Source organism: Agelaius tricolor, unplaced genomic scaffold (genome assembly GCF_023055355.1).
Source record: "Agelaius tricolor isolate 1412-34295 unplaced genomic scaffold, bAgeTri1.0.p SCAF_1, whole genome shotgun sequence".
In the NCBI taxonomy this organism is placed as follows: Eukaryota; Metazoa; Chordata; class Aves; order Passeriformes; family Icteridae; genus Agelaius; species Agelaius tricolor.
Window position 1 is genome coordinate 39,667,295 of NW_027269261.1, and position 576,716 is coordinate 40,244,010.

The following is a 576,716-nucleotide window of genomic DNA, read 5'->3' on the forward strand; positions in this document are numbered from 1 at the left end:
GCTATTTCACAATTGCCTTATATTGGTTCATTATTTTTTTCAATGGCAGTATCAATGCATTTAATAAATATTTATTTTCTCAAACCTTATCTCCCCAGTCATTCCTTAAGTTTCAGGTGGAAAAAAATAAAAAGGTACTTGAACAAACATGGAGCAAAACAAAATGCAGCACATGGCTACATCGTGCAACTAATATACAGAAAGGTTTATCTGACATGATTTAATGGAAGTCAGCACAGACATCATTTGGTGTAAACAACTGATGTCTTAGTGAAATTTATAATACCCAATTTGTGGCACTAAACTTTTACTCCGCTAAGTAAATTCAGCTGAACCAGTTCAAACATTCATTTGCAAAATACTTATAGAATCACAGTAAATGCTCAGGTCTGACTGTTGTTCTGGGAAGCTGGATAACAACAATAAAAGAGCAACAGTAGGTGGCCGAGACACTGTAAGCCTGGTAAAGACTTACCCTTCCCTTTCCGCCCGTAATTTCTGTACACTTGGCCTCCCAGCCCCCTCCTCGCCTCTCCCAACACACAGAGCTCGGAAGAGCACCAGGCATGGCCATAGCCCGGAGGGGGGAAGGCTGCAGTGGGCCCCAGGGATGGGAAGCCGGGGGACGCTGACAAAGGATGCTGCCTCTGTGCTCCCTCCCTCCCTCCTTCCCTCCCTCCTTCCTTCCTATTCTCGTACACTGGCAGTGGCTCGAAAGGTCGGATATATCTGAATTACTGTCTGGGAGGGGATGAAATAGCCAAGTCCATGCATAAACCGAGCCGTTCCTCTCCGGTTCGCCGGCGCAGGGAACCAGAGCTCTGCCCACGCCGCGGCCGCTCGCACCTCCCCATCCTCCTCCCGCCGTCCCTGCCTCTCCCCGGGAGCACCGCTCCCCGCCGGCGCTGCTGCCATCTGCCCCCAGCAGCGACGGGCTCGCCCTCGCCTGCTCGGTCCCTGCCTCCGCCGCCTCGCCGAATCCGCGGCTCTGCTTTTCCCCCGGAGCCGAGCTGTCGGCGACTCTTCCGAGGAGCAAACGTGTGAAGGGCACAGGCTCTCCGCACGGCGACCAGCCCGCCATCCTTACCTTATGGACACCCAGACAGCGGATACCGCCAGGCTGGGACAGCCCAACGTCAAGCCACCAAGGCGCGAAGGCTACCGCAACACAAGGGTCCTTTATTCAAATAAATAAAAATGAACTTTTATGTACAAATATACAAAACCATTACGCACATTTTATAAAGTAGTCAGAAATCTTTAAAAAAACCGCGAGGGTGGAGGCAGGACGCCCACAGCCGGTGCCCTCCCTCCCAGCACCCGGGCACCGGCGGGCGGAGGCCGGCGCCGCTTCTTTGTCCCTCGCCCCGGCGGCGGCGGCGGCGCTCCGAGGATCGGCTCCGGGCCAGGGGCTCCGCTGCCCGGCACCTGCCGCCACCCGCCCGGGCTGCCAGGGCGCCGACAACACAACACGGAACACGACATCGCGGATGGCGGCCCCACCTCCCCCCGGTCCGACCGCTCCGGCGGCCCCCGCCGCGCCGCTCCCCGGTCCCGGCGGGGCTCAGAGGGTGCCCAGGTGCGGCAGCGTCTCCAGCCGCTCGGGGTGGTCGCGCCCGGCCGCGCTCTCCACGCCGCGCAGCCACTCGGTGCATTTCCGCACCAGCCCCTCGTCCGCCGCGGCCCCCGCCTCCTCCTCCTCGTACTCCTCGTCGTCGTAGCGGTGCCGGTCGTTTAGCAGCGAAACCTTCAGCAGAGCGCGCAGGTCACCGCGCCGGGCCGGGGCGGCTCTGCCGGCGGGAGAGGGTGCGGGCTGCCCCCGCTGCCGCTCCAGGCTGCGGCGCTGCAGCACCCGGATGGCCTCCGGCGGCAGGCTCAGCGAGAAGCGCCCCGCCGCCTCGCCCGGCGCCCCGCCGAGGCTCTCGCAGGAGCGGCTGCCCGCCCCCGGCGCCCCCGGGCGGCCCCGCGGCTGCGGCGGGGTGGGCTGGGGCCGCGCCGCCCGCTCGGCCGGCGGTCTCCGCGGAGGCGGCCGCTGCAGGGACGAGCAGGGCCAGGAGCTGGAGAGGGGGCCCGGCCGCTCCGGGGGCGCCCCCCGCGCCTTCCTCGCCACCTTCTCCTCTGCGGGCCGAGGCGCTGCTTTCTTGGGGGCCGAGGCGGCCGCCGGCGGCTTCTTGGGCTGCGCCCGGGCGGCAGCGGGGGAAGCGGAGGGGGTCGGCAGGATGGCCGGCAGCAGGGGCGGCAGCGTGGCGGGGCGCCCGGGAGTTCCCTCCGGCTCGTCGCTGCGGGCCCAGGGGGGAGCGGAGCGCCCTCCGGGCAGGGCGGCGCTCCTTCCCGCGGGCGGGCAGGGCCCCGCGGCGCGCCGGGGCTGCAGCCCCATGGCCACGAGCGGACGAGGAGCCCGAGCTGCCGGCGCGGAAGGCTCGCTCGCTCTGCGCCGACAGCCGCCGATTTTCCCTCTCGATAACCCGTCCCCCTTCCCGCCCTTCGCCCGCCCCGGGAACACCCTTCCCCAGCGCGGGGTGGGCGTGCGGGCGGGGACGGGGGTCGTGCCGGCACTGGCCACGCTGCCGAACGAGCCGCACTGGTCGGGCTCGGCGCGGCGCTACTCCGGAGCCTTTTCCCGGTCCTCTCCTGCCCGCCCTACAGCAGAGCCGAGCTAAAGAAGAGGATGGCGGGGCTCACGCCCCGAGGGCAAAAAGGCTCTAAATTCCTCCCGAAGTCCTCAAGCGTCCAAGCGTGAGAAAGCAATATTTTAAGATCATGTTAAATTCTTTTGCCGTCTTAAAAACAAGAATACTTTGATTACTTGAAGTATCATGAATAAGAGCAAGCAGACAGGCCAAGAGCCAGACACACTCAGACCTAGGGCTGGCTGACTCAGACTTAGTGGACAAGCGCTGCCTGGTTTGGTACTGAAGAGTACAGTCCAGAGATCCTTCTTCTAGTGCCAGTGCCTTCTGTGACACAGCTGATGCTCATCCCACCGTTGGAAGTTTGTTGTTTCTTTGGGGTTTGGTTTGGGTTTTTGTGATATCCAAGACAGCACTTTCCTATCTTTTTAAGTACCCTAGCCAACAACAGAGGTTTGGAGAAGTTTCATTGTGCAGTAATAAGTAAACATATATTTCATATGGATCCAAGATGATTACCACCACTCCAAAATTTAGCCTTAGAAGTCATGGCATATAATTTCTACAGAATTTATTTCAAACTGCTGATTTAATTAGGATACCAAAGTTTTATCAAAAAATGGATAGCATGTATGCAATCCACAGGGACAGATCTTCACACCTATGGTTCCACACTATCACAAAGAGTATTACTATACTGTGAAGATTCCCCAACTGTGAGCTCTTGGAATACTCATACACAGTAAACAAAGACAGGATGCGAAGGAGCAAAAGATACAGGCAAAACAACACAAAGTGTGTGCTCTGTATGCAGATGGAGAAAGTAAACCCTTAAATGTTCAGGAGAGAAAAAGAACAAGGAAGGCACATGATGAAACTAACAGACCAAAGTGCATAAGGAAGCATACCAGTACATGGAACTGTTGGTTCTTGAACCCATTCTCTCCCGGTGATCTAAGTGTTAACAGATGAATGGTGAATCCCCCATAGTGGATAAATAAATAATTTAATTTTGAATAACCAATGTAACTCTAATTAAAGACTACAGTGAAGGTGGTTGTGTACCACCAGAACTGGTGGGTGATGAGCAAAACCAGCTCTGGAGCAAATGAAAGCCTGGCCCTGACGCACGAGAGATGGGATGGGACGGGATGGGACGGGATCTTTCCAGTCAGCTGAGGTCAGCAGCAGCGACTGGGGAAGGGGCAGTCACTTCCAGGATGATGCCCATCACTGCCTACGCACATCCTACTTCCTCTTCAATGCAAGCTGAAAATTAAAAGGAGCCAAAAATTCACCCAAGGGTGCCTCAGCACCCAAGGGCCGTGGGCAGAGCTGGAATAGCTGTCCCTACATCACACAGCTCTAGCAAGCCCTGCTGTGAGGCCAGGACTACCTGCCCCCCCTATCACCAGCAGGGAGGATGCCTCCCAGGCAATTTATTGTTACTAACCAGTTAAAAGGAGTGGCTTAGTTGGAAGTCTACTGCAAAATAATGCAATCACCGTGTACACAGCTTCCCCAAAAGTTGTTGCTATGTTTTGCAACATGCACTGATATTCAACAGGAACATACTGTACCTCAATTTGTCTCTTTAGCCTGAACTCTGAATACTAAGAACATTGAGGTTTTCTCCTTCCTGACACTGCAGATCACATCTTTCCAAGGCCATTCCTTCTTCTAGATTTGTGGATCAACAGAAGAAAAAATCCAAACCAACTCAGTTTTGAACACACATATATAAGCACATCCATCCTGTGCAAAAAAGAACCTACCTCCCGCAATATAATATGCACATTAAAGATTTAACTTTGCTCCAGAATAACTGGATAGTTCTTAGCTGAAAAAATCAGAAATGAGAATCTCTTACTGGAGCCAGGCAGTGTTAGAGTACTTCAATCTATTACCAGATTAAGTCAGAATGAAAAGTTTGTCTAAATACTAAAAGAAGCTTTAAGGTCACTTCTGAAAATCTATCAAACAAATTTGGATATAGTCATATACAAACATTTATATTTTCATTTTTATTCAAGAGTAATGCTGAAATTTTCAGCCCTCTATAGTTGATTCCTAAATAAAAATGTATTAGACACTTTTAAAATGAATTTATTTCACCAGTCCCATTTATACATTAGCCATAAGTTCTTGTAGTAAAAAGTATTTAGGTATGAAAGTATTTAAAAAAAAAAAAAAAACATTTAAAATACAACTTTTTTAATAAAATCCAACAGGTTTTAAACATTCCTTTCACATTCTCATTAAGTATTTCCATAAGGCACATGTATAGACATTTCAAAGGAGCATTAATTACAAACCTTCCAAATCTTTACAATGTTTATAAAACTCTGTCTTTGGAAAAGCATACAATGGATAATATACAAACATGAATGGCAAGTTTTAGACAGAACTGTAAATGAAACCTTTATGCATACTACCCAGGCCTTAGTGACTTGCCTCCACTGGGGAACAAACTGTTACTGGATACAAAGTAGTGTTAAGACTACTCTGCATGAAGTACTTAAATGCACTTTCTTGTTAGCAAAAAGCCTGGAAGTTCCAGGGTAAACACAAATAATTCTCCAAATTTATTTAAAAAACTGTTTCTAGTAAAAATTATTTAATCTCCCAAGTGTAAAAGGCAAGGAAAATACTAAGCTGCTACTGGGTATTTCAGAAGTGGCAAAGTAGAGTTTTTTGAGTAAAATTTACAGAGCAAAAAGTTGCCTTTTAAAGTGGACAGTGGTTCCTGGTTTTAATTTACCCTAGGCAAGATGAGAAGCATTTAATCACAGCATCCCTTTAAAAAAGAAAAAAAAAGTCAGTTAAGATTTGTTATGTTGCTTATAAACATCTAAACCATTACCTATTTAAAATGACAAATATGGCAGAAACTCAAGACATATCAAGAGTTGATCAAATGCAGGATCTAAAGGCCAGGCTCAGGCCAGGTCAGTGCCAGGGTTCCGTGCTGTTTGCATTGCAGGCCATGCTGAAATGCAGACACAGCACTGTGGGAGGCTGAGCAAAGGGCAGAGCCTGATTTCACAAAGGCTGCCCAGCAAGGGCTCAGCTAAGGAGCGCCCAGTCCCCAGCAGGGCACAGCTGCCAGGGCTCCAAGCCACATCGGGGCTGGACCGTCACAGTGCAGGAAATAAAGCACAGGCTGAAGGGTTGGAATTATGCACTGACAGTGCAGGATGGAGAGAGCTGGTTCAGCCTTAAGGTTTGGAAGTTCTGGAGGGTTCCATTTTTTCAATCAACAATAAACTGTTTTCTGACTGTTACACTCAGATCATTCCCTTTAGTCTCCATTATTTTTCTTTTTCCCAGAAAAGTAACCAACTTACTAAAGAGTGTAAGTTACTCACTTAAGAGTGTAAGCAACAGAATTTGTATTCTGTTGCTAGTCAGTTTCAAAAAAAATAAAGAAACATACTATCATCACTCCCTAAAGTCACTTAGCTGTATGGGTTTTGTCTTTGTTGCATTTGTTGTTGTTTTCATTTGGGTTTGGTTTGGTGGGGCTTTTTGTTGCCAAGCCAAACAGGAGAGCTACCATTAATTTAGGAAGAAACAAACAGAAACCAACAACCCCCACCCCAACAAGCCCATGAACAAGTAAAATGTTCTGAAGAGCAAACCATGAAAAGAGTTAAACCAAGGAATGATAATTTCATGAAATCAAGAGAAATGCATACTTTAAACAAATGACATAATACTGTTCTCTGGCACTTAGCACAGTTTTGATCACTGTTCCCGTAAGAAAGGCAGTCTATATAACAAATTTATCATATCACTCCACATAAGCAAATAACTCAGTAATTCTTAAAGAAATCACAGTATTACTGAAAGCAGTCAGTATAAAATTCAGTTCTTTGGCTCATAAAATCTAACAGATAAATAAACCCAAAGAAATTAAGTGATGCATATAACATAATGTTTTTCTGCCCAGAACCTAGAAGTACTGCTGATAGGGAAGAAAAAGTCAGAGACCAGAAGCTCAACTTGCTTTCTCTACAGAGAAAGCAATTAAAAAAAAAAAGACAAAAAGAAGGAATGAACCTACTGAGACTCTCTCATGGCCACTGGACCTATAAGAATTCAGAATACTACTTCTGTCTGGGTTAGTCTGAGTTGTCAGAAATAGTAAAATGACAGTTTGAAGCCTGAGCTCAGTTATTTTATTCACTGTAATTATCAACAACTATCTTAAAAAAATCCTTCCTAGATGAAATCTGCAGCTTTAAAAAACCAGATTTTTTTGGCGATGCTATGGGAAAACACTAGATAAAAGGGACAGACAATACTTTGTATTCTTTTTCCCCACACCTCTACTACAGCAATGGAAGTGCTTAATTAAAAAAAAAAAAAAAACCACTGTCAGGAAGACCAAACTGCATTTTACATGAATCATAGAAAAAACACATTCTTACATTTGATTACTTGCATGTGTTTTCGCTATGTGTTTGGTCTGCTTTCATTCCCTTTTTGTACACATAAGAATGAAAGAAAAGAGAGGAGCTTGCCAAAATGAAAATAGAGCATTGCCTTTGCCCCTCCTAAAAATGATGGAGGAATTCAGAAATAGAAACAGAAGCTGCCACTATATTGCTTGTTTGCTTTTAACTAGGATCTCAAATCCATAAGTTACCTTTAATTTTAGTACCAGAAAAGCGACTATTCCATCACTGTATTGATAAATCATTAGAAACATTATTTAAACAAAACCATGATTCATTTTCAGTGGTGGAAACTTGAGAAATTCATTAAAGAGAATTACTATGTATTGTACTTCTATTTAAAGCTTATATTAAGCATGAATTTTAAGTTCAGCTACGCCATTTTCTAAAAATTAAAAAGTTCTATTTTTCCACACACATAAAGTACTTTATGCCTTTCCCCAGCATAAAGGTAACTGACTTTTGTTAAGATGGAAATTATTATGCAGACTCACCTTGCAAAAGGAATATAAGACAGACTATACCTGAAAAAAAGAAGGAAAATGTATATTTTCAGAATGTTCATGTCTCTCCTAGAACCAGATTATTTCACTTTAGGCCAGCATTAATAAAAGCAACTGTTGTAACAAAATTTTAAACAAGATTACCTATTCAATTTAATGCCTACCTGAGAAAAGAGGACATGTTTGGACAAGAAATAAACAGTGACATGGATTTGGTGGTTTACTTTTTCTTTGTTTGGTTGAGTTTTTTTCTTTTTTTTTTAATGTAGTTCATAACTTCCATTGCACATCAACTTAAAAAACAGATTTACTAGTGCCAAATCCAAAAGGAATAGAAAATTTGTGTGAAAATGGTACTCAAGATGATAGAGAACTTCTTCCAGTTTAAAAGACAATCAAATTACTATGGAAATATAAATCTAATCATATTATTTATGTAACTAAATACAGATACATGCTGTAGGATGAATAATATTCCACAACTGTGACACTCAGACAGCTGACAATTCTATTATTCTCTGAAACTTGCTTCTCACAAGCCTCCAGGCAGTGTTGTGTTCTCATGCCCAGCCTGATCAAACCCCAGGACAGTTAACAAACTGTCTGCTGCAAACACACAGAGCACAGTCTGAGCTGGAGGCCTTCCCTCTATCTAGCACCATGCCCAACAGTCCCTGTCCTGAACAAATGGTGCCTTGTCCTCAGACCCACGTTCAGTACAGACTCTGTGTACTCAGGGCAAGTTCAAGCAAGAACTGTGGTCTGTGGTCACCTTGGGCTGCCTGAGAATGAGCATCTGGGACAAGGACACCAAATAATTCACCTGGGACAAGGACATCAAGTGTGTATCTCTGTGGAAAAGGCAGTAACTTCCAAAACTTCTGCCAGGCTTGCAAGCATTCACCTGACTGCACTCACACACTGCCAAACCCAGCCCCCGAGCTCCTGGTCATCACAGCACCTGCTGCACTAAATTCACCCTCTCACATCCACCCACTCTTTACCCAGTATATTCTTGGGGCAGGACGTACCCTATGAAAATGTTTTTTAGTTTCTTTCATTTCAAAAATAAAAAACTAGTTAGAATTCAAAAAAGAGGAGAGTATACTTCTACAATGCAGAAAAAGCAGGACAATTTTTTTTGCATATGTATTCCTTTCATAAGGCTTCAGATAAGTTCACACATTGCAGAATATACTTCAAATTACCATTTTTGCAAGACGATTGAATATAGATTTTGCTGGAGTTACACAACCTAGCTGAGGAAAAACAGATTGAGGCTAGCATTTGGGCACACTTATATGTGAATCATATATATAGGTTTATAATCATGCGGGTGTAGGGACAGGGAGAAGAAATTAAAAGGAATTTTAAGAATCTTACCAGGTCATTGCCAAGAACTGCAATATGCAGAATAACATCGCCAAACCTTTTTTGTTCCACTAAACAAAAATAAAGCAAATACTGCAAATTAGTTTATTTTGCACCACACCAGTCTATATTGCAAGCAATTGGCACAGACTGATCAATCAAGAATAGAGTTGACTGACAATGCCTAAATTTCCTTGTCTTAGTTTGCTGTTTCTTTCCCAACAACTGTCCACTCATTTTATTCATCACTCCATTAGCACCATGCTATGTAAACCTCTTCTAGCTTTGGAAACACCTAACAACATCAGTGTTAACACTCACTCACATCACTGTACTTCTGCAAATATGGAAGTTCATTCCAGTGAGATATTTACTTCTACGGAATGCAACTACAGTTAGTTTTCAACCAAGATGCCTGAAGATACCTCTGGGTTTTTTCTGTTGTCTTAACCAGCTTAATATTCTGTATCCATGGCTTCTGCAGACAGCTATACACTCTCTGGTATTTTCTGACATAAGTATGCACCACTGAAACAAAACAATATTTGAGCTTGGTTTTCTTAGTTTTTATTCTAGAGGTTTGCAGATTGAACCCAATGCTCTAGATTTTGCATTTTCATCTACATCACAGGTGGAAGGATGCATTTGCTTTCATAGCCAGCAGGCTCATCACTCCACCTGAGCTCAACTGCAGCCAACAAAAACATCACACAGGAGTTCACCTTTCCTTCACCCCTGAACTGTATCTTAAAGCTACAATACAATTAATAAACTAACCAACTGAGATTGCTTTTTAGAAAAAAAAAGTATTCTCACTTACCCAGAATACAGCACACAGAGTCAATATTAGGCAAAGCTGGGGTGAGAAGGAGAGACAAAGGAAAAAAAGAATAAATACTCAAATACACAATGAAGAAAGTACAGTAATCCCTCCCATGTTTACAATGGGCAATCAGTACTTTAAAATTGACTTATGAAACAAAGGCTGTCTCACAGTGACTATATGATGAACTTGATGGTGTTTTTCAAAGCCCAGTATGAGGTATACATGGCCAGAAGGGCTGGGACAAGTCTTAAAAGGAAGACAAGGCAGGAGTTGAGTTATACCAGGAGTATAAGCCGGTGTGTGCACCCATATTTGTTGATTCTATTAAGAGGTGGGCTTAGATGATAAAGCTTTACTGAAAGGAATCAAGAAGCCTGGTAACTGCTCCTCTCTTATTCCAGTACATACCATCATTTTGAACCTGGTATTCATAACACCTGTCTCTGACAAGAAAGATGTGTGCATCGCTACCAACAACCCTTTATTAAAAACATCCATTCTCAATTACAGGATCTGGCAAATACAGGCTATGCCTCATCTGCCAGTGCTTTTTCATCTTCTGACACTAATGAAGAGTCCACTAGGGAGCAGCTGCCTCAGGTACAGTGAAAAAGCTCACGTGAAGCTTTGTTCGAGGTACTGAAACACTTGGGATGGAACGTTACAATGATAATAGTTTACTATGCCAAATAATCATACCATTTGTGCAAGCTTAACCACCACTTAGAACTTTTCCACTAGATCTTATCTGGCTTCCTCCATTTTTCATTACACATAGTACAAAACAGAACAAAACCACAAATCAACTTTCACTTGAAAAAAAATTTGTTGGTGTTTTATTGAAAGGAAGAAAAGTAATACATGCTTGAAATTTTCCAAACACGTTTGTGACTCCTGAACTGCCTACAATTCTAGCTTTGTGTTAGCATGGGGATTAAAACAGTCAAATTCATCCAGAGTTTTCAAAACTTTAAATTTACCAGTTCTTCTGTGTTTTACTGAAATTTCCATACTAAAAGTCTTGACTCTCATCCAATGTTCACACTCACTATTAGATGAAACCTTTCATTCTCATTTTCCCAACCTTGCTGGTAGCCTCTCTGCACAGGTAGGTCTCTGATGTGTGCTCTGCTCTCTGCTCTCCTCCCTGATGTGCTTTGTTTTTACTGCCTTCAAAGTTATTTTTTTTGTCATGATGTCTGAGCACAGTGGATGACAGGATCATCAGAGCAAAATGATTTTTGCGCCTGCTGTTTTAAGAGTCTGGCCTAGGCTCTCAGCTTCATTGGAAAAAGCTCACAGCTGTAAAATGTTAAAGAATTTATGCTCAGAAAATACAGACTCTAGCAGAACTGGAGATATTCTTGGACATTTTTAATTCACTCCTACAAAACATACCCTTCCTAGGACTTGTAACTTGGTATGTTGGAAATAGTGACAGAACAAAACAAGAACACTCAAACAAAACAAAACAAACCTCTATTGAACAAAGCAAAGTCCAAGCAATGATCAAGTGACTTCCCCAAAAGACAGGGGCAAATGTAAGCTTCTCAAAAGAGATAATAACTATTTTTCATGTGGGTGTGTGAGATGAAAAACATACAACCTCCATATGACAGCCATCCAGAAAGAATTTATGAAGACTTTCTTACTCACTAAACTAGAAAAACAAGTTATATGATAGAGAGAATAGGAAAGCCAACTACATTTCAAAAATCAAAGTTGAAACAAATCATAGGAGCAAGAGAGAAAAGTATTAAACAGAGAAGCAGCAAGGGGAGAAATTTATTTTAACTACCTAATATAGAGATTCCTATCCTTAATATAGGGATAGGAATTCTGATACTGGGGAGAAGGTTTTTTCCATCCTCCTGGAAGAAGAAATGATGGTCATGGAAGTAAAGGAGCCAGGGATGTCACAATGGAGAATCTCAAAGGTGAACATGTGGCGTCCCAGACTTTGGGGAAAAAAAATTAATTTTCTCCATTGCTTTGAAAGTGCTGAACCACTGACCTTTACAGACCAGCTGCAGCCAAAAAACAACTGTCAAGCTACACTTGATGGCCACTGACTTTCCACAGTAGCTAAAAAGTCTCTCCCCTTGTTCTTGTAGAAAATATTTTAGAAAATAAATGAAAAATAATTAACCTGCCATTATCATTTAGTAAGAAAGATTTCATGAAGAATATTTTACTCCAAATGATTAATTAAAAAATCATAAAGAACAAAAACACACATGTTCAGAGAAAGGAGCTAGATGATCTTTGTGACATACAGAGCTTAACAGCTTTACTGTCATTTCTCTGCAGAAGGAAGAGGCAGACTGAGAAATAACCTCCCTTTAGAAAAGCATCAAATTTAGCTTTGAGGCTAAAGGAAAACTTTTTGATAAAAGGAAAGAAAGATAGTATATTTACCAACATCACAATCGTAGCTATTAATCGTTTAGGATCAAACATTGCTTTCAGTTGCTTCAATGGCCCCATCAGGAAACATGTACTAATAGGAGATAAAAAACCAAAACAAATTGTAAATCATTTTCAAATAACTCTTTCTAAAAGACAGTAGGTAATTGACCCGTTTTCCAACAGATAGATGACTACAAAGGTTTTAAAAAAAGATATTTCAGTGCTTAGCAACAGAGACTAACTAGAACAGAAGGTGAAATACTCCATGAATTTAGCCCTGGAAACAGTTTATGAGTCACCCTTGGTCACGAAATTCTTTCCAAAATATTACCATAGTGAAAAAAAAAAAGTAACAGGCAAATACAAGAACACTTATATTGGTTGAGATAAGAAAGGACAGTGTGACAATGATATACTTAAGGAATAACAGAAGCAAAACAGTTTTTATGAACTCTTCCATCAAATAAGAAAAAACACATTTCAACTAATAATCTGCTTGATGGTGCTGAATGCCATTTATAAATAAAGGCGATTAAGAAAGCAGTGCAGTTACAGTTAAATTTAAATCATGTTAAGAGATACTAAATGGGGGGAGATTGAACTATGACTATAAGTAGCTCTACATGAATTTAGAGATGGGTGGGTGGTCAAAGATGTTTTGATTGTTATTTTAAGATGGCAAGCACCATAATAGAAAAAAAAAGAAGGAAAAAAAAAAGATGAGCAAACTCAACTGCAGAAGTAAATGAGATCATATCCAAGATTTCAGGAAACATAATGGAAACAAATATAGCGGTTAGAGCTTTTTACATTACCAAAACAAAACATTTTAAGTATAGCAGAGTTATCAAGTCTAGTGAATTTTGTGTTGAAGCTGTTATAACAACTGACTTGCCAAAATAATGTCAAGATTACAAAGACCAACCTGCTGTAGAAAATTTTTGTTTAATAATACATACTTTAACCCAGGCAGAATGCAAGTAGCTACAATCAAGATTACAGGGAAGTTCTACCTCTTTTAGTTAAACTCAGCAAGCAAAAAGGCAGAAAAGTTCAGTAGTTTGTATTAATCCTCCTGCTTTTTTCTACTCTGTAGTTAACTAGAAGGGAGAATGAAAACCATCAGCAACACCACATGCTGTACCTTTTTATGCACAGAAATGCCATCTGAACTAAGAGTTCACAACCTCAGGAGTATTTCTCTGGCTTCAAATATTTGAGATGAGTCTCTTTCTTCCTTGTCATTCTGCTTTGTAGAAAACACAACAATTTAAAGAAAGAGTTCAAATGCCTGTAATCTTGTGGTGGTCTGAATGCTTTACTACAGAGCAGAAAACCTAGTCTAACTCCTTTTCTAGTAATTCTTTTTTTATATGAAATGAAGCAGGAAAGAATTTGATAGAGTTTCCTCCTGAAACCAATCATAAGCCTTCTACGACAGAAGAAATATGGGAATCCACATTCCAAGCAGCAAATAAAACTCAATCTTCTATATCCAACTGTTCTCCTACCAGCAACTTTGCACAATGTATCTCCTTCACATTTTTTATCTTATGGAGACAGACTTCAAATGTCCATATTAAATGAAAAAAAAGTTTTCACAATTCAATAGAAAAAGAAAAGTTTTATATTCATTGCAATCCAAACTAATTTCTTCTCAGTATTTTTCCATCTTGTCTGCTGAGCCATAAAATTAAATTAAGACAAAAAAAAAGGGGACATGAAAAACTAGAAGAAAATATTAGCTAGTGGAAGGATAGTGATGAGAAAAATGAAGTGGTAAAAAGGAATTACATTTTGGCCACATAAAGTAGGCAGAAAAAAATATAGAAAGCAAAATTCATTGTTTGTAATCTGATTCATATTGAGAAGACCAACATCACAAGAGCTGCACCAGAGATGAGAAGAGATTCCATATGGAGCAGAAAAAAAGGCTGGAAATAAATTCTAGACATCCTCCAATTAAACAGAATAATTCTTTTAGATACACCATTCTGTAGAGACACACTCATCATCCCTGAGAACAATCAAGTATCATTGTTTTCATGTGCATGGTTAGAAAACAATAGTAAAATCAAGCTAGAGGGGACTAGACAGGCTAGTAAGAGTGGTGACTGCATTTTGGTTTAAATACAGACTTGCAAAGAAGCCTGGAAAAGTTTAAATCTGCTTGTCAATTTGGGATTTCATTGTCATCTCCTACTGTTCTTAGAACACAGCTGCCTGTTTTTTATATCCAAAAGGAGTATTGAATGAAAAATGGGCCTCTTCTTTCTTCTAATTTTAGCTGGAGTGCAGACTAAAGTTTTTCAGCATTCTCCTGAAAGAAATACTAGTCTGGAAAAACTTTCCTCTTAACTCAATTAGACTTCATTAGTACTAAGTTTCTAAAATGCTCATTTAATTTGAAGAAGTGAAAATATACACAAAGTACCAGGTAAAAACAATACAACCAAAAAAACTTATCCCAAACCAAAACCAAAGAATAGAGAGTAAGACAAGGGAGAGAAAGGCAAACACTTAGCTTTGCCTATCTCCAGTATTCACTTTTTGTCTTGTCAGACTATGAGATGGAATAGTTCTACAATTGAGACTCAATGTCAGTATAGACATTATTGTCTCCTAACATATTTGTTGAGGAAAAGCAGAACCTTCACGTTTCTCAAATGTTAATGCCACATTAACATTTGAGTTCTAACAGATTAACAATGCTTTGATTCAAAAGTTAAGTTACTTGACTAAACTCAGACTCCATGAAAGTCAAGACCAGACTCCATGGGGTTTGAGTCCCATGACCATGCCTCAACTACACTAAGATAATAAGAGAAGGAGGAAAAACAGAAATTGAAAATACCTTAAGGACATTATGTTTCTTATGTGTCTCTCAAACTGTGAAAGCAAAGTTTTCAATCTTAAGAGGGCCCCTTTTAGAGGCAAATCTTTTAGGACTGCTATGTGGAACATTTCAAAGAATCAGAGAGTTTAAAAATACACTATGAGCAAATGTTAGATTCTGCCTTCAGCCTTACAGTCAAAACAAGGATTTCCTGAATGTTTCCTTTTTGAAAGTTTTCTTGGACACATGATGATCTCTCTGTTAAAAGCAAAAAGCTCCTTCCAGTAACAAAGTATCCACACAAAGGGCAAACCACCAGTTTGCTCCTGAAGCTGAGGTACTTCTATACCTGGAAGAAGGACTTAGATGTAAAAAGTACAAAACATTCAGCTAGCAATTTGTTATTCATACTTCAGATACCAGCTGTGATGTGCCCACAAACAGTTGTGTAAGGTAACTGATAAACAACAAAACTGTAAAACAAACAAGTTTTTGTTATTAGCATTCAATATAAAACAATGCTGTTTACACACAACATAGCACTCTAGAGCAAAAGCAAATAGAAATGTAGCTGAAAAGGAGGGTACTTTTCTAAAACCAATAACTCAGAAATCATACCTGGCGAGAGCAGCAATATTTCCCAGGGTGTAGAACACTGCAAAAAGTTTGATCCCCTTTGGGAGCCATAGCAATGCTGTTCCCTATAAAAGACAGGTTGTTGGCACGTTTGCAATTAGTTAATTCAATTTATTTAGATTTTATAGTCCATAAATACAACTTCATACTATGAAGAACATTATTCTGACATACACTAGCAGAGCACACTGCTCTCAGAGTTGCAGCAATTACTCCCCAGCACACTTCTATTGCCACCTGCTGGCAAACAGTGGGTTGGTTCACTGGATTTCTGGATATTTTTACAACTAGGCAGTTTATTTATATTACTGAACACATTTATTTGTACTGTTTACATCCTATTTCACAACACTTCCATTTTTGTTATAATGCCCCACTGTACATCCTACACCTCTGCACACAAGATAAAATGTCATAAAGCTGCACTAATATTCACCATCTCCCTTCTCCTCCAATCAACCATTGAGACTTGCAGCTTAAATACACACTGAGGCAGAATAGAAACATTTTAGAATTCTTCCAGATATCTCTTCTTTCCACTGAACTTAAAAAAATCTGAAGCCTTATGCTGATCACAGTTCCCTATGGGAGAAAAGGGACCTGAAAGATCACCTAGATACAACTAGATACACCTAGATAGGAAAGGGACCTGAAAGATCACCTAGATACAACCTCCCACTAGACCAGGCTGCTCAAAGCCCCATTCAGCCTGGCTTTGAACAGTGCCAGGGATGGGGCATCCACAGTTTCTCTGGACAACCTATTCTAGTGCCTCACAATAAAGAATTTCTTCCTTATATCTAACCTAAATATCCCTGTTCTCAATTTGTACCCATTACTCCTTGTCCTATCACTACATCTCCTAACAAAGAGCCCCTTCCTGGCTTCCCTGCAGACCTACTTCAGATACTGGAAGGCTGCTATGAGGTCTCCACACAACCTTCCCTTCTCCAGGCTGTACAGACCCAACTTTCTCAGCCTGTCAGAGCCTAAAGAAAGCCTCCACTAGAAGCAAAACAAACTGTGATCTGCATACTGCGTCCTGAAAAAACCCAACCAAACAAAAAAGCAACTGCATTCTACTCAATTGCAATTTCAGTGGAAATCTGTGGTGAAATGAAAGGAAAAGAGCGAGGACGAAAGGGAGGAAGGAAGAAAGGGGAAGGAAAAGGGAGAGGAAGGAAAACAGAGAAGAAGGAGAGGACTTCCCTAATGTTTTTTCAGCTGTTTCTGGGAGTTTCCATGCAGCTGAAAAACTGCATTCTTGTGCAAGTTACCTGTGTCAAATTTTGACAGAGCCAAGCAATTAATAGATCTCAACTCTTAACTGCAGGCTGCAGACTCCTGCCAGCCCCTAAACTTCAGGAATGAACACATGATTTGCTGACTGTAAAACCACCAGGAGTGCAGCAGGTTTTTCAAGTGTCAACACACAACCACACCCATTGATTTGTTGAGTGTGACATGCTACACTTGTGGTTTCTTCAGCCTTTAAAAACCTTTAAAGCTTCCCATGTCTGTTTTCCTTTTATTAGAGAGAAAAAAATATAAGATGGGTACACACCTCTTTGCTAATATACCAGGTGCAAAAGTAGAGCATTAGAGCATATTTTGTCAGTGTTCAAACCTTTTAGTAAGAAAATGTATTATGCTACAGTAAAAATGCTCACTTCTGTAATTGGAAGAAAAATTACCAAAATCATAATTTAGAGATCAACAACCAATTATACATTTAATGTCCAGTTAAATAAAAGCACACAAAATATAGAATGCAGGATAAAGCAAACACGGAATCATACATAAAAGAGGATTATGAATGAGGTTTAGCTCTAGAAAAATAATAAAGCCCAAGGAAGAAAATAACTTTACTTACAAGAAAAGAACATAAAATGCCAGCAACAAAGCATATGGCAAACCATCTGACTCGAGTTCCAAAGCTGAGTGTTGAGGCATCAAGGACCTTAATAAGAAGAGAGGAAAAAGATGATATTACACATCCAGTTTAGAACAATCTAAAGGACAATTTTTTCTCTACCACTGAAGCCCTTAATTTCAAACAAAATAATTTTAGCCAGAAATATTAATTTTACCTTGCTTAACAGTTATTTGTGTATTAATTCTTTCATATCACAAAATAATATTATCAATCTGGAACATATGGAAACATATTTACAAACAAACAAAAAAGACAAAACCCATAAAGGTATAGCCTGGCATGCAAGCAACACTACTTCACTTTCAAACAGGTTTTTTTAATCACCACACAACTGAAAATAGTCTCAGTTGTATCAAATCAAAAGAACGAATGGACCTTCCAGCAATTTGCAAAGGAATGAATTCATTTGTGCAACACTGTAGGTTTCTATAGACATTAACACCTTTTCCTATTACTAGAGAGGATCCCTTGTACATATTAATGCCAGTATCCACTGCAAGCATTACAACTCCAATTTCTCTTCCAATTACCTTCCTGAAAGTGTAGGCAAATTAACACAGTTTGTCTGATCAGACTAAGCTAACTTGCTGAAAGGGAATATTTCACTTCCTGCTTCTGCAGAGTGACTCCCAGGACCTAATGAGCTGAGCTACCTGACACAACTCCTGACATGAGAACAGAATTAGTGTTCCTTCTATTCTGATGACTTGGCTAATGAGCCAAGCCAGCTCTGCAAGCTGTCAGAAAAGCAGCAGGGCTGATGTAAGGAAAAAGGCAGGGCCATGTAGCTGGCAGAAAGGACCCTTTCAGCAGAAGTGATTTGTTAGATATGCTCAGCTCATCTCCATCTACGCTGTAAGAACAATACATTTCATCTTACTCCAGGTCACCACAATTAAATGTACTTTCTGTTCTAAACTGGCCTATTAAGTGAAGTGTTGCTTCAGCTTACATAAAATTACTTTAAATGAACAACTTTCCTATTTGTTCAGCCGTCACGGGCAAACTTGCTCTCCTGTTATTTAGTCAACAGGTGTTTTAATCAAGACTTATTAACCAAATATACATTATATACTCTCCCCAGCCAATGATATTCCTCTTTATCTCCTGAGAAATTTCTCTTTCAGGCAGTGGTAAGCTAACCAAGGAAACCTGGTTATTGCTTAGAATAATTTCACATTTGTACAAATGAGAAATCTGTACCTAGTTTAATAAAAAACTGCAACATGCACACACACATAAGGGTGCTGTGATGACAGAACTTCCCAAAGGTCAGAAGATGTAGCTTACCTTGCTAGGTCCAACACTTTATCCTTATGCATGCATTAAAGAAACAGACAAAAACAGTAACTGAATGATGGTTTAGTATTTTAAATCATATTTGACAGAGTCCTGAATGCCTGCATTTTTAAGAAGAGTATGAACAGCTGAAGATACCCATTTCAATCATGCCTTCAGTTACAACTATTCATACAACTAATCACAAACACACATACACACAAAAATAAAGAGTAAAAATCCTTCCCATCTGTGTTCAGAAATGAAGTGTAGATAGGCCAATAATATCAGTAAACCCAGCACACACATTTCAGATTGCCTAGAAAACAGGGAAAGGATGAAGATAAATCCTTTATTCAGGTGCATCAGGTCACTGCTGCTACTTACTGCTCTTCTACTTCTAATCTTATTATCTGACAGTGCTCCTGAAGTGACTACCAGGAGACTTCATTCTTCAAATAAATTTGAAAAGAGCTTTATTTTCAGTTAAATCCCTACCAGTTAAGAGGTGAACAAACAAACAAACAAACAAACAAAAAACCAGCACAAGAAATAAGAGAACCACACAAAGGCTTGGAGCAGAAATTACCACAAACCCCAAAAAGTTTGATGCATTTTATGGATTTAATTCTTAAAAATTGACTGACAATATATGCACATGAACTGCAGGAAGATAAGCTGTGGCATGAGGGCTGCCAGTGCATTCTGTGTAATAATAAGACTAAATACATTATATGGTATTAAAATGAAGGCTCATCCTTCCAACCACTCCCAATGATATCACCATTTATGTTGTCAAGATGAACCTATTTAATACAGTGTTTGAAATCCTGAAACTGGGGATCTGGTAATGCATTTTCTTAGTCCCTAAGACCTAAGGGGACTGAGGGGAGACCTCAGTGCAGTCCACTGCTTCCTCATGACAGGAAGCAGAGGGGCACACACTGATCACTTATCTGTGGTGACCAGTGACATGACATGAGGGAACAGCTGAAGCTGTGAAAGGAGGTTTAGGCTGGATATTAGAAAAAAGCTTTTCACCCTGAGGGTGGCTGGGCACTGGAACAGGCTCCCAGGGAAGTGATCACAGGCCTGAGAGAGCTCAGGAAGCATTTGGACAATGCTCTCAGGCACAGGATATGACTCTTGGGGATGGTGCTGTGCAGAGCCAGCAGCTGGACTCGATGGTCCTTGTGGGTCCCTTCCAAGTCAGGATATTCTACAATTTCTATTTTTTGGGTTTCACGGAAGCGATGGAACTCATTGCCTTTCCAAGACGCCTGTTTTCACCACTGCAGAGAAGCACCTTGCTGCAAAAGTTGAGTCACAGATACCCAGTTCAGCTGTGTAAACCAGGCACCAGCTTGTGCTCAAATGCCAGGCTCACTCTAGAAGCTGAGGACCTGACAGAGGAGGAACCCTGCCACATGTGCTGCAGGCAGTAATTTCTGTACCAGGGACCATGGAACACCCTGAGGCAACAGACTATGAACCCTAAGAAAAAGGAAGTCTAAACTGCCCTCAACAAAAGCAGGAATCAACGCAAAGGTGCTAAAGATTCTTTTTGTGTGCCTGACATAAATTATACAGCAAATCCCAGATTTCAGATAAAAAGAATTGTCACTGCAGTCTATGGTATTTGCATAAGCAAAAGCTTTTACTTAGGAGGCTGAAATAATTTCCAGGCATGTTCCACATCTGTAGTTTGTGTGAAGAACAGTAGTGGTGGCAAGGGAGTTCCTGTAAAACATAACCCTTCTTGCTATACTGCTTATCAACTTGTTTCTAAGAAGAAAAATTAAACTGAAATCAACAAAAGGAAATCCTTAGTTTTCTATTGCTAAGCTTTAATGCCAAATTCCTGGGCAAGAAGCTTTTTATTCACAGGCTATTTCAAGCTAATAGTATATGAAAGAAATGACCAAGACTTCCAAAAATCAAGAGGAAACATCAAGTGGAAACCGGAGTCTGGAATGGAGACTTTCTGAAACATAAGGAACAGGCTTGCAATAACAGCATCACTGCTGAAGAGTTTACACACACAATACACACACAATAAACAGCATGAATGATAATCCGCAAGGCTGCTTTTGATCAAAAATAAATAGTTCTTGTGGCTCTGAGCACCCACCTAGGCTCCCTCCATATATTACTGATCTTATAACAGTTTTCCACATGGGCAAACAGAAAAACAGAACCACTTTATTTTACTAATCTAGAAGTTAACAATTACATCTTCTCTCAATGGTAAATATGCAAGTAATGGAGAAAATGCAGAGAAACGCTGAGTAAATTTGCAGAATTCAGTTTCTAAACCACAGTGAAACAATATTTATAGTGATATATTTTCATCTTTCCCTAACAGGCCTCCTTATATGTATTTCTATCACCAGTTGAGATTAAAATACAAGAAGTGTAACATAAGAAATTAAATATAAGAAATTTTATATAAGAAATGCAATATACAATTTCTTATAAAAATATAAGAAATACCTGGTCTATTCCTCTGTTGAAATCTTATTGAGTGCTTTATGCAGCTGTCAGATTTCATGCAACATCCAATGTGTCACATGGACTGCTTTTACATTAGTTTTGGTGTTGATAAAACTAAACAGCATAATGCTGCCCTGAAAACATCATCACGCTGCTACATTTATTATCAATCTTTTTGGTAATTTATTCCTTTTTTTTTTAATATATTTAGAATAATGGATCTAATTGCAGCAAGACACAACAGCTGGTCATCTGAAGAGTTTAGAAAGTACAGAAAGACTTCACTGAATCATCACACAGTTCTTTCATTATAGACTTACATTCTACTTAGCATGAATGACTTGTGACTTCATGATAATGGTTCTGCAAAAACCAAAGCAAAGAATCCAGAGATATCTATGGACATGAACCATATGATGGCTATTACACAACTATCAGATATTCCAAAGAGAGGGCCTTTGTTTTCAGCCAAACACATGACTCGTCTCCAGAAAGATCATGGAAACAGCTGAAGATTTTACACACACAATGCCTAACCTCACACTTTCTTTCACAGCCCCACCTCTTACCAAGTGTTCCTCTCTGCATGGGTGCACATACTTTTTTTGCTCTAATACACACACTTTAAAAATAGTCAGCACCACTCAGCTCTAGCTTTAGTGAAGGTCACATATGAATATCCTCTCTAAAAAGAGGCTTGATTTCCACTGTTCTACAAACACATTGCTACCTTGAGAGAAAAAATACAGCTGAGAAACTGCCTGATTTAAACACTTGAGTTTTTTGGGGTTTTTTAAGTCAAGGGGTATTTATTTATTTTAAAGCTCTTTCTGGTTCACCTCAAATGACACTCCCAAGACACATTTATAAGTTTTCTTCTACCATGTACCAGACAGGCTTTAAGTATAGGCAGATTTTTCTTATTTAAAGTCTTCTCTGGCTATAAGAGTATCATTACATGCAATAGTGAAATCCTATAGAGTTTAATTACTGACATTTAACAAATTAAACACATTCTTAGCTGAGTTCTCTCCTCAAGGTATACAACTCAAATTAAAAAGCATTAAATATGTAGGCTTTTATCTACTGATTGCCACCTTGAAACAACTATCACAGCACCAAATAAAGGAAAACTCTATGTCACTATCCTGTGTCTTGCATGAAATGTGCCTGGTGATGGCAGAATAATCAATTCTCTTGGAACTGAACAGTGATTAACAGAAATGTAAGTTTTTCTTTGATAATCTTGAGAAGAGCAGAAGGTGAAGCATCCCTCCCAAATGCTGGCAGCCAGTTCTGGTGTGAAAGGGCAAAGATTCTACACTGCTTTCAGAATCAGTGGACACAATTTAGGTGCTTTGTTGTGGCAGAGAGGCCAAATTCACGAACCTTGAAGACAAATGACAACTCGGTGCAAAACCAGGTGAAGCATGCCAGCAGCAAGCTGCCAGAAGCAGTATCACCCCAGCTATGCTCAGTTTGTGCTGGTTCCCCAAGGTTTGTCAGCCGCAGCTCAGATCCCAGCTACATTCCAGCCTCCTCCACCATGCTCCAGCACGCTGGAACTAGCGAGCAAGATATTCCTTGATGTGGGGCACTTTGACCTGCAGTCACATGAGCTAAGAGGGAGCTAAAGGAATAAATGGTTCTTTGTAAGCATGCTCAGCTTTGCTTCAACCTAGAGATTAGTTCTCAGGAATGTATGGTCTCTAAACACAGTAAAAACGAAACAAAAAAAACTCGCTGACGATGAGGAACATAGTGGGAAGGAAATAGAACAATTAAGCCATACTTAAGGAGTAAGTAACTTCAGCAGAATGTAGACAAAACGATGTTTTGTTTGCTAAACAAAACCTTTGTTTCTGCAAATTTAAGGGCATGCGGGAACGGAGAAGCAATTTACACTGAATCGCAGACTCAGTCGGGTTGGAAGGGAGCATAGCATGCTATCTGCTCCCTGCTTAAGCACAAGAAAAACTTGTAGAAACCGAAGGACCCCAAGCCACCACCAACACAGCCAAAAGCTGCACACATGAGTAATTGGCCAACACTCATCCTCCGGGCAGAGCCTGCTGCCCACACCGCCCCTCGCACGCCGCAAACTTCGGTCTGTCCTTTGCCTGGCGATGCCTGCCCCGCTCTGTCCCGGTCGGGCAGGCACCGGCAAGCGGGGTGTGCGTGTGCGCAGGCCGAGGACGGCGGAAGGCGGCGGGGGGAGCACGGCAGCGCCCGGCCCGGTGCGGCTCCAGCGCCGCTCGACCCTCGCGGCCCCGCGCCGGGGAGGGGAAGGGAGAGCGGGCTCTCGCCGGGCCGTACCTGCGCCGTCAGTCCCTGCTCCTCATCGTCCTGCCCGGCCAGCACCCGCCGCAGCTTCTCCATGCCGGCCCTCCCAGGGCAGGGCACGGCAGGGCGGCGCCGGGGCCGGGATGGGGCGGGACGGGGCCGCGCGCCGCCGGCCCAGCCAGGAAGTGACGCGCGCCCCGAGGCGGTGGCAGGGCCGCGCCTGCGCAGTGCCGGCCGTGTGCGGGGTGCGGCGGTGCAGCCCTGGCTGGAGGCGCCGGGCAGGAAGAAGGAAGGGCTTCTTCAGCCCGACCCCACCTTCATCGCCGCCCGCGGAATCGGCCTTCGCACGGCAGCGTGATTTGCTTGTGCCCGATGAGCACAGGACACAGAACACAGCGGGTGCGCAGGGCCCCGGCAGAACCGCGTTGGGACACGCTGGTGCTGGGGTACCTCGTACAGGCGGAACTTCCTTAGCATCAGTTTCTGCCTGTTGCCTGTGGTCTATTGCTTGGCACCAACGAGCAGAGCCTGGTTCTTGAAATGATGCACAGGAAGTTCCAGTTGAGTACGGGCTAGAACGTCTTTACTATGCAGGCTACCTAACACTGGAACAGATTGTCCCGAGAGGTTGTGTAGTATCCATCAGTGGATGTGTCCAAGAACCATCTGGATGCGATCCTGTTCTGTGATTGCTCTGGTCATAATGTAGGGCTCTAATGTCCTGTATTCCTCCCCACCCTTGTGTTCTTTACCTTTGGAAGTGGGATGTTTGAATGAATACTGCTGAAAGGTTAAGATCAGGGGTTATAAGGAATCTTAAACAAGTGGTCCTACAGCGACCTACTGGGAGCATGGTAGAAAACAAAACGTAGAGCTGCTTTGGGGACTTGCCTATTCCACTTGATGAGACCCCACCTCAATTCTGCTGTGTGGTGCAAACAGCTCACGTCAAAGCAGCAGCTTCTGAAGGCCTCTGAAGGGAAGGGAACTTAACAGTGGGGAATGAATGCCCTTCGTATATTTTGAAAATATCCTGTGCTTCTGAAAATTCAACTGTGAACATCTTCCAACGAGCCTGCATTGCTGACAGTGACAGGTAGTGGTGACAAAAAAAACAAGGAACAAGGAAGCAAAAGCTGAAAAAGTTACCTTTTTTCTTACACCACAGTTCAGGAAACCCATCTCTTCTAATTTGTCTGCAGATCAACCTAAGTCCCAAGCCACATGGTGGCTTCATCCAGCTTCATGGTAATTGTTTCTACTGTGACTTTCCAGATCCAGTCATCACTTCTCTAGGGACACAAAATAACCTCTCATAGGTCTCTGATCTAGAAAACTGAAGCATACAAAAACCAGTTACAGATGAGCTACTTCCCAGTGTGCTTGGCAGGCACCTGGTAGTAGCCAGGTGTGTGTGTGATTCACAGAACACTCTGAGCTATTGCAAAGCTTTGGAGGGAAAGGTAAAAGCCTTTATGGGCTCACTGTGGCCAAAACAACATATATGCAAGGAAGTACCAAACAGCCTTGTGAGCTGTTCTCTGTGTGGCATCATACACTCAGATCGGGTAGTGCAGATGCTTGGGTTAGCTGATACAGTACTGGATACCCTGCCAAATGTTTAAACCTTTCCTGTTACTAACAATAATGTGGCTGAGAGCTGATGCTGATGTTTACCAAGTTACAGTAGAAGACACACAAAGTAATAGATAGGTTACTGATCACATTGCTGGCTTTCTGGCTGCTGGCTTGCAGATGACCCATAGAATCAAGTGTGTACAAAAATACCTTGTAATCATTGCTTTCCATGGCTTCCCCATGAACAAACATAGCAATTGTTTTAGGATTTTAAGTCATCCTAGGTGCAAGGAGATGTGGTATGTCTGAATCTGCAAGATAGGAACATTTGAGATAATCTTGCTACTCCCTTGGCACTGAAACCAGTTAAAATCTGGAAATCTTTCTGTCCTGAAACTGTGATCTCAGATCCAGTCAGAGCCCAACTGCAGTGACAGATTAGATGAGATTAATATCTTGTCCTGTCAGAAGACACCTTTAAGGTTTCACACTACCACAATTCTTCTTGAAAGAGGATACTGACATAATTTACATCACTTGATACCACTCTGAGAAGGCACCCCTTTAGTTAACACATACCTTAGGACTAGAAACACGATTATGAAATTATTCCCATCAGCCTATAAATCAACATCAATTAGAGCAAGTTACAGCAATGGTTCTCCTCTTAGTAAGTTATGTACTAAATGCTTTCGAAATTATTAAATACTTTCCAAATTTTAAGTGGCTTACTTTGTACCTTTACATTTTTCTAACACAATGGACCAAATACAGCCACCATGTAAGTGCTGCCGTAACTGACACTGCCTTCTCTTGCACTAAAGGCTGGGTTTGGACCAGTTATCTCCATACAAGTTTCACTTAATGAGAAAGACATGACCCAGATTTCAGACGAAACGAATAAGCGTAAAATTCCTAGTCTTGTTGCCATAGTTACTTGAAACCTGCTGTTAAAGAAGGTGGGAAGACAGGGAAAGGATGAAGAGTAGGAAGAGAAGAGAGCAATATTATGGTCAGGCTTAGGCCATGTGATAAAGAGAGGTGATGATCTGGAAGGAGCAGGATCCCAGTGATAACACTCAGAGCAGGTTATCCAGAAAACCAGTATTTCTGCCTTCTGGCTGCTATTGAGTTGATTCAATGGACACTGGTTATTTTTAAGTGGTTACCACAGTGACTAAATGCAGTGCACTGGTAGGTATTAGATCTGCAAAGGCAAAAAGGGATTGGGCAGGGAGAGACAGATTTCTCCACAATTAATTTAATAAAGAAATTGCCTAATTTTAAACACCAGACTGATTGCCTGTCTACTTTATAGAGATTGTAAAACTTGCAGCAATGTCTTGCTTAATCAGAACAAACTTTTTAGCCTTTGTGTAAGTTGGCAGCAGAAATACTCCAGCTCTGCAGAAGCAGAACTGCAGTCATATTGCATCAGGCAGTGAGCACTCTTCTTCCTCAAATGCAGATAGGACCAATGCACCCTGTGAGACACAGGATGAAAACCTAAGAGAGCTGGTAACTGTGCTTGTGAATATTTCCTGTATTACTGTTTTACATTCTATTGATAACTTTGAAGTCTGTCATGTGAGCATGAAGAAACATTGTATTCATTAAGGGGTCGGGACTAAGTGATATGAACATACTACTCTAATAGGTTATTTTATTACTTGTCTCTATCTCATCTTTTTATTCCTGATCTTTTGAAGTGCATTCACATGTAAAGAAATTAATTATGTCTGCATCCATACCAGTGTAATACAGATTCATGTACACTGGAAACACACACAGTTGAAGTAAATGCATTTGGTAGCTTGATGCTCTACATAATAGTTTGACCATAACAGAGTTTGTATCAGCATTCATGCAAGAACTCAGGGAAAACATTGGAGTAGTTCTAAGACTGGTCTGTCCTAGTCTAGGACTGTATTTTCTAAGCACTTTATTTCCATGTCAAAACTTGTCTTGGTTCCAAGGAGAAAACTCTCCCTTTTTTACTGCCTCCTCTGTCTCTAAACTTACTGAGACTTTCCCCACTCAATTCTCTACTGTGCTGTCCTTGCTCAGATGACACCATTGTGCTTTGTATGGAGAATAAAAGGTAACCCTCAATGCTATGGAGAACTACATTTTACTACAAATGGGTTTTCTCTGAGAGCTGGCAGACTGTATTGGTAGCACTGGGGCCAAGAGATTTTTCTGCTGGTTTTAGAGTAGGGAACATTTACTTTATACAGAAGCCTTAGAAGTAAAAATCCTCCAAAACAAAAATAACAAAAACACCCCCAAACAAAAACAAACTCCAAAAACCCCCAAAACAACCCCACCACCCATATACAGCAGCTTTGGCTAAAATGATTATAAAGCATGAGACAGTTGCATGAGGTTGAACAAAATTCACTATCAGTAGGTGTTATTACATCATTACATTCATTAAAGAATCCTTGCAAAGTAATTCCCTCTCTTCCGACCACACAATTATGGTTATTGCTTTCTGTCATGTAATTACCATGCTACCAAATTATTTCCACATTTGAATCATAAATAATCAAGCTTCCAGATCAAGGACACTCAATCTTGCAATAGCAGAAGAAATTGTGAGCTAATTTGATGCCATGGTCAGTTATAGTGTTAAGTCTTCCCTTTCGAAAGCGACTCAAGACATCTCCAGCTCAAATTGGGGAGAAAGGGGGAAGGGACAGACTGAGAGCTTAGCTGGTACTCTCTCCCACTTGAATTCCTAAGGGCGTTGCATTCCTTACCAGCAGTGTAGCAGGACTTGCTCAGAAAGATGAGAAATTTTTTTCTGTCTGAAGACATGAAAGAAGACAGCAGCTGTTGCTATAGCAGTAACCACTGCAGCAAGAGAGGAAAGGCCACGTGGTTCCCAGTCTTACTGTGGTGAAACAGGAGAACGCACAGGGCAGTGCCTGGGAGCAGAGCAGCACAGGTTTCTAGTGATAGGATATATCCTACAGATGAAAGTTGTTATTAAACCAAGCTGTGAAATTAAAACCAAGCAGGTATTTCAGAACAATAGCAAGTACAGACAAGCCCTATTATCTTATAAATCAAAAGCAAATACTGAGCTCTAACTTATAATTAATCAGTGAAACTCACATAGCCCCATTCTTTCATCCAGTGCTACCTGAGGGGAGTAAGAAAAGAACAAAAGGAAGCACGATTAAGGTTTTCAAACTCAAGAATACACCATCTCCAGTTCTCTTTAAGCTATTGTTCTCCTCTTTGGATTATCCCAAAGCAGCCCCATCCTAAAACAGCCATATGCCAGTGTATTTCAGTGTTTTGTGCCAGAGGAGTAGGGTGCTGACAAATCATAGAATTCTTTATTGCAAGAACTCCTTTTAATAATATTGCACTGATCCCCTTACACCCAGCACCTTTAAACAAAGAAATGGTATGTAAACAGCTTGATAATTAATGCTTTGATTGACACAGGCCAGAGCCACTTGGTGGCACTCTGCCCATATAAACTATTTTTGTCACTAGGCAGACTGACAGGCAGTGGAAATCCAGCCCACACTGGATTTCCCTTCCCAAACAGGGCCAGGTCCCTTCAAGTCCCACAAAATATGGTTTGTTGCCACCCTCCCCCTTTTCTAGGTCTGTATGGGCTGCAGGAAGCATCCCTGGTTTAACATCTAATTAAAGCAGGGATGGAAAGCCCACTTTCTAACTGCAATTCACTCTTGCTCTAGTCCAGTATGAAAGAATTTGAGCCTTATCACAGTGAATGGATAAGAGGAAGAAAGAAGGAGAGAGATAGAAGGAAATAAAGTATAGTGCAACTACCAGGAAAATGAGAGAAGGGACTTTTGCAAATGGTATCCTCTGGGTAAAGGAGCAAAGACAATCAGAGCTAATGAACAGTGATCAAAGCAGGTGAGGGTAGAGTACAGCCTGCACTGCAAGCTTCATGCAAGAGCAGCATAAAAACATTTCACACCAATGAAGATCAAACTCAGTTGTAGCTTATTTTTCCCCTCCAGAAGTAATATAACAAACTATAAGGTGCCAAAACAATCAGCTGTCCTTATCTGCTCGTGTCTCACTACTCATTTGTACAGAAGTTCAACGATGCTTCTATTCCAGGAGACAGGGAGAAAGGGGGATGACTACTTTTGTGACAAGACAACAGTACTGAGGGGGCAGCTTTTTTGCAGTAACTTTTCTAAAGCAAGAATCGGCAGGCAGTACCAGCTTTAGCCATCCAGCAGATGTGCCCTATTTGCATCTTTCCTGTATGTCCATCAAAAAAAGTTAACATCACAATAGAAGATGGTCAATTAAGACTTGCTGTAACTGCTAGAAGACAATAGCTAATACTGACTTAGTCGCATAATAAGAGGTCTGAATTCAACCCTGCCTATCACACTGGAACTGCTAAGCCTAAATACTACATCCACACACACAGTTTTTTGCTGCTGGGGGAAGAAGTTTTAGGTATTGGGATCCACAGGACACTTACCTAAATCCAGTACATACCATTTACTTTTTCAGCCCGTTTTTGCTTCATGCTGTTGCAGTAATAAAGTGACACTCCATAATAAAATTTCACTTTTGGGTCTGTTATCACAGTATGAAAAACAAAACTGTTCCAAGTATTCAAGAGTTTTATTGCCATTTGGAATATGTTTATTGTTCAAAAACACTGCACTGAAAAAAAAATCCGAACATACGTTCTCACATTCTTTGTCAATTTTACCTTTACAGCAAAGTAACTTTCAGGCAGATCATGCAAGAAAACCACTCTCACAATGAAGTCAAAAACTACTGAAAGGCACTTGGTGTCTTTCAGATCTTAGACTCCAAACAAGTTTAGTTTTTGCCTGTGTAAGAATTACATACATCTAGAATAACTCAAACAGTAGGAAAAAATAAAATCCACATAGAACTTCTTAAAGAACAGTATCAGGCTTTGTTGCCTTCCTTCATTCAGTGCTATGCTTTTGTTTTCCAAGCCTTCTTTAAATAGTGTGCGACATAAAAATGGATGTTAATGAAGTCTCTTTACTGAGAAAAGGCATGCAGTGAGGGAAGAGGGATGGCTGCTCACCCCAGGCTGCCTATCTACACATTTGTTCTTGTAGATCAGCAAGCCACTGCTTAAGTTAAAAAAAAATAGAATAGGAATGAATGCACTCAAGTTAAATGGCTTTTAAGAATATGTTAATACAAACAATGATACCACCTACAGTTCTGTTTACTGACCTCTGTTCATGTTGATTTTAAAATGAGTTTTGTCAAACTATCATGGGCCACTTTTGTACACTGTTAGATAAAAAAGTTGGGTTTCAAATATTGCTTGTTATTTGGGTGGATAATGTTTTATTAAAAGGGTAGTTATTAAAGATCAGTAAGGCAGCAAGACTTTAAATGTAATGGTTTACATCGCTGAATGTACTTTTTAAAAGGCAAGATAAAAATATTATTAGAAGAATTCTTGGTGGGGTCATATTCATAATGGGTGTTTCTGTTTCATCCCCACTGTAATTGTCACAGCAACTGTAGATGGCATGTCTTCCTTGGTTGTCATTCAGGATGAATACATTCCCTGGCTTATTTCAAGTAATATATTTAGTTCTTTTTCTCCAGCCTGCCAAAAGAAAAACAGCTTTTGTAAGAGTGAATATTGAAATACAATTGCTATTAAAAAAACTTTATGAATGAAGGACATTGTGCAAAGCTGCAAGTAGACTTGTCTCTGCATAAGTTACTGATCAGTCTCATTTTTTAACTCACATGTCAGAAAGTTTCATTCTCTATTGCTCCACAGTAGTTTCTTGGGGCAGAAGAGAGAAAACCCATAATCCTGATCACCAGGATTGCTTGGGGCAGTGTCTGCACTGCTTGCTACACAACCAGGGTGTGAGGCTGATCACAGTCTGTTCCCCAGGCACACTCAGTTGGCTCCACCTCATGTATGAAACAGTCAGCTCTGATAGGTTTTGTGTGACTTCTCTTCCAGATGTACAGCTCCTTCACAGTTTTATGGATGTTTTCCATCTCAGGAATTAGTTACCAAGATGCAGACGAACCAACAGACTGCACAAAAAAACCCCAAAATAGCCAGCAGCTGCTGAAGGCCCTGTCTACACTCCCTCACAACCATAAGGGCTTCCTGCCTTTTCTGTGTGCAGACCTCAGAAGGTTCAAAGGAGGTGCAAAGTAGCAAGTTCTGCCTACTGACAACAAGCTTGTTAACAGGTTTGCAAAAGGTAATGAAGTTAAACAAATTCAGAAACCATGCAGAGCTTTGCACCACAGTTAAAAAATCACTAACAGAGTATTCCAGGAGCCATCAGTTTATGACTTCCCCATTAAAAATGTGACTTGCCTGTATTTGATCAGTCGTCCTCCTTGAATAAGTTGTGCAATTTCATTAGTGAAGTGGCATGCAAAAAGAAGCCAGTTTCTTGGCTGCACTTTGTAGGCAAATCTCATGAAAGTCAAGGAGTAACAACAAAGTGCTGCAAAGGATGATAGATCTTGTTAAGAGACTGTAAATATCTGCATTTTGTTGAGTCACAATTTTTGTACTAGTAAAATGTAATAACAGGCAGAAGATTTGTTGCTGCTTATGAGTTTTCTAACCACCCTACAAACGTGTCCACTTCGAGGATCCAATGCAAGAAAAGACAAAACAGTGCTCACTTCTACTACACAAGAAAATCTACATGGCTGCAGCTTTCCATAAAAATTGATTTTACTCATACACTCTCCTGTGATGCAACCGAAGCCTTCTTAGTTTATTATCTAAATTACCTCAGCCAGAAAATAGGAGTTTATCTCAATGAGACATAGTCTGTCATATACTATTATTCTGACAACTTCTAAGACAAAGTATTTTTAAAGACACTAATCACTTAAATAGAGTTCTTTCTGGGTACATTTTAAGATCAGGAGCTTTTAGTGTCCAGGGAATCATGAACATTAAGAAACATGAAGCTTTGTTGTCTGCTTTCCAGAATGATGAGAAACTATTTTGATCTACTCTCCGACCATAATTTAAATTCAGGAAACTACAACCCAAGAATTCCCTAGTTTTGTAAAGTTCTGACAGGCTTAAAGAAAAAATTGGTAAATTATTGTTCAAGGAAAACAGTCTTTTTAAAAGTACAAATATTCTTCTGCTTCTGTACACACAAACTATATATACCTGCAAAAATTTAAAAAGGTGTCTCAACACTGCTGAGCTGGGTAGCTGCCTCCAAAACACTATTTGCAAAACAGTTTTGCTGTACTGGAGACTGTTTAAACTATTCTTCTGTCTCAAGGAAGCTGATTAAGGGACTGAATTACTCTAAGCAGAGCCTAATGATAATGGGACTATAAAATTTCTTAAGCCAAATATATTTTGCTTGTGGGAAGAAGAATTACTCAGAATTAAGTTATTAAGTGAATTAAGGAAGAGATATAATGCCAAAGTTAAGCTAATAAATTAAAACTGCAAGATTTCTAATCCTAGAAAATAATTTGAACATAGAGACAGACATCTAGGCAAAAACTATACATGTTCTAAAGAGAGGTGGAAAACTATTGCTTATTATTGCATTTAAAAATAATTTCTCATTAAGAGTCACAATAGTCTCCCATAGACAACTACTTTGCAAGGAGTTAAAGCTTTCTTTGCTGTTTCGTGCACCCTGCTGACCAATCATTACCATTTCTTCACTTTGTCAGTGCTGATAAATATTTAAATCTCACACTAACCACAAAGGATCATTGTTCTTTATACAAAGAATAAAACTGAGTAGAGACACATTTTGAACAAGTGTGTGCAATAGCTTAAGATAATATGAGTTATACTTCAGGAGACAGTCTGGTCTTGAAAACTGCTAAGGGCCAAGAGCTGCCTCACTCTTCCCTCCCAAATTAGTGGAAAGCTTTCCAAAAAAGAGCCCTGCAGTTTTTCAGTACTTCAATTTAAATGGCGTCTAAAGCTACGTAACAAGATATTTGATATCTACATCTGCTTTGACCACAAGTTTGCAGACAATTAATAACATATCACTGCTTAAATGGCAGAAACTGTGTTCTGGAGTCGGTTTCCTAACAAGAAGTTTGTCTCAGGTCTTACCAAACGTCATTCTGCCACTAATAATTTCTGGCGATTTCTTCATGTCATTAAAAGCAGCAACAGGAAGACCCCAGTTGGCAACTGGCCCCCAAAAGTGCTGTGAAGAGGGAAAACAAGTATAAAGTTAAACAGAAACAAATCACCTGCAGTATTCTTACAGTTTTTTCTTAGCCACACAAAACTAGAAGGGAGGGTTATTGGTAAAATTCCAAGAAAATACAGACTATTTTTAATGTAAGAGACAAACTAAACCTTTCTTTTAGTGGTATCTACTCTTCAGAAGGAAAGGTAAAGGAACCTACTCTGGATCTTCTTTCAGATCAGAGAGGAATTATCTAGAGCCATTGAAATAGAATTCTGTGTAATTATAGCTTAGCAGTCACAAACCATCTGATTGATATTGTCAGATTTATAGCTCACTTCTGCACAGAGAATTAGCATTTCCCTCTTTCAATTAAGGCTCCTCAAAAATATAATGAAAATGTAAGGACTTGATGAAGTGAAGAACTGAAGGTTCAGTTTCATTTTATGCTGAGGATGAAGAAAAGTTCAGCAAGCATCTTGTGAGTGCTTACACCCTCTCTTGGAAAGAATGGGAGCCAGCAAGCAAAGCAAACTTTACCCTGAGCTACACCTGCAATTGCTGAAACTATTTGGTGAATACTTAAAACTCAGTGATTCAACAAATGTCAGAGGAGAGCAGTTAGCAACAGGTGTGTACACAGATAGAATAGAGACAAGAAGTGGAAAGGATCAAATCAGAACAACTGACAAGTTAATTTTGATAAGTATTATCTGAAAGACTGTAATCTGAGCAAAATAATGACTTAAGTTCAATTTCTGCTACTGCTATGAGCAAAAAGGCTTCACCAGAATTCTTTCTACACAAGATGCACACAATATTTGCCTCAGCTTCTTCTAAGTAGAAACTCATTCTCAGAAGTAACTTGGCCAGATACAACAAAAGAGATGCACCTCACAAGAAAAAGCTTTGCAGATACCAGCTATATCCATTCTTTTGACACTTTCTGTAACTATAACATGTTTAATGATTTGGAATTATCAGGCGGTATTTAAATTTCTTGCAATTTTCATTCGAAGACTGTCTTGCCAGTCTTGCTTGTAACAGTATAGTCAGACTAAAAGCCACACTTGCTTCCTGCAAGTGCAATAGAAGAAACTTAAATAGAAAAAAGTGAGTTTAAGTTATACACGCAATTTTAATAGTTCAATTTCAGTGCAATAGTATTTCTGCAAATTCAGATATATAACAGTATTCTGAAGATCAGAGTAAAAGCATTTGTTTGCTATATTCCTAGTGATAGGAAAATTGACATCTGTAGTGGTTAAAGCCTCTCAAGTGCATCAGAGGTAACATGACAACTGAGGAGAGTTGCATGACTACATGGAATTTCAAATGTACCACCACACCAAAAAAAACTTCAAATGGAGGGACACTACCTGTACTTGGTGATGGTTTTATAGTAATTTCAGGGGTCTCATTTGAACAACTGCAGTTTATGAAAAATAAGCTTTTTTCTTGAATCTCTGAAATATTTGCAGCTTTTAAGAATCTGAGTGACAAATTCTGTTTTGAAAAGTAAATTAAATCAATTTGATATTTTTACGTAATCAATTGCCATTAGAACATAACCAAATAATACACCATAGATTTTGGACCATTCAAATCCAGGCTGTGCAAGCTGAAGAATCATCAGTAAACAAAAGTAGTGCAGTAGATTTTCTCTGCTGACAAGGAGTTTTATTTGGAACCTTGAGATGGCTATCAGGCTTTAAGGGCCTCTAGGCAGGCAGCCCTTTGAAGTCTCACAAAAATTAAAATATACCCATAAGTTTGTCTTTTGTCTAGGTGGAAGAGCAACTCTTCCATAGCATTACGATTCACAGTACAACAGGCATAAAATTCCCACTTTCAGTTTAAGGAGCAAACAGTAAGGGTCCAGGACAGAAGAATAGTGTGAGTTATTTTGTACATTTATTGTCTGGCCTGAAGGCTGTTAGAGATAAGCCAGGTAGTTTGGTTATGTAACAGTATTGCTGTTACGTAGAATAAAGGGTTTCACACTGCTCTGATCTTCTTAGCAAAAGAGCATGAAAAAGACAAAGCCGCTTTAATTTAAGGCATTCTGAAGATGACTTGGTCGTCTTAGCCTCACACTTGCAAATAAATATTCCTAGTGCATCACTCCTGGAGGTTTGTATTATGCCTTTCAGGTGCAGACAAACAGTACATAGCAGTACTAAGGGAAAAAGACAGCAAGTTATTGAAGTTAGGAAGAAAATGAAACCAGAAATCCCCTCCCTTTTCTTACCGTACTGTTCAAGTGCACCATCATTGTTTTCCATTCAAAAAGCACATGAAAGAAAGAAGAAAAAAAAAAAAAACAACACATTATTTTCTTTCATAATCTACATAGACAAAAGCATACCACAAATAGAAAATAGGCAGAAGTCAGGAAGCTGTCACGGCATTAACTTGGAATAATGCATTGGTGTTAAAAAAATCCCATTTCCCACAAAAGTTATCACTGTGACAAGTGTTTGCTGCTCTTTTTCCCAGCTACTTAAAATCCCATTATGGTCAGTGGAAGACATTCAACCCTTCAGAGCACCCAAGATCCCACCCCAACTACTTTAAAGGATGCCAAAAGACATCAAGCTTTGTCATGACAAAGCTAAACAGCTAAAATTCTTCAGTGAAAGCTTTGAAGTTGCTTGGAATTCTCTGTATACCTCTAAGTAGGTCAAACCAAAGATTGCCAGATATCTTCCTGTCACTAAATTTGGGTCAACTGTGGCTGTACCAAACATAAGCTATAACACATTCTCAGTGATATATGCAATAACACTTCTGTCATGTATGGGGTTCATTTCAATGATAATCTAGGTACCAGTTTAAAAACTTAATGATCTTTGCACAAAAGATAAACTACAGCATACATTTAATATTGTTTGCTGTAAAGCTTTTGTAACAAAAGCTTACTAACTTTTAAACACCTTCTTTCTAATAAAGGTACTGACAAGACTTAGTTCTGAATTATGACTTACAAGAAGGCATTTCTTATGAGAAATAGGTAGACTAATAGAAAGCCTGAGTTGCAGAACACTTTGTAACCATCACTTCCCTCACACTGATTTCCATGTTCTTAGAGGGCCATTTTATAAATAGCTATGGTAAGGGAACAGTCAAGTCTACTTAGGAAATCACAAAGGACGTGTGTTTCAGTGAGGCTTCACTACAAGCTGGTTCAAGGTGCTTCATTTTAATGCCCTTGACTAGTCTAACCACTTGTTGTTTGTTTCCTCTTTAACTGATCGGCAGCAACAGTTGACTGAAGTTCACAAGACAAATGTAATCTTAAATTTCTTCATAAAACCTTAACGAAACAAGTTCAGATGTGTCTTCTGTCACATTTTTGTGCCAACAGAAGTCAGCCTAATTTTTAAAGTGTAAGTTGTTTCCAGGGAAGTAAAAGCCTAAAATAGAATCAAACTGATACTACTTTAATGGAGTAGGCAGCTCTGGCTAAGGTCTTATAAGGTTATCCTTACAATCACATGGGAGTGGAAAACATGCTTATAGAAGAGGGCAAACCAAGGGCACATAGACTCTCCCAGGAAACAGGCATCCAGCCCCAAAGCTCTGCAGCCAAGAGAGTTGCAACACATGCACCACATCCAATAGTGAGGATACTGCCCCATGTGCATGCATCTATTTCTGAAGTGACTCCATTCCAAATTAGTAGTTTCCAAGAACTAAATTCAGTCCCTTGACAAAGAAAACATTGAACTAATGTTTTCAGAACTGTGAACAGCAACTGTTGGACTTACTCAGTTTCCAAGTATCAGTTTTCTGTATAAATGTCTAGACAAGACAAGAGGAACCCAGGGGTGACAATACCTTGTGTCTGTACTAAGTTCATTCCAAAAAGCCTACAGTGGGAAAGACTTAGTTCTCTAAAATTTTTGCATGTATTTTCCTCATTCTGGCAATAAGAATATTAGTAGGCCAGGGACCATTCTGCAAGTATAGGGGAACTGTCACTATGTGTTTTCCCCATACTGCCATGCCCCAAGTGGAAAGGGCACTGCAAAACGGCAGATTGTTCAGTTCTCAGAGCACACAAGACAAGCAGGTGTGTGTCCTTCAGTTTCTAGCACACATCACAGAGAACTTTTTATTTTAAGGTTTTTACGTGCTCATGTTTAAAGATTTACTGAAGAGAACTGAAGATCAGCTAACTTTGGTTCTATTGCCCATGCTAACTCATCTGAAGTTTTTTTAAATTAAAAGAGAGTTCCTAGACAGCTCCTAGATAGCTTACATCAGTTTAAGTGCTCAGGCTTTCCAGGAAATGAACTACCTCTATTTCAAAGCCCTCTATATTAACAGAGTTGCTACATTTGCATTGCTGAGTCATCAGGAAGAGACATTCCAAAAGTGCCCCAGCACACTGCAATGTCCATGCCTCTTTCCCTGTAACCAGGAGATTTTTGCATTCCTTGCAATTCATTATATGATCAAAGCAATTTAGGCTTCCACCACAAGAAAATGACAGCTTGTCTATAATGATGTGTTCTGTCTTAAAAGAGGAGGGAAGCTGTTTTATTAGATGTTTTTCAGAAGATGTGTTAAATCAACAGGATAGGAAATAAGAGGATGCACTTACATACTACTAGTGGCTTAGATGACTATAGTGACAGCTGTCATTTTTAGAATCTGGAGAAAAAATGCAACTTCAGGTTCACAATACCTAGAGCTGCCAGGCTTTAATATGCTAATCAGCTAGTTTTAAATAACATTACTGCTGCATTTTACAAGCAGGAAAAGTCTACCTACAGCTTATGTTCTTACTATGCTCATTTTGAAGCATTAGGATGCAGTTAGGGTAAACTTGTATTTATATGATTTACAGTTATTCAGATCCCTATTAATCACCACTAGAGAAAAGCCAGATGTGAAACTGGCAGAACAATTAATTTTTAATGACAGTTTTAAAAGCAACTTCTCCTGTTTCTTTGTGCAAGATCTAAAAGCTAACCCATGACATAATGCAATTCTAATGCCAGACACATCCACCTGAGCAAAGCAGCATGCAATCATTTTGCTTGCTTTCATGTTTGCAGGTTATGAAGCTGAAATCGAAGCTACTTATTCCAAAAGATGTCTTCAAGTTTTTGATTACCCCGAGCCATAATAATGGAGCACTTAATCCACCACTTTGGGTAACCTAAGTCATTCTATTGAGGGTCAAGCAATCTAAAGCCTATAACTGGTATCCCAAACAGCACCTTAATTCATTAATTCTGACAAACAAGTTTCACGTTTATAAAGCCTTGATTCCCTGCAGTGGTTAGATGCTGATTTTTGGAACAGACTCCACAGTCTCAGAGCTTTTAGGACATCTTTTCTCTATGAGCAAAGAAAGGATGTTTTTTTCAGGCTAGAGTCCTGTTGTCTGGGGAAGAAATCACCTTCAGGAAGAAATGCAAAAAGATAACTCTCCATTTCTTCCTGGCAGAAGACAGACAAGTCTTTATGGACAGCTATTTAAATTTTAAACTCAACAAAAAGCCAATAACTTAGACACTCATCTCCTAGTGAGCAAGAAACAATGCTGAAAGGCCAGAGCAGATGGAGCAACTGGCTTTAGCTCTTCATGACAAACCCAGTAACAGGAGTACAAATTAAGCGGGTGTCTTCATTATAGCAAGGCAAAACACATTCCATCCACAATGGTAGAAACCTGTGGAATGCTCTTTTTACTGAGATACAGCCACATATACAGCTTGTTTGAAAACTGGGTGAAATACATCTAAAAGTTTTTTTTTTTTTAAACTTCTCAGTCTTGGGCAAGGATAGAGATATTTCCAGTAACTGTGATGACATTAGGAAGCACCAGTTATCTCACCTGGATGTTTGTTTTTCTAACGATGAAGCAGATTACTGGTTCAATGGCTATTAACACGGTTCACATGAATAGTGTTACAATCAATTAAATGTTAACACTCATATGCATCTATCAAGCATACATGGTATCCTCAAGACTTTCAAAAGGAATCACAGAAGCCTGCTCTGGAGTTTTGTTTTGCTTCAAGGTTGTTCTCTTGTTTCTCATATTTTTGCCCCACTGTTTCTGTGGATTTTGATTTTGTGAATGCCAAACAAATTGAGCAAACTTTCCAGTGCCTCACCATCCCCACGATAAAGCACTTCTTCCTAATATCTCATCTAAGCTTATCCTCCTGAAGTTTAAGGCTTTACATTATAATCCCTCGTCCATGCAGCCTTATACCATCTCCTGCTACTTGAGCCAAGACTACATTTCTCAGATAAACAGATGTCCTCCTACATGCTTGCTCAACATCAAACACCAGGTGCAATAGATGTAGGCAAAACAGCAAGCAACAGCTACAGCGAAAGGTTGCTCAACCACCTTTATTAGAAGAGACCATTTTTATTTGTTTAGTTTGTCAAACAGCCTGTCAGCTGGAGAAACTTCAGCCTGCCTACCCGAGACTGTTCCTGCACAGTGGTTCAACAAGATTTAAGTATGCCAAAACTGTTCTTTGAGGCAGTTGCAGTCCAGACTGTCATAGCCCTCGCGCAAGACAAAGCTTGACACAAGCACTGAGCTGTCCGGGAAGTGACTTAAACCACGCTCCCACGACAGCGGGACTCCGACAAGCCTCTGCAAAGAGACACCTATTTACACGTACTCAGAGATTCAAATAACCGATCTTCAGACTGTATCTATGATCAGGCTCGCTTCCGCCAAAGGCAGAGCGAAGCTCTCCCTGCCCTTGTGTCAGGCAGCGGTCAGGCTGTCCCGGTCCCGGGCTCCTGTGCCGCAGCGAGCCCCTGCCCGCGGCGGGGCGGCACTGGCGGCTGTCACAGCCGGGACGGGAAGGTCACGGAGGGGCGCAGCTGCCGCGGCAGCTTCGAAGCGCGCCGCGTCACTTCAAGGTCAAGGCCGGTTTGCTCGGGCCGGGGCGGGACAGCGACAGCCCCGACTGCCCCCGGGGGCCGAGGTGACGACGGGCGAGACAAGGGGAACGACGGGACACGACACCTCCGGGCCGGCTCCTTGCTGCCTTGCCCCCGGCCAGCCGCCGGCGAGGGCGACCTCGCCAGGGGTCAACCGGTGCCAACCGTCCGAGCCCGTCCGGGGCGCCCCGAGGCTGCGGGGAGCTGAGGGGTTCGGGGACCGAACGCTGGTCCCTACCGTCCGACCGGGCAGGGCAGTGGGCTCGGCGATGACGCCCCCCGCGCCGCGCTCACCTCATCAGGTAGTCCCTGAACTCCTTGCTGCGCACATAGTCCACGGCCTTACGGCCCAGCGCCGCCGCCATGGCGTCTCGGCGGCAGTGCGGTATCCCTCGATCGCCCGCCTGGCCCGGCCGCCTCACACCGCACCACCGCCGGTGACAACTGCCCGGCGCGCCGCCCGCCGCCCGCTTTACGGCACTGCGCGTGCCCCCCCCACCCCACCCCGCCCCGTCCCGTCACCGCGGCGCTCTCGCCGCCTATTGGCTCCGGCGGCCCCGCCCCCCGCGCGCGCCCGGCCCGCGGAGACGGTCACGGGCAGGGGGAAAGGCAGGGGCCGTAAAGCAACGCGGCGTGAGGCGGGGGGGGAGAGCGTCGCAAAGCGCGGCGAGGAGGGGTCGCCATGGGCCGAGCCGCCGGCATTCCTCCGCAGCACGCGGGGCTGTGTCGCGCGGCGGCTCCGCGGGCCGCGATTGGCTGCAGGGCCGCGGCAGGTGGCTCCCCATTGGCGCGCGCCGCCCCTCGCGGGGCGTGGGGCTCCTCTCCCGGTGGCGCGAGCGCGGCGTGAGGGGAAAATGGGGACGTGAGGGACCCGGTGACATGGTGAGGGCGGCAGAGCTCCGGGACGGACGGAGCTGGCAGGACGTGGAGCTGTCCTGTCTGGAAACATTTCAAACCCATCTGGACGCGTCCCTGCGTCACCTGCTCTGGGTGACCCTTCCCTGGCAGGGAAGCTGGACTAAATGATCTCCAGAGGTCTCTTCCAACCCCAGCTATCCTGTGATTCTGTGACAAGTACTTCGATAATTTTAGTTGGAATGGTCTAAGATCCCATGTCTGACCAGCACTTTCTATTTCATACCTGAGCAGAGGTTACTTATGTAGGAGGGAAGATAAACTCTAACCTTGCTAATACTATCTCTAGAAAATATGGGCCATACAAACAAATTCTTATATCTTTGCTCAGTGCACTAGAGATAGTGAAAATGGATGTTTATCTCCCGTGCTTTCCAAAGACTTGCAGCCTCAGTTTTTAAGGTCCAGAGCAGGGCTGAGAGTGCAGCCTGGGGCACAGCTACACTCCGTAAGAAGCCCTCGGTGCCGTGGCTGCATTGTTTCCTTATCTTTCCCTCTTCCCTGCAGGATCTCAGGTTAAAACAAAACAAAAGAAACACAAAAACCCAACAACAACAATAGCAAAAAAAACCCCAAGCACCAACCAAAAAAACCACCACAGAACACACACACCAAACCCAAAATGCTCAAAAACTGTACCAAAAAGTCCCAACAAAAAGCTTCTGTTCACACTTCCTCCCTCATTGCTTGCTTAGAGAGGAGCATTGGGTAACCTCTCCTTCTTCTATATATATTCAGCATATGACATGACACCCCACAACAACGCCTCGCTTTGCTGTGTGAGTGGAAGAATTTTAATCCCCTTGGCATATTGCATTATGAAAAACCAAAATGGAGCCTAGCATACTTCTGCGGACTGCTTAGACTCCTATTTAAAAGCAGCAGTGTGAATCTGAGCGAGATCTCAAGGAATCATTTATTCCAGTTGATTTGGCATGCACTGACACAAGGAAGCTGTGTGGAAATCAGTTCTGTATGTTCAAACAATCCTCATGTGGTATGATTTCACGTATCTTAGATGGCCAGGCTCAGTCATTAATATTACAGCTACAGTTGGAGAACTAAGGTTTGGCCTTACATAATAAGGCTAAAAATGTAGTCTTATTACCCTTTACTGAAAATTTGTAATATTTTTTTTTTCTTAACTCCATGTAGGGAGCAAAACAATAATCTGTCTACATGGGGAGACATTGTTTTTTAGCTTTTCTTCTTGGAGTAAACAAGTTCTTTTAGCCTTTTCCCCCAGGCTGTGCCTATTGCATTTTTTAACCTTTTGCCTACTCCATTTATGTTTAGCTTTCTTAAGGCATAGCCAAGGGTCACCATGTCTCAGTCAAAGCCTTACCAGCAGCGCAGTACTCTTCTCCAATTTTGAGAGTATCTCACTTTATTTTTCTGTTTTCAAAGCAGTTAATGGAAAAATCATTAACCTGAAATGTGTCCAGAAGAAAGCAGTCCCACATGACAGGCTCTACCAGTTATGCAACAAAACCAGCTAGCAAGGATTTGAAGTTTGCTTTTGTTCTGTATATATTTATAGAGCTTTTATTTGCATACTTGCTTTTTTAAAGGATGTCAAAAACTGTACACAAGATCCCCTTAATGTATCCGTAGCTTTTCTTTTACCCCTTTTAGCCTGTTCAATAAGGAAATTAGATTGGATTTGACATGAGTTGCTCTTGAGAAGTCCATGTTAAGTGTTCTTTTGAGCATGTTCCCTGAATGAACATTAACTCGTAGTTTAATAAATTGTTGAAACAGGTTTATCTTTGTGGTGTGTTTTGGTTTGTTTTGATTTGATTTGGTTTGTTTTTTTTACTTATAATTTGCTGATTTTTTTCTTTTCAGACATGTGCTCTTCTCCAGTGTGGGACTGCCTTGTCCTTCCATGATCTGGAGGAAAATCACTGATCATCTCAAACTGATCATTTCAATTTGCTTTTGTGAGGGCCTGGTGGATTTCAGAGCAAGTTTCATTAGGTTTTGCCACAAAATTTTCCCTAAAATATATTCCATCTGTTTTTTTCCTAGTCTGAACTATGCTTCTTCCTATTTTTTTCAAGCTAAATTCATACATATTTTGGGTTATTATTACCACACTTCTGCTTTTATCCATCACAGACTCTTTCTGCATTATTTAACGGCTGCAACTTTTTTTGTCTCATTTTATTTTCTAATGCTTTTATCAAACTCCTTTGTCTTTTATGTCCCATGATTGTTGAGACTGATTTCATAGCTCAACCTTTCTGATTCTGTTATCTGCAAGCTGACACCATTTCTTTATTTTCATCTCCTCATATGTCCTTTTGGCTATTTACTTGTTCCCTTTTAATTTTCAGGTCATCATGTGCTTGTGAATAAGACAATCCATGGATGTCAAGGGATGGCTCCTATGCTGCTTCTAATCAGAACAAGTAGTTGCAGCTGGTTTGGTTTTCAAACAGACAGGTCCCCTGCAATCTTTTATCCCTTAGATTATCTTCACAAATACCTTGCCTGCCATTTCCTGGAATTTCTTCCTGACATTCTCATTGCTTTCTTTTGTTTTTTGTCAGCCTTGTACTTTTGACCTTTGCAAGGAGATACTTCAGAAGTTTATTTGGCTGTCAGTTATTCTTGTTATTTTCCCTCACACTTTGGCCAGGTCGCTACATTTTTAACTCACTGACTTTTGTTACTGTTGGTCATTAAGCTACAACTTTTCCTGGCTGGATTTGAAAGCGGATATGCCGGAGTTCCCTTCTGGGTTTTTAGCTGATGACTCTAAGCTGTGCAGCAGTTACTCTGCATGGGATACTCTAACAACAGAGGCTTTCTGTAGATAACAGTTCTGCAGCCCCTCATCCCTTGCTGCCAGCACATGTCTGCACTCTCCTGAACTGCTGTCTGCAGCTGGGGGGGGTGCAGGAGGGCATTCCTGACTCCTCCATTCCTGGCTCTGCAAGGAATGGCTCTCAGTGCTAGTGCACCCAGGGGTGGTGGTTTTGCCCACAGGGACACATACATAAACTAGCCAGGGCTGGATGAGCTTTAATAATATTTAGTAGTATCCAAATTTTGCCCTCTGAGGAGGTGAGCTGTTGGATGATTGGTCTGTTCAGCAAATGAATGCTGTGTCTCCCTCAGAAGGGAGTCTCCATATCCCATTCCCCTTTTCTGGGTGTGGGGGTGGCAGGAACAATCCTCCTAGCTGCAGAGGACATATGGCACTTCCTGTTGTCATCCCAGAAATGCACCTCTGGAATCAGTATTTCTTGACCTCTGTGGATTCAGATCCAGCTGCTGAGTAAAGCAGCCTGCAATATTTCTCATTTTCAGGCATCTCCTGTCTTCTTCTTGACATGCCTTTGCAGGCACATGCATGGTGGTGTTCCACCTGCCTGGCAATAATGGACATTGCAGAGCAAATCTACTAATGCTACTAATGCAGTAGTTAAACTTGACAATAAAATCAGTGCTAAAGGATGCATCTAATACAATTATTAACAAATATCTTTTTGGGGGGTAAGAGTGGTGCCCTATTTCATCTGTGAAAAGAATTGCAATAAAAAGTTATTTAGAATGTTGCTTGACAGACAAGGGCACAACAATTAAACAAGTTGTTGAAGAAACTGTGACTTCAGGACTGAAGGAGTTAATATTTCCCCGCTGTGGTAGCTCCAAAGTTGCAGAAAAATATGAAGAAAAGATACACTGCTTGGACAGTCTTTCTCAACCTTGCAATGAAATACCTGTTCATTAGAGTGGGCAGAAATCCCATGGTAGGTACACAAGATTGACTGGAGCCACTATGACATTTAATCAGCTGCAATCTCAAACTGAGCCAAGTGAGAGCACAGCTTGATGTGACATGTGCATTTCTCTTTGCATCTTTGATTACGGATACATTATCCCTAGATGCTGGCAGGATGCTTGAGCAGTTTTATTCCATGTGGAGCACACAGCAGTAACTAAGTAGATTGAACACCTGAGAATGCTAAGAAGGGAGTCTGTGTTACAGAAACAATGAATAACATCTGTAAAATGCATGCTCAGTGCTGACACATTTGCGAAGGCATCCTAGTAGAAATATGACTTTAGTATTAGTCCAAAAAAACCTGAAATAAATGCCTAAAAACTAAGTAACTCAAGAAGAATTGATACCTCTTTTTAAAAAGCACTTTCTGAAATTCAGAAGTACTTAGTGCTGAAAAATATAGTTTCAGCTTCTAGAGGTAACAGTTCTCACTGTGACTGACCATGGAGCACACTATTGCACAAAACCAGCATATATCATTTGAGAGATCCTTAGTTTTTGAGTATAACCGGGTCACTTAGGAGAATTTAGCACATTATGGAGCTAGAAGCATTTCATGATCTGCAGTTTTGGTAGGATCTGGAGCAGGATCAAACAGCAAAATAAAACATATATTTCCAGCTGAGGCCCAGCAAATAAGACAATAGGTCTTACAAAACCCCTAGAAAAAGACCCTCCTCTATGAATGGCCAAAAGAACGCTGTGATGTGGGCATTGCAATGCACAGAGTCAAGAGGTAAAAAGTAAAAAAGGTGCAGAATGGATCTGGAAAAAAAATTTTGGTTGCCAAGACATAAATATTGGCAAATTCGGAGCTATTGTGATTAACAATGATTGTAGGCAAGCCAAGCAACAGTTGGGCAGCAGGAACTAAAGCAAGGGTGCTACCTATAACAATGAAAAATTTTGTCAGCATAGAGGACAAGCATTTCAGGGAGTTGTTGCAATTATCACTGCTGTCCCCTGCCTTACATGAAAAGGACCTGTTTGTCATGATTAGATTAGAGGTGGGTGGGGCTGGATACTTGAACCTTTTATTAGCATAGTTATTCCTGTTATTATAAACTCTGTAGGTAGAAACCACACAAGCTCTAGGCTCTGGTCTATTTCACACGTGCATAGGAAACAGCTAGTCCTGTGCTGTGAAAAGCTCTCATGTCCAAAACTGTATAGACAAGGGGAAGCAGAGTACAACAGTCTGGCAGAGAAGCAGCTGGGTTTGTAGTGAGGCTGTTGTTTTTCTCGGTGCCTGAGAAGCAGCCCAGAGGGCTGGAGGCCACTGCTTTAAGGGTGGGGCAGCTCCCCACTGCTGGGCTCACTGCCAGCACCAAACCTTGTGTGAGGGGTGGGAAAACCCCAAACCAACCTGAAACAAAAAGCCCACGCAGTATCTTCCCCTGCTGAAACTTACAGCACGGCTATTCTTAAGGGCAAGTTTTCTCCTAGGATTTTTTTTTTCCTAGAAGTCAACCAGCTGTAGATGAAGGAGGCCCCCTGCATGAGTGGCACTGCATATATGCAGTGCAGCAGGACCTTCAGGCAGCTGGAGGATGAGGCCTTTATATGATGAGTCTGCTTTCAGTCCTCAGTTAGCATGCTGAAGAGACAGACAAAATTGAAACTGAAATTGTATATGCCAACTTCCTGCTGAAATACGTGTAGCAGTGATGGCTACATTGATGTGTGTTTTACTGTCATGAAGACTGATACTAAGTGTTTTAAAGGCATTTTCTGGGCTGAACTTCATCTTGCAGTTTACTTATATATAATATTGCTTCAAATTAGATAATTTTAGATTCGAATTTTAAACATAAAGCTATATTGCTAGGGTTGTTTAGAAAAAGGTTTTAAACATAGGGAAACGTCTGTTTAATGGGTTTATTCACAAGTTGTTTCTACTTGCAGTTGGTAATGTACTGGGCTACATGGGTATATTGATTACTATGCAATAAATGGACCTTTTAAGTGTCTTTGTCTTTTAAGGCATAAAATTCTCTTAGGTAGTTGTTACAATAACTGGTCATTTTTAATAGTCATGTGCCCACTTCCCTGTGAGAAGAAGCACCAAACTGTTGTTTCTAGTACCACACCACTGCATTACTGGTATCCTTGAAGGAATTGTGGAGGATTACCTTGTGTTTGGGAAGGAAGGGATGAGGGCTGCTTGTTCAGTTAGGTGCACTCTGTGCTTTATACTCCTAAATCAGGTCAGCTGGGATAAGAGAGCCTTTTCTTGTAAAATTGCCTTGAAAATTCACCTCTTTCACTCAGCTGGGGAAACTTCTGTTAGAGATAAATGACATATAATCACTTCATTGCTGTAATTTTCATGTCTAGAGGAGCAGAATGGGAGGGCCAGTGATGCTCCCTCAGCAGGCTGTTCCTCCTAGCAGGTGTTAAACTGGGCTGCAAAGCAGAGTTGGTTTCCTCATCCTGGAAAATCTGCCTTGATGATGAATCCAACAGGAGTAAAAAAACAAGGAAAAAATACTTTTCTACTCTCTTTTTAAAAACTTTTTCCAGTTTCTGAGGAGGGACTATCAGTGATGTGACATGGGCTTCTCAGGTTGGGAGGAGATTTGCTTCCTCCATTGCTGCTTAGCAATGTGTGTGCTGAAACACTTGTGCTTTATGAAGAAATTTTGTCACTGATTTTCTCCCAAGATTTGTATGTCCTTCTTAAAGTGCTTTAACCAGTACAAACATCCCACTGATTATAAGGAAAAGGATAGAATCAGGATTCTGAGTGATGGCAGAAAGTGAGGTGTCAAAGCTGAGAGACGGTAGTAAATAATGACAATCATTTTAGCTATGTAATCTTTTCTTCAGGACTTTATTGAGGTCTTTATTGAGCTGCATATAGTATAAATTTAGTAGAAAATGATAAAAATACAGGTTTCTGGCATGGTTTGCTATTAATAAATTAACTTACAGTATGCTCTTTCCTGGAACCTTCGCTCTCCTCAGTCTAAACAAGCTAAGTGAGGCTGGAGCATGGCCAGGAACAGGGGATCATCCCTGATAGAAAAGTACAGTTCTGTGCTTTTCTCCTCTTTAAGCCCTTCCCCAGTTAAAGAACAACCACCTAAACTACTGCCAGTGGAAAACTGAACATAAATATTGGTAGACTTGTTCTAGGAAAAAAAAAGTAGATTATAATGTTTGAGACAGAAATGCATAATTATAACAGGGCTCACTTCAGTCTAATTACAGTATCCTCAGCTGTTTTAAACTTCAGGTTAGTTTTTCTCTCAATGGACCAACATTTCTCATGCTCACTGGAAAAATGTGAGAGCAAGATGGTATCTAAGATCCCTGACTTACCAGAGGAAGTCAAAGGTCTCTGAATTGGTGATGCATATCCAAACAGGGACCCTGAAATCACCTTTGGCCTATTTCCTTGAGTAAAAGAAAAGGGGAAATTTCAGTCGGCTACAGTGTATAACAAACCATGGGCATACATGATGAGTAACTGGAAGGTAAACATGCCAAAGTCCTTTCCAAAGCTACTGGGATCAAAGTGAAATAAGCAATAGGTCATAGTGGACTTCTAAAAAGTCATTCAGGACTCAGCACAGAGTCATTTAGGTTTGCACAAGGCCTAATAGCAAAAAAAAAGTGTGTATACTTATAGAAGAATGGATGCATTTTACTCATGTACCCAAATATGCATGTACCAAATTGAATTGGGTGGTTATAGACAACCTCTAGATTATGTAGAGAGGATCTTTTCTTATTAGAAAGATTTGAAATGTTGTGTCCCACAGACGTCTGAATTCATCCTTACACAGGTATTGATCTTTCCAATAAACATGAATGTTAGCTGGTGGTGCTACAGCTTCAGTTCACAACACCTGTCTTGTTTTTTACAAGAGATATCTTGTTTTTCACACCAAGTGCTGTATAAATTAAATACTCTATCCAAAAGCTACTGATCCTTGGCATCTAGGCTGAACAGTAGTGTCTGCCCTACACACAGAGGAAGTGTTTAGCCCTTGCAGAGTGGACGCCAAACCTCTCACACATAGCAGGAAGTTCAACAAAACCAAGCCAAGAAGTTATGTGGAATAGATCAATTCCCTTACTGTGACCCCCACTCTGTGACTTTGGTGCTGATTTTTTGCTCAGATTGTCCCTCTTGAAGGCTGTGCAGAAGTACATTTTTATAACCTGCTGAAAGCAGCTCTTTATTTTCTCTGAAAGCTCAGGAGGAGGCAGTGGGAGCACCATCTCTGCATCACATGGAAACCCTGTGATCCCAGTACTTGCTAAGATCAGGGTAGGGAACCTGGTCAGCTCCTTCCTTAGGCTGGGTTGGTCAGGCCCACACAAAAACCTCCTGTGAGTGTGATGCAAGCTTCCAGCAGTGTAGGCTTATTTAATGCTCCTTGGACTAAAAGAGGGACTGTCACTTTGCAGGAGGGTGCCCTGATGGGGGTTGCTATGCAGCACTTCCATACTGAGTGGCTGCTCTGCACAAATTTCTGCCACATCATTCTTCAAGGAGGCTGCTACAGCAGTGCTTGTCACAGAGCTGGAAAAAGTCTCACTAGATGTAATCCACAGTGTTTAGGTTCAGCAAAAATAGTTCTGGGAATTGCTAATATTCACCATCTTGAAGCTGAGGAGTGGGGTAGTGTTTTCCCTGTAAAAACACCTTCTTTAATACTCAGTATGCATTATTAGGAACAGCATTTATACTTGTTATTTGATCCTTCCTTCCTTCCTTCCTTCCTTCCTTCCTTCCTTCCTTCCTTCCTTCCTTCCTTCCTTCCTTCCTTCCTTCCTTCCTTCCTTCCTTCCTTCCTTCCTTCCTTCCTTCCTTCCTTCGTCTGTGATTAGAATTTTGCACCATCTCTCAGTGTACATCTCATAGATTTTCAGAAGCTGTATAAAGCCAGTCAGTTCACAAGTTGCCACTCAGCTCCAGGCCTTGATAATATAAAAATTCAAGATTTTGTGGTCTAATTTTCACTCTCTTTTAAAAGCTTAATTATAATTTGAGATCTCATTTGAAATTAAAGTCTTATATATCTCTTTTTTTTCACAAAAGTTTCACTCATGTTTGACATCTATTTCTGTAAGGCCTTCCTGTGGTTCATAGGATTAGTGAACTATTAACGCAAAATTTCAGAGTGATATTCTATATTGTCAAAAGACAGCAAATATTCTCCACATGTACTATAGTAAAGATACAGATTTAAACAGAGAAAGTTGATTGTTCCAGTCATTTGTAGCTTAAAAGTCTTTAATTTAATCTTTAGAGTTCATCTATCAATCTTGATCTGCTCATTCAGTGCCAACTGCTTGTGGTAGGGTGATATGAATGCATGTCATATTTAAAGCTCAAAGAGACCACCACAAGCATTTAAAATTGATTTCCAGATTACTGCAGGCTATTGAACTCATCCACTTGCTTCTGCACTAACCTTCTGTCTGCTAAGGGACACTACTAAATGTGATACAAAGGGAATGACAAACCCCTCTTCTACTTTTATGTTTTATTCCAATGAATAACAGCCTCACTTTTGAAACTACAGTTACCTTATTTCCATTCTGCAGCTGCATGAATTTTGCACCCAGAAATTTGCCTGCTTCTCTGCTCTGGTCTCTCTGCTTCTGGAACATGTGATTTTTCTCCCTGTGAAGGTTCTTGTAGACAATTATCTAGTCACCTCTTAGCCATCTCCAAGCTAAGCTGAACAGATCAGGCTCTTTAATAATCTCTATGGCAGGCATTTTGTTGTTTTTTTTTTTTTTTTTTCCTGCATCTGAACCCCTGGACCGTTTGAATATATTAAAGTTCTATTAGTTGTTGCCATTTAAAAATGATACTTGAGGCCTGAATGGTGGGAGTTTCATGACATTTTCTCACCTTTAACATATACTTCCTAAGCTCTTCATATGGCAGCGGGCTGGTGGTTGAAGTGAGACCAGATAGCAAAAGATCAGTCTTGCCAAGAGTTTCTTAAAGCTGATGGGTTCACCCTCGTCACTTCTCTAAAGTGAAATGCAGGTTGTTTCTGTTCTCTGTGTTTGTCTCCATTGTAACAGGTGATGTTCTTACAGGGTAAATTTTTTTTAGAACCAATAGGTGAAAAAAAATAAATGGATGAATAAATAACTGATTATAACAGAATTTACAACAGAGACAATAGCCCAGACAAGATCGTGACAATTAGAAAATCTGGGTAAACTTGGGAAATCACTAGTCTTCCTTTGCATGCCTTAGCAAGGAGAGTATCATTAAAATCAAAGCTGCAAAATTCTACAGTAGGGAAAGAGTTAGGCTTTACAGCTGCAGCTGTTTCTACCAGTGACCACAGACCCTGAAGGACAGGAAGAATCAATTAGGCAGGAGTGTGCCAAGCCAAAACAATGCACAGGCTTACCACAGAGGGTGAATCACCAGCCTCTTAATAAACTAATTTCCTCAACAAAAAATGGAATTGATCTCAGGCCAGCTTTGGTTGTTTAGAGAAACACCCAAAGTGCTCCTGTCCATCTAGATGAACGGATAGATAATCTTTTCTTTCTGTCTTGTCTCCAGACAGCTGGAGTACGGCACCTTTAACAAACAATGCACTGAAGTTATCTATGAGTAACCTGAAAAGTTGGACATAGCCTAAAATCCTTGTCTTCAGCTCTTTGTCACAGCTTTTAATGCAAAATCTTTGCTTGTGATCTTCAGACATCAGTTGTTATTGTTACTGCCTCTTGTTTGCCCTGCTATGTTGCCTGAGGTGCTCAGCCAGCAGTTGTGCTGCTCTTGAAGATGATGCTATTCAGGCATATAACAGAACTTTCTGAGCCTCAGGACAATTCCCATGGTATATCATTATGGGATATAAAAAGGGGGTGAAGTGAACTGGGATGGGATAAAGGAGGGGAAAGATACAAGAAAGAAATGAATGTTGACTAAAGAGCAAAATTACAAGTGGCAAAATGACAAGTGTTGGCAACTGTTTTGTTTCTTTTTTTTTATTTTAAACTAGTGTGTACCTCAGGGGGGAAAAAGCATGGTTATTTTCTCATTATGTGCAGAGGTTTAAGATGGTTGCCAATGCAAGCTTCCTAAATGGGCTGTGTCTTGATTAGACACTTGAGTATATTCTGAAAAGCCTTCCTCTCAGATATCTCATTTATTAATTTTCTAGCATTGGAGGGAAAGATTATCGTCCACCTGCCAAGGGCCTGGCATGACCCATGGCTTCCTAACCAGGTCCTCTGAAAAGTTAATGTGTGTCCAGCAATGGATGAACTTGGCTCATTCCTGGTCATGGTCATATTACAAGAGGAACTAGAAGTGGGAATGGAAGAGAAAGCCTAGATTGGTTTTGGTTTGGTTTTTTGTTGTTTTTCCTCTTCAGTTTTCCTATTTGGATGTTCTTGTATATGACTGTGGTTCTCCAGAGAAGCCTCCTTTTTTAACTGCTGGGCCTATAAAGATGGGTGTGCTGGATTTATTTGCCTTCCAGCCAGAAGAGGCTATAAACCCACAAGATGGGCCTGTGGGGAAGAAACGTGGTAAGAGAAAGGTGGAATAGCTGAAGGACCACGAGGACTAAAGGAACAGGAACTTTCATGAACAGAGAAAATACAGGAAGGACAGAAGTGGGAGTAGGACAAGAGCAGCTGGCAGGAGAAAAGAAGCACGAGACTGCCTATGGTCAGAGCAGAAATCCTGTGAACAACATTCTTGAAGTCCACGTTTGCTTGGTTATGCTTGCCTGGCCCTAAATCACATGCTGTTTCTCCATCTCTGGTACCACATGCTGTTCCTGCAAGGACCCTGAGCCAGACTCACCACCTTTGTGATGCTGCCAGGTCTGATGACAATCCAGATGTGAACGCCAGTGTAACTGTGTGCAGGCTCAGATATAATGCCAGGGAAGCAGAACCAATCCCTCACAGTAGGAGGGGTTGATTTTGCTTTTGTGGTCACTAGTAAGTCCAGCAAACAGAAAAGGCTATGCAGGCTGCTTGCCAGAGACCACCAGTTTCCAGAGGAATGGTACCTTGGAAGATCTCAAGGGGGCAAAGGAAATTCATGCTGAGGCAACTTGTGTGAAAGCACTCATTTATCTGACACTGGAATCCTGAATTTGTCTAGTGGGTGAACTGTGTGAATGATGGGCATTAAAGGCTTACTTGTTGCTTCCCAAAACACAGGTTTGAGTATGCAGGCTGCACAGAGATAACAGTTCCAGGTATAATTTGAACAGCTAACTGTGTGCTTTTATTGTGACCAACACATGGCATTAAAATACGGCCAGTGCTTGGGGACTAGACTAGAAAGGAATTATGCAAAACCAAGCAGGATCCTTTTTGTTTCTCTTTTTATTTCTTTATAAAGAAAGGAAAGGATGGGCATGCCAAACCAAAATGGCAGAATACAGACAAAGGTTAGCACTGAGGCTTCTCCTTGGGGACCATCCACAGTAAACTCTTGCCTTGGTAGGGTTCAGCTCCCCATCCCTCCTGCCAGGAGGAACCCAGCATGCAGCCAGCCCTTCAGCACAATCACAGCTCTTTGAAGTTAGTTTGCACAGTTTCACAATACCATCAGCCCACGTCATAGTGGGGCAGCAGCAGCTGAGGCCAGCAACATTAGCAGCAGCAACATGGGGTACAGTGCACAGAAAAAAAGGAGCAAAGAGCTTGTTTGCAAACAATTGTAGGTAACAATATAGAAAGTCCAAAGATCGTCATTCTGCTATAAAAATATTACACTTCATAAAACCATGTACTATAAAAAAAATCTATTCAGAAACGCTGGTAAACATAACAAATATCTGTACACCGGCTGCCCTTTTCATACAGGAAACATAAAAAGCATGAGCCTCAGAAATCATCATTTTGTAAACATGAATATGGAGCCTGTAAACAAAGTGCTAGATCATGGTTCATATTTTACTATGTAAATTCAATTTAGTACTACCCAAGTAAATTCCTTACACACATCATCATCTAATGGCCAGACTCCGCTACTGCAACAGGAAAGAGGACTTCGAGCTCTCCCACCAGGCTCACTGAAGGTGCATATGGATTGAGGAATTGACACAGGAATGAAGGCAGCAAGATTTGGCTCTGAGTAGAAAATCAGAAACAAACTTTTAGCAACTGTTTTTCATTTTCTGCACTTCAAGTGAATGAAGCCTCTCCTCTCAAAATTCACCTTCATCAAAGAGGGCATGCATTTTCCTCATTTCCCTTCAGGCTAAAGCATCTCTGACAAATATGTCCATAACATCCATTTAGGAGACATAACAAAGCACAAGTTGACTCTGTAACTATGTATACCAAAGCAAGAAGTAGTGGTTGAACAATTTAACACTGAACATCATGGTTTACACAATACAGGATGACAAAAAGGGCCAAAATCTTAATTTTAGACTTTAAACTTTGGGCTGCAAAATATTTTCATGTGCAAGCCTTGAGATGACATGCATGATCAGATGCTGGTTGACATACATGTGTTGTCACCCAGTTGCACTTGAAAATGCAAGGTCTAGGTTCACAAAAATCTATGAAGAGAGTTTAAATAAAATTTGGCTGTAAGAATTACTGTAACTTTACTCTGTAACATTTTTGTTCTGCACAGGCTTCAATCCATCCTCTACCTGAATACCATGAGTTTTATTTCTGTACACACTGGGAACTTTACTTTTAACTTTATTTTATATTCTGAGTTTAAATTCTCATGGTTTTTGCTAACTTTCAGAATAGGAGAGGGTGTACAATTGTGTGTGTCTGCTGTGGACAGACACAGAGAAAGGAGTGTGGGACTGTGTTCACACAGGACCTGAGGTACCAGAAGCAGCTTAGCTGCAATGTTTTCAGGCAACACAAGATTTCAGGATTAGGGTCAGCTAGGAGGTAAGAATATACACTTCTAAAGGAAAATTATGTATACTTCAAAAGAGGAAAAGAAAAATGGGCTTGCACCTTTTACTTTTTTTCTTTTGTAATGTATTGTACTAAAGCATCTTATTAACATTATTTTAATGTAAGGAATATCTGAAGAGTTGTGCTGCTTGCCTGTCTTTTAGGATTCAGAAATGTGAATGTGGAGCTCATGTGGCTCTTGCTTAAAGGTGTCATCTCTGGATGTTCAACAAGGAAACTTTGCTTCTAAATATTTACTTTGGAATTTCTGATACACACATCCTAAGAGAGGGCTTCAAAACACCTGCATGAAAATAATTTTCTAGTGAAAGCTACAATATATTTTCTGCTATAGTAATCTGCTGTATCTTCTGTGTTTGACTGCCTTACTCCTTCTAGGGATCAAGAAAGCTGAAGCATGCCTGAAAAGCAAGAATTTCCTCTGCAAAAATGGATGATTTAAAAACAAACCCTGGGGTTTTTCTATCACTTTTATTAAGGTAGTGACAAAAATACATACAGTCAACATTATTTCCCCACAGCATGCCATCTGTGGCCCTACACCTTCTGGTTACAGGGACTTTGCATGAACTTGTGGCCAGTTTTCAGAAGCCTGGACTTGTCCTCCCTCTCTGTGCACTGGGCTTGGCACTGGAAACCTGCTGCTGTACAAATATCACATCATTTATAGACCTGACTCTGAGCCACACCTGGGCTCTGCTCAGCATAATGCAGCAACAGAGGGACAGAGGTGACACAGAACTTGTAGCCATTCCAATGTGTTGACAGCACTGTTGGCTAAACTGATTCTGTTGCCTTCCTGCTGTCCCCAGCCATTTGTTCTGACGCACAAACATTTGCTTTGCCCCGTGGGGACCTGGCTAAGGGAGGTGTGAAATGACAGATGAGCAGCTGAAGTAAGAGAAAGTGACTCCCTGCCATTTTTAGTGTCAGCACTTGCTGGTTTAAGTTCAGTAGACCAGCAGCATAAGAAACCTTTGTGCCATCCATGGCTCAGGGGATGAGCCAAGGCCTGTCATAATTCGTATCACAGACACAGCAATTGCACACTTGACTGAGGTTTGGATGTATTCAGAGGTACCAGAGCTGGGTACAAGTTGTTGGAGAGAGCTGAAAGGGTCTGGCTGAAAAGAGAGCCCAGTATTACATCCAGGGTTAGATGAAGTATAGGAACACTATACTACAAGATACTATCTGTATCTTGTAAGTGGTACATGACATGTGATGTCATGGCATTGTGTCACACATAACGTGCTTCACTCAGCTCTCTGTGCTTGGGCTATCCCCAGCACCCTAGGCTCTCAGGGATTTGAAGAAGATTTTTTTCCTGAGGAAACAAAACCTATTCTCAGGTAGGCTTCTTTTTCAAATGTAGAGATTTATAACAGCATGGCTGTGAGTGTCACTTGTCATTTGCTGAAACAGTCAGACTTTATAAATGCTATCTGCTGTTAAAACTTGCTTAGAAAATGTTAAACAGATTTTAAATAAATGAAAATTCATGAGGGGCTGGGGCAGAGGTCAGATCTCCGTTTGAGCATCTCCACACCTCTGCCATATAGACAAGCTGTGGTGTTGTGTAGGAACTGGGGTAATGCTTCCCATGATAGTCTTCATCAGGGCCATTTGGCTTCTTCAGAGTCCTGGAGCTGCAGAAGTGGGGTCCAGCTCTGCCTCCTCCTTGCTGGGCAGACACTTCTCTCCTGGACTGAACAACAAAACCTGCATGGATACGGTCCTGTGCAACTTGCTCTAAGTGAACCTTCTTTAGCAGGATGGTTGGACTAGATGGGCACCAGAGGCCCCTTCCAACCTGGACATTCTGTGACTGATTTTGAAGTGGGCCTCCAGATGAGCTGACTATGTCTGTGACAGATACACTGGGGTATGCCTTGGACACTCATTGCATTGTGCAGCTTGATGGTTAAAAATATAACTATAATATTTGTAATAGCCTAAGGCACTAGGTCACTTTATGGACCAAAACCTTGCAAGATGGTATGTTCTAATTCAAAGAGATTTTTAGACTTTCAGGAGTTATACATAACATTTAGTAAATGTCTCTTAAGGTTATATAAAGAGAGAGAGAGAAAGAAAGAGGCTAAGCCTTTTTCAGTTTTCTCCCAGGAAAAAAACCAAAAAAAGTGCTTATTGCTGAGCTACACCATGGCCAGGAGTCTAGAAAGGAGATGCTGGTGTAAAAGCAGCCATTGCAGTAATTAGGCCACAGCCTAGCATCCTCTCCTGGATCCAGCTGGCCCAGGGGAACCAGTGGGTGCTATCAGTCTGAAATAATGCCTGCCAGTGGCATATCCCTCCCTTTCTGCCTCTCTTGGATTTGCTGATGGACGCTCTTGTATTTCATTCCAAGTGAGCTGGATCAGCAAGACTGACAGTGGAAAAGGTTTAATTGGGTTCACTTGGCTGGAACGGGTCAGAAAACCCTCAGAAGAGCACCTCCCATGGCAGGACTACAGAGGGGAGACTGATCTGCCCTTGGAAGTGCATGGGGATGCACATCTGGGTCAGAGGGGAGGCTGGATGGAGAAGTTTCTTCCATGGATGGGCACAGCCTTTTTTTCTACACCCAGAGTAATCACTACCATTATCAATGATAGCTTTCAAAGAACACTGCAGACAAAACCCTCGGAGTATCACCTCCACCTCTGACTACACCTCTACCTTTATTGAACAAGCTGGGAGAGCACCTTTTTGTGCATGTGTTTACATACAGACACATATGTGCACACATCTGGATGCACTGGCAACAAAACCTTAATAAACAAAGCCCACTATAGGTATGGGCTTATAATTATTTATAGGCTTATAAAGTAATTAATGAGCAATAAGATGTCTAAGTCCATATGTGTCTCTATGTTAATAGTTGGTGGGTTAGAAAGAGGAAAGCCAGGAAGAGATTAAAACCCTGAAAGTTTGGGAAAAACAACATCCTGTAAGCTTGGCCTACAATAGTATTCAGTTTAAAAAAAATACTCAGGGAATTAAGACTGGGTATGTCTAGAAGGAATTAGAATTTTTCCAGTGGTTGTGAGAGACAGCAAACTGAAACAATGCAAAATGACCAGGAAATCTCAGAGGGAGACAAAAACTGTACATAACATTTCCAACACTCTTTCTGCCTATATGCAATACAATACAATTACTCTGACCATTAAAAATACGTTTTGTTGAAACAGCACATATCATCTGGGACCCCAGAAAATCCAGCCCTCCCTCCATGTTGCCCTTTGCAGCCCTATGCCCACCTTGCCTTCTTCCAGGACAGAAGTCACTTCAAGGGAAACAAGGCCTGCCTGGCCAGAGCTGTTCTGCACCAGCCAGGATATCCCTGCCAGTGGATACCCTCATGGTGTGCTGTTAGCAGAAACGAGTGAGACTTAACTTCTGACGAGCAGAACATTCTAAAGGCAGCAAAAACTGACACTGAGCACAGCTTAGCCAGAGGAGAGAATGTGGGCTGCTGTGTCCACAAGCACAGACACCCACCCGTGCGTTTGAACTCATCAGTCCCAGCCAACTCGGCCTCGGTGTGAAGTTTCACAGCATTGCTGATTTTAGAAAAGAGAAGGGCTTCAAGGAGAGCTGCTTTGCAGCGATCCTCTGTGCACAGCACATAAACTTGAACATTAAATACCAGTTTAAATTATTAAGAATTAAATTTAAATTTAAAAATAGACTAATGCAAACAAGCAAACTTCAGTCAACATTGAAGCAGAGATAGTTTTAGGAAGAATATTACTATAACAAATGAAACCCCTTGGACAATCTGAGGCAGTGATCTGGTAATTCCAGTTCAGCACCGAGATGCACAAACTACCCAGCAAGCAAAAATTACCATGTCTAGCATATGAAGCTCCATGTTCACATTTTTCTTTTTTTTTCCTCCCCTGTCACAACATAAAAAAGCCAACACGGTACAGTAGCTTTTCCCATCAAGCATCTGAGGTGACAAAATTCACTTGGAAAATAAAAATTAACAAAAGCAGTACAAAGAAGAATCTTGGTCAGCTTGTGACCACCAATAAGCCAAGATGGGTAAGAAAAGGAATAAAAAAATAGTTCACATCTGGCACCACAAACCTTGCTTGCTTTCTTTGAAACCAGGGAATGAGAAAAAAGTCCATTTTGCAGAGACCATTTCAACAAAAGTTTCCTTTCCCTGGACCTGGAAAATCCAGGTATTAGGGCACAGAATTTTTGTTTTATATGTATATAAATACACATGTACATATTCATATAAATATAAAAGCAGAGCATCCTCCCATTTCTCCTCATAATTTATTATTATTAAAGCTTGTAACAGAGTTGGCTGAACTCTTCAGAAGTGGGTACTCTCTGCACACACATGGCATGGGGAGTTTAGCTCTGCTAGGGCAGAACACCCAGGCAGGGACATGACATGCTGGGTGATGGAGGCAGATTTGGGTGATCAGCCAGGGAGGGCAGAGAACAGTGACTGGAAATGGACTCTCTTGCTCCAGCATGGCCCTCTGGGCTGCCAGAACGGCTCTCAATGAGCAGACTGGGTGATGGTGTGGGAGGATGGATGGCTGCATCGACCCACGTGGCCCCTGGGCAGCCCAGCCACCCACTGTCTTCTGCACCAGTCACTGAAGGGGGACTGCCCCTGCTTTGAGAGGGAGTCACAGTCTGCCCCCAGCCACCTGTACACCAGTTTCCTTTGTATTATTTTGCTTACTGTCCTCAAAGCCACTCACATCTTTCCCTGCCTTTGTTCGGTTCCCCAGCCCCTTCACCTGATCCTCCTAGACCTGCTTGCTGGCCAAGACCAGACACCTTTCTCCTGCCTGATCCACAGGCTCCTACTCACACTGCTCTACATGAATGCCTCCCCACAGTCTCATAAGACCCATTCTTTTCCTCAGAAGACCGAGCCTCTCAGAGGTTTTTTCTCTCTGAGACTTTTAAGCAAGTCAGAGCTGGTGGCACACTCTCCTTGAGAGGTGCTAGCTTCATTCCAGAGAAGGCAGGGGAAAAGTGCAAAAGATTCCTCAAGAACAGAAGGTATTTCCACCACCACCAGCTCTCTCTACCTCATGTTGTTAAGCACTTGTTTCAAATAAGGTATTACTCATGTGTCTCTGGAGCTTTCACTCTTCCTGGGGTGAGTGGAGATCAGTAGATGTCTACTCGTGCCAAGTCACTTCATCATGATGCATGCTGGAACAGCATTCAAACCTGACTGCAATTCTTCATAGCAAAAAGTGCTTTTCTTGAGAAACAAAATGAAAACTGTTCCCATGGAACATCTTACAGACTCAAAAATAGTTTTCCTAGGGTGGAAAGGATGGAGCTTGCCTATTTTATTGGGCTTTATCTTTATAAAGAAACAGAGCTACTGGCAAAACTGGCACATCTTTGTGAAGTTGTTGAACTCGAGACCCTGGCTGGAATGTAAAAGAAAAGATGTAGCAAATGAGAACTTTGCCTTACGTGGGCTTCTGCTAGTTCTGGCAATTTCATGTGCAGGTTGTCCAGAAAGGTTTTGCTAGCCAAGTAAAGATGAATTTCTCAAATAATAAACTGAGGGATTTCAAGGAGGCCTTTTGGGGGTACTGCTACAATCTGGTAGACGTAAGTCTTTTCATGCCTCGCCGCTGAGCCAGGTTGGAGGACAACACGGGCTCCAGCCTCGGTGCCTGAGGTGCGCGGTTTAAAGCGAAGTAAGTGGCTGCCATTGCACCCTGCGAAACAGAGAAAGAGAAAACTCTGAGCTGAAATTAATTTCTTTGATGCTTTTCCCTTCCCCTATTCAGTATCCTAAAAAATTGTCACATGTGCACAATTTCCATGAAATGATACCATTTAGGCTGGCAGACAGCTAGAGCTGCCTCAGATTCAAAATGGTGAAGAGCAGTATGTGCCACCAGGTTATTACAATGCAGCCTAAAGTTAAAAATACTGAGCAGGTGACAGTCAAAAATACAGTTAATGCAGTGCCATATTAAATTTAGCCTCTGTGGCAAATAATCTTCCCAACTCCTTTATCACTTTTCAGACTATTTACACAAATGGCAGCTCATTCTGCAAGCAAGGATGAGGGAAGGGTGCAGGAGGTACCTTAACCAGGTGAACATCCTGTCTGCTGAGTTGGTTTTGAGACAGGTACTCCCTGTTCACTATCCATGGATGTCTCAGGACTTGGACTGCTGTCAGGCGCTGATGAGGGTCTACATGAAGCATCTTAGACACAATGTCCTGGGTAGAAAAGGAAGAAAGCAGTACAAGGGAGAAAGTAATTAATGGCTGTGCAGGTTTTACTAAGATCTTTCTGTTGTCAGTGTCATCATTAGCATGTTCAATGGAGAGAGTGATGCACTTTGGACAGGCATCCTGTTCTTTAAGTGTCAGCTCTTACCTTCAAAATTTTCAACTGTAATGTTCAACTCTCAGCTAATAATCCAGTCAAAACATAATGTGGAGGGCATTAATCTTATTCAATAACTTAATTACTGGTGACCTTGTAGGAATGATAAATACCGAGGGAGAGGATGCCATCTGGAGGCATCTCCTCACTGACCTCAAGGCATGCTTACAAGAGAAACTTAGAAGAGAAACTCAACACTCAGGTAACTCAAGTTCAATTAGGTTAGTTCTACAACATCTAAACATTTTAATTTCAAAACTGGAAAGCTGATTAAAAATCCACTGTGAGTCTAATAGGTGCTGGTAGCAAGATTAATGTTACTAGGATTGCTTGCAGCTTTGTGGTGGAAAGTATCAATGTTCTTCCATTGCAAACTAACAGTTTCTAAAAATGAAATCTCTTGCAAAAATCTTTAAAGCCTATCAAAGCTTCTGGTTAATGCTGGGCAACTGGAAGCTTGCAACTTTCCTGCCCATTTACCTGTCTCACAGACTACTGCACAGCTTCATGCCTAAAGATCTCAGCACCAGATGAGTTTTTTCTCTCAGGGTTTTCCCTGCTTTGTCATAGATGGGCAGCCTAAACTGCGATCTGTACAGGAATTAAAACTGCCTGCTCCTGGTTAACTGAGAAACAAAAAGGTAGCTCATGCATAGACTATACATCTGTGGCATTGACAAACATTCACTTCTTTTAGAAGTGCAGTTGCACCAAAAAAGAAGAGTTCTGTAGTATTTAAATCTTGAGAAAATCTGAGAAAGGGTTCACTGACCTTTGCAGTATCAGATACTGAATCCCAGTTTCCTCCTGTAAGAGCATATTTGCCACTACCAATCCTGGCCAGAATCTCCTCTGGGGTGTCATCTGGTCCATTTGCAAAAGGAGTAAATCTATTAAAAAAAAAAACAATGAGAGAGAGAGAAAGACTCTATATAATTTGCAAGTACATGATTTCTAGGTTCTAGTATTAATTGCCAATGATTAGAACAGGAGTTTACTGATACTGCTGCTTCATTTTCACTCAAACTATACAGCCTGGTGGTTCCTCATATTGATCTGTAGAGGAAACACAGATTCCTTAATTGTTTTTTAAATTTTTGTTCTGTTATAATTTTTAGGAATGAAAAACTCTTCATAAAAATAGTCAGGTGTTTACCTCTTGATTTAACTCTGCTTTATTCCCAACACCTTTATTGCCAATACCAGTACCTTGGTAACAGCAAGAAAGGACAAAAATTATAAAGCAGAAGAAATACAATCTGAAACAGAAAAAAAGGAAAAAAGACCTTTGTAATCTATTTTGCAATGCTTTGTTAACCATAATGTGCAAGTCAGTTGGGCCAAAGAAATTACCTGCAATAAGTTATTTCCTCATCCAGCCAGTCAGAAATGACTTTTAACAAGCACCCAGCTTGGGACAAAGTCAGTGTCACAGGCAGAGGGTGCACTTTTTGTCTTCAGAAAGTGACAAGAGATAAGGTTTTTGCAGCTGACTAACATCTACCAGGCCAAATTTCACTCTGCAATCTTGAACAGCTGTGTAGGTTTAGAAGAAGTAGGTATTTTGGATTTTTATATTTTTCATTCAATATGTCTTTTCTTCAAACTTGCCAGAGCAGTTTTTAGATTGTTAAACAGTTGGTTTGGCCACAGCTTCCTATCCCATCTGGCTTCTGGTAGCAAATTCAATTCCTCATGCAGTATTTTCTCATTTTCAAAAACATTTCAGTCTTCATAGCAGTTCAGCCCAAAGAGATATGTGATGTTACTCCAATCTATAGCTATCGGGGGGATGCAGTAAGAGTTAAGGACTGGCAAAAACTCTGAGGTCTATCAGTAGCTCCATTAACATCATCCCTGGCTGGTGCTCTAGTCCTGACTGTCTGAGTCCTCTCACCTCACAGTGATTATAGGAGGAGAAAGAAGTCCTGGATGAAAATACTTGTCAGTTCCTACTAATCTCCTCTAGTTAGGAAGAACAAGACCATTCATAAATGCAGTTGTGTCATCTAAAAAAGCATTTCTTAACTGATTGTGTTACTATTATTTTCTCTGGTGTGCAGAAAAAGAGAGATACAAATTACTGGCCCCTGTCAGTAAACTGAATATCCACTTAGTTGTACTATTTGTATTTTTGACTCAAATATATTTGGATTTTTTTACTTCATATTCAATAAAGAAGTATTTTGAATATAATCCACAAACAAATGTAACTGTGGATAATGTGTTAATTTTATTTTTCTGATTCTAGCTGTGTAGCAGCCATGGGCATCAGCCAAATAGAAATAGGTTCTTGGAGATCCAGCAGACTGGGAGACTTCCCCACAAAGTCTTGATATATTTCAGCTGACCTTGAACACATGTGTAGTCAAGAATAAAACAGATGAGATAGAGACCCCTGGCATCTTTTCTACAATCCACAAATAACAGAATAACAGAAAGTCAGAGTCCAAATCTTTGTTTTCTGTATAAAACCTAGGAATTAATCCAATCTTCTTGTCACAGCTGAATGATCATGAAGCAGATTAAACAATTTAGAGAGGTCACTGAAAGCTGCAGATTAAACAATTTAGAGAGGTCACTGAAAGTTGCAAGCTGTGCTTAGGTGTGATAAATGTGCAGATAGCATAGTCTGAGAAATGAAATTCAAAGCCTGGTAACTCTAGACTGGGTTTGCACTTTGTTTCCCAATCATCCCAGCACATCTTATTCCTATCCTTCAATGCTTATTTCAATCTGTGTCTTTCTCTGGATCTTCTTGTGTTAATATTTTGTTTTAGCCAACACATTGGTAGGGGTATTTTTGCCAAGTACCTCTCAAAAGTTTCTGCTGCCTGTTGCTATTCTTGCTGATCTATTAGTTTACTTTCTGAATCCTATTTTTCAAACAGCATCTGAAAACTATGTTTGGGTGGGGTTTTTTTTAGCTTTTAAAGGTGCTCAGACACTTCAATAACAATAACAGATGAAGAATAATGAAGCTGAATAATTCATTCTATCTATCAATAGAATGAATTAACATTCTTCCATGGATAAGGTGAACACGATGAGGCTCTTCATACTCCTATGCATCTCTCCTAATAGAAAACTTCCCCACTGCTTAAGTCATGAGTGAACCCTTCAGGAGTCTAGGTCTCAGTGCATACAGGCACTTTCTGTTAAAAACCTAAACAATTTGTCAAGTGTCAAAGATACTTACACATTCTAGAAAAAACTTATTCTAATTTTAAGTATTGACATCTATTTTCTTGCTTTATACAACTGAAGACACCTCTCAAGGAGGCCAGAATCCCTATCTGTGACTGCTTTCAGGCTTAGTCAGTGCTGAGCCCAGTGGAGACTGCTGCTCTAGGAGAACCTCATCACTCACCCTGCCAGCATGGTGTACAGCAGGATCCCCAAGCTCCAAATGTCACAGGCTGCATCATAACCTTGGCGTTTAAGGACCTGTGGGGAGGAAAGAGAGAGAAGAAAATAGGGAAACTGCATTCCTGAATTTTTAGCTTCTGATCTACAAAATGCACTGATTAGTGGTTGTGTCTGCTGACATTCCCAGGGTGTAGCTGTGTATCTGCCTTGGGATCAAAATGTCCAGTAGTGCTATGGAGCAAGGCAGAGCCCTGGCTGAAATGAGCTGGTTAAACTCAGCACATCTTTCCCCTTCACAGTGTGAGAGATGAGTGCAGTTTGTTGGAGCCTAGGAGGCTGGGAGCTCCTCTGACCATCCAACATGCAGCAAAGCAGAACAATATTTCACTGCTTTAAAATGTTTCCTTTAAAATGTTTCACTAAAAAAAAGCTCATTAATACTTCAAAACATATCCTCCTAACATAAAAGTTACCAACAACCCTGTGATGCCTCATAGGGCTAAATGACAATGATAAGAACCCAGTTTGGATTTGATACAGCAAATGGATGCACACTGAAGCATATATACTGTCAGACTAATGAAGATGAATGCTAAAAGGCTTCTCTTACTTCTGTATAAAGAAAAGTGGGCACATTTAGACTGGAGTTAGCAGCAGGGAAAAACTTGACCCCCTTTTCCCATGGGGCAAACAACACCCATGGTAGTCAGCAGAGATCTGACCAGTAGGTTCAATACTGATACAGGATGGCAAGACTGCACTAAGGGTACAGTCCAGATTTCATTTGTGCTTGTACACACTAGAAGAAGTGCCTATTGACTCAGTGTAGGTCCAAGCGAAACTGAAGTCACCACCTAAGCTCAAGGACTACCTCCACATCTTCCCATAAAAGCAAACTACCCTCTGTTTATCCAGTTCTGACACACAAAGAGTTTTTTCCTATTTAGATGGACCAGACACATCTTTTTGCAAAGCACATGAAAAAGGAATGTAAAAATTCAGCAAGTCTTTCTCTGATCTGCAGCCTTATTACCCAGGAGTGATTTAAGTATCTGAAGTCTATCACAGAAAAGATCAAATTCTGCTAAGGAAAAACAGTTTGAGAAAATGTCTCCTCGACAGATTTTATAAATGATGAGTGGCAAAGCAACCATCTGCCAGGTATGCTGCTGAGTGAACATTTGCTACCTGGAAAAAAACCCAACAAGCCAAAAAGACTCCCACAGCAACAAAACCAGAGAAAAAAAACGCAGTTCCTCCTGCTGACAAAGCTGGTAAAATTGTGCTTCTGCCTCTCTCTTCTGCACATAAGATGCAGTCTTTCTGGCTGATTTATTTATTTCTATTCCTTTAGTTCCTGCATTCATTCCCACTCTATTAAAGTTAGTTTTTATGGGAAAAATTTCTGTGCTATTTGACAAACTCAGCTGTTTCTTGCTTCACCCGTGAGACTGAATACCCAACATTTATCTTTTGCTGTGGTTGTTCTCGTTGCATTTTGAACAGTTACAATTTCACTTCTCTGTTTTCCTCCAATAACCAAGGACAATCAAGTCCAAGGTGAGTGACAGAAAAACGGGGCAGTGATGCTACTTAGTAGAGAGGTTTAATGAGCAAGTGGTTACACTACCCCGAAATGATTAGGTCACTTCCAGAACTTAGTGGGATCTGAAATAGAGGCAGAAACTGGTTCTTAGTGCCACACCATAGCAGGACATTGTGGGGATAATGGGTATCCTGGAGATAATGATGCCCTGGATTCATCCAGTTCTGAGAATAGCTCAGGTATTTGTCCAACCTCTTCTATTTCTGTAGTCTTTGACTTACTGGGTTAACAGTGTTTCAAATAGAGGTTTTTCTCAGTTGTAGCAAGCAGGGATTCAAATGGGTAAAAAAGCAAATAAAGAACCTCATCATTTCAAATAATAAAGCAGTAAGTCTTCACAAATTCTGCAGGAAACCTGCAGAATAAAATATTTTTACTTTATCCAGAAGCACCCTACTGCATCAGCAGTGCAACAGCCTGGCTCTTTCCTCCTCGCATGCAACACGACTCGCACTAGGTGGCAGCGTGCCTCTTTCACATAGCCTTCATCTTTGCTCTTGCTATCACCTAAACCCCAAATTAACTGTTTCCAAAATAAAGGAGATCCAAGTGGGCAAACATGTCCTCCTCCTTCGGTCACCGCCCTCTTTGTTACCAGCTCAGCTGATTTTCTGCCTCCTTAATTGGTTTCATGAGCACGTGGCAGACGCTGCAGTTGGACTCGGGGAACCTGAAAGTCAAATCTAAGCTGGAGGGCAGCATTATATCACAGGTAAAACATAAAAGCACTTAAGGCTTTATGTAAGCTCTCTGCCAGTTCTGATAATGTTTCAATTAATCTCCTATGTCTCCTGCATTAGCAGGACCTGTCTTACTCATCACAAAGGTCTGGGAGTGTGATTTCTGCTTTCAGTTCTAATCAGAAGAGTCTGATAATGAAAAGAGAAGAGCCCATCGTGAAAAATAGCTACACCTATTTTAAGCATCTTGTACCTTGGAGGAAATCTGAGTGCTTCAAATTTTGCAACCATGATTTTTTTTGTGTGGTTTAGAAATTGAATGGCTGTGGTGCCACACAACTTTTTCAATCTACTTTGATAATTTTAAACAGCTCATTCCCATTTCTAAAATGGAAGCCTAACCAAACCTCAATAAAAACCCCAAAGCAATCTATCTTGGCAAGGGAAGAGGTTTTTTTTTTGATTAAGAAAATCTGTTTTGAATTTATACTGCCCTGGCAATGGTCTCTATATAAGAAATTCTGATGCTGGAAGGCTATGATTCCTGTAACTTTTGGTATCATCAAAGGATCCTGTACAGAAAGATCATGCTATTTTTTTTTTCCCAGTAACAAATGAACAGTGCATGGGAGAAAGAGAAAACTTAGGGAGAAAAAAGACTGCTAGATGATAGCAACTGAGAGACACTGGTATTTGACAGTAGAGAAGAGATGAAGTATTGAAAGACAGTAGTTTTTTGTTTTTCTTATAAGGACCAAAACAAGCAAAGGAAGACACACATTTGAAGCAGTGTATTGCAAATACTAAAATTTTTGATTTTCATCCCTCCAAGAAATGGGTAATTACCCAAGAAATTAACTTCTTGTTCCTTCATTGTGAGGAAGCAGATATAAACATCTCATGGGTCAAATACAGCAAAGAGCCCAAGCCATGGAACACTGGCTGACCCACACCCACTCCTGCAGGGCTGCATGAAAGGAACAGCACTTGCCAGTGATGCAGAGCCACCTCTCCCTGTGCTTGGGACAAACTGGTCTTCCTTCACTTTCCTGTCTGTAAAAATGAGAAAGCATTTCCTACATCCCCCAGAACAGGGGTGAATTTGTACTAGGAAAGCCCAAGAGGAGAGATGTTTCTTTAGCTCAGTGAAGTCAACAATAAAACTCTCACTGATTTCAGCATAGTAAGGATTTTGTGCAAGGATTTTTTTTTCAGTTTTATCACAGACTCCTGGAACAGTTAAGGTTGTAAGGGTCATATAGTTCAACCTCCCTGCTCAAGCAGGTTCCTCTAGAACACTCAGGATTATGTCCAAATGGCTTTTGGATATCTACAGAGAAGGAGACTCCACAATGTCTCTGGGTCACCTGACATCAAGATTTCCCTCTTGAGCCTTAATCCTGTTCTGATGCAGTGCACTAAAGGGAAAGCAGTCTGATCAGAAGCAGCTAGAGAAAAAAAGATATTTATCCCAGTAATGAGCCAAAGCATTGCGTGCACCAGTCCAAGACAGACACCAGCTTCTGTCAGGAGAAAAACAAGTGCTGTGACAGGAGCAGGAATAGGAAAGTTATGGTAATAGAGGCTGTGCAAGCGCCAGTAGCCTGGTTTCTGCCTTGCTCCTCTCACAAAGGCAGCAAGGGAGGAAGGACTGCTTCCTAGGACACACAGACTACTGCAGGCTTTGAAATGTGATCCTACCTCAGGAGCAACAAAGTTGGCTGTGTAGCAGGGAGTCATGAGCAGCCCATTCTCCGCTCTCAGCTGCTTGGCAAACCCAAAGTCACAGATCCTGATAGAGTCTGGGTTTCCTGACTCATCCATGTAGAGGATATTACTTGGCTTGAGATCTCGGTGCACAACCTTAAGAAAGAACAGTGAGAGAAACAAGTGAGAAGAGGAGGTCAGGGAGCACTAAGGCTTGGCTGCCATTTCTGGTCTGCTGGTTGGGGTAGGTCAAGAGCTCATGCCGAAAATATTTCAGTTTTGGAAAAAAAAGTTATTTAAAAGCCTTGGAGAAATGAAGGGGAAAAAAATGAAAGTCTGTTAAAATGAGAAACAAAATGTTTGACAGCCTCTGCGGGTGTATTGAGATGGAGCTGCTGCTCTAAGAGGAGGCAACTTCCTGAGGGTGGCCAAAGTGGGCTGTTGTACAAACATCTTGGTGGCAGAAGCTCCTGAAGCTTGATGGCCCTGAATACCCGGCTGAAAGGTGAAGAATAAATCACATCATGGGAGGAAAGTGTGTAAGGGTGTTCTTGTGGTTTTCCATGTGAGTAGCTCATCTCTGAAAGGAGGGATTACATTCTTTCTTAATTTCAAAATGTATTCACACAATTTCATGTGACTGTGCGTTTTACCAGACATGCTGAATTTCAGTGGCAGGAAAACAGCCTTTATTTGTTATAGCAAGACTGAAAAATTGCCATGAAAGCATAGAAGCCAAAGGACAAAATGCACTTTGTTTTAACATGAAACAGGAAAAGCAATAAATATTTGACTAGTTATTCAAACTGCTTGTCCCTGAAATGCAGAAAAGGGGAGATTTTTCAAACTTGTATATAGAGCTTAGACTCTAAAAGTCAGATTTTAACAGCATGTCAGAAGTCTTTCCCATCAGGTGCTCAAACTGTCACTTCATTTGGAGAGCTGAGCATTTGATTTTCTACCTGTCTGCTGATTCAGCTACCCTATCTGAAGTGTTGCTAAAAGTTCAGATCCTGCAATAATGATTGTGATAAAAAGCCAGCAACTAATATCTCAAGAAAGTATATGAACTTGAAAATCACTGCAGTGTGGGAAAGAAAATACTACTTTGACATGCTTCAGTTCAGTGAAAAATGGAAAAAAAGCCAATGACCCTATTTCACAAAGCAAATGTAACTATAAATATTGAGGTAGGATTTTTTTTTGGGGGGGGGGAAACATATTTACATTTCAGAGAAGCAAAATCACAACTATTTGCGATTTCAAGAAGTTGAATTTTTAGAATGATTGGTGCAGCTAAGCCAAAAAAGCAAGGCTTACCCCCTGAGAGTGTAGGTAGTCCACAGTCCTGGTGATGGTGCACAGCACAGCGCTGGCCTCCCGCTCTGAGAAACATTTCTGCCGGAGGATGCGGTCCAGCAGCTCGCCGCCCCGCATCAGCTCCATCACCAGGTACACGAACTTCCCATCATCATAGACCTGCAACAGGAACACAACAAATGCATGTCTTGGACCCATCAACTTGGTACAGGTTGGTCCTCTAACCACAGTGTTGGCTTGCTTGTGTGGGAAGCTGCAAGAAGAAAATATCAGCAAATGCGTGGGAAATGGGCTCCTTACGCTCAACAACTAAAAAGAAAACTTTATAAAATGACTTAAATCATCACTTTTTCCTCATGTCTGTAGCAGCTTGCTGATTTGTCCTCACAGAAATGTAGCTTTCCTGGTTTTCTATCATGTCAACAGAGCAGGCTCATCTGTTAAAAACAGCACCACTCCACACAGCTTCAAATGTCTGCTGGCTGTCACCCAAGCATTCTTCTCAGTAGTGTTCTCTCTTTCCACTTCCACAGGGTAACATTTGCCATTTCAAATATCAATATTTCCCTTTGACTCATGATCAGCTAAAGAGCTGTATTATACTGTTAGCCAACATTTGCATCTAATGATATTATTTAGCTTATATTTGCAATTCTGGTGAATATATTGTTGGCATCAGCTGCAAGACATATTTACATTCAATGTCAATGGCAGTTGGTAGAAGAAATTTTATAATTTAAATTGGAGGATAACAATTTTCATGTCAACATCCTTTATCTGGACTGCAACAATAGGCAGTGTTATAGTCATCAATTCTAAATGTTTTTGGAAAGGAATATAAAAACTTATTTTATTAAGATTTTTTAGATACACTTTAACACTTAGGAATTAGGTGAGACTTTCCTGAGGGCATGTGATTAGAAGATTCTTATATACTTTCCTAAGGTCTAAACCACAATGTACTGGCCACTGACACAAGCAGGATATGTTCTGTAACTTTGAATCTGACATGGTGTGGACAATCTTAGGTGAGTCTTCAGGCAGCTAAAGTAAAACACCTCTGACCAAAGGCCATTATTTCATTTAAGCATAGTGAAGGATTATTTTTTTCATATGAAATGCTGAAGAAAAATACCTTAATGGCTGCTGGAGTAGAAGGCAAATAGTCCCTAGCATTAAAACACTATTGGGGGAATCCTAGTGACTCTGTGAGCTCTCCCCTTCCCAGCAAAGCAGACAGCACAGGCTGCACAGGAGTGGCTGCTGCTTGAAAAAGATCATCCCCCTGCCCAGCCACACCGCTGTGTGTATTCAGCAGTGCCCCAAAACACCCAGCTACGGAGATCCCCTTTTACACAGTGCTGCAAACCCAAACCCATTCTTTCCTTCTCCAGCACTGTGCCCCTTTGGTTTTATTTAAGGTTTGTTAGACAGTAACTGGAGAATATATAACCTGACCAGTCTTTCCAAATGCTATCCAGTAATTGGTTAAGTCGTGTTTTTCTCCTTGATTTCAATGGGTCTGGTTTTAGCTCAGACCTTCAACTGAAGAATTTTCCAGACATGGACTGATAAGTGAGCGCGATTAGAAGGTGAAAATCATTTAATGCTGAAGTGCTCAAAGACTACTCACATCTTTAAGAGTAATGATGTTTGGATGCTGTCCATATCGCAAGAGTATCTCAATTTCTTCAGAAGGGTCTCTCTTGCTCTTATCAATTATCTGGAATAAATGAAGGACAGTGTAGTCAAATACCAGTTAGCAGCACTAAGCACAAAGCAACCAATTCCTACAGTTTAAAGAAATTAATATTCAAAATTCTTCTATTAATCATTATTCTACAAGAGGAGAGCTCAAACCATGTTCAAATGAGAGCCATGCTGACTGCCTGCCAAAGGCAGATGGAGCAATAATTAGTTTAGATTCTGGAGGCGTAGGCCCTCTTTTTAATGCCTACAGTTCTGTTTACTCATAAATAATGGCAGTTACAAGAAGTGCCATTTAGAAATCGAACAACATTGAGAGTTTTAAAATAATCATAGTTTTAAAATTACCTCTTTGACATAAAAAAAATGATAGAATTGTAATATTGGCATATGCTTGTATATATGCTGGTAAATTAATAGAAACTAATTGTCATATGTATTTGTCAGAAATTAAAATGTATGGACATTTACTGTCAGGGGAGATTTGAATTGAAACTATTGGTAATCATTTGGCCCTTCGGGCCAAGCTGTTGTAGTGAACAACAGAGTGATCAGACACTGTATTTGGCCATGTAACCAAACTCTCTACCCATTCCTAAACTGGAAAAAAATCTGCTTCATAGATCACTTCTGTGTAGTCAGTGTCTTTTGCCTTATTAAAAAATATAGTAAGACATGCAAAATTTTTAGTTTTGTATGTAGCAAACCTATAGCAACAGGTCTTAGAAAAACATGACACCTGCTGCTTGGAGAGCATCACTGCATGAAAAGCCAGCGATCAGGAGAGCACTGACTTCTCCTCAGTGGTTCTGGTAACTATATTTGCCATGTCAGGTAAACAGCTTTAGTCATTTGTCCAGTTGAGAGCACTGATTAATGTTTCTCATTTTGCAGATTTAAATCATAAATAAGGATTAAAAAATAATATTAAGAGAAATCTCTGCATTTTGGAATCTCCAAAGTAACAGCACAGGAAATGGAGAAAGACTCGTTCAACTAGAAACTCATTAGGAGTACACTATTTTGTCTCTATTTCTTATTGCTAGAAAACAACAGCAGTACTTTTGAATAACAGGTTAACCAAAGTGGAATGGGTGGAATTTTCAGAAAATCATTTCCACTACTGCCTTGGATTTCAAGGCTTTCAAACTTAAATGTGGTTAGCTCTCTCCAAGAGCTAGGCAAAGAGCACAAATTTTAAATTATGATGTTAGCAGGGAAAAAATAGCTTTTTGAAAACCTCTTTTGCTAATGAGGATAAATGCCTGCCTGCTTTTTAATAAAATATATGCATTTTTCATGGTTTATTTATGGTGATACAAATTCAAGTACATGAGTAGAATCATATGCATTAGCCATAATAATGCATAACTGAATATAAATCAGAGGTTTCATAGTCATCATGACTGGTATGTATGTGTAATGATTATGATGGTCAGAAATTGTCCATGGCTCAGGTGTGCCTCTGAGGCCATATCAGTGATTTGATTCTGAATTAACAGAAGTGTGACAAATGAAAGTGCAACAGGCAGCTGATGCAGGTAAATGGTTGTTGCCCACCTTTGAATAAATAAAGCAAAACCTCAAGAGTAGGTGAATGAAATAAAGATTTCTGCTGTTGTTCTCCCAGTTTTGCTGAGACATTATCAAGAAGCCAACGTAGCCCTGATGGACCCACTCCACTTGAGCACAACCACAGTGACTAAATGTGTCCCACTCAACCAGTAAGCCTAACATACAAGAAGATCCTCAGGGACTTCCTTGGCTACACTGATAAACCTCTTGTCAAGTTACTGCAGAAGCTCACATGTGCCCCTGTTAGCATATGCCTGCCTGGTACAAGCCAGCAGAACCTACTGTGGCAAGTATTACCACCAGTGTGAAGGACCACTATCCCTGTGCTGCTGTAGCAAGCTACATATTCCAGATTCCTTTTCTGTTGCAGTTCCCTGCAAATATCCAGAGCTGTGGAAAATTTTAAGTGACTATTAATAATGCAGGACTATAAATGCATATATATGGCCTAAAAAATCCAAACCAAAAATAGTCTCAGCTATTGACAAAACTAAAACCAACATAACCCGAAGCACTCTGCTACTGATGTAGTAGCAACAGCAGCAGATGACATTTAATGCTTCTAATTCACAAGATGCAATGTAAATACAAATTGCAAGACAGTCCCACTAAATATGCATGTTTTTTGTTTTAACGTGTGTGCTACCTGCAATACACTGATTACATGGACAAACTGCCCCAAACTGCACCACAAATCATTGTCAGAGTTGTGAAGGAACCTGCAAAATTCCTCTCAGTCCCTGGGCAGTCTAATTGGACAGACCAGAACCATTTTTCTCCTCAACAGCAAAAGATTGTCACCCTGCCAGTGCCTCTCTTCAGTGTGCCTGTGACTTCCACTTGGCCCTTGACTGCTAAAGAGGCAGAGGGGTGACTGCTGCAACTTCACCAGAAATCCCTCTGCAGCTCAGACTGGCTGCAGTATGCACAGTTTCTTTATTTGTATGCTGCAATGGCCACAGCAATCCATTAAATAAACATGCCCCACAGCTCCACTCCTGTGATATTCCTGATCTTCCTTTTCACAAAGTCATAGAATCATTTAGGTTGGAAAAGATCTCTTGAGATCAGCAAGTCCAACAATTAACCCAGCATTGCCAAGTCCATCACAAAACCAAAGTGCCTTATTTACATGTTTCTTAAATGCCTCCGAGGATGGTGATTTCACCATTTCCTTGGGCAGTCTGTGCAGTGATTTACAGCACTTCCACTGAGTTTATTGGTGTGCTGTTAAATCCACTCAGAACTTCCTATGGTAAAAAGAGCATTTGCCACCCTGGTCCCTGTCTCCTCTGAGACACTGTATTTTGCATGAATACAGACTCTTCTCTGTTCCTCTCTGGTAGAGCCCATGAACCTCCTGCAGCCCTTCCTGTGCAAGCAATGATGTATTTTCTTTAGGAGACTGATTTTGATTTGAATTCAACTAAAATGTACTTATAAACACTCTCTATTACAGAATTAAGGGAAGATCTCAGCTACTAGTCCTGAGAATTTGAGTAATATGTCATGATGCTACTTTTCCATTTCTCTCTTTAGATGTGTGGTGAAGAAGACCAACTCAAAAATTCACCATAAGGTATAAGTAACTTAATTGAAAATGTAACATGAGCTCTACTGTACCTTGGCTCAGAAGAGCTGTGATGCACAAGGGTCATCCATTGCCCTTCAGAAGAGAAAGAAACTGAGCCATAAAGCAAACAGACTTTTTTCTGTGCATTGGACACACAGGGATTGCTCAGAAACTTGTCTGTGTCAAATAGTGTAGGAAAGAATTTTAGAGTAAAATGGGCTCAGCATAGTCAATAGTGTCCTTTGTTCTGACCAGGGATCTGTTTGTTCTTTTTCACATCATTTGTGTGACTAACTGAAAGGAAAAGGTGCATTTTCTTTCCTCAGTGGGATTTAGGGTAATAACATGATATTTTAAAATGAGTCAAGCTTCTTTAAAGGACAATCCTGAACACTTTCTCTATCAAGGAAGAAAGGAGCAGGACAGAATATTTTCAAAATACCAATTAATGCATCTGTCCAGTTTTTACAAGTCATTCTACAAGTCTTCTGCATGGAAAAATCATCTAATTCTCCTTTACTAATAGGTTTTCAATAGATTTAAGCTTGTCAGAGCAGACTAATGAGTATAAAAGAGAGTATCAATAAAATTCTGTGTGGGTAAAGCCTTGCTGAAATTGGGATAGCAACTAAATAGACAGTATAAATATTTGCTTGCTGCCTTTTTGTGAAGGTATTTGCATGCTTCCAACTGTGTAGATAAATCTCTGCTTCTGGACCTAGTTATGCCATCAGCAGATGTTGGAGTCTTCAGCTGTTTGATACCACCCACCAGCTGGGACTTACAGCCCTTACAGCCCTGCCAAAGACACAGTACGTGTGAGCACTCCCTAATCCACTTTCAGTGAACCAGCCCTGCTAACACAAATTGCCTTTTCCAGCACTGAAATTAACCTGAATGACTGTGCATGAGAAGAATGGAGAATGGCTGTGTTTCTCACATGGAGTTATCCATCACTACAGTTGTGAGATTGGAAAAAGGTAAGAGGTGAGAGGAGACAGTTTAACTGCCTTTGCTGTCTGGAAAATGAACAGCCTTAAAGAAAAGGTGAGAGAGAAGCAGGAGAGTGAGAAAAAGGAGAGAAAAGAAACATGAGATACACTGATGGGAAGAGCAGTGATGTGAGCCTGAGGAGAAAGGATGGGGCTCTGGCCAGGCTGTGCTCGAGCTAGCAGCAAGGAAACTGCTCTGTTGGGTCTGTCTGTGCTAGGGAGAAAGGACCTTGTGCATCTTTAGTGACCAAACAATTAAATGATCTTTTAATCTGCCTTGTCTTCAAGTGCCCCAGGTGACCTTTCCTGGCAGCTGAAACAGAGATACCAGAGTATGAGCTGGGGCAGCTGAGCTGCTGGAACAGCCCCAATCTGCTGTTCCAGCTGCAGCAACACGAAGTCCAGCAGAAGGCAGGGCAGACACCTGGGCATTCTCCTACCTTGTACAGCCACACCTGAGGCTGCCAGTGCATTTAGGCACTGGGATGATGTAAAGCTCCTTTTAACCAGCACTAGGGAACTTTGAATGGCTTTGTGAAAAAGCCATGCAGGAGGAGGAGAATTTCATATGCTTTTTAAAGCTGCTTTTTTTTTGTTATACACAGTTTTTTTCTGTAGTCTGTTTGGAGAGTAAGCATGGGTTAATAATCTCCTTTAAGAACAGATTCATTACATAGTGTGATGTGATAGTCTTTGTAAAAATCCCCTCCTTTTCTGGGAAGGGAAGGATGAGCAAAAGGAGAATTAATTTTGTGTCCCTTTGCACATTATAACTACATTGTGATGTATTTGAAAATTCAGGGCACCACTAATGGAACTGACTATAGGTGGGATTTGCTTCTCTTCTGAAAAAAGGAAGTGTGACAGCACACAGATTTTAACCTGACAGTTTCATCTACAATACTAATTCTAATGGAAGTGTCACAGAGAGAGAGTTCTGCAGTTCTGTGCTGCTGGAAAATGTACAGGTTTCCATTTCAGTAATATTTCCTTCTAAAAATAAGGTCTATTCATGCCAAGCATCTGTTTTAATTTGGTTCCTTTTTTGATGTGAAATAACTCAAGCTGGATGAAAATCACTGCAGAAAGGCTAATATTATTTAAAAGAACATGGTATAATTTTAAATTTAAGAGGTCTCCAAGGAGAACTTTTCCAAGCCTGATAGTTTCTGAGGGACTATTTGCTGTGCTATTAGTTTTGATTAGTTTCAGAAATTCCTTCCCTCTATCCATGCTTAAGTCTTTCAGGAAAATAGTAACTAAAAAAAATGACTATTAAGAAGAAACAGGCCTAATTAGCAATACTTTTCTGAAATAAGGACTGCCCATCTGATCAAGCCATGCAGGTGAGACATTAAACATTTCTGCACACAGAGCATGCCCACTTGCTGACACCATTTACTGACTTAGCACTCCTAAGCTGTCAGCTGGAAGTGTTAATTAACTGCTCTTGTTAATTAGCACTTATAGGGTAGCACATGTTTTCTAAGCAGAACAGAAACATTAACAAATTTATTTCAATAGCACCCATATAACAGAAAAGCTCATTTTAGGGAGAAATCTTCAGTTCTGGAAGCAGAATGGATTGGTGGGAAAGGCTCTGTGGTGTGTTTCAGTCTGCCCTGCTCAGCACACAGCCTTAGATCAGACTGATGAGTTTTCAGTCCATAAAGTAACTGCAACACTGCTCTCACCTTCTACAGACAGCTTCAGAGATGGAAACCAGTGAATCATAGTCAGAATTTTTAAACGGGAAAAATTATTACATCAGTATGGAACACAAATGCAAGAAACATAGTTTGAATGGCCCCAAAAGAGAAACAGAGGCACAAAGGACTGAATTCTGTCCAAAATACTTTAGGTATTTGGCAAGCAAATTAGTGAAGAGAAACATGATATTATTAAGCTGTAGAAAAACTGCTGCCTGATCCAGTGTCTCGGAAAAGATCTAGTTAGCAGAGAGAAATACCATATTCTTACATTCTTCAGAGGCTCAGCCATGCCAAGGAAAGACACACTGAGAGCTTTGTGATGAAATGGGAAGGAGGCTGCAGGAACCCTTAAACCAGAGATGTACAACCACTACACACTTAGGATTTGCTTTGAAGCTGAGATTAAGAGGTGGCCTGCACACATTTCTGTATTTCTACCTGCCCGAAATGCTTCGGCCCCATTTATCCCAAAAGTCAGCAATGGTTCTTGCTGCTAGAAACAAGCTGGCTACTTGTAAAAATGCTCAAGCCACTCCTGCCTCTCTGCCCTGCCTTCTCCCACATCCTTCCAGCAGAGCCCAGCACTCTGTACTGGCCTAGCCTTTCTGAAGCTGTAGCTGCAGCTATTCAAGCAGTGTCTCCTTGGAGAACTGACTTATTTCTGTGGGGAGACTATCTGGCAGAAAGCAGAGAATCACAGAACATGCTGTGTTGGAAGGGACCCATCAGGATCATTGAGTCCAACTCCTATCTGAACGCACTCAAAACAACAGAAAAGTGAGACCCAATGAAGTTTTGCAGGTATTTTAGAAAACCCAAATCTTAAAAAATGAGGACATCATTATGCTGCATCCTGTTATGGTGAGTGTATGGAATGACCCTGGTCCGGGTGGAAGTCAGGTCCTTTGATTAAGTTTTTGAAAAGGGAAAACCAAGAAAGCCTTCAAAAATACTCTCACAGATCAGATGTAAGATCCTCATAGACAACAATAATCCATCACCCTTTGCTGCTTCATCCATTTTACTGTAAATCATTTTCCATGACAGCTAGAGGACATCCTCCATGCTGTTTGCAATCACTCATAGTATGGCAATGAGCCCTTATTAGGGCTATTAATGCTGGTTTCTTTGCAGAGCACTCTAGAAAACAGCCCCCTCCCTATGCCAATTCAAAGAAGGATAAAGATTTGTGCTTAAATCTGCTCTAAAGCCTGTATCTCCTAAATGGCAGCCTATAGGCTACCAAATTTAGTGCCCCACTGCCAAAAAGCTTGAGTATGCTTCAGACACTCAAAGCCATCTTTTACCTGAGTTTCTGGGCCACGTTAATTCCTGATGCCCAGCTTTATAAACCAAATTTAATGGGAAAACCTGATAAGTGTTTTCTGTAGTCTATCAAGGTAAGAAGGGGTCTTGTACCTTTGACCCTGCATTTTGTAGGGCTACATTTCCACTAATATGACAAATCCAACTGCTTGGCATGTGAAGGGGAAGACATCCCAGTCATTTCCTTGAAGAGTCTGCTTTACCAACTGCTCTCACAATCAGACTTCTTTTCCCTGTAACTCCCTTTTTTAGCTTCAAGACATTCTGTCTTCCCTTGCTGTCTTTAGCAGCCAAATGGTTGTCATCCATCATTTATATCACCTTAGTGATATTTATAGATTTTGATCGCATCCCACTGAGCTCTTGTCTGTCTTACATCACATGTATTTGTAGCTCTCTTGATAGAGCTTGCCTTCTAATTCTTGCATATTTTCTGCTATAAATTTTCTCTAATTTATTTATACTCTGTCTTAAACCACAGATATCAAAAGAGCACATGATCTCATAGGGTTTAGTATTCCTACTCAGGTACTACAAGAAAAAATCATTTATATACAAGCATGTAAATAAGATAGAAATCTATAGGTCTGCATATAAATTGTATTAATAAAACTGTAACTACACTAGCAACATATTTATGAAATACTTGTCTGATGCTGGTGTTCAAATATTTGTATTTCCATCCTATGAATTATTTGAGAACACTGAATAGCTGCATTATATATTCAGGGAAGGAAAGCAAATAGTAATGAAAAATTTTGGCCAGACTGCAGTCAGAAACACTTTCTCGATAAAATATTGGAAAGTATCTTTAGGTATCATTAGTATGATGTTGCAGAGGCAAAAATATATGCTTTTCATAGATAATTTGATAAGCCATCTTGAGGAAGAGCAAGGACAGTTAGAGGCTTCTGGAAGCGCTAAGTTGGCACTCTTATTTCCCATCACTTGACTAACTGACTAATGAGGTCCTTTTACATGACATTATATTCTTCCTGGTGCCATTTTTTCCTCAGGTGTGAGATGTGATAGAGGCCTACTCTTACCCACACAAACCTGACTGTGAGAGCCAGCCAGCAAAGTCAAGGGGGGTCTGCATTGCTCGGGACTGAACAAGAACTGAGACAGGACCTCAGCATCTGATCCATGCCCATGCAGTCCATCCTCTCTCTGGCAGAGTCCTGACAGTGCTGTGCCCCAGCAGCAGGTAACTTCTGCTAAAATTGAAAAGGGATGGATTAGCAGTGGCTCTGACCTGAAGACTGGTGCACATACCCTGGGGCCTGACCTCTGTACATGTTCTGGTGGGGCAAGGTTGGACAAGCAGTGGTTGAGTACCTCTGGTTTGACAAGCTGGCAGACTCAGGGCCAAGAAAGCTGAGGTCATCTGGCAAACTTTCCATTGACCTTCCTATTTAAATACTGATATATTTATCCCTTTTCTGCCAGACACTAAGTACATCCCAAACAGACAAAAATAGATACAAAGCCTTCCCTGAAATTTCCACTGTCTTTCACTTTAGTTACTTTTTACAATTAAGGAGAGACAATTTTAAGCAAATCTCTCTAGATCTACAGACTCCTTTACTTTCAAGGAGATTTAACGATGCTTGGACCGATTTTCTTCTTTTTTTTTTCTACTCCTATTTCACTAAGTAAGATTCCTATTTTCTTTATTGCATTCAGCACTAAACATCTGACTTAACCATAGTACAGGCTAGGGAGAAAATGTAGAGCCACTAAATACCTCCTTGCCTTCATATCAGTGTGCAGTTTTATCCACTCACAGCAACCACCTAGAAACAACCAAACTAAGATCATGAACATCAATGGAAGCGGAAAATGAAGTAAAAGGAAATTATGAAAATACTCTGGAATTTAGATGGGTTTTGGTGACTATGTCACTCACTGTCATTAGCAAATAAATAGACACATACAACCAGTTTGATTACACAGGCCTGCTAATACCAGCTCTCCCAAGTTACTTATTTCTATTTATTGATAGCATGCTGACACCACTTCTCTGCTGGTATCAAATTTTTGTAGCTAATTAAAATGCACCTTCTCTCCAGCCTGCACACACCAAAACATGCTAGATGGATGTGCTTTCAGTGCTTTGCAACTGCCAGAATCATACACAAGCTATAGGATTCACTCAGACTCTAGCAGAGTCTAACTTGCACCCCAGTGGCAGACACAGATTGCAAACTTTGGTTTTGCTCACAACTGTGGAACATCTGGAGCCAAACAGTTGGTTAGTACATTACAGAGATAGGAAAAAATCATGAGATTCACATGTGTTTCAAGATCCAAATTCCACTGTAATATTGGTATCTTTAAAATTGGACTTGTCAATTGGGACTATCTCTACTACATTCTTCTTCTTCAAAGGAGAGAAAAATGTATATCCTGTTTTTAAGATATACAACCTAGTTTTCCACCTTGCCTCTAACAGCATGGAAGGACTGAAAACCCACAAGACTTAACCAGCTGGATATTCTGAAGAAAAAGGCAGCTGGCATCAAGGTGTTGAATCTGGCATCTAAACCACCTACCACTGCAATACTGGGGGCACTATTGGGGGTAGAACTGGCTCAGCAGCAGAAATTTCTACTTGTCTATTATTTACCAGTAATCTCTGCTGGGGGTCAGGAGTCAATCTGAATAGACAAACCTTTAGAAACAGGGAGATGAAATGAAGTCCTTTTCTAATTTACTTAATCTGGCATCAGTAAGAAGCACATCCAAAAATCCAGCTTGAAAGCTTCACTAGTGCTCCAAGCTTGAAAGCTGTGTGATAGTTTTAAGACAAGAAAAACATTCAGAATATGCTAATTGCATCACATCTCTGGAAGGCTTTGAAAAATCTGATTCACCAAGTATTCTGAACTCCAAACAATAGCTCTTAATCTGTTTAGGCTTCCATTTTAAACTTTCTTCCACCCACAGAAACCTCTACCAGCTCCTCTAGCATAATTCTTTTACTTAATTAACTTATTTTCTATAGATACCGATGTGACTTAATACTTTGATCTTATTTTCTTTTGCTTCTGACCTCATCATTACATTTATATCCATATGAAGTTTGTAACTACAACTGAAAATGCCAGTTCTCTTTGCTATTAAAATTCATTAGGCTTGGTGTAATCAAGATGATCAATATTACAGCAGAAGAATCTTAAACACAGTAGAAGTCCATCCGAGGAGAAACACTCTTTTTTTCCCCATCTTTCTTCTTTCTACCAGAGTATTGTGAAGCATCCACCTCAGAATATTCTATGATTCAGAAGAATGAATAAATTCTTACTTGTATTTCAGAGCTTTTTACTTTTTTTCACTTGGGAATGAGATGGAAAAAAGTTAAAAGTAAAATTCTAAAAGCTCCTCAGAGTATGTACGTGCAAGTAGAATACGACACATGGACTTGCTAAACCAACATCTACCTGCACTGACCTAGATAGGTGGTTACTAGTTTCAGAGTAGACTCAATTTGCAGGAAATCTGACTGTCTACAGGGCTTTCTCTTGCAGGGTATTGAAATGCTCTCAGAAGTGGAGCTATGTCTGAAGTCTGAAATATTGCACTTAGAAGCCCGAGGGCACGTCTAAAATAGCTTTAGAGTTTATTATTAGCATTTCATTTTTACAGATGACATGGAAGAATAGGGAATAGGTTGCAAGAAAATTCTCTTCTTCAGCAGGCTCCATGATTGGATTTACAGAGGCAGTACAGCTGCCTACAGGTGCAGAGAGGTGTCTGGGGGAAATTCCAAAAGCTCCTCAGTGAGACACGTGCCTAATCTCAATCAGCTCTGAAAAGAGTGACATTCCAGATGTGTTCAAATGCTTTTACAACACCAGCAAACACCATCTTTGCACTGCTAGACATCTAATTACCTTTACAAGTTGCCCCACAATTAGCAGCAGATGGCCAGCAAAAGGAAAAGGGATGAAGTGTTTTGCATTTTATTAAATATGTTCTGCTTCTGGGCTAGGAAAGGTTTTGGTTTTATGGCTGTGGCTCTGACTCAAGTTACTCTGGCCAGGTAATCTCCTGTCTCAGTAAGACACCAGGGAACAATAGTAAACAAGGTGCGTGGCAGGCTCCATGGAAGGATTATTTATTTACACAGTGACATGGTGTGTGTCTTCCTGCAGTGATGCCATCATGAAATTTCCTTAACTCCTTCCCTATCACCAGCCTCCCCTGAGGGAGACAGGATGATGTTCTCTGAGGTGTTGGCAGCTCCTCTGAAAGAGGGAGCTTTTAATGAGGTGGTGCAAAGCAAATGGGGCTGCTGCCTATCACACAAACTATCTCTGCAGACACTTTTCCCTCTGAATGTTACATGCTAGAGAACATTGAGAAAATTATACTTACTAACAGAAATGAAAAGAGCCTAATTACAGTGATTTTTAAAGAGAGAGTTAAAGGATGCATGTCAAAAGGGACTGATATATAATTATGATAATATCAGTTGCAACTCCTGTGCTATCTAATTACTTGAAATGGGTGGCATTGTGCAGTTTTTTTGAAAGTGAGCTACTCTGACAACAAAAGGATATAATCGTATTATGAAATTACAATAAAATTGAAAGAAAAGTAAAATTAATATATTGGTAGGAGTAATAACCAAAGAGGCAGCACTAAATGTGCTGGAAAGACAGAACAAACAGAAACCCACCAACTGTCTCCAACCCCAAATCTGTGCTACACATTTGACTCACACTGTGTCAGAAACTAAGATTCTGCACATGTTGCCTACACTGGCAGTCAAAATCAAGATATATTTACATGACAAGAAAAGAGTTGTAAGAAGTGGAAGAAGAAAGGAGTAAAATGAGGAAATATTTTAAAAAATTGGAAAGAGCATAAACCTAGCGATCACAGTGCTGAACTCTGCTGGAGCTTTGAGTGTCTCCATGCCCTGGCTTTGTTCTGGATCCTCTGAGGTACACCGAACAGCCAGCCTGCTGGGCATGCTGGACCCTGTCTGATTTGGGCACTCAGACATCTTCAAGGGATGAGGTTTTTCTATTTTGGTTTCACACTGGCTGTATTACACTGATAAATCTGTCCACAATACTTGATATAAATGAAATATTGAAGTTATTACTTAAATTTAGTATACATTTTGTTCATCATGGATGTATTTAAGTTATACAGAACCCACACCTACTATAACATAATGCCATCTGTTGATAAATGATCTGGGCACTGAAAAGCTCTGATTTTTTAAATTCATTAGAAATTAAAACAGCAGCACATTCATATGCAAGCCCACAGATCTGCTGGTAAGTCCATGCTCCTAATTACAGTGTAGCCTCGAAAAATCAACCATTGTTTGAACAGTGACATCAACAGATTGTAGGTTAATAGTGGTTTCCAGATTTTTGTGGCCATCATGAGGAAACATGAAAAGTTTCATGGATTTTCACAGATACTGCATTGCCATCAATGGCATATGCCCATACCATTGCCATACTAGTGGAAAATAAGACTGAATAGAATGTTTCATATTATTCTATTGACTGCCTGGAGGTCATTTATCCCATGAACTGCTGTTTGGATCACTTCCTTAAGCTCTCATCATCTCATTTAATAGCAAAGACACAATCTCATTTATTAGCAAAATTTACATCCCTTTTCTAAAATTTTAAAACAGTAAAAGCATACTGGCAGTTGGCTAGATCCCCTCATTTACTGCAAGTTTGGTAAATACTCTTCTCTATGTACTGCAATCTGTTCCCATGAGATGCCACAGAAGTGAAAGGATCTCACCTAACTTCCCATGTCTTTTCAAATTCCATGTTATTATCTAACCTTGTCCCCTTCTGGCACAAGAACATAACCATGAAGTACATGGTTTTCTAACATGTGAGTGTTTTCACTGCTAAACATTTCCTTAAAGAAAAGTGCATGTTTGAACCTCTTCCTCTGAGCTGTTATCTCACAACCACTTTCCACGGGTCTCTACTGGCCCCTGCAATGACTGCATGCTGTTTATTCAATAGCACTGAATAGAACTGATGACAGTTCTCTGAGCACGGCCTTCCACAGCAGCAGCTGAAGTTCCTCCCTCAGCCTAGCAGCTCCCTGGCCTCTGGGGCAGATGTGACGTCACTGTTATATTTTTTGGAAAAATTTCTTTGCTTAGGAGTCTTCTCTTGGGAAGCTGAGAAGCTTCAGAGAAAAAGGAAGACAAAATTATCTCATTTGCTTCTCCTGTGTTTTGCTGCTTTAAAATGTGGTTGGAGATTGTTTATCTAACATGTGAATTGCTTTTACTGAATGACCAATCACTGTCCAGCTGTGCTGGGACTCTGAAAGAGGTCACGAGTTTTCTTTAGTATCTTGTTAAACTTTCTGTAACTATCTTTTCTCTATTCATTAGTACAGTTTAGTAGAGCATAATAAATATAATATAATATAATATAATATAATATAATATAATATAATATAATATCATATCATATCATATCATATCATATCATATCATATCATCCTTCTAAGAACATGGAGTCAGATTCATCTTTCCTCCCTACAACGCAGGACCCCAAAAATACCACAAAGTGACTGTGTTCTATGCAATGTTCCTTGACCAAGTCTGAAGTTCACTGACTTGTCCTCAATGCCCAACTAAATCAATATTTTAAATCTCTGCTGAAGACTGACTTTCACTCATTTTGATAGCATTCATTTTGAATGTGAAGAAGACAAAGGGAATTCTGAGTTTTTCTAGGTAATCATGGTTTTCACTGAAAAATCTCTCTAATTACAAGAAGCTCAGATCTAAGTAACGTAAGAAAGAAGAATAAATAATGTTTCAAATTTGCAATAATTTTATATGCAATTTTTTAAAATTATGATGATTCAGTCTAGGGTATGTTAAAAATCTTATTCAGTTTGCAAGGAGCATGGCTGAAGTGATTAACTGGATTTCCATGCAAGACAGCAAAGGGTTTTTCCATTGAGGAATTCTACGTGGTGGGATTGAAGTGTGAAAAATAGGGAAGACTTATCATGAAACCTGCCATCTTACAAAACAGAATAAAATCCCAAGCAACACCCAGCAACAAGAAATAAGCCAACAAAAAATCCAGAAGCAGAGCAGCCTCAGCTGCATTTCTGGCATTTACCAGAGGCTTTCTTACCTTCACTGCAAACTCTGTTTCTGTAGCTTTATGAACACATCTCTTGCACACAGAATAGGAGCCGATTCCTATGTCCTCCTTGATCTCGTATCCATCAGTAAAGTGAATGTTGTTCCCATGCAACTGCTACAGGGAGACAAAAGAAACAAGGTAATCAGGACATGGGTATATAAAGGCAAGGACTAGCCTCCTCTTGAAGTAGATCCTTGATCTCCTCTTCTTCACAGAGCTCTCTTGTCCTTAGCAGCTTTTGCAAATCCAGTTAAAAAATTCTGAAGCTCTTTATGTAAACAAGTAAATGTGTCTGTTCCCTTTCTACCTTCTTCCAGTCTGTAAGATGGAATTGTCTGTAGAAGTAGTGGCAAAACTGCTGTGATTTTCTAAACTATTTTTGGAATGCAGAAAATCACCATATATTAGAAATTCATAGGAAACTGTGGGCCCAAATCTCCTGACAAACTCACATATCTTGACAATATAAACTGATTTCTAATTACAGAACAGGGGCAGATAACATATAAAATACTAATAGTTTCACAGTGTTCAAGAGAGATACTCCATATATGAGGAGTGCCTCCAGATCATTGGAAGTCTTGTCTAGAATATGTTCATCTGCAGTTTCTTTATGAGACAGAAGTTAATATTTTAAGCCATTCATTCATATGCTCTTTGGAAAATGTCTGGGCAGGTAGACCGGTTCAATGGTGAACCCCAAATCTGAGGCTCTGCTGAAAATTCCATCCCAGGACTCAAGAAACAACCAGCACCTCTAAAAATCCTCCAGAATCTTCTCTCTAAAAATATAGCCTTGCCAGCGAAGACCACACAGAACCTGCTAAATTTTAAGATCTGCATATGTCAATATCCAATACATTTTTACAAAGCAAATCACAGGAATATATATAACATTTCTGAGATGTAATGGCTTGGGTAATATTTCACTTACTGTGCCATAAGAGCATCTTTAAGAGTATGACATATTGCACTGTAAATAATTAAAAAAGAGATGAAAACCTATGAAAACCACAGACAGGGACTCCCCTCCTTGAGGCATGTACACCTGTGGCTGTGGGTAGCAGAGGGAGCTTTTTCTTAGTGAGAAAATTGGCTGCGTCTTTAAGCAGCCCTGTTCTTTCTCCCTGTTCCCTTCTTCTCTGATGCATCAAACCTTTTGTAGCGATTTATTTCTGATTTAAAGTACAAATGGATAGATTTTTTAAGGGGAATTGCAGCAAAGAAGCAAGTGTCTGGCATGTTCCCCCATCAAGCACCCTGGTTTAGGTGAGTACATCCAGGCTTTTGTGCAACAGAACAGGAGTACAGTGGCCTCTTACACCCAGGAGCTTGGGCTCAGTGTCTCTGGGAGCCTATAGCAGTAGTTCATCAAACCCCTTTGCCAGCACAGACTGGATCATATAATCCAAGGCAAAACTGTTGGGAATGAAATGCATTCAGTGAAAAACCAATATTTCATTACCTGCCCTGCATGCACAACTGGAATCCTGTTTCAGGTATTGAGAAGTACTTTTCATTTCAGTTGTGACAAAGAGCAGTCCCTATTTCCTTTGCAAAGGTGGTGAGGAACGTTTTATACATAAAAGCCTTTGCAAAAAAAATCTCATTTTCCAACACCTACGTGCTGCATGTAAAACACCTCCTTCCTACACTGGGTAGCTGTGAAATACCAGTGAGAACATTAGGCAGTTTAAATACACACATACGTAAGTGCACATCAGATGTGAAATGAAACCAGCATCAGTACCTGCACAATTGGGTGAACAGTGATTTTGTGCACATCTTGCTGTGCAGGCTCCTGCACCAAGTTAGAGGCAACAAAGCTGAACCCTCTGAAAAGATGATGAGCATTGGCACTTGGAGGAACACCTGGGGAATCTGTAGGAGAAGGAAGAAAATGGCCTCATGAGCTGCACAGAAGAACAGAAAGGAAGAGCACAGCACTACAAGAGATAAAGTCACCCCTGGCAGTCAATAGCAGATCTGATAAACTGGCACACACAGGGGAATATAATGCATCTCCATGTCGAGGCTCTGGTGTGCCTTCTCCACTCCTTTCCTCTGGGTTTGAACAGTGCAGGGGTATTGTTTGCAAGGATGTCTCCTCTTGGATACAGGATTTTTTCACAGGGCATTCTTAGTACTGCCTGTGCCAAGAGTGCACAGAGAGAGAGAGAAGGCACAGGGCAGAGAGGCTCAGTGAGAGACAGGAGACTAAGGGCAAGGCATCTTGCAGGGCTTATCAGAGGCTCTCCAGGGAGTGGAAAAAAGCTACAGACTGCTTTATCTGTCCTTTGCAGCTCACCTTAACTACAGAAATTACAAAGGATGAAGTGGAAAATTGTGTGCGTCGGGAGAATATAGAGAATGCATGAAACCAGTGTAAAATCACTATACTCCAGTAGTGGCCTGATAGGAATCTTCTGGAGCAGCTTTAGGAGCTGGAACCTACTCCAGGGAAGACAGGGATTGACTTATCCTCAGGTAGAAAAAACAACAAGGATTGTTTTAACTAACCTTCATGGAGATTTTCTCCCCATCCTTCCTCTGATATGGCAAAAGGAGGGAAGGAATGGCTAAAGTTCAAAAAATCCTGAATTAGAAATTCTACCTTTGGTAGGCAATAAGCTGAGAGCAGTTCTTTGTACCTGCACCACTGCTCAGTGAGAGAAGCAGTATGACAAAGCAAGTAGAGCTGTGCTTCAATTAAAATTCTGAAAAGCTTTAAAGAGATCTTTCTCCCCAGTGTATGTTTTATCCTGGGTATTTTTCTCAGCTAGAAGAATCACTTTGTAAACCATCCCTTGGCAACAGGCTGGGTATTATAGAACCTATATTACTAAAATTTGCTAACTTTTTATTTGGTTTTTTGAGGGGGTTTGTGGGGTTTTTTTCTCTTTTTCCCTTCACATTTCCTCCAATGCACCATGTCATTTACTGACAAAGTTACAGAGTTACACTTCCTTTAGAAAACTATTTCCTTGTAGTAAAGTGTGTAAATACCCAGCTATCTAAAGAAAATACATCCCCACTGAGCTTTATATCTGACTCACCTGCTTGAGGCCCTGAAAATATGTAAGAATGTGTACTTCTTAGTGTGCACACATCCTGTATAAATCTACTGGTTAAATGAATAGAGGAACTGAAGTCAGAATTTGATAAAACCAATATATATCTACTTGGGAATAAACAAAACTGAGACTTCAGCTAATTCCATTTCTCATCACAAAGCTGCCTCAGCTTTGGCAGGAGTCAGGAGTCAGTGTGCTATTATTGCACAGCAAGCAGAGTTCAGACGGAGAAGATTGTCTTTTGGTAAAATGACGTGGGTTTTTTGTTTATCTCAGTGTTTTTGACGGGCACGCTCCTTGCAAATACGTGGATGAATCACACCAGACCTCTTGCATCACTGGATACTTCCTACTGGGGCATATCCATAACAGGGATTCTTACACGAGGGATTAATTAAGAGGAAAGAATGCTTGTTTAAAAAAAAAGGAATGACAATAATTCACATCTGAACACTTCTGAACCTCAGAAAAGCTGTGATCCAGCTCTAAAACTAAAGTGGTAGGTCAGCTCTGTTTAAAAAAACTGTTCCTTCATAATTCACTGCCAATTGCTTCAGCAAATACTGCAGAGGAACTATTGATGATTTGCTGTTCACTATCAAATATTCATCACCAACAACTGATTTGCCCATTAAAATATTTCTGCTAAGTGCAAAATTATGCATAAATCATGGTAATTAACGATAGCTCAGAAATCGAAATCATTTTTCTAGGCCTTATAAATCAGAATAATTTCATATATCTGAATTAGATCCACTTACAAGCACCAATCTTATTTAATGGGTATCTTTCTTCCTGTGAAAAGTAATAATGCTTTGTTCCACTAGAGCACCTAAGGTTAAGGGTTTCAAAGGCTTCATAACTCTTAAGTTATTTCATTCATCATGTTAAACTGGGGTTAGCAAACATCTTATTTGCAAAGGAGGATATTTAGATATTTCAGGTGAAATTTTAAATACTTTTTTTCAGCAGTAAAGCCAGTCTAAAACATCCCTGCTGGTTACAGCCTGCTGTCCCATCAATTACAACAGTACAAACATTTGTGGAGTGAAGTCTAAGTTGGGTCACAAGAATGATCTTGGTTTGATCATTGTTCAAACCACCATTTCTAACCTAGACTGCTTCAGCCTCCAGCTGCTTTTAAGGAGCTGAGTCACCACAAATGAGATGTGGGGCCACAGTGGTGAATTTAGGAAGCAAATGGCCAAAACCAGCAACTCCAACTTGGACGAATCTCTGAGAAAAAGTGATGTGAAACTATACTCACATAAATGATCTGTCAGTGGCAGAAACCACATCTTTGCCACACTTAGATCTGAAGTCAAGAATCCACAGAATGTGATTTCAACCTCCAGGGTAAAGGAAGTTTCTGCGGTACAGCAAATCACAGGACTGACAAGATTTACTGTATCCAAAACTTTGACATAAACCTGCTTTCAGACAGGAGAACTCATTCATAAAGACAGTGTAAAATAGTGATTGACAGCTTCATTAAAACACAACTGCAAGATCGTGAAGCAGGAATTATTATGTTTTCTCTCTGAGGATGTTCTCAGTAACAGGATTAGTTTGTTTGTTAGTTTTATTTTGTCCTGATAGACAAAATAAAATTTTAAAAAAAAAAGGGTATTGCTCTATTCCATTGGCAACGTGAGCACACATCTGTGATACTCTTCCCAATTTGTTTGACCCAACCAGTCAACAGTCAGGGGCTGCAAAGTATTCTGCCAGTCTGCCAGGGTTTTTCCATCATTCTGAAAGTGTAAATGGATTCACACTTCCAATTACACTGATTTTGAAATTTGATTCTCAAGCCACTATCCATGGTAGCCCAAAGCAGAATTGAGGCCAGCCATCTCCCCACCCCTGCCACCACCCCAAAACAAACCTTCCAAGTCAGTGTCTTGTAGGAAATAACAAATAACAAATTTAATTAGGCAACAGTAGTAACATGTAGAGTGTAAAATATAGCCCCAGGCATCAGTAAAAGCAATGAAGTTTTAACTTCCAAAGCAATCCAAACTTTTAATGCTTCTTTGCACATCAGTGAAACTTCCCATGGCAGCACCAGAGCACACATCCCTGAAGACCAGACTAATTTGCAGTCTCAAATATTTCAGAGAAATTAGTGCTTCTGAAACCTAAGTTACAGTTAAAATCAGATGCGTGAAATGTCTGGAAACCAAAGATCATGTTTCTATGCAGTGGAATAGGAATATCAGAACATGACTAACATATACTGGAGACAGGTGGATGTTCCAGTTGAAAAAACAAGAATGTAGTATTTTCATAGTTTGTAAAAATCAGCACATCCTTGGAAAAAAAAAAAAAAAGGAACTGACTGAGGAAAGATTAGGATTAGATACCGTTATTTCAAACCCCATGAAAGGAAATCTGAGCCAGGCTTTGAATAGAAGTTTGAGCTAGTTTTAAGAAAAAATGGTGCAGGTCATGATAAGCCTGAACAAAAACTGCAGAAAGCCTCAGCTCTGATTCACATATTATAATGTAGGTGTTTTCATTATGAAAGCTCAGATCTTTCCCTCTCACTGCAACAGTTCTAGGGGAATTTGAGGATTGAAGCTTGAGACCTTATACTTTCTTATTACCATGATACTATGTGACAATTACAGTGCTTACCACCTTCAAAGTGTTTTACATATAACAACTAATTCAATTTTTACACTTTAGAAAGTATAAACAGGTACATCAGAGGCAGAAATGTAATGTAACTTACTCATGTCTAGGAGGAGGCACCATAACAAGTGGGATTACCACTCTGACATTATGGATGTTCTTGCTTTCCACTTAAAATAGTGGAAAGATTGAATTTTATGCAACAGTCACCTTCACGTATATAGTGTACAAAACATGGTATTTCTGTTAGGAAATAGAAGTTACAGGAACAATATTCTATCTGCAAGCATTTCCCAAATATTGTGGGCCAAATTTCCTGTTGGCATAACTCTGCTGACCTGAGAATTTGATGATTCTTCATTTCTTTTAACCACACATTAACTTCCAATAGTCCACAGTCTGTGAGATGTCATAATTAAATAAAACATCTATGCAATACATAATTACATACTAGCTTGCAAAGATACAAAGTTCTTTGAAGCCAAGGTAATTTAAAACAGTTAAATTCAGCTAAGCAAAAATGAGTAATAAAATAGCAAAACAATAGTTATTTTTTCCTTTAAAAATGTGAAATCTGTTCTTCCTGAAGACAAGTTAATATGAAGCTGGTGAAATACTTATGAGCTTTTTTTGGTGGAAAAACAAAGCCAGTTGCTTCCTACTGGATATGGCAAAACCCTGTAATGCCACAGGTGATCAGACTTTTAGACTGTGTTGGACTAGAGAGGGGAAAGGAAGAATGCATTTACCAACTGAGAAGATATATTAGCCACGTGCCACCTTACTAACCTGTAGGGGTCCGAGATGTGAACTCTGGGTCAAAATGAAAGGTGTCTTCTGGCCGCCCCACCGCGGGCTTGAAAGGCGGCTTGATTTCTTTTCTGTACAGTTTCTACAGGGAGAAAAACAGACCACCATCAGCATTGCTGTGCACACTCTCAGCATTCTTTAGGGTGTCCTCCCTCAGCTCAATGCCATCCTTGCAGGACAGACAGACAAGGATGATGAAGCCGTGGTTCTGGCTCTTGCTTTATCACTTGGCTTAAAATCTGTGCCCTGGATGGTCCCCACACATTTGAGCTGCTGGAATCCTGAATATAAACACAAATGTTCCTGGCAAAAAATTTAGCCCAAAGGCTGGAACAGTACTTCAGGCTGGGGTATCTGGAAATTCAGCGGTCTAAGGGCAGGACTGGAATGTGCAATGGTAAGAGCAGGAAGCAGGGGAACTTCAGCAGCACAGTAATGGCAACCAGCACAAAGAATTGCTAGGAAGCCATGACTGCTTTAGCATTTGCTATTTGTCAAGAACCAGAAATGTGTTTGATGTGCTGCCAGATTGAGCTGAGCAACAGACTTGGCTGCCTGGTCCTTACAACCTAAACAAGAGACTTGTTCTTTCAGCATATCTGGTAAAAGGGAAAGGGGTTTACAGCTGATGATTACATGAAATTCTCATCAAAAATGCTAGGGAGCAAGCACTGTGGATGGGTGGGGAACCACACTGAAGCTCTATGTGTGGCTTGAAGTGAGAAACAAAACAAAAAACAAAAGACAGGAAGGTATATAACAGGTAACTACTGCTAGGTGTATGAGTTTCTGCTGCTGGCTGAGGAGTCATGTAGGGGATCACCTCGGTAACACGCACCACAAGTTCATCCCAATACATCCTGCCTTTGTTATGAGGGACTTCATGGCCTTTCTACTCATTCTCAGAGATTTTTAAGAAATTGCTACCCCGTGCTCCATTTCAAGCATTCATACACACACAGACATGCACACTGAGGTAAGGATGTCTGGATCTGATCCAAAGCTTGTAGAGGTGAATGGAAAGAGCCCTACTGATTTCAGCCATCTCTGCATTGTCTCTGCCTGAAATGGCCAAAACCAAACATCATGCTGATGGCAGCATGGGGAACAGAGCTCCAGTTTGACTCCCTGCCCCGTGTTGCAGTCCCTAGACAGCATCTCCTTTCTACCAAAGCTTTTGTTCTCAGGTTTCAAAGGCTGAATTAATTGCCACAGACAGTTCCCCATAATTAACATGTCTGAACATAAATGCAACATTTAATGCAAACTTTCAAGTCTTGATAAGAACTGGAGAGTTCAACTTTATGACTGTTTGCAATATGTATTTTTAGGTTAGCTCTTAAAACAACTTCCTAATGAGCTGATTTTTCAAAATGTTTAATGGATATTTCTAAATGCTTTTCCAGCTCCCTGCATGCAGGAAGATTCTTTTTAACTGTGAATTTTCTGGGGAATTAACTTCTTTAATACAAAGCATGTGGTCAAATCTAAGATATATACCCATCACCATAGTTTGAATTTGATTTTGCATAAAGGTTCATGATTTTGCATAAATAAAGGTTCTTGAAGGAGAACATTCTGTAGCATAGTATTAGCCTTAACATAAGCCTTAACATAAAGGATATATCTGTGGTTGAGTTATGATTCCTTGGGAAAGTGAAACAGTGAGGTTGAAAATGACTCTGCAATAATTAATGGCCATTTTGCCATAAAAAGTTCCTGCTTGCGTAAAACTGCTCCATGTCTTCAGAGAGGAAAGGAGATGAATAACTGCTGTGAGCCACAATGGAAAGCCAGTCTTCCAAATAATTAAAAGCCAATTGCAATCTTATGCAGGAAGTGTCACTCATCAGCTGAACAGTATCAACCTAGTAATTAACATACATCTTTTTCTGCCTGCACAGAACTTTACAAGAGAACTCAGCACCTACTGAAGGTTTTCTGTTGCTAGGATTTCACCTTGAGAAAGCTATTTACTTCCCAGATCCCTTTTATTTGTCTTAATTCACTACTGCAGAAAGCAATAGGGTCACACGCACATGCTTCTTCACGGAATTAACTGCACAGGTCATCCTGTGAGGTCCAAAAATTGGAAAATGCTTCAGAGCTGTACATCATTCAGGAATTGCACTCTATTTTCATTATCGTAACCATATTCTCTCTGGCCTCTTAATTCCTTCCCCCATCTGTAGTTTCTTAAGTGCTGCTGGAGCTACATTTGTATTTTGAATCCCTAACCCACATCCTCCACTACTAGGGAAGGATTTAAGATTCATCGTGAGTCACACGCCATCAAAAGATTTATACTCATGAATTTGCTTTCTGGGAGGGGATGGAAACAAAGAAGTTGCCTGTGTGAGTGAAAGGCACTCCCCTTGAGCACAACCCTGATGACTCCCTTTTCCATGTCCTTACCCACTTGTGATAGAAATTAGACAACAGAACAGCAAGAGGTAAGCTGCCTAAAACATTTTTTCCCCAAGTTCTTGCATAGGGTACCTAAAAGAAATCACTGAGGACCAGGAAAAGCAGAGTCTATGGACTTCTCCATCCCACACTGGCTCCAGTTCTCTGAGTGAGCCACCCAAGCCAAATCCCTAAACCACAGAGCAGCCCAACACAATTTAACACAAAGGCTGCTGCAGGCAGAGCACCTCTTCCTTTAAAAACCTGCATCCTGTAGACTGCAAAACTCAGTGTGGCACAAGCTGATCTAAACAAATAGTAAGAATCACAGCCATTGCTTCATATACACATAGAGAATCTCCTGGAGGATTTGAGATCCTTCTGGATGTTTCAAGAATACTTCTAATTTTAGGACATGTATGAATATATTATCTCTTACCACGGTCCCCAAATTATTCAGGGATAATGTATGTTGACTGTGACTTCTGGCAAAAACCAACCAGAGTGGGAAATGACAGCAAACTAAATTTTAATTCTTGCCTTCAACCATTTCTTCAGGCTGTCCATAACTTTTGGTGAAGTTTAAGCAGTTATGTACTTTCTAAGTCATGGTAATCCTAGTACTGTGTGCAAAAGTTACAGTGAGTTCCATCACCTGTTTAAATGGGAACAGGGTCCCAGTTTTCCTGGTTTAAATTCCAGTTTTGATATCCAATTTTTTCTTTTGGGGGATCTTATTAGGCAATTTTTATTGGGGGCATCTTATTACTATTGTTCCTATTTAAAATAGAATTTGTATATCATAGTGATAACTGGAGCATTTAAATATCAGGCTGAAATTATACATTATACATTACATGTTCATTGTCTTGCACAGGTATAAGAAGCTGAGGATTTTTTTTCTTCCACATTGTTTCCAAATCCATAAAGGAGAACTCAACTCCTTAGCCCTTAATGTTTTTATGAGAATACTATTTATTTCTCTTTCCCAGTAAAGAAAAAGCTCCCACATTCCATCACCGTTTTTTTTAAAACGGCCACAGTTTAAACTGCATTGACTCAGCACAGAAAAATGTGACTGACAGGTATGAAGAATCACTGTAGAACACACAGTGTTGTGGGATCCAGAGGCTATGCTGAGGGAGTGCATAATCCACAGAACAAGGCAGATGGGCTTCAAGAAAACACTGACTTAGATATTCACACCTGGAAACATATCCATGCTCCTGACTACTTATCAACCCCTCATGTCCTCCTGAGACTTTCATAATAAGCACCTGTGAATTAACTAGAAACCATTTCTATAGCAGTTTAAGAAACTACAAGCTTCTACTGACTTTCCTTCTGATTTCAGACAAAAACACTTTTATTTGAAATAACTAATTTTCATCCGGGTGCCACTGACCTTTTCTAAAAATATATCGCCACATCTCTAGCATGATCTTCATCTGAACACCTCCTCAGCTGGAACTTAAGTAATACACAAGAAAGACTAGTAATAAAATAAAATGCAACACTGTGTTTCCTTCTCCTTTTATTTATAAGTAGTTAATTTTTCATCATCTTTAAAAAAACACACTCCTAAAAACCCCAGAGATGTAAATGCTCTGTACGTGTCCCTGGCAAATATCAAGAAAAAGAAAATGGTTTAATTTCATTAAAAACTATTTAGTCATTTCCTCAACTGAGTTTCTTTGATGAAGCATTGAGTTATTCCTTAGACACCTTCTAGAAATAGAAAGATGCTGCCCTCCACAGTGGTGCACTTGTAGCGTGAGAACAAACTCCCTTGATACATATACCTGTCATGGCAAATCCAATAAGTAGACAAAAGGATGAACTACATTCTGAAATTCTTGTCCTCTCCTAGATTAATGACTCAGTGTTATTGCCTGCAAATGACAGAAAGCTAGCAGAATTCAGATCCTAGGATTAATTTTTTGCTGTTGGTAAAATCAGCAATTAAATAATTCACAGTTTCAGTTCAGTTTGATCTCTGATTAATATTAAAGGAACAAGAACTGGAAGCCACTTTCTTCCCACTCCTTTCCTCAGTTGCATTTGACAAATCCTTTTCAAGCATGTCATTTGCTCTAGTTCCAATTTAGTCTGTCATCCAAACAAAAACCACTGTTTATAGCCCACTCCTCCGACAGGAGTCTGCAAAAAGGGATTTCATCTTCCATTTTCAATGAAAAGCCAGAAATTCATTATGCATTGTCTGGAAAGAAGAAAGAGTAGTAAAAAAATCAGGAACCAGACTGTGCTTTCTCAGAGCCAATGACTTAAATTATTTGAGGTCAACTCGTTTTGGGTCTGCTTGTCTTAAGAAGAAAATGAGGTGCAAGGTTAATAAGCAGGTAAAACTGTCAAGGAGCTGGACATCTAATCTCTCTCCTGAGCATCCCAGCCTTGATCATGAAAGACAGTCCATTCATTTAACAACAGATCTATTGAATTTACGTCATGGTGCCTGTTAAATGCCTCGGAGCAGCAAGACTGATAGTTGCAGAAACCTCCAGCTATTTTTCACTCTGGAAAGTGGGAACTTAGGGCTTTGTTACAGGGTAACAGCTGTAAAAATGTGAGTCTTAGAAAGTCTCATGCCACCATTTAAGTCTGGGCAAAAAATTCTGTGTCAGATTGTCCACAGTTCATTTAGTGCTGAAGTTAGCCAGAAGTTAAACCTAAAGTGGCTGGCAATTTTGCTGAAGGATGGCACCCTGGAACATGGGAATGGCTTCTGGGGAAGGCCAGGAGGAGAAGGATTCCCTAGCCACATGGATGTTTTCCAGGATTGCCCTTGGTGCCTCTGCATGCAGTGGTCACATAGCACCAGCAACATCTGCAGCATGGTGACAGGGACTGTTCCTGCACTGTGTGTGCCATTGCCACTGGGTGTTCATCCAAAGCAGACATTGGATCTATTTGTGTCTGTTTGAAGACAGTAAAGGATGGGAACTGATTGCCCAACAGGTACACACTTCAGGGACAGAGAAAATAACCAGCTCCAATCCAAACCCCAAGGGAACAGCTCTGAAAATACTGTGAAAGGAAAGCCTGAGTCACAGGGTTCCATTTGCAGTTCTAGCATCACATATGACTTAGAAGGAAAAAGCTAACTCATTTCTGTTTTGAATCTCTCTTTAAAATTAGATGATGCAACTTGGTGCTTTGTTCATGGTTATTATGTTGCTCTTGTAGGAAAAATGATGCTTAAAAGTAAACCTGTTTCTCACTGCATTTCTAGGAGACACTAAGCCATTCTTACCCTTCATCATAAGGGGGCTTTTGATGGAGGATTGTTTTACTACAATTGCTGAAATTTTCTGTGCTCTCAGTCACAGCAGTCCTGTCTATCACAGCTGCTAAGGTACCACAGAAGTTCTCCAAAAGAGCTTGCCTCTTGCTCTCTGAGGTCTTTATATTGCCAAGGCATAAAGTAAATCATCATTTCTGTTCCATCTCAACAGTGCTGTTTGCTGAATCTCTTCAAACTGATGTGGGAGATTCTGTATACGTTATGGGAGAACAAAATGAGGGCACCAGGGACTCTTTTCCTCCAGCTGTACAGAGATCAGTGCTATAGATAGAAACATCTATGTCTGATCCATTTCTGTTCTATGACCCTGTTCTGTTTCTGCACATGGACAACATGTTAACAACTGGCTGGATGATTACTGAGAGTCAAAGTTCTGGCTTCAGCTCAGGGCCAGGCTCACACTGCTCAGAAATACAGACAGTACTGCAGCTTCTGGAACAAGATAAGCCTCCCAAGATCTCCTTGAGTGATTACAAAATTAGAATAAAATGAGGAAATATATTACAAAGATGATAGCTGATCGGTGTAATAGTGATCTGTCTCCGAGAGAGTGCAATAAGCACTAATTATGTTGGATTAAAATGGATTTTAACAGCTATATTTCACTGCAGAGTTAGAGGCCTGGATAACACATCAAAAGGCAATTAAATCCACCTTCCTCTCTAGCCCCAAGGCATGTTCAAGCATACCTATCTTCTTCGTGGTAGATATTTTCCTGTCCATAAGAGCTTTTTCAAATGATGGAGGACAGTAGAGTTTCCTTAGGACAGGCATGAAATTGTTCCCTGAAGAACAGAGCTTGAAACAATCACCAATTATCATGACAGAAGGTGGTGTTGAGTATTCTCATGGGACAGAAGTGACTTTTCTGAAAACCCTTCCAAGATGCAGAGCCTCATTTATTTATGATGAGTTAGTGAGTTGCTCCCTTAGCAAACACAGAAGAAAAACCCGCTCACTGTTATAGTGCTTCTTATTACATCAAGATGTAGTTATCTGACTTATATTTTGATTGCAAAGCTGAGGACTGTGGAGATATTGAGGGAATACAGAAAATAATATTATTGTTATTGATACTAATATTAGTGTTTAATAATTATCATAATCAACAACCAAATCTTTGGATTCTCTATTTTTTAAATTTTCCCTTACTCTTTTCATAAATGTAAAGTTTTCATACAGAATCTCATTATTAGTAAGAAACAGAAAAGGAAGGAAAGACAGACTTCACAACATATTTAATGGCTCTAAAAGTCAGCTAGACTATAGAGGAAAGTCTCAAAACCCACCTTCATTAATTATGTTCTAACATGTTTATGAGTCATGACAACTTTTCAACATGCAACCCAAATTAGATTTTTGTAATGAGTTTTTTGAAAATAAATGGCTTTGTGGGCGTTTCAAAGGCTACCTGGGACCACAAAGTGTTCTCTCACAGAGAAATTAGCTTTACTGCAAAGTCCTGGGCAGCAGTTTGAGAATGGCTCTGTCACATAGATTCACACAGTTTTACCAGAATTTCTGGTAAGAACTGCATCAATGTTACCTGTTGTACTAGCACTTGTGAGTGAATGCATTAAATACTGAAGAGACACAAAAATACCATAACACAAGTTAGATAAAATTAAACTAGAAAATGCCAGGGGATGTGGCAAACAGCAGCTCTGGTGCACCGGCAAATGTCCAGATCAAGAATGAAAAATATTTGCCTTCAGGTTTGTCTAAGAATAAGTTAATTTGAACAATTATGATGTTGAAATTGTGAGATTTAACCTCTTAAGAGTCTAAATCAAGTACTCAGATAATCTGCACCACCACCTTTATGAGCTGTAGCTGATAGCAATAAAATAAATCTGTGTTTACCTTTCTGTTAATCATATCTGACATATCTTATTTGAATCATGTTTAATTTGATCAACTGCTCCAGTTTTGAGTACTGGTGCCAACATGCATGCAAGAGAGACAGAGGCACCCACTGAAAAAGCTCTAACTCCTCTGTGTTATGCTCTCTATGATAGAAAAAGTAATCCTTTTCCTAAGCATGGCAGTTTGTCTTCAAAAAATGTAGCCAAAAATAAAATAATGCTGCTCCACTTACATTCCAGTCTATAGTAACAAAGAAAGGGTGACGCTTAATTTCTTCCACTCCATCAAATCCAGCACCTGAGATGAGAATGAAAGAATCAAAATTAAGTCATGCTTATAAGAGAGCTGCATGATGTCTCTTCTCCACTCTCCCTCCCCATCCCCCCTTTTTTTCTGACAAAGTGAGTCCCCATCTAAACAGTTCTAGTCAAGAAACTCTGATTGGTGCAAGTGCCATCACATATAAAGTGCCATAGATACAGACAAGGGCACTTCATTAATGAGACTTCATTAATGAGACAAGGGTCTTTTACTTTTCTCTAACTGAGGCTTTGGGTGAGGCAGCGGATTTTAGCCACAGCAGAGTGCCTGCATCAGCAAGGTCAGGAAAGGCCCCAGGGTATCCCGATACTCTGGCAAGGCTCCACAAAAAGTGGCAGCTTTTCTATCCACACTGACTTTCAAATCTTGACTAGCTACTGTTCTCCACTGGCACAGAAAGCTGCACTACAGGCAAGTATAGACTCAAAATGCCAAAAGGCTCCAAAATGATTTGAGGTAAGCTAGGGTTTTAGGTTCCCCCTCTTCACAGTACCAAAGAGTACCAAAATCATCACTCAGTGTTATGTTTCCTTCACTACTAAATTTCTGTTACATTACTGTAGGGAATTTTGGGAAAGTCTTCTGAGATCTGATAATGAATCTAATTCCTTCATTACTTTTGCCTTAAGTTTTCACTGAATATTGACTTTTTATTCCTTTAGCTCAATTTATTTGCTTCAGTGCTGTCACAGAACCAAACTGGTACTCAGTAATAATTAAAAGAACTGTCAGAGAGGATTTAGAATGCCATTTGTGGGGATTTGACCTTATTATTAGCACCTTTTACTTTAATTTCAAGGAGAATTAAACTCTGGAAGCAAAGGCTTTGCACTGCAATTCTGGAGTCAGTTCCTGAAGGATACCCAGCCTACTTCTTTTCAAGCATGCTGAGCAACTTTGATTACCAAGAGGATTTGGGATTCCTAAGCACCTTGCAAGGGGCACTCAGCACCTCAGCGGACTCAGCTTTTTATACAATATTTGTACTTTGGGAAGATCAACATTACAAGCAGCTTTACAAAGGCCTTGTCAACTGAAGCTTTGGTAAAATGTGATGTCTGCTCTCCTTGTGTACAAGACTGTTATCAGTGTTTGTCAAAATGCAATGATCAGGAACTGCTCCCTACAACCTGCTTAACATTCACTGATGAGTGGATACGGGAAGCAAACACTTTGTAAACATAACATGCAGGATTGCTGTCAGGCCTGCTGGCAAACAGCAAAGAGGGATGATCTCCTGATTAATTCCCCATCCCAGTAATCTTTCACTACAGGCAAACACAAGTGATGCACATGAGGATGAACAATCCTAGCCTGCAATACAAAATTATGTGCTCAGAGGTGATCATCCCCAGTGAGGAGTCTGTGAGTTATGACAGACAGACATTTCTAGGCAAACACAACATGAAATCAAACCTTAGAAAAAGAGGACAAAAGTGACAACATCATTGCACTGTCACTGTGTAAGTCTGTAGCATTTCTGCAACAGTATGGATTGTAGCTGACATACTCCCCTGTAAAATGGTATACTGATTAAAGTTAGGAAAAATCAAAGAAGGCCAACAAAGAATGTTATGGAATGACTGAGTAAGTCAGGACTTTTCAGCCTGGGAACAGATGACCGAGCAAGTATAAAACAGATCACTAAATGATGCCAACAGGAATGAGGTTCAGAAGAACCTGGAGATGTTTCCTCAGGAAACAGACAGTTGTGTGATGTGGAATTACTTGGAAAAGATGATGTGGTGCAAAATACTTATATGGGTTCATGGGGAGGCCAGGAAAGTCTGTTGAAAAGAAATTTGTTGAAGATTACTTCATCGACAAACCACAAGAGTCTCAGGAAACCCCTTGCTTGACCTTAAAGCAGGAAGGGGGTAGGAGAAAATTTGGGTGAAGCAACATATGTTTATCCTGTTCTTACATGCCCCTAGGCAGTTGTGGTCCTTGGGTACTGAACAAGAAAAGAAGTCTTAGAATAGGACTTGTTCTATTACTTCCCTAGCATATTTTTGTTCAATGCACACTCTGAAGTCTACAAGATTCCCTTGGCAGATTCCTTTTGATTTTATCAATGCCAACAGAAAGACAAAACCAACAGAGTTACTCTGAAGAGAATTACATTAAGCAAATCTTCAGAAAAGAATTATCTGTGAAAAGTGCTTTGAGTTCAGTGGTGGCAATTGGAAACTGCAACGTGCAGTAAATGTCCTTTACCACATCAGGAGGAAACCCAAGTGCCAAACTGATTTTGCAGGACTGGGATAAATACTCAGACACTGTAAGACACTGTAAGTAGCATAAACTAGACTGAGGATAATTGTTAATGCATTCAATTTTCTCTGCTCTGCCCCTTTCCCACTGCTTCTGTTTTCTCTCTTGCTTAGCCTAATGGATATGTCACTGTGTACTGAGAATGACATGCTTTTTTTCAGATCATCTATTTGAAAGACACAATTTTTGCTACTGTTGTCATTCCTTTTCCCACAAACCTATAGAAATAAGGACTAAGAAAAAAAAGTCCACCCTCAGTTACTTCTTTTAGTGGGGGCTGCAATGTTTGGTAAGAAGTTCAAGCATGCAGTTCAGGCAGGCATTTGTTTGAAAAAGTTTCATTTCCCAGTTGGGGCCACCTCAGCACTGGCACAGAAGGAATATGTTGTAAAGTGCAAGGGCTTAATATATTAAAGAGAATTAGGATGGTAACAGCCTCATTTTGCAAGGAGTGGTTCACTTCCAATTCTTAGCAACTGATTTTATGCTATGGAGAATGTTCAGCACTTCCTGCAGTTTTTATTCCCTGACCTTCCCTGCCGTGAGAACTGCTGGTGTAGCCCACAACCCCTTCCTGGACTGTGTACTGTGGCTGCAGGCAGCAGCAGGTGGCCTGGCCCTCTCCTCAGCTGGAGGAGGGAAGTGGCCCAAGGGTGCATTCAGGAACAGCTCTGGGAGCCAGGAGGACAGCCCTGACCCCGCTGCAAAAGTCCTTGGGAGACATCAGGCATCAGTGCTTATAGTGGAGTCTCTCTGGATTTGCTCAGCATGTTTCAGCCACTCATCTACCACCTGCACATCTACAGGGGTACTGAGAAGAGATGTGCTTTCATGGAGAAAAGAATAGCACTGCAGAGGTCAGGACTGTAAAGGCCTGCTGCATGGGGATGGACATTTCCTGGCACAGAGATGGGTATTCAGCAAACATCTGAAGCACAGCAGGCACCAGCACAGCGCACGACCACAAACCTTTCACCTTCCTCAAGGCTTCTAGTGAGTTTGGGGTTTTTAACTTCAATTTGGTAATAAGACCTATCAGTCAAGAATAATCAGCACAATCAAGCTATTGTCTGCAGATATTCTTACGTGCCATCCAGTCCCATGAGGGTCTGAGAAGATAAATAATTATTTCAGATCAACTTGCCAGTTTAAACATATTAGAGAGTGCATTTATATAAAAGCAGCCTCACATTACTAAGTGAGAATTTAATTATCTAAGTTTTATGCCTGCAATAAAAGTGCCTGCAAACAGTAAGAGTAGGATGTTCTATTTTTAATTGGTTTTGATTACTGAATCATTATGGACAACACGAGCCCTGAAATATTAAGGGGGAAAAAGAAGCCCTAAGAAACTTGAAGGTTGATTACTTGGATATTCAAATCAATCAGAAAGAGTTTCTAGCTTTTCAGTTTCAGATAATAAAATTTAAGTGTCTCTACAGCTTCAGAATCTTTTTAGTGAGCTAGAATTTTTGAGGTATTTTTCTAAGGGTTATGAGAAAGCCTTACAGTCACTCTGACAAAGGTGAAAGCTGTTTTCTGTTTGAACTCATCATTTAAAAAAGTTAAAGCCTGAAGTTTTCTATGTGCCAAAGCAGACTATATCTTACCTGAGAACATGGGATTAAGAAAATAGTAATGATTTCCTTGGCTTTTACTCTGAGTCTATGGGCCTATGCTTTTATTTTAAACTTTCTTGGCCGAGCTTCTCAATTATAAGGACCCTGAACACTTTCATACTGCTCAGCAGCACAGGGAGTTGTTAGATAATATGTTTTTTATATAAAATAAATTTTTAATTTCTATTTCTTAAATAATCATGTTAAGTAATAAATAATTTATTTACCTACCTGAGAGATCCAGGCCTTAGAGCAAGTCTCTTACCTAGTTCCTGGAAATGTAACTAACACTTTCATCCTAAAGTTTTACTTCTGAGTACTTACTCCTTATTTGTCTGGGTATTCAGTTAGTTTAAGAATTTAAAATTATGCTTATCCATAATCTGAAATTTGTTAGAGCAATACTACCAAAGCAGTGCTATGCAGACTATTTGTACAGCAAGTAGGCTCAGAAAAGAACAAAAAGTGCCCAAAACCAGGGATACCAAAGGAAGATGTTCCATTCCTTAAAAATTTGTCACAAATATTAATATGGGCACCAGACTTAAAAAGAGAAGCAGGTAAATCAGATTTCTAAGTTTCTTTTCAGTCTTGTCTAACTCGCTTCAACCTGAATATTTCTTCCATTAATAATTCAAAGCTTCAAAACACAATTTCAAAGCAAAATTTCAGAATACATTATCAATCTTTACTTCTGTTTGTTAAGATACCAAAATCAAATGGCAAAAAACCCATATTTTATCTTGCAAATGTTTAAAATTGAATTTTGGAACTAAATGCACTTTCCATATTTTCAAATTTATGAAACAATGTCTGAAATCAAGTGTTTGTTCCAGAATATGGTTCCTTTATTTTAGCATGCTTCATTAATTTTCCTAAGATTTTTCAAATTGGGATGTCTAGGTCTACTTTTCTTTAAATGTTATTGTTCCTTTCCCAGAAAAAGCTAAAATCCACAAGGCTGAAGCAGTCCTTTTATCTACTGACTTCTGTTCAGTATCTAGGCCAACTATTCAAGCTTTTCTTCTTTTGTTATCAACAGGTTCCTTTCCATCTTCCTTTGTGCTGATTCTCAATCAGTTAAAACAGAGAATGCCTTCAGGAGCTTTCCACTGTTATCCTTGAAATAGTAAGATCTATTTTTTTGTTACCCTTTAAGATTTTATTTCCTTGGACATTTGTATTATTCTTTCTTTCTTTCTTTCTTTCTTTCTTTCTTTCTTTCTTTCTTTCTTTCTTTCTTTCTTTCTTTCTTTCTTTCTTTCTTTCTTTCTTTCTTTTTCTTTCTTTCTTTTTCTTTCTCTCTCTCTCTCTCTCCTTCTCTCTCTCTCTCTCTCTCTTTCCTCCAAGCCTTCCCAGTATTTCAATACACCTCAGGTTTTAAAAACCTGATCCCTAGCAACTCCCCATTATTAACATATAAGAGCTAGAATTGTTTTGCCTAAATCTAATTTTTAGTGAGCAGCTTTATAAGGACTGGTATCCAGAAACTCCCACTGACTTCACTAGAGCTCCATTTGGATGGATAGCAACTGGTAAGAAGCCACAAAATGTGCAGAGCAGCATAAAACCAAGAGATGGTGTGACAGTGTTCACAGGGGTTCTTGGACAAGGGAAGAGACGAGAATGTTGACTCCATGTTCAGAAGGCTTGATTTATTATTTTATGATATATATATATATATATGTTACATTATAACTATGCTAAAAAGAAAAATAGAAAGAAAGGTTTCCTCAGCAGGCTAGCTAAGAGTAGAATAGAATAGAATGATAACAAAGGCAGCTCTCCTGGACTCTGAGATAGCTCAGCCTTGATTGGCCATTAATTATAAACATCCAAGATGGGGCAATCACAGATGGACCTGTTGCATTCCACAGCAGCAGATAACCATTGTTTACATCTTGTTGCTGAAATTTCTCAGCAGGAAAAATCCTAATGAAGGGATTTTAATGAAAGATGTCTGCGACAAGATGGAGACAGGGAGGAAACAGCAGAAAGAAACAGAGGTAGGGAGTGGGAAAAAGTTCATATTTAGTGCAGCACCTAATTTTTTGAAGAGAGATTAAACCTAGAAATCCCAATACTCTATTTTTTCCAGTGTAAAACAAATTTCTTGAGAGCAATTGAAACCTGCTGAGAAAATGTGTTTTTCTACTCTTGTGTTGGCAGCACATCGGAATACAAGCTACCATTTTGATCAAGAGGTAAAACAAATGGGAAGGCATTCCCTCTTGGGCCACATGGGATCCCCCCTGGCAGGAGACAGGCCACAGTGACAAGCTGCAGGACTGGCTCCCCACTGCCACCAGCCCTGGGCTTGAGTGGGCTGTCCCCACATGCCTATGGGGAACAATGACAAAACCTGCAGTGGAAGTCATGCCATAGGCATTGTTCATGACCTCATCAAATGCAATTAATTTATTAATAAAACCCATAAACAAAGGTACAGATGACATAAGATATATTATACAATATATATGTTTAGTTTATCACAATCTAAACAGGACTATTAACAAAGGGTGAAGAAACATTGATGCCTTAAGATTTTAGCTTTTATATCTTTCAAATCCCATACTGCATTAGTGCATAGGTCTAAACTCCATATAAAGTGTAATTAACTGTCTTCATTTTTTGTTAAACAAAACAATCCCTGTAGGCCTGAGACCCAAGGACACAGCACAGCCTTAGGCCCCAAAAAGTATAAACAAAAGTGAATTGTGGGGAGTGAGCTGGGGAATATGGCTTCATTACATGAAGCTGTAATTGGAGAATTAACCCCTGATATGCAAATAGACCAAACTTATACTGTCTGAAAAAACTCATGACCATTGTCCATCTTGGGTGTAGCCTCTGTGCGGCTTTTGCACTGCCCAAGGTGTATCTATTAAAGACCTTTAATAAATACCCACTTTATTCTCTTAACTCTGTCTAGCCTCTGTTCATGGTAGCCACTTCAAGGCATCAACATCAGTAAAAAGGAGATGATCTATCTGGGTAATAAAGAATAAAGTCTACTGCAAGACTTCCCCTAGCTAACAGAGCAAGACAGGATTGAAATGCATTTGGGAATGGGAGAGATGAAACCTGAGATTTGTAGCTAAATTATAAGGTTTCAAACCACACTTGTTTCTCAGTTCCCTGTATGATACACAGCAGATACCTTAAATCATTCATAAAAGCTGGCAGTTCACTCACCCTCTTTACTAAAAAAGTGAAACACAAGTTAATATCATGTTTTGGATTTTAAGGCTTTGCCTGTACTCCTTACACATTTCTCTAGTGATGCTGAAGGCTCACTGTGCTCTGGGGAAGGAATGCCAAAATGCCATGTAATGAAGAGGATAACCACTGGAAAAGGTGAGCTGAGAGGTACAACTCACCCCCTGACAAGGCAGGGAGCACATAAGGAATGTGCTGACCAAACCACACGTACCTAATCTGTTGGAGGGGTTCCTTTTGAAGAGGGCTCGCAGCAGGCTCTGGGCTTCTATGCTCAAAAACTGTGGCATTCCCAGCTTGGCCCTGAAAGAACACAACACTTGAAAAGAAAATAGATTTTTCAAGCTTTTTTTCCATCCCACTGTGGCGGAAACAGCTGAACTGTAGCAATCAGGATGGGCAGACACGTGAAATCTGTGACCAAAGGCGACCTGAGCACAGTGCAGAATGAGAAGCTGATCTTATTGTGCTGATCTTAAGGAAGGTTTTACCACTGACATCACTAGAGGTAGAGCAGCTCTAATGAATCTCATTTAACTTTTGCAACCTAAATAGGTAATTTTCCCACCAAATTTTTTCACTTTTTTAGTTTGCTAGAATAAATTAGGGAATCAAGAGGAATTTAAACAATCAAACTTAATGAAAAAAATGTATACTCAACTGCATGCTGTTTAAAGAGAACAAAACTTTTGTCTTGGCCATTCACCACTACATTAAAAAATGCACTAGTGAGCAAAGCTGAGCTTCAGATACTTTTGTCTGCAATTAGCATTAATGACTGGGACATTGCAAAGGAAAAGATTTGAAACTTGGCAACAATAAAATATAAGATGTCCTGCAGAAATCTGACTTTCCCACATTTCATGGATACTGAGATTGTCACAAAATGTTAGATAAATTTGTTTTGTAGGCCCTCTCAGTAATTCACTTCCTATTGTTTATTCTGAAGGCAATTTTAGACACAGGCATCAGCTTTGCATGTCTTACTAAATTCACACCTTGCAAGGCTTTGGAAAGTTCATTACACCCATAATTATTCTCTACTCATCAAATACTTGGGCCCTATGGAGTCTCCAGAGGGTAGAGTTAACTCACAGTTAGAAGAATGAAAGCAGTTTTGATACTCACTTGAGAATGAGTGCCATTGTCTCCTTTCTGTCTTTTCCCTGGAAGGGTAATGATCCCGTCAGCATCTCAAACTGTGGAGTAGCAACAAAATGGTAAATCAAATGTGCATGGGGATGGTCTGCATAGCTGACCACATCCATCTTCTATTTCCAACACAACTGAAAACTAGAGGAAAAGAAATGATCCAACAACCTGTGCACACAAAAAAATGGCACAGCAAGTCTGGATGACTCTTCCATTCCAGAGATGTGTTACGAACTGTTTACACAGATTGTTGTTGTTGTCAAGTTTTGGTATGTTTGGGAAGAAGTATCACATATGGTACTTCCTCCAGCACCTGTTGTTTTATGATCAATGCTGGCAATGAGGTATTTGTTTGGAAGGACCCTTATCCTGCATGGATATGGCTCTTCTTAGGTGTTTGGCATAGTCTACCATGCAAAGAAAATGGACTTGATATGCCACTCCCCACCTTTTCATGCTGAGTCAAACCACCTCTCTGATTGTGTATTTGCAACACTTAGAGATACCTCTCCGATATTTTGCAGGAGAAACAAGACTAAACCCCACATTCTCAAGGCTTTTGAGTGTGACTTTTCTCTCCTGCTTTGGTTCCTCTGGCTGTACTCAGTGATGAATCTCAAAAGTATCACATATAACTGAACCCAAATCTCAAAGCAAAACTCAACAGTCATCATCAATTATTTGCCTAAGTCAAGTGTTGAAACATCAATCAGTTATGGTTCCTTGGAGACAGATTAGCACTTTCAGTAAATTTGACAGGAATTTCACATCTGTAAGAAGTGAAAAAAAAGAATGAACCCCAGCTGAAGAAGCTTGCCTAACTTGGATTCAACAGCAGGTCTTTCACACAGCTCTCACCATGGGGTTTCATGGAGTGGCAGCTGCTTGCTCTGACTAAGGGAGGCTGAAGGCTGTGCATCACCAAACATAAAGACACCAAGAACATAATTCACCTTGGACACAAAGGAAAATTGTGCCCATTGAGGGTAAGGTGAACTGTTACTTGTTTGTGTCTGTCACTCAGGCTTTGGATCTCTTCTGCTATAGTAAGCTAATTAATTAGTGTAATTAATTAATCTAATAATTAATACTCATTGCCGTAAGTAAACACCTGCTAAGGCAGGAAAGATTCTTCAAGCTTTACATACTTTTTGTACCTTATCTCACAAGAAACCACAGGGCTCCCAGAAAGCACATTTGTGCTAAGAAAGATTCTTTCATTACCAAAACTTGTGTCAGACTGCCCCACAGCCTGACCCTTCCTCTTGCCCAGATTAAATACAGCTATACCAGAAGAAAAATATAGAAAAAAGAAGAAAACTAATGGTGAACCTGCTATGCTAATTTTGGGAGAAGGGCAGAGGAGATGTTTAGAAGCCAGATAACTAACTGAATATAGTTAATTGAAGGATTAATTTTCATTAGTAACAAATTACCTCAAGGCACTAAAATGCATAGTAGAAACATAAATAAAACCACTTTAAACAAATTTATATGGCTGCCAAATATAAACAAGATTTAGAAAAACAAATGCATTAACTTCTGCTTGGGTTAGGAGAGGCAAGAAAAGACCTTCCTGGTAGACCTGGAGGAAAGCAGCTCGTTTTCTACAAAGAAACATAAAGGGGGAAAATTTTTAAACCTGCCTAGATGACACTGGAGCTTAAATACCATTTTCAAAGTAATTCTGTCCTATTAAAGCCTAGTCCTGATAAAATGGGATTGGGAATGAAGGGCAGAGAACATTGCTTCCCAGGGCAGCAGCAGAAATGGTACAGATTGTACAAAACCCTCCTCATGATTCCTAGAGCGTTGATGCTCACGGTAAGTACCTCATGTTCACTTACACTTGCTCACATCACCGTGTTACTATAATAAATCTAATTTAGTGGCACCAACAATGGCTGCTATGTCTCGTTTATGCTGGCATAAATGGGCTTGACACTGCTGGTGCAAATGATACAGATACAAGCAACAGCTTGGTCTGTGACTATGTGGGAAATGACTGTAGTTCCCACCCACCCCAATATCCCAGGAATACCTGCAAATGCACCATGGCTGCAAGGGATGGAAACAAGAAGGAAGGAATCTGGAAGAAACGTAAGTTGCAGGAGGGAGCAGGGGAAATGACAGCTATGGAGGCTGCAGGAAGCATTCACTGTGCTGCTGTAATGGCCAGCACTTCGTTACCACGTCTCCAGTTGTGCAGGCCTCATGCTGAGATTAATTCAGGTTCAGAAGAAATGCAGTTAACATCAATATTTAAAGTGAAAGGCAACCATGTAAATTAGGTGTACCAGAGCTTTTTGCTTTAATGAACTTAGCTAAGCAGCATCTGGAAGAAAGCATTAGTTTCTCAATTGCAGTCCAACTAAATCTGTTGAAGGTTCAAAATGAAAGAACAAGACTGAAAAAAGATTGAAATTGTTCATTTCCTCAGTTAAAACTATCATTTCACTGCACAGTGACCTGTCTTCCTCCTGATTTTTCCAAAAAGTCAAAAATCTTGCTAAACCTGGAAATGAAAACAGAAGTGAGACCATGCTGCTCACACTCATGCACACAAATACAGAGGGGGTCACAGAAGGTTGACAAGAAGCTGAGACTAGGGATGAATGAACTCTGCAGTATTTTTGTCCATTAAAGCAGTCCCTATAGTTTTGCTGGGGGGGCTCAATTTTCATTTTCCCTACTTCCCAATCTGCGGAAACCATCTGTTTGCTCCTTCCTTCCCACCAATTCACTTCCCAGGTGTTTTCAGAGAGCCATCTTCTGTTAGACTTCTGAAGGCTGCACCTCCCTCCAACCTTGACTTCCTTTCTGTACCAAAGCATGTGCAAGAAAGGCAAATATTCTTTTTTCCAGTTCAGATGCCTATTTAGAGAACCACAGAATTAGGCTTAATGGGCCTCTGAAGTCACATAATCCCTGCTGAGATCTCAATATACTATGCAGTGCTCCCTTTCTCCAGTTTTCAGGGTAGTCTCCAATTTTGGTAGGCAAAGCATGAGCACCTCCCAGAAGATATACAAGTGGGAAGACCTTGGAAAAGAATGCCACATTTCCTAGGGAAATTCAGGATTCAAGAAGTGACCCAGGAAGGTTATTGAAGAAGATAATGAGTGAGAAAAAAATCCTCAGCCTGAGTAACGACCACAGGAATCTTCCTAATGGATGGAAGGAGAGCAGGTTGTGCAAACTACTTCAGCCCAAGTCTTCTCAAGTATGGTGAGCACAAGATAAAACTCAGAGTTACAAAGACCCTTGAAACCATTCCATTTTGGAAAACAGAGTGAGACACTCTCATCAGAATGGTCAGGTTGTCCTCTCAACACTTCCAGTCATTTTCCAGGTATCTGAGAACTGTTCAAGCACTCAGTTTAATACCTGCAAAATGCATTGAATATTTTTCATTATCTCTGTGTGTGAAACATAATGAATTAGGGTTGAACCCCTTAACATAGCAACGAGCTTAAACATTCAAAATAATGTTCATGAAGACCATCTCTTGCACTGGGAATAAAAAAACTGTAATAATGGGACTTTGTAAAAGAAGATTGATACTTTGATGTCTTGCCTTGATTTGTCCAATGTCATAGTATAGTTACTACAAAAGTAGTACAGAGCTGAGTATTTTGGATACCAAACGGACATTTTCTTTTCTTGTGAAGACTTAATTACTTGCTAACACGTATGAACACATTTTTTCTGGTTTGGGACTGCTACCAAGTCATCACAGCCATTTCTCTAATTATATTCCCCTCTCTGCTCACATGACTCTCAAAGGTGTAGAGTGGTTTTTTCCTGAAGTGAAAGAGATACAACTTTCCTAAGGTCTGTGACCTTGTAAATCAGCTGGTAGGATGAACTACAAAAGTACTGCTTTGTGAGCCCTTCTAAGAGGTTTTAACATGTTAGATCACGCAGACCAGTTTATCTGGGCTCCAGAGATGGCAGTGTGGGCAACAAGACTTGCAGTGGAGCTGAAAAGGTATTAGTTACACATCCAACTTTTTAACAATGTAGGCCAAACCCTTGTACATGAAGATCTCTTGATGCAAAGCTTTTGCAGAGTATATCCTATCCAAAACCTCCAGTGCAGTGAGCAAGATACAGAAAGGCAGAAAAGAAAAACTGTCTGGTTATGATAAACCACATAAATTCACCAGCAGAAATTACAGAGTGTTTCAGCAGTCATCACCTCATACTTAATGAGAAGCAGGGACTGTCCTTGGGAATGCTGGAAGGGGCAAATTTTAAGATTTGTGTAACTACACCTGCTGACATACAGTAAGCTACCATAAAACAACTCAAATAAACTGAGCAGCAAACAAACAGAGCAGGTAACAGATTCAGTTGTATGGCCTGTGTGAAAGACCTAGCTGGCAGTAAATGAAGTTTTACTGTTATTGACGGTAAAAATCCTGGTGAATAGTAATTCACAAAATAATTAATAACACAATTAATAAATAAGACCAGAACTTAGTCATTTTCAGACAAGTTTGTTTTGGTATTACTAATCACAACATGCCACACTTAAGGAGTGTGCAAGGATCATTCAGTTTGATTCTAGTCTGTGCCCTGGTCAATGGGGGTTGGCAAGAGAAGCAGCAATCCCTCTTCACAGAACAGAACAGAAAAGAGAGTATTTGCTGGCTCTGGTGATGAGGAAGATACAGGCCATGCTATAACTATAGGCATAATATGTTCCCTTTTTTGATAAGAATTTTAGACATGAAAATTACACTATCACATACACTTCTTTTGAATCTATGCATATTTCATCAACTGGTTTATTTTCTTCATCTATTTTAAATCATTCTGCAAAATGCTTAGGAAGAAATGCTAATAAATAATTTGAATACAATTTAATTATCTTCAGTTTTTCAGACTGACCAAAAAAAAAGCTCCCATAATAGAACATACGTGTGACAGAACAAGGAAAACAAGGAGAAAAGAGCAGAAGGAAAGACAGAATCAGAAAATCCTCCCAGCTGTTCAGTGTGTGGAAATAAACTTTTTTTGGTCCCAACCAGATAAATGTTGAAAAGGAAAAAAGGTTGAACTGATTGACATATTTTTCTCTAAGATGTCTGGTAACACTTAAAGGCTTAAAACATTACCTTGGAGTTAAAAGGGTTTTACTTTCTTTAATTCATCTTCTTTTATAGGGATTCTAATCTGCTGAATCCTTAGGGGAGAGTTGAAAAGAGGAATGGAAAGGAAAAAAGAAAAAAAGAAAGCCTAGCAAAACCCAGGGAGGAAGAGTCCAGTTTATTAAGAGTTTATTAACTGGTGAAAGAAGAACAATCTATATACCATATGCACCATCTTTTAATGGGAGACAAAGAGTGAGAAGACTCAGCTATTCACCAAAAATAAATGTATAATAAAAAAGTTAAAGGGTAGGGATAGATTTATTCTGTGAGACATACCCTATTGATTTTTGTGAATAAATGTACATGGTTTAAGAATGCTGAGTATCCCCAAAAGGATTTGTGGCCACAGGAGATAAGGATATTCCACTCCTTTTGTAATTCAGGCAATAAATTACAATATTTATGTAGATTAACTGCTGCCAACCTGCTAGATCAGTGATGTACACCCTCCCCAACCCAAATTTTCACTGTTTTTCACATTTCTTCCTATGCTTCCTCTGGTGGCATCAGTAGTCCACTTCAGGTAAACAAAATTTAAACATATTCTCTGGATTTTGGTATGTAGTGCAATATATAACTACCAAAACAAGCCTCCAAACCACAGAAAATGGTGCAGTGTTGGAAGAGCACATTGCTATGCTAATTTCTGACTCTGCCCTGGTTCTGCTGTGACAAACATGGTGAGGTGCCCTGTGAGCCACAGCTGGCTGGGGATGGCCATGCCCAGAGCACAGGGTGGATCTGCAGCCTGCACACCTCAGGAGAGAGCAGCACCAGCTCTGTTATCCAAACATAGCCCTGTGAGAGGAGCAGGTGCCTGGAGTCTGGGCACAAGGGACAGCACTATGTTTGATAAAACAATGCTTCCAAAACAGGGTTCATACAGCTTTGAAAAAAAATCACAGTGTCACAAACCAACTTCTAGATCTTTTCATCTGCCTCTGCAACAATAGCACACAGACTGAAGAGGCTGGAGGGGTGCAGGGTGGGGGAGGCAGGTTAACATCTGAACATGTCATTTTAAAAGGCTGGCTTGAGGAGAGTGCAATACTGTTGCCCTGATTTTTTAAGATTTTCTAAGCCTTCTGATGTTTATATTCTTGTAATGAACTTTCTCATACACTTTATGTAAATAACTTATTTTGCATTCTTTTATAGAAGAGAATGGTGGTTTGTCCACTGTCACTGGAGAAGTGGCACTTTCACCCTATAATCCACTGTCACTTTTGGAAATGTCTAAATGCTGGAGTCAGAAAAATAAAGGTCCCTTTTTTACCTTGGGAAGAGCAGCGAGTCCGCGTCGTGTCGTTTTGCGTCCTACAGTGATACGAAACCTCTCTGAAAAACCTCCCTGACACTGCAATTTTTATCAGAGGGATCTGATGCCTCCCCCAGCCACCCCTGAAGCAGATGAGCAGAGTTTGTGCCTTACCATGAGCACGCCAAAGGACCACCAGTCGGCACTCTGCGTGTGCCCGCGCCGGTTCACCACCTCGGGGGCCATGTACTCAATCGTCCCGCAGAACGAGTACGCTCGCTTGTCGTGGTCAATGGCTTCTTTGCTCAGACCAAAATCTACACAAATTGAAGCAGAGCAGGGTTTGTCAGCTCTCTAAAAGTTATTATTTATGCTTTTGCGGTCTTAAATTGTTTGAACAAAACACGCCAACCAGTTGGGGAAGTGCCCTCCTGTCCCTGTGCAGAAAGAGGCCACAGGCATGAGGGTGCTGGAGCCCTGCCTAGGTGGAGTGCCTGGCACTTGTTAATACAACCTAAGAACAGGAATCTCATTTTCCCTGTGCAGAATGAGGTTCTGGCTCAGGGCAGAAGGGAGTTCAAATAAGCAGATATATAGTGCTCAGGTTTGGTGAAGGCAATGCTAGTGAGGATTCCTGTGCAGCTATATTCCAAAGTATTAGGAATAATAATCCCAGATTACACCAGTGAAAAGGTTGGCTAGAAAGTGCCTCTAGAGTGGGAAAGGGATGTCTTTCCAGCCATCCTCTGCCTAGATTAAATAGTCATATTAGAAGCATCCTTCTATCCACAGTGGCAAGCAGCAAAACCTGCCTGCTTCACATCAGTCAAGAGCACAATTTTACCAAGAAAATGCTATGTTCTCTATGTGCTGTGCAGCAGGGGGGCTGACAAATTGACAGAGAAGCTCAACACTGAAACTCTTCTGGCTTCTAGTTTTTGTAAGTAATCTCCTTTCAACCAAAGACCAGGATGCATGCAAGATAGTGCAGGAAAAAAAATCAGCTTATAGGCGTGAAGTTTTCTGTTTCTCACATACCTGTTATCTTAATGTGACCCTCTTCATCAAGAAGAATGCTATAAAGCAAAAAAAGAAAGATTCATTCATTAGCCAGGCACAAAGTGCAGTTAAAAAACATGAATTAAAGATGTTTAAGTCAGGTAAGGAAACATCGCAAGATTCAAATACTTATGTACACAAAACCTTAGTGGATTCTATGAAAAAGAAAGAAAAATGAACCTCAAATATATTTTAAATCTCATGTTGAAGCATGCACAGCCTGAGGCAGTTCCATGAGGAGCCTCCTCTGTCCTCCACAGGATGTTCAAGGTGGGCATGTAAACAGAGCTCAGGAAGAACAGGGTGCTCAAAGACAGCAGCTGCAGGGTTTATGCTTCCAGCAGGAGAAGGAGCTACACATTTCCTGTTCTTGTCATAAGAAAAGGCAATCACACAAATAATCAAGGCTTGGACTCACTCGACATCAAATTAAGTCCAAAGGTTCATGCTGAAGTAATAAAAGTCATCGTAGAGCACAGTGACTAGTCACAGCCTAACTGCATGGATCTCAGCCTCTGCCTTCTTTTTCTGTCCAGAGCACAGATGAAAATATGAAAATTCAGCCTGGAAGCCAAATTCAAGTGTTCTCACATTTGCCACCTGCCAACATATTTTTTTCTCACAAAGGCACTAAAACATTTCTTTAGATCACAAAAAAACCAATGCTAGTTTTTGTGGAAACAAGAAGGAACACAGAATTTAAAAAATAATGATTTTGGTAAATAAAAACTGACATACTAATGAAGGTGGTCTTTCTTCTGGTCTTTTCTTTCTGAGTCCTAGTTAAACTCAGTATATTTCTCTTTTTAAACTGATCTACCATGATACCAGCTATTTCTATATTCCTCTTCTCTTAGAGAATCAATTTGTTATAATTATTCAGGAAGAAAATATGATAGAAGTGAACTAAATATAATTGGCTATACTTTTTGTGAAAAGTTGTGTCTGAACTGAAACATAATTGAAAAAAGATGCTCTTCTGTCATTCACATATTTAGAAAAATCTGTTGTGCAAGTCATCAAAGGCCAGCAACTAAGTTAGCACCACAAGTCAAATAATTAAAGCCTTTTCTTCTCAATAAAAGCATCTTACCTTTATTCTTTCTCCACATTTTCCTTGAATGCATAATTTTCAAGTACTAGTCTATAGCAGGCATGTTTAAATGTACTTTTGTGACTGCAACCCCTAAACTTGTGCTTCAGAAGAGAACAGAATAAAACACCTGCCAGTGTGAAAGTGAGCATGAATGTGTGAACTCCCCAGACCCGGATTTGGAAAAATAGAGGGGGGAATAGAGCTCACAGAAATCACCCAAAAATTTTGCCCCATGCCCAGGAAACCCTTGTGAATAACTATGCAATTCAAAGGGAATTTCCCCAGAAGCATTGATTTTACACTTAATGGGTTTTACATTTCATAATTTCCTATTGAAAACCCACACAGCTTTGGTATGCACACAATGTGTGCTCCCCATACTTTGCCCTGGTTAAAGGGCTCATGCCTTACCCTCATTAAAGGGAGAGAGGCAACACTGGCAGAGCTTTCAGACTGATAATACTGCCTGAGGTTGAGTCAGAGACATACAGCAGCTCTTTCTCACACTGCTTGCTTGAGCAGCAAAATGAATAGATCCTGGCTTCCAATGGATGTGTATCCCATAACCTCTAAAATGTGATCTACAGTTCCTTCCTCCATCTCATGTTCCCTAACCACCCTTCTACCATGGCCTTGGCTGCTGGCAGCTTCCTCTGTGGCCTCTGGCAGCACCCTCTGGACATCTGGGTGCCTCTGCATTTGCCATCTGGCAGCACAAATAATGCTACAGCTACTAACCAAAGATTATATTCCACGTAAAAAGAAAACAATAGGCTAATAGTGAGGGGAAAAAAGGGCAACTGTTGCACTGAATTATCACAGAGTGAAATTAAGAAGAATAGAACAAAGTACCTGCTTCTAAGAATGCAAATTGCAACAACAGACAAATAGTTTTCCCGTGACAGTAGAAGCAAACTAATTATCTGATCATACTCTGTACTCTTTTTATCTTTGTCACCTTACAATTCCTTTTTATCCCACAATATCCATAGCAGACATTCTATTGTGACAATCACAATTACTTTAGCTATGATTTGCAGAACAAACTAATCTGAAATAAGATAGTATTATTCTATGGAAGGGGAAAACCAGCCAGTAGTTCTTTATATGATTCAGACTTGAGAATAATCTTTCATCTAAATTAATGTTTTGAAATTATAAAAACCATAAAAAGTTGACTACTTTTAAATGCTAAACTAGGTTACAATCATAGTGAATGATAAACTTCAGCTAGGAGGTTTTTTTAAATTTTATTCTTTTAGTCTAATATCTGAGTGCTTTTACAGGATACTGTCATTGTAAACCTTCTCTTCAAAGCAGTAATAACAGTTATAAGGTGAAAAATATGCCAACACCATAAATAAGTGAACCACACAAAGGCTTGGAACAAAAAAATGTCACAAAATAAGGGTGTCCTAAGAGAGGGGGAGACTGAGGGGAGACCTCATCACAGTCCAGAGGTTTCTCAAAATGGGAAGAGGGAGGACAGACACTGATCTCTTCTCTGTGGTGACCAGTGACAGGACATGAGGGAATGGCCTAAAGCTGTGTCAGGGAAGGTTGAGGTTGGATATTAGGAAAAGGTTCTTCACCCAGAGGATGGTTGGGCACTGGAACAGCTCCCCAGGGAAGTGATCACAGCACCAGCCTGACAGAGTTCAAGGAGTGTTTGGACAATGCTCTCAGACACAGGGTGTGATCCTTGGGATTGTCTTGGGGATATTCCATTATTCTACGATTGAACACTTTAGCATCAAGACCATCCCACAAACATTCAAACTACTTTCACTGAACTTGGTTTAAAATTACGCCTTGAGAAGATAAAGGCTGGAAATCTCCATGCTAGAGGCTGGGGCAGCTAAATTTGTAGTAGAGGAATGACACAGTCTGAATTACAGGAGAAGTCTCTTAGCAGAGCTAGGACTGCAAACTCCTTATCAACTCTTCTGCTGCAGCTTTAACACAGGGGAAAAAGCTTTTGTTATGGGTTGTTGGCATTGTTTTATATCATGTTGTAAGGCTTGAACAATTCTCTCCCATTTCTCTCTTGTTCTCTTTATTTTTGGTTTTGAGTCATGTCTTCTGGGCTTTACTTTGAGCTCCAACATCCCCAAATCAATGCAATGTTCTGCCAAACCTAATAAAGCTGGAACTCTGGGGTTGGTTTTTTTTTTCATTTGGTTGGCGTTTGGTTTGGTTTTTTCTTTTTTTTTCTTTTTTCTTTTTTTTTTTTGGTTTTGGATTTTTTTTTTTTTGATGATATAAGTTTCTTTCTAAGTGAGAGCAGTTTTGCAGAAGATTCAACCCACACTTTATGTTAATCAGAAACTGTAGCTAAATTTTCAGGTGGGAGATAAAACCTGAGACTTTATCAAGAGTGTTTTATTTCATTTTGTTATGAAAGTACCAGATGAAGCAGTCAAATACCTACTAAAGACATGAAGATTCTCACAAATTGTGTTTTGTGACATTTCAGGGTTCACATGACCCCCATGCTATCTCACCCTGCTGAATGCAAATTCCTCTGCGCTGTAGCTGTGTTGACACCATGAAGCCAAAAAGGGACAGCTTACATCAGTGGAGGCTTTCCACCATAAGCCTTTGTCTCTTGCTGATTCTCAGGTCTCCCCTCTCTACACAGGACACTTACATTCATAAATCAGTAGTCATGGTTGGCAACACGCTGCATTAAAAAGTGGTGCCTGGCTTTTTTAGAGTATAGTGTCTACACTGTCCCTTGTGTAAACAACTGAGGGCCTTAAAATGTACACCTCTCCTTGTTAACCTAAGCCCCTATTCCAGAACTCAAAGTGCACCTAGGTTCCTGAAAAGAGAAATGGTAAAGATTAATAACAGTCTGTCCATTTTCAGATGGTAGAGTTATTTCTAAGTCACCCATGTCCTTAAACCACAGCATAAGAAATAAAATATGCATCATATACTACCTTATGATAAGTTCCCATTTTTCTATTTTGGTATATTTACCATATATACCAAGGTATATATACACACCATATTTTATAGCTTGATTGTGCAGTTCTTAAGTAAAAACATGCCTCATCATTTAAGGAACTCAGTGGCTTCCAGTGTGACTGAACAATACCTTGTCCCACAAGAGATGCCACTGAAATCACCAAGACAACTCAAGGAGAAGAATTTCTCTGCAACAATTCAAGAGAAGCATCTGCTTGTTCTAAACAAGACTTTAACCAGAAAGCTCAATTACTTGTCTTTTTGAAGTAAGTACAGCTGACTTGAGGACAACTCCCAGTTGCACTTGAAATTAACTCATAGCTTTGAATTGTTAACATGGATTTTTGCTCAGGGAATCTTAACAAAAAAAAATGTGAACCTTAAATTTTAATGTACTGAGGGTTCTTCCAAGTAGTTTTAACAGAGCTGTTTTTTTTCTGTTTGTTTAGGGGTTTTTTTTGTTTTGTTTTAAATAAACGATTCCAATGAGCTTTATTTTAGCATACTTACAGAGCTGACAAGCACACTCAAACGTATCAGCAGCTATTTTGGGAACATCCAAAGAACAGCAAAAGCATTGAACAATGAAAGGTCTAATGCAGTGCCTATGTCTAATAAAGGGGAGAAAGGGGAAGAAAGAGGGAGAGAGAGAGAGAGAATTGGGAAATGATGAATTAATTAATTTATCTCTAGTTCTGCGAATCTGACAGAGCAAACCTTGTGCTGTAATCATGCTGGTAATGCCTCTGCTGCAGATGTGTGTGTGATTCTGCACGTTGCACTTCAAAGGAGAGAGGAATCAAGGGAAAGCAAAGGGGAGTAATAAGAAGGACTGAACTCCTGTAAAGACTGACTAGTGAAGAAGAGTTCAGCACCTGGATTGTTTAGGGTACAGAAGAGGGTCTAAGGAAAAAGATGTTCTCACAACCCCCTGAGGCTGCTGCTGAGAGCAGAAGAAGCAGGCTGGGGCGTCCAGGAGGACAGGCCAAGGAGCATTGGCCTGCAGGGGCAGTGAAGAAATTTCAAACTAGGTATTAAGAGCAGCACTTTAGATGAACAACTGCTGGAGCACTGCCAAGAGGCCTCCTGTGCAGAGCATGGAGTCTTCATCAGCTGCTTTAAGCCTGGGTTAGCAACACACCTGTTATGGTCTTGATCCTGCAAGGGGAGGATGAGAACATCCTGAGATGGTCCTAATTTTATCTTATAATCTTATTTAGAAAGATATACTTTCCCAGATGTAACTCAAAAAATTGAGCATTTTTCCCCCGGAGAATAATTGTTTTATTCTGCTGTATCTGTTTCTTTAATGTAAATCTAAAGTTCCAGAGAAATCATAGGCTGTCATGCTCTGCTCTCCTAGGTGTGACTGCACATAGGCTTTGCACTTACAGAGCTATTTTTAGAGGATATGGTTTTCAATCAGAGGCACTGCTTTATCTCCAGGAATGAATTCCTGGGTCATTCCCTTTCCTATACAACAGCAATATTCATGTATGCTAATTTTACACTATGTCAATTGCATCCAAATTAAACTGTATCACAGTTAATCCATTTAACTGAAGATCAAAGGCCATAAACCATAAATACAACAGTGAGAAAATGCAAGAGTGAGGGCTGCCACCTTAACTTTACACAGCGATCTCTCTGAGTATAGGTCTCCAGTTACGTGAGGATACTTTTTTATTTCCTTCCAAAGAAATCTTGTCTCAGTTGGCAGACTGGAAACACTCAGGGAGGGATTTTAGCAGAGAAGTACAGTGAAGGGGATGGCTGGTCTCAGCTCAGACAAAAATATAGAAAAACTGGATTCCATCAGTACCTTTTCAACATGTTTCTATGTAACAATGACAAATCAGTGACACCTTTCTTCCTTAGATGAGCTCCAATTTCTCTATTCACTGAAGCACTTCAGCTTGGTCTGCAGTAATATAAAGTGCTCTCACCTTGCAACTGGAGTCATAGAGAGATGTTTTTTGAGATGCTAAGTGACACTTCCTGCTGAGAACTCAGAAGAATCCAGGTCTCAGTATCTCAAATACAATGAACAGTTTTGACATACACTTAATTTTGCCCTTAGTTTCTAACGTCTTCTAAGGTAAAAAATTACAGCATATGCCTAAAAATGTAATGGTATTGTGACATATCTGAATAACCAAGCTCATGTCTGGATACCTTCTAACAGCAGATTCACACATCATGTGTTATCTCAAAAATCAGCCACATCTAAGATCAGAGGGGAGAGCAGTGCACGATCCAAATGAATGATCACTAGAATCAAAGTTTAAACCAGAAACCTACACCTGGAGTTATTCTATTGTATACATGTTTGTTGATGCTGAATGGATAAAACAGCAATTCAGAATGAAACTGAAGCCCAGGAGCTGCTGGCAGCTGATGCAAGAGCCTGTGGCAGCTGGGGTGTCACCACTGCCTACCTGCATTTCATATCAGGAACTAATGGGTACTTTTCTCTCTCCGGTTGTTAAATTGTAGGATCACTTCCCATATTTGCCAAAGACTCTGGTTTCCAGTTTTGGCTGCATAAATGGGCAAGACTGGAAAATTTGGTCAACTACAAAAAGTCCTCTAGCCCAAAAGCCTGAGAGCTCTTGCTATGTACATCTGTTGAATTCAGACACTACTACTACTACTACTATTTTTCTAACCAAAACATAAAATTGAATTTAGAATTTAAATCACACAGAACTGCAATGGAGACAAACAGTCTCCTTCCCTTCAACTTCTCACCCAAAAAGTCCACCTTCCATCACTTTTGATCTCATGTTTTGCCCGTGAGAGTGAGAGCAATAACACTCCATTTAAAGAAAGAGCTGCATATTTTTCAGTTTGATGTCACAGAAGGAAAATGCTGCTGTGCTGTTAGACTTTGAAAATGTAAGCAATTAGCAAAAAGACTGCCCTCACTGGTTATCTTTTATAAATGCTGGTGACCATTACATTAAAAAGGAACTTTAGAATGTTGCAGCCTGATTTGAGTCATCACAGCAGAATCCAGCCAAGCACCAAGCAAATGGCATAGAATAAAAACAGTATCACATCACTCCCAGTGACAGCACTGAGGGTGTCATTTGCTCTGCTGATGTGTTACAAATAAAAAAGAGAAAGGAAAATTAGGACCACATTATGAGTGAAAAATAGCTGCAAATATGAGAACAAATATTTTGGAATATATTTTGCACAGTTAATACAAGTGTTTTAGAAGTCCTGATTTTCATGTCTCTCATGAGTTAACAGGCACACAAGTTCTCAGACATGCTAATTTACTTTAAGCAATGGCTCCAGTAAACATGAACAGTGCCATGCTATATTCTGTATAAACTGGAAGTGGAGCTGCTTTGAGAGGTTTCGCTGCATCAGGGGGAAGGGCAGATTAAAGCTGCACACAAAGAATGGTGCCACTGAAGTTAAAGGCACGGGGATCTGAATTCTTTACTGAAATCATTCACAAAACTGAAGGCCAGGCACAGAGAGGTCCCATCATACTGGAGCACAGCCCAAACATTTGGCCTCCTGCTAAGACGGCGTGACAGGAAAGCCGCGCTGCTGTAAGTGACGGTCTCGTGTGGAGTCTCACAAACAAGAAGGAAGGCAGAGCCCCTGGCACCTTCTCATTTAGTAGCGTGACAAGGAGCAGAAGCAACCTAAAAGTTCAAGTATTTATGTTTCAGTTCACTTCTCCTTGTTAACTTACTTTTCTGGTTTTAGATCCCTGTAAATAATTCCAAGACCATGGAGGTGGTCTAATGCCAAGGCCAGCTCAGCTAAGTAGAACTTGACATCCTCTTCTGTAAACATCACCTAGAGAGAAGGAAGAGAAGACCACATCTATTTATTGGGCAGTGGTAGGCTGGCTTGCCTTAAACAGGCACAGGGAAGGAATTGTCTAACTTGGAATGCTGGAAGGAACACTGTATCAGGTTCAATTTTCCATAATTTGTCTGAACTGACATGAACAATTCTTACCAGATTCTCCCTATAAAACAAAACTTGATATGTTGAGCACCTCTATTCCTTAAAATATGCTGCTCTCATTCATCTGTTTGATCTGTTTAGATGACACTATGCCACAATATTAGGAATAAATTATAACTCCTTAGGCTTTGGAAATGAACAGCAAAATTAAACACATTCAGTGCAGCTCATATTGCTTTCATATCCCTTAACTTGCTACAGTCTTGGCATTTGGTTACCAAATTCCCATGAAATAGCATGGAAAACCTTTTTGGGGAAGTGGAATACTTCCAAGTCTCAGCAGAAAACACAGCACGAAGAGAATCAGAGATGGAGTTAAAACCTCATGCCCTGGAGGTCCAAGGAATATCAGTGCAGATGCCCTAAGCAGTGATGTGCTGTCTAACACCCAAGGCCTGATGAGGTGCCAAATGAAGACAGTGTTTTCTGCAGCTGATATGGACACTGCTAACACTGAAGGCTGTGTTTCAGGTGAGAAGAAACTTCTGTAATCAAAAAACCAATAAGCTCTGAAAAACTCAGATGGCAGGAAACCCCTTTGGTTCAACTTCCATTATATCTGAGATGTTCTCTTGAATTAAATTTCAATATGGACAGAGTTAATAATGCAGAAAAAGAAGCTGATATATTGGATACTCAAGTGTGATTATGCATGACAGAAGTAAAATGAGTCAGCTGAGTACAAATATACTTGTCATATGTGAATGTAAATTCTACTGTAGAAGTTGTAGAGCTTAATTTTAAAATTAAGTCTCTGCTCTCAAAAAGGGGTAGCCAAAATATCTGAGTGCTTTGAGAAGTTCCAGACAGCTGAGAGAAAAGAGATGATTCAGAGTACAGATGTCTCATAATTTAATGAAGAATTTTACTGCAAAGGCTAGAAACAAAACCACAAGGAAAATAATAAATAAATACACAAGCAAAAGCTCTCAAATTTAATTGTATTAAATGTAAAACTGACATTAATTTTAAAAGTAATTTAAATTATTTATAAGATTTAAAATAAATAATGTAGGCAAGAAATTAAATAAATAGAATCCAGGAAAAATCTAATCTATACATATACACCTAGTTAAACTCAGATGTCTCAAAAAGACAGAGCAAGAAATAGGCAAGCTCTGCATGCATGCATGCATGCAATAACTGTATATGGGATCTGACTTGAAGTCCACTGAAATCAATACCTTTCAGTCAAATCTATAACTACAAATTGCAAACAGTTCAAGCTTTCCCAGAACTTCTTCCCTTGCAATACCTTGCTCCTAAAGAGCTGCAAGGTATAAGCAGGCAAGGTGAGCTGCAAACACTGAAAAAAAGAGATGTTTTTAGTGTCAGCTTAATGAGTCATTAATGATGGGATACAGCACAGGAATTGCTGAATTGCCCTGGACAAGCTTTGGGGAAAACATGAAGCTTTAAAGAAGTACAAAGTCTGAGCTGTTATCTTCCACTTTTGAGTTCTCTGGCTGTGCAGAACAGGGACCTGCCCTCTTAGGCAAGAGCCACATTTTCTGTCTTCTTCCATGAAACCAGAGAGGCCCTTGCTGAGACAGCAGCGCTGCCTTGCTAATAAAGTTTGGTCTCATGACAATAGCAGAAGGACATTTGAAATTAAAATTTTTGAATCTTTTTCCTCATATTAAAAATAACTGCTACCAGGGACTGAATATTTATATAAGGATCATTACTCAGCAGTGCAATTAACTTGTTACCAATGTCTTCTTGCATTAGCAAACAAGCCTTAACAGCAAAAGCTTGGGGTCCCAAGTTGCCCTGCACACAGCATCCTGCAGCATGTCACTGAATCAGGAATCGAGCAGGAGTGGGGGAGAGCTGGGGAACTTTTGACTGAAAAGACTTTTTTCACAGCTCTTTTAGTCCATCAGTAGCTCCCAAAACTCAAGAAGAACTAGAGCTTCCCCTCAAGATAGTATTTGAAATGTTCCTGTCATTAAAGACTGTGTTAAGTGGTTGCCTGCATCCTTGACCCCATACCCTTAGAACCACCAAGGGCTGGGGACATCATGCTGGGCACTGACAACTGCAGGGCAGCCATCCTGCACTGGAGCCTCCTGCACTCCTGCAGGGACCTTTCTGGGCCTGCTGGCTCACAGAGGTTTGGAGATACAGGAAAGAGCTAAATGAACCTAGAAAGCCTACCGCGACTGCTCTGTGCGGGCGTCAGCGAGACTCGGGTTTGGGACGTTCCCTGCCTGCAGCAGTCCCTCTCCAGGGGCATGGCATGCAGAGGACAGGGGAGGGATGAGAGCCTGGGGAGGGCATGGAAGCAGCAGCTGCACCTGGCAGGCAGGAGGAGGGCAGGTGAGCGCTGTGAGAGTCAATCTCCCATGTCTGGGCTGGTGCGTGGCCCTTAACCTGCTACCAGCAGCTGCAGGGCTGGCCCTGACCCATGGCCATCTCTTCCCTCTGCTGGCAGTGTGTGTGTTTTTCCAGTGGCTCTGTGCTCATCCCTAGGGCAAAATGTTTTGGGGATTGATTTCTCAGGCTGTTTCTCATCATATCCAAGAGTTATGCTGAAAGCATTGAGTCTGGGGCTATTTTGCTATGGGAATGGCTTAGCAGTGGAGCAGTTTTCTCTGGCAGTGATGCCTACATGGTATCTGCTGCATTACTTCTGGCTTAATTCAAATAAAATTATTAAGAACCCACTTAACCATGCAAGATGATATAGCTCCATTACATACATAGATGACTATTCCCAAGACCATTTTTCATTCCCCTGAACTCAATTTGAGTTCTGAAAATCCAAGACAGTCTTTAATTTCTGAGTTAAAGATCTATCAGCTTACCTCTTTGGAGAGTCTGGTGAAAAGGTCCCCTCCCCGCAGGAAATCTAGTATGAGGTACAACTTCCCCTCTGTTTGAAATGCTGCATTAGAAAAGGATGAAGATGTTGGAAGTTTGAACCAAGATAAAGTCCTCAATGAGTAAGTCCTGCTGCCTAGCACTGTATCATTCATGCCATTGCTTCACTGTCACTTCAAAACTTTGAGAACCAAAAAACCCCATTCCTGTATAGAACTTAGCAATTGAGCTTTGGCTATGGAAAAAAATAGTGTCAGTTGACAACAGTGCATTACTGATATATTCATTTCTGTGTTAAGGGCCTATGAATTAACAGTGTTTCCCACTCCACAGGGTATCAGCAGTCACTGAGAGCGAGGCATAGAGAGAAGTTTCCATGTCTGTGTGAGAGAAGAGCCCACATACCAAATGGCCTTAGAACAGCTGTTCCAGTAGTAATGGGGCTGGCGTGGCAAGAGGCAACTCCAGCAAGACACCACATTCATGTACACACCTATACAAATTTAGACTGGTACTGATTATTATAACCTGCTTTTATTTGAATTCTCTTCCTGAACAATACCTGACAGCAGGTGAGAGTTTGGCAGATGTAAACTCAGCAGCTACCCCACCAGCACTACCTATCATGTCAGACTTAATGACAAATTTATTTCAATGGGGGAATGGCTGAAACTTACAAGTACTGGATGCCTCCTTCAGCATAAATGAAGAATTTCACACAGGTACCCTCTATGACTTTGTTAGCAACAGAGTCATAAGTAGGCAGGGGGCATCTGCACAAAAGTGTAACACATCTAGTCACAATTCCCCAACCAATTTAAGAACAAACATGAATTATATTTTAATATAGTTACCATAATGAAGCTTGACTATGAAAGGATGGTTCACTTCTGCCAAAATATCTCTCTCCATTTTAGATCGTACCCGATCCCGAACTATAAAGAAAGAACAATAAGAACAGTGACATTAAGAGGCAGCACGGTCCCTGGATACAGTACTGGAATAAGGTTCTGGCAGTCTGGATTCTGATTGATGGCTTGTATGACCTTAGGCCAACCAGACCACTCAAGTGTCCTCTATTTCTGACTGTCTGGTCTGTGAAGCAATCTCTCCAGGAAGAAGAACTGGGTCTTTCCCTATAGAGAGCTGCCCTAACTAAAATGACTACAGTATAGCAAACAACAAGAAGGCAATTACACTTCACAGAAGAGAATGTTAATGTGAAAATGAAAACTACACAAAATTAATTACTTTACTTCATTTAAGATGAAACAGAATGTACCAGTCCCAGAGCAAGTCAGATTAATCTTGCTCAAATTAAGTTATTGTATTTTGCTGATGCTAGCAGCATTTATGACGTATCACTGAATAGCACTTTCTGGAAGTTATCTATATATATATATACAATATTCAGAGCTTCCAATAAACCAGCACCCAAACAATCAGTAACAAAGAAAATGCCAAATAAAAATAGTAACTAATTATTTTTTTGTGTAGAGATAACGTTATTGTGTGATAGCAGAGAGAAAAATACTTTTTGTGGTTGAGATGAATAGAGAGTAAGGGAAATCATAATTTCAGAGGTGAGCTGAGTTCAAGCTAAACAAAACTAATGCTGAAGATTTCATACCAAAGCCATTTAGCAGAATATTCAGACACTGAGGATTCAAGTCCCCATGTTACACAATCTTGATCCTAAAGATGCATTTACATTTTTCAGTCAATCACTACTTTATTGAAAAATTGTAAAAATTTTTCAAAAAAAATTTTCAAAAAATTCTTTATTGTAAAGAAAATTGACATCTTCTTTGTTCTCTTCACAATGCCAATATGCTTTTCAGGTGAAAGGATCTACAAGACATATTATAAAACTATTTTAGGTATCAAAGCCTGAGATCTGTCAGACTCTGTCATTGCAGGCATGTGTTGTGGAGCTGCTCAAAAGCTGAGTACTCTCAGCACCCGAGTAAAGAACATACATAACAAAATCCCTGTCTATTGCTCTACTTTAAAAATTGATGCACAGAAATAGATCCAAACCAGCTGATCTGAAAACCTTAAATAGCACAGGTGACATACTTGGGTTTCTTGCTATTTTGATGCTTTACTTAAGCCAATAGTGATGTAAGCTTTACTAGCTCATTCAAGCAACCTTGTAGATAAATTCAAAACAGAGGGAATTACAATTGCAGAATTGGAATCTCATCCCACAAGCAAAAATCACTCATCCTACACTCACAAAATGCTTCATCTGTGTGAAAACAGACTGTTTCTTGTGCTGTCCATCAGGGATGATCCCAGGTGGGAATTTGTGTTGGATAGGTGGGCATTGCTGGATGCTCTACATAGTATATTTTCCATTAAGCTTCGTTGGGTAGTCTAAGGAAGTGCCTCTCTGCATTTGCACTGCACAGCTGAGAACAGCCTGTCAGAACACAGCACACCCTCCTCCACCCATCACTTTAACCTCTCCACAGGCAGAGGCCCAGCTGTGCAGCCCAGGGCTTTGCCAAAGCCCCATGCCATGCTTGCTGCTGTGGTGGTTACTGGCTGTGAACCTGTGACCACACAAGGCACCCTTCTCCCCACAAGAGGCACACCAGGCTTAAAGAGAAGGTGATGTCACCACAGAAGACATCTCACTCTCCAGTCATGGCCCTGTACCCACTCTGAACCAGAAGCTGCTGCATTATGGGGCTACATTTCCCTTTGCAAACCTGTCTTTCGGGAGCAGAAATGAGGCTTGTGAAGCTGGAGGCTCAGCAGGGCCACAGACTGTCCCCAGCTGGGCACTGCTGGCCTGGGCCAGCCCAGGAGCCCCCAGGCACCATTGGGTGGCAAGAGCTCTGATGAGGGTGTGGGATGGGCTCTGCTCTGCTCCCTGGGCTGGGACCCCTGGTGTCCCACCCTGATTCCCTCGGGGCCAGCTGGGTCCTGCCAGGGTACGGATGCCCCAAATTAGTGCTCCCATGGCAGATACCATTTTCCTCTTCAATATCTTATGTAGAGAAAGATTCAGCAAGACAGTGCAAATTACAGACACCTTAATGGACTGCCTTGGCCAAGGGCACTGGGCTGCAAAGCAAATGTGACAAACAGCAAAGTGCCAGTGTGAATATCTGCTGACTGCATTGAGGTGCAGCAGCCTGGACCCTCCCCAAAGTCCTCTGGAGGTGGCTCAAGACAACACCTGGTGATTTGGTTGCCTCTCTGAGTGGGTCAGTCTCTCTCCAGTAATTTTGGAAACTGTCTTCTTGATGTCAGCAGGCTAAAATTGGTGTTTGGAAGTTAAAAATTCTTTTTAAATGAGGAATGGGTTGTCAGATAATAGGTTTGCTGTCTTAGTGACTTTTTCCTCAATGGTTTTTTGTCCTTTTTTACAACTTTAACCAAAGTGCTGCTGAATCCCCTGACCTGAAACATCAGGGAGAGAATTCCCCCTGCATGTGTGACAAAAGCATCTATCTGCCACTTACAGAAAGCTGTTTCTGCAGGAAGATACATGCAGAAAATACACAAATAAGGTAAAAAAAAATTACAATCTGCCCAGAGATGTTCAGCAAAAAGCATTATTAATTACAAATTATTTGCTCATCCCTACCTTTCAGTAAGAAATGTCACTGCTTAACTAGGAGTGAAGAATTAATTAATTAATAAAGCAAGAATAAGGGGAGCTACAAATTAAGTTAATTAAATCAGCATCAAAAAGTATTGCAGCAGGAGAAATAAATCAGTGAACAAAGCAATGGCTTAAATTTCATCCATTACCCTCCTCACTTCTTTAAAACTCAGCACTATGCCTCAAGTGCAGCAAAAAAGGACTCAGGCTTAGGAACTTGCAACTCAATTTCAAATTCTTCTCATAGCACAGGAGCACAAAAAAGATAATGCAAATAGAATACATACATAAAACTCTCTGCAACATCCTTTTCAATTCTATTGCTGTTATTTTAATCTGTTTTTAATACTGTTTGTTGTAGGCAAAAGTAGAGAGTTAAATTCTAAATTCAAATCCACACTGCCTACGTCCAGAAGACAAAGTACATGTGTGGTGCCTAATTACCTGAGATATGGAGAAATAGAGGCTTTCTAAAAGTGATCATAGTCTCACTTCAATGCTTCTGCTTGGAAATACTATTTGCTTTCCTCTGTTCTTGTTCCACACAGTACTAAACTCAAATCCTCTAAAGACCAGCCTTTCATGTTGCACCTTCATCAGCAGAGCATTATTACAACACAAAGAAAAAAACAGAAAAATGTCTTGTTGACACACTGGATGCAGAAGCATACCAATAATGTCACACAGGGCCTTCATGTGCTTTTCTTTTGAAATGCATATCATTCTGTGAAGGTGATTTTTCTGGAAGAAAGTTCCTCCGTGTCCCGAAGTATGGAACCTTTTAGAGTTGGGGAAAGAGCCATTATATCACAGCTTTACGACTGAGCACTATGCTTCTGCAGCAAAAGTAGAAAAACAGATCTAGAGAGCAGGAGACACTCCTTTGTAGAAGGGCACTCTGAGAAATCAGTAAGAATGCAGACTGTGTTTTAGGAGTCCAGATTCTGGGGGAGGTCATTTTATCTCCCCCCTCCTTTCCTCTTTTTTTTTTTTTTTTCCTTTTACATGAAACAACACATTTGGCTTAAAAGAAATCAAAGAGTTGCCTCTGTTTGTTGTATTGTAAAGTAGCCTTGATGCTCCGCTGTCGAGATTCGGAATGACAGATGTCTCTAAATCAATACTACACTTTAGTATTGAACTTCCATTTCTAGTCTTTATCACCTATTCATTATCCTCTCTGTTTGTAAAAGTTAATTAAATCTCTCACTATTCCTCTGAAGTACCTCTGCTCAATTTTCAAACAAAGAGAATTAAAGAACAGATTGATGAAGTCTGATGGTACAGAAAAAAAGATTAAAAAAAAAAAAATCACATGGGACTTGTCAGGAGCAAACATGGCTTCTGGGACATACAAACTCAGCTGAAAATAAATCCTCAGAGCAGTAACCTGAGCCCTTGTCATGTTTTCCTCATAGCCTTGACCAGCAAGGAGCAGCCTGGTGAGCTGAGGGTGCTGCACAAGTTGCTTCCTCCCTATCCCATGGAACCTCTGGCAGCTGCAGCCTCCTGCTGTTTTCTCACTGGGACATCCACTTGGATCTCTCTTCTTGACCAAAAAAATCCACAGATGCTGAAGGAGATTAAGTGTGTCTTAGATTTTTGGCTGAAATTAGCTGTTGGGCTCAACCCCATCATTAGAGAAATACTGACTTGACAGACCAGCCAGACAATCACATAAATCTCATGTCCTTATGCAGAGGTGAAATTTCAAATTTTGTGTATTTTTAATCAGAGTTGGACCACTGAATAGCCACAGATTTGCTTATGCATAGCTCCCAGGTGAAACTGTTTCTCACCGGAGTCTGGGAGCAGCAGATGTGAAATGGTATCCAGTAAGTCAAATCCTGTGGTGATGTACATCACCAGCAAAGTCAGAATTACACCCCTCACAACTGCATAAACCAGTTCTAACTAAATTCATTAAAACCAGACTCAATAAGCAGCTTGATGAAGAGAAAAGAAAGCTGCCATCTGCTACAAGGGAATTTCCTCTAAAGATCCAAAACCTACAGCTGGAAATACATCTGTTCACAACTTGTGCAAAACTGAAAATCTTTAACACCTCTGCAGAGTTTCACCTGGAACTTTTTTTTCTTTTTATGGAAATCATATGTATGATTTAAAATTTATTTACCTTAGTGGATGTGATATCCTGTGAAATCATCAATAAAGTATTTGTTTCCTGAATTTGAGTGTAACATGCTCCTGTGCTTCATTTGCTTCAGTTATACTGAAGTGGGACTTATAACCATTTTTTATTATTATTACTACTATTGCAGGAAATAATAATTTCAGTACTAAGTCTTACTGACAGGCAATAATTACCTAGGCTCTAGGAATAGGCATAATTTCAAAGCAACAAATTAATAAGAAGGCTGGCCTTCAGATGTCCCAGTAAACACTATTCATCAGCAGCTCTGGAAATTATGATGAACTGAAGGAAGAGACTGGTTTCATATAGTTTTGCAATAAATAAAATTTGTTTAAAACATGTATGAGACAGTTGGCCTTTTATCCCCGCACAAAATCAGTATTTCAGATTTAGCTCCAGCATACAAGAAACCATAACACAAAGATGACCAGGACATACAGTCCTCAGTCCTACTCTTAAATACAGTCTAAAGAGGGATGATTTTTTTCCATCAAACTTCTCTCATATCTTCTGGGAGATGCTTTTTCCCTTGCAGCCCCTGCCCTGCAGTGCTGGCTAACTCACATGCAGCTGCAAAGAAAAGGCAGCACCAAGATTCATATTTCCTATCCATGGGGCATTCCAGTATCAAATGAGTGTCTGCCTTGTGTTTTGCTATGGAGAAGTTGCTAAGCCAAGAGAAGCAATGAAGAAGTTTTTGTTTTTGTTTTTTATCTTGAGATGAAGATGATCCAGATGTCCAGGAACTGCTGGGTCTCTCAGGGCAATGAGTTTTGCTGCTTGCCTTTTAAGCTTGAAGCCCAGCATGGTTTAATCAAGCCCAGCTGCTCTGAAAATACAGTTTGGTGGGTTTTACAGGGAGAGCTGAGTAAAGCTTGTGCATCACCTTACTCTGGAAGTGTGAAAGCTGTCTGTGCTTTGGCATTCACCACAAATACTTTCTGCAGCAAATCATCAAAGGCAGAAATACAGCTTTTATGATTGAAAAGTATGAGGAGTGAACACTGGCTCAGGGATGAAATGCAAAGATATTCCCTCTTATGCCAGCCTTCTACAGGAAAAAAATTGTCCCCTTTATTCAGTCCCTGCAGGTCTAAAAAGCCATTTGTATTGAAAGGGGCATTTCCACTCCATCAGGACCTTTGAACAACTACTAATTCACTTGCAAGGCCTGGCAGAGGTGGAAGGGGGCGAGGGTGGCACAGGATCTCCCCAGAAACTCTTGGCACACCAACTCAGGGCAAAGTGTCCCTGTATGAGAGTGATTTAAAGCCCACCCAAGTCCCTTCTCTTCTGTTATGTGAGCCCCTACTACTTTGTTTAATGGCATGGTATGAAACCTTCTGCCTGGTCCAGTTCAGATGTTTAAGGATGAGACCAATAATCTTTTATAAAATATTAAGTGAGAATTCCTGGAAGGAGAGGAAATGTGGTATTTCCTTTCTGTGTAGAATGTATGTACTCGGATGCTGTCATTTGCCACCAGGGCAGTTTTAGTCATAGGTTGAAGTAATCCCAGTAAATGTTTTCTGTAGGCCTGTTTGAAACTTGTAATTTTGAATATTTTCAAAATGTTTTTGCTGTGGGTTTTTGTTCTCTAACTGGAATAGAAAGCCTAAATTCGTCAAGTTTTGCCAAAATTAAATTGAGAAAAATTGTTTTGGCTGCATCAAAGTACTCTTTGTTAAGGGTTTTATTTCATATTTTTATCTCCTCTTTCTTAACTCTAATTGTAATACACAGCTACAAAATATTGTTAGAAAAGATATGCAATCAAACCAAAGAATTCTGCTGAAATGTTTAATACTGATATTTGGTCAAGCAAAATTTCCCTCAACTGTCCTGTTCCTATGGATAGACACTCTGTCAGAAACTCATCTTTTCTTTATCAGTTGTAACATAAATTCAGAAGAGAGTTAATAAAAAAGCGCATCAGGAAGTTTTAAAACAGATTCCCTATGTCTTCCAGGTTTAGGGTAAACATGCAAAGTTTTGAAGTGAAGTTTTTGCAATTGTTTACCAGCTTAGCTCTGATATGGGTAACATGAGGCAGTGGCTGGACAGTGAGAGATTCCTTTCTCAGAAGGGAGGGTTTGGATGGATTTGGTCAAAGGACAGGAGGCAAATGTTAACATTCTCCCTAAGCTGTCCAGACCAAAATTGCACTATGCTGACTTCTCACTCTAAACACTCCTTCCATTAGGCTGCTTGGATGTGGTAAACACAGAGCCAGTCCAATCCGACTTGTTCTAACAAAAATTTTTGGACGAACATTTCAGTTACTGAATTGCAAAAATTTTGGTTTCCAAAACAAATAGCTACTGTATTTAAGGCATCACTGAGGAAGTTGGTATAATGGCTTATCATCCAGCACTGAAGGCACACTTCATTTAGGAGATATGAAGCCCTGAGGCAGATTCTGTTTGTAAACCACACAGGATAAGGTTTACCAGGTTACTCATAACCCAGCCCTCCATGCTACCTGCACACAAAACAGACAGGAATTTATAATTTAAATAGTTCAGTAAAATTGTGACATTTAATATTAACATTCAGACAAAACAAACCTCTGCTTTGCCGAGGACCTGATGTGATGCAGACATACTTAATATAGCTCTGCTGATATGTTTGCCTCATAAAAATGAAAAAGCATCTGTGAGACGGCTGTCTATCACTGAAGAAGCCTCCAGTCCCACCAGCAAGCAGGGTGTGAAGTCAAGGCAAGGTCATTTCCTAAATTAGAGCATAAGAAAAAAGCCTGCTCTTTTGCTGTTATCAACATGCTCATTAAAGCTTTGCAATCACCAAGCCTTGGTCACACAGACAACAACAACAACAACAACAAAAAAGGCTGATTTATTGTTTTCTCCTTTGACAAGAGAAACACAGTCCTCAAACAATTGTGAATTGGTTTTCAGTCTGGACTGCACTACTGTATAGGGATTGTTGTGGAAGATATGACCAAGTTCAGAGAGTTTCTGGGTGAAATCATGGCCCTAAAGCAGTCAATAGTAAAACTGCTGTTGACATTGACAGGATCTCACCAGCTACATCTCAGTCCCTATATACAGCTCTAAAAATATATGTAGCTGCTTGAGCTCTGAAAGAATACCTTACAGAAAAGGAAATCTTGGGTTTTTTCTCCTAGGTTACTGAGAAACTGCCAAAAGCTAAACATAAACAGTACTGAGCAATGACTACAGGGAGACAGGAGGAGAGCAGATAAATATTTAAAGGATATAAACATGGAGGAAAAAGACTTATTTACCAAAATAAAATGAAAAATTAATATAAATAGGAGGAGGTAAGGGAAACAGAAAAAGAGGAAATATAGGCTATATTGGGCAAACTGTAACTGCATGAACCCCTACAGAGCAGAGCAATGGCTAGGGACTGGAACTTCCTTACTGACACATTTTAAAACAAAACTGAACAGGAAAAGTTAAGTAACTATTTAGTAAGAAACCAGCCTGCCATGACTGCAGGGGAATGAGACTGCACTTTTCACTATGTGCTACTTTGCTGCAGTGACTCCACCTCAATAAAGGACATCTCAAAAAAACAGAACAATCTAGATTTCATTATTATGCACAACTGTTTGGAAGGCTGTCTGAAACACAGCATTTATAGCAGGATTAATGCCCATAGCATTATATCAGAACATTCCACCTAAGTGACAAAAATATAAGAAACCAAAAATTCATATTGGAAGTGAACTTGAAAACCTTCTGAATAACCACAAGCAGTTTCGTTTCCACACAGTGCTTTTAATTCTGTGGTCTTAGAGAGCCTTATCAAGAATCTTTGATCTCTCAGGCTGTCACCCTGTGGGTGATAGCTGTGGTTAAGGCAGAGGGGTAATGCAGCCCCTCTGGGGCCACCCAGCCCTGTGACCACCAGTCCTTCCAGTGACTGCTAGCAAGCCATACCCCTCACACACACAGTGCAAACTTTCAGGCTTCCTTAAAACTTTGCTTTGGAAGTTGCTTTCTTTGTGCTGGGAACACCATGTGGAAACAAAAATACAAAACAATACTTCTAAATGTACACTTGCAAATATTTCTTTCTTATGATAGCATACAAGGATCAGGATAGTACCTAGCTGTATGACATTGACATCTTACATTGCAGAGCTTATTATATCCATAATGAAACCAAATTTGAACAGATAAGCTTTGACAAAACCTATATAGAAGATAAATATTTAAAGGATATCAAAATGTAGGACGAAGACTCATTTATCAAAATAAAAGGAAAGAAAGGAATATAAACAGAAGGAGATATGTGAAACAGAAAAAGAGGTAATTTAGGCTGTACTTCGGCAGAAAAGTCAATTCTGAGTTTACAGTGTTGATGAAGACAATTGCCTCTCAATGGCAATTATGTCATAGCCCATACAAAGATCTGAAAGATGACCAGGGACACACTACAATTGTCTGAACAACTCAGGCTTTGCCTGAATTTACAAAAGTAATCTACTGCTGCTGAGAAAATGTCAGTTAAATTAATGTGCCATGGAAACCTTTTGTGTGTCAATTATTATTGCATGCAGACAGAAAATGCTGTAGAGAAAATAGAAAGGAGAGGCTGTCATTGATGCTGATTACTGGTCTCTCCTCAACCATCAAAACCTTCCTCTTGGAGCAAACGCCACAGGCACGTGGAAGCTGATACTGACATGTGTGACCTACATGAAGAATGTGAAAACAGAGAATAATTGTGCTTCTGTAGAAACAAGTCCCAGCTGGGAGTCTCCCACACTGTGCCATCTAACTTTCCTGGAGAGCCAGCTAAGTGCTAGCACACCTCTAGGAGCAGTTGTGAGCAGAATGCCTGCCCAGCTGTTTGGTGAAGGTTTACAAGTGATCCAACTGCAGTGCTGTGAGGAAAACCATCACCAGTGCAACTGACCCCTCCTCTGCTGTCACTCTGACTTAAAATGGCATCAAGTGACAGCATTGACCTCACTGTTAATCTGTCCTCATGCTTGAAAGGAAATAAGGTTTTTCTGCTGTGTTATGGGAACCAATAAAAGCAGTTGGGTGCAACTCCCAGATGATGCTTACGAATCTGGTTTCCAACCAACTACAAATGCACTGCCGTTGCAGGCAGCTGAACTTGGTTAAATAGCAATTATCCTGGCTGTTACAAATGGTGCAACTTATTCAATGAAGAGAACAAACAAATGCTTGTCATATAGATAATGGATTTGTACCACAGCCAAAGACTTGCAGAGTCCATCAGGGAGGTTAAAAATCCCAGGGGTATTTAGCTATTGTATTTTCAGTTTAGCTTTCCACTACAGCTGTAAATTTATTCAAAAGCAGAGTTGATTCATAGTTCTGATTATTCCAAATAATCAATGCATTATACACAAGACACATTTCCTAACAATTTCTTTGTTTGGAATCTTTAGCCATTAAATTCCACAACGCGATAGATGGCACTTCAGTGAGGAGGGGTGTTAATAACATCTCCATTAATATCTGACTATTGCTCCTCCAAAGAGCAGTGAGCACTGTGAAGAGCAGGCTGGCATAATTGGGTTAGCATGACAGACATGGAGATGGAACAGAGGAGCAGCAGTAAGGGTAGCTGGGTGGTGCTCATGAAGCAGGCTGGCAGCAGAAATGTGAGTACAGCCAAAGTCTTGTAATTCCTAAACTGAGGTACCAGCTAGACAGAGCCTGCCATAAAAGAACAGACTACATGACATAATTCAAAGGAGATGAAGACTAAGAGCATCTCAGTCTGTATTTGCCAAAAGAGCAATTTTTCTCTTCCTGTAATTCACAGCCTTGTGATACCAACAGCAAGCTCTTGGACGTCAGGAAGGATTAAAAGACTTCCAGAGGTTCACTGATGTGCTGCACAGCTGACATGATGGGTTGCCAGCAATAGCTTCTCTCTTTTGGCAGGGGTCTCTTAAAATTAGAAGCATTGCAAGCAAGCACAAAGCTTACAAAGCTCCTTTAAGACAGTGCAAGACAAGTAAGACGCAAAAAATTTCAAGCCTCAAGACAATACAAAAGAAAACCAGAAAAGTAGACTTTCATATGATTTTCATTTGGCTTACAGAACACCAGCTAGAAACACAGAAGAAAAAGGGCAGCAGGGAAGGTAAAACAGTGACCAGTGTTTTGTTGTCACTGGTAAAGCCCAGCTGGCCTGGGAATAGCCTGTCCACTCATAATGTGCTTAATTCTTAAACTAAACACATGGGAGAAGGAGTCAGCTGCAGGCAACCACCCTCCAGAAATCCTCACAGCACCATGGACTCACAGAATATGCTGAGTCAGAAGGAACCCATCAGGATCATCCACACCAGCTCCTGTCCTTGCACAGGACACCCCAAGAATCACACAATTTTACAAGTCCATCCACCCAAGGGCTTCTTCTAGGAACTTTCTCTGAATGGGACCCCAGAGGAACAAACATTTCGACAATCTGACCACTCTGCTGTCTTTGCAGCAAGACATTTCTAGCAGTTTAATTACATCCCCTGAATTTTCAATAGTCTTTGTGGTAGAGCAGGAGTATCTCTGCTCTGTCATAACAAAGCACTCACAGAGGACCTGAAGGGTAGGACATGCAGCCAGAGCAGATAATGTCACCCCTGACTTACCTAGTATATAACTAAATCTTCTAAAATGAGGATCTAGGAAAAACGAACACTAAGAAAGGAAAGGAACGTAAAGGTTTCTCAGCCTACAAAAGACGGAAACTTCAAGATGCAGAAGAAAACCGCAAAGAAAAAACTGTTCTCAAGAGAGAGGAGATGAATTAACAGCTTCAGCTGTGGCAAGGCAGACACTGGACAGATGTGCAAGGAAGCATTTTGTAATAATATAGTGCTAGAGACAGTCTAAGAATGAGTTAGGCAAACATCTGTGAGGAATGACACAAAAGCATCACCCTAGGTCAGGGGTGGGCCATGGGATTTCTTCAGGTGCCTTCCAGATGATGCCTCAGCAGCCGTGCGAGGCACAGGGTTCCCTCCCAGAGTACCACACCAGTGGGGTCACCTGGCACAGATCCAGGCAAGGACACGAGGCCTGCTTCCAAAGCAGAACCACTGAGCCTCTGTGATTGTCCTGAAGGTCATCTAGTCCTCATTCCCAGGTTCTTGGCTCAGGCAGAACACTGTACACAGCAGTGACAGGCTCATTCTTTTAGCTGAAGCTTCATGTCAGTCTTCATAGATTTGTTCCAATTAAACTAAGCTGTGTGTTTCTCTCCTCTCTCTGCTCTCCAGCGAGTGTTGATGAAGGGTGTGAGGGCTCACAAAGGCCATGGCACCTCCCACTCCTTTCCTGGTAAAAGGATTTTTTTCTACAGATAAAATGGGATTGCATCACATTTTCAAACAAGATAAACATTTCACTTGTGGCTTCAGAGCAACTGCCTGTGTAGTCTCTCCATTCCTGAATCCACAGCAAAAGCAATTAACAGCAATCTGCTACTCGACAATAAAAAAAAATCAATTGTGATCTTTTCTGTAAAACAAGAAGCAATTTGGGAGTAACTGCAAATATCTGTCATTAGATGTACAATGCAATGAATACGATAAAAAGAATAATCCAATGGAAGACAAGCCATAGTGAAACTCTTGATTAAGTCTATGATGGAGAGTTGAAGAATGAGTTTGGCTCTGAAAACCTTTCAACAGTGGTACCTGCAGGAGCTGCAGTTTCAAGTCTCTCCATGGCTGCTTATTCACCATGGCAAGTACACAGATCAATTCAAACCTGAAAGAGGTAGATGGCAAGTTGACTGAAAATTATAAGATAATTTGAGAAATTGCTTTCAACTATCAGAAAAGCCGTAAGTATGATGAACTACTCATTCCTGAAAAAAACCCAAAAAACCAGCTACCATTCCTTTACTGCCTGGAATAGCCAAGGGAGCAAATTCAAATGCAACCTGCATGAGCTGCTGCGGGTTCTTATATTTAAAAATGTCATTCTTTCTGTATTTCACTGACAGAAGGGTGACTCAACAAACATTTAGAACAATCTTATATAATGTGATCACAGGTGAAGAACATATATTTTCTGCCAAAGAAATCAGCAGGTTATTTCAGTGCTTTCATCTTCTGACTTCAGATTTGAATCACCTTTGTCCTCTCTAGAGAATCTTCACAGGAAAACCTGAATAATGCAATCCTCAGATACTGCTAAGGCATGGAACTGCTCAAGGATTAGAAGTCAAGGGCGTGGGCACCCTAACCTAGCAAAAAGATGGAAAAATTTAAGACAGCTCTTGGCAATACCTTGTGAAAAACACAAACACGGCTGCATTCAATGTCTTCACAGCAAAGTCTGAAACTTTGGCTTAAACCTCTGGGTGCACTAATAAGAAGTGTGGTTCCATTCTAGGGAAAATAACAGCGTGTGCTGAGACCTGAATTTGCCCCACCCTTTCTGTGGCACTTTGGGGCCATGACCTGAATGGCCACGAGAGGCAGGAGGGCACTGGGTGGGCTCCTGAGTGAGTTTCATCAGGAGGGAATTCTGTCTGTGTGCTCCCAAACCGCTGTGCTTGGCAAACCACGGCACAGCAAGGGGAGATGACTGGAACAGTTCCTTCAAAAGCTCAAACCCAAGCACCAACACTGTTGGATGCTAGGACACCCACAACACTTTCTGCTGCTGAACTGCTCATGAAGAAAGCTGGAATTTTCTTCTGTATCCTGTCCTGTGTGCTCTTTGGGGAGAATAAAACGAAGCTGTTTCAGGCAGCAGCACATCAAGTGGCTGAAGCTGCAATCCAAGTGAACACACAACTGCGCATGAAGCTATAATTTGGTATTATTGTAACAGCAGAGTTACACTGGAAAACAAAGTCTGGACAGGAAAGGACTGGGCAATATTGCTACATTTACCTACAGCAGAAATCAGAAGCACAGAAGTGGGTGCTCCTATCTGAATCAGTCTGTTTGACTGACAGGGAGTTTAATTTTATTTTTTTACCAATATTTAGGCAAAGACTTAATAATTCTGCCCTGCTTTGGACAACAGGAAGAACCTGCTGTTCAGCAACGTGAGCAGCAGTTTTAACAGAATCACAGAACCATCCAGGTTGGAAAAGACCTCTGGGATCACAGGGTCCAACCTATGACTGAACACCACCTTGTCAGGTAAACCATGGCATTCAGTGCCACATCCAGCATTTTCCTGTGTAGAAATTCTTCCTAATGTCCAACCTAAACCTCCCCAAGGGCAGCTTAAGACCATGTCCTCTCATCCTATCACTAGCTGCCAGGAAGAAGAGGCCAACTCCTCACTACCTTTAAAGTGGTTGTAGAGAGTGATAAGTTCACCCCTGAACCTCTTTTTCTCCAGGCTAAACATTCCCAGCTCCCTCAGCAGCTTCTCCTAGGACTTGTGCTTCTGACCCTTCACCAGCTTTGTTGTCCCTCTCTGGATCCTATACAGAACTCAGGGGCCAATATTTTCACAAGGAGAAAGTTCAATTTTCCTTGGCAGTTAAGAAAAGCCCAAAAGGAACAACAGGTTTTTGTGTAAAACCAAATGAGCCAAAAGGTCCCCTTGCTACAAAATAGAGAGCATTTTTAACATCCAGTGTTAATTTCTTTAACATCATAGCAGTGGAATTTTTTTTACCTCCTAAGAGGATCTTCACAATGCACTTGGCATTGTGAAGACACTATAATTTAATCAGGACTTCATACAATGCAAACTCCCACATGGTTTAAATAAAGCAGGTAATAAAATCTTTAAGTGATGCGTGTTCTGTTTATATTTATAGGCAAAAGTTTTCCCTTCTCATCCAAATCTGAATCCAAACACTGCACAGAGTCATTAAAGAGTATTAAGTATCTAACCCAGAAGCTACAAGCTCAACGAACACTTCAGCAAATGATACGAAAACAAACTTCTAGCAATGCTTTTTGTAGTTTTTGACCTGTCCAGTCTGCTGTATATTCAGGCTAGGACTCCCTATAATATTTACTGACACACAGTGAGTTGCCTAAACACATTTAATTTTCCTTAAAATACACAAATAGAGGTTATTCTCCCCAGCCCATTAGAATCAGCCCAAGTGAGCCCTCTCTTATGTACTGTACCCTTTTTTCCTTTAGAAAGTCAGCCCTAGCCCAGCTGACTTTTTAGGGGAGGAAGGAATAGGTGGTCTGCAAGTAAATTTGCAAAGGCACTGTAAAAACACAGTCCAAAAGTGACCCCTAAGCACTGGTTGTTGAAGAACTTGGTTTTATTTTCAAAACTCCCAGAGAGGAAAGAAAGCTCTGCTTCCTCAGATGACAGCTACTAAATCCAATTTACTCTTAAACTATGAGGAAGGTTGGCCTGTTCCACAGCACTTTTTGACTCCTAGCCCACACAGAAAGATACATACTCACTAGGCTGATCTTTACATTTTAGAGCCACTGGGAAATATACAGACAAATCAAGTATTTTTGTGTTTGTGCACACAGAAGTTGCTATTTCTTCCCAAGACTGAAAAATCAGTGTATGGCTATTTGTGGAGAGGGGAGAATCTATGTCTCAGCTGGATCTTTAAGGGCACTTCCAGGTCCAGCAATGTTTGTGTTTTTCTGAGCTCAGAGCCCTGACATTTGGAGGGTTACAATTCTCACTACTAAAGAAGCCATGCTTAAGCAGCAGTTCCAAGGATGCAGAGCACATAAACTTTCCTCCAGTCTTCAGGGTAAGGGTATCTCTGCTGTGGGATCTGGACTGTCTAGGGGACAGGACTTCCCTCATTAATTTTTCAGAAACAGGTAATAAGAGGCCCAAGAAGATGTAAAAAATATAGCAGAATACTTTAAGAAAAAATAATAAACCAAAATTTAAATGGTGAACCTGGATAAATACCAAGGCCTCTCACCAAACACAAGGACTGTACAAAATAGAAAAAGACATCTTGAAAACCTCAGCACAACAAAGCAAGTTTTATCTGAGGTGAAGACTCTTAAGTCCTGCTTTATAGGGTAAAATTGTTTACAGTTTCTCATTTTGTTGACATTTTATTCTTTTCAAACCAGAGGGAAACCACTAGATTCTGTATCTGATATCTAATCACCACATTTCTTACAGGGAAACTAAGTCAGATCCAGAGGAAAACTGAAGAAGCCACATCAGCTGGTGTCCAACCAGGGAAAACACCACCACAATTTTATCAGCAGTTCAGACAGAGATCCCACTTCCCCTGGTAACATCTAAGTTAGTTGCTGGATTTTGGGTATAAGTGATATTTTTGATTCTACATCCCCGAGAACACTGAAGCTCCCTGTGAGCCGCCAAAGCTGCTCTCACAGCTTGCTGCACCTATAACCACCACACACCAGCAAACCCCTAAGCCTGCTGGCTTCAACTCAGGGGATCATAAGCTGCAAAGCACTTTAGAGGTTTTGACAAAAGAGATTATAATTTCTAAACCCTATAATCATTGCATTCTCAGGGTCAAACAGCTCTCAGTGCCAAGACTTACACACCGCATTGCCACTCAGATGGGCAGATGCAAAGTGCATCCTCATGATCCATCACATCACCCTCCCTACATCATCACTGCAACAGTTATAAAGTTCATGAGCATTATGTCAGCAAATAATGGCTTCATGCCACTTTCTCTTAGATTGCATGTCTGCTGCAGGAATGGGTCTTTGATTTTCAAGCTCTCTTACATTCCAGCACAGCAACCTGCTGGGGATTTATGGGCATTTCATGGGTGTTTAATGAGGCTTACACCATAACCAATCTAAACAACTCTTGATCATGGAATTCTGAAGCACATTCAGTAAAGCTGATAGAGCCTGACACACCTCGAGAGAAATACTGAGTAAATCAGAACAGTCAGCTTGCCCTGGCCCTCTGTTCCAGCTTTGCTGGTGAATACAGATGCACGTATATACAGAATAAACACTCCCTGGTTGATTTCTGGTTCCCTCAGATTTACAATGTATTCAGGATGGGCAGTAGAGATTCACTGATACATCTCTGTAAGTGTTTAAACATATAGATCAACTTTATTTTCTGTCAACTTTTTATCTAAAACTCTGATTTTAATGAAGAAGTAGAATGTTGAAAGCAACGATTTAATATGGTATTTTAAGATTACTATTTACTGACATTCTGAAGGGCAAAAGTCTCACTCCTGAAAGGTATTTAAATTCCTAAATATCTTTGAGCACCTAGATGCCCCCAAAAGGGTTTATATTTGCAAAGGAAGCTATTAAGGTAATGTAATGTAATACACAGTATTTGACAGAGAGACAAGTTAGAGTTACACATACATGCACTCCTAAATCTGATGTATTCCATATCTGGCACCTAAACACACATAACATCCTTAAACATTTTGAACAACGTTTTCCTAAAGATAATAATTAGAATGAAATGCTTATCTAGTTTCTTCAGAAAGCTTTCTGCTTTAAAATCAGATACCCACAAGCTCCTGAAAATGGAAATGAGGTAGAAAGGAAAGCAACTTATGTGTGATGCTCTCATTTACAACAAAAAGTAGCAGTGGCTTTTTTTCTTTCAAAGATCCATGCTGTTACAGGTGCTTACTCAGATATATCCTATTTTTAAAATAAGCCTTCATTAATTTAAGAATAATTTAATTTTCACAAATATTTGTGTGTGCCTCTGCAGCATGTGCCTCTGCAAACTTCTACAATCTAAACTGTAATATTCTGGAGCCTAATTTTCCCTTCATAGCAGGAGGAGTCCTGCTGATTAGGAGATCTTTTTCAAGCTCAAATCTACACATGTGATTGATCTACAAAGTCTTTTTTGTATAAAAAGCCATTTTTTGAACTGTAAACGCTTGAAGAATTCTGCTGCTGCTTGCTGTGCCCTTCTTATACTAACCTTTGCTGTTGCTGAAGTTGGGCTCATGCTAACAAAGGGCAACTATCCCTGGAAAGGGGCAGGAGGCAACAGACTCACTGAGAAAGCACCATTTTTTTACTTCTGCTTCTTCCTAAACATTACCAGCCACAGTCAGGCTCCCAGGGCAGGAAATTCCCCAACAGGACCTACTATGGTTGCTCTTCAGAGCAAGTACAATCACTCCAGAATGTCTTTTGCTTATCCAGGTTTTATTTATGCAGACCAACCCAGGAAAGAAATCAGCTTTGCTATCCCATATTCTTTTATTTTCTTTCTGACTTCTCCATTTACATGCTTTGCACATTTGTTTCACTATAGAAAATAACTGCTGTAACATTTAGGGCTGTCTGGCCATTGCCAATGGAATTGGCTTGGAGAGCTCTGAATTTCCTGCTCCATGTGGGACTTGTGCAGGCTGCTGGTCAGGAAGCAAAATCATTTGGAACTTTGCCTGGTAGCGTGCCTTGTGTCAGCAAATACTGAATGCAGTGCTAACATACCTGTAGCTTTGCTCCCACTGCTAGACAGGGTAATAAATACTTCATATTGGAGTGACTTCCAGCCTTTTTGAGTGTAGGTAGTCAGCAATAATACAACACTCTCACTTAAAAGATAAAATTAAGCTGTCAGAAATATTATCTCTGTGCCAAAAGTTTACACGGAAGCTTACTGACAGCAATACTCATTGCTGCTTGTCTCACTCACCCTGTTGCCAATGGGGCTCTGTCTTTATTTTTAGACTTTGAGTTAAACAGCTGTCAGTTTTAACTTATTTGTAGAAACTGGTGTGTAGAAATTAGTTCCTAGCCCTGTGGTGGCTATCTTGAGATTAATGGGAAATCCAGAGCTAGCAGTCAGAGGGGCAAGCACTCTGCATGGGAGAGAAATGCAATCCACCAAAATCAGAAAGTAGCCTCAATTTTTGGATCTTGTGATCCATACTTGAGAAGACAATCAATAGCTTTTCTGTGCTATAAAGAACCCCAGAACTGCAAAGAGGTTCTTGTTCTTGACAGAAGAGAAATTTGATGGAACACATTGGGTACTTTAAAACCTAAATTTTGACATTTCCTGAAATACTGCCACAATAAAGGTCTTTTCTTTTACAGTGGAATCTAATGTTACATATTTCACCATCAAATATTAAGTAACAATAAAGTGTTTGGGGATGCAAAAAAAACCCTGTCCCCAGTGCCAAAGCTCTTCCTGCTAAACACTCCTTAGAGTTATACAGAAAAAGAGGGAATACACAGTTTTCCCTTTTGGTAAAAAAAACTGTATTGTCAAAAGAAACAGGAATAAGTTTCAGGTACATGATGTCTGAGGGGTTACATAGACCTTGCTCAGACACCATCAGAAGATGACATTCCCCAGTGGGGAAGACTCTGACAGTTGAGTTCAGTGGAGTTTGGGCACTTCAGGGTCCTGTTCTTGGTTGAGAAGTCAGAGAATCACTCTGCCATACACGTGATGTACCCAGGCCTGACCTATTCCTTTGCATGTCTTGTGTCCAGCACTGTTTGTTTATTTACCCTGGGCTGTTCTGCTGCAATAAACATTCCCCTCTGGATTCCAAACAACAAGATAAGCACGCCAGCATTGCCTCAAACTCACATTTCCCTGGAAAGGCTTTCTGAGAGGAAAGGACTGGTGTGCCTGCTCCCCATTTTAACCAGCACTCAGAAGAGGGGCTGGCTCTGCCTGACACCATCTGCAGTTGCTCTAGCTTGCTTGACTGGTGGCTTTATTTGTATTTTGGTTCCCCAAAGCAAGGCATGCTGTAGAAATCTGGATTTTCAAGTGATCAGAACTATCTGATCACTTAATGATTACAACTATCTGATCAGAACTATCTGATCACTTAATGATTATTCTTTGCATTAGGACAGAAATGTAGACACTACACTGCATTGCACAAAACCACACTCTCCCAGACAAAGCAAAATAACTGCTCCAGACAGAATGAATGCTCTCCTCTTTACCTGCAAGAAGTGTCAGGCTTTTGAGGGCAAGATCAGAACAGTGCTAGGTCAGGGAAACAAAAAGATGACTGCATCCTCCTTAGTCTGTGCAGGAACAACCATTAAGGACTTCAGCTGAGACTGAACTTACTCTCTTTGCTTTTCAGTCCTGGGCCTGACTACCAATTTCTTTTTTTGTCTGTAGCAGGCAGTGGCCCCAGAAGAGAAGAACCAGCTTTAAACATGAGGCATTTGGCCCTGGCCTCCTACAGCCCATGAGCTAGGAAACAGCATGATCTAAATGGTCTCAGAATGCCTCCTCACACTTGGGAACATGTTCCCATGGTTTTTCAGGCACACAGAGAGAAGCACCAGCTGGGAAGGCCATTCTGCCCAGTAGGAGCCAGGTTTTACTTCAGCAATACCCTTATTTACTTCAGCAACAGAAAGATAGTGAGACTTAAATACAAATGAATATATACCAAAGAGAAGTCCTAAAAATAACACCAAGAAAATAAAGCAAGCATGCAGCTGGGAAGCTGCAAACCTCCATTTTCCTCCTCTCACACTGTGTAGGTAACATATTTTTAAGTCCTTTTTAGAATATTCACCTACAGCGAGACAAAATTTTGGAGAATGGCAGACATATTTATGCATTCATATACTGCAAGGCAGCAACAATGTGAAAAATAGCAAGAAAAATAAATTACTATGCAGCATAGAAATAGAGACTTCAGCCATTGTCCCAATCCTTACCTTTTAGTGTTGCCTTCTTAAGTACCTTCATGGCATAAAGCTGGCCTGCATCAGATCCTTTTATCTTCCTGACTAGAAATACCTGTAAAAAGCAAATGTTTTGTATAGATGAGTACTGAATTTCTACTTACAAGACTTACTGCATTCGACAGGAGAATAGATACTATGGTTCAGGAAATCTAATGAAAATTACTAGCTGAAAGCATTTCATATCTATTTCACCTGCAATTGTTTGAGCTAGCTTTGGAAATTTTCAGTTTTTAAGCCTTTACCACCTCACAAAAAAACCATTTTCAATATTATTAATTGACCTCATATATTCAGTTAAAGACGGGTGAAAAGTTAGAATCAGTGAGTACATATCTCTTCATATTCTGATCAGCTTTACATGAAAAAAAAAAAAGTCTCATTTGTGTCTTGGAATGTGCAGTGTCTTAAAATTATTGCCATCAATTAAATTTAAGAAAAAAAATCAATTTGGTGCCATTCATGATGTAAGTGATGAATAACAACTTGCCTAAGATGCAGCTGAAGAAGAAAGTTCACACAGCTGAAAATCTTTGTTATTACAAAAAAAGACAGTTTTTTCTGTTTCAGTCTCCTATGCTCTGTCTTCTGACAGTGTAAAATTTTAATTAAAATAAAGTAAAATTTGCAGTTAAACTTGTACTCTTTTTATTGTGGTATATGCAAATATTTCTTATCTGCCCCTCAGTGCATCTGAGCACTGGAGGGGTAGTGAACAACAGGATCAATGGTTCAGTTTGGTCTTTATAAGACTTTTTAATGACTGGAAAATAAAATAATTGGAAATAAAATAAACAACTCTTTTAGCTGCTTCTCAGGACACACTCTGTCGGCTGAGGTCAGAAGTGTGACCTTAGAAATTCTCAGATCTTCAGAAGCCAGGCAACAGTGTCTCTTACTTTTTTAATTTCAGCACTTGTGTTACTGGACAGAAGCTGAAGTAAAGCCAAATGTAGAAATAAAAATATAGTGCCACATACATACAGTCCCGTATGCTCAAGTATATACAAATTAACAAAGGCCAGGTGAACTAAAAAATGTCTTTTTGGATTAAAAATTCCAATTATTTTATTAATTGTCTATCCAGGAACCATAAAGCCTTGTTAACTGTCTCTATCTAAAATATAAAAAGCCAAAAAATAAGGAAGGGGTATGTTTCTAGCACAAGTTTTGCACGTTGAAAGACTCTTCCTCCTAAAAAACTTTAATCTGTAAACAGATTAGATTTTCTCAAGCCCATTTGAAGACAGGTTTCTGGGAAGGGAGAACAACTGTTATCAACCAGGTACAGAAGCTGGGAAAGAGGAAAAAAAAAGAAAAAAAAAGAAAAAAAAGAAAAAAAAAAGAAAAAAAAAAAGAAAGAAGGTAAATTCTCCATTCTCTCTGAACAACTTCATCAGGACTCTCACATCTGACAGCACCAGAGCTGCAAACTTGTACCACATGATCTGACAGGGTTTTGGTGAGCCTCTCCTTGTCAAGGTGTTTCCTGTGCACAGCAGATACGCACGGCTCCTCAGCCCAGCTGCCCTGACCAGCCCAGCCTGGGCACACACTGCTCCCTCCCAGATCCTCCTTCCTACTCTGATGAACACACAAACACCTCCAGTGCGCACAACTGTAGGAAAAAATGATGAAATCTGGATGCAACAGGCCCATGTAAGACTTTCTGAAGGGGTTTTTGGTGTTATTAATGATAAATTAAGCTCAGCTGCTCCAGCATTAACAGGAAGTCAATTCATTTAGAAGTTTACAGAGGAAAGTTGGGATGTTTTTCTGTCCAGGTCAAGTAAAAGATTTAATTTTTGTGTTACATTGAAAAGGAGGAGAAAGTCAAAAGCAAGCTTTTCCAGACACTAGATTTTCAGCTGCATTATTATTTTTGAAAAAACATTTATGGGCTCTTTACCCCAAAAAAGCAAAAACCCAAACCCTTAAGACAATGGTTTTCATCAGCACTGCACATAAAACAGCACAGCATACTGCATCTGCAGAAATATTAGGCTGCAGTTCTAGAAATACCTTGTCTGCTCTATAATCTTGCAAAGCTTCTAATACCCACATTGCTGTAATAAGCAAAATTATCAATTTCCATTACAAGTCACTAGTCAGCTGTTCACTGTAGCATGGGACAGGGCACTTGTCTGCATTCCCTCCAAAAGAGATGAGTCAAGAACACTGTGTTCTGTTCTGTTTCAGAGGGCATCAAAATAACCAAACCAGAAAGGAACAGAACAAATGAAAATATTTGGTATTGCAAAATGATGTCACCTTTCTGATTATTCCTAAATGTAATGCTACAGATTGTTCTTGAAACCACCAAGTAACCCTGAACTGCTAAATTGACAGATGATATTAGCTGGACTATACTAGTTTGCCAGAATAGCATGTGCATGTGGCTGAGCACGACTTTCAATTTTCTAGTTTGATATGTTTGTAAGGTTAACTTGAACTAGCAAAACTCCTTTAGCTGGTGTAATTGGTGCATCACCCAAAACCTAATATAAAAAGCTAAGCAAGTGCTCTGCATCTCCAGAGTGTTGGAGGCACTCCCTCTGACACCAAAGACATCTTCTCTAATTATTTAGTTCTTGAGTGAATAATTTGAAAATGTAATGGTTTGCATCCTCAGAGACGCAGATTTGAACCACTAGCTCAAATACCAAGGTGATGAAAATGTAGGTGGTTGGGGACTGCATAAGAAACACAGAGTAAACCTCTCTTCCCCACATCTTTGCTGCTCCAGGGAGTTTATCAATGTTTCTCACATAAGATATGGAAAGTGATTTGTAATTACATGCAGCTCCAGACAGGTACATTGTCCACACTCCCACTCTGATACCAAAGAAATCAGACTTCCTTTTGGAAAGTGGTTGCACAGACAGGCATTTTGATTATAAAACACTTAAGGCTAGAAGGCCAACTAAAACAATACTGAAAATACATCAATACAATCAAAGATAGCCAGCAAACCATTTCTAAAATCTTTACTGCCTATGTATGAAAACCAACTATTCTGACTCTGTTACTTTTATCAAAGATGTTTCTTTCTGTTGTTCTTCACCTTCTTACACTGAGTCCCATAGTAAACCTAATTTTGATCTATTTGCTTTTTCATATTCAGTTAATATTTAAAACTTAAATATACTGTGCTCTGAAGAAATAATTGAGTTCAAGACTTGGTATTGAATGTTAACTTTCTTGATATCTCTCATTTCAGGGAACTTCTAATAGGTTTAATTATCAATTTAATTCTAGAATAACCAGGAAGTTGATAAACACTCTTAATATAGCTTCCTTTAGGAATAAAAATAAAGGTTCTGATTAGAAAATATGTCCTTAAAACTCTACAGAATAGTATACTTATAAGGACTTTGATACCTAGTTTCAGCTAGGTTCACTGTTCCGAAGGTTTCAATGCCTTATTTAAAGACATTAGAAAGACTTTAAGGCTGAATTGACTCTTCCTTCTTTCTCACCATCTTTCCTTCCTGTTCTCATTTCCAACCAACATGCCCTGCTGAAGAATTGTCTTTGGAATTAAGAAAATCCTTAGTCTTAAGATATGTGGCAAATATTACTCCTCCACAAATTAGCTTGTGGTCATACAGGCAGGATTTTCCCCCCATGCTCTTGCAATAATGATTACTGTATTCTGCACTGGGCTTTATCTCCAGGACCTTTCAAGGCCTCTGACTGTGAACTAAACTGAAGTTGGGGACTCAGAAATGTCCTTGAGGTTGCCCTCAGTGGGAACTGTGCAGCTAACTTATTTAAGTCTTTGAATGCTCCTATTTACACCCTCCAACTAAGCAGCAGTGGCACACTCACCTCCCTGGTGGATAGATAATCCATAAATATCATTTATCACTGTTTGCAAACAGTGATGCTTGACTAACAATCACTTGTGCTCATTGGTCCAGGTCCAGAGCCATAGCTGCTATTTCCTAAACTAGTTCATATGCACAAAACCAGCTAAAAGACTGAAGCATTACTAAAATGAAGAGAGAAAGGCTTTCCTTATCTGCCTTTACAATATAATTTATATATGGACAATGTCAGCAGTGTAAAAGAACTCAGAGAAAAGAACACAATATTTTCAGTGTTGTTCTGGGTGATTAGACGACAATAAAAATTACCTTTCCGTATGAACCTTGTCCTAATACTTTCAACAGTTCAAACTGAGAAGGATCTGCTTTTTCAAAACCTTCCTTGACATGATGACTGATGTCTATTTCCTTCACAATACCTTCTTCCTGCAAAGGAAAAATAAACAAAAAAACAAAACCCCCAAATCAGAGCAATTATCTTAAGGAAACATATTGTTTATTAAAACCTTGTCTCTGTAATGCTGCAATCATGTAGCAAATTTTGAAAATAGAAACAAATGCTTGTCTAAATATTCCACGTGCCTGTTACCAGCTGGGGAGGGTAATTGTCAGGACATCCAGACCTGGTACTTCTGTTTATTAAGCCTCAAGATATGACTAGATAAAGACAGATTACACAAGCTGAAGCCAAAAATACACTGCAAATCTTGGTGTGCCCATCAGAGACCTTGATAGCAGAGTGACATGTACTCAAATCTGCACTAGAGAGGCTCCATCACACTTCTCTCTACATACTTTCTCAGCTTCCCCTCAAATCATCATTTAAGTCAATCTTAAAAAGCTTCCTTAGTCTTAAGCAGTAATTCTTCTAATGACTAGGCAACAAGGAAATACATTGCTAAAAGATCCTCTTCCTATTTACCTCAAAATTGGAAAGTTACTACTGGTAACCATTTAAGCAGAAAACAAATTAATGATTAGATATAAAATGAGGTGGTGGTGGGAGAAGACTGACACACACTTTGCTGCTTGCAAGAATTCGTTTTTTATGCTGGTTTTTTTGGGTTTGTCCAGGTTATTTTGTGAAAATCTTTTCTCTGTCAATAGATGCACATTCCTCAAAGACATGAGTAGAACTAGGACTTTCATCTTGCAAGCTGTGACATATGGCATTAGTTTCAGTTTTTGTTCCATGTTATTTTGGCATGTTCCTCTAAAAAGAGAGCAACTGGGTCACGTGAGACCCAGAGGGACTGCACAGAGTTTGCAGCAACCCAGAAAGTCACTGAGCTGAAAAGAAACCTGGAAGAAAGAACCCGCTCCCTCAAGGACACAAAGAGAAGGAAAGATAGTACTTACACACCTTATTATTTCTTTAGTGTTTTGTACACCTACATTTGAGCTTTTTGGTTTGTTTGGGGTTTTTTTTTCCCCCAAACTACTTGTTCTAACTTCTCCACAAAAAAAAATATGGATTTTCAGTACAAACCTTTTTTTTAATCATCTGTCCAGTTTGAAGGGACTTACTCATTCAGGAATAAGTTTGAATATTTCTCCATCCAGCAAAAATAACTGGAATCTTACAAACATTTTTATGTGGACTTTTCCTGCAATCTTCCTTTCTTCCCCTAAAAAATCCTTAAAAGACCTAGAAATATAACATTTATTTCCCACTCTTAAAAATTAATGTTGAGAAAATAGAAATAACATCCTGAAAATAAAAATGCATAAAACCCCCAAAACATCTGGCCAAAACACATTCTGTACTAAATAAGAATAATTTTGATTTTCTCCTCCTCCAGAAAAATTGCTATCACTTTCTTCTAGCTGTAATTTGTCAGATACATGGTTTGCATTACCCAGATTGCTTTCTATATTGTAGTTTCAACCCTCCTCTTCCCTACCCTGCCTCTTAACACTCACATACTTTGGAACAGTGGACTATATCCTCTTCTTGGTTTGGAAAGCTTCCTGTAGTTCATGCATGCTACCACAATCATGGAAAATAATCATCATCTCAGAGCAACTCCTTTTTCTGATCCTAATTGCTATAGTTAAAGGTTTGCCTGAAAGGAAATGCGTGAAACCACGGAACAGTTTTCACAGACAGATTTAAAGGATTTCCAAGTACAGAACTGCCAAGATCTCTCTGTGCATTTTTCTTACTTTAATTGCTGTGTGAGATAGCATAACTTTCTGATATTAAATATATAATATTTTTCAATTATTTTGTACTCTGGTGTGAACCATGAAGTCACTTTCAGCTACATTTGCAATTTAAATGATGAGTGAGTTTCAATTCGCCCATTCATACTACTCATCAAAGTCAAAGACTTACAACCCCAAGCATATTTCTCATTCTATTACTAAATTTAATATAACCTCTTTAGGTTCATGAAACATGTTCAGTTACAGGAATATATTGAAAGTATTACAATGATGAAAAATCAGCTTGCTGGGAGAATGCTTAAAAATTTCTTGCACTCCTGTAGAATAGCAAAAATAATTTATAACGTGCAATAAAAACAGTACTTTAATTATATGCATCTTTAATTAAAATCTCAGGGGGAAAAAAAAGAGTATTTACAAAAAATGGAACCAAATACAAGGCCTAACAATGTTTATCAGAGAAGCACAGATTTTAAAGACAGAAGAAAAATGCTAGATTTTGTGATGATTTTTTTGTGATTATCAAAATATATAAACATTGGTTAGAAGAGGCTTCTAGGGGTCATCTAGTTCAACAGTCCTGCCCAAAATATCACTGACACTTGATCAGACCAACCAGCTGGTTTTTGCTCATTGTGGTTTTCAGTGCCTCAAACACTGAAGCTTGAGCCACTTCCTACAAAAGAATATTTTCTTTCAATTTGCTCACAGTCCAGTTGAACTGGCTGTTCCATGCGCCCTTAGGAGGAAGCAGGATATTTTTCTAGGAAGGTAGGATTTCCTGTGGATTTCCTGTGGTTGCCTTACTAGAAAGGGGCAGCAAGGCAGCACTGAAGAAAAAGCATGCCAGACAGCTGTTTTTTCACCCATCATCACCACAGTGGTGTCACTTGTGAGCTGTCCAAGAGGTAGATAATATTTTAGCTGGTATGGCAAATCCACTTCCCCCTGGAGCAGAAAGCCAAACTGGCAGCGCTTTCAACTAAAGACAGACATAGATCTTTAAAGGAAATACATGCTGGTGTGTTTGCACACATGCACCCATTTGCCTCGAATGTATTTCTATAATCTTATTAATTATTGGCTGCATAAATCACAGAATAACTTATGTTTGTTTTACCTTTCCAGCTAAAAACCCCAGCACAGACCAAACAGTCTTATAGTCTTTATTTACATTCTTACTTACACGGGATTTTCTCATTTGAAGTCTTCCTGTATTATGCTAATATGGAATCTGGCATAATTTTTCTCAGGTATTGATGATCAGAGTGAAACCCAAAGCGTCAAAGCAAAATTATATTTGGGCATGTCTCCCAACTATTTTGGTCTGGGTTGCATGCTAGAAACTTCTCTAATACAGTTTCATTTTTCACTATTCCAGCAAGTGCACCATATCTGCATCAGAATTTAGCATAACAATTAAACTGAGACAAGGCAATCACAATACAGACAAAGCCTGCACACTGAAGAAGCTGTTTTGATGGAAAAGATTTCACTCTGGAAAAAAACAACCAGCCAACTTCAAAACTGGTTTTGATCAGTGAAGTCGGGGGAATCAAAAGGGAATGTTCCACAGTCTGATCTTGCAACAGCTGTGCACACCAGCCCAGGCTCCTGCTCCCTGCTGACTTGTCCCACACTGCATTAGCAGGAATGCTTGACTTGATGAAGCTCAATCTTTTGTAAACTTCTCTAAATATTTATATTCACACAAAAAACATCATCCTATGACAAAAGTGAGATGGGTGTCCTTGGTGGCTTGAAGAAAGCACATGGTCAGGCAGGATAGACTAGAGAAGGGAAGGCAATAAATTGGAAGGATAAAAGAGAAATGGAGAGTGCTTTTCCATGTTAATACAAGAAAGACCTAATTCTGTGCCTGGTTCTATACTACATTACTCATTTAAAGGCTTCCCCTAAAGCTGGCAGAAGGTTTGGACATAAAATAACTCACTATTAAAATGGAAAGCCACTTTTGATCTCTTCTTCTCTAGGACATAGGAGAAGAGAGCCTCTCTTGTTGCCCAGTGACTGTGGATAACACAGACACATCTGCTTTTGGTGCTTCTGGAAGGCAAAAGGTCCCTGTAGTGTTGGTCTCAGCTCCAACACTACTTCACGCAACCTTGACGAAAGAGAGGCACTAATGCTCAGTGGCTGCTTGAGAGCAACCACAGAAAACTCTTCTAACTGCAACAATACTTCCCAACCCATTGTCTCATGTCAGAGTAGGATCAAGAACGGTAGGGGTATGGATTGATTTGGCAGTGGAGTACAAAAAGTCACTCAAAATGGCAGGCCTTCCTGGAGAGCAACTCTTCAATTTACTATCTTGCCTGTTCCACAGCCTCTCAGCAAACATTATGGAAAAAATAACCCCTAGAAAATGCACAGGTTTAACAGCTTTTGGGGTCTTGTTTGGCTACTCCACAACTAGTTTCTAAACAAGAAGAGTTAAGGTCACCAAACAAAGAGACCACCTTAACTGCCAGATATATTTCACCCACACACAAAACACTTTCCTCACCAAAACTTCCTGAAATATCAGGAGGGGGAGATTATGCAAGAATCAGCTACTTTTACCAGAAGAAAAATGTGTGCTACCATATCATATACAAAAAAGCCATGGTGCTTTTTTGTATATGATATGTAATTTTATATTATTATTGTTTTGAAAATTAGGAAGAAAGGATTCCCAGTTTTATTCCTTGCCTGGTGATCTCCTCAGTTGCAGAGGACCAAGACTGGTGTATAGGTATGGTGTAAAGGGTAAGCTTCATTTTCCAACAAAAATATGTGCACTTTTGATGTGCAAGTTTTACAGTCTTAAGCCTTGTGTGCTTTAGGATCTGAGGTCAATGAAGAAATCAACAAAAATGTGGCAGGAGGACATAAGAAATAATGGTAACTCAGAAGACATTTTACTGTTCAAGATAATAATTATTTGTCTATAGCACATGCTCAGGATACAGACTTAATTTTGTTACCAATCTTCCAATTTGGCAGGTTACCACCTACCATAAACCCAAATCACAATTATTTAACTACAAAGTATCAGGGGCAACACAACATTTCAAAGCAATACGATTCATTAAGAAAGCATGTTTTAAAACTGTGATATGGGAATAGTTAGGACAGGATGTGTCTGATAAAGATGAGGCCAGGTTTCTACCTCTGTTTCACAGTTTCTAATCTAGCTCAGCCCATAGGAGAGCAATTTGTGTACCAGACATAATAGGCTATTCAAATGCTGCCTAGGGCAGGAAATGAGTTGCTGGCCTGCATTCAGTTCTTTGAGGACAAGTATCTACATTAAAGAGGAAAGTATAGGAGCATTTTCATTAGCTTCTTCCCAAGCAAGTCTCCAGCAGCTGGAGTAAAAATTGAAAAATAAATTGTCTATTTTAAATAGGTTATAATCCAAATTCTGGCCTCTACTGTCATCTGGAAAGATGTAAACAGCAATAATGCCATAAATGGGCCTGGTTGCTTTGTTCTCTACTGACAAATAAACATTTGCTTTAACAACAATGAATTGGACTTACTGAGCTCTTAAAGAAGCATGAGGAACTCACAGTGAACTCACTGGACATTGTGCCAGGTCTGTATTTGGCTTTCCAGCAGAAACTTACCTATCTTCTCAAAAGGTAATATGGAGTTAAATAATACATTACAATTTTAAGAGACATTGGGATTTCCTTCCCGGATCTTTCACAAAGGTGAATAGAATGTGTTATCTTCAATTTGAAATTCCAGCAAGTATGCCATTACTAGGGAAAACAAGAGCAATTTCTGTGGAAATCAGCTGTTAAATTCCACAGACCTTTTTCTAGAGAGGGTAACTACGAAGCTCTCTTTAAAACGCTTTAGCACTTCTCTCCAGCTCCAATTTTTTATCTTACATGTTTAGTTTCTTCTCCCAAATACATGGCTGTATACAGTGGGGTTCAGCTTAAGTCCAACAAACTAAATTGAAAGGGATGAATCACAGAGAGCAAAGGCAGTGAATACTATCTCCTGGATAGATCAGTAAAGTCCATGAGATGGAGGCTTGAGAATTCGGGAGATTTGGGTAAAATCTTTTCTGCTACAAGGCATCCTGTGTGTCTTTGATGAATCACTTGAGGCTGAATTCAGCTAAATAAATGCAAGCATTTATAGAACAAGACAACATTATGAACTAGGTTTACTTTGCAGTCAATAGAGGGAAGCTGGGAATTCATGATTAAAAGAGATCAGAGCCTTAAAAGAAATCACATCCTAAAAAGTGCACATTTCTGTCTGATGACTATGAAGGAAGCCTAAGATAGTTTGCTGAGTTGGGGGCTTCTGCAGTTGCAGGAGATGAATTCACATTTATAATTTGATTTTGAAACACACTTAAATAGAGAAGAATTGTGGCCAGATTTTTAATGCCTTTATGAAAGAGATGTTTGATGATAAATGCCATGAAACTTCTATTGAAATGGAAGATTTTTTCAAAAGAACTTATACACTTGAAACAACTAGAAAATTAAAAAATACTTTAAGCTGTTGGAAATAGTCCACTGATCAGTATTTTGCAGCTCAGTAAATTAGGCATTTTTTCTACTTCCTCCCTAACTGGAAAAATAGGAATAGTTGCTTTTTGCTATCCTGTGGGAGCACCATGAGAATTAATAGAAAAAAATTTGCATTCCCATACTGCAGTAATAGACAGACAAATTATCTGCAATGTATCCAGTATATATGAGATACCAGGCAGCCTACAACTGAATGCTTCTTTAGCTCAGATTGAAGTATTTTGAAGTCTGGTGCTCTTTATCTGATGACTGTAGTGTCTTCACAGACCCAGTCCCTGACTAGGACAAATACATAGAACACTATGACTAAAAAGTTACATGAGGAGAACTCATGTAACTTACGGCCTATTCTAAGTGCAGATATGCATTGAGTGAGTAGGGGAGGGAGGGAGACACCAACTCTTGATCTAACTTTCAACCCTGGACACAAATCACTAGCCAGAGTCACTCTAAATTTTATGTTATTTCTTACACAAACTGCAATAGTTTATGAGGAGTGGTGAGTAGAAAGTGCCTAACAAAATGTTAAAGCAAGGGGTTAAAAAGCAGAGCCATCTGGTCACAAAAAAAGATACAAACAGTTGGCCAGCCTTACTCACACGGCAGCTCTCTACAAATACTCAAATACATCTGTGAACTTTACCAAAAACAGTCTCAAAATGAGTCACACCATTAAAGGACAAAGAACTCAGCAATACTGCTCTTTCTACAGTAAATAAGAGCAGGAAGGTCTTCACCAACATCCCTCTTGGCATGGCTGCCATGTGTGCCATTAGCCTTTACAACTCCAAAGAGCTGTAAGGTCCATTGTTGATGGTTTCTGCTGGTGAAGAGGCAAAAGAAGAACTGCTGCTCTTTCATCAGAACTGCTGCTCTTTCATCAAGGAACTAAGTCCCATTGTGTCTGGAGCCAATGCATGACAGAAAATGTACCTCTTTATAAGGGTAAGTATTCTTGTTTCCTTATGATGATTCTATGTCCCCACTGAAGAGGGTTATGAACAGGAACCCGAAGAGGGTTACATGCAGTGGTAGGGGCCAATATACATGACTGCATTGAAAAATAATTATGTTGTAGCATAGCTCAGGGCTGGTTCCCAGGTCAGTATTGTTCCCTGTGCACTCTGGTCTGCACAAACTGTGAGTGGCTTGGGTGACTCCTGCCAGAGACCCTCCCAGGGATGCCCCCACCACCACCACTGCAGCCACTCACCAGAGCTCCTGGCCCTGCTGCAGTGCATCAGCACTCACAGGAAAGCCCTAATGGGACAGTCCTCATGTGATGGCAACCTCTGCTCTGTGCATCTCCAGAATACAGGTAGCCCCCAACACCCCTGTGTCCCACCTTCCCATCTGTGAAATGCAGGTAAGGCCATCTTCCTCTTTCTTTTATTGTTAGGCGCTGGAAAGATACCAAATGTTCAGGTACTGTGGTATTAGGCTTGAAAAAGAAGGAAGACAGAAAAAAAGGTGTATATGTTAAGGGTGCTATACAAGAATATAAATACTTGCTAAATTACTCCAATTCTCTTATTGCTGTACTCAGCTGCTTCACAGACTAGAAAAAAAGGTGCCTGATGTTTTACTAGTGCATTTGAGTGTGAAATAACTCCAGCTGCACTAGGAAGATAAACTTCTTAAGCAAAACATATTTTGAACCATTTCCTCACTGTTTCATTATCCAAATAAAACACTGCCCACCACAGCAGTGTAAATGGCACCACAACACAGTAAGTAGAAAATACAAAGCCCTGGGGCATTTGGATGGTGATTTTAAAGAACTGAATCATCTTTAATATGCATACTAAAGGAAAAATACCAGGTTTCATCTTGAAATGTGAGGCAGAGTCAACAAAAGGCTGTAATAAGAGATAATCGCATTACTGAAGTGTTGGATTAGTCAGTTTAGGAAACATACCCATCTGCTGTTTACAAATCACTTGTAGGGTTTGGTAATTATCATTTTGTCTCCAAGAGGAATATTGACCTGCTTGCACATTTTGTGTCCTCCCATTAATTAAATCAAGCATCCACTAAGGTTTCAACCAGCTTGTACTTCACAAACTGGAGTCCTGCTGGCATTATGCTAGGGAAAAACGAGTTGTAATGACGTTCATTATCTCAGTGGCATTTTGCAGGCAGAGTATTAACAGGGAAATGGACTAATGTGAGGTCATTATGGAATCAAAGCAAATACAAATTAGTTTTAATGCTGCTGTTCACAACATAGAGGATCAGTGAAGGCACTGAAGGAGAGAGGCTGAAGCACCTGAATGAGACAGAGAGAAGATGGCAAAAAGGAAATTTTAAGAGATGATATGACAAATTTAGCAACATGGACAGAAGAATAAGATTTGGAGGGCAGAGAGAAAAGGAGGTATCAAAAAGGACGTAAGGCAAGGGCAATTGACTTGCGCCTATGCCAACAGAGAATTACAACAAGAGAAAAATTGCAATACTAAATTACTAGAAATGCAAATTTTACCCCTTTTATGCAGCAGCTTAATCCAATTTAAATACCTAACCATCTTCCTGGGATGAGGAGAAATTACGGGCATGCATGTATGTACTGGAGTGATCTGATGGAGAAGCGGGTAAGCAGTCCTGACTCACTCAAAACTGCTCCCAAAACAAAGGGTGAGAGAGTGATGGGGACCAGAGGTGCTTTGCTGCACAATTGGTTAATGGCCTTGGGCATCCAGCCTCCTCCAGTAACTCAACTGGGCCTCCAAAACACACTATGAATGCAGTGGATCCAGACTCTGCTTATTTATGTAGACTCCAGCTTCAATTTTTTAAGTTATACAAAAACACACAGATAAAATAAAATTTAAAAAAAAGTTACACTAAGTACCTGACAATACCTCATCTCATGCTGGCTCCAGTTTCATGGACAAATATTTAGCAAGGGATGCTAAAACTTATCTCTTCAGCTGTATACTTTTATTACAACCACGGCTAAGAGTTGTTAGGTCATTATTTGCAGACATTCATATTTCAGGGCCTAAGGACTGTTACCATGCACAAGTACCTCTTAAACAGAGTTTCAGCAGTCTCCTGAAAATCTGGCCTAGGAAAGCCCCATAACATTTTGTGGTTTTTTAACTACTAAGAAACCTCTAGTTTAGATCATGTCCCTCAAAGATTCACACAGCTGATTCCAAGGAAGAAGCTGCTAAATAATTATCACACATCCTCTTTTCTGTGAAAGGAATAATTGTTTACAATTACTGTACTAAACAGAAGCACACATTATGTACACACACTGACTAAAAAGATGTGTATTTTGAGAATGAGAATAAATAAAACAAAAAATCCATCTGGATCCAAAGAGCACCTTTGCAGCACTGTTTAGAAGACTCTTATTTCAAAGAGGTCAAACTGCTGCACCAATCTGTTTTGCAGAGATTTACAATGGATAATGTGATTTTGTATAACAAAAGAGGGGAGAGTGGTAAGTTAGTTGGTTGTCAGCTGACTGGGATCTTGACAGACTTATCATGGCAGTGTCACAGCAGCAAAACTTTCAGTAGACTTGAGCAGTCAAAGCTGATCCACAGTCTACTGAAGTGTACTGAAAATGATTTCCAGAGCAGGATTAATCCAAACATGTATCTGAACTCTGTTCAACAGCCAAACTCTGAGTTAACTGTCTAAACTTCTGTACAGCTGACAAAAGAATGGGTGCTTTTAGGCTTTTCTTTCTTTTAGTAAGCTTGCCTCTTTCTACTGACTGTAAAGGAAGTCTATGCTAATTAGCTCAGATTTATATTAATTCTTCCTTCCCTCATTCCTCATTGACTCCTTGAGCATTAGATGGAGCATATGCACTTTGCAAAAGACATACACTGCATTATACTGGATATTTCTATCCAGCTTTTGATCAACCCACCTTTTTCATTATGGATTTTCTATAGTCTCCAGCAGGCAATGCATGATGCTCCTATAGTCTCATTTTTCTGGCCTGATGTATATTTGTGCAAACTACTGCAATTTCCTTCTGCAGAGGCATTCTTACCCTCTGTGGCTACTATCATGATCATTGCCACCACAAATCAGGGAAATCAGGGCTCTTGGCCATGAAACTGGAAGCAAATCCACAACTCTGTGTCAAATATCATGCTAAACTTTTACACAGGGAGAAACTTCAACAGGTATGGGAAAAAACATTGTCTTCAGTCAATTCAAAATAAATTTTACTTATTTGCATTTATTTGTACCATTTGACCCTTTAGACCACCTGGCATCACTTAGAAAACTGCCAAGACAACTGAAAGCTGAGCCCAGCTGCAGTGCTCATCACCACACTCCTGCAGACTGTGAGGCTTGGCTTTCACCTGCCCTGCAGCTCTTCTACTCACACAACTCTGTAAAGGGACATTTACATCAAGTGGTCCTGGTTCTTATCTTCAGCCACCTTATTCACAAAAACCCTACTTAAAACAAAGGTATATGATGATGATGATGATGAAGGAAGGCAGTGGAAAGGAGCTCTTTCTGTTTAATCTATTTCCGTGCAGAAGCTTCTGGGGTTTTAAAATATTGAATATACCAGTTTTAGAGCAAATTTACTGCTTTAGCCTCCATTCTACAAGTATTTTTTTAATATATAGACAAGCAAGAAAAAGGTCAAATGGAGATTACCAAGTTCCTGCTAGGTAGTTTTCACTGATCTGCAGCTATTTCAGTATTTTTCTGTTCTGGCTGAAAACTGTTAAAACAAATTTACATGGCATCTTAACTGGTAAAGGCTTTGTTGTTTTTTTGTTTTGTTTTGTTTTTTTTTTTTTAATAAAAGATAATCCAAATGGCTTTACTGAAAATCAGTTTGCTGCACACTGTAAAGTGAGAAGGTAGAAAGAGAAGATAAATTTATATCTGGTGTCTTACTGAAATGACAGTGGTTACAGAACTGTACCTACAAAAAATCCATAGCACAGATAAAGATCTTTGCAGTGCAACATCTCGACCTCTCTCACAAGTTTATCCCCAGCGAGCTGCAGAAGTTAAGGGTTACTATACAGTAAACTGTGAGATGGTTCCTGTGCTCAGAGCAGCCACAGAGCTGTCTGGGACAGCTGGAAAAGACACAGATTAAATGAGTTCTTCCTATTTGACTTTTAACATTCATTTTGGATACAGCTTCTATTAGTAACCTGTACAAAGGAAAATGAACATCAAAATACAGTGCCACACTTTACACAGGTGTTACTCATTTTTTTTAAATATCAGGCTAATAAAATAAAAATGCTTTTTGGTGCTCCATATGGTGGATGCTATCCCATTGAAACTCAGAATCACCAGCTGGCTCCACTGGGCTGCAATATCAGTGAAATCCTTAATGAAGCTGGGAGACAGAATTCTGAAGAAGAATCTGATGACACATTATAATCGCCAATAATTTTTTTTTGCTACATAGAAAATTTGAAAACCACTTGAATTCAGTAATTGTGTAGGAAACACAGAACACCAAGCAAGAGCTATTCCTGTTCCTTTTCAGATAAGGCATTTATTGTGCTTCTCAGGGAGTCCTAGAAAATTGTGGCCACAGTATATTATAGCCTTTATAATGAGAGTTATTTTATAACCCTCGCCAGCCAACCATATCTGTATCACATGTAACTATAGTGATGTTTTATAAACAGCAGCAAGAAGACAACTGAGTGGTAAGTGAAGTAATTCAATCAACCAGTAATGAGAGGAAGCTGAAATTAATATTATGGAGAAAGGAAAAATAGACAACACAACCAGAAGATGACAAGTGAAACCCAAAGAGGAAAGCTGAAACCACACAAAAGTGTTACTTTAAAGAAGTGTTTAATCAAACACACAAGTCCAACACTCTTTTTTTCCCCCCCATTTTGTCATAAAAGAAGAGTAATTCCAAAGTGTTTCAAAGACATCATGGGAGGTAAAGTTTCTGCAATTTAAGACAATATGGTAAGGAAAAAACTCTCTAATGTAAAACACAGTGAAAAGCTGATTATGAATTTGCCATAAATTTTACTTTGTATTCTTAAATTTATTTGCATTTAAAAGCATTCTTTTTTTCTTACTGACTACACTGCAGGGTCCTGCTATGCCAAAGCAGAGTTCCAGCTCGCTTTGTTAAAAGCTCAGTTGTCCATAAAACATTATTTTTGGACTGTGCTTTTTCTGATTTGTTTTCAATGTTCAGAATGTTTCTTTACCCACAAAGGCTGAGTAAATTGTCATCTGCTGTCTTTGAATTTTATCCAGAACGTACAACTGAAACTTTTTTGTACAGGTCAATACCAAATTCTTTTGTTTTCATGGAACTCCTTATGCTTGTGAAAATACAGATGGATGTCATCAGTGAGTCTGAATTAAACTACATCACTGAAACCAACTAAAAAGTCAAGTAACATAAGAATTACAGTTCTGCATAGTTGCAATATCTGAACTTCCAGTTCTATGAAGTAGCAAGTGAAACTGGTTGACATACAACACTGCTGTGTAAATAGCCTTCATTTGGAGGTTAAGAGTAAAGAGAAACAAAAAATTCATATCAGCTTCTTATCTTTGTACCAACTGCTATGCCAACAAGCTGTAACTGTATATTTTAAGGACACTGAAGGTTGATTAGGTGCAGCTATAACTAAGATTCCTGGAACTGCAGAGAGAAGAAGAATCTAACAGTCTTTAATACACATGCTGCAAGTTGACCCAGGGTGATGTGTACCAAATACAAATAAATATTATAGAAAGTGCACAACATTATTCCCATTATTAACAAAGAAAAAGTATATGATGCATATCCACATGAATATGCTGGGTTTTATCTGGAGCAAAATCAGAAGAAATTTTTTTCCTTTATTTTTACAAAAGTTCATCTGAAGACCTAAGGAATCCATTGCACACTAAGCATCACCTATCAGCCAAGTTAGCTACTGAATCTCCCTCAGAAGTCACCTATGAAAGGATAATCCCTTTCAGTATTTTTTTCTCCACCCTGAAGCAAACCAAGTGACTGCCCACCCCAGCTGGAAACCTCCTGCTGCCTTCCAGTCACCCCATCATAAATCTTTGGGTGCTGAGCTAAGTCTGGGACAGTGCCAGGAGGAGTGCAGGGCTGGGCTGGGCAGCAACCAGGGTGGGATGCAGCTGCAGCTTCCTGGGATCCACACCAGCATCATGAAGGGCACAATGGGGACATGAGCAGAGCTGCTGCCCCTCAGCCCATCCTCAGCTCCTCAAACCCAGAGAGGCATTGCCCCAGGAAGGTCTCCAGCTGCTCTGCTCTTGGGAAATTATAAGGAATCTTTTAAATCCCAGCTTGGAAGTGAGCCACGGGTGAGCAAGGTAGCAGCTCTCACAAGGTGTAATGGAAGGAGCCAGGTTGTTTTGTACTTGTGGCCAGCTCAGATGTAAGGCAAAACACTCAGGGCACATTCCAGCAGTGAGCTCCCAAATGAGGACAGAAGGGTTTGGGTTGTGGCAAGTTACACTGAGCAGAGCTGGCAATCTCCCAGCCTGTCACCGCCACACAACTGCTCAACACTGCACGGTAAAGGCCACAGAAATTCTGAGCAAAGGCAAGAAACAAGTTTGTAACCCACATGAATATTGCAGACAGGTACATGGATGGCTCTCAGACTTGGTCTTGCAACTCCCTTCCAGGCAACTCTGGGACGTGGGGATAACCCTGCTGGCCTAAACAAAAGCTGTTCTCCACCATCTAATGTGTGCATGGAAACACAAGCCCTAAACCAGTCTGTTATAATGTAAACCTGTCGTGTTTTGTCAGTGGTGCAAGACATGTATCAAACCTAAATTATACTATGGACACAGTCAGGGGCAATAAACCTAACTAAAGCATGAAAAATTCAGGTTAGACGTGGGGAATATCCTTCCCTGGGAAGGGCAGAAAAACATCAGAAAAGATGCCACTTACATGTTACTAACCTGTGTCCTAGCACCCTTCAATTGCCTCTGCTTTGTTTTGTCCTATCTGATATTACACTCCTTTGTTGTGTTTTTTTCAAGAACCCACTATGATCTCCACGTGGCTGTAAACACAACAAATCCTATTAACAAATGGTGACCATTACAAGATTTGTAAGAGATATTCAGAATCCACCTTACAAATATAAGCCTCAGCTCTTAAAAAACCCCTCTCTTTATAAATAGGCATAATTAACTGCCAGCAACATTAGGAGATGTTGGAGAACTAACTGTTCTTGTAATACTTTTGCAGGATCAGGCCCTGAAAACAGAGGATACAGATGGTGAACACAAGATGCACACTAAGTGAAAACAATTCTCCTTTTCCCCAGTGGCAGAATGCCAGTTAGTTACAGTCTGCTAATGATGGTACAAGAGGAAGAACTGTCATGCATATGTGCCAAAGTAACTCATAGAAAAGTGAATTTGGCATCAATATCTGTTGCAGCTAATCAACAACATGAGATTAGTGGGGCAACAAATTATGCCCCTTTTAATCAGCTAGCACTGTCATCTCCTTTATAAACAGGGAGAGTTTCTAAATTTATTTTTGGTAAGTTTAAAGCAGTAAAAGAAGATGGAAACATCCTGTTAACAAAATACTGTCTCAACCATCAAAGGACTTCCTACAGACTTCAGAGCATCATCAAAACACATAAATAGCATCACTCCATGAAGAAAAGTCAGGAATGAAGAGGAGATTCATCACTTGGTGTTTAAAAGCTATTTGAGAAATAGTAAATGATTAGATCCTAATTGTGGATTTTCAACAGTGTGACTTCACTGTATTGATGAAGAAATCAAAGTTTGAGGAACTAGGCATTTAATTTTACTTGTTGCTTGACTAAACAACCAGATAATGTTGTGTTATTTCACCTCTTGTAAAAAGGAGCAGAATGAAAACCTAGAATTGTACCAGCTTATCTTCCTTCAGAATGCAAATCTTCTCTGAAATAACTAAATGACAACTCTTTTGGTATTCAAAAGGTGGCATCTTGATTGGACAATGTATCCCTGACATGAAAATCTGCAAGGGAGAATTCCCATAGCTCCTGATACACCAGCCCCCTCAGAAGAGCTCCAGAACCATATCCATTTATATTTTGGCACTCCTCAGTGTTAAAAAACTCAGGAATAGAATAGAATGCTTTGCAAAGAACAGCCATTAAGAAAACAAAACAAAACAACAAAACCAACTGGATTAAAAATGGCCTAGATATTTAAAGAAACTTTTCTTTAAGTGATATGGGTCTGAACACATGATTACTTAAACAACAACAAAAAACCTAAGCCTATATATTTATACAGGAAATGACTAAGAAAATCTAGGTTTTCATCCAGATTTGAAAGGTCCCTGTGAAGGATGCCAGTAGACATGGCAGTCTATACAAAAATCTTTCAATAATATAGAGCTATGTAAAATCCAGTAATTCAAAACTAATTCAGCTGAAAGCCAAATGAGAAGCTGCATGGTTCACCTGGTTTATGAAAGACTCAGAACCTTCAGTAATCCAGTGCAAAATGATTTGCTAAACAGAACAGCTTGACTATAGAGGGTGAATCTAAAACCTTTGTTTATAAATGTATAAGGTAACTGCCTGAGGAACAGCCCAGCAGTGCATTAGTCCTGCAATGTCCCCTCATCTTGCTTTCTCTCTTTGTGAAAGAGAAATTAAATTCCCTTGAGAGCTTCTGTTGCCACTGAAAAAACAATCCACATACAGGATTTACTCCACTGACCACTAATGCCAAAGGCCCCAAAACCACTTACACTGAAAAAAGATGAGTTTTGCAATTTGGAACTGCATCTATAAAGCAATGAAAAATTCATGGTTTCCTTTTGACTGCCATAGAAATGGCTGCTTTGTACATTTCTTTCCTCAGGAAATCCATCGCTATAATTTTCCATTGGAAAGTTTCTGTATTACTGCATTGCTGAAGTAACTGCAATGATGACCTTATCTGGGTCATCAAAAACCTGGGATTAATCACATGCCTAAAAACAAACAAACAAAAAATTGTCATGTAAATTTACTTGCTTGACTGTCTGCAATTATTTTTATCAAATCATTGCAGCATTCTTCAAAATGTTAAAACACGGGCCAGGAGTTCTGCATTTCTCACCTATAACAAATGAAAAAGTAATTTACATTTCATTTGTTTCATGCTATTATCAACAGCATATGCACTGCAAACACTACCCATTTCAGGATGCCAAAGAAACAACAGAAACATTAATCTAGCCTCAGAAAACCCTGCAAGTTGGGTAAGTATTAACCTCAGATGCTGTGAGGTTAAGCTGCTTGCCTATGGTCACACAGTGAATTTGACAGGACCAGAAACAGAGGCCAAATTTCCTCATTCCCCAGCCCTATCATAAGGCAACACTGATGTAATTGCTTTATTTTAATTTAATAGTCTGTACAACTCATGTTTCTAAATCTCCAGAGCTTGTACCAGCAGGTATTAATGCTTTACTTCAGGTTCAAAAGTACAACAAACACTAAAAGCTGTTTTTAGGTTAATGGAAATGAACTGGCCCATTTCTAACCACTGAGCTGTTTAGAGCATGCTGATGCTTACAGAACCGTATGGGAATGCTGATGGGTTCCATCATCCATCATCAGAGCTGGCAATGCAATGCCCAGGCCAGCTCTGCCCTGGGACATTTCCACACAGCTCCTCTCTGTGTAATCTTGACCCAACCCTTCCTGGCTCAGCCTGAAATGCCACCAAGAGGCGTCATTCCCACGCGATTCAGCATACCCTAACTAGGTGGGAGGGTCTCCAGTGGGTTTGGCAGGGAGCTACCTGCAGGCATAGGACGTTCTGGCTCGAACAGATCAAACAGTGGCTCATTAGAACTGTCAGAGGGCTCAGCTGCCTCAATTCGCCAGTCCCATTTCTGCTGACAAAAGTGTGCACTCAACACGTCTCTGGAAGAACTCCAAATTGTTTCTTTCTGGTGGATGCAAGAGCACCCAGATGTGGAGAGCTAAGACAAGCTGTAGGTACCCACAACTTTGGAAACTCATCATTTACACCACTTGTCCGGTCCGGCTGTCTGTCTCTGCCCGGACACGGGTAGGGTGGTTCTTGGGTGGCCCGCGTTTCAAAGGACGAGTCTGGACTCTTCAGTTTTTCAATCTTCAGATTGTTTATTGTTTCTTATCTACAAAATTTTCTGTCTGCCCAACAGAGGTCTGACCTGCAAGGCAGCCAAAGGCACTCTGACCACCCACGGGGCGGTCATGTCTTTTTATACTAAAATCTACGTACATGATATTTACCTTTATTTTCCAATACTTTTCACCCATGTTAGCAAGTGCACCCTCACCATGAACCAATCCCCAAGTGCCAACATCACCACAGAAGATGGAAGACAAGAAGAAGAAAGAAGAAGGACGAGACACGCCCTGATCCCTCCATCTTGTCTCCATAACCCCCCTGTACCAAAAACCTTAAAATCTATATTTCACTCTATAAATGTGTCTTTTTTACACCCTTCACTCCAAAGTGATTCTCATGTCCTCAAACTGCTGTCACTTCTGTGGATGGATCAAAATCAAGCCACCAAACACTCCTGGCAACATTCCAGGGTTTCCGAGACCCCCAAGGGTTCTCTCGGTAACTCTGGACATCCGGAGTGATGTGCTGAGTTCCCACAACCACTTGCAGAAGAAGCATGGAGAAGCACATGCCTCAGACCACAATACAAGCAGACAGTCCCTTCCCGTGTCCAGAAAGTGCCTCCTACCTTTTGAGTACTCACTCAAAACCAAAGTCTGCCATTCCAGAAAGTTTCTCACATAAAAAACACAGTTTCAAAATTTCTTTTTACCTTCCCTGTCTTCATTGTTCCTTCATTTCCCTTGCTAATTGACTGCAGCTTCCCCACATTTTGATGCAAATTTTTCTCCTGACTTGCATGGTTTGTTGCTCTTAGTGGTCCTACCCATTTTGGGGGTTAAGCAACATCTGCTCAGATAATCAGAAGAGAAGAGATTAACAAGTCAGAGAACAGTCATTACCTGCAGACATTCTGAAAATAGCCATCTCCACAAATCCAGTGGACAGAGCCATCAATTACAGTAATCCTAGAGGAAGGTAGTATTTGTATAGAAAAAGTACTTTAATCTTATAAGTAGAACACACAGTGAAATAGGTTTCTCTAGCTCCAAAAATGTCAGTTCCTGTATTTCAGGAAATAAACAGTGAAATAAGTGCTTGCAATGCCATTAAATGTAAATTATGTCATACTTCTAGGGATTAACCAGAATAAGAGACTATTAAGTATGAGTGAAAGAAAACCAAAAGACATCTAAAACATAACAGTTTACGCTTTTAATGACAATCACCTCTCCATGAATGTCTCAGACTACCTGCATGAACAATAGTGTGGATGTCTTTAATACTGGAGCCAGAGGCATCCAGTTATCCCAGTTACTTGGACAATGCCAAAATAAAGACAAAAAAAAAATTCTTTCTTGAGGAGCTCCAGCTCAGTTTTAATGTTAGATCACTCTTTAACAGCTACTAGACTTATTCCTGTTTCATTTTTAATTTGAAGCATCTACTTTTTGGAAAGAATGTTGTATTCAACTGAAAATCTGATGGAAATTTTATTTAGCTATCTTGGATTTCATTACAAAAGTTACTTGAGATATACAGATATAGATATATAAAACTAGAACTAGATTTTTTTTATCAAGCATGTTTTGAGAACAGTTTTTGAGCTGCAGTTTTATAAAAAAATCTTTTAAAGATGCTGTAAAAACTTGTTTTCATTCCTGTTTTAAAATTCTATTTTCATCTTAGTTTTGAAGGTAAGTTCAAAAAACTAGTATGTTCTTTTTCAAGAACATCCTAAGACAAAAACTGAAGAATTATGTATAAAAAGCATGATACAGTTTTGAAGCAAAAATTCTGAGGAAGTGTTTGTAAAATTAAAATAACTTTGAACTGTTAGAAATACATTGACTTGGTGACTTTAAAAACTTTAACTTGGTGACTCTCCTAGTTAAATGAAAAAATGTCTGAACAGAAAATCATGTTGGTTGGGTAGTTGCAATTTAAATTTGGGATTGTATCAGTAAAGATAAGGAGACACAGGTATGGCTGAGATGGAAGCCACACATACACAGATCTGCCAGGCCTGTTGTTACCTCAAATCACATCATTTCACAGCACCTCTCTGTACATGGGAAACAGCACAGTGCAAGCACAGTACCAATTCACTCCCAAATTAGAAAAATAAGACTGGACCAAGCCACTGTGGTGGAGACCAGACTGGTCATGCTGCTGGACACACCTGGGGTGTGATGGAGTCACTGGAATTGTGCAGTTAGTGAACGCTTGTCCCAGCAAAGTGCATGTTCACTTGGCAACCCTGCACACAGCTACCCTACCAGCTGAGGACAGGGAGACAGGCACCTGGCATGGACTTTTAAAGGGACAATCTTAAAGCCCTCCATAAAGTTCAAATTCTTGGAAAATTTTGTGACAGCATTTTAGACGTGGCAATGCACCTGTTTAAAATAAACAAAATGCACTGCTCACAACTGACAGACTTTTTACAGGAGGCATTGCACTCAGAAACTTGTATATAGGGGTTTGTTTTCCCCCAGAACTGATGCGTGTCAATAGCCACTGTGGAAAGCACAGGAGTTTTCCTGCTCAAGTCTGAACATGACAGCATGGAGGAGATTTAGAGCCTCCTCATTCCCAGCTGAACAAACTGGCCAGAGCTGTGGAATGACTGCCAGGACTGGTGGGACCCTGCTTCATGCCCTTTCTCCAGTGCAGCAGACCATCCCTTTTCCCTTTCTGAGCTGTTTGCCCTCTGTCGGGTGGGGCCAAGCCCTGCTGGCACAGCAGAGGCAGAGCCCCAGTCTAGGAAAGCTAAATGAGCTGGAAAGGGCAAATATGTACAAGGGGTGCCATCTGGCAACAACATAAGGAAAAAAACCCCTTTAAGTGGGTTACATAAACCAGTGCCCTAAAACCTACATATAAAGGCAGCTAAGGACACTGTCTCGCCCAGCCTAAAGTGCCACTGGCCGAGAACTGCAAAAAGAACAAAATTAAAGTTATGCAATGCATCACATTAGGCCCCAAGTAAATAAAGTCAGGACATGCACTTTGACAGCAACATGAACCAGGCCAGTTTGTGTTGCTGGGTTGAACCCCTGAGCTCCTTCCCACTGGGATGAGTGGGAGACGAGCAGGGGCTGCCTTGGCTGCAGGAGCCCCAGGCTGTGTCGGACACACACAGCCCTTCCATCCCTATCCCTATCCCTATCCCTATCCCTATCCCTATCCCTATCCCTATCCCTATCCCTATCCCTATCTCCATCTCCTCCAGCCATGCCTGGAAAGGCAGGTGCTCCATGGCCCAGCTCACAGCAGAGGCTCACCACAACAAGGAAAGTCCAGCACTGTCAGAGAATTAAGGTCTGAACTGGAGTTATAGGAAAGAATCTGGCACAACAGGGTTTCTACTCAGTAGAGCTCCTGAAGAATCAATCAAACTTTTGATTTTTCCTAAGAGTTGTACAGTATGCAGAAAATAATAAACAAGCAGAAAGCAAAGCATAACACACATTTGAAAAATTCTGTTGTCTAAATTTTACTACAGGTATAGCTGCACAATGTTCACAATGCTGTAATGCTTTGGCTTTATCTGTTCCAGTCAACCAGTATCAAACTGATCTGTCTTAACTCCTGGCAGAATTAAATATTTGGGTAACTTCTCGGTAAAGTAACATTTCAATAACACACAAATGCCAATTTCATATTAGCTTTCTCCACAAGAAATTGAATTTAATACCAAAATTTTTTAAAAAAGCTAATTAAAAACTTCTACTGAATTTTAAAAGCTCTGTACAGCTACTTCAGATGATTGCTCATAAATTCAATAAAACTCTAAAGATTACTCATGTCTAGCAGCATTATCATCAAGGGCAAAGTAACTTTATTTTTCATTTTACATAGAAAATGGACTTTTATTATGCTGATAATCACACCTACACACTGAGTACCCATCAGTGTTAGAAGCTGAAAGCCATGAGCAAGTTTTATTTCTCATTTTTAGAAAATAATAATCTTTTCAGATCACTCCCTCAGACTTTAGAACTTTTCCTAACAATATCTATTAGCTCACTATAAAGTGCCCTTAGCATCTTGGAAAGTCTCTTTATTTAATAACGCATGCATATTCAAATATATATTCAGTAAGAATTTCTAATTGAAACTGAAATAGAATCTGGCAGAAAAGATCCACAGTGTTACATTTTTGGATCATTCAAATAGGTAACTATCATTTTGAACATGAAATAAAAATTCACTATTGAAAATTTATACTGCACCTTACAGAAATAACTTAAAGAAATTTAAAGATCTATGAGACTCCCCATGGTTAAGAATAAATATTTTAATATTTGAATCTGCAATTTTCATCAAGGATCAAATTAAGAGAACTGGAACTCTTTGCCTTTTACACCTGTATCATGCCTCTTAACCATTTAACTGTCCTTGGACTTATTTTTTTGCCCAGAAATGTTGGCATAAAACATTCCACAGCAGGCAGCTACCCTTCCCAGAGGAAATTCCTCAAATATCCCCAATTTTTTTCTTAATATTTACTATTGACATTCCTTACGTGCCATCATAAATTCTGTGTGACTTTCAAAAGTTGTCAAAACTGAAAAATCATTTGCAAAACAGAACAGCCCTCAAGCTCTTCTGCAACTGTGGCAGCCCTTAACAGCATCAGACACATGTTGAAAAATATTTAGGCAAACCAGTGATGAGAAAATGTTAAGATGCAGAGGGTGAAAACATTTGTTTCCCTATTCTTGACTATCTACCCCTTCTGAGAAAACTACCAATACATGCCAGATATCCTTTTTTTACTGAGTTTTTCATCTTCTTATTCATTTTCTCAATGTCAAGTACGCAAGTTTTTCCCACATCCGGACTAATATTTTCATTTTTCCATCATAGGCCTTGTGCTCTGGAAAAGTGTCAAAATTTACTTCGTAGGATCTGACACAGAGGAAGATTTACTGACAGGATTAACGTTTCACTAGTGAAAAATAAGAAGCGTTATCAAACACCTACTTTATGGTTTAAAAAAAAGAAAAGAGAGCAAAAAAAGACGAAGAAAGGAAATCAAAACTACCCATCATTAGGGCTAGTGGCTGCTTTTCAGTTTGCTCAGTTTTCTCTCATAGCTTCCTTTTGCTGCTGTCTGCCGCTGTGTCTGTCTGCCTTGCCCTGTTTTCCACTGTGCTGTGGGTGCCGGACAAGTTCCCTGGGTAGGGTCATCTTGTGTCCCCTGGGAGCACCAGAGTGGAGGACCATGGCTGCTGGCCAGGGATGCTGCTCATCCTGGCAGTACGTGCAGCAAGCAATAACAATGATGGAAAATTCCACTCCATCCAGTGGAGCCAGTGACTGTTACTCCTCTGTGTTTATATTTGCCTCCTGTCCCCAGGCAAAATCCTGCCCTAACTCCCATTCAGAGTACAGCTGAGAGGAGCAGGAAGGGAGAAGGTCCCTACAAGGAACCTGGCAGGTTGGAAAACTTCTAGCTTATTCCCATCAAACATTCTGGGCAACCTCTTTGTGTTTTGCCAGTCCCCAGTCAAAGGAATTTGCCCCCATTATCGTGCTACATTATTTAGTTTGCTTAGGAGTTCACTGAGGGCTGATAATCTGCCTATCATGACCAATCTGAAACTGGAAAATGGTCATGCACATTTTAAAAACAGTCTATCACATCATGTGTATTGATTATCTTTTGGAAAGACTCCAAGAGACATCATTCTGGAAGTCAATCTAAAATAAATATGACCTCAATTTATCCAGTACAGGTTGAATGAAGTGTTGTTACTAGGCACCTAGTTGGGTTTTTTTCCCTATAAAAATTACACACATTTAACAATATAAAGATGTCTATATTTGAATATCACAACCTCCTAGCAATTACGAATCATTAATCAGGACTTTATGTGTCATGTTTCACAGATGTGCAATGATATTTGAAAAAGTTCAGTTCCCATGCTGTCACTGTCATATTTTCTGGAAAAATTGCTTCACCAGGATTTCTTCTCCTGGGAAGCTGAGAAGCCTCATTGAAAAGTGAAAACAATAATTAACTGATTGCTTCTCCTGTGCTTTGCTGTGGTTGGAGATTGTTTATCCAACATGTGAATTGTTTTTACTTAATGACCAATCACGGTCCAGCTGTGTCAGGACTCTGGAAGCAGTCACGAGTTTTTCATTAGTATCTTGTTAAACCTTCTGTAAGTATCCTTTCTCTATTCTTTAGTATAGTTTTAATATAGCATAATGTAATGTAATGTAATGTAATGTAATGTAATGTAATATAATATAATATAATATAATATAATATAATATAATATAATATAATAATAACTTAGCCTTCTAAGAACATGGAGTCAGGTTCATCTTTCCTTCCTGCTATGGGGGACCCCGAAAATACCACACCAAGCTCCAGGTACTGAAACACCTTTCAAAATCCTGAAACTGTACCACTAAAATGGCCTGCTGAATGCACTTAAGTAACCCCCAGCCATCTACCTGTGACCTGCCAGCAAGACAAACAAATGCTGTCAGGCAGGAATAAACAGATGGCAGAAAGTTGAAGTATAAACAAAAGTATGACTGAGAAAGTAAACAAAAGAAAACATTGAGAAAGAAAACACAGATCTGCAGCCCGACTGCCAATAAGGAGCTGTCACTCAGCCTCAGTGTCTGGCAGCAAACCTGCTACAGAAAACTTTAGCTGGCTGAAGCTGGGACATGGAAGTTGTCTTTCAAACCAAGATTCCGATCATTGAGTGTTTGAAAAAGTCTGTTAACCTTTGATTTCCATATAAGGGAAAGTGATTCCTAATTATTGGATAAATAAATTGCTTCTCATGGTTGATTGCAGCCACTATTTACTGCTACAACCTAATGAAATCAGGTTCTTCTATTTAATGCTTAAAGCTATTTACACCTTCCAGAAGCAGAGAGAACAGGTTTCATTTTCAACAATCTACCTCCATGCCTCTTCCTCACTAGAATGAACTATGAGTACTACAGACAGGTATTTCTTGTGCAAACAAAATTACATTATACACCTGCTTCATTAATGCTGCTCATGAATAAGAATGAAACATCAGGCAGAGAAAGGTGGATACTCTCTGAAAGGGGAAGAGAATACAACTCTGGGAAAGCAGATTTCTGCAATAAATAATTTATAACAAATTTTTACAGGACATATGTTTCATGGAACATAAAACTAGTAGCATGATATATAGTTACCTTCTGGAAACTTAAGATCAAAAATCTGTTCTCAATTTCCTCTTTCCTGCCCTGAGTTCAGACTCCATGCATAACCCAGTGCTTTGGATCTCCCTAAAGGGCATCTGAAGTGTGGGGCACTGAGTGTGAGGCATTGAGCTGTCTCTGTTCTGCTGTGACTTCCCAGCAAAAGTGACAAAAATAAAAAGGTTTTATCCACTAGATCCAAGTAGCAATATTATTTTGTGGAGAGTAGGACTTTGCTGTGATATGAGAAGCCCTAATGCAGCTGTGTTGGCAGGTGCAGCTCCATCATCTCTGCATGCCACCTCATGGCTAGAAAACATTCAAACCCTCTAAAATACCTTGAAGTTAACAACACACTCAATTCTGCTTTGCCCAAGCTGTGTTCCAACCCAGCAAGCAGCAGCCTCAGAAACAGAAAGGTTTGCTGGCAGGTTCCTGAGCTCTAAACACCATTTTTGGCAAAATATGAGAGCAGCCCCACTAGAGAAATGATATCCTATCATGTGGTCTGCCTTGTCTATTGCAAGAGGGGGAAGGAAGGAAATGTTCCTTAGAAGAGACCCCACATAGACGGACATGCCCCTAATAAGGAAGTTTTCCATGAGGATTTCCACTTGTCTTCCACATTCATTACACACCATGTTGTGTCATGCAAAGAAACTTCTTGGAGTACCCAGCTCACTATATTCAAAAACGTCGCTAAATGAAAATGGATCATGCTACTTTTCTCCTCTTCCTCCTCCTGTCCCCCCACACACCATGAATATATTTTGGAAGAAAAGAATACACCCACTACTTAAAGAGATTATAGGTATTTCACAGGTTATACATGTAAAGAGGAAATAACAATAAATAAATTCAGCAATCTGCAGTGCTCCCTGCCTACTGAAAAAAAATGCAGGAATTCTAGCAATGCAAACACATGGAAAGAGAGTACCCTGTTAAGTAGGGACCAAAGTGCAGCAATGACTGAGACCTGCAGTGAATAATTAATGACATTTTTTTGACAGTGACTTATGCTTGAATTCCTAGGGGAAATAGTCTACTTGAACTGGTTTATTACAGCTGTATCCTCAGGAAAATCTAAACTCAGTTTAATGAAGCATTCTGATCAATTTGTGATGCACTTTCCCCCTCAGTTCTTCATGTGCTATTCAAACTCATACAGCATAGAATTAAATCAAGGATGGCTAAAATATTTCACTGGCTAAATTACTATACATTTGCCTAATTAAGCAATTACAACCCACTGGTGCCACAGACATTTGCTGAGTAATATATCTGTTCCACTGTAGGCTTCAGCACAACTAAAGCAAGTAATAACACACTAAAATTGCTATAGTTAGATCCTTAGCAGGCACAATGGATACATCAAAAATTGGTTTGCAACTTTAGAGGAACCAGAGCTTTAAATTACAGTGGAGAGATTAACAACGCAATTAACGAGAATTACAACAAAACTGAAATCCTCTACCCATGCAGCTTTGGGAAAAGCAAACAAAGTAAACAAATAAACCCCAAACCAAAGCCAAATGTAGGTGCACTCTGCTTCTGATCTGTTATCCACTCCCTTCCCTCCCTGCCAGCCTCCTGTTAAAAAGAAAGACTGATTTCACACCAATTCCACACCTGAGAACAAGATTTCAAGGGAGCTTTTCTTTTCTTACTATGTAGGCAACAAGCAATGATAGGATCAGATAAAAGCAAATAATGAGATTAAGTCTCATTAAAAAACTCCTCTTGTGCTTCAAAGGCACTTAACTCTATTAGAGATAAAACTGAGAACAGTACAAACACCTACAAACATTGCACAGTCACGTGTGCAGAACATGCCCTGTGCTGCAGAAACTGCATTTCTGGGCACAAAGCAACAGTCACATCAAACACTTTTCTGAAATGCATGGATTTTATTCAAGGAGAAAACACAATATTAGAGAGGGTGCTTGATATACCTTGCACTTACAATGTTTTCTACCTTTTAACTATATTTTATAGCTAGGTTTGCTAAGCTGTAAAAGTAATCACTTCATACCAATTTGTCAATATCAAATATTTTCTTTTCTTTTTGAATGATGAAATTACTGGTTAAAAAAAATTCTTATATTTCTGTAGAAATGGAGGATGGATAAAACATACTTAAATTTTTGTTTCAAAGTTTCTATTACAAGTTTCTTCATCTAAAATAATTAATTAATCTTCTGATGGACAATGTTCATCATGATTCTGCAAAGAAAAGTGATCATTTTTTTATTAACAATGAGTCCTAAAGTGTTCAGTGCCATTCAGGTCAAATTTAGCCAGAAATTGACCCTAATCCTAAATTAGATTTTCTAGTCAGACTCTATCCTGCCAGTATAGAAAATCTACAGATGGCAGAACAGAAGAGTGCAACAATACCAAATAGTAACATTAATTTTCAAAGAAAACTTAAAAATAAATTTATCAACAGAATTATAACTAAATTTCCTTTTAGGCAGAAGAAATATAAAATAACACAAACCAAAAAGCTGCCTGGTGTGAAATATTACTGAAAATACAGTTGTTTCCATTGAAGCAGTCTCTGTGACCAGATAGGGTCACAGGCTGGAATGGACATGATGCTGACAGCAGTGTTGTAAGGCAAAGGGATTTTTTAAAATAAATTCTCCGTTTCCCAGTCTCAGCTTCTCAACTCCTCTACTACATTCAATTGCATTTTTATAGTATTTTTTTGTTTTATTTCTTTGGGGTTATAGATATAAATGAAAATTAATGTCTACGAGAAAGTTTTTACTTCAAAGTTAATAATAATACACTGTTTTATCATGTTCCTCATGATAATGGAAATGTAAAAAGGCCTTGTAGCAGGAACATATATATATATATATATTTATTTTTTTAAATTTTTTTTTTCCTCAGCATGTAAGTACAGGAATCCAGACCCACCATCTAAACTACACCAACTTCCACACAATAACCTCTTCCCTACTGTTGGAAATGTTTTGTCCTTTACATATATCTTCACAATTTCATACATTATTTACAGAGGAAAGGAGGACAGTACAGAACACATCACCTCATTCTAAAATTATCACAACACACCCATGGATTATGCAACAGTACTTTAATCCAGGCAGTTTTTTTCAGAGCTTTGTTTGCAAGCAGCGATCCATGGATTTATCAATGCCGTTATTTCAGCAGAGGTTTCATTTACAGGCAACACCTATTTCATCCTTCATTTTTATGCAGTTAAACTTCTTATTCACCTGTGTGAACAGGTCTGCCACCAAAGGTTTCTATAGTGACAGAGAAATAGTCCAGACATAAGTGCTGTGGTCACTAGGTGTCAAAAAAAATGCAACCGTGCTGTACAGGCAGAGTCCAAGAGGGTTCCTGAACCTTTTTCCACCAAACCCTGGGATACCAGTCACTACCCACCACTGCAATAAATCTAAATCCTCCTTGCAACAGACCTAGAGGAAAAGCCAACTTGAGTGCTACACCTTACCCCAAATTATGCACTCACCTCTGACAGCAGATTTTAGAATTATAACAGTAATTGACATTACAACAGAACCAAAATCCAGTCAGCCATACAAATGAAACAATAACATGCCTTTCACAAGGAACTCTCTCTTCATCCACATAAAAAGCCTCCTTCCCTGACAAGATTTCCATGAATGGTTTTCCAGTTTCCCTACTCTGAGGGTTGGAAACTCAATCAGATCACCAAAAATAGTCTCAGAATTATATACTTAAGTGTGGAAAGACAAAGTTATTATGCCTTACGCAAGCCTAGCAGCCTATCACCAGAGAAGGCCATACACTCCATTCCAATTCCAGTGCAATCCATTCCTATGCACCATGAGAGGCAAATTTATCTGGCCACTCCTGAAAAAGAGGAACTGCTTGCAAAGGGCAGTACTTTTTGCCACATCAAGTGTAATTTTCTGCTAAAAACAGCTGAGTGCTGCCCACAAAACTATGACATTTATAGTCATAATCAGAAAAAAAAAAAAAAAAGGCAAACCATTCTGTCTGTGCTCCAGTCATGAAGAGCTGCTGTTTTCACTACTGGTGTGAAGAACAGCTAAGCAAAATTGTCTTCAAGAGTCCTTTCCTCAAAGGGAAAGAAAAAGAGTTCCAGTGAGGAAGAGTCCCTTCCCTTTAAGACATTAGGACTGTGCCTGTTATCCTGTCCAAGGGGCAGCTTTGCTCAGTGGACAGGCAGACTGAGGCCCAAGTGGAAAGGCTCAGGCTATAAAGAACACTCACCAACTGGGGAGACCTATGGGATGGCTGTAGAGCCTCAATAATTGAATGACCTGTTCCACAGTCACAACTGGCCCACCAAACAAACTTCTCTGAGGCAGATAATGAACAGGAAGCAGAGCAAATGGAAAGAAAAGCAAAACCCCAAGTAATCTGCATTCTGTCTTGTATAATTTTGGTGGGTGCGGTTGGGCTTCCTACAGCCTCACAGCAGGAGAGAGGGTTTTCTTCTGAAAGAGAAGCCCAGAATGGGGGTGGCCAAGAGAGAGTTCACAGTGGCCACAGCAGTGCAGCACTGGCCCCCAAAAGTATAGTAGTAGCAGCAGCAAAGAAGCAGAGGGGTAAGATGGGTGTAGCATCCTAGGGACCTAGAGATAAGGATGGAGAGGAATGCAAGAGGAAGGTTGGCATTGGGATGATGGTGTAGGTGGACAAGGATTTGGGACTGGAAGAGGAAACAGTGGATGGAAACCATTGGGAGGGACGTACAATGGCTGAGTTTGGTGGCTCAAAGACTATGAATAGGTTTATGCTAGGATCAGTGGGGAAGTTCAGAACAGGTGGAAGTTTTGGGAGGCTCTGGGACTGGTATGGGGGCCTTCACTGAACTGTGCAGGGGAAGGAACAGACTCCATGAGAAGACATTTGGGAATCTTGTCAGAGCTTAACTGCAGCCAGTACCTCCTTCTGCTACTCCAGCTTGGGAACAAGGGTGCACCCAAGACTCTTTTACTTCCTGCAGAACTGTTTACTTTGTGTTTAGGTTTTGTGGAGGGCTGACGCAATGGGCTCTGGGTCTGTGACCAAGACAGTCTGGCAGAGGTGAGGAATTTTTTGATTGCAGAAGTCCAGACAGGTGATTCAGACCCCACTGTCACACTCACATCAAAACACCCTTCAGAATTAACCTCTAATTAATACAATGCAGCTGAGCTGGGGATTGCACAAAGTCCAGTTTTTGGCCTTACAATAAATTTGCTGCAGAGTCTGTGGTCTCTCAACCTGCACTCTGGCAGAACAAATAATGAATAATATCCGGTGCCCACAAGAAAAACTTGGACTCAGCTTTCTGAGGTGCTGAATACTTACAGATCATGTTCATTCAAAGCTGTGACTGATTACCTGCACTGAAAATTGACACCCCTCCTCATGAGAACCCCTAATCAGGGACTTTTGAAAACATTTACTCCACATCAGCTTTCCATAACTGACAGAGAGACTGTGGCCAGAGGACCTCCATCAACATAAATTAAACCGTGATTAGGACTATTGTACAAGAGAATAAGATTTAGAGGGAGAAAACACAAGTCATCAGGCATCAGTGAAAAAAAACCCACTTAAATAATGTGCTTTTTGCAGCAGACAACAAAACATAATTCATCCTGCAACCTTAGCAGCTTTGCTAAACTGAACCAGTGACAGCTGACCTTCCTCAGTCACTCTGACAAGTCTATATTAGTTGTCCTTATTACATAAAGACAATCAATCAGAAATTGGAGAACAATGGCCTTATGAGGGTTCATAAAAATTGAATGCAAATCCTCTATGCCACTCAGGGACAGGTTATTCCCAGAGCTACAGACACACATCTGTGCCAGAGTCAATATAATGTTTTTTTCTGAGTAGGGTCTGGGCTCAAGAACAGATCTCACTGGCTGCCTCAAGAGAGTCAACCATTGCAAAGCAACTCATGTTTCCCTGTTTTGCTGCAACTCCCTCATCTTCTCTCATTACTTCAGCACAGAATAAGAAATATATTTATACAAGTAGTTGCTGTAAGGCACTTTTTAAAAGTATTCTGGTATTACTCTGCTGCACATGCTCTATGCTAAAAACTTAGCTAATTTATACACAAATACCACTTCAGCAAGTTCTTCATTACAAATTGGGATTACTAAGGAGGGACTCTGAGCCAAGACCCCTCCACTTTCCATCCCCTAGAGCCTCCTCTTATGTGACAGGCCAGGCTGGCTTCAGATCACTGATTTCTAATGCAGAGCGTAGAGAGTACCACTGTCACACATGATTGAAACAAGCTAATACCTTCAATTTTCAAGGGAGATATGGAGCAGAAAAACAATTATCAAGGAAGAAATGAGATCCTGGGTGCTTAAGTCATACAGGTCTCCTGGAGGTCACTAGAACTGCAGTTTCTCATATATCACCAGAAGAAGAAATATGAGGTCTTGTTCAAAATAGTAATGGGATGCTGCATATCACGTTTGGAAGTCCAGATGCCTGTTAGAAAAGTCGATAGCTGATAGTCAGGGATCCTCTTTGGCATACATGAAAAGCAGCTGTTACTAACATACTTAGTTAACCTGACACCGTGAAGCTTATTTTCAGTCATTGCTGGGTCAACTACTATTTATTCCTCCTCCCACAACGTTATGCATCTCCTTTCTTAAATAAAAATCTCATGGCCCAAAACCAAAATGGCCATCATCAAACTTTACATTGCTTAAATATTTTTATTTTGTTTGTTTTCTCTGAAACTCACATACAGATCTAAATCCCAGTCCAAGCACGGCTCTTGGTCTTGATTTAATGGGACAAAATATCAATATTTAAATAGAAAACTAGAGTCATTGTGCATCTGTATCAATGAGATTTTCTCCCTTTCTTTAAAAGGTGAAAGTAGTTCTCAGAGGCTAAAACATTAAAGATTTTTTTCCAGTGATTAACAAAACCTACAATAGTCTTCTTTCATGTTCTAGTTTTCTTTCTGCTGTGCTGATTTTCATCTGAAAAGCATTAAGAAAAGGTGGACTGTATTTGGCAATCTTGTTTGCTTTGGCTGTGCAGCCTAACCAAGGTACTTCATTAGGTACTCCTGGAATCCACCTGAGAAATTAAAATACCATGTGCAAAACACTTCCTATATTTTGCCATTGCATCTGTTAGCTTCTAGATCATTCTCCACAATCATATATAAATATATTTTTTATATGTATATATATATACACACATATAGAGTAACACCATCCTGGAGAGAGTACAATCAGTTGACAAAAAATTATTTTTATTTTCACTTCTGAATGATGATAAAGAAGTTAGTACATGAACCACTTTGCATATATTAAAAGGTGCAATATTGTATTTGGATCCAAAAGCCAAACAAGCCCTATGACTTGTACGTCCTAGCACCCAAGTAAAGCACTGTATTTCACAGTGAGGTAAAAAAAGCCCCAAACCCTCCCAGCATATAAGACATTGGAAGTCTCCACTGTGTACTCCTTATGGCTTCCATGGAAGACACATGCTGCTGACCTCTTAAATTCTCTTTAGTCCTCTGTTGTAAAGAAATCCCACAGTATTCAAACAAAACCTAATCTGTATTGGGGGTCATACAGAGCTCCTGAATTTACAAGCTCCAGCTCTGACTTTGTTCCAAGGTTCCCACCTTGGAATGGGAAATTATAGAGTCATACAATGTTGTCAGGCAACTTTCATTTACACCCTGTATAAATGAAAATATATGCAAATATGCTATGAATGTAGAGTGAATAAACCACTTAGGTGTATGCTGTCCACCAACACATTTCTACAGAGTCAAAGAAAAGACAATCACATGATTCAGACCTAACACTTCCTCAGCAGAGAAGTGCATATACTTCCAGTCCTGTACACTGGAAGCACAGGTGAGTAGGGTGACAAGAGCAGGCTGGCTTGAATTATTAGTGAGAGATACACACTTGCAAATGCATTTGGCAAGTCAATCCACAAAATGATCCAGCGTTTTGATGATAAAGAACTCAAATACTTCGCTTTGTTAAGTAGCAGCTTCATTCTTTAAGCAAGATTTTTTCACAAAAATGTCATAACTGTTTACAGTCTGACAGATGACTTAGCTTGCCACTTCTCATGAGTGTGGGGAGGTGGGGAAAGAGGAAGCAATATGCAGTGCAACATTGTACTTGTAGCCAAGCAAATATAAAATACATTTGACAAATAACTACATGGAGATAACTGCTGCTACTGTCAAATCTGTCTTTAACAATGTGCCTAAAAAGGATTTAGAGTCTGATTCAAGTGCTTGCTGAAGTCCATAGGACTCTGTACTATTATTACCTGCTAGGAGTGCTGAAGCTCACAAGAACTAGAAGCAGGTGCACTACACTCAGTTACAGCACACCACTATAAGCTGGTCCTTAACACACCCCTGCTCACTGCAGCAACACTGTTTTATAGGGAAATGCAAACCACAGCAAAGTGTGGATGATACACAAACACATTCTCATAGTCTTTTTCAATAAGTTCAACAGATTATTAGACTAGGGCAGTTCAAGCCTTGAATGTCATAACTTCCATAGTTCAATTTGTTTCAAAAAACATATTCTATTATGTTAAAACTACTCACTGTATCCCAAAATGTGGCCAGGTGGAAACCTGCAGCTAGAACAAAAGTAAGGGGGGATAGGTTTTCAAACTGTGGCTTCAGGAGCGATGTTGAAACTGACTGTGACTACTACCTAGATTTCTGCTGCCCTAAGATTTTCAGAAGACTCTACACACTTTAATCCAGCAGAAATAATACTGTTTAAAAACCCCTCAAAACATAGGAGACTATAGACCATACTTTAAATATAGCCATGCATCTGAGTTCCAAGCAAAGGGGTTTTTTTTGACAGATTCTACATCTTAGGGAAAGCGGGGAAAGAGTGGCAATTATGGTATTTAATATGTTTTATGATTTACAGGCTGTAGTAATTTTAATTTGATATTGGAAAGATAACATTTGACAGTAGCTTCACTATTTTAATTTATAGTAGGTTACTTCAATTAAATTCCTGAGCTTTTAAACTTGCAGACAAACAAAAGGCCAACCCCTCAACTCCAAGTTGGCACACTAGGTAGTTTTCTCTAAGCCTCTTGCAACAGCTGGACATCTGGTTAACTCCCTGCATTTGCCTGACAGTAATTTCTAATCCGGATTTTACTTCCTCATAAAGATTTCATTAAAAAAAGTCCTTCCAAGTAAAGTCAGAACATGAAAACAAATTGTAAAAGTTATTCACCCTGATAGATATATGTGTTATTTTGCATGCTTTAAACATCAAGACTGTGGCCCTATTACAAGCTAGAAATTTAAATATCCTGCACAGTATCAACAACAAAAAAACCAGAGGTTTTTTTATCCTTTGGTTTTCCCCTGTCCCTGTATGAGTTGAACTCATATTCACTGGATATGTGATTCTGAAAATAGTTTTCATTCCTGTAACTTGCTTCTCTGCCCTTGTTTGCTTTCTCTTGCCTACTGCTTCTGCTGTCCTCTGCAGTTCATCAGAGTACAGCAGGATTTGGGCTTGTTCTTCTGTGGTATTTTGATAATTAAAATCACAAAACAGCCCAAGTCCTCTTTCTTTTTTCTGGCCACATATTCCTCCTTTAGATGGACTGATACCAGAAGTAAATATTGATTCACTTCTCTGGCAGTCTTCTATTGGCTAAATACTTCAATTTTCTTCTTTTAAATACTGAAACAGACATTTTTTTCTATGTGTGTTTTATCCAGGACACATAACTTTTATTGTTCCCTGCACCCAGTCTTAACTTTCCTCTCTTCTGTAGACAGATCAGTAAATTCGCCAATTTCCCCCAAACCAACCCTATATTGTCATTATCATCCTGCAGACCTGCAGGAAAAAAAAAAAAATCTCTGTGATCTATTGTCTTGGCTGAATTACAAAATTAACTATTTTAAGAATGATGAGTCATAGAAGACACATTTGGAAGGAAAAAAAAAAAGCTGATATAATGTACAACAGCTTATATAAATACAATGGCCTGGATTTTCAATGGAGTTAACTGATTCCTGGGGGTCCTCTGTAAATTCCAGGCAATGTGTCTACTTATCGTAACTCATACTTTTACTGCTTCAAATCTGCTGCTTTCCCTTATCTTTCATATCTTTGAAAAATGATTTGTAGGAAAATAAATCATGCTGTCAACTTCTGCTATTTAAAACCTAATGTTTAAAACCAAATAAATTCTACAAATATTTGCCTGCCCACCAACCCACAAATGAAGTTTAGAGACTGTTTTATTTGATTCATATATATTCACATATTTGATTCAAGCCAGCAGAGTAAGTGAATCCCCATGACCAGTTGTGATGTAAAGGCTTAGACAACATCAACTTTCTGAGCTTATGCAGTCTGATGAAAAACTGGTATGTTTATTTAATAACCTACCTGTTGACCTCTTCCATCCAAGTAATGAGAGATGTTTAGGACCACTTCTATTGGAAAAAGGCATGGAACTAGCTACTTACTTAGTGCAATCCTACCTACAATGCAAAGGCAGTCACAGAAGAGCAGACGCTAGACTTTGGTCCCAGGGTATTCACTATAATGATATTTGTCTTCCAGACCAACCCCTACATGTACTGCAGTGCTGCCTCCAGGAAACTAGGTGGTTGGACATTGCTTACTGATGGGAAATAGAGACCACAGCTTCTGTTTTCCTTTGCTTCAACAAGCAGCTTTTGCTTTTATTAAACTACCTCTATCTTGACCCACAAGGTTTTTTCAGTGTATTTTCTCTTAATTGTCCAGCAGAGGAGGGAGTGATAGAGCGGCTTTGGTGGGCACCTGGCATCCAGCCAGGTCAGTCCACCACATTCGCATATTTGTGATGTTCCAAATGGACTCCTTCAAAGCAATTTACAGTAATTTGAAGTTCAAGGGAGCAACTTACCTGCATCTTGTGTGTCTGTATTTGCAAGTATTTGGGGCTTTCATTTAGGAGGTCAGTAAGTATATGCTGTACACCCTTCTTACTTGAAATGCATCTGAATTCTGACCAAAATTACTATATTGGATAATTTTGGTATCTCCACTACTTATTTAGAACTATACAATGTTCATTGCTCTATTCTAGTCCCTTTGATATTGTAATAAAACTGAATTACTTATTGACTTTTTATGCTACAAACAGATTTTTAAAGAAGCTATAAAGATATTAAATTTCTGTAATATATGTTTTGAATTAAGGAAAGGCAACAATTTAAAAGTTCCTCCTCTCTTTAAAAATAGAAATTGAAGCACTATTCATGTAAACATTTATGCACATGATTAAATATAAGCATGCCTTCTCATCTGCTGTATCTGCAGAAATACCTGCAGGATATGGGCCTAATTCCCAGCCTCCTTTCACTTCACTCATATTTCACATCCATACTTCGGAACAAAAATAAATAACTCCAGTCACTCACAGTACACCAGAGTGCCAAATCACTCTATGAACAATTACATGACAATTAGGGACACGAGTACCTCACATAACACGGAGCTAAACCAAAGACTCCAGCTTGGGACTGAAAAGCACAGATCACATTATTGCCAACGCTTTGCCAGAGTCATTAATCCTGTCTCTACACCAGACTGTGCAGGCCTAGGCTGATGATTTATAGTGTTCTTGAGACTCCAGCCACTACAAGAACATGGTAACAAACTGTGCTCTCTACTGTGTATGCCTGGAAATATTTATCACGGTCTTGCAGCAGAATGCCCAACTCCCACCTCCTCATCCGTAGCCTTAACAAGGGAGCAAAAAAATTATAAAATTTGTGTCTTTGTTGCAACAAAACAAAGGCCTTGCATTTACTAAAAGACATGTTCAGAGGATACTCTATGTAATTTCACCAAAAGCCTTTTTCCCATCCACTGAGGCACAAGTGTATTATATTGTAAATGTTACTTTCATATGTATGTTAATTTTCCAGCTCATGGAAAGAAAGCGATCAATTGCAAATCAATTGGTGGAAAAGAGTGTGATGGTATATTGTCCTATAAAAGGAAATGGCAGATACAGTGTTGAAGCAAGATTTTATCATACAAATTTGATAAATTTGTATGATAAAATTTACATTAAGAAAATGTACTGAGAAACAGTTCCACAATTCTGCCTAATTTGGTATATTTGAGAGGCAGATATGTTCAGCACACCAAAATCTCATGGGAACTGAGAGGGTGAGGCACAGCTCAGCAATTCTGACAGAATATCCCTAGTTCCTGCATGCTTCAAGTAAACTGTTAAAATCACCACTAAACCAACATTTGAAAAAATTAAGTAAATACAATGAGTCAAATTCAGTCATCAGTTCCGAGGGGGCACCTCCCATTCATCCTTCTCATCTATGGAACAGAGAAACAGAGAGCTGGGATACATTTTTTCCATGACTTTTCACTATTTTTCAGTGCCATGAAGCAGATAAAGAATTCCAGTGACGCAAGAGGAAACTGAGGGCCCTTCTCTCTCCAGTTTTATGACTGTGCTTGTCCAATGGCTCACAATTGGCTCCTGTTATTCATTCATACTGCCCTTGCCCACATGAAAGATCTGTATTTCCACGTTTCTTTTTTGGTTTTTTTTTTTTTTCTTCTAATTTGTCTCCTGATGCCAAATACAACAGTCTTATTCATAATTGTGAATCTCTCTTGACTACTTCATTAAAGAGGCACTAACAAAAGATTAAAAAAAAAAAAACCCAAATTTTGCACTCTGGCTGTTGCTGCTCTGTGATTGTAATTGCTGCCACCTTAGAAGCACTGCTAGCAGTGCAGTATGAACCTTCAAAGGCCTTATTTCATTAGCAAGCCCAGACAGTAGTCACAAAGAACAAAAGTGTTGTGACAGAGGTCACCAGTAGCATATGACTTGCTTCAAAAGAAGACTGTTAATGAGCTACTATCTATCCTGCACCCTCTGAAATAAAATTGTGGAACCTTCAAGCTGCCAGGAAGATTAAGGAAAAAAACAAAAGTAAAATAAAAGGAAAATTAAAAAATAACCCCCCCCCCCAGATGCTTATGAGCCACTGCCTCCAGGTCCTGTTTGTAGTTTGCACACAGCTTACTGTAAGCAGCTGGTTTTTCCCTATACCATGGTGAGGGAGGACAGTAATAACATGCAGGGAAACAGAAGAAAAAAATAAATTGAGAATAAAATCCTCTGAAACAGTTTCAATACTTCGATTTTTTTTCTGCTGCAGCTGCTGACTATTTTTGAGACTCAGAACAAGCTCCCCCTTTCTGAATATAGAAATATAATATATAAAGCAAGACTACTACCTTAAGAGACCAAGCCTACAAAACTGACTGATGATATTAATTTTATCACTCATTAAAATGCTGACAGATTGTAGTTATCAGAAACAAACTTATCTGTGGAGATGAGTTTTATGCTCTGCAATTATATCCTTGTAAATTTTTGTGTCTGTTAAACACTACTACCACATGGCATATAATCAGCAGGTATACGACTGGGTATAAAAAATGAATTACTATCTTGTCTTGTTTCTATTAGAAGCCAATGGTAACATGGCAAAGAGATGCTTTTTTCTGCTCTTCATAAACAAAATGATTTGTTGGTTTCTAAAGCTCTGAACCCATGAATTTTCCTCCCCACACTGAAGTCCTACAAGGAGAGAAGAAAACAGTCACTGTTCATAAGGCTTGGGTAAACCTCTGGGAAGTGATGTGAGCTAAGGCAACTTAAAGCACCTTAGAACATCTTCCTTGTGTTCTTCTGGACATTCAGATCAATTCAAAATGTCCTGACATTCATCCATCACTACCAGGAATGTGGGACAGGGTGAGTGGCAATTCCACCTCATTGTTGCAGCTGGAAAAGTTCTTCAATGCCTTTTGCATATTTTGTAAGGTGGATAAAAAGCCCCCAACAGCACCAGCTTACTTTCTAAACAAACAACACGTGTACTCATCAAGTACAAGAGCCCCTGTGCAGGTAACTTGCACTGACTTATATGAGCTTTAACAATGACACACGTGCCTCCTCTCCTTTTGTCACTCAGCCATGCTGACTTTTTGGTCAGCACAAAAGATTCGGCCTGTTAATCCAGGAACATGAAAGCCAGTTTGCACATTTGTGCTAGGTCTCCTGTGCCCTGGACTTACTGAAGGTGCTGCTTTTGTGCACCCAATATCTATGTGCACAGCAATTGTTTGAGTTATGATTTTAGCTTGGGATTTTTTCTAAACAGATGGTAACTCCAATTGTAAAAGGCATCACAAAGATGGGGGTGAGCAAAAATGCCAAGAAAGGGACAAAAAATGGAAAAGAAATTGCAAGAGTAAAAATCTCCTGTACTTTCCAACTTATTTGAATCGCTACATTCCCCACTCCAACTCCTTCCAAGAACAATAGGAATGGTTGCCTAAAGGTCATTCTTTCTTTGAAACCCCAAGTTCTTTGATTGTCCGCTCCACAGACTGCTGCCCTTTTCGCACTTTAATACAAATGATGTATTAAAATGCGTCATTCTGTTATGGCAGTTTTGGACTGCGCTACTACTCATACATCTATTGGAACCAACACGCTGCAAGGCAGTCAGATGTGACAGAGCACTCAAAAAATTCAATTAAAATGTTTCTTCTTGCTTGCAGTCCTCACAAGGCACAAGAGGAAAAAAAGAAAAAAAAAACACAGTAGAAAACAATGGGCCTTATTATTGATGAAAATACTATAAATATTTATTTGCCAGGCAAATCCCTGTATTCGATGATTCATGACAATTATTACTGAGGAAAGTTCTGTTTTCAGTAATACAGAAAAAAAGATGAAGCTTGCAAGTAACAGCTGACCATTTCAGAATTAAGATGTTCCCAAACATATTTTTTAACTTAGTTCATGTGATTTTTTAACAGTCACAGTCCTGTACACAGCTTTAGATAATAAAGAGGCAAATCATTTCATCTATCCTGGGAAACTGTCAATAGGAATTACTGTCCTTCTTTTCATTGTGATTTTTGTCACTTGATCTAGGAATTGAGTACTTTTCCTCAGGGTGGACGGCGTGAAGTAGCCCATGACTTGGATTCCTTCCTCATGATCCCCTAGGGGAACTCCACCACAGCATACAGAATCCATACAGAGAGCATAGCAAAGCATGTGAGAACCAGACGTAAAGTATTCCTGAATGAAAAGCCTGAGCTGTAAAAGGCATTGCCAGGGGTGATGAGGTCAGGTGAAATGAGACCAACTCTAAGACACACTAAAAGATGCTCTCAAGTTGGCTTTTCATCACAATTTGTACCCACTCCCCAGAATCACCATTCTAAGGACAGCAGAAGAGTAAAACACTCCAGGCACACTTCATCATGAAGGAACAATTCACCAGCCAAGTGCTTAGAAGCACGTTTTTGACACATGCTGCAGGAAATCCCTTAAACAGCTAGAGAAGAAAGAGAGAGAGAACACTGGGATCCAACATCAAGATATCAAGATGTAAATCCCTTCTTGTAAAATTCCCTTTTTTAGGCTGCTTCCAAAATTCAGTCTCATTTACATCCAGATTACTGTTTTATTGCTAAAATAAACTCTTCAGTTTTAGTTTTCTACTATCTTGCCTGAAAAGAAAGTTCAGGACGTTTAAGGTCAGCCTGTCTGCCTACTGCACTGGGGCAAGGAGGGCTCCTGAAATTTCCTGCCTCTGTCTCAGGACATGGCATCAAGCTGTGCACAGTCATGGCTAAAGATAGGCTTTGGGGCACAGGGTGACACTGCATCTCTTCTGCCTCATGACATAAATGAATTTGGGAGAAGAACTGATGTGAGGAGGCTTCTGGCTTGCAACTGCTTGTGTGTCTAAAACAAATGCTCAAGCATCCTTCTTCCTCTCATGCCTAGCACTGGTATTCACAGGTACAGATAGTAAGAAGCTTGCATGTCACATAGGCAGTCTCCTTGCTTTAACACCATGTGCCTCCATGCAAGCGGGAAAATGTTTTTGACCTACCCGAAATACAGAAAAATCAGCAGTGGTGAATGCACAGGGTAACAGAAGGTAACAGAAGAAGAAAATGGAGCAGAAAAGACAGCCTGAGTTCAACAAAAAACCAACCAAACAAAACCAACCAAAAAAGGCAAAAACCAAAAAAAACCACCACCAACAATAAAATAAAACAGCCCTTGGACAAAGTAGTGGGTGGTGGCAAGAAGAGCTACAGGATGTGCAGACCAACAAATCCTTTTCCTTCTGAGAGTCAGCAAGTGTTATTTAAGAGGAAGCTCATTCACTTTCTTGAACTAGTAAAAATTTTTGTAGAGAGACAGACACAAATAAGACATAGTTCTGCATTAATCATAAAAGTATTAGCGATCTTTGCCTGGACTTGCCTAGGGATTATGATTTGTATGACAAATGCAGCGGTATAAAATCTGCATTCTTTTCCTAGTATGCAACAGGCAATATCATTAATAATAAGCATAAAAATAGCACTACACGAGCACAGACTGCTTTTCCTAGTAAAACATTTTTCCCATCTCCCATTCACCATAATAAATACAGTTCAGATTATACATTCCAACATACATTATATCCACTTTTATAGTATGATGGGGAAAAAACCAATTTGCCTCTCTCATAAACTGCTCAATATGGGTCGCATTTGTCCCATGGCCACAGCTTGGTAACTTTGCTGTTCTGCCTGGACTCCAAGCATCGCTCCAGAGGGTTAGCAGGTAACAGCTTCCATTCCCATGTTCCCACCACCACCCTTGAATAATAATGGCTTGACATACCACAGCACTGACCTGCAGTGGTGGGAAATGGCCAAAGACTTCAGTTTTAGCCATTTTTGGGGCATTGGCATAGAGCTTGCAAGCCTAAATCATGCTCACTGCAAGTAGCAGGAATATAACAAGTGGAATGAGTATAAAACTCTTTGACAGAGACTGGTACAGGAAGGCAGAATCTCGCTCTCTGTCTCAAGGTGAGCACAGGTATTCATCCCTACCTTATTTAATTTTAGAATATGAACCAGGAACAACTCACCTAATTCTAGGGTAAACTTATTCATACCCCTTAAGACTTACAGCCTTTTAATCAGGCACCTTAACTGGAAAAGCCATAGTTGTCCAAAGCATAACTTGAAACTCCATTAATTTCTGCATGCTGGAGCTGAGTTATTAATCAGGTTTTCTAGATAGATTTCTGAGCTGTGTACAGATTACCATGGAAATTTAAAACAAATTGCTCCACTCCTCAGGGGGAAAGTATATTTCTACCCTATCTCAACTATTCTCTGAAAACAAAATGAGGAAGAAATTATATTCTAACCTCAGGAGACATTACTACTAAGCTACATCTACAGAAACTAGTTTTGCCTCCTGCTGCTACTGCTTAGTGTAAATAAATAGTTCGTGGCAACATCCCCACTCCCAAAATTGTATTTGTAGTTTCATTGTTTAGATATCTATAGACTAGAGACTATTTTTAGCACATCCTGTCAACAATGAAGGGAGAAAACTACCAGGAAGAGGATGCATTAGGCTTTTACATTAACTGGTGGTAAAACTAGTGCACGGGACAGCCTAAGAACTGGGCAGTCGTTTGCTTACGCAAGTGTGCTGTGTGTTACTGATTTGCTTTTCTACATTAATTCTTAGTTCACACGACACTATAGACCTCATGATCTTACAGACATAGAGCTCAAAGGAAGAGAATCATATTTTGCTTGAAGTACTGGGGAAGGTTTAGAAAAACCCAGCCCATGCTGCCTTTGGCAGTGAACTCACAGGTCAGCAGCCCCAGGTCTCTTCCCTGGGCAGCACAGTGAACAACTGCACCTTAACCTGCCAACCCAGCAGAAAACTGATCATCTGCACACACCTCATGCACACTGAAAGTAACTCATTCTTCCCACTTGAAATTGCAAACATTACTCGGTACACACTCCAATTTGCCATCAGCTGCTTACTGCCTTGGATGCCGCTGGAAATGCAGTATTGGGAGTGTGCATTTGTAATTTACTGCTGCTGTTTTACACAGTTTGCAGTACTACACAAAAGGAGAACAAAAGTTCCCTTCAGATGAAAATTTGATCTCAAAGGCCATCATATTGGTCCAAGCCTCATTCAGGGCCTCAGAGTGATTTTGTAATAGCTGAGCTTAAGCTTCAGCTTTCATTGCTCTAAAGTATTACTTTTATATCCCATGTTAAATGCAGCCTGCTCTCAGCAAGTAATTTTGGCTTAAGTCTTGAAAATGCATGTTAAAATTTACACCTTGAATTTAAAATTATATGTTGAAGGTGTTGCTTAAACATATAATAAATTGCAGTTATATTAAAATAGATTTTTAATTATATGTTGAAGGTGTTGCTTAAACATATAATAAATTGCAGTTATATTAAAATAGATTTTTAAAGTCAGTAGAAGTGGCTTTGAAAAGAGGAGCATTGCTTTTCAGAGTTTTGGTGGTAATTTTAATAAATGAAATAATTATTGAAGAGTTAAATAAGGAACCTTTTTTTTGTATGTGTGCATATCTTTAACACTTTGTAGCAGTGGAGGTACATAAATATTTCTTCTCTCTAGTCCCATATACTCTACAGAAATTAGCCCACCATCTTTTTAAAAACTGGCACGTACCATATGTTGACAAATGAGCCCTTCAGTCTGTGGGCGCAGTTTTTCCCCCAGAAAATTAACTTTGAAGAAAACCAAACCAAACCAAAACCAACACCACATCTGTCAACTTAGGCTCATTATCCGAGTTTTGGGGACTGCAAGGTACATGAACCATGCAAAAAGAATAATGCAAGTGAGATTGTAATTATTATTAGCTTTTTTATATTACAGAAGGATAACAACATGATCTAGAAAAACACAGGTGGACAGTAACCTAGTACCGCGATGATAGTGATATTTTCCACATTGTGACCGTAGTACCACACACATGCAGTGAATGCTGTAAAAGACAGGCTATTCTTCCAGCAAAGCTCTTAAACAAAATTTCAAATGGCAGATTGCCTGTGATGCTCTCCTGAAGGTGTTACAGAACAGCAGTATCTAATTTGGAAAAGATGTCACTGAAAATGGGAAATTGAGTTTGCTGGGCTTATGTCACTATTATTTAAGCCTTATCTGCAACACCAAACTTTTGCTGGCCTAGCTTTGTTATTTGTGAACATGAAAAAGAAATGTTGTCTCGTACAGAGATGTAATTTTGACCAACTAAAGTACTCCTGTTGGGTTTGCTTCCCTTTTCCAGGGAGATTTTTGCTGCATTCCTCTGTAATATTGCAGGCACAATCTGCATGTTCTGTGCTAGACCTTGCTATGCTAGAAAAACCAGGAGCCTGTAGATTGTCTATCATTCACAGGATTTCCAGCCAAAAACTGGAAACACCAGAGGATATTAGCTTTCCTCTGTTCAAACTGTATCTACAGCTGGAGGAGTTACCAGCTGTGATTCACCACAGTGCACTTTGGGGAAGGAGTAGGGGGAGGGGGGCAAGACTTGCAGAGTACAAAACCAGCTGGCAGGAACAGCTGCTGAAACAGTCAAAACAGGTTTTTGCTTTTTCCAGACATCCAGCATTCTGTAAAGCTTCTGACAAGCTTCTCAGTCTTGTGTTGAGTGTACACTCCAATCATCTCCACACCCTTGTTTCTCTGTCTTCTATTTCAGTGTGCCTCCTTTCCTCCCTCTGCCACGTTCCTCTCTCCTCCCTTCTCCTCTCATTTTAAGTAAGAGCTCAAAGGGACCTTCCTCCCTTCTGAAGCACTTCATCTTTGCTCTGAGTTTTGCTGAACTTCCCCCCCTTTCTGCTATAGCCCCTTACTGCCAGCCCTGCCATTGTGCTCTATGTCTGTAAGACTTAGTTACAAAGTCCACAGAGCATTTTCTATCTCACAATCAAAGCACCTGGCACAGCCACGTCCAGGTTGGTGAGCACCAACGCAGAGCAGCCACAGAAACAGTTCCTCAGATGAACTGAAAGGCCACTGTTCCTCTTGCATTCCTGGTGTGGCAAAAGGTCCCAAAAAGAAAGGCATCACAGCCTCTTCTCAGACACATCCAAGGCTCAGGGTATGGACCAAAGGGCTCAGGCTGTGATGGCTGTGATCCCAAGGTGGGGACAAGCCTGAAATCTGTGAAATGAGCTGTCTGGAGCACAGACAAGGTAGGACAGGCACACGTGTGTGTATATGTGTGTGTTAATTTGTGTGCACACAACTGTGTACATCCAGGGACTGCAGCAGGGGCCAGAACTGGGGAAAGGAGGCAGAGGCCATGGAGAATCTACAGCTCTCTGTATGTGCTAAATAAAGAAACTGAAGGCTTCAGCTCATCACCACCCAACTGCCCATTTGTATTGCGATTTCCCATAAATGTAGAACATTCAAAGCTGCATAATACATTACATACTTTTAGAATAACAGATAATATGTAGAGCTATGAAAATGCAGATCTCCATTAACAATAACTGACAATAGCCTTTATTTGGCATATACAAAACAGATTCTTAACTATTTACCTTATTGTTAATTCTTATTCTTATCTTAATTCTAATTACTTATCTAACCAACATTAGGTTAGACCTATGTGGCAAGTATTGCCATTAAAGAGTTTCAACCTAGGAAGTAATGCCAGTTAATACCATGTTAAAAAACAATCCCAATTCTGCCTTAGAGAACCTCCTTGTTAGAAGAAAAAGAACAAAACTCATCGAACAATTTGGAGTCAGCAGCAGACCTCCATTTCTAAAGGACCAATAGGATATTTCTATTGGACACTGGATGGGTACAGCACTCTCTGTACAGCCTTCTCTACACTGGTTCTACTGCTGGGCCACCTTGGTCTTACTGGGGACAGAAGGGGTGAGATGTGTCATCTTTCAGGACTGGGCTATAATCTGTCTAATCTTTCCAAACAATAAGGTACCTTACCTGACAGTCAGAAAAAGAAACAAAATAAACCAAAACCATGCAGGTACACTGTACAGTAGATTTTACCATGCAGGAGAATGCAGAATGGAGTCAGTGTGCAGTATTTTGAAGACAAATGAACAGCTGGTATACATTGATTTTACTCCCCATAATTTTCTGCTGTAATATCAAGGCAGTTACTGGCTCTTTCTCAATAATAAGTGATATTTCTCATCAAAATACTAGCAGTATAATCTCTTCAAACATTATCTTTCCACAAACAGATTAATATCAGGCTTAGCTCTCTGGTGCTTTAAATCCAACAATACTAATACACATATATTTGATTTGTAAAAATAAGTTACCTGTCAAATAATATTCTTCTAAATGAGTTGGTTAAATAAAAACAAAACAACCAAAACCCAAAAAACCCATCAACTTATTCCCCATTTTGAAACATTATAAAATGCGCTGTTTGTTAAATCTCCAGAAAAATAGACCTCTTACAGCTTTTCTACATTGGTCTTTTTTTTACCTGATTCTTGCTCAAACAAGAACAAATTTCCTCAAATGAACATGTGTCTCATTTCAGAAATAAAAGGTAGAATGAAGAATGGTTTTAACATTGAAATGGGATTTTGGATGGCTATTTTTTGTCACTATAATTTTTTTCCAAATGCATTTCTTAACAAAAAAATATGAGTAATTGCAGACAAAACAGTGTAAAATTGCTTGGCAATATAAAAAGCCCCACATAACCATCAATTCCAAAAAAAAAGTCATCAGCAACTAACAGTCTAGCCTGTGCAGAACTGTTGGAAGGATGCTGGGGAAGAGAAAGACAGACAACATATTATTTGTAGAGAAGCTATTTGTGCACAGAAAAAAGCAGCAGAAGGTTTTAAATCTAGCCTTCATTTACACAGATTTCTGTGTATCCTTCCAAAAATGAACCAAGGCTCCAACCATCATGGTTTTGCAGACTTAGGAATGGCAATCCAGTATGTTTCTGCTTCCCAATCAAATATGTTCCTCCATCTCCCTCAAAAATTACTGCTCCCGTGTCAGAGGCAGTAGAGACAGAGATCTGCCCCTCACTGCCCTAGTCCACAGCCCGGGGTATCAGTGTCAGCCCTGCTTTGTCCATGGTTTGAGCTGAGATACCAGGGCATTGTCTGCAAGGTACAGCCACCCATTCCCTCCTGCTGCCACTGCTGCACAGTGGGTCATTTACCAGAGAAGCACTTCATCTTCCCAATTTATAGAGGCACTCAAAGCAATGCATGCCTGCTGAGAAAGTGGAAGTTGGGAATACAGATGGGTCCTGTTGCATATGTGTAAGGGCACAGCAATGTGCCACAGTCACATCTCACCCTGCTTGGGCAGGAAGGGTAAGAGCTGCAGGAAGGAGAAGGAGAGATGTAAGGTTCCTCTTTCTCCTGTAAGCCAGTCTGTTGATCAGAGGCTGTTAGACTTCTCTGGGTCAGCAACTTGTGTTAATACATAAGAGAATAAAACTAAAAAATGTAATAGACCAAGGCGGGAAGCTGCCTGAAACAGCACCTCCCTAAATTTCTCATGGTGTGCCATTCCATGAGATCATATTTATGTTCTGTTTCATATGAAGGCTGACCTCCCCTGCCTTCTGCTCCATCAAAGCAGGCTGCCCCCAAGGAGGTGGCTGCAGTACTCAGGACTGTTCTGCTGACCAACTTCTAATCAAGGCAGCAGGTAATCATGAAGGAAACAAGATCTCAAGTAAGTCTAGTTTGGCCTCTGTTCTCTGACCATGCTAACCCAGCTCATTACAGATTGCTCCAGGCAACAGAGGGATGTTCTGCCTGCCTCCTTTCTCTCATAAGCAGTTTATGCCACTGGTAATTTTTTTCCCCATCTCTGTTCATTCTCATGCCTCTCCCTCTCCCCCGCTCCACATTTCCTCTAGGCCCTACACCATCTGTGCAAGCAGTCCTTCTCTTTATGCACACTGTTGCATTCTATTCCTTCTCTCTCTGTGATCTATATTTAGTTGTTTTCCTGTTTATACACCCCTCCAGAGAGGGGTATTGTTGAATGTGACTAGTCAGGAAGAGAAACAATGTGGTCAGAGCACAAATCCTTTCAGAGGAGTATCTGGGATGGGAAGCTGTGCAGGACTTACTAGGATAAAAAACTTTTTAAGATTAATCAGATGCAGAGATCTGAATATAAATCCATAGGACCCCTTAGAGCACCCTGATCAAAACCCAACAATACCTAGAGGCAAGGGGAGAAACAAAGGCAAGCAAACACATGCAGAATTTATTCTGACACTGCACTTTTTTTTTTTCTCCATAAGATAAAAGTGTTTGGGTTTGGAAACCTTACAGCATTTGTGTCTCTTTGCTCAAACTATCAAGAACCCCTGTATTTTAATCCAGAGTGCATACATGAAGTAAAGTGTACTTAAAGAGTGCTGGGGATGTCAGTGTTGGTTGGTCAAAAACCAAAGTGCTTTTAGTGTAGCAGTAGTAAGCACAAACCTGGTTCTCTAGAAGGTGGCTGCAGTACCACTGAAATCAAGACAGATAAGAGCACAGGAGCTCAGCATGGTGGCACAGTAAAGAACTCCAGTGCAGTGAGCAGGGAGTGTCTGTCTGGTCAGAGGGACACCTGCACAACAAATAAATGGAGTGTTTCCCATCTTCAAGCTTCTAAGAAAAGTAAGTAGCTTGTGAACAGACTGGTTGTGAAATAAAACACTGGTGTACTTACACTGGGGAAGCTTGATAGTGTGGGTATTGTCTGTAAGTGAGAGCTATTTATCAGCAAGAAATGGAGTCCAGTGGAGAACACACACATCTATTATTTGAACCAAAAGAATGTCTGAATTGTGTTTTGGAGTTTTACCATTATAATCATGCAGATAGTTTTGATTATCATACAGAATCAAAAACTCATAGTCCTTAACATTATGCTAATAAATGCACTGGCAACCCTGAGAGAGTTTTGGGTGCAAGCCATTCACTTCCCCAGCGTGATGAACTGTGAAAGGAAAAGCTGGAAGGCTTTGTAAAGCAGCCCAGATATTTGAAAAACCAAAGAGGTATACAACTGGTGATTTCATATTTAAGCCGTGTGTGTCACTAATAGATGGGGCACAGTGTGTATTAGAAAATTTCAGTGCAAAAGCAAAAACATCTCTCAGTGGTTAGGACTTAAATATGAATGATGAAATGAGGTCACGCCCTCCATGACCTGCAGACATTCCTGGCCAAAGGGGGTCCTCAGCCTTTGGTACAACACCAGAAGGGAGAATATGTGGTGATAGAGCAAGGGGTACTGACTTCAAACTGAAAGAGGCTAGATTTAGGTAAGATATTAGGAAGAAATTCTTTACTGTGAGGGTGCTGAGGCTGGAACAGCCTGCTCAGAGAAGTTATGGATGCCCCATCCCTGGACATTTTAAAGACCAGACTGGATACAGCTTTGAGCAATCTGGTCTAGTGAAAAGTGTTCTGGCCATGACAGGGAACTTGGAACAAGATGATGTTTAAGGACCCTTCCAACCCAAACCATTCTATGAGAAAGGAAAGGGTTGAAGAGTGGAAGTGAGGGCAGCAGAAAAACCTCAGAAGTTTCAAGGAAAGTACATTTGCAGCATGAAATGATTTGCTGAGCTTGTTTGCTTCAGTTAGTGGCAAATGGTTGTTTATAAGATATTTAAACAAGGGGAGGTAAGTGGCTTAGTCTACAGGATGGACCTCAGCAGCGGAACAGAAGATGCATCTCAAGCAGCTGGGAAAAAGATGATTTCATTAGCAGCACTTTTCAGGGACAGGAAGAGCCTCTTACAGACCAAAAGGGAAAAATCTACACCTGTGGGGACAGGAGACAATATAGAAAAATGGCTCAACCTTGAGAACAAAAGGGAAGGAACAAGGTCAGAAATTGTTCATTTATGCATTAAAAATCATATTCAGAGGAATTTAAACCCTGAAACTGAGAAAAAAAATTAAAATAAGTTGCACAATATCATTTTGGGGAGAGATTTTCATGAGTTTAAAAAAAAAAAAAAAGAAGTTATCTTTTTAGCAATTTCAGTTCAAACAGAATGCCAGTAGCAAGAATGTGAGCTGCTGATCTGTTTGGTGACCACCAGAACTAAACAATCCTCTGCTCTGAGTCAATGAGAGGCTGTGTACAGTATTATGAGATCAAACTCTAATCCTGTTAGCAGCATTTTCCATGGAAAATCTGCCATACTATATGTATTTACACCACTAAATGCAGTATTCATATATATACGCTTACAAAATACAGCTGTAATTACAACACATTCCTTAGAAACCGTATCATCTGAATCCTGCTCAGAAACTGGCCTGAAAAAGAGCAAAGACCACTAGACATTATTTGCTTATCTTCCCTTTATAGCAAACAACAACAGACTGTCTGTTAAAAAGACGTGCATAATCTGGTTAGTGTAAAACATTTGTTATACGTGCCCACACGAGTCCCCTTCTCTCCTGTATGCATTGATGTCTCATTTGCAATTCAGAGGCAAATTGTAAGGAGGCTGTGCAAAAGTGATCAGTTTGTGGGGTACAGGTCTGTAGTCAGGTCTTGGCTAAAAAAACTAGCAGCTTCACCACGTCAAGTGTCACCAAGCAGAAATCTTGCTTTGCTCTTTAGGCATCCTGAAAACATCAGAAAATTTTGTTGACTGACCCTTCTGACTGTTCAGGGTGCAAATATGAGACACCAAACTAAGTAATTTGATAGTGGTTAGTTATATACAACAGAATTTAAAAGCAATTATTATAATGTACTATTTCAATTACAGCATCAGTAAACACCAATATTCTTCCCAGACTCCTGTACTTCAAATATTCCTGCCTGAGGACTCATCGTTGCACCTGAAAAGTCTCTCTTGCCAGTATAAATATCCACTTTTATCCAAAGAAATTAATTATTCATGCCATAAAAGCAACAATGAGCTAGCAAGACAGGATATTTCAAGCAAACATAGATATTCTACTATAATTCTGTAACAAGGTTTCTAAAACCCTGTAAGTTATTATACTATGATAACTTTTTCTGATTAATTCGTTACCAGCCTATACTTTCTACTAACTTCTACAGGATTTTTAAAATAATTATACTGATAAATTAGTCTTTTTTTTTTTAAATGTTCTGAGAGTTTTTTACTCCATAAATTATAGTCAAATGCCTCTTTTTCCCACTTGGTACATCACATTTTAAGTGACTTAAAGCAAATATTTTTATGTACATTTCCACACAAAGATGATCACTGGATTCCAAAGGGGAAAAAAAACCCCAGTATTATATTACATTGCCTGCCCCTTATAGCAAAAGTATCTCAGCAACCTTGATAAAATAGCACTGCTAGTGACTTCTTCTGCCTCACCCATTACATTAGAAGCAGGAATAGCTAAAACCAAAAGAGCTTGCTTACTTCATTGTAAGGGGAAAAACATCAGTAAAAGACAACTCTATTACAATAAATGACATCACTGCTGGGGAGGATAGTATTTTAAAGCCCAAATATTTACACAGGTAAACAGACGAACCCACTTGTTTCTGCAGCAAATCCAAACACACTTCTCATTAAAAAAATCCTATTTCGCTTCCTGGCATCAAAGTGTAGTAACGTTCTGAAAAGAGGGTAGTGAGAAATCCCCATTTTTTATCAAGCTGTCCCCTTCTTTCCCACCACATCCCTCTGTTTGGTTTCTTTAGTGGCAAAGAAATTTGCTCCCACTCCCTGTTCCTTCATTTTGGGGTAGCAGTGTTGTCCTTTCTCTAGGTCCCTATTTTCAACAATCTTACAGGAACATTATGTCTTCAAGAACACCAATTTTTCTCCCTTTCTCTATTAAATTTGATAGTGCTTTCAAAGCAAAGGGTCAGAAAGGGGTGTGGGGGCACGTGTAAAGCCTCATATTTTTAGGAACCTAGGCTAAAAATGAATCCAAATCAACAATTCAGTTTTTCAGTCAATTTCCTGTGTTCACACAGATGACTACATGACGGACACACAGAACACTGACACATCACCATTTCAGAAAAATAAAGGAAAACCAGAGTAATACCCTGACATTTTGGTTTGCATCCCTGCAGGAGTAACAGAATACCTCCTTCATCCACTACTAGCTGGGAACATCAGCAGTTCAAGATTCACTTTGCTGGTTTTATTTAGGAAATATGCCTTGAAGAGCTTTTAGTTTAGGAGGAAAGAACAAGACAATCTCTAAGATCCAAGACAAGAGTTTGAATTACACTGAGAAAAAGAGAGATTCCTGATTTCACAGTCTCAATATATTTTAGAGGCCACATGGATAAAATATTGTGATTTCACATCCAGATGTATTGCTATGGGCACTTTACCCTGCAACACTATCAAATTTAGCCTTCTAGGTTCACAGGCTTGGCCAGGGGACAAGCCTCTTTTACACATTCAGTTAGGAGGACACTAATTTTGTGCTAGCCCAAAAGTTGGTAATAATACAAGATGTGCTTAAACATTAAACTACACGGGGTTAGTTTTTTGGTTGTTGGGGTTTTTTTTTGTTTGTTTGTTTTTGTTTTTTTTTTTGGCTGGTTAGTTTTTTATAGTCCTTGGTGGCAACTTGAGGCCACCACCAGAAGGCAGAGAAGCCAATGAAGTTTACCTAGAGTAGGTTGTAAAAGCATTCTTCTATATATGAGGTTTTGGAAATGAGGAAGGAATGCTGCACTATCAACAACAATGCCAGTCTGCTGGGGTGTTAAGTGTCCCAACAAAAGCAATACAAGTTTTCTTCTGATTCAGATCTCATTACAGTTCCAGGGAGGGAAAAAGAGCAATTTGATTTGCTTTTCCTTTTAATAATGTAGGTTTGCACTGGTTTAGGCTTTATGACACTAAATTTAACAGAAGTAGCCCTTAACTGCAAGGGTAAGGTGCTTTCAATGAAAGATCTTTTTATCATAAATGAATAAATTAATGCAGGCTAGTTTTGACTTTGTCATGGAAATCCCAAGATGAACAACTACACAAGTTTACTCCTTTCAGGAAGCTGAAATGGATGATGACTGAGCAGAAATCATGAGACTTTGCATGATTTCACATCTCTAGAATGAGAAGGGACCAAATCATCATCTCATTTTCACTGTGAGTTTTTTCATCAAGGTTCAAAAGAAAACACAGAGGGTAAAAAGCATAGAGGCAAAACAGGCACAAAAGCTGTCATGCAACACAAAATGTTAACATTGATATCTTTGTTTCACTATTTTCTAAGATACTAAAGATGCCATAGTAACCATGCTTCAAAGTCAGAGTAGAGGTGCTGTGAAAATTGTACTATATAAAGCTAAAATCCCAGACAGACAGACGCTCATGCTCAACTGGGAGCAGAGCTGAGTCAGAGGCATGAAACCCTCAGCTACACACTCAGGAGCTGTGAGTCAAGGGGACTCCCTAAGAGTTTCTTCTGCTGCTCTCCCTGAAGGAGAAATCACAAGACATTTAAACTACAGAAAGCCAGAATGCAGAGATATTTGAAGAGAAATAGGCAAGGACTGAAGTATATGAGATGGGGACATTTCTGAGATGTGCAGTTAGTGCTGCATCTGGGATTTGCTCCAGAGCCATCTGACCACTGCCCAGCCTCAGAGGTATCATCTCTGAATCAGCACTTCCTCAAACAAAGTTTTGTTTTTACTGATGACTGCCCAGTTACCTCAGTAAAGTGAGGGTGGAAAGTACCAAAACAGAGGCAGTACAAGAAAAGCAAAACCATGTGATTGCATTGTTTGAGTCAAAAGCATAAAACAAAAAAGCTGAATCAGATGAATGATAGGGTGAGGGAGAAGGAAAAAGCAGAACTGTTACCTTACAAGGGAAACATCTGAGAAGGCAAAGTGAGTTTCAGTAGACACCAGGAGGCAAGAGCCTGGTCTCAAGGGTACAGTTCCGTGAGCATGGAGCTCAGCATTTCCGCAGTCCAGCTGCGCAATTCTACACCAGAGCACGGCACATTCAAATCTTCAACCTTTATTTACAAGAGGGAAGAAAAGCCTGCAGACAAGAGTAAAGAATCACATCCCAGGAGGGCAAAACAACTTAATTTCTTCTCTTCAGTAACTGAAAAATGGGGAGTTGATGTGCCTCCCTGAAGAAATGACACAAAATCCTGGACAACAACAGCTCTGATCACCAGAAAGATAAATGAGAGCTTGTAGACCATAGTGGTACTCCATGGAGACAGCTCTACTCTTATTTCTCTCTCAGTCCCACAGATTTCACACCAGCAGAAGGATTTTAAAAGCCAGGGTAAAGGGGCAAACGTTCTCTTGGCTGTGGTGCATACAGCCCATTAAATGTTTTGTAAGTCCCCACTTCCCTGGGGATAGGTTGTATTTACCATGGTTGTGCCTGTGGTTAACAAGGAGGAGGAAGAGATGGACACAAAAAAGGAGGCAAAAAGCAAACCCTAAAATGATCAATAGAAGAAAAAGTGGTCAAGAGCAGAAGCAAGGGACTGATCTGTTTTGCATAAATAAGACTACTCATACAAGTTATGTTTTTGAAATGACCCAGATCATCTGTATTGGAAAAGATTACAGTTTTAATTCACTCATTTTACACATGTTATGACACTAAGTCAAAACCTTAAAACTTTCCTTACAACTCCAGGGAAACAACTCCTCCCATAACATCACAAATGTCTGCCTATTATAGCATTTCTTTCAATACAAACATTACTCAAATTAATTTTATGGCTTCTTTTACAACCTGTTAGAGAGAGAAAAATGCTTTTAAACTAAGCAAGGGAAGAAAAAACTGCAACTGGCACCACCATTCACATAATTATCTTTGTTATGGGTAACTTACACCCTTTCACAGCAGAATACCCATCTCCAAGAGTAAATTGATATGTAAGCTTTATCCTGCTGTGGGGAAGATTTTCAAAAAGGCATTTGGGATAACACATGTGATTATCTGCCAAAAGATACAAGAGGTAGTCTGTGCTTTGGAAGTGATGATCCTCAGAATCATTAATGGTATTCCTTCTTATGTCCCATATGGGTTTTCCTGTCTAGGAAAAATGAAAAATTTGTTTGCTAGAATAAAAAAATCCCTGTTGCAGAGAAGACTTTCAGAAATTTATTTCACACCATCAGGCAAAAGATGCTATTAGGCTTTTTTTTTCAGCACATGGTCTTTCAGAGAAAAGCAAATACAGATGGAGTTCCTCTGCTGTGTGAGAAGGGGTGCTGTAGCACTGATGGCATTAACAGCCATAGGAAGAGGAAAAGAAGACATCTGGATGCTGCCATAATTGTACTGGTGGAACAGGGGAAAGCAGGTGAATAAATTGTTTCCACTTAGCAGACAAAGTTCTGTGGCCCACCATCCTTACCAGCATTGCTGCTTCGTGTATTATGTGGTGACATTAATTTTTCTGCAAAATTATCAAAAGAAAAAGTAGGTGCACTTGAAGTATGTTTTTAGTATGGATTCTTCAATTCCACAAATGCATAAAAACTTGAAATCATGGGGGAAAAAACAAATCTCAGCAACTGATTTTGGGAAACTGGTTTGTCTCCAGCTGTGCTAACATAGGTGAATTTTTGGCTTGGATCGGTTTGTAGTTAACATGGTACGCACAGCCGTCTTTTTTCAGAGCAGAGAAAATGCCCCCAAAGTGCTTATCCTTTTGACATAACAGCTTGATTGAGCCCCAAAGCTAAGGATAATGCACATTAAAACTTTTTAAAGGAGAAGGCAAAGCCTCCCCTCAATCCCCCTCAACTTAGTTTGACCCAACTCCTGCTTTATTAGCTTTATGTATTTTTTGCCTTACAATTGCTAAAACTTCACCATGAACAAAAGAGGATTAAATAACAAAAATAGAACAGTATTATCATCATAAACCTGGACAACTTCACAGTGCTGGAGAGACTGAGAGGGATTAATTTATGCCTACTTCAGTGGGGACTATCTTGCCTTTACAACACATAGCACTTTCCAGTGTGGACTCAAATAACACACTTTTCACCCATTTCTTGAGTAAGCCCAACCATGTGGTCCTTCTTTGGAAGCAGAATTTGAAGAGAAGTTGACAGAAGGCAGAAATAAGAGCTAAGATTAACTAGCACACTTTCCTTCCCTCCTTTTATGCCTATTTCACTGGTTGCCACATACAAAGAAGGTAACTCTCAAGGGTACAAGAATCTGGAAAACAAGAACAGATACATCATCTTCTCCATTCTTTCAAATTTAGGCACTGCAGTGTGTTTGAAATCAGCCATAAAATGCCAACACATGAAAATCATTTGCATTTTGAAAACATCTTGGTTTAGCTATCCTAATAGTGTTGATTTAACTGAATATTAAGGAGTTTGTTTTGGAACAAATATAAGTGATTATACTTGCCAGAAAAGAGCTTCAAGTTTTTACGACATAATGAAATGTTATAAAAAAACTTCTGAAGTATGTTTTATTTAACATCTGCACACACTAAACACTAAAAAAATTCAAATCTAGTGATATGAATTCATTTTGAATTGCATCACAGAAATAATCTAACATAAAGGCTGGCTGTCAGATTACTCTTTAGTAATAATTGCAATGCATAACCATACAGGGATAAAGTAGGAACGGTGCAGACTAGCAGCAGATCCAGCAGGGTTTCAGATACTTAGAGATGGCTTTTCAATTAATGCAATTACAATGATTAATTGCTGCCCCAGACATGTTCTAGGCACAGAGATTGCATAAAACAGGAAAGATTGCCATGGAGGTGCACTAATGCAGAAGTTTTAAACTAAGATATCTTTGAGAGTCACAGAACCTGTCCACTAGCTGCTGGCAATGTGAAGATAGGGAAAACAAAGCTGAACTGATGGAGGATTTTTTTTTGTTACTCACTAGGAAAAAAAGGAGCAGAAATTTCTACCAAAAGAGAAGAAAGGTGAATGTTATAGATTCACCTTTACATACACTTGGCTCACCCCCTCAGTTTACTCACAACAATTCCTTAAAGTAAAACTATTTACTGCTTTCTGCCAGTCATACACAGGCTCGGATTTGGCCCTGTAGGAAAGAGGCGTGACGCTCTTGAATTACAGCTGGACCATATATGAGTTCACATGCTAAGGTTTAATGAGTCAACTGTCATTTTACCAATTAATATCATTACCTACCACCTGAAGGCACACTGGCAAACTGTATCTTCCCTTCTTGCCTATGCACTGCCACACAATGTCTAATAATACACTGCAATCTGAGGAAAAGGTTCTCTTCATTAGAAACTTTGTGGTTTTGTTTTCTGGCCTCTAAAAGGTTTGCATTTCCAGTACCCTTGAACTCCTGGATCTCAGCTAGAAGAGAGCTGTAAGTTCTCCCACATCTCACAGTAAAAGCAGCTCTGCTGAAATACTGATCCATTTCAAATACAGTACACTTCAAAGTAGTGAGAGAGATTGAACAGCAAAGGACAACTGCTCCCTTCCAAGCCTTCCAAAGCCATGCTGTGGCCACCCCATCACCATCCATGCACTCACTGAGGAAATGTGCACCCCAAACTGTTTGCCTGGAAGGCACTTCCCTGCATGTGAATCGTAGTTGTCCTGCAAGGGCCTTGAATGGATGGATCACTTGCTTCCTTACACATCCTCAGTCAGAGAGCTATTTTCAAGGCAGATTTAGTAATCCCATCGCTCTTTTTCATTTTCTGAAACTTTGTTCTCCAGGGAGCAAAACAGAAAGCTCCGTGTAAGAGCTGATAGTAACGCACACGCACAGAATATGTCCTGTCTGCAGAACCAACTGCTGCTTCTATACAGTACTTGGAGACTTTATTAACAGCAAACACTTTTATGGAATCCTTGCTGAACTGGGACAGTAGGTCTTGTTAAGTGAACAAAAGGAAATGACTAGAAAATATTTAGATGAAAAGTGTTTGTACTTGAGTAACTGGTAAATCAACATAAGGAGGGATTTTGTTCTGATTTCTGTCTTACTTTAGAAAATACTTCCAGTTACCTGTGATGACACAAATGCAGAAAGCACAGACAAAAGGAGTCTCCTCCTGAGACTAGCAGAAAAGTGCATGAAGCAAATGCTATTAATAATAAAAATAGATGTAGGAGAGCTAAACCCTGTGAGAACGGACTTTTTGTGCCACAGGGTCAGACAGGTCATCATGCTATGAGCTAAAACTTCAAATAAAATCACACTTGCATAAAACTACGTTACTGCAAATAAGTGCTCAGCTGCCCACAGGTTCCAACCAGTCCCTGAGGTTCAGCTCCTCATCTCCTGCACACCCACACACAGATGCTCCAGGCACAGGGAACCAGGGCAGTACCTGGCTCAGAGCTGGAAGGGCACTGCCCTCTCCCTTTCACTCATTCCATCACTGGTTTGTAGGCATGTGTGGTCCCAATCAGACATCATCAGGAGTCATCCCACAACCAAATGAAGAAATCAAGACCTCTTCTGTTAAATGATGATCCCATGCCTCTCTCTATGCCCAAACATTGGTGTACCCTGGCTGTGTGACCAGAGCCTGTGTTTAGTTGTGTGATCCATGTCAGAATTCATCTGACACCAGAGCCCATGGATCAGCTCTGTCAGCACTGGCTTGGATGCCAAATACCATCAGATCAAGGAATCATGCAAACACTGAGACAGTGGAAATGGAGCATAAAATGACAATTTGGATGGGTCTTTGGCAGGGTTGGGGCCTTTGAGATCTAATTGATTTTTACAAAGGACAACTAGCATCCAAAAAAGGAAGAGATACTCCCTAACAATGTCACTGTAACTGGCCCAGGGTCTTGCTCCTAGAAATCCCTAACTTTCAGAAAGGAGAAAATACATTTTTTCCACCCTTCCAAAAAGACTGAGAAAAGGGACCTGAACAGTTTCCAAATGCATAAAAATCATGCTGCAAAGAAAAGGAAACTCCTTTTCATAGCTACAGTGGGGAGAACAAGAAGACACAGGTTTGAACTGCCCTAAGGAAACTTGTTAGATATTAGGAAAACCCTCAGATGCTAAGGATAATGATGCAAAATATACCACATACAGAGGTTATGGGCATTTACTACTGGAGGCTTTCAATAGGAGGTTAGAAAAATGTCTTTGGTGGCTGAGTTTAGATATAGCTGATGCTGCCTAAGGAGGAAGAAGAGTCTTCTTCTTCCAAGGGTTTTTAGATGCCTTCCAGTCCCAATTTTCTGTGATTTTCCTGTATACAAGTTATCCCTACATCTACCTGCTTAATTTTCCCTTTCTGTACCTCAGAAGTTAATTTCAGGCTTGTTGGAAGGAGCACATATCAAGCCTGAGGCACGTGAGACTTTATTTGGGATAAAGTCAGAAGCAGTTGGGGAATTGGGAGCAATTCCTTTATTAAGAAAATGTACATATATGGGTATTGCCCCCAAACTCAACGTAAATAGGTAGAATAGTAACAAAGGACTTGAATATTTATCATAATTTTCCTTTTTTCAAATGGGAAATGCAAAGCACAAAGCTGTAATGACACAGCACGTTGTCAAAATGAGCCTGCAAAATGGATTTCCTGGCTCCTCAAGTGACCTATCTGAGGGACTACACGCTCCTCTGCTCTTGCTCTCTCTCCCCTCCCTGCCTCCCTTCCCCCCAGCAAGCTGTGCAAGACTACAAGAACTGCAGCATTTCCTCGTAAAAGTCTTGCCTGCAGCTGGGAAACTCAGACACTACAACAGTGTCTGTGCCTTCTGCTGTAACAAGAACACACATCAAAAAGATGATCATTACCACGGGGGGGAAAAAAGTGAAAACTAAAGCTGCCTCAGGACTTACACCTTGCAGAGATGTTCTTGGGCTGATAAGCCCCATCTCCTTTCTTTAACTTGCCTTTATTCTGGCTAACATTTGACAGAAAGACTCTATTCCTCTACCAAGTGAGTAACTATAAAAGTAATAAAAAAGAATAAAGGGCATACTGCTGATAAGGAACAGAATTGCTCTTTATACAAGGGCAGAAGAATTCACAATTGCTCCAGCCCACTGTGGAAAAGGAGCAGTCTAGCTCAGCATTTTGTGGGCTCTTTCCTAAGGCTGCTGTAACTTCAGCTTGTAGGAAATCAGAATCAGAGCCTAAGATTAGAACCACAAATCTCTCCTAACAAAGTATTTACAAAGCCAGTGCCAGTCTTCTGCACTACTACTTTCAAGCCTGCATAGGTTCACTTCCATTTCCTACATGCCAGTGCTGGAACCAGAGGAGGACCCAAGCTCGAATCATCCACAGGAGATCCTGCCTCTCAAACTGACCATGCCAAGACACACCAGGATCCAAATTAATTCTGAATTAATTTCCAAGAACTCTGCTAGGCTCTAAGCCCCATACATAGATTAAACATAATTTGAATTCATCATTACCAGTAAGACTAAAAACAAATTAGAAGAATTAAAGTGGAAGAATAATGAATTAAAAATACATCAGGAAGACAAAAGTCAGAAGCATCTCCAAAAAGAATAAAAGGCAATGTCTTAATTGATTGTTTTCTCAAAAGGAAAAAAAAAATGCTCCTGCGTAATTGGAATAAATATTATCAAATTCTTTATAAGCTTAGGTATTTCCTAGCTTATTCCAATGGCATATTTAAATTTTGATTTATAAATTAAGAGATATTGCTCACTGCCATAAGACACATTCCACTGGGTCTCAAAGTCTTTAGCAGATCCCCACTGTGTGTACTTTATCCTGATGGTTTCACATTCATGTTCATCAACACTCAGCAAGAACCATAAACAAAGCCCTTTCTCAGATGCACACATGCAGTTCCCATTGACTTTGCTGGATTTTCAGCTGACTTCAATCAGAACTCCACGCATGTAGAAGGGCAAAACTTGGCTCTGCACTTTCAATAAAATTACATCACTAGATACCTTTTAAATGAAGGGCAATGCAGGCCATACTGAAAAATAATATAAACTGAAACCCGTAAAATGTAGCCAAATAAATTCAAATTTCAGCCAGATTTTTCCAGAATAATAAAAAGGGCGTGAATTTTAGGCAAGATGAAATGAAACCCTAATACCATCTCATTACCAGAGTGCACTCTGCCTCTTTTAGCAGGACAAAGTGTGAAACCCAGCTGTTTACACAAGGTGGTCATCTTGTTGTTTCAGGTATAGCAATGACATTGGCATCTGAAACAATCAAGTAAAGGTCAGGTTACAAGCTGTGATTTTGCTAAGTCCTTTTCTGCAGCTGTATCCTGGCCCTGTAAGCTACCATTCTCATTACAAGTGAATATGAAGTGTAGAATGCCACAGTAGAAAAAGTAATTAATCATGGTATTAATAACTAATACTGTATTATTTTTGAATCTACTCTAATAGTGGTATTTTAAGCATATCAAATGCTTGAGCCTAGGAGTATCTATCTTAAACCCTTCAATCCTCCTTCCCAACTTGCCAAAAGAACAACATAATAAAAATCCCACACAACCTAGTAAAATCAGTTCCCTTCCAAATTTTAAATGACATTGTGCAACACAATTTCTGCCAGGTACATTAGCTAATGCACACTAAGCAAAGCAATGCCCCATGTGTTTTTTTCCAAATTTCTTTATTTTACTTTTACTCATTCCATGATGTAACAACCTGTATCTTTTTACTGCATCTTTAAAAATATCTACCTACTAGGATGAAGAAAATTCTCACTTCTAAAAAACCATCTAACAGCCTTCCTCTCACTTTCTGTTTGTCTGATAAGCACTTGTTAGCCTGCAATTACAAATTTATACACAGAAGTACTCAGGGATGAGAACCACCGAGGAGACTTGATGTTCATGTTTGGCTGTCAACCCCTGTCCAAAGAAGTAACATTTCTGATGATTCTCACACTTAAATAGCAGAACAGATTTTATGAATAATTTTTTCTTCATAGCTGGAACAGCCCCTATTCTCCACTCCATTATAATACAGAGTCACTTTGCATCAAGTTGGTCATTACTGACGAGCCAGGGAAGAAAGGAGGGAAGTGGATGAAGTGCTCTGAAGGTACGTGTGCGACCGGGTAAGTATCAGGCTGCTTCTTGAAGCAAATTATTTAAAATCAGAAAAAAAAATCATTAGAATACAACTCACATAAAGGGAAACTGTTTCATAATTATTGAGAAAGTCCAGTAAATCTAACACTGGTGGTCAAAGGGATTGCAAAGCCTTTTTTTTTTTAAGTGCTGAGTCGTACTGGTCATTCACAATGGATTATCCAATTAAATAATTAGTATGGTGGAATCTGTTTCTCCCCATGAGGTTTGCTGGGGCTCTGCTCTTCCCAAACCAACTCCCCTCCTAACATCCCATCCTGACACTGGTGGCCTGTGAAGACACTCATTTGTGTCAGAACCCCTTCAAGTAACTGCAGGTCTACTTGTCTCTGTTGGAGCACGAGCTTAGAGAATTTACAATGTGATGCAAGGAACATTTATTCCAGCTTAAGCTCTGTGATTCTGACTACACAATCAGGAAAGGAAAGGTATCCCCATCTCTCCCCTCAGTCCTGCTGGGATGCGACTGTTCCAAGGAGGGAGTTATTAGTTTACTTTAAATGCACAGCATGTCTGTTTGATGATGAGAATAAAAATTTACATGATCATTTTCCAAGAAAGTTGATTTTAAATAGTTAGGAAAGAAAATAACAACCAACAAAACACACAGGTGAAAAACTTGGCTTTTCAGCATGCCCTGTTTAAGCAATGACACATGAAGAACTTTATGTTCAAACAATTACCTGGTGCTTTAAATAGGACACTAAGGGAATAACGTTTCAAAATGTATTCACACAGCACAAGACAAATCCTCCTCCTGGGAGTACCAGTGCAAATCAGAGTAACTCCTCAGAGGTCAATTGAAGTACACCAGCACAAAATAAACGTGAGACAGAAGGGAATCAGACCCCATCTACCTCTATATTAATGCAGAGGTTGCAGATCATCTGCGATGGTAAAGTGAACAACATAAATATAACTGACATCTATTCAATTGATCTCACATCCTGCCGACTATTCACAGCTCCAAATACAGGGCTGAAGAACAATGGTTTGAGGAAGGCAGGCAGAAATCCGGGTTCTAACCAATTCACACATTCCAATTTGCTAATACCTCCTACTTGAACTGCTTTCATCTCCCCACACTGCTAAATCATGAAGGGCTTGACATTGTCCCCCCAGCTCCCAAAGAACAACTTCTCCTAAAACAAAGTAAATGAAAAAATACCAAGAGAGATGTATGGGAGAAAGATAAATGCAAAAAATACGTGCAAACATGAGAATCTATCAAGAAATAATGGAGAAATAATCAAGAGAATCCCTGTCTAACATAGCACATATATATATATATGAAAGGCACTAGCAAACTGATTAATTATTTGGAAACCTAGCACTAAGAAAGAATGGTACGCATGCAGGGGAAGACTAAAATATGAGGCTATTTCAAACTGTGGTGTCATTTGTTCTAATTTAAGTGGATCTGTAATTATTTCCTACAACTTCATGATGTCCTGAACCAGCTTCCTCCTCCCCTGCAAAGCTGATAAAAGGACTCTTGGCAACACTAAATATATTATGCAATTTATTGAATACTACCGAGAAAAAGCCCTGAATTACACGGAAACAAAGAACATTAGGTGCGAGTATCACCACCTCCAGGGAAAGAGCACCTTTAACTACTTACCACATCAGTAAATGCAGGCGGTTCTCTTGCACCTCCGCTACCTGCCCCTAACAGCATTTGCTACATTTAACAAAGTTAAGGCGAATTTTACCTCAAATCTACTCAGGCTGGAGCTCTTTGACCGAGACTTCTTGCGGAGATAGACGGAGAAGAAGCGGCGCACCGTGAACTTCTTCATGTTCATGTCCATCGCCCTGTCCCAGCCGCGGCGCGGAGCACGAAGGAGCTGCGGCGCCGGCGGGCAAAGCTAACGCATCCCGATTGCCCCCTATTTATATCCACAGGCAGCAGATCCTCCGAAGCGCCTGGTTTTGTTCATGGAGCCGGGCACAGCGCGGTGCCTGCCGGAGCCGGGGCAGCCCGGAGCCGGCCCCTCGGAGCATGCAGCCTCCCCGCTCCGCTCTGTTTACATTCGGGTGCGCCGAGCCCAACTCCGTCCCCGCTGCCGCCGCTCCCCCCCGCCGCCGGTCCCGCTACGCCCAATGAGGCCGGGCTGAGGCTGCACGCAGAATCAGCGCCGGCGGATGACAGCTCCTGCGTCCCAGGCGGAGCAGGTTCCAGACAAATATTGGATGTGTCTATTGCTTTGCGCTCCCTCTTCTCTCTCAGTCAGGCTCTTTCAATTTCCTGCTTTCTGAATCACATGGGGAATAGGCACATGCTGCACTTCTGTTTTTAGCTCAGAATTCAGACGCTGCTATAATTACTGAGGGCTGTGGTGGTCAGATCCGAGAAGAAATCGGCTCCCCTGTGAGAGCCGCTCCTGGAAGAAAGCTGAAAGATGTCATGCCCCCACTGCCAGAATAGAAGGGTTTGAATCTCCTTTTATTCCGGGAGTATGCAAAATAGCACTGTCCCCCCTCCGCCCCCAAATTGACAAGCTCGCCATATCCTGTTCACAGTCACCCGCCCGCTCTACATTGAAATACCCAACACTGGCACGGCTCTGGAAATAGAAAGCACAATCTAAATGGTAAGTATTACTATTCTTATTGTACTACAGCAGGGAGCTACAGCCCTTCTAGGAGGTTGAGTATGTACATCTATTTACGGGCTGTAATTTTGAGCTGCACAGCAAGCATGCAGACTTACAGCTGCACCCCCACCTCCCCGCAACAAAATCACATTTTTCAGCTGTTCTTCAAAAACTAATGAATCTCAGTGTGTTCCAGAGACCAAAGAGCTTTCTCTGCCTATTGCACACACTTCAGGCTCTTTTCCCATGGCAGCCTTTTCTCTCTGGCTACAAAGGAGCACCTAGACATGCCTTTCTCTCACAACCTCGGACATCGTTACAGCCTGAGAAGACTTGGAGGTTAAATGACAACACCTCTCAAGTCCATCTGCTCTAAAAGAGAGGTGTATTTTGCTTTACTTGCATGTCTTGGCTGTGAACTACCTTGGCTAGCAATGCCAGTCAATATCTACTTTTTCTCAGGTTCTCTGTCCTATTCTTCTGCCTAAAGCTCACCATAGTCTATATGCACCCAAAGAAGTATTAACAAGAAAAAAGAAAAAAAGGAAATGATATTTTGACATTTATGGTTTAATTAAAAAGGAGGCTAGAATGGAAAGGCTGCCATTAGTGCTGGGCTCCATAATCTTATAGAGCTTGACTCTGCTATGCCTGGACACCGGTGCTACCCCCGCCTAAGGTGACTGTTTCACAGTGACAGTCTGGACAGTCTGCTTCTTCCTTATCTCTTCTCAGCAAGCCTTCTGATTGCTTCTCTGAGCCTCTTGGTTTGCAACAAAAATACCTTTGGGGGTTGCTTTCAGTGTGCTGCCCCATGTCAAGCCTAGGAGCCTTTTTGCCATTACAGTTCCCTTGTTTCCCCAGCTAAAGATGCTGGAGCAGAGGCAAGCGTCCAAGAAGAAAACCTCAGGTATATATAGGTAACCCTATACACAGGCAAAACAATGAACAGGCTAAAAGGCAATTTAGTTGCTCAATGCCAAAATTACTTGCTGATGCAGCCTCTCTAGTCAAGTTTTGTGTCTCCTCACAAGCTTGCTGCAGTAAAATCTGCAGTGTCACAAAGGCCTCAGGCACTCCGCTGATTATGTGACCTGCCCCTCACCTGCCCTGACACGCCACACAACTGCTGCTGCTACTTCTGTGCTGCCTTTTCCCTGGCAAAGAGGAGTCCTGCCACAAGCTGGACCAGGCTTTGTGCTGGCAATGGCTTTTGGTAGCCTCACACATTCCCACCTGTGTAAGCCACTTGAGCCTTAAAGAGCAAACAAACAAGTCCAGGGTGAGGTCCCTGATCCCTTCCTGTCACAGATACATCCCTGGTCACTGACATCTTTATTAATGCAGAGGAGGTGATAACTTCCCAGCTTCGAATACACAGGCTGTGTGTAATAACATGAAGTATATGAGTGCCTGTTACTATTGCACTGGCAGATTTATCACAACCTTCCCTTCTCATTACATCAATGGTGATTTCACATACAGGGACTTGCATTCACCATTAAATGTGCCTGCACTGTAATAAACTTCCAGTAAAATTACACAGGTCATGACTTAATACCTAACTACCAGGTACACTTATTACATTCAGAATTTTGTTCTTTACCACAATTTTTTTTTTTAAATCCATCACAATGTATTGGCAAGTTATTGTCCACATCAGAGCAGAAACTATCCTTGTATGCTAAAGGTTAGACTATAACACTGAGCACCATGCCCAGGGATAGGAAGTAACTCTCCTACATCCCTGACATGACACAGGCATGGAAATAGACGTGCTCTTCTTGTTTTCTTATTCTGCTTTCAGACAGGTAATTAGGGATTAAATGCAGAAGGACAACCAAGCACCTTCACTCTACTGACAGCAGATCAGCAGAGATATTGCAGAATATATTCCAACTTTTGCAAAAAAGCAAAAGCAACGGAGATGCACAATTTACATAAAAAATACAAATGCAGAAATTAAACAAAATACACTTGCATGCAAAATTAAAGCATGGGGATAGATATGTGAAAAGGAAATTCTACTACTGTTCCATGTGGCATGCTTCAAGACATTGAACTTAACTTTTCCTCAGAAAAACAAATAAGAGGCATCAAAAACATTATCTGAAACTTTGATGCAAGTCAGATAATAACCACTTTTCACAGTGGTTGTAATAAAAAAATAAGTTTGGTTACATTGGAACATTCAGCAAAACATTTATAAACACACTACGGTCAGATAAATCTACAATGTGAAATATTAACTGCACTTAAAAATTCATGTCTTTAAATTATTTCTCTTCTCTGAGCAATTTTAACTACTGAGGAACTTCATGGAGGAAAAAAATCTCTAAATGTCTCAATTTAAGAAAACAATAAACAACAAAAATGGTGGAGGTGACCTATGACACATTGGCATCAACCAGTAATATTCATCTGTATTCTGAAATACGCTTTTTAAGACTAGAATCATATATGCTGCAACACAAAATAAATAAATACAATATCATGGCTGCCACTCCTCCCAGTGAGGTTAATAGCAAAATAAAGTTTATTTCAGCTGGAAAAAGGCTTAAAAAAAACCCAAACCAAAAAGCTCACAGCCAGCATTCAAGACAAACTCTCCAACAGGAATCACCAAAGTTAGATATTACATAGCCCAGGTTTGATATTTAAAAGATAAATGGAGAATTTCCAATAATATGTAATGAAAGCCACAGGTTCTTTCCTCATACAGACGGACCATACCAAGAGCAGGAACAGACTGAAGGACCCAGGCTTAGAAAATTAACAGAGGGCAGCACAACAGCCTGAACAGCACCCAAGTGAGAAGGATGCCAGTAGCCAATGCCAGATGAGTCATCAATATCTAAATGATAGAACATGCAAGTCCAAGATACCTACCACAAACTGGAAGATATAATTACCAAGAGAAATTTTGTATTACTGTACTACACAGAGCATCAGGCCCCATGTTGAAATTAGGCCTTCTATTTTTTTATGTGAATCAACAATTTATGAGCAAACCCAGAATGACTCTGCTACTTGAGTAAATTAGCCATCACTGTAAAAGTAAAAACTATGAATTGATAGTATCTTCCTTGCAAATGCAATCAGTATTACCAATCCTTCCTCAGTAAGTCCATCAGAAAGAACAAAATCCAGAGAGAAATAAGAAAGCATCAGAAGAAGAGACACCACAGACAGAACAAATAAGATTATCAGAACACAACATGCAGAGAAAAAGAAAATGAGACTCCCACAACAGAGGCCCAAGAGACAATGCTACACTAAAGGTGAATTACGCAGTGCCATTTATGCTCTCATCAAAGAAACTCAGGAACAAAGCAGATGTTTCCAAGGGACACCAATCAGCTGAATGAAGAACAAGACTTTCCCCCCAGTGGTTAGATTGTATATGACTCTTTCAGTGACTGCTGTTTCATTTCATCTTGAATGCTGGACAAATTGCCACGTGGCTTTTGTTTCCTCCATGAATACATAAGGTAGCTATTTTTCTTCCTGATATTTCTTTCAATAATATGGATGGGCTTTGCCCAAAGAAGTGCTTGGGCTTTGCTCTCATTGCATCAGTGTGGGTCTCAGCTTTTCCAGCTGCTAAGTACCTTGTCCTGTTTAGCACACACTTACTTCACTGGAGTTTTCTCTCTCAAAAAGGCACGCTGGCCTGCCAGCACCACAGAACACAGGCAGTGACTAATCATCTCTCACCAAACCAGGACTGACAAGTGATCAGCCATGTTGGCTGGATGGGGATACAAGGGAAGAGGTAGGAAACAAAGTGCTTTTTCTCATTTCTCTCACCTCCTGGATGTGCATCACAAGCTTCAGTAATTTTGATCCTTTTCTGTATATGTATTATTCCAGTGGAGGTGCAGGCCCCTTTAGCCATCTTGCAAATTAAAATCACTGCTCAGAAGGAAGGAGAAAGTGAAGTCACCTTGTCTAACTGGGTCCGACAAACTGGCGGGACAGTTGGACACCGGGACACCGGTGCCTTGGACACAGTTTTCTTTAATCCCAAGAGAAACATAATAGCCCAACAATGTCTGTTTAATCTTGCACTTGTAAACTCAAGGCAAAAACAGACTATCTCCTATACCCACATCTATGTAATTCCCTTGTTGCTAAAAGCAACATCCAACACTGGCAATTGTATGAAGAGAAACTAGTATAAATAGAAGTGCATCAGCCCCAGGAGAGAGACTCTAAAAAGACCTGTTTTGCTTGATATGGTGATATTCCATTTAGTGGATTCTATTCAACACATTTAAACATTCCTAAAAATGGGCATCAAAATAAGTTCTTGATAGATTTGAAATCAGTATTTTGCAAAGATGCAAGTAGATTAGATGGACACAAAAGTTCTGAAGAATTCTCAATAGACTACATCAACAGTAAGATTTAAAAAAAAAAAAAAAAATTACACAGTTGCACTCAGATGGTGAACCATCCCTGTGCCATTCTGGAGAAGAACAATCATATATCTTGAGTTGGAAGGGACCCACCCAGATTATTGAGTCCAACCCCTGGCCTCGCATATGACAGCCCCAAGAATTCCACCATGTGCCTGAGAGCATTGTCCAAACACTTATTGTACTCTGTCAGGCTGGTGCTGTGACCCCTTCCCTGAGGAGCCTGTTCCAGTGCCCAACCACCCCTTGGGTGACAAACCTTTTCCTAATATGCAAGCTAAATCTCCCCTGACAGAGCTTCCGACCATTGAGGTCTCCTTGGTTCAGTAGCCCAAACATCTTCCTCAATCCTTCCTAAGCACCCACCAGTCACATGGTTATAGTGTTACTTTTAGACTACCAAATGAGCTCCACTATGAGGACATGTGGCTTGTTCTTATGTGCAGGGAGACCTATGAGTGCTGCAGAAGTAATAGTTCCAGAAATAAGAAAACAATATTTGATTGAGTTTTCACCAGAGGACAGACATTTTAATTCTCACAAAAGCATCTTGTGTTAGTGCTGGAGCATCAGATTGGCAAGTGCCGCAGCTGCTGTATTGACTGCTCCCATATGTGCTTTGATGCTCACAGACTCAGGGGACCACGCAGCAGCTTCACTGGCCACACACACATCACTCAGCTGTGGGCTGCTTTTAAGATGGAGATTACAATGTCTAGCAATCTGCATGGAAGAGTATCAGCCTCAATTCTCTGTTTTTTTTGTTTTTTAGCGGTGTCACTGAGCATTTTACTTTCCTGGCTGATAATATATACTGGTCTTGCTGGATTCTGGTGGCTTAGATACAAATGTAAGACAAAGAACCCAAAAATCCAATTTCCTTCATATTATGTAAGCTTCTACTCCAACATGAAGGAGATTGCCGAAGATACAATTCTGCTTTCTTTTCTTTGGACAATCAGACAGTCACACTGTTCTCCTATAAAGGACTGGAAGTTTTCTGGAAGGAAGGATGATAACTGAAGTATGAGCGGTCTTATCACATGAATATTTATGAGTATCACTTTGAGCGAACGTTACACAATAGAAAATTGGATGGAAGAACTTCATTATGCACAGCATATGTTTACTGTTTATTCAGACTAGCTGTGAACAATATTAAAAAGACAGGCATTTGTTAAAAAACTCCTAATAGGCAATTTTCCCTTAATAGGCTCAGAAAGATATCCTACACCTAACAGTAGAAACAGTGCATGGAACATTTACTGGAACACCCATTTCTACTTCTAATAATCATTGACAGAGCAAGCTGACACTAAAGTGAGCAGAAAAACCAGACCACTGTTTGCCATTGAAACTCTGAAAAACAGAAAAGTGTATAATGGGGCTTGCAAATTTTATTCAGCAAAGTACCAATTTTAGGTAAAATTTTTCCCTTTACTTATTTAGTAAAACCACACGTAAGGTACAAAAGTTAACAAGGTATATAAAAGCATCATATTTACTTGAACTGAGTGACCTGAATTAATGTCCTTCTTTTATATCTGAAACTATTTGTATGACCTTGAAGAACCTTAAACTCTCTAGCTATGCCTAGCTCCAGGGCTTGTACAAAATCCAGCCACATTCTGGATCCTTTATCAGAATGGAGGTGGCACCATTTTCCTCTTAGTCTTCCCAGTTGGCATCTCCTGTCCCCAGTGAAGAAAACACCTCCTGGTATTTTCAGCCAGAAAGGAGACAGTTTGCACTCTGACAAGTGGGTATGTAAACTCAGGACCCTAAAAGTTTGCACCTGCACTGCAACTCAGAGAAAAAACTCTGCTTCAAATCTCCTTCCATAAAATGGGGCTGGAATATTCTGCGACTGCATGACAGCTCTTTCAGAGAAAACACAATGATTGATATTATGGGTTTCACAGCTGAAATTTTAGTTGAAGGCTGTCACACATTTGCTAGATTTATTTACAGAAAGAGATTAACTGTGAGTAATGTCAAAGAATAAACCAATGGGACATGCAAATTTACCTGGGTAGGCATTGTATCTAGCAGGACAAATGACACATGGTATATTTTCAAAATATATTAGAAACCTAACACACTGGAAATTGGGCTTAAGGTTGTATGAATACCTACCACATGCTAGACACAACAAAAATGAGATTTGTAAATTAAAAACTCATTAATCACTCTTGAAATCCTCAGCAATAATTTCCTTCTTGTTGGTCTTCTATGGCTTTTTAGACAAATTTTGAAGAGCCACTTTAAATTAATGTAGTGAAAGTACTTAACTCCAGATTACAGGCACATCTATCCCTGCCTGTTTTTGAAATAGAAGCTGAAGAACCGTCAGAGAAAAAAAAAAGGTCTAAATTCTAATGTGTCTAAATTCCTCTGTGTCTAATACAGCAACAGAGGAAGTGTGAAACTGGAAAAAATACAGTACCATTTTACCCCTCAAAAAGTTAGTTTGGTTCCATTGCTGTTCACCAAGACACAAAATGATTTCTTAATTCACTGAGAACAATATAGTCCAAGGTCCTGTATTACTGCTGACAAGTAAAGGGAAGAAAGACACCATAAAATGTCTCGGTTTAGGACTAATTGTTGTCACAAGGCCACACTACTATTTGGATAGGTTTAGTATATTAGATGACCTTTTCCTTATTTAATTTCAGATACACTTCTCTTAAGTGTAGTGTCACCTCTCTCACCAAAGTCACCAGGAAGTGCATGAGGTTCTTCCTGCATAACTGAGCCTGCCCACACTGGAAGTGAGTCTTCCTTGCTGATGCATCATCAAATATCTGCAAGAAATTTCAACATCTTGTGTATGTCTTCCTATTCATCTAACAAGTGTGCAAAATTTGTTATAAAGAGCACATATGGAATATTCAACATCCAAATTCTTGATTAAACTAATGGACAAAAAAAAAAAGGGCAACTCATCATATTAAGTCAATTTGATCCTTTGACATCTTGCTGTGAATTTCATATATCTTTTCAAATCCTGAAACAACTTTGAGATATACAGAGAAATAAGCAACACTATGCACAACACAAAGCAAGAATCTAATTCTCCATATGCACAACACAAAAATGGCAGTTTTATCTGTTTTTCATCAACTAGAGATTAAAGTGTGCAATTAATTACATCATAAAGTAAGCCATGCTACTTGATAAAGGTTCAAATACATATTCATATGCTTCAATATGCAGGGAAAACATACAGTTGTGGCAAAGATGATATAAAACACTTCCCAAGTGATATTATCTGCCTAAATACAGTGACCTTCTTCAAAGAAAATGAAACATCTTTAGACATACAACAAAAATATTGAATTCATTATTTCACTAGCAATGCTGATGTTTGACTCCAATATTTTTTCTTTAACCAGTCAAAAATCCTGTAAGAACCACTTTCCTTTCAACCATAAACTTCTGTTAGTGTCACAAAGCAGTCATACCAAATACATAAAGTTTGCAGTGTATATTGTGTGATTCACATGATATACATCCACTGGAATGGGACACCTTTGCCTTAATATGCTACTGGGATCTGATTTCATATTTCTGATACTTCCTTTAACACCTGAAACACTTGAAACCTTACTGTGATGTAGGGCAGGACAGCTATCAATTAGGAGATTGTTCTTTTGCTTCAACTCCCAAAAGAGAAAATAGATGTATATGTCAGATAGGAGGAACAAATAATGTAACTACTATACAAACTTGTAATAAGGTTCTCCCTCCCATCATCACAGAAAAAAGAGAATTCGTACAGCTTCCTAAAAGCTTTTCAAGGGCATCTTGGTCTAGCTGGGCTGCTTAGGAACTGCAAGCAAGGATATCAAGGAGCATTTCAAAAAGGCACAGCAGAACCTTGCTATTGTATGCCTTGGGGACTGAAAAATGTTTTATTTTTTTCCCACTGTTATTTTATTATGTTCTTAATATTTACATATTTAGTCACTTCCTTGATTCCAGAGTCCTCTCCTCATCTCTTCTTACTTCCTACTCCCTAGATCTTCTCTTCAAATGTATGACTCACTCCTCTTAACTTGAGAAAGTTGAAACAATAAAAAAACAATTAAAAAAATTAAAAAGCAAAACGTGAGCTTGAAAAGAGGATTACTTCCTGATACTTGATTTTTAGGCACTATTTTGTGCCTAAATCTTCTGAAGTCCAGAGACATGGACTTCAGAAGATCCAAAAACATGCAAAAAGAAATATGAGAACAAATCAGAAAGGCTTATTCAAGGGGCTGTACCTGTTATGTAGTAACACTTACAATGGTAATAGATGGAAAGAAATCCTTTTAGCAGCATGAATTTAACTGAATTCTGAAGCATTAAAAATGTGTGTCTTTGAGCACACAAAGCTTTAAAATCTATTGGCTTCTGGAGTCATAGTGTTACAGGGGAAACATTAGAGTTGAAACATCCAGCTGTGTCCCATGGCTCCATATTGGGGCTAATCCTGTTTAATATCTTTATTGATGATCAGGATGAGGGAACTGAGTGCACCCCCATCAAGTTTGCATCAAATGACACCAAATCGGGGGGGAGTGTTGACCTGTTGCACTGCTAAAGGCTTTGGGACAAGTGGTTGGAAAGCTGCCTGGTGGAAAAGGACCTGGGGGTGCTGGTGGGCAGCCAGCTGGACATGAGCCAGCTGTGCCCAGGTGGGTAGGAAGGGCAAGGGCATCCAGGCTTGTATCAAGAATAGTGTGACCAGCAGGATGAGGGCAGTGCTTTGTACTCAGCCCTGGTGAGGCTGCACCGCAAACCCTGTGGTCAGGTTTTGGGCAAGAAGGACTGCAGTGGTGCTGCAGTGAGTCCAAAGAAGGGCAGCAGAGCTGGAAAAGGGTTAGGAGCACAACTTAGGAGGATTGGCTGAGGGAGTTGGGGATGTTCAGCCTGGAGAAAAGGAGCTTCAGGGGAGACCCTGCTGCTCTCTACAAGTACCTGAAGAAAGGAGGTGTATGGTCTCTTCTCCCAGGCAACTAGCAATAGGACAATAGGAAATGGCCTCAAGCTCTGCCAGGGGAGATTCAGATTGGCTGTTAGGAAAAATTTCCTCACAAAACCTGTTGTCAAGCACAGGAACAAGCTGCCAAGAGAAGTGGTTGAGTCACCATCCCTCAAAGTATTTAGAAGATGTGTAAGTGTGGCACTTAGAGACATGGTTTCGTCGTGAGCTTAGCAGTACCAGGTTAATGATTAGACTCAATGATCTTCAAGGTCTTTTCCAACCTAAATGATTCTATGATTTTACTGGAGAAGAAAACATAACAGCCCTGGCCCAGTTAACCTGTTGCAAGATGGGTGCAGCTGTAAGAGATGCTGGGAAATAGGAATTGAAACAGAGTCTTCATGGGAAGGAGGAGTGGATCTAAAGCCACCTGCTTCTCACAGAAATAAACATGGGTTTGGAGGCTGTGTAGAGGTTTGTTGTATTTTAGAAAAAAGTATCTTGGCTCATTAAAGGAATATCATTAGTCCTGGCATAAGCCCTCGCTTGTGGCCTCACTCTGCCATCTCCAGGCCATCATTTCCTACTTCCTCTCTATTGGCACAAGTATTCCCACAACCACAGAAGGAACCAGACTGGAGAACTGGTCCAAATACCCCCCCAGAATGCTAGTTTTAAACCAGTTCAGTTCCCTGATCTGAATCACTAAACAAATATCTGTGCCTACTCAATATTTTTTCCAGTGGAGGGAACAGGAGTGTGTGTGCTTGTGAGGCAGCTCTGCCTCCTCTGTTGGCAAGGATGGCCAATGCCAACACTGCCTGCTGGCTTCCCTGACACAGAGCTGGCATGCTGCAGCTGCCTGGCCTGGCACAACTGGAATCACCGAGCAGGCCATGTCAAACTATCCTTTCAATCACAGTGAAAGTTAAAATAACAGCTCTGGTACAGAAAGGACATTTTAAAATGTCCTGAAGTATTTTATTATCATTACTATCATAAAACTAGCCAAGGTGAATTGGCTAAAAACATGAAAAAGTTGGAATTATGTTTTGAGATAATGTGCTTTCCAAAAAGTTAAATCTATAAAAGGTTCTTGGTTTGTTTAAAAGGAAAAGGATCCCAAAATGGGTGAGAGTAACCCTTAGCTGCACTGCAGAAATTCAGAGGGCTGTTTAAAGCCAAGAACCCCACTAGAACTGACTGGGCTCCTCTTTAGTGCTGAAGCCCACTAGTGTTGAAGTCTCACTACACTGGGAGTGTAGTGAGACTCCTGGAACTAAGACTGCAAGTTCCAGTGGTGTTAACTGGCACCACTTCAACTGATTTTCAGAATAGTATTTTCTGGCACTTCTCTGATTTAATCTCCTGTGGGTAACAACATGTTCTCCCAGAACCATTTAACTGCACACACAAGTATGCACCTCTTACAAAGTTCTGTAGGGATGCAGTATTGATTCCAGCACATATGCAGAACTTGAGTTCAAGTTGGTGCTACAGGTTGGGTGCTACAGGTCTGAGACACCTGTGTGAATGCAGACAGCATGACCTGAGCTGTGCAGCTTGGATGTGTCTGATGCACATTGCTCAGTGAATTTGAGAACCCCTATCAAATGCAACATGGATGGAACCACAGGCAGCCAGTCAATACACAACACTCTTGAACTCCTATGAAGCTGTTTTAATAACATCACAAAATCATCATACAGTTATTTAAGTTTTCAGTACTTGTTGGTCTCTTCAGGAGGCTGTCTAGAATCTCACCTTCCTATTCACTGTAGTGCCTACCTTAGATGCACCCACAGCTAAAATATTTTATTCTTATACTACTACCTTTCCAGGCAGATTCTTTTTCAAAGGGTAATCATATCTCCTCACAGTTTTGACTAGCTGTACTAAATGAGACTGAGATTTTAACCTCCCCTCACTCCACCATCTCTCCCTGTTTGTGTCCTAATACACAACCCTGTCCTAGACTTCATGATGTTTATGTTTTTCTTTGTAGATGTCATGAAAAAAAGAGTTTTTATTGGAGCCTCAGTAGAAGCAATAATTAGTAACTCTTCAACACAAGAAATACCTTAGGATTTTCTTCAATTTTTCTATTGCTATTTCAAAATTGTAGCTCACTGTTGCCCTGTAAAATAATCAGGTAACTTAGAGTATACCACCAAGGAAGACTGGCTAACTGGGACTTCTAAACCTGTTGTGTACTCAATGGAATAAGACAGAAAGCTCTCTGATCCTCTCTCTGGATCCTCCAGCATTAGAAGGAAATGGACTTCTTGGACTAAGTCCAGGGGAGGGCCACTAAGTGGATCAGAGGTCTGAAGCACCTCTCCTACAAAGGCTGAGGGAGCTGGGGTTATTCAGCCTGGACAAGAGTAGGCTCTGGGGGCACCTTACAGCAGCCTTCCAGTACCTAAAGAGGCTGATTAAAATAGATGGAGAGTGACTTGTTACATAAGCAGATAGTGATAGGAGATAGCAAAACACTTTTAAATTAAAAGAGGGACTATTTAGGTTAGATGTTAGGAGGAAATTCTTTACTCAGAGGGTGATGAGACACAGGAAGAGCTTGCCCAGAATTTTGGTTCCCTCATCCCTACAAGTGTCCAATGCCAGGTTGGATGGGTCCCTGGGCACCTGGACTAGTGGGTGGGACCCCTGCCTGTGGCAGAGGGCTGGAACTATATGATTAGTTGATTTTTAGTTGACTGTATGATTTTTAAGGTGCCTTCCAACCCAAACCATTCTATGATTCCATTCTCTTCCCTTGATAAATAACCAGATCTTTTCAGCATACTATTAGCTTGGAACATAGCAGTGCTTGTTTTGGTGACAACTCCAACATAGCTGTGAGAAAACTCCCCCGCTCAACCACTAATGCATAATCTGAATTTTCCCCTAACCCTGATTTGAGTTTTGTTTGGATACTTCCTGGGGATTTTTATTTGAAATAGAATGAAGCTAAGAAATTACATGGTAAATATTGCCATAAATTATAAATAATACCATCTAATATTTCTTAGATAAATGTACAATTATTAAATCGCTCTTAAAACTTGGAAGTTTCAAAGCCAGTGGCTTAGTAGAACACTCTGAGTCAGAGTTGGTTAAGATGGTAGTTCTTAAAAATATGCATGACATGGCAGTCAAAAGAGACATTTGCAAAATTTCCTGTAAAGTTTCAGAAACTCTGAGAACATCTGTGAACAATAGCATGAGGATTGGGCAAACATAGTTTGGAAAATACAAGAACAACATATATAGGTACATCTGACAGCTACCAAATGGGTCACAGTGGGTGTGCAGCTGCCTTAAGCCTTCAGTGACCAAAGCCCACCTTCTGATGATACCATCTGAAAATAAACAGTGGATCTGGGGCTTGTACATCAAGATTTCACAAAAACTTCACATCAACTTTGGAGACTTGCATGTAAGGGAGCCTGCATATCCTTCTTGGAGAGTTGGGAGACAAATTTCATTCCCTGATTTTCCAGTGGCAACTTTGCTTTTTGGAGTTTTTCTTCAGGCAAACCCCACAAACATTTTTTCCAGAATATTATAAGTAATTTAGATAGTGAAAAGCTAATAGGCTTTAGCTTAGAGGGTTGCAAAGAATAGCCTGCTATTATTCAGAAAGCCCTGTAATAGAGCACCTTGTTAATTAGAGATGATTCACAGATGACTTGCAATAGATTATGGTAGTTCTGAATAGCAATGATATTTTCATATTGAGCTTTTATGTACTCAGGAGTAATGAAGCTTTAATTTTAATTAAAAGAAAAAGCTCTTTTTTTTTTTAAAGCCTGTAGGTCCAAGCAATACTGAAGCACAGAAAATTAGCATCTTTTACTGATTTTCCATATTTAGATCTCTGCACTTTATAGTTTTACTTTCATAACGTTCTCTACCAGGACAGCTAAGCACCTGAATAGCAGCTGTCGATAAGAAGGCAATACTATTGTCTCTGTAATTGGAGAAACACACAATGAGGAGAGAAGCTGCTTGCTCAAGGCCTATCAGTAGGTCTGTGATAGAGTTATGAACAGAACCAAGTTCATTTTAAATACAGGATTATCCCCTTACATCTCCATGCCTCATCACAGAACACTATCTGTAACTCCGATGGGCATTTGCTGCTTTAGTTATGATCATTACAGTGGCACAGTTTGACACTATAATGACCCAATGCTACTGATAAAGGGACTCCCATGCTCTGTCACCCTCCCTCTTCCTTTCTCTTAACATCTTCTCTTGCCTTTTCCTGGGGAGCTTACAATGTATTGGTCCATGGAACAGAGATACTCTACACACACACATTTTCTGCTGGTTTAGCTCCTCTGAACCCTGAGGATCTGGATGAGCTTCAGTACCTGAGCAAAAGGAGATCCTGGGAGCATGCAGGAGCAGAAGGGCAAATCTGTGCCCTTCCAGAGCAGCTGCCCATGGGGTGGCCTTAACTGCACTCCTATTTTACCTTCTAAAAGTTCACCACAAAATTCTCTAAGATTTCTTACCATTATATAAATTTGCAGGATTCAATATTGTGAATTACTGGGGTAAAAGTAATGCACTAATTGATGAAAATCTTGAACAATTAAACCTCCAAGCCAAATCCCTCTCAGTCTCCACATCCAGTAGTGCATCCAGAAAAAGCCAAACAAACAAACAAACAATAGAAAACCTCAAACCAAACCAACCAACATCAAACACCACCACCTCCCCTCCCCCCAAAACATACATAGATTTGAATCTTGGATTAAATTAAGTGGACAGAAAAGAGAGTACACATAACATAAATGCAAATATTTAGCCTTTTTACTTCTCATTTAGGACTCATAGCAAGACACATTGGTATTTTTTCACTTAATTCAACAGAGTGGAATATAAGCAAGTAGAACTTTGGACAGGAAGGGATTACTCATCTGCCCAAAGCAACCTGCATCATTCAGTGTTCCCAGGATCATGGCCTTTTTACAGTCAGCTCTTCAGAGAGGACACATGTTTTCTGCATCAGCATTAAGCACATATTAGGTGCTTGAGTAATGCCCAAATAACAGTGCAAAAATCAATAATTACTGCAAGCTAATTTGAGAAACTACATTTCACAAAACACAGAAGCAATGAATCAAAGATTACCACTAATGCAGAAAAACACAGATAAAGAAATGAGAACCTTTAATTATTTCAAATATGGGAAAACAGTTACAGATTATTTAATAACTGCATGTTTCAACAATTTTCATATAGCTGGTTTCACTGTATATCTAATAATAACATGTTATATTTAACAGCATGAGCTTATCTCTTTTTTTCACTCACTAGAATAGTGGCTGATTATGCTTTCAAATGCTTTTTTGTCTTATTCATTGATCTGAGTTTTACCAGATTCCAAATTAAAGAAAATCTCTCTTTAACCTAGGTAAACAGCCAACTGAATATAATTCAGGGAAGACTAGGATAAAGAAAGCATGCTTGAGTGCAAGCTCTACTCAGCTTTCAAGCACACCTAACGCTCAATAACCAGCATAATCATCACTGTATTTTTATCACTGGAAGTTTGTTATAGCTTCAGCTGAAGACTCCTTTTTCAGTGAAAAGTTTAGGTGGCTGAAAAATCCCTCAAATCTCAAAAATCATTATGTCTTTATGCGCTGCCACTTAAAAATAATTTTTTCCAATGGATGCATTTTATATTAAAAAAAGGTTTGTGTAAGCAACTGATGATTCAGCTTCATTATAAATCATTTTCCAAAATTTGTTGCAGATGCAATAAGCTTGCATGTGAGAAAAGTGGTAGTAAGTACCCTTACATTTCAGTCTATAAAAATTTTGAGTAAACATGGAGTTCCAAAATAATATTTTTAGTTTCCGAATCTCTTCATGAGCCAAAAAAAACCAAAACAAAATAACCCAGAAAGAACACTAAATCTACCACAAAAAATCATTATACATGAGTACTTTTCTTGTTTGACATGGTATTTAAGATTTCCTATGTCACTGCTTATGTCAGCCCACAGAGGTTTGTCAGGACATCAAACATAAATTCCTGAAAGAATTAGCTTTTGCAGGACTGTTATTTTCTTCTATTTTTAGCATATGACCTCCTCATATAACAAGATACCTACACATGACCTCCACCAAGGTGTTTGACTAGATGCAGAGTCACTCTATAGCTGCCATGCCCGACTCATTTCATCACAGCATTCAGCTCATGACAGCTCCTGTGGGTCTTTCTTACCAATCCAGATTAAGATTCAATGCTCAGAAGGATTTAGGTTTGAAAAAGATCAGAAAAAACAAGACAAAATACTCTGATAAATAGTATCTGTCATACTAGAGAATGACATGGAATGGTAACACTCAATTTTAAAGTTTATTTTGATTAGCCTTTTGTTTAAAATTCCTTTTGGAGAAACCCTGTCTAACTTTTGTCCATATTATCTGTTCCACACTCTTTCCTGGGTCTGCAGTAAGATGCTGCACACTTACTCTGTAATGAGACTTTCCATATCAATAATATGGAATACATACATAACATACATAATATATTAAAAAAAAAAAAAAAACCCCAAAAAAAACCCCAATACATAACATCACACAAACACATTTAGCAGTTACTACTTGCTTTTCCTCTAAGGACAATTTTTCAAAACCATCACCATCATCTTCTCCCCTGGTATAACTATGTTTTTCCAAAGGGAAAGCTGGATTTGAGCGGAGTCCTCATTCTCTGTCATATCAAAGACTTTACTGCTATTGTCCCTACAGAAGTCTCTGTTTTGTTGTGAAGGATCCATGAATTAGGGACTCTAACAGGAATTTCTGCCCAGTGATATAGATATGACAGACACTGAGTATGTGCAGCCACATGTGGTCCAACGGCAACAGCTGAATGTGTAAAATAGACATGTCCAAATTAAGCAAGGAGGAGATCAGACAGAGTCCAGAATAAAGAAAGGTAACCTTTTAATTTCAGCCCACAGAACCGGTAAACACAAGATTAGAAGATGATTTCTCATTAAAATATATGAGCTTTTGATACTTTGTTTTTGCACACCTGGCCTGAAAAATTTAATTAGACCAGTGTACAGCTGTTACGCTTGCTATGTGGGTGATACTGCTAAGCATTCACATAATGTCAACAATTTTTCAAAGTAATTCCTAAGTTTTGCAGCTTTAACTTTTCACTAACACTAATTGGCTCTATAAAGAACTTGGAACACCACTGGAATCTATTAGGCTGAATGACTCAAAAGCACACACAAGAAGAATTAGCTTTATATTCTTCAGTCTGAGTACCCTGCCAGCTGGGCAGAGTTATGTTAAGTAGATAACTTTGTGAACAGTCTGCTTGAAATCAAAGTCAGCTAGTGCAGTGGAGGGCATTATTCATGTCCACAGAACATGAATCAACAAACCAGCAAGGGGAGCAGGGGAGCAGTAGTGTTACTCATTTTGTTTCTGAGTGACCAACACATCTAAATTCCATGTTATTGTCACTGCATTGAAAGCCATGCACAAATATTCCTCTTTCCCCTGCAATCCCAAAGGTCTGCTGCAGACAGAAAGTGAGTGAAAATAATATCACTTCTGATTCAGGTTTCCATTGTTCTCAAGCTTAATGAGACTTTCAGCTAAAGCAATGCTTTGATTCTGTACCAAGGACAGTGTCTTCTGCCTCCATTGGAAATTTCCTCCAATGGAATGACAATTTCCATTTGGAACATTTTTCCTTCTCCCTTATAAGTCACAGAAGTTCAACATATGCTAATTACTGAACTTAATTGATAGACAACCATCGGGGAAGGCATATTCCCAGTTCAGAAAACAGGGCATAAATTTGCAAGGTCAGAAAAGGTGTGGCATGGAGGGTAACTTATGCTTGTGTTCAGAAGCTAGGGAGTCCTCCAGGAAGCCAATGCAAACAGCGAGTCTCAATGCACAGGTTGAGGCTTCTTTACAGTTTTAAGCATTTTCATGGAAAAAAACCCAAATCAATCAAAACAGATCACAGAAATAAAATAGCTTAAGGATTTCCCATCTGATTTATGTACTTCTTGTCAGTGAGGTAATTATAAGTAATACAGGCACCTTCAAATACTAGTTTCATTTTACTAGATTGCTAAATCCAACAAGTATTAGCACCCACTCAGGAGGTCAGATTGGTTGCTTCTCAATGCCACAACTTTCAGGAGCTACCCAGCAGCAAATTCACTTGGACTTTCTGCTAGAGAAACGTTGAGAAGAGCAGGTTTCCTATTAGACCCTGAGAAAGCACTGCTTTTTGTTTTTCTCCAGGCATCTCAGAGAGGGGCAGAAGAACAGTGAAGACTAAAAAAGGTTGCAGAGAAGAATTAACTGAATGTGTGGATAACTTCTAGGTTATTATTTTGGGTTACTGATTTCTGCTCCGGAATGAAACTAAAGATTTTACTTTTTGTTTGTAAAAAAAACCAAAAAAAAAATTAAAACATATTTTAAAAAGACTGAGGAGTACAAATACATTAAAAGAAAATATCAGAATATAGTACTTAAGCCTGTTTGTCTTGGAAGCAAAACTTGAGGATCAGTTACTAAGTATCTTTCTTATGATACTCCTCACTATTGTTCCTGTAATAGTCTCCTAGTAAGGAAAACAAATGTAAATTTTGTTCCTACAGAATGACATAGATGACCTTATAATGAAAGAGAGCAAAATGTTCCACATAAATCTTTGCTGGACTGAGTCCTGTAATACTGTAATCTATTTCTAATTCCCTGAACCACTATGCAGATGACACAGCAGAATTATATGTACATCATCTGAAAAGACAGCTATACAATTACAGAGATGTTCAGAATCAAAACAGGGTTAGTACTCAGTCCCCTATATCACCAGATCTCTCAGATTTCTGTGCTTCCCTCCTTGCAGATTTAGGAAGTGATCCTGAATTGCACTTCCTCCCCCTTGCACCTCAATTTTCATGAAAAAAAAAATTTGCACGCAAAGGCAATGAGGTGTGTGATGTTCAGGGAAGTTGGTCTCTAAGTGCCTTCATAAAACTCACTTGCCACATCCATCAAAGAGTGCTTTTTATCACCTTCCAAGTTTAGCCCCTTCCCTAATCAAAGCACTTTACATACATTAGCCATGGTTATTCTTCAAGAAAGGGCAATATAGATGACATTCCCTACAGCTGAGCAAATCCACACTCCCATGTGAAATTTCTCTCCATTAAAATAACACAGGGCAGAACATTATAATTAATAGAACCATTATGTTTTAACTAAAACCTCCCTTGACCTGCCCCATCAGCAAAAGGATACCTAAAAGTGGATGGAGCTACAGTTTGCACCAACCTATACCTCCTCCAAATCACCAGAAGGAAGGTAAAAAGCCAATTCAAGTAGATGAAATTCCAGTACTCACAAAGACATTTTTCTATTTGAGTCTTAGAAATAAAAACTGACTCATTTATAACATTTGATCAGTTTTCCTGCTACGTTATCGATTCCCACAGCTGTGACAGAGCATTTGGTCCTAGGTTGGGCCAAGAAAGACTGAACAACTTTGCTGCCATCTGTGCCTTTGAAAATGCCTATGTCTTTTTTTGGGACACTCACGTACGTGCGCACACGAGCACACCCCACTTTGAATGCAGGAATTGCTCAACACCAACAGTTCACAATTTTAAGAGAGAATTTGTCTTTGAAAAAAGTGTCTTAATTTAAATATCTTCCCTTATTATTCAGAAATCTAGTGGAAAAGCCTTTCAGAGGAGTATGAGACTGCATAATGTGTTTCTCAAAAGTTTCATTCTATCAAAGACGAAGTATAAAAAATGCAAGAGCCAAATTTTAAGTTATTGATTAGTGGCAGACATACAACAAAGTAAAGAGATATGTAGATACTATGCATCAAGAGATTCAAATCCAAACCAGGCACACCATAAAGGCTGAATTTTGAATTTGAACACAACATTTTGAAGATACTCCCCATTTTGATTATGAATACTAGTAAAGAATGATAGCATCTCTAAAATACTACAATTACTTTATCTAGTCATCCAACATCTGTATAAAACCTGCATATATATGAATTCAATATGATTTTATGAGCTCACCCTCATTTATTTTTTTTAAATCCCAAGTGAAAGAGCTAGTGTGACCTTGAAAAATTATGTGAAATTAAATTCCTACCACTGAAGGAGAATTGTTACTTTGGGCTATGTTCTACATTATACCAAGTATCTATCAGAGTGATATAAAATAAATAGAACTTATTTTGCATATTACTTAGGGTTTTATTTATAGTGTTAAGACATCATTATCTCGCAATAATCAAAAGTCCTAAAACAATGAAATAATCTAATACACTTGAATTCTAATTTGTATAGGGAATGCATGATCATTTCCTCTCATCTTCATCCTAAATAATATATTAGTCACAAATAGTGTCAATATGAGCTGCTAATAATACAGCTTGTATTCAAACAGATTCACAGGCAAAACCAAACTAAAGAGAGAAAAACAATACTTTGACCAGCTCTGTGCCTGAGCTCAAGCTTTCCAGAAAACGCTGAGTTTTGGGCTAAGGCAAAGCACAGAAAGCCTTGGCCTCACCTAAGACTGTAGTACAAAGTCAACAGTGACTGGAAAACCATAAGTTTAGTGGGATGGTGTCTGTGACTCTGCACATGCCTGCCCAAGTTGTTGCAGATGATGAGCTATAAAGGCCAGTCCCCAACAGGGGCACCAGGGCAAGGAAGGGGCTTCTCTCTTTTTAAACCATGCTCACAGCTACTCAGGCTGCTGACAGACGTGCCCCTCACTGCCACCTCCTGCTTCCAGGTCCTGTCTTTGGTCACAAGGAGCTCCAGCAAACTGTATTTAAGCAGAGACAGAGCACATGAGACAAAGAAAAAGGGCTTGGATCACTCCAGCCATTAGAATGATCTATCAATTTCAAAGAACAAACCACACAGCCTACTCTCCCTCTCTAAAGGGCTGCAAGGGCAGGAAGCTGCAAATACACAGGACAAGGGAAAGTACCACAATGGCCATGGACCCCCAGAGAGCACTGGGTCCCTCAGAAGCTCTGTTCCCAGACATCTGCTCCAGGTGGAGGATATGCCCCTCCTTGTCCTGAAAATACCACCACTTGCTGTAATTTCATCCCCTTTAAGACAAATACAAAATTTAATTTGAGTTGATTTTCTTCCAAAGATGGATAGAGATTAATCCTCTCTGATGGCAGAAAACAAATTGCTGGTACTCTGGATTTATTTTATTTTTTGTAGAGTCTTGTCATTTAATGAATGAATCAGAGGTGATGTAGTATACGGTAGAGATAGTTCATGCTATTAATGTATAAAATATTGTAAAATCCAAGCTATGTCTTTTGACCACCCCAGCAGGGAGCAGAGTCTTATTTTCATTCAATTAGTTCCTAGACAACATTAAGATTATATCGAGTCTGTTAATGTAAGAATGGAACCTTCCTGAGCGATGACCACTGAGTTCCCTGGAATGTCTGGGCCACTTAAGAGTGATCTGCGCCTCCCTGTTACATGTGAATGCCGACTTCTCCGGAGTGCTCTGACAACATCGAGACACCTGGAACTGGACTTTTGTCCACCCCTGCACATGTATGGCGTCAGTTCTGCATGTGAAGGGACACAAAGGAACACTCGGTCATCTCTGCCTCAGGCAGAATAAACTGTATAAGAGCTCGCTGTGCGAAGCAGCCGGGGTGAACCGAGGGGGAGACTCTGACATTTTGGCGGTCAGATCCAGGTTCACCCAGCGCCGATCCCGGGGTTGACGCTGCCCTTGGCTGTGGTGGTTTTTTTTCTGATCGAAATTCTGTTTCACTGACAATCTAATAAATCATTGCTAAATTTTCTTATAAATTTGCCTCCTGATTTGATCATTTATAACAGGTGACAAGACTAGGAAAACAGGGAGCTCATTAACATCCATCAACATGTGGTATATAATATGCTAACTTCAAATTTGTCATTTGTACCCCATTTCAGATGTGTTCCTTTAGTACCAGTCAGTTAATGAAAAGTACAGCAGTTTGCATATTTTGTCAGATTAAAAAATGGAGCACTGAATTCAATTGGCAGCGGCAGCATTGCAGAGCCACTGGATGAGGAGAAGGAGAAAGGAATTTGTGATGACCCCCACAGAAACAATCGTCAGAAATGAAAATAAATTGCCCAAACACCAGCAGCTGGGAAACACTTATGACCTGATGAGGGTGACAACAGCAATCCTCTCTGCCAATCAGGACGCAGAAGCTGAAACTGGAGAAACTGCTTCAGTTTGCTCACTATCCCCTTTTCTCCTCAATGGAACTTAAAGAGAGTAATATCCTCCCAACTTTAAAACATGAAAGTTTCTACTGCTAGAAACAGTTATTACAGATCGTGGCTGGGTCAGGCACTATATATGACCTAATAACTTGTAAAAAGAAAATCTGCAGATGGTCAAAGTCCAGACAGCACCTATTACATATCTGGCAGAGCTCCAGGAATATTTTACAGGCTCCTCAGGACTCCACAACCTTGTTCATGACAGGAATAGCTACAGTGTGTAACAGGGAATCAGAGATCTGACATCACTTGTTTTGTGCAATTTCTTCTCAAGGTGGGATTCAGGTTGTTCAGCAAACCCAGCGCAGCCCCTGTAGTAACGAGCTGACCTTACACTGTTGCTAGAAATATTTTCAATCTGTATGAAGAAGTTCAGGGGTTAGAGACTGCAAAGCAAGAGTAGACTGTGTAACAGGTAACCAAGATGTTGTAAAATGCTGCAGTATGTATCACACTAAAACACACGACGTGCAGCCAGAAGCTATAATAAGATCTTCTAACTGGTCAAAATGGAAAAAGTGTGAACTAGCAGACTGCATGCAGTATCTTTAAATTTTATTTTGATACATAATCAATTTCCTCCAATACAAAGCAGGAGGAAATTTGAGAACAAGCTACAATTTGACAATTTTAGGCCTGACCATTCCTTATTGTTTCTAACATGATGAAAAGAATAGCTTAAACCAATACTTGCTTCAAGGACTCTGACCTCTCAGTCAAAAGTAAAACAATCAATGAAGGAATTAAGTTAAATACATACTGAATTACTATTTAATACACACTGAAAAGGCATTTAACAATTATCCATCTAGAGAGCTTCAAGTGACTTCCTACTGCACACCATGGCATAAAGCAATTACCCCGTGCTTTTTCTTCACTGACTCAAATTATAAAACATAAAAATTCAGTCTGGAGGTCATGAACAACATTGTGGCCTTGCAACCAAAAGATGCAGCCAAAAAGAAGATTTCCTGCCTGGGAAGTGGGAAGAATCCCTGTCCATGTGGGTCACACCATGGCCAGCAGTGGCCCCGCAGCTGGCGAGGCACAGATGAGAGCACAGCGCACGGGAGTAGGCACTGCTGGAAGCGATTGACCCGGCTGGGGCTCGCTGGAATTGCCATCCACTGGCAGAGTCCCAGCAAAATTTATGGAGCTTAGAAGGAAATGCACAGTCTTGTGCCTAAATACAAAAGGAAATGTGGTGCCTGCATTACAGACCTCTCCCCTCTGCCAGCTAGTTTTTTCATGAAGCTGCAAATGAAGACAGGCCCTCATACAATAAACACTCTACCAGATATGCACTATTTATGAACATATTAGCAATTTCCGTTATGTAGCTATGATATTTTCTGAAAAATCCCTTTGCTAGGATTTTTTCTCCAGAGAAGCCAAGAGGCCTCAGAAACAAAATGTAAACAATGGTTATCTGCTGCTGCAGAATGTAACAGGTGGATTTGTGATTGGTCTTGTGTGGTTGTTTCTAATTAATGGCCAATCACAGTCCAGCTGTCTCAGAGTGTCTCGGTCAGTCACAGGATTTTGTTATCATTCCATTCTCCCCTTTCCTTGCTAGCCTTCTGATGAAATCCTTTCTTCTATTCTTTTAGTATAGTTTTAGTATAGTTTTAGTATAATTTATACAATAAAATAATAAATCAAGCCTTCTGAAACATGAAGTCAACATTCTTGTCTCTTCTCTCGTCCTGGGACCCCTGTGAACATCACCACAATTGGTGACCCTGAGTGACGAAAAATTTGCACACAGTTGATTTTTTTTTTTTCTGGATACAGAACAATCATGTTTTTTTCCAGACTGAAAAAGATTAAACCATTGTTTCCAAGACTTCCTTTTCAATTTTGAGCAGTACAAAATGGATTTTGCATAGCTAGTAATCTACATATACATACATGCATTTAACTATCTTCCCTCTAAACCCTACTCTATATACCCAAAATCAACTTATAAGTTCACCATACAGATTGAATAAACTTTAAATAGTTTTTCCTGACTTTAGCTAGAAAACTAATGCTCAAGAATTTATACTCTAAATATAGACAGATGAGAACAAGAGCAATAATTTTCAGAACTAAATGCCACATTCTGTGGCATGTGCTTCTTACAGGCTGTGTCCTTTCAAGGTAGGGAGAAGCTTGTAGTGGATGTTGTCATTCTGCCCCAGCACAGGTGAGCAGGAAAAGGACACAGACTGGCTGAATAACCAGCAGAAGAATTGAAGCGTTTTCCATTCTTTTCACAGAAAAGAAGAAACCTTTAAGGAAGCCTATCTACACCATGAAAAATAAAACAGTACACTTTGAATTCAGGTCAAAATTACTACTCCCTTGACTACTTCTGAAGGTGCAGGCTTGCCTTTTCTCTTGAATAAAATGAGAATTTTCTAATCTAACCACTGGCACATGTTTGTTGAACACTACACCTGAGAAAGTAAGTATAGGCTTTCCTGAGGATGCAGCCTGTCCAGCAGACCCCGTGCAACCCTCCTGACACCTGGGCCAAAGCAACAAGAACACATGATGGAAGTCTCCAAGCCTTTAGGGTGCAATCTAGGCCACCTTGCTACACCAGAGAGCACTGCCCAAGTGATATACACTGCATCTGGTGGTACTGAGGGAAGCTAGGCAGGCACCCTAGGAAGGAGGCTGGAGATACTGGAAGACCATGTAAATAAAAAACCATTTAAGGAGGGGAAGAAAACCCACAAAGCTGTTCCTTGAGCTGTGCCTCTTCCTTAAACATTCTGAAACTACACTCCTGGAAAGAGACAGAAGCTGGAGGATCTCTACCAGCCTGTCTTTTTCAAGTTGCTGCTCTTTTCTGCTCATTTTACTTACCCATTTCAAGAGCAGGGCTTAGGTCAGATCAGCCTGTGATGGCACCAGGAATCGGGTGACAGCTGATGTAATTTGGTGAGCCCAATCAACACAGGAGGAGCAGGGATATAGGTCATAATCCTGGAAAACTAATGAATATGCATTCCTGCAAGGTCATTTGCCAGAAACTAAATCTCAGCAGTTTGCTGCAATTTTACTTCTGCCCTGCTCTGCTCTAGAGCAGAGAAATGAAAACATGCAATGCTATGGGTGTAACTGGGTGACTCAGTTTGTTGATACATTTCAATATTTTTGCTGTTTAATGAATGTCTTGGAAAAGGAAACTAATGTTCATGTCCTATTTGGTAGATGTGGTGAGTAAAGTGGTATATTGGTAAAGATCTTTGGACACAGCATGATACCTCTAAAACAGGGAATTGTTCTAAGCAGGTATCCATTACAATGTTTTCTTGTGCCACCAGCAGGGTAATATAATGCCAGTTCAATTTATAGTTTGACATTTTAGAAATAAAACAGCAAATTGTTTGCATTTGTACTTCAGATTTTTCTGCTAACACTCTCTACCTCCATCACATTTCCAGGTTAGAGAACCAAATACCCAAAGTAGGAATATAATAATTTTCAATTTTATACAGCCTATATTAGCTTGAAAAGTCTCAAAACTGCTTTGCTCTACCAGGAGTATTATGTGTCCTAGGAGAGGATATCCTGAAAACTACTGGAGAGTCAAGACTGTCATCACTGCTAAGGACATATGACACCAAGAGCACAGAGAGCTGTGATCTGTAGATGCAGGAGGATAAACAGAATCACAGAGGAAGGAAGAGACCCAAACACAACAGTTGGAATAGGATCCACAAAAGGGAGACAAAAAGCTAAGTGTTTTCAGACCACACTTCAGCACCAGATTGGCAAGAGAGGCACAGAGATGGTGGCCCAGCGAAGCAGATGGTGCTCTCCCAGCACAGCCTGCATGGAGAGCTTTCCATCTGCTAGCACATTCAAAACAGACTAAGAAGGGAATTACGGGACTTTTATTATAAACAACAGTTTTAATACTCTCTGAAAAATGTTTGATTTCATGTTAACATTGATGAACTCAAGCTGTGTAGCCCCAGAATTACTCAGGAGAGGCTGAAAGGATTAGCAGGAGCAGCAGATTGCTTCTTTTGGTGTGCAGAGTCACAGCTATCACACAAGCTGCAGAAGGAATTTCAACTGTTAACAAGACAAAATGGCTCTGCTGTTGCTGATTTCTTCAAAAGAAATGCCAGGTACCTAGACACACACAGTTTACCAGATACTGAGCTATACGCATTTTTCAATTATTTTGGCATGTATGGGATGTTTTTAATAGGGAGGTTTCTGCAGTTAGGAGGGTATCAGAGATACCATATATAGAACCAGCTATCTCCTGATCATTGCTTCCTCAGAAGCAAGGTGGCTGATCAAGTCCCACCCAGGGATGGTGGCACAGGCACAGCTAGCAGAGTCTGCAATACTGGTTCAGCATGGCACATCTGTCGTACATTTCTTTTCCTATAACTGCAATTATTATTCTATACCTGTGTGAACTAAAAAAAAAAACAAACTAAAAATCCAGGCTCAAGTAACAGAATTTTTTAGTTCAGGACTTTTTCTGCAACAATTTTACGATGCATTGGTGACATAGTAAGATCATACAATCTAAGGAGGGCTGGGGTACCATCTCTTGGAGAGTAAGTCCAACTTTTAACTGGAAAAAAAGAGCTAAGCAGCCTCTAGGCAGCATCTGAGGAGAGCATACATCACCCTCTCCCAAGTCCTTGAAAAAGCATCTCTGACAAAAGCTGCTGCTGCTTGCTATGGGTTAAATTCTCAGGGCAAAGCTATAAACCTACTCACTGCTGACCATCCTGACTGTTGTTACCCACCAAAACTGCCACAGCCCTGCAGCTCCCAAGAGGCCCTGAAGAAAAGCATAGGGTAGCCAGTCCCTGAACACACCTTTTCTCTGGGCCAGGGCAGCTCTTACTTGCTATTCCAAAAGCAAAAGTTAGCACAAAGAATTAGATGAGATGACAGCAATTCTATTTTACTTTTCTCTTTATATGTAGACAACTAAGAAATAGCTGACAGAGAATTAAAATGTACAAAACCAATGCAAAACTCATTGGTATGGTAATAGGGAGATATTAAGGAAGAACATGGGTATCAGAACTGGTAAATATGGTCAAATTAATGGGGAATACTTAGGCATATCAGAAGAAACTTTTCAAGAGTAAGACTTCTTAAAATATTTTGCCAATTATGTCAATAACACGAGGCTTGAATATTTTACATCCAATCATAACTGCTTGGGTCATTAAATGTTTAAAAAATTCTGCTTTGACAATGATACAAATCATATAAATAAAAGCCACTCTAAATTTCCAGTTGCTGTGCATTTGTTTTTCTGGGTAAAAGAGCACTTAATGTTGCTGGAAAGCCATTAAGGAACAGTAGTCATTTCCTAAACCTGGTTTACACTAGCACTGTTTACAAAATAACATCTTCAGGGACTCTTTAAACTTGCATCTCAGAGTCAATGCAATATTCATGGACTGCAGTATTTGTTCATGGCTCTTCCAGTATTAATTCTGTCATTCTGCTGTCTTCACTATTCAGAAAAGCAAAACTCAAATCAGAATTAAAAAAAAAAACATGTTAGGAAAGTAGTCCATATTTATACAAGTGGTTTGTAAATTGAAGACTTTTTGTAAAACCTAGAAACATATTTTACAATACTTGTTACAGCACAAAACAAGTAACAGCTGAATTTTCCTCTTGCAAAACAGTTTTCCTGCCCTTAGAGTCTGCAACACAATGTGTGGAAGCACATGAAATGCATATGTAGAGAAGAAAATAAAAAGATACTCTGTGGTGAGAAAAATCTGTGTGAGGAAGAGCACTGAAATAGCAGCAGTACTCACTGATGTCTAGATGTCCATTCAACAAGAGCAGCTATTTTAAGAATAACTCTGGAGACAGTTCAGAATTTCAATCAAGCACCTGAAAGCACCTAAATCATTTTCAGGGCCAGACAAGATCACCCTAAGCTTGGTCTGCTTAGCTCCTTTAATCACTCCTACTGCTACATGAATTATTCCCTGAACAGAAATTTGTAGAAGAGCACACATGGAAGGACCAAGGGACAGAAAGAACCAAGTCCACAGTACCCTAAGGCTAGTGAAGTCTCTTTTTACAAATCCTCAAAACAGGCTCCCTTTCTCCTCACAAACTGAGAGAAATTACCTGCAACAGGAAAACTATAAATGTAATTCTATAATTTGGTACCTCAGACTGTAACTGCCAGTGCTGCTTAAGTGTCAAAACTGACAAATTACTACAATTCTAAATATATGTCTTCACAGAAAGGCTAAGGAGCTCAGTTTTCACTCAACCCAGCACATACACTGCTTTTGTTTTTGCCTCTGCATTCTCTACAGCCTGAGTACACGGTATCACAGGTAAATGAAAGGGAAGAGAGGCAGAGGAAATTACTGGGATTTGGGAAGAAGGCTCTGATGAAGGACAGGCATGCACAGCTACACATGACAGCGAGTTTCTGTGAGCTGTTGTCAGACTCTGGGACACAATACAAAGCTCACTGCAGCAATGGTACTGCTCTCTCTCTCTCCTTACACGAGTGGCTCAGAGGGGAAGCAGTTTTCTCATTTAAATCACACTGACAGATGGTTTGCTTCAAGAGTGTGGTGGTAAAACTGTACAGATATCCTAACATTCGTGCAACTGTAAATAAAGTGGATTGGTCAATTTCTTCTTCACAGAAAATTACTAAGAATAACTACTTCAAACTAAGGCACTACTATTTCAAACAAGTTTATAGACAACACATGAATTCCAATGAATTTTAACCACAGATGTTTTACTGTTTTGGCATAATAAATTAATGGTCAAAAGACTAAGTCATGCCTAGATAATAGGAGGGCATTTAAAACTGGACAAAACCTTCCAGATGCTTTATTCCTTTGCTTAGCCTTAGGGGACACATCTGAAAGCATGCACCAGCCAGGACAGATGGCAGCCAACACATTCCTTGAGTCATACACCCTTGCTTATGCTAGGTCATGATGAGTGCCTCAAGGCAGTGAATTTGAACTACCACCAAGTCACATAAAATGTGCCCAGCAGGTACCATCCAATGTTCATTTAATGGAAATTAACCTGCCAAAAGGAACATGAATGATTGCCTTACTCTTTTATTCTACATAATCAACAGTTCCTCAGGGGAACCATAAAATACTCACCAAGCTTGGTGACAGACTGAGTGCTCCCAGCACAACACTCAGCAAAAAGCTGTGGTTGAGGGTCAGCATTGATGCACTTGGTTCTACTAAAGAACAGCCTGGAGAATACTGGCATGAAATTCTAAAGCTTAGTGATCATATTAACAGGACTGAAAGCAGCTCCTAAGCATGAAGTATGAAGGTAATCACAAATTCTGCATAGCACAAAGGAACCTCATCTATTCTCTTCCCATCAGGCACTGGTTGCTCCCCACGCACTTTCAATGATTCTTGTTCTAAATCATGAAATCTGCCTCTGCAGGTTACAAGGCCTCAGATGCCAACATTTCCTTCTCAGTATCATATTTCTTAGCAATAACAGCCTCAATACTACCATTGCATAGTATTTTAAGGAGACATAAAATAGTCAAAAATGAATATTGACCCATCTTACCTAGACTCCGAAGGGCATCACCACATCTATTTAAAAAAAAAAGGTAGAAAGAAGGACCCCAGGAATTGCTGACCCCACCTCTGTGCCTGAGAAGGTCATGGAAGAGAACACCCTAGAAGCTGTGCTAAGGTGCATTGAGGACAAGGAGATGATACAAGACAGCCAGCATGGCTTCAGCAAGGACAAGTCCTGACTGACCAATCTATGATGGAGTGACTGGATCAGTGGGCGAGGGAAAAGCTATGGATGTTGTCTATCCCAGCTTCTGTAAGCTCTTTGACATGGTCCCCCATCCTCCTCTCTAAACTGGAGAGATTCAAATTTGATGGGCAGACTGTTAAGTGGATGAGGTGGATGAGGAATTTGCTGGATGATCACGCACAGAAGGTAGTAGACAATAGCTATGTATCCAGATGACAAGTTGTGTCCCCTCAGGGGTCTGTACTGGGACTGTTTTGATATCTCCATCAATCACATAATGGCACCAAGAGCACCCTCGGCAAGTTTACAGATAACATGAAGCTGAGTGGTGGAGTTGACATGTCTGGGAAATCAGATGCCATCCAGAGGGACCTGGAAAAACTCAAGTGCCCATGGAAGCCTCCTGAGGTTCAGCAAGGCCAAGTGCAGAGTCCTGCACCTGAGTGAGGGTAAGTCCCAGAATCAATACAGCCTGGGGAATGAAAGTTGGTTTGAGAGCAGCCCTGCTGAGTAGAACTTCTGGGTAGTGGTGAATGAAAAGCTGAGCTTGAGCTGGCATTGTGAGCTTGTGACTCAGAAAGCCTCATCCTGGGCTGCATCAAAAGACACTTGACCAGCAGCAGGAGGGAACTGATTCTCCCCCTCTACTTGGCTTTTTTGAGAGTCCACCTGGAGTACTGCAACCAGCTGTGGAGTCACAAGCACAGGAACAACATGGGCCCATCAGAGTGGGTCCAGAGGAAGGCCAGAAAAACAATGGATGGAACATCTTATGAAGACAGGCTAAGAGATCTGGGGGTGTTCAGCTTGGAAAGGGAAGGCTCTGAGACCTCATTGTGCTCTTTCAAAACCTAAAGGAGGCTAATAAGAAATATAGGGACAAACTTTCCATGTGGGTCTGTTGCAATAGGACAAGGAGTAATTGTTTTAAACCAAAAGAGGGTAGATTCAGACTAGATATAAGAAAGGAATTTTTTTAAATGAGGGTGGTAAAACACTGGGACAGGTTTGCCCAGAGAGGTAGTAGATGCCCCATCCCTGGAAACATTCAAGGTCAAGTTGAATGTGGTGCTGAACAACATGATCTAGTGGAAGATGTCCCTGCACTTTGCAGGGGTCTGGAACTACATGACCTATAAAGATCCCTTCCAACCCAAACCATTCTATGATCTCCTGGTAGAGAAAGAAACAACTATCTGGTGATTTTTTGATATAGAAAGATAACTCAAAGATATTTGCAGACAGGTGATATTTCCCCCAAAAGAGATTTATGCCAGCTGTTAGTGTCTAGAACAAAGGTTTAGTCCTTATGTACACCACAAAACAAATAGGTCTAGTCCATCAACATCTGAGGTGCATGAGTGAATTAGAATAAGCCTAGAACAAATTGAAGAAGAAAGCACAACAGCAGATGAAAAAGTGGAGCAATACACTTTAGACAAAGTGGAGGTACACAATATCCTAGGGCACCTTAGGTTGGTAATTAAAGACAAGGTAAAAACAGATACTGATTTCACATTGTTACTAGTTCATCTTTACAGTCGTGTATTTTTATGTATATAGATGATATTGTAGAGAGAGATATTGCTACAGAGACAACAAAATCTGCTAAAAATATGAGAGATTAAGTGTAATTAATTCCAAAGAACCAATAACAGCCCTTGAACACAGCAGGCTTTCCATGATGACTGTTGCCTGATAGGAAGTGTATCCACTTTGGAAGCAAACAAATTTCAAATTTAATGATGAAGAATGACAAGGATTTTGTAAGTAGAGACCATTTCCTATTTTTCTAATTGCACAAACAAAAGGAAAGATATGACTTCCTGAAAAAAGGAAATTATCTGACTGGAAATTAGCAAAAATCTCTGTGGAATCTACTCTTTTCCTCAGGGCCAAGAGTAAAAGGATGAGAGTGGAATAGTATAAACACAAATAAAAAAAAATGAATACAAGTTAACTTTTTTGTTTAGGAAAATGCTACTGCAATTCTTTTGCTCTGTGTGTTATGAAATTCTGAAAATATTTAATATTCAATTATTATAGCCTTGTATTTTTTTATTACAAAAGTTGATCTTGATGTTTGTCCTCTGCTGTTTCACCTTGGTTTTAACCTAAAAATATGCTCATATTTTCTCTTATATAATTGTAATTGAGATAGTAATAAAGTGACACATAGAAGTATGTTCCCTCCCTGAAGGTTTCAATATGCACTGTGTGTCAAGAGAGAAAATATTTTAATGGATTGCCACGGAATTCAAAGTGAAGGTACTTTCAAGTAACAGAGGACAACTGAATACCAAAAATGGAATCTACAAGGGCTTGAAATACAACAGGCTGAACCCAGTCATCTATTGAAATGAAAGTCAGAAGGTAACTTATGGAGAGAAGTATGTAATTACCCAGGTTTAAATCTGGCCAGGATACTGAGTTAACACAGTTACTTTTGTAGAAACAAATGGGTCAGATGCTGAGTTGATATTTCCACACAAAATGTAGGGAATTCAGCAGCAATGCAGTGCATCACCAGTAAAGCACAGACTGGGGAAATATTAAATACCAGCACATTATTTGAAGTAATTTTCCACCCTAGCTGTTCTCTGTCGGATCAGGCTTAGAAATACCCTGAGCAAAACTGACATTGACAGAAAAAAGAAGGAAGGGATAAAAAATGGAAGTGAATTATACCACAAAAGAGTTGTACAGTGTTTACAGTTTCAAGTCTGGTTGTAGATGGGTAAGATAGGCAAAGGTTTTCTAGGGAACAGTTCTGTGATGTTGCCACATGAACAAGAGTATTTTGGGCATGATTCGGTTCTCCTTCCAGCAAATCAGGAATAACTCTACCAAAGACAGCACTCTAAAAGTTGCTCAAGAAGGTGCACGAAGATGAACCCATTGCTTTAATCAATAACAAGGGATTTTCAGTAGTAATAATAACTGGATGCAGACAGCTGCTTCATGTCACAAGAAATAGGCTATCAGTCTCCAGAGAGAACAATCTGAATAGTTGTGCAGCCAATCATGTGCTCCCAGTCAGGGCTTTCACGTTCAGATACTGTGTGCCAATAAATTGGCCAGAATTGGTGAAGTAGACAAATGTTCTCTTTTTCTCCTTTACCTATAAACCCCACAGTCTCTCTCTTCTGACTGGACTTCCACTTAGTCTATGCTTCTAACCTTATGCCCAGATTTTCACAGTAAAAAGAAACAGTGGATGGAGTAGTTACCATCAGGTAACTTTGAACAATATAGGACAGGTAGGTTTACTGCTTCAGGTATTTTTAACAGCTGTACTAAAGGGCATTGTTATGAAAGTAAACTGCCTAAAATGTAGTACCATTCACTGACATGATGAAGCACAGGTGCAGGTGTTCACCCACAGGGCAGAGAATAGGACTGCTGGTTCCATGGCACTGCTGCCCTGCCTCAGCTCCAGGACAGCCTACAGGCACTTGTGGCAGTGTTACCATCCACCTTACCTCTCTGCCCTTTATCAGCATACAAGCTGCTGAGCTTTACAAACACCTGGAGACTACAGCTGAGTGAACTGAGCATCCAGAGACACCCATTTCTTAGCCCCTAATGTTTTCTCAGAAACATCTTAGGTTTGCTAAGCTTTTTCCACAGTCAGAATAGGAGCCCTTGGTGATCTGTTCTATGATGACAGGTATTAAATGCCCCTGGTAAATGTATAGATGTAGAAATGGGTTAGGAGTCTAGAGATGCCTGCTACATCTGGAGCAAGAGTCAATGAAGATGGAAGCAAGGGATTTATCAGCCTTGTAACAAAACACACTGGCTCAGACCAAAGACCCACAGAGATGAGTATTTCCTCTCCAACAGCAGGCTGTAATAGTAGTCAAAAAAGCAAGAGAACATGGCATGAGTATTCGGATATTTACTGAATATCCTTCTTGTTCTTTTCTATGGGTCAGGGAACTCCTGAGCCAAAATCAGTCTAAATTCAACAGCCAGTTACAATTTCTTATGCCACTAGTTTGTACAGCCCCATTTGAACTCACATACACTATTAGCTTCTGGGAGCAAGGAGTTTCACAGCTTAATTACACAAAACAGTAAATCAGTGGCTTATTTCACTGCTCTATAGAAGCCCTCACTACTTTCACCCAGCAGCCCCTTGCCCTTGCAGTAGGAGTGAAGTTGGCCAGCCTCTGCTAACCTTGTCCCAGTACCATGAATTTGTAGGTTTCTATCTCATTTCCCTCAGTTGTCTCCTTTTCAAGCCAAGAGTTCTGGGTTATTTAGTTGCTCCTCTTCGGGAACATCTTCGATTACCCTAATGGCCTGTCTCTGTACTGTTCTCACTTCCATACCATTCTTTCCTGAAATGTAGGGGGACCAGAGATCCACTCATAATTTGAGCCACAGGTGCACCATACAATCCTACAATGGCAAAAAGACATTTTGTTCTCTGCTTTTCTCTGATAATTTCTAGTAGTGTGTGGTGTTTTGTACAGCTACCATGTGCTGTGCTGACATTTTCATGGAACTGAGGCAATAACATGAGCACCTATTTTTTCCTGAGTGGCAATACAGGGCAAATCACTGTGCAAATTAGACTGGTATTATTTTTTTCACACATGCATCAGGTTACATTTATCTGTACTCAACATCATCTGCCATTTTATTGCACATGAAGGTCCTGCCACTTCTTCATTACCAACAATTGTTTTCCTTGTCTCTCTTTTTTGTATATTTATAAATAGCACAGGTCTCAGCTCTGAGTTCCCTATACTGAGAAAGTTTACCATTTAATTCACTGCTTTTCCTCATTTTCCAAACATTTCTTCCTTATTGAAAGGATCCTCTTACTGCTATTCTAATACATTTCATAAGGAGCCTCTGAGACAGAGCCACAGATTTCAAGTAATAACAATCAATTTCAAGTCCTAAAAACTCCATGGCTCTTCTGTTATCCATACACTAGCTCAAACAAGATTCTCCCACTGCAGAACTTGCACCAAATGCACAATATTAAACCATAACTACCCCAAGGGAAAACCTCTAGTCAGACTGTCTGAAGCATTAGGAGCCATTTGCAAGATTTTCATATCATTTATCCTTGAAGGCATAACGGAATTAGCTTCTATCTTAAGTTCATGCTATTAAAGGAGATAAAAAGATAATCCTGGTAACTGCATAAAAAAAAAGAATTAACTAATGAATCAACAGTCCACCTGATTTCTCAGTTGTTCCCAGTCTTGTTTCATCAGAGTTTTTTCCCTGTTTTAGTTGTCAGATAACCATCAGTTGAACTGGATTACCATTAACATCCAGCATGGAAAGTTATGTGTACAGCTGGGATCTAACCTTGCCTGAAACTGGCTTATTACTAACTGTATCACACAGCACCTGGAAGTCCTAACCACAGATCAGTCAATGCAGTGAGCACTTTGTCTCAGACAACTCAGCCAAATTACTGTAACATTTGCTGTTCCATTCACCTAATGTGAAGTGTAGGAAGTGCTGCAAATGCTGACACTCTCATACTCGTTTTATTGAACGTAAAACATTTCAACTGGCCATAGTAGACAATTATTATAGACAAAGACAAATGGAAGTATAACTCCCCTCTTCTATATTGAATTTTTAGATAAAGCAGGTTTCTGAATCCATTTATGAGCTATTCTAATAGCCAGAGAAATTCTTATATGTGGATTTTTTTTTTATGTGAGCAAATTCAATCTTAGCCTTGCTGGATTGTATCAATATTCACCCACAGATAAGGAGAAAGCTTTCATGTGGCTTGGACGCTTCAATTTGTCTCTGATAGAGAAATTCTTGTAACATGAGTACCGGCTGCATCAAGAGGCTTTCAAGAGATCAAAAAGGACATTACTGCTGGAGTACACTGTATTACTGTAGCCATTCACTAAGCATTTGCATTCACCACATTGTGGGTGCATACCTAATGGGAAAATACAAAAGCTGAGTGGGCTAAGGATTATGTGGTTAGGGCTTGCAATAATAAAAGCAACAACAAAATACTGAATTTGCATGTTCCCATCTACGTGTGTACTAAGTTTGTATGTGGTCACCTGAGCAGTCTAGATAGATAAAATCCACACTAAATCATTTACTGTCAAATTTTCTTGGGGTTTTTTTGGTATTTTTAAAATTATTTTGCTAAGTAAGTGTTTTCTCTAAGTATGCAAACCCCAGTGTTGCAGTGACATTCATATTTGCTTATGAGCAGAAAGAGGAAGGTACAGTTTGCTGTAAAAAATGTCTGTCACAGACAACGCCAAGACAAACATTTATAATGACAGTTTTCTTTGCAAAAATGAGATTATTTTGCCCTCATGGTAGCTGAAGGGCAAATTGAAAGCCCTCAGTCTTAATTGGATTTTGAGTATTTGCAAATGACCCACATAGAGCATTATCCATAGAAAGGCATCCTCGGCACAGCTACCAGCAGCTCGGCACTATATGTATGCAGACTGTCAGAAAGAGCACTTGAGGCTTGTTAGCTCTGGCAGTTGTTTCCATAATCCAGGGAATTGCTCTGAGATGGCTTAAGGTGATCTCTCACTGCAAGTGGCTGTAGAACTGGAGGCCTGTGCATTGTCACTGCCACCGTGGGTGAATTCCTAGTAACAGTGGCCCACCTGTTATATTTAAAAAATAAAAATTTAAAAAATCATAATGCAGCAAGGCCCATGCACGATGAAGAGGCACATGTGAAAGGGTGAAACTACTATATTTCCCAGTAGAAACAGCATGCTCCTTTTTACTATTTTTCTCTCAGGCAGTGAACTAAAGGGAGCACTTGTAGGTTGGTGAGCTGAGGTGACAGCAGTTAATTGATTTTCAAAATAGGTCTCTCTCTAAAATAACTAAGCACCCTCACATAGACTTTAATTGGTGCTGGAGCATAAAAATTCCTTGACCTTGCCTAGTTGTTAGTACAGACACAGGAGTGTCTATACTTGCAAATTCTTTGCAGAGAAATTGAATACCAGGTATGAGGGAGGAACAGAAGTCAGTTGCCTTAATGCGAAATTAAGCATCTTAAATACCTAGAAATATTGCCAGAAAAAGCAAGGAACTTGCTGGATTTTATAATGGCTTTTGAGAACATCAATATGAACACACCCTGGCACAACAGCTTAAACTAACATTTAGTTATACAGCAGGAACAAAACCTTTCCAGCACACCACTGAAGAAAGAGATTTTGTTTCCAAATGTTTATCACTGGAATACTTAGAGAATTCACTTTACAAAAAAGCTGAAATGCATTTAGCCATCAACACTGAAGTCTATTTCCCTCATGACAAAAAAGCCGGTACCTCCAAGGTGGCGCAGATATTCTTGGTTCAAGCTGCCTTTGTTGGTATCAGATAATTATATTACCTTACTGGATAATTTGGTTATGAAAATATGTTTCTCACAAAAAACTATGTAGCTTTCTCAAGGAAAATTCACAAGTCTATTTCTATTTTCTTGCAGGAAAATAGAAAGCAATGCTGTAATTCATGTACTACTTTATATGTAAATTACTTCATTTAAAGTAAACTTCACAATCCTGCAGCAAATATTTACGCACATAAACAAGCACATACAGGCTGCAACAATAATCACTGTATGGCTAAAGTGAAAATCAAAGACAATCTCAAAAAATTAATTCAAGTTTACAGTTCATAGCTGTAAGCCTGAAAGGTAAAAATTACCTTGAAGATTTATGCCTCTTGTGGTAACCACAATTATTCATAGTACAAGCAGAAAAGTAAAAATATTTTTCCAAAGAGAATTAAAAGAAAAAGGAAAGAATAAATTTCTAATGTTTATTTAGTAGCAGCAAGAAAAAAAAAACACCAAAGTCCAGATAACAAGAATATAGGAAAAAAAAAAAAAAAAGACAACCTCAAACCAAAAGCAAGTGACAAAAACTCTAGAGAAATATAGCTTGAAAGGGAAAATGATTCCAAAAAAGATCAACCAGCCAATGGGTGCTTTTTAAATCAGTATGCCTGTCCAACAGATGAGCAGAAAAATTCTCAACAAATAACAAGCTCAAATGAAAATTAACAATCAGAATATGGTTATGTTATTGTTAACTAATCAAGCCTAAATGATGGACTAGATTCAATAATATAGATCTTCTGACAGACAAATTTAAAAACTTCAAAGTGTCAGAAATTATAAAACTGAGCAAATACAAAAAAAAAAGTAAAAATAGAGAGCATTTGCTAAACAAGGGGCAAATAAACCTTTAGTCATCTCATGCTTTTAAGCATGAGACATGGAAAACACAGAAGACACCAATGGAACTGAACAAGGACACAGAGCAGGCATTTCAGATGATGGCAGCATTGTCAGCCGCAACATTTAACAAAACCCTGTATTATTGTCCACACCAGGGAGCAGGAAAAATAAAAATCAAGAGCAATTTCCTTCTACAACCTGTTTAGAAGCAAGTATGTTTCCAGGCCAGAAAGCACCAAGCAGATTTTAAGCCAAGTGTCAAGTGGCTGTTTTCATTTTATACAGCTAATGTAAAGTGACAAGCACCATTCATGAAAAATATTAGAGATTTTCAAAAGCCTGTGATAGCAATTGTGCTGTCAAACAGTCCAGTTGTTTTCTACCATAACTGGAAGGAGACCAGAATGCATAATAGCCCTGTTATTATTAATACTGCCCATCATTGGGGTGCCACAAAATTAGCCCAGTGATCAACTGAGAAGTTTCACAGACACATTTGGGTGACTTTCACTTCATTTCCCAAGTAGAATAAACAGATCACTTATTAGCAGACATAGCAATACATGTTGGTCACTTTCTTGAGAGTGAAGCCAAAACCAATGCTATTAATTTTTTTCAAATCAGCTCCACAGCAGATAAAGAAATATTTTTACATTTGTATCATCTTATCTTTAAGGAAGCAGACTATATGATGATTAATAAACCCTCCTGCAATTCAAGCAACGCAGGTCAGAAAGAGGCTTTGATAAACTTCTAAAAATTTAGGGAGGGGGATAAAAGTAGAAGCATGAATCAAAATTGATACTAAATAAAAAAATTCTAGTCATGTTGTTAGAGCTGTTCTCCCTGCTAATGCAAAGTCACGGAGCTCTACAACTGCATTCGATAAAAGATGAACTTAACAACCTCATGGGAGAAGTCCAGAATCCCTTGCATAGAAAAGGTGTCAGGAATCACAGGCTGAGCACATGGACATAAAATGTTAAAGCCTAACAAGGAGGAAATAACATATGACATTTGCTTTAAGAACGTCAAGCAATAGCCTGAAGTATGAATGCAAGTGCAAAGGAGAGCTAGAACAATGACAGAATGAAAGGTGCCTCTTCAGTTAATTGACAAAGAGAAAATTATGGGGTTATGACACTGGAGAGACTGTTTGGTCTCCTGACTGGCCCACAGGTGCAAAAGTAGAAACAACTTGTATCCAAATCTTCAAAATATCTCAATGAGGATATTGACACGCAGGCAGCAGACGGCTTGGAGTTACAATAGAAATAATAGTTTATCTTACCACTGAACATCAATCTACCTACCCACTGTAGTGGATGTAGGCTTCCCTTTAATGCTTCCCATTACTGAACATAAGATAGAGCAGTTGAGCAGAATAAGAATTATTCAGCAATGTTTGCCTCTGAGTGCCAAAAAGAACTGCCAAAAAGTATTAAGGTGCTGTCACAGAAGAGGCCATCTACTATTTCTCTATCGTAGTCAGAAGGCTGCTCCAGTCAAGTCTGGCACAGCGTCAGTGTTTTGCTTAGGTGAGAGAAACAGAGCACATTTTGAGATGATTCAGTGGCACCAAGCAACACAATGGAATTTTCAACAAAAAAAATTCAAGAGAGGAGACTACAGACCCAAGAGAGTTTGCAGTTAAGGACAGCAACCATTTGTCAATTTAATATGCAACACATGATAACAGAAACTTAAATCAGTCTCAATGTATCCATTCCCTCAAATAAATTATGGAGCCAAATTACTCTCAAACAAGCAAAGCAGGTAACAGAACAGATCAGCTTTATAAACAGATTCAGCATTTTAAAGTATTGGACTACTAAAGCACAATTTTGCATAAGTCTGATTGTATTATCAACTAAATTCCCAAGCCACCAATTAACTGCAGGAGCACTTACCCTCTTATTTTGTAAGGCAGGATAGATTTTGTGCAAATACTGCACCTTTAGAGAGGGCAAAAAGACTTTCTGTGAGATTGTGTTCTGTCAAAGTACTGTAAGGAACTAATCTACTTTGGAACTTGGGTTGTCACTGCATATGTTGTACACAGCCCCAGTCTGTTTTGGAGAGGAGCTTTCTCTTCATTCCAAGGAACAAATACAGTTTAGAATTTGGGCAGCACAAGCTACTCCACAATGTTTTGCCAATACTCCCCACTGATCCATCCTGGTGGGTAGAGAACACATGGAAGGGAAGAGCCCATATCAGAAGTGTCTGGGACCTGACTACAGGGAGTTTCCAGCAGGACTGCAGGCAGACCACGTACTGCATGAAGAGGAAGTTTGTCACATCCTATGGAAGGCAAGATAGGTTGAAACATTTCCTAGGTATTTGAGTTTTGTTTTCCCAAAGGAACTGCTGTATGCAGAATCTGTTATAAACAGAGTGCTAAGGCTTTTCCACAGCTCAGGAGAAAGAAAAACATGTAAACACTATGAGAAGTCAAGACACAAATACAGGCCAATGGAAACATCATGTTTCCCATTGTCTACTTTTCCCATCAGCAACAGGAATGATTTTCATTATGCATCATCATAAATTATAATACTAACAAATGAATATTTCAGGAGTCATTACTGATACTTTTTTTAAAGTTCTTGAATTTCTTATGCTGTTAATCTTAATAGAGCTATGCAAGAAGAAACTCTTCTGGTACAAAAAAAATTTAGGGATCTCTTTTTTGCTTCATCCAGAGAAACCCCAAAGCATTTGAAAATTCTTATGAAAATCTAGACAAGCATTCTCCCACAATTTATCCAGTTACAGCCTCACTGGAAATCCAAGATACCATACTTCAAATCCCAGCACAGGCTAAGTCCTACCAGGAATGAGTGGCTCTCCTATAGACTAGGTGAGTGCACTAAGTACCAGCTTCTCTGCCACTCTCAAGTGAGCTGCTCTCAATTATTCTACTGGAGTAACCTCATCTTGTATAACTAATTACACATTCACAGGGCTAACTAGGCTGTTTTTCCAAGCCCACTGGTTATGGGACTTATCTCAAGTTGTGAAAGATCCAGATTCAATTAGTATTTTAATTACTTACATAAAGCAGAGCTGTTTTCACAGGAGAGACGGAAATTGTAACATCCCAAAAATTGCCTCAAGGTTAAGACATTCATATAGGACACAAGTGACAATTTCAAGTTCTCAACCTGAACTACATCCACAGGACTTAAATACATGACATTGTGTGTGCGCTCTGCCAGGATAGGTGCTCCCATGTGGATGCCAGAAACTTTCTCTGTTGAGAAGTGATAAGTTTTGAAGTTGAGAAAGAATCCTAGATGCAGATATAACTAAAAATATATATATATGGATATACACACATGTATATGTGTAGGAACAGTAGCATGCCCTAAATTCTTTTTTGCTGTGGGAGGAAAAAGAAGAATATTCATCTAAATGGAAACAATAGAAACAACAAATAACCCATTGGAGTGCCTGACAATTATTTCAGGCACAAATGTCTCATCTACAGTGAATATTTTGCAGCTTAAATTATACAGGCCATGAAGACCATTCTTTTCATAAGGTAATGGAAGAGGAATCTGGGACTCCTATTCCATTAGTTCCTTGGTTTCTCAGTAAATACTTGTGTGTGGAAATGTAAATTAATTTACCCAAAACATATGCATATATATGAAGTATGTGCATAAATAAGTTAATATATGCACATTATATATGGTGTTCTCAACCTGTGGAAGTGTGTTACACTACATGGTTACTCAAGCTTATACTCCACATATAGTACATGCATATAATTCAAGGTACCCTACTCTTTCAATCTATCACCACCTTAACAGGTGAAATGACTTTAACTGAGCAACCTTTTAGGCTGGGAATTTTCAGAATGTGAATCTGATACAACTTGCTATTGAAATTTTGGAATTTTCCCTTAGAAAAATAAGAATCAAACATTTTGTTTCAAGTTTGTATTCCAAAATATTGATATTCTAAACTTCATATTTCATTGTTAATGTTTTATGTGAACATTTCTGATGGCTTGAGTGTTCTGGGGATGAAAGCATTTATTGAAGCCTTGGTACTTCCCTAGAGGATGGGAGCTGTATTTGGCAACTTCAATAATTTCTCAAAGGGGAATTACTTTGGACATCTTGTGTTGATTTAATTAGTTCTGTGGAGCTCAACACTTTGAGTCCAAACCTTTTTTTAAAAAATTGCCACTCCGTGGCATTTATAGCTGCCTCTGTTCCTAAGGAATCTATAAATGGAAGTGGCATTGGTGCTCATGACTCACATACGTTGGCAGCACTGTGTGGGCAATTCAGCACACTGTGTTCCCATCCCAAGGCTGATCTACCTGGTTGGAACCTGCTTTCACTTCAACTCATCTCCTGCTCTGTAAAACTAATATTTGCATCCTGCCTCACAACAAAATAAAGAAATGAAAGTAAAAAGGATTCAAATAACACAATTTGATACATAGAGATTATTAATACTTTATCTTTACAGAAACTCTGTACACATAGTAATAAGAAACATTTCCCTTACTACTAGTCCATGAAGTTTTGAGTTATCTGGTGTTGTCTTGACTTTGTTGGATTGATAGCCATAATACAAATTCAGAAACTACTTGTCTTATCCTTCCAACAGCTCAACATTTTACATTCCTCTAATACCATTTTTCAAATACTGTTTTATTAAATAAAAAAATATTCAAAGTAGAATTTGAAGTCCTCCTTTTTTATTTCATTTCTGGTTCTCCATTTCACCCTCTTTTTTCTAATAACACATCAAACAAGTAGCTTCATCAATATTTTTGCTATTCTGCATTACCTGTTCCTTATTCATGGGAAGTAGTCCTGGACAAGTGAGACTCAAAGTTCCTCAGAAGGGAAGACAGCTGTTTTGAATTGCTTTTATCTGGTGTGCATTTTTAATTATTTGCCTGAGTAGTTCCTCATTCTGCAGTTGAAGTTACAGATGTCTGCATTTAACCCAGAGTAAGAAAGAAAGACACAACCATCATTATTTGGGTTCCAGAAATATTGAACTATGGTAAACAGTTCTCAGACTTTTATCAGGTCCCTGCTTTCTGTCAAGCCCTCTCAGCAGTCACAGAGTAATTCCCATTCCTGCCTCAGTTTCTCTGTGGCCACAGATTTGCTGTCATTTGCAATCAAATTAGTTGCGCTCAGGTCCTCAGAGCCTGCTCCTACATCCCTGTGAAGAACCACAAGGAAAACAGTTTTACGTGCACATCAGCAGCACCTTTGCAAAAGACTCTTTGGGGGAAGGAGCTGTGAAGACCTCTGCAGGGAAAACCCTCAAATACAGCCTGCCAAATAAAACATCTCCTCACTGGCACACCAACGCAGACAAGTGGGCGAGTACAGAGGGGATATATGAGACTGACTTTTGAGCAGAATGAGCACACACCCACCTTGAAGAGCCTGGTTTGGGGTGAGTGGTGAACAGGGACTCCACACTGTGGCCATTTTGGGGTTTTTTGGCTAAAGAATTTTATGCTCAAGGAAAAAAAAAAATCTAATCAAAATTTGTTAAATGAAAAATAAACTAGAAAGACTAAATGAAAATAGGATTAAAAAAATCAGTATTTCTCTGCAGTATAGGAAAAGCCTAACAAGAACAGTGGAAAGAACACAAACCCATATTGTGCTATTGAAGGCTGTTGAGATGTGATACCAAGGGACAAAAATATCTTCCTTGCAGAAGGGATTTTCTCTAAGCAGTTCCAGGCTTGGAGCCTCTTTTACCAACAATTTTGTACTGTCCCTTTTCTGAGTAAAGGAGATCCAGGTATTAATAGGTGTTACTTTGATGTAAAAAAAAAAGCAGGTGTGAGAATCTTCCCCACTTTCATACTACTGCATTCTGGATTTTTCTTTTTTCCTCTTAATTACAATCCCAGTCAACAAATGAACTGGAGCAGAGCTAATTTGCAATGATTTAAAAACAATCAACCTTCCAACTTTATCCAGATACCTGCAAACAAGTTAACACAGTCAAATTCAACGAGGAATGCAGTTAAGTAAAAGAAAGGAAGAAAGCTAAACAACACAAAAGAAATACAAACAAGTACAAAAAACCAAAAAATCACCTCTCACTAATCAGAGGAAATTGAAAAAGAGAAAGGTTGTGGCTTAATTGAGAATATAGAGCTCTCTGGCATATGGGTCTCTTGAAAAACAAGAGACATCCTATTGAATGATGTTCCAACTGTTCCAGGAAAGCAAGTTGATATTCATTTCCAACTCTGAAGACCCAGACCCATCTTCAACTTCAAGGGAGCAAACTGAACCAGTGAAAGTGAAGTTCACTGTGAGTGAAAGCACCAAATCTAGTTGGGTGCTTGCTCTGTCCCCTTCCACAGAGTCATGGTGTGTGCAAGGCACCAGCTTTGGTTGTCAGGGTAAGTTGCTGAGACACATAAGCTGGCTGGAGACAGGCTAAATGGTATATTCAGACTCTTAGTAATTCCCCAACCTTTACAGTAACCCTGTATTCTCTCATACTAACAGTTGCTAAATTATGGTCTCCCTCACTCCTTTCTTCATCCATCAAATCCACAGATGGACTTCATGAAGAAACAATCAATAAGTTTTTCTGCCAAAAAGGAAGAATGGCCATTAAACAGTATCTCTTCTAAACAGAGGGAAAAATAGGTTATTGTCAGGAAAATGAGTGTCAGGGTGTTTGAAACACCCTTGCCCTTTCATTATAGATTTGCAGAAGTGGTCTGCTCTACATGGAGCAACTGAAAACATTGCCTTTGCTCTGATACACCCATCAGCTTCCAAAGACTGCTTATCTCACATATTTTGCTACACTAAAGCCTTTTGGTAAGAGGCTGAATGGGAGCAGATGGGGTGAGGGGAAGAGGAAAGGAAGGCAAGAAATCTTTAAGCCCCAGGCTAAACTATGATAAAGATTTCCATTCACGGTACAACAATATTTGCCTCAAGAAAGCAGTTTATTCAGCTGCTCAGGAAAAAGGCTCAGCTACTTTCTGATAATGAATTTTCTTAATGATACTGGTAAGTCAGAAATGACACGTGCCATGGAGATGCCAAGAGATTTTTTTAAAGGCTGTGCTCTAAGTTTTACTGTTTTTCTACTAGTGACAGTCAAAAATAAACAATTAGGAGGAGGTCGTCTCCAGTTCTACGGATTATTCTGAGTAACCCTAGGCTGTTTCTATGGAAAGGACTCTAGACTTCCTCAGAAAGATCAAATTCAACTTGCTGCTCTGCCACAGACTGTCCTGTAAACCATGACAGGTACTTGCATATACTTATATGGGCCAATCCCAACATCCTTCTTCCCACAGATCTTCATGAAACAAACCACTGCAAGTCTTTGTTAATTAAAAGAAAATGAACTTCAGTCCTAATGGTTCATCCAAAGAGGGTTCAACTATGGCACCACTGTCAACAGCCTCTGTTCTAGGGGGAAAGAATTGAAGCATTTAGTCTTGAATTCTGTTATTACAAACACCTTTGAGAGTAACACCTCCATCAACATCTAAAAGTATTCTGGAACATGTAACAACCCTAAGATGTCTTTGTCAGTACCAGCCCTCTTGCGTTTCTCGTGAACAGATTTGTCAGAGTTCAAGCAATAGGATCACAGACCAAATGGTAATTGCTTAGACCCTTCACCACCTTAAAGGACTAGAAAAACTAAAGGTTTTGATGCAGTTGCTAGTTCAGCTCTTGTGCATATTACATGTTTAATTCAGCCAAATGAACAAATACATTTTTGGTACTCCTTCTCTTAAAAGCTGAAAAAGCATAAAAAGCAGCACAGCAACAGGTCTGCTGTGATTCAAGACAAAATACAACAAGTATTGCAAACAGCATAGCATAACCGTGTTATCAACTTGTGTCCCATCTCCATGCTAAAAGCTTAGTACAACACAGCTTACAACACTGGTCACTCAACTAGAATCCTCTTGTAAAATATGCTACTCAGTAGGGCCTCAAAGTGTCTCCAGTATGTACTGCATAAACTGACATGATCCATGAGTCATCTGTGCCATACCCCCACAGATATTTGGGGCTTTGGGGTTTTTTTTCTTAAATATAATTTCTATATTACTCTAATTTTTTCTTAGATAAAATATGCAAACAAAAAAGGGAAGGAAATGCTGAATGAAAAACTATGTATGTTAAAAGCATCAACAAGCAAGTCTGCTGTTGCTATAAGGCAGGGCTACAGCATTTTCTAGAATTGGGAATGATGCTTCTTCTACATGAGTTTATTTCAGCCCATTTTAACTAGCAAACGCTGCCATGTGAAGATCCCCTCCAAAGAGTCATTTTCCTGCCACAGGACTTCTGTAAGTGTTTTAATTGAAACGTTTCAGCTCATTTATTATTTTTTCCAGAACATTTTTGTTTTCATATCTATGCCATAGTCTCCCTTCCTTCAAGCTGCAAAACAGCCCCATTTATCTCATAACTGTGTTTTTGCTAAAGCATTCCAGATTCTAATTTCACAATATGTAAATGCACCTGAAAGAAAGGAACATGACCTTCAGAGCAGATAACAGTCACATTTAGTATGTTCAACCCCTCAAATATGTTGGAAGAGGATGAAAAAAAAAACATACACCAATTAACTGAACACTCTAAATTCCATTCAATCAATGTCACACTTCCAAAAGAAGTGTTTAGTGGTTGTGTAATTAAATGTAGTATCAGACCACATAGTCACAAGTATTCAAAAAATCACAAGTTTGTCTTTTTAACCCTAACCTTTTGAAAGTTTTGGCTTAGAACAATAAAATTACTTCCTTCTGGTGCCTTTTTGTAATTCAAATGGAATTTGACAACATTTTAATTTGTCTTTTTTTATCTATGAGTTCATTCAAAGTTAAACCCACTGCAGTTTGAAAGCAGGGCCAGAATATCTCCAGTTTTTCTGGCACCACTTAAATTTGGGACAATTTTACCAACTATTTTTTTTTTAAGATGAATTCTTCCAGAATAGGTGAAAGCCTGTGACTTACTTACCTGGACTATGGGAGGAGCCAGGTTCTTACTTGATGCCTGCTCTGCATCAAGTGCTTCTCCATCCAGGTACTTTTGATAAACATTTCTGTACGCCTGTGCCTCCTTCCACTGCAGGTCAAAACAAGCTGTTAAAACCTATCCCTATCCATGCCTGCCTGAGCAGAATACTTGTTTCCTGGTGAGACCTGTCCACCTGTGGCTCCCAGAGCCAGGTGCCCTCATGGAGAGGTGGCTAAGGCATGCACAAGCTCTCTTTAAACATCTGCTCAGGGCAAACCTACTCAAGATTTCATTCTCACTAAGTCACTCAGTGTTGGTTTATCTCTTTATCATTTAATTATATCGCTAATAATTGGATTTTGTAGACAAAGCTGAACAAAAATTACTATGAAAGGCCAGAGTTAAAAGACATTGAAGACATATTTCACAAACTGGGAGTCTGGCAATTAAAGTCTACCAACTCTTTCCTACCACGTCAGAGTTCTGTGAAGAAATATGTTACAAACAGCTTTTGGCTGCCTGCCGACTCCTCAGTCATTCTGACATATGTACAGAGAGACAACTGCTGACTCAGTGTCAACACAACACATCCCTGATCTTCCAAGTCACTCTTAAATAGCAACATTATTGGCCAGGCAGTTCATTTTATAGACTAAAAGTAGAAGGAAGACAAAAGCACACATCGGGTAGGTAAGTTGAGGCCAACAGAAGCCTTCAAGAGAAGGGCTCATAGCAAAGCTCTCAGTGGATTGAAACATCTCATGTCTTTTCTTGTCCCCAGTACTCTTCTCAGCCAACAGAGGGATTTACTGAGTATTCCCAAAAAACTGATATCACCCATATGCAGTGACTGGCTGTAACTCAGGTGGGGTACACAAGTCTTGCCTGTCTCTGTGGTTGGGCATCTCAAGCAATATCAAGGTGTTGCAGGGGCTTCCCTCATCTCAGCTGCTCTACACATGAATCAGCATTAAGATGCTGGAAACACAATTAACTGGTTAATCTCTCACCAGTTTACACACTTAAAAAGGTACAAAATATACAAATTACAATTTTGAAAGACTACTTCATAGAACAATTTTTGATGCATGCATTGAATTTCAGTTCCTTTTAATTCATATCTGGATTAGCAGCTACTACTTTTAGATAATGCTTGAACTTTCCAGATCTTAAAATACAGAAAAAAAAATTCATCTTTGTTTTGAGCAGATACATTGATCACTCCCAAAGGTTTTGACAGGACTTTGATCATTATGAAGAAAGAATAATGATGCACAGCTTAATTATGGCTTTTGAAATGTTTCGCCTTCCAAGAAATCACATAAAGCTTAACTATCATTAGGACAAATACCACTAGACAAGGGAATGGAATAAAAAGCAGAAGAGAAAACAAAACCATACACTTAAAATCCAGATTACTTACAACTCAAGCTCATTTTAAAAGAAAATGTAAATACAAGTAACATATCAGTTCTGTAGGAACTTGTTTTACATTGAGCTAGAAATACTAAAACAAATTAAAATTTAGGAGCCAATTTAGTTCTGAATTTAAGTCTACCAATTTCAGTGGAGTTACACCAGGGTAAGATTTGTCTCAGAACATTAACTGAAGCATTGAAAGGTTGAGCTCACTTAGAAATTTCAAATGCATGTTAATGTAATTCAAATTGAATAAATTTGGAAGCCTAACTTTGTGAGACTTTCTGGAGAGTAGGGAAAACACTATGATTTTCCTACTGCTGCCTGTGAAATGATTTTATTCCACACAAAGTTTCGCTTGTATAAACACTATTTCTTGTTTCTACTTATGTAAGCAGAATCAGAATCTGGTTCCAAGTTTCTTGCCATCTGGTCTGAGACCTCCCAATCAGTTGGCTATTGCTCCCTGAAAAAATTGAAATGAATGCAGTAAAAGGCCACTGGCATGCTAATTTGTGAACTGAAACAGACTGCAGTGACAAAATTGAACTGAAACAAATGATAGCTAATGAGGCATTGTTATTCACATCTTATGTGGCTTTCCTTCATCAAATGCTTTCTTACTCAGGACAGATGTTTAGTCAGGGTTTTGGGAAAAATGCACTTCCTTTAGTCCAAGCTAAGAACCAGCCGAGTATCTTTTCCCAATGCAAGATGTATTAAGTTATGCTTCAGCTTATAAAATCATGTGAACTAAAACACACTCAATATTGTAGAGCTCCTCACTTAAATCAACAAGATACATTTATTTCTGTACTCCTTAATTATTCATTTACAGTACAACTTATAGGTAAATGGTCATAATTAGTAAAACAATTTTTCATTGAAAATCCCAATATTTTCCTACTGATGTATTTCCAGTGACAAGTGCATATACTAAGGTAATCTACATCTAAATTCCTCCAATATAAAGGAGGAGCTGTAAGCTTAACAAACCTTTAAAGAGCTGGTTTTATTCTCTTCTTCACAGGGGAAAAAAAAACCTCTTTGTATTTCAAACATTTTTTCCTGAAAAGTACTTCAGTCGACTACCTAGCTCTCACTCATGGAAAGCACAACTAGCTTATACACTCCTCAACACCAATTTTTCTGCTCACTGTAGCTACCTTCATTTTCTCTTCTGCAGGCTGAAAAGATTATTGAAATATAATTGCTAAGTCTTTACAAGTAAGGGCTTTTTTATGAGCCATAGAAGAGCATACAGATGGAAAATAACTTGAATTCTCACAAAAGGAAATACTATTTCATGAATACTCCTTTTAGTGAAAATGAAGCTCCCTACTTATCCTGGTAAATAGGAACTGGTTAGGATTGTTAGGCAGAGCTGCTCTCCCAGCCAAACAGGTTCATTCAATGATCTCTAGCTTCAATTTTACTGGACTGATCACAAAGTGAAAGATGCAACACCAATCCCTCCATGACAAGAGAATTAAAGATTTATCAGGCAGGGAGACCTCATTTTCCATTCTGACTCCCCGGGATGTGTGCACCAGGCCAAAAGGCAAGACAGCAGTGATTCATACAGGTTGCTTGTCCTTGTCACCATTTACACCCAGCTGGTGGCAGCATCTAGCCCTGGCACTCTGCAATTATTATATAAATCATCTTGTAAAAGCGCCTCAACACTAAGACGAACAGACGTGTCAAAGATACAAACAGAATTATGCTGAAGGAAACAAGTTACCCTCCTGAAAGAAATAAAAACCTCATAGCTTGGTGAAAATAACATATTTTCTAAATCTTGTCATCTCTTTCTGCTGTCAAATTCATGCTGTATCATAAACAGTTCAGGTACACTGTCAGGACTTAAAAGAAAATGATGAATGTAAGAAGCCACATATTTAAACTGCAATTTATTTCCTAGAGTGAAGATCTGTCTTCCCTGTTGCTTGCTTTGAAAGGAAACAAATAGCGTGAAATGTAGCACTTGGGAGGTAATTGCATTAGTTTACAGGCATCACTTATAGGAACGTTGTCAATGCTTACTTTCAAATTTTATTAACTTGATTTTATTTGCATTATTTTTCTTATCCTTCCAAGGAAAAGCTGAGGCTCACTTCCTTCATTTCCCCCTGTGCTAGAAAGGAGCCTAACAGGTGCTTTACACTAAGTCACACAGACATTATTTCAATTATTAGTTATTAAAGTGGTTAATTTAAAGGGTTTTAACTAAGGACTAAAAATGTTTGAAGAAATAAAGATTATTATACAATTAGGAGGAAAATCACTGCTTACAATGCTTGAACACATTTATACAGATAAACCATTCCAAAAACCCTGGGTAACAAGAGCGAAGATGAGATATTATAAAAAGGTAATATGAATGTACTGCAAGGCTCCACTTCCCTTGGATAAAATGAAATGCAAAAGTCAAGCTTTGCTCTTCTGAACTTGTAAGTGAACAGAGAGAAAGGAAAAGCAAAGGGGCAGAGGAGCTGCAGACTTGCTTCACTCCTTGCATCCAAGTCTCTCCGTGGCTTGTTCCAGAATTTCACACACCACACTTGGTGCCAGCTTGCAAGGAGGTGCCTCAGGGTGACCCTTCCCTGAGAGCCAATACCCAACACAGAGGATAACTCTGGCTTAAGCAAAGGGAAAAAGTGACAGCAAGAACAAAGAGGGAGCTGGGCCAATGTGCAGACATCCAAATCATCCCCCTGGCCATCAGCTCCACAGCATAAGCCACTAGCAGTGGCACACAGCTGACAAAGAGAGGCGGGGTGCAAATCCTTCCAAATCTTAAACGAGCAAAACAACCTCTTACAAAGATTTTCTTGGAAGGAGAATACAATATAGAGAATAATTTACTTCTTCAAGCACAACTCAGTTACCTGGGCACTCAGCCTTTGCTTTTGGACAAAGCTGATTAAGGAACTTCTACTCTGTCACACTAGCATAATTCTGGAATAAATCAATAGCTTTCCACAGAGTTAAGATTTACAGTAGTGTGAATGAAAGCAAAATCCAACATTTTGTTAAGATGAATACTACAGTCTTGGAACCAACATGGCTCTCCATCCTAGTGCCAAGTCACAAATTTCTGAATTTTTTTTCACATGTTTAAAACAAGTTTTGGAAATCTTTTTGTGCTGCTTAGGCAAAACCATGGCAAAAGTAGCAGTGACAGGAATTTTACGTGTTGACAGGCTCCAAATTCTTACAAATCCTCACTCTTTGTTCTGGAACACTAGATTTATTTCAGATATTCTTAAGGAAAGAATGAAGAAAAGAAAAGGCTACACAATATCACTCAACTGCTCCCAGTATGTCTGGAAAGGGCCCAGCTCTGCTCAGCACAAGAAATGCCAATACCAGAGAGAACTCTGAAAGATTTCTTAAACTTCCCAACACTAGAGGAGGGCAAAACCCTGATGTTGTTCTCTGAATTTTATATAAATAGAACAACTCTTCCCTGTCTCTTTAGTTTTGGCAGAATGTATTATATTTGCTCTCCCTACCTGGCAGAAGGAACAGCATCAAACTCAGACTTTGAGAAGCCTGAATTCAATTCCCTTTCAGACACCAGCTCCTTGTGCAACACTAAGAAAACATGTTTTCCTGTGAATTTCTGGTCTGTAAAAATATGGTAATGTTGAGATAAGGATGGGATATCTGCCTAAATAACAGGGGATTGAAGCATTTAAAATAATACAAATGTGCCTAGCCTAATTCCAAAAATTACCACAGTCATTTTACGAAGTAATTTTTCTGTATTTTCTAAATACAAAATATTTTTGGAAATGTTCAGAGAGAAAGAAATAATATAATTAAACAAGACAGAAAAAATGTTTAATATTAGTCAAGCTCTTCCCCTAAAGCCTTCATTAATTTATTCTTTTGATAAATTTGAAACCTATAATATGTAAAGCTACAAACTTCATAGTGAATGAAGCATCTTTTTTTCCCACCTCAAGATCACATCTAGAAGTACCTTCCTCAAAACTATAAAAATGTGTCTCTTAGCAAGCCCAGGTCCATAACTTTTGCCAGTGAGCTGCTTATCACAAGGACTGAAAGAGGCAGCATCAAAAATCAAGCTTCTTATTGTTTTATTTTGTGTTAGCTACAGCTTGCTCTATAAATTACCAAATTAAAATTACATGCAAATACATCTTATTAGATAACCGTCAACAATTTCTAAAGGATCAAAAGAGTTACAGGGAGCATTGCTCTACACAACTCTATTTCAGTGCTATTACTCATGCAACACAAACTACCAAATACTCGGTACAATTCTTATTTTGGCACTGTTTTTAAACAGCACATTCCATCCAAAGTCTCCTGCATAATGAGTGGGATGGATAAATAGCAGCTGTTGTATAAATTATCCAAAAGAAAGAAATTACTAACTGCTGAAACTTCTGCCAGTTCAGCAGCAACAGGTAGCACAAGCTCTCTTCATTTAAGTTTTGCTGAAGCAGGACTGGCAGGGAAGTGCTCCCTGCACAGACACCTGTGCCTGGAGGAAGAGGCCAGGTGGCACCAATTCTGAGCTGGAGGGAGCACTCAGGGTAACATGGCTGTGGTGGGTGCTATTGAGTGCTAGGGTGAGCATTTTTGCATGTAATTCACTCTCTCTTTTATACACTTTTGCTGTTACTGTTCATTTTTTTTGCTGCATTGCTGTTTCCAGTAAATTGTTCTCATCCCAATCCATGATCATCACCTTTTTTTGCCTCCAGCTCTCCTCCCCATGCTGACCCAGTGATAAGGGAGAGCAAGCACGGGGCAGCATGGTATGAAGAGTCTCAGTGGGAGCACTATGTTGTAGTGCCATTCATAAACCACACCAGTACAAAAAACACTTTGCTAGTTTAATGTATTTAATATTAATGATTTCAACGTGGTCCTTGGTTCCCTGAAGCATGTTCTTGCCCCAGGAAACACCCACTGCCCATGGTCTTGCAGAGGCAGAGAGCAAGAAGGTCGTCATCTTGTTAATGTAACATGCAAATACAAAAAGTTAAACTTTAGAGAAATATTATCCTTTTATTGATAAACACTCCCATCCTAGGCCAAATTCTGTATATCATGCACTGGAAATCATTAATGCTGTAGCAGTTACTCTTCAATCTGTATTTCAGTGTTTATAACATACATAGATCAGAAAAATGAAGGCCCTAAAACTGTAGTGACAGAAAATTCTACTCAGTAGCTGTATCTGCCCACATACCCTTCCATGAACTTACACATGTGGATCACTTCCATGGATTTTCCACTTACATGGCCATGGAATCTCTACCACTGCCTCCCAAGGACTGGGGTCAAATGACACTGTGATTTATTTAGAAGAGAAAAACTTTACTGAAGGATGCTATTCTAGCAGCATTAGGGCTTACTGTCCCTGCTGAAACGAACAATTCAGGTATTTTATACAAAGAACTCCACACATATGAAAAACAGGGTAGGAATAAACCACAGTCAGTCTTTTGTGAAATAGAGTCAGGTACACCATGGTGTCCAAAAGCCTTTACAAACATAGATCCACTTCTCAGCAACATCCATTAGAGGCAACTCAACAATCTTCACACAGAAATTATATATTATGGGGGAAATATATTAGGGGAAAGGCATGTAAAGCCTTTCCCCTAAATTTTTTCCGACAACTGAAAGACCATAACACCTGTAGCACTTGGCCAAGCAACTCGTCCTGCCCTGAGTGCCATCTGACTCAGCCCTGATTCCAGGGACCAGGTGAGCACTGCTTGCCCAGTACAGCCTGTGCCCCTCTGGTTTGGATCTCACCGTGTGCCTCTGCTCTGTCAGCCACAGCCCCCAGAAACACTTCCCTACCTTGACCCCAGGGAAGCTTTCTTCTTCACAGCATGTTTGAGTGAAAAGCTTTGGTTTCAAGGAGATTGTTCAGGGAAATCAACCAAAATAGACATGTTTCTCTTGCAAAAAACATGAAAAGTTAGAAATTTGGTAACAAACTCAGCTCCACTAAAACCTGTTATTCTAAAATTCAATAATAAATGTCAACTATGTTTTTAAGCACAATGAGTCATGCCTTTTATCAATGTTTAACAATTTTCTTTAGATCTTGTCTCTTTTTGTCACTGGGAATATTTTTTCCTTCTTTATTCATTACTTTATAGATCATTCTTTAAGCAATTAAATAATTCACACAAAACAGCTCAATAAGATCCAAAGTTCAAATAAAGGAAAAAAGGAATTTCTAATCTTTTTTGTCAGAAATAAACAAATATAAGATCCATTCTCATAGGATTTCAAAGACCTTTAAAATCTACAAAAACATTTTTTTGTATAAAAAATATCTCAATACCATTCTGAGATAGGCATGTGCTTGTAAGCTGAAGACTTGAGACAGACAGCCCAGGTTCATACATCATACCAGTGTCACTCTCCAAAACAACGGCTTGATGAAGACTTTCACACTTGAAACAAGGAGATTACACCTGATTAGGTGTTTAAATAAAACCTTGGAGGGGTTTAATTTAAATATTTATTTACATGCCTTTCCCCTAATATATTTCCCCCATAATATATAATTTCTGTGTGAAGATTGTTGAGTTGCCTCTAATGGATGTTGCTGAGAAGTGGATGTATGTTTGTAAAGGCTTTTGGACACCATGGTGTACCTGATCAGTTTAGGACTAAATATTAGTGAAAAGCCTTTCAAGGTGCTTAACAATTGCTAGATCAAAAAGAATAGACTCAGGTTACTACAATTACATCTCAGGAAACAAGAAACTTTGAATCTTCTGTGGAGAAGTTTAGGAGAAAATTTAGCAAATAAGAAGCACACAAATATAGCAGATAGAGTAGTACTATGGACAACAGATTACAAAAGGAAAAGTCACCACTGCATAAGAAGAAATACGTGACTCAGAAGGATATTTAAGTAGCAAATTCAAGACACCCTATTCTCACTCCTGCCACTACTCTGCAGTTAGAATTTTGCTTCTGCAACTGGGTCTGGTCCAGGTCTGGTCTCCACATGTCTAGGAGAACATAGGAAAGTTGCAGAAGGTACACAAGAAGAGCTAGAGAACACTCCCAAGAGCCACTTTCCCCCTTTTTGATAAATTTGATAGAACAAGCTCTTTAAAGAAGGTTTCATAACTGTAAGGACAGCTTGATCCCCCGATATATTCATATCTGAAATGAGGAAGATACATCAAAAAACAGTAGCAGAAGCCAAAGCCCACCACTTTCATACTTCCAGCAAAGCAAAAAACCTGTTGAGCCAGAGTTACTAGACGGAGAAACAAACTGCTAAGAGACTCAAAGAATGTGTCTGTCCCCTGAAGTCTTTCAGTGAGGCCTGGTTGCATTTGGACATTTTCTTTGCAAGCTATATCCAGGATAACCCAGGGAGAACCAGATACAGTGCAGTAGATGATTCCAGGCTTATACTCTGGCTGTGAAGTAGGAAGAAGCAGAATAACTTAAAGAAATTATCAGAGTATGCTACATTACAGGAAGTACAATTTGTGTGATTTGCTGGGGGGCCGGCACTAGTGACAATTGTGGAATTCAGTAGAATTATGTGGGTTTTCTTCTCCCTACTTGTGATGTACTTACTGCTTGCTCCTGGCACTTTTTATGGTTTTCAGAGACATTTAGTGGTCAAATAATATATTGCAACTCAATGTTCCTTAAAAAACTGAGACTAGAATCATGTCAGATACCTCCTAGCATAGTAAAAGCTGTGAAGCATGAATATAAGATAAAGGATTAAAAAAATTATATGCCTTTTCTAACATGAGATTTTATCTGGCAAAGAGTTGTATCTTTCCCACAAATAAAGATACACATTTGTTGAACTGTTATAAAATAAGAATTGGTTATCAGTTGCTTTGGAATAACATACACTGCCAGCATTCTTTGTAAACACCAGTCCTGGACCAATATTCTATTGTGCCAAAATTTTATTGATGATGACAGCTACTTTATTTGCAATAATGCCATTTCATATTACTGAATCACTCAGGAAAAGAAGTCTCTGGTCTATAACGATTTCTTCCTAGCACTGGGCTTGGGCATTTAACAGGGCTGGAGGGAAAAAGTGATTAACCCCTTGCAACTCCAAGGAACACAGGAAAGCCCTGTGCTGCTCCCCCACTCCCTCATCCCCTTCCTGAGCCTTCAGCCTGCTCAGCTGCTCAACACAGAAATTCAAAATGGGAGACTTGTCTCCCAAAAACCACGTGTCTCTCCTAAAAACAACCAAGTATTCTGAAATTAATACTGCACTCTTTTTATGTGTCTTCCAGCTCTTCAGGCTATACCACATCCAATTTCACTTTAAAAGCTTCTAGAAGGAGAAATAAATATTTTGCTTTAAAAAGATAAAGTCACATTTCTAATGCATTACCACAATTCCAGCTACTAAGGTTTTAAAGATAGCACTATAAAACTCAATTAGCAATAAGTACTGAGGTAAAGAGCTAAAATCATCTGTTTCTGACTCAGAAGTGTAAAAGTTTTTCATCCATCATCTTTGGAAGCCAAATAGTAGAAATGAGTTTCTGAGCTCTGAACACCTGCCAAGTAACCCTGGGTAAGGTAAGATGCAGAACAATGGTTCCTAGCACTTATCAGCAAACATCACTCTTAAAATCACTCCTTTACTAACACCATTACTGTTACACACATATCTGACAGGAACACCACTTCAATAAAATAAAGGATGCAAACTCATTCCTTAGCTTGTAATACCAAAGTCAGAGATAAAAGGTTAGAGAGAGGGAAGAAAAAACGTGGGGGAAAAAATACATGGATTGACAGGACAGGTAACAGGAAAAAGGTCATTTGGTTTTGGTTTAAATTATTGAGAGATTTCAGAAACCCAGATACACCAGTCTGGAATCATACCAGCTTCAGTGTATGCATTAGATAAAAAAGATACACTCCATAGGCCCAGGTAGTTGGGCAGGCAGTAATTTCCATTTGTTCCCAGAACTCATGAACAATTCTTGTCCATTTGTTTCAATTCTTTTGAGTGCAAAATTAGCACTTGAAATTGCAATCAGTGTATTTAAATATCTACAATATAGTACTACTGGTTTCAGGTTGTTTTGATTTTATTTTAATGGTAAATTCTTGTTAGATTACCTTTCAAATCTCTAAGTTTTTCCCTTCACAAACAGTCAGAATTGGGGTATGTCTACCTAAAATATACTTAATAAGCAATAGATGCCTCGCTGCCCATTGGGTCACATATGATGAACTTTCAGTCATCCCATCCCACTGCTCACACTGTCCCACACTCACAGAGCACAGATCCTGCTCCTGCTGCTCACAACCACAGCTGGCCATACAGCAATTGCAATCACAGTCAGCTGCTCATCATCCTGCAGAAGGCTGGAAACATCAGCTCACATTTTGATTTCCCAGGGACCCAAGCAGGCCATCAGTAGGAGGCTTCCCAGGAGGAGCAAGGCAGTGCTGTGAGGACAGGTGGATGTGTTTGGGATCTCAGCATGGGCGGAGGGAACACTGCCTGCCTGGATCAGGGGCTTACAGGTGATGTTCTAGAGTATGCCAGCTGTCCCACAAGGGCTTCAGTGGGTGCAGTGTGAACACAGCCAAGAGGCCTCTCAGAGCAAGGACTTGCTCTGCTGAACATGGAGCTTGAACTCAGATTTTAAGTCAGAACAGAGAAATAGGAACACAATTTCTACTGCTGAACACTGTGACACTGCGAAACTGCAGCGGAAATAGGGCCGAAAGATTTATGGTTTGTTTTCTGAAGGAAACTCCTTGCATGTGTTGATAGATTGTTTAACTTCGCCTAAACAATTTGAAAAAATTTTTATAGCCTGCTGACCAACAGCATAGATTCACAATGGGTAAGGAGAACAGGTAATGAATGTTGCTTTTTAACAGGTAAGAAAAGCTGGTTTTTTTCTTTCTTTCTTTCTATAGCATCCTCAGACAGAAATACTTTTTTAAATGGCTTGTCCAAAATAGAGTACCGAACAACATATGGTGTAAACGTCAATTACTTCTGATTCAAACTCACAAATGGTGCCATTCTAATTACATGCAATACTAGTCTGAAAGGCATCTATTACAGAGGAAATAGAGGTATTACATTGGCAGTGAGAAGGGATTAGTTTCTAGTTACATTACAGCAGATAATACTAAACCAAAATTAATAATGGATATGATTTTACAACTAATAAAAATCCCTCCTTAAGGACTGTAGAATACAGATAGCTGAGGTTTCAAACAGAGCTGCTAGAGCAAACAAACAAACAAGTCTGTGTAGTGGTTACTGTTGAAATTAGGGGATGCAGACTTCTTGTGTGGGTGTATTTCTGTCACAGAAACAGAAGTCTGATGCCATTTTGAATGAGGAAAAACGCCACATCAGCCTGAAGAAAATGTGGGGGCTGGGGGCAGGGTAGGCAATAAAAGAACTTTGCTGCCCTTAAAGGTAGAGTCAGCTTTGAAGCAACAGATCACTACAGCACACACTGAACAGAAGCCATGCCTAACAGCAATGAACTTAAATTGCAACAGCAGCAACCTTAATGAAAAGCTATTCAAAAAGGCTGTATTGGTTATGTCTCCCTCAGGCTTGTGTTTAAAACTATCCCAGTGAAGCAGCCACATGTGATTAGCAAATAGGACACAGACATAAAAGCAAGAGGCTATCTTGGGTCAGAACAATTAGGCCAACATCTGCCTCAGAGATGGTCATACAACCTGTTGGGAGAAGTAGTATAACAAACAGGAGAAATATGCAGATTTCTCACTCTGCACCTTTCTGCCCCCAGCCTCTCTAGAACTTCCCAGGTTGTAACAACAAATGGTCAATTGACCGCCCAAAGCAGCAGGAGCTATGGCATACACTGATTTACTGAGTACTGCTGAGCATTCATAGAGGAGTACTTGCAATCACACATGCATTTTAGGGGCAGAGCATCCTGTGCCACAAAATGCATATGCAGCTTTCCTGGTGGGAAGTTAGGAAAACCTGCAATCTTCCAAGAGCAGGTGTGTGTGATGGTGTGTGATGACAAAGTTAAGAGGCTTGTAAAGAGGGAAGCTGTAAAAGGCAGCAATGAGACTAGATACAGCAGTGTTCAAGAGCTGTCATGGCATGGACTTGAGGAGATGCTTGGTGATTGCTGCATCCCCACCTTGTAAAACCCCACATTCATAAAAGCTCATTTATCATCATTGATGTGCATCATTACTGGCACTCAGTTTAAAAATATCTATCACCACTAATAGGAAAATGGATCCAAAAGTTCAACACTATCAGATCTGCAGTTCATAAACCTCAAATAAAAACTGCAAGTGAGAATTGCATATTACATTAGAATAAAAAACCATACCAAAACTTTCTAAGAACAAGAAAAGGGAAGCCTCATTATTCTCTACTTTACATAGGCACTCTTTAACTTTGTCAGGTACATCAGCTGATACAAAATTATTTAAGTAGGTATTAGTTATGATTTCTTGACAGGTCCTTTTTAGGTTTCCCAGGATATTCTCATGTTTGTGCTTAATATTGCAGAAAATCCCTCTGACAATATACAAATTACTGTACTGTTTATATACCTTTTTTCCTGACAAAAAGTCTGTTATAATAAAGTTCTGAAAACACCAGTTACGTCAATGGGTGAAGCATACAAAAGGAACACTTTAATGTCCTGCCATGCAAATTTAAATAGCAATGCTCAAACAGCCTTCAAAGAGTGAGGCATTAGCTTTGCTCAAGAGTGTTTTACTCAAAAATTTTTGAAGTAGATGCACAGTTTAAGAATTACATGAAATCATTCAAAAAAAGCATTGCCACACAAGTCATCTACTCAGGTAACATTACAGTACTCTATACTCTACTGATTCCCCTCTTAAAAATTCGCTGATGCTTTCAATAGCTATAAGTTAGTTATAAGGCACACGATATACATGCCTTTCAACTCTTGTGAAAAATTTTTTTGGCTTACAGAAAATAAAGATTGGATGAAGGTTTGTGATCAAGAAAATCTTGAACTTTTTAAAGGCAAAATTAAGTTTTTAAAAATTTGTTATATATTTAAACAGAACAGTTCCAGTTTATTTATGAATAAGCAATAAAATTGATGCAGTGCAATTGAAGAAAGAAAATTAATTGTGAAATGCTGAAGTGCAAAGAACCTGTTAAGTCACTTAGATACACTGTTGGTATCTCAACAATGTCAATATAATATGCATTCTAAGAGAGACTTAAAATACACTTATGCCAAAACAACTATTACACTTTTTCAAGAAAATATATATAAAACCCTATCAGAGTACTCACACAGTTATGAACAGCATTTAAGAGAATTATCTAAGATGCAGTCTTACAAAGATATTGAGACTTTCAAACTGGGGCAGATTTCCAAGGAGAAAAGAGGGGGATGCAAACACAACCAGACTGAAATTTACTGTACTCTCCCTTATGACCTTTTGCTTTTTAATGAACCCAAAATATAATGTAACTCTGTGACTTTATGCAGTCCCTATTTTCACATTTGTATAAAAATATTATTGTACAATAACAAAATGGCAATTCTTATTTGCTATGTTAAATTATTTAAAAATGCAGAAGAAAAGCCTCAAAATTAGTTTGATGATGGATAACAAATTACTATGTTCTGAGTATCTATAGTAATAGAAGACAGTTCAAATCAAGCAACCAATCCATGAATGAATCAAGAACATCTCAGCACTTCTCAGTATAGAATTTTTTCCAACCACCAGGAAAAAGCTGTTTCTTCTGGCAGCTGAAGAGTTAAGTGAGCCAGTGAAGCATATTTCAAAAGGATGAAATAGAAGAGAATATTTATATTAACATGGTCACATAATATTCTAGCTTGGAAGGGATCCACAAGGATTTTCAAGCCCAGCTCTTACGTGAATGTCCCACACAGGCATCAAACCCACAACCTTGGTGTTACAGCACCATGCTCTGAGCTCACCTCAGTGGCATTATCTCTTCACGAATGCTTGAAAGGTTTACTCAGAACAGAGCATTAAGCTGAAATGTACAAGGTAAAAGAGAAAATTCAGAAAAGGTCTCTACATAGAGGTGTTTGGGTTATTTAAATAAGTAAATGGATATTCTTTAACATGCATGCTCATTCCAATAACACAAATCAGAAATACAAGAAATATATACCTGTTCCTAAAAGCTCTCTACTGTTGGCACATCAAATCTACTTTTTCTCTTGAGAGCTGAAATACCTATGCTAGCCAAGTATCATATTCCTCACCATCTACACAGCACTCTGATGGCATAAAGCTTTTCAATGAGACTGAAACAACAAAAGCAGCACTACTCTGTTCTAGGTGCAACCAAATTAAGTAGGAACATAAAAGTTTATGTGCCCCACAATAGTCTGCTGTCAGAGATTGAGAAAAAAACGCAAAGAGGAGCATGGAAAGACATCAGTCAGACATGATATCAGTCAGACACGGAGGCTATAATTTCCCAAAAGCAATGCACCAGGCTCCAAAGCACTTTTTCCTTGCAAAGGAAGAGTGCAGCAGTGAGAGAAATGAGAGTTTCCTCCACAAATGAAGAAAATTATTGGGGGGGGGGGGCATGCAAGAAAGCCATGATGAAAGCCATGCAAAGCTCTTATGTAGTGATCAGTCCTATAAAACTGTCAAAAGGAGCAGTTCTGGAACTTCTCTCATCACTGTTATGGGAAGTGAGGTCACATCCATGAAGCTTGAAAATAAAATTATGAATGAGTATAGAATTCAATAACAAAAAAAAAGAGGTTCTTGAAAGAACATTTTCTTTTGTTAAAAATAAAACAACCCTACAACTTGCACTTCACATTTGATGGCTACTAAATCTGTTTAGAAAACAATCTGCCTAAGCAATACTTTCAATTCTGCGTGGTTATAGCCCTGTAGTATTATGTAAATAACACCTTTTTCTCAAGTGAATCTCACAGCACACTTCAATCAAATTTTATTCACTGTACATTATCTCTCTAATGGCCTAGATCCCCAGATGCAGAGCATCAGTGTCAAGCTTTTGGTTTAAGCAAACTGATGATTGTGAACATACGTGAGAATATTTTCACTCCAGCTGCTGCACTTTCCATTCCATTTCTGAAATGGAAAATTATAGCATTTCAACCATCTCACAAACTACTCAGATCAGTAGCTGAGGAACTTATTTTAAAATGAGTCCATAAAGAGAATTCAGGGAATAAACAAGTCAATTCACATCATTACATGCATGAACAAGCTAGCCATCAATCCACATGCTCCATCTCGCACAATACAAATGAGCTGCAAAGAAAAGGAGACCAAGGCATAGAAGTTATGATGGGACAGTTCTGCCCATATTAGTGTGTAGAAAACAAACTACCATCTCATTGCTATGAAAGGCAGGGAGGCACTAATGACAAGATAGAATTAATTCTCTGAGATTAGAAAACACCCATTCATCTGCTCCCATCGCAATGTCTGCACTGCTGCTCTATTTAAGAGTAGTAATGGGGCCATGAAGCAAATCCTGCCATCATCTGCAAAAACTCATGCTGGTTTAGACCACCTAGCAATTTGGGTGCATGTATAGCATATTCCTTTAGAGGAAACTGAACTGTAATCTCTTCTCCAGCTGGAAACAAAATAGGTTTCAATCCCAAAGGGGAATATAAGTATCTGAGTAAGTGTCTGGCCATTTGGACCATATTGAAGCTGCTGATTTCTTTAAATTCTTGTCTCAAACTGCATCAAAAGGGATATAAAACCAAAAGAGGCACCACTGCAAGATTTGAACACAGCTTCTTTCAAAGATTTAGCTGAAATATCTATTATTAATACTATCTGAGAAATGGATCAGGTAGGAAGACAGAGTCTTTTACAATGGTGTCTGATATTAAGCCCCAAACTAAGGGCTGGTAAATAGTGCAACAACTAAAAGACCATTTATCATGGCCATCCTCTTAAACTGACATGAATTAGGCTTCCTTGCACACATTTTACCTGCTATCTGTAATAGCCATTTAGATTCCTAGAAGTTTACTCAGCAAATATTTAATGTTATCAGTCATCATTAAGCAGATCAAACAGTTACATTAACCTTGTACATCAGGTCAGCACTTACTTGGAAAGCTTGTCATCATCACTGATTGTTAATACCTCAAACCCTTAATAACATCTCTATACATCACAAGCCCAGGGTCAGAGAGTTAATGACATGTATTATCCACATTCTTAACCACACAATTGGGAGAGGACTAGGGTAATGGAGAGCAATAGAGCAAGACAACGTTCCGATAAGTGAAATTAAGGGTGAAGCAGACTATGGGAGAAGCACAGAAACCATTTAAGGGTGTGTCATGGTTTAGCCCCAGCCAGCCACCAAGCCCATGCAGACACTCCCTCACTCCCCCACAGTGGAAGAGTAAAAGTATCCCTTTGGTCAGTCTGGGTCACCTGTCCTGGCTGTGTCTCCTCCCAGCCTCCCATGCAGCCCCAACTTCCTCATCAGAGCGGCAATAAGAACAGCAGAAACAGCCTTGGCTCTGTGCAAGCCCTGCTCAGCAATAACAAAAACATCTCGATATTATCAACCCTGTGTTCTGCTCAAGTCCAGGGCACTGCCCTGTACCAGCAGTGTGAGACTTATCACTGCTGAGATCCATAAGACATTATACAAATACGAACCCCAAGAGCAACACAAAATACTCAAGTTAGAGGTAAGAGGAAGAGGGTGGGGAGGTGATCGTTGGGATAGACTGAAAATGCTGCAATCCTATGTGCTTGGAGTCATTCTGGTCCTCTGTTTTACCATCAGCTATTACTTTGAACATGAATATCTAAATTCATAGGAATATCTGGCCATAATATTTCTGCTTATGGACCTCATATACTTAAACAATATCTCTGTAGGCTACTGTGGGTTTTTCATATGCACTGCATTTTACCATCCAGTTTTTAAAGTCCTCCCCCCTGCCTCATCATTAAAGGATTGTGGGAATTCTTCCACTAAAACTGAGGTATAGTCATTTAATAAAGAAAACTTAAGCTCTTCCCACTGTCTTTCTTCCATATCATGGCACTTGCTTTTGATCTTTATTTTCACATATTGTCATCCATCAATAGGTCTCCAAAAATTTCTTATCTCAGAATTAATCATGAAGCTTCAGTCTTTTATGAATAATATGGTTCATCTCCAACACAAAGAAAAGGAAATTTTGAGAGCTACCAGACAGAAATAACTGATACATGTGTAGATGTAAGAACCACATTAATTCTTAGGTTTTGAAAGACACAACAATCCCATAAATCTGTGCAATGTCATTTCTTGCTCTACATTCCACTGCTGTAGAATTCAGTGATCATTTATTAGAAAAAGGAACCTGCATCTCTAGTTTCATGTAAAAACGTGGCCAAGCTCCCAGACCATTGGAAATGTGTGCTGTGCAAACAAACATTCCTCCCCATACTATTGACCCCCAGTACAGAAAAAAAATGGAACCAAAACAAAAGCCCTTCATCCCTGCTAATCAAAACTTGCAGCAGGGCTAGTTGCTTGCCAGGCAAATATCAACCACCACTTACAGAAGGGGAAAATCAAGAACTAATCTAGATTCACCAAGTTAATATTACACTTTTGTTAAGACTAAATAGACTAATAATTTGGGGGATGCTTTTTTGTTCTTCATTTGTACATTTGCCTTAGGCTCTCTTGACAAGTCTAGAATGGGGAGTGATAAATAGCCATGGGCTTTTCTGATAGGTCAGTTTTTGCCAGAAGCAAAGTTCTTGAATCAGGTTATTTGGTAACCTGCATGAGTCATTACAAACTATTCATACATACAAGAACAATCTTTTTTTTTTTCTAAGTGCTGCTTTTAACTTTTTAAAGATCTCTTACTGAGTTTGATATCCTATTTAGATACCAATTGCTTTCATTTGAATAAAAGCTTTTGTCTTTAAGCACAAGGCTTAAAGTGTTCTGGTGTTCTATTCAAGATTAAGCAATCAAAGGTCCAGAATGAAAATAAGAGAGCAACAATGAAGATAAAGGACCATCTAAATGAAAAAAAAAAAAAAGAAAATCTAAGCAAGTCCTTTAGAAGTTCCCCTTATCACTTTCAGGGTTGTCATAAACAATGCTGCACCAATTTGCTTTAGTATCAATGCTGGATTTTTCTTCCCCCTCCCTAAAAGCAGATAAACCATCCAATGCCCACTGTCCCTGCTGATGAGGCAGGCAGGTGGATTTAATAGCACACCATCTGTCTGTCTGAACAAGTTGCAGTGGCAGTGCTGCTAAAGCTTAGAAGGAGCAGTTTGCACAGAGTAAATAAAGCTTCTGAAGCTAAACTGTAAAAAAACCTGACTTTTAATTAAATTATATTCCTACCGAAGCATGGGATATTTTAACTGTAAGAACACTTTCCCCCTATCTACACCCCTTCATTTTCCTGTGTCACACATTCAAGACTACTTTGAAGTACATTTCCATCTTTTTATTAAAAACAATATTCACTATTAAACCTAGAGACTGAAGGAAGAATGATATGCATGTAACAAGTGCAGCTTGTCTAGGCATAACTGAGGCATCTTTTAATTGCTTGCTAAGTTGAGGGTTTGCATTTTTCAGCTTGCTTGTCTTGAGAAAGATTTCCAAGTGGCAGGAATGGAAAAGAAAACAGAAGGAATGAAAAGAAACCATGTTAGGTCAAATGGTCCTTTGACTAGAGAGCGCATTCCTAATCTTTGGTAAAGAACATTAACCCTGAAGTACATAGCCCCAAAACATAAGTTGCAAAGAGATATGATGATATGCAGGTGTTAATTTGCCTTTTTCCCCAGCAAGTCAGGAACTTTACTGCTTTCAATGTCTCCAGGACCTAAACAAACCAGTGTCTTTAGATTTGGAAAAACACATTTGTGTTCTTTGCGTCATCCAATCTAATCTTGAAGAAAGCTAGAGCAGAGAAGAGGTTGATAGGGACACTTCTAGCTTTGAAGATACTCCTATTTTGGTCAAATAAAAGTTATATGCAATGCAGTGTCCTAAAATCTTTAGTAGGCTACAAGCAATGCTGCAAGGCTGAACATCATGCTTATGACTACACTCCACATACTGATTTTAGTGCCATCCTAAAGGATTACCCACAATCACATAGATTAGTGGGGGCTTAAAAGGAATTAGCAAATTTTGTATGTTTTTGTACATCAATTCAGTTAATGTGAAACATTACCTCACTGCTGACCTCCAAGTAACTGCCTATCACTATGAGTCACTTTCAGTTTATATTTCATTTGCTTATTTGCAAAGGTGAATAAACTTTTGCTAGTAATAAAAGGTCAAAATTTGCTTTATTTGGAGTCTTCTCAAACAGGCAGACTTGGTTATTTTATCTTATCATACATTAAATTACTATTGTAACACCAAATACACTCCTTACCAAAATTATGTGGGATTTCTAATTTTGTTCGTCTCAGTCTAACAGCACTTTGAAATTTCACTAGAAATTTCATCACAAGCATTCTTCCCACATCTATAAAATTACTTGGAGTTAGAGAACAGAAAGCAGAAAGTTTTTTCTTTCTGCTTTCATATGTTGTTCATTGAGAACAAGAGAGGAAAATTAAAGTCGCTCATCTGTAAATACTGGTTCTCAAATCGGCTTGTAGGATTGCAAACCCAAGTTCTTAATTAAAGATATACTGATATTGACCCTTATACAGTGATGCAGGGTGGGAGCTTGTAAAGCAATAGCAAGCAAAAGCATTGGCTCCCCTTCTCCATTCACGTCCTGCCTGGGGATATGTCCCTGAGAAAGGAGAGCTCCCAGGAGGCTACAAAAATGGCCACAACCTCAGCCCAACCTTCACAACAGCTTACAGATCCTCCTTCCTACCTTCCTTTTCATTTCCCCAAAAAGGACATTCATCCCCACTTCGGTCACCATGCCTTCTTTTCCCAGCTCAGTCCTCTGAAGACTGTTGCTGACATCTTTCCTTTGCACCTTTTCTTCCCACTTTTATGCCTTTTTGAGTGGATATTTAGTGTCTGCCACCTGTGTCTCTGATGGTCCTTCTACTTTGTTTTCACTGTCTTCTCTCACTCCTCCTCTCTAACAGCCCATAAGATAATTTCTATAAGCTGAAGCTGTTTCCATGAGAAGCACTGCTGCCAACAAGCCCAAAAAGCTTTTACTCCCTGGCAAGCATGAAAGAGAGTCATTAGCCAGGTTTGAGGAGACCAGTTTGCTCAGCTGCACCAGGCCATGGTGCCCCATGCTGCCATGGAAACACTGGACAAAACCAGGAGTTGGGCATATTTTATTCAGCAGGCTGTTTGCATTTCACACCTCTTCTGTCCACGAGCCTGGTTGCTGATGCAGCCCTGCTAACTCAGGAGCTATTTGAGGGGAACATCTGTTATGCTCTTTTAACTTCTCTCCTAAAGATCAGCACCAAACCACAGAGCAGCTTTGATATTCCCATACACGCACACACAGAGCATAACAAGCAACTACTCCTCATTACTGCTGATACTGAATAGGCAGTTGGGTCAGATGTTCACATGAAAATTACCAAGAGATTACTCTTCCCCTAGCATACCAGCAACAGCATGCTGCTTCAGACCCAAGAACCCCAACTACCTTGGTCAGAAGTGAAACCAGAGTGCTGGAGTCTAACAGGAGAGAGCTGGTAAAATGCTCGTGACAGGCTGCTGCTGCCAAGTCACAAAAGGAGCCTGGGTAAAGTTTCCATCAGGGACTAAGACTGTATTTGCTTCCTAACTTTCTCCATGATGGCTGTAAGTTGAGATTTTATTACAACACTGAATCTGTATTCTACTGCAAAAAAGATTATCTGAAAACACCAATGTTCGACAACTTCCTGACACATTTTCCCATTTTATTTCTCTATCATCATGATCATGCAAAATTTTGACCAATATTAAAAGAAAACTTTATATTTTAAATTCTGAGCATGAAATAAAGGAAGGACTTCACTTTCTATTTATTCCTTACAAATTTGTGTACATAGTAGACTGAAAAAGAAAATCTGGAAATGCTTTACTAATTTAGCTGGGGTTTTTTTTCTAGGCCTATCAATATAGACCAGTGTTAGTTGATTCAGGAACAAACTTCTCAGGCAGGAGGAGAAAAAAGTACTAAAAGAGTCCTAACCTCTTCTCTTTACTTTCTTTTACATTAAGTAACTGCATAGCCTTAATAATGGAAGTTTGGCTCCCCTTGCCTTAACCTCTCAGTCTTAGATTAAAAAATCACAGAATGGTTGGGGTTGGAAGGGGTCTCTGGAGACCATCTATTCCAACCCCTCTGCTAAAGCAGGTTCCTTCAGAGCTGGTTGCAGGGTATGTATCCAGCTGGGTTTTGACTACTTCCAGAGAAGAGACCATGACTTCTCTGGGAAGCCTGTTCCAGTGCTCTGTCACCCTCACAGCAAAGGTTTTTCCACCTATTCAGACAGAACATCCACTTTTTGTTTGTGCCCATATGGCTACTTGCCAAGATTAAACTGCAAGGTTTTCAGCACAGACTTGATGAACATCAGCTGCAGACCAGTAACTGTCATCTGGTTTTTAGTGGAACATTTATACATGAGGATTGAGGCACACACTAGTCTTGGGTAACCAACTTTACCGCCTGCCTCAGTTGACTGCCTCCTCAGAAGCATTCAATAGTGGGACATGGACAGTAAGCAGTCTGCTTCTGAGCTAGGGAAAATCATAGGTTTTGTTAGCCTGGACTTACTTAAGTGGGCAGATACAACTGCACAACCACCTGAATGACTCTTTGAATCAAGCAGATTGTTTTCTGCACTTGAATTTGTCTCTCACTGTAGTCTGATACTAAGAGGGAGAACACAGCTGCAGCTTTTAGTTGGAAAAAGTTACTTTAAAAAACTTTTTAAACATAAAATTAAATGTGATAAATTAGAAAACATTGCAGGTGAGGAGAGTTAAACCTTCTCTTCCATCAAATAGAAGGGCCAAGACCAAAATATAGTAAACATCTTACTTAGGTTTATCACTATTTCTTCTGCAATTTCTTTTACTTAACAGGTCTCTTAGAGCCATCTTCAGCTCTTTTACAGATGTTTTGTGTCATTCAATGAATAATGCACTCTTATTATAACCCCAAAAGAGAAATATTTCAAGTGATACCTTCTGACACAATCTGAGGCACGAGAAAATCATCTGACTTCCAGGGAAAACAAAGGAGCTTCAAAAGTTCATTAGGTGAATTTTTGGCTTTGACATTTTGTTGGGATTTTTGTTTGTTTGTTTTTATTGTTTTGGTTTGGTGGGGGGAGGGTGTTTTGTTTTTTGTCATTTTTTGTTGTTCTTGTTTCATTGGGTATTTGCAGGAAGAAGAAGGTGTGTTGTTTGTTCTGTTGTCCCCCTCCACCACTACTATATATGTTCATCTATGGAAGGAAAGGTGTTTCATAACTCCCTTTTATCCCTGCAGTGCCCCTGAGCTGATAGTTCTTTCCCAGATAAATGAAGATGTTTACAATTCCATCCTGCAAGATAATTCAGACAAATCAATACTAGAGGTTGAGTCTTCAGCATGCAATAAACATACTCACAATATTGCTTATGAATACATAGTACAACAGGCCATGGCATTTCACAGCTCTTCAAACTGATATGCACTTGTACTTTCTAATGCCTTCATGAATAACTCATTTTACCCTACACAGTCTGTACCTTCAATTGTTTTCTGTTAAACAAAAACAACTGCTATTCCCTAAGCAAGAAGCATCAAAAAATTATTTTTGGACTTTCTAGTCAGGTTTCTTTCTCCTTACAATAGTTATTAGTCTTGTATTAAGATGACTTTGCCTACCACCAGAGCCTGAAATGAGATATAGTGGATGCCTTCCCATGCTAAGGAGTTGCTCTTTGAGGAGGAGGCAACAAAAGGAAAAGGGCACACATGGCTGCAAGATATCCTTGATTTTCAGAACTCAACAACATATTCAGCGAAAGACTCCAGAAACCATCCCCTTGAGATGAAATTTAAACACACATCCATTTTCTTTTTGAATAAAATGCTTAAAGAAATGCCAATGTCTATAATGGTTGCCTTGGTCATTTCATGACATATGCAAATGTACCTTTGTTTTCCAGACTTAGAGTGCTTATATTTGAGAGCAAGCAGCTAGGAAGACTATTTTGGGGGTTTTTTTCCAACAGTTTTTTTTTCAACTTTTATCCTTGAGGAAGGAGAAAAACAATATGAATAATAAGAAGGGAGAATGGAAGGGAGAATAAAAGGGAAAGAGATCCTATAAACATCCAGCCATAAAGAAGCAGAACTATTTGCTTGCAGCATCAGTCTTCCATGGTATTACAGAACCAACACCTTGCAGCTGATGCCTAAGAGCTCCATCAAATGACTAACCTCATGCATGGGCTTTGTTTTGGATATCTAGATTAATTTCCCATTTTGGTAGCTTGAGTGACTCATAAATATATTTCTCTATCTATAATACAGAGGACATAAAACAGAATTTTAAACCAATTTGGGATGAGAAAAAGTTCATACAGAAGATTTTTTTATACAAGTCTATCACCTGGTTTGCAGAATCTCATTTCAAACATCAAGCAGTGGACTAAGAACAATAGAGAAACGTTCACTTAGCAAAGACATGTTAAGGCTACTTTAAGGGTGTTTTGTATGGCAGTTTTTCAGAAGTGCAACATAATGGAGAGGGCAATAAATAATCTACCACAGAAAAAAACAGACAAGGCAAGTCCAAATTCTAAAAAAAGATATAAGTAAAAAGCCACAGTGAAGCCCATCCACATTTCCTTTTTTACTAAACTACAACAGTCAGAAAAGGGGAGAAGGAAAAATCACATTGTATAATTGTATGGCTCCTACTAGTTCACTTCTCTGAAAGCAGAGCTGAGGAATACCCAGATCCTGAGATCTGTGAGCAAAGCAGGAAACTGCAACATAAAACTCTATGGGTAAACAAGAGAAAGCTAACTACAGTTCAAGGTAGAGGCATGCATTGTAGTTCATTGATAACCTCACACAATCATTGGATTCTAGTATTGTAATGCAGTTAAGCATTTCCAATCCATTATAAGACTGTCTTATTAGATGGCTATTAAAGACATACTAAGACTTGCTTTTCCTTCAACTCCGCCTTTATTATTTAATCTTTATGTTTTAAAGATTAAATAAACATGCCTGATTTCAATATAAAAACACTTGTAAACTTCCAACTCCTCGTCTTAATGAGCTCCCCAGTCCACACTTTTCCGAGCTCACTTTGAACATAGCTAGTGCCTACTTGAAAAGGGCTTCATTGCTTCCTTTGGGAATGGCACAACTTTCAGCAGCCTGTAGGCAGACCTGAAGGGAAATAATCTCCCTTGGAAAATAATTCCATTTCCACTTGGCCAGAAAGCTATTTTTCATATAAGGGCATGTCATGGTGCACTGACTTCACTCTAGTCAAAGGCTGAAACATTTGAAATTAGCCCCCAAATTTATTAAAAGGGGGAGGGGTATTCACATGAAACAAAATATATAACCTGTGCTTCAAATCTTAGTTAACTATCTTCCCAATTCAACTCAGAAATGGTACATCCTGGATTAGAATTAGTAAAATAACAATCTTAGATTTCTTTCACACCATCCACCCCAGCTTTGCCCTCTAGGGACTGTTTGTCTTCCAGGTCTTCCCAAGGTACCTACTGTGGGAGCTTGTGCCAAAGACCCATCCCACAACTTCTGTACAGAGCATCACTGGAGGTCTAATGTTGATCTCACATCTTATCATTCCTCACTTCTACCAGTGTCTTTTAGAAACTAGTAGAGTCTTGCAAATACAGCTGACAGTATGAAAAAGCTTGAAAAATTAGAAAACACTAAATCCTAGTTTATATGCAAAGTTCTAAATGCAATGTCAATAATTTCTGCTGGTTTTGATGGAACATTATTCTGCTTGGTGCAGGAGACCAGTGAGAGATTGAATGCAGCTAATACCCATCAGGGAGCTTTACATGAAGATACAGCTCAGACTTACTCTTTAGGTTAAATTAGGCAGTGCTGAGCTGATACAACTGCTAGTAAGAAATAGCTAAGTTATCTCTACACCTGCACAACTAAAGTATAGATTTATTACTCTCTAGAAAACACAGTATATAAGCTTATATTCCCTCTAAGACTCACCCAGTTGAGTAGCCTGGATCAAGCCTAAGACAGGTGAGAAAAAATCCAAGTTATGCCTGCATGGAAATGTACAGGAACCTACCTTCATTGCATGACTCATACCTTCCTTTATATAGCAGCACCAGAAGTCATTGAGAGGAGATTTCTGCCAAGATTGCTGCTTTTACTTCCTGAGAGTTTGAAAACTGAACATGTGCATGTTTCACCCTTTTAAATATAATTTCTGAAGGTCAGCAATGACTGCTGAAAGACGACACTGCATTGCTCTGGAAAACTACAAAGAAGGTGAAACACGTCAGTGCTACTGGTCCCAGTATGGAAAGGAAAAAAATGCAGCTGCCTGTGTAGAATTATGTATGGATTATACTTGCTGCACACACTTGATACCCATGTTCAAGGGGATGCATTGATTAACTGGAAGACCACGTTAACTAAAGCAAAAAGGTGAAGGCAGATCACACAGGCAAAGGAGTAAGAAAAGTTAACATGGCCTGAATGGCATTCAGAATATTGAAACAGCTAATAACAGGAAGGATGACTTGTGCTTGCAGCAGAAGGTGCACAGCGTGTGTGCTTTGCTGTTAGCAACAGTACTGAATCCTGGATACAGACAAAACAAATGGGAAATCAATGCAAAGAATTCAGGGATTATGCCAGAGGACTAGAAACAACTTGAATATTCCACAAAGGAAGAAGCTAAAGCCTCATTTAGGTGCAGAAAAGGGAGCTACATCTTTCAGAACAGCATCCCTTGGGTGTAATCCAAGGAGAAGATACAATAGAGCTGACACAAAAATCTCCGTGCTCAGCCACTAGTTTTTCCTTAAGAAGAAATAAATTGAAATACTGGGAGTTTGAGGTGCCTTCGATTAATTCTGGGAATAACGTTTCTTCTTAAAGTCAGAAAAACAAGTTCTCCAAAATAGCCTATGTCTTAAGCAAAAAGGAATCAAGTTTTACCTGTCTCTGTGAGAAGGCTTCAGCAGTGAACAACAGCAGGAGAAAGTTGCTTGGACTTAGAAAGATTTTGGAAAAACAAGAATCCTACAAAATCTGTGTTTGCTGCACATCAAAATAGTAACTCTTCAGCAACCACAACACATGCAAGACTGAACCTAAACCATTCAGAGTACCTGACATTGAACACATTTTGGAGGATGCTGCTGCCATTGCATTCTCAAATTTTAGCTAGGGAAGATACCTGGAAAAGTAAGTTGAGAAGAAGGGGAACACTTCAAAACAAGAACTATTCTTTAACAGTTTTGTCCATAAATTTAATTTCATCAAAGCACAACCACCACTAGCTAAAAGTTAAGGAGGTTTTGGTCCAGGATGAAAAAGCATTAAACCAAAATATAACAGAACAAAGCTAGCGATGACACCACAATGACTCATTTGCACAGCTCATGATTCTTTCCTCTCTTTTGGGTTTCCACAAATATTATTTAAAAAAAGCAAACAAACAAATAAAAGGTCAGCTTAACATTGCTTTATTACAATACCAGCAATTACTCTACTGTTTGCACATTTCAAAAAGTTTCTGAGTGAGCCCAAAGGCACCAATGATATTTAAGGCCCTGAGCCTTCAGGCATGCTAAAAACTGTCATGACCAGATATAGTTATTGTTTATAATTTCAACATGAGTTGTACTGGATGAGAAATTCTGTGCAAGTAGCCATCCAGCTGCACCACAACTACAAGTAGTGTTTAAATGATTTTGCATATAATAGATTAAAAAATGCCTACAGGATCAATTTTTGAATTTCTGTATGTTGACATTGTTTTCCTCGACACATTATTTAGCTTGCATCTAGTTCTATGATTATTTGAATTTTAAGTGCAGGTGTGCAAAATTATTATAACAATAATTATGTGTATATATAATATATATATAATATATATTATATATATTATATATTATTATAATATTCTATATAATATTATATTATATATGTATAATGTATATTATAACAATAATTATGCTTGAACATTATGCAGCAGTTGAGGTTACTTCTCTTCTTCCCTCCCTAGTCTGCCCCATTTTATTCAACAAATCCTGTAAATATCAGCATAGATCAAGGTACAAATTCTGGTTCCTTTTTAATGGATGTACAGAGCCAGGTATAATCAAAGAGACAGCTAAAGAAGTGCTACCATTACAAATAGAAAGAAAGTTGAATCCTCCCTTAGCATAGTTCTGTAACTTGAAAAGTCTACTCAGGTGCAACATACAAAGGGTGAAGTACTAGAATGGTCACACATATTGCATCAAGTGCCAACAAACTCCTGAAGGACTTTCTGGCATGCCAAAAACAGGAACAGAAAATGATCTGGGTTGTTAAGTCATAGGCAGTGAAAAGTGGAATATTGTGGCTCTGAAGGTTTCATGTGGTAAAATTTATCAATTGCAACCACCATTGGATTAGCACAGATACTGTAGTCCTGAAGTTAAAAATAAAGTTGTCAAAGGAGGAAGAGCAAGTAAAAGGGCTCAAAGACAACTGAGAACATTTATACTGTCCTAGCATCAATGTAAATTCATTTCACTGAACTATGCTATTAGAAGTGCATTGCTTTCTAAAGCTGAAGAACATTCGCTAAAAAAGATCAAGATAAAGAAACATATGAAGTATAATAGAGCAAAGCTTTGAAAAAAGTATGTTAAAAAGTCAGCCAAGAAGTAGAGCAATAAATTGAAGAGGATTAAAAAAACAATCAAAACCACATTACTAACTGCTTCTGAAGACACCTGCAAAGTAACCTGCAGTTCTGCAAAGAAAACTTGCCCACACAAGGTAATCATGGTTTCTGAAGCTGCTAATTCCTTCTCTTCTCTAAAACACACTATGAGCTTTGCACGTTAACAAAGGGAAATAACTTGAATGACAACAGAGAACAAATCTCTTACAGGTACATTCCCTGACAGACAAATTTCCATGCAGGGAAAAGTACCTGTTTAGAACCATGATGATAAAGTCATTTGTGGGAATGCTCTGATTTTCAGAACAAGAAACTGATATTTATCATCACTATGCCTAGTTAAAACAAAGAATCTAGCATACTACCTGTGCAGAAAATAAGAACTGACTAATGGCAACACTGCCAGAATTTATACAGAAATGTACACTCCCCTGAACCAAAATATTTCTAATTCCTTAAAAGTTATAGCTTTGGAGAAGAGTTTCTTTATTTCAAGAATCTTTCACACAAACAATGCTTTCTGCCTCACACTTCTCCTCCAGGGCTGTAGATTTCTCAGTCTTTTGAACATGACTTTTCTACTAAGACTCTCCAAGCCATAATACATTTTGTTGTTCTGAAAGGTGATAAAAATGCAGTATACACATTAAACTCAGATAACAGGCTTCAGAAAAAAAAGGTGCAGAATAAGAGGGAGTAACGTACATCAATTTTTTTATACTGAATTTGTCCCCAGAAAAGCTGCTGAGCTATTCTTTGCAGACAAGTTCCACTCCTATGCCATATTATCATGGCAAACACAGAAGGCCCACTGAATAAGGTGATTACTCCAGTCTGAGACAGGTTCTTGAACACCAAGCCCGTGCATGTCCTGATGTCAACTTCTGCTGCTTCACTGCACTCCTTTCAAATGCTTCTTCACCACAAGTCCTCACAAATTCTCAGTGAAATGTTTTGGAAGTGGACAGCATAGGATTACTCAGCAATGGGAGATTTTAGGGGTACATCAGAAGTTAGGGCATGTACAGTGTGCAGCCAAGCTATAGAAGAGCAGGGCTTAAAAGCATAAGGAATGCTCTGGCCTTGGTATCCCTGGAAGCTACAGAAGGGAACAGCCCTTTATGGCATAGGGCTATTTTAAAATAATGCCATGAGAGGTGCAGAATTAGGTCCAATGCACTGCAGGCAAAAGAAAAAAGCTTAGCTGAATTCTGTTCAGCATTTCTGCTGTGAACTGGGTCTCAGAATCCTCTGCAACAAGCTGCAGTAACTGATCTGAGCATAACCACAATCAAGAGTCATTAACAGAAATAAACCAAAAGAGGTTTCTCTTCACAGAGAGCCATATATCCATTCACAAAAACCTTCAAAAAATAATTAAAGGTATGGAGAAATTCAACTTAATATGAAAGTATGTCAGCTGTTTTCCAGAGACACACCCAGTGACTACAGTACTGGTGCACTTGACAATGGCACCATAGCATGTGCAGCAAGAAATCAGCTTTTCCCACTTTTCTAACACACCAAAAACAAGTATACTGAGGAGAAGAACAGTTATTTTGCAATATTTCCTTGGTTTCTGTGCTTTAATCTGATATTACACACAGGTATGTGGAAGAGCCTTTCAGAAGGCAATTACAGCCCACCACAGACTCAGAGGTATTTCATCCTGGGTGGCTGAGCAGACAGAGGCAGTAACACTTTTCAGACTGCCAAGTCCTCATCTCTTGCACATTTCTCTTACTTGAGATTCAAAACATATTCATAGCAGTAAAAAAGTATTGATGTCACTTTAAAAAACAAATACACATTTAGCTTTGTGTGTATCTTTCCAGTAAAAGTTAACTAGCCAGTGCCCCTGGGGGTGGGCAGCAGGCAGCAGAGTGAAACCAGACATCACCACACAGGGAGCTTCTTCCTGAAACTCAGAAGAAATGTTATTTAAAGGGTTTACACTGCTCTAACATTTGCCCCAAGACACTGGGTACAGGGACATATTTGAAGCCATGAGGTATTCCTTCCCAAATGGGGAGAACCTGGATCTTAAAGCACCTGTGCTTGCCTCCAGCCAAAAGGAAAAGGTATTTCAGAGAAAACTTTCCTGAACTAACAGTGAATTGGTCATACAATCTCTTTAAGAAATGCTGCACAAAGGCAGCTATATTGACAAAGGAGAGAGAAATCTGTAAGAAAACAAAGGGGAGAGAAAGCTGTGATATACTGTACACCTCCACCCAAATTTTAACTTTTGACTGTAGATTTCAAGAAATTGCTGTGCAGAGCAAAAATCTGCACAATACTAGAAAGCTTCATATAAGAGAAGTGGTACATTTTCTGCACACTCAGCAGCAAGCCCTCAGGCAGTAGTTCTAGCAGATAGTCTTCAAGGATATTACTACAATTCTGTGCTCCAGGGGGGAATGTCACTGCTGTGCGGGAAGGATTAGGGGGGAAACATATTATTCTGATACACATCTATGTGAGGCAAAATTTAGTGTATGTAAGTATGTAACACTACACATAATTGTTTTGTTGATTTTCTTGCATTTAATCTTACAGCGTGTTTCAAGTAGTGTCTCTTTATCTACCAATTCTTTAAACGAGTTAAATTACAAGACGTACTTAAAAGACATTAGGTGAGCAATAGCCAGGACATTCACATCAATTCTACAAAGCTCAATGCCCAATCTCCCTTCTGTGCATGCATGAGGTCCTGCTCTCCCCAGAATCTCTCCCAGGGGAGGCAATAGTGTGTCACAGCCAGGAGAAGTGCCCAGTGGAGCACAGCAAGATCACCTGGTAGCATTTAGCTTCTCCAGGCTTTTCCCCCAGGCAAAAGAGTTCATTTCTCAAAGCTCTGCCAAGGTCTGTCTCACTAGATCACAAGTTTATTGAAGCATTAAGAGAGTGTTAAGCTCCACATAAGCAATTTTATAGGTCAACAGGTACATCTAGGAGATGGACACTTGCTGGCATTTCCACAGGTCCTGTACCACTGTTGTGTTTTAGGGTTGCTTTTGTGTTTGTTTCTTTTTTTGTTTTGCTTGTTTCTCTGGTTTTTTTTGGGGGTTTTTTTGAAGAGGAGGAAGAATAAAGCCTGCATGGAATGATCATTCAAGAACCATCGATCAACCCCATACAGCCTTTGGACTTGGAAAGTACAGCTCATATTTTACCTCCTTGATTCATATCAGAAATCCAGGAAGTTTTTAATACTATTAATCAATCTGTTGAACATACCTACTGCTATTCCATCCAAACCCCTCTTTGGGGCCAGTGTGCCAGTTTAAAAAACAACCTATTTTTCCTCCACATCAAGTCCAAGAATAAAAAGTTTCTTGTCCATGTGCTATTCTTGTCCGTGTCCCCTATTTTTTCTAGGCCCTGAAATAATTGCTAGATCATGTGTAGCAAATGACATACCAACACAACTCCACCCAGGTTGCACAGATGCCCATTCACCACAAACAAATTCTCAACTGAATGAATTCTCAGCTCAAATGAATTCACTATTCATTTTCAATGCAGTTACATAACCCATGGACAGCAGGAGCTGTCTCACTGGCACATTAGTGGTATGTGTCAGTAGATATTTCTAAGCTGTGGTCACAGACTTGAGCACGGCATTGCTCAAGACACAGCTTGGGAGAGGAGGAAAGAGTGCAGGCAGTGCTCAGGAGCTGAATTGCGCTGTCCCTCCGTGTTGGGGCTCCCAGAACGCCTCCACAAGCACCACCTCCTCTAGAATTTACTGACACACCTCTAGCAAAGAGCTATGCCTCAGCTGCTTCTATTGCTACCAACTCAAGTCTATTTAGACTGAAGTTTTTGATGCCAGAAGATTGCCTCAGGCTCAGTTCTTTTGCAAACTTTCAAGCTTAACTAGTTCAGCTATTTCTGAGAATACAGTATTGCTTAGGACAAAAACAAACCATTCCTTGCTTCCCTCAAATGAAATACTCCTTTGGAACACTGAGACGAGTACAAAGAGCAGGAAATATGTACAGGTCCTGTTCCATGAGGAAAAGACAGAATACAAGTATAAAGATGAGCTCCCATTGTCATTTCAAAAGTGATCAAACTATTTAAATTCAGGAGTATTTTATATTCAATCTTAGTATTCCTTATATATAGGGATACAGCTTTTTGGCTGTAACATGCAAAAGCAGGTGTAGTGTTTATACATGACTGAAGGCCATATTAAGATATCATTTGTCTTTATATTAGTTCCATGTATGTATGTTATATGCATTTAATACACAACTGTAGCCAGGCTGAACTCAGAATGTTATTGCTTTCCTTATAAAACTCTTGGCCTTGACTTGAATAGAAGTTCCCTCTTCTTTTGTGAACAGCCTGCCTCATTCTTTGTTGACACCAAGAACTGAACAAGTACTTCAGCCACAAGAACTACACATTCAAAAGCATACTTGTCTTGTTGGTGTCTTGTGAAGTTTAGGACACTTGTACACTTCAGAAATCTTCTACTGCAACTTTTCACAAAAAGCTAACAACAAAACACAGTTACATTTTCTGCCACTCAGTGCTACAAAAACATGTGAACCAACAAACTCACAGAGCCTTAATTCCCACCAGTGCACACAGACAAGTCCAAGACTTGTACTCTCATGGTGAAGTAGGCAAGTCTTTTTAATTGACCATTAATGTTTCACACCAACAGTAAGAGATCCAAACTGCTTCTGCTTGCAACTTTTCTTTTTAAAGCCAAACAGAAATAATATGCAGTTTTTCCTTCTATCCTCTCCTCATAAAACACATGCTTCAAGAATTAGTTTGACAGTGATTTTTCTGTGTACTGTGATTTCTTACTCAAAGCAATCATGCCTATCCATTACCTGTTCTGGGAACTGAGGACTTAGATTATCTTAAATATTTACATATTTTCTAGAGCACAACTTTCAGCAAGGATCTTCATAAAAACATCTATGGACTTACAGCTAACACTGCATGTTCGAAAGATCACAGTTGTTCCTTAACACCATTTTACATCTGGAAGACAATACAGCATTGCTGTCAGCTCTAGGCATAATCAAGGCATGCAGCTGCCTAGAGAAAGAGGCCAGTGTATGGGGCAAAACAGTCCTCCCTCCTGCCCAGCCCTGCCTATAGCACAGTCCCAGGGGGGGACAGATGCAAAATGCAGGATAGGTATCACAGGGCAGCAATTTGCTTCATATTTGCATAAGTGACAAATGGAGCACTCTCCAACCTTTCCCAATCCTCAAGTCCTTCAGGAGATGCAGCAACAACCCAAGGCTGCTTCTTCAGAGCTCTGCCCCTCACCCAGTGTCCCAGCTCCAACCTGTTCTTTTCCCTTTACCATGTGGAGAAAGACGTCTGGCTTGACTAGTCTTAGATCTTCATACTCAAGAACAGCAGTCATCCTCAACACCCACCCAGCAGCCTTGCTGACCCCAGACTACAACAGCTCTTGGCAGCTTAGCAGTCTGAGGCATTGTAATCTGACTGTGACAAAAAGAATCCTTTCCCATATCTGGCTTCAAAAGCATCCCTACAACTCCCAGAAGTAATTTTGCTTGGCTGTCTGAGTCCTAACAGTAGTAAAATGAAGATTAATTAGCATGTACTCATGAGACAAAGCAATATCAACAGAGGTCATGATGTGCCAGCCTCATGAACAGACCAAAGCCCTCACGAATCAAACACCTCAGGTCCTTGCAGCCTGAGCCAAGAAGGCTGCCTCCAGCTGAGGCAACCTGTACCTTCTCTGGACCAGATACCAGAAACCCCTTACACACATATGCACACCCCTATTAGTGAGTTATATGCAAAACAAAGCATAAGAGAAACCCCACACACTCATTTGAAACAGCTCACCAAGTTAATTCTCGTGCCTTCTATGCCTTTCAACATATTTGGGGAGTGCTATTTCCCCCTTTTTCTGTAACATTGTCCCAGTCGTGACAGAGGCAGGCTATTTGCCAGATCAGGCACATTTCCCAACCTCAACACACAGGTCCTGCAGCAATCACACAGTAATATATGAGTCAGGTAAACTGACTAAAATTCCCCACGCTCCCAAGAGTTTACCCTGTACTGAACAACGTCATCACTGAGGACAGGAACCGTGACACTGAATATTACAGGTGGTGTCCATGCAGGATGGGGGAGAGACCTTGAAAACCCTTCCATTATGAGGGGTTTGAGCCCTCCACCCAAGATGGACAGGCATCATCACCAAGATACAGCAGTTTCCTCAGGCTGACTGGGTCCTTGGGAACACAACAAATAAGCATGCATATGACAAACAGCTAATTTTATAGACATGTATGAAATATATTGTTCTACATAAAATACAAACAAATACCAGAAACAAAAACCACAAAATACCTTGCCCATGTGTATGATTCTCCCATGTGAGAATGCGCAGAGAGACATTTAACAGGTCCGTGCTGTCAGATTCTTTTGGTGCTAGGCATCTCTTCATTCTGCTGTCCTTTGCATCAGTGACTCAGTCACATATTCCTTAAGGACAGAAACTTCTATTGGTGGCAGGGGGGAAAAGGCAGAGGCATTTATCACAAGCTACAACAGAGCAATATTCTGCCAATACTGCAGTCATTACCAAATTGTTTTCCACAATGCTGAAAAAAAATTAAAGATCCTCCTTTTTAATGCTACAAAGAACATACGCACTTCCATAAATCATGCAATCAGTATTTACAGCACCAGATCCCTGTAAAAGAATGCATCAGCTGAAGTCTTAATTTGTTTTCCTTGAGTGCTTCTCTCTTATTAGGTGACATTACATCTTGTTCTTAAACAGGAAAACTCTAAATTACCCAATTTTAATAAAAGCTATTTTTTCCTGTCAGAATGCTGTTCAAAATGTTTTTCACTAGCTTTTTATTTTCATGCTGGCTCAGTTACTGAATTATAATTTATTCCAAGCAACTGTTTTCAGATCAACTCCTTAAACAGTTTCGGTGATACTGTATTTTCTATGCATGCCAATTTTGTAAAGCATACTAATTCAATGTTAAACCACTACAGGAGGAGCACCTGTCTTTACCTGATTGTTTCACACAAAGCTTTCAGAAGAAACTGAGCAGCACAGATAAGTTTACATGGAAATGTAATTTACAGTTTACTCTTACACGTTAAGCAGCTGCCCTTTCTTTGGAAGGACAGCTGCTCTTTCAAGGATTAGTAGGCAACAAGGTTGTTAAATGTTTTCTTCACAACTAATTTTTTCTGGTTCTGAAAAAAATTCTTTTAGGAACCACAGTGTGATTTTGGGAGCTTGAAACATGTCCTTTTTCATTCACTCTCCAGGGCAAAGTCATATTTTCAACACAGCCATTTTCAGACCCAGCTCTGAAACCACCCTTCATGTATGCAAGAAGAATCATTCACTAGTCCAAGAGCTGCTGGTGCCTACAAACAGCAAGCTGAAAAATATCTGATACGGTGTTTGACTGCTGCTTCAGTATATAATACTGAAGAGTAAGCTCTGAAGATGTTCACTGCAATAATCAAATTCAAATGTCATTCTTCAGTAGATTTTTTTTCCCAGAAAATACAGGACTGTGCTTAGGTCCAATCTACTTATATTAAGAAACTTGTCAATTTAAGGCATTCTTTCATACGTAAGTTTAAGAGCATGTCATTTTAGCTACTTAATTGCACCAACATCCAAACAATATTCACATAGGCTAACCATCAGGTAGATGCTATATTCAAAAAGCAAGAAGGGAGCTATGGGTCCTTTCAAAACTTGTTTAAAAAAAATATTGCAGTGAGAGTGGCCACATTAAAAAGAGACATCATTAGCTGAACTCTGTATTTATCACAGCAACCCCTCTCAAAAAACATCCATAAGTTCTTCCCAGTCAACATGCAAACACTTAACTCAGCTAATTCACCTCCTAGTTATTGAAGATTACTTTTTCTAACCACAGCCTTACAACTCTCACTAAAGAATAAGAGAAACAAAATTCTCTATGCTAACTAGCTATGGTATATTCAGACACTCTAGGATGACATGGCTTGTTGATTCCTGTGATTCAAATGACGGCATAGGACAGAAATTTGATGCAGTCATAATAAGTTCATGCACTCACTTAAGCACAAAGTATGCACACATGATTTAGGGCAGATCAGGCCACTTGTTCTTTGGTGCCTCCCTTTCTTAGCATCTAGAAAAAAGCCTCTCCAAACTGAACCTGTGCATAACTCTTGGAAGGGTTACAGATGTTTGCCACTATTTTCTTTTGCACATTATCACAAATAAAACCAGGTTGTTTAAAATACTCCATCTACCTCCAGAGAAGTACCAGGAACCATCAACACAGATGATTAATGACACATTAATGTACGTTAATCAACACAGATACATTAATGATACATGATTTCTGCCGTGTGACACCGTACAGACATCCTTTTGAGAGAGCAAGTTGCTACAGGACTCCTGAGACTATCAATAACCTACTGTTAATATCATGTTAACTTACACTCATCACCACCTTGGCCGTACCCACCTCGACTTTGTCACTTCAGACTAGTAGCTCAGTTAAATTTCTAATACTTTAAAAAATAAAATCCAGTCTAATTCTTCTCTCTTGCACTTTAATTCACTTTAATTGACTGGGTGCTTTCAGTCCTATATTCAAGAGTATAACAAAAAATCCACCACTGTTAATATATACCAGTGAAACTACAGCCATTCGATCAGATATGCCATCATTAAGGCATATATAAACCAGAAAATGGGAAAACTCTTCTCAGTCAGCATAGGAAACCCTAAAAGGATAGTTCGACAGCCCAACGGTGATATCAACATTTAAATACTGAAAATTTACTCCAGAGAAAAAGGTACAACCAACCATCTGCATCTGTGAATGAGCCAAAAATCAGTGAGCTGTGTGCCAGATCTACTTGCATTGAAATTCAACTGTCTTCTCTTATGCCCTTTTAAAACTGTTTTAATTAGTATACAACCATGTTGAATATTTCATTTTGAAGAACCATATTGCAGATATTAGTATGAAAGATCATATATGTTAAATTATACAGCATGGTAAAAATACAAAATTCAAATTGACTACAACTGCAAATGCCCTGCTTGAAAATCGAGATGCTCTACAGAATAAAGAGACTGCACTTCTAATCAACCACTAATAAACCCTGGGTAAAAGTAGCCGAGATGAGAAGCAGGGGGAAGGAAAAAAAAACACAGTATGTTTCCAAAATCTGTGGGATAAATCCTTGTATGTTGCCAGCAAAAGATCCAGATAATGCAGATATTAAAATTAAAGGATGGTATTTCAGACAGCTAATTACCACAGCATTCAATACCTAGCTAGGTATAGTGCTTTACAGAGACATATGATCTAGGGATAGTTTTAAACCAAGTTTAAACTCAGTTTTAAATAGAGTTCTACCTGAAAGTATACAGTATTCCGTTAGCTTTATCCATATCTCTAATGAGTTCTGTGAATATATTAGAAAAGAGTGGAAATATACAACCTACACTTAACATCTATGTATATCTTGTAATACCAATTTTTTTTTAAATGTAAACCAGTCAATGAGCAGCATTCTGTCTTCTGCACTGCAAAAACTTAGCACTAAATTGCTTGGCAGATTCAGAATATACAGTGCCACTGAGTCAAGGAGCACTGCTGAAAGGCAGCATAATACAACAGGGTGACAGAACCTGTAAACGGTATCTGTAACCAAACTCACCCCTGCAGCATGCTGCTGAAAGTCTGCTTTTGATGGATATTAATTGTGTCCCAGACCACAAGCCAAGAATAACATTACATTGAGAGAAGAGCTTGAGGCATCTGAGTACAAAGAAATCACAATCTGACAGCACAAAAACAATGCAATTTTCAAACTTGGTCATCAACCGAACTAAAGCAAGCAAGCAAACAAAAAATATGCACTTTACCTTTTTAAGGAAAAATTTCTGCAATTTCCTGTGAGGCAGCTTTATCATCTTTTTTTCACCATCCAGCATACAGGTCAGGCAGTGCAAGTCCTTGAGCCATTCTGCAGGGGCTTGACACCTTTTGCCTTCTCTGTTAACTCGCTGCAGTCAGCTTAGCCCAATGCGTCACCAAACACCAGCCCAGCCCCACAACAGATTAAAAGGCAAGAGCTAGGCTGGATCTCATTTTTGAAGCAATCTCTAATACAGACACTCCAGCTCCAGCTGAATACTTCAGCTGTGTTGACAGCACAAGGAGGAAAAGAACAGGTATGAGGTCTGCATGGCCCCCTAAAAAAAGGCACTGCAAAGTTAAAGAAGGTGCTTATACAGGGGCAAGAATTTGCAAGATCAAAGACACACAGAGATGCTCAGTATCCCACTGATCCTTTCAAATCCCATGCTACAGAAGAAACTCCGTGTCCAGGACTCTGAACACAGCCCAGCACTGCCTGCTGAGTGCAGCTTGTCACTGTGCACCTGTTAATTAAGCACACTGTATGTGATTCAGCCAAGCACAGGAAAGAGCCTGTCATTTGTGTTCTCTTCAAATCATTGGAAGACTTATTTCCTCTGAATAGTTTTTAGAAAAAACTCTACACAGAGAGACTTCACACAAAGATGTTATGTACAGATACACATGGAGGTATTTATAGAGCACACCAATACTGAGTTTGGTTCAATACCTTAGGAACCAGCAATCATGGCCATTGCTGCCTTCCCTTTGTGAATTTGCAACTAAACTTCAGATTTGGAAGGACAGGGCTCAGCAGCACACTAGCAATGCTGCATAACTCCTGGGCTACTGCTGTCCTAGAACAGCAAGTGCTGTAGGGTGATCTGATCTCAAGCACTGTGTTCACTCCCATTTATGCCAATGGGATAATCCCCATGTTTAAGAATTAAGCACATGCTAAAGCAGCTAGTTTAATCAGTTTTAAAAAATCATTCCATGATCAAGCTACTCCCTGATTAGTGTTTGAAGAGTCAATCTGTGTAAGAATACACAGAAACGTACTATGAGAGGAATTTCGTCCAAACATTACCAGTTGCACTCAAATTTCCATCTCCTGTTTTTATACTATAAATATTACTTCACACAAGCTGCAAAATCTCTAACAGCCCATCTCTACCTGTATAATTTTTCTGCTATTTGCATAATTTTCTTACCACAAGGACTATGTTTGTTCTTTGGCCCTCTTGCTGCCCATTCTTCAGGAGCTTCAGTACCACAAGCCCTACCAAATGTCACTGCAGATTCCCACTCCTACAAAGGCACACGTGCTTAACCTCCAGCAAGTGGCAAGGTCTGAGGCAAGCCAAGGAAAAAGGAGGTTTAAGAGAGCTCAGCACACACTTATCTCCAGAAGTTTGTGTTTATGGCAAGGCCAAATGTGACAGGTAAATAACAACTGCAGTAAAATGCAGAACCAAACTCTGAGAACCAGTGCCACTATGCACCCCAAGTCCAGCTGGAGAGGCAGCACACTGAAGATGCCACAAAACACAAGTGCAACATATGTCAAAATATCAGTCAGGGGAAAGACAGAGACCCAGGAGAAATTACTGTGATTAACCAACAGCTGAAGATAAGCAGTAGACCTAGTATTTATTCTGACCATCAGGCATTCAAACTGATGCAGAATTCCAGACTAGTTTTCTGAGAAGCATCCTGCACCATGAGGATATCTATCAAAACAACATGGAGAAGATAGTTCCAAGTCCAATTTCAAGAAATTGTTCCAAAACTGACAACTGGGGAACACAAGAAGCAAGACAAGAGGTAATTATTTGGTGTGTTATATGTTTTAAACCTTTGGGTTCAATTTTAATAAAGGTTATAAAAAACATTTCTTAGGAAATTCTCTCTGGATACTGAGTAAGGTGGAAAAGAATCCGAGATACCACTAAAAAAGGGATGGTGAACACACCATAAAATCCACCTGGATGCACGTAGCAGGAATATTATAGTATATCTAATATAATACATAGCTATAGCATCTTTCTCAACAGTTTCTCCTGCAAATGGGGAAGTTTCATTTTGAAACTTGAAGCCTTGAAGGTTTAAAAACCCTGTGGTTTTGGGGTATGCATTACCAAGAAGCATATTACTTTAACAACTCTTACTCCAGATCACCAGGGCCTCCATAATTTCTCAGGATTTTAACTTCTGTCTAGGAGATTCCCCAGAGCCTAACAGCATTTACTTAGAATTTAATTTTTCCCATGTAATTATTTGGCTGCATTTTCATTTCTTAATTTACATGCACTAAAGTTGCAAGGTTTTCCTATATAAGAGCAAATAAAGATACTTTGAAGAGATCTTGAATTCAAGACTTCCTTCCTTTGAGATAATACATAATCATCCCAGACTCTATATTCATCTAGTTCTTTAAAGTTGAGCTCAAGCTAAACATTTAGATTTAAGCTGAAAATACCACAAAGACACTTCCATGCCTTCTAATACATAACCAGATTTTGGAAAAAAGCTGTGTTACAGCAAAGGTCAAAGGTAGTAGTAGTTATGAATTCAGCTGTAGTTATGAATTGCTGTGGTTTTGTTGTTTTTGTTGTTTAGCATTTCTTTAAAATTAAGAAAAACACTGAGGACTGAAGACACACCTTTAGATAAATACCTAAAAATAATGCTACGTCTGGATGTCAGAATAGATTCTGAATTCTGTCACGGTTACTATGGTAGATAATTGCTTTTTGTTAAATCTGACAGTGAACAGATGTAACACATACAGTCCCTGCTTATTCACAATCTTCTCAGCTAAAAGCAACATTTCACATGCAAACAAGTCCTCCAAACTCCATGTGCACAAACACCTTTCCTTCCAGACACAGCTACCTGCCCTTTTCAAGTCAGTGTGCTGTTACATGTTATACAGGCTTTGCTGGGCAATTTAAATGAAATATTCTTCATTAATTGATGAACACTTACCTTATCTTTCTGACCTAACCAAGAAAAGGAATGCCATTTTTCAAATTGTTGTTGCTGTTTATTTCTTTTTGTTTATGAACTACACAGTTCTTAGCATGTCTGCTCCCATCTAACACCAATTCTCATTGATATTAGAAATATGCCATTAGCATCCCAAGGGAAGCTACCCATAAGCAAATTGTGCAAGACTGAAGGAATCCTCTGGCTACATTTAGTTCTTCATAGAGAGCAAATATACAGTATTTTCTATTAAAGAACAATATAGGTCAGATTTTTCTTTCAATACAGTGTTACTCTTGATTGGAGCCAATATTAAAGAGTTCCATACAAATGTAGGTGGTATTAAATACTCTTTTCTACACCCACTGAAGTTACCTTTCCTTAGTAACTCAAATCTGAAAAGATAAAATACCTCACTGCTTTAACTCACATGGATAAAAAAGAATAAGAAGCACAATTTGAAAAAAAAAATAAGTGATTTTATCAACAATTCTAGCCAAATGTTAGTCCTGTCAATTTTCATTTTACCTCCTGTTTTGATTTACAAATTCAGACTTTCAAAACACCAGGAGAATTGTTTAATACTAGTTAGTTTCTGCATACTCAAAAATCAATACTGCAATTTTTGTCAGCTTTTCCCCATCAATTATTTCAAGTCATTACATAGAGAAGTGATTTTTTTTTTCCCTTTTTGATGCAGAAAGGATTTCTCCAGACAACTAGCTAATGCAAATTTGTTTAAGCTTCCTGAGGCTGCACAGCAAATGACTGATCCAACTCTCTTACAGCTCATTGGTAACTTAGCTCAAGAGAAATTCCAAGTGTTTTAACACTTTTCCCCCCCAAAATTGCTTAAAAATAACTAAGCATATTTGGTCAGGAAGTTTGGATTACAGAAAAACTATTTTCTTTCCCCTCCCACTCGTCAAAAGCCTAAAGGTACAATCGTACAATCTTCTCTTTGGTCCTGACACACCCCATCTCCTCAAGAGCCACTCAGAGGGATAAACAGGGGAGCAGACCACAGAGCCTAAAGCCTGTGGTCTGGGTAGCACTGAGTGACAGTCAAAAGCACTGACCTTGGACAACAGAACTCCACTCCCTTTTGAAAATAACTGCTGCCAAAATCCACAGCAATTTAGGCTTGGAAGCGCCCACTTCAGGTAGCAGCAAGAGTGCCTGATTTTCCCCTCTTGTTCCAATTAGCAAACATCACTGCCTGGCAGATTCCTGCTCAAGCCTTTAAAACAACTCTCACATAAACCCCTCTCCTCTCACACCTTCCCCAACACCCAACACCAAGGCAGTTTCCTGGGGGACTGATACCAAGGACTACTGCAATAAAAGCAAGGAATTAGTTTCTCCACAGGACCTGCTTTGTCTCCTAGCTGCCCTAAGAATCCTTCAATTACCCTTTGAGATGCTCTCAATGAAATAATGACTCCATCACCTTTGTACCAGAAACAACCAAACAACAGTTCTCTGCAATTAAAAACAGAAAGAAGATACATGACTACATCACAGCTGGGAAGGATCTAGATGTAGGAGTAACTAAATGGGAAAGGAGGACAATGTTTAAGAAAAGAGAGGTGTATTTTATTTCCTGAAACTTACTGTAGCACAAAGCTTAAGGAGATTTATGGCCAAGGTTTTTAAGGGATTCATTTCAAGTTCTACTGGGAATTTGGATACTGTGATCAAGGTCCAATCAAGATTTTCTATTATTATGCCTTTATAAGGGTAAAACAGCTCCATGCATTTTCTCTGAATCTTTATTACAAATAAAGCCACCTTCAAATTGATTTCTATTCAGAAGCCTTTTTAAGCAACATCAGTACACAGCAACTATTAAAGTTTAACTTTGTCTTTTGCAAATATTTCCAAGAGTCAAGATTTTTTTTTTGGGAGGGGGGAATACGTAACACAAATTCACAATAATCCATACTCTTTTTTTTTTCCCCTCCTCATCAGACAAAAATCAGATTATCCTCAAAAGAGGCATTACAATTCATGACCCTGCTGAGATTTTTATCTGCTTTGAACCAAGTTCAAATTATTTCGGACTCTACACTGTGCACCTGGTTACAAAGAACTCACATTAGTTAAAACATGAGATAACCCTCCCTTATTTCCACCATAGCCGAGGCCTAAGCTCAAGTTTGGAAGAAGAGAGGGGGGCACCTCTGCATTGGTGAGAAGGTAGGTGACAGGGTTAAGGAACTTGGCAGAGAAAAATACCCATGTCCATACACATGCAGCTCTGCTCAGAGTCTCCCTATAACTTACCCTATCCACTACTAGAAACACTCCTTGCTGGAGGCAGAAGAAAGGGATGGGAGTGATGAACAGTGCAACAGGACAACAAAAGGCTGTAGGCACAAATAAGTCCTTGACACCATGCTTCTCTACATGCAGTTTACTTGATTACCAAAAGCCACACATGTTCAAAGGTGACTGTAAGGTGATTCCCAGTCACATTTTACCCTTCAGTTTCTACATGTTGATCAGTGGAAACAAAGAAGGGAAATTACGAATTCTGACTGTATTTTCAGTATATTCTAATGCAGTAATTTGCTCTCATTTCATAAATGCCACTAAATGTTCCATAATGATAAAACACCTCCATTGATGAGGTGAGGTTTGTAACACTGTATAGAGTTGAAATTACTTACATTTGGAAATCTAATCCAGGTCACCTAATAAATGCTGTTCTCATTAGAGAGCCCTTCAACAGAATTGTCAGAGAGTCAGAGACTTGTTCCTCTAAATGAAGGTTTACACTTTCAAATATGCCTGAGTCAAGGAGATGTGAGATCAGATCACAGGTCATGAAGCTCTAGCATGATTTAGGCAGCCCAACACCAACAGCCATGCTGTGAGAGCTCAGTCTTGACAGCACCCTAAATTTTCAGGTTGAAATTGAAACCAGGGCTCCTTTGTAAGGGTCCAGTGTGAATCATGGGACAACATTTCAGAGAAGGACCCTCAGAGAAGTCACTCATGGACAAGGTTACATGCCTATCAAGCTTTCAAAGCAATTTAATTTTTGAGAAGTACAAACCTTGCAAATACTTGCACTTGGGACCCTGACATTTAAAGAATTCCCTCCAAACAGAAACAAGTTACATCTTCTCAATATAGGAAGAACATCAAGGAAGCAGCTGACATTTTAGAGGAGTTTCACTCCTCACCCACAATGAGGAGTCCCTAGCAAAGGTCCAGTTGCCACATAGACAGCAAAATGAACAGCTGCACATTCTAGAGGAGGCTGCATGCAGATGGCTGAGCTCTGCCAGATTTAAAGCTCAGATGTATCCTTGATGAGCTCTGCTCTCCTGATGACCCAGCTCTGAAGTATCCCACACCTGCTGGTTCTGCAATCAGTCTTATCAAGCCTGTGATGCACCATATCCACCAGATAAGTACCACACCCTAGGTTAGCAGAACAGCTCTGAGCACTGGGAACATGCAAAGGACACAATGGTCTCTTGACAAGCAGGTTTTTGGTAGGTTTGGTGGGAAGTGGTTGGGGGTTTATTTTGACTCCTAGCTTTGTCCTTTGTCTCTCTTTTTAAGTTTAAGATCACTATTCAGTATGATATAATTGCTCTCTAGGTAGAGGTTTCTTTGACAAACAATGGAGACTATAATTCAGCAACCTAGAGCAATTTAAAGTACTGTTTCTGTCTACATATGACACTTAACTATCAGGGCTCCCCAAACTGGAATTTCATTTCCATCATCATCTCGCATACAGGGCTAACTTTCCAGCAACAAAAAAGTTAAATCTGGCACTTTCAGCAGACAAAGAGGAACCACTGCCATCATGATGAACAGGATAATATGCCAACAGGTAGTATGTCAAAGGAGACATAACACTCTATGCTCAAGCTCTGATCACAGAGAGAAAATTGCTCTAATGTTTGTGAGCAAGGACTGAATTTTTTGGAGTTGCACCTTCAGCACCGTATACTTTACTTTTGAGCCACTGCTTTCATTGTGGCAGCCCACTGCTAGGATTGCCTGGAAAAAGAGAACCTCATTTGCAAAATAAGTGGGACTTTGGACATTTTCACTTCTTTCGCTTAAGTATAGGATTCAGCACATTTTTATTTACTTAATTTTAATAAGAATACAATCTTTCCAAAACTCCAAGTGAGAACTTAAGTCAGAAGTACGTGGGCAAAAAGAAACTCATGAAGTACCAGGTCAAATCACTACCTTCCCACCAGTATGATGGTTCTGACCTCTTACATGCAGACACGTGTACATGGATCCAGGATTCTAGGGAGAGACAGTGCTTTTTGGGAAGTAGACATGTTCTACTTCCAGATTCAAGTTTTAGGCATACATTTTACAGCATCCCAGGGGACAAGCAAAGCAAAGCAGGAGGAAAAAAAAAAAAAGGAAGCACTCAAAATGTCTTCATAAACACGAAGTCACTAGACAAAAAGAAAAAAAAAGGCAAGATGGCTGCAGGAGGAGTAACTGATGATTCATCTATGGCTGCAACCTAAAATTGCCTAGGGTTTCTATTGGTTTTTCATATCCTTATGGTAGATCTGAAATTTAGATATATACTAGAAATATGGCATGTTAGTAAGTTATTTTGAAAACAGATTCATATCTTCACCTGACCTTTCCAATAGGCAGAGTAAATTCAAGTGAATCACCTATATAGTTAAGTTGATGTGAAAATGGAAAAGCTTTCATACCATAAATTGTTCTTATTACAATAATCACTGTAAAGATAACTCACATTGAGGGCAATTCCTTAGCATGGTGAACCAGGAAAGCCTATTGCCCAAAGTGACTGCCTCAGATTCAGGCTAAGATCTCAGCCTATGATTAGAGGGCTCTAACTAACAAGTGTGTCTCTTGGACAGGTTTTTTTTGACATTTTAAAGATTCTGCTTTTAGATACTCTATAAACTCAGACACTTTCAAAGTTGCAAAAATATTTATTGTATTGGTGACTCTTATGCCTTGTTCATAGCTATAAAGAATATAAAAATAGAAATAACACATTACTTAGGCCAAAGACCTTGGAGAAAAGCAGAAAAGCTCATAACTGGAAATAGGTCACATTTTCTTTAGGATAAAATACAAACTTAATCCTATTATCTTTGTTTATTAGTATTCAATTGAATCTATCAGCATTTTAATTTCATTTGTGATTCTTGCACACTTTAGACATACATATAAGGAAGAAAAAAGTTGTAATTTCTTACATTAATTGATCTTCTCTTCCCCACACAAAAGCAAAAACACACGAACCAAAAGAACCATCTCCTATCTGTTTCACATTTATTTAAAAGTGATTTCATATTCTTCCCATCTCCCCATATACATTTCTCTCCACTACTCTAATAATTTTCCACCAACTTTTTGGTCTCAACCATGTTTCTCTATACTTTTTCAAAGGTGAAATGACTGGAACTGAAAAGAGGGTTCCAACTGAGAAAAATCAGCACAGTGGCACAGCTCTGCTGGTACTGCCTATTCACCTCCTCCTGCCTACAGTACCCCTTCCAGTGCTTCACAAACAGAAGGACAATTGATGCTCCAAAGCCTGTGTTCTGCATCTCCCACAGTGGCACAGTACTTGGCACAACAATGCCATCCCTGCATACTGCTAGCATTTTCAAAGAGATTTCTAGAAATAGCTACACTACTGACTTAAAAAAAAAAATAAAATAAAAGCCATTTTCTCTTCACCTTCAGAGCTTTTTCATCTGATTAAAGATGCTATTATTCTTCTATTAAGACATTATGTGGATGTACCAAAAACTTGAATGTAGAATATAATATCACAATGACAACGTAAAAGTTCTTTGCTCATGGATTTAAGAAAATTCATCTTCTCACTGATTTTATTATCTTATTTCATGTATGGTAGCACAATAACACTCTTTGTCATAATTCCAGTAATTTCTGCAGCTGATCATAACCTATTGTAAAACAAACTCTACTAAAAGTCCAGTCAAAACAACATCCTAGGGGATTAATGCTTGGAAAACATAAAGCTTCTCACAGGAGTTTTATCTTTCAGGTGATGCAGAGAATCCAGAATTTTAAAAGCAATAAGGCAGCAAAACTGTCAGTACAGCATTATTGCTAAAGTTGTATTTACAACATTCAGTTAACCAAAAAAAAAAAAAAAATAAAACAAAACAGAAAAGAGCAACCAAAGCTGCAGCTTGATTTCAGCAACTGCAAGATCTATTTAGTTAACAATCAGCAAATGCAGGACTGTATTTAACTGAATAAACTTTCCACTAAATTTGATGTATTTTGTTACTGAGTTTATGCAGAATTTTACACTGTGTTTACCTTTCAAAATTTCTATATGAACAAGTACCCAAAGAACTACCATTACAACTTTACATTTGGTCTGTAATGCAAGAGAGCAGTTCAGTTGCCTCTTAAATTCTTATCTACAAAATTACAAAGGAATATGGAGACAGGATTTTGAAATTTATATTGATTAACAGCAAACTTGCATTAAGTTTGGACAGAGGGAAAAAGAGGACCATCTGTAGGGTGTGTAGTTAGCCAAGCTGGAGAATGCTTTACAGGATGATTCACAGAAATTATCATAGTTCTGACTCATAAATGGCAAATTATGTGTTTGGGCTGAAGTCATTCAGCTTTAGCAAAATCAAACATAAGCTTCCAATAACTCCATGAAAACAGCACCACAACCTAAAGGAAAATATCATTCCAGAACAGTGCAAGCAAATAGCTGAAGAAAACATTGCATGCCTTAATAGATAATGATGAACTAGAGATGGTTTAAGTAACAGAAAACCCACACTAGAGACCTATGCTTTTAGAATCTTGTGAAACCATTTCTAGACTGTACAGAATCCCTCCATTCACAGATGTAACAGATAATTGGATTTGGAGAATACTTGGAGGTGATTCGTGTTGAAAGTCAAATTCTGGTAGAAGCTTTGTAGTTTTATGAGCTAATTATAACAAAGAAAAAAAACCTACACTCATCTGCTCTAACAATTCCTGTCTAACATTAGCCATGAACTTTCATCCACTTGTGCCTACCGGAAGCCAAATATCTGAGGTTTGGCTAAAGCAAATATTCTTTCTAGAAAGGAATTAAATTCTGACTTGAAAATTACAAGAGAAGGACAAGCTCACTTCCCAACCCCTAAAATATGACTTCCCACAGTCCCAAAAATCTGCCAGCAGTTTGCATCTCTGCTGTCAGTGCTGGGTCTGGGGAGGGGGCACAGGCTTCAGATTCCAGTTACAGCTTTTCTCACACCAGCTCCGTGATCGCCAGAGTTCCCCAGCTACTGCACATGCGATTCACTTAAGTGCACACTGCCCTTTTGGGTCAGTTCTTCTCATTAAAATAACTTTAAATTAGTATTCAAAGAAACAAAAAGAAAACTCCACCCTAAAAATGACTGAAAAGCTACCCAAATTCTCATACAATGATTCCTTCTTAACGGATGAAAACCCTTTTCCCGAACAAGGCAGACCTCTGCTGTTGGATGAAGTTACTGCAAGCTGCACAAGCTTCCTCATTACCCTGAAATAATTCCCTTGGGCTGGTTACAGGTTATGGCTTGCATTGCAAAACAAGGATCTTGCTGCACCATAGTGGCATTAGAAGTGGCTTTTTGGCAGAGGTAGCCAAGCACAAGATGAGGTGGTCAGTCCCTCCTTCCTAGTGCATTTCTTCCCAAGGCACCCATCTCATGGAAAGAAACATGCTCCAAATCTCATAAAAAGCTACCCTTTGTGGCACTGCTGCTGCTCCTTAAAATAAGGTGCTATAGATCTCAAAAGCAGAACTAAAAGATGTAATTGCCAAGACTAAAAAATTTAAAGACTTAAAATGAATGCATATTCCACAAATATCAAAATTTCTGCTTTCAGGTCAGCTTTCCATTGACCTGAACTGAGGTCTATGACACAGGGACTAACATATGTCAGCCAGTCACAGCACCCCAAACTGCATGCCCACCCTGTCAAAGGTAAACTACAGCTGTACTCAGGCTGCCCAGTGCAGCCTCCCTGTCAGATCCCTGTGCTGCACCAGTTACTGTGGATGGCAACACTGCTGTCATGGTGTTCCAAACACTGGAGTTGAAAGTGTGCTTTCTTATTTGGTTAATAAACAACCAGCACCCCCCTTGAGCCTTCCATTGAAACAGCAGGGTATGATTTAAGAAACAGAACTCCTTCCTCACTGTTTGAAGCAAGAGCAGGAGGGAAACAGGCTAAAATTCTCATTGATAAAATAATTTGGGTTGGAAGCAAGCACTAACAAGGCAAAATGGATGAACTAGAAGCTCAAAGAAGTCAGTCCAAAGTCAGATGTGACTCAGACTCTGTGGCAGAAATGAGATAATTATAAGCTAGGGCATGTTTCAGAGGCAGGATCTGGAGTAAGGATTATCTGTTTCTTTGAATACTTGGCTGGGGTGCATCTACCCAGAGAATTAAAGTCTTGCTACAAAAAAGTAAATAATTACACCTATGATAGTTGTTTTCCATGACAAAACTCAGCATTATCATCTGCAACAGAGTTACACTGCATCCAATTTATTATGGTGTAGAGATACAAGACACATCACAGCAGTTCAAAACATAGATATGAAAAAAATTATCTGGAAGCTTTGGAGTAGCTTAAGTTCAATACTAGAAATACATAACTGGTTAAGTTTCACCCTGCTTTTTGGATTTGTTTCAACCTTCCAAGACCTATTCTCTTTTCTTCAAGAGGGTAAGACACTCCAGAGTTACCACTTATTAAAAGGCACAGTATTGCATTAATGCCAGCGGTATAAGCACAATTTTCAATTCTTAAAGTATGACTGTAACATGACTAAGGCAGTTCCACCTGTAGAAAATACAGTGAATTACTGTCTTACATAATGCAGAAATGTGTCTGATGGCCTAAAATTAGGCAGTCAGGTAAAAAAAAGGGACCACACCTTCCAGCTGCCATGGTTCCCCACTACAGCAGCATCTCTTCTAGCAGCTGGAAAGATGAGCTGTCAGATGTCCAAACTGAAAACTTACATATCAAAAGCTTTGTGACATCCAAAGCTCACAGTAAATTTCATTGAGCTTCGCAGTAGGCTTCATGACTTGAATGTTCAGTTCTACCCAGCCCACACTAGGTGTCAGTCCTGCCCCAGCATGGCCGAGTGCAGGCATGTAGGGATACCGGGAACAGGTATTCGCAAAGCACTGCATTTTCCTTCGAGATTACTAAGGGCCAGGCTTGCATAGTGGTCAGAGAACAAGAATAAAAACAGCTTTCTGTTCTCATGGACAAACATTAACAAACGACATGCTTTGTTTTTAACATGTGTTCTTGTGAAGCTGGGATGGTCTTGTCATGTCCCCACCCCACTTAGGAGATGGGATTGCAGTTCATTCGCCAGCTTCTAGCTGATCTAGCTAGTTCAAGAAAACGTTGCAATACATGCTAAGTAGTATGGGTTAGGGTCTCCACACAGAGTACACACTCATTAGCTAAAGCTCATGCTGTCATCACCCATCTACTCCTGAGACTGAACTTTTCTGTCCCACAGCTGCAGAAATATCACAACCAGCTGCAGAGCAGCAGCTGGTAGGAAATGCACATCATGTTATCTGAATTTATTTCCGTGTGCACTTTTACAAGAATACGATGTATTCAGATAAAAGACAAAGCGCACACAATGTGCCTGAGTCATTTCTACCCCACCTCCGCAAAAAAAAAGTTAAAAAAACCAAACCCAAACCCACAACCCAGTTACTTAAGATGTTTGTGACTAATATAGACACAGGATAGGAGAGGCAACCCATCCTATATCAGACAGAGGTGCCCAGCAGACACTTGGCTTCATTTGGCCCTTTTGCCTATGAACGTTTCCAAGTACCACAAGACCTAACTAAAAAGGTTATTGACCTGAGTATGTCTGAATTCACGTCATCAGGGCAAGACTCAGAAACCTCAGATCTCTGCTTTCCTTAAACAAAATTCACATCTACCTGTCAGAACACTAAGTACTGGTAGGCCTCTGAAATTTCATGTTGTGCCACAGCAACACATGATGAAAGTTATTTAATCCCTTGTATAGAGCTGGTGCCATCTTCAATCACCAGCTATTTCTGCTAATTCATAGAGACTGAAGCAGCAAAGGGCAGTCAGCCTCCTCAAGACACTCACAAGGGGTAGGAGTTATGCTCATTCCATGTCTTCAAAGCCATGAGGAAAGTTGGTTCTGGTCTCACACATTGGCTTTGCAGTAAGAATTGGAAAAGTCACACAGCAAGATCTTTTCCTTCTATTTCTCAGATTTAGTCTAGTATTTATACTGCTATATATGAAGCAAAAGATGTTTCAGAAAGAATAAACTATTACATTACTCATTTCAGTCTTGAATAGATCATTGGATCACAATAACTTGCCATCCACAATGTGCAGATGGATTCAGGTGCTCAGATCAGCAGTCGCCTGACTGCCCATAAACAGCTTGCCAAACTCTTGACTTGTTCCTAATTAATACAGACAATAGCAGGAGGGGGAAAAAAAACCTATTCTTGAAGTTTCCATGTCACACTTTGGGCCCTAAGGCAAGTCTCCTTTCCTCATAGAGAGGACAACTATCTCTCCCTTAAAAAGCTGCAGCACACAGTCTTCAGACATGAGTTTCATCAGAAAAATCTGCTATTCAGGCCCAGAAACAAATTCTATGCCAGATACAGGGCTAAAGGGGAGTTTGGTGTTGATGACAACATAAGCAAGGAGACTTGTGAAAAAACACTATGCATTCCCAACCCTAATAAGCTAATCTTACAGTATTTCTTATCTTTAAAATAAAGAGTCACAAAATCAAGTAAAACTCCAGTTATCACTGTATTTTCTGAAACCATTTATCTTGTTCATCTGTGGAAAGCCTAAAAGAAAAAAAAAATATCAGTTCTACTACATATTATTAAATTTCCTTTATTTTTGCAGAAAGGTGAAAGAATTTTAACAATGCAAGTTAGTGACCCTAAATTCAAGTGATCAACAGTATATCTGGACATAGCATGATGCCTAAGTATAACTCCCAAAGAAATAACAGCTAAAAGAAACAGTGCAGGAAGAGCTCCCCCAATTTTTCCAATACATCTCCAGATACTCTGGCAAAAAAAAAAAAAAAAAAAAAAAAAAAAAAAAAAAAAAAAAAAAAAAAAAATCTCAAAGGGTTTCTCCATCTCCTGTGATAAAAAATCCAATTTTCCTGTCAGCTGCAGATAGAGATTCAGACTGCAATCACCCTGCAGATACCACAGGGAAGGCATCCAACACTTATATTCTTTGTTGAAGAGGATTTGCAGGTGCTCCCCCATCCTCCAGAGTTTTTTATTATTATGAAAGAAACACCCTAATCCAAGTTAGATTTCCTGTTCAGAATTGCACAAGCCATTATTTCCAGGCAGCTAGAGACTTATTCTGCTTCTCATGCTGTCAGCATCTGCCTCATACAGCACTTACTGTGCCATTAAATGCTTCCCCCAGCTGTCAGCCAGGAACCCAGAGCTGCTTCATCTCATAAAAAGCAGCTCTTCCAATGCTTCATGCAAGGCCCATCCATATTAGTTAAAGAATTAAAAACAGGCAGAAGGAAGGAGCTAGGCAAAACAGTATTTTAATGATCCAGTTATCTCCCAGGGCCTCACATCAGTCAAGCTGTACAGCTGAGAATCTGTGTCTTTTCAAGGGAAAATTCTCTGCTAAAATCAGCCTCACAAGTACATTGGAAGCATTTGGTCTGCACACATGCTTTTCTTGCTGGTCAGTGACTTGTAAGTAAGTTTATAGCTGGCCTTCTAGCAGCCAAAATGAAGTCCAAGACTTCCAGCAAGTGTAAGGAATACTATGCCTGGCACAAGTTATCAAATTTAAGAGGAGGCCCTGTAGATTGATAAGCTTTCTCCTTTAATATCTACAGCAAAGAAGCAGCTTCCAGAAGCACCTGTACCCAACATTTATAACTGAGTCATAAGAAAAGCCAGAGGAAAAGAAGGCTCACAAAGCAGTCTCTGAGAGTCACAGTTGTTTAAGCCACCAACCAGATGGCAGCAGTTGTTTTGGCCATTTGCTGCCTGTAACTATGCTTGCAATGTGCTTTTAAAAGCCACCAAGATACTTAGAAATACAATGAAAGAGTTGTAATACCTTGAAGGCAAAGATTGGTAGTAATATTTAGAGAACAGGTACCAGATACAGATTACTTAAAAAAACCACAAAACATCAAACCTGTCCCCCCACAAAAAAAACCCAAAACCACACAAACCCCCCCCAAAAAAATTTAAAAAAACCCACACAATCATAAACCCCACGCAAAATAGCATAAAAGCAACATTTAAGCCTGCTTCAACTCATTCTGCAATAGCCAGGAGACCTCCAACTCCAGGCACAGTGGGTGGGAGTTAAGAGTCAGTTTAGAATATGCTGTGCCAATGCCCTCACAGCACCTTCCCAGAACCACCACAGTCACAGCACCAAACCTGGCAAACTGATGAAGTCATCACTTCAAACCTGCAGCAAGAACTTCCCATAGCTCTACATATTGCAGAAAGTGAGCTCTGGTTTGAAGATAAAGCATTTCATGGGCAAGAGAAGCAATGAGTTGCCATACCAAACCACTCTCTACCTGCAATCAGAGCCCAGTGTACTGTTAATTAGCATCTATACTATTAGGAGAGTTAAATATGAAAAACTCAGGTCCCCCCAGTGTGTTCCAGTCTATAAGATTTAGAACTAAATGCATATTACAGGCTTTTCAAAGAAGCCTGGTCAAATTTTCCCCCAAAGCTGATAGACCAACTTAGGAGAATAGTTAAAAAAAAAAAAAAGTAGAACTGGGCATATGTCACAGACATATTTTATGAAAAATCCTTTCCTTAGGATCTTTTTCTCCTGAGAAGCTGAGAGGCTTCAGAAACGAAATGTGAACAATAATTATCTGCTGCTGTGGAATGCAACAGGTGCATCTTTGATTGGTCTCATGTGGTTGTTCTTAATTAATGGCCAATCACAGCCCAGCTGTCTCGACTCTGGTCAGTCACAAGATTTTATTATCATTCCATTCTTTTCTTTCCTTGCCAGCCTCCTGATGAAATCCTTTCTTCTATTCTTTTTATGATAGTTTAAAGATATTATTTTCTTTTAATATAATATGCATCATAAAATAATAAATCAGCCTTCTGAAATATGGAGTCAAGATTCTCATGTCTTCCCTCATCCTGGGACCCCTGCAAACACCACTACAGGCAAAAACTAATAAAAAGACTAAAGAAGGATAATTTTGTACTGATCTAATCAGTCACAACAGTGACTCATCATGTAAAGAGATAAACAGTTATTCCATGCAGAAGCTGAACTTAAAATCTCTTTTCTCACAATTCAAACATTCCAGAAAGTGCTTTAGTCCTTGCCAGTTACATCCGAAAATATTCACAAAGCTACATTTACAAATGAGCTTACTGCAAAACCAAAGAGTTAAAAAAATCAAAATGAGGATCCAGGTATAACAATGTCAGAGACTCCTGGCTGATCTTCTAATGTGCATGAGAACTCCTGCTTACCTATCTAGAAGGAAGATGAGTTTTTCAATTCCTGTTTCAAATCCAGAAACCTGGAGGGCTCCAGGGACAAAACTGGATTCAGCCTAGCTTCTTCATCAATAAGATTGTATAAGCCTTATCCAGACATCAAAACCTCTCGAGTTTTCAAGTTTTATAACACAAAGCAAACAAAAAACCCATATTCTTCATTTGCACACTAAGTATACATCTGTTCATCTTGAGCATTTTTAAATTATTAAATATTCTTTTTACACAGATGCTTCAAAGCTGACAGCATGCACACCAAATACCTCACCTGCTCAAAGTCAATTCTTTATTCAAAGCTGGCTCTGAGAACTAAAAAGGTGGGCAAGTCTGCCAACTCCATGCAGCATATTTCAGGAAAATGACTCACTAAGTTCAAAATGTTTTACACATTTAATTAAGCCTTACGCTAACTCCAGTTGGCAAGCAGGAGTATGAATCATGGAAGCCAGATCACAGGAGCAAACTCAAGGCAACACAAGAACTTAACTGCTTTCTTCTGGAGCTGAGCAATGGCTCGCTGAAGCAGGGATCCAGGAGGATACTCCTCACCTCATAGGCCAGCATGGCATGGATAGGAAGCAAGGGGGAGGCAGAAGAGAGCAGCCATGGCTCAAAGCCCTGAGGCTGCACCCACCAGTCCCTGCTGAGGCACTGACACCAAGCCCTCTGCTCAGCCTCCCTTGCTGCCACTGACATTGCAACACCCATCTACTGCTCCCCCCTTCCGTGTCTTCTGCAGAGAAAGATGCCTTCTCTTCCAACAAAGGATGGACAGAGAGGCAGTGGTGTCATTAGCACAACTTTTGTGTCATCACTGTGCACATCACTGCATGTGCTCAGTGGATACCATGCTGTTACTTGACATATTATACACTGCAGTATCTTGAGCTCCCTTACTGAGATAGACTACTAGTAAAAGAGATCAAACTTGCACAAAACAGTCCTGATGCTGAAATAAAAACCATTATGCACATATATGTGTGATCCTATTGTCCACAGGTTGCCCACTCCCACTGCTGACAGCAATGAGCTGAAGTAAATAAGAGCACAGACAGCTCTGAGGTCCCAAAAAACCACAGAAAAACATACAGCAGACATTTAGTTTAGAAGGATCTGCAGAACATCCATTAGATGTGCTGCAAATCAACCTCCATCATGCCCTTAAAAATAAAAGCAGAGCAGTAGCACATGAAACAAAAACATACCACACGACTAGTTGGCTGCAGGAAAATACAAGTAAAACACAATCATTGTCCTTTGCACTCTTACAGTATGAAATATGTAGAGCAGTTTATAATTAAATTCACACACACCCACAGTTCTATTAGTGTATTCCTCTCCATCCTCAATCTCCTGACCTGCAGGATGACTAGCTTACCATGTTAGACAAAGGGACACAGACAATCTTCACACAGTCAGGATCTCACTGTTATCAATTCAGCCAGCACAAAGCTGTACAGATGAGGGCATACATTCTGCAGAACAGAGGTACAAGAAGATCAGAGGTCCCCATTACAGCAGTAGATTAGGTTTTTCACAGGCATGCTTGGATTTGATCCTTGGTCAAGTTGAGACCATTAAGAAACAACCTGCCAGATGCAGTTACTGCTCTCCCCTAGTTAAAGTGCACTGGTGTTAAATACATAGCTCAGAAGAGAGATATTTGTGGCAGAGGTTGCACAACCATTCCCATACTATTCATCTGAACAATGTTGAACTCCTTGCCATAGCTACCAACACTGAGCTATCAAATACCAAAACTCTTCATGCAAACCTAAGCCCAATTCAAACCAGTAAGTACTCAGGGAAAGGCTGTCACCTTCTTATACCTTTTCTTTCACCTTTACCCCCACAACAATGTTGTACAAGATATGCATCAAGCCTGGATATCAAGTCATATTTATTTAGTATTGTGCTTTACTGCTTAAATATTTGTTGGATACCAGAATCAGATGTTTATAGGATTTGATCACTTATCTTGTCTGTCTACAGAAGTAAACAAATTACACACTGCAAACTGACAAATACCATTCAAAACTACAGACTGCAAGCTGACAAATACTACTTAGATTTCTGAGCTACATTAATCTCCCTTTGACTCAACAAGGCTGTCACCCACAGAAACACATTAATACCTGCAGTGAGATTGCTTCTCATACACCATTTCCAGAGGAAATTTCTCTGTGAAACCAGATGCATACTCTGGAGCTTCAGGGCTACCTTCCCCTCCCTGAAGTGTGATAAAACCTTATGCCAGGCTAGGAAAAACCAACAGCAGGAAATTCAAGAGAAGAAAACAATCAGCTATAGAAATAAATGCAGACACACCAAAAATCCCCAACCTTGGCAGATCTTCTGACTCTATCTTTTGGGTCAGATGTGCCCTGTGCATCTAATCTACAGCCTAACAAATTTCAAAGAAATGAGTAATGCTTCAGTTTTCTTGTAAAAGTTAACAGCATTATACATACCCAGCTTAGGCATTTAGGTTTGTCATTTTCTTCAAGCATTTGGCTGCTAACAATACAGGAGACTGCTTTAGGCATCTATGGAGAACCTAGACAGTAGTTGGAGAAGGAACTCCCAAAAACACCTGTGTGCTATCAAGGTACCTAGCACACAGCCCTGCTGGGATAGGGCCCTGCCCTTGCTTGGCAACCACAGGGCCAAGAGACCAAGGCTCCTTCTGACAGGCAGGACAGCCCAAAGGATGCTGCCCTAGGAAAACTTCCCTCTGGAGAAAACCCATCATCTCCACCTCTGCAAACAGCTTCTCTGCAGTGCTGCTGCAGAACAGGGTCCAAGCAGATCTCACCTCAGAGCCCTCTTGTGTCAGGTGCAGTTAGGAATACTGCAGTTAGGAAGCTGGGATTCAACAAGCATCCCCTAACTCTGGCTTTCATTTTAGGAACAGAAGTCAGCCCTCCTTCTACTGCTACACTGCCCTTTCCACAGAGCTTCCCAAACTGACTTGAAAGAGATGAAGGGAGCAAGCATTTCAAAGTCTTTAACTGAAATCATAAATAAATAAATAACACCTCCCTCACCATGCCCTGCCTATTCAGCTGTGCGGTGCTCAGAGCAGCCTTCAAGACCACTGCTGCAGCATTTCAGGCAGGATTTCAGAAACTGTTTTCTGATGACAGACACTCAGAGGTGGCTCACTGACATAACCAAAACATTACTTGATGCAGTTTAATTCTGTTGTAACAGCTTCCTTTATAGGAAGGGTGACTCACAACCCTTAGCTTTCTTAAAAAAGAAATAAAGCAAAACACATTAAAAGCTGCTGTAATATATACTGTACAAGAAGTCTCTGAAGACTGTTCATCATAATAGAAGACTTTTTATAGGAAAATGCAGGAGATTATACCAATTAAACATGCGTGATTAATAGCACAAACCAGGTAGCAATCCACTCAAATAACAGGTCTCATGTACAAGAGTGTATCTGCTTTAACAGTACCATACTGCTCACTGTTCTGTTTGCAATGTTTGCTTCCATAAGAGGTATTGTTAAATTTATGTATTACCTTTTCACCTCAGCTGATAATTGAGAATTGGACTGAAAAGATAAAGTTTTTGATCAGTAAATACTGAGGACCTCTCAGTTACTGATTACTGGAGGTGAGAACTGTGGTTGCTAGTGTACTAAAAGATGAGACTACTTGTTCAAGTTCTAAATATGAATAAATATACCTAATCTGTACACTCAAAACCCAGACCACCACAAATAACAGAAGACACCAACGATCATCCATCATATATGTGAATGCTAGTTGGAATCCACTGTGCTTTCCCTCTCTTTTTGTTTGATGTTTGTTATCAGAAACAATAATTCTAGACCAGACTAAACAAATCCAGTAATCACTGTAATTACTGACCTCACACAATTAAAGAGGAGAGAAAACATATACAAAATAAAGACTAAAATAGCAATCAAGAAATCCACATCCACTTTTGATGAGACAAGTCTGAGCAGGGGCAGAATTTGTCATTTGCAAAACTTCTCACATCCAAAACTGAAATGTTTAGAAGACTTCAGGTTTCTACCACATGTGATTACAAAGAGGCCATTTGATCATGATACCAACACTTCAAGAAACTTAGATGTACCAGGAATTCTACATAGATTCTGGACCAAAGTTTTGAACAGCTGGGAACTTGTAGTTAACTTCACAAACACAATATTGTAAAAAAACCCACCTGCAACCCTAGGTACATAGGGTTAAGATATTATAGGTCCTTATATGCAGAGGTGTTGAAGCAACCCTCTTCCACAGAGGCAATACACAACACGACTTTTGTGGCCACCTCTCAGAAATAATTACCTGAATGAGGCAAAGCATCTGGAGGTTTTAAGCATCCAGGTGCTTGAGAAGAGGTAATTTGCCTTCCTTCTTGACTTCCAAAACTTATGCAGTGTTAGTTTTGTTGCTGCTCTGAATACTTCACATGCCACTTGTAATTGTCAATATAATCTTTGTGAAACCCTGAGTGCAATAAGCATGCCTGAGTACTGATCACACATTCCGTAAACACAAAACTTGTGCAAGTGTAATTCATTTGTCATTCAAAATGCAGCCAGACTAATTTATTAGCAAAAAGTTCCCTTTCTAGTTAGCAGGGAAAACTAGTCAAGTCTTGAAAAAAATGGACTACACCATGAAGCACATAACTACTTAGAAACAGAAGCTTAATACTTGACATCTCCAATAACAACATAACTCTTCTGCATCTAACCATGCCCCTTTGAGAATATATTTTCAATTTTTTTCAATTTAGAGCTACTTTCTGATTTTTCCTATGAAATCTTTGTAATAAAGCAGTCAGAGAGACACTTTCTTCCAAAGTAACAGTGCCCATCTTGCTTCTTTGTCACATTACTTTTCCTTACGATGAAAATTATTTATTAACCTTGGAAGTAGCAGGAAAGAAGAGTAGAAAATTCAAAGAAATAACTCATTTCAATACAAAACACCATGTTCTAAGGAGAGAACAAACCACAGAGTGAGCAAGAAAATTAGAGCAATCTAGTAGGAAAAAAAATTAAAACAATTCTACAATTAATTACAAATTCATTGTAATGAAGAAAAATTGATTTTGTTTTTCCACTCTAGAGTTGTAACCATCTGCATGTAAATTGTAGATTGTTTCCATTTTAAATAACACATCTCTCTAGGAGGCACCACACTCATCACAGAAACAATTTATCCTTGGCTCTAGGGACTGCCAAGTGACTCATCTCTCCTGATGACACAATTCACTCACAGCCAGCAGGCTCTCGGGCACCAACAGCCATTACGGTATAAGATTATTTTCTTGAGGGAATGGCTTCCCCCAGATGAACTTTCATTTGTCTTCAGCAATAACCCTTGTTCAAAATCAAGGAGTCTAATTCCATGAAGCATTTTACGTGTTGCAAATGCTGCCAGAACCTCTTTTCCCTTTTCAGCATGACATTTGCTCAGTTGTGACCACTGCAGTGTAGTCTGAAATGTTTGTGTTAAAAGCTTCCAAATACAGTATATTTTCTGGCATCCATGTGCCTGTATAACTGATTAAATCAGAGTTGGTCATTTTAGTGTCCACTTGGCAAAAAACCATTTGGTTGGTTAGCTGTCTGTTCCATTGCTAAACACTGCAAACCTAAAAATCCAACACACAACAGAAAACACACCAACAAAACCCACACCCCCCCATGCATTGTCCCTGAGCTCTGCAGGTTGCACCACCCCACTGCATCAGCACTTCCTGGAGTACCTGGAACAAAGATCAAATCACCATCACACCAAGGTCCTGATTCAATAAAGGTTCAAGAAGATCAAGGCAAACACAGGTAGAAGTTACACTTCAATAGGAGGGAGCACCAGCTATTATCTCAAGGGAAGCTCTGCTGCCAACTGTAATGATCAGTGACTTTCTCTACCAGGTAAAAATCGATCATTTAGGGTCTCAAGAGATATGGAGACAGTTCATTTTTGCTTGTGAAAGACTCAGGTTTCTGAGAAACAGAATCTGCCACCCTTTGGCCACAAAGAAAATAGTTTCAATGAAGGCTAGCATTCACTACAGATAGCAGCATTTAGCAAAGAGTGCAGAGAGCCAGAGACTGAAAACTCCTTGGTTTCAGGACGTCCACAGACTTTTGAAGAAGTTTTTTTTACAGTGCTCTTGTCTTCTCTCCAATGCATCAGAGCCATAACAGCACACTGCCTGAAAGCAGTAATTTAGAAAAGCAACAGTGACAGTGCAATAACAACAGCTAAAACCAAAAGTGTCATGTGACTGGGATATCATATATAAATGTTGCTAAACTTATATGTTTAGGTTCAAATGTCACAAGTCTTTCAGATAATGTAGAAAGTTTTTCTACACAATTCTTACTGCCAAAATTGGAAGTTTTCTATGTCTCCATTTGCTTTATGAAACATACAAGAGGACAGACAGAAAAAATAAGTGAAAAAATAATAGGCTTTCCTTTTACATTAATATCTCCCCTATGTCTGTTTTAATTCAGTTGAGACAGTGACAACAAGAAACCAATTTACAAATAATCAGAAGTAACAAAATTCTATTTCCATAAGAGTAGCACAGCTGTCACCCTGCCAGCTTCCCCTTCATTGCTGGGATTCTGAACACAAGCTCTGGGGTGCAAGAGAAGAAGACATTTCATTCATTCCATGACCCCAGCTGTCCCCTCTCACATTTTAACCACACAAAGTCAATGACAACACCTTTAGCCTTTATCAAGGACACACATTATTATACAGCATTTTTCATGGAGTTAAATAGAAACCAATATTCTGTTGGTTGCCTGATCAATTTCATTCCAATGTAAATTGCAGTTATTTACTCTAAAAAGTGTTAGACAATAGGCACTGTAGAGGAATACATTTTGGGGATTAAAACAGTTTCTAAAAATCAACTTACAAAGTTATTACCCACCAAATCCTTCATAAGAGCTAAATACTAGGGATGGTTTTTTTTAATGAAAAAGTTTAAGTAAAACAGCTTAAACTGCCTACAACACATGCTCAAAGAATGTGGAAAAGCGAAATAATTTGTTTCTTAAATACATCACCAGAGCAATTTTGGAAGAACCTATGCAAGGTCATAATTTTCCAGTCAGAGCCTGTACTTGAATTCATTCAGCATTTATTTGTATGGAGAGAAAATAGTCATCCCAGATAGGTGCCTACAAATATTTCTTTTAGAAAGGTGTGTAGCATAATATCTGAACTTACAATTACATACTGTAATTATAAAACATTACTTGATACAAAAAAAAAAATCATTACTTCAAACCTTTTTCTTAAACAAGGTTCCTTCATTCTGAGTGTTTGGTTGTTGTTGGGTTTGGTTGCTTCGTTTTTTGAAGGAAGAAAAATACCAGTATGTTCAGTAAACCTGTTGTTGTCTTCCATCAACCCAAGCCAGGCTTCCCTCCTCAGAAGTTTTTTACATCATATTATGAAATTTTACTTCTCTATGCTTTGTGCCACACCCCTTATCATCAAATAAGCTTCCTATTTGTTTTTCTCTGAAAGGAAAAGCTCCTCTTGCAGGCCTTGTTTTTCAATATGGTACAGATTTCTTGTGCGTATAAACACCAAGAAATGTCTTGTGTTCTGTGACCATTCCTGACAACTAAAACACAACTCACAAAGCAGCAGAAAACTAAAGTTATTCTGTTTGAAGGACTTCAATACACATGCTAACCTGTGACCTACAAGCTCAACCATGGAGATGTAGATTTTTTTCCTTTGCTGTTCAGTCATTTATAATTAAAAATCATCACCAACACACACCTAGTTTTATAATGAATTGAACATTCCATACCAGGTGTATTGAGACCTTTAATTGAGGTGGGGGACAAGTGGAAGTTCCCCAGAAACTACTGAAAAAAAAAATACCTCTCCAACTCCCCAAGAAAAGCAACCCTTTCAATGGCAAACCAGAATGTTCTGAACTTTCTGAACTGCTTTAAGTTCACTGCTGTTTTTTTCATGAGACATAGACACACCAGCAACTGTAGCATTGGTGTGCACTGCTTGAGCTACTTTGACATAATCCTAGTGAAAAATCACAACAAACAGCCTAGAAGCACTCCCTCTTATCTCTGTAGTTGAATATGACTCCAGCCCCTTTGAAAGAGGGGCTGCTGCTGGTGGCTCAACATTACGCTGGCAGAGGTGTGCCTCAGCACACCTGTAGTAGAGCATACCTACTACAGACAACCTGTCCAGGAAAAAGCAGAAGCCTTCTTCAGACAACAGGAACAAGCCTTACATGCACAGATCCTAATCCTCAAAAGAATCCACTTTATCCACTCTGGTATCTTCTGAAAATCGAAAGCAATCCAAGAGATTGCTGCATCAACGAATACTTGATAGAGGTGAAAAACAAGCCAATAAGGGAAGTCATTCTGCTGGACCTGACTCCTACAAACAAGAAAGAACTGGTCAAGACTGAAGTTCCAGAGCAGTTTTCATGAGAAGAAACTCAAGATCCCAAGACAAAAAAGCAAAGCAAAAGTCAAGATCACAATTGCAAACTTCATCAGAACAGATTTTGTTCCCTTCAGGCACCTGCTTGGATGAATCCCATGGCAGATGACCCCGGAAGAAAGAGGGGTACAGGACAGCTGGATAATTTTCAAGGATCACCACCTCCTCCTAGCTCAGGATTTGGCCACCCTGACCACTTTTGTCTCATGCAAAGGCAGTCAAAGGCCTGCATGAGTGAACAAGGACCATCTGAAAAACCTCAGGCATGCAAGAGAAGTATATCTAAATGAAGGACACACGAGTGCCCAGGAGCAGCAGAAAGACTATTAAGCATGCAGTGGTGGTGTCAAGAAAGCCAAAGCCCATGTGCAATTCAGCCTGGTGACACAGGCAGAGAGTAACAAGGATTGCTGGAGTTCCAGCAGCAGCAAAAGGAATACCTTTGGTCCTGCTACTGAGTGGGAAAGGAGATAGAGTAACAAAAGATACAGGAAAGGTGAGGTACCCAGTACTTTCTTGCCATGGTCTTTACTGGTAATTGTGAGCCTTTAGGACTCTCAAGTCCCTGAAAAAGAGTGGGAAGGAAGGATTTGGCTTTGGTGGAGGAGGGTCAGGTTAGGGGGCATCTAAACAAACACAACATACCCTACGAAAAGAATGTGGGACTCGATGAGATACATCCCTTAATGCTGAGGGAACTGACCAATGTAATTGTGTAGGTGGCCACTCTCAGTACTCTGAAGACACATGGCAATTAGAAAAGCTTCTTGAGAGGTGTGAGTAAGGATGTAGGTCCTCTCTTCAAGAAGGAAGATCCAACAAATTGCAAACCAATCAGGTTCACCTGGATTGGGTGATGAATCAAACCTGAAAGGGTGATGAATCAAATCTCTCTAGAAAAAATTCACAAGCATATGAATAGCAAGAAAATTATTTGCTGCAGTCACCATAGATCTGCAAAGAGGAAAATTGTGCTTAAACAACCTGACAGCCTTCACAACTTTGAAGAATGAAGGTTCAGGCTTCAACTAAGACTTTTGACACTGTCTCCTACATCAGCTCAGACAAACAGATGAAGGACTGATTGAATCAGGTAAGTGAACAGTGAGATGGATCAAAAACTGAACTACAATACCCAGAGGGTTGTGATCAGCAGAAAGTTCTGTTGGAGTCAGTCACTGGCAGACCCTGGGGATCAAGACTGGGCCCTGGATTATTTAACATCTTCATTAATCATTTGGATGATTGGGCAGAGTACACACTTTACATTTTTGTAGGTGTTACAAAATGCAATAACAGCTGATAACACCAGACAGTTGTGCTGTGTCCAGAGGAACTTTTTCTGACTGAAGAAATTAGCCAACAGTATTATCCTCAAGTCTGGCAAAGGAACATGCAAGGTTCTGTACCCCAAGAAAAATAACCCTATGCTATAGGCTAGGGGCTAGACAGCTGGAATTCATCTTTGCAGAGAAGGACCTGGGCATCCTGGTAGACAAGTTGAATTGAGCCAGCTGGCAAAGAAAGTTGACAGCACTCTGGGCTGTATTAGAGAAGGTGTTGCCAGCAGGTCTAGTGAAATGATCCTTCTCTTCCACTCAGCACTGCTAATACATCTGGAGTGATGCCCTGTTCTGAGCTTACGCTGTTCAAAAAGAAAAAAAAAAGACATGAACATACTGGAGCAAGTGAAGGTGAATCACAAAAATAAACAATGGAGGAGCAGATCTGACCTACAAAAAAGATTCTGAGAAAGCTGGAATTGTACCCCCTGAAGAACACAATGCAGGAGACAAGGAAAGAATGAAGAATGGAGAATGTGTCTTATTCACATATATAAATACCCAAAGAGAGAAAATAAAAATGACCAAACAAGACTCTTTGAAATGGTATCTCCAGTGAAGTGACAAGAGGCAGTGAGCACAAACCAAAACACAGGAAATTTGAACCAGGAATTCTTTCTTTTCCTCTTTAGGTGATCAAACACTAGAACCAGCTCCCAGAGAGCCTGTAGGGTCCACTCAAGGCACAACTGGATGCAGTGCCAAGCACTTTCCCACCACTGACACTGCTTTCAGCAAGGCAGGGAGAAGGCTGGGCTAGATGACCTCCAGAGGCACATTCCAACATCAGTTTTTTATATTTTATTGCCTTGATAAAAGTAGCACTAGAGCAAGAGAAATAAAATTTCCACTGATGCGCAGATTTGATCTTTTCTTCATTGTGATAATTCAATGCAGTTTTCCTTCAGTTCCTAAAAAGTATCACATAAGCTGTTACTGCCATTAGTTATAGAGACTCAATCTTTCATTGACAAGCCAATAAATTTGTATCCTCACTGTAGATGATGGCAGAGCCTGCAACATGTGTTTGCCATGAGCTACACACCAAGCGTCCACCTTTGCTCCCTCCAATTTTATTTGCACCAGTGCCCACAGTATCAGCAGAAGTTACATGTCTTTGGAAACTGCACAGGACTTAAAGAGCAAGCCTAGGTACTGCCATTTTCAGTTTTGCTCTGCAGTTCTGTTTGTGTCCAGAACTTCCACTGCCTATCTGCTCTGCTTCCCCTAAGAGCCCCATGCAATGTTTGAACTAGAGCATACATATTCCCTTGAAAGGGTAAAACAGCTCAAAGTAATGTTAAAAGATAGCTTCTGAATGCTGCAATTTCAAAGGACTGTGAGCTGTTTTGCACATATACTCATTATTTTAGAAAAACGTGACAAAGAATTTTGCTGCCAGCTGCACCTTCAAGGAAGTTTAGATAGAATGCCAACACTTTAACCTAGACTAGACCACAAGACACATCACCCTTAAGTATGCTGGGGCCTCTAACCAACACAGGTGGTCAGACTTATCCTTCTCTACCAAGGAAAAGCCATTTTGTCAAAAAGAACCTCTTAAGGAAAAACTGCATCCCACAGGTCTAAGCAATAACTGCTGCAGGAGTATAAAATCCTCTCAAGGAAATTTCCATCCACTAATCAACTTGCTTCTGTGGCAGGACTAACAGTGTCTGTGGGATGTTCCTCATACTAGGAAAGAGCCCTGATAGCAACCCCCAGTAATGTGGGTGAGAATTCTAGAGCAGAACTGACACAGTGCTCTAAGGCCAAGATGTGTCTCAGGAACACTTGTTTTATCCAATAATCCCATTAATTTATGCCCCCAAGATGTTTAAAGAAATTATCCATCAACAGGAAAATCAGAACTAAGAAAACAAGGAGAAGTGCAGTTTTTACAGTGCATTTTACCACCATCTCACTTGTCCACACTATATGCAGCATGGGAGAAACAGCCAGAGGCCAACATAGTCTAAGGCAGGCAATTTGCAAAAACATCCTTTAACCAGGATGAAAAATTGCATTACATTATTTAAATTCACTCCTTAAGTCACTCTTCAATGTCTCTGAACAAAAAAAAAAAACCAAAAAACCACAAAAAAACCCAAACAAACAAAAAAAATTCTTTGGGGCTGGGCACAGTACAGCTATCAGTCACCTGAGGTGTAGACTGATCTTTCTTACAATACCACTACAGCAGGACACAAGTCCCATGGAAATGGAAGAGGCTTACAGAATGAGCCAGCAAAGGGCTGAAATAGCATGGCTGCAGCAGAGAAAGGGAGAAAAATAAAATCAGAAAGAAACAGATTACGGACATTAAGTTGCACACTGCAATGTTTACATCAGAAAATGAGAACACAGGATTAAGGTTTCTATACAAGAGCTCATTACATGCCATTTTTTTTTCTGCCAAATTTCAACCTTACAAATTATAAGAAGCATCCCTAATGAAAATTAACTAGGTTTGAATTAACTTGGGGGATGAAGGCTATGTTCACAAAAGTCCTCCTAAAACCAGCAAACCAGAAATTTTATTGTCAGCCACAGCCTCAAAAAAAGTGATGAGCCAAGCTACCAGCATGTAATTTCTTCCCCAAGCTTTTTAAAGAGTAATTAACCACTCTTTTTAAGAAATTTTAATGGAAGGGGAAAAAAATCCATTTGGAAGTTGCACTCGTTTCAGAGATCAAAGCTGAGATTTCATCCTCCTTCCTATCATTAGGGGGTTAAACAATGCCTTTAACATAATAAAAGTTAACAAAAACACATCCCTGCACAGATACCCAGACATCAAAGGTAAGTTTTCTATTTCAAGGAGTAAGAGATAGCAGGAAGCTGATCTTCAAAAGGTGGCTACTTAGACATGCATCTCTGCAGCCTCCCTTCAGTCCTCGAGGGATTCAGTCTACTTTGCTTTTGGACATCAGCAAAAGGCTGATGATCTATCAGGCACCCCTTGGGTCACTCTGCACAAACCAGCAGCACCTTGAAGTGACACACAGGACCAGGGTCCAGCTTTGCCCTCAGCTCATTATAGTAGTGAAAGATCATTTGCTCTTGCCTGCTTTATATCTTCATATGACTTACCTGGCATTTAAATGCTCTGAGGCAAGACTTACCTTCTCCTGTAGGTTTGGCTTTGTCTTAATGAGCACAATAGTACAGTGCAAAAATAATATAAACAGATTCACTTGAAGCAAAGGGTTATCTCAGTCTTGCTGTGGTGAAGAGCCAGCCAAGGGAACAAGCAGTAATGACTTCAATTTAACAGTCTGTGGAATTAACTTATGCACAATTTACAGTACACAAACCTTGTTAATATGACAGCTACTCTTTTTAAGATCATTACAAAATCTTCTCTGCAGGAAAACTATGTACTTCAAGAAGTTGTGGGCTCTTTCTTGGAAAGAATGCACAGCCAACATGTGCAAAATAAAGTTCTCTAACCTTTAGCTGAGCATATCTTTTTATCCCTCACTTGACCTTGTAATAAGAGACCAAAAATGGGTTGGTTTGTATCTTGACAGCTACAAGCATGTGGAAAATATGCACCAGAGACATTTTGTTTCATGAAGACAGAACAAGATTATAATAATTTGTTAACATTTGTGTGATCCATGAATCAGCTGATTTACCTCTTTTACAGGTTCTTCATCCGGGGCAGCATCTTCCACTACAGTCTAGTAAACAGAGAGGAGAAAAGAGAAGAAAAATCCTGTAAATATATGCTACCAAGAAAGTCAATTTTAAGCCAAGATCTAGTCAATTTATGTTTAGGCAGTTAAGTTACTTTCAATTTATCCTACTATAATAGGCTTGTTTAATTCTTCACACTTTGCACAGGTAAATTAACTTTTGAATCCATAGGGACCTGTTTTCTCCAAGATATACAAAATGTTAAGAGAAGAAAGCATAATAAAAGAACTATTAAAATTACTGATGAATAGTTGAAGCCACATTTGTCATAGAATCAATAAAGAACAAAAGATTATTACTGGAAAGAACTAGAGGAATGGAACATAATTTCTTGCTGGGAAGAGAGAATATGTGTGTAAATATAGGAGCAAATTTTCTAAACACTTAGCTTCCATTTAAATGCTGTGCTTACCTAAAATCATTAAGTGATGAACCCATTGGAAAACAGGTAGAAAGATCACAATAAAGCTTGATCACACAACCCTTTCTCAGGAAAAATATCCCCAATGCTCTAATTCACTATCCTATCCATCCAGCGTGAGTGGGATCAATAGCTTTGCCTACTCTCAAAGAAATCCTAGAACAGCAAATATCCCAATTTTCTTGCTTACCTGTCAAACACAACTAATGACCTCCTGAGTCAACAGGTGAAAGGAGCAGTATTCCACTCTACTCATCCTTTTCACAAACAATATAGAACATGCCCTTGATGCACTCTTCCTTATCAAGTGATTGATTTACTATAAAAGCTGTCTTTAATATCTGCAAGTCATTCACCTGAGTCATGCACAGACACTCATAAATGTCTCTGTTTTAAAAGGGTTTTTGGCATTAAGGAGGGGAAGGAGAAGGAGGTCCATATGCATCAAAGAATTAAACTGTCTCCCTCCTTGTCTACTAACTGTGAAAGCTTCTGTGAAAAAGAACAACTTGCAGAAAACCATGAAAACATTTTATCCCACACAGATTCAGAGACCATGACAGTTCTCTTGAATCAGTACAACCACTAGTGTTTAAGCTGCATTCAGCTCATTAAAGACTAAATGTTTCTGCTGTTTGAAAATGTCTTCATGGACAAGAGCCCACAAGAGATGAAATTAATTTACATGTGCTTTTACTAGATTTGAGCAAACAGTACTTTAGCAAGTCTATCTACAGCATAATCTAAAATGGTCTAAAGTTATAGCATGTCTTTATTGTGTTTAGAGACAGCAATAAATAGAACAAATAAATGGTGTTTTATGTCTTGTTCCTATTTAAACTGCAGGAGTTTATGCCTTCAATTCTTTAATCCTCAACTTCTTGCAAGTGAAATCTCAGGAAGTGATAGAACAGTGTAGCTCAGCTATCCTGTTCTTTCAAGCAGGAAAGGAAAAACAAAAAAAAGGCACCACCAAAACCTACAAACCCACACATCTGATTAACTATAATTACAATAGGTCAATTATCCCTGGTAAGGAGAGCCACACAGTTTCTTCTGAAAGAAAGGTCTGAGTAGGTCTCTACCAGCAAAAGAGGTGACAATACAATGACATTATTCCAGGTGATGTACACTGGGCTTTAGAGCAGGATTTATCCTGTGATCTACCCCTGGGGAGTTTTTCCCAGAAATTGACAACAGAAAAAGCAATGACTGATGTGCTTTCTGTCTGGGCCAGAAAGAAAAACATTAGGCCCACAAAAAACAAACTACTTTTAGAAAGGAGGGAAGGAGGAAGAAAAAAAACCAGCCATGTATATGCACTTTGAATACCAGTCAACAGAAAGGTAGACAGGAAGGGAGCACCATTTCTACAATATTCAGCAGAAAACTGTTCACCATAAATATAGCTATACAAGTCTTGTCATTGTGAAAGTGATTTAACAAGGTGTCAGCTGACTTCAAAACAAAAGGAAGGATTCATAGTTTCCCAGCTATAGCCTGTTTATTAGCACTCAGATTCCATGCACCCCACAAAGTGGAACAAGTGACAGTATTCAGAAGTGAATTATATGATTTAAACCTTTACAAGCCCCCACAGCTTTGTTTTTAACCTAGGGACTCCAGAATTATCAGTGCTGGTACACTACATGACATTATCACTTCTGCTGAACTGCTTACATGTACTAACACCTTGCATGAAACCTTTCCTGCAGTTCAGCAGCTCCTTTTGAGTCAAGTGTTTTGTGTTCGCCATAACCTATTATGTTACACTCAGTTACACTCCCGTCTTTCCCTCTCACCAAAACCCTTTTACAGTATTTCAATCAAACAAAGGGATGGGGGATTAAAAAATAAACACCAACACCCCCCACCTCATAAGTTTCATTCATCTACTTCTACCACCTGCCTGTTGCAAATGTGCATCCTGTGCTACAAACAATTGACCTGAAATACTCTGGGGTTTTTGCACTGCTCAATAGACCCAGAAATACTCAGGAACATACCTTGTCCCCTTACAGTACAAAAACCATAAAATCATAGATTAACCCAAGCAGGGAGGTACCCACAAGGATTACCGATCTCAGCTCCTGCACAGGACATCCCCAAGAATCCTACCATGTGACTGGGAGCACTGTCCAAACACTTCACGAACTTGAATGATGTCTTTCCTGACACAAGATAACCCTAGACTGAAGGTAATGAAAACGCTGCAAGATAAATTGCGAGCACACGCAGCACAGCAGCCAGCTAATTATCACAGCATCGTGTTTCCAGTGCGATCCGGAAAGCACAGCCTTACGCTAAGAGCTAATGGGCAAATGGGTAACCACAACCCAAGCGAGGTCCACGGACCTATTCGAGCCTCAAATTACAGATCACATACTTCATGCTTAAACGCGAGCCTGAGTCCGACTCAGCCCGCTTTGTGGGTTTTCCATCTGTTGTATATGCTCTTTCCTTTCCAGCTACCCCAGCGCTCCGGGCATCAGCATCCGAACATCCCGCACTGCCCGGGCTCCGCGGCTGCCGCTCCGAACCGCTCCTCCTGGGAGGCAACAGGTTCCCGAGCCTCGCCTAGCTCCCCGCCCTCAGCGGCGAGCAGAGCGGGCGAGGGATGCTCATCACACCCCGTTTCGTGGGGTTTGGGGCACCACCGCGGCGCTTCCGCGGCGGGAAAGGGGGACCGGCGGCACCGCCGCTGCCGCACGCCCCCGCAGCCGCTCACCTCCGTCTCCATGGGCTCCACCTCTATCCCTTTCCATAGCTCCAGCAAGTGGGCGATCGGCATGCTGGGCGATTCCTGCCTGAGGACGGGATCAAGCAGAAGGAGCGCGCGTCGGCCGCCGGCGAGAGCGGAGAAGGGAAGGTGTCAGGGGGACGGGGCACGGAGCCGAGTGGGACCGGGACCCTCCAGCCACCCGCTCGGCAAAATGGCTCCGCGCTGCCCCCGGGGGAGCCGCAGGCGGGGCGGGCGCTCCGCAGGCGCGGGGGGCAGGACAAGGCAGCGGCCGCCGATCCGCAGCCGCCGACGGACCCTCGCCGCCCCGTCCCGTCCCTGTCGGCCGCGGCTGGCTTTGGAGCCGGGGAAAGTTGCTGCGGAGGATGCTGCGGCGGCGGCGGGCGCTGCCATGGCAACAGCAGCGCGGCCCCCCCGGGCCGGCCCCGCCCGCAGCACCGGGACAGGCGGGGCCGGGGGCGAGAGCGGCGCCGCGACCCAGCTGCGGCTGGAGAGGCAGCAGGAAATCAGTCCGTTCATAACCTCCGTGTAAAGCGCTGGAATGGTGAGGGTGTGCAGCTGACAGAAGGGTATCTGGGGTTTACAAAGCCCAGTATTATTCCAGTCTTAAAAGAATTGACTATCACTTCCTTTACTATTTTATCTCTGTACTACGAAGCCTGTAGTAAAGTCTGTTTATTCACATACCCTTTCCTTCTCCTTCAGCTCTCATAAACTATTACTACCTTACTAAGCATGACAACACATCACATGCCCACCTGCCACAGACTGTGGTTTATGCAGATATTGATTTCAATTCTTCTCAAATTTAGGACAAAACACGCATTTTAACTTGGGGCAACTTCATCAGGGACCAAAAGGTTTTATGTTAAATAAATCAGCGCTCTTTAAAGAGCCATTTTGGAATGAAGAGTCAACATGCAGAGTGCATTTTTCTTCTGTTCTATGCTCAAAATGCCATGGTTTGCTTCCATATAAGCAGTGCTGTACAAATTCAACACAAGCTTTAACAACAAAAATTCTTCTACCAGTCTACAAAGGAACATTTGAGAAGTCTTCTTCCTCCAATCCCATCTCAGCTTCCCCAAACTCTGTTTAACACTAATAAGCTCACTGTGAGTCCAAATGCTAAGCATGGTTAGGAAAATCAAATTCACCAATCACAAAAAAAAAAAAAAAAAAATTAGTCCTCAACCAGAGCTACAAACAGAGCTATGCATTCAGATACTGCTGCAAGAACACAGTCTTTTAATTGTGTTAGAATATGAACACTTCTTGACATCCATGACAACACTTCAGTAACAACTTGTAACACCAATTATGCAGTTTCATCTGCTTTACATTTTGAGCAATTAAATATCTAGATTACTGCCTTTACTCACTGCTCACCAAAAAAGTGTAGTGGGAGTGATGTTAATCACATAACAGACACAGGTCAGAAGCTGCAGTACCCAGCTGTAACACACTCCCTTGCTCTTGTGCCCTGTCCCTGTTTTCTCCCCAGCCACAGATGAGTTCCTACCTTTAACTTGACATACTCCCAAAGATCCTCACGGCACCAACAACTGCGAGGCCAAAGCCAGGATCAAGCACAACAAATTCAGAGCACAAACCCCGCTTGTTCAGAGCACAAACCCAATGACCTTTATCAACCAGACATATCAACCCCAAGAAGATTGTACATGATTATATCACATTTCATCTTTATATTTAAAAAACATTTAACTCCAATTTACAGGACTTTAACCTTTGCAATAGAAATCTTGGATGCTGCAGGCTGAGAGCAAGAGCTAAGTGTCTGTGACAACAGGGAACTGGGGAGGTCCAGATAATCCCAAGGGAGGCAAATCCAAGGTTTGGGGTCATTGCACTGTAGTCAAGTAAAAAACATGTGCATACAGATCTAATGTTTTTACAACTTTTCCATGAGCTTCACTTAATTCTTGAGACATGCAGTTAAATGCTTCCTTAAGCATTAATCTATCAAATTGGGACATCAAAACTCACAAGTTTATTTCCAGACCTGGTTGATCAGTCTAAACATGCATAAAATAATAGCAGGGAAAAACAAGTGATAAGAACTTGTTGCTTTGACATACATACCTCGGTTATAGGCACGATACATGGACTGTGCACTAGACTGCCTACACTCTTCCAGCACCAAGATGACTTGGACCCAAATTATAGGTTGGACTACCCATAGCACGTATCCCATACTCCATTTCTTATCCCTACCTAACAAAGTGCCAAAGTTTTTAACCTCAGCTTAAATGAAAATATGGGTTTGCATAATTTTCCCTTGCCCTTTATTTTGCAGCATCACAAAACCAGGAGTAGTCCACTTGCAAAAATACCTCATTAGGAGCAGAATAAAGAAACAGAAGGAAAGAGAGGGATGGAACATAGAGGCAAAAAAAAAAAAAAAAAAAAACAACAAAAAACCAACCAAAACCACACACACAAAAAAGCAGACAAATTCAAAGAAATTGGTCTCCAAGGACACACAAGAAGTCTGGTCAGAGCAAGAAGTAGTTACAGATCTCTTCCCTAAGAAAAAATGCTAGTTAACCACACTGAAAAGTTAACAGAAGTAATATTTGCAGATATGCTGGCTAGGCTGAGAATTGCAAGGTGATTAGTTCAACCTGCATCAAGAGAATAAAAGCATTTTTATTTCCTATGTCAGGAAGCACTGGACTACTTGCATGGTGATTTTTCATCTATTTTTACCTGTCTCCTGAGTTAGTAGCTAATGATTGCTGCCAGATACAGAGCGGGAGATTAGACACATCAATATCCTGCTGGGTTACAGTAATTCCTACATTACCAGAAGATACACAAGTACAGAAGAAAGTTTCTTAAGAGCATTATGGACAAATCACATTAAGATACTTTAATAACTTACATATCTGCTGCTTTGTGGAAAAGGAAAGGGCTATTTCTCCATTTGACGCACAAGAGGGAAGAAGCACAGAAATATTATTCTCTTCCACTAGCTCAACACAATTCCGAGTTCATGACTTCAGCTTTCAGTTGAATGGAATCAGCTCATGCCAAACACATGCATTCATCTGCATGCAGCTTGAGCCCAAAGCTCACTCAAAGCTTGAGCTAGATAACTTTCTGCCTGTCCAAAAACCAAAAGAGATACTACCTGATGCAGAAGTCAGCAAAAAATCCTCTCTCCTTCAAAGGCATTCCCACCATCCTCCTCTGCATTTAAATGACTTCTTCTGGTAGCCACAAACATCACCTACTATTAGGCTGGCTACACTGTCAAACCAGCATCACCTGCCCAGCTTTTTGGGATTCTTTCCCCCTTCTCTAATTTCAGTCAAGCTTTGACTCAATTGAAAACTTCTTTCCTACACATAACTTTTTGGGACAAGACTGACCACTTTTGGGACAAGTCTGCTCATCTGCAGCATTACACAAGCGAAATTTAAGCTTCATTTTCAGTAACTCCCAGGCAAACAAGAGCTACACAGAACATTTTCTTAAAGGATGGAATCCCCCAAATGCCAGTGCTGAAAAGAGTTCAGGTCTCTGAAATGCCAGTAGCATTTGTAAAAGTGTGAGGAAAAAAATTGCCAAGAGCAAAGTAGTAACACTTCACCGTCCCTTCCACATGCTGCACTAGAGAGCATACGAGTGCATTACTTGCCTGATTCCATTTTTGGCTGCTAAAGGACTCCTGGAAAGCCTTGAATCCTCAACTACAAGAGACTCAGCCACTGATCACCCCCTAACCTCCAAAGAAATCAGACTATATAATGTGCACTGAAGTTCCCCCAAAGGTCACTTAAGAGAAGAAGAAAATCAGAGTAGAGCACTAGCAACATTTCCTGCAGATTAAAATATTATTAATATTTTAATTAATAACTGGATAATATTATCCATTTCCCAAGGCACAAAAAAGGAACTTCTTTGGTCCTTTCCAATGGTTCCTGCTATGTGCTGTAGCCAAAAAAGGATGGACCTGGGGCAGAAAGAACTCTGTCGTGCAGCACATAAACACATTTCAAGCAAGTAGTCTTCTTGTAGTCTCTCTGTATTCTGTTGCATATTTGTACCTATGGAATAAGCACGTGGGGAAGGATGCTTAATTGCCCTTTCTGTGAAAAAATTCCTCCTATTGTCCTAAACATAAAAAGACCAAGGCACATTGAAAGAATACTTCAAAATACCTCACTTGAGAGTAAATGTTTGGCATAAACTGGAGGAAATCACTCTAGAAGTCCTGCTGATAGAGACCCTTCAGCTAAAGGATTTGGCACCCCACAATGAAGAAAACAGTGCTGGCCACACACAGTGGCAGACGGTGACATACACAGACCATGCACAAGGAGAACCTCAGCAGCAAAAGGAGAGGCCTGAGCACATCCCAGTGATAGTGTTAGATCCACACAGACCACTGTCATCATGTGTATCCATCATGATGATATACCCATCAGCTGCTGCTCTAGTTTACCATAAAATGCAGCCTTATGGCAGGGGAGGAGAAAACATGGTCTTGTAGGCTCATATGGGACTTTCACTGCACCATCCCAAATGTGAAGGAAACACACTAGGCATGGCTATTTTCCTGACATCTGTATAGTCAAACTTGGGTTAGATGGATGAAATCTGTGGCAAATGGGTAAGTGTCAAATGTTAGAAGTAACTAATAAAAGGTAGGGCAGGTTTTAAACAGGATCTATACAGATTCTTTGATGGAGGGAAGTCTAACTTGCCTATACTTTTCTTTGGTTTTGTACTAAAGTTACAAAAAGCTGCGCTTTCTGGTTGAAAGCAAAATCCCTCACATTCCTTTTTCTCTGTGAGAGCAGGTGTCAAAATGCTTTAAGCTCATTCCTAAACAAGATGAATACATTTCTCATCGGCTTATTTATTCAGTGTCTCAGCATTAAGTACTTCAAGCTCAGCATTTGGATAGCCTATCATAATTTGTGCAGAACCTGAGAGAAACACAATACAGTATCTGCACACTGCTAATTGTGCCACACACAAGGGAAATAGTGCTTACTACAATTGCAGAGGCATCCCTGGTGCTGCTAAAACAATTTACTGTTTAGTTGTGAAGTACATGCCTGAGAAGCATGAGAGGAAATAGTGGCAGATAAAGCATTCAGTACCAGAGCAGTGTGCATCTGCCCCCCGCAAAGCTCATAACATTTTCAAATTAAAATCATGTCTGCCGAGTCCCCTGAAATAAGAAACGCTCAAAACTTGAGAGGAAGTCAGCTTAATTCCTAACCTTTACAATGGTCTGGCTTCACCATTTGTATTTAACGAGAAGGTCTAGACTGAACATTAAAATCAATATGCTTAGAGAGCAGCAAGAATGATTAGACTCCTTCAGTTAAAGGGGGACAGCTATTACAAGCCAGCCCAGTGCCTCTGCCAAACAGGAATGAGGGCTATTAGGAGCTGTAGAAAAACAACCACTTTTCACGTTTGTTAGTTATCTGCATTAAGGCTGCAGCTACTTAGCACATCCTACATTAATCAGTTCTTAATATTACAGAATAGTTAAATACTGGAGGAATTAAATTGAAAAACAGAAAACCTAGTTCAGATATCTGCAGCAGATCAGCCTCCTTCAGTACAGACATGGCTTAGCTGATGTCCCCAACAGGGATAATTGGCTAGAACAGCAAAGACCTCACTCTGTTCCTGCACTGACCCATCAGTTTAGTTGAGGTATAATATTGGGTCTGGCTTCAATAGCCTGAGTGCCTTGGGGCTGGTGAGCCAGTGCAGAATACTGGTAGCAGCACCCAGCAGCATTACATGGCATCAGCCAAGCTCCACAATCCACTTGGGTGCCACCTACACTGAACCAGGTGGTGACTGTTTTTTCCACAAGCCATTTGAGCACCTGTATCATGTCTGCACTGCAAGCCTGCACAGCTAGGAAGCCTGCTCTGATTTGCTGACAGTTTGCCCAAAATCCAAAGCCTGCTAGTCTCCTTACCATGCAAGGCTTTAACCACTCTCAGGGCTGAGCTGCCAAACACAGGGTAGCCTCACCTGCTACATCCTGTACCTAATTTTAAAAAAATTGAAAGGATTCCTGTGGCAAAGATGCTGACCCTCAGAAACATTTACTCAGGTAATGTTCTACACAGCAGTTCCCTGTGCAAACTTCTGGGATATTCTTCATTAAATCTGTAATTCTCCTTAATACTCTGGTAAACACTAGTTAAAAATGTTCAACAAAGATAAGCTGTAGCAAAAGCTTTCCTGCTACACAAGGTTACACTTTTTGTGACTTCATATTGTCATTTTACAAGCACACAAGAGACTGTTTTTCCCAAAATGCACTGTATATAGCTCTTCAAGGAGAAGCTCACGTGTCCTAGAGCAGAGATTTTCAAGGACTCATTCCCATCTCTGCCAGCTCCTACTGCAGCAGCAGTACCTTGGCTGAACAAAGAGGCTTCCACTTTCCTTCTGCACACAGCCACTTGTGTCAGAGGTTGGGGAGCTGAACACAAACAGCTCCAGCCAGGCTGGATCAAGGCTTCTCAGCAGCTGCAGCACAGCTTGAACACGTAGCACAGCCTGAACATGTAGCACAGCCAAATGAGGGGATGGGAAAGGAGAAGGACAGTATTTTTGAGGACATGGCCCTCAGCTCAGGGCCAGGAAAACTGATTTGGAGGCAATACAGCAATTCAGGGTGATGGGGGAGAACATTTGACACACTGCACTCACTGCATCCAGAGATAACACCACCCCAATGCGTAGAAGATCAGACAGCTACAGAAGCTGAGCTGGGTAGCACCACCAACCTCTTGGCCCTGGTACAGCCACGGGAGAGATAAACTCAAGGCAAGAACAAAAGGGAAGAAATCATGTCTGGTCACCCTGACTGCTCTGATGAGAGAAGATGGGACAAGGACATGGCTGGCACAAAAGAATGTAACAGGGACTTGATAACCAAAGAGATTGTGCTACTAAGGGAACAGGGCAAAGGGGTCCCAGTGGAAAATTTTGTGTGCAAGCTCGAGAACTATAAATACTGGTGACTAGTGTAATAAACTGGCTTTGCTGCACACCATGGTCTGTGTCTCTCAATCCCCACACCAATGCACCCTTCTTCCCTCCCCAAAAAACCAAGGAAAAAACTCTTCCTGTCACTGTTGTCATCTTATTGCAAAAATCCCATACCTTCTCAGTGATTTCTCATGTGCAACTCCTCACAGCACTGACTCCTTCTTCACAAAGCAACCAACAAACTCCAACTCCCTTCACAGCACAGCCAACTAACTCTCTCCTCACCCAGCAAACCCACTCTTTAGTAGCACTCATCTTATTGGACACAGCTGTGGCCTATTAAGGGCAGGCCTGTTCCTAATCTTTGCTGATTAGTACAGCTGCAACTCCTCAGGTGTGAGATTACCTTCTACACTATTCTCTTACATTCTATCCCTCCACATCACCTCAATGCCATAGGAATGGGGCACACAGAAAAAAGATGGTAGCTGAGACCAAGTCTCTCCAACTGCTTAAACACCTCCTCACTAAAAGGAGCAAGAACAGCTTTGGTACCTCGATTGGACTGTGCAGAAGCATCAGAAACACCAACAGGCAGAGGTAACAGGGCTGCACTGCTACTGGAATCTCACTAGGGTGTATGTGGCTACACTGAACAGGGTAAGAGCACCTGTCCTACTCCACCCTGCAAAGGGGGAATTGTCCACAAGAAATAAATTTAGGTCATCTTTAACTTTCATTGACAAAACAGGCTACTTTCATACAGGTCACTGTTTCTGTCAGCAGTTATATTTAGAAGTCCAAGCAAATTGTAAACTTAAGTACATAATGAAATGATTATTTTTGATCTAGGACAGCATTCCGGTGACAGAATGCTCAGGAACTATTTTTTTTTGTATAAAACTTTCTAAATTAAAAAAAATTACAACTAAAAAGCTTAGTCCCATAATTTTCTTTCTGCAACAGATGAGGAAGTATTGTGATAGAGACATTAAGATTGCCTAAAAATACAGAGAGAGGACTCTAAGCAATATTTCAAGCATAACTCAGTAAGAGTAATATTAATGTGATGTAAGATTACACATCATAGAAAATCTCACAGTAAGCTACCCAATAGCTGTGACACAGACACTTCAGGTGACTGAGGACAAAGCTATAGTTCATTTGTGGGCAGACTTTCAGTTCAGATCCTGCTAAAGATATGGAATCTGCTTAAACATATGGAATAACTGAATTAAAGCCTTCCTAAATGAGCTTTTTTTTCCCTAATACTGAATGAAAAATGGATAAGTGTCAAGAAAATGGACTTTATTATTTCAGTATGTCTACTCAGACAAAAGACTCCCTCAAACCTGTACATAGACGTGAGATTTTCAGCAACTGCAAAGATATTTGAAGAAAAAAACGGAGAAATAAAACATCTTCATTAATGAGATTCCCACAGAGCCTGAGGAAGCCACAACCTTGAACAGAGGAAAGGATCAGAATATTTACAATTAATTTTGAAAGCTTGTGCATGTTGCTAGGTTTTCACTCAGTAAACCATGATCTCACACACTAAGAACAGGAGTGAATGCAGCACCAACTGAAGCTGACACACTTCAGCTTCATAAATTCTTCTTTAAGGGATCTAGCCTACAGTCTGGAAACTAACAAAGTCTATTCAACATAAACAGCACCCATCCTCCATTATTACAGGAGCTTTGCAACATCAAGTGTCTTTAGTATCAAAAGGAATTATTACCTCTCAAACAGAACATTCAAATCAATAAAGACTTCAGAAAGCATACACACAAATTAAATCAGAAACCAAGATTTTCTAATCCAAAACTAAATAGCATGATTTTTTTCCCCTTCAGTCAGTTCACATTTGTCTTTTTAAAGATGACTGGCTTGAAGGTGAGATAGACTCTGCAGGTGCTTTCTATCCAATCCTGGTAAAAAACAAATCATACCCCAAACTGAGTTAATTTCACCAGTGTTTTGAATTTTAAGCAGACAGACATAACAGTTTTTTAGTTTGCTATTTTAAGCATGCGACATGCTGTATTTTCATTACTTTTTCCAAATGAATACCACAGTAGCTGCTTATTTTTCTAGACAAGTATGAGATAACTGAGATTCAGATTTGAATATCTGAGCTCAAGAAATTAAGTATGTTATGGGTGATATTAAAGGTTTTTTGGTTCTAGCCCAGCCAGCATCTATCAACTGTGCAATTCCAGAAAAAATTCCCCCTCATCATGGCAGTTGCCATTAGCAAGGACACAGGGGAGAGCTGGCGACAGAAAGCAATGGACCAGAGCTAAAATCCTCTAATGCTGTGAGACTGAAGAGAGAGCCAGGCTACACAGCACAGCTGTATACCACTCCCAAATAACTCACATTTCATATCCCTTTCAGGAAGATTTTAAAAAGGCCAAAAAAAGCAGCTTGATGGGCAAGTTAAAATCAAGCTGCACAAGGGACCAAACCATTTAACACTTCCAGTGCCCACTAGCAGAGAGACACCAGATACAGCATGGCAACTCTTTCCAAGACAGACATTAGAGGTCAAGCAAGTGCTTTCCACAGCAGTATCACTGAGATGAGTTACAGACACAAACCAGCATTCCCACATACTGGCAAGGCAGAAACACACAAGGCTGGGATGGGGTGTCCACAGGTGAGCCTGTTCTGCCACACAGCCAGGCTCCCACTGCACAAGGCGCAGCAGGAAAGCCCAGACAGAAACAACCTGCCTGCCTATACACTTTCCATAACACTTACCACCTCTCAAGAAGAGTAAGTCAGGAAGGTATGTGCTAGCAGCCCATCTCTAGGTGCCCTTCTTCCCCCTCCTGAGAAGCAGTAAGGAAATGGTGCTACCCAAGGCCACCTTCCTACCTTCGCAGGTGCAGCAGAACTACAGCCCCAGGGATGGTGTACTTCCATATTCACCATCCAGGTAGTGTTACTTCCCCAAAATACAGCACTAGACCCACAGCCCCAAAGGCAGAGAAGGCTTTTATACACCCAGCCTGCACCAATTTAAAGCCCCTCCTTCATGTAACAAGGCTCACCTGGGTGAGGGCCACTTGGAGGAGAGCCACCTGCTCCTAGGCTCCAGAGGGAAAGAACAGCGTTCCTGTTAGTGCTGGGAGGACCCTCCAGGAATGGCTTTCTGGCAAGAAGGGAACAGTTGCTGCTCTTGACCTCTTGTTGTGGGTCAGACACACATCCTGTCCTGAGCAAGGCAGAGAGTGTTTGTAGTGGAGGAAATGCTGAGAGCCCTGTGGTCTCACATCTGACCCATGGGTCTGACAGTCAGATCAGCACTGGCTGACTGATCTTTTGATTCAGATGTGTATTAAATTGTAGTGATTTATTTACAGTGAGGTTTTTGTTGCTAGCAAGAATGAATGAGAGAAGGAGGGTACAACAGCATAAATCTCAGCTAGTAAGACCCCCGATGTTATGGATTTCCTGGGTCTTCTTTTATCATCCATTTGCTATCTTTCCATCAAGGGAAAAACTCTGGAACAAGTATAGTATATTATTTTGTTCCAAAATGAGTGTTTTTCTTGTCTGTAAATAAAATTAAGCCTGAAGTAGAATTTTACATTTCACTTATATTTGATATTCCCTTATATGTTATGATTTCTGTGTTCTGCTTCAAGAACCATTATATGTCCCTAACTTGCTTTTGTATTTCTCAAAAGAATTTAAGGCCCATTTATGAAGCAAGGCATGAAAAGCAAAAGCTTGCCAAACTCAGTGTATGAGTACTAATCAATAAAAGCTTATTTGTATTAGAAAAAAATAGCAGTTGTTCTGCAAGAATAGCAGGATTTATTATCATGACTTAATTTTATAGCAGCTTCCAAAGAAGTTTCAAGGCCTCACACACAGGTGGCCGAATGAGCCTGACCACCAGCTGTCCAAGGACTTTAAAAGGGACAAAAATCAACCCGGGGTTGCAGCCATTCCACAGCAGTACTCAGCCAGAGAGTGCAGAGCAATGGTGAGCAGAGGCAAACGGGTCTTAGATTGTGCAAATGAGACACAATTCTGCTTGGAAAGAGAATTCTGTAAGAGCAGTCATGCTGCTAGTTTTGAAAACAAAGTTCCCTTGGCCTCATTAGAGCCTTTCAAACAGACATACAGGGCTCTTGGCTACTGTTACCCACTAGACCTGCAATTTGCTTTTCAAATTTTAGCAGACTTGTATAAGGCTGAGGTAGCAGCAGAAAGAGCAGCAACATATTGCACAGTCTCTCAAGCTGATTGCAGTCTCTCAAGTCAATTCAAATCTGGAACAGGGAGGTAAAAGTCCCTCACAACGTTTTCATCTTTACTCAATAAGCAATAAAACAAAATGGAAGCGATGATTCCTCCCTCATTTCCCAACTTCACTTAACAAATCCATACTCGTGTTCATTCTCTCAGAGGTCTAGTATTTCCCCGCTCTCTAGGTTTGTTGTGCCTATCTGGGTCTTCAGGGTTCAATTAACTCCTACACAGAATGATTGCCTTCAGCTGATTTTTGGAGGCTGAAGGTGGGAATTAACCCTGAATATTCATCTGTTCAGCTAACCTGGACCATCCCATGAGTGCCACTGGTAAGGACTTTTAGGGCCTTATAGTGCTGACAAAAGTCCAGTGCGCCTCCGTGCTGGAACTCCATATTCAACCAACTCTTCTCCACAGGGAATATCCTCTTGCCTTCTCCAACAGCAGACTGAGCTGACCTCTTTGGGATACAGCCTCTGACTGGAGTGAGCTTCAATTTTCTGCCTCCATGGGCTGTGCACATTGAGCTGGCACCTCAAAGGACACCACACCAACCTGCTGCCACCCTCGTGCTTCCCAGGTGGCTGCCAGGTGTGGGCTGTCCGATACCTCGTGTGACAAGTGCACAGTGCCCAGGCCATGCAGCCCATTGCTGTGGAAATTTTCAATACATGCATTGAATTTCTTTCCATCCTCTCAACTGGAAAGCATTTTGAAGGTTTTTTTTCTGAAGGCAGTTATCAAGGTCAGTGAAGAGGAACTGGATTCTAAATTATTTGCATAGCAGAATGACATCCATTGTAAGATTAAAACAAGTAAACAGACAAGCCAACAAACACACAGGAAGACAGAAAAATAGTGTTCACCCATAACAAAATAATTACAAAATAATGAGCATCCAGATTAATTGGCATGTACTTCTGACTATATATACAGAGCTTACCCCCAGTACTTTTCTACCCCATACTGTATTCTTTTATATTAAAATATTTTCTAGGAAGCAAACAGAATTCAGCATTGCAGAATTTGCATTTCCTTTTCAGTGCTGAAGATTCACTGCCACCTTTTTGCACTGGAGATGCTTTAACCCATTCTTCCCACTCTCCACACCATGTGTCCTTAATTGCTATTTTCTGGATGGAGAATCACCTCAGTCCTGCTGAAAAGCTGCATAGCCTTTCATAAAAGATCTGAAATTTCACCAAGATGAAGAGAAGAGGCGATTAATGACTGTGTGTAGTGTCTCAAAAGTTCAGCAGATGGATAGGAGTCCCAAGACCCAGTCCTGTCAGCAGAGTGCTGATTTGTGCAAAGGGAAAGAGCAATAAAAACAGTAGATGCAATCCAAACCAGACTGTTCTGTCAGGTGGGGGACTTTCATGAGTGGTGGGAAATGTGAATCCTCTTGGGCAAAAAATGGAGCTAAAGAAAGGATCCCTACATTCCAAGTGAGTGTTTAATCCCTTAATTAAAACAAGGACCCTCACTGGGGATTTTTTTAGTTTTTGTGTTGCTTTTTTTGCACAATTTCTTAATATCCAAATTTCTAAGGGAATTTGTACTTTTTGAAGCCATTGGGATCCTATGGCTTTCACTCAACATTAGCTGGAGTATTTTTCCACTTCTCTGCATCAAAGGTGTTACTCTGTCTCACATCTTCAGACTTCTTACCAAAGTAGTCACAATTTAAATGTCAGTTTAACATCCCTAAGTAATCTCACAGAACAGTAGCACACAGTATTACCTAACAGTGAAAGTTGGTTTACATCCCATCTATCTTGGCTTTGAAAATGAGCTTTAAGTCCAAGCAAGACCATTAGGATCAGAGTATATTACAATTAGAAGGTTGTAAAATGAGGTTAACCACCAGGAGTGAGCAGGAATTTCTGTCCAGTAAAGAAGGACTTTTCAATCCACTGTTCATTCCCAACTGCTATGTAAATTGTTGTAATCCAGTCTGAAATCTGTGTCCAGTTAGGATTGGGACTGGTTTTACACATGCTCAAACTTTCCTAGACCTTTCCTAGTATCATAAAGATACAAAAAAGGGATCCTCAAAAGTTTTTAAATTTAATTATTGCCTGAGGATTCTAAAAATAGAACTTGAAAGTGTGGGTCAGAAGTACCTTTATCGCATGATCTACATTTTCAGTGTCAGACAGAAATATAGCAAGGAAAATGCACTATGTTTTCATGATTTGCTTGGTTTCATACACAACCTAACACACTGCAACCAGAAATATTTTTTCCCTATGTAGACAAGTCTACATCTTGCAGAGATTTCCTCAAATGCTGCAATATATTAGCATAAATCAGATTTGTTAAAGAAATCTTTTTACACTTCAGAAATTTTTAAAATAGGAATAGAGAACTCATGTATGTGCTGGAGGGACTGCTCTGATGTATGAATCACTGCTTCTAGAAATCCTTTTAGGTACAGACTCATAATGTCTCAATGATCTTTCTTGAAAAAGAAGCTCTACTAATGCCATGAGAAGCTCATGTTCCACTCCCTTCCTATTGTGCCAGATATCCTGTGCCAACCATTTTAAAACCAAAGGAAACCTTTGCTCTTGGTGAGATGCTTCAAGGATTATAATTCTGCCAAGATAATCATTAGCCCTTGTGGTAACCTCCTGCATATAATGGACTCGTGAAGTGACCTCAGGAGTGACCTGTACAACCTGAGCTGGTTTCACTCCTCACATTTAGGAGTGGAAAAATAGAAGTCAAACCTCACTAGTAAACCAGTCCTGTATGTAAAGATTTGTAGATTTGCAGCTGAACAGGACTGGTCAAACAACCTTCAAATATTTCAGCAGTTTGTGCACTTCTATGAAACCCAGTCTGGAATTACATTGATAAAGACTTGATGCTAGCAACCAATATGTGCTACATATACCATTTCTAGCCCATAAAGCTGTGGGAGAAGACAGTTTCACAGGGACCAGAACTACTTTGCAGATGGCATAGGCCCAATTATAAAATTCCTGGACACATTTTTTTCTGCCTAATTTAGTTAATTGCTTTGATACACTGAAGCATGAAATCCAGCCCTTTTCCAAATAAGGGCATAACCAGTTTTTCAGAAATTGGGTTTGTGTCATTTCCCCAGAGCTTATTAAAAAGTATTACTCTTAATGCTTTTGTTGAGGGTTTTTGCTTGGGTTTTTTTAATAACAGTTAGCTATATGTGCATGTCATTTTGCAATGGTTTCCACAACAATTCTGCAATGCTTAGTGTTAGGATATATGTTCTTAGGCACCTTGTTCAATTAAGTAGATACACATGAAGTTATTAAGTATCTCTAGTTTATTCTTTGATTTTAATATTGCAATGATTGCTGATCTGTGTGTTGTGTAATGTGGAAAAATTATATTTGCTGTAGCAATGTTAATAGTGAATTTGCATTATCTCAGCTTTTAAATTGTTCCAAAAAAGTAGTTTTATCTTAGAATTTGCTGTTTTCGAAACCCCTAAGGTCTATCTCATATTTAAAACCTGTTGTTTTAAATACTTCCTTTTACTGCTCCTATTGGAAATAATCATAAATATGTTTCTACTGCTTGAGTATTTGATGGCCTAAATGTTCTAGAAATATTATACATTTATCATTTCTATAGGTCACCAATAATATCCTGTACACAGCTCTGAATCATCATTCAGTTCAGTTAATTGGGATTTGAGAAATGCTATTTTCAGGATATTCTGACCTGAGTAATTACTGGTACAATTTCCACTCTAATATCACAAATCCCATTATGAGCAATAACACAGCTCCTCAATATACTGCTGAAAGAAAAAAAATATTATCCATATTGAGTAGTATATGAGACAGTATTTTCAAACAGTGTCTCAATCACCTGTCTGTTACCACCAGAGAGGCAAAGGCTTACTTATGATTTCTCAGTATCATTAAAACCAGAAAAATGTTGTTTATGACATCCTAAGTAATTTGCAAAACATTATTTAAAGCTTAGCTGGAATTTGCCTTGAGACACTACTGTGACATGTTTGACTAGAAGTTTCCTACAATTCAAAGCATTTCTGTGGGTGTATTATCTTGCCATATAACATGACCAAGTAGCTAAGTCACACAGCTAAAAACAATCCCAGGCAAACAGCTGCCCCCGCTTAGATGTACATCTAATTACTAGACCTCTCAGCACTCTCCAAATGGTTTTAACAGAGACTATTTTCCTCTTTTGTCTCCTGTTCTGCTTGTTTCTGTTCCTGATCAATAGATACAAATTCCACCACAGATCACCAGTGGAGTCAATTAACTACTTTACATTTCGCCCAGCCTATTCATTGCAGTCATGCCTGCTTCACAGAGTAAGCAAATAGCAATTAAAAATTTCTACAGTTCTTCTTTCTACTTCTTTCTCTCCAGATGTAATTGACTGGATAAATCCCTGTGAGTCTGCCACCTAAACTCTAACACTCTAACACTGTCTCCAACACCCAAGAGACCTAGAATCAGGAGTAAAACATACACCAAGAAGACCAGTCCCTCCAAGTCTCAAAGTACTGCCTCACAGCAGCTCTCAAATTGCAGAATTTATTTCAAAGAAAATCTCACACCTCTAACAAAGCTTTAGGGAAAAAGGGCCCACATGTGCATCAGTCTTTGCAGACAGAGGCAGCAGGGAGCATCTCAGTCTTTGGGAGAACTTGATAAAAGAGGTTGTTTTGCTTGCTAAATAGGAAAACTTGTGAAGCAGGAAAGCTTTCTAAGGGGCCAGTGTTCTTAGTTGGTGGGTACTTCACAGAAAGAAGCCCTTTGGGATGACTGGCAGCACAGCTTTCCACCAGCTCTGGCATATGAAGTTTTCAAGGACAGCAATGATTCATCTCCACATGGGCAATTCAAGTTGTCTGGGGGAATTGGAAGTCTTATAAGAACTGTTTGAAAATGCATGCTGACCTGCCTTGTTGTTATAAATTAATACATTTTGAAAGCAGATATGTGGCACATTATTTTCAGACTCTGTTTCTCCTGCAGTCATTTTATTTGTGAAACAGCACCTGTACGAACAAAACATTGCTATTTATAATTCTGCTCTCTGTCACATAAACAAATCCTCTGCCAAATCCCTAACAATACTGTATAACAAAACAGAGCAAATAATGCTGCAAATCTAATTTAAGCTAATACAGGCAGCACTAAATGAGATTCTGGTCATGGCTGATTGTACTTCTCTGCTATCTGCAGCAACTCACTTGGTCCTTTGGTTACTTTCCCTCTTCTGTATATCTAGACTAGGAAGGGTAATATAAGCAAAGCAGAAATTCAGATTAGAAGTACAAGTAGTCTCAGAATTTTGGAACGGAATTGTCTGAAATGCTAATGCTGTGATCCAGCTACAACAGAACAATGCACAGCTCTGTACTGTGATATTCTTGGAACTGCAAGTATCTTGGCTGCATTAGGGATATTTTCTGGTGGTTGCTGAAGTCTAAAAAGGCTCACTGGGAAATAAAATTCAGACCTGTAGAAAGTGGTTGTCTTGAAAAGTTGTTCTCCCAGGGCAGAAATGCAGCCAATGACCCAGTGTGGATAAGTGAGATTCTGAAATCCTGGAAGAAATCAGCTATTTGGCCAGCCTGGCCACATCCAGTATGTTAGCTGGATTGAGAGTCTTCTCTTCTAACCAAATCCCACTTTTCACTTGTCAAACTGGAAAAGACTTATCAAAAGTAAAATGTGTCCCAAAAAGTCTAGCAAACAACTAGCAGAATCTGGAATTGCTTATTGTCTCATACAAATAACATCAACTGTAAAATTTTTTCTGTTCTATAAACTACCCTGAAATGCTTCTGGGAGCAGGACATATGGTAGCTAATTCCAGAAAATACATAAAGTCTGGAACAAAATTTTGTAATAAACTCTCTGGTGCAGACAGTCTGCATCATAGCATGTTCTCTATCTCAGAGTCTTTACATCTAATTCTCTGCATGGAATAAAGAAAATGAAGACAAAACTTCCTATGGAAGGTAACTACTTTTCTAAGGTAAAACTACTTAATTTTAGATTGTTTTCTCTGCAAACCTTTCTGCTCTGTTACTTGAATGCAAATTCCAGTTGTCTGTAATACCAATGGGCTTTAATGAAACTGAAGTTGACTGTGACATTTCAAGAAATGCTCATGTAAATTACGTCTTCACAAAGAACACAACCTCTCAGCCTAAACTTGAATGATGCCAAATAACCTAGAAGAGAAACATGCTGTTACTGAAAGCAGGGAGATGAAACAGGAGCTTTATTGTCAATCATTCATAATGATGCAAAGGTTAGGAATTAATAGAGTCTTTCTGTGATTTATTTAACTGATAATAAAAATTGGCCTTAATGCCATAAGACCCCCAAGTGCTATAGGTGGAGCCAATAGCATTGGGCTCCTGTGTTGTAAAGAAATTGAGGGGGGAAAATACATTAAGAAAGTTTCTGAAAAGCAGCCTCAGCCTGGTTTTTTTTCTGTAAATTTAGCCATGATGCTACTTAATATTTCATCTGAAACCCTTGCCTAAATGGAAATACTTTTATTCTGATTCCTCTGCTACAAAGTATTAGTATTACCCCAATTGGTAATTGGCTTTTGGCAGCTTAGTCAATCTTGTAAAAAAGATAAATATAGTACAAAGCTTACAGAGATGGGTGGTATTAAAATCATTAAAAATTGCAATCATAAATAATTGAATATATGTGTTGTGTATTTAACTAAGTGGTTTTCGAATAACTTATGTTAATGAGTTCTAAAGTACTAGAAAATTCCCAACATTTTCTAATTTAAGCAAACATGATGAACTAAGCATATAAATTCTCACTATTTCTTTTTCTGAGTTGTTGTTTTTTCTTTGTTTATTTGGTTATTTGGTTTCGTTCTGTCCAGTGTACTGGAAGTCACTGGTTTCTAAGTCAGTTCCTATTGCATTATCTAAAATAAAGTTTTGCCTCCTTCTAGACATCACAATTGCAAAATCTTAAAATAAATTGCTAAGAAATTGCCAGTGTGATCTACTTGTCACACTCACTTTCTAATTTCACAATGGTCTATAATGACATGGTGCAGTCAGATTACCAAAAAACATTAGGATTGGAACAGGAGATCATTAGAAGCTCTTTATAAAGAAGGCAGTACTTTTACAGAATAACAAAGCAGCATCTTTTTCTTTCAAAATAGCTAATAAAATTTTCTTCTGAGAAACTGTGATAAATATCTGCAATTTAAGTTTGTGTAATTCTCCCTGATTGACTCTAATGAGTCTCAATTTGTCTTGTAAACTGAATACTTAATTGCTGTGTTCAAAATGACATCAGGTTATTACAGTGTTCAGTACGTCTAAGCCAAAAAGTTATTAACTGGCTGATTTGTAAGCCTAAAGGGACTTCAGCATCTCTATTAGATAATACATTATTTATAATTTAGGGTTATGGAATTGTCTCTGTCTGGCTCCCTGTGGCTTATAAAATAAGCTGCCAGTAATTAATATTTCCACCACTGACCACTAGTGGCTTCCAGCAGAATTCAGCTGGAGAAGGTGAAATGCACAGAACACTGCTAAGCAAATTTTAAGAGATGGATGAGAAAAAGCATGTGAGCTTCTTTGAAACTTGGGGAAATTTAGGCATGAAAAACATAAAATCTCATTATCTGAGACTCTGCTTCACCTGGCACCTTGTTCTGCAAGGTCCTCCCTCTCATCATTTTCTTCTAACATTCTCCAGACACTTGGATATATGTTGCTGAAGCTCATCCATCTGGGTGAGGAGGAGGAGTTTCAGCACCCAGTGCACTCCTTCCTCTCCAGGTAGGTTATTTCTTCACCTGCCAGTTTTTGGGGCAGCTTTCTAAGAGTCCATGTCACTTATCCCAACAGGATAAAATTCATTGCAAAATACAACACCCATTGTGTTTAACATACTGAAAGTGCTGGAGTGTTTGCAGGAGTCAGCAAGTGGAGCAATAGTCCCAGACACAGGAGAGGAGGTCCCTTCCACTGTCCCTTTGGCAGGAACAAACAGCAACAAGGACTTCTTCCTCCCCTCTGAGCATCCAAACCACCAGACTGAGGGCTTTTTTCTGCACAGGTCTCCTCCATGTCTCTCCTTGTGAAGCTGTGAAGAAAACTGGCTAGATTGCCTGAAGTGGGGAGAAGCCCTTGGTTCTCATCTCTGCTACAAAATCTCCTTCAGCAATTTCTCCAGAGGCCTTTTGTAGCAGCAGAAACCTCTTTGGGGTGACTGGAAGAGTGTGACTGTGCCACATGACTAAGCAGTGCTCATTTGCACTACCCAGTGCTGTCTGCACTCCTGCCAGGAATGCCATTCCTGTTTTATCTCAAAAGGCTTAGGAAGGGCTGCAGCAGAGCAGCAGGACATTCCTCCTTGCCACCCTGGGAAGAAGCTGGATTTAAGACTCAGTCCAGCTATTGCAAGAGGCATCTCTCTGCAGTGCTGCTTATTTCACACCATGTAAGCAAAAGGAGCTCAGCTGCTTAAACAGGGTTTTGACCACTGTAGGGACCACATATTCTATTACCTCTAAGAGCCATGATATTTTTAAGCATTTAGACTTCAGTTACTTATCCAGAGCTAGGGAGGATGAAATGGTCCTCTGCAGACAGCAAGTACATGGAAGTCTTATTTAATTTGTGAGACTTAAGATTGTCATCAGATTTCAAGCTGAATTTCACTTGCAGGGGGGATGGTGGCAGAGCTAAGTGAGAAAACATACCCAAACTTCCCTGTTCTCCCATGTGCCCAGACAGATCAGGCTAGTCATGCTATATTTCTGTGTAAGTGAGTGTGGAGGATTCAAGACTGTTAACTACTTTAATAAATACCCATTTCCCCCACCTTTTTTAATTCAATTTTTGAGATATTGTTCTTGGTCAGCTGTGTGACAGCAAGTCTGTTAATCAGCCAGGCTGGCCAGAAACCAGGTGCCAAACACATAACAAATAAAGGATTAAAAGCTATCCATCAATTCACCTACCTTCTTTCAGACCTGAGGGCTCCTTGCAGTCAGAATCCTTTAAAATCATGGAGGGGGAAAAATGGGGAGAGAAAATAGGTGTTTATTTGAGAATATTTTGTCGGTGAGATTCAAGAGATTTTTCTCTCTTACAATATTTGTGCCTTCAGTTAATCTGCAAGATCAAAATCATGGTCCATTCATCTCTCAAGTCACTGAGGATAATGAAGGGAATCAAAGAGAAAACAACACAAGGCATTGGAAATGAGAGGGTGGTTTCTGTCCCAGAGCTATTTTATTACAGTGGTTATCCTGCAGTAGGCTTCAGAAATGACAAGCTGCTCACTAAATCCCACAGAAACTGTGAGACTAAAATCTCTGAAGGTATCCAGGGGCAGAAGGATAAAAAATAAGTCAGGGCCAGCTGTTATGTATAAAACAACCCCCTCAGCAGGATATGAGTATTCTAAGCCTCTAGCATCTGGGAGTCTGGGAGAAAAGGAAGTGGTTCCCACTTCACACATCAGTCAGCCAGCAGACTAATAAATCCTTGACAAATGCATAGCCCAGGCATTTAGCAAATATCTCCAAATTAGGGTTTATGAGGAGGGGCAATCCCTTCACAATGTTCTTTGGAACACAAGCCCACGACAGCTGGCACTGGGAATTGTTGGCACAAGTCAGCTGGGTATGTGCTGCCTTCATAACCTAACCTATGAAATCTTGGGAAGGGAGATGGATCTGTGGAAGGCTGATGGGCCAAAATCCCAGCAGTCAGGTGACATGACAGCTCTTCCAACCTCTGCTAGAAGTACACACAGCTTCTCTATCCTCAGCTGAGCACTTTGGATAGAGAGAAGTCCCTCCAAGGCTGACAGCAGCAAGTTTTATTCAATACTAAGCAGAAGTAAGCGATGTAACGGCAGGTACCTGCTGGGATGCATCATGCTTGCTTACAGAGATTGTAATTGTTACAAGGTAATTGCTGTGCTTTTAATTCTTGCTAATTTTGTTTTGGCTCCTCTCTCCTGATTTCCATGCAGAGCACAAGTCTCTAACAGGAAAAATTGTGTGAGTTATGGAAAAAACCTAAGCAAACAGCCTTTTTTCTGGTAAATCAGCTGTACTCAAAAGAGTATTTCTTGCAAAACAAAATTTTGGTATTCTCCAGCTTGCTTAAGAATTATATAACACCTTAAAATTCTTATCAAATACAGTTATTTTTACTTCTTTTGTTTTATAAAAAATTACTGAGTATCAGTCCTTTAGAGTAAGCATTGCAAATGAATGTCAGCACTCTGATTTTCATGCTGAATGAATTGATGTATTGATTTACACCACCAATCTGTGGGCATGGTTGGGTTTGGCTGACCCTGAGGTCTATTTAATCCTCCTCCAACAGTCTTTGATGTTCCAGTGTACATTGGGGTAAGGAATACTGAAAATTGCAGCACAAACACAAACAAAAATAATCTGCTGATCTCCTACATCACTTTGTATAGAAGATCACTTAGCCTGTATTCAAAACCTCTTATTCTTCAAAGCATGAGAAATTTAAATCCTTTCTAAAATTAATTATTTGTATCAACTCTTGGTGATCTATGGCAACTTCGTGGAACAGGAAATATTTACAGGAACAGGAGGCATGCAGTGACCCTTGTGAAGGAAGCTGCCGTATCAGCATGAGTCTGAATTTACAATAAGTACAACATTCCTCATCATTGATTGCTCCATTCCTGGGAAAGCAACTTGCAAAGTCCTGACAATTTCTCTTTGCATCATCAGGCATCAATAACACTGTTAGCAGCACCATTAACCTTCTGTGGCCTTGGCTTAACAGTGCTCAATGCCAGATCCAGAGCACAGCTGACTGAAGCAGAACCACACCAGAACCGAGAAGCCCAAATTCCAGGACCCATTCTGGTCAAAATCCCTCCTCCCAACCCCCCAGCTGGAAATACCTAGCCTGTCTCCCTTGGTGGGACTTAATTTGCAGTATATTGACAAGCTGTGTAAACATTGCAGTCCTGCCCCCGCTCCTCCCTCCAGTCAGCAGCAGCTGGGGCAGTAGCACAGCCCAGCCCTCTCCAGCCACCAAGGGTGCAGAGAAGGGACTCAGCCAGAGGCCTGTGCCACCTCCATTCCAGCCTGCAGAGGAAGCTTTGCCCAGCCCTTGGGCAACTGCTGCCAGCTGCTGTCCCCGCTAAGAACAAGAGTGATGGGGACAGGTCCTCTCTGCTTCTCCCATCTCCTGTTCAGGCTGGCAGTGGCAGATCAGCTGTCTGCTGGTAGGGAGAGACAGATGTGCCCCAGCACAAGATGTATGTACCTCAGGAAGCTGAGCAGAAGCTGTATTTCCCAATCTCCTATTCTGCCCCACCATAAACTTGGCTCAAACTGGGCTCCTGTGCAGCTGAGAAAGGCTCGGTGCAGGCCACAAAGAGAGAGAGAAAAAAACAACAGAGAGAAAAGAACCTGCCCATGGCCCAGGAAGAGGGGCTGTCCTTGGAAAAGGGATACACACCCACACTCTAACCTACATGCCAAGGGATGCTTAAGCATTTTGCATGAGAGAGCACACAGGCTAAGGGTATAAACAAACTAAGTCCCTTTGTGGAGTTGAGTAGTGTTTTAAACCACTGAGACAGCACACAACATCTCTGCTGGAATTTAGTTAATTTATTCAATGATGCAGAAAAGAATACAGAACCCATCATCCCCATGCTGTGCTGAATTTTCAAGGTTGACAGAATTTATATTGCACAAGGAAGTGAGTGACACTTTTCAGAACTGAAGTGAATTTTATGGCTCCCCATATACCTTTGTTTACTTCTTTTATTTAAACTGCCTTAATCCAACTCTTGAAATTATACACATTCTGTTGGAAAGCAACTGACAAGGCTCACACCTGGCTGTAAGCCATTGCTAGAAAGAACACAAAGGGCTGGACATGGTCTTTGGTCTGAAGTAGTGGTAACATTCATTCATCTGCTCTCCTGGCTGCCCAGATACAGACCTTAAAGCATCCCTTAAATATATCACTTAAAACTTCATAATGTCTTGGCACATCTCTCTACAAAAATCAGTAGGTAGCTTTAAAAAGACATTTGTATCTTCCCAGATGGATTTGCCAAAACCCAAGCATGAGTAATTATATACACAGTGTTTTAGTGCTACTCAGAAGTTCACCATAAAAAATTTAATTATTTAATCTGTAATAAAAAGTATGTGGGTGCAGGTTTTTTAAGGCAAACACTGTACTTCAGGTATGTCCCTTTAAATGGGACTTCAGAGTATGTGAGGTTGTTTACCCAAGCTTTTACTTTTTCTCAGTCAATTTTTACTCTGTTGCTGGCATGTTGTCTCCCCTCACTCATTTTGGATTATGTTATTTTCTCCTCAAAGTTTTAAGACTTATCAGCTCCTTCACATTTCTTCTTCTGCATTTGAAAATGAGGCTGAAAAATGCATGGAATCCATTCTATCTACTCTGCTGCAGAGTTTGGTCATTTGTTATTCATGTGCGTATCTGCTGACTCCTTTTGGCAAGAGTCAGCTTTACCTTTGCCTGAGAAACAGGACTGAGGGATTCAAGCAACTGCAGAAAAACAGGCAAACCCAACATTCACGTGTTTGACAGACCATAATAATTTCTTGGCTCTTAAAATAAATATCTAAGTTTCAAGAAAGGCCAAATAAACTGAGAGCATTCTGGAATGGAAAGTTAACAGAGCATTAAATGAAAGGTGGTAGAGAAATAGGGACAGTCAAAAATGAAAGTAAATGGTTTCTAACCCCCTCAAAATAACAAATTTGTTTCTAATACTGCATTTCATGTTTTCACAGTAACATTATTCTAACAAACGGATGGTTCCCTGAGCCATAATTGTCTTTATTTGAGACACACGGATCAACACAGCACTGGGAAGACACCATCAAAATTTGGTTCCCTTTAGAAACATCCATCTTCGTGTCATGTTAGTCATTGTTATGGGGTAGAGATGCACTTTTGCCAATATCTGTACTTTTTACTGAAAATCTGGCAGTATTTATTGTTTCACCTATAAAAACATGTTTCTTGGAACAAAGTAATGATGTGAAAATCTTGTTTATATACAAGTGCAGGCACTCACAAGTAGTAATGCTGAATGCTCAAACACAAAATTAGTAACAACATATTTCTAGGGCCTACCATTCTCCTGTACTAACATGTAAGTTGTAGAATTGGTTGTTTCCCAAGTCTGTATAGAGTTATTGTCATGAAAATAATCAAAGAACAGGTAAGGCTACAAATACAGTTTCCCTGAGATCTTCAAAGTAGAAAAGCCCAAACTTGGAGAACATTATTACTTCACTAAGAAGTTATGCAAAAGTTGTCTTTGGTCCACTGTGATCTCTCAGTGAACAAAGGTTCAACACCTCAGAGGATATGATCTCTGTTCTGTACTTCTGGAGAGCAATTATGCAAGGCAGTGGCTATTACATCTGGGAATCCAGACAGGTTTCAAGAGTACAATATTTCCCTCTCAAGAAACTGTCACCTCATCTCAGAGAGACAATCATCCTTTCAATACAAAGAATTAAGTTCCCTGACTCACTGGTAAAAACCAGAAAGCAGACAAAGTGGCAGACAACTGCATGACAAACTGAGAAGTCACAGTTCTCTTTTGAACATTGATTCAAACCATAAGCAAGCCAAAAAATCCAGACCATGCTGTAGATCAGATGCTGATCTCATAATGTGGACCACTTCTTTAATAGCAAAATAACTCTCTTTTCTAGCAGAAACCTTCACTATAGGTCTGTGATGTGGACAGGGGTTCGCAATATTACATAACTGTGGGTTTTGTTGCTGTTGAAAAAGTTTTTCAAACTCCTATGGCTTCATTTGTGATTTTGGACCTCTGAAGGATAATAGGTTGGGAGAGTGTCATTGCAGACTGACAGCTCGGAAATTCCAAGCTTCAAGTGAGCCTGCACTGCGTTGGATCCACCCTCCCGTGCTGTGCAGTTCACCAGTTGCAGTTCTTTGGTGAAGCAGAATTCAATCTGGCCAATTGTTTGTGCTTCTTCACCCTAGAAACATGAAGGGTAAGATCAGCCTCATGGGAAGGAGAAAAGAAAACAATTCTTCAGCTACATTGCCCTATCTATACAATACAGTAGTGATTTTTTTGTACACTTACCAGATGAAAAATGCAAAGAAAAGTACAAGAGGCATGCACTCTGAACAGCTTATAGTACATACTGTAACTCAGTACCAATCTGGGACTTGTCTAACTAGTAAGCCTCGTTGTGAAATGCTGTGACACATTATCCTGGCCTTTACTCATCTGCACAATGATGAGCTCTGGCTGAACTCTGTGAATATTCAAGGGCACATGTGACCAGAAAGACACTTTTCACCAATTCTTCATAGCAGGACACGAATTGAGGCAAATAAAATTCTCCATACATGAGAAGAGAAACTAAATTTTATAATAGCTTTTACACAAAAGAATACAGAAGCAAGCTGACAGAAGGAGCAGAAGTGTAATTTTTGGACTACAGAACAGGCCAGGAAGAAAAATGCTGACTACCAATAAAGCAGGCAGGCACAGAGACCTTCCATGTGGCAAAAAGATTACAGGAAAATCCCTCCCCCCCCAACGCTCAGGTCTAACAAAATGCAGAAATAAATAGTTTTGAAACAATTTAGCAGGACAAAAAGATACATAGAAGATAAAAGTAACTGAGGTGAGAGGGTTTTTTGTTTGTTTTGAATTTGTGTTGTTGGGGGGGTTGTTTATTTTGGGGTGTTTAAGAAACCTAAGAACAGAGAATGTGTCTAATCCATTTCAAACATCGAAGTACCTCCACCATGCACTTCAGGCATGGACAAGTCCAGAACTCTGAAAAAGGCCTGTCTTCAAATACCTGACATGTACCTTTTCATTTCTATTACCCAATTCCTTCAGCAGTTAAGTGCAGGAGACCCAAGCTGTACATTGCCTTCATGCAACTGGAACAGTATCTCAAGTGTACTATACTAAAAGCAATGACAGAACTAGAGTGAACGGATCTAGAAACTGGGGTTTGCGTTAGCTCTGTATTTCTTTCATGCCAAAAGGTGGCGGAGTATACAACCCACATTCAACTAAAATTCCTTTGTTCCTTAAAGTAACTTATAAACACATGTTAAAAATATTGTAAGGTATAGTTTTTTTTTTCATGTTAAAAAACATGAGTAGAAAAACCTCAGAGCATTACTAAAGCAGGAGTTGACAACACACTCCAAGAGCAACTGTATCTTAGCAGTATTTCATAAATTGTTGCCTGCGTATGGGCAGTAACTCTGCCAAGAGTTCTGTAGTAAATCACCTTGAACAAGCTGAGATAAGAAGGAGCCACTTATAAGAGTGAAAGCTAACCTTGTGGGTTTTGTTTCTTGCTTTATTTTTCTGTAAGAGCAGAGTAACCTAGCTGAAAAAAAGGAAAGAACAAGCTCTAAAACCTACACATGTAATTGTTCAGAACACTATTTTGTTCCTTCAAAGGCACTTTTGGTTCAGATATGGTGACCTATGCTTTACAAAACGCTATCTCTGTGTAGCACCTTCTCTACTGCATCATGATGCACAGCACAATTACTGGCAAGGAAAAATAAAACAACATGGAAATTTGAGACATGCTTGGTTCAAAAGGAAAGACTACAGTGGCCTCTTTAGGTATGGGCTCTCTGGAACAATCTCAGAGACAAGCTTCTGAGTTGCTTTATTTCAGAAGGATTCTAACAGCAGCACCCTCACCAAGGCTGATATTCACTGCCTCCATTCAGCTCACTCTTGTTGGTTTTAGCAATCTGCCATGCAGCAGTTGAACTTTAGCAGGCATGGTGGAAAGTGTCCAGCTACAGCAATACCTCCAGCAGGGTGGTTACAGCATACATGCAAGAGATGCAGGTTTAAATCTTTTAAGACAAAGAGACCTTTAAAACCCAAGGCCAAGAATCAAACAATACCTATATGCAAACAGTTGTATACACAGAGAACACCTAGACCTAAGTTTTACCATACCAAAAATTTTTTCACTCTATTTTTGCTATATTTCTGATAGAAAGTGCTCCTTAAAAATTTTTCTTTTTTTGTTTGTTTTTTTTTTTTCCATTTTGGGAAGTTAGGGGAGTTTTTACCTCTTCTGGAGGAAGGCATTGGATCTTTGGTGTTACACCATAAAATCTTGTAAGAGCTTCCTTAATAGCAGTCATCTGAAAAATCAAAAAGCTTATAGAGATGAATAGGTCACAAGCACATCTTCCAACAGCTCCCACACTGGTTAAGCTCTCAAAACTTTTATAAAAAGCACAACCTTAAAGAACTATAAAATTTCAAAAGATCATTTGTTCTACATGAACTAGTTGACTCCTACTGAAAAAAAAGTCTATGCACATGATTTTGTTTTATTAAAGACTGACTCTTACCTTGTAATATGAACTGCTTGGCTTTATCCCAACTTTCAAGAGACAACTGAAACAAAGATAAAACATTTTTCCATGATTTCTCTATGCAAACACACCTTCATAACCATTAGGTAAAATAGATCTTAACAACCTGTCAAGCATTATGGTGATGGGAGCAAGGACAACTTGTCTTTCATTCTTTGCCAGCCTAGGAAAGGCTGTTTTCTGAAAGAACACTTCCCATCCAACTTGGAAGGGTCAGAAAGAACACTTTCCCACACCTTAACATGAGGAACTAGGATAGCTCAGTCTTCAGACACAGCTAGAGGAAAGGGAGTTTCAGAGTGCTCTGTTCAGTGCCAGGTAGGGAATGCAGTTTAAATGCTTCCTTTCCCCTGCCTTGAGTCACTCCCCTGCGCTCCTGCCACTGCAGAGGGCACAGGGGCAGACTTGTGAGGGTGTTCCAGGCACCCTCACATTCAAACACAGGATGGGCTTCCTGTGGTGGGAGACACACAGCACACTGTGAGAGGGATACAGCATGTCAATCAGAATCACTGTTACTGTCAGGGCAGAAACTGTTCCTAATAAATATGTTTTTGAAGAGGAAAAGCTGGTCACATGAGAAATGAGGTAGTGCTCAAGAACCTGTAGCCTGTGTACTCCTTCCTTTAGGCTCAGTCCTGAGAGGAGTTCACATTTCCTGACAAGCTGACAAGACTCATGACCTAACCCATGATGAGTCTGTGAGTCCCTACAGCTTCTTCTGTAAGAAGGGGAAATAGTCAGTATGTTGCAGGATTTAATCCATAAATGCTGATAATGCTCAACCCTTCCCTTCCAAGATCAGTTTTGGCACAAGGAAGATTTTATCCAGCTGACTAAAGGACAAGCAGTTTTTCACTGTCATTTTACACTGGATATAAGGAGACCAATAAAATAGATGATCTTCTGTTAATTCTTACAGAAGGCTGCATGATGTCCTCTTTTTAATAATTTGATTTGTGGAAACGATTTTTTTAAACACTGATGTTTTTTGTTTTTCAAGTAGAAATGATATAAAATGAGAACATTTTCACTCTTTTTTCTCTTCAGTGAAGATAAAATTAATTATACTTATTTTCACAATAGATAATAAGCTTTGAGCAATTAATTCAACATGCTTCAGTCTCAATTCTTTTGCAGTGTTGCACATGCTGATACAGAGTCACATCATCGGTCACTGTGCCATCTGTAAATGTTTTAGTCACGCCATCACAGCTACTTAGGCAATTAACTTAGACATAATTAATTTTAACATTACATATGACATGCTCAAACACTGAAAACCCTTTTAGAACAGTTTTAAAAGATATCTTCTAAACCAAGATGGGAGGGAAGAAAGGCTTATTTTCTTTGTGAAAAGGATACTGGCAGAGCATAAACAGGATGAGCTGGTTTGGGGTTTCTTTGGGGTTGTTTTCTTGAGTTTTTTAAAGGTATTTTTCTTTGTATGAAACTATTTCCTCTCTCAGATACTGTCCCCTCATGGTCAACAAATCTAAGTCAAACATCCTCTCACCCATAGGAAGCACTGATCTAACCTTCTGGCATTCAACTGCAGCCAGAACACATGCATACAGCACTTGGACAAGCCACAACAGTCTCCTTAAGACTTTGAATCTGGAATGGCCAGTGCTTTGGAACAATAAGGAGAAATCAGCCTCTAGGTCAAAGCAAGGGTTTCACATCAGGGCTGTCACAAAGAACAGCAGAGGACTGCCTGCAGCAACTGAACCCTTCACAACCTCCTCTCTTGCAGTTGCCTCTCAGCCTTTTCCCAGGATGTCCTGCATGATTTTGCCTGCACCTTGTCCTTTCCCCTGAACAGAGCACTGTCTTAAAAACAAGTGTTTGGGGCTCAGCATGATTCAGAAGTTTGGGGGGTTTGTCACTTGATTTAGAACTTGAGGTACCATAGCTTTTGGTATCAAGATACAGCCTGTAAAGCTGCTCAAAAATTTACTGGCTCATGCTGTCTAGAAGGATGCTGCTAAGAATGATGCTGGCTTATCTGACTGAAGTGACCAGAGACTACTTCTCAGGGTAACAACTCTTCCTCTGAACTTCAGTACTAAAAATAATTTATGCTAATTCTCATTTCCTCTCTGCCATCAGATTTTTAGACTTTCATTTGAGGCTAGATCTGAAATCTTTAGGAACTGTTTGAAATAAAAGCCAGATTGTTGAGTTCATTTACATACCCATTGAGATCAACATGCTGGTAGAGTTCTATGGCTTTACCAAAGTATTTTTTCTGAGAATTAAGGACCTCAAGTGTGGCTGCACAAGTGCCATGTTTGTCCCACTCATGTTTCCTATAGGAGAAAAGCAAAATGCAAGTTTTAGAACACATTGTTTGTAGATATATGCGCTGTACAAGCCATTGTACTTAAATCATGTATCCAAAAGGCTACACATGTGGAGTAGGATACTGCATTCAAATTTATCACACATGTAAAAAGTAAACCCAAACAAGATCACTCCCACTACTTCAATTACAGCAACATCTATATATTCATGAAGCAAATACATATAATGCTCTTATGATACAATGCCCTATCAGTGGATTTACACAAAGATGTTTGGAGGTCAGAATGCACAGAATTTGCCTAGAAAATTACTACCTCTATGCTTTTTGTAAGTTTTAGTGGAACCTTTTGTGTTAAATGCACTTTCAAAGCACTATTTTTTTTTCTAAACTCGAAGGATTAAGCCTTATTTTGGGTGAAACAGTGAAATTGCACAAGTTGCTAGATTTTAGCATCAGCTTTTATGCTAGCCTGTGGCAGAATTTTCATAGGTCTCCTCTCAAGTCTTGCTTCTAATCCACTATCCTTTCTCCTAAGAGCAAGGAATAGAGAGCAAAAGAAATTCTTGCAGTGTACAGCAGACAAACTCAAACAGGACAAAAATTGGGAAAAAGACAAAAATGTTTTTATCAATTCTAAAGTCCTTTGAAAGACTAAGCAGCATAACCTTTAGTGACACTGCCTGTGAATGTCTTTTTTTAAAATTATTTTCAAATTTTCACAATCCACTTGTACTATATAGGTATCAGTTCAGCAGATGTACACAAAGATTACCTAATCACATACTCCTGCCATCATCACAGCATCCTGTGACCTGATGATGCCTTAAGTACATCATCAAAAAGCAGACAAGGACAACTATTATTCACTTGAAAGCCTACCTTGGAATTGTCCATTTATACTAAAAACTTCTGATTTTTCTTAAGGAATTAAAACACCTTAAAAGAAATTATGTTTGGATCTAGAGAAATAGTGTACTACTTCTCAACAGAAAATTAATACAGCAACTGTGGTGTCAGGAGATTTGAGGCAAGGGAGAAGACGCTTTACTGTAAGATTTTCACTGTATCTTCCCAAATTTAGCCTTGTAGAGAGTTCTCATCTTGGCTGTAACATTCAACACAACTGCATGTCAAATGAATTGTTTATTGCCTAGAAGAATCCAGTTTCCATGGGCAGATTTCTCCATAAGGGATTTTAAATTACTAATGAGAAAAGACATCACAGTTTTAAAGTAAACAGAAGCTCTTTTAGAGGTAAACTTAGCAAGAAATATAGTTAGATTGGATCAGAAGCAGATAATAGTCAGATCCAAAGGGCTACTAAAACAGCAGCAAGCTAGAGGCAAGGCTTTGCATGGATGACAAGGATGACAATTTCAGTTCAGGGAGTGTATACAGGCATGTATGTAAAACTAATATGATGTACCTGTCTTTTGAAGGCATTCAGTAGTACCTATATGGAAATGTCCTGCTCTTTCTATAAAGAAAGCAAAAAACAGAGGGCCAAAGACCTGTTGGCATTCAAGAAGCCTTTTATTGCTACCATGGAACTGCTATTGGAGTGGTTTGGGGAAGTCTGCACTGACAGTGCCTGTGAACCATCATCTGCAGCAAGCCAAGAATGCACCAGGCCTAAGTGTTTTAATCAATCCTGTGAGCTTCCAGAATGGATAGAGACTTTAGTTTCCACAAAATATTTACCAAGACTTTAAGATTATACTCTTCACAATGTCACACTATTTTGCAGCACAGACATTTCAAAGGAAAAAAAAAAGATACTGACTACAGCTACAGGTGTTCATCAAGGCCTCCATCCTTCTGCACCTCTTGCACCCATGAGCTTGGTGGTAGCACAGAGCAGCTGTCAGTAACTTCACTGAACAGGGAAGTGGCTACCATGGCACAGTGCATTCTATTTCTCTATTTTCTCTTCTATGAGGAAGCCCAAAACAAATGCTGTCTCAAGACCAGCAATATAGTGAAACTAGCTAGGGAAAGAGATCTGGAAGCTGCTCTTGCAGCTACCTGTGATATCCCAGGAGTGCTACTGCTACTTAGATTTTATGTATCAACAGCAGCTGTTTCTTCTCCCTGGGGATAAAGGGAGGAAACATTTTCTCACTAAGTTTCATTTCTCTAAAACTTCTGCTATAGCCCTGTCTTCAACAGTTGTATTTTATGAGAACAGATCTATACTATAAATGAGACTGGCAAGACACACTGCTTCAGTGGCCACCTGGACACCTCCTCTAATGCACCTGAAGAACTACTCAGACAGATTTTTATAAAATAATATCCAAAATGCTTTTTAGGGCTTTTTTGTACTCACCAGAACTGGGTGCGATTCACAGATGAATGAAGCACATCAGGCCAGTAGAGTCTCATGTCTGACAAAAGATCCTAAAAATACCACAATTAATAAATGCACCTACAGCATTAAAAAGCTGTTTCTTATACAATCTACATATATTGATAAATTTTTTACAACTGAAGCCTCATCTTTCAGTGTCCATGACTGAAACATTTATTTGAAGAAAAATAAAAGATCTTTTTTTCCCATATTCTGAAAATGCTGTCGTTGGAGGTAACAGGTACACCTACCTACATATCTGAACATACCACTACTGACACACTGCCTCAAAGCAAGACTTGCCTTCAACTGTCCCTGCCAACAGAGAAGTTGTACAATCATGCAGTGTTTCATATTTGTCAGGCTCAAGTCCCCTATCCCTATATGCGTTTACAAAACCTAAATGAATTTTGTTGAATTAAATACACTGGGTTCTTTTTTAAGGAGAAAAAGAACAATAAGAGGACTAATGGCCTCGGAGAAAACACACAGAAAGCAGTATTCTGAGCTCTTTGTTTCTTTATTTTGATTTTGCAGTAGAAAATGTGAAGACTGAAAAGAAAGAGACTGAATCTCTTTCTTTTCACAGGTGCTTTTTGTCAGTGCAGATCCATCACCTATGTGGTGATGGACCTCTAGATTTTATTAAGGAGGATGTGGCTGAATGAGCCAAACTGCATGTTCACAAAATCAAGTAGGTACAGATGCTAACGATCACAAAGACAGCAGCTTCAAATAGTACCAGAAGCACTAAAAGAATTTCAGGAGTCCTTAACAAACCACACCCCTCTGTAAGCATTAGGAATGATATTATGAACTGCAGATTTTGTATATAGGATGTGCAAAAGTAATTGCACTTAGCTCTGCCTGGTATGTCTGTTTTTGTTTTAAATACCTTGATCTCAGTGACATTGAAATGCCATGTTCTGTTACAGTCTTCAGCTCTGTCAGGCCTAGGGAAGCAAAATAAAATTGAAAAAAGATGTCTCTTAACTCACTACTGGTAACTAACATATCATTATCCTGAATTTTAAGTATGCAGGATTATAGCTGGAGATCTTACTTAAAAATGCAAGTAAACCATAAGAACCTACAGTGGTTTAGAAGTAAAACCTTCAAGACATTAATTATGGCCAAAAGATTTTTCATGAAGATTCAAAAGATGGCCAAAAGCTTTTGTCGTGATTTCTTTGTTTGGCCCTTTGGTCCCTTTCATTCTATGTAAAAGTCATTTGGGTGTGCCAATGACTTGGAAAGGTCTTGCACATGAAGTCACTGGTGTCACTACTGACATGACCTCCTGAATTGCTGTCCCATCTGATGTTCATGCAAGTGTCACCAAGATACTCGCAGGGAATCAATACATAATGATGTTCACTTTTCCAAGAGGCACAGCTTAAACTCCTGTACCGATTTTAACCTGTACTTGTCTGAAAAATTTTTGGATTGCTGCCATTGGCATCAATTCCAGTGAGGTGATTCTTTTGAAGCAAATTCGTTTTTCTTACACTTCTGCAATATTTGTGTGGCAAGATAAGATACTTAAAGCCACAAGCAGTCATGAGATATTAACAAACTCTTTTTACTCAGACAGACAAAAGAAAAGGAGAGAAACAATAATTCCCTTTGTGCTTGAGACTATTTCTGATCTTAAGAGGAGGTGTGTAAATAAAATGCTTATGTGGCCAGAGGATTTCAACAAGTCATGAGAAATAGAAGTGAATTTCAGTTTCATGTCAAACTGTAAGGTTTTAATTTTGTTTCAATCATAAGGACAGATTAAGATCTCCAAAAATAACTCCACAAAAACCAACCCAAAAAAAAAAAAAAAAAACCACCAAAAAACCCCAACAAAACACAAAAAAACCCCACCCAACAAAACCAAATCACTAAACATCCTGGTACAAAATTTGATTTTTCCTTTTCAGGCTGAAATAAAACCACTCTTTGATCATACCATAATCCATGGATAGTCCAGTACTTTGGTGGGTCATGACAATCATTAGCATTCATCTGTAGGAAACAAAAACACTGAGTATTTGCTGCATGTATCCAGGCAAAAGTAAAACATCATACAGTGATGGCCCAAGGTTCTACTGTGACATGCTAACTTTTCCTTGCCAAACCAGGAACTGGGGAACTCCAGCTACTTGAAGCTGTCATGGATTATGCCACTTAGGGACCCACTGGCATTAAAATTTTGAAGCAGATCAGTAAAATCTGGACAGACAGGGTAAAAAGAAGATAAAAGGACAGGTTCTGAGGTAACAGAAAGTAGCCTGATCCATGCTGAATGAATAGAGCTTTATCTGCATTTATAGTTCTCCAGGTGGCAGCTCTGTATTTCTCCCATAACCACATCTTTTCAAGGAGTGCAGAGCCATTAAAGTGAAAACATTCAAAATAAACTATATTATTGGACAAGCACAAAACCCTCTTTAAGCATTCAGGACTAGTTTTATCATTGTATTGAAAGTGAAAAATGCAAAGAAGAGATTAAATATATTTCTTATTCTAAGTAAAACAGACTTATGCTTTAATGATTTTGACTTGAGGTTCAAGGGAATGGAGAGAAAATGAAAGACAAAATACCTTCCTACAAAAACATAAAAATAGCCTCCAATAAAAACTGTTGATGATACAGGAGAAATAGTCTACACTTTAATTACTGTTTAGATTAGAGACATATGCCTGAAAAGAACAAACTAAAAAAAATCCATGTCACACATCACAGAATACCATTACTCTATTTTCCCTGATTATTATTCTTAGTAAACACTTTTTGTCATTAACTAACAACCTCCCCAGACATTCTTTTCCCATAATAATAGCTTTCCTTTTTGGCTCTGCATTCTGTTGCAATTATGCCACAATGCCTTTTATGTGATGCCAGAGCAAGAGCAGAGTGTAGAGAGAAGCAGAGACAGGCCTGTAATCTCACTAATTGCCTTCCACATGCCACAGGCCAGTGGCACCAAATCTGCAACTTGTGCAAGACTTTCTTGTTCTGTGTCCATGTCCTTCCTCTCCTCTCTTGCCACCAACAATACAAGCAATTACACCCAGCAAAAGCTTTTTTTCCTGAAAGGAATATTTTGAACAAACACACACTGAAAACGCCTATCAGTGTTTCTCTGTTGTGACACAAGCTCTGTGGGACCTGGAGAGGTTTGGCTATCTAGCCCAAAGTACAGCAAATTAATAGTCAACAGCTTGCTCAACTGAGGTGGCAACAAGAACAGTGCAATTGTGCCCTTTATTCAGCCTTTAACTGCAGTTCTCAGACATGCTAAAGGAACACCCAGAGCATTTCAGATTTGAAATCATGGCACTAACCTTCCTAGCAATTTCTTCTATCTGTTTCATCAGACTCTTGGTGTTACCCTGTGGCCTGGCAGAACTGAGAGGTCAGTGCAACCTACAACACATTAGTTCACACTCTGCATGCTTTAGCCAGCTTCATTCAATCTCCTATTTCACTCTAACCTTAGTATCGCTCCAATGTTAATTTTAAATCAATATAATAAAAAATGCAAATGCTGGTCTGCAAAGCTGGGTACCCCTGCTTGCTGGTGCAAAACCACTTCTTGTCAGCCTTCCTGTTTATCACAGACTGATTGCTGGAAGATTAAATTCAATCTCTAGAGACTGACTGACTAGAAACAGAGGTACAAATATTTATTTTCAAGTGAGCACTGGACCCCAGAAAGCCCTACATACCTAGATTCAATTGAAAAAGAAGCATTGTTTTCTCCTGTTTTAAAGCAATCTGATCAAACCAATCCAAATGAACCATACATGACCTATAAAACTGAGCAAAGGGCTGGTGAGGGTGTAGAGCACCCACCATGCTGAGAGGGAACACTTCAGCAGAGGGATTAGCCTATTTGTAGCAGCAAGTCATTGCCCAAACAGCATGTGCCAGAAGCATGGAAGCTTTTATCATCTCTGAAATGCCAAAAAATGAAATACCATCGGCATGTCCCAGAAGCGTCACCTGTTGAGCTGCCCAAGTTACAAATCCCTTGGTACAGCAGCTGGTAAACGTGAGAGTAGTGGTACTGGAACGCATACAGATACACTAAATTGAAATAAAAAATCAGCTTCTGGGAAGTGACATATTTACTCCTGTTCTCCCTTCCAACCACCTTGCTTAAGTAAGTCATCTCTTGAATGAAGATAAATTATATGTTATTTTGCAATGAAACATGGCAACTGCAAAGAAAAATTCTTGCTTTTCGAACTATGGAAAGAGTTCACTCCTCAACTTCTTCCCCTCAAACACTGTGCAATTACTCCCCTTCCTCCTTTAGTCACTTTAATTCTTTCTGTATTATGTGACTACTTCTGTTTTTACCAAAAAAAGAAGGAAAACTAGTATTTCTATTCTTCACTTAAGCCTCTGCTATAAAATTATTGCCAAAGCCTGAACTTAAGAAAAATTTTTATCTCATATTGAAAAATAAAAATTTTAAAAAAATCATCTGTTGCTTAACATTCAAACTTGAATTCAGGCTGTTCTGCTCATTACTCTATTCCATTGTCCTTTTTTTGACTCTTTCCTTTAATGAGGACATATGTGAAGAAAAAGGCAGATGACAGCAGGTACCATTTCTTTATTGTACTTCCCATTCCTAACAGAGAAGGAACTTACAAACTTGCACTGGATTCTCCACATTTCACACACACACAAAAAAACTGAACCACATTAAAAAATTCATCTTTTAGCAATCCCCAGGATGCAAGAGCTGAAATAATAGTTCTCTTTGTAAGTTCTGGAATAAAAGGTTTTCACAACTCTATAAAAAGGGAGTAGGAAAGTCCCTCTTCTTGGCCTTGAGATGCTCTTAAGTCACACTCATTTGTTACTGAAAAGTGTGGCATGAATTAGCCACAGGCACAATTTTTTAAGGGAACATGAATTTCATAGTCACTTGAGGTCTGTGAATCTAGCTTAGATATCTTTGCATAAGACATAGCCACCTTAGGTCAATTATATGGTACTGGAAATTCTAATCACATTACAAGGAAGAAAACCTCTCTTCCTCCTTCACACTTTTCACTGTAGTAGTCAGTAATTAGCTCCTGGGGTTATCACTGCTGCCATGGTATCACTTTATTTTAATGAGATAGTTTGGAGATATGAATACAAAACACTTTCCAATTTAATTGTGCCAATCACATTCAGTATTAAAGAACATCAGCTGAACAGTTACTTTTTAAAGCGCAGGAAGAGCTGGGAGAGATGTACTCTCAAATTTCTGGCATGCTGATCTGTGCCCTCTAAATTTTTTGGGCCTTCAAAAGCCTAAAAAACTTTTCAAGCACAGATCTCCAAAACAGGTAGGAGTTAAGAAGGAGCTCATCCACATACCTTAAGAACACGCTGTGTATGAAAGATTCTCTAATAAGATTCCTTTATACAGGAGACATAAACTAAGAAGCACTTTCAGAAAAAAAGTATCTCACAGGTTTTTGCCATAAGTGACATAATGACTTTTGCTGTTTCTTTCACAGCTTTTTCCTTTCAAAATCATGTCAAGAGTTTTAAACTGAATAATAACACTAAAAATATTTACACCCCACCAAAAAACACCAGTTATCATATATAAATACACCAAACACACAGAAGAATCTACCTACTTAAAAATACTTAAATTAATTCCAGAATTTAGGAATTCCTCTTATGTAAAACAAGAAAGCTGTTATAGGAGTACAGTTGAGATCTTGTTTCGTCATATGACTCAATGATGGGAAACCAAGAAAAAAAAAGTTACTTAACATGATTTTGATCTCTCTTTTTCTGCACTTCTTTGAATGCCTCTGTCCACTTCTTACTACAACATATTATAAGAAATCAACAAAGGGCAAGGAAGCCTACATTTTCTGATGCGCAATACCTTCAATTATTCACTTCAACTTCACGAGCAGGTTATGCAACTTATTCTTCAATTTATCAATTACTCTACCCTGGAATTCAGATGAGTAACCAGCATAAATACACAGTGGGAAAACTGGTTGGTAGGGCTTATTTTTTTAATTTTGTGTTGCTTAGTCTTTCTTTTTTTTCCCCAATTGCTCTCATTCATGTAAGCAAGGGTTTGCACTGCTACTGACTTTGAGCATTGACTCGTGCTAGGCACTACAAACTCTTCAACACTATCATCTCTGCTTCAAGTCAGTAACCGTGATGTTTAATCAACAGAAAATCAGACAGAAATTGCATCAAATCTTTCCTTATTTCCACAGAAAAACAGGCAAACAAAAACCAGGACAGTCGTCTCAGTCACACACATCTGACTTTTGTTAATGATATTACCCTGCAAATTCATTTGGCTGAACCTGAAGCTATTGCATTATCCACAAGGTTCTTCTACCTTGTGTCAGTAAATCTGATCATATTTTTTACTTAACTGTATGGGAAGAGACCTCGGAGTACTTTCAGTATAGGAAAAGTGTTCTACTTATCAGATGGTAGTAGATACTTAATAGCAACAGTACCCCCCTCTTAGCTGTGCTTTGACTGATCCGTGTTGGAAGGTTGGGTTCATACACCTCAAATACAACAAGAAATGCAGAAATACTCAGAGACACCTGCCACAACATCTTTACAGCTCTCTTTCCCGACTGAATCAGTATTTGATGACATCATAGAAATACTAGAGTCATAATTACAATGCTAAAAGCCTTATTGTGCAGCAGATAGTTCAAATACTGAACTGTCATCAGCCAAACAAGGCAAGTCTTCCTACAGAGTCTGATGAAAGTCTAGGATTAAGTTTATAACTAATAAAATGTCACAAATCCTGTAACAGGCTTAGTGTACAGTACACCCTACACTGACAACTCTATCTGTAACTCACCAAAATCTCTCCTGTTATGGCTGCTCTGCATTGCAGGAGAAATAGCAGAAGTTGCCTTAAGATAAAGGCATATAAAGGTTATGCCTTTATAAAGGCATAACCAAGATTAAAGACTTAATGGGCTTTATTCACTCTGTTTTCATACATTTATTATCCAACGCTACCTTTGTTAGGATAAAAAGAGAAACACAAAAATCTCACCTTACATACAGTCACTGGCCAATGATGAGCAAAATACAGCTTTTTCCAGGCATGAGGGTGGATGTCACTGGAGAGAGACAGACAAATTTATTTTTCTACAAGTATTTTAAAAAGAACACCTTCAGGCACACACTCCAAACTAATGATTCAGAGAGAAACAACATATAGGGAAACATGCTAATATCCCCATTGTTAAACAAATTCTCCTTCTGCCATCCTATCTCCATATGTTTTCCATTTCTTAAGTATGCAGAGGGGGGAAAAAACCCTCAAAAATTTGTTCAAGAAGTGTTGGAAGCCTGTATCAGATCATTTCTATAGAGGCCTTTTTCAACAGTTTGGAGCAGACCTATTCTGGTTAAGCAGATATAAATAAAAAACCTGTTGCATCAGACACTACAGCAGATATATTTAGTTATTAAGCAACCAGACAAAGTAATTAAATAGAACAGCAAATGGGAAAAAATAAACAGAATTGTAAATTATTTTAACTGACAACATTATGTGTAGAACTGTCAAAATAAGTTGTTATTCTCTGGAAGCTAACAGCCACATGTCAGTCATTAGCTCTTGCAAGAGGATATATTACCAAAAGAAAACTAGAAAAAAAAAAGAATAAAACAACAAGCTAATTCTTCTCAATCTGAGGACAGCCTAGGGATGCTTCCATGTTATATCACATGTCAGTTTTTTCCTCTAGTTTTTCTACTATGCAATGGCGACATTTTCTCTTAAGCATTCACATGTACCCATGGTTTTCTATACAATTTAGAAGAATAGCTATGGAACTTACCAGGCATAGCCACAATGAAGACTATTAACACTTTTATAGGGGTCTTTATTGTTGCTGTAGAAACCTGAATAGAAGAATTGCCCTATATTGCAGAGCAATTTATTTCCTTGGTTTTAAAAAGCCCTAGCTTAGAAATGATCTTTCATTAGACATTTCATTTGATCTGTCATCTGTATTTGAAATAGCAGCTGAACTTCTGCAATATCAATCATGCCAGAGTTCTCCTAGAACACACTTTGTGGCTAAAGACGGATCAGAAAACTGTACGTATTAAGCAGAGCTGGAATCCAAGGAAAGCCATTTTCAATACCTATGCAGCTGCAGAGATATTCCCCCTTCTTGGGACCTGAGTTATCATGCTCTGTGCAGCTCAGGAAGGTGCCTCTAGAGCTGACTCTTTGCCAAGATGGCCAAGCTAGAGCCTAAATCCTGGGGACTGAAGAAACATCAGCACAATGTCTAAGCTACCCACCAAGTGCAATGTAGGCACTGAAAACTTCAGCACTAAACTGAGCACCCCTAACCATTGTCCTGCCAAAGCACTAAAAGGAAGCAGAAAAGTTTATTTCCTCACATAACGCAATTGGAATTTCAGCTCTGACCACAGAAATGTGACTTGGGGTGTGGTTTCTCCAATGGCCCATTGTATTGAAACTCAAGATTTTGCCAAGGGGCAACAACCATCAAAAGGTGGTGCAGCAATCTGATACAGCCTCAGTTGGGATGCCATACAAAAAATTTTATATTGTCAGAATTGAGAAAACAGCAAGGAAAAGAAAAGATAAATAAAAGAGTAAACAATGCAACAGTTAGTGCAGTTCATGCCACAGGGATGACTCCAGATTTTTTGCTGTGAGTGTCAAAATAATTTTCAGTTTTTGTCATTACCACATCACAACTCTAAATGATGTCTGTATAGCAAGATGAGAAAAGTTTCAAGTGCAACAAATGGAATTTAAGTTTCCCCTCTTCCTTCATGCTGACACATCTAAAGGTTTCCTCAGGCACGATCCTTGCTCCTCCTGTTAATGTAGTCACCTTACTATAAACCACCTAAGGGTAGACTAACACATCAAAAATAGTACATAATAGCAAATTTACATTAGAAGTTAAACCATCCTGATCTGCACTTAAGAGTGAGTTGTCAGATGTTTCATTTAAAAGCAAAACTTACCTTTGAGTAAAAGTATCTGAAGTACACCAACAACATAGTGCCATGAAAAACCAACCCAAAATCCAATAGTGCAGCTTGGCAGGTTTCATTTTGTTATCCAAATACTGTAAAAAGGTGTTGAAAGAAGAAATCTGTTACCTATCCAACACACTTAAATATTAAAATGCAAAAGAAACCTACGATGTCAGAAATAGCAGGTAATCGTAACTCTAATTTAGATTTACAACCATGGGTAAATGGGATGTCTTTCAGGGCTGTGCCCGATTGCCCAGCTTGGATGGTAATTTTCATAAACTAATCCCATCAAGGATGAGATCACTGTTTCCTTTTTTTCCTTCACTTGCACACAGTTGCCACAGAGACACCTTCCAATTAACAGAAATATATAAATCTTCTACGGAGCTATATTTCCGTAATTGAAGACTCTGCTTGCAGTCAGCTCAAATGCCCAAAGCGATTCATTAAAGACACTTTGAACTTAATACTGAATATTCGTGTTGGATTGGCCAAGGCCAAAATTAGAAACTTACAGGAAGCCAAGGATGATTTCCAAAGCAGAAATTCTGTCTAAGTGCCAGTTGACTACTGAACTAATATTTTTTTAAAATGCTGCGAAAACCACATGAAGTTACTGTTCTTGTTATAAACCTGAGTTAGCCTCTATGGAACCATGCACAATTTGCCTAATACTTCATGGACCTTGGAAGTCAGGGGATAAAAAAAACAAATCAACCTTCAGAAACAGAAGGACTTCTACTTGGCACAGGTCAAAAATCCCAACTGTCTCCCAGATCTACCAGCCATTTCACAGCATTTCAAATGCTACCTTCTGGAAAGGGATGTACATGCACATATTTACATGCAATGCAAGTTATTAAAGCCTCACCAAAACTACTTCCCAACCTTCTCAAAATGACAACCCTACACCACAAGACACTGTGTAACCTAGGTGACCTTTCAAAGATCTCTCACTACATGAGTCGTATTTTTTTTTCCTATGGATGTTTTTTTAAATTCATTCTTACCACAGTCAAGTAAAGCCTGTTTTGACACCAGCGAAGACATGGCTGATTCAGCCAATTCACTGAGAAAACTCAGCATAATTCATATTCACAGGTCATTATAAAGAAGAACCCATTTTCCCACAGTTGTTATGTGGCTGTGGACCCAGCCTGCAGAACTACACAGTTCTGCAAACACTGTGCCAGAGCTGAGTACAAAGGAGGGAGCTTCCCCGCTTGCAAAATGTGTGGGGATTTCAAAACTCACGAGGGGCTTGGGCAACAACTGTAATGTTAACCAGTTAAATTTATCACATTGCTAAATTGTGAGGAAGCTAACATCTTTAAGACATTCTTCTATTTCATACATAAATGCCTCTCTAATTTGTAATAGATACATTATCAAGGTACTTGGCCTAACAGAAGATATAATCACAAATATTAGCTGCCAACTGTTATCTTTCCGATCTACTTTCTTAAAAACACCGGAAGGAATTTCACCAGGTAAAATAAGAAAAAATTAATAATAATTTCAGAAGATCATTTGGAGAGTGCTACTTGTATGGAAAAGCAAACAATAATGCAGAACTAATCTTCAGCAAAAGCTAGCCAAAGAAAGACATATATGCTGTATTAAAGAAATTGATATCATTATACAGTGTATAAAAAAAGTCACAAGTAAGTAAGTGCTGGATAGCCAACTTCCCCAAGAGTTCTGCACCTTAAGTGATCTCCAGTCTCATTAATTTGAACAACAGGAATTAATGATGTGAGATTCTGCCTTATAGACCTGCTTAATGATTTCATCTTCTGTTATTTTGAACTGAAAACCAACCAAGCAAGACTACTTTTCTGCATGAAAAACTATAAAGACAAAATTTGGAGAGATATAAGAAGTGTAAGATTCATGTAAAATTTTGCCCTACCTACAAAAAGCAGGAAGTACCTCTTAAAGGACAGTAACATCACACATCACCAAAAAAAAGCTGCACTCTACAAAGGTGTGGAAGAAACATCTTAAGGAAGTGGATTATGAAAGAAAAATAACTCAGCAAGCATTACAGCATTTCTTTTGATGTAAGTTTGTAGACAGAAAGAAGCTTTTTTTTTCAGTGACTAAGCAGCAAAAAAAGCATAAAGGTAATTGTTTGCTTTCTCACTGTATTCTTATGTTTGACCAAGTAACCACCAGGAACAGAGCGGGGGCTTAAAAAAATGCTGCCATCAGAGCAGCAGAAGGTGCTGATTTATTCTACATATTGTTCTGAACTCAGAACATAGGGCAACAAAGCAGGTTTGAAAGCTCACAATCTGTAACTTTCACTTTTTTCCACTCATAAACAATACATAAACTCTAAGGATTTAGCTCAGAAGACAACCTTGCAGGTCCCACAACACTATCAAGACAGACTGAGTGATTTATTCAAGCTGACTTTTTGTCTGTGACATTGATGGTGGGAGGTGAAAAACGCATCAATTTCACCTTAAAGGCAGCTGAATGATGTGCATTTGAGGAAACAGACGCATCCAAATGAAAACTGCATTAACAACTAAAACGCATAGAGCACATACACTTTTAATAAAAACTGCTTCTGTTTACTAAAAATACACTAGATTACTAATTTCACAAATACAATAAAGAACAGATTTAACAAATCTTACACCAACTTTTCTCTAGTATGAAACAGGGATTTTGTAATATGAAAGTTAGTTACAAAAAAAAGTCAAGACCTTCCAAAAGATTTCATAACGTAGAAAACTTAACTTCAAAATGAAACCTGCACACATACATAAAATTATTACTTGACACTAGGCTATCAAACCACTTTTATTATCACTAAAATTCCAAAGGGCAAGAACAGCTTTGGGATTACTCTTGGTTTACTGTACCTAGAAAAGGAATGCAAAACACGTGTTTCTGTGTATGTTTCTATGTGTGTTTCTATGTGTTAGTAACCCAGTCAAGGCAAGGTCTATTTCACTAACAATATTAGCATTGTTCCATGCTGTTTTCAAAATTACCTGCCCAGGCTTATCAAACACTAGAGAGAACCTGTAATAAACATTGAGGAAATCCTCCTTTAACACATTCACTATAGTTTGAATTCAAATATATCTTCTTGAGGGGAGTGATGATGTAGCACATGCTTCTTTTGGACACTAACAATTAGTCACCTCTTATTTTACTCCCTTATTTTATTTCTGTTTTGCTTTTAACAATTAGCTTGACTAGCAAGCCTCTCATTAATATAAAATCTCCTGCTCTACAGTTTAGTTCAGCATGTAAAATCAGAAGAGAAGATGCTGCAGAAGAGCATTCAAGCACCAAAGGGAGATGCCCATGGTTATGACACAGCATGCACACAGCTAAATGCCGGCAACAATGTCCAGAGATAAGATCTACGACAGTTAGCCTGGTATCTAAAGCCACAAAAATGAACACCCAAGGCTTTGGTAGCATCCCTAACAAATCAGCATGCGCTGCATCTGCCATAACGAGTTAGACAAGCCAAGTCACGACACTGTGTGCCAGAAGCATTAACTTAACTTAAAACAACACTCTTAGCTCCGGTAAGTTTTACCTCCACTGTCCACTCCCAGCTAGCCATGCATCCCAAGCCCAAGTACCGGTCCGAGTAACTGCAAAAGGCACTCCGAAGCCTTTTCAGAGGCAGTACTCACGCCCACCGGCACGGCACGATTTCAGCAGCGTCCCTCTCACAGCGTTCAGTGCGATGGGGGCTCCCTCTGAGCGGTGTCGGGGTGACCCGGAGGGAGCAGGGGCCACGCTCAGCCCCGCCGGCTTCCCGGGGAAGCGCCGAGCACGGCGACTCCTCGCCCTCCTCGCACGGCAACCAGCACAGGGCTCTGCTCCAGCACCGATGTCACCGCGACAGCAGAAAGCCTTAACTCCAGATAAACAATCATTACAGAGGCGTCTGCACAAACTGCAAGCAATGCAAATCTCCCAAGCACCGGAAGCGGGAGGCCTCCAGGCCACAGGAGGATGCCAGAGCCCGTGTAAAGTGTAAAAAAAACCCCAAAAATAATATTAAGAGCTTTCCCTCCCCTGAGAAATGCTGCCATTTATTTAGATGACTTTCTATTTGCTACGCATGGAATTTAAAGCATAAGAAGTGAAAGCAAACACAAGCTGAGTCCGCGCCAGGCCTACAAGTCCCACCTTAGCTGTTCGCGCAGCTGAGGGTCCCAGTGGCAGAGAGCACTCTGCCAGGCATTAAAGCCTACTCAGAAACACCTCGGGCGGGCCGAACCGCAGCTCCCTCCTGCCCGGCTGCCACCGCGGGAGCGCAGCCCCACGGCGGGCAGGGGGCGGGAAGAGGGAGCCGAGAGAGGCCGGAGCAGGGACACCCTCAAATCCGACCTCCGCTGCCTCGCGTTCAGACCTCGCCACGCTACGCGCAACCCCAGCCCGCGTTACCTTCGGCCCGCTGCCCCGGAGCTGCCGCCCCTCTCCCCGGGCCCGCCAGGCCCCGCCCCGGAGGGCGGCACGGGGCGGCACCGCCGCTCACCACGACGGCTGCCCCCGGCCGGGGGCGCACACTCTCGGGGAAAGCGGCCCCACGGTATCCCCCCCGCTGCCTCCCTGGAGCATCTCAGCGGCCAGCCGGGTACCGTGGGAGCAGGGCACTGCGAGCGGGGGCAAGAAAGAAGCGGTGGGCTGCGGGGGAAGTAGTTTATGTGGGTGTTTTGGCTCGTCCTGCTGTTTTGGTTGGTTCTTCTTTAGCATAGTCAAGGATTTAGTTATGTTGGTTTCACACTGAGCATTTGCGCGGCACAGAGGTCTTCGGGAGTGCGATGGAGACTCTAAATAGGAGTCTACTGACTGATGCAAGCCCAGGAGCTGACACAGGCGTCTGTGGCGTGCTTCTCCAAATAGAGAAGTTTGAAATGGTAACAACTCGTGTTTGGAAGCAGTAGGAAGTTTCTGAGGAAGCAACCTCAAGGGATGAGTCAGGACTTGGTTCAGTATTTTCTCAGCGGTATGTTAAACTGTGAAACATATTCTGACCCTTCTTTCTCTGCCGATGAATGACTCATAAATACAAAGTGTGATTTTTAATTACTATTATGTAGTTCTGAACTACAGGGGGTACTTTACAACCATCCTACATTAATGCACTTAAGAAATATGTGGGCAGATCTGCTTCCACAAGCAAAACAACATCTGTTTTAAACAGATTAATTACAGTCTTTGTAATAAGGTCTTTGTTCAACGTCCCAGTTTTATTAACTGATAGAAAAAAATTAATAATGTTTTTGTATTTACATGGTAGGAAGGAAGATGAGGCAAAACTAATCTCTTTGCCTACCTTTCTGTGGAAACATGAAAATGTGCTGGAGGCAACAAGTGATCCATCTGTTGGTGTCTAAGAGGTATCAAAAGTTTCAGAAATTTTCTCCAAGAGCTAAAAATAGTGAAGCTCTTCAGATCCTTGTAAGCAATGCAGCTTGTCATGCTGCCGAGGACACCAGGGCTCCATGTGGCACTGAAGTCTTCATCACTGCCCATTAAAACAGAAGATAAGCACTCTGAGTTGTCCTCTCAGACTGATTTTATCTTTGCAGACTAGGGGGGAAAACACTGGGCTGTAGTGCACATACTCTCCAGCCTGCAGGGTGTCATGTGCTTCCATGCTAATCATGTTTGAGGTGCAATGGAGATCTGCTATCTGAGGGTGCCAAATTACTGCTTTGCACTTTCTGCAAACTAAGCTCAATGACAAATTTCCCATTAGGGTCATTACAAAGAGAGATCCAAAGCTACTCAGAAATAATGTAGGCCTTTAATATATCAGGACAAAGAGGCCACATTTTTATGTTACAATATCATAAAATAGTGCATGTTAATGGATGCTGTTATTAAAAAGAATGTTTTTGTGAAATATGTAAAGATAGTTATCCAGTGTAGCTGTCCATTGTCTATCTCCTTAAGACTTTCTATTTAATATTTATCTGTCTACTATGATCGTTTATTTCTGTGGTATCTCCTGATTGCTGCCTATTAGCACTCATGATGCAATGAAAAAAATGAAGAAACGTCAATGTTTGAAAAGTTTCTTTCAGATTTCATGAAAATTATGTTCTTCTCAAAAAAATCTGAATAAATGTGGTAGTACCCTAGATTTCTATATGTTTATATGCTGAAATATGTGGCCTGAAAAAACCCAACCCAAACTGAGTTGAAATGCTTCAAAAGAATATATTTTTCCAGCTTTCAGCAGTTTACATTAGGATTTAAAAATCAAGATAGAGACTTGAAAATTTTTTCTCCGTAACACAATGTGTTTGTGTTGTTTTGCTTTGATTATTCCCATTGCACAAATAGAAAAAAACAAATGCCGCTTGACTTTATTCCTAAAAGTGTAGTAAAGAAACATTTACAATACTCTGAGCAGATGTACACATCTTGGAATATTTGTATATTCTCATGTGCTAATTTTGAGTCAATAGACTTAGTCCATGGATTATTTTGAAAGTTTAAATTTGATTTAAATTGTGTTAACAGGCTGTAGCTATTAACAAGATTTCCACAGAGTTGACTTGGGAATTACATAAATTCAAAATGGAAACATTTCCTTTAAACATGAGACAATTTGAGGGAATGCATTGCAATAGAAGTCCAGACTGTGCTTTACAGCCCTCAAGCTGAACAATATTTAGCCATATAATAGTCTGCTGATTTGCAGAGCTCAAAAAACATTATCTGTAGAATGGATTCATATTCTACAGGTATTTGAAAACTGAAAGGCACTATTTATGAAATGCTAAACGAGTACTACAAATTATAAACTACCTTCTAAGCCTATTGATTTATCTTCCTCTGCTCTATCTTTCCTTCATGAATTATTTTATAAAGTGGGTTTTGTCTTTCCATTCAGTTTAGAGATCTACTGAATAAATGAAAGTAACTGTAGTACCAGACATTATCTTTCAACATTTACTCTTTGTTTCTGCTACGGTTTTCAAAAATTAAATGGAAAGCATTGTTGTCTTAAGTACAGTGTTCTGGGACTACTTTACTTTTTATTTTATAGGGAAGCGAAAGACTGCTAATGTTTCCAAACTTCAGGACTTCAAAATACAAAACCCTATTCTTTGGACAGCTATGGGAGTGGAAGATATGGGAGACATAGCAGGGATACTGGGAAAAAAAAAAAAAAAAACCAACCCAAAAAAAAATCTTCACCAAAGTGAAAGCCATCAAAAGGCAGTGTGTGCCATCAAGTGCAGGGACACGGACCAAAGCTTGCCAAAAAAGAGAACCCCATTGATCTCCCTTCCCCCTTCCAGGAAGGGAAATGTTGTCATTATAGTGCAAGAGTTCTATTGCCATTACATTGCAAGGGGTCCATTTTGCTAGAGTTTCATACCTCCTTGATGTTTCTTGCAGGCAGCTCCTCTGGGCACTGACTCTTCCTTGTCCTCTCAGCAGCAAACTGACTCCAGTCCCCTCAACCACCCAATCCACTCTTTTATAGCACTCATCTGATTGGCTACAGCTGTGGCCTGTTAAAGTCAGGCCTGCTCCTAATCCTTAATAATAAACCCAGCTGCAACTCTTTAGGGGGTAAGGTTACTTTCTCTGCTACCTTTTTTTACTTATATTCTATCCCCCTACAGGGAGATGAAATCTTGTGATTTCAATGGGGATCAATTTTGGCAAGCTTTGGGCCATGTCCCTGCACTTGATGGCATGCCATGCCTTTTAATGGTTTTCACTTTGGTGAAGATTTTCTCTATTTTTTTTTTTGTTGTTTTTTTTTTTTTTTTGTTGTTGTTGTTTTTTTTGTTTTTTGGGGTTTTTTTTGTGGGTTTTTTGTTTTGTTTTGTTTTTTTAAGTATCCATGCCATGTCCCTCATTTCTTCCCCTTGTTGGGGGATAGAATATAAGAAAATAAAGATGATGTAGAAAGAAATCTTACCCCTAAGGAGTTGCAGCTGGGCCAATTATCAAAGATTAGGAACAGGCCTGACTTTAACAGGCCACAGCTGTAACCAATGAGAAGAAGAGTGCTATAAAGGAGCAGGTTGGTAGGTTGAGAAGTTAAAAGGAGTCAGTTGGCTACGTTATAAAGAAGAAAGAGTCAGTGCTCTGAGGAGCAGCCGCTTATAAGAAACACCAAGAAGGTGTGAAACTTTTGCAATAAGGAGACAACGGTATGGAACCCCTGCAATAAAATGACAACATTCCCTCCAGGTTGTGTTTTACTCCTTGACTTTTTTGGTTGCTTTTGGCATGTTTTGGTGCTTTGCACTGCACCTGATGTAATCCTAGTCCATTTTCTTGTAGTCACTAAATTTCCCAAGGTTTCTCCCCCCCCCCCCCCCCCCCCAATTCTATTTCCTTTGATGGTATTTCTATTCCTGCATGTTTATAAGTCCTGCCTTTCTGTTTCTAGGATTTCAATGGGGATCTCTTTTGGCAAGCTTTGGTGCACGTCCCTGCACTTAATGGCATGCCATGCCTTTTGATGGTTTTCACTTTGGTGAAGATTTTTTCTTTTTTCTTTAAGTATTTTTTAAGTATCCATGTCATGTCCCTCATCTCTTCCCCTCCAAGTTGTGTCTTCCAAAGCGTGCGAAAACTGATGAAATGAAATTTCCTTTCAGGAAGGGAAACAAAATCTTGCGAAACAGAAAAGAAAGGCTTCCAAACATTCTGGAAAGGAGATATAATCAAATGAAATGCGATTGAAAAAATCCCCAAAAAACCAGAAAATGAGGAGATTGAGTGACTACAAGAAAATGGTCTGGGAGGAAATGAGGTGAGTGCAAAGGACCAAAACATGCCAAGAGTAACCTCACAGCTGTTGCAAATGTAGGGGGAAAAATCCAGGAGGGGTGTAGGACATCAGCAGTACCTCTTGTGTGTTCGGCACCTGTAAGATGGATGGACACCTATCCTCACAGGACTGGCCAAGTCTTTAGAGTATCCCTGAACAGTCAGTGGACCCTGTGTTTTAAAACCAGCCTTACCTGCTTCTCCCAGGGGCTGTATGTGCTCCCTTGAAGTATTCGTAACTTAGGAAATTATTTTTCATATATTGGAGTTTTCTCCAGGAAAAATCATAAGCACGGGGAAAAAAGGCACACGTAGTTCTGCAGAGAAAGCATCACAATTTACAAAGCTTTATTATTTTTGTTTTAAGGAGCAACAAGGAACTTGCTTGTTATTAAACGAGGGCTCTAGAAGCACCTCTTGGTGCTGCTCAGCGTCAGGTGCCCTTGCGAGCGGCAGAGCAGGCGGGTGAGACCTTTCCCGGAGTCCGCTCTGCCGTCAGAAGCTGCTGGATGGAGCGTGGCCCTGGATCGGGGGCTGTTCGCCCCTCAGCCCGGATACAGAGCAGCTGCAGCTGCCAGGTATCGGAGTTGTCCAAGCGCTTTTTGAGCTTTGACCGGTTCGGTGGTGCGACCACTTCCCTGGGGAGCCCTGGGGGGGCCTGCGCCAGTGCCCAACCACTCTCTGGATGAAAACATTTTCCTGATATCTAACCTAAACCTCAGCTTCATGCCATTCCTTCGGGTTCTGTCTCCGATCACCACAAAGAGATCGCTGCGTGCCCCTCTGCTTCCCCTCACGAGGAAGTTGTAGACTGTTGAGATCTCCCCTCAGTCTCCTCCAGGCTGAACAGACCAAATGAGCTCAGCCGCTCCTCGTACGGCTGCTTGGTTTGGAGCCTGGCGGGAGAAAGCTGCGCACACCGGGCGCGTCTGAGGGGCCGCTTGCGGGCGCGGGCGGCCGCGCAGTTCAGCCGTTACCGCCCCCCCGCTTTGAACTTCCCGCCGCCGCCCGCGCTGCCCGTTCGCCGCCGCAGTTTCCAGGCGGCCGCCAGCGGGCGGCGAAAGCGCCGGGTGGCCGCGGCCTCTCTGCGTCCCCTCTCGGGGCGGTGCCGAGGGCGGACCCTGTCCCGATCCGCTCCGTTCCCTCGGGTCTGCCCTAGGCTTGTTCCTCCGGCGGTGGCGAATCTGCCGGGCCGGTCCCGCCGCTAGCGCGGTTTGGGCGGTTGTCAGGGAGAAGCAAGATGGCGGCCGCGGCGACGGAGGAGGACACGGAGCTGCGGGACCTGCTGGTGCAGACGCTGGAGAGCAGCGGGGTGCTCAATAAGATTAAGGTGGGCCAAGAAGAGCCTCCCGCCGGCGGGGAGCGTCGGCTGGCGCTGGCGGCGCTTCGCGGCCCTGCGGAGTGTGGGAGGACCGAGGCTTGCCGTGTATCGTCCTCTCTCACTCCCGCTTGAAGGCGGTGTTCCCGGCTGGAGCGCTGCCTCGGCGTCGCGGCCTGGTGGTGGCGCCTGCTTTCCCCGTGGTGTTCCCCGGCTGCTCGTGGTGGAGCTGGTGCGAGGGCCCGGGGCCTGAGCGGGGCACGGCGCTGCCCCGCGGCTGCGGGAATTCGGGATCCGCCGGGCGGGCAGAGCGAGCGGAGCGCGGGGAGCCCGGCCCCGGCTGTGCGCGTTCGCTCTCCGGTAGCGAGTGGCCGCAGGAGCTCCCCAGCTGCCGCCGAGCTGGCTGGAAGCAATGGGCAGCAGCGTGGTGCGGGACGGGGTGGGTGAAGTTAATCCCCGCTTCGATAGGGAAAGCCCTTACTGAAAATTTCAAGCGAGGAAATTGTGGGAGTTTTGGGTCGCTATTTAAGCACTTGTTCTTCTTGAGTGTGGGTTGCTTCAGTTGTGTCTCGAAGGCTTGCAAGTCTGGAAGCTCTCGGGGGATGATGCCTGCTCACAGGGAACAAATAGCGCTATGATAAGAAAATACACGGATGATAGTGGAGTGCACGCTACTGACTCTGTGGTGCAGCCTGAGCTTATGTCAGAAAGGGTAGGAAAATTGGTTCCGTGGATTCTTGTTCAAATTAAAAGCTTCTGGGAATAATTATTGTGTATAATAGAGAGCAAGTTTCCTTCAAGGCTGGAGGAGAAATGTAGCTTTCAGATAAGGGATGGTAGTGTTTATCCACAGTGCTGTTTTAAGTCTCCAGAGATGGATGGTCATTGCTGATATATCAAGAACAGTTTAGCAAGTGAAGTGGTTTATGGAAGTGAGAGCATCTTTATGTGTTTACTTTCAAGTTTACTGTATTTTGAACTAGTCAGACTTTTCAGCAAAATAATATTCAAAACCACATTGTTCATCCCTTTCAAATGGATGATTCTTATTTAAGTTCTGTAAGAGAATGAAGATTCTAGCTCGAGTAACTGTGTTCTGAGTAGTGAGGCTTTTCTAATAGATGTCAGATAGACCTTTTGGGCCAGCTGTTAACCACTCACCTACTATTGAACAATGCAAGTATGGTGATAGTAAAATTGTAATTTAAAAAAGCATAGAAAGGCAATTGGGTCACCTTGAGCTCATGAACCGAAATTTCTTAATTCCTACCTTTGTGTAGTATGTAAAATTTCATGCTATGGTTGCCAGTCCATTGAGTTTTATGTGAATAAATGTATTGTAGTTCACTATTCTATAATGCTTAGAGTGTGCGGTATCCAATACCGCGTAAGGTTTTGCTGTTACGGCAAATTAGCAAATGACTTAGAAAAATACAAAATGCAGCCTCCTTGCCAGATTATGTCTCTCCTTAATACAAGGTGTTACTGTTTAATAACTGGTATGCTTATGGCTGAGGCTTTTGACTGGAAGAACTCATGGTTATTTTCTTAGCTGTAAACCTTAATTGGCATGTGAGTTTGATGAGTGTTGTTTGGCAGTGTTAATGACTTAGAGATTTTGTTCTTCTATTACTTGACAAAACCCTGTTGCTGGAAGAATTAAGATTGAACAAAGCTTTTTAAACTGTCATCTTTGAATTGAAATTAGATTATACCATCCATTAAAGAAGTTGCAGTCATCCTTTTATTAAAATTAGTTAAACTTGATTTTGCTCAATAGTGCTTATCTATTTTGTGTCAGTATTGTTTTTTGTTATGTGGTAGGACTGAACATTTACTTGTTATAAAAATGATGCTTGTTTCATACTTTAGAATGAGAATGACCATTTTTCAAGATGGATGAGGCTAGAAAGCTACAGTGAAGTATTTGTGATTTATTGAAGTAGCTACATTAAGGGGAAAAATATGTGGTCAATGTATAGCTGCATTGGTATGAGGCATTGGAAGGGTTGGAATTCAAGGGGAATTATTTCAGTGGATGAAATGTATCAGGGTGTCACGTTTTGTAACATAATGAGAGTAATTTTTAGAAAGAAACTTATTGTCATAATTTAATTCTCTAATAAGAGATGATTATATAATTGGTTGCAGTTTATTAGTTTATTCTTATTTTGGGATTAATTTCTTGGGTGCATTGGTGTTGATGTAAGTTATTTAGCTGAAAAAATGTACTTATGGCATTTTAAAAAATTTGTTCATAATTTTTATATTTGTCTTAAAGTTTGAGCACTGAAGTAATTAATAAAGCAATATAAAAACTGGAAGTTCTAGAAATGTATTTACTGCTTGCAGTTGAGAATTTCCTGTACTCTCTAAAATGTAGTATGTGTGTATATGTATACACACACATTAATATATGTATATAGTACAGATGTATACTATATATAGTTTGTTGATTATTGGAATTAGTCTCATGAATGAAACAGCTTTCAAATGAATTCTGTAAACACACAATGTAACTGTAGATATTTGTATTTCAGTGAAAATTGTCGCTGTTTCTGTGGGATAGTGTACAAATAGGGGTGTTCTGTCTTGAAGAGAATGTGATCTTTCTCCTAGGGAGGCTGTCATCATCTGCGCAAGAGGAGCCATTATGCTTCTTGTGTGTTTCTTTGTTATCCTATTTTGTTTTGGTTTATATATTTTAATCTCTTGCTTTGGAATAATTTAAGTCTATATTACCTGAATTTTGCATCTTCTCTGGAACTTACTGTTGCTACAGTTATGTGAGGAGGGTTAGCATCACTGATGTCACATGCCTAGTAAAGCTTTTGGCCAGGTGGTACTGCAAATTTCTTACTAATTTGCTTCAAAACCTGGACACCTGAGGTACAGGCAAGTGGTGTGATGTTAGAGAGGATCAAAGTGCCATTTTTTAATATGAGCATGTGCACATGCTCCTGTTTGCTTTTGCATCTTTGATCCATGTACGGTAATGAACAGTGCTTTTAAATGTCTTACAATTATTAACTGTCACGATGAGCATGCTGTACTCTGCAGTGTAACCTCCTGTTTTCTGCATGTTGTGGTGTGTTGTTTGTTTTGGGGCCCTTCATACCAGAAAGTCAACCTAATATCTGTTTCTTTTTAGTTTTATAAGCAAAGTGAAATAGAACCATTTTTAATTTCAAATAAACTAGCTGAAATTTAACATTTAAATGTCAATATGGTCCTCATCCTATTCTCAGGGAGGAGCCTAAGTATGACTGGTTCTACTCCTAGTCCAGGACTTGGTTTGTTTATGTCTAGGGGATTATGTGTGCACAATCAGTCCTTTAAGTCACTTAGCCAAGGTTCCAAAGTTTGGCAGGCAGGGGGAGAGAGCATACCCACCATGTGCTCAAGGATGAGAACCTTTACAGATTTTGCAGATGGAGATTACAGGGAGGGTATTACTGAGTAATGGTGGTAGAGATGTTCCTGGTTATGGTTTGACACCAGCCTTGGATTTGTGATGCATGTAGACTGGGAGAGGTGTTTATTCTGGTGCACACAGAGGTTTAGCCTGGCTTGATCACCAGCAGTTAAACAGGTCAGTGTTCTGCCATGTCTCTTTCCAGAGCAATGCATCTGCTCTCGATCTGCCAAGGGGTATGACAGTTGTTTTGGAGTTAGGAAGTGCAGATACTGAAAGTTGTGCAGAAAGGTGCCCATGTGCCATACCAAATTTTACAAATGCAAGAGATGGTTTATGCTTGGGCATACATGGGGCTGTTCCGCAGTGCTGGAGCAGATGGTGGTTACACATTCCTGTGCTTTAGCTGGAAGGTCTTTGAGAAATCTTATACATTACTTTAATCATTTCACTTCCCTAAACCACACATTTAGCCACACCATCCTCTGATGCACATCTTAGGAGTGCAAGCTTGCAGGAGATTTTGCACCTCCAACTGGCCCACCTTTAGCAGATCCCTAAAGTGTCTCCCGTATTGGCACTTGCTGAACTTGCCTACCCCTTGTTTCTTAGGGAATACACAACGCTTGCCTGTATGGCTTCAAAAATTGTGTTCAGCTTGCTGAAGTGGATTGAAAAGAGTGGTAGCATATGCGTTTGACAGGCTGAAATTTATATTATGGTTTCTGCTAATGAGTCTTGGATGAAAAAAGAAGCCCAGAACTTCCTCTGCAAAAGCTGCAGAACTCTAAGGGTTTGTAGAAATGTTGAGAGATGAACGAAGCAGACAGCAAGGCTCTGTTAGCTAGCAGACAATGTCCTACTCAGCTGTGCTATAGGTACAAAGCAGTTTATGAAGCTAAAGTTCTCACTTTTTTACCTAGTATTCCACAGCATTTGGAGATCAGTGTTGGGAAACCATTGCTCATTCATATGAAGTATTGCCCCAGCAATAGAAAATATTGCCCCAGCAACAGAAAATACAGATAAAGTTTGATAGGAAAAAATATTTTGATGAGGTCTCTTTGGAAGATGTTGGGATATTGGGATTGAAGGTGAATTGTGTAGCTGTACAAAGGAGATAGAATGCAAGGAGCAAGCCATAGTTTTTCCTTATTATAAGAAATCATCTTGGCCACTGATGTGCCTATGTGCTTTGAGGTGTAGGAATGTGTTAAAAGTTTACAAGTATTTTCCTGCTGGAAAATATTGTCTCAAGTTTTGTCTTAGGAAAATCAGATCTCTTGTTTAAGTCCTGGACAAATCTATTCTAGCACAATCAAAGACAAATACTATTAAAAAAACCCAAACCCCCCAAAAAACCAACTAGAAACTCCATGGACTTGCTAAATATTATACATATTGGAATCTGCAAGTGGGAGGTAGTTACAGGCTACAGGTAATCACTCAGTCCTGGATGGTCTCTGTCCTGGATGGTCTCTGTCTTATCCTTTCACTTTTCATCCAATATCTGCTATTTCCAAATTAAAAGCATATTTCCAAATTAAAAAGGCGTTTTATGAGATGCCACCTAAAAAGTGTGTTTGGGGAACTCTTGAGAGAGTAAGAGCTGTTACCCTCTTTTCCAGGGAGCTGCAGATTGAGGGAGCTTCTTTTCATGGACAGTCCTTAGGGTGCATGCAAAAGCGCCTCTATTTGGAATAGGGTAAATTTACCCAGGTTCTAAAGAGGGATACTGTAGTTCAGTGCAGAAAACATGCTTTTTTTCATGGACTTCAATTTCTGATTTATAGTAGAGTAACAGTCAGTAAAAACTAGTGTTGTCTGATGAGCTGTAAATGCCTGTGAGGAAAACGGGAAATTTAATTTTGTTTCAAAACACTGACCCATCCATTTCTCTAACACAGACAGTATTTGTCATATACAATAATAGCTTTACTTGTTTTAGCCAAGTTGAGTGAGACCAAATTTCTGTTTCATTGACATGAGCTCTTGCCTGATAAAACTTCTTAGGGATAGAAGAGAATGGGTGTCTTTCACAGTATGAGAAAGAAGTCTGTAGGCTTGATGGATGTAGAAGTGATAGACACTTACTCATCAACATCTGTCTCTGTTGATATAATCCTGTTTTATTGAAGACTTAGAAAGAATATGGGCGGGGAATTAGAATATCAGGCTTTGGTCTGCTTTACTACTAGACGGTGAACAAAATTCTTCAGAGTGTTATTTGGATTGTGTTGAATACTGCTAGCAGAATGAAGCGGTGTGGAATGGTGAAATGATGAAAATGACGAGAGTAGATTGTAACAATGTATGAGACACGTATTGGACTGGTGCCAAAGGGTACTAGGGCAAAGAGAAACTCAATCTGTTCATACCAATTAAAAACAAAAGAAGTGTGAGATTAATCCACTTACGGTGTTCACCTGTGTAGTTATAACCTTCATATCTGCCAGTGGGAGCAAATTGCTGTTGCCGTACCTGATGATGGTGATCTCAGTCTCTGGTGTTCAAATTTGCTATGACTGGCCTCAGGTCCTGAAAAGCCTATATGACATTGTCCATCCTACTGGTGTAGTATGATTCATCTTGTAGTAGGGTGATTATTCCTTTGGCCTCAGCTTTGTTATTTGTTGCTTTTTACTTTCTTCTGCATGAAGTTGAGCATTACTGCTTTAACTTCACACAAATTCTAGTGTGTAGTTCTTTGTCTAAATTTATTGAGATGATATTTTGAGAGTATTGTGCTATGATCTGACCAGTATCCACCATAAAGGATGAAGGTCAGTGTGTTGTAGTAGTGGTGTAAACTTTCCTTGAGGGGATAGTATGTAAGTAATTAAAAGCCAGTGGATTGGACCTAGACGAGTGGAGCAGGCAAACAATCCAGTTAACCAAAAAAAAAGTGACAGTTTGATATTGTTCCAGAATCTTAAAACAGGTCAGACTTTGGATTAGCTGATGTACTGGCAACTGTTTTCAGACAACTTAATTCTCCAGTCCCATGATCCAGACCCTTAGAGGGGTTTACCCCTACCCACATGCATTGACTGGTGTGTTTTATTTTGAATGGTTGTAACAGCCAGTCAGGAATGCTTTGTTATTTTTATTATCCTCTTATGTAAATATATTTGGTTTCTGTGGCCTAAGTGACAAAGAAAGCCTTGCTTTCAGGTTTATCTTAGTGAGGTAAGACTAAATAAACAAGTTGTTAGCTGTTGGTTGCAAAGGTAAATTAAAACTGATTTTGTAAGAGTAATATTTAAGTTAATGGGGTGTGTAAAGGGTCTCACTAATTGACAGCTGTACCCCAACATCTGAAAAAAAGGTAAGAATAATAAATTAATTAATTACATATAAGAGGATTTTCTGTTTGAAAATCCCAGCAACTGAAAAAATGTGATTGCAGTGTCAGTATGACGTTGCATATTGTTGTTAGTGTTTTACTCTTCTTTTGGTGGGAAATCTTTTAGCTTTTTTGCATTATTTTTTGTCGTTCAATAAGATGTCCAATGAGGAGTTTCCGTAAAAAAGAAGTGTTTGTTTTTCCCATGAGAGGTGTTTGGGTTTGGATTTTTTTGGGCGGGTTGGTTTTTTGTTTGGTGGGGTTTGGGGTTTTTTGCGTTGGGTTTTTTTATGGGTGGGCATTTCCTTTTGGTTTTATTTTTTGTGGTGGGAGGGACCAGTAAAACTGTCACTTTTTTTTTGGTTAACTGGGATTGTTTGCCTGCTCCACTCGTCTAGGTCCAATCCACTGGCTTTTAATTACTTCATGTTTAGTTACCTCTTGTAATATATATGAGAAAGTCCAGACATTCTTTATATTGGTCTTATTCTTAGTTATGTAAAGAAATCTTTCTTTTAAATTCTGATATTTTTTCTTGCTGTAGTGAAAATTTTAATATGCTGTCTGTTCTAGTTTATTACTGCAGTGTTATCTACTGACTTACTTTAAAATGTCAAGATTAAGAGTTGATGAAAGTGGCAGACTAATTCATCAAATTTATGCTGTCCATTTGACATGTTCATTCAAAGTAGAAGAATTGTAGGGCTTAACAAAAAATTTTAAAATGTAGGCAATGTTTAAGCTTCAATATTCAAAGTAGTCCTTAGAAGAATTCTGATTCTTTATTATAATACATTTAGAATCAGGTAGGTAAACCATTACTACCAGGAGTATTTGAATGACTGTGATCGTGTTCTTTTCCTTGAGAAATTCTGGGATTTTGAGTGTAATCTGACAAGAAATCAGAGCAATTTGTATATCTTAATGTTTAGTTTTTAACAGGTTATTAAGGCCTGTTTGTACATATTTCCTGAGTGAATTGTAAATGAAGAGTAGGTGTTTTGGAGCTGCCTGAAAGAGATGGATGTTTAACTGTCAAAGAAAGTAATAGAAGATAATTTAGGTACTTTGGAATCTTTTTATGTACAAAGAAATAATTTAGGAAGTCTTGTATCAAATTATGCTGCCCCCTGCCTTGTTCTCAGAGTGGAAACTATTATTTCTCTGCCTCAAGTAACATTGCCTGTAATCTTAAGTGTTTTAATTGCACTGATATAGATTACAGTCCATGCCAAGTTGCTTGAGGAGAAACAAATAGCTGTAAAGCTACTTGCTAGCTCTTTGCATCCTGTTTGCTTAGGAAAAAAGTGCTTGTAGAAATGCTGTTTGTTTTGTTTTTTGTTTGGCAGGCGGAGTTACGAGCAGCTGTGTTTTTGGCATTAGAAGAACAAGAGAAAGTAGAGGTAAGAGAACCTTAAAAAACAAATCAGAAAGAAAAATAATCCTTTGTGTAGAATTAAATGTAATAGCTTTAATACTTTCTATTTGTAAAATATAACAAGATAAAAAGATGTATTTCTGCATAAGATGTATAAAGAACTCAAAACAGGACTATCAGGGTGTTTCCTGATGTTTAAAAATAGGAATTGTTAAATAGCTTTTTGAAATTATAATTTTAAGTGTCTGTCTCTGCTGAGCTTATATGGCTTCTGTCCAGTTGACCAGAATAGCTAAATGTTTTCCCTATCAAATACGTATTTTAAAAAAGATATCTACTTGACTGATCAAGATTTTATCAAATCAGAATAATTTCTTTTGAAATTGAAAATATTTTACTGGGGTGTTTTGACAAGTGTATTTCAAAAGCAGTTTAGTCCAGTAAAATGCCAAGTGTGCTAATGCTTATGGTATTTCCCATAAGGATGTTGTAGGCTTGCTTCAGGATAATTTGCTTTAATACTTAAGGATGAATTCTTAATGAAGAGATGGACTATGTACTGACACCTCTGCAATACATTAATATTAAGGGAATAACATACTGATACATGGTTGCATAAGAGTACTGCTGTGGTATACAGATACCAGTTTTGTGACCTCTCCTACTGCTGACTTTGCTTCATTTCCTCTGTCTTTCCAATTTCTAGAATTGGGAGTAGAGAGTGATGTATGTCCAGCCTCTCTGCTTCAAAAGGAGAGGAATGTTCTATTCCTCTACTGGTTAGATGGTTGAGCTCTATCTGAAAAAATGCTTACTGAAACAGACAATATTGGGATGTTAGTAAGGATGGGAAGTAGTTACTCTATGATATGAGATTCCATATTCCAGAAATTTAACATAAGGTAGCTGAAGAAGATGTGGTGGAATAGTAATGTCGAAGAGCAGTGCCCTCTGTTTATGGGAAGCTTCAGGATATTATAGAGCACCCAGAGAACAACCTCCCACACTACCTGGAGAGTAATAGCAATAGTTCAAGTAACGTGAAGAGAGATTTGCTACAGTACATTTCAGCTTACCATTTCTCAAAAAGCTCAAAAGTATCATGATATTTTAAATTTACACTGCTGATACTGGTGACATATTAATACTCACCACGACTCTGAATTCTCAAAATATTAAGCAATATTTCCTTTTTTCAGGTAGCACTTTATTGTGTGTTAGCATTTGCAACTGTAGTGATAAATACCTATAACTGATCCTTTTCTTACCCAGGATACCCATTCCATCTTAGGAATGGCATTTAGAATTTGTTTTGAAAAATTCCAGAATGATTTTGACAAACCCAGACATAGCATATTGATTTATTTCTGTTTAAAAATTGAAGAGGGCAAACCTAACAAGGGAGAAAAAAGCATTTTTCATAATATCTTTGAAGGTGTTTTAATTAATAGATGATTAGTATTGATTTGTGTTCTGATAATCAGCATCGTCCACACTTCGCCTGGAAGATTTGTAAATTTCCAGTTTTTAAAAGGCTGAACTGAATTGCCTTAAACTTTGCACTATATTAGAGGAGGAGCATGGGAAATTGCCTGCTTAACTTACCTCTTCAGTCTTTATTAGATAAATAAAAATCAGTATGGTATTAAGAATTTTGGTGAAATTACTTTAGCTCCAAGACAAATTTAATTTGCCTCAACAAATTTATTGCTACAAAACTTTTACTTGTAATTATAGAATTCATACAAAGGTAAATTTTTAAGTGAATTACATGGGCAGGGCATCACTGTGCAGCAGAGTACACCCAAACATTAGTTTGCTGTGGTTTTCAGTTTCTTGCTAGCATGTAGATGACGCTAATTGCTCTTTGGTTTTTGCTTTTTGACAGAACAAAGCACCTCTGGTAAATGAAAGCTTGAAAAGTTTTTTAGGTACAAAGGATGGTAAGTTCTTTGTTTATTATATACTTCTGATAATAAAAATAGGAGACAAAAGATTAAATCTTTGACTCTTATTAATAGTGCAGTCTCCATTACACTAAGTATGCTTTTGTTCCTTTCAGATGTCCTAATTGCTACTTGTTCAGAATAGAATTAAATCTGTAATTTTTAAAGTTAATATTACTGAAGGTATATTATTAATTAAGGTGATTAAGGCATTGAAGTTAATATTTCACAATGCCTTATGGTTGTGCTAACTCAGAGACTTTCTAGACCAATAGAAACAGTAACCAGTGAAAACTAAGAGTAGAGATGCAGGAGTAAATGCACATATGTGACAAATGTCAAAATTATGTTTTTAAAACAGGTGAATAGTTTAAAAAAATGCTGCACATAAATTTTGTAAGCAGTCTTTAAAGCTCTTGCAGTATTACTGGCTTAAATGATTTTTATATGATGGCCAATTCAAAATAAGGGAGTTGGTATACACACTTGTTATGAGGTGGTAGTTTGCTGAAAGTCTAAACTATGTCCATACTGAAGCCATATGTGCTGGTGTTAAATCTTTGAAATTTGATTTGTTTCTGTATGGTGTATTTTAACTCTTCTTATTTTCTTTTTAGGTCGCTTGGTAGCAGGTCTTGTTGCAGAATTTCTACGTTTTTTCAATCTTGATTTTACTTTAGCTGTTTTTCAGCCTGAATCAAGCACGGTAAGTGTTGATTTGTTTGTTTGTATGCAATGCTCACTGTTTGAAGTGCATGGCAATGAATGCTGAAGCTATGGCAGATTTATTTAAATCACTTATTTGTTTTTATTAAAACTGTTGTTTTTATGTTTTGTCTGTAATAGGTGCTGTAGTGTAATGAAAATACATTTTTCAGGAAAGTGGGCTAATGTGAATATTTCTATTTATCAAAATCAGTGCTAGATAGTAATTTAATTTTGAATTAACAAGCTGATAATTTTTGTGGAATCATGTAATAGTATATGAATCCTTCATACCCCTGCAACATTTTTTACCACTAACTTTACTATGTCATAATATTAAGTTAGTATCATTACATGAAAACTAAAATAATGTCAGTCATCTGCTCTGAAAGAAGTTTCAGTGACACAAAGGACTTTGTGCAGATATACTTGACAAAAAATGATTGAATAGAATAGTTCAGTTGGGAGGGACCTACAGTGATCATGTGGTTCAACTAATGCTTTAAGGCTTTAGTACTGAATTAGAGGGTTTTCACCATCTTTGTCTCTTTTTATGATATAAAGGTTTTAATAATTTTGGGTTTGAAGCAGTTTCATTTCACTGCAGAATTTCTCATTATATCTGAAGTACTTTTTTTTTTCTTGAAGTTGGTTTAAATAGTTAATATATTAAAAAAGCAATTTTTTTCAAATCAGTTAGTTAGTTGACTTCTGTTTCTCAGAAATTCATGTTTCTTTTTAGGGGCTTATTCAAAGAAAATCCCATATAACATTGTTCTTTGCCAAATATCCTTAGCCAAATTAGTTGCTAGTAATAACACATTAGTTCTAGTAACACATAATTAGTTCTAGTAATAACACATCTGTACAAAGATTCATGTTCATGCTACCAAATAGAAACAAATAAAAACAGCCACACTTTGTGTTGTGTTGCCACTCACTCTTGGGGGCAGTGCTTCATTTGCATTGTAAAGGCTCTTTGAAACACCCCCTTCTGTTTTCCAGTAAATGTGTCCATTTCACTGTTTAGTTCAGGTAGAGCTGTGTTAAATAAGACTGTTTTGTATTACAAAATTTATCTTTTGTTCTCTGACAGTTATTTTGATGTTGTGATTCTTTTTTCTTTTGTTGTCCCCCCAGCTAAATGGCCTTGATGGTCGAGAAAACTTAGCTCGAGATTTGGGAATTATGGAAGCAGAAGGTACTGTGGGTGGCCCCCTGTTGTTGGAGGTTGTTAGGAAGTGTCAGCAGAAGAAGACTTCAGGTGGTGGAGAAGTAAGTAATACTAAATTGAAATTTCTTTCTTACAGTTTTTATTTTTTTTTAATGATGAAAAAGAAATTGAAATTGTGAACACTTGGCTGTTGTACTATTATACTATTTCAGGTCTTTATTATATTTCCAGTTATTACAGAATTAAATATAAGTTTTAGTAAGTGCCTATTTGAAACTTCTTAGGTGGCTCCAGTTCTAAGTGACAGCCAGTGCCCCACATCAAAATCATCTGATGGACAGTCAAGTGCACACTCTATACCAAATAAGGTAAGACTGTACATAATAAAAAGCTTTGTAACATCTGTGAGATGAGTAAAAGAGAGAACTCCTATGAAACTGCAGATATGACAGCGTATGACTCCGATGAAACTGCAGCATTCACTTAAATGATCTGCAGTTTGAATATATTTATTCCACTCAGCAAAACTTTCAACTATGATTCCAAGCAAAGATGAACTTTTGTGCTTATACTTTCCTGGCATGACATAGTACAGGCCCCAGAACAGAAAAGTAGCTGTAACTTCCCTTTTATTGTAGCCAGGCTATCATAAAGCTCTTAATTTTTAAAAACAATTCAGTTCCTCTGGATAAGAAATCAAAATATTTTTATTACTACCACTTGTGGGTTTAAGTACTTTTTCCTGCCCTAGAAAAACTGAGCTACTGCCAACGATGGAATGTGATTCTGTGACTGAGATAAAATAGCCTTGGTATGAAAAAGGCCTACCCAAGGTGATTTTAACTTTCATGGCCTTGAAAATTTGGCTTCAGCCTTCTGAACAAAAAGTTAATGACTGATAAAAAATACTTCAGACTGTACAATCTGCATACATATTGGCTATCTGGATTAAATAATACTTTTTGTTTTATTTCAAAACTGTACTGCTCTTCGTTTGTAGAAAGGAAGCTAACGTAGTAAATCTTTTACTGGCTTAATTTTAATAAGTCTAGGAGAAAGTAAAAATAGCTGTACTCCTTGCTAGGTAATAATATAAAAACATTTTTCTTTCTCAGCACCTTGATTATCTAGGTAAATTAGAATATTGTTGTTTGGGCCACAAAGCCATGCAAAGTTACACTTGAGTTGTATGACTTGATGTGAAAGGTTGCACATGGAATTGTCCTTATGTACCAGACTTTAGGACTGAGCCATGAGCATGAGAAGAAAACTGAAAATTACGTACTTTTAAAGTCTCGCTTTTGTCATTTTTGGTTTTAGTATTTGAGAGAATGTGTCAGTAACTCCAGTTTTCTTATGCTAATTACTTTAAAACCTGATACTATATTGCAAAGATTACCATTTAATACGGAATTTAGAGTAATTTTCATGGGTTTAAGTTGATTTCTTTTGAAGACTGTGGCTATAAATAAGAACCTTTGTTTGTAGAGATGTTGCAAAATAACATGAATAAAGCATAAGAATTTGTCTGTCCATAATTTCTTTATTTGATAACCAAGATATTTTAAAATTGCTTTTATAATAGAAGTGATGTAGATAGCATAGGAATGCACAGGATGGAACAAAAGATTTTAATGGCAGCAGCACTAAAGAAAATTTTTTAAAGTTATAAAACAATGTTTTTCTGGTTATTGATGATACTAATGAACTTGCTCATACTTTCAGGAATTTGAGGTAATATTTTAAGAAGTGATGGTTGGTGTATGTTATGTGTTGTGCATTTATGTATACACTACAGTATTAGTATTAGTATTACATGACATGAATACTCACTCCTGTATTTATCTTTCAAGGCTGCTGAAAACACTCAGAGTGATACAAGTATCTCATCAGGAGAAGCAAGCAAAAGAAGTATTCATTTTTTGCCTAATGAAACAAAACTAGATTCTCATCTAGAAAACAAAGACTTGAATACCAAAGAAAAAAGTGATCCAGTTGTGGATGAAGATGATGTAGAGGAAGATTCTTTCTTTGATGACCCTGTACCCAAACCAGAAAGAACTTTCAGCTGGTAGGTAAAGTGGATGTTCTTCTTCATACTTTGTTTATTTTGTCCTCTGTAGGCATGCAGACCTTTGAGAGCTATTAGTTATTTGATTATTTATTTTGTAAGTGTTCAGATCTGGAACATTTTGTTTCCAAAATATTCACGTCTCAGATTTTGTTCTATTCCATGATTCTATTCTATTCTATGCACAGTGTCCTCTGGGATCTCTTGGAGGTGGTATGAGTAGAAAAACCTGTATTACCTTAAGGTGCATCAGGTAGGGTTTCTAATGTCCCTAGCCTGTTTCTTTGGTGGATTGAACATATGTGATGCACAGACGTCAGTGTTCCTTCTTGCAACAGACCTGCAGTGGTGATCTGCACTAAAGGAAGTGGACAATGACAGGGACAGTGCATTAAATATTGATACAGCTTTGTAAGGAATACAAAAACCGCTCCAAACAGGCTCCACAGACTGTAATAATAAGGCAAGTTTCCTTACAGCAGAGGATTTTCTCTTTGCATTGCAACACTTTTTGTATTTTCAGTGAAGTGTTGTTACTTCTGTGTGTGCCAATTTTGCAGATGCATGCTAAGGTTTTTTTATTGTTCATCTATGGAGTCTAATGACTGAAAAATGCCATTTGAAACAAGAACTAGTGACTAACTGTACAGCACCTTTGTTATAAAACTGAAAAATTTATCTTTGTGTTATCATGTTGAATTATCTTGAAGCTTAGCTTAGATACCACTGTATTGAGCAATGCTGCAGGATCATTTCATGGTGTTCTTTTGCTGTGCTTAAGTAATCAGAGAATTGCTCCAGCTTAGCAGACATTAGGAAGAGGTTGCAGGATCATTTGTAAGTCAGTTTGGCAATTGACTTTTGCCCCACTCTGCTGATAGTGGGCAGAGCAGCATAAGCTTTTTTGTATTACTGCTATGGTAGATGCTTAGTCTTAGAATAGGATCCTTCTGGTAGAGCACAAAGTAATCATGCCAGGTAAACCAGGTTTCTCTCTAGTAAATTAATGGACTCTTTGTGAAACATCATTTATAATACAGTTTTTGTAGGATGTTTTTTGTTGAAGTAGACTTTTTTTCCTCAAAGAGCAGTGACTGTACACTGGAAAATATTGTGTGTTACAACTAACCTTACTATAATATTTGTTTTCTAATTGTTAATAGCAAGATTAAAACTGCATCTGAATGCATTTACTCCTCCTTACTCAAGAGCTTGTTTAGCTAGCCTTTAATCAAAGTTAACATTGTAGGAGGTAGTCTAAATAATTAGTTGGGTAAATTAGAAAAGTCTGTAAAAACTTTTGCATAATAATAATATTTACTAATTTCTTATTTTTTGAGCATTTTCATATGACAGCAACGGAAATTTTCTTTGAAACTGGGTAAACTAAATTTCTTTTAAAAAAGACAATCAAAAGACAAGACTAATTATTTAGTAAAGTAAGGATTTTTTTCCTAGGAGAGAAACTCCCTACAGAAAAAATTGCTTCCGGATTACGTGTGTCTGTAGTAGAGTCACAGTCCACAAGTAGTATTTTGTAGCAGATAATGTTACTGTGATGCAGCTATTCTGGTAACATCCCATAATAAGGTATGCTGAATGTGTTAACAACAAATGAGCTAGAATTTGTAGCTGAGCTGTGTGTGCTGAATCTGCTCATTTTTACCTTCCTGACAACTCTTCTAGAGCGCAAAAAGCCCCCCATATTCTTCATGTTGAATCCCCTTTGTGGTATTTTGTGCTGCTGTGCAGGAGTCCCAAGGGGTAAATAAGTAGGACAGCTGCCAGCATTGCTTTCTTTGCAAAAAGGTAATTTCCTTATGGAAATCTTGCCCATTCATTTAAGATGGGTTCAGAGCAAGCAGTTGCTAATGACAGTGTGGGAGATGATCCAGGCACTCATTATCTCTAGGTCTCTGACCCATTGTTCAAAATTTTGAAGCACTTTAACATGTGATGTTACACATGATATTTTGGTGATCTAGATATAATGAATGATTAAATGATGCCCATTATTCATAGGAATGGAATCAAAATAGCAAAAACTTCTGGTAATACTAAATGTGAAAATCTTGGTCTCTTTTAATTTGTATTTATTCATCCTTTATTTGCAAATTCAAATCCTTTTGAACTAGGTAGTACCAAATGAACTTTAACATGTGGTGAGATCTATCTTCCTATAATGAAGAGGTTTTCATTCTGTGAACTAACTGCTCTTAGATTTAATAGCTTCATCAGACGTCATCTCTTTAAGATGGAAAATGAGCTGAAGTACTAATTTATGTCTGAATATTTTTTCTTTTGGCTGCATTTACATGTGGGGATGATGAAAGGCCTCTAGACATAAATAGTGATGCTGATGAAGGTGCTCTGTCTGTAGGAGAAGACAGGCCGAAGTCTTTGCATGGGTGAGAAAGTGGCTTTCTCAGTCAGTGTTGTGGTTGACACTTGTGCCAGTGAACTGCCTACTGCTTTTAAGGTGGCAGAGTGAATAGGCCTTTTTCCTTGCTCTTTTTTGCTGTAGTACTGCTATTTTAGTTTTATGACAATTTAATAACAGAAAAGAAAGAAATTATGCATATTTTACAGCTCTTATTGGAAGTGGAGTACTTATTTATTTGGTTTTTACAGGAAAACTGAGGCTAAAGCAGGAGGTCTAGCATCCCTTTCTGATGCGCCAGCTCTAAAAAGTGGGTTAAGCTCCCTGACTGGTGCACCTTTGCTAAAGGAGTCTGATAGTAAGTTTTCATATTTTTTTGTGTTTTGATGATTGTAGAAGTTATTTCTGTACTGGAAGAATGATAGAGTATGTGGCCCCCTTCTGGTTGTATTGTGCTTTACAGTAGTGCTTTCTTAGTGAGTGATGGCATACTGATTTGGATATGTTGTGGTACCACTGGGGCATTTTATGCTTTGGAACATGAAATACTTACCTACACCCCTTTTTTTGTCTGTATATAAAGGAGTACATAATTCTACTGCTCAGTTTTAAACTGAAATTGGCTTATTCCTTTGTATTACCTTAAATTATTTGTACCACTTCTTTAGAGGTGTTTGCTTTCATGTTGTAAATCCCTGAGTAGTGGGAGATTATTCCTGTTTACTCCTCAAGTTTTTAAATGTTACCAGAGTTCAGCTGTGAAAATATAATATGCTATTGCTGTACTATACTATAAAAGTACACAAGGTTGATATAAAAGAACAGGTGTTATAAATTGTTAGTTTGTATGTGTAAGTGGGATCTTACTGATGAGTGACAAGTCCAATTTCTGATACAAGTGCTTTTGTTTACAGATTTGGATAGAAACTCTGTTTTAAAAGACCTGCGGTTGGTGAACGCAAAGCTGGGATCACTAGAATTAGGCAAGTAACTGCTAAACATGAGGAAGCTCTGATATTTTTGGTTAGCCATAACTGATAAATTCTGGCGCAGCTTCTTAAAGGAATCTGAGAAACTCAAATGCACATATTGGACTAAAATCTTCAGTTTTACTCACATTATTCTATTTAACATAGATTGTGAAGCTTAATATAGTTAAAAGCAAGATGTGATCTAAAGAAATCCAGAAAAGTGAAAACTAGTGTCACATGGGTTAATATTTTACACATGGAGCAAAAATTTGATTCATTCTGTGCTTGCATTTACTAATACCAAATGATGAATTTTGTTGTTGAGATTTCTATGAAAAAAGCAGGTTTATATTTTTGGTAAAAGGTAGCCTGGTAAGTATTATTGCTTTTCAGTGGCATTTTACACACCTTTGAAAGTTGCTCCACACCTTTGAAAGTTGCTTTTCTTTTGGTGCAATATGAAGAAGGTGTGATGGAAGAATTCTCTCAAAATAGAGCTGTCAAGTATTTAAGTTTTGTATTCAGCAATGCACCTAACTTCCTGAAAATGTATGTTCAGTTTTGAAACAGTTTATGTTAACAATATTGAGATTAAATAATGGCAAACATAACTAATCTTCCTAATCAGTGTAAGTATTTTAATTTACTCCCACTTTTGCTCCCACATGGTCATCAAACCATGTATTTTGGTGCAAGAATAGATTGGGGGGTTTTGTGTTTCCTGAAGAGAAAACTTGTTTGATTAATAGCTTTTAAATCTTATTTAGGAAATGGAGATGATGATGAATATGCTGATGATTTCAACAGGTAAGAGAAACATCATACCTCAGTAGGGTAGTACTTTATGCAGTATAAACATATCCACTAGCACATTTGAATTATTTCATAATATGGCAGACAGTCAATATCACTGGGTCTTTCTGAATTCCTTTAAACTTCAGTTTGCAATTTTAATAGATTTAGTTACCAGCTAGAAAAACAATCAAACTATATATCTTTTTATATAGGGATAATGAGTTCCTTAAAAACCTACTGCTAACTTCAGCATGATACTATGTTGGGTTTTTTGTGGAAGAGGTTTGGTGTTTTTCCTGAACCGTGCACTTAATAATGTTTTCGCAATTAATGCAGTTAGTCAATGTTGTATGCTGAGATATTCAATTGTAAAATAAGGCATCATGAGTAGTTGGTAACAAATATTTAATAACCTCATGCTTATGATGTGAAGGTATTGGTGTTGTAAATTGCATGATCGAGGCCTAAATATTTCTTACTATTTATTATGGCTTTGTTTAGGTAGAAAGCCTTTAGTTGTTATGAAGTTTTAAGTAACTTCACATCTGACTTGCTAGGAAGTGAAGCTCCAGTCAAATGCCAAGTATAAAGTAAATATCATACCTGGATGTTTAATAAGGAAGTCTTATTTCTGTGCTTATGGTTGCTTTCTCTTTAGTACAAGTCATCGCTCAGAAAAAAGTGACATCAGTATTGGTGAAGAAATAGATGAACTTTCTGTGGGAACAGAAGAGTCAAATGCCAGTGATAAAGTATGATTATTTTTGAATTGTTGGTTTTTATATTCTTCTGATCTTTTCTTGACTTTGTTTCCAACCTTCTATGTTGTGAAGTAACATGCTGTTATCCTTAGTTCCTAGGTTGTATGTTAAGGTCCATTATTAGTTACATTCTGGTTTTTACACCTAATATCCTTGCTAAGTTAGATGCTATATTGATTAACAAAATCCCAACAAAACAAAAACCCTGCAACAGTTGTTCATTAGCATAACTCACTGGGCCTTTCTACGTGTGTAAAATGTATTTGAAGCTGGCTCAGTGCCCAACATACAAAGGTTTACCCCAGTATCTCCAGATCTGTCTGAGTACCTCCTAAAGGATTGTGTAATCTCTGAAAGAGCTTGAGGCTAAAAGATATATGAAAGCTTATGAAGGAATACGTGACATAATACTGTTTTTGTGATTTCTGAGTTTGCAATTTTATTTATTTTCTAGCTCGAAAGCATCACACAAGACCTTACCATTTCTCAGTTAAGCGACGTTGCAGATTATCTAGAAGACGTGGCATAGAATTGGACAGCAAAAATCTTTCATTGTGCTGGACTAGAAGACTGCTGTGGACTATTAATTTCAGACAATCACCTTTTGCTGGAATGTCCACTCCCTACTTGTGCCTTGTGTTTCAAATATACTGTAGGTGAAGAAGGTTTTTAAATATTCTGAACAAGAACTAAATGAAATAATGTGTTCCCATTTGAGTCTGATATCAGGATTACTTTCTTCATTTGATTCAGCCAAACCTTTCACAGAAGGAGGTGGATTTTCCAAGCAGAATGTCCATTGCTGGCAGTGGACATAATAAAAACCAACTGGTAAGAGAACATCGAGAAAGAGGCATGTGGCTTTATAGTGAACTTGCACTGTTATTTTAACAGTCAGATTTTTTTTTTTTAAAGATAACCAAAGCAAGAACCTTCAAAGGTAGTGGTTCAACTCACACTTCTTTTAACACAACCTTGTCAAGTCAGCATGTAGTCCGTTTTTATGGTAACTCTAGCCACAATACCTGATTACTCCAGACTTACTTGAAACTGCTCTTTTACAGACTCCTCTGAAAGTTGGACTTTACCTTTTTTAAAGGCATATTAAGTTGAGAGTATCTAAGCTCTTAAACCTAAATTTAGCTATATTTAGGAGCTAAATTTAGTACTAGTCTTAACCCAGAATATTCTTGTTTAAATGTGTTTGTCAGACCATTGATGTTAAGACCTAAGCTGTTTTTATATATGGTAATTTCATCAATGTTATCTGTTGTTAAATCACGAAAAATAATTTTGTAAGGATTCACAAATCAGTAACTAAATCTTATGGGGTAAGTTTTTAACAGTGTGTAATACTTAGTGGAGCTTTTATTTTTGAGGGTTCTTCATGTGCTGTAAGATCATTTTCATTCTTGAAAAATATTTTAAGTAAAAATGAGCGCCAAAAAGTGAAACTACTAAACTTCTGCTTTTCAGATTCTGACTGCTGTACAAAGTTCAATGCAAATATTTAAAAATACCATACTGAAGACATTATGGACACTAAGTTCTAGCTAAGAGCAAATTCTTGTATTTTCATGATGCTCTTGCAGAACAGGGTCAGTCCTGGCACGGTTGACAGTTCTTCAATGATACTGTTTCAAGTGGCACTGCTATAATGTGTAGGTCATGGACATTTGTAATATTGAAACAAGACTTCAAAATGTGCACTTTCTGAACATTGTGAACACATCTGGAAAATAGACATGTAAGTGAATATAAATAATTTTATTTTTAACTTAGTTTTCTTTTTTTGAAGATTTGTAATTTTATTTTTCAGAAACACTGTTGGCCTGTCATAAGTAGTAACCACAGTGGAAGTAGCATGCTAAACTAAAGCCATTGGTGAAGCATTTAAAGCTGCTACTAGCACTAGAAGCTGACTGAAATGTTTTTTTGCACTGGGCCAGCAGGCCTGGAGCAGTGCTAGGAAGTTAGGCTTGTACATTACATAAATGATTTGAGAGGAGACAGCAAAAGTGTGCCTTTTATTTATGTGCACCCCAAAAAAAGCCAGCAAAATTCAGAGTATTTAGTCATGGTGTTGACTTTTAGCTATGTGCCATATTGTAGCAGCTGAACACAGAGGAGAATTTTTTTCACCCCAGGAAGTCAATGTGCCATAACTTCAGATAGGAACAATACTGTAACATATGATATAGCCTATGTAAAAATTCATTTAAGGTTAGGGGAACCTGTGCCTCAAGATAATGTATATGGAAAATTTTGGATTAGACTTTTTTTCCTTTATTTTTTCCTTCTTTTTTCTTAAGAAGAGTATCAGCATGTCTGAAGGAAATAAAATTTCACATGAATAGTTGCGTTTGGCATTCATTTTTAAGGTGTATGGAATAATGCAGAGGCAGTGTTGTTTGCTTTCTTACATGCCTTGGGAAAACATGATGTTCCATTACCTGTTAGCTGTAGGATATGTGGCAATTTATCATACCAAAAGAAACCAAAACTTTATTAAAATACTTCTAATTGCATTTGAAGATGTGGCCTTTTCATTAACTAATTAGATATTTTAAGTGTTAACATGACTTGTGTTAACAGCCAAGTATTGTTCTCTTACCTTGGGAGTTAATTGGAGACCTTGCACTTTGGCTGTAATTGAAGGAAATACCAAAAAGTGGTACGTCTCCATGCTGTTCCTCCTGTGAACTTTTACTGAATTGTGTATAATAATTCAAATTGTGAAATAAAGCTATTGTGCTGGCTAAATTGTGTTTTGAGACTTGTTGATCCAGAAATCTTAACATTTAGATAAATTAAGGAAGCTCTATGAGATTTGAGGGGTTTTTATGAAAAATGCTTTTTTTTATAGGCCAGTCTGCAATTGAGAATCCTTTTAAGCCCAAAGGATCTTGCAATTCTGATGATGAATCTGGTTAAGACTTGACAGAATTACATTAGTGGTATCAGCCCAAGTTGTCAGGTGGTTTATGAGTCAACAAAGGAAAGAAACCAAACAATCTTGATTGGGAAAATTTTGTCTCGTTTACCATTGTTAGAGGTATTTAAACATAAGTGACAAGTTAAGCTCCCTTGAATCCTTGTTTCACTGTATATTTCAAACCATATTGTTTAGTATTTCACATAGGCTTCCCCCAGAAGGACCAATGTAGTTGAGTACCCCACCTCAGATGTTAGAATTGACAACCAGAGCCCTGGTTGTCAATAAAAAGATGGGAGCATTTCTGTGAGCAGAGAAGCAAGTGTTGGAGAGGGACACCAATGACTGCTCTGTGCAGTTCTGTATCAACTAGGTCTGGTTAGAAATACTCTATTTTGTTAAATTCTCTCTGTAATGTTTTTAACAAATTCTGTGGTTTTTCAGAAGTAAAACCTGGACTATGACTGACAGTTTCACAGCATTAACATGGCTCTTGTAATAAGGATGAATAATAAAAATAATACCTGTCTTTTTTTTTTTTTGTGAAATTGCTGCATTCCACCTCTTTTTAAGTTAAGTGGGAAACCACAGCCCATCTTATAAAATATTTCCTTGTAAGTGATTTCCCCAGATATAATAAAATTGCTATCAGCTTTAGACTGTTTTGATAACATATACACACTACACCTAGCTCTTGAGACAACTGAAACACGTGATTAGGTGATCCTGGTAAAGATGGGGTTTACTACCTAGTTTTCATTTTAGTATAGTCATTTTCACTGATGAAATGCTATCAACAAAGACCAGCCTTCTCCTCAGGGAAGAAAATTCATCCACAGGTAGAACTTTGTGGCACCACAGATGCATGTCTTTTGGCAGGCCCTTTGGTTTTGATGTTTTCCTTGTAAGGCAGAGCCAAAAGAAATTGAACTGAATTGCAAGAGGTGCAGTTTTGGTAGATTTGGTAGATTGGTAAGTGATCTCATTCATACTGAAGCTAAATCCTCTAAGGCTAGGTGCCAGAATCTCCCCAAGCATTTCTGTAGCCAAATGTGGACAGGTAGGCTGGATAAAAAGCAGCTTTGCAGAAAAGGGCCTGGGGGCAGCTGTGAAGAGTGAAAGCCTGGAAGTGTGGGTCAGTGTGCAGGTTGAGGGAAGTGGTTACTTCCCCTTTCTTGTGAGACCAGTACCTGAAGTGTTGTGCTCAGCTTGGCTCCCCCAGTGTGAGAGTTCTATGCATGGATTCATTTTTTTTTTGAACAGGAGCTTAGAGGATGGTGGTGGGGCTGGGGTGTGTGATCCATGAAGAGCTGAGATTGTTCTCCCTGTAGAAGAGAAGGTAATGATGGAAGAAAGTAAAGAAGGTAGACTTCCATGCTTACCATGTGGAAAAGAGACCTGTACTCTTCCTACAGGTGCCCAGTAGAGGACAACAATCTACAGTGAGAGAAATTCCAGTTGCATACATGAAATAAAATCTAAAGAATCACAATGAAAATGGTCCAGGACTTAGAGCAGATACTCAGAGAGGTTGTGAAGTCTCCATCGCTGGACATTTTCAAAACTCAAATGGACAGACTCAGAGCCACTTGATCTAGCTTTGAAGTCAGTTCTGCTTTGAGTAGCAGGCTTGACCTCCACCAAGCCCTTTCAACTTAGATTATTCCATGATTCTAGAGAAACAGACTTCTGTGTGGAAAACTGGATATTATGGGGATAGACAGACCATCTGGCTGCCTCTGTGCATGCAAACCACTCTAGGTAGAAATAGTTTTGCTACAGTTTATCAGTGCAGGTGTTTTATGTTCATGCTAACTGTCCCACAGAGGAAGGCCAACATTTGCAAATACAGTAATTTAACATTGACTACTGTAAGGATTTAAATCTTATGTCCTTGAAGAAATCTCTTAGGAAATGTGGACTTGGAACATAATCAAATAGTGTGCTGTGTGAATAACTGCAGCTGATCCTTACACTTGGATCTAAGTTTAAAAACAAACCATAAGGTTTCTAGAAGTTTTCAGTTTGTTTTTCAGTTTCTTAACAACTTCAAGTGTTTTGCTTCAATTGCTCTGTGCTATAGGGAAACCACAACAGATACAAGGTAGTAAAATCAGGTCATTTGCCCTGTTCCTGTAGAAGTGTCGCATGCACTTTCATAGCAAGAAACTGCTTCAGCTATTTTTTTCTCTGAGATGGAAAACTTTTTACCTTGCACTCACAACACGGTTTGTTTTGGCTGACAGGTGTCCTTCAGGTCATGCTGCAAGGGAACTATTGGGAAAAGGCTGGCATGTGGCAGTGTAGTGTTTCCAGATGCATTTTGGCTTAGGTGATTGTGGCATACTTGCTTTTAAATTGATGTTCCCATCATGTTTCAGACGTGTAATTCTGGTTTGTGTTAGGTTATGTGATTAAAAGCTCAGCTCCACAAATAGAAAGCGGACCAGAGGAAAGAGGTAACTTGTGCAGGTGCATCTGCCACTGCTGGGGGCTGCTGTGATGCAGCAGCTCCTCTCTCCTGAGGAGTGGAGCTGTGTGGCTCAGCATGCTGGAGCCACCCACATCAGCAAGCCCTCAGAACCCTCAGTGGCAGCGAGCCTCCTGCGCGAGGAGCGCTGCCCATGAAGAGAGGTGGTGGTGCAGCCCACCTGCTTTGTACATTGGTGGAGGTTGGGTTTGGGATTAAAGCTCAGCTCTTGTGAGCACAGAGGAGCAAGGGCAACTCCTGTTACTGAACTGGAGCTCTTGAAGCTGAGACCCCTTTGCCTTTCTCTTTCCTGGGCCATCTCGGGGGAGGTCCCCTCAGGCAAGCCCTTGGGTCACCTCATGGGCTTAATGACCTACAGAGACATGGGCTCATGGGATGTTGGAGAAGAGTGTTTGGGGGATGCATAAATCCTGTTCTGGGATATTTAGAGCCAGAACCCAAAGGGGAGGAGAAAGGGGGTGTCGTGGTGGTTTGGAGGAACAAGCATGGGAAGAGAGGGAAGGGGGCAGTTGTGGGCAAACAGGCTGCTGCTCAGCAGTGTCGCTGGCTGTGCCTACCCCTCATGGCACTGTCTGCTCTCCCTGACAATTCTTTCCAGTTCTTTCTAAACATGAATAAAATGCTTAAAACTGTCTAAGTAAGGCTAAGTAAACTGTCTACCTAAGGATAAATTAGGGATGAATTTACGCAAAATCTAGAAGCATTCATTTCCTTGAAAGCAATGTGATACTTGGCTATGTAGAAATGTTAGACAGAGATTGGGTTTTGCAAAATTATTCTGGCAGCCTTTATAAGAAAAACACCTTTATGGTGTTAAGTACCTGACATCCTGACTGATGTTTTCTTCATCTCCTTTGAACTGCAAAGTAAGAGGTCTGTGCTCTGTTCATTAAAAGGAAACTGATAAAATTGAAATATAAGCAGTTCAAAGCATTCCAAGCAATTCAAGGTGAAATTACAAAATGTAGGTTCTGGGTTTCAGAGACTAAAGCAATCCTGGAGGTGAGAATTTCATACACTTAAACTTCATAATTTAGCACATATTCATGGGAGAAATATGAAATTTAAAGTAAATCTTATGGAATAAACTGTAGATTTAAGTAATAGGCTCTGTCATTAAAAAGCAACACAAACATACAGGAGTTACTGTTAACTGTAGCAGTGCAAACCTGGTATTTGTCAGTTGCATTCACTCAGTAGACTAATGCTAATTAAGCCCCAGTAAAATTTGGAATTAGGCACCCTAACAGAAACTATGGACTGTACAAGAAGGTTGGAATTTTGAGCAGGTTTTGACAGTGCAGGTCTCTTTAAGGTGTGGTCACAGATGTCGGGAGGTGCTGATGATCTCAGAAAAAGAGGACAAATTCTCAAGGTCTTCTTCCATGAAAGAGAAAATTAATGAATACTTTCATGAGTTTCTGGTTTCAATGATGTGTGCTAATTTGATGGCACTTGATTTGAAGGAGTTGGAAGTGCCAGTCAAACAAATGCTTTGGGGCTATAGGTCTCATCCAGCCTGGGAAGAGAGATTAGGATACACTAGTGTGATGTTAATGCATAGAAGCTCTTCTGCATTGATTCCTTGCATGCAGGCTTTTGCACTAAATATCAGAATGTATTAAGATGAACTGTGGAAAAATGCAAAGGGACCCAGAGAGGCACAAAAATATAGGCAGAAATCAGTGCCAAGTAACACTTTAAAAGAACCCAGGTCAATCCAACTTGTACAAAGAAAATTAAATCAAGCACATGCACAGGAATTGAGACTAACCCAAAGAACAATGAAGCTGAGAAGGCAATGGGTGGTAGCAGAGAGCGAGTTATGTACAATTGTTTGACACAGTAAGAGTGCTGGCAGCCACACAAGAGCTTTGGCTTGGTGCAGGAAATTCCCTTTGCACAGGGGATGACTGAGGCCGTGCTCCGTTCCCTGGGGCATGTGGAAGTGTTCTTGATGGTGAAGCAGATACTAAGCTGGGCAGTTTACAGCAGGGAGAAGCAGGTGCAAGGATTGAGTTAAAAAAAAAAAAATTAAAATCTGAATAAATAACTGCATCACGTTAGAGATTAACCATGAGGAGCACTCTGACCAAAAACCAGGACCAAACCTCCTGGTTTTGAAGGAGGTCATAATCCCATTTGTAAACAAAAATTCAGAAGGTTAGTTTTGGCTGTGTCTTAGTGTTGTAGGGAATGAGCTAGCAAATTGGGAAAGGGTTAGGAGATGCACGGCTGTAGCAGCTCATATGGACTACATGATCTCACAACTCTGCCCCCCTGTTTTTTGTCACAGAAATACCTCGTAATGTCACAGCTCTAACAGTACAAGCCATGTAGAGAGCCTGTGAAATGCGTGATTTTTCGGGGCAGGGACTCTCCTGACCGTGTCGATGGTGGGAGCAGAGCCGCAGAGGTTCTCTTCCTGCAGCACAGCGCCTTCCCCACCATGGCCCCACCCTGCCTGGGGCTCCAGCTGGAGTGCCATTCACAGAGGTGCCCGAGGGAGGAGAAGGTCTCTTTCTATGTCTTCCTCTGCAGCATTTCCTAAGAGCAGCACTTAAGATCTGGTTCAGGCTTGGAGCCATGTGGAAGCTAGAAAGTGTGTGGGTTAGAGAGAAGTGCAGCTCATTGAAGACTCAATCTGGACCTGGCACTGGCCATTCCCATTCCTTCAGACTTTGAAGCAAAGGATCGGGTCTGTGCAGTACAGCTACAGAGCTGAAAGAAAAATGGGGTCACAAATGTAGGCCAATTGCCCATGCATCACGGAACAGGAAATCTTGCAGAACAGCCTTTTTCTTTTACTTGTCTCTCAGTGTAGTTAGAATTTTTAAAAAATTTATGCATCCTGACTCATGCTGTTGTATATTAAAAGGATCTGTTCGTCATGGGAAGCAAACTGAACACTGTCCAGTTGTGTGGTCTTTGACAACAAATAGCATCTATACATTTTCTTGTCACTACTGTGTTTTTACACAGATTACCTGCTTTTTTTTTTTTCTGTGTGATAGAATCAAATTCTGCTAATAATAATTTTATATTTACTTGATCGTCTCATCCTTGAGCCATTAGGAAGGGAAATTGAAACAAACTTTCAACAGGAAAGAACATAAAAGAGATCATTCAAATCAATCAAACCTAATTGCTTGGAGTTTATTTTTTTCCTCCTTTGTTCCAACAGTATAGGAGAGCAGAAGTTGAGCTGTGACAAGCTAATCACATACCTAAAGACAGATTTCTTTCTTGAGAATGATTGCCCCTTTCCTCTCCTGGTTTTTGTTCTTAACCTGGGGTTTAATCTAAAACTACAACAGTCTGTTGTTAGCTACCAGCCTGGGGCACACAGTTACTTGGAATGATTGTTAGTAACTGTGTGCTTTATTTTTAGTAAATATGATATTTAATAGAATTTAAGGCTCCATCTCAAGATGTGGCAGTGCAGAAAAGTCTCAGGGATGTAGAATTTGCCAACACTTTGGGGAGAACAGAAATTTTGCTGCTTTGCCACAGTTATTGCCCAGCAGCGCAAGGTGCTGAGAGGACGGCCCCCACTGATCATTTTTCTGGGAAGGGGCAGTGTTTTCTCTCTGCACAAGGTTGCAATGGGAAGTGGAATTTAATATTGTTATGTTAAACCTACTGAAGTGAATAAATGCAGGGACACTGATGTGTCCTATGGACTAGTTTTAACCTCTACCTGCAGAAAACTGCACATATAGATAAAGCTACACAAGCACAAATTAGATCTAGTCTCAGGCACAGAAAGGAGAGGGATGAAGGGCAGTTGAGTATATTTGGGGTTGGAGTGGGCAGGGGTGAGGCAGTGTGGGACCAGTACTGAAATCCTGGTGGAGCATAGTGAGGCACATGCCAGCTCTGTAGTGCAGAACATTCCTCACTTCCAGATTTGCACTGTGGTGTTAGCAAGAAGTTGAGCTATTCTTCCTTCCCAGTAGTTTGATGGCTTGTGAAAAGGTAGAAACTCTGATCTCAGAAAAGCCCTCTGCTTTGATTAGTCGTGAAGCCCGTCAAACTGGGAACTGTGCCACTCTAAGCACAGCACAGGTAACCGCAAGATGGTTACTTAAAAAATCCTGTGACTGATTTGGGTTTGAGGAGATGGCAATGCTGTTGCTCAGAAGGAAACAAAACCTACTCTGGTGTTGTTCTGAGCTGTTAGAACAAGTCAGAGGGGAGAAAGAGACAACAGGCCTTCGAGGTGAATATAGACAGCTCAACATAGTTCTGCATGTGGGTAGGGGGCCTCACTAAATGTATTTGCTGGTCTTTCAGGGACCTGGAAGAAAACCCTTGGATTGCCTTCAAATCAAGCAGAATTGGGTTTCCCCTTAGGAACATTGTATAGCTCCTGAAGAATCAACAATAGAAGTTGCACTTTTGGTGGTACATTAGAGATGCTGTGTAGTGAGAAGAAATTCTGGAACTAGGCAGACTGAGAGGCTGAACTTTCAGGAGGGGCTGTGAGGCAGAATTGGGCATGCCAGAAATGTGCTTAAGTGTCCTCGTGCAGGGGCTGTGCTTGAGTCTGAGGTTCAGAGCATTGCAGTGCTAGAGGGACAGAAGAGCTCCTTCTTGGGAGAGCAGGCTGGCAACGGGCCCATGAAAAAGCTGCTGTTTACAACAACTTCAAAGTCTTGCTGTGAGTTGGACGCTGCTGTACTCTAACACAGACTGAAAACCACCCTGGGCCTTGCAGGAGTGCAGAAAGAGAGAAGATGAAAGACTTTTAGAGTAGGATGTCACCTCAGATATAACAAGATAAAGTCATAAGCAATCAAAAGTCTCTGTATATATGACTATTAGAAGATACAAGTCTAGTATTTTCCAATGATTCTGGTATTTTCTAATTGTTAGAATTATAAGACTTTTACTCCATTAAAAATTCTCTCAGGCCGTCTCCAAAAAAAAGCACCCTTAGTTCATGGGTTATAGAAAATTGGACTCTAGCAGTTTCTTTCTTCTTTATTCAAACAGTAGCTTTTAAAATTAACTTACAATCAGAGGGGAGCTTTAAAAAATAAAGCCTTGTGCTACCTTCATTAAGGAGGCATCTTCCTCAGCAGAAGCTCAAAATAACTCTTAACCATGTATCTCCTGTTGCTTGTAAAAATCATCCAATCTATCATTCTGTCTTGCCTTTGTCAGTCTTTGTGCAGTCAACAGTGATGGAAAAAGAAAAGTAGTGTAAAGAGAAGTTATTTCTAAATCATAAAAAAGCCTTCAGGGAGAGCTAAAAAATACTGACTCTTCCCATACACCTCTTGTCTCACGCTGGACCAGTCTCACATTCACCTTCCATTTCAGTTAACCAGGCAAAGTGGCTGCATTTGAGAGCTTCATTTTGTGCTCAAGGGCTTCTCTCCAGCTGCTGGCATGGCCTCTCTCTCACCCTCTTGCACTCTTACCAGCCTCTTGCACTAAGAAATGTCTACCTGAGTACTGAAACTTTGCGGCTCGTTCAGATGATGAGGAAATTACAAATTACTTTTGCAATACCATATCTTAACAAGAATTTCAGGTTTTAGACATTAATCCTGTTATTGGTTCCACTTCTGTAGAGCTGAGGTAACTTCAGAATTTTGAGGTGTCACTCAAAGTTATCAGGCAGTAGCATCTGAACAGCAGAGGACACAAATCTAGTAATTACAGTGTAGCTTCTTTCATAGTTTCTCTTCAGTAATACAACTCAGTGAGGCATCATTTTTGTTGTATTTGTTTGTATTAGATTCTTTAAGAGACCACAAAACTATCACTCAGGGATGTCCAGGAACCTTCTGACTGAGCTCAACAAGTAGGAGTCCATCCCTTTCTCTGGCACAGCTGAGGCAGGGTACTCATCTCATAAAATCACTGGGAAAAGTGTGGCAAAAATCCCATATTACTGAAAGCTGCTCGCCTGTTTTAGCCCCAGTGAAGTATTAACAGGAAGGATCATTTGACAAGGATACAAGCCAGCCTAAAGCCAGAGGTGGTGTGGATCAGGTTGGTCAGACAGGTCTGGCAGCATTTGATGCAGAACACCTCTGGTCCTGCTGCCTACATTTGCTGTGAAATGGCATCTTTCTCTTTTCCAGCCATGAAGGCTGAAGCCCTGATGACAGCGAAGCAGATTTTCCCTCCTTCCTCCCAAAAGACAGTAAGTAAAATTTGCATCATGTAACACTTGTGTATGTCAAAAAGGAAAAAGGAGAACAACCCCCCTGGACACACCCTGGCTGACAGTAGGCTGCTGTATGAACCTGGACATGAGGAACACACCCCACTGTGGGGCTGGGTGATGAAGATATCCTCAGAGACCTGGTTTGGCAGTGAATGCCAGCCTTGATGCCAGTGTAACAGAATTCTCTTTCTGTTGGACAGGCTGAAGGGTGTTCCTGAAGGATGGGCTGCTCTGTGCCATCTACAGCAGGGTGACCCAGGAATGACTGGCACACATGACACACCATGTCCTGCCAGGAAGACATCATTTTCTCTCCACAATCAGTGTGAGGATTAAGGGACCATTTCCAGAGTTTTATGTGTCACTGTGGGTTAGTGTGGACAAACTTCTCTCACGTGGGTGAGACCTTCCCTCTTGGTTGCAGATAGGAGTGACAATTCTCACAAGAACCCTTGTTCCACAAGCACAGGGAGGGGAGTTAAGCAAGACCCAACCATATTTGGGATCGAGGTATGGGCTCCTGTTGGCTTTTGCCTGATCCTGGAAAGAGTTGGTTTGCTAAACATGGGGAAAATTCCTCACTTAAAAACCCCAAACAACAAACCAACATAACACAGCATAAAGCAACAAAGAAAGAGAATGAAAACATTTCTGTTGTTTTGCCAAACTAAGACAGAAATGAAGACAGAAAGGCAGGTGCCAGAGCCCAGGAGAAAGTGTCTGTGGCAGCTGACATGTTGGCCCATCTGCCATTTAAAACCAGACTGAAAAACACCTTTGAAATTATCCATGCATTTAGAAGTAGGCAGAGATCTAGACACCTCACTAGTGTGAAGCTTTCCTGGCTCAGGAGGGGCTGAAGAGTCAGTTCTGCAGTGTTAAATGCAGTGCAGTGGTTAGCTGTGGGTGTGTTGACCCTGTGCCTTCACACTAATGTTGAGAAGTCAAGGAACAGATCACACAAACCTCATGTAACCAACACTGCTTTGAGGAGCCTTTTTGGATTCCAGTTTTGTGTATTTGACACTAAGGTTGTTTGGTAAACGGTTCTTGTGGTGTGTGCCTTAAGAGTCAAGACACTTAGTCCTGGCACTCTGGATTGAACAGGGAGCAGGTATGCTTGAGACAAAAGGACAAAAGGTGCAGAGGAGCAGCACCTCTGCCCCTACAGCTGACAGCAGGTAGAAGGAAATGACTAGCTGGGCCAGGTCTCACTTCAGCATTTCAGGTAGCAGTGCTGAGGTTAGAGGTGTTTTGGAAGAAACTGAGCTTGGAAATAGCAAAAGGAATATTGTGCCTCTGAAGTAATGAAAGAACAAGAATGCTGTCCCAAATATTGCCAGCTGAGTTGTGATCCTCACTCCAAACACAGACTGGTGAGGTCAGTTGAACATGGACAGAAAGAATATTTTGGGTGCAAGAGAAAGAAACATATCTGTCAGATGGTCATCTTTGTAGGAGGAAGCAGATAGAGCCAAGAATTTGTGTAGGACCACAGAGAGCAGCAATGGGGAGCAGCAGCAGATCCTGGTCAGGGTGTCCCAGTTAGCATTCAGGTGGTGCTTTCTGGAACACTAAAGCTTCAGTGTAGTGAGAGCCCACTGGGGATGAGTGATAGACCAGGGCAAATTTAGATGCCTGTTGAGCCTAGCCAACAAACTGGGAGGAAGATGAAGTGAAGCAGGACGTGGTTAATACTAGTTCACTTTTTGAAATCTCAGCAGTGGAGGCAACCAAAACATCCTGGGGAGAAAGGACCATGGGTTGCCAGCTTTCTCCAGTGTGTCCTCACAAACACATATACCTCACCCCTTCAGTAAAGAACACGTTTGTGCCGCACAGCACAATCACAAAATTCTAAAATCATGGAATAGTTTGGTTTGGAAGAGGCCTTCAAAGGTCATCCAGTCCAATCCCCCTGCAACAAGCAGGGACAATACCACAAAGAGATGAGCAAGGTGCCTGGGCAGTCATCAAAAATAATCTAACTTGGAGAAAGGCTAATAGATCCTTTGGGGGCTGTACTGCTTCTGCCACCTGAACTGGCATAACTTTGCACTGGGTAAGGAAGATACACTGAGAGACCTGTTAAGCTGTTTTGCTGCAGATGAAGAAATTTCCTTGAAAAGGCTACGAGCTGCAAACAAGTTTCTGGTTTTCCAGGTTATATTGGCTTTGTGTGGCAATGTTTTGGTGGAGGTGGAGGTGGGTGGGCAAACCCAATGCCAGACACTCCAAGACAGATGCATTGCTGGTCAAGGCCAAGTCTATCAGCGATGGTGGCAGAGCCTCTGGGATAACATATTTAAGAAGGGGGGGGGGAAGGAATCCTTCTCAAGAGCAATGGCAGATAAAGAAGAGTAAGAACATATGAGAGAATATAACAGCTCTAGAGACGCCCAGGTGAAGCAATCAGTGAGTGATCTCTCCCTGCCCTTATCTCATGAGCCTTTAATTATATTTTCACTCCCATGCCCATTTGAGGAGGGGAGTGATAGAAATGCTTTGATGGGCACCTGGAATCCAGCCATGGTCAAGCCACCAACCAGTAGTGGTTGGTGCCACAGAAACTAGGAGACTGTGTTCTTGTAGCACACACCACAAGAACCATTCAAATCAGTGCCAGAATGCCTACAGAACTGACTTGTCTCTTTGTGCCCCTGGTGTCGCCAGGTGTCACCAGGACAGTTATACCTGAGTATAACTCAAGTATATACCACAGTATAACTGTGTAGCTGGGCTAACTGTTCTTCACGCTCCAGGTTGTTCCCCAATAGTACAATTCCAATAGATTTAGCTGTGTTGCTTGATTCTCTAACATACCTGTCCCAGAGCATTAGCAAGTTCCTGTCTTTGTGTAAGCTAGATTATATTTTAGGAAACAAACCCATCATCCCTCAGGAATGGATGTAAGCACATGCTTGCATTCTCTATGTAGCACAAAATTAATCAGTTGCAGTTACCAATTTGTTGTTCCTGAGAGGAAACATTCAGTAATGTGCCTCCCATTACTTCTTTGGTTTCTTTTTTTTACTTTTTTTTACCACCTATGAAATCAAAGTGGAAAAATCAATGTTATTAAAGCCCTAACCACCAGTGATTTTATGCATACTAGAGATCAAATGATAACAGCAGCTGCCCACTCTTAGAAGGGAAGTGAAAGGTTATCTCTCTGCTGCAGTATGAATTCAGACAGATGTGTCAGCTGTGCACAACAGAGGATCCTGTGTCAGCAAGTATTTTCCCTGTCATCTGCCTGGCATAACACAGCTCTGTGCATTTCCTTTCCCTCCTAATCCACACAGAAATAAGTAGTTATGCTCAATGCTCTAAAGGGATCATGGTGCAACTCTTCTGCTGTGGAAGTTAAGTGCCTGAAATATTTAAAACTTGTTAAAAGCAAAATTATTTAGACATGTTTGATTGTCTCACTGATTAGTATCTGACCATAGAGAGTATATGTGATTAAGACACAGCTTCCTTCCTATACCAGCCTGTGCAAGTGGCATCTCAGTGGTGAATGTATGGGAGCAGTAATTCCTCCTGTCCAGAAGATCTGGAAGGAGATTTTCCTCCTTGCACAGCAATCTCTTGTGGCAGTTTCTCTCTGGGTAGCCTCAGATCATTGGTGTGGTTAGTGGTATAGATGTAAAATGAGGGAGTCATTGTCTCATTGAAGTGGCCAGCCAGCACCTCCAGTTTATCTTTGCAATCAGCAAAATCACAGCTCACATGCTGAAAGGCACATGCTGTAACTTGGTCCACGCAGAAGGAAAGAAATCGTCTCTGATCTGTATCCAGCCAATGCAAGGACTGCATCTTGTGCAGACACAAAATCAAATTTCATTCTTCCATTTCATCGTCTGTGGCTTTAAGTGGGAGCTGGGATCACAGATGCCTTAAAACTTCCATGCTGCACATCCAGTTGCAGCATTAGGTATATAAATAACTTTTAAACCATCTTTAGCTCTTACTCAGGCCATGACACCCACTGCTGGAGAGAGGCATTGGGACATTCCATGGTGTGGGTCTCTTGTAAAAAAGAGTCATATGAAGAAAGTACAAGTCTAAAAAGAAACCAGGTCACTGAATTCAACATGTTCAGATTAAAATATAAATGCTTGGGAGTACAGAGTGATGACAGGCTCTGAGAAACTACTTTGGTAGTTATTTCAATGAGACATGAAACAGAGAGTGAATGACTGAGTGAAGCAATAAAGAAATGTTACCACAATGGGTATGATATGACTACAGGATCAAAAACATAGGAATTATGTCAGCAACTGCATACTTGGCTCTGCTTGTATCTTTGTCTCATGTGTGCAACACTTCTGACATGGAAATTCACTTGTCCTCTACTGTAGGACCAAAGTTCTACCAGTAAACACTGGTAGAACTTTGTAAACAATTCAGCAGAATTTTCTTTCAGTAGACCATTGACTTCAGAAAGCAGTTATTTGGAAATATTTTGCAATATTTTGTCTTCTTTGAGGTGATATACTTAATTTTTAAAAAATTTATGTCCACTTTAGCAAGTATATGATCCTAAGCCCTTAAATAAGGGACTGTGATTTACATTACACATTCTTTCTTGGGATTTCAGGAATAAATGTATTTTCTGGTCTATAAAATAATTAACCTTTTCTTTTGGGTTGAAAAGGTAAAAAAGTGAGATTGAAAGTGCCTGGCATCTTCACTCAATAGGCCCTTGGCAGTACAAGGATTGTGTTATTGTGTTCATCGCTGTTAGGGTTCATTACTTCTGGCATAACCTGGGGAGATGCTTTTACCAGAAATGGTTCTTAAACCTTTTTAAGATAAGTAGTCAAAAGGGAATAGTAAGAAACAGACCAAAAACAGCAAAATCGAGAAAAAGCTTTTTCTTAAAATGAAAACCCCATGATTTCAATAAACCAGATTTTTCCTTCAGAATGCCTTTAGCTATCCCAGAAGCATTCTGATGAAAATTTAAGTGTGATAATTGGAAAAAGCTGGTCCTTTGTCTTATGATTTCTATTCCTTTTCCTGTCTAAACCTCTCTGAGATCTTAGACCATGGAATGACATTACTCACTGCCTACTTTGTCTGTCCAAAGCTGGGAAACCTAGCCTGACTGATAAGCTGAGACTACAAAAGATGATAAAAACATAGACAAGCATATGATAACTCAGCTGTGCATCGTGGTGCATTTTATAAATGAGCATTTTTGAATTTTAAACTGAAAATTTATAATTTACAACTTTGGTTTATCAACATTTTCTCCAATAGAATAAAATCTGTTTAAGCAGCTTCTCTGAAGTCAGTGATTATCAACAGGAGGATGCACTTACTGCTCTTCATGCTTCTTTCTGGAACTCAGGCCCACTATGAGCTCAGCTGGTTCTAAGAAGTGATGCTGCAGTGAAGCAGAGGAGTGCTCTGAGTATGACTGTGCTCCTCCTTCAGAAATTCCATGTTTAGTCTGACAAGAAATAACATCTGAATCTTTACCCCGACCAGCAAACTGTTTCCCATCAGGTTTTTTTTCATCCTCACTTCATTTTCAAGATAAATATCGAGCGCATTGGTGGAAGAAAAGTGATGGGTTGTGATACCTGCCAAACACAGTCACACCTTGGGCTGGAGGTGAGCCCTAAGTGCTGACTGTGCAGGCTCCTTCCCAAGTGCTCTGTTTACAATGTCACCCATTTAATCCCTGAGCCATAGCTGCTCCAGTGGGAAAAAAAACCCTGTAGAAGGCCTTTAGGAGGGCTCTGTCTTCCCTGACTGGCTTGACAGAGGTGATGAAAACATTGATGGACGCTGGTCAGTGTGAGATGGATATCAGTCACTGACACCTCATAATGTGAGAGGAGGGCTGCATCTGGCAAGGGGATAATGGAAGCAGATGGGAGTAAGGTAAAAGGGGAACAAAAATGATCAAAGGGGAAGGAAGTGAGGGGAATTACAAAATGTAATGCTGAAGAGACATTATAAAGACAACAAGGGACGGGAATAAGAGAAATCTAGAAAAGTTGAACAAAGAAAGAGGAAGAAATAGGGAGAACAAAAAACTAAATACAGAAATACCAAAACCAGCAAAAATGTTTGACAAGAAGTGAAAAGCTATATGCAAACAAAAGAAGGAAATTTTGATATAATTAATGACGAGAAAATATATATTGATAATGTAGGATGGTCATGATGAGCAAATTAAATAGGTAACGTAAACAACTTGAAGGTAAATAGATAGTTTACATTTTATAGTCCAAAAGAATAATGAAGAGACTAGAAGTTCAGCTGATAACTAAGATTTTTAAATTAGATTAGACTGATCTAAATTTAACTGAAGGAACATGAAATCAGGTTGGAAGAGCATAGGTGTGCATGCTGCCTTTCTTTTAGAATTAAAAAAGTTGACAGACTGTGTCATTTCAGAAGAAACTTGTGGATTCTGGAACAACTCAGACAATGGCTTAGCTTTCCCTATCTTTAAATATTTTCTTTCCTTAATTACTGGTGGAAGAAAACTAACATGTGGTGAGATTTGAAAAACCACAATTACCATATTAGCTAAGCAAGAGCAGATTTCCTTTCAGAGTTCTAACATATGAACCAAAAATAGCTAATGCACAGATTAACAAATAGTTGTGTTGAAAGGAACAAACTCTTTCCACTTGCCACAGTGTGAGGGTGAAGCACAAAGCACCTGTGGAATAGGCTGGCTAATTGAAAGAAACTATGTTGAAAAGGTAAGTTGGACTAGGTGGAATTCACCAAACAGTGAATTCTTCACCTTCTGAAAGATTGTTATTTGAGCTGGATATTGAATATATTGCAGACTAAAAGCACAAGATACATTTAAGTTAGAAAGCACCTGATTATGGAACAAGGTGAGCAATAGTTTTTGTAAAGGATTGGCCTCTGATTTATCTTTAATTAAGCATTAAAAATCTGATGTATATTTTGATGACTCTCATTCCATGAAAATATGTTGATAATATTCCATTTTTTCGCAGGCTAATAATCATGGTATTCCAAAGGTAAGTTGTTGTCTCAGAGAGATGTTGGAAGCTGCTACTAGAAGTGCTTGTCTGAATATGTATTACAATCATGATGGACTTGGTGATTTCGAGTCACAGACGGTTTTGTAATGGAGAGGGATTTTCTTCTTCTGTTACTCATTATCTGCTGGTTAAATGACTGCCATGTGTTACATTTGTCTTTGTGCAATGAAGACAGTGCACTAAGATTGCCCAGCTCCATCTCTTTGCTCCTTAAGTTATGAGAAAGAAACACTAGAAATGCTTCAATGAAATATCCCGTAATGACATGTCAGCAAATAACATTACCAACAGAATGTGTTCCTCCTCTGAATTTGCTGCTTTTAACAGGGTTTGAGCCCTTGTTTCAAACTGTCAGAGACTGTGAACAGGAATCTGTGGTTTCCTTCAGACCGTGTTTACAGAAATTGAGTTCTCTCTAAGCAGGATTGAGGCTGCTACATGTAGCTATGTTACTACAAAGAGTGCATGCACCTCAGTTTATCAGGAGTAAATGTACTGTGCCTGGCAGCACTTGAGGGGCAGGAGATTTCAAAATGAAGCTTGTGTTTTCTTTCTAAGAAAGTCCAGAAAGTACCTTCCAAGCCTCATCTCAAGTTAATTAGAAGATTTCCATTATTACAATTTGATGTGCAAATAACAAGTTAGCAAACCAGCACAAAAATGCAGTTAAAAGAAAAGTCAAAGCCCCTTTCAGGAAAGGTTCAAAGGATGGCTTAAAAACCTGTGAAGTTTTAATGATGAAAACTGTTATGAATTATAAAATTATAACTAAAGAGTGAAGAGTACTTCTCTATTGTGATTAAGGATGTCTTGAAAGATTCACAAGGACTTCTGTCTTCACCACTTGTCTCTGCACTGAAACTCCCACATCTTCTTTCCTCCATGTTACTGGACTTTATAAAACCATTTTCAAGGACTTAACTATGTTAATTATGTGATTTAATCACAACCTGCTCCAGATCTGTGATGACAGGGAGTGATTTAGTCCAAACAGCGATAAGGAAGCCAAATTAATTTTATAGTGACCCTGCTGAAGTTATTTGAATCATAGATAGATTTCACACTTTTTTTGCTTTGTATGCATCAAACAGCGAAGATTACTGTTCAGTAATAACAATCAAAACATGCTTTCATCACATATACATGCACATTTCAGTAAAACAGGACTGTCATTTCAGGGCTTTCAGGTATCTCTGTGTTGCTCCATGTACACATGTATTTGGTAATAGCTAAAGTCTTGGATCCTGTGAAAATGAGTAATTGAGAAAATTACATGTACCTGCTTAGATGATTATGAGCCATTACAACATGGTGCTTTAAACGTACTACGTCTCTTTTTGACACCAGACAGCATTTTTGTTTCATTCACTGGGTGTGGTCAGTGGAAAGAAGCACCAAACTGAAGCTGGCAGGGAGCCACTGCTCCTGTGATATGCTCTGTTTAGGAAAAAAGTGAGTGAGCAGAACATCTGTCATCCTGCATTTCTTTAGGTCCAGTGTTCTATTAATTTAATCATATCTTAGAATCTTACAAGACTGTCTAGATTCATGTCATTTTACCTTTTTTTTTTCCTCCTTCCTGCTAATGCAAATATCTAAGTTGCGTTCAAACCCAGGTCTAGAAAAGAAACATTTCTAGGTTTTAAAATTCAGGAATCATGAAATGAAATTAAAATTCGTTCCAACTAATTTTAGCAACAGACTTGAACAGCATGAAAATGAACAGCAAATGCTTGTGCCAAACAGGCAAATGAAGCCACATTTTACTTATCTACCGGCATTTGCATATTTTGTGTTTGCATATCTGGACAAACATTTGGGTTGTGTGCACCTTAGCATGTAACAGATTTTTTTTTTCTTCTAAAACAGCTGCTAATCAATTTGGTAATTATTACTTGTCTCATTTCACAGTTTTACTCTAAGCAGTCTTGTTGATTTAAATTATTGATCTTGAAACTACTCATCTGCATGATATTAAGTGTACCCTTTGCAAAACCAGGTCATCATTCAGGACATTTCTGAGCACAATGACAATTAACATCCTGCTTATTATGATTCTGATTCTAGCGTGATCACTTTAAAAATAATATCATTACATAGGTAGGCTAATAAGTAAATTAACAACATATTCGCCTCCAGCTTGATTTTTTTCAGCACAGCAACATTTTCCTTTACATAAAAAACCAGGTTATTGCTGTTGCTTGTGAGGAGGAAGTGGTGGGTACTTCAATTTATCTCTGTACCTTTAACTAATGCTGTTATTTCTTGTTTTCTAATTTAGAATGTGCTCCTGTTGAGGCTGATGGTAAATGTGCTTGAGGCAGTCAAAAGAATCACACATCCTCTTTCACCTGGCCATTAGACGATTCTCAAATTGGGTAAGTACTAAAATAAAATAGGTAATCTGTAATCTGTGTATATGTCTGGCAAATGTATTAAACTGAATATGTAAGTGGGATTCTACTTATAAGGATGGACTACTCTTAAAAGTACTTAATGACTGAATTTTTTTTCTTCATAGAATTCTTTTTCCCTAGGTCTGTCTTTATTCATTGTGTTTTGTTTGTATAATTCAAATAGTATATTTGCTCTTAAGATTGCAGTTTAGTCTTATGTTTGAATACTTGCACACTGCTTTCATAGTGAAAAGAAATGTGATGATGTGGATAAAGTGGAAACATACTAAGCTCAAAAATTCAAGGCTTATATATTTAATATTCAGAACAAAGGTGGTTTTGAGGTGCACATGCACAGACATGTACTACCCATATGTATTACATAACCAATATTAGGACACACCATCTTATATATAAATATATGAAAATTTATTTTTGTATTTACCTAATACATTAATGCTAAATGAATATGTAAATATGCAGATTATAAGTTAAAAAGGTGCCTACTGGAACACTGTTAGAAATATTTAAATTGAAAAGGATATTTTGTTTATAAGAGCTATGATTCAACTTCCTCAGAAGCCAGTGCATCTTTTTAACAACTTCTGCGAATGCTGTTTCAAATTCAGAAAAGGAAGTCAGCTCAAGAGATTTAAATCAGGTCTAAATCTAATCTCTGCAATTCTGATTTCAGTTTGAGTCCTTTGCTACAACTCTCATACTAACCATCCTCAGGAAGCTTCTGCTGGACAGTAGAAGTAATTTTGTGAATAAATGTGTGGCTGGTGGTGCCTTTTTGAATTCCTGTAGGATCAGGAGAACATGCATCTCTATTATGATGAGTAGCTGTTGTTCCCCATATGATCTCTGCTGAGCTCTTCTGTGAACTAAAGAGCCTTTTCTTAGTAATCATCTGAAGAGAGCTCCCTTCTTAGCCCTCCTTGCAGGCTGTGGGAAATATCCATGGCTCCCTTTCTTCTAAATGCCTTCACCCAGTCACCTTCCTTCTGTATGTTATGCTCATGTTTCAGGGTGTCTTTGTCCAAGTGGAATGAAGAGTGACTTGTAGATAGAAGATACGTTGTCAGACTCTGTATATTTTAACCATGTTGGTCTTAAACAGACATGAATGGCACACACTTAGAATGATAATTTTCTTGCAACAATAAAATAACAGTTTCTAAAATAATAACCTAGACAGGTACCCCTTTAATTCTGTCCATCTGAAGAATTTCTGTAGCTGCCAAGTACAAAGGGTAACAGAAACACCAAGCAAGGTCATGAGTGTCTGGATGAGATCAGAAAGTGTAAAGCAGTGGACAGTGACTGAAATTGTGCAAAGATGGGCTAGGGGACCATAGCCCCTGGTTAATTGCATAACATGCCTGCTGGCCCTATACATCTCTGCACTTCTGACAGACACCTTTAAGTTGTTTGAGATTTTCTTCAGAAGGTGCTCAAGCACTTTCTAGCTGTCATATTCCTGCAGCTTCTAAAAATCAGTTTTGAAAAGCCAGCAGACAAAGCTGGAGAGATAGTTAAAGATTTGTTTAAAGGGCAAAAAATCCAGATAAGCTGTGCTGCCTTAGCTATATCATGTAGTTTAGGTCCTTACCCAGCTGCAGCCCTCTGTCATGAGCCAGCATGCCCACATGAGTCACCCTCATTATGCCTTTGGAGAGCGTTCTGTCCTTTCCCTCCCCCAATTTCCCCATTGTATCTGGACTTCATCTGCCCCACTTTTACAAATTCTCTCTCTTTCGTTTTCAACATTAGGTAATTCCCAAACAAGAAGGTTTTGGTTTTGTAGACTTAAAGCTGACCCATGTGCTCTTCCCAATTGGTAACACAACTAGCAAAAAAGCACAAAAACCCTAGATAAAACTGCCCTTCACAACCTTCACAAATATGGGACCTCATGTCATCCTGTCCCTGAAATTACTGCTTAAACACTGCTTTGCTGGTAGGTGCAGTTCTCAGACAGCAGCTAGTGGAAAGAAGGGAAGGACTGAACTCTTGCAAGAGGAGTCTGAGGAATGAAATCTCCTGCCCATGAGCTCCTGTGTGAGGTGGAACAAGTTATTTAAGCCCAACTTCCCACGTGTGGTCACTAATGGCATTTTCCCCATTTTATTTTTCTGTGACTTTAGACTCTGTGATCTGATTTGCAGAAGTCTGATCCTGGATGCAAACAGTCAATGGATTTAATCCTTTACCTAGCTGAAGTCCTTAATAATTTTAAGTACTCTTAGAAGTGATGTTGAGGGGGATACATGTCTCAAACTGAACATCTTAAGTGATACTTAACTCTAATGACTCAGATTCTCCCTTTTAAACAAAGATGGTAATACTTCTTCACCACAGGGCGTTGTGCAAATTAAGTAAGCCTCATCTGTAAAACACTTAGGTATCACAGTGATAAAAAACCCATCTTTTTCATAGTGTGCTGTCTGAACTGCACACTGAACATTGCACAGTGAATCTGTGCATTGAGCCAAGACAAAATATGAGTGCTCGGTCTGTTCATACATTGTGTACTATCCTTTGCACTATAAGAAGATATTATTCTTTTGCTCTTCTATTACTTCATTAGTGTAATAAAAAAGGACAAATAAGATGTTGAAAGTGCTGAGACACTGATAAAGGGTCCGAGTGGGGAAAAAGGGTAAATTGTTGCATTACTGTTATGAAATATACTAAGGGAGTGCTGTTTATATTTTCCATATTTCCCTTAGAACATGGATTGCTATTGTCATACAGAAGTTCTCAAAGTAAAATTTAATTTATTCTGATTTCTTGTGTGCAAATTTAATGTGAAGTAGCGGTCACATATTCTCATATATAATTTATTAGCCTATGAAAAAACATTCAATATTTAAGTCTGGGCTCTTAATAATACTGATAAAACCCATTCTCTTTCTACAACTGCACATTTTGTAGAGATGTGTGATTTGTTAACATGCTCCAGTGATGCGATTCTGTTTTGAGTAGGTTTTATTCCCAATTTTGTTTTTCTACTTTTTCAGACTTCTTGTGCTGGTTTTCTGATCCAATCTACTTTATTTTCTTTTCAGAAATACTTGGGAAAATATTTTGAGGTCCTTCTGAACATATTTTTCTGAGAAGTGTACTGCCAAAATGAATTTTGTAAGTACCTAATTGATAAACTCTGTTAGTATGTCAATAAAACAATGACTCTATAAGACCCAGTTCCTTAAGACTGCAGATCCAAACACTGTAATTTCAGGAGTGAAAATCTGAAAAGATGTTTCTGTCAGCAGAGTTCACTATCAAAGCACACTGTTTATTGGATTTTCACTACAGGTGTGGTGTTTGTGGTGCAGGTAAATGTCAGGCTAGCTAGCATAAACTGCCTCTCTAGCTGGTAGAGAGAAGTAATCAATTTTGGGCTTGATTTAGTCAAGCTACATTAGTATGAAATGCATAGCATGCTAGAAAGGCCTGTTTGCCTTGTGTGATGGTAAAGGAAGACTAGACGCCTAATTTGAATTCAGAATTTTACACTGTGGAATCTTCTGTGACAGCAGACTTGTCCTTTCTGCACAATGTATTTAAATATTAGGGCCTTTGGGATATCCAAAAGGATTATTTCCACATTTGTATTTTAAGTATGATTTAAAGAAATTTCCTAGATAGTTCTTACAAGCTTTGTCTATAGTGTTAAATGCATTTGTAATTGGAATGTGTGGCCAGTTATTTATAATGTTTCTACCATAAAGATTAACATCTGTGTGTTGACTGGTGTTCTCCTTTGCTACAGACAGACCTTCGTACCACAGATTACCCCTATTATTCAGACTATGCTTCTCTGATCACGCCACCTTGTTCTAAGCTGGAAGTCAGGAACTTCACAAAAGCATTTCTGCCAATTGCATACTCATTGATTTGTATCATCGGCTTCTTTGGTAACATCTTTGTGGTGATGACCTTTGCTTTATATGAAAGAGCCAAGTCTATGACGGATGTGTACCTCTTCAACATGGCCATAGCAGACATACTGTTTGTTCTTACTCTTCCCCTGTGGGCAATGAATTATGCTGCTGATGAATGGCTTTTTGGTGATGTCCTTTGCAAAATGACTAGAGGTATCTATGCAATCAACTTCAGCTGTGGCATGCTGCTTTTGGCCTTTATCAGCGTGGACCGGTACATTGCTATCGTGCAGGCAACAAAGTCCTTTAAACTCAGGGCAAGGACTCTCGCACATAGTAAACTCATTTGTTTGGCTGTGTGGATATCATCAATTTTAATCTCTAGTCCCTCTTTTCTGTACAATGAAAGTTACAGCTTCTCCATGAATGAAACCAAAGAGATTTGTGATCACAGATCTGCCAGAGTGTCTGAAAGCACAACACTGAAATCGCTGCTGCTATGGCTACAAGTTGCATTTGGATTTTTTATACCTTTCATATTCATGTTTTTTTGCTACACCTTCATTGTCAAATCCTTACAACAAGCTCAGAATTCCAAAAGAAACAAAGCAATTCGTGTGATTGTATTAATTGTCGCTGTTTTCCTAGCTTGCCAGGTACCATATAACATTGTTCTTCTCATAACAGCTGTCAACATGGGCAAGATTGACAAATCTTGTGACAGTGACAAGATAATGGCTTATGCAAAATACACCACTGAAGCCATAGCATTTTTACACTGCTGTGTGAACCCTGTGCTCTATGCGTTCATTGGAGTGAAGTTCAGAAGTTATTTTGTGAAGCTAATGAAGGACCTATGGTGCAAGAGACACAAGAAAGACAATAAACGTAGTTCAAGGACAAACTCTGATACTTATCATTCAAGACAGACTAGTGAAATTCTGACTGACAATGGATCATCTTTTACTATATAATACAATTTGAACAACGTTAGGACTGAAGGACTCTTTTCACCAAGGAACCCAAACCAATGTCACTGTGCATGTGACAGCAAGTCATCTGAGCTTCTCTGTGCCTCTAAATGAGATCCACTGATCTACACCTCCTTTCAGGAAATTAATTTAGATGAAGGAATAATACTCTCCTGTGTAAAACTAAAGACTTATTCACTTCTCTTAATGCTCTTCTAAACTACATCCTCTTGAAATTATAAAGAAAGTGAAATTTAAAGAGGAACCCTCGTCATTGTGTAAGGAAAAATTGCATCTCATCTGTCCCACAACACTGAAATATCCCCAAAATAATAAGTAAATGAATAAGGTTACATCTAGGCTCTTTATTACATTTATTTTGTTTCTGTTTATTACTTCTGCCTGGAAATCCTAGTGAAGTGTAGCTCTCAACTGTGCTTATATTGCAGACAGGTAACATTGTGACAGTACTAACCCAAAGAGATGGCATTTGAGCAAAGCATGACAAGGAATGCAAACTGCAAAATGAAAAAAAAAAAAAAACAGGCTCAGGACTGCTGACATAGCTGGGTGCTTGGTCTTGTAAATCTTTGACCAATGCTATTCTGAAGCTTTGCTAGAGTTTCCTCTCATTGTTTGGCACAGGCTTCAGATGCTGGAATCCAACAAAGCCGATAACCTGATGAATATCTCTGTGAAAAGTTGCCTCTTTCTAGCTGAAATTCACACTCTATTTTTTAAAAGGCAACTAACTGGATAAAACTGCAATTATTCCAACACGATTTGTTGGGATGTGATTGGTGACAAAATATGAAGCATTTCTTTATATTTAGCTACTGCTAGCAAAGATTCCTTAGGAATGCATTTACCAGCTCAAATATGCATATATATAGTTTCAGAAATTAGTTAGAAGTTATTGTCTAAAAAAAGAGCAAAATCTGATGTAATTCAGCCAAAATTTTTACTGAGATGGTATTTGACTCACTATGAATATAGGAATATTTATAATAAATGCAATTTGTTTTACTCAGTCTTGACTCTTCAGCAAATCCTCAGTGGATCTTCTGCTTATCGAGTGAGCTTTACCACTGTTGCAATCACTGTGGGATAGTGAGATAGACAGAAGCAGGAGATGAAGATCCCTTGAGGAAATCATTAATAGGGCACATGAAACTAGTACTGCCTTGGCTGGTACAATCCATCCTTGTTTCCACTCCAGTGTCAGGTTTTTAAATATCAGTACCAGATATGATAAAGATTGCATATATTTATCATAACTGAATAGCAATTTTGCAAGAATATGATAGAAAATTATGTAAATACAGATGCATGCGTTTGCTGTACATAGTAATGATGATTTTCTGGAAGAGAAGTCAGCAAATAAAAGTTGTAACTGAAAAGGAAAAAATCCCCTCATATCTAAGAGTTCTGTTGTTGCCATGAAACATTCTTTTACCCCATGCAAAATCTGTCACATCTGAACAGTCTGTCCATCGTGGGCTCCCTGAGGGAGCATGCCCCAGAGTGGGAAGTTCAGAGCTGAAGCAGCTGCAGCGGCTCTTGGGCAGAACCTCCCAAAGCTCCAAAGTGTATCCCCCACCTCCTGCCACCTCATTGCCGTGCCTGCATTGGCCTTCAGCCACTGAGCAACCCAAACCCTGCCCCAATGGGGTTCAGGGGCCAGACAGCAGCCAGGGGACAGTCACTGACTGGGCACTGTCCCACTGTAGCTCCACATTTCTCTTCACAGAGAAAAGCAAGGCATGATTCTTCCCAAGAATATTTCTGGGTTTCACATTCTCTGAACATCAGAGAAAGAAAACACATTCTTATAATTTGCTGTGCTTGTGTTGTGCCAAAGTGGAATGCAACATGGAGATTGTTTACCCAAAGTCATGGTGTTTTGTTTCCTTGGCCTATCAGGGCCAAGAGTGTGTGTGTGTCGGGACTGTCGGGTGACAGTCATGAGACTGAGTGCAGTGCAGAGCGGTTGTGTGCAGGGTTGAGTGCTTGGCAGGTTCAGTTTTGGATGTATAGAATAATATAGTATAATAAAGTAATTAATTAGCCTTCTGATATCAATGGAGTCCTCCTCATCACTCCTCCTTCACTAGGGCCCTCACAGCGTAGCTCTAGTCCCACCAGCGGTGACTTGCTGATGGACCCGGGAGAGGGCAGGGAAAGTGTGCCATAGCCTTCCTGAAGTGGTTAGGGGAAAGAGCATACTCCCTCATGGGGAGGACAGAGAAAGAGACCAAAGCAGGGTCTTGCTTTGAAGAAGCAGGAAGACCTGGGCCTTCCCCAGAGAGCGGGGTCAGCCTGGGGCCTTGCCAGCCCCTCATAATGGTGAGGGACCCAGGTAAGCTGGAAATGGTGGTGTGGGACAGCTGCTTCGGGCAGGAGCAGCACAGCTTTTGGACTGTGTGAGGGTAAAACGCTCACTGGAAATGACATTGAAGTGTAGAAAATGTACCCAGCTACTCCCCAATGTATATGGGAGAGAAGTCCTGCTGAGTGAAGAGGAGTATGGTACAAATGTGGGACTAAAACAGCACTTGGAGCACAAATATTGCTGGTGCCAAGTCCTTGCCAAATGTGCTGCTTGAGGTGCAGCCAAAATCTTGATTGCCATGAATGAGTGTTCTGTCCCTGGAAAGATGGGGGTAGAGGGTGGATTCCTGTGATCCACAGGGTGGATTCCTGTGATGGTTTAACATGTCTGGCTGCCAAGGATCCACCAAAGCCTCTGTATCACTCCCCTCCTCAACTGGACAGGGGAGACAAAATGTAAAGAAAGGCTCATGAATTCATATAACAGCAGGGAGAGATCACTCACTGATTGCTATCATGGTACTTGGAGAAGTTAATTGGATTTATTACCAGTCAAAATCAGAGTAAAATAATGAAAAATACAACAGATCTTAAAAATACCTTCCCCCCATCCATCTTCCTCTCCAGACATAACTTTTTTCCTGACTCTACCTCCCTCTCCACAGCCAGCAGGGACATGGGAATGGGGATTACAGGCAGTTCATCACAGGTTTCTGCCACTGCTTGCTCCTCAGGAAGAGGAGTCCTTCCCCTGCCCTAGCCTGGAGTCCCTCACACAGAAGGGTCTTCCATGAATTCCTCCAGCATGACTTCTTCCCATGGGCTGCAGTTCTTTACAAACAGCTTCAGTGTGGGTCCTTTTCTATAGCTTATAGTTCTTCAAGAAAAGGCTGCTCCAGCATGGGTTCCCTGTGAGCTCACAAGTCGTGCCAGGAAACCAGATCTCATAGACTCCTTTCTCCACAGGGCCAGAGGCCCTGCTAGGAGCCTGCTCCAGCGTGGGCTTCCCACAGAGTCACAAAGTCACAACTTTTTTTCAAGCATCCACCTGCTCTCATGTGGGGCTCCCCAGGGTCTGCAGGTGGATCTCTGAGCCCCTGTGGAACTCTGAAGGCTTCAGGGAGACAGCCTGCCTCACCATGGTCTTCATCATGAGCTACAAATGTATCTCTTCTCTGGTGCCTGGAGCACCTTCTCCCCCTCCTTCTTTGCTGGCCTTGGTGTCTGCAGTGTTGCTTCTCTCACATATTCTCACTTTTGTCTTCTCTGTCTGCAATTATTTCTGTACCAATAACTTTTCCTATTTAGCATTACTATCATGGCTCATGGGCTCAGCCTTGGCCAGAAGTAGGTCCATCTTGGAGGAGCTGGCTGACATTGGCTTGGTTGGATGTGGGAGAAGCTTCTAGCAGTTTTTCAGAGTAGCCACCCTTAAAGCTCCCCCACTACCAAAACCTGACCACACAAACTATCCCAAGGGGCTGCTGTCCAGGGAGAACCACAGCTCCAGCCAGTGGGATGCTGGCCTTTTTACATACACTTTGAGGGTAACTACAGGATGGAAGGGTGGGGTAGAAATTTAATTTAGATGTAATACCTTCTTGACATTTTTTGTGAAATCAACCTTAAGGTAAAAGAGAAAGACCAGTTCAGAGAAAAAGCAGTGGAAGAGAAGGATTACTCTGCTCAATGTACAGAAGGAGATGGCCATAGTGGCAGGCTGGCCAGTGGATGTGGCTGGTGGGCTCTCAGATATTCCACCATGCCTCTGGTGGCTATGTCAGCAGAACCAGCTCATGAGTTGGGGCTGATATTGTAGTTCAGGGCATGAAAAGAGCACAGATTTAGAGGAGTCTGGGAACTTGATGTTCCTTTTAATGCTTATAGAGCAACATTTCAAGGCTTGCTATGCATATGGCATTTTATAATGATTTTCTCCTTGCTGTTGTAGCTGTGTATGACAAACATATGGTAAGATTCTCTTTTTCATTGCAGGTACTCCATCTGGGATTTTTGGAAAGATAAGACTTGGTTTTGCACAGGTTCTTGTTTCCCACCACATCTAAAGAGAGAAGGACATATGCAGTGTTGCATCAATGTTTTGCACAGAGAAGATGTGGCTGATAAGCTTTGAGAAGCCCATTCATATCTACCTCCACCTGGGGACTAGGGCTGGGTTGTGGTATTGGCTGGACCTACAAGATCTCTCTTGTTGGCAGGTTCCATTCTGCTTTAGGTGGCCCAGCTTGATGCTTCCTGTTCTAGCAGTTTAGAAGGACATAGGTCATCAGTGCACACTGCTAAGTAAAGTCAGTGCATTCAGTGTAAAGCTAAATCTGTTTTCTGATATCTGTGATCATGAAAATGAACCTGATTTATTATTCTCCCCACAATAAATGACAACTTTCTTCACAGGGTGAAATTTAAATTTCATGTGGTGTCTCTTCTCTTTATATATTGCATTTCTTAGAAGAGTGATTACTATAAATTGGTGAGCCTGCAAGAGAGTCAAAGTGGACAGCTAAGTTCAAAGCCATCTGTGCCTTGCTTCTAGCAAGGAAAGAAAATTAAAATTATACACCAAGGTAGATAGCATTTGGGGATGATTAGTGGAAACTGAAGGGAAACTTGAAAAAACAGTCTAGAGAAGAACATCTTGCTATGGAAGGTCATTAATGATGGTTAAGTACATAATAGATATAACTCTGCTTTGGATCTTTGTAGAGCAATCTTGTTATTTATAATTGTGGAAATTCTGGGGAAATTTTCTTGCTACAGAGTAGCAAGAGATGGTATTTGAAGCTTTAAAAATTTGGACAAAATTGAAAAAAAGTTTCAGATTAAGTGAAAATGATAATAGTTTCAAATTGTCAAAACAGTTTGTCTCATGAAGCATCTAAAATATTTTGACATTTCTGCTTAGTTTTCAGATACTATAACAAATGCCAAGGAAATGATTTCACAAAACCACTGAAAGTGGTTCCTAACCACCTACATTTTATGCTGCTGTCAAGTAATCAGGGTAATTCCCTCCAACTGCCTCCTGTGGCAGGGGGCACCAATCCTTTGCTATCCCTTGTGAGTTAAGGGCTCATAGCCTCCTTGAAAAATCTGTGCAAAGTACAGCTAAAAAAAAGGTGAAAATTTCACCCTCAAATTTTCCTACACCAGTAGATCTTATTTCTCTTCTGCATGTCCTTCAGGCTGAAGAGGAAATTAAATTACAGCTCCTCTAGTGTGGATGAATGACACAAGACATGGTGGTAATGATGTGACCACTGAGCAGTGTTCTTCACCACTTGGAGCATAGCTCAGTTCCTTTTATGATAAGTTCCTTAAAACAATTTCTTCATTTTTGGTTGAATGAACTCCATTGCCTAATCTAAGTCAAAAAGCATCTAAGTTTTATTTACTCTAGAACACAAAATCTAGTAATTAAAAAGCTATTTTGAAGGTAAAAATTCTTATCCACCATGTCAGGGCTGCTTTCCCTACAAAAAAACCCCATTGTCTGTGCAAATGTCTAGCTGATATTCATAGTCAGTTTTCTTTGAACTGATGATATTATGGAACCCAACTGTAAATACTGATGCACCATTCATATTTCTAATGAAATCTTCATCTTTCATTTACACTTACTCCCTTTTTGTTAGAAATATATATTGAATTATTATAAATTATATTATCAATTTGGCCTATATATATTAGGCTCAGCTAAACAAGTCAAATTAATATTTTTCTACCAAAAGTCTTTGAAGCTCTTACTTCATTTTACTGTACCTTTATAATTCCTGGATATTTATTGAAGTCAAGAGAAATTGATGTAATAATATGTATAATATATATTTAATGTATTTTGTTTGCAACAACTGGATTTAACTTATGAATTTGTGATTCACTGAGGATTAGGGGAAGTAGAGAACAGCTTCTTCCACATGAAGCAGTGGCTGAACACTGGAATGAACGTTTTTTTCAAAATAGAAAATATGTGATCTGGATTTATGCCAAGCACAGACAGCTGTGATGCTTCAGGACAAAACATGGTTATTTCTGAAGTATTTGTGCTTAGTATCTTATCTTTATGCTTAGCATATCTAGTGGTTAGAAATGATAAAGTAAAAAGCTATCTAATTATCAGAAATTTGGTCATTTTTCATTTGCTTGTTTCTTTGCAAGGATTAGATCATCCTGATACTGTTTTATTATGATTTGTGGTCCCATTTCTGAAAAACTTTTACAAAAATATGGACCTATTAAAGTAGCTACTACTGGAACTCTAATTGCTGTTCTTGATTTTCTTTGCTCATCTTTTTGCTATTCACATTTAAATGTATGAATTTCTTGTAGGTATCAAAACAAGTTTTGCTTCTAGTCCATATAATTTTATTTTTTTTTTGCTAGATCAAGAATGTTTTTATAAAAAAAATTTCTAGGTACTGTATTCAGTTACAGAAATACAGAATGGAAAAACTAATACTAAGATACAGAAAATCTATTGTTGGGAAGAATGCATGAATTATGAGTATTTATGGTTGACAGTTTGATTTCTAAGAGAAACATTTATGAAAGGTAGAATCATCTTATTAATTATAAGGTGAATTATAATGTATTTTAACAATCTTTCTCATAAGATTATAATAGAAAATTGTAATAGCTTCGTTTTCTTTTTTTCTGATTCAGATTCAAACTGGATTCAGCTCCTAACAGTAGTGGTAAAAATATGTGTTCAGAAGCTTTTTGCAGACTATGGTATTTTCAGGCCAGTGGATATATATGTTTGGTTTACATTTCAAAAACAACTTCTTATACAAAATAACAATATCAGCGACATATTAATAATGAAAGCAGAGATCGAAGAACCCAATGTACTTTTTACATTGGTGTTAATTTGACACGAGCACAGTGCTTGTTATTGAAAGTATTGTGTGCTCTGGGATTTTCATAAAACCAGGGTTTATTTAACAGACTTGTCAGGAAACACTTTCTACTTTGTTTTCATTAACCTCTTGTTCTTGTCTTAGGCTGCATGAGGCAGCATTCATTAAAAATAATTTCTAATTGCTGTTGTTCTCTCTAAACAATTTTCATCCCTCCCAAGTTTTCTATAAATATATGTTGATTTGTAATTTGGCTTTAAAACATGTTACTGAAGAAAGACATGGAAATAATGGTTTTAAGATGGCTTTATTGCTTGAACAAGAGGATTTAATTCCTGTCACTTTTTCTGTTCTTTATTTTCATAAAGGCACATATTGTTTTTTGTAGTAATGATACAACCCTGCAGAAACTCATTAAGTTTATGCAGATAAACGTAAGCATTGTGTGAAAAGCATGCTAGAATGAGGTTCTAAAATATCTTTGCTTAATTAAGAACCAAGGATCCAGCTGGCAAAGTAATACTGCTCATGGAAATCCATCTTGCAAAGGAAGTAGGGGTTAGTGGTAAGTGGCAGAGAGTCAGTTTTGTTGCTGTGAGCTGTACCCACATTATTACTGTTGTCGTGTGCTACAGCCAGTCTAGGTGCACAGGCAAAGCATTCGTCTTGGGAACTTCACTCAAAGTGAGCTTCACTCAAGATGGAAAAGTGGATGCCATGGTATGAAACAACTGAGTAAATTATGTGGTATCATGTAGTTCAGAAACAGAAAATTGCTCCAATTTAAAAACTGTCTGCAAATCTTTGTTGCTGTCTTCTTGACAAAAGTGTGGATGCTTGGATTGGAATGTATTTGGAAACCATTTGGGCTTTTTAGCCCCAAACTGATCCCAGACTCAGGATCATTTTGGGTTTAGTAGGCATTAAGATATACAGAAGTAACAGTGTTCCTTGAGTACAAACTTTTGAAATTTCACATCTAATATCATAACTTGTTGTGAGACACTGCTACTTTCTTAAGAATCCCTTAAGATTTGTTCAGAGAGCACATGTTTCTTTTAGGTCTAAAATTATTTTCATTGCTTCATTTTTAAAAATCATCTGTGTGCTTCGATTTTAGTTTATTTGCACAGTCAGTCTGGTGCAAGGTTTCCCTCTGGTGGTTATAACATGCACAAAGTGTCTGAAAGTGTAATGTTGTATCTCTACTATCTTAGAGTTTTGTTATTTTACACCAAAAGGATGCAGATGTACGTCAAACCTTAAATAGATGTTATTACTTTGTAGATGTGATCAAAATTTCTTTACTACTTGAATGAAGAGAATCATATCACTGAGCACAATGTAGTCACATGTTTTACTTTTTCCCCAAGTCAGATCTTTTTTATTGTGGGCTGGAATTGTCTTTGTGTAGCAGAGGATCTGAACCCAGTTAAAACAGTAGAAGTTATGAGTTAGTTCAGCCTTCTCCATCAGATATGAGAGCACTGTCCAGTAAGCAGAAATAATTTTTTTTCCTCATAGCAGATAGTAGTGTCTCCAGAGAATTAAATCTCTGCCCCTTTTTCTCTTTACCTGTAAATTTCTGTTCCTCTAAGACACAGCAACATATAACAAATGGGACAAAACATTGCAGTTACATTTCAGGCTCATTCGCTGGCAGCTCTTTGTTGAATTCCTCTTCTGTTTAGGATTAATTTATAGAAATCAACAATAGGGACGGAAGTTTGAAATCCATTCTCAAACTGCTTTTAATTACTATTCTCTTTTGGGATTAAATTATTGCAGAGTCACAGAATGAGTAGGGATGGAAGGAACCACAGTGGGTCAGCCTGTCCAACCTCCCTGCATATACTCAGTTAACAGTGCTTGTTTTGTCTTAGGGAGTTACTGGTTTTGCTGCACTGGCCAATAGGTAAATTGGTCCTTGTTCCACCCAGAAAATTCCACATAAACTTTATTGCCAGGGATTAAGCAGAACCATTGGAAAGAATTGCACTCATCTTGTGGCAGTCCACTGCAGAGGCAAGTGTCTCTATACACAGAGCTTTCTCTCCAGATTTATTTGTACATGGTACTGATGGCTTCTTCATAAACTCTGTGTAACCACGCAGTATATTTATGTATATATTTATATATGTATTTATATATTATGTATATATTTGTAGGCTTGTGTAGTGCTTCCTAATTTGTGAACTTCCAGGTCTAATTTTCATCCAGCTTTTTTCTTCCATAAATTTCTTTGTCAGAAGTCCTAAGAATCCTGCTCTTTCATATTGGCTTTGCAGGTTTTGGTGTCGTGAGGTCCCCAGGATGACGTGAGAGATGAGAATTTGACTCCATGTTCTCAGAAGGCTGATTTATTATTTTATGATATTATGTTATGTTATGTTGTATTGTATCATATGATATCGTATCATATCATATCATATCGTATCATATAAGAAATGCTATACTAAAACTACACTAAAGAGAGAGAAAAGATACATCCGAAGAAGGCTAAACAAGAGTGATAATGAAAGCTCGTGACTGACTTTTCAGGGTCTGACACAGCTGATGGTAATTGGTCATTAATTAAAAACAGTTCACATGTTTGGATAAACACTTTGCAGACCATATTCCAGAGCAGCAAAACATGGAGAAGCTGAGGAGAATTCTCAGCTTCCCAGGAGAATAAATCCTGGTGAAGCAATTTTTCAGAAAATATCACGGTGACAGCAAGTCACTTCAGGATTACTTCCTCTGCTAGACAGCTCCTGACTAACTGTGCAGCAGGGTAGACTTCATGTGTTTTGTGACTGAGTTTTTCTCCTATTATATTAGCACTCACTATATTTTCTTCTTGAATATGAATGTATTTGAATACCAGAGGATTGCTAACATCTCATGTGTTAATCTCATGGATACTAAGGATGTGGCAGGTCAGCCACTGGTCCTCTGGGACAAAAAGTTGGCATCAGAAGCTTGGGTAGGAAATGGGCAGTGAGAGAAATGCAGTGCATATATCTAACAGGACACCATAGGAAAAATGTAGAGTGCTTTTTCATTTCCAGAGAAGCCTCTACTAGGACATGCTGGCTGATCTTTAGTTTCATGTAATTTGGGACATTTTCAGAATGTTGATCATATTTAACAGGTTAAACCATCCTACAATTAATGGAGGCATGGTGTAGAAATGAGGAAAAAAGAAGCTCCAAACCAAACTGATTTGGAAGTTTGCCACTGTCACTATAATTCTGCTGTGGTGAAACTTGAATGGGCAGCATGCAAGGCAACAGAAATCTGTCCATGGGAGCTTTTACAGAGGCCAAGATAAATTACATGTAATTCAAGCACCCTGGAGTATTCTAAATGGTAGACAGTAAATGAGCCATGCTTAAATGAGAGTAGCTCATGTCAACTGAATTATTACACTGCATTGTGGATACTGTTACTAAGTTGTTAGCAGTGTACATTCAAAACTAGTAAACAAATCACAGTAACAAGTACTAATTCAGGAAGAGCAAGACCTCAAGCTGTGCTGTTGCAAACAGGGGAAGTTGTGAGCTCAGTCTGAAATTCTTATCCAAAAAGCCAGAAGAAAGTACTAGATAAGGTATTGAGTATTTTACTCAAGATAAAGCTGAGTTTGGAGGTCACACCACTGTTACATGCTTGAGCAGGCTGTTTGGGGCAGACGGCTGTCCATGTTGCCAGCAGCTGGGTGAAAAGGAGAAATTAAAAAAAAAATAAAGAGAAAAATGAGTCTATGCTCTACTTTGTGGCTGCTCCTGAAGACTCCAGCTTGCTAGTTGAGCAGCTGGCAGCATCTTGCCAGGAGGGGACCTGCCATCCACTGGAGAAAGAATAAAAACTGTTAGGAACATCAATGTTAAGGTGCTCACACTTTGCAGAAAAATGTTGGAGCAGGCCAAGTTAAACCAAGCTGATCTCAGCTGGGAGTGAGGAACAGTATCACTCCACCACAGAGAAAGGGCTCCAGTGCTGCTCCTCTTGACTTCAGTGGCTTGAGTGATGTTCTAGTAGTAAATATTGAGACAAATAACACATGCAGAACTGGCCATAGATTAGAAATAATTTGTCACTCTTTGATGTCAGTAGCCACAGTATCACAGTAATGAATTTTATCAGTTATCAAATAGCAGCTTTCAAATGCACCAGCCACTGTGGTCACGTGGAGCAAATACCAACTTTATACAAATAAATATCTGTGTTCCTCACCTTAAATAAATTGTGATTTCTTATTATGTAATCCAAAAAAATGCATATTGTATAAGAAGACTGAATCTCAAAGTATAATGAAAACCTGGCAAATATATCACAAACTCATTAATAACTTTAAAAAGCATGATCAATTTATACACTTTCTAAATGTATTTGTCAGTCCATCTCTTATGACAAAAGACTTGAAGATTATAATTAAATCCTAAATTTAATTAATTCTAGGAACCATCTGGAACTCCCTTTTGTTTAGTTGATACCTGTCTTGCCTTCCACTAAAATCATTATGAGATGTGAAGTGCTAGATATTGCTCTGATATTATTGATAGCTCAATTTTTCTCTATAAAAGTAGTTGGCTAGCTAAGTATTCTTGGAAATTATTCAGTACTATTAAAAGAAAATATTTAATGGGATTTTTGTGTTTGTGTATGCTATTTTACATTGTGTCAGTTTAGACATGTCCCACAGCAGACACAAGTTAATGCAAATTAATGCCAGACTTCATCAGTTTTATGTTATTGTTGGGTTTTATATTGTACAGGATTACAGAATGGGTTGGGCTGGAAGGGACCTTAAAGTTCTAAACATCCTGCCATGGGCTGGGATGCCACCCACCAGACCAGGTTTCTCAAATTTGCATCCAACTTGGCCCTGAACACTTCCAGGGATAGGGCATCCATAGCTTGTCTGGGCAACCAGTCTCACTGCTTCACCAAGCTTAAAAGTAAATTATAATTTATAGTATATTCTTCCTAATATTTAATCTAAACCTTTTAAACCCTTTTATCTTAAAGCAAATTCCTTTTGTCCCTCTCCAGCTCTCATGCAGGCTCCTTTGAGGTACTGGAAGGCTGCTGAAGGTGTCCCCTGGGAGCCTTCTCCAGGCTGAACAGCCCCATGCCTGTCAATCTGCCTTCACAGTAATCATCTTTGTGGCCCTTCTCTGGACTTGCTCCAACAGTCCACATATGTCCATGTTTACAGAAGGGCAATGTAACACATGAAGCTGTTGCATACTTATTTGCATTAGTAGATTGTTGTAGTGTGTTTTTATATTTTGTAGTACTTTGAAGTAGTTTTGTTTAGTATCCCCATATTTTCGCCAAATGGTTTATCCCAGACTGTACTCCCCTCCCTTTACCTGTGTTATCTCTCTCCCGGGATGAGATCATCCCCAAACCCCCACCCTGGCTCTCTGTCAATCATTCAGCATCCCATTCCCTCCATCCAGAAGTTTCGGTCCAGGTTGTTGAGTGATCAGCCAGAGGCCAGGGGTCAGCCCCACAAGCCTTGCCCCATACGCTGTCCTACATGTCTATCCCCCAGTACCCATCCCTTAGGGTCACTTATTGGTTGGTAAAATGTTCTCTGCTTTTGGTTTCCACCTCCCTTTAAATGTGACCTTGGCACATCTCCCAGGGCTCTCGGCAGGAGGCCCCTGAGGTGCAGGAGCTCCTTTGGGATCCTAATAAAACCTTGGATTCACCCCTGCTAAGAGTCGGCCCTTTCTCTTCTACCGATGTCTCTGGTGTCTCTTGTGCTGCACAGGTGCCCAGCCCAGGTGCCCTCAGCACCCTCGGGGCACACACACAGACAGTGTCTCCCTGTCAGCCCAGGTGCCCTCAGTACCCTCGGGGCACACACAGACAGTGTCTCCCTGCCAGCCCAGGTGTCCTCAGCACCCTCGGGGCACACACAGAGAGTGTCTCCCCCCAGCCCAGGTGCCCTCAGCACCCTCGGGGCACACACAGACAGTGTCTGCCCGCCAGCCCAGGTGCCCTCAGTACCCTCGGGGCACACACACAGACAGTGTCTCCCTGCTGTCAGCCCAGGTGCCCTCAGTACCCTCGGGGCACACACACAGACAGTGTCTCCCTGCCAGCCCAGGTGCCCTCAGCACCCTCGGGGCACACACAGAGAGTGTCTGCCCCCAGCCCAGGTGCCCTCAGCACCCTCGGGGCACACACAGACAGTGTCTCCCTGCCAGCCCAGGTGCCCTCAGCACCCTCGGGGCACACACAGAGAGTGTCTCCCTGCTGTCAGCCCAGGTGCCCTCAGCACCCTCGGAGCACACACAGAGAGTGTCTCCCTGCCAGCCCAGGTGCCCTCAGTACCCTCGGGGCACACACAGACAGTGTCTCCCTGCTGTCAGCCCAGGTGCCCTCAGCACCCTCGGAGCACACACAGAGAGTGTCTCCCTGCCAGCCCAGGTGCCCTCATCACCCTCGGGGCACACACAGACAGTGTCTCCCTGCCAGCCCAGGTGCCCTCAGCACCCTCGGGGCACACACAGAGAGTGTCTCCCTGCCAGCCCAGGTGCCCTCAGCACCCTCGGGGCACACACAGACAGTGTCTCCCTGCCAGCCCAGGTGCCCTCAGCACCCTCGGGGCACACACAGACAGTGTCTCCCTGCCAGCCCAGGTGCCCTCAGCACCCTCGGGGCACACACAGAGAGTGTCTCCCCCCAGCCCAGGTGCCCTCAGCACCCTCGGGGCACACACAGACAGTGTCTCCCTGCCAGCCCAGGTGCCCTCAGCACCCTCGGGGCACACACAGACAGTGTCTCCCCGCTGTCGGCCATGTCGGGGCTGCCCCCCCCCCCCCGGTGTCTGCCGACTCGGGACTGGCCCAGGGCTCCTGAGAGGCTCGCAGAGAGACCGAGACAGTAGATAAAATAAAATAAAGTGTAATTTTGTTTTGAGGTTCTATGATTTCAACACAAAAGGATCAAGACCTGTGCCTGGATTGTTAGGTATCAGAGCAGTGAAGATGAAGAATGATAAATCATTCATCAGATTTTGGAGAATGTAGTGAGTGCAGAATAAGTCCAGCACTTCAATGCTTGTTGGATATTTTATATTCTTTACTACTTACAAGAAAATTGCCACCACTGATTTATGTCTCTTTTTTCTGTTTATCTATATGCCTTAAGTTTATGGCTGCTACTTCACTGTTCATAATATGACTTTAAAAAGCAAAAGAGCAATTTACAAATCATGACTTCTCTTTGCTGTCTCCAGTAGGGAGAAACTTGTGCAACTGCTTCAGGGTTTAGGAAAATTCTTCTCCCAGAACTCCTTCAGAGAGGGGAATGGGAAGGGGATTCCCCCTTTTCAGGGCATTTCTTTTTCAGGGCTACGAGTCTGGCTGTGAGGCTTCTGCTGGGGTCTGCAGGCCTTGGTACATGGGGTTAACTTCCTAATGCTGTTTTGGGGACCCGATTAAAACTGTTAGGGCTCTCAATTAGATTTATACTTTTTTTTTCAGGGGAATATGTGAGGTTTTAGCAGTATTAAAAGAACAGGCATTCATAAACATACTGACCTGGTTAACACTTCCAGTTAACACATCAAATGTTTTAAAATCACCAGGGTGGACGACCTGTGACAGTGTAAAGCATTTTTCTTATTTACTTTGTCTAATATTTATTAGGCAACTGCCTGAGATAAAACATGTTGCTCTTTGTGATAGTTTTTAAATGAAAAAATGTCTGTTAAAGCAGAGATTCCCCACAAACACTTCACAAGGCAATCATCAGCTTGTACCACTGTTCCTTGCTTGCTCCTGCTGGCTGCCAAGGTAGTGGTGCCAAGTACCACTTCAGTACCATGCAGAAGTGGCACTTCTGCCTCACAGGGAGCAGTTTGACTTATTTGGCTGTATTTGCTGAGGAACTACTGTGTTGCCAGGAGTGGCAGGAGCAGGAGTGGCTTCGTGTGGTTTTGACTGAGAGGTGCAGACCAGGAAGAAGTGCAGGGACCAGGGCTTTAGAGAACTTCTGTTTATCCAATAACTCCCTGACAACCAGCAACAATGAGAAAGCAAACATTGAAAAGGTTCATCATAGAGCCAGTTTTCGTGCTTTTTCTTACACAAACTAAAGTCAGCCACCAGCCTAGGCAGTTACCAGCCTAAACAATTTCTTAGGTATGAAACCTCATGTGTTAAGAGTACATCTCCTGCTTTCCTGAACTTAAAATACATTAAATGGATGAAGAAGGTAAATTATGATGGACTGTTCCTGGAATTTCTTTTATTTTTGCTGGAATAAAAGCTGAGTGTCACATTTGCCACTCAGACAGGTCAATGTCAAGGTTGGAATATCTTTTCCTTGACGATGATGTCAAGAAATTGCCTCACAAAATCCAGCTTGTCATAATGCCTTACTTGAGGTGCCTAAAGAGAAGCACTTGTTGAGAGAGACTCTTGGCAAATGTTCCCTCTTTCCAGATCCCATCGTTCTTAATCTTGAGATTGTATTTCCTTCATTTATACTTTGGAGAAATCATGACCAGGACATGGAGTTTCCATGCACCTGGTACAAAATGTGATGTCAGTGTGACAAGCCATGACAAGCCTTATTACACACCATAATCTTTATGCTGGCAGCTGACAATTGCTCACCATTTGAACTTGGAACCTATGAACAGTTTAGTGGTATTTTGTGGGCATGTGTTGTCTACTCTATTAAAAAAAAAAAAAAAGTAAAAATATCCAAAACAAAACAAACACCAAAATTCCCCCCAAAATCACGACCAACTTGCATACAGTTTCTGTAGTCTGAAGATACTCTGCATTCAGCCTGGGCTAAAACAAAACCTCTCTTGGATAAAGAAAGAAAATAAACCACAGGATTTGCTATATCAGTATGACACATTTGTTCATGGCAACTTTTGTCACACTTCCCTAGAATGGATTTTGGAGACGAGGGCATGGAAGCAGTCACTTTTAAGGAGGAAGGCCATCCATCACAGCAGACTGCCAGTGATCTGACAAGCAGGGTACCATCTTCCAGTATGACAGAGAAGAATTTATCTTCTTTATACCCAGGTTGGGTTGACAGTATGAGTGGGTCCTCCAGCAAGAGCTTTTTAGAATTGAAAATCTGTATTTTTTTCAAAGCTTTTTCCCATGTTCTAATCATAAAGGGTGTGACTAAGTTGTCTCAGACAGCCATGTCTGTTGTTGTTCCCCCATACACATCTAAAAATACTTCATAGCACATCTAGTTTGACCAGTTTGGATGGAATAATTTATAATTAAAATTCTATTTATTTCAGTTGTCATATGAGGAACATCTTCTTGCAAAGGTTCACTCAAGAAAATAAGCATAACTTGAGGCACAGTTAAACATAACAATAAAACTAAGAGTTTATGGCCATCCCCTATCCTGGAAACTCTTAGAGCTGGCACTGTTTTAGGGAAATATGACCTTACATTATTGCTTTCATAAAAGAAAATGAAATTTTAGCAAGTTTCACCTACCTCACTAATGAGTATAATACCTGTTGCTAGCTAACAAAATAAAAGGGGCACTGCTTTATTCCTTCTCAGCCTCATAGGAGGCTCTCAGGTTCAGAGAACCTTCTGTAGGAATGACAAAATATTGGGCTGGATAAACAATGGACAGGCAGGTCATTGCTGCATTGGGGTGCAGCAGGGTCACTGAACATGCTCCTGGCAGCTGGAGAAGCTGTGTGTCTGTCAGAGCTGTGGAGCACATGTGCAGGCAGGAGGTGTATGCTGGGGTAGATGAACCACATGAGAAGCAAGGGCTTCCCAACTCTGTTGGCACCCCAACAGAGACCACCAAAACCCAGGCTTTTCTGCAGCTTGGGTTGTCTGCTTGCATGGTGGGGCCCTTTCTGAGCTTCCTGATGATGGGCAGCAGTGCAAAGAAATATGAGACTGAAGGGAATGAAAAACCTGAGGAAGAACACAGCATCAGATCTGTTTGAAGGTCTTGTTTTCAAACTTGATAGTGTGTATCAATCAGGGTTTTGGGGGCAGGATAAGCAGGATTTCAGCCATTGACCCTGCAGCCAGAAGCTAAGCCACAGCAGCAGTGGCACAAACAGGCCTGGCTGTCATTGTACCAGATGTCCTGATGGAGCTTTGCCACTGTGAATTAGCTGTTGAGAGCCACTGCTGTGCACTAGGGAGACAGCCTGAGAAAGAGAGAGGATGAAGACTATGGCTGAGTAAATGAAACCTTCATGATCCCATTCTTTTCACCTCAGAGAAAACGCTGCTTGAAATGGCAGGCAAAAGCCATCAAACTGTCTGGGGTGACCAGGTGGAACAAGTACACAGTCTGTGGCTTGCAAGTTTTCTAATCAAAGCAGAACCTCCACAGAGAAATTACTTTGCTCATTAATCTCTGCCCAAATTCCACAATTAGCCAGGTGTTTGTTGTTAATGCCAGCAGTTCATTGGGAGCAGAACTGCTCTGTGGCTGTGCCACTTTTTTTGGGTTCTCAGGAAGGGCTGAAGCATGAGAAGGAAAGTGTCTTAAGTCTGCTATGCTTCGTCATACAAAATTCTCTTCCCCTTCCCCAGTGCTGTGAATCCTTTAATGCATTTCTGAAGAAAGCAAGTACAGTTAGTACTATGAACTCAGGACAAAGCTCATACAGTAAGAAATATAAATATAGGCTTCTCTTTGGGTGCATTTATATATCCTGCTACATTTAGCTAACACATAAGGCCACAGACAAAATGCTGACTTGAATTCAAAGGAAGAAAAACCTGCACTCAAAGTCCTCTTTTGTTACTGGAGACAGTGTAGGTTTAGGATAGTAAAGGACACTGCATTAATTTGGTCCCATCAAGCTTTAAAGACAAAAAATATTAAGAACTAGTAGGGTTATGATGTATCTTACCAAGGTAAAGGTAGTTGCTTTAATATTGCCATACATTTAAAGAAGTAAGACAGCATTCAAGAGTAGTGAGTTGGGATCTTCCTGAGTCTGTGCCAGACAGGTTTCAAATCCACAGGTCAGCCTTCTTCCAAAACATGCCTTAACTGAGGGGTGAGGCATTTTCAATCTTAGCCATTCTCCTTCTACTTGTTGAAGTCAGGTCACAGGACAGAGAGGATTTGTGGTATCAAGAAAGAAAATAAAAAGCAAACCTAACTTATAAAGGTGGTTGAATGTGGACTTTGGTCCCTATGCAGAGCTGCTTATGTTTTTTCCACTGGTAAGTCTTCTAACAGAATGTGTAACCAGCCATCCAGAGCTAAAAACAAATCTTTCCCCATTCTTGCATTAATGTATGCCTCAGAAATATTTTGAGATACATAACTTTTACCTGCTAGTGGACTTGAGAAGTCTTAGGGTGAATGGGGGTTTTTTTCATGCTCAGGGGTACTTTGGAAGTCCTCTTTAATTCAATATTCCTGTATCATGTAATAATTTTTGTTGCAAGTTATGATTACAGCAAGCAGGTTTTACAATTTAAAATAACAAAAGCAGATTTTGGTTATTTCATTCTGAACATGCAAACCACCAGGAAACATAAAAGCAACATTTTTTTCATGTCTTAACAGTTTAGCAAGAGATTTCTAGTCCAATGCAAAAGTACTTGTCTTAAGCTACTCTTAATTTTTTTTCTCTGGTGATCACTTTTAGGCTTTTCTGTTTCTCCTGAGATCCCTTCTTACCTAGCAGCCACGATGCTACCCCTTCCATGCTTTCCAGCTACTTTAATTCCTGTCTACTTCCCATCACAAATTACTCCCAGGCTGGGAGCCGGGAATTCTCACAGAGGTCTCCCTTGGCAATGTGCTCTGCTTGGCAAAGCAGATCCCCGGAGTTCGTGCCAAACGAGAGCAGTTCAGAAATCTCAGGACAACACGTGCAGCTTTCAGATCCAGCTGGGCAAAAAGTACTGGAAAGGAAATCTGAACCTAAGTCTATTGTGCAACTCCTGTGAATCTTTGCCTTTGATAGTGATTCTAACTGATTTTATTGCAGGTCAGGGGAAGGTGCTTGGGTTTTATGGTGGCTTGTAATAAAAGCTTTTAAAGTACTATAAACTTGTTTTTTGTTTTTTTACTTCTCAAATCACAGTCATCCTGCCTCTTGTACTGAGAGAAGTTGCACCTTGTAGATAAAAATGGAGAAGTCATTAAGCTGGGGAAGCTAAGTTATATGAAGTAAGGAATATGTTATATTTAGGAGGAAAAGCATAAGTAGGATGTGGCTATAGCTTCCGAAGGGGTGGGTGAGAACGTGTTTCTATAGCTAAGAAGGGCTGCTCTCTGTCAGCAAGCTTGGTTTTTCTCCCATGGATATATAGTTGCATCACTGAGAGGTAAAACTATGTAAGCTGCTACTTGGCATCTTCTCTTGGCAACACTTTGCCAGCCTTGTCTTCTGTGGGAAAATACCAAAGGGTAAGAAAAACTAAAAGAGCAATTTGCAAGAAATCAAAAGTTGATTTCAAAATGGGGGGAAGAGGAGCATAAAGAAGTTGGAATAAACAGCTTAAAAGGGAAGAGAATATAAATGTAATCCAGACATGCATCCTGGATTCCTTTGAACTTCTATAGTGAGACCTGACTGTGATACCATGAGCCACTCCCACAGTACAATTGAAATTTTAATCTCATATTCTTCAAGCTAGCTCAGGACAGGTACTCTCACTGAAAGAGTCAGGTCTCCTTCTTGTCCTTGGAGCTATTATTTTCTTGCTGGTTTACACTGAACTTGGATCCATTACCCAGTGAAGAGTACAGTAGAGCTTCAGAAATACTTCTGACAGTATTTCTGAATCCCCAGGTGAGGGGGATCGGGAGGTAGCCTGCACGTGGATGAATCACTGAATCCCAGATCCACAGAACAGTTAGGGTTGAATCCTTTGCCAAGGCAGGGTCACTTTAAGCAGGTGACACAAGAACTCATCCAGGTGGCTTTTGAACCTCTCCGGAGAGGGAGACCCCACGACCTCCCTGGGCAGCCTGTTCCAGTGTTCTGCCATGCTTAGTTTAAAGAAGTGTTAAGGTGGAACTTCTGGTGTCCATTACTCCCTGTCCTGACTCTGGGCACCACAAAAAAAGAGTCTGGCACCATCCTCTCAGCACCTGCCCTTGACATACTTGTATGTATTGGTGAGGCCCCCTCTCAGTCTTCTCCGGACTAAACAGGCCCAGCTCCTGCAGTCTCTCCTCATAAGAAAGATGCTCTATACCCCTCATCACCTTTGTGGCCACCCTGCTGCACCCACACCAGTTAATCCTTGTTTTTCTTAAACTGTGGAGACCAGAATTGCACACAGTACCCCAGATGTGGCCTCCCTAGGGCTGGACCTGCTGACGCTGTTCCCGATGCACCCCAGGACCTCGCAGGCTCTCCTGGCAGCAGGAGCACTGGTGGCTCATGGTCAGCTTGCCATCCACCAGTACCCCCAGGTCCTCCTCAGCAGAGCTGCTCCCTAGAAGGTCAGTCCCCAGCCTGGGCTGGTACTTGGCGTTGTTCCTCCCCAGGTGCAGGACCCTGCACTTGGCCTTGTTGAACCTCATTAGGTTTTTCTCTGTCCAACTCCCCAGCCTATCAAGGTCCCACTGAACGGCAACACAGCCTTCAGGTGGATCAGCAATTCCCCCCAGGTTTGTATCAACAGCAAACTTGCTGAGGGTGATTCCTATCCCTTCATCCAGGTTGTTGAGAAACAGGTGGAATAAGACTGGACAGCAGGAAGCTGACAGCAAGAGCACAATAGGACAGGGGGAGGTATGACTGCTTTTTATGAACAGCAGCGCTGACTTCAACCTGCCTCATGTGTAAAACTGAAGCTTGAAAAGGCAGAGACATTATAATATCAGAGTAACTTCCAGCTAGATCTGGTCATTGCACTGTCTTTGAAACATGCATCAGCTGAATTTGCATTTGGGGAAACTTGTTATCTTACTGCAAAACTTACATACCTTTGTGGTAATTTCTCATAAGCAGCTCCTCACAGCACAACCAACAAGCCCCAACTCTCCCCTCAAGCAGCTAACCCACTCATTTATAGCACTCACCCTTATTGGACACAGCTGTGGCCTGTTAAGGGCAGGCCTGTTCCTAATCCTTGGTAATTAGTACAGCTGCAATTCCTCAGGGCTGAGGTTGCCTTCTGCACTACCTCTATTCTCCTACATTCCATCCCCCCACAGGGACTGGGCTAGCTGACACTTCTCTGACTGTTGTGATGAGTCTGGAAGCGCAAACATGAGCATATGAACAGTTTGCTTAACATTTCACAATCTTATTTAAAGGGATAAGCACTGAACCATTGCTTCAGTCTACAGAGAGCCCCACATAAAACCTTTCCAGGCAAGATGCAAAAGAAAAGAAAAGAAAAGTGAATTGCACAGCTGCTTTGACACATTGCTCTTGCCTTGCACTGGAAAGCACTAGTTGAAAATTAAAGAGCTTGGGTGCCTCTCCTATTAAAGCATTCTGGAGGTGGCATAGCCCCACATGTGAGACCTGTGAGAAGGGGCATGTGGCTTCTGCACCTTTTGCTGCTGTCAACCTACTGTGTCACCTCTGCCTCCTCAGCCACATTCTGGTGCAAGGCAGGTGGGAAGGTTGCAGAAACAGCACTGCTTGTCTTCTGTGGGACTGGAGATGTTTGGGGATATTTGGTGTGTAGCTGGGAAAGACTGAGGGATGAACCCAAACTTTTTATTCCTGTTGTTGGACCAGAAAGTCCTTCCAGTGTGTTGCAAAGGACTTCAATAACACTGGCTGTATTTACATGATGAAGTGAGTTATATAGTTCCTGCTTACAGCAACAATGTGTGGTATGAATGAGCAAGTAAAGGCTTTTTGCTCCAGTTGTCAGCCCTAACTTGACCTTAAAGAGCAACTTACCACTAGATGACACTCAGAAGAAAAAATAATTGAAGCAGAAGCTGCCTTCTTGTGGTGAACAGAGGCAGTGAGCTTCAATAGGGAGATGCACACGTTTACAATTTTGTGAAATAGAATAGAAAATTCCTGGTTAGAAATTCTCATGTGTACAAATACTGCTTATGAAACTGTTTAATGAACTGGCTCACAAGTCACATAATTACAGACACACAAGTTGTTCAGTACTGTCTAGCAGTGCCTTCACTGCCACATTCTGTAGTGAATACATTAAGCAAGCACTACAAATCTCTATAGGCAGGGAATATGCATCTTACCTTATCCTTTCCATGATTCCAGCCCTAGATTTGAGGATCAAAACCCTATTTTTTCCCACAGATTGCATCCTTCCACCTACTTAATTCAATTGCATTCTGTAAAATGTTTTCAAAAATCAAAACCTTGTCTATGTTGTTGAAAACACAAACTCTTCTAATTATTTTAGGATGTTTATTTTTCATTTATTCATTCTGTAAAGACTGTTTACATTGTCCTTTTTCCTGCTGCTTAGAGAGCAGTCAATTAAAAGAAAGACGTTTCTCTGAAACTTTTTCTGCTGCTAAAGAACAAGGAGAACAACTAAAGGAGGAGATTTCTTCATCTCACTTTGGCATGGAGGGGAAGATGAGGACTGGAAATATAGAAGCCAGGTGAGAAATTATCAGTCAGTCAGCCTGCAAACAAAAGTTTTCCCTTGATGGTATATATACTCTTTGTTTTATATATGCAACACAACAGCTCTTGCCTTTGCTGAGAGTGGCAGGTGTGCATGGACAAAAATTAGGCAGGTCTATGGCCTGGCAGCTGATCTACTTCTGTATTATGGAATGCTGATCTACCCCATACGAATGAACTGGAGTTGTAACTGTGATCTTCAAAGCATAGAAGTAACGCAAAAGCTGGCAGGGAGAGATAAAATCTACTGATATGCCATCACTTCTGCAGTGGCCATCAGTTTATGATGGCAGTTCATTCTTCCCTGTCTTTATTCTGCCTCTTCAGCTGTGCAATTTTTATATGGCTATATATTGAACAGGGCAGTGAAGTAACCCTTATTAAAATTAAAATGAATAATTAAAATAAAATATCTGGAGAGAAGTGTAACATTTAACTTGGATCACTTTTCTGATCTGGTTCATCACTATACTGCAAAAGGGCACTGTGGGGCTGCTCACAATGGGCGAGAATGGCTGGGCTGGCACTGGTGATGGAAAAAATGCTCAAAGTTATTATCTTTCCTCAACTGATGCACATAGAAGCAGCAGGTGTTTGGCATGCTGAGCCTCTCATCAAGTATAAAAAAGAAGCAGCAAACTTGTTGGAAGGCACAGACTGAGAGCAAATGCCATGAGAATTTTCATGTGTTAACCATATGGGAGTTGGACAGAGAAGGAAGACAGAGACCTCCAGAGCAGAAGGCTGGGAAGGTGTGGCAGGACCATATGCATGTCTGGGCAAGTGGCCCTGTCCATGTATGTATTTTTGGATCAGCAGTGAGCTTCTGAAGTCTGTCTCCCAGTCATCCCTACTTGTTGTGCTTTGGTTCACATTGGGATGTTACCATGAGCTGCATGAAACTAAAGCACAGAATGTTCTCCAGCTCTTCATGGCATTTTCACTATGGCACCAAGCTATATTTGGTTTGAAGCAAGCTTCACTGAAATTATTTTCTGATATTGAGTCCTCTTTAGCAAGAGTTTTCCCTACAAATCTAATACTATTAGCTCATGGTGTGGTAACAGAGACAGACTGACAAATCAAAAGGCTGTCCATGGTACAGTGGTGCTGGGTAGAGATGGAATCTAGGAAGGACAGTGATGTACTGCACAACCAGCACTTCTATTAACCCTAGAAATTTTTAATATTTAGTAGAAATTGTTAATAAGTGACTAAATTAAGGGTCAAGCACATTTCCTTTGAAATATGTTCATGTATGCTGTACTATGCTTCATTTTGAGCCAGCTTTCATTTTGGCCCTCTACAATATTATAGACATTATTTCTTTTCTACTCTATCACTCTTCACCATCTAATTCAAGCCACTCTATCAGAAATAAAGTGAGTTTTTTGTGATTGCCATCAACTCTAGTCTGAAGAAAATGACTGAAATGCTTTTCCTTTTGACTATTTTTTACCTATTTCTAAGGACTGACTGATACCAGCCAAAAAATTTTGTTTGCTGAAAGCATAATAAATGCTTGGTCTAGACAGGATGTTTTCAACTGAGAGTTGGATTCACACAATAAGGAGATTTTTGTAACAAGCTTCCCATTTTAAAAGAATTGCAGAGACCATTTATAGTTCTTAACTCCATATCACCTCCACACAAATTATCAAAAGAAAACTAACTAAAGAATGTTACAAATAAGTACCCTCTTTTCCCTGCCTAGGCAGATCACACCAGCAATTGGTATTTAGACAGAAGATTTCAGAAAAATTTGTTGAGGACCAACTTAAAACTTTTCTCGTGTAAAAACAGCAGAAGGAGCAACAGGTACTGTTGCCATTGGTGTATTCACTTTGGTTTTTAACAAATCTTCATGGACAGAGATACTATGTGGGCTCTGTTTTGGTTCATTACATGCTAACACATTTTTCCACTGCTCTTTCATGTGATATTGGAAGAAGAAGGGCTGTATCACAATCCATTCCTCCATGATTTCCCACTGAATTCCTCTGTTTCCACCTATTTTCTGGGTCATAATTTATGCCCAGGTCTCAAGACACTTACTTAAATTAGACATCAAGGTTGACTCCATTTACTCCTTAATAACTGGTCTCATGTGCCACTGCTGTGAGAATGGGGGCATTTCCAAATACAGGTTTTATACAAAGGTCAAGTACAGTGAGAGTGTTCTGCTTTTTGCCGTGGGTACAGTTTGAGATGAGCTTATGCCTGACACCTCTAGGTGTCAGACTCAGCATTTGGTTCAGCTTGGTGACTTGGAAGTTTCATCACCTGTGTTTCATCACTCAGAAATTTTCTCTATGTCTCCCTGGCAAAACAACATTTCAAAATGATGTATTTCTGTAAAAACTACTGGGAAAACTACTGTAAAAATTATTGTCAAAACTACTGGGACTTCCCCTGAAAACATAGAAGGACAGAACTTTTCTTATCTTCTATCATATAGACATTTAGCACCATCTTAACCCTTTGACTCTACTAATGAATGAGTAAATGGGGGCATCACATAGAGACTGCTTCTAAAACAGTGTTTCTCCCACCTTCCCTGGAATGTCAAGACTGTTTCTTATGCACTCAGTTATTCATACCCAGGGTCTTTCAGATTTCTGGTGTCTCAGTTTCTTCAGTTAGTGTAAATATCTTCCTTTCTGGAGAATGATTCTGTCTGTGATTGTCAGGATTTAATTTTTATTTTCTTCCAGAGCAAGCCAAAAATAACACCTCCAAAGATTTTTTCTGAAATTAAGAGAAGGCATGGCAAGGCTCAGAAAATTAAACAGAAGCCTTTAAAAGAAGGCAGCAAGCATTCCAAACCAGAAGAGCTGGTTTGAATTACTGGGGTCATTTCTCCTAGTCTGACCAAGTGAACAGAGGCATACTGCAGCCAGGGGAATGCTCTCAGCTAAATCTGCAGGTCACTAGCTCCATGCAGATGGATACACATGAAAAAAAAAGCAGACTGTGCTTTGGCTGACAGGGAGAGAAAGGTTAAGACTGACTGTGAAACAAAAGTAGTTGAACAAAGTGCAGAAGAAAAATAAGATGGGGGAGATGAAGACTCAAAGGAAAATCTTGGTGACTCACCACAGAGAAGATGGCTTGAAATCCTACAACCATGTCCCAAAAGAATGACAGACACAAACCTACAAGTAGGTGAGGAAAAGGAGACTCATCACATGAAACCTCTAAGAAAAGCAGGCAAAACTGCTGGAAGATCTGTAGAGGGTACTCTGCAAAAGAACCTAGGTAGGGTGGATCAGCCTCTGGAAGGTCATCTCACAGAGGCAGCAAAAACACCCTAGGAAGTCCTACAGAGGCATGATGCACTCCAGGATGTAGGTACAGATCACATCCAGTAGGCAGGGTGGAGTACAGGTCCTGCATTGACACAGGGTCAGAAGTGGGTTCAGGTCTGCCCACAGGAAGTTGTTGTGGGGAGCCAGAACTCAGAAACCCAAAGGTAAATCTGAACTGGGCTTAAGATGGTAAATGACAAGATAATATCAATTACTTGTAGCTCACCTGAGGCTGTGGAGAAGGGAAGCTCATCCTCAACCTTGCAGTAAGAGTGGAAAAGGAAAGGAACAGTTTTCTCGACACAGGAAGTTGCATCTTTCTCCTGTGAGTCAATTTGCTTACTCCCAAAAAGGGATGATGACCCCAAATCTCACCATGCTCAATATCCCTCCCAGCATGTGCCTGAGGGAGTAGATCACACTGACAGACATTTGGATCTTCCTGATGGTGATTATCCTAGCAATAAACCCAGTAGAACAGAAAAAAAATCTCTGTTAGGAAATACAGCAGATCACCACCAAGAAAACAATATATATTCAAGCAATTTCAGGTCAACAAGATGTCTCCTGCAGCAGAAGCAGCAGTGATTCTAGTGCTGGAGCTGTTGGTGTGAAAGGGAGCAAGGCTCGCTCTTCTTTTCAGCAGTCCCTATTTCATTTCACAAGATTGAAAAGGAGAGAGCATGAGCTTGAGTCAAAGAATGGGAATAGGGCCAGCAATGTTAAAAGCTTACATCTGCCATCTTCAAGAATGCAGATTCCTACTTTCAAAATTAAAGAAACCCCTGAAGTGGAGGAACTACAGAAAAAAAGCCTGTTTGCAGAGATGTTACATAAGAACTACCCAAGTGTTGGTTTGTGTTTATTTTTCATTGGGGAAAAGCTTATGTCTTGGATTTATGACTCATTCTGCCTGTGCTCCCTAGCTATATGCCCACCTCTGTCAGTATTCCTCAGAAATACTGGAAAAAACAGAGATGAGGGAAGAATACATCTGCAAGCTTCTTGTTGTTTTTTCTTCTCCATCATCACTAGTTATTCTTCCTAAGTCTGTTGTTGGAGGTTCACTTTCAGGTGCAGGCTTCTGATCCCATGGAATGGGTGCAGTGTTGAATGAATCCTTGAAGTCAGGGCTAGATTTCCCTGCAGCTTAGGTGTGACTCACCCTTTGACAGTGAAATGTTCACATTTTCTATTTAAGTTCCTCAGAGATACCATATGTGACTTTTTAAAAAATGGGTAAATTGCTTCCCAAATTTGCATGTTTTTTCTCCTAAGACACAGAAAGCTTCAGATCAGTGACAATGTTACAATTTCCTAAGAACATCTTCACTCAGTTTTTCCTAAAAGTGGTCCCAGCTTTTTGGTCAATCCACGTTTCTCAGCTTTGGGCCCTTACTTCTTGATCTTACTTCTGGTAATGAAATGGTATCCTGCTTCAGCAGGCTTTAGTCCTTTTTATTAAACAGGTTCCTGACATTTCTTAGTTTCCACTGAAGGACTTCCCACACATTGACTCCTCATCCTAAATCAATTTGCTTTCTCTTTATGTAAGATCAGTCAGAATAAGTTTTCCTATCTGCAATAATCACCAGGGCAGAAATATTCTCTTCTGATGGCTCTCAATTGCTCTGTCACAATCCATCCACTAAGCACACTATACTCTGTGTCAGACTGCAGTTAAAATAGGTTTCCTGAGGCCTCTTTGGAAGTTACATTCGTATTAAAGAGGAACCATCATGTGGCATTCACATTCCTAAAAAGGACTTAGCTACTGACACTAATATACACCAAATCTGTTTCATTTGCTGAATTTGTGGGGTTTGGATTGCACTACTAAGACCTATGGGGAGGGAATACTTGCATAATTAGGCAAAACACATAAATTCTTTTTGATAGATTAAGCAATAAAGCTTACTGCACTTATTAAGTCTGTGGTTTTAAAAACATAGTGAGGGTTCATAAATATTCACAAGGTTCTGGGTATTATCATAGATACTTGTCCAGAAGAAACCTGGAACATTCTTAGCAGAGGATTAGAGACTGATGTACACCACAGAAGAATCCCTTCACTCACTGTGGTGAGAGAAGAACATGAGGAGAAGCAAGACATTTTTGCAGGTAAATGTATATACACAAGAAACTGATTTGTGTGTGCAGTGAATAAAATATTGCTTTTAGAATCCTTAAAAACAGGTTGCTAAATTCTTACTTACCATCTAGCTTCTTTCCAGGGGCATCTGTGTTGTTTTTGAACTGAAACACTTATTTAGCCATCTAGATTAAAAGTAAGGCACCTCACTGAAGTAGGCCAGCTCTTAAAACACTTCTGCAGTTAGGGTCTAAAGTTGAGTAATGCCAAATGCTTCCCATAATTGCTGAATATCTTTGGATTACAGTGACAGCAGTAAGAAGTCATGCTAATTTTTTTACATATAAAATCAGGCTGCTGATAGAGTAAAGGATAAACTGCTCATATTCACATCAGGGTAGCACATATTTCTGAGGTTAACAAAAAGTGTAGAGCACACATCAATGCCAACAACATTCTTATTTCAGGAATACTAATCTTTTTGATCAGAATGAGGATGAGTTTGATACCATATAAATTTAAGATGAAAATTCAAGAGAATTGCTTTTTTAATTTGTAATTATTAAATGCTGTAAAAGTTTTTGTTTTTGTTTACATCTTCATGGAAGAAAAATAACACAAAATCCCTGCAATGAATAATTTTGGAATTATGGGGTTTGTAATGGAAGTGTCTTCACAGCACTAACTAATTGTAGGCTAAACAAATGCCTCTAATAAAAATTGAGCTTACTTACAATCAAATCAAATAAGAATATTTAATGTGATGAAATCTATTCAAAATTAGTAGGTGCCATCTACTATAAACACAGGAGAGATTCTTTTCCTCTTTGCATTTCAAAACTAGTTTTTAACTGGTGCAAAATTAGCATAATTTAGTATTTAGTTTTTGGTATTTAGTTTTTAGGTTTTTTTAGTTATTGGAGCAAAGTAAATTATGCAAAGTAAAAAATTATTTTTCAGATCTGCTTCTCCATTCTTCTTCTTTCCAAAGATGATGAGAATTGTGCAGAAGGCTATTTTGCATTTATTGGTTTGTATGATTTTCTCCTCTAACTGCCTTTCAACAAATTGCTCTCACCGTATTAAAAATTAATGATTTCATTAAAGATCCTTCCTGTATCTCTTGTTGACCATGATAGGTATTCCAGATGTATTTGTGGGATCTGGCAATTCATGAAACTACTAATGAAATTAAGTGCTGCTTTTATTTTTACTGCTGTAAATTTTGACTGTGGAGTGATGTGCTGGTGCAGAATTACTGCAGAATTACTGCAGAATTACTGCCAAATGCTGCCAGCACTGTATTCTCTGCCTGCTGACCGTGCTGCCTTACCAATGCAATTACTTCGAATTTTTCATAATAACGCATATTTTTAAAAGAGCTTGCATGGATTTATTCATGTCATTAGACACAGTAGCCTCTAGCATTTCCACACAGATGTTTATCCAAAAATGCCTGCCCAGTATAATGTGTACATCTTTTCACTCACTTTTTCTAATTTATGAGCTAAAACTAATTGTAAAGGGCAGCTTGTCCTCCCTGGCTGTGTTGGCTCCGTGCTGATTTATGCAATCCAAGAATCTGCTTTGCATTTTTAAATCAGTAACCCTGTTAGGAGCCCATTGATAACAGTTGACTTGTGCTGCGTGACAACTTGTGCTCGCTGGAAGCAATGAAAATCCTTTTCAGAGCAGGACGACATGCCCAAATCTGCCCAAACCTATCTATTCCTTTGTTTCCAAGCACTTTGTTTTCAGACATTTCCAGGCACAAATAATATAAGCAAGAGGGTAAAACCAGTTGGGATGTAGTGTCTTGTGTGTGTCTGGTACCTAAGAGAGCCTGGACGGTGCTCAAGGCATCAGCCTGTGGCTCCACCCCTGCAGCACTGGGGTTGTTCTGCTGGCACTTGGTGTCAGCCAGAGGATTCTGTGATAGTTATTTTCTTGTTCCTCCAACAAGTGCAGCTTGTTTGCTGTTTTTGATGCACAATTTCCTTATAGTATGGAATCTGCACACTTTCTGGACCAATGGCAGCAGCCAATGTGTCAGTGGTTGGTTTATTTTTTCCTACCTGCATCTCACTGAAAAACCTTGTCTTGGAAAAAAGACTTTTGCTTCATGTATGTTCTTGCTTCACAGGCAGCCCTGTCTCAATTTTCCTCATGCAGAGGTGTGCCTGGCATGCAAGTAAGAATTTCAGTTCGTGCAAAGTGCTTAGCCATTTCTAATGTATTTTCTATCTGTGTTCGGCACCTAGCTCCTATTTGTAATTTACAGCAGCTCCAAAGAAGTCAGCAGCTCCAAAGAAGTGTCACAAGTGCTCCTGGTATCCTTGGTTATTGCATTTCCTCAGGTCAGGGCCTGTTTTCTAGCCTTGACTTAACACAGTACTGTTCAATCTGCAGTGGAAAATGGTATACATAGATCTTGCATCTTACTTTTTTTATAGTGCATTGTATTTCAGAGTAACTAGTCTGAATATGGAGGCTAGACATAATCACACATGGGTTCTATTTGCTCATTCAGTTTGATTATTTTGAGGAGAATTAATAGTTATATTGGCTGTTGCTGAGGCTTTCTCCATCCTGCTTTTAACCAGAATATTAGTCAAGTTTATTTAGAATAGAAAACAGCAACAGCAATGACATTAGGTAATTAATTACAAAGAGCAGCAGGATATAGGGAGTTTGTTTTTCTCTTAGTATCTGCGAGAACTTTCACATTTTGCTCCTGAGGTGCTAAACTCTGTTACTGAGAGGGAAACATGAGGTCATGGCTGCTGCAGGGCTGAGGTTATATGCCTGTAGTTCGTGTTTCTTTTTGAGTAATAGTGAAGGACAGATGGTGGCTGTACGTCATGAAGGGAGCTGGAAGCTCACTTTTTATTTGTTAGCAGAAAGCTCACAAATAATGTCATGTCAGATTAAAAATTAACTAAGAAGTCAGATCACAGTCAAATAAATAAGCTCTGCTTGAGGATATGGGAAGATTTGTATTCTTCTTTGTATTTGACGCGTGTTTCTGAGTGTTTAGTGCATTTCCAGATCAGTCCTGTTTTGAGCCATTGAGTTCAAAGGCAAATCTCTTCTGAACACCCACATTTAACTCTTGGAGTGTGTTTACCTGTGGAAAGTAAATACTCTATCCCATTTCATTCAGGTCCATGGCTAATCTGACTTGTAATAATGACCGGGCAGATGAAAGTACAGCCCAGTCCCCAGCTTTGCATGATTGCCGGGCTTCACAGATGCACTGGCAGGCAACAAGCTGTGCCTTCTACAGGTCTGCCCTAATTTAGCTATCTGAACACAAAACATGCTTAAAATCCTCTAAGTTCACGGTCATTATATTGTCAAAAATTTCAATTACAATTCTTTCTAGCTGCTAATTAGAAGAAATTTTGCAGGTGAATGCATGCATGAGTGTTCCCAGGGAGGAAGTACCTTAATTTTTACAAGTGCTGATAACTGCTTGCCACTCCCAGCAGTATCAGCATATGAGGGACATGCCCAACCCCTCCAAAGATCATGCTCAAAGAAGGTACATTTGAAGACAGTCCTTCATTACAGTTTCATATGCCAATTTCATACTCTTTGTTTATTTTGTGAACAGAACATGAATAGACCAGCTCGAGACTGTCAGGAGCCAGGAGTTGACTCACACTTTGGAATAAAATAGAGATCAAGCTCACTTACTGCAGAAAGAAAAAATTGCCCAGAGCAAGTTCAAAGGAACAGCTAGAGTCATTGGAGAACATGTAAAATCAGAAGAAATGCGAGTAAGCTGTCTTCTGTAGAATAAATACGCAGTTCTTATCAATATCCTTCCATACAAACATTCTGTGTTTTTGCCTGTATCTTTCCATTTTCTACACATGGCAAATTATTGAGGCCACTTCCTTAGGATGGTTAGATATACAGTGAAGATTTTAATTTTAATAATATATTGCTTTGGCTTGTGTTTTAAGTGTACATTCCTTTCTTTTGTATTAAAAAAAACTAGATTGTGCCTACCATTTTTTAAGGATATCAAAATATTCCCACGTTCCTCATACTTCCTTGTACTCATTTGCTCAGCTGAGCTGACTCTTGAAAGATTTTCAACTCCTGCATAGTGAACTTTCCTACTTGTAAATATTAGGACTCATTGTGCCATGTGCAACACAGTTAATGGCCATCATTCTCATTCCTGTGTTGAGTATTGGTTATTATTTTTTTCTTTAAACTATCCTGATCTTTGGCTTTGAGGTATTTTTATGGTATCTAGCCCTGTGTCTAACAATCTAACTGCCTAATTACATCCCCAAGTCATTTATTATGGTTTTTTTTTCTAAATTCCTTTAGGGGATTCCGTCTTTTTAAAGATTTTATTTCAGACTTCTTAGTGATAAAATAATCTCTGATTATCTGTGGCCATTATCCCTATTAAAAAACAACTAGACATAATATGACTTGAGGGGCAATTTTCTAAAAGAATCACTGATAAACAGAGAAAAAAATGGTAAGCCATGTGAAACCAGTAACAGAGATGGGGCAGCTGAAAGACATATTTTTACAAAATAAAAGAATGGGCAGTAGTAAAGCTCAGAAATGTCTGGAACAATGTTCTGCTGCCAAAGGATGTCTAAACCAAACTGATATATTTGACAGCAAACTGACAATTTAAATTACTTTCATGATCAAAAAAGTTTCAGAACAATTAAAACTGGCAACATAGTGCTTTGTTCAAAATTTCTATACTTTATTTTTCATTTGTACATTTTTGAGATACATATTTTTGGACCATACATATAGTGAATGTTTTTTCTCCTTATCTTGCATATTTGTATACAAATTGCATTTTCAACAGGAAATGTTTCAGTGAAGCCATTTTAATATTTTGATTTTAAATGTTTTGAATGTACTATCTGAACAATATTTTAAAATATCAGTTTTCTTTTCACCTGGGTTTAGAAAAAAATTAAGAATTTTTGCCAGGGAATAGTTGTGCTTCTTGACTATGCCTAGCTCTAAAGATGGAATTTGATAGAATTGTTTTAATTTTTTGTTCCCACCTGAAATACACAATGAGCACAGGTTCAATAATTTAATTTTCCACAAAACAAAACCAAAATATTTTGGGGTTATTTATCTCTGTCATTCCCAACTTCAGAAGTCTGCTGCTTCTAGAAAATGGCTGAATATGCCAAATTCAGAGGTAGCAGCTCACAGCTAAGAAAGGAATATGATCAGGAGCAAATGGGCAGACACACGAGTGAAGGCAAAGTGAGAAAGGGTTGCATTCAACAATTGGTTGACTACAGAGTAAATTGCACATTTCTAGCTCAACTCCACCAGTATTCTCTTTGCACTCTCCAGCATTAGTGCCCTGAAGGAAAAGGACTCAGTGTTTGCATCAGTATGGGTGAAGGAAGAAGGGAGAAGGCAAAAATAATGGAGACGGAAGCATATGGAAATGTCGTCTCCAAATTTCATTACTTTTATTTTCAATTCAGTTGAAAATTATGTCTTTGCAATCCCCTGATGTTTGTAAGAGGGATCTAACTATTCCTGTGCCCTTTTACCCATGTGAAGATCTGATTACCTGACATTCTTGTCATTAATATCTACCTAGCATTCCAGCCTTTTCTTAAAGATATTGACATTTAATGCTGATTATTTGCATGATTAGTTTGAATTTCATTATTTTCTTCAGCATGGACTTGTCTCTTCTCATTTTGGAACAATTGGTTTGTTTTGAATATAGGAGTTTGCAAAGTAGGGGTTTTTTTTGTTTTTTTCAGGGGGTGGTTTTTTGTTGAAATAATTTCAAATGTGATTTTTTAAATTGCATACCTTGATACTGTAGACCCTTAAGCAGGACAAAGGGCTCCATGCTTGCTTCTGGATATGTAAGGTGGGCATGCCTAGTTCAAAGCAGGCAATGACATGGCACACTTCTATTTTTTCACTGACAGATATTAAAACAGCAGATTGCTGGGCTGCAGGAGGAGTTCAAGAGAACTGAGTCCTACTGGCATGCTGCCTGCAGCAAACTGAGAGACCAGGTTGAGTTGCTGACCAGGCAGAATATGGAGCTTTGAGATGAGCTCAGAGCTTCAGGATATCAGAGACAGAAAGCAGAAAAAAAACCCAAAACCATAACTTTCATGGACAGAAAATCAGAGACCCTGGTAGTGGCAGATACTCTCTGCTTAATACTGTTTGAAAAATTCAGTAGTTTTTCTTTGGAGCTGTCATGTGTGAATACTGTCCCTCCTCTCCTGCTTAGCCTGAAGGTAAGAAAATCCACTCTACAGTGAGCCATGTTAAAATACACTCTTTGTGTGGCCCTCTTCCACCTAGCCTTTTTGTCCAGGAGGTGTGCCACTTTGCCAGCTGATACAGCCAGCCTATCATAGACACTTAGGTCAAACGTCTCCTTCCAATAACTAGGAAGGAAGTCTAGATAACTAATTTACTTTCAGTGACTAAATTAAAGCCTCCTAAAAAGCCTCCTGAAAATAATTCTACTCTTTATATATATAGTGCCATTGACCTGTTCAATAAAACATCTCTTCAGCCTGGAAAAAATACAGCTGGACCTTCTATTAAATCTTAGTTCTTATTTTAAACTGTAAATTTGAAACTGCTGTAAACTTTCTGGAAGGAAACATCATCAGTGGCCTGCCTTACAGAGGCACAAGTTGGATTCTTGAATAGGAGTTACACTGGGATGAAGCAGGAGGGATAATCAGGGTGGTAAATACAGCTGGCTAATGTTAATGTCTTTGCTAATCTCTGGAAATCAAAATGATTTAATCATAGGTTTGCAGAGCGTCTTGAAAATTTTTTATTCAATATTTCACTCGTTTAATGTACTTGTAGGGTTTTACTTGCTCCATTAGTATATAACTGAGTAACTTCTTGTAAGGGAGTTAAAGGAAATTAAAGTTACTCACTTTTTACACAGGAGAGAGCAAGTCTTGGTGAAATTAAATGGTTCACACTAGAATTCAAAAGAAACCTGAAATTTGCATTGAGTGGATCATTTCATTCCCTTGTGTGTATTCAAGGGAGAAAAATACATGCTTTGAGGGATCAGTTTCAGCCTGTGTGTGTCAAGGAAAGTAGAAAAAACAATTATCTCCTAGGTGGTATAGTCTGATGAGATGAACCCTTACACTTCTGCAGAACCTAGAAGAAATGAAATGGCTGAACCTAGAAGAAAATGAAATTGAGCCATTTTCACTTCAGCATTTCTCTAATTTTCAAATCTAATTTCTAGTAAGGTATCTTTAAAAAATGTTAGAACCATCAACAAACCTGTCCTTTGCTTTATTGGAATGAAGAATTTTGTGTCTCTTTTTTTATTTGATTGTAATGTACTCATCACTGGAATTTTTTACCTAGCACTTAAATTTCATTGAAAATGTAATTTGAAGTTAAATTTCATTTTATTTTTACTTTTCCCAAACCAACCTGCTTTTATGACTCATTATTTTATAGATTGTGAAGGTCAGAAAAAAAAAAGATTAGTCACAGCTACAAAATCAAAATACATAAAAATTCCAATAAAAGCAAAGATAAGAAAAAGCTAAGTAACTTCTGCTGTTAGCCAGATTTCTGGTTTATTTCTACCACTTTGCTGATGTAAAACTACTACTCAAGACAGTGAATATTTTTGTTGTGTGAAAGTAATACTAGAATACACTATATGAAGATGCTAGGATGGTACCTACAAAATTTTTGTCTGATACTGGGGACTTTCAGGCCCTAGCAGAACAGCATGTGGAATTTCATTTATTGTGTTTAAATGTCATAATTTTTATGAAAAGAAAATGGCTTTAAATTTAAGTCAGAAGGCTTTGAAGGCTGTCTGATTCTACTAGGTGTGACTTGAACTTAAAATTACATATTTATAACAAATTCTCCACTATGTTTCAGAAGCTATTCTGTGAGGGACAGCATATTCATCCACACCAGAAGAAAGTTCAGGGAGAGATAATCACAAGAGCCACATCATCTCTCATGTGGGGCTGAAGACATCTTTGCAAAAACACTTCCTTAGAGATGTGAATAATAAAATATGCATCCCTGCAACCAGTACTCACTTTTCCAGAGTTTCAAATACATATTTAAGAGAATGTTCTTGGAATCAAAATTTCCACAAATGAAAGTGTGTATCAGCATGATCATATTTTCTTGCTTGTGCATAAATATGAATTTATGAATTGTATCTTTTCTTCTGGTTTTGCAGTAGCAGGAGAAAAAACATTTTTCCCCCTCTAGACCTAACTGAATTGTGTGTTCTTTTCAAAGAGTTTTCCAAACTTGTTGCAGCTGCTACTCCACAGGCTGATTTTACAGGGAATCCCCTTGCCTTGGCAAACCATAAATCTAGTATTTTGCCATTCGAGGCTTTACTTGCCAATATGTAAGAATGTCCTTCTCCCAGTTCAACTCAGTGGGAAAACCACTCTGATTTTTACAAGTTGTGACAAGTTAGCTCAGTATGCCAAGTCAGATGCTTATTTCTGGCTGGTGTGCCCATGACTGCTCCTCCACAGCCAGCTTACCACATTTCTAACACATCTCATTGTTTAGAATTTAGATATCTAAATATCTCTTTATGCTTTTCTTTTTCTTGTCTTTGTATTTCTTACTTCATATTATGGACGCCTTGGATATTACAAGTCCCTTTTCTCACTTTTGGTCAGATTTGGTTGAAATCTATGCTTTGTTCAAGTGTACAATCTCTCTGAAATTAATCTTCTCTACTGGAAACAATTCCTTTGGCTACAGAAAAACTTAGATTAGCCAACACACTCTGCTGTGTGCCTATATAGGGACTGAAATAAAATGTAAAAGATATGAGAAGGGAGGCAACTGTTCCACTATAGTGAGCGTGACAGCATGTCTGTGTTTGAAAGTCGCTAGACAGTAAATTCTGTGAGTTCTATATGGTTCCAGATATGAAAAGAGATATTGATAATTTCCTCCTATGGCACACAGCCATGGGCAATAAAAATTCAGCAACAGTTTTGAGAAGGGGGGAAGTTGAGGACAGCAGACTTTTGAGGTCACTGCTATCTGGGCTTTCGCCATCTAGCCAGGACTGGATCCAGTCCAACTGGAATCCAGCACAAGCATGAGCTAGACTGGTGGGCATAGTGCCCAGATGTCCTGGGTGAACTCTAAAATGTTTGACAGAGACACATGCTTTTTATCTGATCTGATGGCACAGAAAGACTTTAGAGTGAATAGAGGTGGCTGCCAATTGTTTGACTCTAGAATTGAAGTCTCAGGTAAATGGAACATTAAACAGAAGCCCAAAATCCATGTCATAGCAATAGATCTGCACACGGTGACTCACTTGCATTTTCTTTGCATTTGAGCTCTTTTTCTAGCAGGTGGATGCTTTCCCTCACAGATCCTGTGAATCTCGACAAATCTGAATTTTGGATATAGATTAAAAAAACCTATCACACTAATTCTATCCAAAATTGAGAAACTGAGCATAGGAACACATCTAAGTGAATGGGATAACCTTGAGCACCAGAAGGGTTGTCAGGCATTGGAATGGGCTGAACAGAGAAGTGGTGGAATCACCATCCTTGGCACTGTTCAAAAAATGTGTGGATATGGCACTTTGGGAAATGGTTTAGTGGTGGACTTGAAAGTTCTGTGTCAATGGTTGGAACTGATGATCTGAGGGACTTTTGCAACCTAAAATATTTTATGGTTCTAGGGTTGGAAGGTGTGCATGTCTTCTATAACAAATGTAAGTTAAAGCTAGCTTGGACTGGTGAGTTTAATCAGCTGTAACCAAGAACAAATTGCCATCTGACTCTTTTTTTTTGTCAAATCTAATAGAATTTGAGGATATGCACAAAAACAGTTGGCGAGCAAGTCTGAATAATGATCAATTTGTATCTTTGTTAAAGATACAATTTTTTTTGTAGACATGATTTTATGAAGTAAAAGGAAAAAAACATAACCAAGAGATGGTCCACATCTCTGAAAAATATGTATTCTGGTTACCTATCATACTTTTAAGAATTTGTGCTGTAACATGACCTAGCTGGTGAGGAACTGTCCAATTCAAATTTTGCTTTAGTGAGACAAGAGAAATGTCCATTTTAACTGCACATCATTAGTGATTCTTTCAGACTATGAAAGAACAAACAGATGGGCCAAAATAGTTTTTATTTATTAATTATTAATGCTTACTAACATGGATACTCTGAAAACAACTTGATTTCTGAATGCAGCTCATTAGTTAGAGCAAGTTGCCAGTTTCCTGCCCAACATGCATCTCTGGATAGGTTTTCATTATTTCTGTGAAAAATAATGAATTTATTTGCCTGGCAGGGTTGGAAGTGGGAGGAGGGATGGGGAATTCCACTGAAAGGTATACTGATAGCATTTCTTAATGTTTCAGCCAAGGTCAAATATGCTTACTTCCAATCTTAGATGGATTTTGCTGTCTAATCTTCCAAGGGATTTTGATGACCTTTGAGCACGTTATTTCCTTGCCTATGAACATTCTTCTGACAAATTACTAACCCTCAAGTAGGGAAGATCTGTGAATATGTGAACAGACTTTCTTAGCATTTGAACTTCACTGCTTGTGCTTGTTGCTTTTTCTCAGGTTTTTGATTTGTCAGAGGGAATGTGAACCCTACATGACACAAACTGTGATATTTGAAGGTACTAAGTAATCAGAGATCCTTATTTTAGGGAATTGACAAGTGAGAGATTTCTGGGACAATTTGATGAAGAATTGTAGGTATTAACAGCTGGGGGGCAAAAGCTCATTAGAAAATGTAACTGGTTATTGTTGAGCATGAAGATCCAGGAGAACATATTTTTAGAATTCCTGTGGTCTAGCTGGACACTCAGTAACAATACCTCCTCCTGTTCTCCACTGCCTTCCTGATAGCACGGATCTGTAGGACTGGAGGAATTCCAAGAGGTCCCTGCTTTTGCACAGAGGAGGATCAGTGTCACTGATGGAAATTCAAACTGTTTCACTAGCTCCCATGATGAAGATACAGAATGAACTGCCTATATGTTCTTTTATAAAGTTGAGTTTCACTACTAAACTACACCTCTTTTGTTTTAACCAGCTGACATGGTGATTAATTTTTTTTTATGTTTTCTGTGAAGATTGGGAAAAAATCTATCTACCTTGTGCATGTTGGGATGCTGCTTCTTCCTTTAATCCTGTAGCCCCTTTGCATCAAGGATCTGCATTTACTGGTCACCCAAATATTTCCAATGGAGAAAATTGAGATAATTTGATGGCTTTGTTTATGAAAGTGATGGAATTGAAAGAATCTTTATCAAGAGCCCAGTCATGTGTGATTAGTCCAAATGCTTAGTATTTGAGTTTCTTAAAAAGTGCAAAGCAAAGTTGTAGTGGTTGCCTGGGATACAGTGATGGCTCTGAATTTTCAAATGATCTCTTAGACTGACATTCCTCTGAATGAAAACAGAGACTGCATGTGATTCATGTAAGCCTGTCTGGATTCCTTTGACATTATTGCTTTAAAAATAGGTATGCTAGTGTATGTAATGCATAAAAAATGAAATCTGGCTTTTACAAGGACATGTGTAACAAGAACTGTTCTGCATGGATGCTCCTTCAGCTGAATTGGCTGATACATCTCATCATGTTCATGGAAACAGTGCTACTTTCTCTGACTACATCTAGCCATAAAGTATCTTCTGTTAACAAGTCATAGATAAGGTTTTAAAAAGCTTGAATTGCAACACTCTTTCTATAATAAACCACAAGGAAAACAAATGCTGCCACATGCTTGTGTCTCTCTGAAGCTGATGAATACTTGAGCTGCTGTGGCCCTATTGACACTTTCTGAAGATGATGAGCCAGCTGGCTCAAAGCTAACCAGGCAGCAGGAAAAGAGTTCATCTCTGCCTGATTCTACTCAATGAACCAGGTTAATTTCCCTCTGTAGCTGCTGATGCCTCATAAAGGAGGGACTGGAAACATGTGGCTGGGGACAGAAGAAAAGGAGTGAGACTCCAGAAATCTGGACTGAAATTGGTTTGGGCTGCTGTGAAACTGCCCCAATGGCTTTTCAAGTTATTTTAAATGATTTGGCAGTTTCAGTCTTGAGATATTTAGCAATGAAATGATGGATTGTGTGCTCTTTCTTTCTTTCTTTCTTTCTTTCTTTCTTTCTTTCTTTCTTTCTTTCTTTCTTTCATCTCTGCAATTTCTGAGCTAATATCTCTTCATCAGAAATAGTCTTAAAGGTCCTCAGTTCTATACCTTTTGTCTCAAGCTCAAGTCCCAGGCATATTTTGACAGTTTGCCCATCCACTTTTATTTGAAAACCTGATTATGTTTGACGAATTCAGGCATATCCACAGAATCTGCCTGCAGAAAATATCACCAAATGTAAAATATAAATTATATTATTTTTAACAATAAATTCTATTCATTTATGTACTTTTTAGCCACCTTGTCTGAAAGAGGTAATCAGTTACCTTTCTCTTGCTGAAAACTATTTTATGCTTGGAGGAAAAATTTAGCCTTTTAAAATCCTACAGTTTTCTGGTGTTGCAAAAGGATTGCTTTCTTGGCTTCTTCCCTGTAAGCATACATTAAATTGTAATGTCATTTATTGATATAAATTAGGCATCACCAACCACAGCAGCAGCAAATACCCTAAATTTCACTGATCACATGAAGAAAAGCTACCAAACATTGACCATTGTTATCAGAGAAGGAGCAGTGCAGTCTTCCTGTTGGTGCTTTGCTAGTCCCATGTCCCTTGAGCAATAGCTCATGGACTTGAGTAAATTAAGCTCATGGCAAATATATTCTTTCCATTAATAGCTTACATGCATCTTCTCAAGCAGCCCCTCTTCAGTGTGTGAGACATTTCAAAATCAGAGTTATTGGTGCCATTTCCAACTTTTTTTTGATTGTTTCTTTGTTTCTTACCATCATGTACTTGGGAGCTGCAAACATTTGAGAGTCATTGTGTAAATCCTGTAAATCCCAAGTATCTCATGGTGGTCATGCAGGAATATTTTATGTTTTCTCTGTGCTCTGTTCTAAGGTCTGCATGAAAAATTGTAGAAGTGCTTCTGAGTCTCCTTGATCTTTCCAGTCTAAATAATTGCTATAATTTGGTTGAAAATTTTTGCATCTCATTTCCCTTCTATAGCTCACACATCCTTTAGGTCCTACAAATCTTGTGTCAGCCTTCATTGATGGAGATGTTTGAGATCAAAACATACAAAGGTTGGACATGCAACAAGTAAAAATGAACTGTTGTGCAATATATTTTACTGGACTGAGCTCAGTTGTGATAACCTAGAGAGAGCTGGCAAGGTGGTGGGATGAGGGATGAGAGCCTTTCAGCAGCTGCTGGACTCACTCTGCCCCTTGGATTAGACTTGCATTTTTGCCCAAGCACAGAGAAATGTGGGAAGGAAAACAAGACCCCAAATGCAGAGTTATGTATAAAATGTGTGTGTGTGCTTGAGTGTGTCTCTGTGGATATGCCCACACACACAACTCAACATTTTCCTAAAGTTTTAACCACTTAATGATGCACCCATTATAGGAGGAATTTTTAATGCTATTTGAAGATGTTTATATTAACTTAATACAAATGTATTTACACCTTTTAGGACATAAATAGCTCTGTGCAAAAAGCTGATCCTTTGAGATTAGTGACCAAGGAATATGAAGAAGAGGAAACCTCTAACTGCTCCAGAAGTACAAACCAGCTGGCAGGAGGACCCTTAATCAGGAAACACTGACACCTTTTGAACCAGACAAAGTAAGCCTATTCAGCAAGGTCTATTTAAACTTCCTTTATTTCCTTTTTATGATATTGTTTAGAATCTGTATTGGGATTCTGGCTGCTGCTTGGCCCTCTTTCCCTGGAACTGCAGATTTTTTTGTCTGTAATTATCTAAGAGGCTGTTCATACATTGAGCTATTTAGACACCTGCAGGCGGAGTGTGAGTGTATGCTTTGAAACCTGTCCCCATTGCCCCAGAAGTAGTTCAGGGGTGATCACATGCACCAAGAATTGGGGCACTGCATGGGCCAGTGGTTCCCAGCGAGGCCAGGGGCTTGGAGAACCAGGGCAGCTCATGGAGTCCAGCAGGACTCTGTCTATCCCACAGCCCAGCCAGGGAGAAGGGCAGGCTCTGTGTGGAAGGAAGGGCCAGACCAAAATCCCAATTGTCAAAGGCCATAGTGATGAGACAGACGTGGAGTCATGACAGGAAGTTATGCCATGGGTCAGGGTTGGGATTTGGATAAACCAGGTGTGTAGCCAGGCACAGACATTAGAGCAATGCAATCCACCATGGAGCAAATGAAGTGCAGTTCCCAAGAGAAGGGATGGGGGAACTGGGGGGCACTTGGCCCTGTCTGACGCTTCTTCCAGCTCTTCCATCCTCCCTTCTTTCTCTGCAACAGTCTGAACCAAGCTTATACTCCTGTACAATTTCCACACACAGACAGCTAAGCTCCTAGGAAGGAAAAGTGTATGGCACACTCCTGCCATATCGCTGATAGATCCCATACTGAAGTGAAGCATGACTCTAAGCCAGGGCCTCTCCATTTTTCTTCTGGTTGTACACCAGCCCTCTCCTACTGGAAGAAGATCTAATGGTAGGAAGTCACCTGGAGCTGCCTCACATCTGAGTGGTTGTTTTAAGGAGCCCAGCTCACCTTCCTGTGTAAAAGGTGTGACAGTGTTCACAGGGGTCTTAGGCTGAGGGAAGAGACGAGGATCTGGCTCCATGTTTCAGAAGGCTTGATTTATTATTTTATGCTATATATTATATTAAAACTATACTAAAAGAATAGAAAAAAGGATTTAATCAGAAGGCTAGCTAAGAATAGAAAAGAAATGATAACAAAAGCTTGTATCTCGGACAGACACTCCAAGCCAGCTGACTGAGATTGGCCATTAATTAGAAACAACCACATGAGACCAATCACAGATGCACCTGTTGCATTCCACAGCAGCAGGTAATTATTGTTTACATTTTGTTCCTGAGGCCTCTCAGCTTCTCAGGAGAAAAAATCCTAAGGAAAGGATTTTTCATAAAATATCGTGGCTACAGGTAAGATCTGTGGAAACCTCTTGCCTGCTTGAAGTGGTCTGCAAATGACTTGGAGAAACTGGTCCCCAGCTCTTGACTCATAGAGAATGTGAGTCACTAAAACACATCTATGATTCTTAGAAGTATTGTCAAATTCATATTTTACAAGAGAGGCAAAGCAGATTGTGCTGCCACCTTCTTATTCACTGAGTTTGTTGTCCCAAAGGTTCAGGAGGTGGGAGAGTGGATGTGGACTGCATTTCATTTTGGTCCAGGACAAAGCACCTTTGGGAGGATGAACAAGCTGTTAGCAAACATTATCAGCGTAAGTAGGAAGACTCTGAGAGCTAGCATCTTTAAAAAGCCTGAGATGGGTGTGGAAATGTTATTCAGCAGTTTTCATGTGCTTTCAAGGACCCCTTTTTCTTTGATTTTTTCTTACAGGGACACTTTTGCCCATTTCATATAGCTCAGAAGACACCTTCCTGTCACACAACTACAGGAAAGACACTTGCAGCTTTGCATCCTGCAAGAACAATGAAGAAACACAGGTATTTCACCATGTAACTCTGTAAATTAGAGTCACAGTGAGTCTGTGGTATTAGTTTTCATAAGCATGCTAACTCCCATTCATTTGGCAACAATACTCTCCTGGCTTTATTTTTTTGCCTTTACCCCTTATATAAGTGCAGTCTTAAAAACAATATTGCAATGGCTTCAAATAATAGGCTGGATTCCTTTGTCAATGTATTTCTGCCCAGCTGTTGAACATTAATAGATTTATGTTGTTAGTTAACATTTTAATTTTGTCTCAGAAAGGAGAAGAAGCTCTTAAAAAGACAGGAAAATTGCTAAGAGCTCAGAATAAAGTGGCTTTTGTGACCCCACACAAGAGAAATGGCATAACTGCTTATGACAACAAAGTATCTACAGACAGAGCTCCTGCTTTTCTGGATGATGAAATAAAGGTTTGAGCTACTTAAAATTGCAGTTCTTACATGAGCTGCAACTGTGTTCTTTCCATCTGTGAGGAGAAATAAAACACACTAAGAAAAAGAAAGTATTCTGTTCCCACTTCCTATGCTATGCAGTCGACACAGCTTTAGAGATGGATCTGGCAATTTTAAGCATGGTGTTTATAGTTATTTAGTGAAGCATATCATTGCCCTGTGGGGAGCAGTTCTCCCTATTCCTTCAGCTCCCATAATTCAAAATTCACCACATCTTTAAACTGTAATTAACATCAGCTCGTAACTGTCCTGGACGCTGTGTGCCAGATGTCACTTGACTTTAAGCTCCTTTCTGCCAGACTGCAAAGAGCATTTATGGTAATGGTAAACTGGAATTGTAGTGTCCAGAATAGCCCTTAGTTACACAGATAGCACCACCTAACAGCTAAGAGCCGTGTAATTTGTTTTGGAAGAGCGACTCTAGCTAACACAAATACCTTTCTTTGTAAATCAGTAACCCAACACTCAGAGATAGTTCCTCTCTCTGTTCCTGTGTGTATTCTCTCCATTTTGTACAGCATAATTTTGCCAGAATGCACTTTTATCACCACATTTTTTGACTTCTGCTTTGCTATCTTTTGCTTTGCAAATGGAAGAAAACTGGAATTAATGTGCAACATTTCTAGTTACAAATAAAATATAAAAATTCATTGCAAATACAAGGCAATACCAGAAAGAAGAGAATCTTTCCTCTGTGTGTGAAAGTAAATAAATTTTTTGCGCCATTGTTTTAAGTTACTGAACCTATTTTTAAAACATTTCTGTTTATATAACACTGACCTTGAGGTTTTCATAATACAACCTTCAAAATCAATATTATCTAGAAGGTCAAAGTTACATCAATAAAGGAGAAAGCATGGGGAAGAGGTGCAGGAAAAAATAGAGTATCATGATGGAAAGGCAAGAGAAAATAGCTTTTTTTTTGGTTGGGAGATATTCCCTTTTTTGTGAAAATTCTGATTAGATTGGAACAGTATGACAAAGCTGTAGTGCATCTTCTGGTTGCCTTCTTCTTTGAATGTTACCAAAAGAGTTATACCATGGTATTTGATATATCCTGAACAGAAACAACTGCTACAGTATCATCAGGAAAAATGATTAACCATGCTAGGTATGAAGTCTTCTCTGACTAGTGCCCTTTTTATAGAAGAACATACTAATGACATTATTGCCTGCTGTCGATAAGAAGTGTCAAGCAAATATTAGGTCTGTGCATGCAGCCAAAATTAATTCTGTAGTACTGAAGGTCCATACAGGACTACTTGGAAAGAAATGGTTCTTAACCTACCACATCAGCAATCTGCGTTAATTCATCAAGTTCAGTCATTTTGATTCACACAGTCCAGAACCAGGCATCTCTCAAGTGATCTGTGTACCTGAGTGGAAGATGTACAAGCATATACAAAATGAGTCTGGTCAATAATTCACTAATGATGGTCAAGAAGAAACCTGACTGTTTTCCCTATTGCCACAGGGCTGTGCACCTTATTGTGCTTAACATTAAAACAAAGTGGTGGGGTGAGAACTTGCAACATGTGCTACAAGTAAGCTCATCTTGTGAAAAGAAAATTTCTTCTGTCCTCTTTTACACACAAATGAAAAATAATGCCTGTTCTGAAGAGATAACCTTTGAAATACAAAGATGTAGCATGACTTCCTTCAAGATCCAATTTAATTGGAAGGCAGTGCAGTGCTGCTCATTTCCTTTGACTTCATCTGCATTGGATAATCTGTGTGTTTGAAGGCAGAAGAGGAGTTTTCTGATGGATGCTGAATCCTCACTTTCCACGACAGTACTAAAAAGGATATTAGTGCTGATGAAAGGATGACAATGATCAGCTTTTCCCGTGGAGATGTAAAGAAGATCATGCCAGATCAGAGGGTGCTAGGTAACTTTTAATTTTCTTTAAGGAAAATAAAATTATTAACTGATTTTCCAGCAAAGTTCTATAATTTATCTATATCTATCACTTCTGAGAGTAACTGATGAGGAAGGGAGTTGGTTTAACAACCCTGAGCAGTGAAACTGCTTCATCTACAAAGAGAGAAGTGGAAAGGCATGAAGGTAACAGTCAAATAAGGAACAAATGTGTAGCTGGCCGAGCAGGAGACTGAACGAAGGCAAGGGGCATGGGCACCATCTGAAGCAAGGACTGTTTTTTATAGATTTTCATACATCATTTGTAAAGTAGGTAGCATGAAGGTTTCTTCCATATTTATTTTATGTAAATAAAAGCAGCTAATAACAATGTGGGTTAAAGTGGAAATTAGTGAAGCCTTTGCAGTACTGGGATTTTTTTAAATTAATAGTTCATGGATGAGAGCACAGAGGTGGGAAGATTACTTTCATGTGCACACTGTTCTCCTGCACACTACAGAGGTGAAAGTAGCATCATCTGGACACAACCATGAGAGTGAATGACAGGAAGGAACAGCAATGTGAACATAGCTACTTTTATGGATGGCAGATGCAGAATATGACCTTGAAATGACTTTTTAAAGATGGCTTACTTTTGAGCACATTGTTATAGTTGAATCTGCTTATGCAAATATTGCGAATATGCTGCTATCATCTCACTCTCCTTCCAGATTTATTATTATGCAGATGCACAGACAACTCATACTGCTTATCCAGATGGCCTGGAGGTGCTGCAGTTTCCTAATAATCAGATAGGTATGCAAGACCTCATAATGTGAACTGTATGTGCAGATTTATTTCTATTATGAAAGTGTAGTTTGAATTCTGACTCCAGCAGATTGGGTGTTTTCTTGCCATTTCACATTGTCTTTTGCATTAGACTTTCAGTATATTCCATCACTTCACTTTCAGTTTCCTCCTACAAAGCAAATATAATAATGGAATGTAAATGTAGTTCTTCCAATTCTGATTATCTGATTATGTGATTCTTTAATTTCTTTTACCAGTATTGTAAATATAATTTACATCTTCACTACAATGTCAAAAAAAAATCCTGACCTAGCTTTGTGTAAGGCAACCTGAAAGAACAGTAGAACGACTTTTTACATCTTCTTTTCTACAGAAAAACATCATCCCGATGGCACACAAGAAATTGTGTTCCCAGATCACACAGTGAAATGCCTCTACAGTGATGGACTGAAGGAAACTTTTTCCCAGGTGGCACAATAGTAAAAGTAGAAAAGTAAGTCCTGTGTAACTAATAGGGACCACACTTTGGACACAGGTACAGCAACACTGACATTTAGAACTGTGGTTGGATTTTGCATAGCTGGGAAATTTCCAGATCAAGGGGGAAAGGATTTGTAAGATAACCCTTGTTATCTAACAAGGGTTTTGCAAGAAAGTAGCACTGAAAATTCACTTCCCCCTTGAATGATAGGTGACGATTCACCACTGGCAAAACGACTGTGAAATATTCCTCATTTAGTTCCACGTAACTTTACACTGGCCAGAGTAGCTGGGAGATCAGCAGCTGTCAGTGTTAGCAATGTGGGTACTAAAGAACTCAGGATGAGGGCTCCTGAGCTCTATTCCCAGGTGTTTGGCTTCCCCTCTAATATTGGACAAGGACTGAGATTATCTCAGTTGGTTACAGCATGGTGCTATTAAAACAAAGGCTGTGGGTTTAATCCCTGAAAGGGATCACTTAAGGGATTCTCTTAAGAATTGGACTTGAGGGTCCTTGTGGGTCTCTTCCTAGTCATATTCTGTGAATCTGTATTGTCTCTCTATTCCTCCATGCAAAATGAGAAAAACAGCTTTGGGACTCTTACACATATCTCTTCTGAGGAAGAGGAAGGATCCTGCTGTAAAATGGATTTTCTGCCTGCAAAATGCCTTGAGATCCCTGCATGAAGTCATGTAAAATTTGGATCTCACCATCCATTAGCTATTATATTACATATTGAAGTCTTTTAGTGAGACCAGATATCTAATGCCTTTCCATGTAAATCCTGAGGTTTTCCACTTGACATTATTTTCCTATTTCATTGAGTTATGTTTGACAGCTGTCTGAGACAGGTTAATAAAACACAGTGTTTTCTCATCACTTCATTCATTGCTACTTCTTTCAGGAACAGAGATAAACTAGTGGTATTCAGTGATGGCCAAAGGGAGAGTCACACTGCACTGCTCAGGAGGAGGGAGTGCCTGGATGGCACCATGAAAACTCTGCTCTGCAATGGCAGGCAGGAAACCAAGTACTCCACTGGACGACTCCAAATCAAAGATGAGGAGGACAATCTCATCCGAGATAAGAGGGATTCCTCCATGCAGAAGGCTGCACTGTACCTATGTAGCCAAAGGCACTTTCTTGGCAGGTCAGAATCGTTAGGAAGATTTAACTTGTGGAAGTGAATGGATGGATCTGTAGGACTGAAATTACTTTGGCTCAGCAACTGCTGCTTAGATTGGAATAATATTACCTGAATGAAATGAAGACTGAAGGAGATGCAGTCATGCTATTTTTGTGTATTCAACATAAAACAAATACCCACAGTATTTCTCACCAAAGGGTTTCTTTCATGGTACTGATCACACTTTCTCTAGTTTTTCTGCAATTTGTTGTGAAAATGACTACAATTAATAACTATGTTATAAAAAGCACAAATATACAGTACTTGTATGACCCCAAATATATTCAGTGCTCCCTTATGCTGACCAAAAGAAATCTACATGGGGTATTTATTTCCTGAGTTAATAATCAAAAAATGTGTGAAAACGATTAATGTTTTCTGTTTGTTTGGATTCTTTGGAGCAGAATTTTCCAGCACGTATCAAGGCTTATCATGAGCTGGACATTAAACCCAAAACTGAGCAAGAGTGGAGAGAACAGTCACAGCTCTGGATGCTCCTTCCAACCAAAGTTATTAAAAAATTATATGATCATAATCTAAAAATTCTGCCTCCTGCATTTGAAAATAAAATGTAATGTTTATTCCATCCTAGTGATTATTCTGGATCAAAAATCTGGATCTTCTGAATCTTTCTTCTCCCTTCAGCAGTCTTTCCTCTTTGTTGCTTTGTCTTTGAAATAACCTTTCCCACTATTGCTTTTATTGTTCCCATAGTGCAAAAATATTTCTGGTCAGTGAATCTCTCCATCTGTAAGGTTCTTTGGATGGCACTTGATACTTAGAGGAATTAATAATTTATCAGATGCTTTAAACTGCCTTCCCCATAGACTACCTGTCAGAAAACCATAGAATAGTTTGGGTTGGAAAGGACCTTAAAGATCATCCAGTTCCAACTCCCCCTAGATCACTTTCCACTAGATCAGGTTGCTCAAAGCCCCATGCAACCTGGCCTTCAACACTTCCAGTGAAGTGAATTTTTCCAGATCACTGAAACTCTTCTCTTGTAGAGCTCAGCTCATTACCTGCCCACTGACTGAGATACCCAATTATCTCCTTATGCCCTCCAAATTCCTGTAGTAACAAATAGGCTCCCATAGCATCTGCTTTAGCCTTTTCTCACACCTAAGTGCAAAAATGGCAACATTATGGAATTGCTCCCTCTTTTCTGTTTCCAGAGGCACAGACAATCAACAAATCACCACTCAAATTGCAGAGCATCTTTCAAAGAAAGAGCAAGAAGTATTGCTGATATTGATCATACACATTTTATCAATTTAATTATGAAGCTGTGATCAGTTTGATATCAGCTGGTGTAATGATAAAATTGTATTGTTTTCCCTTAACTGCTTCATAGCACTTCTGCTTTCAACTACTGAAATGGTTAAATATTTTATTTGTTTTGCAAAAGAAAACTCTAACTGAAATAAAATCAAGACATCATTCTTTTCCATGTGTTTCACTAGGAATTTCAGTTTGTTCTACCTTATGCTGACCAAAACAGATCTATGTTGATTTTTTCCTCAGTTAAGTATCATAAAAAAGTGAATGTTGCTAGTGTTTTCAGTTTGGTTGAGAAACTAGATATGATACCAATGTTCTATAAAGGACCATTGTTTTTATTTCCAAGAATTCCTCTAACAAAAGGTCCCTGTTCTCCAGTTAAAATGCTGACATTCTTTTTGTTTCTCTAGTAAATCAGAAAACAGATTTTGCTCACAGCTTTTAGCCTTAAATCACTGTTTACTATTCAATAACCTGTTACTGAATCCTTGAATCCTGTGGATAAGTAATCCCTCTTAACTGTAAAGTAAATAAGGAACAATTTTGTTATCATGCTGCCTGCTCCTTGCTTCATTCATTAAGCACTCTTGACTTTATTTGCAGGAAACATTTTGGAATAATTTGGCCCTGCATGATATGTGACACATGGGGAATATGTGCAAGGCAGTCCCTAGAGCTGTGCACAAGGGTGACCCTACTGAAGATTCTGGAGCACTTTTTGCCAACCTGTGTCCGACCATTGTTTACCAAGACACGTTTTTTTTTTCAGGTGTTATTTTATAGCATAATAATAAATGGATTTTTGACATAAAGGTCACACCTTGGGTGTGGAGACAAGGGGGCAGCAAATTCACCTGCATGCATGACAATCTCCATCAGGTATGTTATAACTGAGAGTCCTTCACAGATGAGTTCTCACACATCCCACTTTGTTTTTCACAGGCTGATTCTCACACCCTCTCTCCTCCACGTTCCACTTGCCTCAGTTAACCAGAAGCATGGCTCTACCATTTATAGCTCATAGCTGTAGGAACAAAAATAACCCAAAAATAATCCAAATTAAGTGTGAACTGCATATTGTGCTTAAACTGTGGCAACACACATAGCTACTTCTCAGTGTTTTTTTGTCCTGGAGGATTTGCAATGAAAATTTCATGAATCCTTCAGGGAGATGGAAAACATTTGGGAATTACCACTTTTGTCTTTTCACAGGTTTTCCTGGCATTAGCAAAAACATGCTACAGCCAGTATTTGGCCTCAGTTTTTTTCACATTTAGAATATGCTGTGACTTGTGAACAGAGCTAGTTCCATTCAGACAGCCAAGGGTGTGGGCCTCTGGTCCTTATCAGAGGAAATATCTGTGTGGTTAGCTCATATTTGCAGAAGTCAGGTGTACGTAACCACCAACTGAGCTGGGTAGACTTGTGTGGAAAATGCCCAGCCTCCTGGGATTTGTTTATTTTTAGCTTCACCTTGTGCATGGAAGGGTATTTTTGGCATGCCATTTTTTCCTGCATCTGGGAAGTCAGTGTTTTTCTTGGAAGAGCTCTGGCAGTTTTCTTAGCTAGGACAGTGACCTTAGGAATCGATCCTCTTGCAGCCTGCAGGGCAGGTTGTGGAGAAGAAGCAGAAGTACATTTGGCCACTTTTTCATAAGTGAGTAAGCCAGGCACTCTCACCAGCTTTGCTCCAGGGCCCATGCCTTCTGCCAGCCTTCATCCCAGCTACTTGGTTTGGCCTGGAAGTGTCAATCTGCTTATAGTTCAGCAATACTGTGGAAAAGTTTTCTTCTCACAGTGTCATCCATGGAACAGCCTAAACACAAGGCTGGATTTTGGTTGAATTCTAAAAGCCAGGGCTCGAATTTGTCATGAACATTCTCATGGAGATGGAACTCCAACAGCTTCAAGATATCTCTTGTATCATGGTCACCTGCCTTCACTTCCATCTTACTTTAAGGTGACTTTCATTGCACTGCTGCATTACTGGTACATAATACTAACTCAGTATGTTACCCTGCTCCGAGCAAATTCTCTTGGTTAAGATCATAAAGCCCAATGCAAAACCAACAGTAGACAGTAGGAAAATGCTTATTGATTCCAATGCTCTTTTCCTCCTCTGACATGTACTGATTTAACCCTCTGATAATCTTCTGCTATTTCAATGAGCTTCTCTCTAACTCCTATCTCCTTCTTGTCTCGTCACTTCCCTCTCAAGGAAATAATGTTCCATGGAAACATGGATTCTAAATGAAATACCACTTCCCACTGTCTACAATGGTAATGAGTGATGGACCCCACCTATTTTTATGAGTAGGAAATGCATTTTGAGTTACATTGCACAGAGAAATTGTCATACAGACAGTTCATGAAATGTGCTCCTCCCTACCCAGCTAGTTGAACATACACAAGACTCAAACAAAAGACCTGTCCAGCTGGCTGGTGGCATAGAGGAAAAATGCCGATGGATCTGTACATTTTTTCTCTCAGTTTTATTTTTCTGGAAACCTACAGTGGTGAAACCCTACAGTCTAATTGTCCCTGAAGATTAGACTCCATATTTGGGGCAGAGAGTGTGTTGGATGAGAGAAGAGTGTTTGATCTGAAGACCATTCTGATAAAACATTAACATATCAACCCTCACCCTCTCTCAGAAAGTAGTAAGCAGAAAAATACAAAGTGAATGGTCTGTATGCTAGACAAGACCCTTTCAAATCCTGTTATTGTAATCATACCCTTGCTCCCTTGCTTTTTCTTTTCAGGTTCAGTTTTAGACTCCAGAATGAATAACCTCTGCCTTCCAAACAATTACATGAAAAAGGGAAAAAGTCACACCTGGATATACTGCCTTAAGCAATGTGCAGTTGAGTTGAGAAAGGACACTTTTCTGTGGAAAAAAGCCCCTTTTATTGGATTAGAAAACTTTTTTCCCAGAGAACAAATGTAATCTTTTGATAGCTTTAATTTAACTTTAATTTTCTTGTTTTGAAAATATCAGAATACCCTCTTTTCATTTTTTAAGAGACAATGGTTCAGGAAGACTTTTTAAAATGCCAGTTCAGTTTTAAAACTAAAAGCCCAAATGTGAAATGAAATGCTTTGCCATTGTTAAAATATAAATTAACATAATTCAAAAGTTTCACAAGTCACAGAATAGTTCTCATCACTTTATTTGAATGTAGAAAAAAAATTTAAAAATCTTTCAGGAAGGAAAAACATGTTTCTCTCTCCACTCTGACATTTGTGGCTCTCTCTTATGATGTATCTATGTCATAGCTGTCCAACGCATAGAGAAGTGTCCAGGAGGTTTATCAGGAAGGCTGGGAAGCAGGGCAGTGGGGATTAGAAGCATATGATTACTTTACCACAGGACTTTCTTTCCTGTGAATCCTTTGCCCTGTAGTGCAAAGTGGGTTAAAAGTAGTCCTGAACCATCTTACATTCTGTAGTGAGGGAATTGTTGCCTAAAAGTAGAAGGGATTTGAGCAAGCTTTAGTCCAGGGTGGGAAGAATAAGGCTCCTATTGGAAAGAGACTTTAGGTATCATTAAGGGCTGAGACTGTGGCCAAAATTTAAACTTCTGTAAACAATGACTTTCCATATAGCAAAATAATATGTAATTGTATATTGCAATATTAATATGTATATGAATATGTTTAGTGATATTCTACAATTAGACCTGCAGTAATCTTCCATCTCAGGTTTAAATTGGTGTTGGAAGATCTAAACTGCACTGGGATTATTCCTGAGAATGCCCTTAGAGATAAGAGACAGTCTGAATTTGAACTATCTTTAGTGAGAGCTTTCCTTGAGTGAGGGGTTTATAGGCAACAGGAGGTAAACATGGTAAGCAGTTACTGAAGTATGGTCATGATTTAATAGGACTTACATGAAATACCATGAAGGAGAAAGTAGCCTTGCTCTGTCTGTTGCAGTCAGTCATTCTTCTCAGCCCCGGAAATTCAGGGGCTTGCTGCTGAGCTTGCATTCAAACCTAACGTGATGACCCCAGAAAATGATGGTTACTTTTGCTTCCACTATCTTTCCTGGGAATTCTTTGCTTTGTCTGCTTATTAAACAGCATTATGTCACGTGCTAAGAAAAAAATGAGTAACAAAACAACAAGCAACCAGAAAACAAAAGTGACAAACACACCAAAAAACTCAACCATACCAAACTAAACAAGATTTACAGTATCTGGTTCAAATCCTGGGGCAAACATTATTAAATTAAGAAAAAAAATATGTGGTTGGACACAGCCATGGTAAGAATTTGAATGAGTCACCTTACAGACTGCAGTTAGCTTTGTCTTTTCTGCACTGCTCGACAATGCTATTATCAGTGTTTCTGCTATTGAACATGCAGCCAGTGTGTGGTAAACTGTGTCATCACAGTCTCCACTAGGTAATCATAAATTAAGCTGTTGATAATGTCTGTACAATGAAGCTTTCTTTGGTGGCTTGTTCATATCAGCTTATATTAATGAACTTCTTTCATACCTCTGGCATTCAGAGAATGAAATTAAACTTCAACATTCAGGGAATGCCAGTTTACAGGAAATTGGCTCACCAAACCTAGATATAACAAATGTATGCTTCAATTTCCCAGACAATTAAATGCCAAGAAAAGAAAACAAACCACTTTAACTAAGAAAGAATACCTATCCACTTTTGTTAAAGTTGTATGACATATTAGCAGAAGCTCTTGAAGTGCAATTATGAAGCACTGACTCTAGGATTAGGCATTGGTTTAAATAAATGAAGATAAATTTCACTCACTTCACTATGTTTAAATGTGTGCCCAGATGAACCCTCATCTTTTCACCAGCCTTCATTCCCAATGGGTTCTGTGTTCAGCCCATTCCTTAATAACTTGTAGACCCACCTGTGAGTTTGCAGACATTCTTCCACAATGCAGAAACTACCACAGCTTCTCTGTCTGTGCTGGAGTTTAACACCCATGTACTGCTGCTGCCAACCAGCACCAGGAAGCAGAGAGCTTGGAATCAGAGAACCAGAATTATTCTGGTTCTATGGTCAGGTTGGAAGGAACCTTAAAGGCCATCCAGTTCCAACCCCTCTGCCATGGGCAGGGACACCTCCTGCTAGCCCAAGTTGCTCAATGCCCCATCCAACCTGGCCTTCACCACAAGGAAAGCAGGATGCCATTCTCTGTGACACCATGGAACACAGACCATTCAGTAGATAAGCATCAACAGGCTTATTACTCATTGCCTGACTCAGAGCTCTGGAGGGTTTCAGGCACATGACTGGGGAGGGACTCATCTGGCTTCCCCTTCAAACCCCAAAGCTAGCATCCTTTGAGGCAGCTACACCTGCTCCTGTTAACCTCACACACTCAGAGTCAGACTGATAAAAGTTATTGTTTCACTGCAAAATGAACACGGTTGTTGGGGGTGAGGGAAGAGCTTGTCTGGCAGTGGAACATGTGGTGAAGCAGGGTGAGTCTGCCTGTACCCTGCTGCTGGTTGAGGCCTCAGCACAGACTGACCTGTGCTATTTGCTGCCTGCTAGACTGAAGCAGAGCTTGTGGAGTGTTTCTTGGCCATGAGAGAGTAGATGTCTCATGTCACAGCAACCTCAACTATCATTTATTTTCTTGCATTTCAGTGAATATATATTGCTAGATGAATTTCTGCCTAAATATTTTTATCTCTACTATGCAGCAAAATCCCTACAGCCTTTACAATAAGCAAAACCATATCAGTTCTATAACTGTGTATTGGCCATGCATAACAATATAAGTGGCAATTTTAATTTAAGTCATGTCCAAGACTGATAGGCACCTTTATATTCATCCTGTTCCAGGCAAAAACATGTTCATTGCGTTGCTGCCTGTAGTTGTGGCTTTCATTCCCAAGGTAATAGAGTTTTTCCTCATGGTCCCTGTGCAATGGAAGAGCTGTCATTCAGGAAATGACTACATAAAGTCCTGTAAAAAAATCCAGAGTGAAAACCAACTCCTTAAACCACATGCCACAATGTCCTGTCTCCTGTGCTGATTCAATGTCAGTGATACTGAGGTCCTCAACAAGGTCAGAATACCTTTTTCCTGCTTCTCTGCCCCAAAATTTTATTGCTGAGCATGGCTTATGTGGCATGAGATACCCCCCTTTCATCACTCTGTCTCAGCTGTCCTGGTTTTTCCACCTCCCAACTTCTTGGGCATCTGCAACCTACTCACTGAGGGGGAAGAATGGAGAAAAAGAGAAAACCTGGATGTTCAGTAAATATTACTCAGCAATAGCCAAAACACTAGTGTGTTATCAACACTGTTTTAGTTATAAAAATCTGAAACACAGCACCATATGGGCTGCTACAAAGAAAATTAACTCCATCCCAGCCAGACTCAGTACAGAAGAGAAACTATACTAAAAAAAAAAGCTGTATAGTGTCTAGGTGGGGTCATCTTTTTGTTCTGAGGGTGTAGATGATCTCATGTAGCAGGATTCTGACTTCTGTGTTGGGTTGTCACAAATAAAAAGTTATTACATTCACACAGATGAGTTTTCCATCATGATGTTGACCTCAGAAGTCCTCTTTGCTTTGCTTGCCATTGAACATCACTTTGTAAAAGACAATCAGAGGAGGATTCAGAGATGCATCGAAACCTGATGCTGTGTTTCTTTTGAGAGGGAAGCAGTGTGGGGTGAAAATCAGCAGCAGCCTAGAATATCCATCCATGCATGCTGGGCAGATAGGAGGCTGTCAGGATTCTTTAGCCACAATAGTTTTACCATTTGTATTTCCAACAGAGAGATCAACAGCATGCCTTTGAGCTGACAGAGCAAAGGTGCAAGAGAAAGCTGCACATGTGAGGGAGCCCACCTGTCACCTTCTCTTCTGCAGGACATAATAAATTTTACTTTATTGTATGAGACCTGGAAAAAAGCTCATCATGTGAAAAGCTATGAATCAACACGTGAAGTCTGAAGGGGAGTCCAGATGGTTGGGAACAAGAAATATAAGAAAGACAGTAAAGTAGCACGAAGTATGTTGCTGTTTAAAAGACGTAACAATTTGGGGATTTTTGTCACACAAATTGTGTTATTGTTGTCACACTGTGTGGTGCCTCATCCTACTGCTGTGGTTAGTAGCTGAGAGGAAGTAGTTTCAAATGTTATCTCCATGGCAGGCAACAACTTAGCTAGCTACATGTGGTTTATTTCCAGAGGCAGCACTAGTCTTGGACATGAAGAGCATTTGTCTGCACTTCCTTTGGTGCTGTCTGCCTCACACAGAGAATCTGAATGTGTCATTACCAGTAATGAACGTGAGGTCTGTACATTGCTCTCTCATTAAGATGCAGGGACACTGCACAGTAACTGTACTGTAAGACTCTTCTCTTTGCAGTAAAACCACAAAAATCCATATCTAGAAACAATATGGGTAAAACTAAAGAGAAGTTGAAATGAGATGAGCCACTACAGGATACATGTGGATCTCTGTAGATTACAGTGTAAGCCCATCCTCCTTTTCTCCCTATTTCTCTGTGACTTGCACTGTCACTTGCACTCTTATGCTCACTATGGCCTGAAAACAGCTCTGGCCCTGGATGGGAAAGCGGGGCAAGGTCATAACCACTGAAGTATTTTGTCTTGTAGAATGCATCTCTTTTAGGATGAAGCTGCTGTAAGTGGTGACAGAAAATTTTGAGACAGGAAAATCAAAAGACAAAGAGTGCTGAGATAGAGGGATGACATGGGCAGACTCACAGGAGTCTGCTGACCTGAGACACGTTGGTGGACTCAGTGGTTGGCTGATTCTGTGGTGTGCAGATATAGCCAGTCTATAGGCTGATGCAATTTACAGCAGATGTTAAAGAATGCAACATAAATCTTTATGATTAATGGTTCCATGAAATGATGTGCATTAATTGCAATCAACTGAGCAACCCCAGTTGCCTCTTTCATTCTGCATGTGGTTTGACTGTAAAGATACACCAGACCTTATCTAAAGAAACAAAAAGGTGAGGACTTTAGGAATCTTGCTTACATTTCTTAAGACTTTATTAATTAGTTGGTCATCTGCGTGAAAGGATAAATCTTCCCAGATTCTTCGTCAGATAAATCTTCCCTTATAAAGGTGAGATGTCAAAGGAGGTTTTTACTCTTGAGACACTTGCATTATAATGGCCTTGAAATTCTGTTCCTTTACTGTCTTTCTGGATACAGTACACACTGGAGCACCCTTGGAGACATGCGTGTAAGGAGCTGGCCAGTTTGCTTTGCCTCTATCACTCAATCCAATCCCTGCTGGATTACATGTGTGTTTCCTGGGAGTGGGGCCCCCCATTTTCCTTCTTTGTAGCAGCAGGTGTCCCAGGGGAGCTCTTAGCCTCGAGGTACTCCACTGCTCCATAGGTCAGCATGGACAGCACAAGCACAGACAGTACAATGTAGGCTTTGATGTAGACTTGCAGTTTGGTGCTGTAAGCAAAGGCGATGACAAATCCAACCGATTCCCAGAGACGGTAATTTGCAAAGGCAGCCTCCTTGTTTTTCTCAAATAAAATGCCATAAAGTGCTGGAAGGAAGGAAGAAAGGAAGGAAAAACATGTCTTGTGAAGATTAAATCTGCAACCACGTATTTTCTGCAAAGGGAATAAATAGAGCACAATGGGGAAGACAGACACTCCCTCATAAATGTCAGAGAAAGGAAAATACAAGCCTTGTCTTAAAAAGTTGTTGTGCTTCTGTGAATTGTAACAAATGAACTAGCAAAGTAAACACAACAAAATAGAGAACATGGAAGAAAAGGGGAACAGAAATGTGAATAAGGAAGAAAGGATGTGAGCTAATGAAGATGGCATGACTTCTTTTTTCAAATTATTAGCTACAAAAATCAAGGGTTTTACACTGATGAACAAGTAAGTAAGGAGAAAAAGGAGGCATTGACATTGTAGAGTCTCTATGTATAACTATTGATAAGCTCATACCAAATCCCTACAAGCTTTCACAACATAGGCCCAGATTAAGTATGCAAGTAAGACATGTCTCTCTTAATCAACCAGTTTTTCAAATTTTCATCTCATGGATGGGTTAGCCTTAGAATAGAATAGAATAGAAATCCTTGATGCATACAGAATCCTTGATAGAATAGAATATCCTTGATGCATACAGAACTTCCAGGCAGCAACTGGAAAACTTACTTGATATTGAGACTCAGTTCAACTGATCATCCTAATGCAGTTGGTAAGGTCTCAATGAGCTCAGTCAGTTGCACACCCACCACTGGGATCTAGGGAGGGATTCCAGCCTCCAGGTCTGACTAGTGAAGCACACAGGGAAGGGCAGAGAATTTGCTTTCCTCTGGCTGCTGAGCTAGCATCAGCAGTGACAAAGAACAGGACATTTACTCTCATTCAGACATGGTGTGTGCAGAGGGAAGAAGAATATAATGAACTTTGACTCTTTTCACCCATTTGTCTAACAACACATCTGTTTGAAATATGTCCATTCAGCCAAAAGGCAAAGAGGAATGCAAAGTTCTTTGAAAAATCTGAGTAGATTTGGCTACCCCTTCAGTTTTGTTAAGTAGGGGGAGACTTCATCTGTATGAAAAGCTTATGTGTCCTGATGGCTGCAAGAGGACATTTACTGAATTGTTTCAATTTAGGCATGATGGAAAATCTGGACAAGTGCATCACAAGATGCACTTAGTTCATTAAACTGGCTGAGTGGAGTGTAGATATTATAACCCTTCATAGTTTTGCCTAATAAATGAAAAAGTACAAATTGTTTGTATTAATTTCCCAATATGCCCAGTGTTATCTTCTAGAAAGATATTAGGAAGGTTTCTAATGCCATGGCAGTTCTATGTCAAAAGGTTCTCTGTTTTTCAGCTGGTACATGTTTGCTGTTTTGAAGCAAATTGCCTGGATGAGCTTCAGCAGGACCTGCTGGGCTGAGTGAGTGAAGAGACTGCTAGTTCTGAATTTTCAGATTTCACTTCCATGGAAATTTTCCTGGGTTTTTGCCACTGCCTGTTCTCCTACTCATTCCCCTGGTACTAGTAGGCATGAGTATATAACAGGACTGCTAGAAATTATTTGAGTCTGGGTTTATAAACTCTTTAGACTAATATTCTTTCTAAAGACACAAATCAGCCTGGAAAGAACTTGGTTTTACTGTAGTCCACCTGATAGTTCCATGCTACACAATTGTTATGTCCCAGGTACAATTTTTGTCAGTGGGCAATATCAGCATCTGTGCTCAAGTTAGGTAAGAAAGAGCACTACATGCTCTGAAATGAAGTTGCTTTCATTGGAAATAAGTGAGAGCCCCCACACACAAATACAAACATGTCAGGAAAACTTTCTAAGATGAAGTGACTCATCCACTGTGAGCCTACATATCCTCTAGGGGGTACTCGAGTATCAAAAATCCACAGGAGCACAAAGCAAACCAAAGAATGCCTGACGTATGTGGCACTGTGCCATTTATGTATTCACTGGTTGATCTACTGGCGCCCAAGCAGCACTCATGGGACTTCAGCAAAGGAAGGACCACAGACCTTGTAACCCAATGTTATTTTGGAGGTCTTATCTCACCTCATAGTCTTTGATGCTGGGAATTTCTTATATCTGTATAAAACTTTTGAAGGCGAGAAGACATTCAGCCCTATGTGGGTATGTAAAACTGAAGATCCTATTCTGGGATGCAGCATTGTGGGGTAGTGTTGCTGCACCTCTCTATTCATCACTTTCATGTCATCACTTGATGTTTCATTGTGACAATGTGACAAAGTGAACTTTGTGTAATTTTATAAATGGGAGCTGTGAAACAGCTGAGTAAGGTACAGACCAAAAAAAAAAAATCACTACGCAAGACAAAAAGAACATTTGGGTGTTTTCCAAATGTGAAAGTTTTCACACAAATGTGAAATTTTCACAAGTATCTCGCAGGAATCTGGGAATGGAGATGACCTGAAAGAGTGCTGTAAATAGAGAATAATCCAGTCACATAGCTGCAGAGCTCACTCAGCATCAAGTAAGCATGAAGCATTGTCCACTGTTTTTGCCTCATTTGGGGGTTTGGATTCTACAGTCACTTCTCAGCCAGCTTCTCTAATACTCAAGTCCTCTGTACTTACCCCTTTCTTCCCTAATGTGGGCATCAGGTGCTTTTTTTGTCAGTCGTGCAGGGACCTTACTGAGGAAGCATACTCCTCAAGGACACTTCAAATGTATGTAAATGCTAGAAGAGGGGGTACAAAGCCCAGCTCTTTTCAATGTTGTCCAAGAAAAGTGGGCAAGAGGAGATGGGCATAAATTGAAATACATGTGATTTCCTCTGAACATTAGGAATTTTTTTTTACTATGAGGGTGACTGAGCACTGCCACAGGTTTCCCAGAGAGGATGTGGAGTGTCCTTTTCTAGAAAATATCAAAGGGTCCCTGGGCATGGTCCTGAGAGAGTGGCTGTGCCCAGATGGCCCTGCTTGAGCAAGGCAGTTGAAGTCCAGAGGTCCTTTCCATCCCTAACCCCACTGTGATTCTGAAAGAAGCACAGTATCCAAGGACAAGGCTTTCTGGATGAGACAGAAGCAGAACAAATGACAGGTCCTTTATCCCAGTGGAAGACTAAGATAAGTTCTCAAAAGTGTTAGGAAGAAACTCGCAGAGCAGTCAGAATGACTGTGGCTGAAGAAGCAGGAAATGAATGAACAGCTTTGCTTAAGAGAGAGCAAATCCTCACTGATGTTCTTCCATGGCTCTAAGTATTACTAAGAGCACTGGTTTAAAATTTTTACCTAAGGCACAAGCCTCTGGTAAGGATGTGAGATAATGAGAGGGTGTCCCTTGATGTGTGTACTAGCTCTCCTCTAGGGGATATGAGCTGGAGCTGCTGGAGGGGCAGAGAAGGATGCTGGCCCCTGTGTGCTAGAGGCAGGGACATGTGCTTGAAAGGAGATCACTCCCAGTGCCAGGCAATGGACTGCCATGTTTTCCATCTGGCTGTCCAGTAGGAACATGCCACTTTATCTAGTGGGTGAAATCTTCTAAGGCCCTGAAACAACCAAAGGGATCAGAGGAAGGAAGGCCAAGACACATAACCTCATATGTGTCCAGAGGAGCACTTTCCCCTGAAGTGATTTTGTAACAATGTGATATAATTCCAGCTTAAAGTTTTGGCAATGAATTCCATATTTTGTTTTTGCATTGCGTGAGAAATAATATTCATTTTGATTTCTATACAGGCTTCTGCCTGATAGCTTTATCTAGTGCCACTAGTCCTGCTTTTAGGAGATATCATTAATGTCAAGTCACCTTCTCCATAAAATTAATTACCTTACTGACTGCTTTCCATACTTACCTCTTGTCCAGGCTAAAGATTTCTAGCTTTTTAGTCTTCCTTCCAGGAAAAGTGCCCCATGACCTTGCTCCTTTTTATTGCCTACTTATGCGTTATCACACTGGATTATGAGTTTTGAAATGAAGTAAATCAGAGCTGTATGAAGTTACTTGGCTACATAATATTGCTTTCTGTGGTTTTCTCCTACATTTTTTTCCAATATCTCCTAACACAATTTTCTGCTTCTTTTGTTGCTGAGCTTTGAGTTAATTTTTATCCAGAGTGCTCTCCTTTATTGCGAAAGACAGACTAAATGTATAGTTCTTCTTAGTTTCTAAATTACTTTGAAATACTTGTACTCCTCCAGAATATTTATTCTGAATATCTGTTACCATCCTCTGCAGTATTCTTCTCTCTTCATCTTGGAAAAATTGGCTCAATGAGTATTTGCATTCTTACTCCCAACTTGTTCTATTTCTTCTGCTTTCCAATGAGCCAACATTTTTTTAGCTGCTCTCTGAAAGCCATTATCATTGTTATGCAGCATTTTTTCATAGATTCAAACATGCAGACTTTTATATCTTGACAGAATACATTTCATTGCCACCAGGACTTACCATTAGTTTGTGTTTGCCAAACAGCATCAGATACACCCCAAAGACCAGGGATTACGAAAAACACAGCAAGCTGCTTGGGATCAGGTTTCCAGAGCAGTACTGTTATTATACAGCTCGTGTTCAGAACTGCAGCTGTTGATTTAGAAGGAAATAAAGAAGAGAAATATAGATGCAATTATAATCAGGACAGATTGTGGTAGATAACACTTTTTTATTCCACCCTCACCAAAGCACAAGGCAATCTTAAAATCTTTCTGGTTCATTGAGCTTTGTGCTGACTGAGCTGATATCACATGAAACACAAGAAAATGCAGGCCTTTGACAGTGTCTAATTCATAATTCTGAGCAGGGTCCTGAGCTGAGAGATGCTCAGTGCTGATATGGTTGCAGCCCAAAGGACATGAACCACTGAGTAGGAGAAGGAGCTTCTGAAAGGCTTGCAGTCACCATGTGAGGCATGTGGGAAGGGGGAGCAAACACCCTTCTGCTCTCCGTGTCTTAAATGAAGTTTTCATTTAGAAAACCTCCTTTAAGACAAGGAGAGTAGAAGGGTGTTTGCCAGAGGGGACAATTAAGGACTTCTAGAGGGTGGCTTTGGGTCTTTATTTTGAAAAGTGGTTTGTAAATGAGTCACAGATTTTTTTCCCCCACAGGTGCACATTCACAAGTTGAGTAAAATGACCACTAAACAGAATTGAGAGGTTCAGAGGTGTTCCATTTCTAACACTACAGTTCTGGGGGATATTTAATTGTTTATTGCTACTATATGGTGGTTTTGGTTTTTGATTTTTTGGGGTTTTTTTATATCTGAGTTTTATAGACTGAGACACGCACCTAGAACAGACAGAAGAATCTTTGAGATAGTGACCATAACAGAAAGTGCTCTAAATTTCTTCTTCTTTGTCCAGGTTTAAAATTTCCTGTGGACAAAATGGCTAGAATGTCTTGATGCATATTGATCTATCAGTGATGTTACTAATAATACAAATTATTGCATAGTGGAAAAAGGGTATTAGTCCACTTCCGTATGCATAATGCATACAGAGCCACAAAAGATATATTTCTTGGTATTTTTTTAATGCCTCCATTACTCATTAGAACAATGTTCTCTGGAAGGGGAGATGTTCTTAAATATGCAAATCTTTTCTCAAGGCAACATGAAAATTACTGTTCCATACACAAGCCCTTAAGTTATTCTAGCCCGATACATGGCTTTCTTCTACTTTTCTCCCTATAGAACAAGTAGTAAAAAGGACAATAGGCCAACTTTTAAAAAGCTTCCTGAAATTTCACTTAAATTTCCAAGTTTGTTATTTCCTGAGACTCAGGTCAATAGTGACTTGCTTTCACTCCATAAGGGTGAGGAGGTTTCAGCCCAGTGGAGAAATCCTACGTATGATAGTGCAAGTCTCAACATCTGCATGGTAAGATCGTTTGTCATTGGCTGCATCAAAGCTATAGGGCACTTTCTGCCCAGATAGAGCCCTCCAAAGCAGGCTGAACTTGCATCACCAGCAAAGTGATGTAAGGCAAAGACAGCAATACAGTGCTTAACTGTGAGCTGAGCTGCCTCTCTTCTCATGAGTGAAGTTTGTGAAGCCTGCCTCTAGACTGACTTTGGCTTTAATTGATAGCTGACAGCAAGCTATCCCTTTGTACATGCAAAAGAGGGAGTAGAGGATTTGATTACATGTGGTGATCAGTCATTCAAGAAATGTTTACATACCTAATGCAAATAGAAGTTTTCTACCTGTGAACTGGGAGATCTTTCCAAAGAGCAGAGAGCAGAGGGAATTTATACCTGCAAAGCAGATCATCATATAGCCAACATACTGTATCCCCAGGGCACAGGTCACAAAACTCTGGAAGAGAAGGGATAGTGGTGTCACATTTTCTTTGATAAAAATAAACGGCTAAAGTTCAGGTATCTTAGCCTGAGTGTTTGGTAAATAGCCAGCATGGATGAGATAAAAGAAGCACTGCTAGAGAGTTTGCTGACAAGTCTCTGCTGCATTGACATAGCTGGCCTTCAGGGGCAACTTTGCTATCCCAGTTCCCAATCAGACTGATGCCATGCAAACAGGGGAATAACAAGCAGAACAAATCTGAGCACTGCTTCCTGTACAAATAAAAGTCCTGGAAGTAGCACTAAGAATTTTCTGCCCTTCCCATGGTAGCCCAAGAGATGAAAATTGACGATTGACACTATGGTCATGACAGAGCAGCTCCCAAAAAATAAGAGAGCCTCTTCTATAAGACCATATAACCAGTGGAGGTTGCTATGGAGTGCCCCTTTCAGTCTGTTCCAGCACAGCAACAAGTGCACCATTCCATCTGATTTATATACAAGGTTTGAAAGCCTTAAGCATGAAAGAAGCAGCTCAGGAAGGCTGTCCTCTTTCTTTTGAGGCTTCCTCAACAAATGCCAGGAGAACACACCTGCTGCATGTCTAGGTTTGTTGAGAAACTGGAGGATCAGAGGTGGTTTGAATCCGTTCAATCTGTCAGGCTCTGGACCTGCTGCAGGAGTGAGTGGTGAGGGCTTTCAGCCAGCCATGCTGAGGACTTGCCCTCTTACTGTAAAGGCTGTCAAAATAAAATATGTGGAATGTGTGCTGACTTGCATTTATACAAGCTCTAGGGAAACCAGAAGAGGAAGGAAGATATGAAAGCTTTGCTGGCTTCTGGCTTTTCTCCCAGTTTGTTATTTACAACAAGATGAAGAGTTTGGACCTGTAGCTCTCTGCTGCGGCCTCCACTGGTGAGTTAAGCTCTCTACTGCATTATTTTTGAGGCTGTTCCAAGGGACATATTTACTGCTGTTTGAAGATGTCACTCAGAGGTCATTCATGTAGAAGAAAGCAGTAATTTTGCAATCCACATATCATCATTAAAAACATCTTCATTTGACAAGTAAATATTGATCAGATGTAATAATAAGATGCAACAGCACAAAAAAAATGAGACAGAAACATATTTTCATTTACATGCATACCTTTGAGAAGTCACCACTAAGAAATGCCTGTTCAAACCCACTGTACATTGTCAGAGGGATTAGAAGACACTGTCTTTTATCTTTAAGATGCCGTAAAGTTGCTAGGAACGTAGACCAAAAGGGTGTTTTTTCTTTCTCAGTCTCTGCTTGGTCAGATTTAATCTGGTCCAGAAATATAATAACCAGCAACACGGCTAGCACACCACTAGCTGCAAAAAAAAAGCAAAACAAAAAGTTCATGAAAAACTGAGGAATGCTGAAAGAATGATGGGAAGTTGCTTGCTGCTGTTACTGCTCTGACTTGGTGCTTAGCTCTCTGTGGGGTATTTTGGCAGCTGCCTCAGATTCCGCTTCAGTGTAAAGGCCATTTCTGTATAAACAAGAAGGCCTGATCTACATTCCCATCTTCTCATACAGCTGTGCACTGGCAAATCCCCTCAGCTCAGCTGTGGCTGGGCTGTTGTGACAGCCGCCGGTGCACGGCCGCAGAGGGTGACGGCTCACCCTGCCAGGGCGGCCAGGGCCACGGCCATGGGAGCTGGCCAGAAACAGCTCCCTCCCTCGGGAGCTATCAGAAGGCTTTAAATCAACAAGAGAGAGGAGTGCTCACTTCCAGTGCCAAGGTTTTCATGGCTAGCAGGGCTCTTCTTTCAAATACATGGAAAGAATAATAAATGCTCTCTTGAAACCCAGTATATGTTGTGCTTTTTTTTTTTTTTTTTTGGCTCAGAACCATGCTTTGAGTATGGAATATATGCTGTTTTGAAGATGATAGTGAACAGCTCTAGTTAACTTGAAAAGATGGAAGTTACAGCTTCAAACCTATAATTTCCAAGCAGAAGCAGCATATAAAAGAATATATGGAGTAGTTAATCAGAAAATGATCATGCCTGTATCAGTCTAGATTTATTGCTTGTGTAGTGAATCAAAACAATTTTTTTCATGTTATCAAGAAGGCAACAATGCCTCATAATACACATGAGACAACCACAGATTCACAACTGATTGCTTCATTAAGGATGCAGGGCATGATAATGTTTCCTCACTTATGCTGACTAGAATTCCATCCATGGAAAGAACTACAGTTTAGAGTAAGATGAGAACTGGACACCTCTTTCCATCCACTTTGCTTATTCAATGTGCTCCCATAATATGTTTATGGATATTGTCTCTTCTGTGAACTTTTAATATCCAAATACATCAGTGGATTTACAATAAAATGCCTCATTTTTTTATTGCTAATTATTTTTCATCCATGTCTCCTAGAATTTCTCCAGTGTACTGGTTCCCCACTCTGGCTGAGCTGTAAATCCTTCGTGATTCAAGTCATTAGTGGTTCTGCCAGTGTTTATTAGTATTTATGGACTATTTGCTGGACTTATATGGATGAGAGCAGGACATCCACATTTTCAGGAAAAATATATATAACAAATATGTTAAATGAATCAAGAACAATTGTAGGAGATAACGGCATGGCTTAACAGTGGTTGGTATGACCATAACTAAAAACATTCAGAGACCTTGAGAAAGAAAAACAGCAGAAGAGTTATCCATTATTGTCTCCCCCCAAGCTGGGTAAAACAAGCATTCAGCCACCAAATAGAGGACACCTTTTAAAAATGTCTGTGAATGAAATATTTAGCCAGTTACTCTCCCTTGAGGTAAGAAAAGACATCTCTTTTATTAAGAGCTTCAAAGAAAAACGAAACCCCAGTGACGCAGGGTCAGGAGGAAGCAGGGTTGCATTCACTTTGCATGCACAAAGCCTAAGGAAGTGCTGTATATGTTAGTCATCAAATTTAAATTTAAACTTTACAGACAAACATGCCTTGAGCAGAAAGTCATCAGCTCCAGTACATTCTGGGAGGAGAGTGGGGGCATATCTTTTACACTTTCTCACCAATTAGAAATGGAGGATGGGGACAGAGGAAGAGTTTTCTGCAATGCCCTTGTGCACTGAGACCTGGCCCTGCCTGGATCACATAGACTCTATTGAAGTGTATGGCAAATTCTATGTTTTTCTCTCAGCACAGAGACTACATCTACATTCAGAGACTAAAAATATTTTGACAGAGCTAAGGTGCACATTGCCTTACCAGAGACTTTCCTTTATCCAGAGAATAACTTCTTTTGAGTGGGATACTTTTTGGAACTTTTCCTCACTCAGTTAATCCTTGCACATCTATTTTCTCTTTTAATGGCATCAGCTTCCCTGTATTTAATTCTTTTCTAGTCTTGTGCAAGGAAGGTCTATAGCAGCTGTAGTTACTAAATGGGAGATATGCCAATTTGCCTGGCTGAATCTGTTACCACACTGGGCTTCAGCTTTATTCCAGGTGAAAAATGCAAAGAATATCTTTCTCCTTTAGATAAAAATGATACAGCTCTGGCATAAAGCATTAGAACTATTTAGGAAGGAATTGTTTATAGGTCTCACATATCTCATTTTCCTTTAGCAAATTGGATTGAAGGAGAAAGTCAGAATCTTCATCTGTAAAGCCATGCTAGATTCCACTAGTGCTAGGCTTTCCATCAGTGATAGTGATTAAAGAGTGTGTGGATCACTCACCACTATAGACCCCTAAGAGTGTGTAGATTAAGGAGTCGGAGGGTCTTTCTGCCCCAGTGCTGTTAGTGGTATCAGTCAGGCAGTCATATGCTCCACAGCATTCCAGGTCTTCTTCTGAGATCGCCCCTAATTAAGAACCAAATGAAAGGCAGGTCAGTGAAGAGATCAGCTAAGTGCACACTATGTGTCAGGATATGAGAATGTAAGGAATCCAGTGCTTAGTGATTGGTCCTGGTTTCAAGTCTTTCCTGAGTAGAGATATTTAACTTCAGAATCCCCATTTAACACACACAAATTTTGGTTTAAGAGAAACAAAGGAGACACTGAACACTGAATTAATGGTTACATGAGGACAGGGACTAAAGTTAGAGCTGAAATCTGAATCCAAGCTCAATTTGCAGTATTCAAAGTTTGAGTATATATTTTTACGTCTTAATCATAATACTTCATGAGATAGGTCTCATATCAAGTTTATACCAGCAAAGGACTGATGGACTTCAGTTCTTACAGCCACCCTGCATTTTTCTCTCCAGATAATTTCTGTATATGTTAAAGGAACAGAAACCACCTCAAAACATTTTTTTTAATATAAATTCAAATTATTATTACACAGTATTGCAGTCTTCCAAGCAGCCTACTTTTCCTGACTTTATTGTTTTACTACTGCCTTTATGACTTTCTAAGAACACACTTGAAACTAACAGTTCAGCAGGGTTTGCAGTAAGACCTTTGCTTTGTGCAGTCCTATCACTTTTGTGCAGGGCATATGTCACAGCCACAAACACACATGTACTCACACACTGTCACCAGCACACTGTGCCCACTTCCTCCAGTACCCTCTTAGTAAAGAATAAAGGCTAACCCAAAGTGTAAGCCTGAATAAACTGTCTCCTGGAGGAGGAAGATCCAAAGCCCACACAATAATTTTAGTGCTTTCACTGCAGGATTTGTCTGTGGTCCAAGCACTATAAAGGGCAATACAGCTGTACCTTGGCTGATTCCTTAAGGAAGAGCTGATCCATAATTTTTCAATTAAGCTTATTGTGTAACTACTTTTAGTGTGTTTTTCCTCATTGCTTCCCATCAAAGTTGCTGTGATGTGAGTCAGCTGTCTAACCAGCTTCATAAACAACTTTAGGTTCAACATAAAATAAAATGTAGTAATGTAAAGAAAATCATTACCTACTATAGTCTACTACTACTACAGACCTTCAGCAAAAAATAGACAAACAGACCTTCAGCAAATTGCCACATGCAAAAGGTGAGTCACATGAATGAAGTGTGGAAATGTGTAAAACAAGTTTTTTATCTGTTCCTGCATCATCTGAAGATGAAGCTGCACATGTAATTAGTCATATGGAAGTGCAAGGCAGGGTTTGCACTGTTTCTTTTGAATTAAAACTGTAATATTCTTGAGTGAGGAAGGATGACTCTTGTAATCTACACTGATTACTGTCTTTGGTTTTGGTATTACCATATGGTGTAACTTTGCCTTGCTGTGTCTGGATGCAGTGATGCAGGCAATATGTCTACAGTAGGTACACGTCTGATTTTTATCCATTTTTATTCTCCAAATACATGCGATATCTTTCCTACTGCTCAGCGAAACAGCACATTTTAAGTACATGAAAATATGAATGGATGCCTTTGCACAAGCCACAGAGGAGAGAAAAAGAATTGCATGAGCTTCTTACCCCCTTGCCCCAGCAAAGAAATTCCCTCTGGATTAAAGCTGTGTCCCACTGAGAAGGCACAGTAGAGAAACTTGTGTTATAACTGCTCATCACTGCCATGAAGATGTGCAAAGCCTTTGGCTTTGAGAACTGTTCACAGGAACAGAGATTTTTCTGAGATTCCATGTAATAGACAAAAAAATAAGTGTCTTTTAAATTTGGAGGAACATCCTCAAAAGTAAAACTAGGAAGGGATTTACAAGACCAAAAAAACAGTGTTTTATTCCTCTTGTTAAAATTATGTGTGCTGCGAGGCAGAGGAGAGTCAAATGGTTGGAGTCTGTACAGACCCCACAGCTGCACCACTGCCTCTACCCTGCAAGTGAAATCAGAACAGACATTCCCTCCAGAGATATTGTGTGGCTCTGGGATCAGGTCAGCAGGGCTCCACTGCACTTGAAAAGGTCTGCCAGCATTCTGCTTTAATGGTGCTTCACCTACAGTTACTGAGGTTTAAAGGAAGGATGATTCTAGGTAAGTATCACACCTTGTGACAACTACTTTGTCATAAATCCAAGGATTCAAAGATTAAAACCTGATGCCAGCTTCCTGACATTTAGCTTTAACCTAGTAGCTATTTCAGAACTCTTCAGAGGACATACTGCTTAACTGAGACAGGAAAGAGGTAACTTCTTGCTACTCATAGTAGCAGTGTATGTGGAAAGTTCTCTCCATGTCTGGAGAACAACCCTGTTTTGATTTTGACAGGATGTGGAATATGCAGGAGACTGCAATGATAAGACACCACAGCATTTTGAATCTGTAAGGTGGCATCCAAATATTAATTTATCTTCACAACTACCCTTTTAAAATTGACACCAATTATATGCATGGGAAATGAGGGCACTGCTGCTGAGTGATTTCTTCAAGCTACATTGGCATCTGCTGTCTGAGCCTGAAATACAGCAGAGGAGCCCTGGCACACAGGCTCCTGCCAACAGCTACTGCTATTTCTTCTTGACAGCTCTGTAGAGCACTCATTTTCAGCAAGCCCAGCAACCAGTCTGACTAATTTAGAATTCATAACAGCAAATTAACCCAATACTACAAGCTTTGCAAAAAGGTTGGTCCAGTATTTTGCCTTTTGTTTTAAACCACTTTTAACAGAAGTCAGATGTGAAGTACTGTCACTGCCTGCAGCCTATCTATGCTTTGCAATCCAGGAGTAGAATTCAAACAGAATTCAATAGAGTTCTATTTTTTAGCTATTTGTCTGAACTCTCTTTATGGCTGATTTTTGATAGAAAATAGTCACTTTCAGAGAGAAATTTATCTCATCTATTTCACACATCTATCCTCAGATGGGCTAACTCTCATCTGAAGTGCCTGTTTCCACTGACTATGAAAGCTCAGCTGCAGGAATCTATCTCTCATCTATCTAGAACTAGTTGATGTTTATAGAAAGAAGTGCCAAAATTTTAAATACATTTTACCTTGGTTTGAAGATTGGCTAAGTATCAAGGATGAGATAAGATTTCCCCAGACGCCGGAAGTCTGAAACACCAGAAAGAAGATCCCAAAGTATTGGTTGATAATGTCTCTAGCACTTTTTCCTGCTTTCTCAGCATACAAAGTACCAGCAATAGTGAGGTAAGTGCATTTGGCAGACCAGAGTGGTGCTCCTCCTAAACCCAGGATCATAGAGGTAGGGATAAGTGTGTACCTGCCAAAGAACACTTTATTTAGCATAGCTGTTGCCATTAGCATAATAATCATTTGCCCAAAGATCCAGCAGCAAAAATAGACATCAAAGAAATAGATTTATCCTTTTTATGATACAATAAATCTGTTACATGGAATCAAGAGAAGGCTAACCTTGTGAAGTTTAGGCTGTGCAAGCATATGCAGGTCTGGGCAGGGACCAGGCCTAGGCCAGGCTGGCTGGGTCTGTGCTCATGTGCCATAACTTCTCATAAGTTAAACTATGTTAAACTGAGAACTAAATTGCACATGCACTTCAGAAGATGGATATTGACAACTTTCCCCTACAGACTTGCAGCCCTTGTCACTGGAGAGCAGAAGTTGGTCATCCACCCTTAGAAAGAGCTAGGCAGGAGTCAGCCCTCTCTTGTAGTCCTCTTCTCCCAGAGCTACCGGCTGGAAGACAGTCCTCCCTTCAACCTTTTCAAAAACAACCCTAAAAGTCTTTTGACTTTTAAATTAAACTCCTGATTTTTTTTTTTTCCCAAAGGGGAATCTCTGCTACAAACATGAGTTAGAGAAGCAACCTCAGGTGAATAGATGGATGTATTCATTCTGACTCTTTGCACATTTTCACCTCTCTGGTCTGCCTAAAACTGGATTTATTTATATCAATTTGTTCCAAGTAGCACCTTTGGCATCCAACTTTCTACTCTGCAACACGGAGTTAGAGTAGGAATGGAGAAGAAAAAGAAGAAAGAACTTTGCCCTTACTTATTTTGTTTGAACACAACAGAGAGGGTTAAAGAATTTCAATCCTACCAGCTAGCATAGAAGTTCCCTAAGGAGTAGGCAACATAGCAGCACATAGAGACTGCAATGGTCCACTTGCAGCCCAGCTTCTTGATGATGATTGGAGGCAGGAACATGGATGATAAGGTGAGTGCAGCATACAGAACACTTAGGGAAGCAACACCCAGGCCTTCTTCTGCGTTGAGACTGCTCTGCAGGGACAAAAACAGAGACTGAGACAAATTTTACCACAGGTACATATTACTAGACAGTGTACAGAGAGTGGCTTTGGGCAGAAATTAAGAGACATAGCATCTGGGGCTGGGTATTGGTGTCTCATTTCCCCAAAACAGCCTGATTATGGACTTGGAAATTTCTTCAAAATGTTAGACCATTTATGAAAACATGATACAATACCAGGTGAGGATTGCCCAGATTCAAAGCTTTGGTAAGTCATTCTTTAGATTATTTCATGTTATTTGTTTGAGTTTCTCTTTGAAAGCAAGTTGAATTAAAGATAACCTCTTTTCTTGGCCTTCATTTGTTGTCTCAGGCAGGAATATTCTCAGATCTGCACTGCAAGGGCTGGCATAGCAATACTGGGAGATTCTTTGCTTTAAACTACAAGTCTGAAAATTTCTAAAATTTTCAGAAGTCAGGGTCCAAATATCCTACTAGGCTTGCAGTGGCCCTTAGTAGTTGGAAGTAACTGATTCACATACATTTTCACAAAGAAGGAATAGATTTTACTGATCTAACCAGGTTTTATAGTTTTATGCTCAAAATAGTTATCCTCTTGTCTTGATGCTCTGAAAGTTGAAATGAGAAGATCAATTTGGGAGACCTGGAGAAGCCTGAAAAATTATTCCATGCGAACCTAATGAGGATCAACAAGTCCAAATTCAAGGTGCTACCCCTGGGTCAAGGCAATCCCAGACATGAGTACAGACTGGGAGAAGAACACATTGAGAGTAGCCCTGCAGGGGAGGACTTGAGAATTCTGTTCATGAGAACCTGGACAAGAGCAACAGTGTGTGCTCACAGCCCAGAAGGCCAGATGCATCCTGGGCTGCATCAAAATTAGTGTGACCAGCAGGGCAAGGGAAGTGATCTCCCCCTCTACTCTGCTCTGGTGAGTCCCCATCTGAAGCACTGCATCCCGTTTTGGGGTCCCTGGCACAGGAAGGACATGCACCTGTTGGAGAGGAGGGCCATGAAGATGATCAGAGGGATGGGCCACCTCTCCTAGACAGGCTGAGACAGTTGGGATTGTTCAGCCAGGAGAAGAGAAGACTCCAGGAAGACCTCACTGCAGCCTTTCAGTACTCAAAGGGGACCTTAAAAAGTGAAGATGTGACTTTTCACAAGGGCAGATAGTCATAGGCCAAGAAAGGGCAATAGTTTTAAACTAAAAGAGAGATTTATGGTAGGTATTAGAAAGAAAATCTTTACTGTGAGGGTGGTGAGGCATTGGAGGAGGTTGTCCAGAGAATCTGTGGATACTCCATCCTTGGAGATGTTCAAGCCCAGACTGGATGGAGCTTTGAGCAACCTGGTTTAGTGGAAGGTGTCCTTGCCCATGGTGGAGGGTTGGAATGAGATGATCTTTAAGGTCCTTTCCAGCCAAACAATTCTGCAATTCTGTGCTGCTTAGCAATGTTTTCCTGATTGTTTTGATTAATAGGTGATATGCTTCAGCATGATTTTGGAAGGGGGACTGGATGCTGAGGGGGTGGCACTGGAGAGCGTTGTAGGGGAATGAAGCTGTTGGTGGCTTCATGAACACTTTCCAAGCCCGCAGTGGCTGTGCAATCTGGCCATGCAGGACCTTGGTGGCAGTCATGCAGCACGCTTGGAGATAGCCAGGTACCAGGACAGTGAGGTGAGGACAGTCTCTGTTAGAGCAGGGCCAAGGCATTTGATAATTGGAATAGTTGTTTTGTAAACAGGCAAAGAGGCTTCCTGATCTCAGAGATCTTATTCTTGAAATATCACATGCCTGGTTTTGTCATCTACAACTTCCAAAAATTAAAAGCCAGGCTTCCACAATCATACGATTTTTACTGTCTGGGTTTTTTTGGTTTTGTTTTCGTCTTGTTTTGGTTTGGGTTTGGGGCTTTTTTGTGTTTTTTGTTTGTTTGTTTTTTAGTTTTTTTGTGGGTTTTTGTTGTTGTTGTTGTTGGGAGGGGTCTGGGTAGTGAAATATTGAAATTAATTATGAAAATTTTTAATATTCCAGTTACAGGTGCACAGGTTCACAGAATATTCTGAGTTGGAAGGGACCCCCAGGATCATCAAGTCCCACTCTGAAGTAAATGGCTGTATGGGCACTGAACCCACAGCCTTGTTGTTATCAGCACCAAGCTCTAACCAGCTGTTTCTGATGGAGGAACTGACTTGCAGCTTCAAGGGTTTATCTTCCTCTGCATTATCAGTCTCCCCAACTCACAATACCTCCAACCAGTTTTGGGACTGTTTTTGCAGAACAGTCCTGAGTTCAGAATCTGACAATGCCAGCAAAGAAAAGCTGTTCAAGGAGAGAAGAGAGATGTACAGAACAAGAACAGACCTCCTCCTGAAATGAGGTCAAGTTGTCATTATTGCAAACAAGTTCATCCTGTTATGTATCAAGTTCCACCTTTAAGGCATAGAGATTCCCACTCCAGTTGGAAAATTCAATACAGGTGATCATGGTCATACATTAATATCTTGCCTAAAGTTGCTTGTCAATTTCTTCTATTCATTTATCAGCCACTAGACCAGCAGAGCCTTTTAGGCTGAGAAGTTTCTCCTTGTGTTTATCAACTCAGAAGCATTCATAGACAGCAACAGAAACCCTCAGTCTTTTATTTTGAATGAGCAAGAGCGCTCTAATGGTAACCTGAGTATTCAAGTCATTCTAGTAATCCATCTCTGCTACTATGTTTTAGGAGGTTAATGCCAGTAAAGCTACAATTGCTTTATTAAAAAATAATATGTTTTACTATTATGTTATATCATGAGCCTAGAAATTACTGTATTATTTTATGCTTAAACTATTTAATGGTTTGGGCATAATTTTTAATTATTTCACGTTGCTGTGCAATAATAATTATTATAAAATCTCAGCAATTTAGAAATATTCAAAACAAATCCTTTCCAGAAACTGAATTGTTTTCCATTTGGCAATATCTTTTTTTGAGAAAAGTCATCTCAGGTTAATTTTGTTTTCTGTTTCCATTGAAACAAATTTTGTGGATCTAGAGTAGTAGCATGACACAAGTATGCAAGCTATTTGAGAAATACTAGAATGAAATATTTAGTAAATGCTGCAGATCTGGGTGAAGAATAGTAACCTGCAGCAAGTTAATGTTCTAACCCACCCTATAAAAAATACTGTGCATGCCTTCCTCACAGACAGCATGGAAAGACTGATGTATTTCACACTACCAGTTGGCCTGATGCCCTTCCAGACCAGCTGTCCTGATAGCCTATGGGAGATGCCCCTCTTACCTGTAGGCTCTGGAGTCCTGAGTAAGCAGTAAAGAGAAGTAAAAATCCAAAAGAAATGACCAAAACATTCTTAAGATTCCTTTCCATGTTGATTCATAGAAGATAAAAGGTCTGCCGGTGGGCAAAGCTGATCCAATTATTCCAGGGGATGATTTGAGGTGGAGAAAAACAGCTTATGCCTTGTTGGAAAAGGTCACTTCTTTCTGTGTTTGTAGAGAAGAGAGTTGCTAATTATTTGAAGACTGACCAGTGAACTTTACTTTTAAGTAATACTGAAAACTTGTTGTTACTCATTCACTTGTTACTCATGCAAAGGCCAGCAGTCCCAAGGGCACCTATCATGTTTTTTTACAGAGGTATATAAGTCCCTTGCAACACTTGCACCTATTTGAGTATTGAAGTAATATATTATATGGCTCTCCACTATGATCAGCACAGAAGAAAAAAATTGCAAGCTGTGAAATCATTTTCCATCATAAAGATACACAAGTCCATAAGGGACAAAGATTGAACTCTGTGCTGAAATCTATACCATGCCTCTTGCTTAACTATTGACAAAAGCATGCTAGGAAATGAGAGCGTGCTACAGCTCCTCTGCATACACCAGCTCCATAACTGGGGAGCACAGAATCCCAAAGCTGCTGTCTGCTTGGCAAGTGGGACACCCTTCATTCATGGGGAACCTTGGGGCTTTGGTCCCTCAAGTTTACCAAATTGTACTCATGAAAATTATTTTTCCCCATCTTTCTTATCAATGCAGAAGCCAAAAAGAAGAAAGGCGGATTGAGCAGATAACTGAAAAAGCAAGTTCCCCTCCCCTTCTCTGGCCCTAAGACTGGCAGGGTGAATGGACCCTTCCTGCATCTGTAGCAGAGGAGGGATTTGAACTTGGAAGCAAAGGAGAATCCAAAAACGTCCATGCTAAAATGTAAACAGGTCTGTAGGGTGTCCACAGTGCCCATTGGGAATGCACAGCTAGGACTTGGTCTAAATCCCACTAGATGGCACAATTTTGCTTCCCACGGGGACATTCATGGATAAGGGGAGGAAGATTTAATGCATAAATTCACTTATAACATTTAAGAGGTCACAGCCAGTTTCTGTTTTGGAGAACATTGCAGTATGTGCCTTTTCATTTTCTTCTTTTGTCTTATAATCTTCTCAAATGAAATAATGCAGAAAACATAATCTTTTAATTCTCTATTGTTACTGGTACTTCTATGTTGCAAGTCTAGATAATGGCTTTTTATTTTACAGGCTACTATGCTCAGCATGCAAACTCCTTGAATGAGATCATAATGCTGCTCTTGTTTGGCTGTGTTTTTAAGCCTTTACAAGGAGCCTAGACCAAACTGGTGGTACTTTCCCCATCTTTTCAGGTTTATGGATCCTTGCAATTTTCACGTGACAATATTTCAGAAGAAATTTACACCTGGTGATAATATGCTTGTTTCTGTTTTGGACCCCTTAGAAAAGGTCTGCAAAATTCTAGGAATTTGCAGTCACAGGTCTAAAACAGCTGAAAAAAATATTGAGAATATGTAAGAATAATGTTTATCCTAAACAAAACTACAATTATCACCCACTCTACCACAGGTAGGAACCAGGAATAGTGCAAAGAGCACTATTTATTTTAGTTCACTTTCTTGACATTAGCAGTAATAACAAGAAAACTTTAAAAAATCATAATTAACTAGACACTATTTTCAAAATGCAGTGTTGGACAGGTTATCTGATCAGCACTTCTGCTCTGGAGGAATTCCTGACTCTTAATACATCACAACTTCTCACCAGCATAGTATTGGAGAGCATATGGGGGATAGTGGTAATTTGTGTGTGCAGGGCTTTTTTTCTCTTCCTTCCACTGATCAAAGGCGTTCAGCCTGCTCCACATCCCTTGCCCAGAGCTTTGGGTTATCCAACCGACTGGTCCCAAGCCCCTCCTTAGGAATGTGCAGAGTTTTACCAAAGGGATCTGATAAGGCCAAGGATCTTTTCCTTTGGTACCAGGCAGCTAAAGCTCCAGCAGGCCTGCTGTGTATCACCCTTGACACACGTTCATTCTTTCTGCCAGCCCAAGATTAAGTGAGCCTGAGGAGCTGTGGGCTGTATTTGGGGATTAGGTTTCACACAGAAGACTGCAACCACCAAATGAAAACTACTTGCAGAGCACAGTCATAAACATGGGAGATGGAAGAGGCTGGTTAAATTCATTACTCCCTCCCACAGGTGATTACATTTGTTTTCACCTGTTTATTTTCTCAGGGTAAATGAGGGCAGTCTTTGCACAAAAGATTATAGCACCAGAGGCTAACCTTTGGAGGCTTTTGTGCTTCTTAATTATCATTTCCCTATTTACTCTAGTCAAATTTATTGTTTAGGCAGTAATTTTAACTATAATAGAAGAAAGCCTCACAACACTCAGGACACTCATAGGATTTTCTGTCTTAGGAGGCTTTTAATTGGTTATTTCCTTGGTGGTACTCAGTTCCCCTTGAATCTATCTGTGGAAAGGATGACTCCCTACACAGCATTTCCTCTCTTGCTGTGAAAGCCTGGCCATGTTACTTCCTTATTCTCCTCCTCCTTCACCAGTGTTTGTGCCCTACTCATTTTGGATTTGAAGCAGGAGTGAATAAATATGATGTGTCTTGCAAAGCCCAGCCATTTCTGATGGGGGCATTGGAAAATATTTCCTGTTACATCTTGAGAGAAGGTCACAATCTGAAAGTGAGGTAACAGTGAACTGAAAAGATCAAGCAAGAAAAGCTGATTTCTTCTGGGAAGGAAGTTGTAAGGGAGTTGCCAATCAGTGAATACATTTTGCCCACAAAGTTGGAGCAAAACAATTTTTGTAGTGTCAAAGGCTCAAGAATTGTAAGTAGCTCCTCTTTGTCTATGAATGTTTGAAGACCTCACCCTTCTTCAGTGTTTCAGGTCTCATTTACAAATTTCCTGTATTTCCCATGTCCCCTTTCAAATACTTCTCTCCTACCATGCAAAGCATGCACAGATACCATCCTCTCATGTGTTCTCCCAGGATTCCCTCTGCATGCATAGCTGTATAGACATGAGTATGCCACTTCTGTCTGAACCCTATCTGCTGGTGTCCTGTCTTTCTCTGGAGGAACCAAACTGTCTGTCTCAATCTTCCTTTATGCCCTTGATGTATGCCACCCTTCCTTCATTCCTGCTTTGCTGTTCCCTAGCCACCACCCTGCCTCTGTCTCTCTGCTTCTCCCTTCTTGCCTCATCTCCTGAGTGCCAGCAGACTTTTTGATTCTTAAGGGAGTGGCCTGAACACTGCAGGTGGCGTTCTCGTTTCACAAGTTATTACACTACTCTTAGCCTCACTGGCTGTAGGTGTCTCCTCCTTTAACACCACTCTTCATTTCTCACAAGGTCCATTTCCTCCAGCTCCACTCCCTATTACTTAGGGAAGAGGAGAAGAGAAGACTTTGTCTTCTGGGTTGGGAGACAGGTCAAGGTAGAAAGGGAAAAAGATCCTAGAGGGTACAGGCTTGAATGAGATTGACTTTTTTTCCTTATGGCCATGTAGGGGACTTTCCCTGCAGGACACTTGTCTGCTCTGTTGAATGCAGCTCTCTAAATAACCAATATTGTCTTTATAATAAAGAAAGAACACAGTTTAGGATAGGATAATGTGATGCCAATCCAGACTCACTCATAAATGCTGATGACCTGGAGAAACAGTTCCTTTAATTATTGGACTTCTTATAGCTGTTACTCACCTCCTGAGATTTGCATCACTTTTGGCTGGAGTTTTCAATGCATGAACCTGTGTATGAGAATGTTCACAGACACTAATTCTAGCCTAGGGGAAGTTCAAGCATTTTGAAGGTAAGACAGAGCCCTGTAGAGCAGCCAGCCTCTCCACAGAGCACAGCCAAAGAGGTTGGACTCTCTGGGCTGACAGCTGCCTGTGAACAAGCCCCTGCTTCTCCACCAGAGTTGTCTTCCATTCATTCTCTTATAATAAAATGCTTTTATCTGGTTCAAACTCAGCCCAGTAACATTCTACTTCCTTAAAATTGTTGCCTGAGCACTGATGTAGTATTTAGGCCTTGTCCTGCATTTTAGGTGTTTCAGAATAGCTGCAGTAATCCCATTTCTAAGCTTAAACCAGCGTCTGTGACTCAGTTGGTTAGACTTAACACCCTGCTAAGATAAACATGCCACTGTTGTGATCTGTGCTTTTATAATGAATGGGTAGGGAGGCAGATCCTGCATATGAACAATGGACTTTTGTAGGGCAGTGGCTCTGAAGCCTTTAGAGCTATTTACTGGAAACTGCCTGACTGCATACTGGTTGTTCACATGAGCATGCATGAGAAATTCCTTGCACACAACCATGGTGTGGGCTGGGAGGATGGGACCCCATCAGCAACCTAAATTACATACATTTTTACCTTTTCTCTTTTATTCAGAGGTGGAAGCTCATGTTATTAATGACCTTTATCAAGCTAGCTCAAAAAAAGGTCTATAGTGATCAGTCAGGATGCCCCTATTGTTGAAAGGCTATCACTAAGATTTGGGATGAACTTATCAGCCAGTGGAAATAAAAAGAAGAGAAAAGAATGGGGCTTGATCCCAGAGAGCAGGGCTGTTCAAGGGCATGCTGGTGTATATGTCCTGGAATGAGGAGATTCTTACCCCTGATGTCTCCCACCTTTCTTTTGTCCATTGGTTACACCCATGACTGGACACTGACATAAGGGGAATATTTACAGGCTATTTACCACCCACTTGCCATCAGTGTAAATATCTATATAAAGATATCTAAGATAAAAGGAAAAGTAGCCTGAGTCTCTTCTAAAAGCCTTGCTTTTGCTTTCTTTACCTGAATATACCACAACTACCCATAAGAGCCAGAGCTACCAAGCAGAAGTGCAAGCAAGGGCTCTTGAGAGGGAAATATTAGAAAAAGTAGCTGTACAGGCTGGTATGATAGAAAGGTGTTGTTATGGACAAAATAGAGCATCTATTATTCAGAACAGGCAATCCTGCAGAAAATTTTGATGATAAAATTTCTTCCCTATTCCAGTAGATATGATCAGGTGCTTGGGGCCGATGATAACCTGGTTTACATGGCCTTTTCTGTGGCACAAAACAAGAGGAAACTACATAACCTTCCCCTAGGGTGACAGGGAGTCTCTCCCAGGTCTGAACAACAACACTTTCCCTTGCTAGTATTGGTAAATCATGCAGCCATCCAGGGCACTGTTTCTCTACCAGCTGTCCCTGACCCCTTTCCCCCCATCTGCAGCCCTGCCTTCTCCCTCCAATCACTGGCCCATTAGTCTGCATATCCTTGCATTCAAACAAATCAAATTACCTTTTCCAGTGGCTTCCTGTACTTTGAAATTATGAAGCTATGATAGAATTCCCTGGAAAGAGGTACCAGGGTCCAGCTGGAAACGTCTTGATGGTTGCTGCTCTGAACAAGCTGTGTGCTTCTAAACTTGCACTTATCTTTACAGAAACTGCCCCAATATGCTCAGGAGTGTTGCAAAACTCCTGCCCCATCCTCGTTTTGAAATTCTTCATCAGTTTTGTCAGTCCTTATGTGAAACTTGAACCAAGAAGCAAACAGTATGTAGGAAGACAGGTTATATACGACTCCACCTCTGGCTTATTATCTGAAAAAAGAATAATTGATATTTTATTTTCACTCTCGCTTGCATAATCACTCACTATGAAATGTTTTTTTTTCCACCAAACTGGTCCCACTTCCAGAGAAATACTAAGATTCCTAATATGAGACTCCATGTATTTCACATAAACTATTCCATAACTTCAGGATGGTGGGGACTATCAGTCACCCACACCACAGTATGATGGGCACACTATGAGGGCTTGAAGGTGAAAAGTGGCAGCCAATTACCACCAGTTCCTTTGTCATTTAGCAGTACCACAGCAATAGTCACTACATACAGAGAGTTTCAGCCTTCATTGTATTTGGAAAGTCATTCTTCTGGGGATTTTTCCTGGAGCATGTTCCAGTATTCACACTGCAATCACTGGAAGACTTCCTACTTTGACAACAGTTGCTTCATCTCTTCATACTCCCATGAATGGATGCCCTTGGCTTTCCCACGTGAGAGAGTTAAAGTTTGATGAAGCCAGCTTGAGCAGGAGGCTAAAGAGTTCTGAGCATTGTGGCACAGCTCTGAAGAAATGTGGAGGAAAAGCTTTAAGAGCAGTGGGCAGGAAATCTAGAACCAATATCTAGTTCCTAACAGACTGCTGACTTCAATAGGCTATTTGTGAGAAAAGACATTTCTATTCTGTTTGCTAAATTCCCTAAGGCCATCAGATAGATCAGAGTGGACTAAATAAGTCTGTAGCTACTTTTTAAAAAATCAATATGATTAACTTCCAGAAATTACAAAAGTTATGCTAAACATAGATTCCTCCATGCCAGACCTTTGGAGGTACAGTAGTTTCAATTATTCAGCATTAAAGTTGGGCTTAATTAAGTTTTATCTGAAACATTCTTTTCCAGAGATAGCTTTTTAAGTGACTAAAAATGTTTTTCTTAAACAGACAAATAGAAGGAAATCCAGAGTATACTACAGAAAATTCCAGCATCTTTTTATTGTGAGATCTCTTCTCTGCAAGGGAGGAGGAAATAAGGGAGTAAAACTATACCATATGGAAAAGAAGAACAGGGAGTTTACTGGAGCAGTTAGAGAAAAGCAAATAAACTAGTGGCCTGCTCTTCTGATTACCAAATACTTAACTATCAAAATCTTCATATCCTCTTTAAATCTTCTAAGGAGGATACACTTTCACTCCTCTCTATTAAAAGAGCAGAATGCACATGAAAAGGCCTTCAGTAAAATCCATGCTACAAAAACGTGCAATGAATGGCAATTAATTTTGACTTTCATAATGAGTTACCTTTGCTTTGTTTGTAAATATGCCCAATTCCCCCTGCTACTGTCACTTTCTTGAAGCTGAACCTTTGTTGAGCCTTGAGGCTATTTCAAGCTATTGCCCCTGGGACAGCTGTGGTGCCTCTGATCAGCACAGAATTTAGGGTGCTGTGGCCATTTCTCCAGAAGGCATTCCTACAGTGGAGAGAAATGGTAATAACAAGTGGGTCTTTAGCACAAATCCAGCTGTTCATGGTGGCTTTTTCAGGAACTAGAGCATGAGACACGGTTTGGTAGGTAATGGTGCAGATTATAACCTACCTGTCTGTTGTGCAGAATCCCTCTGCAGAGATAAAAACCCAGCCAGGAGAAGTCATCTGTTTCTTGTCCTTGGCATTGCTTATTGGAGAATCACCAGGACCTTAATCCCAGGGGCTCAGTTTTGCAACAAGAAGAGCTCAAACCCATCTTTTGCTTGTAAGTATTCTTTTACCCTTTAGAAGTCAAGGTCCTGATATGGGCTTTTGATTAATTATACTTTTAAATCTTTCTCCTTTCTATTTATGTTTTGAGTGTAGGTGCAGAATTTCAATGGAGATTGGCTTCTGCTAAGAGCTCTTTGGCAGCATAAGTAATGCAAACCTCAGAGAAATAGATTAAATATTGCAGCCTGAAGAGTTAGCTGAAATTACAATTCAAAATAAGTAAAAGTCCTTTAATTTCAGCTTTTAAACAGAAGTAGGGCTCTCCAAAGATGTAATCTATGAGGCATGTCAAAGGTTTCTGACATTTGAAATTATAGCTCCAGTACCAAAGAGAGTCTGTCAGTTTGTAGCTTTGTGCTTTTCCTCCCTGCAAATGTGAGTTATTTCTTTTATCCCTCAATACATCACCAGTATATTGTTGTTTGTGGAGCTGCTTGAGTTTAGTAGATGAGAATCAATAAATGAACCATTTACTGACTGTGAAATTGACTTTTATAATTGAGAGACTGCTGGAAATACATGTATATCTGAAACAAAAATCAAGCTGCATTGTATCATTTGTTCACAGCAGATCCAAAAGCAGTTCTTTTGGATAAAATTTATAGAATCACATGAATCTTGTACCACTAGACATCAGCTAATGCTGCCTCCTGCTCCAGGTTGTTCTGCCACCAGCACTAAGTCAGATCAGCCATGTGGCCTGGTGCAACACAGCCTGGACTGGAGCTGGTGCTCCTGTTCCAAAGACTACCAAAACCTTCTCTCCAATGACATAACACAGGACAGTGGGAGTTTCCCATGGACAGTTCTGTGGATGCAACTTATTCCTAAGGAAGGAAGGCCTGCTGCTGAGACATTTCCTAGAGACACAAGTGACCATCTTGCTCAGACACTAGATGCTTACAGAGAGAGCCTGCTGTTCCACAGACTGCATGGGTACCCTTTGCAGCCTTACACACTTGGTAGTGCAGAGTTATTCTACTTGTTAGGATTGACTGTAGTGCAAAATTAGGCTTATAGCCATAAATTGTGCCTTAGTCTTCATTTTGAGTTCACACCTTCAATCATTTTGCAAGTAATGGGTAGTGCAAATTACTATGTTAAAATAACTTGTTCTTGAGAATTCTGATATAGATTGAGATTTAGAAAACCTATTGTTAGTTTTTGTGGGGTTTATGTACTTTTTTAATGCAGTAGACAACAGACCCTTTTCTCTTGAGTAGAGTAGTCTGATGCTCCAAACACTACAGGATTTTATGACTCCTTTAAGAATTCAGAGGCTTTGTTTGACTTGTTACTCAGGTGTGCTCCTTCTGTGGCTGAGCTCCTTCCACTGGATCAAATCTCAGGTATCCAACTTATTTGACACCTTGTCTCAGTAACTTCCCTGGACTTGCTCAGTGTACTAATTTTCCTCAGTGATTGTTTCCATATTTATTCAGAGGTTGCCAGTCTCACCTCTGTCATGGCTGATCTCTCTTTTACCCTGCTTATTTTACCATCTTTGCCCCTCCAGTCTCTGAGCCATGAGCTGATAAAGAGAAAAGCTGAACATAGCAATGCAGTTGACCTGGCAACCTGAACCTGGAAACCTGCTTCTTCAGCATCTGACTCTGTTTAACAAAAATCAGGCATTGCAAATTACCAAAGGGAGCTCTGCCTCTGACTTTCTGCTTTCACTAAGAACTTTCTCTGAAGATTTATTTAGTACCATAAAGTGTATAAAATGAGAGGGAGAGAAAAAAATGCTGCCTTCTAAAGGCTCAAAGGCTCCCTTAGAAGTTCAGTGGCAGATACTTTGTGAAAAAGGAAGCCAGACATCATGTTAAAAACTGCAAAGTCAGCACGAGTACCCACGAGGTTCAGCATAGCTTTTAAAGGATGGGGGTTTGTGAGTGGCTAACATGTGGGTACTGTGTCACAAGATTCTGTTTATATGCATTTACTGCTTCTTTGGCATCTAATACGGAAAACCCTTTATAAACTGGTGCCACAGCAATCAAGTGACCTATTTTTTATCTAATGTGGATTAGCCACTGAGTTTAAAAATCCAGGCAGATATTTGGCAATTTGGAAACATGAAATACTACTTTATTTGTATGACTGCTAAAATTGGACTGTATTTAGAAAATAGGTGATCAAACAGCATTTTTTGAGTCTGTTCTTCCCTGGGAGAGAGAATGTGAGTACCAAGGAGAATAGTGGAAAGAGAAAAAGAAATATGACCCATGACATAAAGAGCTCCTCTAGTTCATCTGTCTACCCCATGGCAGTAACATTTTTTCCATAGTAATTTTTTAAACATTTGTCTAATCTCTCCCTAAAGATGACCAAGTAGGAAGCTAGTATGGACCTCCCTTGGCAAGCTATTTCAGACCTTTTACTCTTACAACCTTCTTTTAATAGATAATCTTTGTCATTCTTCCTTCTGCAGGAATCAAATACTGGGGCCTCACAAATGCCAGGCAGAACTGAGAGGTAATTTTGTACGACCTGCAGATGACACTCCTGTCTATAAAGTCTTGAATAACATTTGTAAAATAATCTCAAGTTCTAATCCTGTCTTACTCGTGGTCTCTTCCAGTGTCTTCTGAAGATGTAGTCAGCCCCTTCTGTGTTCAGGCCTCTGGATGTTGTCTGAAACCAGCATGCAGGAGGAGGAGGTCCAGGATAGACGCCAACAAAACCTCACTCAGTTTCTCTTTCCACTCCAGTTGTGAAACAGGGTATGTGTTCACTGAGTGCAGCTGTGAGCTTGCACACAACCTGCACTTGTTTCATCAGCACTCTACCTGGCTTATGAAAGTGTCATGTCAACCAGGGACAGGAACACAACAAAATGAAGATAAGTGACTCCTTCTCCTCTAGGTACTAGAGGCCTGTTACCCATTATAGGAAGAAAATTCGACCAGTGGGACATAATGTTTTGTTCTTAACAAATCCATTCTACCCGTTACTCTTTTCCATTTTCCCTTCAACAAATATTTGGTAACAAATAGATCTATTTTTTCTTTCTTTTTTTTTTTTCCCTGAAAGTTGAAGTTTTGGTGAGAGACAATTGTACAAATTTCCCCTAATTTTTCCCCATCAGTTTCTGCAGACAAATGTGATCTTTACTCTTCCCTTGTCTCCAGGAAGAACTAGAAAGAGAGATGGTAATATGCAAAATTTAAGGACAGATAACTAAATAGACAGGTGGAAAGAACTGTCTTAGTGGAACAAACCATGTGAAATAAGGGTTATTGGAAAAATCACTTAACAGACCTGCATATTGAAGCATGAAAAGAAGTACTAAGAGCATTTCTTGTCATGAAATGTCAGTGCTAAATTAGGAATATAGAAGTTACTGTTCTTGATGTTGTATAGAAGTTACTGCTATTGATGTTGGCAAACACACATTCATCTAGAAAAACAGGTTTTATTTTTCCTTGTTTAAACATAATTTCTCTCTTCTTATCAGGACAGCCAAACTTCAGAATAAAAATATGCAGAAAATGCAGTTTAACCTGTCAGTTTTCAGATGAACCTTTGAAAAGCAGTTTAGTCTGCATTGAAAAGATACACAGGATTCCCACAATCCAACCTTCAACGTGTGTTTGCTCTATAAGCAAATCCTCCTCCATGGCAGGTTGAAGTTTTCCATATGTTGCCTAGTTTTCTGCACCATGTAGTGTCTCATGTGTTATCATGTATTTGCACCACATTGCCAATCTCCAGGAGAGCTGCAGGGAGCAACTGCAGAGGAAGTCCCCAAGACTCAGTGCTGGGTAGAAAGGACTACAATGCTGCCCTGCTTTGTAGTACTGACCATTTCCAGGCACTGAACTTCCCTCTGCAGATAAGGGCACTCGGGGCCAGAGAGAAGCTGATGGGGTCTGAACCCTGAACATGGGCAGCAATGGCTTGGCACAGCACAATCAGTACTGTCTCAAATACATCCTCACACAAATCTCTCCTCTCTAGGAACAGGCACCTACCCATGTATCTGTTGCATTGGGCAGCCCTGCCTACCTAGACAGCACTGGGCCTTTTGTGGTTCACAAGAAAGTCACTGCTCAACAAAGTCAGCAAATTTGTTTGTTTTCTCCAAATGGAGATCTTCAAATATCAAAGGAGTGTTTAACACCCAGTGCTAAAAGCAGAAATTGTTGTATGACTTCTGCTTATCCTTGGCTTCTGACAAAACAGTGGGGAAAGCTCTAGAGGTAATTGTGTTCATCAATACTCAAGGTCTACTTTATCTAAATTTCCTGCTCTCAGACATCTAAGATTGCTTTGTAAACAAATAAAATACAAATGATTTCTTCATCCCACATACATTAATCCTTCTGGGAATTAAACACTGTAATCTTTCTCATATGCTTACTCAGATGCTCCCCAATGTCAATTTTTACTGATTGCCGAGAACACCCATTTGCACAGACCTGCACACACATTTTGGGTGTTTGTGCTGTGCAGCCCTGTAGATCCAGTGAGGTTAAATTAAGTGAGTTGTACACCACCAAGTGCACAAAGTCATGTGTGGTGCTTCCTCTCTGTTTCTCTGGAAAGTTAACAGATGGATGGGAAGCTGTATTGCTGACTGATGAGCTGTTACTGTCTGAGAGAGGCACTGCTTTCAGAGGGAAATCTAGGTGATTTCAGTAAGTCTGTAATAAGAGGAAAGTAATCTAGGACTGTTTCAGTCTCTAAGTTCACATCTGTACCCATGTGAACTTTTGTACTTTCACTGAAGTCAGTGAGTCTAGGCTGATTTACCACAGCTGAGCACTGCCTGGATGTAATTAATCTGTGGGGTTTGGGGGTTTTTTTTCTGCCTAATCTGGAATCCATTGCAAGCCAAAGCACATTAATGAGGCTGTATGAATTGCCTGTAAAAACAGGCATATCTCCTTGCCTTGTTGATGAGTGCATTGGAGTGCTGTATTCCTAGTCTAGCCAAAATGTTTCAAAGGGTAAACAGTTCTCTCTTTATATATTTGATAGGAAAACATAGGACAGGTAAAATGGCATATTACAAACCCCTTTTTTAAAAATTTCTGGTGACTTAGAAGCAGATCCACAGAACAACAAAAGGCTTTGCAAGTCTCCGGAATCCCTCTTACAGTTCTTGGCAGAGAAAACATAGAGGTGGTCCCTGTTCCGTGTTTTGCTTTCTCATATTAACCACCACACCTCATAAAACACTGGATCCAGCATCCAGTCTGCCTCTTTCCTCCTTCCCCAAGGAGTGAATATCTGCATCACTGTTTACAAAACCATCCACGTATTGACTGCTTTTCCCCCATGTAATGCGTGGCAGGGGTGGATCCCAGGGCCTGTGAACTAGCAGGCTGGGCACCCTTCTAGCAGGAGGTGAGTGATACAGGCTTGAGTCTGCAGAAGGAAGAGCAAATGGAATTTGTTTCTCACAGACAGTCCTGGAGAGGTGTATTAGGCACATCTCAGCATACCTGGGTAAAGTCCCTCTGAGGAGACAGGCCCTATGGGAAGCATTCCCTAGCCTCTTACTGCTAATTACACATGTAATCTACTAAATGCAGCCATCTGGGAAGTGAGGCTATTTACAGTACTTTAAGACTCTCCAGCTCTGTAAGGTACTGTGTAAAATCAGGTGTTACCCTGGTTGACAAAGACTGTGCTACGTTATCCATACATTTCATTGACTGTTGCGTGGGACTTAGGTTTTTAAAATTCCTGGAGTCCTTTTACAGATGGATGCTTTGGAATCTGAAATTATTGCTTCTTCTCTTCTACTTTGCTTCACTACACCACTGAATTATCAAATATCTGAGTGCTGTCAACTGGGATTACTTTTCTTTCCCCATCCTAAAACCCCCAGAACTCCAATGTGCTGAATTTGAAGAATGTTGATTGTCAACACGGGAAAAAAAACTAAACCCCTCTTTTGGAGCCATCATATGCAATCCCAGCCAACCATGCTGAAGAAAAAGGCAAGATGATGAGGTGGGGAGGGAAGAGAGGGTTAGATGGGAAGATACACAGAGACAGCAAAATAAATATTTTTTTTTTTTAAGGCTGAGAAGACATGTGCTTGCTATCTACAAATAATCACGCTGCAGAGAAAGTTTTATGAAGGTTAAAGGACAAAGATGGTGCAAGATCAAATAACTATGCCACAGTTAAAAAGAGGCTGCATATAAGCAAGCTGTCAAATCATCTGGGAAAAAAACATTCTGGGGTATTTTTCAGAGCAAGTGACTAGGGAGAAGCCCAGATAATTTAAAAAATAATGGTGTCAATTTACCAAAGTGACAAATGGCACCTGTCAGACTGAATCCAGTAACCCAAGATGTCCTGCTTAGTCCTGTATCAGCTTTTCAGTAAAAGCGTTGTGAGGTTTATTTTCTCCTAGGGACAAAATATGCATTCTGATTGCTCAAGGTGCAAACTAAAGCATGCAGGTTCAATGTATGTTATTCATTCAGGAATGCACATTCATGCAGGAAGATACTGTCCTAGCAGCTGATAAGTCAGAGGAGAGTCTGTACTGCTTTGAGCACCAGGATGTCTGAAATTATTTTTCAGTGCCCTCCATTTTCAGTGCTCATGAAAACCCAAAGACAGCACTACTGATTCTGTATATTCAAAATTATGACCAGAATCCTTGCTATAATTGCTAATATCATCATTTTGTTTTCAAGGCAGTAAGATTTAAACAATCAGAAGTTTAAGATGTCGTTTGACACCTAGTTTTGGAGATGCAAGCTTCACTTTTTATAGTTATGAGGGTAACAGCTCACTGTGTTTTTCAAAATAAGAGCTGAGATCCTTGTACATAATTCTGGAAACTGGGACTTCACAAAAATACCAGATAGCATGACAGAAAAAGAGAGAGAGAAAGAGAGAGTAAAAAAAGCCTCTATCAGCATGCCACTTCTTTTTCCAGACAAATTCATAAACCAAACCAATCTCTCCAGGAAGTATTCTGGTGTCATGTGTGTTTTTACAACCCATCCTTGCTAGCACTGGATATGGAGGAAAAAGCAGGAACATGGAGGTGAAAATTCAAAGGAGTAGTGGTTCCTCGTGGGACCAGGGATCAGGAAGGGCACAAAGGGTGAGAGGTTTCCACATGCAATCTCCATTCCTGGAGGCACCCAGCTCTGATTTTGCCTGAAGAAGAGAGGGGACTATTCTTTAAGAAACCAGGAAAACTTGGGTCTGGAGGAAGTATAATGAAGAAGGCAAGTTTTTTGCAGCCACCTATGGCTTTAAATATTTGTTTTTAATAAAACAGACCAAACTGCCACCAGCACAGTCTGGAAACAAAGGCATTTCAATTTCCAAGTAGCCTGGCCAGGCTGACACTCCTCAGCTACTTGGAGAACCAAAAGTAGCAATGCTGGAAGCTCCCCAGTTCTGGACATCATGTTCCAGTTAACAAAAATCAGCCTGACACTCCTGGCCATGTCCAAAGAACTGGGGGGCCTGAACACATAAGTTAAGTGGTCAATTAGTGAAACATAACATTGCATGGCTTCTTGACCTTTCAGAACTGGAGTGAATTTGCCGAACAGGAAAGAGGAGGAATGAAACAGAACAAGTAATTCAGAAACCCTCTGGGTATAATTTGCTGATGCCTTGCACCTCCAGACTCATTTCAGGTCTCTTGGCAGAGGAATTTGTGAGTGTCAGCACATTTCCAGGGGTGAGAGCAGAATCCTGCATAACCTGCTCCACCACTTCTGCCTGTGTGAATTAAAAGAATGTGGTGTTTCATCCCCAGTCTACACTGACAGAAATGTCTATCCCTATGTACCTCTGACACTTGCCTGTCCTGGCTAGGTTAGTAACCAAAAACCACTGCTTGTGAGTGATGCACCAAAGTAAGGACATCAGAACAGCAGCACAGGTTCAGGCCTTGGGTCCCTCTGCCTCATGATTTGTTTTCTGACTGTGCCATAGGCAGTGACAGGTGGAGGAATAAGGCTGGAGCAAGAGCATTCAATGCTCCTCTCTTCCAGTATTGAGTGGTTTTCAGATTATTTTTGAGTCTGACAAACTACTTAAACTACTTTTTCTGTAATTCCCCTCTGGTGATCTCACTGATCTCTTTTATCCCCCCAAAAAGGAAAAAAAAAAAAAAAAGTGTTTTGGGTCTCCAAAACTATGTCAACATAATGATGTTTGGCATTTTTATTCTCTATGTTTTTCTGATAATTCCTAATACCAGATTTACTTTTGTTGCTGCTAACCCAGCACTGAGTTTATAAAATACACTTGGATCACCTGTCCCAGCCATGCTCCTTCCCACTTCTTGTGGGCCTGCTGACTGGCAGAGCATGGGAAACTGAAAAGTCTTTGACCTAGAGGAAACAGTACTCAACAACAACAAAAACATCAGTGTGTCACTAATATTTTTCTCATTCTGAACCAAAATCCCAGCACTGTATCAGCTACTAGGAATAAAATTGACACTATCCCAGATGAAACTAGGACAGGATGAAAACTCACGGCTGAGCAGCACAGATTTTACCTTCATGTTCTTTGAATTCATGTGGTCCCCCTTCAAGCTTTCCTCTAGCAAGGAATACTTGCCTGAATTAAAGGAGGGATGCAAGACCTGGGGAAGCCATGGGAAAAAAGGGAGAAGCAGTTGTGCCTGGAGGTGGGAATGCAGCTATTGCTGTGCAAGCTGGAGGGCAGCATCCAGTTTTCCTTCCAGCTGCCTGTCCTGTGACTGCATGCCAGCTGGGGTTAAACCACTGCCTCTCTTTCCTCCCAGAAGAAGGCTCTTGAGGAAACATGGGCAGTGAAATGTAGAGTGAGGTACATGAATAGTACATGAGGTAATCTGGTGGTTGCTGAGGGCAGGATGACTTTTCCCAGCACCTGCTGACAGCTGCTGCCATGGCAGCTTACCCTGGCCTGGGCACAGCACCCTGCCCAGAGCTTGCACAAAGCTGCCAGCAGATCTGTCCCTAGGGAACAGACACAGTCAGTGCAGCCTATGCCAGTGAGACAGCAGCTGTCTGGATCTCTTCTCTTTTTTTTTTTTTTTTTCTCACTGTGTTTTGCATGTTCTTCCTTGATAGCTGTTACCTTCTGCTCTGGAAATTGTGTTGCAGTGTATTTCCCTGTGTGTTATACAGGGATGTGTCCAGAGCTGCCCACAATGGCCCCAGCACCCCATCTCTCCTTTGTCCCCCTAGGTCCCAGCCACACCCCTTTGGCAACCCTGAGGGCATCCCCAGGTACAGAGAAAAGATTTGCAATAAGGAAGAAAGCAGAAGTTGCTCATGAATAAAGAGAGCCGCATCCACTTTAATCTGACAGCCATACAACTGTGTTCCCTGGCTTCTGACCAAGCTCCAAAATATTTTTGCCAGTTTGCCCCTGGAGCAAGCCTGCACAAGGAGTCAGTGAGGGCACCCAGAGCACTGAAACTAACTCCCCATGCCAGATCAGATCAGTGACTCAGTATGAAGAGTTTTTCTTGGTGGGTTACCAGCAGTGCTATGAATGACACCATGATCAGGCAGGGGGTTTCCTAGGGAAGATTTCTCACTGACACTGTCATTGTGTCCGACCTTCTTTGAATACCCCAAACTTTGGAAGCTTGTCTATATAATGTGTGGTAATGAAGGATTACATTTGTGCTGCTCCCAGGGAAAAATAAATTATAAAATAAACTTTTAAAACAGAACAAAAGCGGGAGATTGATTTATATTGAAAAAAAAAGAAAAACAAACAAACAGGCCTGGGCACTAATTTCAGAAGATTTGAACTGGGAAACAATGCCACTGTGAAAAGAATGAGATTAAATGACAACAATGAACATTAAATCAAAACCCAGTCAAAATTTGTCTGTTGATGCTCAGTGATATGGGCCCTTCTGTGTAATTATTTACTATATCCTTGCTCATCATGAAAGCTCATCATGGGCACTGCAGCTTTTGGGCTGTGGAGAGGTGTGTGCATCCAACACTGGCATCAGCAGTGTGACTGGGGAACATCCAGCTTTTCTGAACCTGCCGCTGTTCACACACTGCACTGACCTTGTGCAGCTCCTAATATTTTGCTGCTCTAGGCAACCACCTGTTATGCTTGTTTGTTGCAGAGCCAGTCTGCCATGGAAACACTTCCAGTCCACCAGCAATTGCCATGCATTAGGTCATTGCAGAGATGTTAAATTGTGGCTTGTAGGTGTCTGTGTTGGGATCTAAACATGAAGTACAGTATTGCTTTGGGATTAGACTGCCTTTGCTCTTGTTCATGACAACAGAGCTTGATGTGGGTTCCTCCACATCACCTGAGCTCCTGTTTATGCTATGGCAGGTAGAATCATGCACCCAAACCCTGACTTCAGTAACTGTTGTTGTCTTTCATGCAACACAGTACTAAACACTGTACAAACCAGAAAAGCAATCACCCCCACGCCAACAGCAGCTGCCCAGGAGCTCAGGATGAGTGAGCTGCATGAGCTGCTGTCCCCAGGATGGCCAGGAGTGGGGAGTGAAGTGTGTGAGGTGTCATTGCAGGGTAGGCACTGACACAGTGGCATTGTTTTACAGGACTGCAAGCCTTGCTCATGAGCAGCAGCGGAAGGATGACAAGGATTTGTCCCACTTGTTCTGCACACACACAACTTGTAGCCCTTTAAAGCCATCCTGTCTGAGCTCAGTGACTCCTCAAGAAGACACTGGAGAGGCAGAAAGGAAATAGGAAGCAGCACACGATTGTTTCCAAGCGAGAGGGCTCCTGGTAGAGAGCCAGGTGCTGATGCCCTGGCTGCGTGGCAGTCGATGGAGCTGTGTGGGCCCAAGTGCTTCTCCCTGTGTGGGTGTAAGAAGGGTGCCTGTCCTCAAGCAAACCAAAATAGGCTGTACTTATCTCCAAGTGGAGGTCTGCTATTCCACTTGCGTGCAGGATACGCAATACATCTGGAATAATTAATTTCTTAGCCTATTGTTACTTTCTTGTCTATCAGATGTTCGCTGCTTCTGAAGCCTGTTGACTGTATTCAATATCTCTTCCTGTTTAACTTCGTTATTCCGGTCTTAAAACTTTTTTTTTTTCTTTTAGGGCATGTCTTTTTATTTTCCCTTGAACTAGAGAATTTGCCTGAAGTATGGATGAGTCACAGATACCATATTTCCTCTTCTCTGAAGCACATTTACATTTTTGAAAAATGACAACTGACAACGATCAGCCATACTTCCAAAATACCCTTTCAGGGAGGAGAAAGGAGGAACAGTGATGCTGAAATCAGCCTGAAAGGTAAATGACTGAAAAGGGAGGGAGAGGGAGAAAACACAGAGCCTTAGAAGGGCAGCCGGATGCAGGCATTCACTGTGCAGGCAGCGTTTGATGGTGGTGCCTCAGCTGATAACGCTCCTGCAATCAGAGACACTCTGTCATTCCTGTCAGCAGCCATTCAAGCATATCACCAGCAGCTCTGATTACAAACATCAGAAGCAAAAGGAATACATATTGAGAAAGTAAATGCATTTCCTTGGCTCCTGGCCCAGCATTTTCTGAAGTGAGGGAAGTTTAGTTTATACTTGGTGTAACACGTGCTGCCAAACCTGCATTACCCCGTCAAAGCCATTGTACTGGTTTGAGCTGGAAGAGAGTTCTAATTCTCCTCATCACAGCTGCTGTTTTGGATTTGTCATGATGACAATGTTGATAACACAAGAATGTTTTAGTTATTGCTAAGCACTGCTCAACATCAAGGTCTTTTCTGCTTCTCACCTGTTCTCCCAGCAAGTGGACTGAGGGTACACAGGAGACTGGGAGGAGCTGACCCCAGCTAATCAAAGGGATGTTCTGCACTGTATGGTGCAATGCCCAGCAATCAAAGTTAGGGGGAAAAGTTAACCAGAGCTGCTGTTGCTCAGACTGGCTGGGCATCAGTCGGCTGGTGGCAAGCAGTTATGGAGGACTTATTTTACTTCACTTATTTTTTCCTGGTTTCCTTTTATTTTTACTTTTTAAACTGTTGCTATCTCAGCCCATGAGTTTTCTGGTTTTTGCCCTTCCCATTCTCTTCCCATTCCCTCTATGAGAAGGATGTGAATGAGTGGCTGGGTCATGCTTAGCTGCCTGACAAGTCTAACTCACAACAGCCTTACAGGTCCAGAGCTGCTCCATGTTGTGACTCTCATTTGAAGTATTACACTAATGTATTTTTAAAGCCTTTCATTTTTTGTCTCAAAACCAACAGAAAATGGTGGTTCCCAGCTTGTCTTGTGTTTTAAGCTGTTTCCAAATCAGGTCTTGTGGGTTTATTCCTGACATTCTATGGGATTTTTTTTTTTGTTGAAGTTTGTTTGGTTTGCTTTGGGTTTTTTGCATAAAGCTGTGACAAGTACTTGCCTCATAAAGAAATCTGCTACTGAGGTCATTAAGGGCTAAAGTTTAAAGGGCCGCTATTGTCTCTGTCTTTTCATTCCCAAATTGTAAGGCTGTAAGGAGTTCAGTAATGGAAGTCCTTTCTATGAGTATCAGAGTGAAAATCAGGCTTCTCATATGCAGGCATTGACAAGACAGGCTAATTCCAGCTGTCTCTTTCTGTGCATTAGAGTGCCTTACATAAAAGCCCATCAAGCACTCACCCCTATTAGAGAGTCCTTGTGTAGTGATTGGTGATGGCACACTGCAGAGGGCTGGAGCCCCACAAAGGCTCCCCCTGACCTTCACTCACGACTGGAAGATCATGTTACAATCTCACTGCACTGAACTAGTTATTCCAGCAAATCTTTTGTATTGTCCTTCAGGACAAGGCAGGCTCTGTAGCTGCTCTTGTGAAGAATCATGGGTTGGGAGGGGTCTGCTCTTTGCTTCTGCTTCTGTGAGACTTCACTGCAGAGTTGAAAGGTGCACATAACCATTCTGCTTCCTGGTTATCTCCTCATTCCATGTCCTGGCTTGCCTCACCTGAAGTAACCAAAACATTATTAATTGTTCTTATTACCTATAGGCAGCACATAGGATTGATAGGACAGGAAAGTGTGAGCACTCAGGTGCTACATTGTGGCAGGCTGGTTCCCTGGAGGTTTGCTTGGTGGGACACAGTCTGGGATGGAAGGGACACTGGACAGCAGGACAGAGTGAGATATTCACTATCCATTAAAAAAAAATCTCTGTGTACTTGCTTACTTGGCTGAAGATCTGATAAATTCAGATAAAATTCATAATACTGAGAAAGCAGTAATGGAATGGTAAACACTGACTAATTAATTTTCTTTTTTTTCAGGAGTTATCAGTGACCATTCATGGGTCCTGATGTCAGTGATAGTTTTTCCCCAGGATTTAGCAATAAAGCACGATCCCTAGCCTCTGTTCAAGAGCCAGGAATAGTGGAAATGCAAGTGAGTACCAGCAATCAGCTGTCCAACCACCTCTGACCATAAGCTTGTTCAAAGTGGCACATGGTTGAAAAGCAGCAGGCAGTGTCTTATCTACACTACATTTTCTTCTTGACAATGCTGGAGTTATAATGTGGGAAGTTTGAAGAAGATAAAACCAAAACAGACAAGGGAAATCAGTTTTTCTCCTGGGATTTAAATCAAGAGGATCTACTACTGCCAATTACTGTTGTCATGCCAGAGGAACTTGATGTAAACCAGTGGGGTAACAGACAGTCCAAACAGATTGTTACAGAGGAAAGGAGAGAGAGGAGAGAGGAGAGAGGAGAGAGAACAGAGGACAGAGGAGAGAGGAGAGAGGCCTAGGATGGTCCTGTTCACAAAGTCTTTGTCACAACCACTTGTCCATTGTCTTTGTCATCTCACTTGCACTAGTGCTGTTAAAGCCAGTAAGGTGTTGGGACAGGAAGGATAGGACCCTGGTAGTCAGACATGAGAGAGGTAGAGCTGGAGCAAAGGCTGCTGCAATGCAGCACAGCAAGGCTGGAGGTAGAGATGGTCACATCAGCACAGAGGAATGCCAAACTCCCAGGAGTGACAGCCAAGCTGCTTGACAGGGCTCACTTTCAGGTACTGAGGAGGTCAAGATAAAAGTGGGCTTCAACATACTCTGCTTCATTGCTCTCAGCCTCTTTCTTTGATGCTGATATATTCTGCGTCCTGTACCTCTAGTTTCTCCTGCCTTGGTTCCTTGGAGAACACCATGCCTTCTCCCAGAAGGCACACCAGGTAGCTTAGCAGCCGGGATAAACTTTTGTGCCTGAGGTTGCTCTGCATGACACCCTGTCAAGGGGTGGTACAGTGTCACCCCTGTCACCACTGCAGGTGGTTTTCCTGCAGTGCTTTTTGGAGCACCTACAGCCCTGAGGTGTCAGCTTGCAATCTGGTCAGTTCTTACTTTTACATCAGGGCTCACCTGTGGTGCACTGCTGTTCTGCAATTGCTGGCCAGATCCACAATAGGATTCTTTACAAAGTAGAATGAGGGACGTGTTCCATTTGGCTCCTTTAATTAGGTCTACCGCTTCTGATACACATGTACAAGTGTGTCTGTATAGATGTATATATATGTATATACAATCCTGAAAGAATTCCTGGTGATAATGTGCACCAAAGGTGTCCTTTTTCACTAGGGAACAGCCTCCACTCAAGACCACAATTCTTCAGAACAATTTTTGAAGTGTTAAATTCTGTCTCCAATTCTGCTTTGGAATAAATTCAAAGCTTTTCAAAGGAAAAGATGAGGTTTTTCAGTTCATGTTGTCTCTGAAGAAATGGCTAGATTCCACCTTAAAGCTTCAAGACCTTCTGTTACAATTTTTATCAAAATCTGTATATTTTGATGAAGTATTCTTGCTTTGACTTAATCAGCATTTTTAATAAAATGGCTGAAAACTGAAAATCTTTTTATTCATGGTGCACATCAATCAAAGTATGTTTAGGATATCTGTTTACACTCTGTGTTTGTTATGAGTTTAAAAATCACAAAGACGGGCAAATGTTTTAACATTTCAGATTGAGACACTTTTTGAACTTCCTGCTCTGCACAAATCCTGCTCTTCCTCTTCAAGTGGAAAAATTAATGCAGTGATTAACAAAGGTACATCTGAAACTGGGATATCTCCCTACAGATGGCAAAGGTTTCAGGAAGTGTTGTTTCCAGTAATTGAATATGGTGATATAATTTATAACTGCTCAGCCACAACTTTGCACAAATCAGACAAAATGCTCCTGATTACTTAGCTTATCTGTTTATCACAACACCACAATCTTCTGACCAAAGATGATATTTCCCCTTTTATTTACAGCCTTCCAGGAGGCAAAAGGTTTCCGAGAACTGGAATTGCTCAGCTTCTTACATCACTGCCAGTCTGATGGGCTGCCCTTCAGGCTGCAGCACTTGCAGCACCAAACATCCTGTTGCTAAATCAACTGTCCTGTGATACATGCAATTTTTGCAGGTATATGCACATGAGGATGTGCCCACACATACAAGACAATAATTTCATGGTGTTCTCTGTTTGAAAGAGATACTGTTTTCTTTTTCGTTCTAGTTTGTGAGGTTTTTTTAATCTGAATTGAGAAAGCAACTCCTATAGAATAAGAGCAGGGTTTTTTTGTAAATGACTCAAAGATTGGTTTGTGGTTTGCTGGTTTGGGGATTGGTTAGTTTCTGGGTTTTTTTTTTTTTTTTCCCAGCCTTTAATGTCCTCGGGTAATATAATCCCCATGCAAAATTATATTGCTTGTTCTAAAGCAGGTCTGATTAGCTCCAGTGAAGCAGAACATTGATATGATAGTCTATTACATCTACTTTCTGTGTTTTAAAGCACTAGCACTGTGTTTAGCATTGACTGAAGCTCAGGAGATAATGGGCTGCCCTTTGACTGTCTCTGAGCTCGCTGCTCAGAGTGAGCTTGGGGTGCAGAAGGCAATCTGTTCAGTTCCTCACATAACACTGCAGCAGCTCTGCTGCTGAGCACTGTAGCTCCTTTCCTGTGTCATAGGTGCAGCTGTCAAGACCATCCCTGCATTTGTCAAGTCCTTTGTCATTTGGGTTCGGGGGAAGGGAAAAAATTGGAATGCGATAACTCTGGGATTTTTCCTTTAGTAAAGCAACACCATGTGAAGTGCCCTGAAATGGCTTTGTAGTCCCAACATACAAAACACTGTTAAAAAACCTGAACAGGAATCCTGATTTTCATACAAAATCAAAGAAGCATGAAGTCTGTGCAGAGATTTAGGAGCAAGAGAGCTGCCTTCCCAGGAGCAAGGCTGCCCTCCAGCTTCCCAAGACACACAGAATTTCAGTGCAGGCGAATTTCAGTGCAGGTGAAGCAGTGGTTAGTGTGGAGTGCCAGGAGCACGCCTTCCTCACTGTGCAGCTTGGTGGCCTGCTCCTTCCCACTCCAGGGCAGTCCTGGATGTTCCCAGAAGAGGGGAGTGCTCTCTGCTTTGCTTTGTGGGAGCAAGTGGCAATCACAACTAAGCTGCAGCACTGAAAAATAACCAAGTGATATCAGCCTTTTTTCGAAGCAGGGAAACAAAAGAAAAGGGGGGGGAAGGGGGAAAGCTGGCTGCATGGGAAAGTTTACCAGCATGTGTAGAAAAGGCGGAACTCAGTTCCATAAAGGAAATAAACTAAGATGTACAGCATTCTCTGCAACATTTCACTTTGCCATTCAGGCAGGGCCTTTTTGAAGTCAGTGGGAGTCCTTCCACTGCTTTCAGGAGATTTTGGAACAGGACCATCCAATTGTTTGGGTTGCTGACACATAACTGGCCCTTTCCCTGTTGCTTTAAATGAATACTGCAAGGGAAAAGTATTGGATTCTCCTCTGCTCAGAAGGCACCTAATGTGCTGTAGCTGCACCCAAATGTGTTGAAGCAAATGGGTGGGCCCAGCTGCTCAGTGTTTATTTACCTATCCTGGTGCTGAGTTTACATCAACCCAGGAGATTGTGCAGAGGATGTGGCTATGGAAACTGGACAGCAGGAAGGAATGACCTACCCTGCTGAGCAAGGGCTGCTTTGGAGCAACCTATTGCACTGGGAGCAGAGGCATTCCTTAATCCTACCCCTTCCAAAAGAGGCTCCTTTTCAACACCTGCAGCTTTGGCAGAAGGTTCTGATCTGTGACCAGCAGAGGGTTAGAGGGGGTTAGAGGTATTTGCATGGTTTGGGTTGAAGTTGTGCTAATCTGTAGCTTAGAGGTCACAAATCTTCAGAAAAAAAAGTTGCTCAGCTACAAACTCAGGGAAATGCTATTCTTTTCTCTGTCCATCTACAGAGGTGAGGGGGAGAAGAAAGGAGATGGTCACCTATTAGGTTAGCAGCAAGGTCAAGCCTGCAGATTTCTATCACACTGCCTGTTCACAGTTTTCCACATAGACTTCTATGACTCTGAGTATCCTAACAGGAAAAAACCAAAACAACTCTGTTTTGGAATGCTATTAATTATTTAAAAAATAAAACAAATAACTGAGCTTTTATTTTGAATGTATAAGTGAAAAGTGAGAGAATGTATAAGTGAGAGGCCCAATGTCTATCTAAATGTAGAATCATTCAGTGTGCCCAAAGTTAGAAGTGGACATTTGTTTTTCTTTAAGATACAGTAAGCCACAGAATGTGTTGCTGGGTGTTGGGTGTTACAGGCCTGCTGCTTCAGACTATCCAGTGCTAAAGTACTCTGCTGTAGTGCTCTGCTGCACACTGATTGTTCTGTTTTTGCAATGTTCCTAGTTTGAGATTCTTCATGCTGATATTTTAGTGTGTCCTTTCTGAAATGCTGTTACTTGGGATTTTATTAGATGCTACTCAGTTCAGGCCAGCCCAGCTGCCACTGAAATAAAGACCACCTCTCTTTTGGGTCCACTGTTCTGACAAAACACAGGGGACTGGTGTCACAGCTGAAGAAAACCATTATGACTTCTTAGGGCTTACAGGTAATAAGTATGGAACTGTTTTTGATAAAGTGCTTAGCTGTGCAGAGTGTCAAGAAGAACACCCCTTCCTCTCACTACATAAGCAATAAAAAAAACCACAGAAGGTTTTAGAACTAATGGCTGTGCTGTGACTGGGACAGGCTAAGAACATCAGACTGGCAGGACAAGAAGAAAAGCCCTTGTCCTCAGAGGGGAGGGGCTTGGTTCCCTAGAAGAAACTCCAGGAAAAGTTCTGGGGTAGGAGTTCTGGAGTCCTTCTCAGTAGGAGGACTGAATTGCTTAAAGGGTATGGGATGAGCCTCAATGACCCAAAGGTGACTGAGAATTGCATACAGTCATGCTTACTTTGAATGACTGTGAGGGCCACAAGCAGGCTAAGCACAGGTCTGCTCTCCAGAATGGCTTAAACACATCCTGCTGAAGAAGGATGCCAGAAGTGAAGGACAAAACTGTTACAGCAGCCTCCACTTCGTCTGACAAGAAATGTGCTGAATGTCCAGCAAAGGATTTCTACAGGTGTGGTCACAGCTCCACTGGGAGCATGATGTAGAGTGGTGGATGTGCATTAGGGCACAGCACCCTGGTAGCTGAATTAAGGAGCAGTGTTTCACTCAACACAAGTGTTGAGTGAAAATCTACAAACCTACAAACCTACAGAGGTTTGTAGCCAGGCAGGCTCCTCTTTTAGCTACCATGCTGCTTGTCTAGTGAGCCAAAATGTTGTGGTGCAGAAAGGGAAAAGTTGCCTTTTGATGTGACACCTATCTAGGAGTTTTAATGTATTCATCTCTCTATTATCTGAGCACACATTTTCCAACCACGGCCCTGTGAACTCTCTTCTCTCACAAGGTGTGGTTGTGTTTTACAAGTAACCTTGTGCTGGCTAGCTGAAATATGAACCCACAGCCTTTAGACCAATAATACCATACAAGTTGTAATGTTTTCCTCAGACTCTGGGGTATTGGTTAGCTGCAAAGCTGCCAAAGGACATTCCACAGTCAGAGGAAATTGAGTGTAGGTGGGCAGCCCAGAGCCCAAGTGCATACTTAATAAACTCTCCATTATTATGCTTAAAGGGGTGAGTCACACAATAATCATTCTGCAATCAAATTCACTGTTGAGTGTGTTGTTTTTTTTCCTTTTAAGTCAAATGTCATGTAACAGTTGCCAATGCCTCCCAGAAGTTTAATTTCTGAAAGTAGAAGAAAATGAAGCAAAGCTAGCTAGCTGACACATGTACATGTGTGCAAAAGCTACCTTAGCTGTGCACTGTTTGGTTTGGTTTTTGGTTTTTTTTTTATGTATCATAAATAAAATATTCTTTTGTTGTCTGAGGCTGAGGGACTCTGGCGAAAAAAAAGGAGCTTAGACATCTCTCTTGCCTGACGCCAATCAGAGCTCTTCAGTATTAAGCAGGCCTTCAGTGCTGGGGAAGCATGCATAATATGCTTATAACAGGCCAGCACCACCCACTGGGTAAGTAGGCAGTCACTCACAGGAGGCACAAATAAAATATCTATATATTGGTAATATACAAAGTATATACAAGTATTGTATATATAAAGTATTTTCCCCCCAAGGATTAATCCAGTCTGGTGTAAAATAGAAATTGTTGAGGTTTTGTTATGCCTAAGTCAAGTTTTTAAAGTAGAGAGCCTTTTCCAAGAGACCTCCTAGGACAGTGCCTGGTGCAACCAGCCCAGATTATGACAAACTCCAAGTGACTGGCCCGTGGTGGCCAGTGCCAAGTGCCTCTGATCTCATGCTGATGATCAGCTACCCCTCTGCTGTTTTGGTGGGGTATGATGACACTACAAGCAAATGGGCATGGGAAGAGCTCCTCAGAGTTTTTGAAGGCTTTGTGTGATCATTGAGGTTCACTGTCTGCCCAATACTCATGCCAGTCCTTTTCCAGAGCTTGCTATCCATCTGGCACACAAGAAAACCCCATCCCCCACAATGAACAGTCCCAAGGAGGCTCTTCTGCCCAGGGATGTTCAGGGTTTCTCTTTCTCCTGGGTTTGTCTCCTGTGGTATTTTGGGCAGGGGAAGGGTGGAGCAGTGCTTTGGTCAGGAATGTCTTCCAGCTCTTTTCTTCTCCTGTAATGGAAGAATTTTAACTTAGTGAAGCCACTGAGGTCTTGCCCAGCCCAGTACAGTCTCCATGAGTCATAGACCAGCACCAGCTGACACGTCTCCTTCAGCTATCAGGAAACAGCTTGTAGTCACAGAGGCAGAAATAGGAGAATACAAGGAGTATTCAGCAATGACAGTCCTCCCTTTTTAGTTGGTTATTTATTGGATTAATCCATTTAAAAAGTCATTAATAGCCTGATAGCATAAATGAGGAGAAGCTTGTTTCATTTAGATGATGTTAGGAATTCATTTTCTACTTTGAAGCCATTTTTCCTGCTCTCTGCTTTGTCCTTCAAAGACATCCTAGAAAAGCCAAACCTCTTCATTCCATTGCAGAGTCTCCATGTTGTCCTGCTTCATCTTTTGTCCTAAACTACACCCCAAGGGAGCAGTAAGGCTATAAAAATGCTACCTAGCCCTGAGACAAGCCAGAAAACAGGTGCCCTTCTCAGCCAAGTGCCATTCTCCATTCATCCTGGGGACACTCAGTATTTTTATTGTTGGAACCAAGTGGTTTGCTGACAACATGAATGCTGAGGTGTGGGGAGCTAATGGCTCTTTTGCTGAATATAAAAATAATTTCTGATAAGTGCAATTTGCTAATTATGAAGAAGGAGACAATCACTGCCTTTGTGTTGTGCACATAAACATTACAGCAGACCTTGACCACACATTGGAGTCCCTTGAGAAGCACCTATTCTGGTTTGGCAATCCCAAATTCTGTACCTGGATGCTTCTTAAGCCTGTCCCTCATTCTTATCTTCCTAGTGCTTAGGAGCTATATCAGCAGAAAAGAGCTATTTTCAGAAGAAAATACCTTTATTTTTTTGTGACTCAACCCCCCCCCCCCCCCCCCCCCCCAGGGAAGCTGAGGCTGGTGGTGTATTGTGCAGGTGTCTTCTGGATGCTGGCTTAGGTGAAGGGGCCTCCCAGTCCTGTGCAGCCACAGGGCACTTCCTGACATTGCTCATTGGAACAGCAATTTGTTTCATCATCCTTTCACCAAACCCACTTTTTCCCTCCTCCACTTCAAACAACATTATTCTTGTGGAGGCTGCATTTCAGTGGTTCAGTGACCACTGTATAAATTATCCTTTGTACCAAAATGTTTAAATGTCTCTTTTTAATTTGAAATGAGCAGTGCCACAAGAACTCCAAACATTATCAGTTGCTGTTTTTACTTCCTTCCTTTGGAACAGGAATGAATGAAACAGTTGGGATAAATAATACTATATTATTACTCATGCCTTGTGTTCTTAACTAATCTGAATCTCAGATTAAGGTTTTCCCCCTGCAGGATTGATACTGCTCTCTCTCTGGCCAGTCTGCAGCTTGAGTATCACATTCTATTTGTTGCTTCTCCCCATGGATGCAAACTGATCTGCTGTTGTCCTTTGCTTGCCTCTCCACCCCTGCACAATGCCTTGTCTTACATGCTGCACCCAGGCAGTGCTTTAGGGCATTACCTTTTGGGTTTTCCTGTCTCAGAGCACCTGGCAAAGCTGGCTCAGCTAGGACTGTCCATACTACTGAAGATAATAAAAGCTTTTCCATTAACATTAATGGAAGTTCAGTCTTCCTTTAACATGCTGCTGCATATCCTGAAATCCTAGAAGCTAGTCCATCTTCCAGCCACCTGGGTTATAGTAGCTAGTAATAGCTCACCAGGGCAGTGAGGCTTGCAAATGTACAAATTTTTTAATACTCTTGCATCACTTTTGAGAGCTAAAAATTCTGGTGCCAATTGTTCTTGGTTGTTGTGTCAGCGGCCGATGCTTTTGCCTTGGCAATGTTTGCGGGGCCTTTAAGTTGTGCCACTCAAATGTGTCCCAGTAAAAAACACTCACTGCTGGCACAAAGCACAATGTTCCCCTCTGATCTCAAAGTGATCCCCACTGTCACAACCCAACAGACAACATGAGGGCTGTTAAATGGTGAGCAGAGAGGTTTTCAGGGAACCACGTTTCAATTTCAGTCTTCCATGAGCTGACTTGTAAAAACAGTAAACAGAGATGGCTATTTTAGGAATTGTGAAAGAGTTCTTGTCTGCAACCTTTTAAATTAATGTTGTTTATTTCCATGCCTCATGTAATAATCACAGCCAACTTCTGCTGTGCTTGCTAAGCCTGCTTCCTCTTCACCAGGTGATGTTTACCTATTAGTGCAGCTTGCACTAGAGGTTATTCTGTGCAGCTGAATCCCAGGGTCTGCTCATTTTGTGACACACAGCTCATTAGTCAATAGGAATGATGATGTCTCTGTTTAGAAGACCAGGTCAGTGCTGTCTCATTTTCAGACGTCCAGTTGTTGTGGTCACTGAGATTCCCTCGTTCGTTACCTTTCCTCTTAGTGTTGTCTTCTTTCAAGGGTGTGATAGTCACCTCTGCAGGGCAAAGGATCTCAGTAGGTAGGTTGTTTTGGTGATGAAAAGCACAGACATAGTGTAGCACGTGGTGAACAGACTCTGAAGAGGTGCTTTTACATCAGCACTCACTGCTGAGGGTATGTGAAGAAAGAAAGATAAAATGTTGTCACTAGTGACAAAAGAACTTATATGAAATAAGGACAGAAAGATACACTTGTAATTATAGAGCTAAAATGCTTAGGGTTTTTTGTGGGTCAGATTGATGAAATACAAGATGAGACTCTGTAGCCCTAATGTTGGATGCAGGTGTGGTAGGGAGCTGTGACAGGATATGGCTGTTCCCTCTTTATGTAAGAGACACACAGAGCTGTGTTGAGTGGGGGAAGTATTTTCCACAGGATAATGGGATGAGAAAGGCACTGCAGCTATAGCCTGCTTATAATCACATAGAGAACAGCTGATGACTAGGATTTGTTATTCCTCCTTCTCACTGTCATATCTTAGTCTCTCTGCCAGTGGCCATTTCGTTGCTAATAAATATCCATGGTTCCTTCCTGTGCCATATCCTACCTGCACACTGCTCTTTAACCTCTTGAAAATCCCATTTATAGAAGCTGCACTGCCTATCCTGGAGCTGCATGTTCTTTCAGGCATGAGCCTCTTTCCTATATCAAAATTTCTCATTTTCCTTCTGAATTGAGGAAGTCATAGCCAACTCTACTTCAAGGAGGCAGTTGTGGCTGTTGTGATGCAATTTATCTCTTTTTATGTCAGGAGGTCAAAACCACTAATGATGTTGCTTGCCTTTCTAAAGCACCCCTTACCATCAGGGGCTGAGAGCTCATGCATTTCAGGAAAGCAGGTTCCACTAAGGTACAGTAGGTCATCCTCAAAGTGATGTACTCCAAATTGTCAAGTGCATGCTTTGCCCCTCAATAAACAAACAAACTGACTTCACTGCTTCCTGTCACTCTTTATTTGCTCCCTCACCTTCTTTTGCAGAGACTTTTTCTCCTTTCCATGTGTCTATCCTTCTTCATGCAAACTAGAGGTCTGCGTACCATCCTCCTTCCTCTGAGCACTATTTTCTCATGACAGCTTTTATATATTTTGACTCTCTTGGCCTGGGTGACTTAGTTCTTATCCTACCACTTTGTCAAAAAATATTTCTCTTTTTCTTCTAGATGTTCCCCTCTTGGTCGTGACTGACTTTGTTTCCTCTCCTCCTCCCACAGAAGTGACAGTTTTTGCAGTTCCTCAAAATTAAAGTTTTAAATACCTGTAAATGATCCAGGAATCAGACTCTGTTACCATCAGGTCTTATTCACAGTATTCCCCAGTAGGAGGAATCACTCTCGAACATAAAAAGTTTAACTCAAACACAGGCCCAAATCCAATGTCATACTGGCACATCAATATAGGTTGAGTGACAGTCAGTTTCTGAGCTGATCAGGGTACTGTCCATGGGTCCATCCCTGTCATGAGCTGGTCCAGATCTGCTGGTTTAAAAGCCTACAACAATTGAGAAGCATCAAAATCAAGATCCAATTCTGCATTTTAGAGGCTAGGTGTGTTTCTTTCCAGGCTCCTGGAAGCAAGGAAAATTTCAGATGTTCCCACTTTGCAGTGTACTTTCATTCTTCTCCACTCTTTCTGTAGCATGGAGAAACCAGTTTCCCTTCTGGACTATCCTTCAGGAACAAGGATCAAGTTAAGTAGTAAGCTAACAGGCAGGAAGAGAGAATTGACTGTTTATTCTCCAGGTGGCTTTTTATAACCCCCTCTAACTCAGACAGGCTAAACCATCCTTGAATTAGCACATGGCTGTTCCTGCAGGGACAACAAAAATGTGAAAGCAGAGTTCTTTTACAGAACAGGACCCCCAGGAATGGATGGCCAATTATTTTCACCAATGTTCAGTGTTATAACTTAGATATCTGTGAACACTTTGAAGAGCATCTTTGTGATGGCTCTGCACACTCATGCTGTGTTGCTTAGTGCAGATGAGATAAACATTACAGTAATGTTACATTCATATTAGAAAACAAATGCAGTGGAGATAAGTAAGGAATCTGTCCAAAATGCCTTTTCTATCATGTGAGAAGAAAGGGAAGAGGCAAGGGAGGAACCCCTGTGCAATGAAAATACATTTTACCAAGCTGACTACAGATAGAAAGAAGACAGACATTTAAAAGCCTACTGCAATGTGCATTTGAGATGAATAGAAGAACAGTTCAAATTCATTTTTCAAGGTTAATTGAACACAGTGAGTCCTTTTTCTTCTTTTTTTTTTCTTTTACAAAAGCTGTTTTATCTCTTATATTTGAATCTTCTCAAAATGTGCTGTGCAAATCCAGTGCATTTCCTGCCTTTAAGGAGAAGGGCTATTGGACTCCACACTAGAGGAAGGTTTTCCTTAAGTTCATGTTCATTCCATTCTTTCCACAGGGCTTTTATCTGTGTATGTGGGTGCACTGAAGCACATGTGCTGTGAAGAGGGAACATGCTCCCACTTCTTTGATTCCTCCTGATCACACTGGAGCTGAGAGCTGTGTAAAGTGGCAGCAGATTTTAATTTCCCACTGCCCTTGCCAGTACAGTAAAATAACAGCCAAGCTGTGTATCTCTGGTCTCCCACTGTAACTCCTGCTGAGATGAAGAAAAGGGGCTACCTCAGCAATTACACTGGAAGTCATCTCAAAAATGAGTAACATCTCCATGGCTCCCAGCCCCAGAGCTCCATATGGACTCATCCAGCTGAGCATCTGTGGAGTTTTGGCTCTAGTTCAAGAGGCAGAACTGCTATTCACATGTGTGTTTCTGGATCTCCATTTCCCCCCCTTCCCCCATGCCCATGAGCCATCCCAGCATTCATGTCCATGAAGTTTTAACACGGGCTCGCTACAGATGAAAGATGGATGTCAGCTCCAGCAGGTCAATATACTCCCCTAAAAAAATCCACTGATATTGGCAAGAAAGCCCCTAGGGAATATATCTTCTGGAAATACAACAATTAAAAGAGATGGTTGGTATAACTGCACTTGATTGAAGGGAGAAATACTTTTTGTAGCACAAAAATGAGCACTTAAAAATGTTTGGTCAGCCAAGAACAATTAACCAGTTGGTGATGTGCAAGTACAGAGGGCAGTTAATCCATTTTAAATCATTCTTTTAAATCACTCAGTCACAAGAGTGATGGGGAAATGCCACCAGGATGGCTCTTGCTCAGGGTACAGTCGGGGGATTTCAGTGGTGGTTGGGATCAGGCTTGTTGGGACTAACCCCTCCTTCCTTGTCCTGACTTCTCACCAAGAATCTTCACTTGGTAACAAGGTGCTGTCTCCAACTCTTACAAGCCTGCAGATGCAGCTTGGGGCCTGAGTGTGAAGAGGGGAATCACTGCCTTCCTCCCAAAATGTTGTCTGCAATGCGCAATCTGCTTCCAAGGTTTAGGTGGCAGTGCTCTGTTGTTTCAGGAGCAGAGCCCACCCCATCCACCGACTGCACACGGTGGCAGCACTGGCCTCAACAGGAGGAGCTGTTCCTCCTGTCAAAGGAAATACTCAGGCGTGACTGAAATGCATGCAGAATACACCCGCTGAGGAAAACAAAGCTGTTTCTGTGGTCTTTCCCTCGCTGATATGTTTTAAACATTGAGTCACAATTTTTTAAAATATTTTTTTACCTTGGTTCCATTGGGATGATGAAAGGAAAGAGAACTGGTTTGTGAGTGATATAAAAATTGCAGTTTCCTAAATTTACTCAGAAGCCTTCAGAACCAATCCATCCTGGGATTTGTCTACAGCAGGAACCAAAACACCTGCTCAGATTTTGTTTAACTTGCATGAGTAAAACACTTCAAACTCGCTTATGTGTTACAAAAGACAGAAGGGAAGAAAAGCTTGAGCACTGGCACACTTCCCCACTGCCCCCCTTTCCCTGTAACTGTAAAGATATGAATTTAAATGCTCATTTGCAGAAGCAGAACAGGCAGGGAAGCCTCCCAGTTTTGTCTCCTTTAAGGAGAATTACAAACCACCGAAGCGCCGCCTGGAGCATTGAATTCAAGCATTACCTCATCACCACGCAGCCTTATTGGCTGGAGATAACGGGAGGTGGGCTGGTGGTACTACCCCCTCGGAGAGAGCTGGGCTTTCTCATTATCTCTTTCTCTTTATTTCAAAACAACTGACCCTTTTTAATGGATGTCACCTACAGGGACAGCCTGGTCTTTATGGAAGCATCCTATAAAAGAAGGAAGGACCAGCCCAAGTGTGATCATAACAAGACCGAATGAGATCAATAGAAACAATTTTAAAATAAACACCCTTTAAATGCAATAAGCAATTGTGTATTCAGTATGGCAGTTTTAACCATCCTTTAAAAATTACTATTAAATCACACAGAGCAGCTCTAAAAATTATGCAGTCATTAGAATCCATAGGGTTTCTTGATTTTAATTTTTTATCAAGTCTCTCTATGTTTCCTAAGGCTAAATTATGTAATTTTTATTCAGGACCACCCTATGTCATTGGTTTTCAGAAAAGTCATCATTGATTGCAGACAGCATGGAAAGTCTGGTGATGATATTACTTACCTCTTGTGAGGAGCTGGCTTTTCAGTCACTGAGAACATATTGCCCTGTTGGGACACATCAGGAAATTAGAATTTCAGTGATAAGGTAAATCTCAAAATACTTCTTGAGGGACAAAGTTACCATTCCTTTTACAAACAAGGAGAGCAAGAGCAGTTAAAGTCACCTGCAGACGTGATAGCTGCATGAAAGTGGCAGAATCAGGACTAGAGGCATTGTGTGATTCCAAGCAATGTTCTTGCCACTGGCCTCGATTTTCACTAAGATCTCACTGCTGTGAAATTCCTTTTGGCATTACAGCAATTCAGTGTAAATTAAGCAAGAATCTCAAGGTTTATCTTTTGATGAATAACATGGCCAGGTGCTGACACAGTTCCAAGGACCTCTTCAACATCTGTGCCAAACAAAGCTGTATGCCATGTGTGCTGCAAAAGGCCTTTAATCCTTTATTTCCTTTATGGGGGTTATTAATAGGGGACTGAGTTCTGTCTTTGTCGCTCTGATGTTGTTTCCTTTGTTTCCTTTTAGGAGCAGCACAAGAGGATAGAGAGCAGACAAACTGCAATATCCTGGTAATTAACTACCTCAGCAAAATAGTGGCATCACGGCAGTGGAAATGCTGGGTAAAAATTTGCATACATTAGTTTTCATGTTCCAGGAAAGCAATTTCTGTAGCATTTGAGAGAAAAATAAGGTGGGAAAGAGAGAGAGAAGGAAGATTGAGCTGGGGTCAGTATAGGACTGTAATTGAGATTGCATTCTGAGAGAGAATGAGTGAGGCTCTGAAAGTGCTTGGACCCTTGTTGACTGGGTGTAATTCTATCTGTAAATAGGTGTAATTCTACCTGAAGCAGCTAGCTGACAAAGCTAATGCAGTTTGGAGAGATATTTCAGCACCTTTAGGGCCCGCTGATTTGAACCAGAGCTGTAGGTGCAGACTGTCTCAGCTGTACCCAAAGTCATGGACCTGCATTTGCAGAACCTGTGATGCTGCACAGGCACTGCACCCTCCCTGCACTGATGCCTGGCTTGTGAGTTCGATTCCTGAGCAGAAGAGAAGACCCCCAAAACCTGTCATTATTTCAGATGATCATGTACGAGCAGTGTTTTCATTGGAGAAACAGAATCTTTGGCAGTGAAAATTTTTCTGCCAAGCTTGTCTCTGCCAAGCTTCTTTGCATTCTGGGGTCCTTTACACTTCAGGGCTGACATAAAATCACAGAATATTAAGACATAAATCACAGAATCATGGACTGGTTTGGAGTGGAGGGGGCATTAAAGACCATCTATTTTCAACCCCTCCATGGGCAGGGATGCCACCCACTGCACCAGGTTGCTCAAAGCCCCATTCAGCCTGTTCTTGAACACTTCCAGGAATGGGGCACCCACAGATCTTCTAGGCACTCTTGGATCTGGGGTACAATGAAATAATCCATTGCCAGGGCTGGTTGTAGGTGGGGAGAGAGGCTCTAGCTGCAGCTGGTGTGCTGCTGCAGCCACCGAGTCTCTCCTGCTCCTGTGCTCCAGTTCATCATGGGGATGAGCCTCACCAGAGAAAAAAAAAGATCCTGCACAAGCAAACCCAAAAGTTTTATTTTCTTTTCATCTAAACTTCTGTGTGGTGGCAGTGATGCCACCCTATGGATGTCACAGCAGTTTGGTTGAAACACTCAGATCAGATCAGGAGGAGGAGTCCATAGTCTGGCAGGCAGTGTGGGATGGGGTACCTCAAGCTAGGTTCAGATCAGGGGCAACCTGTAACCACAGTGCTAGCTATGAAGATCTTTCTCCATATTTATATTTGTGTGACCTGGCAGCATGTGTCCCTTAAATTCTCTTTTTGTTCTTTTTTGTTGATTTACTCTGTGAGTTTGGGAAAATTACTTAATATCTGTGCCAGAATTGATGTATCCATAACACAGGTGTATTGTTAAACAGCTTTCTCAGAGGGACATTGTGAGGTTTAATGAATTCATGCTTGCAAAGTAATTTATGATTTCAGATGAAAATTGTTAGAGATGAGCAAAGCGCATTAGAGTTAAATCTGAGAGGATACAAAATAATAATAATAATCAAAAGGCCCTGAAGAAGCTGATCACTCTAAGGGGGAATATTTATGATTGAAGTTACTAATAAAAACATCAATCACTGTGTTACAAAGTAAGATTTTTCAGCTGTATAACATTAGTTAATAATATGCTGTTTATTATTCTGCTTAGTATTTCCATTCTCATTGCATGGAAAGAAAAACTGATCTATCCTGGATTTATATAAAAAGGACATCAGTGTTTGCCCAAAATACATCAGAAGAGTGAAAAGCCATGGCATGCTTGTTTATATGGTTACCTTTACTCTCAGCACTAGTCTATAGGATGACTTACCTGAGTGAGTCCAGAAGCTTTTGTGAAATCAGGGCTTTGGTGTGAAGGAACAAGGGCTTGAAAAATTGTCTTCTTGCTACAAACAATAAAGCCCACAAAGAATAAAGTCCACACAGTGTACCAAATCCTTGGAAAGAAATTGTGTGGCATATGCCAAAGCCTTTTCAGCAACAAAGATTTCATTCTGTAACACAGAAAACAGGGATTAGTGTGACATTCCACACCTCTGTCATACAGAGGTTGCCTCTGCACATGTCCAGGCAAAAGCTGAGGAGAGGAAGACAATAACTCTTGTGAGGTGCTTCAAAGAAAGCTGTTGGAAAAAGGCAGAGCAAAACCACAGAAAACCAAGAAAGAATAGAATTTGCATTCTGTCCATCGGGATACAATCCTTTTGTGTTTGTAAACATTTGGGGTTTGGTCAAGATACAATCCTTTTGTGTCTTGAGCCAAAATCCCAAAAGTTTTGGTTCCCAACAGCAAGACCAAGACTATTTAAGGTTTGCACCAATTTGTTCAACTGTAAACCCTACAAAACCAAACTTTTGCTGTGTAGCCTGTGTCCCCCTTCAGGCAGCTGGTCCCTTGGAAAGAAGGGTGCCTGCTGGTAGGTCAGTGCAATTTGGGTAGGAGGTATAAACTCACCTAACTTACAGATGGGGACAAATCCTCAGACAATTGAAGTGGTCATTGGTTTCTGCACTTCATGTATAGCTAATATCAAATGAAGGGCTGGGCAAGCTTTTAAATAAAGATGGTTTTCCTGTTACGGGACAAATTATGAATGATTTGCCTTCAGAAGTCAATGCTGAACCAGGGGAGAAGAGACAAGAGAGTATTTTGACTATTTGGACATGGAAGGCCAAAAGTTGGATTTTGAATTTCAGTTTCCAAGACATATCTATGATGGCTCTCATTCATGTGGAGGAAAAAATGAAGAACCATTTTTACTGTACTTTAGAAACTGAATTTATTTTCACGAAGCTGTACTTGATCTCTGCTGCGATGATTCTCAGAAATTGCCTGTACTGAGCATGGCAAGCCTGATGGGCCTCTGGGTAACCATTAGGATTCTGGCTGACACCAGACTCTGAATTTTGCAAGCACTCTGGCCTCAGCTTCCCATTCTGCAGCAGGGGAACTCAAGCAGTGCTGGTCTTGGGACAACAAACATACAAAGCCTTGTTCCTGTAAGCTGATTCCTGGTTCATCCTCACATGAGGATGAGCTCCCAGAAAAGCAGATTACACAGAGTGTCCAGTTTAGGGAAGACTGTAGATGCTCTGTGGCTCTTAACATCCTTGGACATTGTGTTTTGATGAAGTATACATTTTAGGAACTTAACAGGGAATGAGAAAGAAAGGGATAATCCGTCTCTATTGAAAAGACAAAAGGGGAAATGTGGGAAGTATTCCAGCCCTCAGCCACAAAAATACTCCATGTATTAGTCATCTGAGTGACTGAAACATATTCTGACAGTTCTAATGCCAAATATGTGACTGAAATACCGAGGAAAACCAGGTGTCCATAGTCTTTTTAGAAATGAGTAGCACCTCAGATATATTCTTTCTAAAAGCCCATTTTTTGTTAGATAGTTAGGGGTTTCAATGTTTACAAACCCAAACTCTGACTTTATCTGCACTCTGGGCAGCATTTGTGAGTCTTAACAGTGTCTGCATTTCTGAGTGGTACAGAAAGCCTCAGCCTCAGTGCTGTGAAAGTAAATGTGTGGGTGCCTTCACTCAGAGCAACTTCACAAAATAAGAGGTTTTCTTAGTGCTGTGAGCAGGTCTGATCCAGCTGTGAAGCTGGGACTGTGTTACATGAAGTAGTTCATGCTTTCAAACAAATGAAATTATCTGAGAGAAATAAGGAATTATCTTCCTATTAAATCTGTTCCTGCCTAGTGTATTTCAGATATTTAGCACTCAGATTTCTTCTTTTGCTGTAGTATGGACAGATAGAAAAAAACAAAACAAAAAAAACCTCCCCCAAACAAACAAACAAAAAATAAAAGCAAAAACAAAACAAAAGTTGTGTGGCAACTGGATATAATTCTTCACTTAAATTATGCAAAGTATATTGCAAAGGTGAGAAAATGTTCCTTTCCCCTACTGTCAAAAATGTAAAAGGTATAAAGGCAGAAGTCCTGCAGGTGGCTGAAGAGAGTGATGGAAGAGGTGTTGCTATTTAGTTCTTATGTTCTCTGTGTCTCAGCTTGGTTCCCTGCTAAGTGTGCCAAAGGAGGGAACTTTGGAAAAGACACCAAAGTACATTATGAGACGTGATCATAAATATCTTTATAGTGTTAGACATAGCTCTTGCTTGGAGACATCTGAATTGTCAGGAGTTAGTGATCACTACATTGAATGTTTACTTCTTTTTAGCACTTCAAGTTGTCAATAAAACACTTAAACATATATATATAAAATATGCTGGCTGTAAGGAACTACAATGTTAAACCAAAAAGGACCATGAAATATTCAGGGTTTTATTTCTTCCCTATAAAAGGCCCCTAAACCTCATCCAGTTACTTGCATACTGATTTCAGTAACTTCTATTTGGTTAAAGCAAATTTGATCCTCATCTGAGGATGTCAAATATGCAGGAGTTGCTATTTCCTTTGGTAGTTCATTCCATGCATTTGTGTCCCCTACTGGAGAGACTAGGGATGAGGCTGGTAAGAGGAAAGACTGAAAATAAGGTTTATTTATACCTAACTACATAAAATTTTAATGTTCGTTTGTTTACTCTAGAGTTTTTCTAGCTTCTCATTTATCCCAGGAAAATAATTTCTGTATATTTTTTCAAATAAGTTCTTAATGTTTGTGCCTTTATCTGGACTTCCTTGTTCTAAGAAAGCTGATCTTCATTTTCCCAGTGTAAGAAATTTTCCCTGGCCAACTGAAAACTTTTCTGTCTCCTTTATACCTCTTTTTTCAATTTCAAGTATCTTTTTTTAAAACTTAGGTAACAGATTTGACTATGGTATTCTAGTATTGGTCTTGCCAGTCTCATATGCTCAAAAAAATTGTTCATCTGCTCACTCCACTCTTCTTGTACAGGGTGAAGAACAATGGAAATGAAAGTGAAAAATTTTAATTCCAAATACAGCTGACTGTTTGGAATTATGTGTTGTGGATTTCTCAAAGTAGAAAATTAAAATATAATAGATAAGTAAAGGAAACAAGACAAGAGCCTGAAAATGGCCAACTGCTCTAGAATAGCTCAGAGAACAGCTTGTTTCCCATATCTCTAAAGCTATTCTTAGGCTGGTCATTTACTGCATGAGCTCTTAGTGTACTCCTCTCGACAACATCTCAGTTAAGGAGGTCTAAGTGAAGTTTGGCTAAAACAGAGACTGCCCCTGTTGTAGCCCTGTGCTTTCTGTATCTGCATCTCCGTTGGGATTATTGCTCATGTGCATGTCACAGCAGAGCTGCTGGTTGTTCCATTTATCCAATCTTTCATCTTCCCACTGATCTGTGAAGTACATGGGTGGAGCTTTCCTTTTCACTGGGAGGAGATGTTGAGCCTTGAATGTGTCTTACTAATTTTACCACAGCATTGCATGAAACTAAACCCTATTATTTCATCACACTCTATAGTGATCCACCTATGTTACTCTTCTAAGTGTGGAAAACAAAAAACTCAACTTCAGGATTACAAGCAACAGCTACAAGCAGATGTTTGAAGTCATTTTAAAAAGTTGAATTTCTTCTGTCAGAAAATAGGACTGGCCAAACTGATATTAATCAGCCAAATTTCCAGCAGAAATTTTGGCAAAACCCTGAGACTCTAGTAACTTCACTGAGATGCTGAAAGAGAAGCAGAGATCTTCTGAGTCAAAAAACCTCAGAGACACTGAAGAGACTATTTCATTACTTAGTTAAAAGTAGGGTAAAACAAAGCTGAATTATGAAAATCAGAAGGCAAAAAAATTCTAAAAAGTCTGAAAAAGGCAAAATTATAGAGTCTGAAATTGAATACATACCCTATTATAAATCCTTAGTTTTATAAAAGTAGAGTGGATTTTTATAATTGGCTGGTGGACTATCCCTTCTCCCACTGTGGTCAATAGAAAAGATTTCAAGGAAAATTAAAACTGGAGTCATTTTAATATCTCCACAGTTTATATATATATATATATATATATGTATATATATATATATGTATATATATATATATATACACACATACATACATTATATATATTTATATTCATGCAGATAGGTAGAGAGATAGAGAGATAGATAGATAGATAGATAGATAGATAGATACACACACATATATATACATGTCTATGCCTACCCACTTTTTTTTTTAAGATGGTTTTCAAGGCTGGGAAAACACAGTTCCAACAAAGTAAAATCAAGCACGGAGTTCAAGCCATCTTTTCTTGTCTCTCAATTTCACTGATTCCTTGCAGACTCCCCAGCTATATCCCTATCTTTAGAGCAGGAGAATGAGGGCTATTAGCCAAATGGGCTATTGTTTATTGCAATCTGTAGTGGGAGTGATGGCAGCTGTTGATGGTAGTTTTTCATTAACAGTTAAAGCCAGTAAGTGTTATAATAACCCATGGCAGATGGAGAACTGCAGAAAGACTTTCTACCTCAACCAATGTTCATCTTCACTTTGAAATACTATTTTAAAAGAAAATAGTTTTAAAATGGACCACCTCTTCAGCTGCCTTATTCCCACATACATTTTATGTGTCTGGAAATGTAGTACAAATACCAACTGCTAGGATAAAACAGGCTGCTTGCAATAAAAAAGGAGGAAAATATCCCTTTCCATGTACAATTTGACTCCTACCAACAGTGCCATTTCCAACCTATTTTGTGCTCTTTTCCTTTGCAGGATTGAGTGGGTGCCTACGTCCGGAAAAAAGCATCAGCCCATGCTGAACCTCAAACTTTTACAGCTTTCTATTCCAGAATCAGCAGTGTAGGTTAGGACAGAATGTCCTTCATGTCCCTCTTGGCAATTCTTCTGAACATTTGCTCATGTTCCTGGTGAGTTATCTTTATGCTCTGGTTACACCATGGGTGAAAGGGTGACCTCACACAGAGAAGCCTAAGCCTGACTGTTTGAACTGCAATATCTGAGGAAGAAAAGCAATATTTTATTCTTGAATGTCTGGTATGAACCTCTAGGAAAATGTCTCTTTTTATACCAGCATTGGTTTCTACATGGTCTATGATTACTGGCAGAAAGTTCTTGCTAGTATCAACAAATGCACTGTTTTGGATACTGTCATGGATATTGTACAGCATCTAGAGAGGTGTTATAAATGGTTTCCTAGGCATTTGTAGTGTCTTGCATATCTAATGATGCTTATGCTATTCTAGCATTTTGGTTTTTACATTGAAGAAAAAAGAATATAAATAATGGATTGGACCAGAGTACTAAACCTTTAAGTAGTTCCTGAGTCTGCCAGAGGTCCCTGCTGTATTCTGAGTCAGGAGCCAGTGAAATAGCAAGTTTAGGCTCTCTCTGCCAGTAAATAGGTTATCTGATGCCTGAAGCATCAGTGCAGTTTCTGTACGTTATTGCTGTTGTAGAGTGAGAGTGATGCAGCACCGTATTTCCAAGTGAATGCACGAACTTCGTGAGTCATAGCTATGCTCTGAAGGGAGGGACAGAAACTTCTTTTTGGTTTATCTGTTCTACTGTGACTAGAAAGTTAAAGCAAAACAATAAAAATATAGAGTTACGGTCTGGTAAATCAATATATCTGGTAAATCATAAACTCTTCTTATTTATTATTTTGTGTGAAGGGAAGTTATGAGAAATCTGAAGGGAGTTTTCCACAGGGGATACTGCAATGCATATTTTCCATTCCAAGTGGTAGCAGAACAGTATGTGCCTTTGCATGTAATTGCAAACGAAATACCTGCAATCCCAAACCAGAAGGGACCTCACACAGACACTTTAAACATCTCTTTGGGAGCTACCTATGCTGCATGGGCAAGCAGTTATGAGCATCTGCATTCAACCATCAGGAGATCTGTGCCTGCAGCCCAGGGCACTGTAGAGGAGCTCTGAAATACAGCACTTGGACCCAGACTGCAGAACAGCCCAGGCTATAGGAGGTTCCCATCTTTGATTCAGACCTAGACTTCTCACTCTTTTTTAATTGAAGAAACACTGGCAGTTCTATCATTTCCTATGAGCCTACATGTGGCCCTCCTATGTGAAGGACTCCTTACAACTGACATTGGTGGAATGGATCTTAAGGAACGAATACTCTCCTCTGCAGTGCCATTGCTTCCTTCTCCTGTGGAGCTTGTGGGCTCCTCCTCAGGGGGAACTTCTCAGTTAAATCTTGGAAACAGCACCAGAGGCATCGTCAGCAGGTGCAGCAGCTCTCCCAGCCTCTTCTGTGTGCCCAGGCCCACACAAGGGGACCAGCTCACATCTGCCCAGGCCTGTGAAGCCAGAGGATGCTCCAGTCCCTGCCAGTGCAGCCATCCTCTCGCAGCTCACCGGCGTGTGGAAGGAGCTGTGCTGCTCTGAGCCCATGCAGAGCTCTGAGCTTTATAAAGAGCCTCGGCGCAATTCCTCTTCCCTGGCTTTTGATTTGGCTGGGAGTGATGGGGGAAGGGGAAGGGGCTGCCCCTTTTATTGTTTCCTCAAGTGGGGACTTCCAGTGTGTCATTTTCTTCTGTGCATCGTAAGCCTCCAATCAGGATCAATTATGATAGCACACTATGTAAATATTAAAGACAATTGCAGAGCTTTAATTAAAGCCAACTCTGTTTCTTCTCCCCCCTCCCTTCCTCACTCCTCTCGACTTAGTCAGGAACACAATAAACTTAATCAGCTGCCTCAAATTATGCATGCATTAGCCCGTGAGATTCAGCAGGGCCAGGCCTCTCAAGGACAAAGAAATATACTGAGCTCCAGCACCTCACTTTGTTTTCTCCAGCCATCTTTTGTGGTGTGTCATGGGAAAAATTCTAATGAGTCTCTCCGTGCTGCTGGAGAAATTCCTGTCAGGCACAAGCCAGTTGCACTCTTTCTACTCTTTATTTTTCAGATACAAATTTTCTGTCACCCTGCCCTCTCATGAAGAAGAAAAGTTGCATCAGGACAGACTGGACTAGCACTGACTGCTGACAATATGTAACCGTTTTGTTTTTCTGGAGTTGATTTTCCTCCCTCCTCACACAACTTGAAGCTTTTTGGCACTGCAGCACACTGATGAACACATTTGCATCTACAAAACAGTTTCTCTGCATCAGCTGGCACTGTGCATGGATTTGATTGTGTTTGCCACATAATATTTTTTAAAATATGTTATCAAGCTGAGGATATGGTACAAAGTCTTCTGCTTCTAGGAAAATTTCTGGCACAGTGAAGATGCAGAATTTGCTAACTCTCCCTACCTCCAAATCTTCCAGTTAGCAAAACTGCTCAAATTAGCAAAGCTTCAGGAGGAGATGCACTCTGTCCTGACTTATCTTTAGGAGGGGAGGCTGAACACTAATACAGGGGCTTTTCCTAGTTGGGTTTTTTTTTTTATTTCTATGCTGCGGATTTGAAGTCAAAATTATTTTCATCCCTGGGTTTGGGAGGGTCTTTCTTCTATGACCCGTACGCTCTGCTTTGTGCTCCCTGATAGTTTCAAAGGTGAGCATGCATCAGATTAGCCTGGTTCTGTGTGTGTAAACAAAGGAATTGTTTCCTGGTGCCGGGTTCATAATTGGCTGCATGCCTGCTGTGCCTACCTGCAGGGAGAGAGGGATAAGGAGGGGTCGAGGAGAGGGGGCAGCTGGGGAGTGTGGCCATGGTGTCCTGCTGGGCTGCCTGAGCCACCTGGAAGCAGGAGCTGGTGCTCTGTTTATGCATCCTCAAGCTCAGCTGTCGTTTTGAGCATGTGCTGCATGGTTGTGGCAGGAAGCTGCTCTGAACAAATGGCTGTGGGTGTTCTTGTTTGCTCATTGACAGGATAATAACTTGCCGCTCTTTGTATTAGGGGAAAAAGCCCTGAAAATGCAGCTTTCTGGAAATATTTGTGCTTATTTATGTTAGTGTGTCAGACTCGATTTAAGAAGGCAAAACAGAAATAGAAATTTTGCCTGGTCTCTGGCTGGCTTGCTCACCAGTCACAAGGAGCTTAACAATAGTCAGACTCAGTGTGTGCCCGGTCTGGGAAAGCACCAACAGGAAATGAGGACGTAATCTGAAGCATTACATCACCCCATCAAGAGAACCAGCACCCCTGCTTTATTTCTCTAGATCAAAGACAGATATTTACATATCTAAATTGACGCTGTTTGCCAAGATAAGAATTAAATCTATACCACTCAACACTCTATCTAAGACATTATCCACTATTTTTTTAGAAAATAAATACATTGTCTTTGTTTTGACCTTTGCTTGATTCTGAGGAAGCTGTTCCTGCAGTACAGCCCTCTCTGCCCATGGATGATGGAATGCCCCTCCTCTGAGTGCAGAGAACCATCCAAGAGCTGGACAATTTCAAGATAATACATCAGGAAGGGAATCCAGCTGTGGACCAGCCCAAGGGAGAAAGGAAAAAAAATCTTTTCTTGCCATCCAGGCAAATCAGTTTGTGTCCACCAAGGTGCAATTCAGAGGGGCTCCCCATACAAATCTGAGAATTTGATATCTTATTATCATTGTGTACTACTCAGAGTTTTGTTTTCACTGCCAGCACGGTGTTAATTTTAATGTAGATTTCCTCACTTCAGTTTCCCAAGGTCAGTTAGGTGTCAGGTGTGTTCCACTAGTTTGGGACACAATACTTACTTTATTTACCTTTCTAACAACAAAATCTAAAGATGCCTAGGCCCTATGCAGATTTTAAGTAATGTAGATGGGGCTTATTAACGATTTCCTTCTAACACTTCTGGTTTTTTCTAATGAAGGCACAATCTTTGGGTTCTTACTGCCTCAACCATGCAACAATATACTATGAATACGCTAATTACTGACAGCCGATGGATTTATTCTTTTACTTGCACCTTAAGTCCCAAGTTTCTGAGCCCATAAAATCTGTGTTCAGTAGGATAGGTATTGCCCTTCCTTGGCCATAATATACCAAAGTGTATTACATTCCTCAGCAGAAAATACTGGCAAATGAGAACAAGTGAAGAAATGAATTTTCTATCAGAAGTGAATTGAATCCTTAAAATTAGGGAGAATAAGATGATTTTAAACATAACATGAGTAGGAAATTTTGTATTAATGTACCCGACAAGTGACCTTCTTCCTCTTAAGCCTAGAACAAATAAAAATACAATATCTACTAAGTCTTTTGACAATCTCCTCTCCATGTTTTAAGGATCTGCCATTCAGCATTTACATTTAATCTTCTGTTTCAGAGGAAAGGTACCCTTTGGTCTGGGTAGGTCCCTTTGTTTATACAGAAGTCTTCAGAATTCAGTGATAAATAAGAGAAAGAAATTCTCAATAATAAAGTTGCAGACATTCTTCACTTTAGACCTTGGCAATGCCTGCTTGCCTGTTGTGTAATGGACTAAACTGTTATTTGTTTGGGGTTTTAATGCTCAGCTTTCCCTGGCAGGACTAATGCACTGAAAACCCAAAGGATTTGAGTTTGTTTTGATAAGCCAAAATCTCCACTGAAGGAAATGAAATGAATTTCCTGAATCTCTGGAGAAAAGTTACCACAAAAGCTGTAGTACATTTTTGTTAAAGAGGCTTATTGAAAAAAGGCAATGGAGAATTGTCCAGTGTACTATTGCACCACTAGAAGATAAAAGTTCTCTGTGTGCTACTGAATATCCAGTCTTGTGGAGCAGACCTTCAGCATCCCAGGTGAAGGTGGTGGGAAGCAGCTGCCTCATAGGGAGATAGCAACAGCACTGCAGGTGTGAAGGGAGACCAGGGGCCTGAGCACTAGGGCTACAGAGAAGGAAAGAAATATTCTCTTATGTGCCTTTTAAAGGAATAAAGACAATAAGCTGGTGTATAACAACCAAAGTCCTCAAAACAGTTTAGTGGAAGGACAAAGATTGTTTAGGAAAAGGCAAGGTCGATGCCAAACCTGCATTTAACAGCCTCTGTTATGCACAGGGTCACAATACTAAACAATGATGCACCAGATACTAGTAAAATACTGTGTATATACAGGCAATGTATATGCAGTTAACTCTGATATATGGTTAACAAAATTACTACCACAAGACATTGTAATTTGCAGAAAAGCCCTCCAGAGTGGAAGAAATAGGGTAGCAGAAGGAGTGCAAGAGAGGTATAATTTTATTACTATGATTACAAGGCATAGTCTAGATGGTGAGGGAAGGAAGAGAGAAAGGAAAAGTGTCTGAAGCATTCAAGTAGTTCTTGTTAGGTCCTAACATCAAACCTCTATAAAACTAGGGTGAGATGCCCATTTATTCATCAAAGCACCTCCCCTTGCTGCTACACACTGGTGAGAAAACTATGTAAAGTTAGTGGCACTGAAAATGAGGAATTGTCTTGTTTCTGTATTTCCACAAAAAAGAAGGCAGGAGACATATTAACAATTTATTTGGTGTTATTCCTAGTGTACTATTTCTGCTGGAGGGTATGTTGGGGGTGGGAAAGAATTAAGAAAAAAGGGCAAAGGAAGGAAAAGAAAATGATCCTGCTTCACAAAGGAAAGAAGTGTGGGTTGAAGGTTACACCAGGTGCTGGGCTCTCTGTCTTCCATACAATAGAAGAGATGGTCTGGCTAGGAGCCAGGTAAGACACTTGGAACCAAAGGCACATTTCAATTGAACTTGAGGTTGAATTTTGCCAAAACTTCATTAAAAAGGAAGACTATTTCTGCAGAATGTAATGGTTTTGGAGAACTAGCAGATTTTGACAGCTCCATTTTCTCCATCTCCACACTCCTGTAGTTAGGTTTTAAACAAAAAACACTTCCTGAATTATCTGATACTACATCTCAACTTTTCCTCTACTCATCTGGAGCTGATAATACAACTCCATCACCTTCACTTTTAAGCTGATAGGATTGCAAATAGTATCATGCCACCAGCCATGGTGAAGCACAGCTTGAAGAACCTTCCTTTTCAGTCACCACAAACTTGGAGCTCCAGATATGGTCTGCCTTTAAGTAAAGACTTTCTGTTCTTTTTGGACTGTTCACATATCTATAGTCAAAAAAAATTACCAATGACCTGATGCAGAGTTTCAGCCTCTTACTGTTTTTAATTTCTATATTGAGGACTGAAATGCAAATTTTAATGGTCTCTCAGACTCATGTGGTGGATATATAACATTGCAGGTTGTGAATTAGTTTTCCTAATGTTATGTTGCAGTTTTACAGAATGGGAAGAAAATTTTAGCTCTTCCTTTGGCCACAAACCACCCTTTTTTCTCTTTTTCCATTCTTTTATTTGTTCGGCTTTGACTTCTATATGATTTTTGTGGATGGCATACAAAGGTACAAACCTGTGGACTATAAGGTCCACTTGCAGTTGGACCTTAGAGAAGGACATAAGGACCAATGGCTTCCAGAATCAAAAACTAAATGACAGTAGGGAGACATCAAGATTTCTTGGGGAAAGTAACCAATTTGAGCACTCCTATATATTTATATTTTTAAAATGCAAATGATCTTGGTAAAGGTGTGACATGGAGTTGTAGGGAAGAGAAATTTGATTGTTGAGATTTGTCTTGACACTGATACTGCTTCTGTTGGGGAATTGCAACTACAGTCCTCCAGGCCACAAAGGGTGTCTTTTCTCATCCAGCTAGTTTCATTGTTGGCTAGGCTTTTTAGGTTTCTGATTCACAAATACTCTAGATGTGTACTGAGTAACCTAGCTGAACAGTTGGCTCATCAATATTTACACGGGAGACCTTTATAAATAACACATCAGATTTACACACAGAGCTTTGTTAAACTAACAATTATGACTTCCACCAGCAGCCCCAAGAGCTTGCCTTTGCTTTGGAGATGGCTGATAGAGGCAAGTTTGTACACTTTTTGGAGGAAAATAAGACCCAAGAATCTTTATTGGTTTTTACATCTGTAAAATCTGCCTTCAGAATTACTCTATCGTGTCACTGCTGTGTTACATGGTTTTCTGTTGCCATTTGGCTGTTTGGAACAAATGAAAATGAGCTAGTCAATGAAAAGGCTCCCTGGGTTTTAATGGTGTCAGTAAAACAAGATAATTATCTTCTGTTACCGTAGAATATCCCCAGACAGTACCCCAGTTGCTTATTCATAGAGAATAAATAATATATTGAATTTATTTCATTATTTTACTCAAGTTGATAAGAGCTCTTCTTTTTCTAATGATTTGCAGGTGATTGTAATCTGTTAATATAACCTTTTTTTTTTTCTGTATTAAATGGGAGTTGCTAATCCCAGGCTGCAATTCTCCCTTTGGAAGAAGGGATGCAAAGAGCAGCATGGGTATAAATCTGAAGAGGCTGATTTGAAGGCAGCATCATTGTGCCACCTGCAATGGAGCCCTGCTTCTTGGAGTCTTTCCAGGGATGCTGAATTGCAATTTGTGTGTGTGGTGTATCATCTTTGCTGTCTCCCTGTCCCTGGTTTGAAACTGATGTGTTAATTCTTGATGACTGCACTAGCACCTCCTGCTGTGTGCAAAGCTGATCAACCTTGCCTGCCCTTCCTGCTGATTTCTATTTAAAGCCTGCTGAGGAACTCAGACATTTAGAGTGGAAATGGGGTGGAGGGAAGGGAAAGAAGGAAAAACTCCCTAAGAGTGACTCTAACCCAGGGAGACCTGTCTCACTAGACTCTCTTCAACGATGAAGAGAAGGGGGTCTTTTTTTTTCTTGAAAACTCCTCAGGAAGCTTCAGGCACTGAGGGAGGCTGGTGGGAGGGCAGGGTGCCTGATGGAGTCACAGTGACCTGATGAGCACTTAACTTGCTGAACCTTCTCCCTGACTGTGTTGTGAGTCGGGCTTCATAAGCATCACCACAAGACAGGGTTTTAAAGAGGGATTAAAACTCTGTAGATGTTCACAGGGAACTCCTCAGAGGTAGCAATGTGAAGTGGAAAGAGAAATGCTGTCTCAGGATACTGCCTTCCTCTCACCGTGTCTCTGTGGCTTTCAGAACAGAGGCACGTCACATGTGTCGTGAAACTGCAGCAGACTCATGTCCTGCCATGATAAAGGGGTGTGTGGTTTGGGAGACAGAGGAATTGAACCTCGTGACAACCAGAGTCACCAGGAAGGGGTGAATGTCACCACAGTTTGTATCAATGAGATCTCTGATGAAGTGAGTGTAATGATAACTTTGACATTTTAAGGAAATCTGCCTGCCCCTGGCAGCATTTCCACTGATGATAGAGCCACTTCTAGGGCAGATATTGTAAACAACAAGCACAGTTAGCTTGTTCAGTGCCATGTGTCTCACTGAGAACTTATCCCTTTGGAGCAAAAGATCCTACACAGCCGGGGTGCACTGCAGCAAATAACATTTGGTATCATGGGCAAAAAATGAACTTTCAGCTGAAGTAGCTTTGATCACTGCTGATTGCTGTGATGTTAAATGTTGCTTGCTCCAGATCAGAAGCAGCCAACCTTCCAGAGCCTGACAGGCAAGAAAATAAAATGTGTAAAGGCAGAGAGTCATTGATTTTATATGCTACTCAATTTAGCACTTGGCAGGTACTTTTACATAAAAACTAATACAGACCTACTATGCAGCACCCAGTATATCTGACTTGCTCTTTCACAATTTTAGTAAGTGTCCAAACCTGCATTTTAGTATATTCTAATCTTGGTATATTGCTAATCTTAGTAGCATGCCTATGGCTTATTATAAAAAATAGTAACAATAGTAATTCAAAATTTTACTCATACATCGACCAGTTCTGGCCTCAATGGTTGTATCTCTGCCAGCAAATAAAGCAGGCCAGGGCTCCTTCTGCAGTCCTTACTGTAAGTGGCACAGCTTACAATTGTATATGGAAGCTGTCCTCCCCCAAAATGGAAGGGACCTCATCAATGGTGAAAATTCCTCAGCATCAAAACGTGCCCTGGCATTGCCTGGAACTGTTGGCACAGATAAAACCTGTGCCAATAAACACATCAGCAGTTAAACAGAGCAGATGCTTCAGTGCCAGTGACAGGATCCATGCCCTGGACCATTTCAGCTTGCTACTGCAGTTGTAGCCACTGTGATGTAGAGGGCTGGTTATGTCTTGTGGTGATTTTCCCAAGAGGTGGCTCGTGTTCTGCTGTGCACACATAAAGATATGCAAAATGCAGCACCTTTTTGTAGTAAAAGAGTAAAAGAGTCCCAGTAAAGTTGTACTCCCCTGGCGAGCCATGGGAAAACAGAGCTGACTCTCCTCTTGCCTTTGCCAACTGGTCCCCAGTTCCTGTGGAGAGCCAGGCACCATGCGTTCCCTGCTCATTTATTTGGCAAGTCCCTGCACATCATGGTAACTGGAAGTTCCTGCCTTCCCTTCTCTTCCTCGTGGAGGCCATTTACATCTTTGGAGAGACACAGCAAGTCCGTGGTGCTTCAGTTGCTCCTGGCCCCTGGCCAGGCTTCCCCAGCTGCCAGGCACTGGGTGCTGTTTCCACTGCAGCACACAGAGGCATGGGGGCTGCTGCCCTGCAAGGCCCAGTCACCCCACCAGCTGGTCCAGCATGGACAGGCAGACACAGAAAAGGATGCCTGATATGCCAAAGAACTGCAGCAAGCTTGGGAAATACATTTTAGCCAAGTCCTGCTGATTCCCATCTACTCCATACTACCTGCCATATCATGTGAAGTGGGGCATAGGAAGCCAAAAAGCAGCAAGATCTTGCTGTGCTTATCTAACTGATCATTGCTTCCATTCAAATTACTTTTTTCATGTTTTACAGAAACTGCCTAGTAAGGTCTAAGGAGCAGCTCAGGGATTTTCTGAGGGATTGATTAAGCACAATTCATGTCAGGCTTCAGCAGACTTAGCTGCCAGCTCCAGTCATGCCCATTGCAGGAGGTGAGACCCCTTGGCAGGTGCTTGAGGATAACATTGCAGCACAAGCTGTCCAAGCACCTCCTGCTGCAAAGAATTTAAGGGACTGAAGGATTCAGTTTTGCAACTTCTGAAAAACAAGCTGCTTTCACAGAAGCTGCAATCTAAATTCACTGCTTTGAGACACTGATGAGGATGTGATTTAGAAGGCTGTTTGAGCAGGTACAGAGTAGGTTCTCTGCCAGTTCAAATCTGTATCTCTTTAATGGTCTGGGGAGAGAAAGCACTTCTGCTTTCAATCAAGTTAATGAACTCTCATACTGCGCTGGCTGGAGCAGACAAGGGGATACAAATATAGTCCTGTGTCTGCCTTTTCTGAGCACTCTACAAATGTTGCAGCATGTTGTATGAGAAGTGTCCAACTCTGAGACCAATATATGGGATTCATAATTTAGTTTCTTTTCAAAGGCCTATTAATAGTAAATCAAACATCAATTTAACATAAGCAGAGCGTGGGTGCCAGTTCTCCCTTTATAGCACAGCATATGCACATCTTCAGTCAGCTTACTTATTGCGAGGGTAGTATTGAAGCTTGAAAGAAAGCTTCCACCAGCATTATGAAGGTGGATGATCCTGTAAAAACTCACTTTTTGCTGAGCTATTTGGAGTTCGCAAAAGACTTAAATTCCATAGAAAACCAGGACCCCTTTTGTTGCCCACTGAGACTTGATTGTTTGATGGCAAAAGAAAACCTGGCAAAGAACCATGGAAGTGGGGAATACCAGTTAAAGAGCTTGGGTTTGTTTGTGCCTTTTCATGCCCTTTTTCAAGAAACAAAAGACAATGGTCTTGTAAGACAACATCAATGCATCTTAGGGCTGATTAGAAAGTTTTGCATGTACTCCTGCTAGACTTCCCCTAACTTGCTATCATGGTTTAGTGTTCCCACCAAAACACCCCAAATTTAGTGTTCCCACCAAAACAACCCAAACCATGTGCCAATCACTCACTCTCTCCTTCCCCTGCAGCAGGCTGGAGAGGAGAATTGGAGGCACAAAAGGTAAAGATCACAGGGATCTTCTCTGAGAAGAGAACAATGTACTGGAAACAGCACTGAAATAAAAAATGAACAGTTACAGCAATGATATAATAAAAGGGTGTGCAAAAAAGGCGAATGATTCCCACATGAGTACCTACCACACAGAAAGCCCCAACAACACTTGACCATGCCATGCTATCCTGACTGGAACCACCACTAAAGAGACCATATTGCTTTTCATTCTCTGGTAGCTGAATATATGGTGGAGCCTCCTCAGTATGTGTCACCTTTCCCTCCTCTGACGATGATGATACTCCAAAATTTTTGCCTTCATGATGAATTACAAGATCCCTGGGCAACTGGGTTTTCCTATCTGAGCTTGCTGTGTGGCCAGCATGACCCACTTACTCCTCATGGCATCAGTGGCATGATGTGTGGAAGGGACTTTCCCTTTGAACATCCAGCCCAGCGATGGTAGTCAGGGTGCCAGAAGCAGCTGCATTTTGGTGACAATAACCTGGCAGCTCAAACCCTTTCATAAGCTGCCAGAGTCTCTTTCTCAGTTGGGGTGTAGCTGGCCACAGATCCTCTGGATCCCTGAATCCAGAACCCCAGAGGTCATACTCATTTCTCCAGGTACTTTTTGCCAGATACTCCATGAAGTATCACTCCATGATACTCCATTCTCCCTGGCCACAGAATAGAGCACATTTTTCACATCTTGTCCTGTCCTTACTGGCCCAAGAGCTACTGCATGAACAATCTCCTGTTTAATTTGTTCAAAACCTTCTTGTTGTTCAGGCCCCCTCCCAAAATCGTTCTCCTTCTGGGTCACCTGGTAGAGAGGGCTTCCAATTTGAGTGTAATCTGGAATACATTGCCTCCAAAAACCCACAGTGCCAATGAAACCTTGTGTTTCCGTTTTACTGCTTGGTGGAGACATAGCTGCTGTTTTGTTAACCACATCCACTGGAATCTGATGACATCCATCTTGCCATTTACTCCTAAAACTGAATTTTCTGGCCAGATCCCTTAACCTTAATTTGCATTATGTTAAAACCAGTCTTCAAAAGGATTTGGATTATCTTCTTCCGTTTCTCAAAATCTTCCTCAGCTCTTTAGCCCACACGATGATATCATCAGTGTATTGCAAGTATTCTGGAGCCTCACCTTTTTCCAGTGCAGCCTGGATGAGTCCATGTCAGATGGTGGGGCTGTGCTTCCACCCCTGGGCCAGTCAGTTCCAGGAGTGCTGCACCCTTCCATGTGAAGGTGAACTGAGGCCTGCACTCTGCTGTCAGAGGAAGGGAGAAGAATGCATTAGCCATGGCGATGGTGGCACCACTTGGCTGCCTTGGGCTCCAGTTCATACTGAAGTTCCAGCATGCCCAGTATGGCAGCACTCAGGGATGGTGTGACTTCGTTCTGTGCCCACTCTCCAATGGACTTATGCACAGACCTACAGGACTATTGAAGGGTGAGCGAGCCTTGCTGACCATTCCCTGTCTCTCCAGCTCATGGATCATCTCATGGATGGGGGTCATAGAGTCCTGGTTGGTGCAGTGCTGTTTATAGTGCACTGCTGTGGTGGCAATTGGTACCTGCTGTTCTTCCATCCTCAGCACTCCCACCTCAGAATGGTCCTGTGAGAGAACAGGCAAGGTGTTCAGCTGTCTCATTTTCTCTGTATCCACAGCAGCTATTCCAAAAGACCAAAAACAATCTTGGCTTTTGGCTATCTTTAAAGATTTTTTTTAGTAATAAACTCTTAAAATGAGAGTGGCAGGAAAAAAGGAAATGTGGTCTAATGTCAAGACATGGAGAGGGTAAGTAGTTGGTGGGAGGAAATGGACAAAGTTAAAGAAGGGATTGTTTCAGTGGTCACACAGAGAAATAGAAGGGAAAATAATTTTGACTGGAATAAAATGTTGGTTACCATTAGGGGGATATTTTGGAGTATTTTCACAGTGTACTTCACAGTATTTTTATTTCTAAATTGACATCAGCATCACCAGAGATGCCTGGTGAGTCTTGTGGAGGCATCAAAGGAAGACAATAATAGAAAACACTTCTCTCTAGCCATTTTTGATAGAAAAAAAGGAAAACTACAGATGACTAAGTGTAAATATAAAAGAATAAAAGAAACCACATGCAGCAGGGAAGGGAACAGAATGAACTCTCAGAAAAATCTGACCTAGGCCAAAGCACTGGCACAGAGTCATAAGGAAACTAGAGCAGGAGACAGCATGAGGTTGCATTATTTTTTTGGTCTGAAACTTGTTTATGACTGTATCACCTAAAATGCTGTGAATTTGTGTTAGAGACCTTTGCAAAGACTATGTGTTATGTGCTTCCACCTAATGTGTGAGGTTTGACAAGATAATTGAAAACAGTTTCCCTGTCTCACAGAGCTCAGCTATACATCCATTCCCTGCTGACATGCAGCACAACTGTTTGCACGAGCACCTGCAGAGCAAATCCACCATAAGACTGACCTCGGCAGAAAATCTTTTAGCCAGCTCCATTTCTCCATCTCCCAGTGGCTGAGCCGGGTTGTGCCTTTCCTCTGCACTCAAATATCAAGATTATACACCATGATTATACATCACACACCCAGCAAGAGAGGGAACCCTGGTGGTGAGGAAGCATCTGTTGCTGGGGTGGTACATGTAGCACAAGTGGTGGGCAGAGAGCTGAAGGTGGCATTGTCTCGAGATTGTCTTTTGTGCCAAGATTTTCCACAGGATATTTTAAGGAGCCCTGACATATAGGGTACAGAGTAAGAGGCAAGCAAAGAAACATTAAAAATTGTGAAAAATAGTAGACTGACAAGTGTAGAAATACTAGCAAGGACTCATATTCACATGATTTTTCTAATAACTCCTTTATTCTTTCAGATTTACTCTAAAAGCTGTCATTTCCCTCTCTCTACTGGGGATGGTGTTGCTTTGGTTTCATATTAGAGATGACATATTTTTAATCTCCAGTTCAAGTAGAATACAGTCCTTTGCCCTGGACCACATGTGGTTTTCTCCTTGCTAGTGGTTTATATATACACACCTATATATATATATATATATATATATATATATATATATATATATATATATGTACTTCACCGGGTTTTGCTCTCCTTTAAAATTTTTGGGACTGAGATTGGTTTGTTACTCACATATAATATAAACTGACAGGAGCCATAATACAGGAGTATGATTACAGAGAATAATTCATAATTTTTTCTTCTAGGCAGACAGATGCAGTTGGAAAGTATTTCTGTTTGCAAGCATGGCTGTCTTTGTTCAGTCCACAGCAAGCCTGAGCCATTAAGGAGTTTTACCATGTAAGAAGGTTCAGGCAGCCGCTCTGGTCATTTTCAGACTCTTTTTTCTTCCTGCTGAATATATTAAGAATAATACCTTGTTAGAGGGGAAGGCCACATGCTAGAAATAGGAAAATATTAAAGGATGAACAAAGGGAGGGGATGCTGCGTTTAAACCCTCATGGTCTCCTTTCTTTTTCTATCCAAAATCAAGGATAAAAATATCTGTAGTCTCAGGAGGGACTGAAAGCATAGAATATTTTATAAAGCATATTTAAAATTAGTCTAGGCAAAAGAAAAAAAAAACCCTACAAATGCAATCCAAGAACCAGAAAAAGAATGTTAAATTCTTGGACAGAAAACCAGATAGATTCAGTGTGACTAAAACCAGATACTAAAACATGTAAAATGATGATGGCCATTTTATAGACATGAGGGGAAGAAAGATTTTTTTTAATGGAGTCTAATTTTTTTTTTGGCTGTCCTAACCAGGCATCTGAAAAAGAAATGGTTATATTCACATCTCTGTTTGAAATGATGAGATGTAAATGCTGTCTTCCTGTAGGGACTTGTGTGCTCGGGATTCTTACACTCTTCTGCAGAGCTCTCCCTACATCAGTAGAAACATGGCCAGGTTAGGCACAGGAAAAACCCTTCCAGAGCTGAGAATTAACACTAAAGATGTGGACAGGTGAAAGAGGGTCCAGAGAAGGACCACAAAGATGGCCAAAGGACTGGGAAGCTTGCCATGCGAGCAAAAGCTTAGACAACTGGGTTTGTTCAGCCTGGAGAAAAAGAAGGCTTAGAGGAGACCTAATCACCATGTTCCACTGTTTAAAGGGTGGCTACAAGGAGGAGAGAGACTCTGTTTTTACAAGGAGTCACATGGAAAAGACAAGGGGTAAGAGGTAAAAGTTCCTCTTGGAAATAGTCTGATTGGACACAAGAGAAAATTTTTCACAGCAAGAAAGATCAGCCATTGGAAAAAGCTCTCCAGGGAAGTGGTGGTTTCCCCAACTTTGGAAAACTTTAAGATTTAACTGGACAAGGTGCTGGGCTATCTTGTCTAGACTGTGCTTTGCCTACAAAGGTTGGACCAGAGGATCCTTGAAGTCCCTTCCAACGTGGCATTCCATGATTCTCTAATTCTGTGATTCTATGACTCTGTGGTCACGAGCACTGGGGCAGCTCTAGAGTTTCCTGGTTGCATGTGGTACAAGGGCACTGTCTACAGAAATTAAGTATGGATTTCTCACATCAGTAGGAATTACAATCTAACCTGCAGCTTCTCCAATGGCTTGATAGATATTTTTTGTCGGCTCACTGACTTCATCTCTTCATTGCTGCCAAATAAAAACCAAGAAGTGTGTGAACTTCTGCTTGTAAAAAACAGGGATAATGAGTTTTACATCCAGACTCTGTAGATGCTCATTCCCTCTGGAACTGTCACTTTAGAAGCTCATAGCTATTGCTGAAAAGGAAATTTGTGAAGCACTTTTTAAATATTCTTGTCAGCTATACAATACTTTTCTTTTACATGGTGTCTCCACATATCTCTCTTAGGTAGGCGCAGACCTATGTGAGGCACTTGAAACTGAAATATTCCTGTGCATTTGGATGGACTCTGACATAGGTCCTGCTGAGTTTTGCAAGGGTTACAGTCATCCAGAATATTCTTCTCTTTTTTTTCTTTTTTTTCCCCTCCTTCCAAAAATGGATGCAAATGCCATGTCTCCTTTACAGCTTTTGGGACTGGAGAAGAAGTTGCAAAAAGTAACTGCATGCTCAACACCTTGTATTCTCCCTGCAAAGTGCTAAGAACAGTTGGAGATGACTCCTCAGGGGAGAGAGATTGGCAGGGAGGGAACAGGAGGAAGACTCGAGGGTCAAAGACACTCTGCTGCCAAATAGTCCTTACCACTGCCATGGATTACCTTTCCCTCAGCATGCAACACCCAGACCTGGACTGCGGCTCTTCTCGGTTTTCCTCTTTGGAGGGCTTGCTCAGGAAAAAAGCCTCCCTTAAGAAAAGCTGTCTGAAGGGCACTGGGAAAGGTGAGCTAGCTGGTGGACCACTAAAGAGGAAGCCCCACTCATGAGATGGCAATACAGGCTTCATATCAGGAAGGCCTACGTGTCAGCTGTATCATGCTGCTTATCCCAGTCACTGCTGCTTGTTCATGTAATTAACGTCTGCACATCCAAGACCATGATAGAAGGAAATTGTGTATTGTGAAGACTCAGCCAGGGATAAGGATTAAGTGAAGGTTCAGTAAACTACTTAGCAATGAATGCTATGGCACTTCTTCTGGAGCAAAATATGGGTGGAACAGGCAAGGGCTGGGCATGCTATCGTTTCTGGCATTAGGTTAATTGCCTTGCTGATACTCTGCAAGCTGCTGACTGAGTGGCTTTTTGCTGGACTCTGCCCTTGTTGATGCCAGAGGGGAAAGTCTGACTCCCAACTCTAAAAGCCTTGCTGAGAGTAGGAAATCACTGGGAAACGATTGGGAAGGTGTATGCCAACAAGACTTGTAAGTATATATGAGGGGAGATCATTCAGCAAAGGAACAGTAGAAACAGTGTCAGGAGTTAAGTGGGATATTTAAGAGAGTGTGTGAAATAGAAGGAAGAAAATCAGTGCTGTGCAGGGAGGTGTCCTATTGATGTACACACTCCACAGAACTGGGCTCAGCTGAAGCACCATGCTGTACTACATGCATACATACATGTACATACAGTTATGGTGATTCCTATTTTGCCAGGTTTACCCCTGGGTGCAGTGTGGAATGTCTACCTACAGCAGCTGCTGGGTGTGAGCCAAAGTGCCAAAGCCATGAATCCATCAGTGGGGCATTTCTAAAGCTGCTCAGGAGAATGTGGCACCTCATTCCTTCATTGTGACAGCTCAGTCTGCTCTCTCAAATCAGCCATCAGGGATTTTCAGGGTAGTCAGGCCTCTACAGAGAAACACATGAGCTAAAGAGAGTTTCTTTACCTATCTTGTCACTCACCCAGAGAATCAGAAGGCAGCTTTGCTTTTCCTGTTGCTCAGACATGGATTGGCGTAATTTTATTTCAGATAACACAGCCTGACTTCATTATCACACCAAATAAATGAAATATGAACACCTCTGGGCAGTGAAGAGGATAACAAAAGTTCTTAGTGTAGAAAACATGATAATAACTTGAATTATACAGTTGTAGAATTTGGGATTTGAACTCTACCACTGTTTTCAATAACAGCCTCACCCAGACCCCTCTGCAGCCAGTTTGCAGATGGTAATGAAACATCACTGCAACAAGCTGTGGTGGGTAAAAATATTGTGGACAGTGTGTCTGCCAGAGCTGAAGAACATATGCGAAGACCATGGTGAAAAAGGTGTGCATTACTTGCAAATTTGAGATGGAGGAAGAAGTACCACTTAGTTATTTGTGAACATGTGCTAAATACTCAGGGGAGGAGCCAGTCCAGGAGTCTGAACCACCCACATCAAAGCAAAGGGGGAAGTGAGTGATGGGGAAATTTGGAGGGATTTGGGTTTGAACTAAAACCAAGTGCCAAGCTGAACTTCGAACTGTGCAAGTTCCAACCTAGGCCTAAACTAATCAGCTCAAGCCCTTTTCTGACAAAGGGATTTATATTGTATCCCTCATAAAATTGTGTTCCCCCAGTTGAGTGCCTAAGAATACAAATCTCCTTGAAAGCATGTTTTTATGGAGTTAGTTTTATGGGCTGATATATATGGAAATCATGTTAGAAAATACAGGTATAGAAATGTCCCAAAAGATATTACAGTTTTGCTCTAGAGGCGCTTTAATGAGGACAAGGATCAGATCTAACTCCAGCTCTGCTGAACACAGAAGTGAAGCCTGTTTACTGTCAAGAGAAAAGTAGACCCTCTTTGGCAGAAGGGTCTTACAGAGGTCACCTGGGACCAGGTATAAAGTGGCAGGTGATAGCCCCATAGGTGAGCATAGTATATCCTTCCTCTCTCCTTAAAACACAGAATTACCTGCTTTAAAACACACTTATGCACACACAAGAAAGGAATCCATTTGATCAGTCAGGTGACAAGGAGATTGTTCTGCATTCCTTTTCAGTTTAAAATCATAGGTCATGTTTCAAGCAAATTCACATGTTCTCCACTATCTGAAACGTAGGGATTCAGAAGGCTGGTGCAATTTATCCAGCTAATTGTGCACTAATTTAGAAGAGTATAACAGATTTATTGTTTTGGAAGGTAAAAAGGAAGTCTAGAAAAGGGTTGAGATCAACCCTAAAAAATGCCTTACTGAAGTATACAGGCAGGCCTTGAATAACATTTCTCTTTTATTCTTTTTTTTTGTTGTTGTTTGAACATGTGAGGAAATTGAGTTATTGAAGAACCCTAGATACTATGACATTGCATGTGAGCAATTGAACCTGAACAAGACCAAAGCATCATTGTGTCTGTATATAAGGTGACAAATATCCTGTATTCAGCACCTCTAAGTGCCATTTATAACGGGACAAAATGAATCTGAAGCACTGCAGAGGTAGTGATCTGGGTATTTTCCACCACCTCAAAAGAAGTCTGTAGAAAATGCCAAGCAGTGTGGAATAAGGCCTGGGCACATTGTCACACAGCAGTCACTACACTGGGGACAGAATTGGCAATGACAAGATGCCATGGTTTACTACTTAAAAAAATTTATTAACACCTTCCTGTGTTGAGGAAGATGGGGAGATTAGAGCATGGCTGCCTGTGGAGTCTGGTGAGGCTGCAGGGGATCTGGCTTTCTAGCTAGACCAAGATGCAGAGGCAGTAAAACCAGGTTTACAGATTTGGCAGGGGCCAGAAAGGTCATGACAGGCTCCAGTGCTCACCAGGTCTCTGCAGGAACTTGAGATGCTTCAGATAAAGGGACCTTGTTAAATCCCCATGTAAAGGAGCACTTTAACTCAGAAAGCTGAATCCTATTGACTAAATTTTGTGATTAATTTTAGGGTTACATCTACTTTTATTGTTCACACTCTTCCGCTTGAAAACCATTGCCCATCTATACATTGAAAGAGAGCATTTATTTGATTGTAATGATTTTCCTCTCCAACAACCATTTATTGACTTACCTTGAATTACAGAATTAGAAAACAGCTGACTGTGAGGCTATGGAAGTAAATACTGCATTGCACAATGAAGTGAAAAGTAACTGGCATAAAAAAATCCACCCTGAGCCTTTGCTGAATGGTGCTTAGGAACTAGAATTTGTTTCTGTACAGCACAGCTGGTGTTTGACATGTCATGTGGAAGGTCAGCACGCACTTTCAGCTAATGTACAGGTGGCACATTTTCTTTGCTTGACCTTTCCTGGGTTTCAAATCTGGTTTAATCCCTCCCTTGAGGCAGCAGCATAGCAGCAATAATAACTTAATTTATGCCCACCCACAAGTGACCACAGGAGAAGTACACAAATAAAAATTTCTATTGCTTTCATTGAGGAATAGGAAAGATTATTTGGGACAAGGAAAAAAAGGAGAGAATGAGAGAAAAACATGTTTTTCCATATTGGGATTGGTGTATCCTCCAGGCAATTATTACAACAGCTAAGAGTATTTGGGCATATCTGGCTGGCAGGGAAAAACAGACTTTGCAGACTGTAGAGAAGAAAAAAGGTTTGTCTCACATTTATGAAAAAAGGTTTGTCTCACTGGTATTTGGCATTTGAAATGTACCTTGCATGTGGTTTGCACCATGTGCAGGCAGAAACAGCAGCATTTCACCTGACAAGTTTCTTGTAGCAAGAGTTAGAACCCCAAACTTTTGGCAATTTCCTTTGTTTCAGTTTGCTCCTACCTACAAAGATTCCAAAGAGTAATTTCTGAAAAGGTACTTTTTCATCTGGAACCTTTATCAGAATGAAATCTTAGAGGCAGCTCTAAAAACACAGATGACATTTACCTCTCTACTGCATTGCTCATCTAATGGATTGCTATGTAAGTAAGTGGAAAGATATTCTAAAACACTGGTCATTTTCTATTTTACAGGCTGTACAAGTGCTTTAAATATTACTCAACTGTATCTCGCAACTACTGGTTTCTTTTTTCTTTTTTTGCTTTTCTTTTTCCTAATAATAGCTGGTTTGAAAAAGCTATTTGCAGGTTTTTTGGTTTTGGTTTTGTTTTTTTTTTTTTGTTTTGTTTTGTTTTGTTTTTGTCAGAGTCTTGCTCTGGCCAATTTGGAAAGCAACTGCAGCCTAAAAAGCAGTAATTTGCAGTGTCACTGGGACATTCAGAGAATTTTAAAATATGACTTTAGTAGAGGTTACTACATTAAGAATTCAAAAAAGCATTGAAGAAAAAAGCCCCTTACCTTTTAAAGTTTCAAAACAAATGTGTCCTTGACAAATGCTTGGAGGGTAGCTACAAAAGAAAAAGTTGCCTTAGATAGGAAGAACTAAGCTGCTAAAAACAAGAGATGCAGACACTGCACTGCAGGCTCTTGCAAGATAAATAGGGAATGCTGTTTAGGACCACCTGCTTCCATTGGCAAGTTGTCCTAGAGGTCCCCCATGGAGTTTGGACCTTCAGAGAAGTGGAAAAGCACTTAGGAAGATGTGTTAGCCCAATATCCACCCACACCTGGGGCAAAAGCCTGATCACTGCTCCCTGCCAGAGCAGCCTTTTGGAGCAGTATGGGGTTTCCAAGGCCAGAAAGACACTACCAGTTTTCATGCATGAATGTGGGGTTTTGTGAAGATATACCTTGGCTACAGAAAATTTCCAAAAGAGAGATCATATTTAGGAAGACCTGTTTCATGCAATGTCATGTTGAGTGATCACCTGAGAGGAGATGGTTGTGGGGGGACGTGGAATGAGAAGAGAAGAGAAGAGAAGAGAAGAGAAGAGAAGAGAAGAGAAGAGAAGAGAAGAAAAGAAAAGAAAAGAAAAGAAAAGAAAAGAAAAGAAAAGAAAAGAAAAGAAAAGAAAAGAAAAGAAAAGAAAAGAAAAGAAAAGAAAAGAAAAGAAAAGAAAAAATAACTGTGTCCTGCTCCCCTTGCTTGGAGAAAAGCTAGAAGGGGATGTTGAGGCTAATCCTCTTCCATGAAGTCAGGAGTGGGACTGTCCTCCACACCTTTTTTTACCAGGCAAACAAGCTCTGTGGTTCTACTCTGCCTCCAAATATTTTATTTTGAGACTTACCAGGGAGTGGCTGAAAGTTAGAGATCACAAGAAGGCTATCAGGGATTTCTCAGTCCAGCCCCTTTTCTTTCCTTCTCTCAAAATTTGCCTATTCCTGTTTTATTTTAGAACAAGGTTCACAGAGTTGGCTCAAGACAGCAATCAGCTAGCAGAGCACAGCATGAAAACTATCCCAAAGGGCCTCCAAGGGCCAACTCTGCATCCAGGAAAGTGCCAAAAACCTTGGAACAATGGCCACGAGCAGCTGCAGTGGATTTCTGCCACCTCAACATTTCTCTGTAGATGAAGAGAATCTGAGAAAGGAGTAACTATTACTGTGACCTTGCTTATGGCTTAAATGTCATGGAATCCTAATTTTTCTTTAAAAGGGGCCAATTTCACTGAGATTTTAATTGGAAAGGACTGTGATGCAACAGAGCAGAAATTAACCCACAGAATGCATAATTCATCTCATTTACAAATGGTCCCTTAGGCCCTAAGCACAGCCCAGACTGTGTTTGGGATAAGAAATACCTGATTTCTCTTGTCTCTCATCAAATTAGGCTAGCTCAGTCAATACTTAGAAGGTTGCCATTCCCCAGAAAACTCCATGTGTGGTCCTTGTTTCTGTTCAGCAAAAAATCCAAATGCTTTCAGGCAAAAAAACACCTAAGTTTATCCAATCCCAGGCTATTATCCCCATGTATTCTTAAGGTGGAACACCCTGTTGTTATGATGAAATTAGATAAAAAGCTGTATAGAAATGCCCATCCATAGATGACCCACATCACCTAGGAGAAAATTATCTATTGCTCCTAGAGTGAAGTAGCAACTTCCATCTTTCCTCTTCAGCTATGTTCTTTCCCTGGGAGAGTTGTGCCAAGAATATCTTTGCAAGGCTGCCACTTTTTTCTGTAGACCTGCTATCACCATGAGAAGGTGTGGTATTGTGCAGAATGAGAGTCTTTCCTCACCTTTGTTATGTGAGCAAAACAGGCTTGTCCAGGGGCAAATGAGCTAAAAGCTCCCTCCTCTTCAGTCCTCAGCATATTAATTCATATCATTGTCCTTGTTTCCTTTCAATTCCTTAAAAACATATTTATGAAGTGGCTTAACCCAAGCCTGATGATGTATCCACCCTGCTCAACTCTTTTTTTTTTCTTGATCCAGAGCTGCTATTAACTCCACCATTGGCATGGAGATTGAGATGCTGGAGCAGACTGCTCCTGCTCCTGTAGTGCCCCAGCTTTTCCTGGTATGTCCTTACTGTTCATGTAATCCGTGTCTGCCATCCACCCGTGAAATGGCTGTAATAATCTTTGACTCCCAGCTAGGACAAACTGCCCTGTATGTTTCAGGCCCCATGGACATGACCCTGGCTTGTAACAGCCCGACAGTAGCAGCAAAGCAGCTGAAGCATCCAATGCTGCAGAACATGAAGGGCAGCAGGGTGAGTGCCAAGTGCTTGGCTCCTGGCTTTCAGTGCACAAGTTTCTCCTGAGGTCATGATGGTGAGAGGGAAATCCTTCCAGGGGAGTTCTGAATAACAGAAACACAACACATCAGCATTGTAGGGCACAAATTGAATACCTCAGGCACAACCTCTCTACCCATTTCAGCAGTGTTTCTACTGCTGTGTGAAGCTGGAGTCCACAAGCATGGAGAGCATATCTGGGATTTTCAAATATTTGCTTCTGTGTATTACTCTGCAACCTGCTCTTACTTACCAAGCTTTAGTTTGAAATACAGAGTCAAACTGCTGAAGCTCAAAGAAGGACTAAAGCTGGAAAGAAGTCAAAGCTCTAATTAGCAGTCCACAGCCTAGAGCAAAGTAATAACCTGGCCATGCACCTTCCTGTTCCATCCACCTCTCAAGCTGCAGAGCTCTTTCAGACAGTCAGCCCACCCTAAGTCATCCCATAATTTTTCTTGTCTTGAATTCAGTGTCTTGCTGTTTCTTCCCAGCTCTTCATTCATCTGTGTTGATCAGTCAATTAGGTGTTCAGCAAAGATAGCCACCACTCATTTCACTTCACGCTCTTGTATGCAGTTCTCTTGCTTGTAAAAATTGCTAACCCGCCCAAGCTGATACTTAAGACAGCCAGTAAACATGTCCTCACCAGAGACTGATGAGGGGTGTTTCTGCCCACACTAATGAATGCCTACATTGAGATAGATGCATTTTATTACATCAGGCTTTACACCATTTCCTCTGGGATGAATTTTATAGATGCAGTAAGGTTTTTACAGCATCTGAAAAGACTCAAGTACTGAAAGGTAGATTTATACACCCTCTAGTTTTACAAATATAGTGTACAATCAGTGGTCAGTGGAGTTCTAAATGACCTCCCTAAGGTTTTTGCCCTTTTAACTGCAGAAATATAGGCCCTGAAGAGAGCAGAAATAAAATACATAACATGATAAGAATTTTAAAAGGGGAACTTTTAGGTATTTTATAGTCATTCCTATAAACTTAATTCAGCGCTTCATTCAAAAGAGGTCTGTAGATACAACCAAAAGTTGTCATTTTAATTCATATCATATTCATTGTGTTATGCCTTGTTATTTTTATAGTGATCACAGATAGTTGGCTATTAACTTAAATTACTAGTGGAAGTTCATCTTTTGAAGTTATTCCTAGCTTCCTTTTGTCAGTCTCTAAGTAATGAAAATTTCTTGGGCCTGACTTATTGGTCATCTAGAAAGGACAGACTTTGAGATGGGTTGCCACTAAGCTATTGCCATCTAAATTACATGGAAGTATGATTAATGACCAGCTTTAATGACCTTTGAAATGCAATGAAAACTTAGATTTATAGAGTCAAACCAGGTAAATTCTGGTCTAGTTTTCTCTACACAGGAGTTGAAATACATGGGAGGTAAATTTCTGAAACTGACAGCAAAATTTAGTCCAAGACCTGGGCAATCATTGACTTATCCAGAAGAAACAGCAGGCGAATGCCTGATTTACCTTTTGTGCTGGTGTAATGTTTTGCCTTTAATAGATTGATTTCTGAATCATACTGATGTAACTAAGAGGAAAGTCTCTTTTCAAGGCAGAAGGGGAGTTTGTTATGACAAATAATGAGGCAGGTTTTCAAATCTGTCTAAGCAATTAATTCATCCACAACTTCAAAACATAGATGTTTCCCACACTGTTTTCTACATACTCCAATATTATTTTAAAAGTCTCCAACAGACAGCCTTTTCCCATTCCTGTGAGCAACTCCTGTGCATCTTAAAGATGGAATCATCTACAAGATACCCTGGCTGCTTCCTTTAAAATGTTCCTTCTCCCCATCTGATCACATTTGGAGCCCCCACTTAATGGAGGTTATTCCCCAGCTGTGCTGAGCCCCAAGGAGGGAAGTGGTGGGGGAGGACTGTCCTGAGTGTCACAGCCCCAGGATACCTATCTGCAGCAGTGTGTCACCCTGCCACACAGAAGGTTCTCTAGATGACCCTGCTGCTCCTGGGTGGGAAAACAGATTTTGGAAGCCCTAGACAGAAGACAGATATGGCTTGGAAAGCAAATGGGACCCATGAAAGTCAGGAGGAAAAAGAATTCACTGCTAAAACTCCAGGTAAAAAACAGTAGGGCATGGGCTGGCCACACATAGGGAGCACACGAAGCAGGCTTTTGCCTGGCATGAAGCAGAACCAAGTACTCCAGGACAGAGGAGCAGGATGGTGAACTGTGTTGCCCAGAAACAAGGTGTCCCCTGTCCTCTGGTACCTCCTTTTGTACCTTACAGGCAGCATCTCCCACTGAGTTTCTACATCCCACTGAGCCTTTGCATTGGGAAAGAAATGTGGCTGTTGGATGCACACCCATGAAAGTTTCCTGCCTCCAGCACATGGTAGTCTGACAGCATCGGTAGTTCTACTAATGTTTTGCCAGAAGTTTGGATCTAATGTGTGCTTCAAGTCCAAGATATGTTATACAGCAGCTTTAAAAATCTGCCTTTCATCTTCTTATTGCTATTCTATCAGTTTAGCAGAGGCAAACCCTCATTGCTCTTTGACTTAAGAGCCTCTGAGGCATCCTCTGGTCTGTGTTACCACCCTTTGTGAAGAGCCTTTCCCTTCATTAATTATTGTTCTTGGATCTCCCCAGGTATCTGACTCTGGGGAAAGAAGAAGGAGACCCCTTGCAGGAGTAACCCACAGTTTTCATTTATGTGCTGTTAAGAGACATGTCCACCCTGATGAGTTTTAATGGCTCTAGCTATTCTTTCTGTAGACGCCCATACCAGCACAGCTCTTAAAACAATGCAAAGGTCTTTGGTCATGTCCACTCTACTTCTACAAACATATGCAGGATAAAAGATCCTCAGCTGAAACTATCCAAGAGCTTCAAACAGTCCAGACACTTCTTCCACACAGATGTGCTTTTCATCCCACTCATGAAAACTCTCAAAACTCTCCTTCATCAGAGCATAAATTCTGGCCCTGTAGGAGCCAGTTAAGCACTTTGTTGCTGAATCCAGCAGGAGCCAGATCTCTGCCCAGATGTTCCTCCTTTGCTCTAACATCTCCCTGCACTCCTGGGCTCCTGTTGCCACTTTGTTGTGCTTCCCTTCACACACTTCATTCCTTTTCTTCTCCCCGGTTGACAAACAGCTAATTCTGGCAAGCAGCGGAAGCAGCAGAGGATGCTTGCTGGTATCCTTGCCAGATGATGTTTCCATACAAGTGGGTCAGTGTTGTGACTGGTGCAATCATTCTGGGGGATACTGTGCCCTCATTCATGACAACAATCAGCCTCTCAGAACCCCTCACATCAAATAGCTGGCAAGAGCATCCTGTTATCTCCCTTTTTTGACTGTGTGTAGCTGGTACAGGCTACTCTGCCTTGTGTGTGCTGTGCAGTGGATACAGCTATGTGAAGATTTCAATTTAGTTCTTCAATTGCTTTTTCTGCTGGATCTGATCTAATTGCTGTCAGGATGCATAGCTGGCACTTCAAGTGGTAATGGGAAGACCTGGGAAATGCTTTTGAGCTTTAAAATCTTAGTACAGCTTCTTCCCCTTTCAATAATTTGCTAAGCTTCTAAAACTTGTAAAAATAATTGGTCAATGTGGAAGAGAACTTAGACTGTAATACTAATGTGCTGAAATTCAATCACTGCACACACCATGGCATCACTTCAACAGATACAGCTTAGCAAGTATTAGATTTACAGCCTTTTTTCCAGCTTGGTCTGTAGAGATAAATTCTTCAGCAGTTCTCAGGACTTTCCTGGATTATTCTCAGCCAGACAGATCTCATATGTCTCACTTTCCAATCCCAATAGCTTTTCACATACAGTTCCATTCTCTGGATGTATGTGCCTCCTTTGGAGTTTGGATCTTAGCCTTCATTTTCCCTAAAAGTTTTGGCAATTTTCAGGGAATTGTCCTGAAAATTAATAGGTGGACAAGTAGTTAATTCAAGACCAAGTGTTGCACATGTGGGAGTGTTTCTTTGCGAATGGACAATTCCTGATGAACACCTTGGGATAATAGGACTGGCTGTTAGATTCCTCAGTGTTTCCACATTGTTCAGCCAAACACATTGTCTGCTGGCTCTGGTTCAGTTTCTGTTCCTTGTTTTGCATTATATTACAGGACAA

The 576,716-nt window shown here is 40.1% G+C and overlaps 8 protein-coding genes and 1 pseudogene across 17 annotated transcripts; 3 read left to right on the forward strand and 6 right to left on the reverse strand.

The window, feature by feature from the left end:
* Positions 1–1,159: 1,159 nt before the first annotated feature.
* On the reverse strand, positions 1,160–2,653 carry PRR18 (proline rich 18). Its single transcript, XM_071430718.1, has one exon. The coding sequence runs from the start codon at positions 2,375–2,377 to the stop codon at positions 1,565–1,567; it is 813 nt and encodes a 270-aa protein (XP_071286819.1). The 5' UTR covers positions 2,378–2,653; the 3' UTR covers positions 1,160–1,564.
* Positions 2,654–4,720: 2,067 nt separating this feature from the next.
* SFT2D1 (SFT2 domain containing 1) lies at positions 4,721–23,871 on the reverse strand. Its single transcript, XM_071430731.1, has 8 exons — positions 23,695–23,871; positions 17,545–17,631; positions 15,654–15,736; positions 12,209–12,290; positions 9,785–9,820; positions 8,977–9,035; positions 7,585–7,614; positions 4,721–5,427 (listed from the first exon to the last, which is right to left on the reverse strand). The coding sequence occupies exons 1-8, from the start codon at positions 23,755–23,757 to the stop codon at positions 5,388–5,390; spliced, it is 480 nt and encodes a 159-aa protein (XP_071286832.1). The 5' UTR covers positions 23,758–23,871; the 3' UTR covers positions 4,721–5,387.
* A 5,984-nt stretch (positions 23,872–29,855) lies between these two features.
* Positions 29,856–40,846, reverse strand: MPC1 (mitochondrial pyruvate carrier 1). The gene is made up of 5 exons (XM_071430761.1): positions 40,644–40,846; positions 35,674–35,677; positions 33,341–33,437; positions 31,598–31,730; positions 29,856–30,856 (listed from the first exon to the last, which is right to left on the reverse strand). The coding sequence occupies exons 1-5, from the start codon at positions 40,712–40,714 to the stop codon at positions 30,838–30,840; spliced, it is 324 nt and encodes a 107-aa protein (XP_071286862.1). The 5' UTR covers positions 40,715–40,846; the 3' UTR covers positions 29,856–30,837.
* Positions 40,847–53,382: 12,536 nt separating this feature from the next.
* Positions 53,383–335,824, reverse strand: RPS6KA2 (ribosomal protein S6 kinase A2). Of its 5 annotated transcripts, none has more exons than XM_071430770.1 (22): positions 335,461–335,824; positions 332,251–332,295; positions 152,714–152,830; positions 148,548–148,629; positions 128,033–128,113; positions 127,163–127,242; positions 124,072–124,178; positions 116,267–116,304; positions 115,403–115,545; positions 108,788–108,825; positions 107,874–107,962; positions 100,459–100,523; positions 92,612–92,714; positions 87,862–87,992; positions 86,100–86,225; positions 71,694–71,783; positions 70,061–70,219; positions 68,735–68,896; positions 64,749–64,825; positions 62,151–62,268; positions 61,072–61,209; positions 53,383–60,695 (listed from the first exon to the last, which is right to left on the reverse strand). In XM_071430770.1, the coding sequence occupies exons 1-22, from the start codon at positions 335,521–335,523 to the stop codon at positions 60,570–60,572; spliced, it is 2,178 nt and encodes a 725-aa protein (XP_071286871.1). In that variant the 5' UTR covers positions 335,524–335,824; the 3' UTR covers positions 53,383–60,569. The 5 variants fall into 5 exon arrangements, with proteins under 5 accessions (XP_071286871.1, XP_071286869.1, XP_071286888.1 ...); XM_071430768.1 differs by having other exon boundaries at positions 108,788–108,858; positions 335,461–335,823; XM_071430787.1 differs by lacking the exons at positions 332,251–332,295; positions 335,461–335,824 and adding exons at positions 298,577–298,728; positions 302,142–302,613 and having other exon boundaries at positions 108,788–108,858.
* Positions 335,825–358,384: 22,560 nt separating this feature from the next.
* Positions 358,385–381,525, reverse strand: RNASET2 (ribonuclease T2). 5 transcript variants are annotated; one of them, XM_071430808.1, is made up of 11 exons: positions 381,083–381,327; positions 380,481–380,803; positions 376,898–377,001; positions 374,931–374,997; positions 369,824–369,879; positions 368,762–368,819; positions 367,846–367,916; positions 365,407–365,520; positions 363,185–363,230; positions 362,897–362,971; positions 358,385–360,801 (listed from the first exon to the last, which is right to left on the reverse strand). In XM_071430808.1, exons 2-11 carry the CDS (start codon positions 380,505–380,507, stop codon positions 360,610–360,612), a joined length of 810 nt encoding a protein of 269 aa, XP_071286909.1. In that variant the 5' UTR covers positions 380,508–380,803; positions 381,083–381,327; the 3' UTR covers positions 358,385–360,609. The 5 variants fall into 5 exon arrangements, with proteins under 5 accessions (XP_071286909.1, XP_071286920.1, XP_071286900.1 ...); XM_071430819.1 differs by lacking the exons at positions 380,481–380,803; positions 381,083–381,327 and adding an exon at positions 381,341–381,525; XM_071430799.1 differs by having other exon boundaries at positions 380,481–381,327.
* A 5,187-nt stretch (positions 381,526–386,712) lies between these two features.
* On the forward strand, positions 386,713–408,728 carry CEP43 (centrosomal protein 43). Its single transcript, XM_071430853.1, has 12 exons — positions 386,713–387,035; positions 395,134–395,187; positions 397,051–397,105; positions 397,726–397,814; positions 398,954–399,088; positions 399,272–399,355; positions 400,841–401,058; positions 403,690–403,796; positions 404,353–404,421; positions 405,177–405,216; positions 405,863–405,956; positions 406,420–408,728. The coding sequence occupies exons 1-12, from the start codon at positions 386,946–386,948 to the stop codon at positions 406,492–406,494; spliced, it is 1,110 nt and encodes a 369-aa protein (XP_071286954.1). The 5' UTR covers positions 386,713–386,945; the 3' UTR covers positions 406,495–408,728.
* Positions 408,729–422,194: 13,466 nt separating this feature from the next.
* On the forward strand, positions 422,195–433,259 carry CCR6 (C-C motif chemokine receptor 6). Its single transcript, XM_071430867.1, has 3 exons — positions 422,195–426,999; positions 430,092–430,164; positions 430,799–433,259. Exons 2-3 carry the CDS (start codon positions 430,156–430,158, stop codon positions 431,882–431,884), a joined length of 1,095 nt encoding a protein of 364 aa, XP_071286968.1. The 5' UTR covers positions 422,195–426,999; positions 430,092–430,155; the 3' UTR covers positions 431,885–433,259.
* A 20,619-nt stretch (positions 433,260–453,878) lies between these two features.
* Positions 453,879–480,502, forward strand: LOC139588822 (centrosomal P4.1-associated protein-like; annotated as a pseudogene).
* A 9,445-nt stretch (positions 480,503–489,947) lies between these two features.
* On the reverse strand, positions 489,948–508,024 carry UNC93A (unc-93 homolog A). 2 transcript variants are annotated; one of them, XM_071426511.1, is made up of 8 exons: positions 507,938–508,024; positions 504,476–504,657; positions 503,446–503,675; positions 500,276–500,405; positions 497,711–497,915; positions 496,442–496,577; positions 494,716–494,847; positions 489,948–490,328 (listed from the first exon to the last, which is right to left on the reverse strand). In XM_071426511.1, the coding sequence occupies exons 1-8, from the start codon at positions 508,022–508,024 to the stop codon at positions 490,063–490,065; spliced, it is 1,368 nt and encodes a 455-aa protein (XP_071282612.1). In that variant the 3' UTR covers positions 489,948–490,062. The 2 variants fall into 2 exon arrangements, with proteins under 2 accessions (XP_071282612.1, XP_071282697.1); XM_071426596.1 differs by lacking the exon at positions 500,276–500,405 and having other exon boundaries at positions 497,711–497,919.
* Positions 508,025–576,716: the final 68,692 nt, after the last annotated feature.

Bases quoted from the DNA above. Each gene is read 5' to 3' on its own strand.
- SFT2D1 (XM_071430731.1), bottom strand. From the start codon at position 23,757: ATGGAGAAGCTGCGGCGGGTGCTGGCCGGGCAGGACGATGAGGAGCAG. The intron at 15,737-17,544 runs GTAAGTAAAGTT...TGTCTTTTATAG, and splicing joins GCATTTTATGTTCTTTTCTT to GGAACAGCATTGCTATGGCT. The intron at 12,291-15,653 runs GTATGATTTCTG...ATCTCCTATTAG, and splicing joins AATATTGCTGCTCTCGCCAG to TACATGTTTCCTGATGGGGC.
- RPS6KA2 (XM_071430768.1), bottom strand. From the start codon at position 335,523: ATGCCGATCGCCCACTTGCTGGAGCTATGGAAAGGGATAGAGGTGGAG. The intron at 128,114-148,547 runs GTAAGGATTGGG...CTTTCTTTATAG, and splicing joins TAAGAAGGCAACACTAAAAG to TTCGGGATCGGGTACGATCT. The intron at 61,210-62,150 runs GTCAGTGAACCC...TTTTCTACCCAG, and splicing joins CAGTATCTGATACTGCAAAG to GACATTGTGTCTAAGATGCT.
- UNC93A (XM_071426511.1), bottom strand. From the start codon at position 508,024: ATGGAAAGGAATCTTAAGAATGTTTTGGTCATTTCTTTTGGATTTTTA. The intron at 503,676-504,475 runs GTAGGATTGAAA...GTTCTTTGGCAG, and splicing joins GGGAACTTCTATGCTAGCTG to GTACACACTTATCCCTACCT. The intron at 490,329-494,715 runs GTAAGTCCTGGT...CCTTCCTTCCAG, and splicing joins TTGGCAAACACAAACTAATG to CACTTTATGGCATTTTATTT.
- PRR18 (XM_071430718.1), bottom strand. From the start codon at position 2,377: ATGGGGCTGCAGCCCCGGCGCGCCGCGGGGCCCTGCCCGCCCGCGGGA.
- RNASET2 (XM_071430808.1), bottom strand. From the start codon at position 380,507: ATGGCTAGCTGGGAGTGGACAGTGGAG. The intron at 363,231-365,406 runs GTATGTAAATGA...TCTTTGTTTCAG, and splicing joins CAGCATGTTGATCTCAATGG to TTGTCTCTTGAAAGTTGGGA. The intron at 362,972-363,184 runs GTAAGAGTCAGT...TTGATTTTTCAG, and splicing joins CAAGCAGTTCATATTACAAG to ATGACTGCTATTAAGGAAGC.
- CEP43 (XM_071430853.1), top strand. From the start codon at position 386,946: ATGGCGGCCGCGGCGACGGAGGAGGACACGGAGCTGCGGGACCTGCTG. The intron at 395,188-397,050 runs GTAAGAGAACCT...GCTTTTTGACAG, and splicing joins AAGAACAAGAGAAAGTAGAG to AACAAAGCACCTCTGGTAAA. The intron at 403,797-404,352 runs GTAAGTTTTCAT...TTTTGTTTACAG, and splicing joins TTTGCTAAAGGAGTCTGATA to ATTTGGATAGAAACTCTGTT.
- MPC1 (XM_071430761.1), bottom strand. From the start codon at position 40,714: ATGGCGGCGGCGCTGGGCCGTAAGGCCGTGGACTATGTGCGCAGCAAG. The intron at 31,731-33,340 runs GTAAGACCTGAG...CATCCTTTGCAG, and splicing joins TAGTGGCAGAATGACGTTTG to CACTTTGTTGTTACTCCTTG.